This window comes from Ursus arctos, chromosome X, assembly GCF_023065955.2.
Source record: "Ursus arctos isolate Adak ecotype North America chromosome X, UrsArc2.0, whole genome shotgun sequence".
NCBI lineage: Eukaryota > Metazoa > Chordata > Mammalia > Carnivora > Ursidae > Ursus > Ursus arctos.
This window is the reverse complement of record NC_079873.1, coordinates 29073600-29650315: the sequence shown is the minus strand read 5'-3', so window position 1 is coordinate 29650315 and position 576716 is coordinate 29073600. Positions and strand designations below refer to the sequence as shown.

At 38.8% G+C, this 576716-nt stretch overlaps 2 protein-coding genes and 1 non-coding gene across 3 annotated transcripts; 2 read left to right on the top strand and 1 right to left on the bottom strand.

Moving 5' to 3' along the window:
• Positions 1-316884: 316884 nt before the first annotated feature.
• On the bottom strand, positions 316885-317925 carry LOC113265843 (melanoma-associated antigen B16-like). The gene has a single exon (XM_026513281.3). The coding sequence runs from the start codon at positions 317923-317925 to the stop codon at positions 316885-316887; it is 1041 nt and encodes a 346-aa protein (XP_026369066.1).
• Positions 317926-559255: 241330 nt separating this feature from the next.
• Positions 559256-559362, top strand: LOC113266028 (U6 spliceosomal RNA). Its single transcript, XR_003320230.1, has one exon. It is a non-coding gene; the product is annotated as a U6 spliceosomal RNA (small nuclear RNA).
• Positions 559363-562341: 2979 nt separating this feature from the next.
• Positions 562342-563826, top strand: LOC123001837 (zinc finger protein 772-like). Its single transcript, XM_044389415.2, has one exon. The coding sequence runs from the start codon at positions 562342-562344 to the stop codon at positions 563824-563826; it is 1485 nt and encodes a 494-aa protein (XP_044245350.1).
• Positions 563827-576716: the final 12890 nt, after the last annotated feature.

Genomic DNA, 576716 nt, shown 5'->3' with positions numbered 1-576716 from the left:
CCCACATTTGTCATGCCTCGGTCACTGAGACTGTAACAGCTGGTGAAAATGTAGTTTTTCGCACTTATTAAAAGGAGCAAGTCTTGAGACCTAATTTTAGATCGCACCTCTAGCTGATAGTGCGATACCTTTCTGTTGTGATTTAATTTCCTCTTTGGATAGAATATAAAGTATGATTTTTAAAAAAATTCTGTCCACTACAAAACACCATTTATCCTGGTTTTGGAAAGAACAAAAGATGATTTCTTAGGCTGAGGCTGAGCAGGGAGAACAAGTGCCTCCGTGACACGGCTTTCTCTACCAGCAGTGTTCTCCGTTGCCTTTAAAAATGAGTATCTGACAGTGCATTCCAACTCTCAGTGTCTATTACAATGAAAGCTGAACAAGGTATGTGAAAATCCATGTCAGACCTCACGCCCTTTATAAAGCGAGTCGGTCAAAAATGGGAATTATTCTCAGGCCCACAAAGAATAGAGGAGATTAGGGTGAGAGTCAGGAGGTTTAGGAGGCAAGCCATTTCTCCTTGCTTGATCTTCCCTAGTTTACTTGATTTCATTTTGTTTTATTAACTCTTTTGGTCTCTGATGTGATTTGATGTGGGTCCGGAGCAAACTGTCAAGAAAGAATTCTTGAGACGTGTTTTTCGGTGCAAAAGGGGTGGTTTTATTAAAGTGCGGGGACAGGACCCAGTGGGCAGAAAGAGCTGTCCTGGGGTTGTGGGGAGCACATATTTTGGAGTTGGGGGAGGTAAAGACAAAGGAAGTTTCCAAACGGATTTTTCATATGCTTAAGAAGACTAGGGGATCCTGGAGACCGAGCTATTGTCAAGCTAAGGTTGTTTTTAACTCTAGCAAGGCATTAGCATTAAGATAGTAGGGAACTTCCTGGAAGAATGTCATACTGTGCCTGCCTCAAGTATTTGTCAATGGGCCACAGGTTATAAGGAAATTTAATTTTATCTACATTTCCTTTTGCATTTGTTCTGCACATCAGTTTCCTGTGAATCTCCCAACTGTCTCCACCAGAGACCTGATGTCCTTCTTATTCTTTGGTACACTTGCCCATTGACACCTGAACAAATGAGTTTGGACTTTGAATCACTGCTTGCCTTCTTCCTTGACATCAGGTATGCACCCACTGCATGACTGTCCACCAGACTTCTGGTCTCTTCCTTCATCCTCTGTTTCGTTCATACGTGGATCTGGATCATGGAAGTTCCAGCTTTTGTGTTGAACTGCCCCCACACTGCCCTAACTTCTCAGCCTAGGCCATTTTCAGTAAAGTTCAGTACAGAATTAACTGCCCTTAGTATCCTCATCTTTTCTAACCTTTTCTTCCCTCGTTCTACAGTGGTCCTCCCACTCTCCAGCCACGTATTTATATAAGTTTAAAAAAAAAAAAAAGAGACAAATCACAGAATAAAAACCTACATCCCTGCAACACTGTGGATGCATGTAAATTGGGAGAGCCTTCCCTTCCCTGAAGTTAGAGCAAAAGGATTAAAAACTGATTAAATGTATATGTCTTAAAATAATTTTAGATGGTATTTGCCAATAACAGCATGCTAAATAAACACATTGAGAAGTTCATCAAAGACTGGGCCGGCCACCCCCCGTTCATCATGGATATTATTATGTGACTTCTGGAAGATAAATAAGGAATCGAGTTAAATTTTGATGTATAAATCATGAGATATTTTAGTGAAATGTTACAGATACATTATCTAATTTTCCTTCAATCTCTCCCCCTTGTTTTACTTTGGAGAATGTTCGCTTAAAAGACAAAATGGAATTATTGCTTGGCATTTGAAATAATTTCTTTGAGAACAATTTGTAGGATGGACAATTGACATGATAGATTGTAAATGTATGTCACATTTATGCCCCAAAGTTATGCATATGAAAGATACAGATACATTTAAACATGGTTAAATGAATTGCAAATCACAGATCCATGGTATGGAAATTGAGGAAGCTAACATACCATTTATTTGTGAAAATAATGTGGACAGGGATATCGTGCTCCTAAAAAATGTCTCTTGCTGCAGAAAAACACTGAGGCCAGATGAACCACAGACAAATTTAATATAACATTTTAATGTCTATTTTGGATCTTTGTTGCTGTGTAACCAACCACTTCAAAACTTAGTGGCTTAAAAACCAATTACTTTAATATTTCTCACAGTTTTGTGGATGACTAGAACTTAGCTGGACAGTTCTTTTGCTGGTCTCACTTGAAACCTCTCATGCTGTTTCAGCAAGGTTGTGGAACATCCAAAACGTTTCACTCATAGGTCTAGCTCCTGGAAGGTTGGGCTCAGCTGAGATACAGGATGACTAAGTGTCTCTGTGTCTCTGTCTCTGTCTCTGTTTGTTTGTCTGTCTCTCTCTTCTCATTCCAGGACCTCTACCTCTCCACATGTCTTCTCTGTATACTCTCTTCATATGATCTCTCCAGCAGGACTCCTGCCCAGGGGTGTCCACAAGCACAAAAGCAGAAGCTTCTGGTAGCTTTCAGGTCAGGCCCAGAACTGTAATAGTATCACTTTTGCCACATTCTACTGCTTGAAGGAAGAAACTGACCCATCCCTGATTCAAAGGAAAAGGACTACCAAGGGTGTGAATTCACTGGGGACAGCCAGTATCACAGACTACCTCTTACATCCTTATTTAATCTCTGGCATCTGGCAGTGCTGACTCATTTATATTCTCTTCTTTGGAGAGTTCATCCACTTCCACGACTTATCTATCCCTCATGGGGATAAATCTCAGTTCTTTCATCAGACTTCTTCCCCCAGTGATATATTATCACCTCTCTGTAATAAGTAGCTAACTCTGATTGAATACCAAATATGGGCTATGTATTTTGTATAAACTATTTCTGATTTATTGATCACTGTATTTAAAAAATAAGAAAACTGAGGCTCAGAGAAGCTCAGTTTATTAAAGGCATATGGCTAGTAAGGGACAGAACTATGACTGAAACCCAGGTATATCTTTGCATAAAGTCCTTGCATGTTTTTTCCAAGATTTCACACTCTTTGATCTCTGTCTCTGTTTCTGTCTCTGTCTTTGTGTCTCTTTCTGTCTCTCTGCTTCTTTGTCGGTCTCTCTTTCTGTCTCTCTCTCTTAGTGTTGGGACAAAATAAGAATTTACCTCCTTTACTTAATTTCCAAACAAAATTGGGTAGGGTATTCTCCCTTTCCAGCTCTTTTTTTTGACCAAGAAACAGATGTTTGCTCTGAGATCTGACTGCTATACGTTATATAACTTGCTGTTCTGGAAGAAAAAAAAAAAATCCCTGGTTCTGGAAGAAGGGCATTTTGTATATCTGGTTATTGTTGAATAGGATTTTTTTTTTTTCTCTCAAGAGAAAGCGAAACTTGGCCAAGGTCTTTTGTTTCCTCCATTTTGTTTTTTGCAATCAGGAAGTGAGTATCAGAAAATAAAAATAAAAATATTTATTTTTAAATATTTTATTTATTTATTTGACAGAGCGAGAGAGCCCAAGCAGGGGAACAGCAGAGGGAGAGGGAGAGGGAGAAGCAGGCTCCCCGCCAAGCAGGGAGCCCAACATGGGGCTCGATCCCAGCACCCTGGGATCATGACCTGAGCTGAAGGCAGATGCTTAACCATCTGAGCCACCCAGGCGCCCCATATTGGTTATTTATTGACTTGACTTCTGAGAGTTCACATTATTTAAAATCATGGGACGTGTGTTGTTCTAGTCCTTTGATTAAACATTAAGACCTCAAGTCAAAAATATTCCAGGAGACATTACATTGATAATTCATTTCCCAGGCAGTGGGAAGCAAGTTACAGTGAAGAGATCAGCCATAAGCTGCAAAGTCAGTCTGTCGGGAGAAAATTTTCCCTGGTATTCTCATGTGTCTGGAGTTTTCTGAAGAAAGGCATTATATATATATTTTTTTAAATTATTTCTTCAAGGATGCTTGTACAGCAACTGGCCATAGATGTAGTGTCTTCCATTGGTTTAAAAGGGAGGTTCACTTACTTACCACTCTAATAATGACAATGTACTCATCTGTATCAAAGGGAGATGGCATGCCTACTGCCCATTATAAAGAGGTTCAGGTTTACTAAGTAAACTCAAGGTTACCGTTCTGAAATTCAGCCCGCTGTATGTTCAGAGAACTATCTGGGCTAATCTGTGTTGCCCTTGTGGAACTTGGGGCAAGGAGACCTGACACAAATATGCTGATGATTATGCTGCTTATTGTGCTATGTGTAATAAAGAGATTTATCTCTGACCCAGGAGTCTTATGTTTTATGCTGGTACCTACAAAACAGTAATAGGCTAGCTTTTTAGCTTATACGCAAGGTAAATCTGAGACACTTTGCAGTTATTGACACAGCTGCAGTGGGAACTATAGTCCAAATCTCATATCTCAGCATATTTGTCATTCTAAATCACTTTCATTTTGGGCACTCCTCCTGTGGTACTAAGAAATTTTTATTACTAACCAAGATCCCAAAATCTATGTCATATATGTAATGCTGTTAACAATTTATATATGACAGTGTTGAATTGAATTACCTCTTTCAAATCATTAAATAAATATAAAAATAAAGGATAAATTGTAATTTGAGCTACAAATTTCCCAGGAAAACTTGAATTATTCAACATCTAGGTTATAATATATTCATATTGATATCTAGAAATGAATGATTCAAGAGCATATATAGAAGGGCAATTAACAAAAGGAAATTCAGTGAACATAAATAATACATACATTTCACTTAGGTAAATTCAATTTTATGTTTTTAGGAGAGAGTGATAGTAAGAGGGATAGCAAGGATGAGAGAGAGGGGGTAAGAAAGAGAGAGAGAATGAGAGAGAGAGAATAAAAGTTCAAATAATGTGAGCAGTTCAGTCCACTATTCAAATCAGTAAACACATGTAGCCTACAAAGCCTATAATGTACATTGGCTCTTGCTGTTACTTCGGCTGGTCCCAGTTACAGCACACCTCCCATAAAGTGAACATCTATCTGTATTGAGTGAGATTCTAACGTGTAAAAATGTGTGTTTTTCATATGATGTATCTTCCAAAAACAAGCCATTTACTTCATCTGGTGCTAAACTAAAGAAGTAACAACCTGCTTCCATATGTTGCAAAAATCATCTGTTTGACTCTCTTGGCTTTTGGGAAGCCTGGAAATTCAGGAATCATGTGGAAGCCACTGACAATCTCAGCTACCAGTAGGACCACAGCAAGTGACTCACAGGTGCTCACTCTAAGTCAAACGCAAACTCATGGTTGCAGTTTCCCAAGAGTCTCTTTTTAATGCTGCTGGATAATAACAGCGTCTGCTTCTCTTCTGCCTTTCAAATAACATGTGGATCCCTCTTACTGGAAAAATTTAACCCCGAACCTCTGTTGTCAGTGGAGTCTCAGAGATAATGGTTTTAAAACTTCCTCCTGTGGTGCAGAAGCAAGTGTAAATCAGGGTGTGGATCATGTTGAATTGACATGGGCAATCTGACAGTCTACCCCTTTGACAATTCAATATCCATAAAGACCCTTTTGCCCATGTTTAACGTTCAAATGACAAAAATAGCAATGGATCTGGCTCTCACTTAACATGAAATAACTGTCACTGATGTCAAGAAAATGCCCTCCCCTCTACCCCCAAAATGAAATAATAATTCCCAATAGACTTTATCCGTTGCTGGGTGATGTTTTTTCCTCTTTTACCTCAGTCACAAATTCCCTTTGATATTTTTTAATTTTAATATGAAATTATAAGTTTACCTACAATGAATTATTGAAAATTGTAGGCAAATATGCTCTGTAAACTATAAAACACTGATGAAAGAACTTGAAGACAAAACACAAAAAAATGGAAAAATATTTCACGTTCATGGATTGGAAGAACAAATATTATTAAAATGTCCATAGGACCCAAAGCAATCTACAGATTTAATGCAATCCCTGTCAAAATACCAACAGCATTTTTCACAGAACTAGAACAAATGATCCTAACAATTGTATGGAGCCACAAAAGACCTCAAATACTCAAAGAAATCTTGAAAAAGAAGAACAAAAGTGGAGGTATCACAATCCCAGATTTCAAGATATACTGCAAAGCTGTAGTAATCAAAACAGTATTATACTGGCACAAAAACAGACACATAGATAAATGGAACAAAATAGAGAGCCCAGAGATAAACCCATGATTATATGGTCAATTAATCTTTGCCAAAGGAAGCAAGACTATACAATGGGAAGAAGACATTCTCTTCAACAAATGGTGTTGGGAAAACTGGTCAGCTACATGCAAAAGAATGAAATTGGACTATTTTCTTACACCATATACAAAAATAAATTCAAAATTAATTAAAGTCCTAAACATGAGACCTGAAACCGTAAAAATCCTAGAAAAGAGCACAAGCAGTAATTTCTCTGACATTGGCTACAGCAACATTTTTCTAAATAATGGATCTTAAGGCAAGGGAAACAGAATAAAAAATAAATGACGGGGACTACATCAAAATAAAAAGCTTCTGCACAGCGAAGAACACCATCAACAAAACTAAAAGACAACCTACTGAATGGGAGAAAATATTTGCAAATGACATATCTAATTAAGAGTTAGTATCCGAAATATGTAAAGAATTTATACAACTCAGCACCAAAAAACCAAATAATCCAGTTAAAAAGTGGGCAAAAGTCATGAACAGACATTTCTCCAAAGAAGACATCCAGTTGGCCAGCAGACACATGAAAAGTTGCTCAACATCACTCATCATTAGGAAAATGCAAATCAAAAGCACACTGAGATACCACCTCACACCTATCAGAATGGCTTAAATCAAAAACATAAGAAACAACAAGTGTTGATGAGGGTGTGGAGAAAAACATGCACATGCACTGTTGGTGGGAATGCAAACTGGTGCAGCCACTGTGGAAAACAGTATGGAGGGTCCTCAAAAAATTAAAAATAGAATTACCATTTGGTTCAGTAATTCCACTACTATTTACCGAAAGAACACAAAAACACTTTTTGAAGTGATATGTGCACCTGTATGTGTACAGCAGTATTATTTACAATAGCCGAATTACGGAAGTAATCCAAGTGTCCACTGATAGATGAATGGATAAAGAAGTGGCATATGTATACAATAGAATATTATTTGGTCATATAGAAGAATGAAATCTTGCTATTTGCAACAACATGGATGGATCTAGAGGGTATAATGCTAAGTGAATTAAGTCAGGCAGAGAAAGGCAAATACCATGTGATTTCACTTATATGTAGAATTTAAGAAACAAAACAAATGAACAAAGAAAAAAAGGCAAACCAAAAAACAGACTCTTAACTATAGAGAACAAACAGATGGTTACCAGCGGGAAGGTGGGTATGGGGATGGATGAAATAGGTGGAGAGGATTAAGAGTACACTTATCATGATGAGCACTGAGTAATGTATAGAATCATTGAATTGCTATATTGTACACCTGAAACTAATATAACACTGTATGTTAACTATACTGGAATTAAAATAAAATAAAACTAAATTAAAAAGAAAATAGGCAAAGAGCAGATAAGGAATATAAATTGTTTAATGTATATATAATTTAACAAAGCAAGCATAATGAAACTTATTTAGATTCTAAAGTCTTGATTTCTATAATTGGTCACAATGTCATAGTTGGCATTTATAACTTTATTCTTCCTTACTTAGTATTCCTTTTGCTTTCAGCTTGATCATAGTTGTTTAACTAGAGATGTGACCAGAACCTTTATTTCTGAAGGGTCAGGATCCTTAGAGTTCTGTCTACATTGGGTTGTTACACCTTCCACCAACTTTTACCACTAGACTCAGAACCGCAAAAAGTTCTTCAGAGAATTACTTGAATTCCATGCTTAATACGTATCCACCTTGATCCAACTATAGACCAGCCACCCTGTTTTCTCTTAATAATCAGGGTCAATGAACACAACCAATAGAGTATTCTCTTTGTCTTTCCATTAGCTAGAATGCTGAATCCTAAATAGGACAGCTGACAATTTCAGCTTTCAGCTTATTGGAAGAATTCTTGTGACCCTAGTAGAAGTGTTCCTTTTTGAAGGGTGAACTAACACTCTAAACTAGGAAAGCAGAGAGTTGCTGTGACTGGAACCCACATTTTTATTCATGTGTTATCACTGGTAATGGTTAGAGGGGGTACTTCCACTTCTACCCCTTGATATAAATGTTGCCTTGTGTGTTCTGGCTATGAAACAAATGATATATCGTATATTGGTCATTAGTTCAGAGCACATGCTGAACCTTTAAGTGCACATACCTAAACTCACAGTGTGTAGTCATCCAAAGGGTTAAGCCTTCAATAAGCTTTTCCAGAGTTTAGGCTATTTCTGTGTGTTGTGAAACATGGTAAAATCCGTGAACAAGCAGGTCAAAATTCCTTTACTTTATTTGTTGTAAAATAGATTTTACAGTGTGTGTGTGGATACCATGTAAATGAATGAGGGATTCTGTAAGTCCATTGATGGTGGTAATGGTAGAACAAATCACTTCTAATGACGTACGGAATTATTTATAATCAGCTTGCTACCGAGTTGGTTGTTATCCTCTTCCTCAGAGTGGTGCTGTGTTGGATTCTTGGCATTTGTCTCTGCTGTTGGCAGGTTGGATACTCAGTAGTGGGAGTAAATAATCAATAGAAAAACTGAGAAATTATGACTTATGTAAGGTAAATGGGGAGTCAGGCAGGGAAAGCCTTTTCCTCATGTTTGGGTCTCCTCAAACCTATGCTCTTGCTCATATCATTTCTATAAAGCTCTGTCTCCATCAGATATGAAAAGCTATTAAAAAATATTTGCATTTTTTAAAAAGATTTTATTTAGTTGACAGAGAAAGACACAGCGAGAGAGGGAACACAAGCAGGGGGAGTGGGAGAGGGAGAAGCAGGCTTCCCACTGAGCAGGGAGCCCGATGCAGGGCCCGATCCCAGGACCCTGGCATCATGATCTGAGCCAAAGGCAGATGCTTAACAACTGAGCCACCCAGGTGCCCCTGCATCTTCTTTTCCATTCATACCTGTTTCCCAAGGAAATTGGCAGACAAAATCTCCTCTTTGATTGTACAGGCAGATCATTCTCTCCCAGTTCAAATGCCTGGATCACATAGTGTTTCTCATATTGAAAGCCAGAAACTTGTCTCAAAATAAAAAATTTGAAACATGTCTCAAAATAGACACATTTCAATTAGTATAATATTGGTATTGCCAAAAATAATTTCAAGAGTAATAGTATCAAGCAATTCCATGACATTTAAACTGCTGTGAATTATTTATACACATGGATTGATTTAATCCTCATAACACCCTGAGGAGATAGGTACTAAGGCACCCTCGTTTTACAGACAGGGAAACTAAGGCACAGTGGTTATTAAGTCACTCATCAGAGGTCACCCAGCTACATTCTGGTGGAGTCAGATTCAAACTCGGGCATTTTGGTTTCAAAGTGCATGCTTTTCTCCTCTTAGTTATATGTCTCACACTCAGCCCACGCTGGCACTTTCTTGGTAACCTCATTTTGAACTTTCATAATTAATCTGCCTCTTAGTTTGCTGTTGAATCTCTCTAGAAGAAAATTCAGTACATAGTCTGAACACTGGCATTTTTAGAAGAGGTTGAATTAAGTCATATTTTATATTTTATCTTGAAACATTTTTTTTGACTTTAGACATTGCGATCTAATTGTTTTGATCATCACCACAGCTTGCAAGAAAACCTCTGATTTTATTTTGGCAGTATTCAAGTTACTTATTAATCAGTTAATCAGATATAGTCTCAAATAGAATTGTTAATTATATGCCCAAGGCCCCTGATTTATGGTGATTCATTCCTCCACCTAAAAAATTAAGCATTGTACTAGTTTAATGGCATATTGAAGCTTCTACTACACATTCTTCTCCAATCTCTGAGCCTGTGTATCTGAGCAGGTTTGTGATAATTAAACTGATGAAAATGAAATAAAGGTATTTTAACATCACTGATTTCATAAGTGAGCCTTGGTTTGCTGAGTTTTGATGTTGAGAGTAATTTGAAGTTGGAATATTAAATTAGTGGAATAGTTGATAGAGTAGAAACCAAAAGGATGTTTACCAAATACATGGGATGGCTTTTGTCTTCCTGATTGCTATTTGAGAGTTGTTTAGTCTGTCAACTGAATTCTCAGGAGGTCGAAAAAAGCAAGAAAGTCATGAGAAATATGTTGCCACATTTAGTGGTACGTTCCATTTCTGCCTAAGGACATTTGTAAACAATGTAAAGACCATGCCAGAAATATTAATTGAGAATGTTAGTCTCAAATTGCCTATAGCATCCAGCAGGAGCGGATGGCCTGGGGGAAAACAGCGTTGTCAGTGTAGCTGCATCTATATTTGAAGAGCAAAATCTAAATGATACTTCCACGATGCATGCGCTTGAATTACCCTCAGGTGCTTTGGCAAATTCATAAGCACAGATCAAGGCTCCCTTTCCTTTTTAAGGCAAGCAACAAGCTGCACCCCTTTATTTGGATTAAAAAAAAGCTGTACTAGCTCTTTGAATACTAATAAAACAGTCACGCTCAACAGGTCATCTGCAAACACGTTATTTTCAAAGGAAGAATATTGGCATTTAATCTGGGAAACAGTCCCATTTGACAATGACATAAAAAATTCTTATCTTTGCTGTAAAAGGGAATTATGGGTGATGTATAAAAGGAACAAAGAATGCCACCCCCTGCATATGAAAAGATACTCAACATCACTAATCATCAGGGAAGTACATATGAAAACCACAGTGAGATATCACCTTACTACCTGTCAGATTGGCTATTATCAAAAAGACAAAAATAACAGGTGTCGGCAAGGATGTGAACAAAAGGGAACCCTCAGACACTGTTGATGGGAATGTAAATTGGTGCAGTCACTATGGAAAACACAGTGGTGTTTCCTCAAAAAAATTAAAAATAGAACTACCATACGATCCAACAATTCTACTTCTGGGGTTTTTGTTTTGTCTTGTTTTGTTTTTTAGATTTTATTTATTTCTCTTGAGAGAGAGAGAGAGAGAGAGAAGTGTGAGCAGGGGCAGGGGAGGGGAAGAGGGAGAGAGAGACTGCCAGCCAGACTCCCTACTAAGCCGGGAGCCTGACGCAGGACTCAGTCTCACGACCCTGAGTTCACGACCTGAGCCAAAATCAAGAGCTGGAGGCTAAACTGACTGAGCCACCCAGGTAAGCCTACTTCTGGGTATTTATCTGAAGAAAACAAAAATAACAATTTGAAGAGATATAAGCACCCCTATGTTCACTGCAACATTATTTACAATAGCCAAGGTTTGGAAGCAACCTAAGTAGCCATAGATAGATAAATGGGTAAAAAAGATGTGGTATGGTTTCTCTCTTCTCTCTCTTCTCTCTCTGTCTCTCTCTCTATATATATATAGATGTATATGTAATAGAATATTACTCAGCCGTAAAAAAGAATGAAATCTTGCTATTTGCAACAAGGATGAAACCAGAGGGCTAAGTGAAATAAGTCAGACAAAGACAAATATATTATTTCACTTATATGTGGAATCTAAAAAAAAAAAAAAATGAAACAAATGAACAAATAAGACAAAACAGAAACTGACTCATACAGGAAACAAACTGTATGTTGGTTACCAGAGGGAGTAGGGGTATAGGGGTGGGGGAAGTAGGTGAAGGGGATTAAGAGGTACAAACTTCCAGTTATAAAATAAATATGTCATGAAGATGTAATGTACAGCAAAGGGAATACAGTCAATAATATTGTAATAACTTTGTGTGGTGACAGATGGTAACTAGACTTATTGTGGGGGATCATTTCATAATGTATGAAAATATCATATTTTGTTTTACACCTGAAACTAATAGGGTATTCTATACCAGTTATACTTAAATAATGAAAGAGAAGAATATCATCCCTGCAGCCAAAAGAAATGCTTATAGGACAAATGGCATTGGTGGCAAAGTCTGATGAAGAACCCAGTAAGAAATATTCACTGAGTTATTGATTTGACCTAGGTTGCATCTTTCATCTACATAAATGAAACACAACTTTTTTCCCCTCATTTTGCTTATTTCCTTCCTCATCTCTCCTTTCTGCTCTGAGTCTATAAAGTTAGTCTGTAAAATTATTCTGTCTCCTCACTTTGTTTTCTAAATCTTCTGGTGTATGACCACAAAAAGAACTGTAGACACTGATTTCACCCATTTCAGTGTAGTAGCTACCCAAGAATTCCTCACCCTCTAGAATTTCTGCTGATAAATTTCTAATTCTAGCTTACCTCCATAATATATTTTATCTACCTATTGCTTCCAAGCCACCATTTGTTGATGAAAAAAGTCACAAAACGGAATTAGTTCCAAACCAAAGGCACGCTGTCTAACCTCAATTAGACTACTATTGCTACACTTAATTTTTTTTTTAATATGCACTGATTGTTGTGAGATATCATGTCCCTTCCATTGGTTATCCAAGACTTGTAACTTTACTTTTCAAGCCTCCAGTTTGATTTCTACAAAATTCTTTTAATTGCCTTAGTGGTAAGCCTACTTTATGCAGAATACTGCAAAATATTGCTGAAAAAAATTAAGAAATCAAGACAAATGGAGAATTACAACATTTTTATGAGTGGAAGAGGCAATAAATTGAAGAGGTCTGTTTTTTCCCAGTTTGATCTATAGACTCAATATAATCCCAATCGAAATCTCATGAGGGTTTCATTGTTGGGTGCAGGATTTGACAAACTGATTTTAAAATCTATACGAAATTGCAGAGGGGCCAGAATATCTACGATATTTTGAAAAAAGAACAAAGTTAGAGTACTTAACACTACTTGATTAAAAATTTACTAGAAAGCTACAATATTCCAGACAGTGTTTTACTGATGTAAGGATAGACATACAGATAAACGGAACGTAATAAAACACCTAGAAATAAACTTACATGTAAGTCGATTGATTTTCCAGTGTTGTTAATATAACTCAATGGGGAAAGAAAGTCCTTTACATAAATAGTTTTGAAATAACTGGATATCTCCATGGGAAAAAAAAATGAACCTTAACTCCAACTTCATACTGTACACAAAAATGAATTTATAGGGATGCCTGGGTAGCTTAGTCAGTTAAGCGTCTGCCTTCAGCTCAGGTCATGATCCCAGGGTCCCGGGATCGAGCCCTGCATTGGGCTCCCTGCTTGGCGGGGAGCCTGCTTCTCCCTCTCTTCCCGGCTCGTGCTCTCTGTTGCTATCTCTGTTTCTCTCTCTCAAATAAATAAAATCTTTAAAAAAATTAATTTATGAAGGCTCATGAACAAACAAGAAAAAGTAAAAGTCAAAATTAAAATACCTGTAAGAGAAAAGAGAAAAGAAAACATTCAGGATCTTGGCTTAGGAAAATATGTTTTAAAGAACATAGAAAGCACAAACCACAAAAGAAAAAAATGGTAAATGAATCTTTAACAAAATTAAATTATTGGGCAACCTATAGATGGCAGATAATATATGTAATACATATATTTGACTAAGGATTCTTTTTTAGGATATAGTAAAATTCTTAACAATTCAGTAATAGGACAGCAAACAATCCAACAAAAAGTGGGCAAAAGGTTTGAAAAGTGACTCAATACAGAATGGCCAAAAAGCACATTAAAATGTCCTTGACATCTTGAACTGTCAGGGAAATACAAAATAAAATCAAAATGAAATTCTACCCTCTAGAATTGCTGAACTTAAAAAATAAATAAATAAAAGCTGACAATACCACATTTTGTCCAGAATGTGGGACAACTGAAATTTTCATACACTGCTGGTTGTAGTGAAAATTGATACAATCACCTTTCTATTCAGTTTGGAAGTTTCTTATCAAGTTAAATCTGTACCTACCATATAAACAAGCAATTTCACTCACGGGTATTTACCCATGATAAATGAAAACGTATGTCCACAAAAAGACTTGTCCATTCCCATTCTTAGTGCTTTTATTCATAAAAACTAATGACAGGAAACACCCCAAGTGTTCATCAACAGGGCAGTTGTTTAAGAACCTGTGGTGTATTTATCCAATGGAATACTACACAGCAACAAAAAGAATAAGCTACTATAAACAACAAAATAGATAAATCTCAAATCCATTATGTCAAGTAAAAGAAGCAAAACACAACAGACTATATTCTATATTTAGTTTTAGAATGGATGCAAATAATTTATAGCATTAGAAATTAGATGGGCAGTTGCTCAGGGAGGAGTATGAGTTGGAGGATTGATAACAAAGAGGACATGAGATAATTTTCTGGAGACATGTTCAATATCTTGATTGGAGTCATGGTTACATAAGTAACCAATATATGTAAGTATATTTGGCAGAACTCACCAAATTATACTTTTAAAATGTGTGCATTTTATTTTATGTAAATTACACCTCAATAAAGATGAGTCAAAACTCATTGAACTGATAGAACCATAGAATGTTAATGGGTGCATTTTATTCTGAGTAAATTATACCTCAATAAAGTTAACTTAAAGAATGTTTTTGAACTTAAAGAATGTTAAAGAATGTAATTGAAGAAGAGAACAAATATTTATGTTCAAGAATATTCACCTCTCATCACTTTCAATAACAAAATCATTGGAAAAAAATTGAGGTCTTTAAAAGTCATGGTGAGGGGCACCTGGGTGGCTCAGTCAGTTGAGCATCTGCCTTCAGCTCAGGTCGTAGGGTCCTGGGATTGAGCCCCGTGTTGGGTTCCCTGCTCAGTGGGAGTCTGCTTCTCCCCCTCCTCCCCGCTGTGCTCTCTCTCACTATCTCTGCTTGTCTCTCTTTCTCAAATAAATAAAATCTTTAAAAAAATTTTTAAAAAGTCATGGTGGATCCATCCATAAACTGGAATATTATGCAGCTATTTATAACTCATATTCTCAATTTTAATTAAGGACACTAGATACATATATACTGGTGATTTTCTTTAAGTGTAATTCTATATGTAGGATAGATATAAAAATAAACAATGATAAAAATAGCAATATTTTAAGCTTTGTAAGCCATATGGTCTCTCTTGCAACTGGTCATGTATACTCTAGTAGCATGCAAACAGCTATAGACAATATGCAAACAGATGAGCATGGATGTGTGCCAATAAAACTTTATTTACAAAAATAGGCAGTGTAGTGGATTCGTGCTATGGGCCATAGATTGCCGAACCTTCTCTAGAAGACAATTGGAAGCTCTTCTATCATATAGAAATATCCTTATTTTATTTTATTTTTTTAAGATTTTATTTATTTATTTGACAGAGAGAGAACACCAGCAGGGGGAGCGGCAGGCAGAGGGAGAGGGAGAAGCAGGCTCTCTACTGAGCTGGGTGCTGGACGTGGGGCTCGATTCTGGGATCCTATGATCATGACCTGAGCTGAAGGCAGGCGCTTAACTGACTGAGCCACCCAGGTGCTCAGAAAAAGCCTTTACTATTAGGACTTCTTACCATCGTTTGAAAGAAAGTCCTACAGTTTTCTCTATGTATTAGAAACATAATAGACACGTTTGATTCAAACAGAACATATCAATTGATGAAAGTTTGCATGATGGGATTGCTGGCTTAAAAATGAATACCATGTAAAGAGTGAGTTATCAAATTCCTTTAAAAATCTATTTAGACCAGCTATATTTTATTCATAATATTTTTTCTGCACAAGACAAAGAGACTATACTTGAGTTTGTCAGGAAAGCAGAAACCAAGACAGAGAACCTCAATAAACATTAAAACTCACTGAGCAGAACAATGCCCATTTTTCATCCTACATGTATTTTAGACATTTCCATTTCCATTTCGAACTATGAAAAAAAAAAAAAAGCTAAGGAACAGAAAAGACAAAGGAAAAATGATTTACAATGAAAAAAAAGTGTATCTCTTTAATATTCAGAAAATCCTTTAAGTGGACTTTTGTGTAACAGGGTCTAATAGTCATTTTTCCCCAACAAAACTGAGAACAGACCAGGGTAAGAGAGACAAAGATTCCTGAAAGTCCAAGATTTATTTAGGCACCTCCTAAACTGGAAGAAGGCAGACAGCATGGACACTGTGTGCACCAAACAATGAACATGTAATCGCAGCCCCTGCATACCCATGTCACTATTAAATTTGCCATGAAAACGCTGACTTGGTAATTGCTGATGATTTTCTTATTTTAATTACGTGATAATTATAAAATTATACAACAATTTCTATGGAAAAATAGGATATACATATACTATACTATATAATATAGTATAGTACAAATGTATGTTTATAAATATATATATGTATTTATTTAATAGTATAAATATATATATTTGCCTTGGGTTTGATTGCAGAGGGACTAAGGATACATGGGAGCCCCTAGCAACAACTGAGTCAAAGGTCAAAACTCTTGACTCACTTATCATATCATGAGTTTAGCTTTTGTGTCAGTTGTGGACCCATAATGTAGCCCTGTTGATATTCATGTTGTTCTAAGCAGCAGTGGACATTTGACCATTTTATGGAGATTATTTGCTGATTCTGTTTTCACCAGGTAAAATCTCAGGCATGGAGAGTTTATTAAACTCCTCAGGTTAAATGCATTGACCTCCCCTATCTGTGAGAGGCATGTCTCCTATAAATTTAATGGTAATCTTCCCTTTTCCATAATTTTCAATTTCATTATCTTCTCTTTTAAAAAAATTATTTATCTACTTAGAGAGCATGAGCAGGGGGAGAGGCAGAGTGAGAGGGAGAGAGAGAATCTTTTTTTTTTTTTTTTTAAAGATTTTATTTATTTATTCGACAGAGATAGAGACAGCCAGCGAGAGAGGGAACACAAACAGGGGGAGTGGGAGAGGAAGAAGCAGGCTCATAGCAGAAGAGCCTAATGTGGGGCTCGATCCCATAACGCCGGGATCACGCCCTGAGCCGAAGGCAGACGCCCAACCGCTGTGCCACCCAGGCGCCCCGAGAGAGAGAATCTTAAACAACTTCCACGTTCAGCGTGGAGCCCAATGCAGGGCTCAGTCTCACGAACCTGAGGTCATGACCTGAGCCAAAATCAAGAGTGGGATGATTAACCAGCTGAGCCACCTGGGCGCCCCAGGAGACCTGATATTCTTAAACAGCTCACCCAGCATCAGTGATAACAGGAGTAACAGCCAACAGGTACAGCTCTCCATTTCCACTCCCAGAACCTTTGCATAGAACTTGACCTGTGACAGGGTGGATAAAAATGGAATTTGTCAAATATTCTGACTTAAATATGATTATATGTTAAAACTCCTTAGTCCTGAGATTGACACATAATAGGGGCTTAGTTTGTGTTCTTCATGTACTTTCAGGTTTCTGCCATTGAATACTCAGCCTAATGTCATGAATCGTTGTTTATACCGAGGATGATTGATAAAAGTGAATGTTTTTCATTTGTACTGAAAATATTGTGGTTTGACCCTACTTCTGCCTCGGCTCTCTCACGCTCCCTCACATATGTTTTGTTCTATAAGCTCTACTCTACTTTTAGTTCTTTCAAACTTCCATGCCTTTATACAATGCCATGATGTTGTAAATTCTCTTCCCTCTGGCAGAAGTATTTCTTATCTTTGTCTTCCTGATGACCTGGGACATCTAGACTCACCTCAAACCTCACCTCCTCTGTGAAAAGTTATCTAAATGTCCTTTCCCCAAGGGAATTAGCCTTCCTTCCCTGTGCCTCTATTTATCTCATATATTTCCATCTTTCCCAGTACATTCTAAGATCATTGGGCTGACACATAACACCTCGCTTGTCTTTCCTTATCTCCTGTGTTTATAATGTCTCTCAGTGCTCAATAGCTATATTTTTAAAGAATTCCCAGGTGCTCCTGGGTGGCTCAGTCGGTTAAGCATCTGCCTTCTGCTTAGGTCATGATCCCAGGGTCCTGGGATCGAGTCCATATGGGGCTCCCTGCTCAGTGGAGAGCCTGCTTTTTCCTCTCCCTCTGCCTGCCGTTCCCTGCTTGTGCTCTCTCTCACTGCCAAATAAATAAATAAAATCTCAAAAAAAAATCCATTGATTAAATTAATCTGTCATTGAATGTCAAATATATCTGTTTGGAAGACTGAAAAAAATTATGACAAATACTTATGATGTAGGCATTATATAATGTATGAAGGATACATGGAATTCACTAGTAATTCAAAGGCTCAAGAAAAATAAAATAATTTGAGTAATTCTGTATGCAATGCAATTCAATGAGGGGGAGTGATGACTATATCAATCAGAGTTAAAAAATACACCTGTTTATAGCCACCATTTAATCCTTTGAAGAAGCTCATAAGGGTGGTACTACTTTTATCCCCATATTGCAGATAAAGGAACTGAGACCCAAAGTCACATAGTTAGTAAATGATAGAACCAAAATTTAAACAGAGTTTTTTTTTTACTCTAGAATATTATGCTAAAATATTTTGCTAGCTCCTAACGGAACTGTCTCCAAAAATATCAAAGCAGCAGTACATGAAATGAACAGAGAAGCCAAATTCATTTAAAAAATTTTTTTGATAAGTTGAGATGAGTTATTCTGATGGATTGTCTCACTTAGCTAAACATCCCATTCTACTTAAGGATACAAGTTTAAAAATAACTTCATGAATCTTTCATAATTTGCTCACTTCTAGAATTCAGAATTTTGCTGAAACAAATATAAGCAATGTTCTGTTCACAGTGTTCTGTCCACACTGTTTAGTTCCAAGTGTGTTTTCTGCTATCATGAGTTTTTGTGTCAGGACCTGGCCTGGACGGTTAACCAGTGCCCTCTCTCTGGGCAGTGTTCCTCTCGTGCCTACAAATCCTGTGCCACATGAAATAAGGTCACATGCAATGAAGGTGTCTTGTTCTTATCAGCAGTGATGAATATAATACCTGTTGCCTAAACTTGCACATGTGTAAACAGAAACTGACTCGAGGATCTTACTGAAATCACAATTGATGGTTAAATATGTTGCCAGGAACTTGCTAAAGTAGTTTCCTGTTTGTTTTCTCTAGTCTCTGTACAGCTTTAGCCCATTCACCTAATAGGTTCAGTGATATAGTTAAAACCAGGAAATGTAATAACCAACGTATGAGCCCAGCACCAATCCCATCTGTTTGAAGTCGCACTCTCCAGAGTGTCAGCTTTGACAAAATGTTCTCCACGGGGTTCTTGTGAACCTCAGCAGCTAGTGCCTTGATGAAGGATGTTGAATAAATCCCACTTACTGAATGGAAAATCCCAACAGGTTTCTAATGTCCATTAACCATATGGCTTTGCTATCACTTTTTGATCTTCTGTGCTCTTAGCCAGAGAGCCCAAACTGGCCAGAGAACATCACTCCTTTCCATTCTAGAATGTACAGCATAAAATCATACAGCTTTTCAACTTTGGGTGGGTATCAGTGAAGAAAATTACATTGAAGAGTGGCAATGGCATGGCCCCAGACTTTCCTGTCTTGTTCTTGTCATTGGGCAACAGAAGTGGGTCACTTTGTTTGGACATATTATGTAGTTGGTTTCCCTTGAAATCTGTTTTCTGAACCAACATTAGAGAGAAGGAATGATAGGCTTGCAAACCCTTAGGGCAATAATTTAACCAACCAAGTGGATAGATCATGCTACAATTTTTGGGAAAAGCATACTCAGGAAACAATGTGGAGGCCATCGTAACTCTGAATTAAAGAGACATAGCTGGAAGACAAAGGAGGCCAAAACAGCTGGAGTTCATAGGATAGAGTACTAGAGAGGAGAGTATTGTACGGAGAGAGATTTCTGTGTTCTGCAAACACATGTGAGGTAACTCCTTAAGGCTAGAGAGAATTACCTGAAGTTATTAGAAGTAGCAATCCCTGGGGCTCACAAATGACTAACAAGAATTTCCATTTGCACAGCTAGAGTGGAAAACCTCATAACTCAGGGGGCATAAAATAGAGTGTTGAAAAGTATCTTAACCCTAGTTGTGGTTAAAAATTAGCCATAGACTAAACACTCATCTGCTCCATCTCAAGAAACCTTAAAATCAAGGCCTAAGATTTTTTTTTATTAGTTTCAGAGGTAGAATTTAGTGATTCATCAGTTGCATATAACACCCAGTACTCATTCCATCAAGTGCCCTCCTTAATACCCATCACCCAGTTATCCCTTCCCCCCACCCACCACCCCTCCAGCAACCCTCAGTTTGTTTCCTAGAGTTCAGCATCTCTTGTGGTTTGCCTCCCTCTCAATTTTCATCTTATTTTATTTTTCTTCCCTTCCCCCTTTGTTCATCTGTTTTGTTTCTTAAATTCCGCATATCAGTGAAATCATATGATATTTGTCTTTCTCTGACTTTATGCCAGTAAATTTGACAAACTTAGTTAACAGTGGGCAAATACCCTGAAAGACACAAACTATCAAAGGCAACTCAAGAAATACACCTATCAAATAGCACTCTATTAAATAGAATTTGTAGGTAAAGTCTTTCTCACAAATTGAATTGCAGGAGCAAATGACTTCAGTGGTGAGTTTCAGCAAGTGTTTCAGGAGTAAACTATACCAATTCTACATGAGTTCTTCAAGAAAATAAAAGACGAGTGACTATGTCATAAGTATCTTATGAGGCCAACATTATTCATACCAAAACCAGACAAAGACATTGCAGATAAAGAAAACCACAAGCCAGTATCCCTCAAAATTTTGAAAATCAAATCCACCAATATCTAAAAATGATAATACATTACAGCAATTTGGTGTTCATACCAGGACTTCAAGGCAGATTTAAACTTTAAGAATTAGTCAATGTAATTGACCATATTAATAGACTAAAAATAAAAGTGAACATATTATCATCTCAGTAGATGAAGAAAAAGCATTTGAAAAAATCCAACATCGATTCCTGATGAAAACTCACAGGAAACTAGAAATGGAAGGTGCGATGGACTGAATGTGTCCCCCAAAATTCATATGTTGAAATCCTAACCCTCAATGTGATGGTGTTAGGAGGTGGGGCCGTTGGGAAGTGATTAGGTTATGAGTGTGGAACCCTCATGAATGGGATTACTGCCCTCATAAAAGGGACCCCAGATAGTTCTCTTGCCTTCTTTGTTTTTGTTTTAAAGATTTTATTTATTTGACAGAGAGCACAATCAGGGGGAAGGTGCTGGCAGAGGGAGAGGGAGAAACACAATGCAGTGCTCGATGCGGGGCTCGATCCCAGGACTCTGGGATCATGACCTGAGCCAAAGGCAGATGCTTAACCAACTGAGCCACCCAGGTGCCCCTAGCCTTCTTTGTTTTATGTGAGGACACAGCAAGCAGTCAGCAGTCTGCAGCCTGGAAGGAGTCTCACTAGCACCTCATGCTGTCACTCTGATCTCAGACTCCAGCCTCCGGAACTGAGAAATAAATTTCTGTTGTTTTTAGCCATCCAGTTTATGAGTCTTTGTTATAGTAGCCCGTGCCGAGTAAAACTGAAGGGAACTTTTTCAATCCCATAAGGATCATCTACAAAAAAAGCTACAGCTAACAAGGCAAGGATCTCCACCTTCACCACTTATAATCAGCATTGTACTATAGCTTCTGGCCAATGCAGTGGGTCAAGAAAAAGAAATAAAAAGCATTCAGACTGAAAAAGAAGTAAAAACTTCTTTATTTGCAGATGACATTAATCATCTATGTAGAAAATCCTAAGTAACGTATAAAAAGCTACTAAAACTATTAAGTGAGTTTGGGCAGGAGACAAAGTACAAAAGCAATATATAAATATCAACTGCATTTCTTTATAAGAGTAATGAACAATTTTACATGTAAATAAAAATACTATTTATAATTGTATTAAATAATTAATTGGGTTGTTTCTTTACTGTTGAGTTTTAAGTGTTATTTGCATATTTTAAATACAAGTCCTTTATCTATCAGCATCAACTATGGGGCACAAACAAAAGTGAGTTAAGAGCAAAAAATTCCCATTTCCTACCCAGGACTATGTAGATGTCATGACAGAAATCTTTGAAAGTCTGCCTTCTGCAAGACCATTAAATGTGCCAATTGGATTTCCCTGTGGCAAATACCGCACAGAATGGAGATGAAGGTCAGTTATAATCTTGTGCAAAATGTATTGGCATTTCTATACTGTACAACAGATACATGCCTGTTTAGGACATTTGCAGCTTGTTAAGTTTATCTCTGACATCTCAGAGTCCCTGGGAATTTCCAGTATGTGGCACTTACTTAGCCACATGCTTAGTGCATAGTAGAAGGTTATTATTCTGTGTCACGGTCCACTGCTTAATTCACCCTGCCAATAGCTAGTAGGATGGGGTGCTCCCTGACTGGGTCTACCAGATGAGAAACATTCCCGACATTGTCATTATTGTCTTTGTAAGTTGATTTTCCATCAGGGTTAGAACTTGAGAAAAATAGTTTTTTTCCCCCAAGAAATTATTCTTAGTAGTAATATTAGAAAGCTCAGCCCAGATAAAACACTGTATTCTTACTGATGGAAATTTGGTATCTAATAAATGTATAAATATAATTTCTCTGCAATTTGAAGACTTTTAAAAAAATTCACACATTTTTAGAACAGTTTCACTAATAATTTGGCTACTAAAAACGTGAATTTTATTGTAGCATTGCTTTAAAAACAGAATAGTTAAGTGTGTTATGAAAAGAACACTACCTCTCTTATCATTTATAAGTCTTTTTTTTTAGAGAGGGTGAAAGAGAAGGTAGGAGGAGGGAGAGGGGGAGAGAGAGAATCTTAAGTAGGCACCACTCCCATTGCGGAGCCTGATGCAGGATTTGAATCCACAACCCTGAGATCACAACCTGAGCTGCAATCAAGTCAGACCCTTAACCGACTGAGCCACCCAGGTGGCTATAAAAAATTCTGTATTTGCTACAATTACAGTTCTAGGGTACCCAGTTCTCAAACCTGTTCACAAATTGTCTTGATTACCTTCTGTCCTAAGTGAAATCGATAGGTATGTTAGGTGTAATTGATTCTGTAGATACTCTTTATCAAGTTGAGGAAGTGCCCCTCTATTCCTAGTTTCTAAGAATTTTTAATCTAAATGGGTGTTGAATGTTATCACTTTTTTTTCTGCATTACAAAAATCATGTGATTTTTCTTCTTTTCCCTTTGATACGATGGATTATATTTATTGATTTTTGAATATTAATACAGCCATGCATTTCTTGAATAAACATAAATTGGACATGCTCTAAAATTATTTTTTTATATATTGCCAAATTCTATTTGCTAATATTTTGCTAATAATCTTTGTTGTCTGTATTTATGTTGAATACTGGTCTATATTTTTCTTTTTTTGTTCTTCGTCTATTTTTGATATTAGGGTAATACTGGCTTAAAAATGAGTTTAAAGTGTTAACAACTTTTTTTTTCTGGTAGATATAAGGTGTAATTGTTATTAATTTTTCTTTAAACATTTGGTCGAGTTCTCCATTGAAAACATCCAGATCTGAAGGGCTTTTTTTGAGGAAGTTTTTAAAACTAAAAATTGAAATTCCATAGTAATTATAGGGCTATTCAAATTACCTATTTTGGATCTGTTGTGGTATGGTAGTTTGTACATTTTGAGTAATTGTTCTCCTTCATTTAAATTGTCAAATTTATGTTTGTAGGGTTCATGGTATTCTATTATTCTCTTTTGGTGTTAGCCGGGTCCATAGAGATTTCCCTTGTTTCATTCTTTTTTTTTTTTTTTAAAGATTTTATTTATTTATTCGACAGAGATAGAGACAGCCAGCGAGAGAGGGAACACAGGCAGGGGGAGTGGGAGAGGAAGAAGCAGGCTCATAGCGGAGGAGCCTGATGTGGGGCTTGATCCCAGAACGCCGGGATCACTCCCTGAGCCGAAGGCAGACGCTTAACCGCTGTGCCACCCAGGCGCCCCTCCCTTTTTCATTCTTGATTTTAGTAATGTGCATCTTCTATTTTTTAATTTTTATTTTATTGTAGTAAGAACACTTAACGTGAGATCTGTCCTTCTAACAAAGCTTTAGGGTCCAATACATTTTTGTTGAGTGTAAGTATGATGTTGTACAGCAGATTTCTATAGCTGATTTATCTTATTTAACTTAAACTTTATGCTTGTTGATTAATAATTCTCCATTTCCTCCTGCCCCAGCCCCTGGTAACCACCATTTCTATTTTTGATTTTATGAATTTGACTATTTTAGATAACTCATGTGAGTAGATGTATGAAGTATTATCTTTTTGTGTCAGGCCTATTTCAGTTAGTATAATGTCCTCAAGGTCCATCATGTTGTTGCATATTACAGAATTTCCTTCTTTTTAAAGGCTGGAAAACATTCCATTTATGAATAGTACTAAGACCTGTGTGGCTGGAGCACATGGGCAAGTGAGAGGGTAGTCAAAAACTATGGGAGATTAATAGGGAATGGATCTGTATTGAGCAGAGCAGGTGATTTAAATTTTATTGAGTTAATTATTCTAAGTTTTATGAACATTTAATAAGGCCTTATTTGGCAACTATTTGGTAACCATACTTGGGGGGAGCAAGAACAGAAAATGGGAGCTATAAGCTACTGCTGATATTTGGATAAGACATGATGGTGGCTTGGATTGAGGTGGTATAGTGGATTTGGTAAAAAATTAATGTGGTTGGATTTGGTATATATTCTGTGTTTGATTTTGCAGGTTAGTTTTGAGAGAAAAGTGCTCAGAGATTTCTCTATATCTTTTTGGACTGAATAACTTGAAGAATGGAGATCCATTTATGGAAATGGTGTATATTGTATGAGGAGCAGATTTGGAGTATAGAGAGTTTGGTTTTGAATTCAGGTTTTGTGAGTCAATAGAAAAATATTCAGATGTGGTATATGGGTCCAGAGTTTAATGACAGTTGTATGGTGTTGATTCTCCCCACACATTCTCCATGCACAAAAACAAAACAAAACAAAACAAAACAAAAACAACCCCAAGTATATATAACATCATCGGGGAGAACAAATAAGACTTCACATAATGCATACCTTCATCATTATTAGGAGACAGAGACTACCATGCATTATGAATTACCTCTAGGTAGAATAAAGAACAACTTCCAACAGAGCTTCCATTACTAATCACTGCAAGGCTATGGTATGGAGATTAGGGAGAGGGATATTTAAGGAACTCTATGGAAAAATTGTAAAACAAAGCATAGATAAAATCACCCCCAAAAGAGAAAATTTAACACCAAATGACAAAATACTAAACATGAACGGGGATTTGGTGTTCTATAGAATTGGCTACAGGGAAGGCGTTTGAATTCAAGTGAAATTAGAAGTAGAAGCTTCAGAGAAACATTGCTTTAGGAGAAGAACGGATACATAGAGAAAGTGCTGTCCCTTGAAGATGTCTTCATGAAGGGCAAGGATGGCAGTAAGAGCAGAAGATTTAAAATCCTGCAGAAAAAAGGGAAACAAGACATATCAACTGACCTAACAATGTCATTCATAAAAAAAATAACTGCACAAAAGGGACAGTCTAAAATCATTGTGTCCATGAAATGAATAGAAATGGAAAAAAAAAATCACACAGCAAAAATATATAAGAAACAGAAAATTCAACGCAAGGTATTTCCACTGATAACAACCCCTGCCCCCCAAAATAGAAACTCATGAAGTTTAAGAAAACTGTAGCCTGGCCCTCTAAATTGAATTAAATATCCTCATGCAAACATTAGGAGATCTTGAGTCAGAAATACAAAATCTAGTTACAGAAAAAGAAAATCAAACAAGGATAAAACAAGAGTTGTTTGAACTAAGGAAAGATATAGAAGTAAAAGATAAAATTACATTAGCTAGGAATATTAAATTACCCAAGGAATAATAGGTTTAAATGAAAATTTAATAAAAGGTATTGAAATAAACCAGGATAAAATCCAATAAAATAAATTAGGAGGAAGAAACAAGTAAAAAGTACCAGAGAGAAAGTGATAGAAATGAGATACAGAAATAGAAGCTCTAAGATATTATAATTGGGTTCCTAAGAAGAAATCCAGTACAGTAGAATGGAACTAGTATTTAAGATAACAATCCCAATCTCCTTCCCACTCTCCCCATCCCCCGCCAAAAAAAAAAAAAAAAAAAAAAAAAAACCACACACACACACACACACAAAAACACCTCAGTGTAGTGAAATGGGTAAAATTGAACGGGGATGATCAAGTCAAGAGAAATATCGTAATACAACTATTCAGTTTTAAAGATAAATAAAAAATTCCCTGGGTCTTCAGGCACAAAATGAAGAAAGTTTCAAAGAAAAAACAATTAGCTTGGTGTCAAAATTCTCACAAATAACATACAAATGAAGGCAATAGTGAAATGACATTTTCAAAAACTTAAGTAATAAAAATACAAACTAAGAATATTACAGAGTCAAGCTTTCTGTTAAGTAAAAATCCTGTAAGAAGTTAATTCTGAATATATAGGAACAGAGAGAATTTTGTACTCAAAAGCTCTTCTTGAAGAATGTATAGAGGATAAAATTCAGCCAACCAAGACATGACTGAGGAAACTTTTGCAAAAGACATATGGTGAGAATCACATATATTTAATTGTAGATCTAAGACTAAAAGGTTAGTAGCTGTGTAGAAGGATAGTATTGAAACATGTGTTTTTAAAGATAGAAAAGAAATTCAACTGAAATATGGGAGTAGACAGGATAGAAAAAGGGAAAACAGAATAAGGTCATCGACTGTCGTAAAGGTTAAAAGGCAGAAGGCAAACAATTTAAAAGTGAAATATTAGTTAGTAAACATGTAATAAGAAAAAAAGGGATTAAGGGCATTTAAAAATGAATTAATATGATGGTATTTACTTTTTATTAGTAAAAATCCTTCCTTAATACCAAAAGAAGTAAAAACTTTTTTAAATGCCAAAAGGGATGTTGTTTGAAATGTGCCAATAAAAAACACCAAATAGAAAGAAGCAGTATATAACATAAAACACAGGAATGAAAACAAAAGATATGACAGAATTCAGATCCACCACATGCATCGTATCAATACATGTAATGAGTTTAAATTGACTAAAAAGGAAAATATTTTCCAGTTAGTTCCTAAAGAAAAATCCAAGAGACAAAACAAGGGACACACCTAAAATGCAGTGATTCAGAAGCATTAAAAATAAAGAGATGAACCAAGTTTTTACTAGGTAAATGGAGATAATATAAAAGCAGAAATTTTTATCTTGGTAACAGATACAGGAGAATTTAAGTAAAAAACAAATTAACTTTAAATAAGAAAGGATACTCTATAATGCTAAAAATTTTATTTAATAATAAAGTTATACCAATTATGAATATCTGTGCACAAAATAACACAGTAAACACATATAAAACATGTATAGGAGATGCACGGAAAAATGGATGTAAATACAGTATTAACAGAAGATCTTAGTATACCACTCTTCATACAAAAGCTGTGAAGTAGGAGAAAAAGTAAGCATATAAACACATAAACAACATAATTAGTAAGGTAGATATTTTGGTGATATATTGAACTGTACACCCTAATAGTAGACACTATACCTTTTTCTTAAGTACACATTACATTCACAAAAACAGAATGCCTAGTACAGCACAAGAAAGGAAAGATCAATTCTATAAAGTAAAGCTATTAGAACAGCATTGTCTGATTCCAGTGCCAGCAAACAGAAATCAAAATAGAAACCATAAAGCAAAACAGATTGAAAAAAACAAAACAAGAAAGCTTTACCTAAGTTGGGAAAAAAAAATGCTATTGAAAAGCTTTTGGATTAAAGGGAATATACAAAGAGAAATTACAGCATTTCTAAAAAAAATGATAAATACAGTCATCAGTAGTGATAGTTACATATAAAAAATACGGAGTAGTTCTGCATATTAACTTTTGCTTTTGTTGCTTGTGCTTTTAGTGTCATGTCCCCCAAAAAATCATACTGAAAAGCTTCTACATAACAAAAGAAACAGTCAACAAAATGAAAAGGCAACCTTTTTTTTTTTTTTTAAAGATTTTATTTATTTATTTATTTATTTATTTATTCATTTGAGAGAGAGAGTGCGCACAAGCAGAGTGAGGGGCAGAGAGAGAAGCAGACTGCCTGCTGAGCAGGGAGCTTGATGCGGCTCTCGATCCTGGGACCCTGAGATCATGACCTGAGTTGAAGGCAGATGCTTCACTGACTGAGCCACCCAGGCACCCCGAAAAGGCGACCTATGGAGTAGAAGAAAGTAATGGCAAATCATATACCTGACAAGGGTTAATATCCAAAATATATAAAGGACCCATATAACTTAATAGCAGAGAGAGAGAGAGAGAGAGGGAAAAAACCAAACAAATCAATTTAAAAAATGAGCAGAGGAACCAAATAGATATTTTTCTAAAGAAGATATTCAGATGTCTAGCAGGTACTTGAAAAGATGCTCAACATCACTCATCATCAGGGAAATGCAAATCAAAACTGCAATGAGATATCACTTCACATCTGTTAGAATGGCTATCATCAAAAACACAAAAGATAACAAGAGTTGGCAAGGATGTGGAGAAAAAGGACCCCTCCCTGGTGCATTGTTTGTGGCAATGCAAATTGGTGCCGCCATTGTGGAAAACAGCATGGAAGTTAACAAGTTAAAAATAGAACTACCATATGATCCAGCAATCCTGCTTTTGGGTACATATCCAAAGGAATTGAAATCACTATCTTGAAGAGATAGCTGCATTCCTATTTTCACTGCAGCATGATTCACAATAACTAAGACATGTAAACAACTTACACATCCATCCACGTTTGAATGGGTAAATAAAATGTGATTTTATATATATATATATATATATGAAATTCAACCATGAGAAAGATGGAAATCGTGCTGTTTGCGACAATGAGGATGGACCTTGAGGGCATTATGCTAATAAATAAGTCAGATAAAGAAAGACAAATACTGTATGATATCACTTATATGTGAAATCTAAAAAGCTGTTTGAGGAAACAGAGTAGAATGGTGGTTACTAGACGCTGAGAAGTGGGGGAAATGGGGAGATGCTGGTCAAAGAATATGAACTTCCAGTTATAAGATGAATACATTTTGGAGATCTAACATACAACATGATAATTATAGTTAATAATACTATATTCTATACCTGCAAGTTGCTAAGAGAGTAGATCTTAAATTCTCTCAACACAAAAAATAAATGGTAATTATGTGAGGTGATGGAGGTGTTACCTAACTCTACAGTGGTAATTAAAAGGTTAGATAAGGTATTACAAAGTAAATCACAAGAAAGCACCAGTAGGGAACTAATACAAGAGCAAAAATTAATGGGAACAGAAATGGGAGATGAAATTAATAAATCAAAACTTTGGTTCTTTGTAAAATTTAGTGATGGGGAAAAATAATCTATGAGCTAATTTAATCAAGAAAGAGGAAGAAAGCACGAACTGTATGTGTATTGAAAATAACTTTGGGGGCACCTGGGTGGCTCAGTCATTAAGCGTCTGCCTTGGGCTCAGGGCGTGATCCCGGCGCTCTGGGATCGACCCCACATCAGGCTCCTCTGCTGGGAGCCTGCTTCTTCCTCTCCCACTCCCCCTGCTTGTGTTTCCTCTCTCGCTGGTTGTCTCTCTCTCTGTCAAATAAATGAATAAAAATCTTAAAAAAAAAAAAAAAAGGAAATAACTTTGATACAAAAACGTAAAAATAACTTTAAAAAACTACTTTGTACAGTTCCAATAAACTTGAAAACATAGTTTTGATATAAATTTATGCTTTGTTACCGCATTAGAAACTTTCTTGGTAACATTCTTAGAGGTACTGGAGAGTTTGTTAAATTGAATCATGAATGCTGTCCTCCCAGTAGCCAGTTTTGTAAAATGGAGCTTTCTGGATTCTGATTCACATTCTGTACTTTTAAATGCATCCAGGTGCTTTAATAGAAGGAGGACTAGGGGATGACCTTGAGTTAGTCACATTAAAATATTAGCTAGCTTTGGGACTTAATGGATTTTCTTTCCCTCTTAATTTTTGTAGACTATGAAGAGCTCTGCAAGTTACGTATAAAATTAACCAAGGAGTTCTCAAAGATCCTTTCTATTGTTAGTATTCTATATTTTTGTATCTGTAAGCTTTTTGTCTCTTAAACATTTTTCCCCCCTGAACCTATTGATAAGCCTCCCACTGTTTTTTACCCAGCCCCAGTTTACAATTCAGTGGATTTGATAACACCAAGTTCATGATAAGCAGTTCTCACTGCATGGTTACTTGATGTCCATGGTCAGTTTTTCAGCATACCAGTAACATCTTTCTTAAAGGAGAATAATTTTTTGTTGTGTAGAGCAGGGTTGTCCAATGGAGCTTTCTGTAATAATGAAATACTCTCTGTTTACACCACTCAATATGGTAGCTGTTAGTCACATGTGGCTATTGAGTATTCAAAATGTGAGTAGTGAGACTGAGGAATTGGATTTTTAGTTTTTTAATTTTAATTTATTTAAATCTAAGTATCCATGGGCGACCTGTGGTTTCCGTATTAGATAGCACAGGTGTAGAGGATGGCTTTTCCCTAGAAATAGGGGTTCACTCTGTGATTCTCCTATTGAGGCCTTCCAAAGACTCTACAGAGTATCCTTGACATGCTGGAACTTTCAGCACAAATGAATATGCTAAGTTGTATTTCCAAAATGGTAGGATAGTTTGTATTGCACTCTGCATCTAGTCAGAGCCTTCTCCTGCATTGGATGTCACTCAAAATTGGCAGGCTGCTGAGTCACCAGACAGGTGGATAGCAGTACCATAACGGGCAGTATATGCCTGAACATACATATCATTATATGGTATTGCATCGCTAATAGCTAGAACATAGCGGTTTGGAAATAAAAGTAGAATACAGGATAGGTCCATCTCAACATCTAACTGATCCAGTTGTGCAATTTATGATTCCTGACTCACAATTTTAGGCTCTGATTAGTTAGAGGCCATGGTTTCCAGAGGGGAAACACTATGAAGAGCAAGGGTGCTACTGAACAATGGGAACTGAGAGAAGGATATCTCACATTCAGAAGTGTCCCTAGGGCATCTCTTGATGTTTCCATGTGAAGAGGTAATATAAATTGGAAATTTTAGCAACACCAGCTTAGCAAGGGCAGGACTACTAAGGGTTTAACCCTTGGGGATGAATTTTTGGTTCACCCTACCAGGCAAGCAACCCAAATGAGACTTAAGTACTTGCAGAGGTTGACAGTAATCCAGAATGCTGGTGAAGAAGAGTGTCTATTATGGCCTCAGAACCGGGTACAGCAATAGTCATAAAAGTCTTTTTAACTGTTAAGAAGGTTACGAGTGACAAAGATTGGATTTTTGCTTCCACTCTCAGGGTGTATACTGGAGGTATTAAATCGGTTGACCCAGTTTATGCATCTCCTCAGATCTTCTTGGCATTATAGGCCACCCTCTTACTCCCACCACCTGAAGACTTGACCACTTACTAATGGAGATCCTTATCCATCATTGTCGTTAACATATATCCTCACACTGCTGTCTGTCTCAGCCTCCCAGGGTAACAAAAGGCTTCCACATGTCTCAGAGAAGAAGCTGCCACAGCTCAGACACCCCAGTCCTACAACCCATAGAAGCTAATGCTACTTCCACCCCTTCTGGCTGTAGATGATGTCTTGCAATCATGAATGGGGAATTTAACTGACCTAGTGGTTTCCTGGAGAAGCTCAGTAACCGGTGTGATACAGTAAGCGGGAAGATTTTCTTAGGTAAAATCCACTCCTTTTCTTCTTCCCACATATTTTCTGAGGTGCAGTGGCTCCATATAGCCTCTCAGAGGATGGTCCATGTGATTGATTAAATGGCTACGCTTGCTTTTCTTTCTTTCTTTCTTTCTTTCTTTCTTTCTTTCTTTCTTTCTTTCTTTTGTAAAAGATTATTTATTTTAGCGCACGCATGTGTGCGCGAGGAGGGGAAGGGCATGGGGAGAGGGAAAGAATCTTCAAGCAGACTCTCCTCTGAGCATGGAGCCCACTGTGGGGCTCGATCTTATGACCCCGAGATCATGATCTGAACTGAAACCAAGAGTCGGACACTCAACCGACGGAGCCACGCAGGCGCCCCAAGTGGCTACGCTTTCTTATGAAGCTGTTGCCAGTTTGATAATGTTCTATATTGTGTTTGTTTTTTTTTTTTTTTTTTTTTTTCCTTGCTTCAGTTCTCTTTTATGACTTATTTCTCCCCTGGAATTTCTCATGTTCTCTGAACCCCCCACCAATAAAATGTTAGTATTAATCTTTGCTACAGGCTCTGTTTTCTAAGAAACTTGGGCTGAGGTAGGGATATTTAATGATTCTGCACATGTATTCAGTAGACTGTCTATAAGAGGGAAAACTGAGAAGATGAGGGAGACTTCTTGTCATGAAAAGGAACAGGAGGTCAATTGTAAGGAAAATCACAAAGAGAAATGAGGTGATGTGAGATGCATGAAACAGAAGAAGAAAAAAACCCAGAAACCTGAGTAGCATGAAGATGGGAAATTACTCACCAGATTTAAGCATTAAGCTTTCTTGAAATTTCTTTCAGGGACAAGGAAGAGTAACAAATTTGGAATATGAAATTAAGAGTGTTGTTGACAGAAAGAGAACAAATGAACTCCCAGAAGACAGCAGGCTGTCGGGAATCTGTCTTCTTTTTTTACCTTGGTAGATTTCTTTAGAATTTCACGCAGATATTTATATCAAGGCTGACATTATTATAAGTTGAGATAAAGAAAAAGCATGGTGTGTGACCTTGGCTAGTTACTTGTAAAACGAACAAGAAGCAAAGAAAATAACAGAAGTCAAAGAATATTAAAAGCATCATGTGATGGTTTTGTGGTCCTGGCTCCTTTAGGGGTTTTCTTTAAAAGTCTGTTGAATCCTGGTTTAGGGACAGCAATAGAGAGACCAATTTCCAAAATTTTATTTATAGCCTAATCAAGGCAAAAAGTTTTCTGTGGTGAGAGTGTAAATATATAAGTCAGTGTCTTTGTCTTCTATGTTATTTTTTTCTCAAACTTTTACATGCATCAGAATCACCTGGAGGCCTTGTTATGACACACTGTGGCCTTCCCCAACCCCAGAGTTTCTGATTCAGTAGGTCAAAGCTAGAGTTGCAGATTTTGTATTTCTAGCAAGTTCCTAGGTGATGCTGATGTTGCTGATCACAGGAACAAACTCTGAGAACCACTGTTCTATGTTATTTGGAGGAGTGATGTTATAGCCTAGTCAGGATGTAATTTTAAGAACTCTGATGTCACAGAGAAGTAGGATTCTGTTGCTAAATCTCCATGGGGACTGTTGGAAGGATAAATTTGAAATTTAGGATCAATCATGTCCTATAGAGTTTTACATTTTAATGCAAAAAAATCTATTCACACTTAGTTTATTTGAGTGTTGGAAAGAAGTTTTTTTAAAAGGTGTTTCATAAGCAGTTAGCATTGATGTTGCCATTGTATGTGTAAAAGAGTCCTATGAAATTTTTTCTATTATATAGGCATGAAGAAAATCCTTATGGGAAACCATCTAGGTGACTTAGCTGAGATCTCTTGTGACATTCTCTCTCTCTCTCTCAATACTGGAAAAGAGTTACTGACACATGTGTGTACCTATTACATTTTTTCTTAAAATAAGACTGATGCCCTTAAGTATCATTCTATCTCAGAAATTGAAGAGACATTGAAAAGTTGCTGTTTAAAATGATTAACCACAGTGATAGCAGTTGTACCATGAGGTAGAGTTTATTTAAAAATTCAAGTTGCAAGGGACATGATATGAGAAAAATAACTCTTCTTCCCCATGATTCAAAAGGAAGTGTGTAAAAGAAATCCTAGGCCAGTGATCTTGACCTTGGAGGCACACTCGAATAACATGGGAACTTTTAATAAACATGATTCCCATCCTTCATTCCATATTAATTAAATCAGTCTGTGAGTATACATTGGTTTTATATTGCTCTACATAGTAAGTAACCACAAACTTAGAGTCTGAAAACAACATAAGTATGTTATATCACAGTTTCCCATGGGTCAGGTTAATTGTGTTCCCTGATCAGGGTCTCACCGGGCTGAAATCAGTGTACCATCCTGAGTTACGATTTCATCTGAGGCTCAGAGTCCTCTTCCAAGCTCAACAGTTGTTGGCAGAATTCAGTTGTGTGTGGTTGTTGGACTGAGATCCTCAGCTCTCAGAAGCCAGCTGCCATTCCCTGCCCTGTGACCCTTTCTACAAAATGGCAGTTTGCTTCTTAAAGGCCAACAGGACAGCATGTGTTCTACCTTTAATTTCTCTAGCTTCTTCTGTATCTGATCTATAGATCCTATTTAAAAGGTCTTACATGATTAAGTCAGGCCAACCCAGAGTAATCTCCTTATTTATTAATTTAAAATCAACTTATTAAGAACTTGATTACATTTATAAAATATCTTTGCTCTCTCCATATAATGTAACCTAATAACAGGAGTCATATCCCATCATATTCACAGGTCTCGCCCACACTCAAGAGGATGGGAATTATTTTAATATATATAATTTATTGTATTACATTATACAATATACATTATATATATATATATCTAAATATGTTAATCAAATAGTAACATAGCTAAAGGGAGAAATAGGTAAAAATACAGTAATAGTAGGGGATTTCAATACCCTTTTCATCAGTGGATAAATCATCCAGACAAAGAATCAACAAGGTAATGTTGGGCTTGAACTATACATTAGACCAAATGGACCTAACAGACATTTCTAGAACACTTCATCTAAGAGCAGCTGAATACACATTCTTCTCAAGTGAACATGAAACGCTCTCTGGGATAGATCATATGATAGGCCCCCAAAACAAGTCTTAGCAAATTAAAGAAGATAGAAATCATACCAAATATTTTTTCTGACCACAATACTGTGGAACTACAGATCAACAACAAGACAAAAGCTAGAAAATTTACAAGTACGTGGAAACTAAACAACACACTCCTGAACAACCAGTGGGTCAAAGAAGAAATTAAAAGGGGAATAAAAAAATATCTCAAAACAAATACAAATGGAAATGAGCACACCAAAACCTATGGGATGCTGCAAAGGCAGTTCTGAGAGGGAAGTTTATAGTGATAAACACATATATTCAGAAAGACAGAAAAAACTCAAATAAGCAACTTAACCTCATACCTCAAAGAAGTAGAAAAAGAGGAGCCAACTAAGCCCAAAGTTAGCAGAAGGAAGGAGGTAACAAAGATCAGAATGGTAAGAAATGAAATAGATACCAGAAAAATAACAGAAAAGACCAACAAAACTAGGAGATGGTTTTTTGAAAAGATAAAATTGACAAACCATTTGCTAGACTAAATAAGAAAAAAAGAAAGAACATTCAAATAAAATCAGAAATGAAAGAGGAGATATTACAAGAGATACTGCTCAAATACAAAGGATCAGAGGAGACTATTATAAACAATTATATGTCAACAAATTGGATAACCTAGAAGATATGAATAAATTCCTAGAAACATACAACCCACCAAGACTGAGTCAGGAAGAAAGAAAAGCTGAACAGACCAGTAACAATCAAAGGGATTGAATCAGTAATCAAAAATCTCCCAACACAGAAAAGACCAGGAGCAGATGGCATCACTGGTGAATTCTACCAAACATTTAAAGAAAAATAACACCAATTCTTCTCAAAATCTTCCAAAAAATTGAAGAAGGAACACACCCAAATGTATTCTACAAGGCCAGAGTTATCCTGATACCAAAGCCAGATAAAGGACACTACAAGAAAAGAAGATTATAGACCAATATCCCTGATGAGTATAGATGCAAAAATTCTCAACACAGTATTAGCAAACCTCATTCAAGAACACATTACAATGGGGGTGCCTGACTCGCTCAGTCGGTTAAGTGTCCGACTCTTGATTTCAGCTCAGGTCATGATCTCAGGGTGGTAAGATTGAGCCCCATGTCAGGTACCATGCTCAGCACAGTCTGCTTGTCCCTCTTCCAACCCCTGCTTGCACTCACTCTCTCTCTCTCTCTCTCTCTCTCTCTCAAATAAATAAATAAATAAAATCTTTAAAAAAGAGAACATATTAAAATGATTATACACCATGATCAAGGGATTTATGCCTGGTATACAGTACTAGTTCAACATATGCAAATCAATAAATGTAATAATACATCACATTAATAGAATGAAAGATAAAACTCAAATGATCATCAAAATAGATGCAGAAAAAGCATTTGACAAAATACAGCATCTTTTAATGATAAAAATCCTTGACAAATTGTGTAAAGAAGGAACATACCTCAGCATAATAAAAGCCATATATGACAAACCCACAGCTAACATTAAAAACTGAAGGCTTTTCCTCTAAGATCAGGATCAATACAAGAGCGGCCACTCTCACCACTTTTATTCAAGACAATACTGGAAGTCCTAACCAGAGCAGTTAGGCCAGACAAAGAAATAAAAGGCATCCAAATCAGAAAAGAAGGAGTAAAATTGTCGCTATTTTGAGATGATATGATTTTTATATAGAAAATCCCAAAGACTCAACCAAAAAAACTGTTGGAATGAATCGATTTCAGTAAAGTTGCAGGATATGAAATCAACATGCAGAAATCAATTGCATTTCTATATACTAGTAATGAAACATATGAAAAAGAAAAATAATTTGAAAAATAATTTAAAAAAAGAAGTAATCATCATCATCATCATCATCATCATCATCATCATCATCATCATCATCCCAGGACCTTGGGATCGAGCCCTACATCGGGCTCTTTGCTCAGGGGGGATCCTTCTTCTCCCTCTGCCTGCTGCTCCCCCTGCTTGTGTATTCTCTCTCTCTGACAAATAAATAATTAAAATCTTTAAAAACAAACAAAAGCACCCCCAATACATTAAAAGAAGCTCTTCAGGAAGGAGGAATATGACGCAGACAGAAACTTGGGTATGAAGAGAAACAAAGACATGAGGAGTGTTGTAAATGAAGTAAGTGAAAGTTAAATATAAACTAATTTGTTATTATTTTGATTTCTGTAACAGATAAATGATTTTCTAAAGCAAAAAAGCAATGAATTGTGTTTAGAGCATATGTAAATGTTGAATGACAACTACAGCATAAAGGATATAGTTGAAAATATATTATTAATAAGACATTTATAGTGCACTTGAAGCCATAAACTATTATTTGTAGATAGACTGTAATTAATAACAGGTGTATATTGTAAACTCTAAGGTAATCACTAAAAAAATAAGAATATAAACAGTGAACCAGTAGTGGAGGTAAAATGGAATCATTAAAAAATTGATTAATTCAAAAGAAAGGTGGGGTGTTGGGAAAGTTTGGATATAAAAGAGTTTGAAAGAATTTTGGGGTGATGGAACTGGTCTATACCTTACTTTGGTTTTGGTTACACAACTGTGTATGTTTGTCAAAACTTACAGAACTGTACACTAAAAACTTACAGAACTATACACCGTACAAAACTTACAGAACTATATAGTGAATTTGAGTGTATGTAAATTTTAACTTTGTAAAAGTTGGAAAAATTGCTTTCCCATTACTCTAACGCAAGAATATTTCACTAAAAATGTTTTTAGTCCTAATCGCTAGAATCCAACAGGTGTTTACTAAATAAATTATAAGAAGTCAAATTTATTTGTTTTTTTAAAGAATAATGAGATGAAGAATATATAATATATCTGGATTTCTGAAAACTATTAGAAAGTCACATTATTTTCCTAGTGGGGGAAAATAGGAAAACTATTGATTAAATGTAGGGTTGATTTATCTTGACTAAATCCGTGCTGACAAATGAGTTGGCATTGCTGTGATTAAAAATCCCATGGAGGGGCGCCTGGGTGGCACAGCGGTTAAGCGCCTGCCTTCGGCTCAGGGCGTGATCCCGGCGTTGTGGGATCGAGCCCCACATCAGGCTCCTCTGCTGGGAGCCTGCTCTTCCTCTCCCACTCCCCCTGCTTGTGTTCCCTCTCTCGCTGGCTGTCTCTATCTCTGTCAAATAAAATCTTAAAAAAAAAAAAATCCCATGGAGACATTTCCATAGAACTCTGTCCTCAGTGCTTCCCTCTTTATTTGTATCAGTGCTTTGAATGAAGCTTTAAAGTTTCCTTCTATAGGTAGATCATAGTAATTGGTGTGATATAGACTATGTTCGGTATCAGACTAGAAATACAAAATAAGTCTTTGAAGTTAAAAAGGTGAAAGGACCACATCATATTTGTATTTATTTTTTAATGCTACAGAGAGACGTGTTACATGCATGGTAAGAACTATTTAAGTATAGAATCGATTGCCTTGAGAAGTAGTGCTTTCCTGTGGCATTTGTTGAATATAATTTGGTTAAAGCCACAGAGCGGTTATAAGAAAAATCAAGAACTGTTAACAACATGTCTTAATTAGCGAGCTTTAAGGTATCTTCCGACTCTTGAGAATGTTAAGTGTTTCTGAAGTGCCTACCATGAGTGGGTCATTATTTCCAGCCTTGTAGTGGATTCAAACTAGCATAGAGCCTTGGCCTTTAAGTATCTCTTGATTATGCTGTGCCATTAGCATACCCTTCAGAAGATACCCAGCATCTGAGCGCTGCTCAGCGTGTCCACCTTCACCAGCCAGGTCCAAGCTCCTCTCTGGTCTGAATTCCTGTCCCTGAGCAGAGCTCTCCACTTCTTCCCTATCCCCTTCAGTCAGATTTCAACAAGGTAGTTTCCTTGCTATTTTTCAAATGTGGGGGGGGCAAGCCCCCGACTGAGGACCTTTGCTTTTGCTGTTTACCTGAAATGTTCTGCCCGATACCTGCATGGCTCCTTGATCGCTTCCTTCATGTCTTGACCAAAAGTTCCATCTCAGTGAAGCCTTGCCTGGCCACAGCTCTCCATACTGACACTTAATACCCCCTCTTTAATTTTTTTCTCTTTAGCATTTATCACTACTTAATATACTATATATATTTTATATATATATATATATAATATATATATATATATATATATATTTTTTTTTTTTTAAAGTAGGCTCTGTGCCTCCAAAGCAGGGCTTGAACTCATGACCCTGAGGTCAGGACCTGAGCTGACATCCAGAGTCAGATGCTCAACTGACTGAGCCACCTAGGCGCCCCTTAATATACTACATATATTATTTTAAAATCTTATTTGTGTGTGTCCCCACCAGCATATAAGTGCCATAATTTTGTCTATTTTGATTCCCTCTGTTTAGAACAGTGCCCAGCACAGGGTTGGCAATCAATACACGTTTATCAAAGGAACGGAAGAAATGATAAGTCTGTGATTCGTAACCAGCCATATTTATTAAGCAGTCATTAGGGACGTGGCACAGAGCTAAGCACTTTGCATACTAATGTGGCCGGAGTCCTCATGACAACTGAGCCACAGGTAACAGGGAAGGAAACAAGGTTCAGAGAAGTCAGGTAACTTGTTCAAGGTCACACAGCTGGTCAGGGCTGGGCCAGGATAATGTTCAAGGGTCCTCAGCCCCACAGTTGTCCAGCGCACTCAATCAAAAGCATGTCTCACCTCATGCTTCTCTTTGGCCTCCGCTTAATCAGAGGGTTGAGGTACATGTCTTCCAGGGAGAACAGGCTGTTGACTGTGATTCTGTTACAAGGACATTTGAGAGATAGAAGACATTTCTCCAGCATGTATTTGGTAGATTTGATTTGGTGCTGCATTTCAGGAAGTCAGGCTCTATGGGTTACCATGGTAACAGAGAGCAGCTGCTCACAAACTCATTTCCTGTGGAGTGATAATCCCTTTCTCCCTAGTTTTAGCTGGGAACAAATCTGGTAACTTGTTATGATGTGGCTGTCGCCAGTGCTGATGGTTCTATTTAGACCTATATCTGATACTTTCTTTTCTCCTTTTCATTTTGAAAGTTAGTTAACCACATTATAGAAAACTTAGAAAGAAAAACAAGAAAATTCATCATCACCCAAGCCAGCACGAACTCTTTGTTTATTCTGATACTTATTTCTCAGAAGGCGAATTCTGGTTTTGCCATCGACTTGCTATTTGACCTTGGAGAAACCTTAATTTTTATGAGACAAAATAAATCTCAACTCTCATTGATGCTAATAATTATTATTTTATGAGTTTTGGGCTTTATCTTTCTTTTTAGTTTTTATCTTTGAAGATTAAATGAAATGAAGTATGCAAATAGTCTGGCACTAGGGGCTTCCAAGAAATGTTTGTGTCTCTCTTTGGATTTTCTTCTTTTTCCTCATGTTATGCCCTAACCTGCCATGCCACAGATATCACCACCCTCAATGAGCACTTTTAGAGGCACATTTGAAATGTTTAATTATCAGAAAATATATAACCAGTGGAAATACAGTACTAATATATGAAAGCTAAAACTCTCCCCATGATCTTGGCTTCTCCAAATGACCATCTTTTCAAAGCCCTTTGCCTCCCTGTATTGTTGGGGCTAATTACATAGAGTGTCTCTATGCCTCAGAGCCAAAGCGTCAGCTGAAGCTCAAGGGTCTATATTGCATACTTGTACTGGACTCGGAATCACCATGCCCAGAGCTTACTTAGACACACAAGTATTGTCCTCTGCTCTGTGTTCAGCCTCTGAAAGGTAGCATCCCAGCTCTGTTCCTTATTAGCTGTGTGACTGCAGTGCTTTGGTTTTCTCATCTCTGAAATGCAGATGGGAAGAGATGTAAATTCATAATTGTTGCTGGGACTAAATGAGAGAGTGCGTGAGAGTGCTCCACGTCATGGCTGGCTGATACTTCTCACAGGCCGAACACCTGAAACCTTAGGGAAAAGAGGAAAATCTTAATTGCCGTTTCTCACTACTCACCTTTTGTTTTCTTTTTCACTTAGAGACTATTGGACCCACTTCTGTCCTTCCTAGTTTTCCTTTACAGAAATAACCTTCTTTCCTCCTGAGTTTTTCGCTTGTTTTTTAATTCTCATTCTCTGCAATAATCACCTGTATTGCAACATCAGTACCGCTGCACACACATGTGCAAAACTCTGATATGCATGAATTTTGCCTTCTGTTACTTCAAAAATATTTGCAAACACCTTACAGATTGCCACACACTATTCCTAGCACCACAAATCTTTGAGGAGAAAGTCAGTCAAGGTTCCTCCATTTTTCAAGCTTAATTCTAGTGGATGTTTGCAGCCCTGAGTGCTCACATACTTCCTGTTTTCTATCCTGCCCCAGTTTACTGACATCTCTCTGCCTTGCATCCCATCTTCATTGGATTTTTCTTTGTGATCCTTTTTTTTTTTTTTAACCCCAGTATAGTTAACATACAGTGTTATGTTAGTTTCAGGTGTACAATATAGTGATCCAACACTTCCATACATCACAGCTCGCATCACAAGTGCACTCCTTAAACCCCATCACCTGTTTAACCCATCCCTCCCACCCCCTTTCCCTCTGGTAACCATCAGTTTGTTCTCTATAGTTAAGAGTCTGTTTCTTGGTTTGCCTGTCTCTCTGCCCCCCCCCCCATTGGCTCATTTGTTTCTTAAATTCCACATATGAGTGAGATCACATGGCATTGTCTTTGACTGACTTATTTCACTTAGCATTATACTCTCTAGCGACATTCATGTCATTGCAAATGGCAACATTTCATTCTTTTTTATGGCTGAATAATAGTCCAGTGTGTGTGTGTGTGTGTGTGTGTGTGTGTGTGTGTATACATACCACATCTTCTTTATCCATTCATCTATTGATGGACACTTGTGCTGCTTCCGTATCTTGGCTATGGTGAATAATGCTGCTATAAACATATGCATATGATCTTGCACTCTGGAGTTAACCCAAACTAATATGCTTAAGAGGGATGCCATTTAATGAACATTTTATTCAGCAAACGTTTATTGGGCCCATGCTGTATGCCAAGCTCTGTGTTATCTCCTGTACCATAGATTCATTCTCACAAAGCCTTCTAGAAAGTAGTACTTTAACCCAAAGGATATCAGTTGAAAAATTAAGGCAGTCTGGGAAAGTAAATCTTCAGGAGGTAAACTTTTAAAAATCATTTTTAAGCCTTACTAATAGGCATTACTCTATTCCACGCTGAATTTGACAGCCCCTAATGCCGTGTTTTGAGCTGACATAGGTGATGACTGTGATCAATGACATTCAGAGGAAGCAAATGAAATGCTAATTTCTAAAGTCAAAGTGGGTCATGCCATTCCAAAGCAAACGGGAAATCCAAAACATTCAAATGGTATTTGCTAAAAGTAAAATTTATGTCAAGTGTGCAGCAAAGGGGAGTTGTTGCCAGTGGGGTTATTAATCCTGCTTGAGGTATTAACTTAAGATATTAACTTGTTACCAGTCAGGTATCCATCTTGGAAATGTCTCCCCTGCATAGTAATGGTGGCATATAACACTGCAGGCTAAACTTATTCTGTTGCCATTTGGGGTTCTAAAAGCCACCATACATTAAAGATTGCATCCGAGCTTCCATCCTCATGCAAGAATTGATGAACCAGGAGCTTTTCTAATAACAGTGAACACCACATAAATGGAATGTTCATTCCATAAACTCCATTGTTAATAGGATAAAATCACTCTGGGTAAATAAAACTAATAACACTTTCTTCTAATTGATGCTCAAGGGCCACCTACCATGTCTGTGTGATAAGACTATAATAAATTAGTCTTATTTTCAACTCGTGGGGGATGCTGTCCTGAGACTAAGAGATTTGTTCAGACTTTCATAGTTTTTCCTTGCCAGTTAACCTCTATTAACTTTCTATCTACCTAGTTCCTCAGGAGCATTAACCCAGGGATGTGCACGGATTTGTGAGTATGCAAATGTCAGACTCTATTTCCCTGAAAGCTGAAGAAGGGCTCCTAACTGACCATGCATAGGTACCCACCTTTAGAGTGGTAGACCACAATGCGGACATTTGAAAAATAGCACCTTGACACTTCCTTCCCAAAGTAAAGGATGACAGTGGATTTAGTTCATATGCCCTCTCACAAGAACCTCCAAGATTTGTCTGTAGACAAGTAAGCCTGTAAAACGATGTATTTATTTACATGTGATCGATATTTCATGCACACAGTTTCCTCAGAGATGACTGAAGCCAGAGACATTCACAGTTGGCCCACTCATCAACTGCCTAAAACATCCCCCTACCTGTAAATTAGAGATGATAAATCAGAGTCCTTTCTTGAGAGACGGTGAAGAGGTTGTGAAGCAAAGCGTGCGGAGTAGCCAGCCAGAGGCGGGTCCGCAATAAGATCTCACAATGGCCATTTACATCATAGTAATTACAGACTTAAAACAATTACCAAACGTTTCTCAATTCAGATTGTTTTGATGCCTCCAACACTGTTTCAAGGGAGGCACCAGGGTAGATAAAACAGCACAGAATTCTGCAGGATGCAACCCTCAGTTCTTGTGCCAGTTCTTTGGAGATTAACCATGGAGATGCTGGTAAATCACAATATACTTCGGAGCTTGAATTCCCTCCTCTGTCAAACCAGGCTGACCGATGCCTACATTATGCTGACGCTAGAACAATGAAACAGGATCATTTATGTCGTGCATTTTTAAAAAATACATAGAACGACCTATAAAGCATTATTGGGAGTTTAGGGTTTAGTTTTGTTAAATGAAAGATCAGTAACTTCTTTGAAATATCTCTCAGAGGACTGAAAATCCATTAACGTTATTTTTATCTATAACATTATTTAGTCTGGCTGAGGTTCTAAAATGTTTAGCTTCTGAATTTCAAAACCATCAAATCAAAACAAAACTGCCAAGAGTGCGGTGCAGAGAGCTAACACATGTCTACGGCCTCGCCTTATCTTCTTTCTGCAACTCACCGAGATTGCATTCTGCTTTTCTAGTCAGCGAATATAGACATGTGTTTCTCACAACTAATGTCTTTCACTTTCTCACACATGACAACCAAAAGGATGCTACAGGCCCTGACTATGCCTTAAAGAAAAGTAGAGAAATGTTTCGCTTTTAATTGACCAATGCAGAATTTAACTTAGAAATGCTCACTTAGCTTTAAATATCCAAAAGTAAGAGCTATTAAAAAAAAATGGCATACAATTTATCCTTTTAAATATATGCCTTCATTATATTTCCCAGTGTCCCAGTAATAGAAATAATAGAAAACCTTGTCATAACCATTCTCTTACAGAAATGAAAGCATGTTAAATGAAAGAGGCATTTAAGAGAAAATGATCTTCCTTAAGCCAGTTTGCTGTGCTTTTTTGAGTTACATGGTAGAAAGCACTGATAACATAATCAACTGATTTTGTGACTATTTTGATATAATATTTTTAATAATAATTTAAACATGCACACTCAGCACTTGTGGTGACTGGTGATATTAAAAATGCTATCAAATTGGGGGCCATTTACCTACGTGACTCCCCTGAGCCTGGGACTCTTTAGAAGTGAAATAAGAAGGTAGAAGGAGGAAGTGTGTTTCACACCATGGTTTTGTCCTATGGTTGTGACAACTCTTCTTTCTGTACCTCAGGTTTTTTTCTCCCTCATCTCATCCCACAGGGTAGGCCATGGGGAATGTGTATGCACTAACACGGCCCAGAGAGTTGTCGGGCCAACACCAATTGTGGTCTGCAGTGGACATTGTCTTTTCTCTCTCTCAGTTCTTGACTCACAGTTTCTGGCCTCTGACTTCTATTCCTTCCTCTCTCCTTTTTCTTATTTCAGTACTAGGATCAGTTACCCATTGCTTTATTCATTGGGCTGCCTCTAGTTCATCTATGTACTTTCTTCATCTGCAGTATGAAAATAGTATTTCTTTCCTTGCAGAAGCATTGGCAAGATTAAATGAGATGATGCTTAGCCCAACACTCTTGTATATAATAAGCTCAATAAGTTGTAGGTATTGTGACACAGATTATCTACTCATATGACTCTCTGGTCCAAAGTGATTAAAATGCAAATATCTTCTCTCTACAATTCATCTAGATTACATTCTGCCTTGCAAGTCAGTGAGTATAGACACATGTTTCTCACCACTTAAGTCTTTCACTTTCCCACACACAACAGCTATAAAGGATGCCGAGGGACTTGGATTTTATATTGAAAGAGGTTATCTGCTTTTTTTTTTTTTTTTAAACTTTCGTTCTACTAAGTCTCTTTGACTTTGGTTCTCACTCCCTTGTATCTTCAAAGTTTCTCCCTGTCCCAGGTAATTTAGGTTATCTTGGTATCTGATTCCCAAATTCCCATTTGCTTCATCATGTGATCCTTCATTCAGTCAGAATGTGAACATCCATAACCAATTTTGTGTTGTAATCTGATATGAAACTCTTTTTTCTTTTTGTGAAATGAATTTGCCATTAAACAAATCCATGCAACAAGTTAATTTGCAAGTTGTTAACATACATCATCATAAATTGCTAAGTCTGACACCGCAGTTGATAAAAACAAAAATCTCTTCTCTCTTTTCTCTGAACTTTTTCCAAATATAGCTTTTGAAAATTTGAAACTTTTTGTAGAACTATGGAACACATACAAAAATGTTCACAAATTATAAATGCATAATGCCAAGAATTTCACAATCTGAACACACCCATGTGTTCTCCCTGCCTAACTCCTGGATGCAAGAGCACAAATCCTTAAATCCAGCAGTCCTTCTCTTCCTCTTCTTCCCCTTCAACCACATTTGGAATTTGAGGACATTTCCTATGAAAACTTGGAATATCCACAGAGTGGTGCAGTAGAGGGACAAAGATGAAGTCTTGAGATTAGGGGCTGTTCTGTATTTCCACCAAGCTTGGCTATAGAATCTCACTTTCTAAACAAGAAGAATGACAATATATTGTAGGCTTTGTTATGTGTGTAAGAATAAAATGCATGCAAGCAATAGCACAATGGCCATAAAGGGAGAAATGGAAGTACACTAATACTAGGTTTCCATAGCATCTGTGAAATGGTTGTAATAGATGCAGAATAATGACTGCAAGCAATGAAATAAGTGGAAAAAGGGGGCCTTCAGGATGTTTCTATTTTAAATCTCGAAGTTGTATCTATCTAAAATTATTGCTTTGGGTAATCAGGTGTTCTTGCAAATTTGGATGGAAAGACTCTAGGTGAGAATGTGATAAATGTCCACCCAAAGAGCTAAAGATAATATTTAGCTCTGCCTCCTTTTCCTTTTTTGGATCCTATTACCCATCTCTCCTTTGTATTTCACTAGTCAGACCACGCTTTTACTGCACATCATAAAAAGATAAAGTGAGAATTGTGACAAGTTTTGCTGTGGGCCCGGGAGAACAACTGCCTACTTATTGTCAAGGCAGACCTAACATGCAAATGTTGTTAAAAATGCTATACTTTGCAACCAATAGCAAAAACAACCTACAACTAGTTGAACTGTCTTTGATCTTATTATGTTAAATGCCTGGCATTTCAATTTAAACCAAAAGTACAGGAGAATCCTGATCTATGCATTAATAATGAGGCCAAGGTTTTGAGTAGGTTTTACAGAGGAGGCATGATATCATATAGATTAGCACTAAGATGGGATGCAGTTAAAAATGCACATGGACCAGAGCCCACTGGCAGAATTGGCAGAGCTGAGTAACACAGAAAAATAAACTCAAAGAATATAAGGAAGACTGTTTCTAGCAGTGTGCCTGTAAAGGTTTAGCAATAAAATACATGTTATTTTCAAATAACCTTCATGTAGGTCTATGATAGGTGACATGTCCATACCGTTCTGAACCCAAGTAACTTAAAATGCAAGGAATGATATAGGTGCCTTTAAGAAAATGGTAATTCTACATATAAAAAAAAAATTGTTCTTTCGTTTCCTATAACTATTATTTTTAATCTACTCAGAGCTTGGACTAAATTTCATACACTTGAAGTGGTGGAAAATGACTGCCTAGCTGTTCAAATATTTTCTCATCAACTTGATGGACACTGAGAAAAGTACCTCCCCTTGGGTAGATTAAGAGTAAATAATTACAGCAAGTCCTTCCAGGGATAGCCTTATGAAAAACCAAATCCTGAATACCTTAGATATTTTCTTTTTAAAACATTTTTTAATTAAAAAAAATTTTTTTGAGAGAGAGTGTGCACGCATGCACGTGCACATGGGGTGGGGAGGGGCAGAGAGAGGGAGAGAGAGAATCTGAGCCCAACATGGGGCTCGATCTCAGTACACTGAGTTCATGACCTGAGCCAAAATCAAGAGTTGGACACTTAACTGACTGAACCACCCAGTGCCCCTACCTTAGATACTTTCTAAGGCTCTTAATTTTCTTAAGTGATAAGTAAAAACATATTAAAATAAGAAAAATATTCATATTTAAAAAATAATGCAGAGAGGAAGACTAGTTTGCATTATGTAAAATATAAAGTTCTGGTTTTTGCTCTTATAAGTTGTTTCCCCTTCCTCCATGCCATCTTAATATCTTGTTTGTTGGGCCCATATTATGCTTGCTCAGCCATCCACCATCACCATCATGAACTTCCCCAGGACTTTTGGACATGTAGTGACTACCGCTATAAGACATACTTCTTGGGTATACTTATGACTCAGGTTTCTGTATGTGGAAAAGTTTCATCTTTAGGGAGAGGAAAGAATGAAGCTAACTCAGAAAGAAAATTAAATCATGGACAAAAACTGAAGAGATTCTGAAGTTGTTCAAGAACTTGTATTCTAGTCATTTCTGAGGCCTTATATGCCTTTGGGGCTTTTACAAGGCCAGAGAAGCAATGAAAAAAGGAAGGGCTGTTCATTTAGGATGTATCTTAGGAGGAATATAGTTTTGCATAAAACTATAAAAATGTTTGGTGGTTTTAGTGAAAAAAATATTAGCAGAACTGAAATCAGTCTAAGTTCTTTTTCTTTAGAAGCTATCCAAACAAAAATGCATGACTTTTTTTTCCATGTTCAATCTGTATATATATCAGGTTATTACTGATTATCTCTACTTGCAAAAATGTTTCTCTAGTAAATATATTTCCTAATCAGATTAATTTCTCAGTGAAAAACATGACAATATTTCATATGTATGCAGATGTCTTTGTGTATATGTATCTGAGTATATATGTATATCATATATACATATATGTATGTACATAAGAATGTATAGATATAAGATTTGATAATTATGCAGAAATTACTTTTTTTTTAAGATTTAATTTATTTATTTGACACAGAGAGAGAAAGAGCACAAGCACAAACAGGGGGAACAGCAGGCAGGGGAGAAGCAGGCTCCCTGCTGAACAAGGAGCCTGATGTGGGGCTCGATTCCAGGACCCTGGGATCATGACCTGAACCGAAGGCAGGTGCTGAACCGACCGAGCCACCCAGGCTCCCCAGAAATTACTATTTTGGATTGATGACAAGCTCTTCCAAGGAGCTAAGGTTTCTGTAGGATGAAGGAAAAAATAGTCTTTGTGGAAATTGTTTTGGAGTAGGTACCTGCAATACGAGTGAGCCTTGAGTTACTCTTCATATATGACAGATGCGCTTTACAACTTAGAAAGTTTTTCCATGCATAAACCCATTTGACTCCCTTAACATTACATGAAGACCGTCCCAGTTATAATTGTATCCAGTTACAAACATAACACAACAAATAGTACAAGTTTAGTATTGTAAAAGAATCATTTTATTACACCCACAGTTTATGTGGGCCAGAAATTTGGAAAAACCACAATAGGGAATACTTGTTTCTTTTCCATAATATTTGGAAACTCAACTGGGAGCCTTGGAGGCTGAGGGTGAAGTGATGGCAGGGGCTATTATTATGTGAGGCTCATTCATGTGGGCTGGCAGGGCTTAAAAACTAAGGCTGCCAACAGAAAAAAACCAAAAAACAAAAAACATCTATACATGGCTTCCCTCATGACTTGGCACCCTTACAGCATTAGAGCCTCAGGGTAATTGGACGTTTTACATGCTGGCCCAAGGATTCAAGAGCTAGTGACCTCGTGAAAAAGGCAGGAGCATTGCCTTTCATGATCGAGCCTTAAAAGTCAAGCAACATCACTTCCAACCCATTCTGTTCATTAGGAGTGAGTCATAAACCCACCCAGATTAAATAGGATGGGGATTAGAGTCTGCATATTGAAAACGGTGTGGCAGTGTTCTAGAAGGGCATGTGGGATATGGGGCGTTGTTGCTGCCATCTTCTGCAAATACAGTATACCACGGAAGCTAAGGTTCAGAGAGATCGAATGACTTACTGAAGTTGAGCAATAATTGGTAAAACCAACACTGGGTGTTTGGAAGACAGCATTTGTGATCTATAAATCATTGTTCAAAGTCTGCAGTGAAACAAGTAAAATGAAATTGTATCCCAGCCACAAAACAGAGGTGGGGCGTCAATATAGTAACAACAGTTTAAACCTTCAAAATTTAAAACATTGTCTCTGATAGCTATTTTTCTCTTGAGGATCCTCCTCTGTCCCCTCTCTATATTAAATTCCTGTATTCTGGTTGTTCCAAGCTATATTCAACATGCAGGAGATATTGTAATCTAATGCAATGTTAGAGTAGATTTCCCATTGCCAAACTCATAAAATGAGATTTGTGTTGTGCAATTTAATGATATCTGGTGGGACTACTTCGCAGCAGACATACATTTTCCCTGAGGGTTTTCATCATTGCCAAGTCAGTTTTTGTTTGATGTGCTGCTTTATTTCTTGGCATGCTGGATCTTGAAGGTTTTCCCCTGCAGCAGCTGAGTGTCATCAATGAGGACATACGTCTTAAACAAGAGTGCTCTCCCATGATGGTATTCAAGATCCTGAGGGGAAAATGAGCCTTCACTTAGGTGCAATTCAACAAGGACAACAAGGATTTTCCAGTTCAGTAGCTGAAGCTGGAGTCTTGCTGTTCCCAGAGCAGCAGCTGGTGTCACTGGGGGAACCATGGCATGATGTTACTCTCGTGAATCAGTGATGTGGGTAACAGTGCCCTGGCATCTGAGGAAGGGAAGGACTCAATGGCAACAGGGGATATCATGGCTCTCTGACTGACAGAAGCAAATGTTTCCTTATAAAATTCAAGTCCACTAAATAACGTTGTCATCAAACCCATATTCAGGTTACTTCAGCCTTCACAAACAGAGGACCTACAGTTTTCCTAACATCAGTGGATGCCTAACAAAGTATCAAAATGAAGAAGATTATCCAAATGGCTCTCTTTATGTTCTTTTGGATGACTTCTTCCTGTGGTCCTTTTGCCCCATACTTAGAATTACCAACCACATCAGTTTTGCCCAGGGCACAGCTGTTTTTATCAGGCAGCTAATATTTTTCTCAGCTTTAATAAATAAAGCAGAGCTACTGCTATTCGACTTGACTGGTGTATGATAGCTTCCACGAGGGTGAAAACTAATAGGCATGCAAAGAGCTTAACCTTTCACAAAATTCAGACTCATTGAAACATGCTGGATAAATCACATATTTGGGAACCAGTCTGCACTTTGGAGATGTCTGATTTTGCTGAATTCCTCAGTCTTGCTGAATTTGAGTTTCTCCTCTTAAAATCAGTTTTAAATGTACCACATTGAATTGCTATAAACTTTAATTTTGGAAAACATTAAAAAGGAATATAACATAGTCTCAACACTTACATTTACAGTATTTACTCAGTAAGTTTGTTAAAAGTGGCAATTCCTTGTTCCCATTCCCGGTATGTCTGGGACAGGACCTAGGAATCCACATTTAATAAGCTCCCTGGACAACTCTCATCTTAGGATAACACCGTTAAGTAGGACATATCACTCAATGGAAATAGAAATAGAGATCAATAATAATACCTTTATTTTTATTTACTTATTTATTTAAAGATTTTATTTATGTATTTGACAGAGATTGAGAGCACAAGCAGAGGGAGCGGCAGGCAGAGGGAGAAGCAGGCTTCCCGCCGAGCAAGGAGCCTGACATCGGGCTCGATCCCCGGCCTCTGGGATCATGACTTGAGCCGTAGGCAGACTCTTAACCAACTGAGCCACCCAGGTGCCCCAACAATAATACCTTTAAAAAACTAGGAAAACCAAACATGAGCAAATATCCTTTTTTTTTTTTTTTAAGATTGTATTTATTTGAGAGAGAGAGGGCATGAGTGGGAGGGGTAGAGGAAGAGGGAGAGAGAAAAAAACCCAAGCAGAGTCCCTGCTGAGTGCGGAGCCCCATGTGGGGCTCAGTCTTATGACCCTGAGATTACAACCTCAGCCGAAACCAAGAGTTGGTCGCTTAACCAACTGAGCCACCCAGGTGCCCAGAACAGATATCCTTTCAAGAACTTTAAAAAGTAACTCAAGAGCAGTCACACAGCTATGAATGAGCATGATTCCCACTGGACATGCTTATGTGCCTTTTCATTACAATTATAAGAAATAATTTACAGAAATGTAAAATGTGTAAATTGTCTTTCCCGAAGTAGACCTTAGACCCAAGTCAGGTGAACATCCCTCATCTTAGGCATTAAGTGTCCCAGTGCACTTGGCATCCCATCATATTGTGGTTTCTTCGCTGACCGAATTTTGCAAATGTCTATCCCGTGGTGTCAGCTGTTGATGAAAAGTCAGACTTCCTTCAGGTGGTGCTGTCAGTGCCCTTGGCGCTCCCCTCCCTTCCACGGTCACACACAGACATTTGCTCATCTGTCAGCCACCCTAGGATTTGTGTTCATAGTTACCGTCCACTCCTTGGGTAGTTTAAAATGTTCATCTCTCTCCTCTCCTCCAACTAGCTCAAGCAAATTTAGGATGAACTCTCACAGACTTTTACTTCTGGATTATAATGGTGAGAGGATATTTGAGTCATTGGGGGAAAAGAAAAAGGAACATTAAGTGGTAGATCCAGTCAGAACTTGTTTATTCATGGAGATTCACTAAATGCAAAGTGTGTGTAATCATTCAACAGTCTTATCTCCGGCTACATAGTGTGATTTTACTGTATTTTGTAAATTGTTAATAGAACATTATGTGATTGCTATGTTCATACTGGTTTTACAGATGAAGAACCTGGAGCTTAGCTGGCATGAGGAAACATTTTTGAGATTATTGATGTGTTCATTATCTAGACTGTGATAATGGCTTTATGGATAGACAGATGTGCTAAGACTTCTCCACCTGTTAGTTTTAAAACCTGAGGTTTGGGGTGCCTGGGTGGTGCATTTGGTTAAGCATCTGACTCTTGGTTTTGGCTCAGGTCGAGATCTCAGGGTCGTAAGATTGAGCCCCACATGGGGCTCCACGCTCATCGGAGAGTCGGCTTGGGTCTCTCTCCCTCTGCCCCTGCCCCTGCCCCCCTGCTTGCTCTCTCTCTCCAAAATAAATAAATAAATCTTTAAAAAAAATAAAAATATGCAGTTTATTTTATGTCAATTATGCCTCATTAAAGCTGTAAAAATCAAATGGAATGCTATATAACATGTCCAAGATAACACAAACAGAAACCAGTACTTCTGTCCTCTCACCTCTGAAGCTTGTTCTTACTCAGGCATGCCGCAGAGTCCTCTGGGAAGAAGCCATTACCCAGCTGGCAGGGAAGCAGAGGGAATGAAGGAAAGTAACAGGAATTTTGGGTGTTCTTAGAAGGTTAGCCTCTCCTCCTGATATGTAAATCAGCTTAAGGAGAAAATGAAGCTCACACTATGGTATTTTGATTCCAGGTTGCCCCGGGGTGATCTGCTCCGTCATTGTTTCCAGGGGTAGAGATGCTGGCAGGTCCTCCTCCCCCCCCTTCCCCCCCCCCCCCCCCCCCGCCGTGAGATCTCCTCTCAAAGGGACAATTCTGTGCCACTGCCACGGGTTACACCTTGAGTAGGGAGGCAGCTGTTAGTCAAAGGAGATGGGGATGACTTTCGGACTTGGGAAAATAGAGAAATAGTGCAAACTCAAAGCTACTAAGCTGTAACCCCCATTAGGGCTCCACTTGTGAATCTCTTACAGTTATAAGCCCACGTGGCATATAGAAGATGCTCCGTGATTAGTTTTGGAATGAATGATTGAATGACTCGCTAATTCTAAGAGTTAAACCCAAGTGGCTCTTTTACCATTAGATTTATGGCAAAAGTTAGAACACTATTGATATGGTACAACACTTATTTTGGAAGAGGGGAGGGATGAGTATCTAAAATAAAGTGTGGAAGTGATCTAAAGATTTCAACTGCCTGTGCTTCCTGTACAAGCTAAAATGATATCGTTTACATTATAATCAACTTTCTTCTGTTACCGCATTCAGTGGTAAACTCTGGCTCTTATTAGGGGCAGATTTGTCTGCATTAACAGACAGAGTAACATCGCATTAAGCTTTTAGTTGACTCTGCTTGTTTTCCCACAAAACTCAGTTCATCATAAGTTTTCTGAAGAAATGTTACTCTCATTTTTGTAAATAATCATAATTAGCTATATTTCTATATTCATTGAAGGATAGCAGAAGTTTTAGACAGGCCAGCTACATTATATGTTATAGGACATGACTCAAGTAAATCATAAGGTGTGCCAATCTAATTTAAAAAATGGTAGGGAAATTTTCTTTTCGGATAGCTTGGGTGGCTCAGTCAGTTGAGTGTTTGCCTTTGGCTCAGGTCATGATTCCAGGGTCCTGGGATCGAGCCCTGCGGCAGGCTCCCTGCTCAGTGGGGGGGGGGGGGGGGGGGGCGGGGGGGTGCTGCTTCTTCCTCTCCCTCTGCTCCTCCCCCCACCCACTTGTGCTCTCTCTTTCAAATAAATAAATAAAATCTTTTTAAAAATTCCACTTAAACTGTTAGTTTAAATTAAATTCCACTATTCCACTTAAAACTGTTAGTTTAAATTAAAAGAAGAATCATTTTATTTCTTAATGATGGAGACTTGCAGACCATGTAAATGCTATTAATTTTCAGCAAAAGGCACAGATTTTTTCTTGTCACTTCTCCAGGCCACACGATGTTTGTTTGCTAGATAATATCAATTCACTGGGTTTGGAGATTTGAAGCTGTTAACTTTCAAAACCTCTCTCTTGGAGGACAAGTTCAATCAGTATAATGAGCACAATGAGGCCTGGAATTGTTATGTTGCATTATGCAGTGATAGAATTTATTCCTCGAGACACCTAAAAATGAACAAATACATTTCTGAGGCACAAGCACATGTATTCTACTTTGTAGGCTAAGATTAATTTAGCATGACCAATAAGGTTTCAGAGTCATATTGGGAAAGTGCACCTGTCTGGATGGCTCAGGTGTAAATCTTACGATATTACGAGGGAATCGAGGATAGTCCACAGAAGGTAGCACAACTGGGACCGAAATCGAGAATTTCATGGTAAGGAACCCATTGCTATAAAATTATTGAGCCCTTTTTCTTTTCTGTCTGTGCTGGGGAGATTTTGCCATTCCCTGAGTTCTTTTGTTTTAGAAATGTACTGATGGTAGAGTTTGAACTTTTGATTGTTTAAGAAAAAAAAAAGACTAGCTAATTGGATTGTAAAAATCCATCAAATTGCCTCTAAAATCCTTTGAAGAAAGGCTTAAACTCTGTTTTCTTTATTTGCTGTCTCTGTTGAATAATAACAATATTAGGCTTCTTGTTTTTTTTTTTCCTTTGCCATTTCCCTGCAGTGAGATTCTTTCCAACTTAATCCTCTAATCTGTAATTAGCCGTGGATAACAACATCTTGATTCTCTCTCTCTTTCTCACTCTTACTGTTTGTTTTAGGTACACAGAATGATGTGATTAGCAATATGCATTTAGTAATCTGTTTAGGAAAATGTGGAATGTGGTGGAATTTGGTTATTGTCCTGCCTGGCTTCCCTATATTAATCCTCCTACCTCTTTTTTCCCCCTAATATTCTTTTTTTTAATTAAGTTTTTATTTTAATTCCAGTATAGCTAACATGCCGTATTATATTAGTTTCAGGGGTACAATCTAGTGATTCAACACTTCTGTGCACCCCCGGTGCTCATCAGGACAAGTGTACTCCTTAATCCCCATCACTCATTTCACCCATTCCCCCACCCACCTCCCCTCTGGTAACCATCTGTTTGTTCTCTGTAGTTAAGAGTCTGTTTTTCTTGGTTTGTTTCTCTCTTTTTTGTTTCCTTTGCTCATTTTTTTGGTTTGTTTCTTAAATTCTACATATGAGTGAGATCCTATGGCATTTGTCTTTCTCTGACTGACTTATTTCACTTAGCATTATACTCTAGCTCCATCCATGTCATTGCAAATGGCAAGATTTCATTCTGTGAATCCTCCTACCTCTTACCAAAGGGGGAAGTTCAGGCAAAGATACTGAAGGGGCTAGAATGTGTACCGTGCAATGCAGTGTTGGGTCTTAGGCGGACCGTATTTGCATAGATGAAGCCATGGAAATGAGAAGGAAGGAAGGGAAAGGCAATGAGGAGAACCCGCTTCAAAAGCTTTGAGAATGAAGTCCGGTGCTCTGAGGGTGTTTAGCATCCTGGATACTGGAGTCACCAAGAGGTCAGTGGAGGCTGTGTGCTAGCAAGTAGATTTGCACAGCATGTGATGCTGATTGGAGAATAAGCTGGAAGAGAGGTAATTACAACTGAGGATGACAGGTTGACAACCACAGTGGAGAATGTGCGAAGACACAGCGTGCCGAGGCCGCTGTCCACAGGCCATGGCACAGAGACTCGGGGGTCTCGGCCCAGCTCGAGCCTTTCGGTCAGCTCTCGGGGCCTAGTCTTGGAAACAAACAAGTTGCCACAGTGCCATCTTTCCCTCCGGAATTCCTTGCACTGCGTGCAAACACAGTCCCACTGGATAAGGGCGGCAGTGAAGCTGGCATTCTAGCCTCTCGCTGGACAGCTGCTCTCATTCCTCACGCGCGTATTTCAGTTGGCAGGTCCAACGAGCAACCTAGTTAGAGACCTGCCTGCGGAATTTGTGAGGGAGCCTTCCGGGCTTCGCCCCTTCACCTTTCCACATCCGGGCAAATCATGCTTGTCCAGACCCGAGAGCGCCCAGAAAACGGCTTCAGGGTCTGTGTCTGCCACGTTATGCGGGAAAACTCAGGAATTCTGGAGTGACGGTGAATGCCCCCCCCCCCCCATTTACGGCTTCAGAATATGGAAAGGGAGGGATTTGCATCCTGCCCCGGGGAGAATTTTCACAGGACATCAGGACATCTGCTCTAGTGTCCTGATGTCACCTGACTGCCCCACACTGGGGACTCTTCTGCCAACTCCAGCCTGCTGTTCTGCTCTCACCTGTTTGGTCGTGTCTGGTTAGCACACAGCTTAGGAGTTCATAGTATCATTAACGTTTCAAAGTCTAACATGAGTCTCTTAAGATTTTAAATCTTTTTTGGGGGGCGCCTGGGTGGCGCAGTCGTTAAGCGTCTTTCCCAAAAGAAAGTCTACTTTTCACTTCACTAAAGGAAAAAAATTATCAGGGAGTGGGGAAGTGAGCAAAATAGCTATGTGTGAGCCGGAAGGGCATCGAGGGAAAGGAAGACAGAAATGACACTGTCCTGACTCAGCTTGTTATGAGGAAAGGTAACGGAGCAGAAGGTAGGTTGTCGGGGCAGCTGTGGTCGTGTTCTCCTGGAGTAACCAAATCTGCTTTAATGAATGAGCAAGTGATTGGTCATAAGTAACCATTAGGACAAATTGTGGAGGGAGTTTATATTACAGAAAAAAAGAACAAATTTTATTCCTGTATTATTTCAGGTGATCTATTTATTATTTGATATTTAATGAAGATTGGCAGGGAATACTAATCATGTTGATCCACCAAAATCATGCTATGATAAATTTTAAACATAATATTTTATTTTGCCGGCTTGTAAAAGAAGTCATTTACAGAAGATGTCTTTATTTTATTGTGGTAAAGTATATACCACATAAAATGTATCCTTTTAAACATTTTTCTTCAAGATTTTATTTATTTATTAGAGAGAGAGAGAGAGCATAAGCAGGCAGAGCAGCAGGCAGGAGAGGGAGAAGCAGACTCCCCACCAAGCAGAGAGCACGACGTTGGACTCAATCCCAGGACCCCGAGATCATGACCTGAGCCAAAGGCAGACACTTAACTGACTCAGCCACCCAGGTGCCCCTCCTTTTAAACATTTTTTAGTGCACAGTTCAGTAGCATTGTTAGAGGAGGTTATCAAGGGCACGTGACCACTGGTTGGCCCACGAGCTGGACCCAGGCAATCAGAGGCTTCTCACCCCCCTCCCCTGTCCTTTAATTGTCCATCCTGGCAACCATTCCTTCACTAGGAGGTGTTTCAAGGACATAGCCTTGAGGGAGTAATGTGTTGTTGAGACCATCTGGATTGTGTACATGATTCAACCCTGTTAAGGCCTCTATATAAGATTCTGGTGGGTGCGGAGATCTACTCCTCTTGTGGTGCCCAAAACAAGCCTTATATGCAAGTTACCGTGCTGGTTAACTCTTCCACCCACCAATTCAGAGTGGTCTATCTCTATCTTCTGGCTGTCCTTGTCCTCTGTGTATAGGGGCCAGGTCATGAACAAGCAGGCATTAAGTACATTCACATTGTTTTGTAACCATAACCGTCATGTCTTTCTAGAGCTTTTCCATCTTCCCAAACCAAAACTCTGTACCCATTAAACAATAGCTCCCAATTTCTCCCTCCTGCCAGCCTCTGGCAACTACCACTTTAATTTCTATTTCCATGAATTTGACTGCTCTAGGTACTTCATATAAGTAGGATCATACAATATTGGTCTTTTTGTGTCTCAGTTCACTTAGTATAATGTATTCTAGGCTCATCCATATGGTAACATGTGTAAGAGTTTCCTTCCTTTTAAAGATGAATAATATTCCTTTGTATATATAATGTTTATCCATTCATCCATCAGTAGACATTTGGGTTGTTTCCATCTTTTGTCTATTGTGAATAATGCTGCTATGAACACTCACTATTTTAAATTTTAAACACAAATGAAAATTTTAATTAGTCATGAAAAATCTCAGGATTAATGTAACTTAATCCTGTAACTTCTTTTTTTTTTGCTTGATTAATCATGTATAGCATTGTTCAATTTGATTCTACCCTTTAATTTAAATGTTAATACTGAGGATATTAGGAACTTTCTCTAAGAATACATGTAGCTGAGCACAATGTGTTAAGATTTCTTGTATAATGGGTTTTCCAAATTGACTTGCAATGTTTATATAGGATAAATAATAGAAAATGTGCTTATTTGAAGATTCCATCTACAGTACTAAAACTCAGCAGTGACCCCAGAAAGGGTTTAGGACTCATCTCAACCAACAGATTTCTTAGGAGTATTTTATCCCAGATAATATTTATAATTGTTCATCATATGTAATACGAAGCCAACTGACTTTTAGTTAATATTGCTATTGTTTGTAAATTCTCCACAGGTGATGTGTCCTCTTAGTGTTGGCACTCAGAGTAGACAGATTTCTCCCACAGCTGTCCTTTGGTAAGTCAAGCAGGGTAAGAAGTGGAATTTGGTTTTATCAGTTATTCATGGTCATCCCTGACCATGGAAGCTATCATACTTCTCCAACTTTACTCTCAAGATTTTACAGATGGAATGCTTTTATTTTGGAGAACTATGCCCTCATATTTGAAAACTATATAAAACCAAAATTTATCACTGACATTTTTCTTCACTTGGTAAGAAATCACACAATCAATTTGACTTAAGTATTTTCTATACTGAAAATCTCTGCATAGAAAAGGTGGAAGAAACAATTTATTCTTTTTTTTCAGCTTTTGTTTTTTCTGTTGACAGTTTGTAAACTACTCCTGAGCTGGTTTACAGTGAATATTGTGTATCAGAATATTCTGTACCTGTCCCTCTGTTCTCCTCACCCCCCTTGAATGTAGACAGATGAGAGGAAAGATGGCCTTGTTGGAAGGTGACCTCTCCACATAACTAGCATGTCCCCCTAACTCAACTCTTCTCCATCCCAGTTATTTGTTCTCACACCGAGAATTGATGTGATTGATTGACTGGATACTAAACCATACTTCCTTTTCATAGGTGGGTCTGTTTGATCAGGCTAGTATTGTTTCATTAGATGGAATGCCCCTAGGATTTTTGGGTCCTTGCCCAGGAATGTGGTTGATGTAGATCACTCTTTCTACTTTACTGGTGATCTCCTCTTTTTATCTTTTAAAAAATGCTCCACTATTTATTGAGGTTGAACATCACAAAATTGTTGAAAAATAAAGTTATATGTAAATTATCCTTCATTCTGTCACTCTGAAAAAGGATGATATAGAGACATAGACAATTACAAAATGGGATCCTTTTGGAAATTCAATAAACTTTAATAAAATTAAATATAAATTAAGAGATTGCAGAGAAATGAAATTAAGAGTGAGACCTATTAAGCCGCAGAATGACTGAAAATTTACAACTGAAGGTGAAGTATGCAATGGGATGATGAGGTATTCAGCATAGGAGTTAATGAAGTGGAGAACAAAAAGAATAACTAGGTCAGCAAAATCAAGAAGTCAATTTTAAGTTTTCCCAAAAAACTTCTTTTTAAAAATAAGCATGTATTTTTGTTCATTTTCTTATTAGGTGTTGTTTAAACCCAGAACAACATATGAGGTAGGTATTTCTAACATCCAGTGATATGTTTCAAAAGGAGCTTGTGAACAGCTTTACTGAAACATGCTTTTCCCAGGGAGACATATCAAGCAAAAACGTCAGGGGTCATGTAGCTTAACATTCTAGCATTTCCATAAACATATTTAAGCTTTTTCTTCCTTTAAAAGAATAAAAACAATTGATATTGATATTTCACTATGTTCTTGATACCTCAAATTATCATACACTCTTAGATTTACGTACTTAGCTAGAGGGTATGGTTAAGGGAAGTTAAGTAGAAATTAACAGCACATGGAACTTTGTGCATATTGTGTTACTTTAAGAAAGAAAAAATATGTAATCAGTTAAAATCATTCTAGCAAATCCTAGGAAATTAGTAGTGATAGCAGCACATTTTAGTTTTGATGATGTAATATTTTCCCTAAACTTCTGAATTTTTTAAAATTTAAATTCAATTAGCCAACATATAGTACATACTTAGTTTCAGATGTAGTGTTCAATAATTTATCAGTTTTGTAAACTTCTGAATTTTAATCCAAGCGCTTCTACCCCACAGTAGCAGATATACCCGACAGTGAACTCCTGTGGAGGAGAAGGCAGGAACTTTATCCTTGGGTGCTGGACTACTATGGTATTTTAGTATTTGATTTGATGCATAAATGCTATCAAATGACAGGTGATGAAAAATGAGTAGTGAGCTTGTCAAATACTGCATTACCCAGGTAATTAGCACTAGATGTTGCAACCAACCACCCAAAATCTCAATAGCTTAGTCAAAGTGAAGATTTATTTTAAGCCCTATTTGTAGGCTGATAGTAGTATTCAAGGACTAGGACCATGATGATTTCCATCTTATAATGCCAGCTTCTTCTAGAGCTCCTCAGCATATTCTGGGGCATCTAGTGCATCCAAGTAGATAAAGAATGAGATTTTTCTTATGGCTAAGCTTGAATGTGGAGCACAGTACTTCTGCCCCCCTGTTATTGCCCAGAACATGTTTTCCTGACCATAACCTAAGGGCAAAGGAAGCCGGGAAATGTAGTTTCCCAGTGTGCTCAGGAAAAGGAAATGAGACAGTAAGCATATGCCCATTCTCCCAAATAGCACTGTTTAAAAGAGATTTCTGAAAAAGAACAAATACAGCAGAAAGATCTGCAGAAATATATCTATGTGAGTTTTTACAGTTCATTATTTATATATATATATAATCTATGTCAGTTAATAGAATATATCTTTTTTTTTTCTTTTCACAACAACCATGTTGTGTGAGAGGCAAGGGATATATTATTGCATTTGTTTCACAAATTAAGAAATCAAGATTTATGGGGGAAAAGCAACTCTTTTTTTGTGCGGGGGAAAGCAACTCTGAAAGTCATATACTTGGCAGAGCCAGGAAAAATAGAGGTCAGATAGATCCTTTGATTTTTGTCTGTCTCACTCTATAGTCTACTCCACAGAATCACCAGCTCACTCTCTAAAGCTCACTCACCTAAAAACAACTCTGGAAAAGGCCCTATGGAGTGTCTCTATTTAGAGGATAATTTAAGAATGTTTTCTTACCCCTTTCTCTTTCTGTTCAAAGTGACCAGCCAGTTTTATGAAGTGCATGGCCAGATTTCTAGGTTGAGTGCAAAGTAAATCTCTGTGGCTTGGTTCTGCTCTGAGAAGAGAATTATCTGTCCTAGATACAGCGCTGTTCTGTTGAGATTGCTCAGGTGAGAGCTAATCAAGGCTCCTTTTGATTTAAAATTATAGGGACTTTTGGGTATCTGGGCATATTGATACTGTCAAATAAGCCATAGGCTTGAAGTTAGTTTGGGTCCAAGTGCCATCCTTTATCTGCTCTGTGACTTTAGTCAACTATGCGCCTGTAAGCTTGTTATTTCATCTGAAAACTGGATGTCACGATGTCCTTCCTAAATAAGTCATAGGTGCGATGAAAGGATAAACCAGTTAGTGGATGTGGAAACATGTTGATTATGCAGTTGTATCCTGTGACTGGAATATGTAGCTGGTTTATTGGGGAGGCTCAACGTATTGGAATTATACACAGAAAAAAGGCTCTTGTTCTTTTTCAAATTACCCTTTCAATCTCTACTCCTAAAACACACTCTCTTGAATTCCCCTTTCTCTTCTTTAATGATATCTTGGGACGTTCCTCTCACCGGTGGTCATTATTGTTTATGAAAGACTAATGCAATATAAAACCATCAATCTTGTAATCTATTACATTTTCCTCTGGCAGCCTCCCATTCCAGATTCTAGCGCTTTTAGTATGTTGGGGTTGAGGTGGACAGTGGTAGAGTAGGGCAAGGGGTTCCATGTCCAACCTGTCTACATTTGTAGTTCATTTTGTATTTTATTTCCTGATTTTCTTGCTGACTCCACCTGGACCTCAGTGACCTCTTTGTGGTCCTTTTTTCAGTTATGTGTTTGTTTGGGGGATTCTTGGAAGGGACCTATAGGGCCTCCCCAGTGCACAAATCACTGAGATATGAAAGATTTGGTAGAAACTCATCCCTGCATCAGTTCACCACCCATCAGCTCTCAATACCAGCAGTTCCCTATGGCTCGGTCTTCTCTTGCTATGATTTTTCTCTGAGGTAAGATATGTAAACAAGATGACGGAAGATCACCTACCATCCATAGTGTTCACTGAGCCCAGTAGAGCCTCATATAACCTTGCTACAACTGATGGTGAGAGGGCAGGTGAACTTACAACTGCACACTCTCTTCCCACTGTGTTCCTCTGTCTTTGGTTGTCTTCTTTCCTGGCCATATGGGTCAGGGATAGAGCAGCAAGTCCACTTCCTAATCTATTTGAGGAGTAAATTTCCCATCTCCCTTTCTTGCAGTTCCGCACCCATCATTTTTATACTCACTTTCTATTATTTCGGTGAGACACTGCCTTCATAAGTAATTGCACAAAGTGACTGTGACGAATTCTTTTGTGACATACTCTCAAAGAAAGGGATATAAGTGGAAAGTCAGATCTTTGAACACCGAGTTACTGCAGAGAAGACAGCTAGGTAAATAGTTCATTTTCAACTTATTATTGGCCTTCAGGGATTGAGTTTCATATTTAACCCTACTAGTTTGGGCAACTAGAACCTTGTAGCAGTGATTTCAGCAGAGAATAGTATGTACCTCTGCATGTGGGAACATGGGAGGTGTGATTAATTTCTACCTCCAGTGGAGAGATATGGTCAAGTACACTGAGGAAAAGCAAAATGACATGGGAATGTTTATGTTTCCATTACTCTCCCTGAGGTGCACTGGCTTTGAAGGCTCTTGCCCATAGGCTCTTATTATAATCTCTTAGAGAAATCTGCCTTTAATCTGGGCCCTTTATCTTGTACCCAAGACTGGGCAAGAAATTAAGCATATGCTCAGTATTTGCTTGTTTTCCACTTCTTAAGGCCCCTGGAATGGATGCATTGATGAGTTCCATCCCCTGTATAGCTACATCACTTCATGGGCTAGAACATGATGGCCAGGTTCCCTTAGGGCAGGACAGCTGCAAATGCCCAGGACTTGGTATGGCAGGGTGAGCCTGAGTATCCACGCTGACCCCCAGTGTGTGGTCTTTTACTCTTTTCCCTAGATATTTTTCTTTGCTTATGACTGGACACAGGGTTAAGTTTCCTTTATGTAATTCTCCTGGTAACCATGACTCATATCCCTTAACTCGATACCAAGGGAAGGCTAGGAGAGCCTAATGGGCTATTGAGCTCTTTCCATCCCTCCTTCCAGGGCTTTTTTATACCCACCCCTGACTGTTCTAAAGTACCAGAAAATTCCTGTAAGCCAGACTTCCAACTGGAGATCCAACCAGCCCATCATGGTTTACTACTAATGACTACTCTGATTTCTAACCCCTTTGCCCTAGCTTGATGTTATGATATTCTAGCCTATCTAAACAGAACATAGCCTAGACAAAAAAAGAGGTGTTTAGATGAATGTTCAAATAAATTGATCATAAATAAATAAATAAATAAATAAATACAGAGGTAATACTGAACATATTATTCCCTCCATTTTCCCCTAACACTTAAAATAATATTTTAGACCCCTGTCATCATTCCACTGAGCAATTGTGATGGTCTTCCTCTGTGTGATATTGTCATCTTCAACATCTTCATATGGTTGCTAGATTATATTTGCTAAAATACAAATATGATATTGTTGCATTTGTACTTCAAACCTTTCACTTCCAGCCATCATTCATAGATCCCGTGTCTATACTATAAAGAACCAACCCTAGAGCTTCACTTTCATTGCCCCTCAGTGCCACACTCCAATCTGAGTGTGATCTCTTGACATCATTCCTTATACACTAAATTATTCATCTATAATAGACTAGTCCATTTCATGCCTCTACAATTTATCCCCTGTAGTTCCTTCTACATTTCCCACTTCTATAGTGGTTGAAATTTTACTTAAGGTCAATTTTAACCTGCTTTTCAAAGCCTTTCCTGATGATCTCAGACCATTACTTCCTCTTCTGTATTTCCAGGGTCCTTTATTCATAATATCATCATATCATTGATCACATCCTGATATATATATATGGGCTTCCATATGCTTCCCCTACTGGATATGATCTCCATTAAGAGAGGCCCAGTATCTCCTTCAGCTTTGTACTCTAGATCACAGACGATTTTCAACACATTGTAGCTGCTTCCTAAGTATTGGGGAAATAAAGACACAGAATTATAAACAATCCCAAACCCAAAGATGAATCATCATTTGGAGATTTTTCAGAAAACCTATCTGTAGCAAACCTTAATTCATTGCCAGTGGAGTGCAAATTACAAGTATTATGGAATGCGATTTGAAAATATGCATCAAGAATCTTAAAACATTCTAATTCTTCAAGCCTGAAAATTTACTTCTAGAGATCAGTTACCAAAAGGGAATCAGAGATGTTAAAAAAAAAAATTTTCATTTGTAAGTGATAGATACCAAGCCAAAACAACTTTAAAAAGTGGAAACAGGCTGTTGCTAGAGCTTGAAAAAATACTGGAGAAGGTCACAACATTGAAGGAGGAGTTGCAGCACTGAGGAACCAAGATCAGGCAGTAAGGAGCAGTATATTCCAGGACTCTCCAGCACTCCCATCTATCTTTCCTCTCTGCTGGTTTTACTTGACTTCATTCTTCAGGCGGGTTTCCCTTGAGGGAGAAAATATGGTCCCCAGCAGCTACAGATTCCCATCCTCTCTGCTTTAGCAAACCCAGAGGTAAAAGAGCATCCCCCCCCCCATTCTCTTAGCATCTCTAAGACCACAAAAGGTATTGGGTTGATAACACCTTTGTATTGTTCTCAGGAGACCACCCCTTGACTCATCACTGTTTCCAGGAGAGTTGGATGAAATGTTGGTAAGCCAAGACAGGGTTGTTAGAAATTTAAAAACAGGGGCGCCGGGGTGGCTCAGTCGTTAGGCGTCTGCCTTTGGCTCAGGGCCTGATCCCAGGGTCCTGGGATCAAGCCCCACATCAGGCTCCTCTGCTGGGAGCCTGCTTCTTCCTCTCCCACTCCCCCTGCCTGTATTCCCTCTCTCGCTGGCTGTCTCTCTCTCTCTCTGTCAAATAAATAAATAAAAATCTTTAAAAAAAAAAAAAAAGAAAGAAATTTAAAAACAAATGCATAAAAATTGTTTATTTACTGTGAGTTAGAGGATTATGTTCAAGGAGATGCATCACATTATAATACTAAAAAATGCTAGAAATGTAAAAACAAGCAAAAAACAAACACCTAAGTTAGTGGTAAGGTTGGATAAATTATTGTGTGGATACATCGAAACTTTATACATTCATCTCCAAATTTTTTCTAGAATTTTTTAAGGATTTGAAAAGATGCCCATGATATTATAGTAAAAACAAAACAAAAAGATACAAAATATTTGCAGGAAATCCACCAATAATAATTGAAGTTAATTTTAAAGTATGAAACTCTTCAGGTTTTTTATTTCTTCTTTGTAATTTTCTGGATTTTCCAAATTTTCTACAGTGATCATTAATTTTATAATTAAACAGCTTAAAATTAATGATAAATATCAGGAAATAGAAACATGATGGTTAGTTTTAGGACTATAAGATGATAATCTGTAGTCCCAGCAGAGAAACTATATGAAACCACAATTTTATTTTCTCCATTACCATCCTTTTTTGAGGTCTAGTGTAATTCTTGAGGCCTGGGAACACGGGATATACATGTTTGTGTTTATTATAATCTGTTTTAGGAGAATGGGGATATTGCCTGAGGCTCTTGTATAATTAATCTTTAAGCTAAGTAATCCAAGAATTAATATTCTGCAGGCAACATCTTCAGAAGCAAAGCCAAATTATCTATGATTGTTGACAGTGTGAATTGAGGTAAAGTTGAAAATCCAAATATATTTCATAGCTAGTAACAGTGCAGCTGTGGATCTCATGTCAAATGGGAAACTCCTAAAGCAATGAACATTTTAAAGAGCAAGCTCTCATTTATTAATGTTTTCTATGTTTTCCATTGGGAGAGGTAATGTCAAACCTCATGGAGTAACAGTGTAAGGTCAAAGGTGTGACAGCAGGTCAGAGGAATCTAGTTACTCTTCTGGGAAATCCAAGGCAGAACTAAAGAGCTGCAGAAAGGAGGCGTGATCACCGAAGAACATTAAAGAGAATCGGTTAGGTGCATTTTACTCTTGATGAGATGGGTAAAGGATGATAATTAAAAATGGCAAAAACACTTCCACCTCTAAGATCTATAAATGGGCTGGATTTACCCTCCTACATGAATGAACTAAATACACTGGCCAGGGACGCCTGGGTGGCTTAGTCGGTTAAGCATCAGATTCTTGATTTCGGCTCAGGTCATGATCTCAGGTCCTGAGATCGAGCCCTGCATTGGGCTCTGCTGGATGTGGAGCCTGCTTAAGATTCTCTCCTTCCCTTTCCTTCTGCCCCTCCCCCTGGCTCATGTGCTCTCTCTCTCTTTCTCTTAAAAAAACAAAAACAAAAACTGGCCAAAATATATGAAACAAATTTCTTAAGGTATTGAATATCAGATCAGGCAATGAGGGACTGTGATCCCTAAGACTTGGGAAACAAACCAGTTAACCTGACTGTTGATAAAATGGGCAGACCAAAGGCTGATACTTTAAAAAACAGCACCAGATGCAGAGTTTGGAATATGGGACAGGTCGTGTGCTATCAAAAATGATGGAGGGACAGAGACAAGTAAGACTAGGAAGACAGATGGTGATTCTTTAGCTTGGGATTTTCTCTTATTTTGGTTTTTCCTGTTTGTTTTGTTTCTGTGCTCTTCTGGGCACATTCTTCAACTTTAGGGATTAGTTGAAGAGGCCCTGAAAGCAATGCATTTGTGGTCAAAGATAGTAAATCCAGGACCAGGACAGATGAATTTAAAAAAAAATGATACATAGACTGCTGACAGCTGTACTTTTTAAGGGATGTGAGTTCTGCGAGGGAGCTCAAACCAAAGCAGTTGGACATGAAGACAGGCCCATTTTCACTACAGCTTTGTCAAGTTGTATTTCATTCTGTCTTATGCCAGATCTTTGCAACTCAGACTGTAGCAAAAGAGTGGCAACTGTCCACTGTGGAGTTCAGGTAGTAAATCCCAGCATGCTTGAATGCCAGTATGCCTTCAATTTTCTAAATAATAGAAGTGAAAAAAGGATGTGTAAGAAAGAGTTCTCATTTGTCCTTGTTTGAAGCATTTTCTTCTTACCATTATCAATGACCTAAGTAAGAGGAAATTTAATAAGCTGTTAAAATTATTTAAATATTCATAAAAAATAAGAAAACTTCTTTAGTTTTCACATAAACATCCAAGCATCCCTTTCTACTAAATGTGCTCTCATCTTTATGGCTTTCATTTGCTCATTTATAGCTGGGATTTCTGCCAAGCTTCTAGTGAAATAAGATGTGTTTATGACTAAGACTGAATTTCACAGCTTTAAAAAACTACAACTAGATACTAAAAACCTTGTATCTGAAACTAGATACCTGAGAAATATCCTTCTATTGAACTTGACAAGTGAGGATTTACTTTCTAATCTTTTAGTGTGTCCAGTGTGGATGGCTGGAGAGACTGAGCTCAGGCTTGATAGCCTTGAACACTGCATGTCACAAAGGCCAGCACTGAGCCCTGCTGTCACTCCACTGGCTGGCTGGCCAGTACTGTCACGATGGAATCCGAATGGCTTTCATGCTGCAGAATTTAGAATTTAAAGGTGATTTAAGAGAACAAACATCTGGAGAGAGTAGCACAGAGTGTGCTAGGAATTCTAAGAACCTTTTTTGTACCCTTTGAATTTTTCCACAGCCTTCATGAGACAGAAATATGAAAAGAGAACAGGAAAGGGACATTGCTAAGTTGGCCACAGGCTTTGGCCGTGCGTGCTAAGGCAGGGACATAATTGCTGTTTTCTGGAGAGGACTTTGATAAGTTGTCCACCTAGGGATATATCTGACTGTCCTATATTTTGACCCAATGAAGAAGAACAAATGGTGGTTCTCTAAAAAGAAGGTAAGAAGATATGACTTCAGTTTAAATGATGAAAGCACTTGAGTGTTTTCAAGCTGTAGTCTTCCTTAGCAAATGGTCTATGGATGATGACCTCTTAGTATAAAAACCAAGAGACACCAGTATAATTATCAAGAAAAACCAGTGCCCCTGCTGTGGTTTATAAGTGAGGCCAGTATTGTTTGGGAAGAGGAGGCTGTGAGAAGAGGAAAAATAAAATAGAGGTATGGGAATAGTAATAGTAACATTCAGTGTCCTCAGAGAAAGCTCAAATGTGTAGTATTTGTTGAAAACAGATGGTATATATATGTATGTTTTGTCAAAATGGCATGTCATTTTGGGCAAGATCAGGAGGGCAACATGAAGGTTAAAAGAATTGAGTTGTTCAAGGATACATGCATAATATTCCTGCTTTTCCCCCTTCCTTCCCTCCTCCCTCTCTCTTCCTCCCTACCTCTCTCCTTCCTTCCTTCCTCTTCTTTCTTTCTCTCTTTCTTTCTTTCTTTCTTTCTTTCTTTCTTTCTTTCTTTCTTTCTTTCTTTCTCATTTAAGGCTATACTACCTTAAATTTATGTACTTTTCTTTTGCTTAAATATGTGTATTGCTGTCGTAACTGGCCTGTAAAGTCCCTTGAAGAGAAGATATAGAAATGTAGAAATGATATCAGAGATAATTTTCAGTAAGCTGATTAGGGAAATGAGGATTAATACTGCTGCTAATGTAATTTATGTGCAGAATTCCTCCTAACATATGTCCCTGGCATCTTCCAAAGTCACATGGTCTCTAGGGGACAAACCCCATATTGAGGAATTGGTTAATTTCATCTAAGTCATCAAAATTATGTGTGTAGGATTGTTCACATATCCCCTTGTTATCTTTCAGATGCCTGTAGGTCTTTAGTGATAGCCCCTGTTTCATTCTTGATATTGCTTATTTGTCTTTTTTTTGCATCATTTTTGCTAGAAATTTATCAATTATATTGATCTTTTCAAAGAACCAGTACTTCATTTCTTTCATATTCCCTATCATTTTTCTGTTTTGAATTTCATTGATTTCTTCTCTTAATTATTTCCTACCTTCTGCTTGCTTTGGGTTTATTTTGTTCTTCCTTTTTTACATTCTTTAAGTGGAAATTTAAGATTATTGTTCTGGGCCCTAATGTATACATTTTGTACTATCAATTTCTGTCTCATCCCTGCTTTAGTTGTGTCCCACAAACTGATATGTTGTATTTTCATTTTTATTTATTTTTATTTTTTTAAGTTTTTATTCAAATTCCAATTAGTTAACATACAGTGTTATATTAGTTTCAGGTGTACAATATAGTGATTCAGCACTTTCATACATCGCAATGTGCTCATCATGACACATGCACTCCTGAAGCCCCATCGCCTATTTCACCCATCCTCCAAACCCCCTCCCCTCTGATAATCATCAGTTCTCTATTTTTTTAACTTTCTTTTGGAATTTCTTCTTTGACCATTGATTGTTTAGAAGCATGCTACTTAGTTTCCAAATGTTTGGAGATTTTTCTGTTATCTTTTAGTTATTTCTACTTTAATTCCATCCAGGCCAGAGAACACTTTCTGTATGACTTCAATTATTTTAAAATTGTTGACCTTCATTTTATGGCCTATGATGTCGTCTATCTTGGTATATGTTTCATAGACACTTAAATATGTATTCTCTTTTAGTTAGATGATGTATTCTATAAATGCTGATTACTTTATTGTTTGATGGCATTGTTGAGTTCTGTAGATTTGATGGTGTTCTGTCTAGTTGTTCAATCAGTGATTAAGAAAGGGATGTTGAAATCTCAAACTATAATTGTATATTTGTCTATTTCTCCTTTCGGTTTTATCAGCATTTACTACACATTTTTGAAGCTCTGTTGCTTGGTACATACACATTTAAGATGACATTTTTTTCTTAGTGGATTGATCCTTTTATCATTATTTAATGTACCTCTCTTTCTCTGGTAATTTTCTTATCTCTGAAGTGTCATCTATTTAATATTAATAATTCCTTGCTTCTTTTAGTCATGTTTGCGTGATATACCTTTTCCCACCCTTTTAGTTTCAACCTGACTGTATCAATCTGTTTTATATTTGAAGTCCATTTCTCATAGTCTATAGTTGGGTCATATTTTTTAATCCACCATGCCAATTTATTTCCTTTAATTGGCATATTTACATCATTTACATTTAATGCAGTTACTTATACAGTAGGACTTAAATGTACTATTTTATTTTAAAATTTTTTCTTTGTTAATTTCATTTTCCATTTCTCTGTTTTCTCTTCCTGTCTCCCTGTAGGTTACTTGATGGTTTATTGGATTTTCACTTTGATTTGTTAATGGTGATTCTGAGTGTTTATCTTTGGTTCCTTTAGTTGTTGCTCTAAGAATCATATCACATATGTATTACTTGTCACAGTCTACTGGTGTTATTGTTTTACCAGTTTGAGTGTAATATAGAAATCTACCTCCCTTTTCATCCCCTTATGCTCCCACATTTGTAACATGTTTATCAAGTATTTCCTCTATATGCTCTTAGAACCACATGAAACAGTGTTATAACTTTTTTTTTTTTTAAGATTTAGTTATTTATTTGAGGGAGAGTGAGAGCATGAGTGGGGAGAGGGACAGAGGGAGAGAGAGAGAGAAAATCTTCGGCAGACTCCCTACTGAACGTGGAGGCCGATATGAGGCTCGATCTCAGGACTCTGAGATTATGACCTGAGCCAAAACCAAGAGTCAGAGGCTTAACCAACTGAGCCACCCAGGTGCCCCATTGTGTTAAAGATTTTGATTCCACTGTCATTCATAATTTAGAAAACTCAAGAGGTGAAGGAAGATTTATTGTTTTTACTCATATTTTTGCTTATCATGTTCTTTCAAACTTCCTGATGCTCCAGGGTTTCTTTTTGCTCGTTTTCTTCTTTTTAGAAAACTTATTCTACATACTCTTTTAGGGTAGTTATGCTGGTGAAATTTTCTGGTTTTATCATATTATAAATTGAGAAAGCTATTTATGACTTACGTGAATGGAGTGTGTGTGTATGTATGTGTGTGTCTTAAGTAAACTATGGTTAATTTTCATAAATTTTCTATGTGCAGTTGAAAATATGATGAGTTTGTGATTCTCAGAGTTTAATATTTATATCAATACAATATACTTGATTTATTATGTTATTGAAGTCTTCTATAGGCATAACATTTTTTGGTTTACTTGATCTACTGTTTGAAAGGTGTGCTAAAATCTCCTAGTGATACTCAGTTTCACTCTATTTCTCCTGATATTTTCAGATTTTTAAAATGAATTTCGTTTGCTAAATTACTGGGTGCATAAATATTAATACCTGTTTTATATTCATTGAGAATGTCACCTTTAGTGTTATAAAGTATTCTTATCTGTCTGTTTTAATGTTTTGTTTGACATCTACTTTTTCAGTTATTAGGTTTAGGACCTTTACTTTCTTTTTATTTGAATTTACATGTTTATCCATGCCTACATTAAAAAAAATGATTACCTGTCTTTTCTTTATATATCACAGTGCAATGTTTCATTTTATAAGCAAATCTTATTTTTTCTCCTTTAAGTAGGGCGTTAAACCTATTTGACATTCTTAAAATTATTTATTTATATGCACATGCATATATATAGTTTTGCACGATGCCATTTGTTTCATTTTCTGTTTCTTTCTGTGTCTCTCTCACACAGACACACACACACACACACACAGACACACACACACACACATTTGGATTCTTTTGGTGAATAGGAAAGTTTACATCTTTTGCCCTAATTGGTATCATTAAGCTACTACTTTTGTATAATATGCTTATTCCGTCCAATTTTTAGTTTTGCATTATGAGCAATATTGAAATTAGCTAAAATTATCTGCTCCCCATCATCTAATACAAAGCAGCATATTTTTATTCACAGTTCATAGCCATAAAGCAACCTGGGAACTTACTCTATTTTATTTACGCTCTCCTCATTTCTCTACTATTTTGTGTATTTATTCTACCTATAGTGTCAGAAAGTTTCATCATTACATACTATCATCTTTTCCTTATAACCATCATTTTGATTTATGTTTATAGGTTCAAATGTAATTAATGCTTATGTTAACACTGCTCCAGTCATTTTAATTGTCTGAACTTATTTCTTTATTTGATTCTTCAGAAAGCACTTGTGAAAATAATATTCTCTGAGCTTTTATTTTTGAAGATATGTTCGCTTGCTAAGTTAGTTTCCTAGGGCTGCAATAACAAATTACCAGAAATTAGGTGGCTTAAAACAACAGAAATCTATCATCTCATAGTTCTGGAAGCCAGAAGTCTGAAATCAACATGTCAGCAGGGCTCCAGTCATTCCAAAGGCTCCAGGGCAGAATCTTCCCTTCTGGTGGCTCCTCATGTTCCTTGACTTATGGCAGCATAATGATGATCTCTGCCTCTGTCTTCACATGGCTTTTTTCATGTGTGTCTCTGTGTCTTCTTGTTTGTCTCCCTCTTTTTAAAAAGAAAAGCAGAGTGCCACATGCTGTACCTCCTTTAGATGTGTCTGGAGTCTTGGAAGCTTTCTATGTTCTCCTAAAAAATGGACCTTGAGAACTTGATTGGAGGTTCTAGCATGGGAGCATAGCTAGTTATATACCTTTGACTGAAGAACAGTCCTCCTCTATTGTAGAAGGACTTCCTCTTTGAATGAGTGCGTAGCTTCAGGAGGGATGCACATGGAGTGCTGAGGGAGGAAGGGGACACCTGCCAGCCAGATCCGCTGAATCAACACTAGCGATCAATGGGGTGACAGATGACACAGCCAGATTGCCCTCACGTCCTTGTTTGCCTCTTAGAAGAACACTTATCATTGAATTTAGGGTCCATCCTAAATTAAGTTAAAGATTTTGAGATCTTTAATTTAATAAATCTGCAGAGACCCTCTTTTCAAATAAGGTCACTTTTCCAAGCACCAGAAGTTATGACTTAGAAATATGTTTTGCCGGCCACTATTCAATCACTGCAGTCCACCTTCAGGCCCACAAACTACTTCTGTCCCATGTGCAAAATACATTCACCCCAACACCCCCCCTCAAATCTCAACCCATTATTATAACATCAAGTCCAAACCCAAAATCTCGTCTAAATATCATCAGCTCAATAGGTCCCAAAGATCATCTCCCTAATCATCTAAATCAGGTATGGGTGAGACTCTGGGTGTAATCCATTGTAGGGAAAATTCCCCTCCTTTTGCGGACCTGTGAAACTAGAAAACGAGTTGTCTGCTTCTCAAATACAACGACAGAACAGTCATTGATTAAACATGCCCATTGCCATACAGAGAAATTGGAGGCAAGAAAGGGGTCGCTGGTTCTAAACAAGTTAGAAACCCAGCAAGGCAAATTCCATCATGTTTTAAGACCTGGAAATAATCCTCTGTGACTTGAAGTTCATCCTTTGGGCCCATGGAGGATTTGCACTCTGCGTCCACCACTCTGCCTTCTGCCTCTGCACCCACATTTCTACTCTGGGAGATGGGTCCTTTTTTCGAAGGATATTACGTGTTTGTAGGTGATTAGCTCTATCAGCCTGTTTCCTGCCTGTACAGTTTTTGAAATCTGATTGCCCTCTTTCAGTTGGTCTTGTCTCTGTCCCCTTCAGTGTGAGCCAGCAATGCTTTTGCTGATCCTACAGTCTCAAAAAACATTGTGGTTCTTCCTTGTATTCTATGGGGATCTATGCCATTAGACAAGAGGATCTTCCACAAATCTTTTCTTGGTAACTCCATATTTTTTTCTGACTTCTGTTGAGATGGTTGAGTGGATCCATTAGTCACCTGCCTAGTCTCTTCACTAAAAGGTTGTCCTGGCAAACCCTAGGATCCTCTATCTCTAGTGCATGCTTTTCCATCAGTGGATTTCTTTTTTTTTTTTTTTTTTTAAAGATTTTATTTATTTATTCGACAGAGATAGAGACAGCCAGCGAGAGAGGGAACACAAGCAGGGGGAGCGGGAGAGGAAGAAGCAGGCTCATAGCGGAGGAGCCTGATGTGGGGCTCGATCCCATAACGCCGGGATCACGCCCTGAGCCGAAGGCAGGCGCTTAACCACTGTGCCACCCAGGCGCCCCAACCATCAGTGGATTTCTTAATTTTAGTTCATTTGCAATCTAGATAGGACAAAAACCTCCCAAATCAGCAAGTATTAGTTTGTTTTGATTAACAGTTATTTCCTCAATTTAATTCACTCCTCTCATTTTTACTATAAGTATCAAGGAGAAACCAGGCTATGCCTTCAACACTTTTCTTGTAAATCTCCTCAGCTAAATGTTTTTTTTTTCCTGCTCTGTTTTGCAAACAACAGTAGAGCACAATCCAACCAAATTTTATAACACTTTATAACAAGGATCGCCTTTCCTCCATTTTCCAGTAAATAACGCGTTCCTCATTTCCTTCTGAGACTTTATAAGAAGCACTTCCAATGTCCATATTTTCACCAACAATCTCTTCAAGGCAATGTAGGCTTTTTCTATCATGTATCTCAAAATTCTTCAAGCTTCCACTCATTACCCAGTTTCAAAGCCATTTCCGTACTTTTAGGTATTTGTTGTAGAAGCATCATACTTCAGGTACCAAAATCTGTATTGGGTTCCTAGGGCTGCCATAAACAAAATACTACAGGCTTGGGTAGACTGAAACAACAGAACTATATTCTTTCACAGTTCTGGAGACCAGAAGTCCAAAACCAAGATATAGGAAGGGCCAGCCTCCCTCTAGAGCTCTAGAGGAGAATCCTTTTTTGCCTCTTCTAACTTCTGGTGGCTCCTAGAGTTGCTTGGCTTGTTGTAGCAAATGACAACCTCTGCCTCCACCTTCATAAAATCTCCTTTATGTGTCTCTGTATCTCTTATGAGGACATTCATTGTTGGATTTAGGGCCCAATCTTAATCCAGGATTATCTCATCTTGAGATCTTTTACTTAATTAAATTTGCAAAGACTCCATTTCCAAACAAGATCACATTTACAGGTACTGGGGGTTAGGACTTGGACCTATATTTTGGGGGCCACCATTTAACACACTACACATAGAAATATTAAAATTCTTTTGTTAACTGATTCTTTTCTTTTGAGTTTCTTTTTTTTTTTTAAGATTTTATTTATTTTTGCGAGAGAGAGCGCGAGTGAGTGCGCATGAGCAGGGGAGGGGGCATGGAGGAAGAGGGAGAAGCAGGCTCTCCGCAGTGTTGAGCATTTTGTGTCAGTTTTCCCAGATATATAGTGTATCCTTTTAGTATAGTACTTTTTTAAAACTAAAAGCTTGCTTGAATTAAAATTGTATTATATTTCTTATTTTCCTATTCCATTGCTTTAATTTTCTATTTCTTCATATTATATGTATTTCAGATTTTTTTCTTATCCTCTGTATCTGCCACTTTTTCTAGATTGAATATATCTCTCTTAATTTCTTTTTCATTTAAAAATTTTCTACTTTTAATCTTCTACATATTTTAAGGCACTTTGCATGATGCTTAGTTTTCTAATGCTTCTCCTAGTTTAGTCTTCACTTCATTTTTCGAAAAAACTATTTCCTTTCTGTCAGCTCACTTACCCACATCATTTGGTTGAGTTTTCTAGTTCTGACTTAAGCTTTTGTTTTATATTTTCTACATATTTTTAATATAAAGAAATAAAAGATTAAAGAATAACAATAGTTAAAAAGAAACATTAATTTTATTGTGCTTTTTCAAATATTACTTTGTAATTTCCATCTGTTTTGTAGCCAAAAATCTCTGGAGTTTCTTCACTTAATGCAGGAATGTAATGTTGCTTGTATCATTTGCTCTCTCTCTCTCTCTCAAAATTTGAGGAATTGAACAATGGATTTTGAAAAAATGTTGAGGCAATGAGGTCAGTGACTATTATCCTATTGTATTTAATGACTCAGAATTTCATAGAATTTAAAAAAACCTGAACAGTCGTATGTCACAATACGTACACATGTTTGTTTACAAAGAGGATGATTGAAAACCCAAACATCTTTGTCTTGTAATGCATTAGAATGACTTATTTTAGTTATCGTTTGTGAGCTTTCTGTTCTGTACCAGGCTATTTATTTACTTATTTATCTATTTAAAGTAGGCTGTATGCCCAGCATGGAGCCAGATTCGGGGCTTGAACTCACCACCCTGAGATCAAAACCTGAGCTGAGATCAAGAGTCAGACGCTCAACTGACTGAGCCACCCAGATGCCCCCTGGGCTTTTTACGTATGCCAAAACATAAGATTTTCTCAGCAAGTTATTTTATCCATTCTATAGAGGATACCTTTAAGTTTGAAAATATCAATAACTTAGCCAAGATAACACAGCAAGCAAGGGACAAAGCTCAGATTTGGTTCCAAAATCCAATCCTCTGAGCCACTCTTAGAAAGCTAGTTGCCTAGGTAATCCTCAATTCTATTACAACGATGCAAGATGCTATTTTAGAAATAATTTCTTCTTTTCTAGAGTAGTCCACCCAGCATCCTGGGGCGTTATCAAATATTTTGTACAGGTGGTGCGCTGGTCTTACTTAGCAAGGTCTGGCACCATAAGATTACAAAAGAAGTTTTATAAATATACACACTCACACTAACAAAGAGCAATTATGTAGCTGACTAACAATAAGAAATTTAATAGGCAAATTTCAGTCTTAACTGTCTAGCAGCATGTCAGCTTTACATTCAAATGCATCTTCAATCTGACCACTTCTCACCACCTCCACAGCTATCACAGTAAGTCCAAGCTACCTCCATCTCCCCTTAGTTTTCTGCACTAGCGCCCTGAGTGGCCTCACTACTTCCACTTTTGCTGCTGTACAGTTAATTATCCGCCCGACAGGCAAGGTGATCTTCAAGAACATAAAACAGATCACGTCAATCACTTTTCAAAACTCTCTAATGGCTGTTCTAATCGACAATAAAAGGAAAGTCCTTGCACTAATCTACCTTGATTATTTGTCCTTTATTGTTGATTTGTAAGAGTTCTTCATGTATTATGGATGTAAGCACTATATCAGAATTATGAATTGCAAATATTTTCCCCCATTTTCAGGTTTCTTTTCACTTTCTTTATGTCCTTTGAAGGACAAAATGTTTTAATTTTGTTTTTAATTTTGTTGAAGCCTGATTTATCTACTTTTTTCTTTTGTTGCTTATGCTTTTAGTGTCCTATCAAAAGGCTTTGCTTGGGGTGTCTGGGTGGCTCCGTGGGCTAAGCGTCTGCCTTCAGCTCAGGTCATGATCCCAGGGTCCTGGGATCGAGCCCTACATCGGGCTCCCCACTCAGCGGGAAGCCTGCTTCTCTCTCTCCCCCTTGTCTGCTTCTCCACCCCTGCTTGTGCTCCCTCTCTCTGTCAAATAAATAAATAAAATCTTAAAAAAAAAAAAAAAAGGCTTTGCTCAACCCAAGGTCATAAAGATTTACTCTTATATTTTCTTCTAAGATTATTATAAGTTTTGCTCTTACATTTGGTTTATGACCTCTTTTGAGTTAATTTTTGTGTATGCTGTAAGAAAAGAGGTATAACTTCATTGCTTTGCATCCAGATACCCAGTTGTCCTGGTACCATTTGTTGAAGAGACTGTTCTTTTCCTATTGAATTGTCTTGGCATAATTGTCACCATAACTGTAGAAGTTTATTTCAGGATTATCAATTCTGTTTCATTGTTCTATATGTCTAATTATGCCAGGACCTGTTACTGTAGCTTTATAATAAGTTTTGCGTTTGGGAAATGTAAATCCTCCAGCTTTCTTTTTTCTTTTTCAAGATCATTTTAGCCATTCTGCATTCCTTGAATTCCCATATTAATTTTATTATCAGCTTGTCAATTTCTGCAAAAAAGCCAATTGAGATTTTAACAAGGATTGGATTGATGCTATAGATCAAATTTTGGAAAATTGCCATTTTAAGAGTACTGAATTTTGCTTCATGAACATGGGATGTCTTTCCATTCATTTATGTCTTCTTTAATTTCTTTTAAAACAATATTTTGTAGTCTTCAGAATATCAATTTTATAATTTTTTGTGAAGTTTATTCCAAGTATCATCCTTTTTAACATGCTATTATAAATGGAATTGTTTTCTTACTTTAATTTTCAAATTTTTTGTTGCTAATATATAGAAATCAAATAGATTTTGTATATTGATCTTGTACCCTGCAACCTGGCTAAAACCGATCATATATTAACTTTAGTAGTTTTTTATAAGTGGATTCCTTGTAAGTTCCTATATACAAAGTCATGTTGTCTACAAAGAAATATAACTTTACTTCTTCCTTTCCAGTCTGGATATCTTTTATTTCATTTTCTTGCTTAATTGTCCTAGATAGGGGCAATACGATGTTAAATAGAAGTGGTGAGAGTCAACATCCTTAGGGCAAAGACATTTAGTCATTTACCATTAATTGCAACATTTGATGTGAGTTTTTTATGTATGGGTCATATTTTCTTGTTTTTTTTTTTTTTCTTGGATAGTTAACATTTTAGATAATGTAGCAATTCTGCATACTAATACCCTCCTCTCCTGCTCATTGTTGTTTGCTTATTTGTTTAGTGGCTTGGTGGGTCTATTTTAGTGAAGTCTGTTTCCCCAGCAGGATGTACCTTCTGATGCAGTTATTCAGAGGGTGCAGCCTTGGGCATGCACGCATTCACCCTGGGATGACAGTGGCTTCAGCAGGACTGTTGTTTCTTTTCCTGATCTCTCTAAGCTCTCTGCTTCAGTTGGATTCACATGCAGCTGTTAGGCTTCATTAATTACTGGCTGATTTTGCTGTTGGTTTCAATATTGCCCTGAGGCATAAATTGCTCCACAGTCTGATCCCATTACAGTCTGTCTCTTTTGCAGAGGTAATCATTTTTTTTTCTTTCTTTCTTTCTTTCTTTCTTTCTTTCTTTCTTTCTTTCTTTCTTTCTTTTCTTCCTTTCTTTCTTTCTTTCTTTTTCTTTTTTAGAGACAGAGCATGCCTGTGTGAGTGGCGGCGGAGTGGGCAGAGGGAGAGGGAGAGAGAGAATCTTAAGCAGGCTCCACACCCAGTGTGGAGCCCAACTCAGGGCTCAATCTCAGGACCCTGAGACCATGAGCTGAGCTGAAATCAAGAGTCCGACTCTTAACCGACTGACCACCCAGGCAGCCCTGCAGAGGTAATCACTGAGGCTAGTTTGTGAGGTTTGTTCCAATCCTATGATGTCTCTTCTTAGCCATCTCCTTCCTTGATTGTCTGTGATACGCATCTAGCTGATTTAGAATTTAGCTTGGTGTTCTTATTCGGCAACCAGCTTCTTTGCAATTGATTACCGCTAAAATCTCCATTGGTTTGGATAGCCTTGAACTATCCACGTTTTGTTCAACATAAACTAGTTTCCTTAGGGGAGAGCTTTAGAGCTCTCTGTTCTTACAGTCTGCCTGTTCCCCTGAGCAAAATCATTACTGATCCAGAGCTAAGGGCACAAAATGTGGCCCAGTTCTCTCAGAGTGACTCCTCTGCTTCATGAGTACAGTACTAGGCCAAGACACCATCCTCTGGTCTTCTTGATTTACTTCCAGCATAGAACTTCTACCCAAAGAGTGAGCTGGGGTAATGGTGATTAGAGGCCCAATATTGTAGCCTGCCAAGGCTGGAGTGAGACTCTGCCCTAGAAGTGGGAGCTGGGTAGAGAAGGAGCTCCCCCTAGGTCTCAGCCTGGTCTTTCATGGAATAGAACCTCTGCAACTCCAGGCTGTTGGGATTGAGAAATGCTGGTAGCCTCTCTCTCTTGGGGAGATAACGTTGTCCTGAACTGGGGCTTGGGAGGAGCAAGCCCCTGTGTTCTTGACTGCATCCTATCAAAGTGGAGTTCCGTCACACTGAGCTGGGAGGGGGATGTAGAGAGGAGGCTGTGGTTCAGATCCACAGACTCTCACTGTACTGATTGAGATTTGTTAGTTTTTCTTGAAAAAAAAGTATATATATATATTTTTAATTTGATGCATGTCCTTGGGATGATTTCTGGAGACTTTAAATGGTTGCTTCAAACTCTGTGTGTGTGTGTGTGTGTGTGTGTGTGTGTGTGTGTATGTATAGGTAATTTTCACCAGTTATGGTTTTTCACTGGAGAAAGGATCCACAAAACTCATTTCCTTATGCCAACTTTCCAGAAGTCATCTAGAAATTCTTAATAAATTTGTGTTTTTTGTTTGTTTTTTTAAAAATTTTATTTATTTAAGAGAGACCGAGAGAGAGCACAAGTGGGGTGGGGGAAGGGCAGAGGGAGAGGGAGAAGCAGGACCCTGGGATCATGACCTGAGCCAAAGGCAGACACTTAACCAACTGAGCCACTCAGGCGCCCTGAATTTGTGTTTTTATTTGAAGCCTCATGGGTCAATGGAAGATGTGACAGTGCTTGAAGCCTCCACTCAGACATCCCCACCTTTTGTCACCTCTTGGCCTTCCTGGGAGAACCAAATCTCTACCTCTGATGCTCTGTGCTCCACATATCCTCTCCCTCCTCATATCCATCCAGCAACCAGTGCTGCCTTCCACCCTGTGGAGCATGGACCTGGCCAGAGGCACAGACAGGGTTGAAATCAGGTGACTGTGAACATGGCATTCTAGGACAGGACATGGCAATGCCTATCCATACCACAGGCCCTTTCAGAGTCAACATGGAAATGCCAAGCTTTCAATCACCCTGGTTCAAGTAAGAACTGACTGTGTCTCATTGTGAAGGTTGAAAACCCTTTGGAGTTGCTCATCTGTGACCCATGGCAAGTGAGGCGCCTAACGTTACTTCCCTGTTCTCAGAAGTCTCATTGGTTTGACTGTTGGCGGGGATGGAATAGGCAGCCAGTGGGCTGCATACGCTCTCGACCTCAGGCCAGGCTCCCAGGCACCTGTGACAGTTTGTACTTGTATGGCCAGGGTGCCCTTACAGGAGGAAGTGTGACATAGCAAAAAAAGAAAAGAAAAGAAGCAGCAGCAGCAGCACCACCACCACCACCACGACAGGTTGAGAGACCATGGAAAGAAACCGTTTTCTATTCTAATACCATTAAGAGCACTTTTTTCCCTGCCCATTTGACCTCAAAGCCCCGCATTTTCATTCGGCACCAGGCCCTGTAAATGATATCGTTGTGTCTGTCTTTAGACCTTGGCTGACACCACTTCCCTCCTTCTCCCTTCCACATTTGCGAGGTGGTCCCTTCTAGTTATTCTGCAAGTCTTGGCTTAGAAGTCACTTCTTCCCAGAATCTTTCTCTCCAGTTTTGATGAAGTCCTCCCACGTGCTCCAATATGGTCTCTCTTTCCCTGATCTAATTACCTGTACATAAGTGTCTATTTGCTCAGTTCTATCCCATCAAAACTCCCGAGGGCAGAGACTGTTTTCTTGTTCATTGTTGTATCTCTATGTTCTCTCAGAGTGCCAGACATCATGTGTTTAATTCCTAGCTGTTTAATAATAGTTAGAGATAATGAAGACTTTCAGGTGTGATCTCTGGGCTGGTTTCTGAAAGAGGACAAGGAAACGAGAGGAGATAAGGTGAGAGGAAGGCATTGAAGCATAGAGGAGGTATAGCATAGCCACCCTATCTGGGGGCAACCAATTGTTCCACGGGACTTCAATGTAGGACACAAGCTGGTGTGCACAGAGATGCCTTGTGCATGGTGTTAATAAGATTGGACCCCAGCTGGAAGATAATGTGGAGCCACTGGAAGGATTTAAGATGTGAAGTTAGTACAGCTTAGTGAGGTCACTCTGAGCCTAATGTACGAAAGCCTGGCTATCTCAGGCCCTCATTCAGGGGAGAAAGATGAGGGCCTGGGTTAGAGCAATTGGGTGCTGAGGAAGGAATAGATTAGAGTGGCCCTTAGGCAGATTAGTGGATTTAGTGATGGATGGAATGTGGAATATGAAGGAGGAATGACTGCAAGTATCCCAACTCAGGTGTCTGGATGATGGAGGTGCAGTGAGTCAGGGTAGAGGCAGAGAGGGACGAGCAAGTGTGGGGTCAGGAGCCTAATGGGAGATGAGGACATGGTTGTGTGTACATTCACTGAGGTGCCTTTGGGTCCAGCAGGAGGTGAGATGGCTTAGTCCTGACTAGACATGCATAGCAGTAGAGACCCAGGAGTTCTGTTCCTCAAGTACACAATAGGAAAATGGGCTTGGGACGTGGGTGTGCATTTTCTAATGCTGTTTCTATGGGCGAACACATGAGGAGCAAACAGCAAACTTAGAAATGGGATTTGGGGACATAATGTATAAATTGGAGTCAGTCTATATTTGAATTTTTAGTTGACTATTAGGGTTGACATTGAGAGCAGTATAAATGAGCAGCACTTCAAATAATAATGGTGGTAAAATCACACTGCAAAGATTCTGAACAAGATGGGCTTAGAAACTCCCCCTTCACCTCTGTCCTCAACTTCCTTCATCTCTTCATCTTCTTCTGGATTTCTGCCTCTATAAAGGCAATCACATGCTTGGTGCAGTTTTGTGTTTTTCTGTTTGACGCTCATGTTCATGAGAGAAAGAAATGTTTTCACGTGCCTTGTTGCAGTGAAATGATCCCCTGTGCCCTGGCAACATTTGAACACCGTGTTAAGCCAGGTGACCTAGGAGGCGGCAGACGCATCTTCCGCTGTGCCATCCCCGCCCGCGCGGCTGCGTGTGTGTGAACATCCGCACGCGAGTGCGCGCGCACACGCATCACTTACTTCAGATCCACGGTGTGTATTCAGTTCTTTCGGTGCTGAGAGCCCTCAAACCTCTGAGTACTTGGCCGTGCTATTCCACCTGTTAGGATTTCTTTTCCTCCTCTGCCTGGAGGCCCATCTTTCTGGCCGATCCCGACCTGCGGCTCTGCAATCAGGGGGCTTCATGCTCACCCTCCCTCAGAGGCGCCCTCACCATCCTCAGGCTGACTCAGAGATGCTGGGTTTTCCTCCCACGGTGCAGCGCTGCACTGGTGGGTTTTCTTCTGCGTGTCCTCTTTGGGCATCGTGAAAGTCAGGGCTGCTCGGCGCCTGGTCTTTCCTGCGTACTAAGTGAGGGCGTGACCCCGTGATGCTGCGCGAGAGGCTCTGGGTGAAGGGTAAGGAAAGCTTTCAAAGTGGCCCTGGAATGAAGGCACGGAAAGTACAAGAACAAAAAAGCCAGCAGAGAACTAATTAATGTGCTGGGGACAGTCCACTACAGTTCTACACACTTTTCAGAAAAAAGAAAGGCTCGGTTACACGAGTAAAAGCATAAATTGCCAGAATTGATGGGCCCAGTTCCCATTTTATTCCCCAGGAATAGAGTATTAAAATTCTTTGTAAGAAAAGCAGTGGGGAGCCTTATCTGCTGGTCATATTTATGGGTAGATTTTTGCAGAGATGTTCTTATGGCTTATCATTTATCGGTTGTTTCTTATGAGCAAGCAATTCCCACCCTAACCAGGCATCGACAGCCTGGTGGTTGGCAGCTGAAGATAGGGTCACATCTACAAGTCTGAGAAGGAAATGAGCTGTTTCTGTTTCCTCATAAGGCCACCGGGACATTTGCTACCAACGGGGGTGGGGGGGTGACTGCCTACCTGGTGTGTGGTGATCAGTAAACCACGCACTAAAGTCATGAGCTTTATCTCCTCGTGGCACTCACAAATGACGCCTCTTTTCACAACCAGCTGTAGCTAATCAAGGGTAAAGTGACAGCCTCACTGGTAAAGCCACTTAGGATTATCAGGGAGAAGAAGGGGGTCCCTGGGCTTCAGGAGGTTATACTTTGGGAGGGCAGAGTTGAGAATCATAAGGCATTTGCAGATTCGGCCTGTATGGCATTGTTTTCTCAGCACAAGCTCCTGGAGGACGTTGCCGGGATGCAGAAATCACCATCCACCCTTGATGACCTGGGTCAAACACCTGTCGTGCAGACGTTTACTTTTTAGTGCACAGTATTGTCATGCAAATCCATCCGCTCAATGTGCAGCTCACCATTTCAGATAGAACCCGTCTGGTCAAACAAACCAAAATGCTGTGTCTGAGATTTGTGTGGGTGGGGGAGGAGAGGAGGATCAAGATTTCTCCCACCTTCTGCTACATTCTCGTGTTTTCTTTTTAATTGCTTTAGAGTAAATGGATAATATATATATATATATATATATATATTTTTTTTTTTTTTTTGAAATGAGATCTGTAAATCTCCACGTTTCACTTTAGCACCAAACCGATGTTACATAAGAAAAATCTGTAGTTGTTCATATGAAGGGAAATTAGAATGAATGCTGCATACAACATTCTATAAAATGGTTTTGTCCTTCCTGTGGGGAATATGTTGACCAAAATGACCTGAATAGATGCCTAAATGGAAAACATCACAAGCAATATTCAGCCATGTATTGGATGGAAGATAGGAGGAGAAAACTATAGGATCCAAGCAGTAATTTTAAACCAAGGACTTACAGGTGAATGATCACTCAAAGAAAATGATTATGTCCAGATAGAAAACTACATATTTAACTCTGAACAAGGCTGTTTTAAACTTTCTCTTGAAGTGGAATAATATATGGCTGAAAAATGATTTTGAGAACTAACCCCATGGAATAACAGTAGAATCCATCCACACCTTTCTGCCGCAAGTAAACATAGGCCCAGTGGATTTGGGGACTTGCCTCCAAATCTATTTTTGTTTTACAAAATACTTGTTATCAACACTCAGAGCAGTCTCTTGCACTTAGAATAAAGAAAACATCCTTTCCCTTCAGATGATGCAAGGAGTAAAGGTACACTGCCCTTATCAATCAAGTGAGGATCTTCTGAGTATCCCAGGCATTAGAAAAGCTGTGTATAGCAGCACAGGATGCATTCTGCCAAACATGAATGAACCTGCCAGCCTTCCCAAGCCTAGAAATATCTAAAGCTATTCCTAGCAGACATTCAGGAGCAATTAAAGTTTCTGAGGGGTATGGAAATACACATTTTTTCCCCGTTATCTTGCATGGGATGTGTGCAGTGGCAAAATCCTACTATCTCCTTCCCAGCTCCCTGGCTACCCACTCCCAAGCTAAGAGAACTTCTCTGGAAAAGGCTTACATTGCCCTCAGGCCCTTGGCCTAAGCAGCCTTTCAAGAGAGTCATCAGAAAAAAGTCCACATGAGAATAGCTAAGAGCTTTCTCATGTCCCCAGACCCTACCTATCACCTGGTCTAAGGGTTTGTGGTAAAAGTGGATACTCTACAAGTTTTTGCCAATTTGAGTTCAACAGACTGTGTATATGGTGACAGCTCCTGACAGGAACCTGGAAATGCCACTCTTCTTTGGGAGGTAACTTAACTTCTGGGAAATAAGACTACCAATCATGACTATTATTTCAGCTCCTGTCATCAAGCTGGTAGCAGGAACCCCTATGGGAATTTAATTCAGCTCTCTGTTTTCAGAATGAAAAGTTATATTAGCTTCATTTTAAAGAGAGATTGGGATCATTTAGCCAATGCAGAGGGTGTGATAATTAGGATAAGAAAATTCACTTATTGGAGTGCCTGGCTGGCTCAGTCAGTAGAACATGTGACTCTCAATCCTGGAGTCATGAGTTCGAGCCCCACGCTGGGCATAAAGCTTAGTTAAGAAAAACAAAGTATTTCCCAACTAATTCCCCAAAGAATCTATTCACTTGAAAAAAAAAAAAAAAGAAAAGAAAATTCACTTACTGGGTGATTACAGAATGCCGGGCAGTTTTCATGAAGCACTTATTATATATCCCCATTTTTCAGATAAGAAGACAGGCTTAGGGAAGACATGTCACTCCTCCAAGGTCACATGGACTAAAAACACGAAATTCAGAACAAAAATTCAGGCAGGCAAACACCAACCTACCTCCATATAGATACTGTTTGCCCCAGAGCCCCTATTTCTACCCCCGTTATCTGGAAGCATCACTTCTAGTTTTCCGGTACAATCATCTTTCCTCTTTCACTGGAACAAAGGGATTCTAGTGGAGGCTGCCAGTCACAGTTGTGCACCTTCTGAGACACAATGGTAGGTGTAGACTCTGTGTCAGGCAGTCAGAGTGCTTCTCTGGGACATCAGCTCTGCTCAGCCCCTCTCCGATGGTGACGCTGTGAGGACAAGAGCCATCGGAGCCAGACTGAAGAACTTGTGGAAGAAACTGGCTTACAGGAAATGAAGGAGACCCCCCCACACACACAGAAACAGGGACCGGCAAAGAGGGTACCCCTGTTCCCAGTGTCTCTGAGGCCTGGCTGCAACACTGCTCGCCTTCCCTTTGGTTACTGTGACTGGTAGAGTCCCCTTGGTGCCTGAATTTGGTCAAGTTGAGTTTCTAGTATAGTTCCTAACCAGAATCTTTAAGGGGAAAAACTATAGATTATGTTTTATTTTTTGTCTTGTTTTCATCTTCTAATACAGTGTTTAGCGTAGAGTAGAAACTCAAAATAAAAACAGAAAAAAGAAGTAGCCTAGAATACTAACTGACCCTGGCCTCCTCTTTCTTGAATGAATATTCAAGATAAAGTAATATGCCACATACACTAATAATCGGAGGAAGACAATTACTTCTAAATGGAAGTGAGAAATTTGACTTTACAAAGGAAGGTCAGACTTACGTTCTTTTCTCTCTCTGCAAGTTTTATACAAGATAAAGGAAGTCTTCAGGGTAGGTTTCAAAGAGGCAGAGGAGGCAATTTGTAAAAAAATAAAACAAATCCAGATAGGGAACTTGTGTCAGGAAGTGGATACTCTCTTTTATGATCAGAATCAAGTCACTGGGAGAAGAGCAGTCAGTTTTATACACTGAATATTATAATATCTAATTTTTTTTGAATGCTTACTATAAGGCCAACACAAGGTATGCAGTGAAATTTTCACGGTCTTATTAATCAGGATTCCAAATAGCAATTTCCTCCCCCAGTACAGCAAACAAGAAAACTGAAAGAGAGCCTTTAACAAAGTAGCTTAAGGGTGCCTTTCTAATTAATGGTGGGAATGGGTTACCGTACGGTAATCAAAGTCCAAGGCCCGTGGATTTAACAAATTGCTTCAAAGTCTATGGTATTAGAAACTATAGGATTAGATAAAAGCCAAAAAAACAAACAAGCAAAAACAAAAACTAGAAGGTGATTTAGTTCAGTGTGAGGTCAATGTGAATTTTATTGCTTAGCATCATAGGAAATAAAAAGTAACAATGTAGCATCAAATGACACAATATGATAATACATATAAAACCTCATTTTCAGAAGTTCTTAAACTACGGGGAAGGAAAGGTGTTTAACTTAAAGTTGACTTGAATCTGGTACGTGTAGCATTCAAAAAGAATTGGATTTGTACCAGTTTCTGGAAGGGATCATAGTTATGTCTTCTACAGCAATCATGAATGCACATTAGGAACGGCTTGATTAAAGTGTTATCAACAGGTCCTACATCTGCTTGGCCAGTGGAAACCTCTGTGCATACTCAAGGGTAATTTTCCAAGCCCAATCAGATGTAGAGAGGTGTGGCACGTGAGCTTCTCCCAGGATAACTTCACGTTGGACCCTTCAAAACCCCGCAACACTGTGAGTGATTCCATCACCTCCTCACTCACACCTCATTCAACTTTCTAGTGGTTCCCAGTGACTTGAGGAGTTCTGTCTCTTCCAAGACTCAACGCAACTTTGCTATGTTCTCTAATTATTGCAAGTCATGGAAGCAATTTCTAAGGCAGATTATGCTGGCAAATTCTCTTCAACTACCTACTTTTTCTTTATTATTGATTTTGTTGTCTCTCTTTTTGTTGTTGCAGTTTCAAACTTCCTATAAAATGGAGGAGAAGGTTGATGGATGTTGAACAGGCATTTTCATTAGATATAAATTTTGTTCTAAACCCCCATCTAAAGTTCCCAGACTTAGGGGTGCCTGGGTGGCTCAGTTGGTTAAGCATCTAACTCTTGGTTTCGGCTCAGGTCACGATCTCAGGGTTATGAGATTGAACCCCGCATTGGGCTCCACTCAGCGGGCAGACTGTTTGTGATTATTCAGTGTTGCCGAGCAAAGTCAGACTTCGTTAATTTAGATGCAAAACAAGAATATGCATGAGGGAAAATCAAGTTGGTCAATTGCTTGCATTGCTTTCCATTCCCTCAGCAGTTGTTACCATTTCATTCACTTAAAAAGCAAAATGAATACATGATTTTCACTGGTTCTTGGAAAATTTCCTCTATTTATTGAATGCAAGGGTATCTATTATTTTTCTTAATGTTAGTGGGTTAGAGCTATGGCTAAATAACTGTCTCCAGGTTACAGAGAGTCTGTCAAAGTCCTAAGGGTATTCAAGGCTTCTGCCTCCCCAAATATTTACTTGACAATACAAAGATAAAATTTTAACTATGGATCTGTCTACATTCTATCGAAGTGGCAGATTGATTCAGCCGGGGAAAAAGCATGTGCACGTTTACGGCACTGTATGAACATATGAACTGACATTTTTCTAATATTTTCATTTTGATTTGGATGCTGTGAGGATATAGCTGAAGTGTGACAAAGACTAAGTTAGTAATTGAAATTCAGAGTAGGGGTGCCTGGGTGGCTCATTTGGTTAAGCGTCTGACTCTTGGTTTCTGCTCAGGTCATGATCTCAGGGTCCTGAGATTGAGCCCTGTGTTGGGCTCTGCGTTCAGTGTGGAGTCTGCTCTTTCCTCTCCCTCTACTCTTCCTCCCACTCTCTCTCTCCCTCTCATAAATAAATAAACTCTTAAAAAAAATCAGAGTAGCCAATTTTGAAAAACACCCATTATGTTAATAATCCATACATATTGTACTTTTTGACACACACTTATTAACAAAACCTGTTTCCTCTTATTCATGGCTGTCCTTTTAATGATTATCACAATCAAGCATTTCCTCTGCCTGAGATACAGCAGAGTGTGAAATGCCACTAATTTCTTAAGATGTAATACTTGGAGCAATGCACAGAGAGTAATGAGGATCTTCGTTTGGTGTCATGCTGACAGCTTGGCTCTCTTTGGTTTTACGTAAATCTAAACTAGAGACAGTGTATGTAATGTAGTGAAAAAGAGATCAGGCTTGGGAGGTCTTGTCACAGCTCTGTTATCAACTTAGTGGAGGAACGTGGAAAATGATCATTTAGCCCCTTTCAGCCTCTTCTGCCTTGCCATTTTTAAAAGGGAGAGAAGGTGGAAGGGAAGGAAGTTGGAAAAAAAGCTCAAAAGGAAAGGAAGGCAGGGAAGCGAGAGAGGAAGGAAAAATTTAAAGGGAAGGGAAGAAAATAATAAAGGGAGGAACAAAGAAAAGAAGGAATAAGACAAGTATAGTTAGCTGAATAATGGCCTCCAAAGATACCAAGATCAAATCCCTGGAACCTACACATGTTACTACTTCATATGACAGAATAGACTTTGAAGATGTGATTAAATTTAGAATCTTGAGATAGGCAGATTATTTTGGATTATCCAGACAGGCCTAAATGCAGTGCCAAGGGTCCTTTTTGAGAGAGGCAGAGGGACATTTTACACAGAAGAGTAGGCAGTGTGACCATGAAGGCAGAGAGTGGAGTAATGGCCAAGGAATTCCAACAGGTACCAGAAGCTAGAAGAAACAAGAAACAGTTTTTCCTCTAGAACCTTTGGAGAGTTTATGACTCACGGACACCTTGGTTTTGGCCTAGGGATGCTGATTTTGGACTCGCGGCCTCCAGAACTCTGAGAAGATAAATTCGTATTGATTTAAGCTACAGAGTTTGTGGTACTTTGTTATAGTAGCCATAAAAAGCTAATACAAGCAGTCGGGCAAAAATACAAGGAAGTATTAGTATTAGTATGTATTACTAGTTTGCTAAGGCTACCATAACAAAATACCATAGTCTGGTTGGCTTGAACAGCAAAAACTTATTTTCTCATAGTTCTGGAGGCCAGAAGTCCAAAGATCAATGTGTCAATAGATTTGGTTTCTCCTAAGGCTTTTCTCCTTGGCTTGCAAATGGCTGCCTTCTCCCGGTGTCCTCACATGATCAGTCCTTGGTGTGCATGAATCCCTGGCATCTCTTTGTGTCCAAATTTCCTCTTCTTATAAGGGCACCAGTCACATTGGATTAGGGCCCACACTAACCGCCTTATTTCAACTTAATCACCTCTTTAAAAGGCCTATCACCAAATACAGTCACATTCTAAGGTACTAAAGGTTAGGGCTTCAGCAAACAAATTTGGCAGGACACAATTCATCCCATAAGAACATGTGAAAGTCATATATTATTTTCTGCTTCACTCAACATCATCACTGAAACAAAAGCAAGATATGTTCAGTCTCTTCATTTGTTCAGCAAGTGTTTGTTAAGCACCTATTGTATATCAAGTGGCATGCTTTTGCCAGGAATAACATGATAAATGTGACATCACACTTCCTCTTAAAGTTCTCAGAGTATAGTTAGAGTAACAGGTAAAATGATCATTACAATAAAGTGATATGTTCTAAGTACAGTTATAGTTTAGAAAGAAAAGAAATCAATTGTATTTGAAGTTTGGAGGCAGTAAGGAATAAACACTATTGATAAGAGAAATATTGAATTGGATCAGGAAGAGGAGTAAGATTTCCCCCGTGGAAGAGCTGAGGAATGGTGATCCTTTGAAAAAGAACATGTGCAAAATATGGAAGAGAGGAACATGTAAAACTTTAGTTCAATAGAAGCCAGGTCCTTGAATTCAAAAGAAAGCATGCAACTTGATGATGCATCTACTCATAAATGGGCTATTATGCCATCCTAGAAATTTGAGTTTTCTTCCAGGCAATGATAGGAAAGTGAAAATATTAAGCAAAGAAGTGATATGATTGAATTTTTATCTTAGCAAGAAAGCGTGGAGGATGAATTAGTATGGAGAAGAAATGAAATAAGGTGGACACAATAAAAAAGTACAGAGGCCAAAGGGGAAATAGTGAGGGCCTGCATTAAGGGCAAGATCAGCATGATTGAGGGAAGAGTAGGGGTGTGAGGGATAGAAAGAAAGAAAATTGACTGAATTTAGAATCTGATACAAAATAGAGAGAAGGAGGTAAAGAGAATACCCTCAACAGAATAAAGGATATTTTTTTATAGTGGATTATTGATGGAACAAATGAACTCAGGTTTGACATGTGTTTAAGGCACTTAATAGAATATCCAGGTGGACGTGTTTTCCCTGGCAGTGGGACTGATGGATCAAGGAGCCAGGAGCCCTATCACTGGTAGAGATTTAGATTTAGATTTAGGTATATCAAGTTTTAACTGGCTATTAATAACATCATTGTAGACGAAGTCACTGAATGAGAAGTTATAGAATAAGAATGAGTATAGGGTTGTCCCATGAATTCTATGGAAAACAACTCTTCAGTTATAAACAGTGAAAAATCAGGGGACCTGGGTGGCTCAGTCACTTAAGTGTCTGCCTTGAGCCCAGGTCATGATCCTGGGGTTCTGGGATCGAGCCCCACACCAGGCCATCTGCTCAAGCAGGGAGCCTGCTTCTCCCTCTCCTTCTGCCCCTCTCCCCAACTCATTCTCTCTTGCATGTGGTCTCTCGCTCTCTCAAATACATAAAATCTTAAAAAAAATAATAAAGAGTGAAAAATCAACAGTGATTACGAAAGCTGGAAAAGAGCTAGAATAAAATGGTACTACAAAAAGTCAAGTTCAGTAACATTTAGGAAGGGAATGGATTCTTGCGCCAAATGCAGAGTAAGGTCGGGAAATATGACAGCTGTGTCTACTGCATTGAGAATTAGGAGATCATTGATAATATTGGCAAGAGCAGTATCAATGGAAGGATGAGGGGAAAAATAATTACAGTGAGAATAAAGAAAATGGGAAGAGGAAAGATTCATTTTTACACCTAGCTTTTAAAGGTTTTTATTATACAACTAATCTACAGGGGGCACCAGGGTGGCTCAGTTAAGCGTCTGACTTGATTTCGGCTTAGGTCATGATCTCAGGGTCCTGAGATGGAGCCCCGCATCTGGCTTCATGCTGGGTGTGGAGCCTGCTGAAGATTCTCTCTCTCTTCCTCTCCCTCTGCCCACAACCCCCCCCCCCCCCCGCCCTGGCTCACTCATGCTCTCTCTCTGTCTCTCAAATAAATAAATAAGTAAATCTTTAAAAAAATTTAATCCCCAACTAATCTATAGATCATATTTTATAAAATATCTATGCATTGCATCACAATTATATGCAAAGCAAACTTAAAAGTCTCTCTTTGTGCAACTGTGTATTTTTCTGTCCTCACATGCAACCATTGTTAACAAGTTGATGTATAACCTTCTCTTTTATTTCATGTGAATATATGCATTAAGCACATACTTTTTTAAAGGAGTATCTAAAATCTATAACAAAGGATTGACAGAGTTTGCCTTATTAAAGTAACCATTTGTATGACAAAACAATTCATGAATTTTGAAGATAGAAGACTGGGAAACAATATTTTTATTATATTCAACAACAGGAATGGATATCTAGAATATACAATAAATACTTACAAATCAAATGGAAAAGACAATCCAATAGAAAAATGACAAAGGTTATAAACATGAAACTTAGAAGCAAATATAATGATAAGTTGCCATATGAAATATATTCAACCTCATTGATTATCAGGGAGATTCAAAATAATAATGTAATAGCTTGTTACCATCATCTATTGCTGAAGCTGGAAGGAAAAAGGCGCTCACACACTGTTATGAGAGTGTGATTAGAAAATTTTTAAAGGGCAATTTTTACAATATCAATCAAAATGTTAAATACACATAGTTTTGGCACAGCAATTATCCTTGTCCTTCTAAAAATACACATATATACAGAGATATAAGTACTATGACGATCACTGCTGCATTATTTGAAATGGCAAAGAAGAAAAAGAAAAGAGAATCTAGATGTCCATTGAAACTGGAGTGGGTAGGGGCCCCTGGGTGGCACAGCGGTTAAGCGTCTGCCTTCAGCTCAGGGCATGATACTGGCGTTATGGGACTGAGCCCCGCATCAGGCTCCTCCGCTGGGAGCCTGCTTCTTCCTCTCCCACTCCCTCTGATTGTGTTCCCTCTCTCGCTGGCTGTCTCTATCTCTGTTGAATGAATAAATAAAATCTTAAAAAAAAAGAAAAAGAAAAAGAAAATGGAGTGGGTAAATAAATCCCTATATATGTGTACACAACACATACACACAAGTGTAGATGGTGCTTTCTTATCATTTTCAAGTTTTATCTTATAGCTTAATAGGTAACAGTTGAGAACTGTTATTGATTATAACAGAAGTATTATAGGAGAGGGAAAGTTCACAGTTGTAATTCCGTAAGAGAAAAATAGATTGTGGTAAGAAAAGGGAAAACTCTGATGCCTCATATGACCAAAGAGGAGCCCGGGGAGTAGAAAGCAGTGTGGGGCCATTCCTTGTTGTAGTTGATTAATGTGGAGAAAATGTGTGGTATAACCTAGAGCAGGAGAAAAGTTTCCATATAATAGCACTAGCATTATTATTCAAAAAGGTATAGAATAAAATTACATTTGTAGAAGGAATGCATTTGTGCATTTGATTTCGAATACTTAAGAAGGCTAGCTGCAGATTGAAAATGTGTCTCCACCTTTACCCTCCCCCTTCCTTAACACCAGTGACATTGAACACTCCAGAGCTTATCTTCCACCCCTTCAGTATTCCCATCCTCCAGTCAAGGAGTCACAGACACTAACACAGAGAAGTGTGAAGTCCTCCTCTTGGCAAAGCTGGGAGTAATTATAGCCAGGAGAGGATCACTGAAACTCAGCAGCTACTTCATAACCTTTCTTTTCCTTTTTTTCTTTTTTCTTTTTAGAGAGAGAGAGAGAGAGAAAGAACACACAGGTGGGGCTGGGGCAGGAAAGAGAGAAAGCATCTTTTTTTTTTTTTTTAAAGATTTTATTTTATTTGTTTTAGAGAGTGTGCGAGCAGGGGAAGGGCAGAGGGAGAGGGGAAGCAGATTCCCTGCTGACTGGGGACCCCCGACATGGGGCTGGACCCACGACCCTGAGATCATGACTTGAGCTGAGACCAAGAGTTGGATGCTTAACTGATTGAGCTACTCAGGTGCCCTGAGAGAGAGAAGCTTAAGCAGGCTCCACACTCAGGGCAAATCCTGACTTGGGTCTTGATCTCATGACCCAGAGACCATGACCTGAGCTGAAATCAAGAGTTGGATACTTTAACCTGCTGAGCCACTCAGGTGCTCAAGGTGATAACCTTTCCAACACCCATGGTATGACTTGGGGGAATGAAGGAAATAGGCACTGAGACTTTCTTCTGTTGCAAGAGTGAGGCATCCAGGGTACAGGGCAAAGAATGAGGACGATGGATAGAAAATTTTTTTGGAAGGATAGAGCTATGAGAAAGGGAGAGAGTTAAGGAAGGAGGAAGCATCCAGATATTCTCTTAGAAAACTGGAGTCCGTAGCAATTAGCTACATAATTCAGTAATGGATTGCTTTTCATTGGAATATCTTGTGCATATGAGGTTTAAGGCAAGTAAGTAAAGTAGTATTGTGTACAAGTAGAAGGAGGACCTCTCATCTATGATTACTTAAATAACATTAGTGTGGAATAAAATTTTAGAGGAAGATCAATCTTCACAGGACAGCCCCACAGGAAAATAGGAATTTGATCACACTAACCAGCCATTCTAACATTTTAACATGTGTCAGCATTTGTTTCAATACAGAATACAAACTCTATCCTAGGCAACTAGTGGGAAAAAAAGTACAGTAAATCTAAAGTAACAAGAGGAAAGGAAGTAATAAGAGCAGAAATCAATAGAAAAATAGAGAAAATCGATAAAAACAAAACCTGGTTTTTTGAAAAGACCAATAAAATTAATAACCATTTAGCCAGAATAATAAGAATAAAAGAGATATTCAACAATATCAAGAATGAAAATCGACAATATCAGCACTACTGATTTCACTGACATTAAAGTGACAATAAGAGAATGCTATTAACTCTATGTCCATAAATTCAATAAATAGATGAAATAGACCAATTCCCTGAAAGACACAAAATACCAAAATTGCTCAAGGAGAAATAGGTAACCTGAATACCCCCAATTATATTTTTTAGATTGAATATATAGTTAAAACCCTTCCAGGAAAGAAAACTGCAGTCCCAAGTGGTTTCACTGCAGAATCATCCCCAAAGTTTAAGGAAGAAATAAGACATTTCTACCCAACGTCTGCCAGAAAACAGAAGAAGACACTTCCTGACTCATTTTATAAAGCCACATTACCTTAATACCCAATCCAAACACAGGCATTAAAATAAAATACAACTACATGGCAATTTCTCTAATTAATATAGATGCAAAAATCCATAAGAAGATAACAGCAAGTCAAATCCAACAACATATAAAATGAAAATACATCACAACCAAGTGGGGTTCATCACACGAATTCAAGGCCATTTCAATATACAAGAACCAATTAATATAATTCAGCATATTAGCACACTAAATTTAAAAATACCATATTAATAGATGCTGAAAATCATTTGACTAATTTCACACCTATTCATGATTAAAAAACACTCAAAAACTACTAACAGAAGGAAGCGTCTTTAGTCTAATTGAAGGTATCTACAAAAAAAAAAACCCCACAAAACACACACAAAAAAACAAAACCCTGCAACTTACATTATACTAAAAAGTATAAGATTGAATGCCTTTACCTTAAGATCAGGAATAAGGCAAGGTTGTGTTCTCTGACCACTGCTATTCAACATTTATTAGAAGTACTATGTACATTAGAAAGGCAAGAAAAAGAAATGCAAGACATACAGATTGGGAAGGAAGTAATAAAACTTTCTTTTTCTCAAATAACATGATTGTCTTTGTAGAAAATCCAAAAAAATCTACTACAAAACTCCTAGAACTAATAAGTGAGTTTAGCAAGGCTACATAGTACAAGGTCAATATACAAAAGTAATTTGTATTTCTATATGCCAGCAAAGGATAATTGGAATTTAAAAATTTTTAAATGGTAATACCATTTACAATTGCACCTCCAAAATTAAGTACTTGGTATAAATCTAACAAAATATATGCTGGATCTGTATGTGGAAAACTATAAAACATTGACAGAAGAATGAAAAAATTCTAAACAAATAGAAAGCTACATTGTGTTCATGCATTGGAAGACTCAATACTGTTAAAAAATCAATTATCCTTAGTTTGATACGTAAAATCAACACAATTCTAACCAAATCACTACAAGATTGTTTCTAGATATTGACAACCTGATTCTAAAATATATATGGTAAGAAAAAGGTACTAGCATAACCCAAAAGAATTCCTTTTTTTCTTAAGATTTTATTTATTTATTCATGAGAGACAGAGACAGAGAGAGAGAGGGAGAAGCAGGCTCCTCACTTGATGCTCAATCCCAGACCCTGAAATCATGACCTGAGCTAAAGGCAGATGCTTAACCAACTGAGCCACCCAGGCGCCCCAACCCAAAACAATTCTGAAAAAAGGAAGAACAAAGTCAGATGACTCACATTACCTGATTATAGGAATTTACTATAATGCTACAGTAATCAAGACAGTGTGATATTGGTGAAATAGTAGACACATAGATTAACAGAAGAGAAAAGAGCTCAGAAATACAGTCAACAGATTTTTGACAAAGGTATGAAGACAATCCGATAGAAGAAGGCAAGTCTTTTCAACCAACGGTGCATGCACAATTAGCGTCCGTATGTAAAAAAAATAAGCTTTACTTATCCAAAGTTTAAGTCAAAAGGAATCATATATATAAGCATAGATATGTGATTATCCTGATACAAGAAACAAATTATTGAATGAATGAATGCATGAGTAAATATGGGGAAGGAAGACAAATTTTCCTTACAGAATAGTTCCAAATAATTTATGTAAATACTTCCCAGGAAATGGATCTAAATTCTCCCCACTCCCCTTAAATATGGACTAGTCTTAATGAATTGATTCCAAAGAAAAGGGTATGGATGGGAAGTAGAGTAATTTTTCAGTGGAGAAGCTTAGCCAGTGTTGGTTTCATAGTTTTGACAAATGTACCATGGTTTTTAAGATGTTAACAACAGGAGAAATTAGGTGGTGGGATATATAGAAGCTCTTTGTAGTAAATTTAAAATTGTTCCAAATAAGATTTTACTTAAAGAATTCTTACTTCCACACTTAAATAAAAATAGTCCCTAAGATTCCTGAATACACACACACACACACACACACACACATACACACACGTACCAATTGCTGGGTTTCAGGAGGCTGCCCCAATAATTTTCCTGACAGGGGTATTTTTCCTAATGATTCTCACCTGCCTCAGCTGGCAGTAAAAGCAGTGGAGCTCACCACACAGATTTTTGGCCTCCTGTCTCTGTATTCACAGAGATTCATACAGGAAGCCAAGAAATAATGGTTTGGGCTGATAGCGAAGTTCACCCTACTGCTGGACCTGGTGTTATACATCTGTCCCCTGTTTTACCTGCAAAGTAATTAAACTCTATACAAAATCCTGATATGCCAGAGCTTTTGAGACCCAGACTTTCTTGCCATCTGTATACTCTGAGAATTATGGAGAGGCAGATTGTGCTTGGAAAGCATTCTTCGTTCTCCAAACAGGCATTTATCAATCAGCAAATTCAGTGATTTCAAATTCTCCACTGAGCAAACATCACGGCTCATTTTGCAGGCTTAAAAGACAGTTCATGTTTCCAGGAGCGGGCTCAAAAATACTTTGGAAAATGTTTTTACATTCTGTCCTGCCAAATCCTGCAAAAGACAAGTATGCTCACTTCCTACTCACTGCCAGGCTATGTTCCAAAGCCAGGACCAGGAGACAGACTGCAGCCTCCAAAGGAAGGAAGGTTCAACTACTAGAGACAAATGCTTGGGTAAATAAGCTCTACGACCTAAACCAACTTGGGCACCCACACCTATTGAGTTCTTTTTGTACGTACACAACAAGAGCTGGCAAGAAGTTCAGCGTGGGTAAGGGTTGAACAGGGCCCAAAGCCTCACTTTCAGGTTATTATAAACGCCAGCTTCAGATCAAATTCTAGCATGTCTCCATTTACTAATTGCCCATTATCAAGTGTCCATAAGGTGGTTCATGCAGCTTGGAAGTGGCACCTGGTAATTACATTTTTAAACAAGTATCCTAGGTGATCCTGAAGCATACAAAACTGTTAAAACTACTACCTCAAGCTGTGCATATATCGGAGTTGACGCCTGCTTTAGCTGCCTCCCATTTGGTCTTTGGGAGCTAGAAGAAATCAGGAAAGAACTGATGGAAAGATGCCCAGGAGAGATAACATTTGAGGCAGATTGGATGTGCATTACACATTTTATTAAGCTTCTTTTTATAAAACATAACAATTATCTGGGGGGATTATTTTTAAATACACAGGCATGGAACCTACCCCAGACATGCTGAATCTTCATGCTTGCTGTGGGAGAGTCATATATGTTTTTCAAAAGCTCTGTGGTCAGTTCTAATGCATAGTCGTGTTTGTGAATCACAGATACTGAGCTAACCAAAAGCCACTTTCTGTTTCTCCTGCTCCAATTCTAGAGCTTCCAGCAACAGAAAAAATAGTATGCATCTCTGTACCTAGAGTTGTTGTTAATTAGCACTGGTTTCTCAGGCAAGGCATTTACTATATCACAATTTCAGTTCTCTCACAAGAAGGCACTTTAAACATAAGCTAATACAGATATCCTGATAAAATGTTCTCTCAAGTCCAGTTATCTAAGTAGTCACAAGTCTTTGTTATAGGTGTGGCAGAAGACAATATTTTGATAATAACCAAGGCTTTTCCTTCTTCCTTTTTTTTTTTCTTAGTAATCTGGAATCCTTCACCGATTGGATCATTGCCATTATTTGAGTCAGAGGAGGGCTAATCCAACTGAGAATAAAAAAGTCAAGTGAGCTTCTGAGTAAATTTTTTTTAAAGATTTTATTGATTTATTTGACACAGAGAGCACAAGCAGAGGGAGTGGCAGGCAGTGGGAGAGGCAGAGGCAGGCTCCCCGATGAGCAGGGAGCCCCACGTCGGGCTCGATCTCAGGGGCTTGATCTTAGGTCCCTGAGAGCATGACCTGAGCCCAACGCAGACACTTAAGAGACCGAGCCACCCAAGCGCCCTTTCTGAGTAAATTTTTTAAACTGACGGAACACAAATGACTTAGGAAAGCCTGAAATTTCACTGAACTCAGCATTGATAGAAACAGACCTAGGATTTATGCTATATGTGTTCAGCTTTAAAGGTTCTGTAAGGATGTGAGAAACGTTTCCTTCCCTGTCCTGATAAGGACCCCATTTACTCTAGGGAAAGAAAAATAATTGGCAGAAGTGATCAAGGAAGTCAAATTGTGGATTAAATATCCCTGGCCCGTCTCCTAGGGCTTATTGTTTGATAGAAATTCAGATAGCTTTAGTGGGACCCAAATACAAAGTAGTGAAAGGCCCCTGGAGAAGTCCCAAGGCAACTTTGGTGTCTCAGATTAGAATTGCAAGTTATGTGTGTATGTCCTCAATATGGTAAGTGGAGGGGCATCCGAAAGTGGCTTACACCCTTCAAAAAGACATAAAAAATGTTTAAAAGTGTGCTGGAGACTTAGAGAACCTCAAAATGAGGGAAAATGAGGATACATATTGATCTGCAATGAATATAGCACTGCAGAGCGGAGGGGCATGAACGTTTGAGCCCCAAGGGCACTAGATAGATGTCAGCCAATAATACCATTTAAAATTATTCATTTCAGCCAAAGCCAGTTTTTAGTTGGTTCCAGTGTGAAGTTATACACAATAAGTTGCATATATCCCCAAGTACAAGCTTATTTATAAATTCCCCTGAACATACATCATCTCCAGGGCAAATAGAAAGAAAGGGGAAACAGGAAATTCCTGAACTAAGGAGAATGCTAGAGAGTGCTACCCTAAAAGAGGTTGAGTTTCAAACTAGAATTTACCTTCAGTTTGATCGATCAAATTTTTCACGACTGAGCTGAAATGAAAGCTCAAGATCTAATTTCAGTTATAGAGATAAAAAGATAGGGACATATTCGCCCATCTACTTAGGACAATTTTGCTTTCCTGATTAAAGAAAAATTACTTACTTTTTACCAGATGTCTCTACCCTTTGATGAATATGTTAATTAATTTTCTGTCCAGAATTTAGTATACCCAAATAGTGACTGTTTTATGCAACACAACTTATATAGTATAAATAAATTCTTTGTTTGTAACTCCTTTTTTTGTTTCCTACACGATTTAAAATGCATATGTATAAAATAATAATAATACATCTATGTTAATGCATATACAATGTATAAAGGTATAATTTGTGACAATCATAACATAAAGATGGGAAGAGTTGTATAATAGGAACAGAGTCTGTGTATACTACTGAAGATAAATTGGTATTAATTCAAACTAGAGAGCTATAAATTTAGTATGTTAATTGTAGTTTTCATGGTAACCACTAAGAAAATATTTTATAAATATATACAGAAAGAAATGAGAAGAACCAAAATGGTATGCTTCAAAAATTAAATACAAAACAAGGCAGAAATGAAGGAGATGAGGAGAAAAAGGAATAAGAAATCCAGAAAAAAATAGCAAAATGGCACCAGTAAATCCTTCCTCATCAGTAATTACTTTACATGTAAGTGGGTTAAAGTCCACAAGCAATAAACAGAGATTTGTACAATGAATTAAAAAAAGAACCCCTCCATAATCCACATATATGCTCTCTGCATGAGACTTTAGGTCCAAAGATACAAAAAGTTGAAATTGAAAGGATGGAGGGGTGCCTAGGTGGCTCAGTTGGTTAAGCAGCTGCCTTTGGCTCAGGTCATTATCTCAGTGTCCTGCTCAGGCTCCCTGCTCCATGGGGAGTCTGCTACTCTCTCTCCCCCTGCTCGAGTACACTCTCTCTCTCAAATAAATCTTAAAAATAAAATCTTAAAAAAAAAAAAGAAAAAGAAATTGAAAGGATGGGAAAAGACATTACATGCAAATAGTAACCAAAAGGGAGTTAGTTGGTGGCTGCACTAGTATCAGACAAAATAGAATGAAAATTAGAAAAAAACAAACAATCTGTTACACAGGGGACAAAGAAGGATTTTATATTGTGACAAATGGGTTGGTTCATCAGGAAGAGCTGAAGAAATTAATGAAGGCCTATAGAAATAGAAAGATATCCTATGATCATGGTTTGGAAGATTTCATATTGTTGAAATGGTAATACTACCCAAAGCAGTCTACAAATTTAATGTACTTACCATACACATTCCAACAGCTTTTTTTGCAGAAATGGAAAAGTCATTCCTCAAACTCCTATGAAATTGCATGGGGCTCCAAATAGGCAAAACAATCTTGAAAAAAAGAACTTCCTGATTTCAAAACTTGTTAAAAAGCTACAGCAACTCAAATGGTGTGCCAGTGGCCCAAGAAGAGGCATGTAAAAGCAATGAAATATAACTCAGAGTCCAGAAATATACCTATACATCTAAGGTCAATTGATTTTTGACAATAATGCCAAGACCATCTCTCTTAGTCTGTTAGGACCACCATAACAAAACATCACAGACTGGGTGCTTTAAAAACACACTTTTTTCTCAAATTCTGGAGGATGGATGTCCATGAGCAATGTGCAAGTGTTGGTTTCTTCTTAGGCCATTCTCCTTGGCTTGCAGATGGCTATCTTCTCCCTGTGTCCTCACGTGGCCTTGTCTTTGTGTGCATGCATCCTTGAGGTCTCTTGTCTAAAGACACCAGACATAATTGGATTAGGACCTTACACTTATGACCTTATATATCCTTACTTAACCTTCTTTAAAGCTCTATCTTCAAATGCAGTTAAAGTGGAGGTTAGGACTTCTACATATAAATTTGGGGGGAATATAATTCAGTCCATAACACCATCCAAACTAGAAAGATAATTCTCTTTAACAAATGCCGCTAGGATAACTGGATATCAGTATCAAGTGAAATTGGACCCTCACCTCACCCCACGTACAAACTTAATCAAAAATAGACAACAGATGTGAATGAAACAACTAGAACTATAAAGTCATTACAAAGAAATACAGGACTAAATTTCATAACCTGGAATTTGCTAATGGATTCTTAGATAAGATTCCTTTGGTATCTTGCAATAAGTAATAAATTGGACTTTATGAAAATTTAAAACTTACATTGTCAAGAAGGTGAAAGACAATTTACAGAATGGAAGAGGATATTTGCAAATTATACAGTTGACCCTTGAACAGCACAGGGGTTAGGGGGACTAACTCCCATGCAGTCAAAAATCTGCATATAACTTTTGACCCCCCCCAGACTTAATTACTAATAGCTTACTGTCGACTGGAAGCCTTAACCAATAACATAAACAGTCAATTAACGCAACTTTGTGTGTTATATGCATCATATAATGTATTCTTACAATAAAGAATACATATAATGTATTCTTACAATAAAGTAATGTATTCTTACAATAAAGCAAATGTTATTAAGAAAATCATAAGGAAGAGGAAATACATTTATAATGCTGTACTGCATTTATCAAAAAAAATCTGCATATCACTGGATCCAAACAGTTCCAACCTGTGTTATTCAAGGGCCAACTGTGTATCTGATAAGAGTCTTGTGGAATTCACAATGGAATATTACTCAGCCATCAGAAAGGATGAATATCTACCATTTGCAGCGACATGGTTGGAACTGGAGGGGATTATGCTAAATAAAATAAGTCAAGCAGAGAAAGACAATTATCATACGGTTTCACTCATATGTAGAACATAAGGAATAGCACGGAGGACCACAGGGGAAGGGAGGGAAAACTGAATGGGAAGAAATCAGAGAGGGAGACAAACCATGAGAGACTCTGGACTCCGGGAAACAAACTGAGGGTTACAGAAGGGAGGGAGGTGGGTGGACGGGGTAACTGGGTGATGGGTATTAAGGAGGGCGTGTATTGTGATGAGCACTGGGTGTTATACACAACTAATGAATCGTTGAACACTACATCAAAAACTAATGATGTATTATATGTTGGCTAACTGAACATAACAAAAGAAAAGAAGAAAAATGTAAACTAAAAAAAATAAAACGTATGCCTTCTTTATTTCAAATTTTAAAAAAGAGTCTAGTATTCAGAATACATCAAAAATTCTTGGGGCATGTGGGTGGCTTAGTTGGCCAAGCATTTCAGCCCAGGTCTTTATCTCAAGCCCTGTGTTGGGCTCCACCCTGGACGTGGAGCCTACTTAAAAAAAAAAAAAGAAAAAAAGAAAAAGAATTCTTAAAACTCAACAAAAATTCAAACAATTTAATTTAAAAAAGTCTGAGGCTTGAATAGAATCTCTCCAAAGATATACAAATGAACAAAGAACACATGGAAAGATGTTCAACATTATTAGTCACTAGAGCAGTGCACACTACACGACAGTGAGGTACCACTTCACATGTACTAGGGCGGCTGTAATCAACAAAACAGAAAATAACAAATGTTGGCATGTATGTGGAGAAATTGGAACCTTTTGTATATCGCTGGTGAGAATGTAAAATAGTTCTGCATCGTGGAAAACAGTCCTTCAAAAAGTTAAACATAGGATTACCTAACAGGTTCACTTCTAGGTATTTGCCCAAGAGAATTGAAAGCAGGTACTCAAACAAATACACGTATTTCCATGTTCATAGCAGCGCTATTCACAATAACCAAATGTGCAGACAGCTCAAATGTGTATCCATGGATGAATGGAGTAACATAGGTACATACAATGGGGTCTTATTCAGCCTTAAAAAAGTATTGGTAGAATACATGCTGCAACACAGATGAACCTCAGAAACATTGTGCTAAGTGAAAGAAGCCAGACACAAAAGGTCACACACATTGTTTTTTTCTGTTTACTGAAAAATTCAAAATAGGTGTATCCATAGAGACAGAAAGCGGATCGGGGGTTGCCAGGAGCTGGTGAGTGAGGGGCATGTTAGGCACCTGCTGAACGGCTTGCAGAGTTTGCTTTGGGATGATTGAAAGGTCTTGAAACTTGCTGAAGATGGTGGTTTTACAACACTGTGAATATATTAAATATCACACTTAATTGTTCATTTTAAAATGACTAATTTTAGGGCATATAAATCTCACCTCAATGAAAATGAAAAATCCTTGGAATCTCAGAGCAGCCCCCACCTAGGGTGCTACAACTAGCACAGTCATAATCCTTGATGTGCAGAGATGGAACTCGTGCTACCAGTTAGAGCACCACATTTTACTCTCTTTTCCAATTTGCAGAGCAGAAGACATATACATTTGACCATTTACAGAAAACTCAGCAATTTCCAGATTTTTCTCGATATTTTTAGGGAGGAAGTTGTGGATTTTCATCTTCACCATCTGTTTTCCTCTGGGCACTATATACTGTGGTTAGTGGGGTATTTTATAGTGTCACGTTAGGGTTTGCGTTTGGTCCACAGCCACTTTCTGCCTCTGCTTTTGTCATCAATCCCATCTGCTGATGTCCACTCTCTGACCTAATCTCTGATGCCAGAACTGCAAGAGATCTATGTTATCCTCCTCACCTAAATCACTGAACCCCTTCAAATCCACTGAGCCTTCCTCAAATTATTCCTTTCATGGACTTTAGGAATCACTGGATGTTCAAACTCTGCCTCGTCCCCAGACAGCCAGCTGTACCTGAAGAAATCTAGGTACAGAATTTCTCTACAATTACACCTTCCCTGTGGCCGTTTCTACTGTGGGGCCTCAGATGGTGCCATGCTGGGGGGCTCTTGGAGCTCCAGATGGAAAGTGGGGAGTAAATCATGTTTGTGATCCTGTCTCATCATAAGTCACGAACTCTTTGGCTCTACTTAACAGCATCCCTTTCTCCAGGACCTCGATCAATTACTATTTCTCTGTTCTCCCAGCTCTCTTGTTTTCCACTGAGCTGCATTCCTAGGAGTAGGAAAGACCAACTCTTTCGTCACTGTGGTTTCTTCAAACCTGTTGCTCATTGCTTTAGGTCTCACCTCCTAGAGTGTTCAAAGCAGAGCTTCTGGGACTCAATAAACATTTTTTCAAGCCGTTCAACTCTCATGGTCACAGGCTTTGGATATCAAGAATATTACATTAGAGGTCTGAAAGTGTTTAGAAATGCAGCTAACTTTTTTGTTTTGTGCAAAAATGCTGTCTTTGGTAAATTTTGATTTCAGGTTAAGGTGGGCTAAATTATTTAGATGAGTTCTCCCACTAAAAAGAACTCAAAACATAGGATAAAATTTATAAAACATCACTTTAAAAACAGTAAAGAACAAGTAAGATGATGGAGAAATTCCAGGCCAAGGTTTTACTGTAAAGGGAGAACCCAGGGAACTTAGTCCTGCCTCACTGCCTTCTCAACCCTGAGAGATTGTGTGCTTCCTTCATTTGGGGAATTAGATTCTTTGGCTTAAGTTGAGGGAAAGATGAAAGCGGTGGTGCAAAAGTCAGGACTCAAGGCCTTCCTAGGAAGGGGAGTCTGTGGTTCAAAAGGGCTACATTCTTGGTTTTAAGGAAAACCAGAACTAAACTTATCCCCAGAGGATACAGGAAAATCATCATGGTGCTGAGCATTGGCAAATAAGCATTACGAGAGTTAGTTCATTAAGATGAAGGATTCGTTTCATCAGGAAGATTAAATAATACCATAGCCTCAACACACACACACACACACACACACACGCACACACACACACACTCACACTGCAAAACATTCAAAATTACAATGAGTAGCGGATAAGCCCCATAGTCATTGTAGGAGATTTTAACATACTCCTCCTTTGTTAACAATCACACAAAAAATCTGGGGCGCCTGGGTGGCGCAGTCATTGGGCGTCTGCCTTTGGCTCAGGGTGTGATCCTGGAGACCTGGGATCGAGCCCCACGTCAGGCTCCTCTGCTGGGAGCCTGCTTCTTCCTCTCCTACTCCTCCTGCTTGTGTTCCCTCTCTCGCTGGCTGTCTCTCTGTCAAATAAATAAATAAAATCTTTTTAAAAAATCACACAAAAAATCAATCAGGATATAGATTTGAACACCATGAACAAATATGGTCTAATGATTATGTGTGTATGTGTATTTGTAAATCACTTTACCCAACAACTGCACAGTATACATTATTTTCATTAACATAGAATATTGACAAATATTCATCATAAAGCCCATGTACTTAATTGTTATAGTAACAAAAGGAAGTGATTATCATAATAGGATGTTTTGTGCTGGTCTCAGCCTATCAATAGTGATGCTGATGTAGTTTTGGAATGTAGGCGAGGTTTGGTGGGGTGAGGTCGGGAACTGAAGGCCAAGAAGGGGTTCTTGAGATGTCACAGCTCAGAGGTGGTTTTATTAAAGCTCAGGGACAGGACCCAGGGGGCAGAAAGAGCTGCTGCCCTGGGGTTGTGAGGCGTGGCTGAATATATACTAGCGAGTTGAGGGAAGTAAGGAAAAGGGAGGTTTTCAAAAGAACTTTCATATGCTAAAGAGGTCGTACAAGATACTGGAGGCCTTGCCATTGTCAAGTTAAGGTTGTTTTTCCCTCTAGGAAGGCATTAACATTAAGACAATTGGGAGCTGCCTAGAGGAACATTATACTCTGCCTGCCTCTAGTATTTGTCAACGGGCCACAGATTATATAAGGACATTTAATTTTATCTACATTTCCCTCTGGAAGTTAGGTTATTGATAAGAATGCTTTTTTTTCTTGTAAATCACTAAGACATTTGTAAACTGAGGGAGACTGTGGTCTTGCAGGACTGTGGTCTCTATCAGTTAACCATTTCGTTCCCTTAGCTTCAGGGCCACCAGGGGTGCCTGAGGAATGTCACATGTATCCCACCTGGGCGTGGGGAGGGGGTCACAGGGTGTCAGCTTGTGCTTTGTCCTCAGCTAGCCTTCTGCTCCCTCATCAATGCTATAAGCTAGGAATGCATGGGAACTCTCACCTGGGGGCATGTACTACTTGTGAGTCCCCAGAGACACTTCCCCAATGTGTAGCTGGACCAGCACTTGGTGGTTCTTACTCCGATTGCAAGATGCGTCTCAGCAACAATCATCAGGGAACTTTGCAAAAACACGGCTTATTACTCACATGTCGTGGAGTGTACTCAGCCACGCCATACCTCGAGGTTGCAGGGCAGATGAGGAGGAGGACAATGCAGGCCTGAGCTTCTGCCTGAACTGGGCTGAGAATGGGATGCCTAGGTTTCTACAGGTACACTCTTTATTGGTACACTCTTTTTTTTTTTTAAACATATAGTGTATATTATTTGTTTCAGGGGTACAGGACTGTGATTCATCAATCTTACACAACACATAGCACTCACCACAACACATATCCTCCCCAATGTCCATCACCCAGCCACCCCATCCCCCCACCGGCCTCCCTCCAGCAAATCTCAGTTTGTTTCCTGAGATTCAGAGTCTCTTATCATCTCCCTCCCTCTCTGGTTTCATCTTGTTTGAATTTTTCCTCTCTTCCCCTATGATCCTCTACCTTGTTTCTTAAATTCCACATATCAGTGAGATCATATGATAATTATCTTTCTCTGATTGACTTATTTCGCTTAGCATAATACCCTCTAGTTCCATCCATGTCGCAAATGGCAAGAGTTCATTTTCTGATGGCTGTGTAATGTTCCATTGTATATATACCACCTCTTCTTTATCCATTCATGTGTCAGTTGACATCTGGGCTCTTTACATAGTTTGGCTGTTGAGGACACTGCTGCTATAAACATTGGGGTGCAGGTGCCCCTTCGGATCATAATATTTGTATCTTTGGGGTAAATACTCAGTAGCGCAATTGCTGCATCATCGTAGGGTAGCTCTATTTTCAACTTTTTGAGGAACCTCCTTACTGTTTTCCTGAGTGGCTGCACCAGCTTGTATTCCCACCAACAGGTAGAAGGGTTCCCCTTTCTCTGCATCCTTGCCAACATCTGTTGTTTCCTGACTTGTTCATTTGAGCCATTCTGACTGGTGTGAGGTGGTATCTCATTGTGGTTTTGATTTGTATTCCCCTGATGCTTAGTAATGTTGAGCACTTTTTCATGTGTCTGTTGACCATTTGCATGTCTTCTTGGCAGAAATGTCTGTTCATGTCTTCCACCCATTTTTTAATTGGATTATTTGTTCTTTGAATGTTAAGTTTGATAAGTTCTGTATAGATTTTGAATACTAGCCCTTTATCTGATATTGTCATTTGCAAATATCTTGTCCCATTCTGTTGGTTGTCTTTTGGTTTTGTTGACTGTTTCCTTTGCTGTGCAAAAGCTTTTTATCTTGATGAAGTCCCAATAGTTCGTTTTTGCCTTTGTTTCCCTTGCCTGTGGCGATGTGTCTAGGAAGAAGTTGAGTAGCTGAGGTCAAAAAGGTTGCTGCCTGTGTTCTGAAGGAGTTTGTTGGTTTCCTATCTCACATTTAGGTCTTTCATCCATTTTGAGTCTATTTTTGTGTATGGTGTAAGGAAATGGTCCAGTTTCATTCTTCTGCATGTGGCTGTCCAATTTTCCCAATACCATTTGTTGAAGAGACTTTTTTCCCATTGGATATTCTTTCCTGCTTTGTCGAAAATTAGGTGACCCTAGAGTTGAGAGTCTATTTCTGTGTTCTCTGTTCTGTTCCATTGATCTATGTGTCTGTTTTTGTGCCAGTAGCAAAGTGTCTTGATGATTACAGCTTTGTAAGAGAGCTTGAAGTCCAAACTCACTCTTTGCAGATGATATGATACTTTATGTGGAAAACCCAAAAGACTCCACCCCAAAACTGCTAGAACTCATACACGAATTCAATAAAGTGGCAGGATGTAAAATCGATGCACAGAAATCAGTTGCATTTCTATACATCAACAACGAAACAGAAGAAAGGGAAATTAAAGGAGTCGATCCCATTTACAATTGCACCCAAAGCCATAAGATACCTAGGAATAAATCTAACCAAAGAGGCAAAAGAACTGTACTCAGAAACTATAGAATACTCATGAAAGAAATTGAAGAAGGCACAAAGAAATGGAACAACGTTCCATGCTCATGGACTGGAAGAACAAATATTGTTAAAATGTCTATGCTACCTAGAGCAATATACAGGTTCAGTGCAATCCCTATCAAAATACCATCAACTTTTTTCACAGAGCTGGAACAAATAATCCTAAAATTTGTATGAAACCAGAAAAAACCCCGAATCACCAGAGGAATGTTGAAGAAGAAAGCCAATGCCAGGGGCATCACAATTCCGGACTTCAAGCTCTATTATTGGTACACTCTTTAAAACATAAGAGCGGGAGTTAAAAAGTGGGAAGGGAAAAGCTGGGTCACTCAAAAGGTCAGTTATCTAAATCTACCAGGGCTTTCTAAAAGGGGAACTTCATGAGTAGGTTGCCTGGCTCTTCATCTAGTTGCCTAGCTGCGTAGCTGACAAAGTGTTTACTTGGGATGGATGTCTTTGAAGTGGATGCCTCAGCAATCAAAAGCTTAATGTCAGGCACTTACATTACAATCAAGAAAGCTAATTGTCAGGCATTTACACTACCCAGAATAAGCTTTACTCTGTTATGGGAGGGGCAGGAGGTTGTGCTGTGTAAGGATATGGAATGAATACACAGGTATTCACTTTTCAGTTTTTCTATTAAACTATGCATTTATGTTTTATGTTTTATGGACTTTCTATATGTGCACTACATTTCACAATAAAGTTGATTATAAAAAAAGAACAAGCAGTACTTTACGTCTTCTCAAATAATGCAAGGAATTTAATCTACTTTAATTTATCCCACTTCAGTTTACAAATTATCATTGTCATGCATTTAATTCTACATATAAATCCACTATACATTATTAATATTTAATGTAGTCAATGTGCATCTACCTATGTATTTACTGTTTTTTGTTCCCATTCCCTTCTTTTGTGTGGGACCTTCCATCTGGAATCTTTTTTATTTTTCCTGAAGAGGTGTATCTACAGCCTGAATGTTCTGGCAATTTCTAGTTCTTGACTAGATGTTTACATTTTGATCATTTGTTACACAGTACATGTATGTTTTATCTACTTTTCTATATGGAGTATAGTGATAAAATCAGAGAAGGTAAAAAAAATAACCTTAGATTTTATTTTATTTTATTTTTTATTATAATAATATTTTTTATTATATTATGTTAGTCACCATACGGTACATCCCTGGTTTTTGATGTAAAGTTCGATGATTCATTAGTTGCGTATAACACCCAGTGCACCATGCAATATGTGCCCTCCTTACTACCCATCACCAGCCTATCCCATTCTTAGATTTTATTTTAAATATTTTTTGGATATACTAGCCTACTCTCATCCCACTGTTGGCCAAGAATATGTGGAGGCCACTTTGAGGCAGCAGGTTTGAGCAATGGAATGTAGAAAGGCCCACAGTGACCCCCTGGCTGAATACAGACAGGCCCATTGGGTGACCCATCTCAAAATAGCCATAGGCCCTAACTAACCAATGGGCTCCTTACAACCCGGTACAGTTACCAACAAAAGGGAAACTACCTATTTCCCATACCTCCTCACCTTCCCCCTTTAAAAACAGCTCCTTGCCACTGACTGCCTCCTTGCAGACAGCCTCTCCTCTGCTGTCCTGGTCCCTGATCCCTTGCGATATATTTAATAAACTTCTGTCTCATCATTATGCCTCAGGTGAATTCTTGTCAGTGCCTGCGCCACTGTGTTAAACCTGATCTTCACCCCATAGTTTAGGGGTCCCCATCTGATCAGGAGAGACACCATATTTAGATACTACATATAACACAAATTTCACTGTTGTCTCCCCTCCCCCCGTATGTAATTCGTCTAACAATAATACATTTTTAAAATAAATAATGATGCTTTCCTTAGAAACCACAAAACCCAAAGAGACATGCAGAGTTGGTCAAGTTAAGTGTGATATATTTTTGAGGGTCATAGATTTGGAATACGAAGTTTTCAGGTTCAGATCTGGATGTTGCCTTTTTTTGTAGCTGTCTCAATTTACAAAAATTGCTTAACCTACTTAAATTTCTAATAATTCATCTTTAAAATGGAGGACTTAGGGATGCCTGGGGGGCTCAGTCGGTTGTGTCTGCCTTGGGCTCAGGTCGTGATCCCAGTGTTCTGGGTTGGAGCGCAGTGTAGTACTCCCTGCCCAGTGGGGAGTCTGCTTCTCCCTCTCCCCTGCCCCCCCCTTGTGCTCTCTCTCAAATAAATAAATAAATAAAATCTTTAAAAAAATAAAATAAAATGGAGGATGTAGTACCATTTTTGTCCATTTCATGGGAATGTTGAGAAGTACTAATGAAACAAAATATATGAATAGGCTTTCTAAAATAGTTAAATAACATATGACTTTAAACTAGCATTATTTATGTAAATATGGAGAAGAAAAATGAACAGTAAATGTTTTGTGTAAACTGAAGATGTGGTAAAGCATTGTGTAAACTTACATATGTGGTAAAGCATTATGGTATAATGAAAACAGTAGAATTTTGACTGGTCAGATATCATAAATTGTAATAATTTACGTTTCTGCTCCACTGCCTGCTGGCTCTAGAATCTTTTGCAAGTCAACTTTTCTGAGTCTCTGTTTCCTCATCTGTAAAATGCAATAGTGATGTTTTATTGATACCTCATGTACTGTGAAGATCAGATAGGACATTTTGTCTATAGCGCCTGGGGCATAGTAAGTAAACTGTGTGTGTTATAGTCTCTACAGTGCAAATTTGGTACAAAGAATGATGAGAAGATGATGTGATTATGGTGTTGGTAGAAAATGGTCTGTTTAGATGGAATTCTTCCCTTGATGTGAGAAGGAACTGATAAGACTAAGTTTCAAAATAATACAACCGTAAACTCCATGAGTCATTGGGCATTTTTTTTTTTTTTTAAACTCTCCTTTGGGCATACCTCTGGCATTTTCTGAAATTTGGCTAATCAGCTTGGCCTGAGGTTTATTTCCTTTGGTTGCCACTGGCTGTTGCTGACTTGATAGGAAACAGTCCTGCCCAGGGTTTCTTCCCTTCACTGCCATATACAACACCCTCATATGGCAACACAAGAAGATGCCAGTGTCCTATAGTAACTGAAGGGATGATCCAGGAACACCGTCGTCTTGAATTCACATGCTGGCCTTGAGTGGATGCAAACCACTATCTTTCAGCTTCCCATTTCAATGAAAGGTTGAACTTTTATACATGGTTCATCATAGAGAACATAATATTAATATGATAATGCTATAAGTCAGTGCTTATAAAACTTGAATGCACACACGATTCCTGTAGGGATCTTGTAAAAATGCAGAGTTTGATTTGGCAACTCTGGGGTGCTCTAGTCTGAATGTTTGCTCCCCCCATTCATATGTTGAAATGTAGTCTTCAAGGCCTTTGGAAGATGATGAAGTAATGAGGGCAGAGCCCTCATTAATAGGATTAGTGTCCTTATAAAGACACCCCAGAGAGCTGGAATGCTCCTTCTGCAATGTGAGGATACAAGGAGAATCAGCAACCTTGAGAAAGGGTTCTCACTGGACCATCTGGGCACTCTGATCTCACACTGCCAGCCTCGAGAATGGTGAGCAGTAAATTTCTGTTGCTTATAAACCATCCAGTCCCTGGCGTTTGGTTATAGCAACCTGAGAGGACTAACACATGGGTTAATCAAGTCCAGAAGAGATAAGGATTTGTATTTTGAATGCCCTTTTAAACAAACAAACAAGGAAACAAACACTTTTCTTTAATCCTCCCCATTTTTCTCCTTTGTTTTTCCAAGGGGACCCCAGGAAAATGGAAATTCGAGGAAAGTGAGTCAGATCAACAGTGGCAAAAGGGTCTGTCTGTTATGGAAGCCTGTAAAATACAGAGCATGTCCCCAGCTCTAGGACAGCACAGGTTAGGGGGATGCAGCATCAGAACAGTCCAGGGAAGATAAAGAGATTTGTACGTGGGCTCCCAAGGTAGGAAGGGTGAGGACGAGCAGTGTTAGCCGGCATCCCTTTCTTCTAGGGGGCAGATTGCTGCACTCAAGGAGGGATCTGAGTGCAGAACCCAGTTTGGGACTCAGAGATCAGAGCCTGCTTCTACCTCACACAGCCATATGGGAATGCCTTCCCAACTCTGCACCCACTTTGCCTCTCATTTCCATCAGGAGAAGATTGTCTATGAAAACAAACACACAATATCTACAGATTTCTTCACTGCTTCTATCCTCCTATAGTTTTCCTTGCGCTCTCCACCTACCTTTCATGCCTGGCCCCCTTTCCAAAGGGCAAACCAGTAAATTGCTGAATAAAATAGACATCCAGAATGTAGATAAAGAAAGACTTTCTTTATTCAAAGGGTTATTGCAAGAGGGAAAAAGGGTCTATTAGAATATGGGAGAGGACTGCTATATAGGCTGAGGTGGGTCCAATGTCAGGAGTCTGGGGAAAGGAGAGAAGCTTAACCTGAATTTGATTGGCAAGCATTTTACTCCTATGGATCAGTAGGAACAAGCAGGTCAGCTAATTGCTTATGAGATGAAGAATGGGAATTTGGAGGGTCTGTGTCTGATTTTGTCTTAGGTACGTAAGGGAAGCATCTGTGAGGCTCATCTAAGTCATATGGGGAAGGACGTTTCTTTGTAATAAGCCATTCTCTGAATGAGGGTGGGGATGTGCTTGTTTCACCATCGCTATTTTCCAGGAGCACAGGGTTCCCATAAAATGCAACATTGCTAAAACCACAACTGAAACAAACAGAAAGAGTGCAGGAATTTCTTTGTTGTTTCTTCTCTGCACTGAGCTACTCAAATGCTGGCTGTCAGGGAAGCCAACTGGCCCAGGAGTGAGACGGAGAAGAGCTGGGGGCCTCCACAGCTCGAAGGAGCGTCCCCTGGAATGAGCGAGAAGACCCCCGTGCCACCTGAGGCGCGTGGAGAAAGTGGCCAGTGGGAACCAGGGAACGGGATGGGTGATGAGATCCGGGGCTGCTGACAGGAGAGGGGCGAGGAGCACATTTGGAGCCTCGGAGCCTCAGGCGTAGAGAGTCCACAGGTGTGACACACCGAGACCAGGTAGGGGACAGCTCTGTGGTCTGCGACTGTGACTTCGTGCACCGTTAACTGTGTGCCTGGCGCCCGCGGGCACTTTGCGCATGTTTTCGCTTTTAGTCCCTCAAGCGTCGTCGTTTTGAAGTGTCATTTTACAGATGGGTTGACTGAGGACCGAAGAGGTTCGGTCACTCGTGGGGCTTTAGGCGGCGGGGCTGCGAGCGCTCCGAGCCAGTGCGGGCTTGCCGCGGGGACGCCGAGAGGCCGTTCACAGGTGCGCGGTCAGGTGAACCTCCCGCAGGTGAGCTGATTGTTTCCTGGGTCCTGATGATGAGATTCTGCTCAGAAATGAGCAAGGTATGTCCGTGGTCCGTAAATATATGACTACTTAGAAAGTTCCTTCGTAAAGCAATATTTAGGGAAAAATAGGAAAGAACCTGCCTGGCACACTAGTGACCCGAACTTAATGTTTTCAGGCATTTAGCCTTCATTTGCTGAAGTTGGACGCTGAAGTCATGGTCTCTCTGTGACATTTGTTAGCCTGTGTTTTTGCTCCGTGTGTGTGTGTGTGTGTGTGTGTGTGTGTTTGCTTTTTAATTATAGTTTCTTCATGGCACAATCGAACCCTGGTTGTTCCCAATAGTGAGGATAAATGGAAGTAGCAAGTTCGCCATTGGACTTTCTCTTTACCTGTCTGTTCCCAAGGCTCGCCAGTCACTCAGCAGACACCTTCTTGATGCCATTAGCTAGGATGATCCTTACGCTTAAAAAGAAAAACAACACCAGGTCCCTGATTCAAACTGCAGGATTCTACATTTGTTTTTAGTCACTATGGGATGTAATCAAGCACAGTATAACAACAGCCAGTGTCTGGTTGTCATTTCTTTGGCAGGCAAGCCCCCAGGGAATCTCATGGAAGGCCTTGTTCTGTTCCGAGTTGCAGACAGACCAGCAGGCAGTGGGACTTGGGGGAGACCTCTCAGCAGGTGGCCATAAGCCTGGGTTTCTGGCCAGGACACCAGTATTTAGTAAGGGGAATTGCAAGAGCCGAAATGGCCCTAAATTCTATGAGGGGCCTCAGTATTTGTAGGCAGTCGTTATAGGAAGGTAGAGGCAAGAAATAAAACAAAAGCCCAGGTGGTAGCAGGACAGTTAACTTGATACTGATCCCTGATGTGTTAAACTTTGTTTTCTCCTAAGAGAAGGCAAAATGACTCTACTTCTGTTATTAGGATAGCCTTAAAGTAGTTGTCAAATGGTGGAAGAGAGAACAAGTAATGAAAATACTCATCTCACTAGTTAAAGTCAAACATTGGTTTGTACTTACCATTCACTGTAGAAGAAAGAATCTCTGTTTTGTTTAGAGATGAATGTGTCAAAAATTAATCTTTGCAAAGAGTTTCAAAAGGAAAAATATTAAATTAAAAAGCTTTCTGATGAACAAGCAAATCAATTCCACATTACAGTAGATGTATTACAACATTTAGTAAGGACAGATATAGATATTGAGCGAAAGAAACGTCAGAGGGTTAGTGTGTGTTTTACAATTTTGGTGAGTAAATTCAATTTCCTGTAATAAATATTCTAACAAATAACATAGTCTATAAAAAAGCACGTACAACAAGCTCTTAGTAATTATAGTCTTGCGGTTATGGACTACATTGCATTGAAAAGAAAAATAAAACTCTGAAAATGCAAACAGAGCGTTACAGAAGAATTTTTTCATTTGCAGCAGACTTGCCCCAAACTCAATTTTATAATGACAAAATAAAGAATAGGTATAGATTTAACTATCAGTATATATCTTAAGTTCCTTATAACCTACCTTATGCCTCTGTGATAATCAATGCCTAAATATTTTCCAACTTTCTCTAGTATCTTTTCAATAAGTATTAATCAAGAGCTCTGTATCCTGAATATTCAAAAGCACTGTGTCAAAAATTCCTCCTAAAGTTTTCTCATTTAATACTATTAAAATATTTGACTTACAGTTTTATTTTAACCAAAGTGAATCACAGTGTTTGGTGCTTTAATATTTCCAATTCCACATTACCGTCTAGGTACTATGCTTAAGCATTTTACAAGTGTTATAGTATTTTACCTTTCCTAACCTTGTGAGATAAGTATTCTTATTTCTCTTTTACAGATAAGGATCCTGAGGATTAGAGAGGAGTGACTCAGCTAGCATGAGCCAGAGCAGGGACTGGACCCCAGACATCCTGCCTCCAAAGTCCTCCCTTTAAGATGTAAGGGAGAGTGGCTCAAGACAGCATGAAGCCCAGTAGGGACTGAAGCCCTAAGTTTAAAAGTGCATTCATTGCACAGTACATGGTCTCATTAGATACTTGTTGAATAATGTAGCAATGTCAGCTGTGTGCGTTCAACCAATTCAGTCCTAGCCGACTTTTAGTTTATTTGGAGAATGTCTGATTTTGTAGGTGAAATTATGCCTGGTGCTTCTGTGAGTTGACTTACAAACTATAGGGAACTGATGGCACTACATCTTTGAGTAGTCTGCTGCTCTTTTTTTGCAGAAATATATCTAGAAAAAACGTTCTACCACATGACTCATTTGGATTAAATGAATCCTTGGCAATTGAGACAATTTATATGCATCTTTTAACGATACTGCTCTTTCCAGGATAGTAATGAGTAACGAATTTACTTTAGAAAGATTATGTTGCTGACAAACTACCCTGTATCATTTCTGTACATTATACGCCATTTTTAAATTGAATTTTTTTTTAAATTTATTTATTCGACAGAGATAGAGACAGCCAGCGAGAGAGGGAACACAAGCAGGGGGAGTGGGAGAGGAAGAAGCAGGCTCATAATGGAGGAGCCTGATGTGGGGCTCAATCCCATAACGCTGGGATCACACCCTGAGCCGAAGGCAGACGCTTAACCGCTGCGCCACCCAGGCGCCCCTAAATTGAATTTTAATGCAATATCAGAGTAACGTTTATGAAACTCGTCTTTTTATTTTTAAGATTTATTTATTCATTATTTTAGAGAGAGAGAGAGCGTGTGCACGCATGTGCAGGGAGGAGGGGCAGAGGGAGACAGAAACACCACCCCCCCAGCAGACTTCATGCTGAGCATGGACCCTGTAGTGGGTCTCAATCCCACGACCCCGAGATCACGACCTGAGCTGAAACCAAGAGTCGGACCCTCAACCGACTGTGTTGGTGCCCCTGAACCTCTCTCATTTATTTAAGGGCAAAGATGACAATTTGGTTATGACATTTGAATTATACTCTAATTTACAATATAGCCATGTCCTTAGAAGTTAGTAGCTTGAAGTCTGTTCAGAGAACAAGAGTTCTACCCATTGGAACAACAGGAGTACTAAGTGATTTTTGAGGGCCCTTCTAAACATCTATTTTGTGATTATATTCAAAGAAAGAAGAGTTATATGTAAGTACTGAAAATAGATCTGGGGAAGATATATGAGGCTGGGAGTCGGGAAACTGATATTCGAATCCTAGGATTTTTATAATAACTGAGAAATCAGGAGGACGTTTTATATTATCATTTAACTTTGCTTTCCTATTTTCAATATTAGGAGTAAAGCATTTCTAAGATGACGTTCAGCTGTAAAATTCTACAACTTGAACGTATTTGGATCTCATTGCATTCATGGTTTTGGATCACTTTACTTCTGAGTTTATGATTTTCAATTTCCATGTCAATAACATAGAGGAAATACAGCAATAAATAACACTTTTTTCCCACAATTTTATGTACCTACACACCTGTTCTATGAGTAGAGTTTCAGTCTGTATTTACAGAAATATAAAAAGTAGGTAACAAATAGTATATAAAAATGAATTTATACAAAAAAGTTAACTCATAGTATATGCAAACTGGAAGATATGTAAAATATTTAGGTGTGGGTACCCAGAGTCTGGGAAAGAAAGCATCTGATATAAACATGAAGAGTACTCCTTACTCCATAGTACTTAAAGAAAATACCACATACAGTTTAGAGTTTTCATCAGTATTATGGGAGGCATAGCAAAGCATTTCAATGTCTCAAATAATAGCCAACACAAGCCATTTGATACTACAATAGAGATAAAGCAGTTTCAGATTTCTGAGAAATCTCACAAATCTGAGTACACATATCTGTGAATGCCAATATTCAGAATGCTTCTTCTACATCTTGCCATTCTGACCTACTGGTACTTCCAGGATCTCCTTTGTTCACCTTGAAAGTAATCCAGGCCACTCTGGCAACAACATTATGAGATTGTCAGCAGTACTTTCTTGTCCTTTCAGACTAAGTATAGCATCCTTTGAATGTGGTCTCAATATGAACTTTTATATGTCTCACTTAACTCTATCAGAGACTAAGTAGGACTAGACTTTGGCTATAGAAATACATAATTAAAAATAAGATTTCACAAAAATATTCACTTAGTCAACAAATTTATTTTGTTGATGTTGATTGGATTAACCATGTTTCTTCTTACCTTCTTCTGGATAGAATACCCTGCCTCCCCATCTTGTCTGTCCGGCAAATTCTTCTTTACCATTCCATGCAAAATCAAATGTTATCTCTTATTGGAGGTCTCCCAAATTGCCTCAGGATCAGTTGCCTTCTTTCCTATCATTTCCTAATTGTTGTTTTTCTCTCTCTCTTTCCTTTTTTTATTAGAGGGAGAGAGAGAGAATTGTAAGCAGGCTCCATGCCCAGTGTGTGAGCCTGATGTGGGGCTTGATGTCATGACCTTGAGATCACAACCTGAGCCAAAATGAAGAGTCGGATGCTTAACCGACTGAGCCACCCAGGCACCCCCCCCATCATTTCATAGCATGTTGCATACAGCTCCTTTAGAGCACTCACATGCTGCCTTATAGTTAGTGTGGTATTTATGTGCTTCTCACTGCTCAGAATTTGATCAAGGAGTGGGCCATCCAAGCACATCCTTTTCACGATATGAAGGCATGATAAAATACCACTGTAAAACAATTAGAATTGGCTTGTTAGTTCATTCAGGCTTGCCCCAAACTGCTTGCACAAATGATAGGACATAAACCAATGGAGCCTGAACTCCAGAGTGGAGATTACAAATGAAGGATGAAAGGAAGAAATGAAAGAAGGAAGGAGGTGGGAGGAAGGCAGGAAGGGAGGGAAAAAAGAAGGGAAGGAGGGAAGAAAAGGAGAGGGAGGAAGGGAAGAGAGAGGGAAAGAGAAACCCTTTGCTAGTTTGTAATTCTTATATTTAGTGTCATTCACATTTGATTTCATGCTGTAGCTGCATGACATTTTACTACCCCTGATATTGATCAGCTAGAAGTTGAGTGCAGTCAACAGCTGCAACCACTGAAATTCTGGAATCAAGTAATAGAAAAATAAAGTCTTTTTTTTTTTTTTCTGGGAAGGGGTGATTTATTTTCTTACCTTCTTTAAAATATTTTAATGTATTTTTAAAATGTCTAGTTCAGAAAACTGAAACATAAAATTGGAAAATAGAAATTAGAACGGAGAATCAGAGGTTGGAAAGCCTGTGTTAAACTCTGAAATATATTGCCAGATTGAAAATCAGGGGAAAAAATTTTGAAGCACACTTTGATCAAGATTTTGCAACTATATCCATGTAAAATAATTGTATCCTTAGTGAAGATAATGCTATCCAGTTATAAGTGTTAGGAATAGAAGATAATTCCAAATAAATAAAAGTGCAGGCATGAAAGATTAAATCTCTCATTTTAAATATAAAGATACAAGAATAAAGCCTTGTAGCCAAAAAATTGGCTTTACCCACTTCCAATGAAATGATGCTCATATTTGAAGACTATAGGGTACCCATTTTTCTCATTCGCACTCTGTTTTTGCTAGAGTGAGATATGCTTTATTTCTTTTTTCCCCAGGACCTGGAAAAGGTAAAATGTTCAATAAATGCTTCTTGAGTGAATGAATTGCCATTGTCTTAAATTCCTCATTTCAAAGACTAGCCTGACTCATTACTTCATTGCCATTACTATTGTCATCATCATCAACTTCAAATTAATTAGATACAGTCTTCTGTAGATAAATGATTGTGATTGCTGACGTAGAGAAATTTGAAGAGCATTGTGAAAGCCCTATCAGAAGTAATTCCTTGATTCTGTGTTAGCCAATTTAAAAGGTGAGATTTCCTTTAAAATTGCTTTGTATGGTTCTGGAAATATGTTCAGTTGTAGAAGGCTGGTTACCTGTTCTTTTTGATTGATATGGGATAAATGCTATTATGGTACCACATCAGAAAAACTAAAAAGAAGAATACAATTTTGCAATTCATATATTCAGGATAGGTAAAACACTTTATAAAGTTGCAAGCATTGATTTGTATAAAAGAGATAAACATATTTCAAAGTAATCCTGTCCTCAGTCTTCCCCCATAAAGTTGATCCTTTCTGTTTCATTGTCATATAGATCATTTTACCATTCTACTTAGTAATCTGAGTATTCTCCCTGCAATGACTTTTGGGTTAATTTACACATTTTCTGGTTTCATGAAATATCCTAAACATATTGAAACAAGGATCATGAATCATTGTTATCAGTGTTTCCTCTATGATATGTGTATTTTTCTGGCAAAGCTGACAGTGAGGGTTTGGGGGGGCAATCTGTTAACTCTTCTGATTAACGATGCCCCCCCCCCGGTTTTATTCATTTCTTATTGTATTACGTCAGTTATGATGTGAAGTCTGACAGGCACATCAAACTACTCTGCCTGATTTTCCTGAGTGGGCTGCTCCCTTTCTGCAAACTCCCAGATGTTGGCATTGTTGCTAACCGAGGCTGACATTAATGCTGACATTCACGATAATCCTTGGTGATTTCTGCAAGATTTGATTTAACAATGGGTGGCAATGCCAATAGCCAGTGAGAAGAAAGTGGTACCTATTAGAGAACAAAGGGGATTGTTCTCACTCAGAGGGCAGACCTTAATGTTAATACCTCCCAATAGAATAATTGGTGTTACACCATTATCAGTTTATGAAAGGGTAGTAATCTCTTTCATCATATCATATTTCCATATTGGAATTTGATTTAAGATTACAGCTTGTTGGCTTTATAGCAACATTTCAGAACTCAGATGTGGCCGCAAAGATTCTCTCAAAGCTGGGGAGAATGTTTTGGCCTCTCAGGTGGCTGAATGTGATGTCAGGAATCTTCACAGCAAAGAGTATTCCAAGCAAAGCATTTGCCCTTTTGTATGGGAACTGAGAGCTGAAGTGGGAGCCGAAGCACTAACGTCCAGAGATGGAGGAGTCAGGGAGCCACTTCCACCCGCCATGGCTGCTTCCGCTGGATGCCATTACTGCTGTTCTGCACTCACTGAAGGGCAATGGCATGTTATGGGGCCTTGGTAGCCTTTTTGTCGTGTCACTCCTGTGACACTGAATGAGTCATTTACACCTGTTGGGGCCTCAAATTCATCATGTGTAAAACATGACCTAAAAGCCCTGCCTTTTTACATGAGTATTGTGAAGAGTAAATGGAGTAATTATACAAACACATTTTAGAAGCTGTAAAATGTTATAAAAATACAGTTTATCATTACCCATTTATTCTTTCCCCACCCATTCAGTATTTATTGAGCATCCACCTTGTGCCTCTGGACATTTTCTTTTGTTTCTTAGGTCATTAACAATCCCTCCTCCCTCCCTGGTCCTACCCACACCCAGCACACTCACCCCTGTGCCCTGATTATCTCCAACTCATCCTTCAAGACTGGTTAAATAGTACATTTGCTTTTCCTTCCCACTCATGCCCCTCTCTCCAGACAGTTGATTATTCCTCCCTCAGTGCTAATGCTCTACTAAGTGCAAACCCAGGATTTCATATTTTACTACAGTTGGTTTTGGTCCCTCTTGTATTTGTGAGGTCTTTGCTCTCAGAGACTGCATTTTTGTATTTTCAGTGCTGAGCAGAGGGTACTGGGAGATTGCGGATGTTTAATGGAGGAATAGTGGGAGATGAGGCCTATGGGGATGGGCCACCTTACTGCACTGTTTCATGTTCAGTGCATGGATTGCAGGGGTGGCAGGAAAAGCTTAAGCCTGTGCTTTGTGCATTACACGATTCATACCTGTCCAGACAGTCTAACAAACTAGCCACGTCAGCCACCGGTGTTCTGATTACAAGAAGAGAGAATTCTTTTTAAAGGAAGCCTTAACCAAGTGGGTAAACTAAGCCTGAATCTGTTAGCAGAAGAATAATTCTAAATCCATTGTAGGATGATATTCAGATATGTCTGAAGAGCAGCGCTTTATGAATTCAAGTCTGAGCTTTAGGGAAAAAACGTAAACTCTCAGAGAGCTAGTTTCACTAAAATCTCTTTATGAAATAAAAGCAGAAGGCAGTGGGGTCTTTGCATTATCCAACTTGGACTGCTCACCCTACCTCACCTTCTTACCCAGAAGGGAAGAGAACTTCTTCCTACATTTTTCACGGAGATTTGGTACCCGTGAAGACAGTATCGTGAAACATCAGCAGTTGATAGCCAGCAGAAGTAGCATGGACTCCGATTCATTCATGGTGCCCCCAAGAAGGGGCAAAATATCAAGGCATAGAAACAGGAATCACGCGGCAACAGTGCATACCCGAGCCTCTGCAGGGCCCTCACGTGAGGACAGGTAAGGACAGGATGATAGTTAAGTGGCCTAGGACCCTGCTTCTAGGCAGCCACCTGTTGGCTGTCATATCTCCCCTTCCTCTTGCATTTTCCCCAGGCAACACCACTCCCCATCCCAGGTATCACTTCCATTCCTTTTACCTTGATTTCTCCCTTTGCCAGGAAGACACTTTTCAGCCACCTTTGTGGCCCTCAAACCCCCTTACAAATGTTTCTTCTTACTTCTGGATCCAACTTGAGGGACTCCCTAGTAAAGTTCTAGGAGACACTAGGATTTCACATGGCAAGTGCTCTGTCCTCTGGACGAGGGGCTGGGAACATGGTGCTGGAGCCAGAGTGCCAGAGAGGTTGTGGTGCGAGTGCCACAGTTTATCTACTCTTTGAACAAATTCCTTTCTTTACATCTCAATTTTTTAATCTATAATATGAGACCACAGGTAGTACCTACTGATGGGTCTATTGGCTGGATTAACTGAGTTAGTGCAGAGATCAGTTAACATAGTAAGCAGAACATTTGAAGTGCTTGATAAAAGTTAGCTTTGTTTATTATTCACTTACTGACCCCATTTTGTGACCCACAATTATCATTTCTGATAGGCTGGGAACTCTCAGACGGATGGGATGTGGATCTGTATTTCTTTCATCTTTATATCCCCATTACTTAACATGACACTGGGGCCTGGCTCATAATAGACATGCAGTAAATGAGTGTCAAGACGTGTGCATGATTGAAGAGTCAACTGAATGAGGAATGTGGTAGTAACAGAGGGACCTTTTATATTTGTGCAGTAGGTGCTGCCTCCAGGGATGATATGCAGGCAGAGGAAATTATGTCACTAAAGGACAGTTGAAGGAAAGCAACTTTAAAGAGCAAATTCTGAAGTTATATTTTTGGTTCTTCAAGGGGTCATTTGCACAGCATGACTTTTTGTGATCAATGGACACTGACCAGCCAAGAATTTGGTAGTCTTACTGTTCTTATTAAAGTTCCATTGGTTGCTTACCTTTTCACCTTTTCTTAAATTATACGTTGTTTTTTTTAAAACTAAATAGTGACTTAATGTCTAGAGGGGAAATATATAAAGGAGAACTGAGAAGTGAGCATATGTGTCAGACAAAGCAGATATATATATATATATATATATATATATATATATATATATATATGAAAGCAATATGCCTTTTTGAAGGATACATAGGAGGATTCTTTTATTTGGATAAAACAATGAATTTTGGTTTGAACATTTGCTTATAACCCTCTCTGAACCTCACATCTCTTTGTTTTGTTCTGTTCCTCCTGTTCGTTGTTGGTCTTTCTTCACATGAAGAGGCTAACACTGATGTTTTCGATGGGGATATGGTTTATAGGTACTGTGGGGAACACAGCTCAAATAGCTTAAGAACCTCTCACCTGTGAAAAGGGGAAGGTATACCACTTTTATCTCTAATTTTGGAAATTTTGCACACTTTTGTCTTTCAATTCTGTCTCTTGTATCAATTATAGATTATATACTGCAAGAATTCATATAAAATTCCTGCCAGATTTATAGATAAATTCGTGTTTGTGCCCAAATTAATTTGGGGGGATCAATTTGTGGTCAGTTTGGCTAACTGGAATAATTGCTCTGTGATCATCATTGAGTAACTTCTTAGGATAGAATGTCCACTTTCAACAAGTATCTGAATATGTAAAGAAAGGATATTTAGTATAACCTTTAAATATTAATAACATTGAAATATCATAGGTATACGTAGTCAACCTCATGAAGCAATTTGAAACTTTAGTTTTTTCTATAGGTTAATGTATCTTTATGACTTGATATTATGGTTATGCATTAAAAAAAACTTTTCAACTGACTGCTTTTAGGTTGTGCAAAGCTTTAGCTTGGTGCAAGTGTATTTATCACTGTCAGTAACTCAAACAATGTATTTCTTCTGGGTAACTCTGGTATTAAAATATCTAAAATGCAGGACTTATGGTGAAGATGGCGGAGTAGGAGGATCCTAAATTCACCTTGTCCCAGAGATACAACTAGGTAGCACCCACATCAGTGCGGATAACCCAGATGACCCCAAGACTGGCAGAACACATTCTGTACAGCTCAACATAAAGAAGAGACCACATCAAAAACTATGGGACGGGCAGAGATGTGGTCAGGAACCAAACTACCCACAAGGCTGTCTATAGGAGGGAGAGTCACCACAAGCAAATGGAAGTGAGAGGCACAGACACCACACTGGGCACCCCAGGCATGGTGGACCTTCACTGGGAAGATGAATCCACATAACATTTGGCTTTGAAAACCAGAGGGGTTTAACTTTTCAAGTTCTACACAGTCAGTGAGGCTTAACACCTGGAACTTGACAAATCAGCAGCTTGGCTCTGGGAGAGCCATAGGATGAGTGGAAACTGAGTCCCCACCCTTAAGGAGACAGCACAACAAACAGCCCTGCTTAGATACATCATACAAGGAGCAGTTTGAAAAATGCTTCCTTAAGAATGAAAGAGCTGGCAGGCACCATTTCCCTACCCCAGTATAGTAAAGTATAACACCATTTACCTAAAATGTGTGTGGGGGGAGGGAGGAGTAAAGAATGAGTTCAAACTTAAGGGGCCATCAACTTAATATAGACTGCTATGCATAAGATGTATATAAACCTAATGGTAATGACAAATCAAAAACCAGTAATAGATTAGCAAAAATTAGAGAGAAAGGAATCCAAGTATATCACTAAAGCAAGCCAGCAAGCTGTAAGAGAAGGGAACAAAAGAAGAAAAGAACAGAGCAGAACTATAAAAACAACCATAAAACAAGCAACAAAATGGCAATAAGTACATACCTATCACTAATTACTTTGAGTGTAAATGGACTAAATGCTCCAATCAAAAGACATAGGGTGACGGAATGGATAAAAAAACAAGACCCATCTATATGCGGCCTACTACAGACTCATTTCACCTAAAGACAAATGCAGATTGAAAGTGAAGGCATGGAAAACCATTTATCATGCAAACGGAAGTGGAAAGAAATCCAGGGTAACAGTGCTCATATCAGACAAAGTAGACATTTAAGTGAAGACTGTAGCAAGAGACAAAGAAGGACACTACATAATCATAAGGGAAAAAAACCAGCAAGAAGATAAAACAATTGTAAATATTTATGCATCCAATATTGGAGCACCCAAACACGTAAAGCAGCTATTAATAAACATAAAGGAAGTAATTGATAGTAACACAAGTAACACAATTGATAGTAAAGGACTTTAACACCCCACTTACATCAACGGATAGATCTTCCAAACAGATCATTAAGAAGGAAACAGTGGCTTTGAGTGACACATTGAACCAAATGGATCTATATTTAGAACATTCTACCCTAAAACAGTTGAATATACGTTCTTTCCAAGTGCACACAGAACATTCTCCAGAATATATCATGTTAGGTCACAAAACAAGTCTCAACAAATTCAAAAAGATTGAAGTCATACCAGCATCTTTTCCAACCACAACACTATGAAACTAGAAATCAACTGCAAGAAAAAACCTGGAAAGAACACAAATACATGGAAGTTAAGTAACATGCTGCTAAACAATGAATATGTCAACCAAGAAATCAAAGAGGAAATAAAAAAATACATGGAAATAATTGAAAAGAAAACACCATTGTCCAAAATCTTTGGGATGCAGCAAAACCTGTTCTAAGAGGGAAGTTTATAGCAATACAGGTTAGCCTATGTTGTTGATAGCAATACAGGTTAGCAATACAGGAAGCAAGAAAAATCGCAAATAAACAACTTAGCCTTACACCTAAAGGAGCTATAAAAACAAACAAAAGCAGTAGAAGGAAGGAAATAGTAAAGATTAGAGAAGAAATAAATGAAATAGAAACTAAAAAATCAATGAAACAGATCAGTGAAACCAGGAGTTGTTTCTTCGAAAGGATCAAAAAAAATTGATAAAACTGTTGGCTAGACTTAAAAAAAAGAGAGGGTACTCAAATAAACAAAATCAGAAATGAAAGAGGATAAATAATAACAGACATCTCAGAAATACAAAGGATTTAAAGAGAATATTTTGAAAAATTATGTGCCAACCAATTGGACAACCTAGAAGAAACGGATAAATTCTTAGACACATATAACCTCCCAAAACTGAATCAGGAAGAAATAGAAAATTTGAACAGACTGATTACTAGCAGCAAAATTGAACCAGTAATCAAAAAACTCCCAACAAACAAAAGTCCAGGACCAGATGCCTTCACAGGTGAATTCTATGAAACATTTGAAGAAGAGTTAGTATCTATTCTTCTCAAGCTATTCCCCCCAAAAAATAGAAAAGGAAGGAAAGCTTCCAAGTACATTCTACGAGTCCAACATTACCCTGATACCAAAACTAGATAAAGACAATACAAAAAAAGAGAACTACAGGCCAATATGTTTGATGAGCACGGATGCAAAAATCCTCATCAAAATATTAGCAAATTGAATCCAGCAGTACATTAAAGAAACCATTCACCATAACCAACTGGGATTCATTCCTGGGATGCAAGGGTGTTTCAATGTTCACAAATCAATCAATGTGATACATCACATCAATAGGAGAAAGGATAAAAACTATATGATAGTTTCGGTAGATGCAGAAAAAGCATTTGACAAAGTTACGACATCCATTCATGATAAAAAACTTCAACAAAGTAGGTGGAGAGGGAACATACCTCAACATAGTAAAGGCCATGTATGAAAAACCCACAGCTAACATTGTAGTCAATGGTGAAAAACTGAAAGCTTTTCTTTTAAAATCAGGAATAAGACATGGGTAGCCCCTCTCACCACTTTTTTTTTTTTTAAGATTTTATTTATTTATTCGACAGAGATAGAGACAGCCAGCGAGAGAGGGAACACAAGCAGGGGGAGTGGGAGAGGAAGAAGCAGGCTCATAGCGGAGGAGCCTGATGTGGGGCCCGATCCCACAGCGCCAGGATCACGCCCTGAGCCGAAGGCAGATGCCCAACCGCTGTGCCACCCAGGTGCCCCCCCTCTCACCACTTTTATTCAACATAGTACTGGAAGTCCTAGACACAACAGTCAGACGAGAGAAAGAAATAAAACGTATCCAAATTGGTAAGGGAGAAGTGAAACTTCACTACTTGCAGATGACATGATACTATATATAGAAAACCCTAAGGACTCCATGAAGAAACTACTAGAACTGGTAAGTGAAGTCAGTAAAGTGGCAGGATACAAAATCAATACACAGAAATCCATTGCATTTCTATATGTGAATAATGAAGTAGCAGAAAGAGAAATTAAGAATCCTGTTTACAATTGCACTAAAAATAATAAAATGCCTAGGAATAAACTTCACCAAGGAGGTATTGAAAGGCCTGCATTCTGAAAAGTTTAAAACATTGATGAAAAGGGCACCTGGGTGGCTCAGTCGGTTAGGTGTTTGCCTTCGGCTCGGGTCATGATCCCCGGGCCCTGGCATGGAGCCCCTCATCGGGTTCCCTGCTCCGGGGGAGCCTGCCTCTCCCTCTCCCTCTGCCTGCTGCTCCACCTACTTGTATTCTCTCTCTCTCTTTCTCAAATAAATAAGTAAAATCTTAAAAAAACCCAAAACATTGAGAAAGAAATTATAAAGGACACAAAAATGGAAAGATTCCATGCTCATGAATTGTGAGGGCAAATATTGTTAAAATGCCCATACTACCCAAAGCAATCTACAGATTTAATGTAATCCTTATCAAAATACCTACAGCGTTTTTCACAGAGCTAGAACAAATAATCCAAAAATTTGTATGGAGCCACAAAAGACCCAGAATAGCCAAAGCAATCTTGAAAAAGTAGAACAAAACTGGAGGTGTCACAATCTCAGATTTCAAGATATGCTACAAAGCTTCAGTAATCAAAATAGTATGGTACTGGCACAAAACTATATGCATAGATCAATAGAGCAGAGTAGAGAGCCCAGAGATAAACCCACAACTATATGGTCAATTACTTTATGACAAGGAGGCAAGAATATGCAATGGGAAAAAGTCTTTTCAACAAATGGTGGGAAAACTGGACAGCTACATGCCAAAGAGTGAAACTTGACCTCTTTCTTACATCCTACACAAAAACTCAAAATGGATTAAAGACCTAAATTTGAGACCTGAAACCACAAAAGTCCTAGAGGAGAATACAGGCAGTAAATTCTCTGACATCAGCCATAGCAACATTTTTCTAGATGCGTTTCCTGAGGCAACAGAAACAAAAGCAAAAAGAACTATTGGGACTACATCGATAACAAAAATCTGCTGCACAGCAAAGGACATCATCAACAAAACAAAAAGATAACCTATTGAATGAGAGAATAAATTTGCAAATGACATTCAGTAAAGGGTTTGTACCAAAATACATAAAGAACTTATACAACCCAACAGCAAAAAACCCACAAATAATCCAATTAAAAATGGGCAGGAGACATGAACAGACATTTCTCCAAAAAAGACATACAGATGGCCAACAGACACATGAAAAGATGCTCAACATCGCTCATCATCAGAGAAATACAAATCAGAACCATAATCAGATATCACCTTACACCTGTCAGAATGGCTAAAATTTAAAACACAGGAGACAAGTGTTGGAAAGGATGTGGAGAAAAAGTAACCCTCATGCACTGTTGGTGGGAATGCAAACTGGTGCAGCCACTCTGGAAACCAGTATGAAGATTCCTCAAAAAATTAAAAATAGAATTACCATATAATCTAGTAATTCCACTACTGGGTATGTACCCAAAGATATGAAAACACTAATTTAAAAAGATATATGTACTACTGTTGTTTATTGCAACATTATTTACAATAGCCAAGGTATGGACGCAACCCAATTGTTTATCAATAGATGAATGGATAAAGAAGTGGTACACACACACACACACACACACACACACAATGGAATAGTATTCAACCATAAAAAATAATGAAATCTTTGTTTGCAAAAACATGGGTGGGTCTGGAAGGTATAATGCTAAGTGAAATAAGTCAGAGAAAGAGAAATGCCATACGATTTCACTCGTATGTGGAATTTATGAAACAAAAGAAACAAAAAATAGACAAGCAAAAATAGACTCTTAAATATAGAGAACTGATGGTTACCAGCTGGGAGGTGGGTGGGGGGATGGGTGACATAGGTGAAGAGTACACTTACCAAGATGAGCACTGAGTAATGTATAGAATTGTTGAATCACTATATCATACACCTGAAACTAACACTGCGTGTTAATTATACTGGTGTTAAAAAACAAATAAATGTTCAAAAATCTAAAATGCTAGCTTTTGCATATATTTTTCTTTCTCCTCTTTTTTCCCAATCCCTTACACTTAGATAAAAGCCTTCTTTTTTTTCTCATTTCACACTCTTCTGCCCAGAGAATTTCCATTTAGGAAACACTATTTTGTGAATGAATATGACAACTTTAATATGCAGTGTCTCTTTTTTTGGCGTGGTCTCATCTTTTTAGATTCCATCATTATTCCAAATATAAGCATTCCTTTGCTCTTGCTAAAATTCATGTTTTCAGTAAATTAACATCTTATATACTGCAAGTTTAAAATCATAAGGGTGTCTTTGTAGTTCACTTCTCAAATGAAATTAATTGGCAATGAGGAGCCCATATGTCTAATTACCTGCTAAGGCTAATTGGGCTAATTATCATTTCTGTTTCCTGGGGGCAGAAAAGTAGAGTTAGCCCCTAGATTCACAGTTTTTGTTTAGTCACTGTTGCATTTTCAGAAATCTCTGCTTTGCCAATTTTTGCTGGCCAAGCCTATCCAAATTGTAGTATTGGTTTAACTTTTTATTATGATTTTTTAAGCAGCTTCATTAACGTGTAATTGACATACCGTAGACTGCAGATATTTAAACTGCACAATTTGATAAATTTTGACATGTATCTCCAAAAACATCAAACACAATTCAGGTAAATAACCTATCCATCATCCACCTCTAAAAAGTTTCCTCATTCCCTTTTGTAATCCTTCCTCATTCCTCTCCCTACCCCACTCCTGTTGCCAGGTAACCGCTGGCCTTTCTGTCACTATATATTAGTTTGCAATTTCTACCATGTTATGTAAATGGAATCATATAGTATGCAGTCGTTTTTGCCTGGCTTATTTCACTCATCATTATTATTTTGAGATTCATCCATGTTGCAGAATATATCAATAATTTATTCATTTTATGATCAAGTAGTATTCCATTGTATAGCTCTATGGCAATTTGTTTATGCCTTCACCTATCGATGAGGGTGATGGATATGTTCTTTATCTTGATTGCACTGGTGATGTTTTCACGGGTGTATGCATATCTCCAAACTCATCTAATTGCATGAAATATGTCCAGTTTTTAAAATGCCAATTAAATCTCAGTAGAGATGTTTAAAAAACATTAGAGGAGACTGGGTGTGGGCCATATGGGAACTATCTTTGCAACTTTCTAAAATAAATCTAAAACTATTGTAAAATTTAAAAATAATCCATTTTATTGTCTAGTACTGCTCCATCGTATCAATAAAAAATACAGCAATTTGTTTATTCCTTCATCTATTGGTGGACCCTGCAATTGTTTCAATTTTGGAGCTACTATAAACCATGTACAAGTATTAATATGGATGTATCCTTTTATTCCTTTGGGGTAAATATCTAGGTATGGAACAGATATGATAGATATTTGTTTAACTTTTAATTGCCAGTCTGTTTTCCAAAGTGATTGTAGTACATTACAGCTGTAGGTTTTGCACATGCTTACTTCTGGTATTGTCATTTTTGAAATAAATATCTTAGCTATTCTGATAGATGTGTAATGTTACTCTGCTGCGGCTTTATTTGGCATTTCTGGACTAATCATTGAAGATGAAAACGTAGTCCTGTGCTTATTTGCCCTCTGTATCTTCTTTAGCCAGGTATCTATGCAAATCTGCGCCTGTTTATTATTGGATTGTATAATTTACTACCAATTACTTTTAAGAGTTATTTATATATTATAGACACAGGCCCTGTGTCAGATGTGTGATTTGCAAATAATTTCTCCCAGTCTGTAGTTTGCCTTTTCATCTCCTAATGGAATATTTCACAGAGCACAAATTTTTCATTTTGATCATATACAATTTGTCAATTTGTTCTTTTGTGGATCATGTCTTTGGCGTGATATCTGAAAAATCTTTGCTGAACCCACGTTCACAATGATTTTCATGTAGAAGTTTTGTAGTTTTAGGTTTTACATTTAAGCCTATGATGGATTTTGAGGTTTTGTGTGTGTGTGTGTGTAGCGCAAAATATGGATCAAATTCCATTTTGGGGCGGGGCAAGGGCATGTGGATATCCATTTGTGCAAACACCAGCTACTGAATAGGTTTTTTTTCCTCCACTACATTTCCTTTGTACCTGTAGTATAAATCATTTTTTGACATACATACGAGTATATTTCTGGAATCTCCGTTCATTTCCATTGATCTATTTGTCTACCTTTTTGCCAGTCCCACTCTTTGTTGATTACTGTAGCTTGATACAAGTCTTGAATTTAGGTGGTGTGGTCAGAGAACATACTTTCCATTACTTGAAAACTTGCAAATATATCAAGATTTGTTTTATGGCCTGGAATATCACCAATCTGTGTAAATGCCCCCTATACATTTGAAAAGAATGTGTATTCTGCTGTTGTTGAGTGGCATCTGCTATAAATATCAGTGAAGTCAAATTTGTTGATACTATTGTTTTTTCTGTATTTTTACTGATTTTCTGCCAAATTTGCTCTATCAGTTATTGAAAAAGGAAAATTGAAATCACTATCATTTTGGATTATCTTAATTCTCCTGTAGTTCTATCATTTCTTGTACCACATATTTTGAAGCTCTGTTATTAGATAGATGCATGAGCATATTAAGACTGTGATGTCATTTTCATAAATTGAACTCTGTATTATTGTGAAAGCACCTTCTTTTTTTCCTGATAGTATCTTTGCTCCGATATCCTGTGTGATATTAATATCACTACTCAAACTTCCTTTTTTTTTTAAGGTGTTATTTATTTATTTTACAGAAAGAGAGAGAGCGTGAGCTAGAGTATAGCCCGCGAGCAAGGAGAGGAGCAGAGGAAGAGGGAGAGAAAGAAACTTAAGCAGACTCCTCGCCTAGCACAGAGCTGGACACGGGGCTCGATCTCACGAACTGATCAAGACCTGAACCGAAATCAAGAGTCTGACACTTAACTGACTGAGCCACCCAGGTGCCTCTCAAACTTCCTTTTGACTAGTGTTGCCATCATATAACTTTTTTTGTCTTTTACTTTTAATCAGTTTGTATCTTTAGAGCTAAAGTGCATTTCTGGTTGGCAGCATATACTTGCATCTTGCTTTTTAATCCAGACTCACAATTTTGGGTTTTTAATCTAAGTATTTAGACCATTTGTATTTTTTCCATTTTTAAACATTTTTGCAACAATTATAGATTCACAAGAAGTAACAAAACAGCAGAGAGAGGCCCATGTACACTTCATTCCGTTTTTCCAAATTGTTACATATTTCAAAATTTGAGTACAATATCAAAAACAGGAAATTGGCATTGGTAAAATATTTCCGTGTAATTCGGTCATTTTATGACTTGTGCAGAACTGCGTAACTACCACCACAGAAGTATTTCATCAAGACAAAGATCCTGTTTCTCTTATGATTGCACCTATCATGCCAATATCTTTAACCACTGCCAACTACTAACCTGTTCTTCACCTCTATAATTTTACCATTTTGAGAATGTTCTATAAATGGAATAATAACGTCAGTGACCTTTTGAGGCTGACTTTTGTAATTCTACGTACATGAGATCCATGTAAGTTGTTGTGTGTATCAAAAGTCCATTTCTCTTCATTCCTGAGTAGTATTTCATGGCCTGAATGTGCCACTCACCTAGTAAGGGATATTATAGCTGTTTTGAGGTTTTGATAATTACAAGTAAGTCTTCTATGAACAATATATAACAAGTTTTTGTATAGATGTAAGTTTTAATTTATCTGGAATAGATGCCCAAGAGTGTAATTGCTGGGCTGTATAAGTTGTATGCTTTGATTTTTAAAGGCACAGCCAAACAGTTTTTCAGAGTGGTTGTAACATTCTGTATCTCCACCAGCAGTATATGAGAAATCCTCTTCCTGCATTCCCTTGCTGGCATTTAGTATTGTCACTATATTTTATTTTTGTTGTCCTAATAGTTGTGTTGTAATATCTCATCATGGACTTAATTTGCATTTCCCTGGAGTGTAGTGATGTTGAACATCTTTTTGCACGCTCATCTGCCGTCTGTGTATCTTTTTCAGTGAATAGGCTTTTCATGGTTTTTGTCCATTTTCTAATTGGATTGTTGCTTTGTTTATAATGTTGAGATCTGAGAATCTTTTAGACACTCTAGATGTGTGTCTTCTGTCAGATACATGGTTTGCAAATATTTTCTTCCAGCATGTTGCTTGTCTTTAATCCTTTCGACAGGATCTTTCACAAAGCAGCAGTTTTTCATTTTTATGAAGTCCAAATCGTCAATTTTGTCTTTAATATATGATGATTTTCATGATAGGTCTAAGAATTTTTTTTCCTATTCATAGATCCTGAAGATTTTCTCCTATGCTTTTGTTTTCTAAAAATCTTACAGTTTTGTGTTTTACTTTTAAGTCTGCGCTCCATTTGAATAACTTGTGAGATTTGGTCAAAGTCTTTTGTTTGTTCGTTTGTTTTTTTTTACCTTTGTCTATTCAGTTGCTCAAGCACTATTGAAAAGATTATCTTTCTTTAATTGACTTGCTTCTGCAATTTTAACTTTGTCAAAAATTAGTTGGTTACACATGTGTGGGCTATTTCTGGGTTCTTTGTTCTGTTCCAGGTCTGATTCTGCTTTTCGGTTTTTTATTCATTTTTATAGATTCCATTTATTAGTGGAATCATATGGCATTTGTCTTTCTCAGTGTGATTTATTTCACTTAGCATAATACCCTCTAGGTCCATCCATGTTGTCTCAAATAGCACGATCTCATCCTTATTAATGGTCGTGTAATATTCTATTGTATACATACACCACGTTTTCCTTATTCATTCATCTACTGATGGACATTTACTTTGCTTCCATGTCTGTGCTATTGTAAATAATGCTGCAAAAAACATAGGGGTGCGGATAAATCTTTTCGAGTTAGTGTTTTTGTTTTCCCTGGGTAAATAATAGTGAAATTATTGGATCACATGATATTGCTATTTTTAACTTTTTGAGGAACCTCCATACTGTTTTCCACAGTGGCTGTACCAATTTACATACATTTCTACGAACCATGAACAAAGGTTCCTTTTTCTCCATATCCTGGCCAACACCTGTTGTTTCTTGTCTTCTTGATTTTAACCATTCTAACAGGCATGAGGTGATATCTCAGTGTGGTTTTGATTTGCATGTCCCTGATGATGAGTGATGTGGAGCACCTTTTCATGTGTCTGTTGGCCGTCTGAATGTCTTTTTTGGAAAAATGTCTATTCAGGTCTTCTGCCCATTTTTTAATTGGATTTTGTGTGTGTGTGTGTTGAGTTTACATTGTTGTATTTGAAGTGAGTTTCTTACACACATAGTATACATGGCTTATGGTTTGTTTTTTTAATCACTGCTGATTGCTATATTTTATTTGGTATATTTGGCCAATATACATTTGATATATTTAGGCCAATGACTTTAGGTAAGTATTAATATGTTAAGGCTTAATGCTGCCATTTTATTTGTGTATGTGTGTGATTTTTTTTTGTTTTGTCTGTTTTTCTTTTTTCCTGTTTACTTTTTTGTTTGCCTCTCTGAAGGCATTTATGAATTTAACTTTATCTACATTATTTTTCAGTGTATGCCACTGTATAGACTTTTTAGTGTTTTCTATTCATTCTATATACATAACATCACAGTCTTTTGGTGTCAACATTTTACCAGCTTGAGTGAACTATATAAACACCATCTCCCTTTATGTTTTCTTGTTTTTAATATAACTGTCTTAAATATTTGCTTTAGATTCATTAGTAATCACATAAGACATTAAGTTTTGTTTAAACTGTTAATCATAATTTACAGAACAAAAAAAGGAGAAGGAAAGTCTATTGTATTTACTTATAATTTTTATCTTTCTATTATTTTGTCCTGATGTTACCAGTTTTCTGTTTTAATTTCCTTTCTGTTTAGAGGACTTCCTTAGCCATTATTTTAGGCTATTCTCCTGGCAAAGCAAAACAAAACACCTAATAAACAAAACAAAACCAAACCTATTCATTTTGCTTAATCTGAAAATGTCTTCATTTCCCTTCATTTTTATAAGATATTTTCACTGGATATAGGATGTGGGGCTAACAGTTCTCTTTCAGACTTGAAGAATGTTTTGCCATTTCTTTCTAGCCTCAGTGGTTTCTGATAAGAAATATATCATTCTTCTTTTCTGTAAAAAATATCTTTGGAATTTTGATAGGGTTTGCATGGAATCTATAGATTGCTTTAGGTGGTATTGTTACGCCGACCATATTAAATCTTTCAGTCTATGAGTGTGAGATTTCCTTCCGTTTTGTAGTGTCTTATCTAAGTTCTTTCATCAATGTTTTGTAGTCTTCAGTATATAAATCTTTCATCTCCTTAGTTAAATTTATTCCTAAGTATTTTATTCTTTTTGGTGTTATTACAAATGGGAATGTTTTCCTAATTTCCATATCTGTTAGTTCATTTTCAGTGTCTAGAAATGTAATTCATTTTTGTATGTAAATTTTGTATCCTTCAGTGTTACTGAATTTTTTCAATAGTTCCACCAGCTTTTTTTTTTTTAATGGTACCGAGAGATCATGTCATCTGCAAACAAAGATAATTTTATTTCTCCCTTTCTGGTTTGTATGACTTTTTTTCCCCTTGTCTAATTGCTCTGGCTGTGACTTTCAGTACCATGTTGAATAGAAATAGCAGGAGTGAGCGTCCTTCTCTTGTTTCTGATCTTAGAGAGAAAGCTTTCAGTTTTTCACCACTTAGTATGATGATAGCTGTGGGCTTTTCATACATGGCCTTTATTAGGTAGAGGTATTTTCCTTCTAAGTTTGTTTCAAATTTTTATCATGAAAGTGTGTTGAATTTTGTCAAATGCTTTCTCTGCATCTATTAAGATGATGATGTGATTTTTAACTTCCATTTTATTGATGTAGTGTATCACTAATTTGTTTCTGTTTTCATATATATTTTTTAAAGCTTTATTTATTTATTTTAGAAGGAGAGAGAGCGCAAACGAATGTGTATGAACGAGAGGAGGGGCAGAGGGATAGGGAGACAAGCAGACTCCCTGCTGAGAGGAGAGCCTGATGGGCTCCATCCCAGGACCCTGAGATCATGACCTGAGCTAAAATCAAGAGCCTGATGCTTAACTGACTGAGCCACCCAATTGAGTCACCCAGCCACCCCTTGATTTTCATGTTGAAGCATCCTTGTATCCCACGGATAGATCCCCTTGGTCATGATCCTTTTAATGTGCTGTTGAATTTGATTTGCCAGTATTTTGGAGATGGTTTTTTGCATGTATATTTATAAGGAATATTGGCCTATAGTTTTCTTTTCTTGTGGTGTCTTTATCTGACTTTGGTATCAGGGTAATGCTGACCTCATAAAATAAGTTTGAAAATGCTCCCTCCTCTTTAATTTTGTGAAAGAGTTTGAGAAAGATCGTTGTTAATTTTTCAAATATTTGTCAGAAGTTGCCGGTGAAATCATTTGGTGACTTTTCTGGAATGTAATGCTTTCCTGTAATGTAAATATACATAGAAAGATCTGTGATGTGTGATGCCCTCTGCAATCTAAATTCAGATCTTGTATTTCAGTGAACTTTAAAAAATTGCTTGAATTGCTAAGTAAAACACTAGTTTTTGTTGAGGGGCAGTTCCAAGATAAATGGGAGTCCTTCAAAGGTGATGAAATTCAAGCATTCAAAAATGGGTACCTAATGTCAATAAAATCAGTAACAGCATGTCATTTGATCTTGGCTGTGCCTGGCCAGTTCTGCCCGTTTCTGAGTTTGAGTCTCTATCCTTTGGGTTGAGTCTCTACTTTTCTCCTTAAAACTGATTTTTCTGACTAAATGAGCCAAGGTTATATTCTGCCATTTTCAATCAAAAATCTTTACTGAAATTAAACAGGAATTTATTTCATTGCTGACTTAAAGTTGTTTGAATAGACCAAATGGCAAAATACCTGTCAGCAGATACTATCAAAATGTTATAAATAAAATGCATTAGAGATTATAAAATATGGATTAAAACCTGGATGCTAATGATTAGAGCTTATACTTCATGTTGAAAGGAAAGCACTTTGAATTTTTTATTATAGTGTCACTTTAGCTTGTCTACTCATTTGAGAAGATACGTGACCATGTAGCAATGTACATTGTAAAGACAATTAAAATTGCAAAGTTTCAATCTGTGAATCAGAAATAGAATAATAATAACAATAATAATAATAATAACATTTGAGTAATTTCGGAAGCATTAGAAAGAGGATTTCTAAGGTTTTCACATCTTTCCATGCCTTAAATAACTAGCTTCTGCTTTCAAGTAACTTTAATTATTTCCCATAGATCCATTCAAGTATCCCAAAGGTGAAAGAACTAAAGGGGAAGAAAAGAAAGTTTTACTAGTAATTTAGGTACTTGAGAGTGGATATTATTTCTTAGGGAGTACAGAAGAAGGAAAATGTTATTTTCCTTTAAACATATTCAGCTTAGGTTTTTTTCCAAGCAGAGAAACTAAAACAGATCTAAAAAACATCAACAATTCATTTCTCTTGCTGAGAATTATCTAGGTTTCCTCCTTCATAATCTGAAGCTAAGAGAATTATTAAAACTGTTGAATTTCTGGTGGAAAGTATTTATTGGTCATCATATTTTGAGAGAGTTCATAGAATGTTCATATCTGTAAGAATGTAATTGTCTTTATTTTTATTTTTATTTTATTTTATTTTTTTTAAAGATTTTATTTATTTATTTGACAGAGATCGAGACAGCCAGCGAGAGAGGGAACACAAGCAGGGGGAGTGGGAGAGGAAGAAACAGGCTCATAGCGGAGGAGCCTGATGTGGGGCTCGATCCCGTAACGCCGGGATCACGCCCTGAGCCGAAGGCAGGCGCTTAACCGCTGTGCCACCCAGGCGCTCCCCAAGAATGTAATTGTCTTTAAAAAGAAAAAAAAAGAAAACCTGACAACAGTGGCTTAAATACACAATAGGGGAGGGAATGGGTATTTTTATCAGTTAACCTTTTATAGGAGGTAGCCTGTGCAATAGAATGCCATCAGGAAACTGTTCTTCTTTCTGTCTTCACACCCCATCATTTCTACCCTCATGTATCAGACTGGAAGAAAGGGAATGGTCAAAACTTTCTCCACCTGAAATTTTTCTTTTTCTTTTTCTCTTTTCTTTTTCTCTTTCCTTTTTTCTTTCTTTCTTTCTTTCTTTCTTTCTTTCTTTCTTTCTTTCTTTCTTTCTTTTCTTTCTTTCTTTCGAAAGACTACTATATATATCTCACTAACGACTAACACTAGCTCTCTTCTGGCCACCCTGGCTATATGAGAGGCTGAACCAGTGACTAATGCAGCTTTCCAGTCTCTCTTGTAAAGGAAGGTAAGGGAGAAGGGGTTGTAAATAGCTTCTGAGTAGCCAGTGCGCAATATCGGCAGCCACGTGTTCACCTGTTAGAGCAAGTTCAAAGTACTTTGAATAAACCAAAACAACTAATCAAACCTGAATATTTTCATAACTAAAAGTGAATTTAGCCAAAAGAAGCAAATTGATTTGTTGTTTTGCCACCTGAAGAAATATCTTGAGAAGGACTAACTCCTTTGGGAAAATTATACAACAGCAAAATCTTTAGAATGTGCTGTGTGATCACCGCCGGGAAGAGATTTTTTTTTTTTTAATTTTGTTTATTTGAGAGAGAGTATGAGCCCGTGCACGGTGGGGGGGCGGGGGGGGAGCGGCAGAGGGAGCCCGAGAAGCAGGCTCCCCACTGAGCAGGGAGCCCCCACGAGGGGCTCAATCCCAGGACCCTAGGATCACAACCTGAGCCTAAGGCAGATGCTTAACCAACTGAGCCACCCAGGCCCCCGAGGCAGATATTTTTATAGTTTTTTGCTGCACTTGTGAGGTAGGGCATTCTTTGGCTCAATGCCCAATATCTGTCAGGCTTTATACTGAGGCAATTTGTACAATAAGAAAGTGTGTGTGTATTTCTGTTTCTTAACTATCTGAGGGTGTAGACCATGTCCTGTAATGCCACTCTTTTTAACGAACCAAAGATAGTTCATCTGAAATATGGAGGTCATTTAAGACTCTCTGCCCTAGATCATTGGAGTGTGATTCTGTGAAATGGATTCGTCACACTTTCAGAATATGGGTACTTGGGGAAGAAAGGCCTAGATTAAAGGGCGTTCGAAACTTTAGAGCTGAAATAAAAAAATTAATTCAAGCAATAGTTTTCTGAGGCCCCAGAGTTTACTTTATTCTATTCTTTCCCCCCCCCCCAAAGAACAGTTTCTTTTTTTCCCTTCAATTTTGCCTGCTGACTATGTCGGGGTATAATATGCTGGCCTTGTGTGTCCCATTATGTTATATGGTGTTACCCAACAGAAGGTCTGCATTGCTGGGTTGTAACTCCCCTTGGATATGTCAAACCTGTGACATTAATTTATACTTTATCAGTCATGACTTCAAGAGCAAATGGGTCTTTATGTCCAAGGTACACATATATACCACCCTTCCCACCTGTGCCACACACACACTGACACATGTTTGGAAGTCAAAGAGAGTTAGTTATTAGAAAGCATTTGAAATAGTATTTTCATAAGTTGACCTTTCTGACATGTTTGGTGAATTCTTATGTTTCACCTTCTTTGAAATCAGCCCATAAACTAAAGAGTGAAGAGAGGACAGCTCTTCCTAACAAACAGAATTCTAATTAAAAATTGGCTAAGGAATGATAGAAATAGAAAATAATCCACTTCTGAGTAAATCAGAAAATCATTATTGGATATTAAAATTAATAAGACAAAGTATGATAAGAAACAGGATATTTGCCTAGTCTCAAAGTATCTCCACACAAGATACATATTAATAAAAAGGAAAAAATGGTAACTTCATAGTTAAGGAAGCTGACAGACAACACCTTAATGACGGGATCAAGGTTAACATTACCAGTAATGAGACATACTCTCTTCCTGCCTCTCCTCATATTGATAGGATGTACTGGGAAGGTCCAGCATCCCATCTGACATTCTGATAGCCCTCTGCAGCCTTCCCTCTGAACTCTGGGCTCCTTCACTTCTTCTGCTGAGATGACCTCCAAGCTTTATTGGTCTATCTAGTCTCAAGACCATTTCTCTAGGAAATTTCTAGGTGCAACCTTTGTTCAGAAGGCTGAGTTAGTAAAAGGAGGGATATAAAAAGAATAAGACACACTGTTGAACCTCCACAAGTTCAGAGCTTGGCCAACAATGCATAAATATGAGCACGTAAATATATGACAAATGTAACTAAGTTCTGCATTATAGGTAGAAGCAATATCATCAGCACTGGTGAGCTGGGCCTGGACAAAATGAGTACCAGCCAGTATATTTAGAATCCTGCATCTTTCACTTTCTCAGGAGAATATGCACCCTCACATAAGAACCATTAAAGCCCAAGGCAGTATAAAAGGAAAGAAAGCAAAAAGTTGTGCCTGTCCATGCTCCTGCTCAGTTCTCATTCTGGTATTATATCGAATGTTTCCCCCTTTTATTTCCCCTCAATCATTTTTTCCTCTAAATAATCCTTGTGTGATCTCTCTCCACCACTCAAACCATCTTTACTATTTTTCTGCTTTCAATATATTCATAAATATTTCATGTAGATATTGATAATGGGGGAGGCTATGCACATATGGGGGCAGGATTATCTGGGAGATCTCTGTACCTTCCACTCAATTTTAGTGTAAACCTAAAACTGTTCTAAAAAATAAAGTGTATTAAAAATTTACATAATTTCTTAGGTGTAGTGACATACATGGCCTCACAATTTTCTTATTATTTAGGCATGACCATGATGATTATTTTATATTTGGAATTATTAATCACTGAAAAGTTTATGTGTGTTTGTGTATACGTGTGTAATCTGTTTTCCTATGGGTCCATAAAAATTAAATTACCATCTGTGAGACTGATTTAAATATTTTCTTGACTGAAGGCCAAAGCATCAGCAGGAAGGATCTTTGAAATACCTTCTAACCTTGCATCTTCTTCCCTTTCAAGGTATTTTGGCAGAGCATTACTTTGTTTCTACACAATGACAGTGAATATTGGTATCACTTATCATCGATTAGTAGACTATTTCTTGAGATCCTGCTTATCAATTACATTTTACTGGTAGTATTAGAAAATTAAGGATGAAAGAAAGTCATTCAGGTGTCTAGACAGTGAGTTACAGAGGTTAGGGTGCCATTTCCCTGGGAGAATGTGAATTAAAGATTAGCAAGGAGAATGAGTGTAGTATGCAAAAAAGTCATCAGTTTGCCCTTGAAGAAAGGAGATAATACAAAAAATGACAAAATAAGCACCATAACTGTCTAAATTCAATTTTCTCATTTTTTTTCCTGTGAGGATCCCAGTCGAATCTTTGTTGTGCTTTATAGCAAATTTTAAAATAAATTCTAATGACTATTTGTGTGTTGCTTTACCTCGTGCAAGTGGCGCTCTCTCACACTTTCTCATGCATGTCTCCCAGTCATTCTGTGAGGTGGGTGTGGGAAGTACTCTCACTCCACGGACAAGAAAGCTGAGTCTCAGGAAGGACTGGTAGTTAGTCCAAGTGAACCAGGTCTAGTGCATAGTGAACCAAATCCTCATACCACACTTCCTGCCCCATGGGCTCTGCTTTTCCCACACCACCACTCAAGTCCTCAAACGCTAGCTGGGGAAACAAGCGGTCAATAATTGTTGTCCAACAGGATTTTAATCTAGCCTCTGTGTTTGTAAACTTCTTGACTCTCAAGCAACCCAACAATGAATGATAGGGAATTTCTGGTATAACCTAGGAAACTCTAGCCTTGAAGGTGGTCTGCTGGAACAGCAGTAAGAATCCATCGGGGAAGTCTTGTCAAGCCACAGGTCTGTTCTCTCTCACGAGGGTTTCAGGAGAGTAGCCGCCCCTTCCTTCCTCCCCACCTTGTCCTCATCTTCCTGCTCGGCACCAGTTCTGGACGCCATTGCCATGCTGGGGAATCAAGGAGGCTGACAAATGTGTCATCCGTCCCCCAAGCTGCTCATTACTTTATCACACTTAATTTATGTATCGAGTGTGTCTTGTGGACTGGTTCTTAGATGTATTCCTTTCCTGATATTCTCCAGGAAAGACAAAATGTAACTCACACCGTGCAATAGATTGTGTTCATGAAGCCGCCGTGTCTCGGAAGGACGGCTCAAATGTGCTTGCATCCTGAGCCATAGGAGAGAACAATGCAAACCGGTGACAACAGGAGCCAGACAGATGTCTTTCCGGAGGCTTTCGCTTCCAGTCAGTACCCAGCTCCAGATACAATGGCATTCACCGCAGTAACAGGCATGATTCCCCCGGACAGCATGCTGTTGGTGGGAACACTTCTCAGAGGCGCTTGGTATTGCTTACTTTTTAGTGTGGCATCTCCACGCCGCCTTCCTCCGAGGAAAGTGCTGACGTCAGGGGATTTCTTCTAAACCAGGGCTCCCTGAAGCCGAGGCTCATCCAGACGCAGGCTTTCCCGTCACCGCTCACTGGTCCCACCTTCCGCGGGCTCATCCTGAAGCCACCTGCACTTTTCCTGAGCTAGTCGCTACTCGCATGGAACTTTCAGCAGACTGTTTACAAACTGTGCTCCCAAAGAGGCACCAAATCAAGCAGAATGACTAAGTGTGGAATGTATCTGAAGGTTGTGTGACCACCACAGGCAGCATGATGAGAGCAAGGGGAAAGCATCCCGTGTTCCAATTCTTCAGTCATACAACCTCTCTGGCTTGTAGTTTCATATGTGTAGGTCCCCATTTTATTTTACGCGTACAGAAAAGCATTTCATTCTGGAACTAGAGGCCCTCATTTCTCCCCTTCCAGCCCCATCCTTCTCGTGGCCATTCCCAGGGGCCACATGTAAACTAACTGGGACTGAGTTATTTTAACTGCTATTTCCAAATTCATCGCAGATTCCTGTGGAATTTCCCTCTGTTAGGCTCTGGTTAGTAAATGAGAAGTCCTGGCTGCATCTGTTGAATGTCATCCTGGCTGCATCTGTGGAGACAATTCATCACATTTGAGTGGAAAATTTCTTACAGAAGCGAGTTTAAAAGTGTAAAGATTTTTAAAAAGTTTTTATTTTTGACTGATTCACTTGAAGAAGTCAATAGCCTAGGACAGGATGGTTCACTTAAATAGATCGGAACTGGTTTTCCTACTACTGGGTCTTTTCTTACCAGGGGCTCTGTAAAACTTTACTTTGGTGAATTTATAAGGTAATGAATATTCTATTTAGCTGTAATCTCCAGGGGATCCACAGCAGCTGATTTATTTATTTATTTATTTATTTATTTATTTATTTATGTATTTATTTATTTATGCTCTCTCTCACAGCACTGAATGTAGTGTTGTAAGAAATAGGTGTTTGAAAATTGTTTATTGATTTTAAATCTTTATTTTATGAAGCACCTTTATCTTCAAAATTATTTTTTCAGCATTTTTCTGTTACTTTAATTACTTTTAGGTTTTTATTTTTAAAATACAGAAGATAACATCTTAAAGACGATATACATATGGTAAATAAGCATATGAAAAGATGCTCAACATTGTACTTCATTAGGGGATTGCAAATTAAAACAATGAGATATCACTTAATATCTATTAGAATGGCCCAAATCTGAAATCCTGACAATACCAAATGCTGGCAAGGATGTGAAGCCACAGGAACTCACATCTAGTGCTGGTGGGGCTGCAAAATGGCACAGGCATTGGAAGACAGTTTGGCAGCTTCTTATAAAACTAAACATACTCATGATATGATCAAGCAGTCGCATTCCTTGGTATTTACACAAATAAGCTGAAAACATGCTCACACAAAAATCTGCACATAGGTGTTTATAGCAGCTTTATTCATAACTGCCAAATGTTGGAAGCGATCAAGATATCTTTCAGTAGGTGAATGCTTAAATAAACTGTGGTACATCCAGACAATGGACTATTACTCAGAGCTAAAAAGAAATGACCTATCAAGCCATGGGAAGACATGGAGGAAAGTTAAGTGAAAATTACTAAATGACAGAAGCCACTTTATTTATTTTATAATTATTCTTTTAACTAGGCTCCATGCCCAACGTGGGGCTTGAACTCACAACCGTGAGATCAAGAGTCCCATGCCCTATTGACTGAGCCAGCCAGGTAACCCCAGAAGCTAATTTAAAAAGGCTATATACTGTATGATTATAATTGTATGACATTCTGGAACAGGCAAAACTATGGAAACAGTGAAAAAAATCAGTGACTGCCAAGGTTTTGATGAATAGGTGGGCATAGAGGGCTTTAGGGCAGTGAAACTGTTCTGCATGATAGTATAATGGTGGATACATGTCATCAAACATTTGTCCAAACTCATAGTGTCCAACACTAAGAGTGAACCCTAACGTAAACCATGGACTTTGAGTGATAATGATGAATCAGTGTTGGTTCATTGATTGTAACAAATGTACCACTCTGGTGCAGGATACTGATGGTGCAGGGGCTCTATTTAGAGTTGGGGAAGGCATATATGGGAATTCTCCTTACTTTTTGCTCAGTTTTGCTGTCAAACTAAACCTGCTCTAATTATATGTATATATTAAACATTGTATTTGATATTTTATAAAGCACGCATCTGTATTCTTTTCTTATGGCAGGAATTCATATACTGTTTGGGTCTAATATGTTCAAATTTAAAAATGTTATTTGACAAATACCCACATTGATATTTTACTCCAAAGATAACTGTTTTTTGACTCTCAGATTCATGGGTCAGAAATCATGGACCTAATACACACACACACATACACACACACACACACACACACACAAGCTTTAGAGGAAATAAGTTTTCTAGGTGAACTGGAGGTAAACAGGTTTATTTTTGGATTTCTTAGGTCATTTAAGTATGCTCATTTGCTTCAAGACTCTCCGAGGAGAGATGTGGTATATAGTGTTTCTAATCTGAGTGATTAACCCCTTTATCAAAAAGCTTTTTATATGCCAAGTGGTCAGAAAATAAATTTGAGAAAACCACATTAAGGATAGGGAGACCAACTGTCCCAAAATTGGATGGTTGCACAATTCTCTCATTTCTACCACTCACAGAAACTGCACTTGTGAGGTTATTGTTTATATCCCCATTGTCAAATCTAATGATCGTTACTCAATTCCCATTTCTTCTTGTCGTAGCTGACGTGGTTGATCCTCTCCTTCCTGAAACTTTATTTGACAACCAGGTCATCACACAGTCTTATTTTATCCTACTGATGCCATATGATGAAGTTGGGGAATATACGTGAGGTTCAGTGGGGTGGAATCCGGAGCCGACGACCAAGAAAAATTCTTGAGGCATCTTTGGTGCAAAATGGTGGTTTATTAAAGCATAGGGACAGGACCCGTGGGCAGAAAGAGCTGCTGCCCCGGGGTTATGAGAAATGGCCCATTATATACCCTCAAGTTGGGAGGGGGTTAAGGATAGCGTAAGTCTCCAAGGAATTTTGGAAGCAAGGTTTCCAGGACCTTGAAGGGGCTAGCTACTGTTGGGAAAAGGTCATTTATTACCGTCTAATAAAACCTTAGTCATGAGACCCTTCAGATGTATATCGGTGGGCCATATGCTTGGGGGATGATTGCTAGTACGTATCTTGGGGGGTTAGAGATAAAGGAAGTTTCCAAAGGAGTTTTTATAGGTTAAAATAGACTTACGGGATCTTGGTGGAGGGGAGGGGGTCAGGCTAGAACTACCTTTTGCCCTTAGCAAAGTATTAACATTTAGGCAGCTGAGTTCCTACGGGAATGTCACCATGCCTGTTTCAAGGACTTGTCAATGGGCTGTAGGTAGTAAGGACTGTTTCTTTGTCCTTTAGGGCAGCCAGTAGTGCCTGAGGAATGTTGCATACATCCCATGGCAAGGGGTGGGGGGGGGTGGGGGGTGGGGGTGTTGCAGGGTGTCAGCTTCTGCTTTGTCTTCAGCTTGCCTTCCGTTCACTCATCACTACTACCTCACTTGCTGTTTCTGTTACCATGGTTGGAATTCCTTAACCTCTAAATGTTGAAAAGCCATGTAGCTTAGGTCCCAGGTTTATTCTTTACCCAATTTATGTTTATTCTCTTGGCAATCTCATTTAATGTAACTTTAAATGCCCATCTCTATCTGAAGATCCTCAAATGTGCATGTGATCTCATCATCATGACGCAAGACAAGAATAGAAAAAGAATTAAGAAATGTCATGTTTTATATTATGAAATTTTGTGTTGCGCATTCCTTTAAAATAGATATAGCAAATTGTATTTCCATTACATACTATCTGTGATGTTCAATTTTATGTGTCAACTTGGAGGGTGGTTTGAGATGAGATTAACGTTTAAATAGGTGAACTTTGAGTAAGCAGATTGCTCTCCAAAATGTGAATTAGTCTCATCCATTCTGTTGAAGGCCTGAATAGTAGAAAAAGACTGGCCTCCTTGAGAAGAGAGATTTCTCCAGCCAGTTGAGTTCAGACTTCATCTATACCATTACCTCTCCTGAGTCTCAGGCCTACTGGCCTACACCCCAGATTTGGACTTACCAGTGTCTATATTCACCCCATATTCATATCCAGTTCCTTAAAATAAATATCTTTCTATTCATATACACATCCTTTTGGTTCCATTTCTCTGGAGAACCCTGACTAATATGCCATCCGAAGATTCAAAGTAGAGCAAACAAACAAAAAAGGAGACTTACATTTATTTAATATTTCCTACTTAATTTTCAAAGCTCCGTTGATGTGCTTTGAAGTAAGCTGTCTTCTATGCAGCTGTGAGACCCCAGGCATACATCAAGAACAAAACATGAGCTCTTTTCTTTCACTGAAAACAGGCCCCACTTGGGGGTAAAAATATGCGCTCTACCATGAGAGAGACCAAAAAAAAGGTGCAAAACATCAACAATGAATGTGCTTATTCTGAAGAACAAAGCCTTTTGAGTGCTGTGATATTTAAGTGAGGAGAGAGTAATTTTAACCCATTTTGAGAATTTTGAGCTTGATAAAGAAGTCTATTGTCTTGAAGTCTTCAGTTTCTAGCTTTGGCTAACAGCAAGTATGGGAACAAGAAATTGCAGATATATTTATCTTGAAAAAAGTTTAGTTAGTGTTCCTTCTTAGAATTTTCTGGTTTTAGTATGTAATAATCACTCCTGGGCATATGTGAGGTGTCCAATATCTTTTGCAGAAGTATAATATAGATAACAGACCTCAACAAGAATATATAATTATTAGACTTTTGCTGTGATAGGCTCTTTGTTGAACATTAGTATCTATTATTTCACTTGGAACCCACACCCACATTGAGAAAAGTACCATTTTCCTCCCATTTACAAATGGTCAGTTAGAAAACTTATTAATGGTCATTGGTTAATTCCACTGATATTTCAGTTGAGGAACTAGGTTAAAAGCAGTTAGGTGAGTTGTCTAACGACTCATTGCTGGTTAATAGTAAAGTTGAGATCAAAATGCTGGCTAGTAATTAATATTGCTACAACTTGAGTGGTTTATAGAAAACCATTAAGGTGCCATGTATTTTGCATTATAGTAGGCTTTCTCAACTAGGATTTCTTGAAAGAATAAAACCTTACTGCCCTAAGGCATCCATTGTATTGTAGAGGAGGAAAAATAATTTCCTCTATCCTTCTAGGTTCTTGCCTGAGACCCCCCTGTAAAAAGACAGATTAAGACAGATTATGAGGAAGAAAACCAGGGGTGCCTGGGTGGCTCAGTTGTGAAGCGTCTGCCTTCGGCCTAGGGCATGATCCCAGGGTCCTGGGACTGAGCCCTGCATTGGGCTCCTTGCTCCCCTGGGAGCCTGCTTCTTCCTCTCCCACTCCCCCTGCTTGTGTTCCCTCTCTTGCTGGCTGTCTCTCTCTCTGTCAAATAAATAAATAAAATCTTTAAAAAAAAAAGAAAGAGGAAGAAAACCAAGTTTAAGAAGATGTATACTTCCTGTATATATGGGAAAGAACCAGGAGTGACTCTCTGAAATGGCCAAAGCCACCACTTTGAATACTTTCTCCAGCTAAAGACAAAAGATGTTTTGGGGGGACGCAGTTATGGGAGTATTAGGCAAAGCACAGAAAATGAGATTATGGTTGTTATGTAGAGTTAAGTCTTTATCTTCTCCATTGATAAGAGTTTCTAGAGATTTAAAGTTGTCCTTCTCTTCCAGGTAGGAAAGCCAGACAACCTTATAAATGGAGATTTCCCTTATAAATGTAAATTTCTCCTGTAAAAGGGTACTTGTACTCAATTTTCAGAGCTCCTGTGTTTACAGTTTCTTAAAAATAATCCACTCAAAATTATCCTTACGCCAAAGAGACATATTTGGGATGGCAAATTTGTTTCCCTTCAGTATGTGATGGATAAGATCAGCTCCTGTATGTCTAGAATGGTACTGGGTATATACTGTCTTTGAGAGAAATGAAAATCCTCGCTGAAGTAATTTTCTGTAGGATTTAATTCTCTTAGGCAACCATGGTTAAGAAAGGCTGTTGGATGATAGCTCTGAGACTTTGAAAAAGAAAAGCAACACCTGAGAATCTTGCTAAAAATAGGGATCCTTAAGACCCACTTTTGAGATTCTGATTTTATTAGGTTTGACATGAGTCCTAGGAATTGGTATTTAAAACATTGTCCCAGATCATTATAATATAGGTGAACCTCTGTGTTTTTCTTTTTTTGGCTTAAACAACAGCAATTTATTTTCTCACATTTCTGGCAGCTGGAAGTCCAGGATGAAGGTGTTGGCAGGTTTGGTTTCTTCCGAGGCCTCTCTCCTTGGAGAGCAGCTGGCCTCCTTTTTACTGTGTCTTCACGTGGTCTTTCCTCTGTGTGCATGCCTCTCTGGTGTCTCTGGGTGTGTCCAAATTTCCTCTTTTTATAAGGACACCAGTCAGATTGTTTTAGGGCCCACCCTTAGGGCCTCATTTTCAACCTAATCACCTCTTTTAAAGGCCTTATCTCCAAATACAGTCACAGTATGAGTATGGGGGGGTTAGGGCTTCAAAAAATTAATATTTAGAGGGACACAATTCAGCCCATACCACCTGGCTAACTCCCATTTATCTTTTATGTCTCAGTTTCAGTATCACTTCCTCAGGGGAGCCCTCTTGTCCGCCAGACTATGCTGGATCCCCTTGTTGTTCTTTCTCATAGCCCACACTTTTTATAAGTAGCCCTTATCGTGATCACAGTTAGGGTTATTGTGCTCGGTGCAGTCTCTTCCTCCAGCCCCAGCAACAAACTGCATGGAAAGCTCCGTGAAGGCAGTGGCCAAGACTGTTCACCACTGAGTCCCAGCACCTATGCCCTTGCCTGGACACAGTAGGCGCCCAAGTAGATACAGTATTGGATTATTGAATGAAGGAATAAATGGACAAAAAGAACTGGGAGGGCACAGTACAGGGGCACTGCGGCCCCCTCTCATTTTCCCTTGGTTAGTCTGGCCTCCCTTGTCAGATACTGAGAGCTTGAGTATGCTGGGAGGCTGACATTCCATCTCCTACACCTGGGCAGGGGAATCCAGAATTTTCCAAATATCCATGTTGTCATTGTTCCAGCCTCATAATGAATAACTGCCATTCCTCCCCAAGAACAAGGTCATCTCCCTGTAATCAACATAAAACCCCAAAGGAAGGAAACTAACAATATACCGACTCTGTACCAACCAATTATGTATCTTATTTTCACAGCAGCTCTGCAAAGCAAATAAAATTCCTATCTTCATGGTAATGCAACTAAGACACAGAGAGGTTAAATGCCTTGTCATGGTCATAAAAAAGGGTCGAGCTGAAATATGGATTCATGTATGTGTGGATCCAAAGGCCATGCTTTCTCTAACATACCAAACTTCAGTGGAGGTGAGTGTCATGGAGAACCATCCTTAGTCCTGAGTGCCACTGGGAGTGCCCATGACTGCCTCCCTGCTTGCCTCTCAAAGATGGAAGGTGTAGGTGAGGAGAACCTCTTAAAAAGGTGAGGGGGGGAAAAAGAGTATGAATAAACAAATGGGACCTCATATACTTCCATTTTATTCCTCAAACCCTTATTAAGTACCTATATCAGGCACAGGGGCTAGAGAGAAAAAAAAATTTTCTCTAAGATTTTATTGATTTATTTGAAACTCAGAAAAAGAGAACACAAGCAGGGAGAAGGATCAGAGGGAGAGGGAGAAGCAGGCTCCCCGCCGAGCAGGGAGCCCCACGCCGGGCTTGATCCCGGGACTCTGGGATCATGACCCAAGCCAAAGGCAGACGCTCAATCGACTGAGCCACCCAGGGACCCCCCAAATTTTTTAAAATTTATTTTGAAATAATTTTAGATTTACAGAGAAGTTGTAAAGATAGTCCAGAGTTTCTATACACCCTTCACTCACTTTCCCCTAATGTTAATATCTTACCTAACTATGGTACATTTATCAAAAACTAATAAATTAACATTGGTACATCACTAGTAACTAAACTACAGACTTCACTATTTTTTTCAGGAATTCTGATTGCATATTGAGAAATTTTTTCCTAGAAAGTTCACGGTCATAGAAAATGTTTCAAAGAAAAAGACCTTTGTTTCTTGACTGAGCAAATAGAAACATACAGTTTTGGTTTAGAGAGATGTATTAGGTTTAATTTTAATAACATGTACATATGTATGAGAATATGACTCTATATGAATTGTGAAGTTGACAATGTATAATCAGTGAATTATATAATATATAAAGAAAATGGTGATGCCGAGGAATGGAAGCAGAAAAATGTTCACCTTTAGCCCAGAAGGCTGACCTATAGCCTGCATAGTTTCAGTAAGTATCAAATACGCACTGGTTGCTACATCCTTAAAGGGTCTCATCCCTGCCTGTAAATCTCACCGATAGTTAATATTGAACTGAATGATAAGCACCAGAGAAATCTTGTGAAAGTAGTTTTACAAGTAGAAATTGAAGAAGACATTTATGATCTAATACTTCCTGCATGTCCCCTCCCACTAAGCATATAACCACCAGCTTCATACAGCAAAAAGTGCAGCTTTTTCTGCCCAAGGGTCCTGTCCCCATGCTACTTAAATAAATTTACTAAGCTGCACCATACAATGTCTCAAGAATTCTTTCTTGGCTATTGTGCTCCACAGCTCCGCAGCAGTGAGGTTCATGAGCTGGAACTTCTAACTTGTCCCTCCTGAACAGGTGTTTGCAAATGATGTGATTCCAGTGACACGATTGATAACAACAAAAACAGTGTCTGATATCTACTGAGAATATAGCATATGCCAGCTACGGTTCTTTTTATTTTACATTGTTTTATTATATTTTTTCCAACTTTATTGAGATAGGACAAATGAGATAGACAAATAGAAATTATATATATTTAGGTTGTACAATGTGATGTTTTTTTTGTACAATGTGATGATTTCATATACATATACATATACACTGTGAAATGATCACCACAATCAAGCTAATTGTGACACAGTGATTTGTAATAAGAAATACTCATTTGGCCCTCCACCTTGCTCCTGGCACAGAGTTCCCCAAATCCTTAGAATTCTCTGTGGTCAGAGTGATAAAGGTACCTTTTCTTATGCTAATGAGCTGGCTTCTGAAAAACCCTTGGGTAAACCTAAGGCGGGGAGCTGGTTGCCAAGGGAACGAACCCTGGGATTAGAAGGTTAAAACTCTTTTTTTTTTTTTTTTTTTTTTAAAGATTTTATTTATTTATTCGACAGAGAGAGACAGCCAGCGAGAGAGGGAACACAAGCAGGGGGAGTGGGAGAGGAAGAAGCAGGCTCATAGCGGAAGAGCCTGATGTGGGACTCGATCCCGGAACGCCAGGATCACGCCCTGAGCTGAAGGCAGACGATTAACCGCTGTGCCACCCAGGCGCCCCTAGAAGGTTAAAACTCTTAGTCCCTGCCACCCCTGGCCCTCTGCACCCACATCTCTGGGAGGGCAGAGGGGCTAGAGGTTGAATCAATCGACAGTGGCCCATGATTTAATCAATCATTCTTGTGTATTGAAGCCTTCATAGAGACCAAACAGGCCAGGGTTAGGAGAGCTTCCACGTTGGTGAACACATGGAGGTTGGGGAGTATGGCATACCAAGAGAGTCCCTGCCCTTACTTATCTCTTCCATCTGAACATTCATCAGTATTCCCCCTCATAACCTTTTACAGGAATCAGGTTAAGTAAACAGTTTTCCTGAGTTGTGTGAGCCACTATAGCAGATTAATCAAATCCGAGAGGGGGCCTGGGGAACCTCAGATTTATAGCCGATGTGTCAGAAGTATGGGTCAGAAGCACTGTACTTGTGATTGGATCTGAAGAAGAAGGGCACTGTTATGGGTCTGAGCCTTTAATCTGTGGGATCTGATGGTATCTCCAGTCATACAGTGTCAGAATTGAGTAAATTATGGTGAGACAGGGAAACTAAAAAGACCCCATGAAAAACTGCTTTTTGGCTGCTTTTCCTCCTTCTATTATTGCTAGGACCTACACCCCTGTCCTACACACGCCTTGTAGAACAGATAGTATATGTCCCCCTGGTAAAGGTCAAGGATATCCTTGGAGTCTTCCAGCCCAACAGATAACATCTAAGGAGTGACCGGGTGGGGTCGTCATGAAGGTTTTCCAAGACCACTGACTCATCAAGACCCCTGGTTCCAGGCTTAAGTGACTTATGGGGGACACCTAAACACTTGCCTTTGTTCCTGGATTACTAAGAAGACCTGTATGCCAGACCACCATCCTCAGTAAAAACTCCCAGGCCCCAAGCAAAGACAGATGCACTCTTCTTTTCTTTCTCCGTCTGTACCTACACTCTCTCCATATCTTTAATAAACTCTGCTCTCACTTCCTTTTGGCTCATGCTTGATTTCTATCGTGCATGAAGCCAAGAACCCTCTTCGCTGGTCCCAGGGGACCCGTCTGGGTCCTTGGGCCCAGCTAGCCTGCATCAGCAGGACACTCAGCTGGGATTGCAGAGAATTGCTTGGTGTGGGGAAAATCCTCAAAGTTGGTGAGCGGAAGTGCCAGAAGTGAACAGTTCTGTGCGAGTGTGTAAAAGTGTAAGCCAACGTGTGAGTGTGTAAAAGTGTAAGCCAACGTGAGTTCACTCCTTGGTGAATCAGAAACTGCACCAGGTCGCATAAAGAAAACTATTTGCAGCTAATAAGGAGATCACAAAAAATGTCTTCCAAAGCCATGACTCCCTGGGTAAGGGTGGATGGTTTCCTTTTATTTAGGGTTAGGATGAATATTTAGATAGGGAAGCCTTGTCATCTTATGTAGAGGTGGGCATAAGGTCACACATGTGCCTTAAGGAAACATGCCTATACATACATTGTATGTTATATAAATAAGGCTGAGGCCCCTCCTTGGGTGGAGATTTTAGTATTAGAGTGAGGTAAAGGTGATTGTAGGTCATTCTAGAGGTCACTCCATGGTCCATCTGCACAGATATGAGCCAGGGGTTAAGCTCAAACTGGTCTGGGTGGTCTGGGCTGGCTAGAGGTCTTGTCAGAGCAGTCACCATTGCTCGAGGGGGCAGTTTTCTTTTCCATTTAGGAGATAAACTGGAAAGAAGAGCTTAAAGAAAACTGCAAGACAAAGGTCAGTGAGTAAAGCAGGTGGGCTGTAAAGGTCAGGTCTTGGGGGCTAGCTGGTGACAAATGTAAAGGAGAAAGACACAGGAAGGAAACACTGGAGTTTTCCCAAATATTCAACTGGTGGCAGTGGTGAGTTTTTCTAACTCGTAATTATGTGCATCCATCACCTCGCATTGTTACCATTTTGTTTGTGTGTGGTGAGAACACTTAGGCTCTACTCTTTTAGCAAATTTCAAGTATACAATACAGTGCAATTAACCATAATCACCATGCTGTACATTAGATCCCCAGAACTTACTCATTTTATAAATGAAAGTTGATATGCCCTTTGACCACCCGCAGCCCCTGGCAACCACCATGCTACTCTCTAAATCTATGATTTCAACTTTTTTAGATTCCATATATGAGATCCTACAGTACTTGTCTTTCTGTGTCTGGTTTATTTTGCAGCTGCTGTTCTAAGTGTTTTACATGTCTTAATTTATCTAATCCTCAGAACACTTATCTCTGCAAATTAACATTAAAGTTGAAAATAAATTAATATTCATGAGGAAATGGCAACTGGTGGGTGGAAGGCAAGATGAATATTTTGCTCAGTGTTCAGTGAGTTGTGATGTTGGCTGGTGCTGGACTTTTGTTTATACCAAAGAATGAGAGAGCAGGAAGGTATTTATGGAATATCTTCTTCGTCTTCTGATTTACAGGTGAATGAACTGATTTCCAGAGGTGACAGGTAAATCACAAATGGTCACATAAAATTTCTGAAACACAGGGCTCAATTCTGGTACACTGTCATAATACCTTTTGCATAATTTATAGTTTCTCTCATCTCATTTATACAACCAAAGGGCAAGAAATAAATAGATCAATGGAATAGAGAGGAGAGCTTAGAACCAGACCTGTGTGGCAAAATGTGAAATATGATAGGTGGTCCACAGAAACATTGGGGGTCTCTGATACTGCTTCACAAGGTCTGTAAGGTCAGAAGCATTTCTAAATCTATTACAAATTAATAATTATTTTCAGTTTTAAGTTATAATAGTATAAATATTTTTTAAAAGATGTTATTTATTTATTAGAGAGCGTGAGAGAGAGAGGGAGAGAGAGAAACAGCACGAGGGGAGGGGAGGAGAGAGGGAGAAGCAGACTCCCTGCTGAGTGCAGAGCCCAACACGGGGCTTGATCCCAGGACCACCTGAGCCAAAGGCAGAGGCTTAACCAACTGAGCAACCCATGAACCCCAACTGTAAAAATATTGATAGATATAACCTACATAGACAAATGATTTTTAGTTTCCTCAACTGAAAGGTATAAAGGCTTGCTGAGACCAAAAATCTTGAGAATCACTGGGTTAATGACAAATTGCTTAGTTTGGGGAGAACTGGTTAATTTTTTAAGAAGAAATAAAGCTAGATGCTACATAATTTACAAAAGAAAACACGTGCAAGCACAAATCACTGTTATGTATTTTATAAGTAAATCCAGATGTCAAACAAAGTAGAGTGAATATATATTTATAGGAGGAAAATGGAAAAAGGGTTTGGGGCTTAAAGTAGGCAAAGAAAAGGGAAATGCTGAAGCGGACAAATGAGAGTGCCATGTCCTAAGTGCGTTAGTAATTCCACTTTCTGCAACTGAGGTTGCAATAAACCAGTAACAACAACAAAACGCAAGTCATGCTTTTGTTGAATTGAATCATGTGGTTTTAACTTCCCTTGAAACAAATGTCAGAGATTAGAAGACAAGATTCTGGTGTAAAAGTTACGAATCTGACTGTGCAAAAGTCTTACAGATGAAGACCTTTAAACATTTATAGCTAAATATTTATGACTTGAAGATAAGTGGTTCACCTACATATGAAAAACCTCACTCAGCTCCTCTTAATTTGCCGACAATCTGACGGTGAGGTTCTAGTCAAGGACTTCTACTATATATGATAATATCATCAAAACTCTCTCTTTATCAGTAAAAAAAAATCTCTAGCTCTTTACCAACATCGAGCAAACATCAATTTGTTTTCATACTAACAGAAACATTTTTATTTATTTATTTATTTATTTATTTATTTATTTTTAAAGATTTTATTTATTTATTTGACAGAGAGACAGCCAGCGAGAGAGGGGACACAAGCAGGGGGAGTGGGAGAGGAAGAAGCAGGCTCATAGCGGAGGAGCCTGATGTGGGGCTCGATCCCACAACGCCAGGATCACGCCCTGAGCCGAAGGCAGACGCCCAACCGCTGTGCCACCCAGGCGCCCCCAGAAACATTTTTTAAAAAGATTTATTTATTTTACAGAAAGAGAGAGAGAAAGTGAGTGAGGGTGAGCAGGGGGAGGGGCAGAGGGAGTCAGAGAGAGTCTCAAGCAAACTCCTGGCTGAGCACGGGAGCCCAACATGGGGCTCGATCTCACGACCCTGAGATCATGACCTGAGCTGAAACCAAGAGTCAGACGCTTAACTGACTGAGCCACCCAGGCGCCCCATACTAAGAGATATACTAATTAAGAGCAATACAAAGCAGAATGAAAAAAGGAATGAAAATTCAGAGGTAAAAAGGACTAGACTATGATAGATGTTGGTATTAGGAAGTTAAGTTTGTCCTATATTTTTGATCCTTTGAATAGTAATAAAATAGTTTCCTTAACATTTTAAAATTCAGTTTCATCTAAAAAGGAAGGAGTTAGCCTTTGTTAGCTCCTTCCATCTGACCCTAACCATTATGACCTCAGAAATAGAGTAATGGTATCCAAAGTAGAGGTTACAAAAGATCTGCTGGAGTGCAGAAGGAAAATAATAAAACTCTATTTATATTAAGTTTTTATCTTATTCTTTTACATTTCTATATGCATTTGAATGTTTTATATGATTTATTATATGTGTATGCATGTAACTATATATAAATGAAAATATAGTTAAAGGGAGTGTTTAAACATTTTTAACTAATGAGATAAATAATTTTTAGAGTTTGTGGGGCACTGAGCAGGGTATTTATATTCTTATTATTATTGTAGAATTTCATTTAGGGCATAGCTGGGTGCAATTGGGTTAACAATTCCAATTCCCCTGCCCAATGACCTTAGCTCCGCTCCAGCACATGAGAACATAGCAGAAAAATGGTCCCAGGTAAAAATGCTCATTCTGATCCTTGTAGCAAATGTAAGACAATATAGTTTCAAGGCCTGGTAGTACTCAGCTTTTCTTATTGATCTTAATGTGGTTCTTAAAGAAATCTTCTGTTATCTTATCCATGTTACACCTTGTTTTCTACCCCATCCTAGATTCATTTTAAAAAATATCTCCATGACATCACAGCCTTTATGTATGATTTTCATCGTTTTCTGTTTTGTTTGTTTTTTAACAGCTTTATTGATATACAAAAACCAAACATATTTAATGTGTACAATTTGATAGGTTTGGACATATGCAAACACTTGTGATACCATCACAACAATCAAGATAATTGCAATGCCTTCTGTTTTTAATTTCAAAGAAGTTTCATATTTGTAAAAAGTATGCAAATTAGAAAGAAGGGAGGGCAGAAATTAATAAATAATAAAGTTAGAAAGCACTGATTGAGAAAAGAGGCATAGGTGTCCATTTATGAATTAAAATAACTATTCCTAAATGATCTGGACATTGAACTAATATATGGAATATAGCCTCGGTCAAGATCTAAGGCTAATTCCTTTTTCAAATTAATGGGGACGAGTCTGCATGTACCCATGAAAATCTTGAGATACCACTAAATTACTTTCTAAATGTCACAGATACAGACACTAAGTTTTCATTTTGTTAGGTATGAGACATTTCCTTCTTTGTCAAGAACTATCATAAATTCAGGCTAAAACTAAGCAAATGCCAATCAAGATACATTATGAAGATAATAAGAGCCAAGGTATAGAAACTTATAGTTCTCCTGACAAAAATGTGATAGATTTGTTATTTTTCATGGAGTGCTTCACTATGTGTAGTGACTTAATATATGATTTTGCACAGTATCGCCTAAAACATCTCTGTCCCTTCCTAAGAACTTTAGATTGTAAGCACCTCAAGGACAGAGAGTAGGGCTTGTTAGATTTTATTTCCCCAGTGTCTAACACAGTGACCGGGGTATTACCAGCAACAGCTAAACACTTAATAAATATACTGGTTTAAAGAAAGGAAGGAAGGGAAGGAAGGAGCAAAGACCATTACTATTGGAAAAATGGTCACGGAGACACAAGTACATACAGCAAGGTTATAGCCGGATGGAGGGAAATGCTCAAATTAGTACTAAATCTCCCATAGGTTCTTTCTGGCAGAACCACAGATATACTGATGCATTGTCTGGTAGTGATTCTTAACATTAGGGCCACCCAAGGAGCTTATACTGACACCTGGGCCTCACCCCCGGACCATTTGTATCAGAATCCTGGGATTAGGGGCCAGGTATTGGTAGTTTTCAGAGATCCCTAGACAACTACGAGTCGACTGTGCAGCCAGGTTTGAGGACACAGACTTCCAAGACTTCCCAGAAATGTTTTGCTGCATTTCACTCTTTTACTTTCTCATGGGTGTTCTTATCCGAAGTAATTCCCCTTTCAGCAATCAGCAGTGTTGGTGTTATTTTACTCTGCTTTCAGTGGTGTGTCATTTTGGAAGGTCTTGTTCATCTTCATGTTCTTGTTTCAAATGCTGTCTGATTTTTCCTCATCATCTGTTTTAGAACAAGAATTTCCTGTGCTCCATCCTGTGGCAGAGACACATGTTGGCACTACAAAGCAGTGATCTGAAGGGTAATAAATATGCACGACGAAAGAAACGAAGTCATTTTCATCAGGACTCCAAAATGTTAAGTAAATCCTCCTTTTGCTTCTGATACTGGGGAAGAGGCTGTCCTGTCAAGGTCCATCGGAGAATTTCCCCTGAGCCTGCAGTTTGAGAATTTGAAGATCTAAAGAGTGGAGTTCTTCCTTACACACTGTAATTTGTCTTTTACCATACAAGAATTACTTTGATTTCACTTTGTTAAATGGAAGCCTGTACAAAAATTGATACCTCTGTGTTTTGGAAGTGTGCACATGGCAATTCTGAGAGTATAAGTGGATAGCTTTCAAGTAAACTCTTAGTTGGAAGTACGGGTGGGTTGCCAGATTAAAATTTCCTTCAATTATAAACAAAGTATCCATGGACTGAATGTGAAATACAGGAAAAATAATTCTACGGGTGCCTGGGTGGCTCTGTCAGTTAAGCGCCTGCCTTTGGCTCAGGTCATGATCCCAGAGCCCCACATGGGGCTCCTTGCTCAGCAGGGAGCCTGCTTCTCCCCTGCCTGCTGTTCCCATTGCTTGTGCTTGTGTGTTCTCTCTCTCTCTGTGTCAAATATATATATAAAATATAAAAAAAAAAAAAGAATTCTAATCGTCAGAAATACAAATCTCAATTCCAAAATGAATTTTTTTGACCAACAAATACTAGATGGTATAATTTTATATCTTTATATAGAAATGTTTTTTTTTTCTTTTGCAGAGTTGCCTTTTTCCTTATAAGTATTATTTGTTTAAAATTATGATTGAACAATAACAATTATGTGAGGACGTTTGCTGCATGTAATGGTTTCTATCAGAGTATTTTACAGGTAGGTTTTCAACCCCATGAGAACTAATGCTCCAATTTAAAAACACATATTTTATCACCCTAAAATAAAATTCTTAGGTAATTTAATCTAGCTTCAACATAATTGTGTATGTGTTAATACCCTAAGTATAATGTAAAAAGAAAAATAAATTCATAATAAAAATATTATGCTTTTTTTCCTCAGCACAACCAGACTGGAAGACCTAATGACTATAGTCAGATGCTTGTTCTTACGCTGAGAATTACTGTGTATACAAGTATTGCTGGAAACAATAGTGCGGTTGGGGGGAGTTCATAGTGATTGGCATATTCTCAGATGATACAAATCTTTGAAAATGGTGAACCGCTGTACACAGTATTCCTTTGAAGAAGGCTACATTAGGCTCTATGCTCAGATAGTCAGAGACTGGATTTTTACTTGCAAGAATATCCAGAAAGATCATTGAAATTTGTGTAGGGAATGTGGGAAGCTTTTGTTGTGTGGCTCCGCCCAACATACAACATGGATGATTCCTCCTACTAAATGCCACGTGTGCTGATCATTCTGGCAACACAAATGTCATTCAACATTTCCCAAACACCTCTTCAAGGTGATACCAGTACCATTGGAAATCACGGATGCAGCCTTCCCCTTTGTTTCAAATGAACAAATTCTGGTCACCGCAAGGGCAAATTAGGTTTAAAAACTGAACAAGAAAATAGCTTAAATTTGCTATGGTCCACTTTAAATATAGGAAACTCTTCAGTGGGCAGGGGTTTTTTTTGTTGTTGTTGTTCTCTTGTTGCCTTTACTGACGTTCCTATCACATGTTCCTAAATTAGTGACATTTCGAACTTTGTATTCCTTCTTGCTCATCACGCTTCTACTTCACTCAAGTTCCATTCCTTCCTTGGTCTAGGTTCAAGTTCTGGATCTCCCACTTTTTTGCTGTGCAGTTTGGGCATCTTACTTAACCTCTTTGATCCTCAGTTTCCTCATCTACGAGATAATAGCAGTACTTCTCTCAGGACTGTTATGAAGATAAACATGACCAAAAGGCTTCTCAGAGTACAACACGAAAGAGTAGTGACAACAAACTTTGACTTGCCCACTTGGCAGAGAAAGCTGATGTCTGAGAGATTGGTTCCATTTAGAGTACTCAAGTGGGCTGAGTGACCTGTCTCCAGTACATAGACATGCACGAGAAGATAAATTAAAAAATTATCAGAACGCAGAGAGGCAGTAATATACTATGGATAATTAATGACATGCATCAGTTTGAGATAATCTCTAAAAGTAATAGACTTCCCAGTGGCTCAAATTCATTGGTCAAAATAGTGTCTTCCTTGGATAGAGTTTGGATGATCATTGCCCAAGTTTGTCTCTCTTTGCTTTATACATCCATTGTTGACCTGCTACACCTCTAATTAACACATATTCTCTTTATTGTGTGTCTTTGAATAATATTCAGAGGACTATTATATTTCCCCTTATGTTCAAAGAGCACTGTCTCTGCCTCTCCCTATATACTGGCTACAGGTATCATTGCCCTGTTATTTACAGGAGTAAATAGGGCTTTAATATCCTAATATTGAACCTGATTCATTTATTCATTCAACCAACCTTTATTAATCTTCTAACAACAGCTCTCATTTCTTCAGGTGATGCTTCCTGGGTGATGCTGTTGCTACTGGTTTGGGAATCACGCTTTGAAAAACTGCTGTATTATGATCTGGGGATAAGGTGGTAAGTGATAAGTGTCTCATTATTCAAGAACCTTTCAGATGCAATCATAGTACTTGTGATTATAACACTATTATAAGAGATTCAGTATGGCTATTTCAAGATGAAATGGAAGCACATTGCAAAGTCAGTAAGCCACTTGAGAAAGAGTTAGCAAAAGCTTCTCTGAAGAGGTGACATTGTGTAGAGACCTGAACATGGAGTAAGTTGGTCAGGTAAGAGGAAAAAATAGGCGGGGAGGGTACTATCAGAGACCTAAGTAGTGAGCCTGACGTTGGGGAAGGATAAAAAGCTTAAGGATGATAGAGCTTCACACATAATGCAATGCATAGGGTAAAGGCACGCCTTTGGGAAGGACTGATTGATGTTAGACATTAAATCAAGTCCAGCAGAAATTAGGTTGGAGCAGGTGGAAAGCAAACACCAGAGTTTGCAGACAAAACAAAATTAGAGTTGCTAGGAGTTTAAAAGGAAGAAAGGCAACCAAACCACAAGCCGATAAGGTGGGTACAGATGAATTTGTGTGAATGCTATTTGTTAAGGTGCATTTATGTATTTGCTCAACACATTTAGGTCTCCACCACTCAAAAATGACATTCTAAGGTTTTAACATCCGACGACTTCAATTGGGAATGTTTGCCTCATGGGATCTGTGGGAGGAAAAACACAGCCGGGACAAAAATCCAAACATCATGCAAATCTTTGACATTTTGTTACCTGACAAAGATAAGTAAGATTCTACTTTGTTTTGACAAACACAGGGACCTTTGGATTTGTGTTCGGATACTTTGGATTAACCAGGAGACTAGTGAGAAGGAAAACAATGGTGTCATGTTATGGATTAGAATGTATGCCAAACCAAGATAGCAAAAATAAACCACGCTCTACAATATACCACCACCCCTGGGTATTAAACAGGAACTATAATTGTACTGAAACATGAGTCAAAAACTGGAATGGACCACAATAATTTGCTGAACTGTGGAAATTTTTTTTTGAAATGTGTACTAAACCTGCAAATTAGAAAACCAAAAGGCAACCATGTAGTGACCCTGTTTGAACTGGAATTGAACCTATATTTTGTCTGTGCTTATTTAAATGTACAACGTAATTTTCCAAACTAAATCTAAAGGGATCTGACCTATATTCTACTTGAGCCCTAGTTTTTAAATATATATGTATTTTTTCAATGACAGAAATCTGTAGTCTATGTTAAGCTCACTCAGGTAGCAACTACTGATGTTTCAGGATCCTTGCTGAAGAATTAACTCAGGCCTCTGAATGGCCCACTGCAAGGCACTGTCTTCAAAATGTGCTATGCCAGGATGATGGTTCGTTGTTCATGGTAATAAATAGACCAACCATCTTTGATCAAGTGGTAGGCTTTAAATAAATAACTACGCAGAACCAGTCAATCAGGTGGATAACTCACAGCCTCTCTTCATAAGGACTTCTTTCCCATTCAGACACAGCTGGTATCAGTTTTCATTCTACGGTACCCTTCTCTTCCATCCTAGGCCTTTATCTCCTGAAGCAGTTTCCCATCTTCTTTCTCACGAGTCCAGCTTTTTATCATACCCTAAGATTAGCCCAGAGTGATGGCTACAGAGTGACATGTGGTAATGGTGAAGGGAAAAGGAAGAGGTAGAGAAATGAGCTGTTTTATTTTGCTGGTATTAGGACTGCCAGGGCGCTCCGAGTATCTCCTTACTTCCTGCTCCCATTTCTTACGCCAAATACTCTTCTCCAATTGTTTTCTCGGCCCTTATTTCTGTAACTGAATGCCAGGAACAAATTAACCCAGCTGTTTTTCTAAGTGCAGGCGAATTAGATTTCAAGGAAGTGGGGAAGAGAGGGAAGGGAGAGAGAGAGAGATGAAGGAAGGAAGGAAAGCAGAAAGGAAGGAGGAAGGGAATGGAGGCTGGAAATCGATGAAGGAAGGAAGGGATAGGTTGAAGACCTAGAAAGGATCTTCTTTATTGTGCTTTTTCCATCATCGTGAAAATACAAACCTTCAGAAAAACTTCCAAGTGCGATATGATTTCTTTAGGGGTAAGAAGAGGGGAGAAAATTTATAAGATAACATTCTACTTATAGAGGACCGTGGATAAGAAAAACCTTGGTAATCGGCAACTACTAGTGGCTAAGGGAAATGGAGAACCAGATCATTCACTGGAAAAATTTGCCAAAATAAAAGAAACCAGATATTTGGAAAGCCACTTAGAAGAGAGGGAAAGTAGGTTTAAGCGGATTAGGGCTGACTTCTATACTAGTGCTTCTCAAACTGCACAGAATGCTCTTGAGAATCTTGCTAAAATGCAGAATCAGATTCTGTAAATCTAGGGCAGAGACTGAGATTCATTTCTAACAAGCTCCCACGTGGTGCTCATCCCACTGGTGTGCAAACTTCCCTTTGACTGGCAAGGTTCTGAACTTTCTTATTTGTAACCACTTGTAGGCCCCTGCCTGCTGTAGATGAGGCAGATATATGCCTCCATTTCCACATTGGAACTTGAAAAATATTTTTCCAAATATATTTGTTTTTTTTCCAAAAACGTACTGTATTATTTCATACAGTAGTAGGACTTTTGGTACTGCACTTCAGGTACAATATGATGTAAATAAGCTTTTGTACAATGACCCGAGTACTGAGCCAGATTATAAAGCACATTGGGGAAAAAAAATCCATTTATGACTGGGTCATCATTTATTTAGAAAAACTAGTGCAGAATTTTGAGACCATGAAGTCCAATCTCATCATATAATTTTGATTTTTTAGAATGAGCATATTTTGGGAGACCATTATCTATGTGGACGTTTATTATGCCAATAATGGTAAAGTAAGGGAGACCCAGGTTAGGATTGATGCAGTTGATGGGTTTTATGTAGATTGGAAATGAGAAAAAAAAAAAATCTAATTCAACATTTCTTTTAGTCCTTAAATGCATTGGTACAAAATCCTCAGAAATTTGAACTACCATCTTTGCAATATATTATTTTTAAAGAGAATAAAATAAAAAAGAAGCATTCCTGATAGTCGTTAGTAATGTAGCTAGTGACAATGTGTTTAATACAATTATTGTTTTCTATTTCCAGAAATGTCTAGTGATCAAGAGAAAAAACACATCCACAAAATAATAGAAGCCATAGAGCATTATTCCAGGGAGTCTGCTTTTTCTTCTTAACTGACGTCTTTAAAAGTAACTTTATACATAGTGGCAACGTTGAGTTGCCTGAAGCACTTAAGTTAAAATGTGTCAAAATATTAGTAACAAGTTTTAAATCAGGGATAGACTATTGAGGAAAAAAAACTCCAGGAAATGAAAATGTGCCACCTGCTGCCCTTTTGCCAAAAGCCACATTTTGTTGGCCCATGTGTTCATTTCTTCATTTCTTTGATTGTTTTTTAATTTACAAAGATGAACATTCCTTTTTTTATTTTAAAGATGCATTTATTTTTAGAGAGAGAGAGAGAGCACTTGCAGGAGTAAGGGGAGAGGCAGAAGGAGAGGGAGAGAGAAGCTCTCAAGCAAACTCCCTGCTGAGCAGGGAGCCCGATGCAGGGCTCAATTCCAGGGCCCTGAGATCATGACCTGAGCTGAAACCAAGAGTCAGCTGCTTAACCAACCAAGCCACGCAGGTACCCCTAAAGATGAACAGTTCTATAACTGGTAGAACAATCTTCTGTTTTCCAGGGCCATTTTGTTTTGACTTATTTTTAAAACCCCAACAAGTAATGGATCTATGTTTTAAAACAAGGTACCATTGCTATTAAATTTCTTTTATTTTCCACATATAGCTTAATGAAACAAAACTAAACAAAACAAAAATGTAGGGGAGTAGTCTTTTTTTTTTTTTTTTTTAAGATTTTTGTTTATTTATTAGAGAGAGAGAACACAACCAGGGGGAGCAGCAGGCAGAGGGAGAGGAGAAGCAGGGAGCCCGATGTGGAGCTCTATCCCAGGAGTCCAGGATCATGACCTGAGCCAAAGGCAGACAACCAACTGAGCCACCCAGGCCCCCCGGGGAGTAGTTTTAATAAGCAAATGCTTTGGGGACCACAGCAATCCTTGGTACCTGCCACTTCAAAGCCACTAGCTTTGAAATAACCTGCATAGTAAAGCACTGAGTTTTGGCATATTTTCAGTCTCAATACATAAGCAAAATTACTAAACTGTACCCCTGTTTTATGCCAAAATTTTCATAGGAAGGGGATAAAAGGAAGGAGATTGTGAGATTAATTTATTGGTCTGGTGGAAATGAAGACGTATCGGAGGGAAAATGTTCATTTTATGTAGAGTATGAATTGTCCCCTATAGGTAAAGTGACCATAATTCCTGTTTTCCCAGGCCATCCTGGCATATGCCCATTATCATGGCATTCTTTTCAGTTTAACATTTGTCCTGCACTTCTCATCTTTATCAAAGTATTACCATTAATCGATATATGAAATTAAGCTGACTTGAGTGGGGAGCATCTCTGCTATTTACATTCAGTTTTTGCCGTGTTCTCCTTGCCAGTGTACCAGATGCATATAAAGAGAGATGCAGGTGAAAAGATCTCATTTGAACATACAGTTAACTCTAAAACACAACCATCAACCATTTCTAAAACCTCTCCTGGGCTGACCTTTTCAGGAAAAATATAATTAACGCCTCCCTTCCTTTCAAGGACAGAATGCAGAGTCCTCACTGATAAAACAAACCGCATTCAAACAGGAGTGTTTTTTTGTTTTTTTTTTTTTTAATGGGAATGAATGCCTCCATCAGAGCTCAGAAGTAGGTAGGAATCAGGGCGCCTGGGTGGCTCAGTTGGTTAGGCAACTGCCTTCGGCTCAGGTCATGATCCAGGAGTCCTGGGATTGAGCCCTCATTCGGGCTCCCGGCTGGGCGAGGAGTCTGCTTCTCCCTCTGACGCTCCCCCTCTTGTGCTCTCTCTCTCAAATAAATACATAAAATTAAAAAAAAATAAGTAGGTAGGAATAATATTCAAAGCTTCTACTTAGTAGTATACTCACTTAGCAGTATCATGACTGAGTTGTAGCCTAAGAAAGGCCTAACTCTACAAAGCCCCTGGGAGATCAGAGCAGTGGTATACACGGGAATTATAAATTAGATAGACATGAAATGTGTGTAGAATGTAAAGGCCCAGAAGTCCTGGTATAAAGTATACAGATACTTGTCTGAATTCTCTTGTTCGGTGGTGTTAATATCTGTTGTAAAGTCTACAGTCATTTCTTTATTTTGATATGTGTTTCTATTTGAATAAGTTCTTTTAGCAGCAGTGAGCTAATGAAGTTCGTGCCTGATGAGAAACTAAGTGCTGAATTTCTGTTTCTTAGGAAAATTGGTGATGAACTTATAACTTGTACCATATGCTCGTTGAAATTTACCATCAACCATTGGGTTGCTGCAGTGTTATCATTGACCTCATGGAAACCACAAGACACAGATATGCTGAAGAAGCAGCAATATCTAATTCAAAGTTAGTAGTTATTTTAAGAAAGATGACAGTTTAATACTTGCAATCACAAAAGGTTCATTTGCATGTCACTCTATAAAAACCGCTTTTTCATTTAAACCAAATGACCGTTCTTCTAAAGTAATTTTGCTCACCTTCATCTTCAAGGTTTCTTTTGACCACACAAGTTACTGAAGACATAGATTTATAGATTTATAATAAAAGTACTATAATTTTTACAGAATAAAGATACAAATAACAGAGTGAGATAAAATCTATTGACCTGTAAAACGTACATTCATAATTACAACCAAACTGTAATATTTTATCAAGCCAGGAGATACATTTGTCAAAGAGCTTACAGATGTTTATATAAAACTGAGGTTTAATACAAAACATGTCAGTGTTTATTCTGTCTGTTGTCCATGATCAATCATATTTAAACTATTTTTTAAATCAACATATGTATTCTAAAATAGTATTGAACTCTTCTGTAAGTGAATCCTTCAATTTTTTGCATTCTATTAAAATTATTTTTGGAAATATTTTCATCAAAATATTCACTTAACAAAGAATCAAACAATTTTAGTTCTGAAAACTTTTAACAAAGTTGAATTATTTAAAACAAAGCTTGCAAGCAGAAAGATACTGAAATTTATCCTTGCCAAAACTAGGAAATAACTGGAGATTTTGATGTTAATGCAAACAGTGTGCAAGGCCTGTCTATTTCTGAAATTCTGCAATTTTGTTCTTTGATTAAGAGAATAATAATCTAAAGAAAGTTGTAAAACAATATTATCATACACTGAAAAAAACCCAGAAGAATAATTAACTATTGAGAAATCCAGTACAAATGTTAAGAGCTTTTAGTAAAGCAGGTTGTAAAACCAACATAGAAGAAGTAGTACCTTTTACCTATTCAAATAAAAAATCAGTTCAAAGATATAGTAGAAAAGTCTAAATTAATGATGAATGGAAAATACATAGGTTAGGTATTGAAAAAATGTCTAAAACCCATATAATACAAATAAAAATACAAAATATTCCTGAAAGACACAAAAATAGATTTTAACAAAAAGGAGGACAAGCCATTTACTTAGGTAGAAAATTTTACCTTGTGAAGATGTCAGTTTTCCCTGAGTTAAATTTATAATGTTAACACAAACCCAATAAAGGAGCTCTGTATGTTGATTTCAAATTGATTTGATGCAAAAAGCAAACAATAGTTGCCGTGAACACCCTGAAAAAGAGGGGCAACAGAAAGTATGGTATTGTTACATTTATACACAGGTAAACGGAAAAAAACAGAAAACAGATCCAAGTTCATAAGGAAATTTACAATAAAGATTGCATCTCGAGAAATTGGAGAAAGCTATCTTGTTTAATAAATATTTTGAGATAACTAGATAAACCTATGGAAAAGGATACAATTGGATTTTTTCCCCCACATTACATTATATACTAGGAAAAATTCCAGATAAATCAGAAGTTTAAGCCATACGTGTATTAGTAAAAAACTATAGGTGAACTCCTCTTAAAGAGTGGAAAAATCTTTCCTGTCTATAACTCAGACTCCAATAGCAGTAAGAGAAGACTGATATACATTTGATTACATTAACGTTCCAAGTCCCCTGAAAAAAAAAAAAGAAAAAATAAATAGTCAAATGAAAAAATTGGGAAGGTATGTTAGGAAATCCTAAAAACATTAAAGAATTAATATTCCTAATATATTAAAAGTTTCTAAAATAAAGCAAAGGCAAATACAAACAACATAATGGAAGAAAAGACTAGAGAGTAGACAGAAAAAATAAGACCCTTAACCATTTGAAAAAATGTTCAATATTGTTCATAAACCGAAACATACAAATGAAATGACGTTGAGTTACTTTTTCTCACCTATAAGATTTTCAGCATCCAAATGTTTGATGACTTGACAAGTTAGTGACGATATGAGCATTCTTATATATTGCTGGTGAAATAAGAAAACAGTGAAATGGCCTATGAAGGGGCATTGGGAAATACCTAACGAAATTACATGTTCATTTACCCTTTGACCAAACAATTCCATTTCTAAACTCCTAAAAAACACAAGCAAAGTTACAAAATAGTGTATGTACAGGGTTATAAAATTGCATTATTTGTAATATTTGTACTATTCATAATAACAAATGAACCAGAAACAAAATATACATTAATAGTGGTTTGCTTGACTAAACGATGGTATATCCACACAATGGAGCACATGCTTCTGTAGTAAAGAATGCAGGACATGTTCTATCCTACTGTAGAGTGATAACTAGGATATATTAAGTTAAATAAAACCAAAAAACTAAGATCAATTAAAGTGAATATAGTACCTATCGCTTACAAAAGAATATAAATATAGTACATATGAGAAATAGAAAGGTAAACATGAATATACGTGTACTTCATGGTAGAAAAAAGAGAATAGAATCAAGATTATTTTGTATTCAGTAGAATTTTACTTGAGCTTACTAGGTATTTCAACATCTGCAAATAGATAATTTTGTTAAGTAAAAATATGGCACAAAGAGAAAATACTTTTTTAAAAGTTCAGACTTCACATATATTAATCATAAAAAGCAATGTTGAAGAAAATTGTAGACAATTTTGTGAAAAAAATAAAAAATAAGGAAACTGTATTAGAGCTCCTTTTGGCTAAGAAATTGATTACAGCGCATGGATTTGTACCAAGAATAAATATTTTGTTTATGTTTTATTGATTGTAATCAATTTATAATACTGGGTAAGTTTAAGGTATACAGTATGTTAATTTGATACATTTGTATGTTGCCATATGATTACTACCGTAGGCCTTAGTTGATACCTCTATCATGTCATGTAATTATCATTTCTTTTTAAAAAATATATGTATTGTCGACTTCCATTCTCAAAAGTTTCCCAGTTTGGACAACAACTTACATGGTGATTTCTCCCTCTAGTTCCTAGATGACTGTACTGCTGAATACACCAGCCCCAACACACACATCACTTGTAGAGCATCTTCCTCAAGGAGTATAACTCAATGGGAACAGCATGAAATAGTGGAAAGGACAATTTATGTTTTCCCAATGAATCTGGGCAGAATCTGAAACTCACTGAAATTAATAGAATGCAGCAGAAGTGACACTGGGCTAGTTCCAAACGTATATCAATGAAGATGCAGCAGCTTTCAGTCTAGGGGCTCTTAGAAGCTAGTTGCAATTACGTGAGAAGCCTGGACCGCAAGGAGAAGACATGTGATGGAACACCAAGGTGCCGCGGTAAATATTCTTGGGTGAGATCCTAGACAAAAGCCAGCATCCCCTGTCAGCCACGTGCTTAGCATCTTCACCATTTCCACCCAGTTGAGCCCACATAACAGCTGCCCCAGCTGACAAGTGGAACAGACAATCCATAAAATCAGGAGAAATAATAAAATCATTTTCGATCGCACTATTTTGAGGTAATCATAAATTAAAATGCCATGGTACAAAACACACAGATTGTACCGCTTAATCAGTTTCCTCTATTGTTAACATCTTGCAAAATGATACAACATCACAAACATGGCATCAACATTGTTGCAACCCACTCAACTTATTCAAATTTCCCAATTTTACATATACTCATTTGTCTGTGTTTTTAGTCCTAAGCAATTGGATTTCATGTGAAGTCTCAGGTATCCAACATCATAGTCAAGGTACTGAACAGTCCCATTGCCCTGAGGATTTCGTGCTGCCCTTTTACTTTTGTAACGAAATTTACCACCCTACCTACCATCTTTAATCCCTAGCAATCAGTAATCTCATCTCCACTTCTTAAATTTAAAAAAATTTTAAAATTTTAAAGAAGTGTTACGTAAATTTATACAGTATTTATAATTTCAGGATTGGCTTTTTTCACTCAGCATAATTCCCTAGAGATTCATCCAAGTTACTGTATTTGTCAGGAGTTTATTTTGGTTTATTGCTGAATAATATTCCATGGTATGGATTTCCCACAGTTTGTTTAGCCGTTCACTCATTGATTTTTGTGTGATGGTAAGTTTTTTATTTCTCTGGGATAAATGTCCAAATGTGCAATTGCTGGGTCCTACAGTAGCTGCATGCTTAGTCTTTTGTAGTTGTTTGTTTGTTTAAGAAACTGCTGAACTGTTTTCTAGAATAAAGTTGCTTATATCTGCAAAAAACCTTGCTAGGGTTTGATAGGACTTGCATTAAACCTGTAGATCCATTTGGGGGAGAATTAACATCTTTACTATGAGTCTTCCAATCCATGGGTGCAGTATCTCTCCATTTTTTATGTTTTCTTCGATTTCTTTCATCAGCATTTTGCAATTTTCAGCGTGCAGATCCTATACATGTTTTGTTAACTTCATACCTAACATTTTATTTTCTTTGGAGTAATTGTAAATGGTACTGTATTTTTAATTTTGGTTTATACAAGCTCATTGTTAGTATACAGAAATGCTACTGATTTCTGTGTATTGATCTTGGATTCTGTGATCTTGCTGAAGGTACTTATAAGTTCTAGCAGTCATTCTTTAGATTTTTTTTTTTTTTAAGAGAGGGAGAGAGAGAGCGTGCCTGGGGAGGGGCAGAAGAAGAGGGAGAGAGAGAATCTTAAGCAGGCTCCACACCCCAGCATAGAGCCCCATGTGGGGCTTGATCTCACAACCCTGAGATCACGACCTGAGACGAAATCAAGACTTGGACGCTTAACGGACTGAGCCAACCAGGTGCCCTTGGCTGTTCTTCATATAAAATCATGATATTTGCAAATAAGGATAATTTTATTTATTCCTTTCCAATATGTATACCTTTTATATCTTTTGTTTGCCTTATTGAAATGGCCAGAAGTGCCAGTATTATGTTTAAGAACAGTGATGAGAGTAGACATACTTGTGTTATTTCCAGTCTTGGAAGTGGAAAGCATTCAGTCTTTCACCCTTAACTATACAGTTAGCTGTAAATCTCTTGTAAATGTTCTTTCTTATATTGACATAATTGCTGTTACAAACTTGCTGAGAGTTTTAAAAATCATAAATAGAAATGCTTTATTCATTTATTCATTTATTTTTTTTTACCTGTCAAATGCTTTTTCTGAATCAATTGATAAGATCATGTATTTTATTTTTTTAGGCCGGTGATGTTCCAGTGATGATCCAGTCTTGCAAGCCTGAAATAAGTCCCACTGGTCCATGGTATATAGTTCTTTTTATTCATTTTTTGATTCAGTTTAATAATTTTTTGAGGTTTTTGGCATCTAAGATCATGAGAGATATTAGTCTATAGTTTTCTTTTTTGTACTGTCTTTTTTAGATTTTGGTATCAGAGTGATAACTGTTCTATTTGAGAAGTGTCCCCCACACTTCTGTCATCTGGAAGAAATGATATAAAGTTTCAGTTAATTATTCCTTAAATATTTGAAAAAATTCTTCAGTGAAGCCTTCTGAACCTGGAAATATCTTTTTCAGGAGCCTTTAAAGTACACATTCAAAATCTTTAGTGGTTATGGGATTTGCTGATTTTCTGTCTACTTCTATCAGTTGCTGAGAGGGAGGTGTTGAATTCTTAACTATAAATGTGGATTTGTTATTTTTTTCTTTTCAATCTGTCATTTTTGCTTCATGTTGTTTGAGGCTCTCTGGCACATACATGGTTAGGGTTGTTATGTTTTACTTTCTGATGGGTTACTTGCATGCTTTTATAGGATTTCATCTTGACATATTATGGTATGTTTGAGTATGTTTTTTGGCATAGAGTTTTCTTAGTTGTTGTTCTGGTTATTCTGGCTATTACGATATCTAGGGGACATAATAGTCTATTGCTATCAACATTTTACCATTTTGTGTGATGTGTGTAAACCTTACTTTTATTTGGATTTTTTTTACCTTCCTTCCTTTTAAATATCATTGTTTTGAATATCAAGTGTTGTTATAATTTTGTTTTAGTTATCAAATATGATTTCAAAATCTCAGGAGAAGGATAATATATTGGAAGACTTGTATTTCTTTTTGTTTTCATTGTGTTTTTTTTTTTCCCATCCTGCCAGATGCTCCAAGTTTTCCTTATTTTATTATCTCCTTTCTGTTTAAATTTTTGCCTTTAAACATTCTTTAAGGATAGGTTTGATAGCAACACATTCTTTTAGTTTTCCTTAGTCTGGGAAAAGTCTTTCTTTCTCCTTCATTCCTTAAAGAATTTCACCTGCTCTGGAACTCAGGGTTAACGTTTATTTTCTTAAAAGAGGAGAAGCTGTTGGAGGAGGTCATTGAAAGGACATGACCTCTGGCTGACCCATGAACCGGCCCCCGCCAATCAGAAGCCTCTCATCCCCTCCCCTTCCCTTGAAATGGGCTTTCCGCTTGCCTTCCCCACACTAGCAGCTTCCTCAAGGACAGTGCCTTGCGCTAGTCATGCAGTGTTGAGTACATCTGCTCCGTGTATGTGACTGGCCCCCTTTAAGGGTTTTATATAAACTTATAAGACTCTGACAAGCTGGTGTGGAGATCTATTCATCTTGCAGCTGCCCAAGACAAGCCTTGTAAGTAAGTTCCCTTGTTTATTAGACCCGCTCCCTACCAATCTGGAGTAGCCAGCCTTTTTCTTTGGCTTCTCCCTGTCTTGTGTGTCCGGGGAAATCTCGAGTTGGCCATGAACCAATTTGTCTGGAGGGGTGGCCTGTATGTTAGGTGTTTGTGGACCATGTGAGTGCAGGGACGCCCCCCCCCCCATGCCAGCTGGTCTAATATGCTCGTTTGAGGAATTACACAGAACCCGCAGCAACAGAGAAGGAAAGTGCATGGCTGTGCCGTGGGCTGATCTCCGCTGTGGGCAGTTTGGCTGGTCACTGATGCCCACCTGGAGGCTGAGGCCCAAGGTGGAAGAAGAGCGGGGCTTAGAGAAGGACACATGGGTGTCCACTACTCTGCTAGCTTTGGGGCTGGTGGAGAAGGTGGAGAGCAAGGTAATAAACTACAGGGGTTAACGTGCTGTTTTGTAAAGCCAGAAGGGTGCAGGGGGCTGTGGATTAAGATTTGAGCACTTGTGACAAAGCCTGATTGGGACTCTAAAGAGGTGGAATCCCTAGAAAAGTGAGGAGAGCAGAGAGGAGGATGTTGCGGTGACTGACCGTGAACAGTACAAACCACCCCCGGCGGTCCGACCCCTAATATAAAGGAAAGCAAAGCTCAGCAACAACAACTCCAGCCGTTGGGGTAGCCCCGGATCTAGGAAATGCTCGTGAGAGCATATGCTCCCCCTGAGCTCATCGATGGAGCTACCAAGTTCCAGCAAAAGGTCAGGGAAAGTATCGAGGCATGGTTAATGTGGCTATGGGATGTGGGGGATGGACAGGGAAAATGAGCAACATCGCCACACATCCTGCCCTCTAGCAGCTCCTGCATGGTGCTTAGAGTTTCAAGATACTCCCTTTATAGATTAGATTATTCTAGCCTACAGGGAGGCTTGGCCTAATGAAGAGGACCTTCCTAGGCATGTGGGACCCAGGAAATCTATAAAGGAGGTACAATTAATTCTTAGGGAGTGGGAAATGAGACAGGCAGTTTACACCCCCCATCTTGGAAGTCCCTGCTTGGGCCACATTCACTGCAGCAATGAAAACCAATTACTCCAGTCCATCCCCAGCACTTGGTATTGGACCCTGATATCCATTATGAGCCTATTGGCGGGACAAGATAGTTTAGATGTTGGGCAATCCATTGCTGATCTGGGGGAGACTGGTAAATCCCAGGAATAAGTACAGGCTGTAGGAAAGACCCGAGACAGAGAGGGAGACGTGGATATTCCTACTGGTGCTTGGTGTACAGATGGATCTAGTCAGGGTAGTCTGTCCACATGGACTGCAGTCACTATCCCAACATAGATAGCATCTGGGTAAAAACAGGACTGGACCATGGTAGCCACTGGTCTGAACTCAAAGTGGTTTGGATGGTGGTCACTCCTGAGTCCTGGCCATTACCTTTGCACTGACAGTTGGGATGTTCTGAAAGGATTCACCCTATGGCCTTGACAGTGGGAAGACTAGGGGTGGATGATCATGAATAAGTTCTGTTTCCCCTCACCCCCCTGCCTCCAACCCAGCCAACATCTTGATGTTTCTGGGTAGTAAAGTTTAAGGCCCAAGGCGAGAAGACTCCCTGAGCCATGTTGCTTGTAGCAGGGTTCCCCTTGCTGGTGTATCTTGAATATGCAGTATCTCTGGGTGGAGGAGCCGTCAAATAAAGGAGAACGCTTCCTCTAGCCCCTTGGTGTTAGTGGGGACCATAGTAGGCCCCCATTCCACTGCTGCCATTTTCACATGGTGTTTTTGGTGTGATTTCTGTTCATTGAGGGGTGTGTGGGAATGGGCATTGTGCTAGCTTAGGTTAGGAGGTCAGGAAGTGCCAGGCCTGAGTAACCTTTTCCTGTTGGGTGGGGGAGTTGTGAAAACACTTTAAAGTTACGTTTTTCCTCTATTTCTGGAGTCTTCTCTTTCTACCTTTTAAGAGTTCTGTTTTGGGTTTATTTGATTTTGGCATGAGTCCTGGAGGTTTAGTTGTACTTAGCCTCCCTGAGAAACAGGGAGACGTGTATTGAGGCCATCTTGTTTGGACTAGTGTCCGATTTCTTACTTTTACCAATAAAATGGATAGAAAATGACCTCTCATCCTGGCCTTGATTTGCATCACCCTGGTCACTATGGCTGAACACATGTGGCTGAACACCTTTTCATCTGTTTTTTCTCCTGTATATGTTTTCTCTTCTGTGAAAGGTCTGTGAAAGTCCATGTCTTTATAGCTTCTATTGGGTTATTGGTCCTTATCCTCAAATAAGAGAAATTTGGTTTGAAACGGCAAACTCACTTCAAAGACAGAGGACAGCTGCTAAGGTCAAATAACGAAACCTCAATTTCAAAGAATAAATAGCCTCCTCAGCTGTGCTAGCTGTTAGCCAATTGGTGTTAAGCTGAACTACGGTATAAGGAGTACTTCCACACTAGTCGACAGGGGTTTTTCAAAAGAATTTTCCATGACCTATTCGTTTCTATCTGGGTCCAAACCCGAGACCTCTGCTGGGTGTTAAGAAAAGAGGACACAAGTGACAGGAAATTATTTTGCTAGTGAGGTGGAGAGAAAGCGCTAGGGCTGGGTAAAATTGGGAGCCAGGCTCCATGCGAGGTGCTCTCCATTAATCTCCATTTCTGAGTTTCTCACTTCTTCAGTTTTCCAGTGTCCACGTGGCTCCACATGCCTCCTGAGGGGTGAGCCCTCCGTGGCCACTGGCTCAGGATCGCTTTGCTGTTCATCCACCCGGCCCTGTAGCCGGCAGAACCCCCCTCCTACTCCAGTCCTAATAATAAGAATGCACGGGCTTTTGAAGACTACCTCTTTACCAAGCATCATTCTAAAAGTTTTACCTACATTTATATATTTTACCCCTGAAATAGCTCTTTGAGATCCCAATTTGTTGCTCTCACAAGTCATGGTCTCTTTTGCAGAAAGAGGAAAATTAGAGATGTTTAGTAAGTAGCCCAAACAAGGGCGCATAATTAGTAAGTAGCAGCCTCAGGATTCAACAAATACATGCAATCTTAATTATGCTTTAAAAAGAAAATGAAGGTCCTGTTCCTGGCTAACTTAAGCACCTTATTAAACCAGTAGCTTTCACAAAGACATTTGTGCTTTAAGTTATTTCTTTACATAAAAGCATTTTTGAAGGATGAAGATGATCACAGATCTAACAAGCCAGGAATTGGTTTCCTGACGCATCAGTTTCAGAGTAACTCTTTCCTAGTGGGCAAGACAAGCTGAGAAAGAATCCTATGTGAATGAGTGGCCGAGAGAAGAAGGTAATAGAAAATAGCCTTAAAAAAAAAATTGAGACTCCCCATGTGTGTTTCTGGCACACATTTCAATGTGTTTATCTGCAAAGTGCAGACGGTTCAGTGTCTTACACAGTTACTGGATGAACTAATGATCGAGTATAAAAGTCACTCCACATAGTCACTAGAACAGTTTACTCACAAAATAAACAGTAGGTGTCATTTATAAAAAGATTTATTTGACAGAGACCGTGAGAAAGAAAGAGCATGGGGTGGGGAGGGGCAGGGGGTGGAGAGAGAGAGTGAGAGAATCTCAAGCAGACTCCCGGCTAAGCGGGCAGCCAGATGCAGGCCTCCGTCTCAACCCTGAGATCATGACCTGAGCCGAAATAAGAGTCACTTAACCTACCGAGCCACCCAGGCACCCCTGTAGGTGTCATTATTATAATTGTCCCAAGAAGTATCCTCATGTATGTTTATTTAGACTTCCCAGTTCCAAACATATGGGGGTGATAGATCGAGAGAACAACTTCATCCTGTTACCTGTATGACGCACATCTTCCCAGTTCGCATTTCCCATCCAAACACCCATCTAGGATGTCTGCCCCTTTGGGAAGACCCTGCCGCCTTCTCAGAGATGTGACTGCACTCCTGACCTCCGCACCAGAACACAGCATAAACCTAACATCCTTGAGACGGATCTACATAGGGGGTGTGTGTGTTTCACTTCACAAGAAGGTCCACTGATAAATTTCACTTAGAGCTAGACAGGACTCCCAAAGAAAGGCTTTATGTATCTCCTAGAAAAAGTTCTTGTTGTATTATAGAATATATCATTTCAAAATAGACTGAACAGTATTATGTATTTCACCAAAACAGACATGGACTGTGAGATGCTGTCATACAGAAGGGCCCAGATTGAAGGAACGTGCTACCGTGGAGAACTTTAAAGAACCTGTGCGTGTGCATATAAGATGATCATTTGTGGCAGTTCCTACCATCTCTTACTGTCGGCAATGGGTTCTTTATTTTCCTCCTCTGTGGTTATCTCACCATTTTTTTTTTCTTTTTACTATTTAACACTGTGACCTCTGTGAATCACATCTATTTCCAAGTCAAAGTTATTAGAGAAAGTGCCTGGGGAGAATTAGAAATCTAAACTGTATGGGAAGCAAAGTTTGCATCCTAGGATTCAGAAAGATTGCTACTGAAGCACAATTATTCATGTTTTAAATTGAGATATAATTCACATAATATAAAATTCGATATTTTAATGTGTTCAATTCAGTGGTTTTCAGTGTGTTCTTAAAGTTGTACAACCATTGCCATTATCTTTAGTGGTAATTAAGTTCCAGAACATCTTTATCACCCCGAATTAGCAGTCATTTCCTATCCAGTCCTCCTGCCTTATGCAAACCTATCTACATTTTGTTTCTATAAATTTGCCTATTGTAGATATTCCATATAAACAGAATCCTGTGGTGTGTGGTCTTTTATGACTGAGTGCTTTCACTTACCATAGTATTTCCAAGGTCCATTCATTGCTGTATCATGCACTAGAATTAAATTCCTTTTTATGGCTGAATAATATTCCATTTTGAGATGATACCATGTTTTATCAGTTGAACACTTGGGTTGTTTCTACTTTTGGGCTATTACAAATAATGCTGTTATGAACATTTGTGTAAAAGTTTTTTCTATAAACACGTGTTTTCAGTTTTCTTGAGTATATACCTGGGAATGGCATGGCAGAGTCACATGGTAACTCTTTTTAACTGAGGAAATATCAAACCATCTTCCACAGTGGATGCACCATTTTACATTCCTACCGGAAATGTTTAAGGGATCTAATGTCTGCACATGCTCACTAACATGTTATTTTCTATTTCATTAAGTGATTATTATAGCCATCGTAGTGTGTGTGAGGTGTTATTGTAGCTTTGATCTGCATTTCCCCAATGACTAATGATATTGATCATCTTTTCTATGTGCTTAATGGCCATTTGTATATCTTATTTGGTAAAATGTGTTTTCAGGTAATTTGCACATTTTTAAATTGGGTTGTCTTTTTATCGTGGCGTTAATAAGAATTCTTCAAATATTTGGGATGGTAGATCATGATCAGTTGTAATATTTGCAAATATTTTCTCCCATTATATGGCTTTTTTTTTCACTTTCTTGATCATGTCCTTTAAAGCACAAAAGTTTATAATTTTGATAAAGTAAGATGTCCTCTAAAATTGTTGCCTTGTCCAAGTCACAAAGAGTCTTATAGTTTCTTCTAGAAGTTAAATAGTTATAGCTCTTACAGTTCAGGTCTTTAACATAAGTTGAGTTCATTTTTGCATATGGCACGAGCTAGGAGTCCAACTTCATTATTTTACATGTGGATATCCACTTCTCCCAGAATCATTTATTGGAAAGCTATTCTTCGCCCTTTGTGTTGTCGTGACACCCTTGTAAAAAATCAATTGACTATATACGTATGGGCTTATTTCTAGACTCCTGATTCAATTCCATTGATCTGTATGTCTATCAGTATGCCAGTACCAAAATATCTTGATTACTATACCCTTAAATTCTTAAATTGGGTCTTTTGTATTGCCTTATTAATTTTAGGGTAAGCTTGTAAATTTCTACAAAACAGCCAGGTAAGATTTTGATAGGGATTGTGGTGAATCTATAGACCAATTCGGAGTATTGCCATTTTAAGAATATTAAGTTTTCTAAAACAGAAAGAGGTGATGTTTTTTAATTTATCTATAAATCTATGTATTTTGTAGTTTTCAGTGTACAATTTTACAGTTTTTTCTCAAATCTATTTCTAATTCTTTTCACACTATTGTAAATAAACCAGCTTAATTTCATTTTTAGATTGTTCAGTGTAGTGTGGAAATATAACTGATTTTTATGTGTTGATCTTGTATCCTCCTTTTTTGAATTAATATATAAGCTCTATTTTTTTTTTCATGCATTCTTAGTATCTTCCATATATAAAATCATCCCTGAATAGAGACAGTTGAACTTTTTCCTTTCCAATCTGGGTGTCTTATTTCTTTTTCTTGCATAATTGCTCTAGTTGGATACTTGGGTTGATTTCAGTCTTCTTTAATTTCCAGAGACTTGTTTTGTCACCTGCTATATAATCTATCCTGGAGAATGTTAGATGTGCACTTGAGACAAATGTGTATTCTATTGCCTTAGGTGGAGTGTTCTGTATATGTCTTCTAGATCCATTTGGTCTAAAGGATGGTTCAAGTTCAGTGTTTCCTTGTTGGTTTTCTGTCTGGATGATCTGTTCATTATAGAAAGTGCAGCATTAAAGTCCCCTACTACTATAGTATTGTTGTCTCCTTATCACTACAGGTCTGTTAGTATTTGTTGACTATATTTTGGTGCTCTGATATTGGGCACATATGAAATTATGATTGTTTCATTTTCTTAATGAATTGACCCTTTCATCATTGTATAGTGACCGTTTCTGTCTCTTATTACTTTTTTTGTCTTGAAGTGTGTTTTGTTTTGTTTTGTTTTTCTGGTGTAAGTATAGCTACCCCTGCTCTCTTTTGCTTTTCATTTGCATGGAATATTGTTTTCCGTCCTTTCACTTTGAGCCTATGTGTGTCCTTAGAGCTCAAGTGAATCTCTTGTAGGTGGTATATAGTTGGGTCTTGGGTTTTGTTTTGTTTTGTTTTAATCTATCCTGCCATACTATGTCTTTTGATTAGAACGTTCAATTCATTTACATGTAGAATAACTATTGATAGCTAAGGACTTACTAATGCCATCTTACTGTTTTCTGTTGTATAGTTTCCTTGTACCTTTTTTTTCCTCTCGTTGCTGTCCTTTGTGAATTGATAATTTCCTGTAAGGTATGCTTTGATTGCCTCCTCTTTTCTTATGTAAATATACTGTAGGTTTTTGCTTTTGGTTACCATGAGGCTTTCATGAAACATCTTAAAACAGATTATTTTACACCGGTAACAATTTAACTTAAATTGTGTGTAAAACTGCCATTTTACTCCCCCTTTCATATTTTTCGATATCACAATTTGTATCTTTTTATATTGTGTCTACATTAAGAAATTATTATAGCTCTAACTTTTTTTTAATACTTTTGTTTGTTCTTTAACCTTCATACTAGGGTTAAGTAGTTAACACACTACCATATTACAGCATTAGCTTACTCCAGTTTTGATTCTGTGCTTAACCTTTACTGGTGTGTTGTATATTCTTATATGTTTTCATGTTACTAATTAACATCCTTTCATTTCAACTTGAAGAACTCCTTTCAGCATTTCTTGTAAGGCAAGTCTTTTGGTGATGAACTCCCCAAATGTTTGTTTGTTAGGGGAAGTCTTTACTTCACCTCCATTTCTGAAGAACAACTTGTTGGTTAAAATATTTTTGGTTGGTACATTCTTCCTTTGAGCATTTTGAGTTTACCATCCCATTCTCTGGCCTGCAAAGTCTCTGCTGAGAAATCCACTGATAGTCTTATGGGTGTTTCCTTGTATGAGAGAATTTTCTCTTGATGTTCTTAAAATTCTACTTGTTTTTTGAAAATTAAAAAAAGAAGACCTATTTAGACAGAGCATGAGCAGGGGGACAGACAGAGGGAGAGGGAGAGAATCCTCAGGCAGACTCCCCACTGAGTGTGGAGCCCATGCAGGACTGGATCCCAGGACCCTGAGATCATGACCTGAGCTGGAACCAAGAGTTGGATGCTCAACACACTGAGCCACTCAGGAGCCTCTCAAATTCTTTTTAAATTCTTTGCTCTTAGACAGTTTTATTTTAATGTGTCTAAGAGAAGATAAATTTTGGATTGAAAATTTTAGATGACCTATTAGTTTCATAAAGTTGAATGTCTGTATCTCTCCCTAGACTTGGAGAGTTTTTAGTCATTTCTTTAAATGAGTTTCCAAACCATTTCTCCTTCTCTTGTCCTTCTGGGATTCCAGTGATACATGGTGTTGTTTTCCTTAATGGTGTCTCAATAATTCCCATAGGCTTTTTTCATTCCTTTTTGCTTCTCTTTTTGCTTCTCTGATTGGATATTTTCAATAGTTGGTATTTTTTTAAACAATATTTTCTTTTTATTTTTTTAAGATTTTAAAAAAATAATCTTTACACCTCACATGGGGCTCGAACTCACAACCCCAAGATCAAGAGTCACCTGCTCTTCTGACTGAGCCAGCCAGGTGTCCCTCAATAGTTCTTTCCTCTAGCTACTGATCTATTCTGCTTGGTCAAATCTGATACTGTGTGTTAAAAAAAAAAAAAAAAAAATCAGATGCCCTGAAAAAGTTCAGGCAGTAAACTCTGATTTATAAATGTCACTCAAATAAAGTTAAATCATATTTGGAAAAATGACATTTGTAATTTTCTAGACCAGTATGCTACCTTCTAGGCTGCTATGTATTTTTTAGGAAGAAACTATATTATCTCTGAAAACATATTAGAAAGATAGGGAAGGGGTAATAGCAACAGTTTTCCATCTAAATTCTGGAGTTTGTGTTAGGGATTCTAAAAATGTTTTATTCAGTTTTAAAGTTTAATACCATATTAAACTATCTAAACATGGTAACACACATTCAAATGCATTATAATTAAACTTGTAACACATTGGAGACTGACAGATCAATATCTTGGATATAGATTTTGGAATAATGTTCTTTTTTCTTTTAAGTGTGCATTGATTATGAACTTTGTAGCTTGTCCCTACTCTTTAATAGAAATAAAGGATGGAAAGGAGGGGAGGGAAGGAGGAAGAAAAGAAAGGAATGAAGAAAAAAGGAAGTAATCAGCTATGTTCTTTTCACCCCAAATGTTATACTTCTGTATTATATATACATGCATTTTTACCATATAAATTGCAGAGATAATTCAGAGATGCCAGTTTCTTTCTCTTTGTGACACAACAATTTTGTGCTTAACAAATGAGGACACAGAATTCATTTTTTAATTATTAACTATGGTCACCATGCTATATATTAGGTCTCCAGAACTTACTCATCTTATAACTGAAGTTTTCTAAACTTTGATCAATATCTTCCTTTTTCCTCTATCCCCCAGTCTCTGGTAATGATTATTCTATCCTCTGTTACTGTGAAGTTGGATTTAAAAAATTTTTTTTTTAGTCCACATGTACGTGAGATCATGCAGTATTTGTCTTTGTGTCTGGCTTAATTCACTTAGCATAATGTCCTACAGGTTCATCCATGTTCACACAAATGACAGGATTTCCTTTTTTTTACGATAGAATAATAGTCCTGTGTGTGTGTGTATGTATCCCATTTTCTTGGCTACTGTGAATAATGCTGTAGTGAACATGAGAGTGCAGATATCTGCAGATAGTGATTGTATTTCCTGGATAGAGGACATAGAATTTTACAATTCTAATATATAGACAGTTTTGGCAATTACTGTAAGATAATATATGCTTTAAATTTTGATGCTTATGAAAAAGAATCCTATATGTTACATTTTTGAGCTTCATTTATTTAACATAAATTTAATTCCTACCTAGTGCCAGGTACTCATTAGGTACCTGGCAGAAAGACCTCATGAATCACAGGGCTCTCACAAATAGGTGATAAATATACAATGTGGCATCATGTAATGATGAATGTTACCAAGAAATATCAAACAGAGAAGGGGGCTGAAGGACAGAAACGAGATGTTTTTTAGATAAGGTACCCATGGAGATCTTGGTCAGGCGTTTCTTCTGAACAGAGACCAGGAGGAAGTTGAAGAGGCTATGTCAATATTTGAAGACCATTGTAAAGAACGAGCTTCAAGTGAGAATGAAATGAAGCAGAGGAGGAGGAAGAGTCCAGAAAGAAAGCCTGAGATCTGCCAGGGTAGCTTCATTATAATTGATGTAATTGTTCCCTCTGCCCCTCGGAAAGGACTCGGGCTCTGGAATCAGGGCTGACTCCAGGGCTGGGGCAGGGAAAGTACTGATAAATCCTGTTGAATCAGAAAGTAAGGAAGTGCTTTAGAAAACAAATGGGGATATCTAAAAAGGAATAGAAACCACTTTGAAGGTGATTCCACTAGCCAAATTGGGGAAAACTGGAGCATTAACATTAATAATTGGAATTATAAGTGATAACCCATTAAACTAATTCTATACTGATACTAAAATAGAAGAAAAGGAGAGGAATAGCTGTACTTCACAGAAAAATGCCAACTAATTTAGAAAGGATAATAAATTTGGAAAGTTAGTATTTTAATATGAACATAGTCATAATTGCATCAGCCAGGAATGGATGCCATAAGCCATTGGTTTGTAAAACTTTCTAGGGAACTAGATATTTACATGTTTTGTTCTATTGATTTTATTTTGTTTGTGGTTAAAAAAGTAGCATAAAGTCTACCTTCTTAACAAATTTTTAAGTGTATAGCACAGCATTGTTAACCACATGCACATTGTTGTAGATCAAATTTCTAGAATTTTTCATCTCCTATGACCAAAACTCTATATTCATTGAAGAGCAATTCCCCATTTTCCTCTCCCCCCCGCCACCCCGCTGTCCTTGATAATCACCATTCTACTCTCTGCTTCTAAGAGTTTGACTACTTTAGATACCTCATATACATGGAATCATGCAGCATTTTTCCAACTGTGATTGGCTTACTTAGCATGATGTCCTCAAATTTCATTCATGTCATAGCATATGGAAGTATTTCCTTTTTTTTTTTTTAAGATTTATTAAATTTATTTATTTGAGAGAGCATGTGCATGCAGGCACCCACAAATGGGGTGGGGGGAGGGGCAGAGGGAGAGGGAGACTCTCAAGCAGACAGCTGAGTACATAGCCCAATGCAGGGCTCGATCTTATGACCCTGAGATCATAACCTGAACTGAAATCAAGAGTCGGATGCTTACCTGACTGAGCCACCCAGGTGCCCCAGGATTTCCTTCCTTTTAAAGACTAAAAAATATTCTATTGTATGTATAATACCTTATTTTCTCTATCCATTCATCCACCGAAGGACACTTACATTGTTTCTACCTTGTGATCATTGTGAATAATGTTGCAATGAACATGGGAGTACAGATACCTCTTTCAGATACCTGTTTTCAATTCTTTTGAATAAATACCCAGAAGTGGAATTGTTGGATTATATGGGGAGAATAAAGACATGTCTATATGATTGGCACCTTCTATTTAAAATAATACAATTATAATTATTTGTGTGTGTGTGTATGTGCGTTAGCAGGAGTACATGGAGTTCATGGATACATACAGCTGTAAGGGAAGACAGTGCTAATAGGAGATGGCATTAGATTATAAGATATAATCATTCCCAAAACTGAATGATTAGCTGTAAAGACTGACAGATCAAGAGGAATGTATAGTGTACCTTAATTTCATCAGAAATTCTGGTAAAATCTCATGATTACATCAGGGACAGTGTGGAAAAGATGCTGGAAGGAGGAACAACATATCCCATCAACGTAAAGACTTAGCAGCAAAATCTCAAAATTAGTGAACCCGGTCTCAATCCAGAAGATTGAGAAGTGTTTACCCTGGTGCATTCACCAGTGTTGAATGTCCTTGAAAGTGTTTAAAAATGACAGATTGCACAATGGTTTCAATAGCAGCCAACAGGAAAGATACTTGGGGGCACAGCGGTGTCAGGAACTGGGAAGTGTCTGAGATTTTACCCTACTTCTAAGCTGTCCGGTTATTCGGCCACATTTTCGTGGATGCTGGCAATAAATAGCCTACTTCTGGGTTAGAGACAAAGGACTGTATTACCCACAGTGCGGCAGGAGGCATGAACTTCATGATTGCATTGGCTCCTCTTGGAGTGGCCCCGGTGAATGCCACACACATAATAGGTCTATGTCACAGCTGAGGAACCAGAATCCTTTACAGGAGACTGCCAATAAATCTTTGCCCCAAGGGAGATATTAGCTTTATGGTCCTAGAGAGCTAACAAATCTGTCTCCTGACCAAGAAGTGAGACACTGCTTCTGTCATCCAAAGCTGTTTGCTTATACAAACATCCTTGAAAGTAGAGTCTAGAGCAAAAGCTCTCAGTGCCTATACTCAAAAGGCACGTAGTAATGTGAGAGATCCACGCAAAATTGTCTCCCAACAGGTGGCGTTGCCATCAGTCCTTCATGAATGTGCATAGATTGTTCTGAATGCTCTTGCCCTGAAGGACACCTTTTCGACTTTGCTGGGCCAGGGGAGGGGCTGTGACAGCTGGCACTTGCTTTCAGGAGCACTCATCTAAAAATGATGAACCTTAAATCCTACATGTTACCTCCCAAGGCCTCACAAAAGCCCTTACAAAACTTCCAACGTCCATGCTCCTCATGTCTACAAATTTCTCGTTCTGTACCAGTAAGAACAAGAAAAGGAGGAAAAGAGAAAGAATTTTACAGTAGAGTCTTTTTGTTGTCCAGTGGTTTTAGGGACTTCCTTCCAGGACTTCATCAGGCTTCAGAGATGAAGCTGGGCTTTGCCACACGGAGTCCCGCATCGGGCAACTTTCCAGAGGAGGAAGACAAATGACCCCCTTCTCTGCCTGAGGGGTCTAAGGTGACGGGGTGTGAGACCATGAGGTCCGACAACCATCACATCAGCCACCGTCCGTTTTTACTGGGTTGAACCTTGGGTTTACCCAGTCAGACTTTTTCCTGGTTCGTTATCTGTACAGGGAGGTAGTAGAGGCAGCACCGTAATGGGCACCGTCTCCTCAAACTAGCTAGGAAATCAGCCCCCGCCCGCTACGGTCAACGACAGCAGGATGTGCCTTGGGAAGACGCACAGCAAATCAGAATCGGAGGGAATTCAGAGTTTGAAATAAATAGACCATCCTTAATATAGTAGTTCATAAAGAAGTAGCCAACCTACTTTCTGATTTTGGTTCAGTGAGAATTCCTATTTGCACCCTGCGTAAGGAAGGCCTAAAACCTTGTCACTTTCCAACTTAACTTATAGCAGATGCATGTACAAAAAAGCCCCCCCAAGAAGGCTATTTGGTTCCTGATAGTATTTTTAGTTCTTAAAAACTTCGTGTTTATCATTTTAAAGTATTAACAAACAAGAAAGTGCTTTATTTTTTACCTTTTAATGGAGTATAACATCAAGCAAGGATTTAGCTGGAAGTTTTCTGTTGTCTTTCCTTTGTTGCTATCCTCAGGGAGGACATGCGTAAAATTTCCCTTGTATCATAAAGGGCAGACAGGGATACAGTTTCATTATGAAGTCAGAAATCATTCTCTGAAGAAAGAGATACTTCTGCATCTGGTGGTGTCACTCTTTCCTTTAAATTAGCTCTTATGTTTATTTTTTTTAATTTTTATTTTTTAAAGATTTTATTTATTTATTTGACAGAGAGAAAGACAGCCAGTGAGAGAGGGAACACAGCAGGGGCAGGCTCCCAGCAGAGGAGCCTGATGCGGGGTTTGATCCCAGGACTCTGGGATCACGCCCTGAGCCGAAGGCAGACGCTTAACAACTGAGCCACCCAGGCGCCCCAGCTCTTATGTTTAGATACAAGCTAGGTAAGTTCTAATGTGGCCAATTTCTGGAAGGTTGTACTTTTGAAAGGCAAGTAGGATGTTTTAAGATTTTTTTTTGTCTTAACTAATACATGTGTTGACTTCTTATTTGTACATGCTGCCTTCGGAAGGGCAAGATCTCTTTTTGGAAGATGAATGAATGGTCTTCATAATAAATCAGTTAATCTTGTTTACTATCTGTTTTGTACATGAAGATGGAATATACAGCTACCGAAGAGAGACTAGGGCTGAACATTCACTGAACTTCAAATTATGAACACCCTGGGTTTATGTGAATTCTTAGAAGCCTACATCCCATAGCTTCTGAAAGTACTCATCTTTGCAAATAAGTACTCCTGTTCATGCTTCATGTCATCCCTGTGTTGGGGAAGAGCGAAATGGAGAAAACTGGGTAGAATAATGTCCTCAATTTTTTGCCAAATAACAAATTCAGGAATAGATGATTGAACTGAAACAGATTTCCTGGTGTGGTTTTGAGCAATTCCTGGACAGTTTATTGCTCCCATCTACCAGCATCAACCAAGCTATCAACTTGAATTTGGGGCATAAGGCTGGGATTTAGCAATATTTTGTTACCAATCCTAGATCTAACTACACTGTGTAGTTGGGAATATTGATTAATTTTTCTGTAAAAAGTTAGGAAGTCTTTACCCCAAAGGCACAAAGCAGAGATTAATAGACTCCTCATAGTCTGTGTCAGAAACCATGGTTTTTGGCTACTCAAAGTTTACTGAAATGCTGACCTACTTTCCACATGACATAATAGTGTGATAAAGGCAAGTTAAACTTCAATTCAAAATGAAATGGCAAAGAATGTATTAAAAATCTCTCATGTGATAACTTTTTTTTTTTGCTTGTTTCTTCCATTCTTCTGTTTTTTGTTTTAACATATGATGAACTTAATAGCTGAACGAGTTTCACCGAAGATGCAGATTTCCTCTGCTTAGCTGAAACCCGTGCTGAGGGCCCATATTAGCTCTATTTTCTGTGCCAGTTGACAAGTTTACAACTCGATATCTGCCCTGTATTATTTTTCTAAAAATTCATCTGACATCACCTCAGTTAAGGGGCAGGAAACTTGGGGTGCCAAGACGTGCATATTTATTCCAGTGAATCTTTTCAAAAAACCCTTTGAGAACATTTTGCTATTGTTCAAAAGGTTGATGACTTGCCCAAGTCATGTAGTCCTTCCGTGTGAGAATCTGGATTCTCTCCTGGGTTGAGTTGCCTCTAAAGCCTGTTCTCTTTCCACTTGCTCCATCTTCCAAACTGCCTTTGCTCCTGTCTTAGTATCTGAGCTGTCTCTTGGTACACGATGCTCAACCATGGTTTCTGTTCAGAAAAGGCATAAAGAGCTATTCAAAAAGGAGGTCTTCAAACCACATTTCTTTTGGTGTCTCTTTTCTTTAAACTTAACATGTTCTCATCCATCTTTAATCGTATATCTTTTCCTCAAATTATGTTTTTAAAATTTAAACCTCGATGTGCCATCCCGATAAAAAATGAAGAGACGGTTATTAGATTTTATTCAGATTCAATAAATTAAAAATAAGTGCATTTGCCTTAAATAATGCACTCTTATTTAATATTAAAATGCTACAGCAATGGTGACATTACCTAGCTTGATAGCAGCAGCCAAAAAAAAAAAAAAAAAGGGTGTAATCTCTTTCAGGTGCAGCTCTCTGATCTTGCTCATCAGCCCATATTGCTCTCTTCTCTCTTTCTTGGGGTGGGGGGGAGCAGAGGAGACATTAGGGGAGATCAATAGGTGTTACAGGGTGTTCTGCAAAGGAACTGACACTTGGTGCTTCATTTACTGAAGGGTGAAAAATTGACTGCAGGGATAGAGGAGGATTGCACGATGTGGTCTAAATTAGATCCAAACACTTTCTAATCCTTGAGAATTGTATTAACCAGGCTAGTATGGAGTAAATATTTATTGAGCACCTACTGGGGAGAGGCTGTAGGTGGGTACTGGGTTGACAAGATTAGTCTCTACACCTGAAGATCTAATGATCTAGTGGGAGCTAGCCAGGGTAATAGGTGTAAACATTAATGAGTCTGGTGATGAAAGCTTGTTCCTTCAAGCTCAGGGCTCACACAGCCGAGCTTTAAAGACAGATCCAGCAGAGAAAGAAAATGGAGAGGCAAAAAGGTCAAATCCATGAGAGAAAAAAGTCACTAAATGGGGGGAAAAATAAAAGTGACTAATAACTAATATATCACTCTTGGGATTTCCCTAAGCATGGAATCAGTCTGATGTCTTTGGTTTGCAATTTTATCCTAATGCTGTATATTTCCTAAACATTGCCGTCAACCCATGACTCACTGGTGGTCCCACCGCAGCCCCTCTGAATCACAATCTGAAAGAAGTCAGGGAAGCTCTAGTGTTACCAGTTCCCCTGGGTGATTTTACGGGAAGTTGAGGAAACACTGCTGTAGCTGGTGCTTGAAACTCCACCACTGGAGTTTTTCTCTTTGGTTGAGCAGCAGATCTCAAACTTTTGTTTGCACAAAAGAACCTGAATCTCTACTCTGAACTTAGTCCTTTTAGTTGGACAGATCCTCCCAAAGGCTAGGGAACATTCCTGCTAAGAATGTTGAGGTTCCTGCAGCCCACCCTCAATGAGTTTCATTGTGTGGACCTGCCGTGAAGCCCATCGATCTTCGTTTGGCTAGCATGTTAAGACATTCTGATAAAGGGGCGCCTGGGTGACTCAGTCGATTGAGCTTCAGACTCTTGGTTTTGGCTCAGGTGTGATCTCATGGGTCGTGGGATTGAGCCCAGGGTTGGGCTCTGCGTGCCCAGCAGGGAATCTTCTTGAAGATTCTCTCCCTCTGCCCCTCCCACCAGCCCCGTGTGTGTGTGCACGCATGTGCGCATGCTCCTGTGCGCTCGCTCTCACAATTTTTTTTTTTTTTAAGAGAGATTCTGATGAAGTTCATCCTTGGAAGTTACCTGGAGAAGTACTGATTTAATTAGGACTTAATTCTCTTGAAAACAAACAAATTTAACTCCTACATGCTTTGGGGTAAAGAGGCATTTGAGAACTGGATTTAAGTCCATAAATGCACTAGAATATAAACTCTGAGAGGACAGGAATATTTTTTTGTCTGTTTTGTTCCTGGATGTGTTGCCAGCACCTGGAAGAGTGGCTTCCACATTTCAGATGCGCACAAACTGTTGACTGACTGACTGAATTCGAGGTGTAAAGATGTCCTGTCTCTCACTCTTGCATTCCTCCCGTATCTCCGGACACCGTGTTACCACCAGAAAGCCCTTGCAAGTGAAGTCACAGAGAGCAGGAGGGCGGTGGCCGGAGTAGAGGGGATAACTGAAGCACCTCGGAACTTGAGAAAGGGGAAGGAGGGGTCGATAAAGAGAGGCCAGGATGGTAGAGTCACCCACAACTCTGCTGACCTCACAGACTATCAGGGGGAACTATCAGGGGGATCCTAGTCTTGGACATCCATCATCTGTTTGGCCCCAGAGGCTTTGGGTTGCCCCCAGTGAGAGAGGTAATCCCAGAGAGTGCGGTGAGGTGCTATAGGAAGTGTACACGAAGCAAATTTGCGGCTTTCTCCTCCCCTTCTCCCCTCATTTTCTCTTTTGGATCAACAGGTGGGTGCAGCCATGACATCAAATGAGTTGGGTTCACTACTCCCCCCCCACCCACCCAGTTCTTTTCAGCCTTCTATGGAATCCTTTGTCGCTTTATTCAGTGCCTGAGTGATCACTTGCTCATATGTTAGGGAAAGAGAAACTGAGTGTTAGTGGCCTCACCAGTCAAGGGGAAAAAAAAAAAAAAAAGGCCAGCTTGTGGTATGCAGCTCTTATGCCTTCTGCAAGGGTTGCTGCCAACAAGGAATGACTCCAAGGGGTTAGAATTATCCCCTGCAGAGACACCATCTGTTACTGCTTTAGCTCTGGGTGTGAGCATTGTTAAGGGGACACAATAACGGCTCCTCCCAGCTGTTCCTGGATCTGGGACTGTATCCTTTGAGAGCTGCCTATTTTCAGGGGCCGGGGGTATAGAGATGTTAAGAATGAGAATTAGGTCTGGCAAATGGAATATATAGCAGTGTGTGCTGTAATCACAGGAGATGTTTTTTTCCCCTAATAAGTGCCATGTACAGGATGAGGAATAAAAAAATGGAATATATTCTATAAATCAAGGTTATGTAGCTCTATTCTGATGCTTTCTGAATGTACTGACTCTAAGAAAGATTGCACATGTGTTTTCTTAGGGATCTGCCACAACAGGGACTGGGCTTGCTCTTGGAATGTGTAGGATGCCAGCAAGTTTCCCTTTGTTCTACAGAGATCTGCACTGTGAGTCTCTCTAGACCATAAAAACCCTTATGTTAAAGCTAGTACAGTGTTTCTTTTAACCTGTGATAGAAGAGTTTTGAGGAAACTAGCTTTGTTGGTGACATAGGGAACCCAGCTAGCTCTAATTTTCAAAACAGGGTTTGGTTCTCCATCTTGGAGGGGCGCCTGGGTGGCTCAATGGGTTAAGCATCTGCCTTTGGCTCAGATCATGATCTCAGGGTCCTGGAATTAAGCCCCGAGTCCAGCTCTCTGCTCAGCAGGGGAGTCTGCTTCTCCCTCTCTCTCTGCCCCTCCACCTGCTTGTGTGCTTTCCCTCCAAATAAATAAATAACATCTTAAAAAAAAAAAAAAAAAACAGCTACCTTGGAGAAACCACTTCCTTTAGAACAGTGATCCCATTTGTAGAGCACTTGATAGTTTACCAGGCATCTTCACACATGTTTTGAACCCCATAATGAACTTGAAAGACTGGATTTACTGTTCTACTTTTTATAAAAGAACAGTGAGGCTCAGAGATTTTAAACAAATTTCCAGCAAGTGGCAAAGCAGACAGCAAATACAAATCTTACTCCAAATCCTATACTTTTCTCCCAGTAGCAGCTATTGACTCTCACAGTGCATTTGGATGTAATGTACTGGAGTCTTGCTTATGCCGGCATTTGGATGCCATGACAAATCAGGACGTCACTCAGGTTGTGTGATTTAAAGCAGTGGTTTTCAGGGTGTGATCCCTGGATCATCAGCAGCACCAACATGACTGGAAACTTGTTAGAAATGCAGACTCTCCCGCCCCAGCCCAGACTTACTGAATCAGAAAATCGTGGTGGTGGTGGTGGTGGGGGGATAAAACCCAGAAATCTGTTACGGCCAGTACTGCAGGTAATTCTGATGCATGGTACTGTTTGAGAAACTTTGATTCAATGGATATAATCCCCCAAAGTTCCTCTCCCATCCCGTTATGCTACAATTTAACCTTTAGTATGAAAGCCTTTTTCTGATATATAATAAGCACTTTCTTGTCATTTACTGCATTGGGAAGGTTTTCTCTAAAACAGTCCATGAAAAACAGGCACAAATGCAGCAAAAGTTTGGATAGCTGGGGAGAAGGAAGGGGAAAATTATGGGTTGAGAGCATAGAATTATTCCGGAAAGCTATTGGGCGCCTCAGGTCTTAGGACTTGAGATTTGAGAAGAGAGCAAGAAAGGAAGTGAAGAAGGGACTGCATATACATTTTCTAAATTTAGGCTTTCTAGTTGTGTCTAAGACTAGTTCTGTCACAATCAGTTACTTTTCTGGAAATGGCATTGTCTTTTTAAATTGATGACTCCAGCCCATTGGTTCAACTAAGCAATTGATAGCAATCTATTTAGTTTAAAAACAAAAGCAAAAATAGTGAGTGACTCTTTTGGTAGAAATCATCCTTATCAGGGAAGGGAATATCCCTCCCTTAACTTTGGAAAGGACCCAGGTAATCCAGAAGAGGTGTTTGTCCAGTGGAATGCATTCGGCCGTCTCCTACAAAGTCTACAAATGTAGCCCTTGGGGAGACTCCGTGGCGTGGCCTCGGGGAGACTCCGTGGCCTCGGGGAGACTCTGTGGCCCTGGGGGAACTAATGGTGGAGACCAAGGTAACCGCCGAGATTTGAGTTCTCCTAAAGTCCGTCTTATACAAAGTGAATCTGAACCCTTGCATGGACTTTTTCTAGTCCTCAGCTTGTCTGGTGAGTGTTTGTCATACAGTAGTAACAATCAAAAGGTTTACTGGATAGAAATCACAGGGATGCTTTTCTTTTTTCCCCATTAAAAAACATTAAAAGAGAAATGCCATGTTCTTACATAGCCGTGAAAGCCCTTTTCCTGTTCGCTTTGATCTGCATGCGGGTCAGGATAGGAGATGCACTAACATGGAACTTTTCACTATGTTGGGAGATAGCCCCTGCCCCTGAATCTTATATGAAAGAAAAGTAGGTCCCTTGCTAGACCTTCTGAGTCTTTAATGCCAAATGTGGGTCACTTACATAAATAAACTTTATCTGATACTGTACATGTTTTCATTTTATATGTCCAAGAGAAAACTGTAAAGCCCTCGCTATAAAAAAGTTATTATTTTTAAAAAAGATTTATCTATTTTAGACAGCACAAGCCAGCAGGGGGAGGGACAGAGGGAGAGAGAGAATCTCAAGCAGACTCCCTGCTGAGCACAGAGCCTAAGGCACGGAGCCTGAGGCAGGGCTCAATCTCACAACCCCCAGTTCATGACCAGAGCCAAAATCAAGAGTCAGACATTCAACCGACTCAGCCCGCCAGAGGCCCCCAAAGTTATTAATTTCTTACAGGTATGTGCACAAACATTGGGAGATTGATTTGCCTTGGATGAAATATACTTAGTTTCAGAAGCAGACTTCACTCCTTCCTAGAGCAGGAGATCGTAACTCACAAAATTGTCATCTGGCAACCTCCCCACCCGTCTGCTTTTTTTTTTTTTTTTGGTTTGTTTTGGCCGCATGTATAGATTTGTGATCATACATACCATTGAGCTCGTCACACAACGCCTTCCAGTCTCCAGCCCACCTTTTCAGATCCACTGTTAGATGTTTACTCTGAGAGCCATTTTCCTACAGGCCAGATTTATTTTTTAACAGCTTTATTAAGATATCATTAACATATAAAACCAAATATATTTAAGATGTATATGTGATGTTTTGCTAAGCATATTCATTGTGCAATGATCACTGCAATCAAGTTAGTGGTCGTATCCCTTACCTCTAAATAGTGACCATTTGTGTGTATGTTAAGATTTAAGCACTGTCCTGGGGCGCCTGGGTGGCTCAGTCGGTTGCGTCTGCCTTCGGTCAGGTCATGATCCCCGGGTCCTGGGATCGAGTCCCACAATGGGCTCCTCCGCTGGGAGCCTGTTTCTTCCTCTCCCACTCCCCCTGCCTGTGTTCCCTCTCTCGCTGGCTGTCTCTCTGTCAAATAAATAAAATCTTAAAAAAAAAAAAAAAAGATTTAAGAGCTGTCCTCTTTAAAGTACAACTATACAGAACAGTATTGTTAACTATCATCACCATTGCTGTACATTCGATGTCCCCAGCAAGTCAGGATGTCAGACTCTCAATCACAAAGTTTTAAAAAACGATTTGGATATCAATCCTTGGGGAAAGAAATCTTAGATTTAAATAACAACAAAAACGAAACCTCTGCTCCTTTGAACCTCATACCAGTCATCTGTGACATTATCTATGACTCCCGTCATCCACTCCCCTCCTTGTCCTGCTCAATCACCGAGACTTTTCCATCTGGCTCCCCTGTTTATTCTGTTTATGTTCCATCCCAACTACTCTATCATCCTTGATGATGTAAACATCCGTATAAGTAACTTTTTCTGTGCTCCAGCCGCCAGCTTCCGTAGCACCCACCCCCCTACCCCCACCCAAGAGGTTCATTAGGGACCAAACTCCAGTGCAGAGACAAAGTAATGCTTATGCAAACTCAGCCTAAAATTCTATGAGGCACTTGCTCCTTTGTTCTGTTTCATTTGGGAGCTGTCATGTCTCCGAGTTGATTGATATTGAGAATGTGTTTTCTGAGTCATTGAGATTCTAGAAAATCAACTGCTTTTCAGAAAAATCAACTCTTGCACCCAGCAATGGATCACATTTTTTCCGTGGTTTTCCTACCGACTGGACTGTACTGTGAATCATGAGGTCGGGATGGTTTTCTGTTCTGCTCCAGCCAAGATTTACTTCATTATTTCTTTAGGGAAGGTGATTGAGAGTTGTTTCTAATTGGTTTCATTATAGAACAGAACCCTGAAAAAGATTTAACTTACTATGGTTTGGATTTTACGGCCTGTTATTACAAAGGTTGTCACCAAAAGCAACTGTTGAACAGAAATTAGCACAGGGGTGTTCAGACAATAGAATGGAGTAAGAATGCATTTACAACCCTCTTGTGGGGAGCTGGTGTCCAGTCTGGTCAAGGTAACCTGATGCCCTATGCTAGCTTCAATTGCACACTTACAGGTGCCAGGCTTAAATTACATATGATTAATCCTCCCTCTGTAATGTATGTCATCTTGTTTTGTCTGTTTGTCAATGGATAAAATTTAAGACAGTAAATAGCTGGCCTGAAATGGTAGGGTTAAGACTCAAATCTAGATCTGCCCGAGTCCCAAACTGGTGGTTTTAACCACCCTACTCTGTTTCAGTACATGATGCTACTCCCACTCCGAGCTTCTCTTTTGAACCCCCCCTAACCCCCCATAATCATTGAGAAAGCATCTATGTTTGATCCATCTTTGTATATTTAGCATTGCTTCACTTGATGATCTGTATACAACAGAGTCTCCATATTTGATTGTCAAATGCACAAGTAGGTACATTTTCATAAAACATCTGCATCAGGTCCTGTTATTTGCAGAAAACTTGTACATAAAATGGAAAAAAATAGTAAGAGCAAAGTCTCTTTCCTTCTTTGTCAGTAATATTTTAATAGGTGCTATGAAAAGGGAAATCATCACTTCAGCCAAGGGTAAGAGTGTTATTTTGTTTTTTGAGGAGAATGTGGTAGCTGAATGACAGGATGCAGCCCTCCCTGTGCCTTTCCCACCTTACACTGGCCTCCTCCTGGGGGAAATGCACCTCTCCGCCCCTTGACTTTCAGCTTGACCCACCTGCTTGCTTTGGCCTATGGCATATGGGTAGCAGTGATTGAGAGTCGGTTCTCCATCTAGACCCTACAAGGCCTCCTGTGTTTCTGCTTGCCCTCTTGCACCCTAGACATCAGCATGAGTAGAGCTATTGCCTGTGTCTGCACCTTCAGCCTTGGGCCTGAATGAGACATGTAGGGTAGAGCAGAGTCAGTCCACCTAGACTGTCTGATTCTGACTTGTGTGAGTCATTCCGTCCAACTGCAGATCTAGTGAAAGAAAAATTCCTGTTACAGCCACTGAGTGTTGTGGCATATCTAATGAATACAGCAGATGTTCCCATTGTTTTCAGAGTTAACTGCCAGGGGCTCTAATTCAACAATATGCTATAATAACAGTTAATGATTTTTGCTCACTAGCTCCTACCCTTTAATTTTCTTAAGAGTCAAACCTCAGAAATGGCCCAGGGCTGAGAAGCTAGGACAGAGTCAACCAATTGAACAGCCAGAGACATTCCCCAATCTGTCAAGCAGAGTAGCCTCCCAGGGCTACCTCCTTCATGTAGAGAAGAGATCGGCTTTAGCAAGTTAGGCTTGGATGTTTATTAGAAAATTTCTAATATTGTCTGCAATTAAATTTAAACTATTTAAAATGTGGTATGTATAATATATGTGTGTGCTTGGCTTTCAGTCTACACCCTGGAGCTCATTAGTGAACATTTAAAGCTCCTAATCAAGAGTACATACGACTGGGCCTAGTTACTTGGTATTTCAGAGCCTATATTCAGAAATCCAGGCCTACCAGCACCCTTCAACTATCTTTATCTCTGATCAGCACCAGATGGTTTGTTAATGAGTATAATGTAAAGAATGATTTTAATTGCGGACTTCAGTGGTTTCAACATATGTGCATTAGGTAGAAATATTGTCTATATTTCTGCCTTGCATGAACTGGGATAAGAGGTCTAGAGAGGTCAGGACCTTTAAGGGTGGTGCCCCATGTCTATGACTATGCCTGATTCTTGTGTGCAGTCACTTCTGGAGGATTCTGTATAGTGCCATGTCTGCCTTGCATGAAGATTTGAAGCAAAATGTTTACTGACATGCCTAAAACAACAAAATTATGACTACTTTCTTATAAATATGGTATGTGTAGCAGAATACTATCTATGACTTAAAACCTATCATTGGTGGTATGGTCTTGAGAACAGAGTTCTAGAGACACTTTTCTATCTCTAACTGATGGAGATTATCAATGTCTACTAAGATAACCCAGTATTTTAGTGAAACCAAATTGCCTTAGCTCAGTTACAATAGCTTCTTAAAAGGATTGAGTTAAAAGTTAATCATAAGTGGAATGAATAAATAAAGGGCGGTGTATTTCTTTAATGAAATTCTATTTAGTAACATAATATTACTATAAGTAAGGATAAGGGTTACTCTCAAAAACATGTCAAGCTGTACATTTCACATTAGGGCATTTTGCTGTATATGTATTCTATCCCAAATAAAAAATTACTTGCTGTAAGAAAGATACCAAGATGATCAGCAGATCCCTGGCATGCCAGAAATGGTCCTACCTGTTCACAACTGTGATCCTTGTTCAAAGAAATCCTCCTTTTCAATCAAATTCTACAATCCAGGCTGCCACCTTCTCATTTTTCCATTCATTTTGAAGCTCCCAGGAACTTGATTTATTTTTCTAACAGGACAAATAATTGCACGACAGGAAGGGCCGCTCTTTTGTGCAAATCCAAGGGTGCTTGCTACTTAACAGACTGTGAGGTGAATATGTGAGGAGCCCCTGCTGGAATTTTGCAACAACAGGTGGCATGTCCCCCCATGACTATCCTGGAGCTGTCTCAGAAAGGTGAAGTGACTTGGCTAAAGTCACATGTGTAGCTTAACCACAGCCCCTGACTAGAAGTTAGAACTCTTTCTGCTTACAATATATTCTGAGGTGAAATTTTCTTAGATTTCAGGTTTTGGGTTGTTTAAGGTGTTGAGTGATGCCTTCAGTATCTCTTATGTAAATTCAGTTTATTCAAAATGAATAATAGCTTTGTGGATGTATTTTTTTTAAGGATTTGAGGATTATATGTAAAATGAAATGTTTTAGAAAGTTTAGTTTTGACTTTAAATTCTAAAAATATGCGATTAAATTGTGAAAGGATAAGTCATAATAAAAAGCATAAACTATGATTTGAATTATAATTGATACTTTTGAGCAGTTTATTTTACTCTTTCTAGGCTTAACTTTTATTTTTTTATAACTTTTCTAGTGTAGGCTACATTTATGTGAACTTTAGAACTCCGAGGTTTCTTCCTTCAATATCATTCTCATCAGTATTTTAAGACAGGCTCGCACAGCCCTGGCCTGGGTCAAAATGAAGTGAATATTGATGCTAATATTGTATGCTTTGCCCTGTGTCAATCAGCTTTACCAAAGCTTTAGGGACATAAAGAATATCTAGAGGGAATACAGACCAGAAAAACAAAGATGAATAATATTTCTAAAGTGAAGAAAGTTTAAAGAAATTAAAATGATGTCCTCTGAAGAACAGAGGCTGAATTCAGAATTCTCAGATTTGGTTTTATTCAAATAGGATTCTTCAAGGGATGTTTTGAAATCCTCATAGATTATACAAGTTACTTTTTCAAGTTTTTATTTTGCAATAATTTTAGGCTTAGAGAGCCATTGAAAAAATAGCACAGATCTCTCCTACACACTTAACTCAGTTTCCCCCAGTGATAACATCCCACATAACCGTAATGATTGTCAAAAGTAAGAAATTAACATTGGTGTAATACAACTAAATAAAGTACACACCTTGTTTGTATTTCACCAGACTTTCCACTAATGTCCTTTTTTCTTTTGTGGGATCTAATGTAGGGTCTCACATTGATGACCTTGAGTAATCGTGTTTCCTGAGCCTCTTCCAATCTGATAGCTCTTTAGTCTTTCCTTGTCTTTTGTGACTTTGACACAAAACTAACCATTGCAGGGTTAGAGTCTAACACATTATTTATATGGTGCCAAACTGTTCCAGATTTGGCTACTGGGAGCACTTTCTGATTGATTGCTCTGTATTTTTGACATGCCCCAATCTACTTTTTTTTTTTTTTTTTTTTAGCACTTCCATCCTTGTGATACTCCAAGAAGCTCTATGCTTGACTTGCATTTTCCCTTCCCCAGCCCTCGACCAGCTATTTCTTCAAGGAGCCCTTGTTCTCGTCATTAAATAATGGCATTTAGAAACAGGGACTTGGGAACTAGGTGTGCTCATGGCTTCTGAGGGGGTCACTGCTTCTATGCTGTCTCTCACTGGATAAAGCTGGATCATGTGTGTATGCCTACAAACCCATATATGCTCTCATATCGCTACTCATTTCCATACCTAACTATCCATCCATGAATTTAAAAGGAGACCATTACCACCTCTAATCCAACAACACGTGGTTCATTCTAGCATGATATTCTCTTTTTCTGAGAAATCGACTCTAATTGTCTGTAATAGACATATTTATTTGTTCACAGCTGGTACACACGAAGAGTCATTTCAGAATCACTAACATACATCTCTAAATTCATCAACTAAAGTACAGTGTTTGTGTGCCAATTGTTTTGGTCTTTAGTCTCACAGTATCCAGTAAAGTTACATGGTGCAGCTTATTTTTTCATCATAGCATCACTATAGTCATAGCACTTATTTGCATGACAGATTCATTATCATAGTCTGCACTCCATTTAGGTTTCCTATAATACCCTAGTTATTTTAAATTTACATATGGAAATTCACCTTTTGTGGCATAGAGTTCATGAGTTTGGACATAGGATTAGAGTAGAGTATTCACAATACAGGACAGTTCTGTCCCCTCAAAAATATCACTTGTTACACTCAGGTGAAATAGGTGAAGGGGGTTCAGAGGTATGAACTTCCAGTTATAAATAAATGACAGAGATTAAAAGTAGAGCATAAGGAATACAGTTAATAATCTTATATCATGTTGTATGGTGACAGATGGTAACTACACTTATGGTGAGCATTGGGTAATGTATAGAATTGTTGAATCCCTATGTTGCACAGGTGAGACTAACCTAATATTGTATGTCAACTGTATTTCAATAATAAGAAAAAATTTTTGAAAATGCTCTCTCTACCCCACAAAACTGGCAACCACTTCTGTTTTCAGTCCCTATAATGCTTCCTTTTCCAACATGTCATATACATGGAAAAATACATTATGTGGCATTTTAGGTCTGGCTTTTTGCATTACTTCGTTCTTCCTTAAGGTACCTGCCCATTCTATTTCAGAGAAGATCCCTTCTCCTGCATATATTTTAGAACAAAAAGTCAAAATCCTCAATTTTTGGTTCCTTACAGAAAAACATCTTCAGGGATACACAATTTTCCAAAATTTTCTACATATTGTTGATTTTTCCTTAAGCTGCAGTATCTTTTGTGTTGGATTCATTGTGTTCATTTTATATTTTTGTTTTGTTAATCTTCAACTGGTAGAAACTCATTCAGTCCTTGATTTTCTCAACTGACACAAAAAACAGTGGCTCACTGGTTAGTTCCACACTTGTAAGTTTCAGTTTCTGAGACCTATCCCCTGAAGGCCAGGTTGAGACGCATGCCGTCTGGTTCAATGTGAAATGTCCAGAAAGGGGATATATGGAGAGAGAAATCAGACGCTTGATTATGCTTGAGAGAAACTGGATCTTTTCCTGCTTTGAATTTCAAGTTCCACACGTCAGCAAGTGACTCAGGTGCAGTTTGCAATTGTGTTTTAAGAAGTGATGTATTTGAAATATTCCACTATGTAGCATGTACTATTCCCAGAACTTACCCTGTATCTTTCCTTGTTTACAAAGCTGCTGCTTAGGCAACCAAACATATTTGTATGCAAATGATCACGTGTACTTATTCTATATTTCATTCTGAATTACATATTAGGATGTGTACTTTTAAATAAATCAAGACTAGGTCATTTAAGAGTACATTTGATTATTGATTTTAGATCAATCTTCTTTTTTTATGTAGAATTTATAGCTATGAATTGCCTTCTGAGCCCTGCTTTCACTGAATCCCATATGTTTTAATATGTGTTTTTATTTTTACTGATCCCAAACTATTTTCTAGTTTTCCTTGTAATTTTTTGATCTATTAATTGCTTGAGTGTGTTTCATTTACACACATTAGTGAATTTTCTAGTTTTCCTTTTATTATTGTTACTAGTTTTATTCCACTGTGTCCAGAGAGATACTTTCTATGATTTCAATTTTTAAAATTTATTGAGACTTGTGTGGCTTAGATGTGGCCTATCCTATGGAATGTTCCATGTTTGCATTGAGAGGAAAGTGTATTCTGTTGTTGGGTGGAATATTCTTTGTAAGTCCGTTGTTAGGTCTAGTTGTCGTATGGAGTCATTTGCTTTCTCGATTTTTTTTTTTTTTTATTGGTCTTCTGTCTAGTTCTATAAATTATTGAAAGTGGGATAGTGAGGTCTTCAGTTATGATTGTAGACCTGTTTTTTTTCCCCCTTCAGTTCTGTCAGGTTTTGCTTCATAGATTTTGAGGCCACATTGTTACATATGTATAGGCTTAGAGTTGTTTTGTTTTGTTTGAGGGATTGACTTTTGACAATATGTAAAGTGCACTTCTTTGACTCTTGTAACAATTTTTATCTTCAGTTTGTCTCAAGATAATTTATTTTCCTTTTGATTTCTTCTCTGACTCATTGGTTGTTTAATTCATACATACTTCTAATTTTTCAGTTTTCCCTGTCTTAGGGATCTAGTTTTTTACTATTGTGGTAGGAATAAATAACCAATGTAATTTTCAGTCTTCTTAAATTTGTCAAGACATGTTTTGTGACCTAACATATGATCTATCCTGCAGAATGTTCTGTGTATGCGTATGTACAGTTGAGAAGTATATGTATTGTGCTGCTATAGATAGAATATTCTTTGTATGTCTGTTAGGTCCATCTGTATAGTTCAAGTCCATTATTTCCTCATTGATTTTTCTGTCTGGTTGATCTATCCATTGTTAAAAGTGGGGTATGAAGTCACCTACTATCATTGCATTGTTTTTTATTTCTGCCTTGAATCTGTTAATAATTGTTTAATATATTTAGGTGCTCTGATATTATGTGCTTATACATTTTACATTTGTTATATCCTCCTGATTAATTGATCTCTTTTTCATTATTTGATGATCTTTATCTCTTATTACAGCTTTTGATTTAAAGTCTCTTTTGCCTGACATAAATAGAACTACTCCTGCTGTCCTTTGATTTCCATTTGCATGGACTGTCTTCTGCCATCCCTTCACTTTCAGCCCATGAATGTCTTTAAAGCTTAATTGAGTCTCTTGTAGGCAGCCTGTAGTGGCCATCTTGTTTTCTTTCTTTCTTTTCTTTCTTTTTCTTCTTTCCTTTCTTTCGGTCTAGCCAGTCACTATCTGTCTTTCAATGGGAGAATTTAAACCATTACATTTATTATTGATAGGTAAGACATTACTATCATCTTTTTGGTAATTGCCTTCTGATAGTTTTATAGTTCTCTTACTCTTTTTTGTGTGAGTCAATTTTTTTGTAGTGGTGTGTTTTGATTCTTTTCTTTACCATTTGTGTATCTATTGTAGGGTTTTGCTTTGTGATTATAGATATTATTATTTTAGGATTTATTTATTTGCGAGCGAGAGTGTGTGAGTGGGGGGAGGGGTCGGGGGAGAGGGAGAGAAACTTAAGCCGACTCTCCGCCAAGCTTTAGAGCCTGACAGGGGCTCAGGCCCATGACCCTGAGACCATGACCTGGGCTGAAATCAAGAGCCAGATGCCCAATTGACTGAGCCACCCAGGTGCCTGTGATTATACATCTTATACTAGTCTATCTTAAGCTGGTAACAACTTAACTTCGACTGCATAAGACAATTCTACACATTTTGTGCTTCCCCACATTTTATTTTGTGTTGTCACATTTTACATCTTTTTATATTGTGTATCCATTAACAAAATATAGCTGTAGTTATTTTTAGCTATTTTTACTTTTTTTCTTTTGACCTATATGCTAGAGTTCAAAGTGATTTAAACACCACCATTTCAGCATTACAGTATTTTGAGTTTGACTATTTACCTTGACCAGTCAATTTTATATTTTTACATGTTTTCATGTTACTAATTAACATCCTTTCATTTCAGTTTGAACAACTTTTTTTTTTTTTTTTTTTTTAGCATTTCTTGCAGGGTAAGTCTAATGGAGATAAATTCCTCATCTTTTTTTTTTTTTTTAAGGTATTATTTATTTGACAGGGGGGGGGAGCAGCAGGCAGAGGGAGAGGGAGAAGCAGGCTCCCACTGAGTGGAGAGCCCAATGCGGGGCTCCATCTCAGGACGCTGGGATCATAACCTAAGCTGAAGGCAGGTGCTTAACCGACTGAACCACCCACGTGTCCCAAATTCCCTCATCTTTTGTTTGTTTGGGAAAGTCTTTGTCCTCTGTTTCTGAAGGACAGCTTTGCTGGGTAGAACATTCTTGGTTGGCAGTTTTATTCTGTGAGCACTTTGAATGGGTCAGTCCATTCTCTCTGGTCTGCAGGGTTTCTGCTGAGAAATCTGATTTTAAAGCTCTCTCTTGTCTCTTTGATTTTTGAGAGTTTGATTATAATAGGTCTCACTGAAGATCTCTTTGGGTTGAGTCTGTTTGGCGATCTTTGAGCTTTATGTCCATGGATGACCATATCTCTACCCAGATTTGGGAAGTTTTTGCCATTATTTCTATATATAAGTTTTGTCTGTCTTTCTTTCTCTTTCTTTCTTTCTAATATTGTTTTGCATGATGGTATCTCCTAATTGACATAGGATTTCTTCACCCCTTTTCATTCTTTTTTCTCCTTTTAACCAGAAAACATTGAGATATTGGTCTTCAATTTTGCAGATCCTTTCTTCTCAACTGAGCCTGCCATTGAAGCTTTCTATTTCATGTTTTCATTTCATTCATTTTATTTTTTATCTCCAGAATTTCTATTTGGTCCCCCCACCTTTTTTTTTTTTTTTTTAATGATTTCCATTTCTTTGTCGAACTCTTGTTATGTTTATGCATTGCTTTTCTGAGTTCATTGAGTTGTCTGTGTTCTCTTAAATCTCACTGAGCTCCCTTAAAAATAATTATTTTGAAATCTGTTTCAGGTAATGTCTATTTGGAGGGAGGGTTCTGGAAAATTATTGTGTTCCCTTGGTGGTGGTATATTTCCTTGTTTTTTCATGTTTCTAATGGCTTTGTATTAATGTCTGTGCATTTGAGGGGGGCAGTTACCTCTTCCAGTCTTTTCGGACTGGCCTCAGTTGGGAAAGACTTACACTAAAGGTGGCTTCAAGGGTACCAGCTGGGTGGGTTTCAGTGTCTCTAGTTCCTGGGAAGGTACAGTGGTACAGTCTCCATGCAGCTTCTTGAGCCAAGGTCAGTGTCAGCAAAGACTGGGTGGGGGTGGGGCGAGGGGGGAGTCTTCTGTGGCCAAGACTATGGAGGTCCTGCAGGTGGTGGTGGTATGCTGGCACTCGGTAATACTGAGACTTGGCGGTCCTCAGTACCAGAGGCTGAAGATCCATGGTGGTGAGGCTCACTGGGGTGCTCTTACTCTCCTTTTCCCTGTGGAGTGAAATCTTTCTGAGGGGTCCCTCTTGGTGTTGAGCTGCTCTAGCTGGGCGGGGGTGGGTAATACAGGTAAGATGCTAACTATGCTTTTCTGTGTGGCCATTCTTGGTTTCTAGGTCTGCAGTATTGCTGCTGCTTCTTCATGGTAGTACAGAGCTTTCCCAGAGCAATTCATCAGTTTGTAGTTGTTCATTTATTGTTTTTGTTGCCTTTGTGGAGGAGATGAGCATTGGGACTTCCTAGGCCTCCATCTCACTGATGTCACCTTAACTGGCCTTTCTCCAGTGTACCATTTTGATTAAATCCAGAATAGGCTACAGTCAAAAGGAGAAAGGACAGGAGAGGGCTATGATTGGTTTAGGATTTGGTTTCCCTGTAGTAGGGAAACAGAAACCTATTATTCTAGTCATTGCAGCCTAGAATCCTGAAATTAGGTTAGTACCATCCTATGGTCATATTTCTTGTTCTAATTTTAAAAATGTGTTTCTCAGTTCATCCTCCTTGGAGATGTAGTTAATGAAATTGCACGTTGATATTCTATCAGTGTCTTCTCTGATCTTTGGTTTAAGATACTGTTGCCAACATGGGGCAATAGATCTAGAGATCTATTTCATGGACTTTTTAACGGACAGAGATGTTGTGTATCAGCCATCACCAGAACGGAACTGTGAAGTGTATTTTCTCCAAGCCACCTTCTGTCATTGTAAGGTCAGGATACTTTATTGAGGGCCAGTTGGCCTGGCATGTGCTTCATGAAGGCAATGAGAGGGGATCCCTCAGGGGAGGCAGTGACTGGACTCCAGAGTCAGTATTGGGGCTGTGTGGATATCACAGCTGACCGTTGTGGGTGTGTAGCCAGTAGTTCTGATGAGGTTAGTCCAGCCAGGGAGAACCAACAATCGCCAACCAAAGCAAGAGAGAACAACTCATGAGCCACACTAACTACAGTGGGTAAGTGGCAGCCAGGTGGGCAGAGGGCATTGCCCCAGATACTAGAGGAGCAAGCAGACATCGATCACAAGGACCTTATCCTCTCTGCTTTGCCAGGATTCAATCTTGAGGAAGAGCCAGAGCAGGAGAAGCTGAGAGACTGAAAGAGTTTTGCGAAATGAGAGGACTGTATAAAAGGACCGTATAAATTAGGTAAGTTTAAACTGTATTATACACACACACACACACACACACACACACACATACATACATATAAAACTGCTTTCAAATGCCTTTAGTTATATTCTCTCCTTGGCTAAAATCTCACTGGGAGTTTCAGTTTCTAGAAAAAGGACACAGTAGGTACTCAGTAATTAAGGTCTGAATGATTTACTAATTTAGACTAATTCTCTATTTTTTTTGAGTTTGAATTGCAGTTTTACTGTTGCGTAGTCAGACATGGTAGAAATACCTCTGTGCTCTCCTTTTTATAAGATGAGTAATGGAAGCCTTTGGAAGGAAGGAAAGTCTCTGCTCTTCTGTGTGACTATGCTATTTACGGAGCATTGGCGCGAGGTGAAGGATATTTCTTTACAGCCCTAGAAAGATGGGAATAACTTAGAGAAGATAATACACACAAGCTCAGTAGTCTGAGAGCCTCCTGGAGTCCTGAGGGTGAGCAGCCATGTGGGGTTGTCCTCTTCCATGAGGGAAGTACTCATTGGCGTCTAGCAGTGCACCAAACACTTTGATTGGCTGCAGGCCTGTGGATAAATTAGGCTCAAGAGCTTGGTTGGGGAAATCAAGTTTTAGCAAGAACATGACAGTTGTAATGTATATTGTTTATTAAACATGCAATCAATCATCAGGAATTTTCATAGAGAGAATCCAAGAATATGTTGGCAAATTTCATTAATTGAGATGAATCTTGATGTATCTTTGCAGGAGATTTGAAAGCAGGGATTGTGGTTTATTATGGCAAGAATGTATATGATTTATATGTATGGACTTCAAGTTGGCTGAACTCTTCAGTCAAGTCCTGTTCTTCCTGTAGGAAGTGAAAGATGCTTTGATAGAATTTTCAAATAGAATGGACTTGTTACTGCAATTATACAGTAACTGATTGCTATAACTGTTGAGTACTCGGGCATTTCACTATTAGATATTAATTTGTTACACTATAAATCACTTTAAGGTAGACACATTTAATAGGAAAACTAATAATTCTGTCAAGTATCTGTCAGGACTCTACTACCTGATCCCTATGGCTTCCAGCTTGTTAAGCATCACTACATTATCAAGGACCACATTGTCAGGTGAAGGGGGAGATGAGGTATCCAGGGCAAAATTGCTGATCAGATACAAGTTCCTAAGTTTGATACCTTAAAAAAAATCTGCATCAAGGGAAATTTCTAAGCCTAATAAATTGCACTATGTTATACAAACTGGGAGACTCGTATCAATCTTGAAAGACAATTTTACATGACTTACCCGAAATGAAAACAAACCTGTACAAAAAGAATATGCTGCTGACAAACTGTTGAAATAATAGAGTTTGATCAAATTAGTATAGTTTTGTAGTCTACCTGCATGGTAAAACTTGGTTTATTCAAAGTGAAAGAGTACAAACCATCTTACGACTTAGGCCAAATTAAAAAAAATATCTCTATTAGACAAACACATATTTTCAGGGTGTAGATGCTTCTTTTAGAAACCTTCCTTGAATCAGTGTTACAAAGAATGTCTTGTAAGAGGGTGAGAAGGCTTTCCATGTCTTTACAGACTTTAGGGTGTCAGAAAGCCTGAAAGACCATAGGGATAAATGTCATCACAACATTTTTAAAGTTGACAAACATTACATAGAATTGAAATGATCTGATCAGTGTCAGCATTCGTCAGGTGTGCAGGGTCAGGAGCAGTGACTGAGAACAGCAGGCATTGGATGAACGCTTTGTGCGGGACACCCTTCTATGTATTTTGTAGAAGGAGATGACAGTAAGCCTGTGAGGCAGATTCATCATCCACCTGGTACAGAAAAGGGAGCTAAACCACAGAAAGAGCATGTAAATTTTCCAAGGTCACACAAATAGTGACTGGCAAAGCCAGGGTTGAAACCCAGACAGTTTGGCTCCCAAACTTTTTTTTGTTTGTTTTAAGTCTCATTTTTTGGTGGGAAGGGGTTATACTTTTTTCAATCAGCATAATCATTTTAGTTCACATACAATACAATTTCACCAATTTAGAATACACAGATGCGATTTGACAAATGTAATGCACTGATGTAACCACCAGCACGATGAGGATGTAGAACAGTTCATCATTCCCAAAAGTTCCTTTGGGCTGTTATGTAGTCTGTCTCCTCGCCCCACTCTCGGCCTCTGGCTGCGGCTTACTTCCTTTCATTTCAGTGACATTTGAATTATGACAAGGCTTTGGCTACTGTGAATACAGCTTCTATGAATATTCACATATAAGTGTTTTGTTGTTGTTGTTTTTTTTATAGACATGAGTTTTCATTTCTTTTAGGGAAATACTGGGAGTGATTGCTAAGTAATGGGTGGCAGTAGTATCTCATTATGGTTTTAATTTGTGTTTTCAGAATGCCTAATCCTATTGAACATCTTTTCATGTGCTCATTGGAATTTCATATAGCTTCTTTGTTGCAGTGTTTGTTCAAGTCTTTTGCCTGTTTTTAATTGGTTTGATTGTCTTCTTAATGATATATAAAAGTTCTTTTAGCTATTCTTGGTACAAAACCTTTATGAGAGTTATCTTCCAGTCCGTGGATTGTCTTTTCTCACCAATGCAAACAATGTTTTTTTTGAAGAGCAAAACTTTCTGTTTTTGTTTTTTTTTTTATAGTTCATTTGTTTGTGTCTTCTTAAGAAATTGCTGCCTAACCCAGCTCACAAATGTTTTCTCCTAGAAGTTTATAGTTTCCACTCTTAGATTTAGGTGTATGATCAATTTCAAGTTTGTCTGTGTATGTACAATATCTAAAAATTACAAAACCATTGAGTGGATTACACTTCTTCCACTGAATTAATGGACATTGGTGTCAAAAATAGATTCATATGTGTGAGATCAATTTCTAGACATTCTTTCTGTCCAATTCTCTTAAATGCCCAAAACACGGTCTTGATTATCGTAGCTTTATAATAAGTCTTAGAAGCAGGTAGTCCACCAACTTCATTCTCCTTTTAAAAAGAATTTTAATTGTTCAGGTCCATTATATTTTTATATATATATTATAGTGTGCTTGTCAATTTCTAGCAAAAAAATTTCGTGGGGATTTGATTGGGATCACATTGAATACGTAGAATGGTATCTGGAGAATTGATATCATAACAGTATTAAGTCCAATACACTAATATGAAATATCTCTATTTTTAGACCCTTTAAAATTTCTTTTGCAGTATTTTGTAGCTTTCAGTGTACAGCTCTTGTGTGTGCTCTGTTAAATTTATAGTTCTATTTTGATACAAGTATAAATGGCATGTTAAAATTTTTTTTTCAGTTTCCAGTCGTTGTATTTTAGTACATAGCAATGCTACTTATTTCTGTACACTGACCTTGATCTGTGACCTTGCTAATCAATCTGCATTCCTTTAATATTTTTTTCTTGCCTATTGCACTGCCTAGAACTTCCAGAACAATGGTGACTAGAAGTGATGAGAAAGGACATTCTTGTTTTAATCATGATCTTAGGAAGAAACCATTCATTTAAGTATAATGAGCTGAAGCTCCCATGTAGATTCCCTTTATTAGTTCAAGAAAATGTCCCTGCTCTTAGTTTTGTGAAAATTTTTATGATGAATGGGTGTTTAATTTTGGCAAACATTTTCTGCATCAACTGTTGGTGTTTATTTTAATAATATTAATTAATTTGGAAGTGTCAAACCAACTTTTTGTTCTTTTTATAAACTTAGTTATAAAACGTGGTTTGTATATCTTCCTGTGTTCTCTAACATTTGGCTAAATATTTCTTTATATTCATGAGGCAAATCATTTTATAGTTTTTTTTCTCAATGTCTTTGGTTTTATTATCAAGGTAATAATGTCTTCCTATAGTGAGTTGAAAGCGTTTGCTCCCTCTAATTACTGAAACAATTTATATAGAATCAGTATTAATTTTTATTAAATATTTGGTAGAATTCACCAGTGACGCCACCTGGACCTTGTGGTAGCTGAATAATGGCCCCTAAAATATCCAGATTCAAATCTCTGGAAACTGTGAATGTTACCTTATGTGACAAAAGACACTTTTTTAAAAAAGATTTTATTTATTTATTTATTTAGAGCATGAATGGGAGGAGGGACGGAAGGCAGGGAGAGAGAGAATCTCAAGCAGACTCCCAGCTGAGTGTGGAGCCCAACACAGGGGCTCCATCCCATGATGCTGAGATCATGACCTGAGCTGAAATCAAGAGTTGGGTGCTTAATTGGCTGAGCCACCCAGGCACCCCTGAATAGAATTCTTTAACGTATTCAGTTTTCTAGTAGTTCATGATGAGAGAGCCTTTCTTTGAGCTGTTACTCTTTTTATAAGGTCTTTTTTAATTGTAATATTCCACATGTTATGTCAAAATCTAAGTTTATTTCTGCTATCGCTAGCTGTGTGATTTGAGCAAATTAATGAACTTTAGTTAAAATTTATCTGGGATAGCTATGTGAGTAGTAAGGAAGTGCATCCTAAATTGGTGTAGAATTTCGGTTAAGTCCTGGTGAGTACTTGAGTATAAATACTGGTTCCTCAGTTAATTAATAATTATCTCTTACCTTCAGTTCTGTGTTTTTTTTAGCTTGTTATAAAAATAGTGCCTATTTTATAGAATTCTTGTGATAAATGATATATTTATTGAAAATGGTGCAATAAATAGCACATTTTAGTGCTTATAATATGGAAGCTGAAATGTTCATTTGTATGTTTTTATGGAAAAACATGGCACAAAATGGCTTAATAAACTTCCAGATTGCTAGAAGAGAGACAAAAGGGATGAATGGACTGACTCACATTTTTAGCATAAGTCAAGCATAAGTATTTACTTGTAGTATTTGGAGTATAAGTTATTTCTTACAGGGCTAAGGAAGTTTGTTGTTTTATTTCCACATGGATGCCATTTTAACAAAAACGTACTGAACACATTATATATGTAAGACACTCTATTGGGCACGTGGGATAACCAAATATTGATGAGTCACTATCCATGTCATCAAATACCTTTCAATCTAAGTCAGTTATTTGAAAGGGCTCCTCCGTTATATAAGCTTCTGTGTGAAATGTACTGTTTTTCATACATATGTGGAAAAATGAGTCAACCTGCATATGACATGTTTTATGTAATGTGGACCTTTTAATATTTAACTGTACTTTGGTTGCAATTACATGTTTGCTGCTATTGTTTTATGAATTTGGTCTCCTCCCTTATTTGTCATGCTCTCTCATGCGTGGAGCCTGCTCATGAGTCCTGCTTTGCCTCTTTTCCCCTTATGATATAGTCACATGGCCCTGAAAACTCCACCCTCTATAACTCCTCACCCCATACTCTGCCTCCTACACGGGCTGTCTGGATACTGATGCTCCTTGCATTTATCTGTACCTTTTGCTTTTATGAATTTGAATTGCAACTGATGTCCTGATGGGATTCTCTGCCAAAATCCATCTACTCAGAGCAGTATATACCATGATGTCTTTCTAGCTTTAGCTTTTTGTCTCCAATTATCACTATAGTGATATCACTGTGTAACTTATGTCACAGTGTGCTTCAACTGGATGATTCTATCAGATTCACTTACTTTAGTTTCTTACAGTCTCCATATTCTGGTCCAGAACACTATGATTTTTAAAATCATAAAGATATGTATATTCTTCGGAAAACAAAGGACAAAGACTAGAAAAAAAGAAGTTGTCAGTGTTCCTTATTCCCTTCCTAGTTTCAGTGCTTAAAAACACCCGGATGTTTCCCACATTCAATTGTACCAACTTTTACCTACTGGAAGAGATCTTTTGTTTTCTAGATCATTCCTGAGCCCTTCACCTAACACTGTGCTCAGTCCTATATCAATGGCAGGGCATAGAAGTACCGTCTTTTACAGCATGCATTGTTCCTACAAAGCCCTGGTGGGAGAAGGGTGACTTTATTACTTTGTATAGGGCAGAAATAATGGGCCAATGGTAAATTCAAATTTTATTATCTACTGTCTTACATGTGAAACAACAGGACAGGAAAGGGCTCTGTGCCTTCCCTACTTTTCTAAGAATGAAGAATATGTTCCCAAAAGAAGGAAAAGGGACATTGGTCAGTGCATCTTCGCCAATAGCACTTGGACCTACAATCTTTACAGCAACCTGCGTGGGCAGGCAAACCATAACCTCTGTGGCATTTAGTCCAGAATGGCCAAAACTTGGTCAATCACGGGAAGCTTCCCTGTATTTTTCACCTACTTCTAACTCCTGGCCAACCAGAGAAAGCTAAATGTGCTCCCTAAATAAGCATATAAGATGCTTCACTTCTATGTAGACTGTCTTCAGCTTCTGCGTGCCAACAACTTCCAATCACTATATGCCTGAAGCCTTTCTTTTTGAAAACTACAAAGCTTTTCAAGTCTCCTGCCTGCCTTTGAGTCTCTGCCAAATGCAAGTGATGGTAGCTGACTCCCTTGCTATCGCAAGCTCGGAATAAATAGCTTCTCTTAGTTCTCATTGAGGTGAGCTTCACTTATTTCCACAGCGTAGTATTGCCAACAGGTTTTAGGATTCATGTGAGGTATTCTGAAGGGTTCTTCATCACACCATTCATTACGATCAGGTCAGTGCCATGTTCTTGCTGAAGCAGTTGCTGTTGTTTCACAAGTGATTGCATTTCAACTTGTATTAAGTGGGATCTTAGAGCATTTGGCATTTCATAATGTAAATTCCTTGATGACAAGACAGGTAACTTAAGTCTTTGTAACGCCAGTGTTATCAACAATGCTTTACGATCCGGCAATGGCACTACTAGGTATTTACCCAGAGGATACAAAAATAATTCGAAGGGACACATGAACCCTGATGTTTATAGCAGCATTATCAACAACAGCCAAATTATGGAAACAGCCCAAGTGTCCACTGATTGATGAGTGGATAAAAATGTGGTATATATATGCAATGGAATATTACTCAGCCATTAAAAAGAACAAAATCTTGCCATTTGCAATGACATGGATGGAGCTAGAGTGTATTATGCTAAGCAAAAAAGTCAGTCATAGACAAATACTGTATGATTTCACTCATGGAATTTAAGAAACAAAGCAGATGAATATAGAGGGGGACAAAAGAGGCAAACCAGAAAACACTTTTTTTTTTTTAATTTTTAAAATTTTGATTAGACATACAGTTCAATATTGGTTTCAGGAGTAGAGTTCAGTGGTTCATCCTTTACATATAACACCCAGTGCTCATCCTAACAAGTGCCCTCAATACCCACCACCCATTTATCCGAATCCCCACCACCCCCACCATCAACCCGCAGTTCTCTATAGTTGAGTCTCTCATGATTTCTTTTTCTCTCTCTCTCTCTCTCTCTCTCTCTCTCTCTCTCTCCCTCTCCCTCCCTCCCTCTCTCTCTCTCTTTCTCTTTTCTAGAAAACAGACTCTTAATTATAGAGAACAAACTGAGGGTTCCTGGAGGGGGAGGTTGGGTGTAGGGATGGGTTAAATGGGTGGTGGGTATTAAGGAGGGCATTTGTTGTGATGAGCACCAGGGGTTGTATGTAAGTGATGAATCACTAAATTCTACCTGAAAATAATATTACACCGTATGTTAACTAACTGGAATTTAAATAAAAACTTGAGGAAAAAAAGTGTTTTAAACATATTAAGTGCTCAAATCTGGGACTGGACCTTGGGAGCCTAAGATTCAGACCATGAAACTTGACTGTGTCACCAGGGTACTGAAGAATGTTCCTTAACTCCCCAGATCAGGTGTTAATGCATAATGCAATGCCAGGTTGGGTATAGGGTAACCAACTGTCCTGGTTTCCCTGGGACTTGCCTGGTTTTAGAATTGACAGCACCATGTCTGGGGAAAGCCTTCAGGCCTGAGCAAATGGGGGCAGTTGGTCACCTTAACTGGGAGGAGTCGGTGAAATAATATGAGAGGCATATTGTACATGTCAAAGCAAAGCAAAGGTTATTTCCTTCTCTTCTTCAGTAAATACTAAAAGGTGAAATGAGCTGACAATTTGAGAACTAAGCTTAGCATCTCCATCATTATGTAGTGTGAAAGCCAAAATAGCCCCAAGGTTAAACAGGCAAGGAAGACTTGACTCAGGCTTTGCAATAAGGGAGAGAGACTGAAATCACATTCACTGAAACAGAGTGAGAGGGTTTTTAAGCCCTGGGGTGAGCTAGTGGAAAAGTACTGGAGGATGTTAGGAAGGAGGTTAATTAATAGGATGTGTGGACCACACTGAGTTTATTCCTGAGTTTGCAAATGTTTTTTTACTGTGATTAGACCATCTGTGCTTGCTAATTGACATCCATTGAAGTTAGACTTCCACCTTCCCACAGAGCCTGCAAGAGAGGGGTTCGATCATCCTATCCTCATTGATATTTACCCTTCAAAGAGATGGTTCTCAGATCCATGAGCAAGATATTTCCTGGGTTGCAAAACTGGCAAGAGGTTCTGAGAAGATTTACATGCATTTCGAAGAAGCAGATAAAGAATTAACAATTACTAGTTTTCTAAAGTCAGTACTCGAAGAAAGGGACCTCAGGGACCTATGGTCAGGAAGAAACCTGTCTGAAGTTGAATGGTAAGGCAATCTTGGTCAGCAGATAGGATCACTTCTTTCCTTCAGAATCATTGGCCGCCTTTTCTTTTTCTTTCTTGGAAAGAGCCCAAATACCATTCCTTTCTCTTTTGTTTTGCTAAAAGTATAACCTGCTTTAGCTGCAGCCAACATTTACATAAGGGCGTTGTGATATTTTATACTTTAAAAGGAGTCTCCCAAGAGTTTAGTCAGTATCACATCCTGAAGACAAAACATGTAAGAACTGCCGTTCACGTACGTAACGCACTTGAGCTTTAACAAGCTTTAACAGCATTTACGATGGCTGACAGCTTTAGGAAACTACAGAATTTCTAGCTTGAATCACTCACTGTCTTCTAGGCTTTATCTTTCGAGGAACTTCTAAAGCACTCCAGTAAAAACACTGCACACTTAGGCACTCCATTGGCCGCACAGAACTGGATATTTAGACAGTCCAGGTGCCCCTCTAGGCAAGACGGACCGTAGAGAAGGTGGTAAGGGCCGCCTGGCTGGCTCAGTCAGATGAGAGTCCGTCTCTTAATTTTGGCTCAGGTCATGATCTAGGGTGGTGGGATCAAGCCCTGCCTCAGGCTCTGTGCTAGGTGTGGAGTCTGCTTGAGATTCTCTCCGTCCCTCGCTTTCTGCCCCCCCCCTTTTTGCTCATGTGCGTGCTCGCTCTCACTAAAATAAATCTTAAAAAAGAAAAATGGAAGGTAACAAAAAGTAAGGCCGAATTCCTGTGTGACCAACCAGATGTTTACCATTTTCAAATAGGGTTATTGGACTTTTTCCAGAAGGGCTCTTTTTTGCCCTAGTGTCAGGGAAGTTCCTGTTTCACATTAGGAACAATGGCTAAATGTGACATTTCTGGAACTGCTTATGTTTAGCAAGTCCGTTCGCAGATTTTAGAGCTCCGTTGGTTTTGCTCCATTTAGATCTTGTCCTTTGCAGAACACCTTTTTTATCAAGAGCAGATTAATAGACTCATGAAAGAACGGATGAAATGTTAGGTGAAAAAAGGAATGCATTTGCTTACCTTGAATCCACCAAATAGAAGCTGATCTGCATGAAGAGGTTCCACCCCGCAAGCCTGTGTCCTGGAGGCACCTGGCACAGCCTGGAGACGGCACTGGAGGCACAAGACCCATATGCAAACCTGTCCTTTGGCAGATGTGTGTGCTTGGGCTACCTTTGAATAGCCAGATGGGCCCAGTCTGACTTTAGAGCATTGAGAGTAGCTCAAATTAGAGGTAATGACATTTGCATTTAAATAGCCCCAAGGAGGAAAAGCTCAAAGTAATGTACCTATTAGAACGTAATTATGAGTGTGCATATTTGAGAAGTTTGACAAGAAAACTCTGAGCGGCACAGAAATGAGCAACTCTGGCTCTTTCTATGATGGGTATTCATTAAATTTCTGTCTGTAAGTCCTGGTGCCTTGATATTTGCAATACCATGAGATAGCTTTCAAAATATGCCTCTAATCAGATGCTGCTGATACTAACTACTACTACTACTACTACTACTACCACCACTACCACCACCAAATGTTTTGGAGTTATAAATCAAGAAACACCTTACTAGATAATATGGCTACTATTTTCAAAAAGAGAAAAAAAGTAGTGGCATATGAAGAAATTAAGACTCTTGCGCATTGCTGGCGGAAATGTAGTAATGGTACCGCCACTGTGGAACACAGTTCCTTGTTACACATAGAACTGCTGTATGATCCAGTAATTCCAATTCTGGATACATACCCCAAATAATTGAAAGCAAGGAACCAAACAGATTTTTGTATACAGCAGTATTATTCACAATGAGAAGGTAGAAGAAACCCAACTGTCTATTAATGTATATTGGATAAACAAAGGTCGTCTACCCATACAATGGAATATCATTCAGCCTTGAAAAAGAAGGAAATCCTGGCACATACTACAACATGGAGAAACCTTGAAGACGTTAATGCCAAGTTAAATAAGCCAGTCAGAAAAAAAGGCAAATATTTTCTGATTCCATCCAGAAAAGGCACTTAGGATAGTCTGATTCATAAAGACAGAAAGTAGAATGGTGGTTGCTGGGATCTGGGGGGGAGGGGTAATGGGAGTTACTGTTTCAGGGGTACAGAGTTTGAGAAAATAAATTCTAGAGACAAGCTGTGGTGATGGTTGTACAATAATGTACATACGCTTAGTGCCACCGATTCTTACACTTAAAATGATTAAACTGGTAAATTTTATGTCATGTATGTTTTGCCCCATTAAAAAAATAGTAAATGTAATCTTGTTATTTGGAAAATAAAAGAACAAGAACCACCGAGAATTGGCCTCGTTATTTATATGGTGTACTTCAAAGACTCAATTGGCACTACATCAGTTCTGTTAATAAATGTCTACTAAAAGCCCAAACATATGAACAAGAAATTAATACCAAGAAATGTACTTCTGCTTTTTTCTATTTATGCTGGTGTTTTTAGATTTATTTTCTGAAAGAAGAACATGATGTCATTGGTGATCCAAAGCAAAAGAAATTGTAGAAAGGCATCAGTTATTAAAATCTATTTTAAGCCTTGAATTATCTAATCTGTTCACCTTCAGCATTAAATGGGATTTGATAACTGCCAGATGTAAGCTTTTTTTGGTGCTCAATAAACCAAAAGTAGCCTTGATAATATGATTGATGAATGCATGACTGCTTTACTTCAAGGGATTTTTATGTGGTTGATGATTAGATAACTAAGAAAAAGCTAGGGTTTGTACAGCCATGGCATAATATTTAGTGTTGGTGCCTTGAGTACTGCTATGTTCTTTCACAGAATGTTGTTTGGAACTATCATCAGAGATAGAGTTCTTGGTTGGATGGGTGCTGATCCAAGCAAGTATACATTTATATTCTTGAGCTCAAATAATGGGCAAAGAGTTTCTGGAGACCAGGAGCAAAAACGTGCAGGACTAGCCATGAAGACTTGCATGAATGATGTATGCTTGATCCAGTGATATATTCTTATTCTAGAGGTACTTAGGACCTCACTCTGTTGCTTAATTTGGGTGTTTAAAATTAGCAAATCTGTTAATGGATAAGCCAACTATGATGCATCCAGACAATGGAATATTATTCAGTGCTAAAAAGAAATGTGCTAAGAAGCCAGCGAAAGAGGAACCTTAAATGCATGCTACTAAATGAAAAGCCAATCCAAAAAGGCTACATACTGTAGGATTCCAACTATAGGGCATTCTGGAAAAGGCAAAATTATGGAGGGCATAAAACATCGGTGGTTTAGAGGGGTTGGGAGAGGGAGGGTTGGATCGACAGAGCACAGCAGATTTTTAGGACAGTGAAACTATTTTGTATACCACAGTGATGGATACGTGTCACTGTACATTTGTCCAAACCTATAGAATGAACACTAAGAGTGAACCCTAATGTAAGCTGTGGACTTGGTGTGAGAGTGATTTGTCATCGTAAGTTCATTGGTTAAAGCACATGTACCACTGTGATGCAGGGTGGTGATAGTGGGCAGGTTTTGCATATGGGGACAGGGGATTTGTGGGAACTCCCTTTACTTCCTTTCAATTTTGCTGTGAATCAAAAACTGCTTTAAAAAGTCTTTTTTTAAAATTAGAAACCACCTGATGACAAGCAGAAAGTTAAATACTTTATTGAGTTGATGGACTCATTTGTTTTTGAGTCACTTAGATCCAGTCTTGTAATTTTAAGGCACTGAGAATCTTCATTTAGACAGTTAATATACTACTTGCCAGTGTATAATCTTGGGCAAGTCACTTAACCGAGCTGCAAAGGGAGATAAACATTTTATATTTATTATAATGGGGTATAATTAAATATAATGGCCAAAATATGTATAGTATATGGACTAAGTCTTTAATAAATATTAACTTTTATTTGTTTTATCAAGGCCTAAATATGCACTTAATATCTTCACAACGTTTCCCATAATTATCTTTCATGAAGCAAACCTTTTATTACCTGAAACAAAAAATCCTTGATGAAGAGAAGTCCATGAAAGTAGAGGTCCAACGAGTTGCTTTTATTGATTGTTTAATTTTGTTTAAATAATTGATTTGGGTTCTGCCCCTCTCTGTGTCCAGACAGCAGATCAAGATTAGGTCACCCCAAGTAGGTGGCTGTCTATATTATAATTCTCAGAGTGCTGTGATAGAGGAGATTTTACATCGATTTATACTAACACATTCAAATCAGAAGGCTTAGGCTTTTTTTTTTTTTTTTTGCAAGTATATCAAAGACATTTTTTTTTGTTTAATGATTTTTTATTATGTTAGTCACCATACAGTACATCCCCGGTTTCCGATGTAAGGCTCGATGATTCATTAGTTGTGTATAACACCCAGTGCACCATGCAATACGTGCCCTCCTCACTATCCATCACCAGACTATCCCATTCCCCCACCCCCCTCCCCTCTGAGGCCCTCAGTTTATTTCTCATAGTCCATAGTCTCTCGTGCTTCATTCCCCCTTCTGATTACCCCCCCCCTTTCTTTATCCCTTTCTTCCCCTACCGATCATCCTAGTTCTTATGTTCCATAGATGAGAGAAATCATATGATAGTTGTCTTTCTCTGCTTGACTTATTTCACTTAGCATTATCTCCTCCAGTGCCGTCCATGTTGTAGCAAATGTTGAGAACTCGTTCTTTCTGATAGCTGAGTAATATTCCATTGTATATATGGACCACAACTTCTTAATCCAGTCATCTGTTGCAGGGCATCTCGGCTCCTTCCACGATTTAGCTATTGTGGACATTGCTGCTATGAACATTGGGGTGCATATGGCCCTTCTCTTCACTACGTCTGTATCTTTGGGGTAAACACCCAGTAGTGCAATGGCTGGATCATAGGGTAGCTCAATTTTTAACTTTTTAAGGGACCTCCACACTGTTTTCCAGAGTGGCTGTACCAACTTGCATTCCCACCAACAATGTAGGAGGGGTCCCCTTTCTCCACATCCTCTCCAACAATTGTTGTTTCTTAGAAGGCTTAGGCTTTTGAATAAGAACTTTGATATTCACATATTCTACTGGCTATAATCACTGTAATGTAATAAACCATCTGAACCCTACTGACCACACTGAGAATGTATCCCGTAGTTACTGGCAGCACAATAATAGCATGTGATTATAAAACAGTGGCAGCTACTTGGTCTGTGTCCCCATTCTCTGGGAATTTAATAAAAGGTATTTATACAAAAAAAAACCCAAAGCTAATTGTTAAGCTATTATTACAACAGAATATAGTTGCTTAGTTTCATGATGGTAAATACTATGATTACATGGTAGTAGTTTCAGTCTCCATGTATAGCAATGGTGTGTATTTATTTTAAGTTCTTGTAAATTAAAATAGAAAAAAGGGGAGCTTTAGATTTTATAAGAGACGTGGGCAGAATAATAGATAACTGGGGCCTTAGGTTGTATAAATTAGAGCCTGAGATGATTACATTAGTTGTGGTAAATTGAGAGATATATTGACTTCTCAGAAAAAGAAAAATTACAGAGCCAAGGTTTATTTCTTTATATTTTCAGTAAGCACTCATGATCTGACTGATCTCATATGTCAAATAAAGAAAATAGAAATAAAACTATGTGTGATGCTTCAATCTGTTCTACTGACTGAATTTTGTTTTAGTAATTTCCTTGCCATGCAAAGGAAACTATTTTGTTTATTTCAAGAGGGCATTGCATTCTCTGTTATCTTGATTTTTATAGCATTGCCAGGGTTAGTGAACCCTGGGAGTTCTTGCTTCGTGTGTGTTTGTGTTCAGGGGTGAGGGGATAGAGCGGTTAGGGGAGGCTCTCTGGGCACACAACAAAGGAAAAGATTCTGCTATTGCCTATGCACTTAGAATTTCTAAGGGTCAGATGGTAATTTCACTCTGTGAATCATAGCCTTGGACGGTTGCTGCATGTGGTGTAGGCAGCCTTGATTTCATTTACAGAAAAATAAACAATCTTCCACTTCTCTCCAGATAGGCTCCAAACTTCTTCATTTTTTATACCCTGGAAACCAGTAAATTTGTGTCAGCAAATTTTATATCACACATTTTCTGAAGACACGTGCATATGTACATATACATAAAATAAAATTCCAATGTTTAGTCATAAGAGGAAGCTTTAGTAAGGTAATGATATATGTGGGTCAACTTTACATCTACTCTAAATACAATTCTATTCCGCTCTTAAAAAAAAAAAAAAGTCACTACTGGGTTCTCTGACTGACCACATGAGCTCCTAGAATACTCCTCTTCCTCTAATGATAGGTTCACAGAAGGATGCCAATCACGATCACAGGAAAAGTAAAATATTCTTAAAAATAGATGTGAAAACTGTAGTGCTAAATTCAAAGAACAGTGAAGATCACAGGATAAACTCTTTAGAATTATTGGACTATCACCAGTATGAAGAGGGACTCTTGTCTTCAATTATGATGTGTTAGACCCTGGTATCTCACTTCTAAAACCTGGAAGGAGTTCACTGAACCTTGGAACACCCTTTCTTTCCCTTATTTCAGGCTCTGGCTTCATTTCCTTTAGATAGAAAAAATACCTCCACAAATAAAAGAGCATTTGAATGAGAGAGCGTATCCCTGCATGAGCTACTACTCTGCTCTCTAAAGCTATGGAAGGCTGTGCGCACTGTAGAGGTAGGTGCAAGCTGGGTGCACAGAGAGGGCATTTGTTCGCGTGCTGGGGCCGACTTTATGTAGCAGAGCTCTGCATGGTACAGGTGAACAGTAGTAGTTCACGTTGATGTAGAAATGGAGAAGTAAATCGAATACAGTTGCTGAGTCTTGTGGGCTGGACACAGAATATGCGGATTATATGGGTTGAGAATTCTGTAATCGGCATTTTGCTTCCCATAGCTGTGAGAGAATGATCTTGCATGAAACTGTATTGGTTGTAGAATTCGATGACAACTGTCAGACAAGGCAATCCAGCATCAGAGCAATGGAAGAAGAAAATCCTGAGGATAATACCTTAGTCCTCTCCATATCCTAGGAAGGAGTTAGAAGCTGTCACTCCTGCCACAGTGGGGTTAGACCTGCATTAATTTGTGATTTGATGCATGTATATAAATATATACATTCATGATGTGTCAACAATACATACACTCTTCCTTGGCTCGTATGTTGTGGTGATTGCGTAATAAGTATTTGTTGAATGCCACGTTTCTGCTTGTTGCTTCACCAATGGTTGTATGCAGAGGACACAAAAATTTCTATTTCTGGCCATAATAATATGCAGTATTTACAGTAAAAGCCAGAAAAATTAAAAAGTAGTCAAAAACATAAAAGGATTGAACTCTCCATCTCTGCAAATTTTGGAATGCGATAATTGAGTGTGGTACATAGCCATTGTCAGAATCCAAGGTAGCCAATTAATTTTCTGGTTAATTTGAAACTTAATTGTTCTTAGAAAGTGATATACTGTTTTCTGGGTGTTTTTAAACTGTGGCTTGTAAACCTTTTTATGTAAAACTATTAAAGAGTATTTTAGGCACTTAATGGAAAAGGTAGAGATTTTGATATTGGGGTATGGGGAGGCTGTTTCTCTCACTTTTGAAAATAGAAGTTAGGGATTCCTATTAGGGCTTAATTTTTATTTTGAGAATATATTATCGTATTAGTTTTCTAGAGCTGCTGTAACAAAGTACCACAGACTCGGGGCTTAAACAACAGAAATTTATTTCTCACAGTTCTGGAGGCTTAAGTCCAAAATCAAGGAGTTGACAGGTTTGGTTTGTTTTGAGTCTTTTCTCTTGACTTAGAGATGGTTGCCTTCTCTTCGTGTTCTCACATGGTTTCTCCTCTGTGTGTTCAAATGTCCTCTTCTTATAAGGACACCAGTCAGATTGGATTAGCGCCCACTCCAATGGCCCCATTTTACCGTAACCACTTCTTTAAAGATTTTGTTTAGTGTGTGTGTGTGAAGGGTGGAGGGAGGAGCAGAGGGAGAAGGAGAAGAATCTCAGGCACACTCCTCACTGAGTGTGGAGCCCAAGCAAGGCTCGATTCTATGACCCTGAGATCATGGCCTGAGCTGAAATCAAGAGTTGGATGCTTAACCGGCTGAGCCACCTAGGTGCCCCCCCCCCCCTTAATTACTTCTTTCAAGGGCCTAGCTTCAAATACAGTCACATTCTGAGGTACTGGGGGTTAGGGCTTTAACATGGGAATTTTGATGGAGGGGACTATTTAGCCCTTAATAGTCATGCTCACTTAAAATCATTCAGAATAGGTAGAAAGTAATAGGGTAGAAAGTGAGAATCTCCCTCTTCTCTGACTCAGTTTCCAAAGGTAAAGTCAGTTAATATATTCTTAGATATTTGTGTAAGAAATTAGCTTGCTGTTCACGGAATCTTTCTTCTTCCTGGGCAAAAAAGCTAGACTATTTATCAGTCTCCCTTAGAGTTCAATGTGGCCATGCCACTGCATTTTGACCAATGAAATGTGATCCTAAGTGGTGTGCTACACTTTTAGGCCAGACCCACAAAAACTCCCATGTGTGCTTTCATGTTCTTCCCCTAGCAGTTTGATAAAAATCCCCATATTGAAGATGGCAGACTCCCATCTTGAAGGACCCTGAATCACTGTTTAAAAGTTTGATACTTGCTCACAACACATTTTGAATTTTACATGAGCAACAAATATATTTCAATTGACTTAAGCCAGTGAGATATGAGGACTTAACTTTTAAAACAGCTAGCATTATCTTAACTAAAACTTGGGAAGTATTCTAAATTTATACACATGCTTGCATCTGTGCCCCATCATGCTACATACACATTTCTGTAACTTGCTTTTTAAAGACAATATAACATAAGCTACTTTCTATATAGTTACATAAGGATCTGTCTTTTTTTAATGTAGTAAAATTTATGCATTTACCATTTTACCATTTGAAAGAGTAAAATGCAGTAACATTTGGTACCTTCACAGTGTGTGCAACCATCACCGCTGTCTTGTTCCAGAAAATATTTATCACTCCAGAAGGTAATACTGCACCCATAACAGTCACTCCTTATTATCCCATACCCGCAGCACTAACAACGACCAATTTGCTTTCTGTCTCTGTCGATTTTCTTATTATGGCAATTTGATATAAATGCAGTCACAAAATATGTGGCCTTTTGTGTCTGGATTCTTTCACTTAACAAAATATTTTCAGGGTCTATCCATGTTATAGCATGTATCAGTACTTGATTCCTTTTTATAGCTGAATAATACTCCTTTCTATGGATACGCCACAGTTTGTTTATCCATTCATCCCATGATGCAAGCATTTAGGCTGTTTACACCTTATGGCTGTTTTGAATAGTGCCCATGTGAACGTTCATGTATAAGATTTGTTGTTGTTGTTGTTGTTGTTTTGAACACTCGCTTTCAATTTGGGGGCTATATACCTCGGAATGTTGAGTCATGTAATAATTCTGTGTTTAACTTATTGAAGACCTGTGAGCTGCTTTATACAGATGCTAAGCCGTTTTATATCCCCACAAGCATTGTATGAGGATTTGAATTTCTCCACATCCTCACCAACACTTGTTACTTTCCTTTTTAAAAATTATAGTCATCCTAGTGGGTGTGAAATAGTATTTCACTGTGGCTTTGATTTGTATTTCTCTAATGACTAATGATGTTGAGCATCTTTCTGTGTGCTTGTTGGCCATTTGTATATCTTCTTTGGAGAAATATTTTTCAATCTTTTGTCCTTTTTGTAATTGGGTTATTTGTCTTTTTGTTATAAGGCTGTAGAAGTTCTTTATATGTTCTTTGCTAGATCCCTATCAGATATATGATTTGCAAATATTTTCTTCCATTCTATAGGTTGCCTTTTAACTTTGATAGTGTTCTTTTTTTCCCCCCCTAAAGATTTTATTTACTTATTTTGACAGAGAGCACAAGTGGGATAGGAGCAGAGGGAGAAGCAGACTCAAGTGGCCTGAGGGGCAGAGAGAGAGGGGGAGAAGCAGACTCTCCACCGAGTAGGGAGCCCAATGGAGGACTCGATCCCGAGACTCCAGGATCATGACCTGAGCTGAAGTCAGATGCTTAACTGACTGAGTCACCCAGGCACTCTTGATAGTGTTCTTTAATGCATAAGTTAGAAAAAAATTTTGAGTAGTCCAATTCATTTTTTCTTATTTATTTTGATGTTGTATAAAAAGACAATTACCAACTAAAAGGTCGTAAAGATTTACCCTTGTGTTTTCTTCTGTGGTTACCTCTTATATTTAGGTATTTGACCTGTTTTGAGCTAATTTTTATATATGGTGTAAAGCAAGGGTCCAACTTCATTATTTTGTATGTGGATATCCACTGGCCCCAGCATCATTTCTTGAAGAGACCATTCTTTTTGCATTGAATGGTCTTGGTACTCGTGTTGAAAATCAATTGATCAGGGATAAAGGAATTGGGGCACCTGGGTGGCTCAGTCGTTAAGCATCTGCCTTCGGCTCAGGTCATGATCCCAGGGTCCTGGGATCGAGCCCTGCATCGGGCTCCCTGCTCAGCGGGAAGCCTGCTTCTTCCTCTCCCACTCCCCCTCCTTGTGTTCCCTCTCTCACTGTGTCTCTCTCTGTCAAGTAAATAAAATCTTAAAAAAAAAAAAGATAAAGGAGTTTATTTCTGCACTCTCAATCTTATCCCATCGATCTGTGTGCCTAGCCTTATGTCAGTATACTATACTTCTTTGATTATTGTAGCTTTATGGTTAAGTTCTGAAGACGGGAAGTGGGGAAATCCTTCTGTCTTTGTTTTTTGTTTTTGTTGCTTTTTATTTTATTTTTAAAAAGATTTATTTATTTTAGAGAGAGAGAGCACAAGCAGGAGGGGTAGAGGGAGAAGGACAGAGAATCCCAAGCAGACTTTGCATTGAGTGTGAAGCCTGACCCAGGGTTGGATCTTATGACCCTGAGATCACAACCTGAGCTGAAACCAAGAGTCGGACACTTAACACACTGCCACCTAGGCACCCCTGGTTTTTGGTTTAAAAAAAATATATATATATATATATTTTTTTACTCTGGTCTCTGGAATTGAATTTTAGGATGGATTTTTCCATTTTTCCAAAAAAGGCATTTGGCATTTTGATAGAGATTGCATTGAATCTCTATATCACTTAGTGGGTATTGCTATTATATCATTATGTCTTCTAATCCATGAACATGGAATGTCTTTTCATTTATTTAGTTATTCTCTAATTTCTTCCAGCAGTGTTTTATAGATTCATGTACTTGGCTCAGTTTTTGAATTTTGTTTTTACATTCCTCTTTGTTTTTATAAAATCCTAATAAATTACACTATTGGGGTTTTTTAGGGACAAATACATGAAACGGGTATATCCAACCAAAATTTTAGTACATTATTAATTTTCCTATTTCAGGTACTAGGCAACTATAAGTTATGAAATTAGTGTGCTAAGGCAGAGAAGCCCCATATGGGGGATTACACCCTTTCAGAATGACCTTTGTATTGGGACAGTGCTGGGATAGGGTGGCTGTGGGTTAAATCTGTCTTTTAACATATTATGTTCTATAAAACTGAAATACTGTTCCCCCAAAGCTTTACCCAGCCTTTTTCCTTGACTCAAAGGCCTCCTGCATATTTCCAGGGAACACAAATATGAAGCTTCTTCCCCAATTCACTGATCCTACAGAAGTGAAGTAATTTCTCTATAGTGGCTCACACCTTAGAAAAATAGTTCTAATGAATGGTATACCGCATTGGTGAAATTTATTTATTGATGAGTGTAGGTCCTGATATTGACTTCCCTAATTTGTTATTCAGCTCTCCATTTTATCATAATTAGCAACTTTCACATGCATTTTATTAAACGCCCATCTGTATCCATATTTAAATGGCAGATACAACATACACATCTTATACACATCTGTCTAGTTTTGGAGAAATATTATTTTATAGAAGTGGTGATTTCAACTGAAATACTGATTCCATCCTTAAATGATATGACCTCTCTATTATACAGATAAGGCAGTGATGCGATCCCAGAAATACAGGGATGGAAAAGTTTGTCAGAGGTTCAGCAGAATCTTAAAGACTTCCCAGCTGATAGCCGTGCTGGGGAAGAAAGAAGGCTAAAGTACAGAAGACTAGAAAGAGAATCCTAGAAGTCAAAGCTGAAAATCCACCAGAAGACCTTACGTGACCTCCTGAATGAATTTGGATATGTTGGTGGTGGCACAACTAAAATGTTTTGGAGAAGGGAAAGGCCACGATTTGAGTTACACACTCATAAAATGATTGTTAAAGTGCTGTTTGATGGCAGCTTCACTAGAAGCAAGGAAAAAAAGTTGGAAGTTGTCACCAGAGTTAATGAAAGATTTCCTATCGTGAGCCAAGTATTCATATGTGGTCAAGATCCAGAGAATTTGTCCAAGGTAGAATGGGCAGTGATTGCCACAGGTCTTGGCTTACCTCTGTGGGAGGGAGCTTCACTAGGCAGGTGATCAGTGGAAGATATTCAAGAACTAGAGTATCAGGGAGACAATGGAGTACCTGAAACTTTGGAGTAAAGAGAAATGGCTAAGTTGAGTTAGATCTAGTCAGGTATCCATGTTCAAAGTCCAACCTCATTAGATACTATGGCTCAGGAGAACACCCCATATACAGATGGCAGCCAATAAATGTTTTTGATAAGAAAGACTAAGTGGGACTTGGAAAAATGCTATTTTTTGATTTGAGAATGCCCAAGTTCAAGATGAGATGAGGCATTTTTAAAAAAGTAATGAAATTTCATATGGTATAAAGAAAAAAGTTTTTACCTGGGACTAATAAGCTGTTATGCTTAATTATTTTCAAAGAGTGGCAACAAGTATCTCAAAGAAGTTATTCTTTTATTCTCAAATCGTCCTGATTGGACTGGTTTGACCTAGTTGTGAAAAGGAAGATTTCTCAGGAAATAGTTGAAACCTAAAGTAAACCAAGAGAAGTTTGAATTGTTACTCTGAGTTAGAAGGAGACAGAAGGTGGGATGTGATGGGAATGTAAAGGGGTCTGGGAGGGTACAAGAAGGTGTTAAACCAAGTCTTTTTTTTTTTTTTTAAGACTTTATTTATTTATATGAGAGAGAGAGAGACAGCCAGGGAGAGAGGAAACACAAGCAGGGGGAGTGGGAGAGGAAGAAGCAGACTCCCAGTGGAGGAGCCTGATGTGGGGCTCGATCCCAGAATGCTGGGATCACGCCCTGAGCCGAAGGCAGATGCTTAACGACTGAGCCACCCAGGCGCCCCTAAACCAAGTCTTGATGAGAAAATATGAACTTATGTTCATGGAAAGGAAAGCAGAAATGTTTCTTAGAGTGTTGATAATAATGTTAGACAAGCACTCTCCAATATTAACTGTGCTTCCTACTATTTGGTAATCCTCCTCCATTACCTCAAACTTTTAGCAAAAGTCTGCTACAGGGAACAGTTTGTTTATTATATCTTATGGGGGGAATGAAGGGAAACAGGTGAGGTCCAGCATGGATTACAATAGGGCAAATGGAGAACAGCACTCAGAAAAAGTATTGAAAATGCACAGAAACAGGAAATAGGTACAGAAGATAGGAAGGAAATTGCAGCTCTCCCCACCCCTTCCCAGTGAAGGCAACCCTGGGAGATACTAGGGACACATGGATGGCTCCGTGAAAGAAGCATTTGATCCATGCTTTGGTACCTAACAATGGATAAGGAGGGCCTTCTTGTGGAGGGAAGAACCCAAGAAGAGACACAGAGATAGGACTTAGAGTCAGTCTGGCTCTGGCATTGGACATGATAATATGGAAGGAAAGCAGCAAAAAAAGATTATATACACTATCAGGCCTTAAAATTCCAAGCATAAAGAACTGGGAATCCGTTTTGGAAATGGACAAGTAGAACTTTTAATCAGAGGAATGAAATAGAACTATCATTTCAACACACTAATTCAACAGTTTCATGGAGAAATGAAAGGCTAGGCTCATCATTATCACTTGGGGAACAAGTGTGATAGTGTAAATGAGAGGTTATAAAGTTCAGAACCAGGGCTCTAATGAGGGGAATGAAAAAGAAGGAATCCTGTGATATATGGAGGTACCATTTTTAATATTTGATGGCTGATTAAATGGTGGTAAGGAATGTGTGTAACAAATTACTCCCAAGACTTACTGACGTAAAGCAATAATATTTATTATCTCTTACAATTCCCAAGGATCAGGAATTTGGGAGTGTTTTGGCTGGGGGTGGGATGGGGGATCTGGCTTGGGGTATCTCATGAGGTTATGGGCAGATGTCAGCCAAGGCTACAGCTCTCTGAAGGCTTGAGTGGGGTTGGATTATCCACCTTCAAGGGGATGCATTCACATGGCTGGCAAGCTAGTGCAGGCTGCTTGCAGGGGGCTGGAGTTGATCTCCATGTAAGTTTCTCCCTAAGCCTGCTAGTATATCTTCACATCTTGGTGACTGGCTTCCCCCAGAATGAATAACTGAAGAGCATAAGGCAGATGCTGTAATATCTTTTATAACCTAGCTTCAGTGGCCTCACACTGTTACTTTACGATATCCTACTGGCCACATAGATCAACCTTAATTCAAAGTGGAAGAGGAGTACACAAGGGTGTGGATACCAGGAGGAGAGAATCATTGGGGGACGTCTTGGTGGCTGGCTACCGAAGTGTGGTTTTCTTTGATGGAAGGAAACCTCTACTTCATATCCCCAGATCCTAGTCCCCCACATGACCAATCTGAAAAATGAAAGATGACTTTGAGTCTTTGAGCTTGTATGATTGAGAGAATTGTAGCTCCGCTGCTTTACAGAAGTCGAGATGGAGAAGTGTGTTTGAAAGGGAAGATAAATTTGATTTCTTTTTATATGTTTTCTTTGAGGAGAGAAATACCTAGAAGGATGTATTTATTTGATTTTAAACCCTCAAATCTTAAAGGCTAATTGAAAGAGACAAAGTTCAACACATAACTCTTCTGTATTCAGTTCCTTCCAAGTGCCTGGATTTCATTGTGAATAAGAAGTGGCATGAACCATTGCTTCATTTTAGATGAAACTTTCTGCTTTTTGGCAGCTGCTGTAACACGGAAGGAACTCGAAACATTTTTTCAGGATAGCTGCCTAACAAGTGTGGTTCTCGTGGAGATGTGAGGAGCCTCTGAAGATTTTTAAAGGGGCAAAGTAGAGACGATTTCACTTTCTGTGCTACATTAAAGTTCAGAAATTCCAAACGAAATCATAATAGACTTGCAGTTTGTAGAGGTGCATTTTCCTTTGCTGTAAACCCAAGTCCCTTATCTCTGCTGTCGTTTGATAATGGTAACGGGTAATACGACTGCATGTACCTCCTATAATCACGCAGAGCCTGACGAATAACACCCTGCCTCAGGACTGTCTTCTTGCCTTGCTTAACCCAGATGGGTGCTATTCTTACACCTTGGACTCGAAGCTTCATTATTCATTCCTTTAATTATTGGAACTGCAGATACCATCCAGAGGCTTCTAAATGTAGGTATGAATGTGTATGTGGTGCAGAGTCTCATCGTTGGCTTGAGCGAAAAGCATCAGGTCTTTGTATTGTCATAGCAGGTATAAAACCTGTTCGTTAATATATAATTTTTGAGAATTGCAAGATAGTTCGCCTTCAACATCTAACCATCAACCATAGAGTAAAACTGCTTCAGACTCTAATTTCCCACCACTCTCCATCCTGGATGAAGTGACATAAATAATTTATTATACTGTAATGTCTATTTGTGTAGGGTGTTCCTTTTATTCATATGAAAATTAACCTCAGCTTTTATAACAAAAGAGTTGTCTAGTTTCCCAAATATTTCTTGAAAGATCCATTTTAGCGCAGGGTTGATTTCATGTTTTTCTCTCAATGATGAGAGCAACAACATTTGATACCTGCCCAATCTGCCACTGGCTACCGTGGGGGGAAATTTTGGGTGACACTAATGAATCACGCACTTGTAGGGGAGCTGAACAGGTGTACAGCTGAGAGGGGAAGCATCTTGGAAATGGTTAATGCAGGAGCTATTTCGTCTGAGAGGTAAAGACACAAAAGCCGCTACTAGCATTAAACAGAGGGCTTCTGTTTTTTGTTGGTATTTTTTCTTTTGATTTTTTTGGTCCATTTGTTTGCAGTCTTTCTATTGCACTGCATTTAAGTATCTAATTTAATAAGGATTAATTAATTCTAAGGAGACTCAAGCCCACATTTAACAATACTAACATTGGGGCCATACAGTTGAGAAAGAATGACTCTTACAAATATACAGTGGTTACTAGTGATAAGAAACAGCCCAAACTGTATACATATTACCCAGGAAATATTTGGGGATCTTCCAATAGTAATTGGAAGACTGAGAAGGAAGTGTTTGGGAAAATATTCCATGACAACTTAGGGTATACTTCCAAATAGGCAGGTTGCTCTGTGGATTCATATGGAGGCTCTTGTCTACCTTTAGCATCTCCCTGAAAATGACAACCAGGTGGATTTCGTCACTTGGATTAATGAACAAAATCTGTGTGTGGTTCAGAGTGGGGGGGGGGGTTACCCAGAGAGTACTTTTCCTGGGAACTCTTGTTTTTTTCACATTCAGTGTGAAAATGATGATCTTATGATGTTTACATAGCATAGTATTAGTCATTACTTTATATCGATTTTGATGGCTGTGTGACGTCATCTGAAAATAGGACAGTCAGTGGCACATTGAATGCTTTCCAAAACTGCTGTAAAACAGAAATAACATGAGTTCAAATACATATTGCCGATAAGCTGAGGATCACTCTTAAGTGACCGGACGGCAAACTTTATGTGTTAGCAAGAGAAAAAGAAATTGCTAAATCTTTTTTCCCCCTGTATTAAAATAATGAGTCTTAGATGATAAAGTAACAAGATCCAAGAACTTTTTAATAAAAACTTTTAAACTCCCAGTTAAAATGAGGGAACATTTAACGAAAGCAACAAGTTATCCCAGTTATATAAAAATATCTTCCTGGTAGTTTCAGAGACACTTCCTACCATTCAACAAAGAAGGAACTTGGATAATTATCTCAAGAAAATGATGCCTCATCGGAAATTTGAAGTTCAATGTAGTTCATCTAAGACATTTTATCTTTGGGCCACTAAAATAGAAGACATTTTATTAAATGCTACCAAACCTCAGGCAGATGCCTTAAAAGAGAGGACTTTTAAAAAATGAGTAATTCTTAGGGCTCCTGGGTGGCTCAGTGGGTTAAGCAGCTGACTCTTGGTTTTGCTGCAGTTCATGATCTCAGGGCCCTGGGATTGAGCCCCAAGTCAAGGTCCATGCTCAGCGGGAAGTCTGCTTGAGGATTCTTTTTCTCCCGTTGCCCCTCCCCCGGCTCATGCACGATCTCTCTTTCCTGCTCTCTCTCGCAAATAAATAAATGTTAAAAAAAAAAATTAAAAATGAATAATTCCTAAATTAGCAAGTTGATATCCTCTTCGTAACCACCACTGACACTGAAAGTTATCTAGTGATAAGAAATGGCACATTTAGTCAGAAAATAGTTAACCTGTAATTCTAATTACGCAACGATAATGAAAACGGATTGTTTCCAGAAACCAGGTGTGAAAGCTGTATTTGGACAATGAAAATGTATTTCTGAAGCTATATATTGCAAATATAAGCAAAATTACTAGCACTATTTCTGTTTATATAAGATGTAAATATCATTTTAACAGGTCTCTATTCACAAGATTCATTTTTCATCTAAATGCGAAATAAAATACTGGAAAGGCGTAACTTCTTAAAATATTTCAGTCAAACATTCTTGGGCACTTCTAATGATGTTTTGACTCTATCTGTGGGACTGGAGGGGACCTGAAATCCTATCTCCCCTGTTTGTGGGGAGATGGGAAAGGAATTCCAACATTGCCGCTGTTGAACCAAGAGCTTCACGGCATGACATTTGGTTTTCTTGCCATGTAAATTACCATAACCCCAACTTCCAGAGTCTGAATTATTTCTTTCAATTTAGTGTCTGAGTTTTGGTATAATTGCCCAAGAAACTTCAAAATAAAATTGCAAATTTTTACTTATAGAAGTATTTTTTTTCTGGAATATTATTGAGATACTTAGTTTGGTTTGATTGCTTGATCTATGCTGGGAGTTAACAAAAGGGAGCTCTGTCATTAGATGGATACCAACTCTTCACTAGTGGGAAATGCACCATGCTTTGAGGGATTTTTCCCCCCTATCCTGTTCTGTCTTCTTCTCTGGTCCAGTCCCTGCTGTGGCCCCTGATGCTGACTGCAGGATGGCTGGTTGGGGTGAATGGTACAGTCTGTGGCAATGGAGACAGAACAAACGAACTGGCCCCTTTGGGGATAGAATCAGTGGTAGTTTACTTATTAGTGGATGAAGTGAGCCAGACACAGTGCCGCAGAAATGAGTGTATAAAGTTCTCTTTATTAATGTCCTAACATGGGAGCAAATCAGATAAAGGGTGGGGGGAGATAATCCCAGAAATAAGGAATTAGCTATACAGGTAGAGATATCATTTGACATCATTTTATCTTCTAGGAAACATGTTGGATATTGTATTTATTTCAGACTTTCAGAGCTATGCTATTTCTTTGATGCATAATCTAAACTTACCTTTTGGGGAAAAAAAACCATTATCCTTTAATTATATAAGAATTCTTTTTATGTAAGCTGGTAATACACAGAATAAGTATACGGCACTCAAACAGAACATCTGTAGAAATAATGCCAGTTAAAGCTATTGAGTTCTTAGCTTATGCTTTCTTCTCTTCATCTTTTACTCCTCTGTCGTAGAATAAGTCAATCTTTGGTGCTTCTTTAACTCATGGTAGGTTTCTATAAACAGGAAACACAACAAACTTCTTGGCTTTTATTTTTCTGAAAACTAAGCTTCTTGAAAAGAGGGAAGATGATAATTTTGGAAGTAGCAGAAGGAGATGCTAAAGGAAATTGAGGTTGATAAGTTGTCTGAGTAGTGGGACTTAGTAACTGCAGTTTGGGTTCTCTCGAAGGAAAATGACTATGTGGTATAAATAGGGAGGCTGATCCCTGTGTCCTGACCATAGCTTTTATCAAGTGTCATGCTTCCTAAGTGCTAGACAAAGCAAAGCTGTACAACAACAGAGGCCATGCTGACTTGGACTATGGGCATCTCAGAGTGGACCAGTAAACAGAGACTTTCCTAATTGTCCTTCTGGAGACTTCATACAATGCTGCGTTGGAAGCAGCCATGGAGTGGGTAAGGTTTTAGGGATTCCCCGTATTGACTGAGACTGAATTTACAGTCCACACTGTAGGATGTGGAATGGAAGTCAGATTTAATGTGAGTTCTAAGAAGATAAGGACGTTGTCGACCAAAGTTTGTGGAATGAGAACCATGTATGCTGTGGAAGTTTACCTTAGTCTTACTGTGGTTAGAGTATGTATATACTCTTAACTGTTTATCTTTTTTAAATTGAAGTGTAATTAACATACAGTATTATATTGATTTCAGGTGTATAATATAATGAATCAAAAGTTCTGTACATTATTCAGTGCTCATCAAGATAAATGTACTCTTGATCTTCTTTATTTCTCCTCTCCACCCACCAACCTCCCCTGGCAACCAACAGTTCTCTGTATTTAAGAATCAGGATTTTTGTTTCTCTTTTTCTTTGTTTTGTTTCTTAAATTCCACAAATGAGTGAAATCATATGGTATTCATCTTTCTCTGACTTATTTCACTAGCACTATAATCTCTAGGTCTATCCATGTTGTTGAAAATGGCAAGATTTCATTCTTTTATATGGCAAAGTAATATTTCATTGTATGTTTTATAATACACACACACACACACACACACACACCACAGTTTCTTTATCCATTCATCTGTGCGTGGATACTTGGGTTGTTTCCATATCTTGGCTATTGTAAATAATGCTGCAACAAACACAGGGGTGCATATATCTTTTCGAATTGATATTTTTGCTTTCTTTGGGTAAGTATCCAGTAATGGAATTACTGGATCATGTGATAATTCTCTTTTTAATTTTTTTGAGGAAACTCCATACAGTTTTCCACAGTGGCTGCACCAGTTTGCATTCCCACCAACAGTGCATTAAGGCCTCTTTTTCTCCACATCCTCGTCAACTCTTGTTATTTTTTAGGTTTTTGGTTTTAGCTATTTGGATAAGTATAAAGTGATATCTCACTGTGGTTTTGATTTGCATTTCCCTGATGATGAGTGATGTTGAGCATCTTTTCATGTGTCTGTTGGCCATTTGTATGTCTTCTTTGGAAAAATGTCTATTCAGGTCCTCTGCCCACTTTCAGTTGGGATTGTTTGTTTTTTTTCTGGTGTCGGTTTGTGTAAGTTCTTTATATATTTTGGATATTAACCCCTTATCAGATATATCCTTGGCAAATACCTTCTCCCATTCAGTAAGTTGCCTTTCTGTTTTGTTGATGGTTTCCTTTGCTGTGCAAAGCTTTTTATTTTGGTGTAGTCCCAATAGTTCAATTTTGCTTTTATTTCTTTTGCCTTAGGAGACATATCTAGAAAAATTTTTCTACAGATGATATCAACAGAATTATTGCCTGTGTTTTTTTCTAGGAGTTTTATAGTTTCAGGTTTCACATTTAAGTCTTTAATTCATTTTAAGTTTATTTTTGTGTATGGTGTAAGAAAGTGGTCCAGTTTCATTCTTTTGCATGTAGCTGTCCAGTTTTCCCAACCCCATCTGTTGAAGAGGCTGTCTTTCCCCATTGCCTATTCTTGCCTCCTTTGTCGTAGATTAATTGACCATGTAAGCATGGGTTTATTTCTGGGCTCTATTCTGTTCCATTTATCTATCTGTCTGTTTTTGTGCCAGTACTATACTATTTTGATTGCTACAGCTTTGTAGTATATCTTGAAATCTGGGATTATGTTATTTTCAGCTTTGTTCTTCATTTTGTGTGTTATTTTAAGCTTTTTTTCCAAATGGAAGACATTTTATTTCTGCAGAAAAAGAAGTATTTGGAGTAAATTGTATTGGCATATTCATATAAATTATCAATGCATTGATGTAATAACCCATCAATTAAGTGGAATTTACAGTGCTTTCTTTCTCACAAAGTATTTATCAATCTAACCATTTAAATTAATGTTAAGAGATTGAACATAAAATTCTCTACCTTCTTCCTATATTTCGATATTGATTTCTAGAAAAGCTGTCTAGCTGTTGGAAAACTAATGAATACTTTCTGCACTTCCTTAAATTATACCTGAATTCACTCTGGAAAGCCTATTTGAATAGTTAAGCTCTCCCCACACCCTGCTTTTAAAAATACTTCAAGGCCCACCAGAGTTTGTCTAAATAGCAATTACAATATTTTAAATAACTGGTAACCCATATACTAAAAATGCAATCTGGGTGAAAGTTGCCCCAGTGTCCCTTTGTTTAATTTGTTCTAAAATGTAAGGTTTATAGGAAACTGAATTTTTGTACAGATTTTGCTTTGTGACTCTGAAGAGTGTTCATTTGGATGATTTTCAGTTTTCCGCGATTATAAATAGCGCTCTGTTCATTTCTGTCTTTTCCTTTTTGAACAGATTCTTGAAAGTCAACTCACTGGTTAGGATTTTTTTCAGACACTTGATATAAATCAGCAAATTGTTTTTATCAATCTCTTACATTCCTACGACAGTGCCTCAAAATGTCTTTCTTGCTGTACTCTCACCGGCATTCATGTGAGCATTTTACAAATTATTTGGTAATTTAATAGAAGAAAACTGGAGTCTCATTGATCTTTAATATACATATCTTTGATCAATAGCAAGATTCAATGGTTTTTTAAATTAGTCACTGCATATTCTTTTAGGTTGCTTTCCTGTTTTTAATCATTTTTAAATTAGGGGACTTAGTGTTTCTTATTTCTTACAGTTTTATATAACTAAATACATTTACATAGTTTTATATAATAAAGGTGTTAAAAGTTTGCTATACTTTGTGAAAATGTATCCTTGTTGGTTCATTACATTTTAGTGTACTTCATGATGTTTTAACATTTACTATGTTCTTTTCTCGTGTTGAAAATTGATAATACAGGCTCTGAGTCACTGTGACTTGAAGGATGCATAGGAACTTTTCAGGTGAAAAAGGAGAAAGAAAATTTCAGACCCTGAGAAAAGCAACGAGGAGTTGAACCTACTTAAGGAAGTGATAGAGGTGAGTGTTGCTGAAACACAACTCGGGGGAAGAGAGGTAGGTCAAATGGCGAGATACCAATTTTCTGGAAGACTTTTAACCAAAAGTTCAGTTTCCCAAATTTACTATGCTAAAAATGGCTTTTCTTTACTAAAATTTCATGCATTTTTTCCCAACTGGGATACTTTTATTCTCTTTTTACAATTTCTGAAGGCTTTTAGTTTGCAAATTTCTTTTCTCCTCACAGCATTTGAAGTAGTGTTCATGCTGTCAAGAGTAAGGCTCATAGTTACTTTAGTGCACTTACTGATGTCATTAATAGAAAACGATGTTTCAATATATAAAATTAGAATTTCATCTGGGAACTTTCCACTTTATACTATTTTCTCATTTTTTTTTTACTGTGGTAAAATTGCACATAATGTAATATTAACTGTCTTGACCATTTGTAAGTGTACAGTTTGGTAGTATTAAATACATTTATACTGTTATGCAGCTATCATTACCATCCATCTCCAAAAGTCTTTTATCTTGTAAAACTGAAACTCTGTACCCAGTAAACAACAATTTCCTATAACCCCTACCCTCAGTCCCTGGCAACCACTACTTTACTTTCTTTTATTGTTTTTTATTTCCCATTTTCCCCCATGCCCTAGCCTCAGCTTCTGGTAACCAATATTCTACTCTGTCACTATGAGTTTAGCATTTATTATTATTATTTTTTTAGATTCCACATATTAGTTGTATCGTACAATAGTTCTCATCTTTCTCTGGCTTATTTCACTTAGCATAGTGTCCCTAGGTTTATTCATATTGTCACAAGTGGCAGGATTTCCTTCCTTTTCATGGCCGAAGAATATTCCTTCAGTATATAAAACATGTTTTCTTTCTCTCTCCCTCCGTTGATGGACATTTAAGTTGTTTCCATACATTGGTTATTGTGACTAATGGTGCCACGAGTATGGGAGTACAGATATCTCTTTGACATAGTGATTTTATTTCCTTTGGATATATACCCAGAAGTGAGGTTGCTGGATATATGGTAGTTCTCGTTTTAATTTTTTGAGGAACCTCCACACTCTTTTACATAGTGAATGTATCAATTTACATTCTCAGCAAGAGTACAGAAGGGGTCCCTTTCCTCCACATCCTCACCAACACTTGTTATCTCTTGTATTTTTGGTGATAGCTATTCTGAGAGGTGTTAAGGTGATATCTCATTGTGGTTTTGATTTGCATATCCTTGGTGGGTAATAAAGTTGAGCACCTTTTCGTATACTTGTTGGCTATTTGTATGTCTTTGGGAAGATGTATTCAAGTCCTTTGCCCATTTTCTAATCAGGTTATTATGGATTTTTTTGTTGGTGTTGTTTTGTTTTGGTTTTTGTTACTGAGTTGTAAGAGTTTCTTCTCTGTTTTGGATGTTAACCCTTTGTTAGATACACAATGTGCAAATATTTTCTTCCATTCTGTAAGTTGCTTTTCATTTTATTGATTGTTTCCTTTGCTGTGCAGAAAATATTTAGTTGTGACAGAGTCTTACTTGTTTATTTTTGTTTTTGTTGCCTATGCTTTTGGTGTCAGATCCCAAAAACCATTCCAAGACTGACATCAAGGATTTTTCTGCCTGCACTTTCTTCTAGGAGTTCCACAGTTTCAGGTCATTCAGGATTGTGTGTATGCTTGGCTTGGCCACATCTGAGCTTCTTTTATGATGCTTTAAGGTTAAGTTCATCTAATTCGCAAAGAGTTTTTAGGAATCCCTCTATAGCTGCCACCAATTCAGCCTTATCAGTAATAAAACTGTACTGTGATTAATTGCCTTTCAATTTTTTTTTTTTTTGGCTTACCTCTTAACTAGTTTCTAATTTGGGTGCAGCGAATAGGAATACTATTCATTGGACACCTAATATCCCAATATCTTGGATCTTTGGCTAGAAATCTTGACCTGATATTTGGGGAGGAAATAAAAAATCACATTTCTGGCACAGTCTGAGCAGGACGCATCAGTTTCAATGCTTTTATATGTCATGTGGGGTTTTGACCTTAGTCAGTTGCAGCAGTTTATATTTCAGTAGGTTTTTAACTGGATCAGGCAGGACAGGCCTCAGTAAGCATAAAAAACGGGGCACTCTGGCTGCCCTTATCCTGACCCACACTGGCTTAGCTTTTAACCAAGCAGGGTCTGCTGACACAAGGATTAAATGATCAAAGGAAAAAGCTATTTAGTCCTAGTTAAGACCTATATCAAAACAAGCTGAGCCTTCCAAGTGTTTGAGCTTTCTAAGCATTTGTGCGTTGGGGAAAAGGGGAGAAAAAGAAAACTCCTGCTATTTTCTCAGGCAAGTGTATGTGTGGAATATTTTTAAAAATTTGAGATATAATTGACATGTAACATTGTGTAAATTTAAGGTGTGCAATGTGTTAATTAGATGCACTTATATATTGTAATATGATTCACACCATAGTGTTTGCTAACACCTCCATCCTTTTTTGGGGTGAGAACATTCAAAATCAATATAGACTTGTAGTAACTTTCAAGTATGTAATATGGTATTGTTAAATATAATCACAATGCTGTGCACTGGGTCCCCAGAACGTATTCATCTTCTAAGTGCTAGTTTATACCCTTTGACCAACACCTTGCAATTTCTCCCATCCCCCAGCTCCTGGTAACCATGATTCTACTTTCTGTTTTATGAGTTCAGCTTTTTTAGATTGCATATACAAGTGGTATCATAATCTCACTTCTGGGTATATATATCCAAAAGAAATAAAAACAGGATATCGAAGAGGTATCTGTGCTCCCATGTTGATTGCAGCATTATTCACAGGAGTTAAGATATGGAAACAATGAATGGATGAATGGATAAAGAAGATGTGAGATCTATATATGGAATATTACTCAGCCATGAGAAAGAAGGGTCTGCTTTTATACTTAAAATAGCAGAAAGAATCATGGGGGATAGAGGCCAAGAGTGTGTGTTTCATGTCACGTTGAGAAGCCCCTAGTTTAGTTCCTCTTAATGTCATTTTGAATTATATTGAGGGCTAAGGGGAAAGAAAATGGAGAGGCCAATATTTAGGAATTAAGTGGCTTTTCCATATGCTCAAGTCTAAGACCTCACGGTATCATCTCAACTGGAACCTGGGTTTATTAATTATGTAAATTTGGGCCAAGGTTTTAGGGCTCCTAGACCCAGACTGTGTTTACACCTGGAAAAGGGGGATAGATTTCGTCAATGAATAATTAGAAAGAAAGAGATATTTAAAATAAGGATGATGTGCTATCTTTTGTTGTTAGAGAAACATCTGAATGAAATTGAAATACCAAAAGTTAAGAGGACATAAATACCTGTTCTTGAAATACTTTCTCTCAGAGAATCAAATTTATTCAAGAAGTCAGGGAGGGAGGCACCTGGGGTGGCTCAGTCAGTTAAGTGTGCAACTGTTGATTTTGGCTGAAGTCATGGTCTCAGTGTCATGAGATCGAGCCCCGCATCGGGCTCCATGCTCAGTGTGGAGTCTGGTTGAGATTCTGTCTTTCTCTGCCCCTCCCCTTGCTTGCATGCTGGAGCGCGCTCATGCACTCTCTCAATAAATAAATAAAATAAAATAAAATAAAATAAAATAAAAGTCAAGGAGAATCCAGAGTAATTTGACATGTATACTTAAGACTTGCTTTCTGTAGAGAATCAGTAGGAAAATGAGAGAAAATAAAGGACTATGGACTGATTGAGCTGAAAAAGACTTAAAGAACTTAGAACCAAGTGAGGAAGATATAAAAAATGAAAGAAAATGCTTTTGTTTCAAATTGGCCTTTGAGGGGGAAGCCCCAGCAGTGGGACTTAATGATAAAATAGAAGGCACTGAGTACACAGTTTGGCTAAATGCCAAGTGAGTGAACATTAAAAACAAGATTTGGCCAGTGCTATAAAATGAACCTCTGGGATACAAGAATAAATCTGAGATGTTTTAAAACTAATCATTATTATCAAATTATCTTTAAAATTTAGTAGCCATTCTTAAGCATGGTGAACTTGAGGATTGCTCAAGCAATCACTACTCATTTGTGATGGTACACACTCACCTTCAACAAGTCTTTCTGGAGGAGCAGCTCACATTTTCTTCTTTTTCATGCTGTTTATATTCTTTATTATGTGTAGTACATAATTCTGGAGCTCTTCGTAGGAAAAATTGGGATGGCAAGTTTAACATTCTGCTTTTACTTTATCTTCCTCAGATATGAAGTTTCTTAAAATGAAACTTACTTGAAAGACTTATGGCTTAATTGGAATTAATAAAATTGGCTTCATTGGAATTAATAAAACTAAAAGTTTTTGTAAAGCTTATTTCTTAAGAATGAAGTATGACAAACAGGATGACATAGTCTTTACTGTTCTGCCTGGAATTGACATTTAAATTTAAATGCACATTCGTTGGCTCAAACCAGGTATAGTGTCCTCCATAAAGTTTTCTAGCTAATGTTCCCTTAGTATTCATATTGGCAATCTATTTCCTTTTTAAGTATTTAAAAATTCTTAATGATCGTTTTGGGTATCATTGATCATCGTTAAATTTACTCTTGCCAAAATATATATAAATTGAAACATCAACTGAATGACAGGATTTCAATACATAAACCACATAAGATTATTTCTTTGAGTTATCCTTATCATGGGAACCTATCTTTAAAAGCAGTTCTTTAAATCTTAAAAATAAATCTGGATGATATGCCTTTTGTCTATCATTGATTATAACACTGATAAAAATGAGGTAGGTAACCACATGATCAAAATAGGATGCAAGAATGCCAGAGACAACAATGAGGTAGACATTTAGCACTTCAGCTTTCCAAGTTCTGAGACCAAAGCTGAAACCAAATAGCAGTTTTTAGCCACATCCTGGAGTCTGTGTGAATCCAGTTGAAGGACGTCATGTTCAAAATACAGATACATTGTGCATAATATCGCAATTGTGGAATGGCTGCTGGAAGACTACATTCTTCTCTAACATACATTTTTGCTCAATATTATGTTTCTAAATTTCCTGTGCCCTTTATAGTATTTATATCCCACCTTCTTCATAAACATTTTCCCCTTCAGTCCAATCACATTTCTAGCAACCTAAGATTGTGTGTTCACAAATATAATATGCAGAGAACATGTAATTTTATTAGATGTTATTCAGTTTACTTCCATATCCCTTGTATTTTAAAGTCTTAACAACAATGTATAAGAAAGATTGTTAACCCCCTGGTTTGCCTTTCCTTTGAAAACAACTGAGAGTTTCTTAGTCACAGAGTAAAACAAAACAAAACAAAAACTGCAATATTGGTTTGGAGGTATAATAACTAGGCAATTGTATTCTTAGAGAACCAAGAGAAATAAAAACATACAGCAACAAGAATACATGTGACGAATGTTCATAACCACTTTAATCATTTTAGCAAAACCTGGGAAAAAATCCATATGTTTATCAATATTCTATATTCAATGCACTACTAAAAAGGTATAAAAAGATTTGAACTTATGATATTCACAACAGTGTAGAAGAGTTTCAGAAACACAATGTTGATCAAAAGAAATCAGACCTAAAAGAGTACATACTATATGCTTTCTTTCACATGAATTTCTAGACTAGAAACAATAAGTGATAATAACAAATAACAGAGTTTACCCCTGTCTGGATTGGGAGATTTCTTAGAATGGCAAAGGAGGGAAATTTCTGGAATGATAGAAATGTTCATTATCTTAATTGTGATCATGGTTTAAATGGGTGTATGTATTTGTCAAAGCTCATTGAACTGCATAGCTTTAAAAGGTTGAATGTTTTGCATGCACATTAGATCACAATTTAAAAATTAGTATTACATATATAAAATTATGTATTTGTAGTAAAATAAGGTAAATTCTGGAAACTGTCATGGGGCAAGGTCATGATTTGGGCTGGTGTTGAGGAACAATTCTCCACAAAGCTCTCTCACTGATGCATGTTTATGACTGAGTTACTGTACTAACTGTCCTGTATCCTAGACTGTCTTTTCAATAAGACTTCCAGTAAATTCCCTTTTGACCTCATCTAGCCCAACTAAGTTTCTGCTCAAGGCTCATGACTTTCAATAGGAAAATGCAATGGGGTTGGAATAAATTGACCCTTTGAGGTTGCTTTTTATAATCTAAATGTTTAATAGGGATCTCAGCTTAATTTAAAGTTGTTAATATAGAACTTTTGGAGGGAAAAGTTGTATATTGTGGTTCTCTGGTTCAAGGTGTGGGATGCAAGAAGTGAAAGATATATCTGTTAATCCACAACTACTTAAAATTGTTACTAAATTACAATAAATGCAACAGCTTTTTGCAAAAATAGTTTGGACAAAGAAGATTATGGTGAATAGCATTTAAACAATATGCTTATTTTTCTGTTTTAAATGTGGAGCTTTGTACACATATAATCTGTAATTCCTATTTGGATGCCAGTTGTATTCATTCTGTGTGTATATTATATACCTATTTTATATATGTAATTAATAATGAGAATGATGACTTATTTCTTTATTATTTACGTACACACACAAATACCATAGTGAATCTCTACAACAACCTGGACATTTTCCTCTCCATATTTGATGCAACAGAGCCTCAGCGTTGTTAGAAACTCACAGCTAGGAAGTGTCAGACTCAAGGTTTTCCCTGAGGTCGATTTAATTTCAAACCCTGCCGTTTTTCTATCACTTGATACTGGTTCTCTTGCAGTATGAAAAGGAGTGTTAAAGATTAACTAATTATAAATAAATAAGTTGGTATATCTCTTAACTCACTATTGACAACTGCTTCCAAAATTCCTTTTTGTATTTATATATTATTTTTTTACCATAAGAAATGCAAAACTGGTTTCCTGCATGTCAACTCTGTTTATCCATGCCTCTCTATCTTCAGCCCCTTCTCTTTCAAAGTGAAAATTGTATTGCTAAACAATTGGCTTCCCAGCTCAGAATCTCATCTAGTTCCAATTTTGTTCAGAGACAGGTGTACATTGATAAGAATTTTATCTCTGGAGTTTCTACCAAGTTCATAGCTGCTTCTTCACACAAATGGCTGCCTCATAGTTGGTGAAAATGGGGCACTGAATAACAATAGCCAAAGCCCTGTTATATTTTTGTCCTCCGGTAACAATATAATGAGAAATCAGTGGAAAGGAAGAACAGGTTTGGGATGGATTAATAATGGGAAGATTTACCATGACCTCACTTCAGGGCCCTTGACATGCACAGGTCCTTTCCAAAGCTCTGTCTGGTTGTAACAGATTTCTATATCTTAAAGAGTCCTCTCACCCCAGATTATGTTCCACAAAACCTAGATTCTGTCTTGAGAAGTTTGGAAGTGATAGGGATATTTTTAGCTTGAATGCAAGATCAGTATCAAGAAAAAGAAAGGTAATGGGGAAGAGCCTAATACAGGAAAGGAGAAGAGCAATAAGGGGCAAAAGGGCAAAATGACAGAGTTGATTTTTTCAAAATGGAACGTCTGGGAGTAATCCAGAAATCAGAGCAATGAGGACATGGAGACAAAAATACAATGAATGTGGGATTAGAGACAAAAGTGACGTCTGTCTCCCTTCTCACTTGGGAGCATTCTGTGGTGATGAAATTGCAACACCAATTCCTCACACAATTGACCTCACATATATTTAAATTTCAGTTTGTTATAGCAAATATTGTATAAAACTTTAACTGAGAGTTTACCTTGCTATAACTCTTAGAAATAAACACAGAAGCTAAAACTCAGTTGCATGTCAAGAATCTGAGGTAAATAACAAAATAGAACAGGCCAAGTAATGATAGAAAAATAGCCTTCATCAGATATAGATCCAGGGCCTTCTGATCTCCCCTGATTATGTACAAAGTCTTGACTCATTTCAATTCTGAAATATATTGTTTGTTTCCTTGATGCATGCATTCAAAAAAAAATTTTTTTCTTTTTCCTTTTTACTGAAATTGGAATAACGGGGAGGGGGGGACCCAACAGGATGATTCCTTTTTGCCTAAACATACTCCTGTTCTGATTTGTAGTAATACTTTGTCTCTGTTACTTTTCTATGATTTTTGCTTATTCCATGCACATTTTATCTCTGCCGTTATATCTTTCTCTAGTTTTGCCAACTCCTGAAGACCTTTGGAAGAGCCACAAGTAGAAATGCATAAAACTGGAATTAATATTTAACTCAGTTATGAAGGCTTTTGGTAGCAAAACAATGAAATGTTCCATATTTCTCAACTGAAAATTTGCATATGACCCAGAAGTCTTGAGTACTGAAGCAAAGAGTCATGTTATAAGGCAGAGGAGAGAAATACTGGATTAAGGAGGTGTTCATAAATTAGGAAGGAATTTATCAGAAGAGAAAAGTAAAAGAGTCACAAAGTAACTTTGTCTCCTGAAGAGATATAAAGTGTCTGGAAGAGTAGGGAGAATTTATGAGCACAGCAGAGAGAATATTCATTTCTCTCAGTAAATTACAGAAAGTGATTTGAACAAATTAAGATGGAGAGGAAATTTCCTATAAATAATTTAAAACCATCCTATGGAGTAATTTGTTAATTTTTTGGTTAGTTTCAAGGACACATAATCAGGATGGTCTTTGGTATTTCAGGTCTTTTCTTTAGTGCCCATGGTAGTTTCGTGTGTGTGTGTGTATTTGTAACTATCAAGTATATAGTATTCCTAACTGTAATCACTGTGCTGTACATTAGATCCCCAGAACTTACTCATCTTATAACTGGCAGTTTGTGTGCTTTGCTTAACATCTCCCAATTTTCTCCACCCTCAAGACCTGTTCTATTCTGTTTCTATGAGTTCAGCTTTTTTAGATTCCATATATAATTGGTATCATACAATATTTGTCTTTTTCTGCCTGACTTATTTCACTTTGCATGATGAACTCAAGGTCCATTCATGATGTCGTAAATGGCAGGATTCCTTCTTCCTTCCTCCTCATGGCTGAGTAATATTCCATTGTATAGATATACCACATCTTCTTTGTCCCCTTATCCACTGACGGACACTTACGTTGTTTTTATCCCTTGGCTATTATGAATAATGCTGCAATGAATATGGAAGTACAGATAACTCTTTGAGATAGTGATTGCATTTCCTTTGGAGATATATCTATATGTCTATATATCTATATCGAGAAGTGGGATTGCTGGATCATGTGGATTTTTAATTTTTGATTTTTAATTTTTTGAGGAACCACCATAGTGTTTTCCATAGTGGCTTCACCAGTTTATATTCCCGCCACCAGTGTACAAGGGTTCCCTTTTCTTGACATCCTTGCTAACATTTGTTATCTCTTGCGTTTTTGGTGATAGCCACTTTAACAGGTATGAGATGATCTCATTTTGGTTTCAGTGTGCATTTCCCTAATGATTAGTGACACAGAACAACTTTTCATGTACCCATTGGCCATTTGTCTGTTTTCTTTGGAAAAATGTGTATTCAGAAATAATGAAAATGATATCATTCCCAATAGCATAAAATAAAATACTTAGGAATAAAATTAACAAAGAAGTGAACGATCTGTACACAGAAAACTAGAAGACATTGATGAAAGAAATTGAAGAAGACACAAGTAAATGGAAAGATATCTCACGTTCGTGGACTGGAAATGTCCATACTACCCAGAGTTTATCTACAGATTCAGTACAATCGCAATCAAAATTCCAATGGCATTATGTGCAGAAATAGAAAAAAAGAAACTATCTTAAAATTCATATGGAGCCACAAAAGACCCTGAATAGCCAGAGCAGTTCTGAGAAAGAACAAAGCCGGAGGCATTGTACTTCCTGATTTCAAATTATACTAAGAAACTATAGTAACCAAGATAATATGGTACTAGCATAAAAATATACACATAGACCAATGGAACAAAATCAAGAGCCCAGAAAGGAACCCTCACGTGTATGGAGAACTATTTGACAAGGAAGTCAAGAATGCTCAAGGAGGAAAGGATAGTCTATTTAATAACTGGTGTTGGGAAAACTGGATAAGCACATGTAGAAGATGGAAATGTTGCTCTCATCTCATACTAACAAAAATTACCTCAAAATGAGTTAAAGATTTAAAAATAAGACCTGAAGTCACAAAACGGCAAGGAAAAGACATAGGGAAATAGCTCCTCGACATTGGTCTTGGCAAAGATTCTTTGGATAGGACACCAAAAACACAAGCGACAAAAGCAAAAATTACTAAGTGAGGCTACATCAAACTAAAGAGCTTCTGTGCAGCAAAGAAAACGATCTACAAAATGAAAAGACAGCCTGTGGAATGGGAGAAAATATTTGCAAGTCATTTCTCTGATAAGGGGTTAATATTCAAAGTATATAAAGAACTCCTGTAACTCAATAGCAAAATAGAAAATAATCTGGTTTTAAAATAGGGTAGAAAACAAGATTGTATAATGAGGAAACTGATCTGTGTGATCGTGTAGTATATTCCAGACATATCAGTTTGTTATTTAATTCACATAGCACCCCAGTTTGGTGTTACATTGGAGGGAAATGAGGTACACATTGATTGGCTGCCTTGCTCAACCTCGCACAATGAGGTAGTTTAGAAGCCGTGTCATGTACTCAGGTCATTTTGATGCCAGATGCTGTGGTTTTTGTTTTTACCAGATCTAGCTCATCAAGAATACACTTCTGTTCCAATAGAAAAGTTAACATTTTCTAATGGGCAGATATTTGCTAATAACATCCATCCCACACATTCTTCTACTCATTCACAAATATATTAATTTATTCAACAAATACTGTTTTACCATTTATTATGTATCAGGCTGTAGGAAAGCCCTGTTAGGTTAAGAAGAGAGGATCTACCATGTTTTGAACATGTTTTATTTTCTTACTTAGAAGACACAATTTTAATTATTCTGCACAATCTCCCATATAGAAAACATACCTTAGATATTTATTGTATAAGATAGTACGTTTAGGAACTTTTTTATTATAAAAATAAGCTTACACGATTATGGAGGCTGAGGAGTTTCATAATCTGCTGTCTACAAGTTGGAGAACCAGGAAACCCGGTGTTGTAATTTAGTGTGAGTTCAAAGACCTAAGAATCAGAGAGGGGCTGATGGTCTAAGTCCCAATCTGATTTTGAAAGCCCAAGACCCAGGAGCAAGAATGTCCATGGACAGGAGATGGATGTCTCAGTTCAAGCAGAGAGCAAATTTGACCTTGCTCCATCTTTTTGTTCTATCTATCCAGTCTGTCTTGATCTTTACAACGGGAAAGGCAGCAACCTGAACCAGAACCATTTGGCTACTAATATATTCATTTTACCATCATAATATATCTCCTATCTGTCCCCTTCTCTCTGGATTCATTCCCCCACCTTACTCAGCACCAACATCAAGTATTTTCATTTATGGCTAAAAGTATTGCAAAAAATATCTGTATATTCTTTCTGCCATTTTCAGCCAGCACGAAATCAAATTCTACACACTCAGGAGAAGGACTGGTCTCACATGCAGATCTAATCATATAAGTAACTTGCTTAAAACCTTTTCTTCCCATTTTGATAAACCCAAACTCCCCATTGTGCCAAATACCCCTTCTTTCCATAGCATTCCTGAATCTTGTAGATCACCGACTCTCAGATTTTTTTCCAGCAGGAGGCACTTGCATGAGTGACCTGTCCCCTTGTTCATGCTCACAATTTCATACCCCCCCCCAATAAAATTTTTTTTGGCCGAAGCTTAAAGAAAATATAAGCACAGTGCACGTGTTTTGAGTAATACTTGCCTTTCTCCTTATACAAGTGAATCCTAGACAAAATTAAAAAGCAAGTTAAATCTCAACTGGAGTACTGGTTATTCTCCCTCTCCGCTGTTAAAGCACTTTGTTCTGGCAGTAGCCTAGACAAAAAAAGATGAGAAAGGTCCTATGCAATTTTTTCATGCTAGCTCTAATACCTCCTCATTTGCTCCATCTGAGAAAACATCAGAAAGCAAATGAGTCTAAGGGCATAAAAATAAACTTGAATACATTCTAAACTATAACAAGAGGAAATCATCCACAAATATTAGTGGGCTTTTGGGTTTTGCAGGGGGCGTGTTTCTTTTTCTTTTTTTTTCTTTGCAAATTACTAGTGACATTTCAGGAATCAAGTGTCATGGTGGAAACATGCTATGATGACAGGCAGCCAGGCCTTCCTTCCTCCCCCTGTCATATTCTCACAGCAACTATGGGTGCTTCTTACACTTAGCACAGTTCATTTGAAGTCTTTATTGACAGATTTGTCTCCTCTTAAATACTCTGTTTCTTTAGAAGAGGGACACAATGTACTATCTCTTCTCTCCAGTTCCTAGCAAATTTCATTGAACATGGAAATAGATGTTGGCTCAATGAATGAGCACACAGGTACTTTCCAGTGTTACCAGTATTTTTGGCTAGCTCTTTAATTTTTCTTTTCTTTTTCTCCCTAAAAATAACAGTAATATTGGTAGTGGCAGAGTCTGGTGAAGTTAGCTCTATCTTTTGTCACAACTTAAAAATTGTAAATCAGTACAAGACATCACAAAGCAGTGATTGGAAAATATGGGTTACTCTATATCGATATAAGTAGCAGACAAGATCATGGGGTTAATTAATATTTTCCTTATTTCATATTAGAATTCCCTCTCATTGGAGGCCCTTTAACAAGACAAATGAGGCTTCACGTCTAACAGATTGTTACTCAATAGGATACACATGGTTAGGGTACTGTGGATCTAGCACAACTGAGATCCTGAATATATGTTCTAGTCGGTTGTCCAGTACATTGACTTGTCCTAATAAATGCCTGTTAGTTACTCTTGCCTCTTGCAGAAACTGTCATTTTCTAGATCTCACTATCGCCTACCCAGTATTCTCATGCGCTGCCAGGCTTTTGGTACGTGGAATTAACAATTCATAGCATCATCTTGTATTTTTGTGCCTGATGGTAGGGTACAGTGGCAATCTTTTGGTCTATAAATTCACATTTTTTCCACTTCTTCCCCTTTCTGATGTGTAACATTTGCTGCCCTTCACAAATTTAAATCCCTCTTCACTCAACAACAGGATACGTTGTTTCTCTGTCTTCATCTTCCTATGATCTGCTCTGAGTATCTGGCGTTAAATGGAATGGTTGATTGGATAGTCCTAAAAATGCCCGCAGTTGGTGTCAAAGACTCCTTTCAATGACAGCAGAGCACACTGAAGGTTTGTTTTTTTTTTTTTTTTTATGGACAAACAACAGCAACGTCCTCACTAAATTTACAATCCTCTCTATTTGGTTCTCTCTGGTATAAATAATTTCTCTCTTTAAATACCATCAAATGTCAAAATCATCAGTTATTTCATTTTTTAGCACAAGCAGGAAAGGTTTGACTTTTTCTTAAAACTGAAACAGATTAAAAAATAAGAGTGTAAATGTGTGTCCGTGCACACACACATGCTTTACAACATATTCAAGCAGCACAAGCAGAAGGCCCTACTGGCAGCATGGAGTTTGGAGGTGACTGGCCCCCTGGAGTAAAGAAAACCAGGTAATCCAGTGCGATACATACTTTTGCCTTGGTGATAGTTCATGTTCGTTCATTTCGGCCCAATGACTGTTGCTTCCATGCTTGCGTAAGCCCTCTTCTCCCTGATGAGGACCAGTGTCTGGGATTGATGGTCCTTATGTAGCATCTCTGACACTCTCTAGGGATGTCTCCTCCTTGGCAAAGACGATAAGAGGCATCAGGGAGAGTTAGTCAGGATACAGTGGAGGAAATACAAAGGGTGAATTGGAGCACAAAACAGGAAAAGGTGGAGAGTAGTAAAGAAAAAAGACTCTCAGAATGTTAATACTTGGTTTTAAAGATCCTTGTGTTCCAACCCTTTGTTTTTCCATCTGGGGAAATTGAGACCCAAAGATATTAAAGGCATTGTTGAAGGCCGCGAGAAAATCCACATTTAATCTTTATGATTCTTAGTTGCCCATAAAAGCTATGGGAGGAGAGTCAGTTCCAGGGTAGTTTCTTCATGGCTGACGAGTCTACCACTGAGGGAGAGTTTCACTCTAAACAATTATGTCTTGGTGTTCACTCTGGTGTTCTTACTTTCTCTTTTCAACTCTCCATGATCCATTTTGAGTAATTCTGCCTAACAGAGGTATTGTTTTAAAGGGCTCCTTTTGCTAAAGTCACCAGAATGTTACAAAAATACCTCACTTATTTCCTCCATGTTACCTTCCTAAGCAAGAAAAAAGGCCATTTGGAAGAAACAATGTAGTTTCTTTGGTGAGGTTTTTTTGTTTTTTGCCCCCCCCCCCCCCCCCGCCACTCTCTAAACAACACCAGTATTGGTCCACTTTTTAGGATGTAAGCATCCTACTGCTGAAAAAATAATAGATCCATGTGAATTTGGACCTCAGGCATCTGCATTAACAGAATCATTTCCCCTACCAAGGGACACAAAACTGGAATGCTTTTTAGTTTTTACTGGGGCACCCAGGTAAACCCCACTGTGCATGGCTTCCCAGTATATACATATGCCTAGTCTGATGGTAACAATCAAACCTGTTTGTTTCCCTTATATCCAGATCTAGTCTTTTTAGTATCTGCTTTCTGAACACTTTGATCCTTCCTAATGATGACGATCTAACCATTTTCCTATGCCCACTGGCTATGGAATTCTAGTAAAACTCCTGGATGCTGTTCTGTTTCTGCTTCTAACAGATTTTGATTTTGATGCCAGCATATCTTGCCCTTGGTGTTGGTCCTTATTGTCTTTCACTTCTCTTGGGTGACAAAATTCTTTGAAAAGATTAATAAGCTCTCCTTTATTAAAATCCCTCAGCACTAGCAAACAAAACTCCGGAAAATATGCTGATGGTATAATTTTTCACTTCAAAATTTGGTCCCACTGTTGTCTCTCTGATTGGAAAAGGGCAAGCTCCCATTGAACTACATTTCTAGATATCAAGCTCTTGACAAAATTGCCCAATTATTATGTTTAATTGAAATAATTGGTTCCTGGGCTTATAATCAGGTATTATTCAAAGAGTTGTAAGACCACATATTCACTAGCTGTATAGAACAAATAGAGATGCGTATTTGCATTTTCAGGATGAAATATGCTGCTTCAAATAGAACAGGGCTAAAATATTCACTAAGTTTTATTATTCAAAACTTTATCTTATTGAACAATTATCTTAATATAATAAAGGAAATGACTAGAGCACAAAGCATCTTATTTTTTCTTCTGACAGCTGAATTATCTAAAGTATAAATAGCAGTGCTGTGTTTATAGAATAACACATACATGATATAATTGCAGTGATTACAAAATGAAACAGAGCCAGGAGTTACTCTTTTTACATTTAGTTTCTTCGAGGATGACAAAAGACAATAGTATTTGAAAACTTTTTATATTCATAACTCATATCTTATTTTGATGAATATTTAATTTCTTCGTTTTTTTTTTTTTTGAGGCTTAAACTTTTAGATCACCTTCAAACATGAAGCTAAAATTTTTAATTCTGTATCATAACCTTCAGTATCTCAGTGTTCCAGGAGAAAATTGCAGTGTTCCTGGCTCAGTTTTGTAAAATATTCATGAAACTATGATGACATCATGAAGAATGATACTTTTATTCTCTAAAAGTGAATCTTATGTTCCTTTCAAAGATAGCTACATTTTCTAAAATGAAATGTCATTTCAGAAGTTCACTTTTTAAAATTTATTAAATAAAATATGAGTGGCTATTGAGAGTATTGGACCCAGGAGTGACAGACCCCAAGGAAAGCACTCTAGCATCCATACCCTAGTAAAAAATTTGTAATGAATAGGAACTTACCTTTTACTATAGACCAGACTGTTCTTCCCATTCTTCTAGCCCAGTGTTTTTCAGAGTGGTGTCCTATGTAATTATGTATTCATTATAATATCAACTACAAAAATTTTATATACCTATAATGGGTTAGCCTTCACAATAGAGACTATAAATATAAAAATGAATGCCCTGATCCACATCTCTGAGAAGTTCATAGTCTAAGAGGAAAAGGCAACTATGTGAGCAAATTACAGTACAACATGGTAAATGCAATGGATAGGCTTCTGTGGCAACATGATGGTTATCTATCCAACAGTTCTTTCTGTCTTCCTGTCTGTGCATAGACTGATTCTAATGAGTTGCTGCATAGAGATGCCTTCATATTGGGTAAGGACTAAATCTGTGCTCTAGGGATGGCATGTGACCCAGTTATGTCCAATAATAGAGAAAATCTACTTAGGGCTATTTCTGGGGGGAAATCCCTTAATAAAATGTGAGATCGATCTCTCTCTCTCTCTCCCTCCCTCCCACCTTCCCTGCCTCCTTCCCCCTCTCCCCCCCTTTCTCCCTCTCTCTTCCTCTTCCCATCTCTTTCCTCCTCCACTCCACACTCCTCCACCTCTACTTCTGTTTTTGTTGCAGCTACATCCCTGCTTCTTGACTTTGAAGAAGATCATGGTACTGGAGGTTTTGGTAGTGATTTGGCAGTCACGAGATAGGAAACCATCAGATAAGCACATCACAAAGATGCCAGAGCAGAAGAACGGGAGATGAGAAGCTCACATGGTTTGGCAGCTGAATCAGACACCTACTTCCATATCTTTTGTTATCTGTGGGGAAAAAAGAACCCCTATTTGTTTTAGCCAATGTTGCATTTTCTGTTATTTCAGACAGAAGAATCTTCAGTGCTGCAGCTTCATATGGGAGGAGACCTTTAAATTTGATTTTTAAATATGAAAAGGGGATTTTTCAGGCCAAGAAGTTGTGAAGTTTTAGGCAGCGAGAATAACGTGTCGGTATTTAAAAAGTAAAAATCTGTCTGGAGAACTGGGAGAATTTCTGCGTATGGTGGTTGGAATGAACACCAAAGAGAGAGGTGGAAGCAAAACCGTGTGTGTCAAACCCAAGAGATCAGACCATCCTCTAGGCAATGAGGGGAACAGTTACCATGGAGAGTTACATGATGGAATTGATTGTTTTGTGTTGGTGACTGTCATGGCGGCTTTGTGGATAGACTTAAGAAGGAGGAGCTTGATTTCAGAGAAAACAAGTTTCCTGAACATTCTTAAGGAGGATCGCAGTTGCTGGTTCTTCACGTAACCTGCAGCGTGTGCTGTGGTGCACACCTTTGTACCTTCCTTCAGAACTGAGATTCTCATTCTTAGGACTGCCAGGAGTGCTGGTAGCTAAAAACACACAGCTGAGTTCCTGCCCAGAAACTTTCCCCAGCCAAAGGGAGGCCTCTCACCCAAGGTTATGCTGCCTCCTCAGGGACACCTCACACCCAATGGCTGGTCAGTACAGGGATATGAAGGTGAGGCTCCCTTCCCTCAATTTGAGATATCCAGGATGGCCATGCCGACTTGAGAACAGGGCTCACCACCAGCCGAGGAAGGCCTCTGTTTGCAGGAGCATCAGACTTCAGCTTTTCTTTTCTCTGCTTTCAATTCTGCTTCCTTCATTCCTTTACAGAAGTTATTCTTGACTTTTTTTCATGCAAATATCCACCTCAGAATCTCTCAGGAAATCAAACCTAGATAGTTGGTACCATGAGTGGTCTGAGGAAAAAGATCTAAAACTAGGCTTTGGTGCTGGATTACCGGCTGGCCACCTGGCAGTAAGGACCACTTCACCACCGATAAACAGAATATTGATAATTGCTCAGATGCCGGAGCAGTGTAATTGTTAACGTGTAGCCACGGGTGAAATGAGATGAGATAATGATGGAAGTGCACTGGCAGATACAGTCTTTTAGATTTTTGAGAGGTTCTGCGGGAATGGTGATTATACGGTTATGGAACTGAATGGTTGTTGACCAAGGCATTGGTGAAAATCACTGGACAAACTCAGAGTAATTATTCACCAATCTGAGAGCCAATGTATTTAGACCAGTGACCATGCATCCATAACCATCCATGATTTTGTCGGAACCATCAAGTCTTGGAGCTCACCAAGCCTAGCAGGACTCCACTGTGAATGGAAGTGGGATAGCCAGGATAGGCATGAGCAACACATGGATGCGTGGGGAAGCTGCCCAGGAAGGTGATCCGTCCTCTGCTCTTCGTTTTCCCCCTTAGTGGTTTATTGTCTGCTTTTCAAATTTCATAAGCAATTTTGTTGGTGGTGTTAACAGTGTTTTGTACTATTGTCCTCTCCAAATCTTCTATATACTTGCTGGTCGCTTTTCAGTGTCTAATTTGTGAAATACTGAGAGAAGGATATTAATATTTCCCGCTATGGTGGCAAGTTTGTCCATTTCTCTTGGGCAATTTTTACTGTATGTACTTTCACCCTGTGTAGTTAGTCAAAGTTAAGCCTAAAAAATATAGTTGAGGTCAAGAAAATGATTGCTTTAACATTTCAGAGTCTCCTAGGCTGTCTTACTTGATTTTGTTTTTTATTTATTTAAACAAAAACAGAAACAGTTTACCCATTTCTCCCACCCCCCAGCCACCTGCCTCTGGCAACCACCATTCTGGTCTTTAGCTATAAACTTGGTTTTCTTAGCTTAAGAGAGATCCACATAAAAGAGAGATCATATTGTATTTGCCTTTGTCTGATGTATTTCACTTAGCATAATGCATACTCATGTGCATACTCTCTCTCTGTATATGTATATACACACAATTTCTTTATCCAGTCATCCATAAATGGACACTTTAGTTGTTTCCATATCTTGGCTATTGTAGATAATGCTAGTGAATGTGGGCGGGGGGGGTGGTTTTCAGTTTCTTCAAAGAAATACCCAAAAGTGGAATTGCTGCATCATTTGGTAGTTTTACTTTTAATTTTTTTTGAGGAAACTCCATACTGTTTTCTATAGTGGCTGCACCAGTTTACATTCCCACCAACAGAGTATGAGGGTTCCCTTTTCTCTGCATCCTCGTCAATACTTGTTATTTCTAGACTTTTCGATGATAGGTATTCTATTAGGTGTAAGGCAGTATCTCATTATGGTTTTGATTTGCATTTCCCTGACTATTAATGATGTAGAGCTTCTTTTTGTGTACCTGTTGGCCATCTGTATGTCTTTTTGGGAAAATGTCTGTTCAAATTTCATTTTTTAATCAGATCATTTGTTTTTGTCTTGTTTTGTTTTTTTGCTGTTGAGTTGTAGGAGTTCTTTGTGTATTTTAGGTATTAGCTTTTAGCAGATATGATTTGCAAATACTTTCTCCCATTTTGTAGGTTGCCTTTCCATTTTATTGATGGTTTCCCTTGCTGTGCAGAAGCTTTTTAGTTTGATACAGTCTCACTTGTTTATTTTCATTTGTGTTGCTTTTGCTTTTGGTGTCAGATTTAAAGAATCATTGCCATGACCTATGTCAGGGAGCTTATCATGTACGTTTTCTTCTAGGTGTTTCTTCGTATATCACAGCTCAATTCTGATGGGAAATGGGCAAGTATAGTGGCATGAGCCATAGAATATATTGAATGTTACACAGCAAACTTGGGGAAGCTGTCAGGCCACTTAGAATATTGATGAATTTACTATTGCCCAGAATCGGTCATTTGGCCTGTGTGTTCAAACACATGATTATATTAGCAAACTGAGTATATATACACCAGTCAGGGGTTAATTCCCACTATGTGTATCAATCTGAAGCAAGGCAGGAGAAAGATGCCACATTCAAATGAGGCGATTTAAAATAATTTTTTAAGGGACAGTTTACAAAAGTGTGAGCTAGGTTAAGAAGATACATCAAGGAATGGTGGGACATCCCTGGGCTAATTACACCAGCATTTTGAGGAACAAAATAGGATATTATAAAAATACTCAGAACGTATTCCTTTAAATGGCTAGTATGTTTCCAGAGATGTTAGTCACCTGAAATATCCGAGTGTGTCATACCCATCAGCTTTCCTTTGGATTAGTCAGCTATTTATTCTTTTTTTTTTTTTTGAGGCTTTATTATTTAAGAGCAGTTTTAGATTCACAGCAAAATTTAGTTCATTTGTGCTATTGATTTCCTGTTTTCAATTTAAGTGATTTTTTTCTCTAATTCTTATTATTTCTTTTCTCCTGCTTAGTTTGGATTTAATTTGCTCTTCTTTTTCTAGTGTCCCAAGATGGAAACTTAAATTAGTTATTTTAGATTTTTCTTCTCTTCTAATATATGCTTTCAATGCTATCAATTTCCCCCTAAGCACTGCTTTCACTGCATCTACAAATTTTGACAAGTTGTGTTTTCATTTCCATTTAGTTTGAAATATTTAAAAATTTCTCTTGAGACTTCTGCTTTGACCCATGTGTTATTTAGAAGTGTGTTGTTTAATCTTCATGTATTTGGGAATTTTCCAATTATCTTTCTGTTATTAATTTCCAGTTTAATTTCGCTGTGATCTGAGAGCAGGCAGTGTAAGCTTTCTGTTTTTAAAAAAACGTTACAGTGTGTTTATAGCCCAGAATGTGGTCTTTCTTTGTGAATAATCCATGAGAGCTTCAGAAGAATGTGAACTCTGCTGTTGTTGGATAAAGTAGTCTATAGATGTCCATTATATCCAGTTGATTGATGGTGTTTTTGAGTTCAGCTGTGTCCTTACTGATTTTCTGCCTGCTGCATCTGTCCATTTGTGAGAAAGGTATTGAAGTCTCCAACTGTGATCGTGGATTCATTTATTTCTCTTTGCAATTCTATTTGTTGTTGGATGCTCTGTTGTTAGGCTCATACACATTAAAGTCTCTCCTTCTTCTTGGAGAATTGATTCCTTTATCATTATGTTACACTGTTCTTTATCCCATATAAGTTTCTTTGCTTTGAAGTCTACTCTGTCTGAAATGAATATAGCTACTCCTGCTTACTTTTGAATAGTGTTAGCATGGTTTATTTTTCTCCATTTACTTTTAATTTACACGTGACTTTATGTTTCAAGTAGGTTCTTGTAGACAACCTGTAGTTGAGTCTTGTTTTCTTGGTCCACTCTGACTTCTCTGTCTTTTAATTGGTGCATTTAGACCATTGACATTCAAAGTGATTATTGATATAGTTACATTAATAGCTACCTTATTTGTTAATGTTTTCTATATGTTGCCCTTACTCTTTGTTCCTATTTTTGTCTTACACTCATTTTTTGCCTTTAGTGATTGAGCATTTTATGTGATTTAATTTTAAGCATATCCATTATGCTCTTTTTTTGTTGTTTTTAAACTGCTATTAGTGATTCAGGCATTCATTCAGATTGGTCAGAGTTGAGGCCATGCTAGTTGTTAAATATTTTGAATATCTCTGTTGTGTGGATCTGGCTATCCAAAAGTACCCAAATGATTCAATTTTTTATGTTGATTTTTCCCCTAAATAGTGCTTCTACTACTATTACTATAACAATTATACAAATTTGTTGAAACTTTGATATATTTCTTACTATAAGCTTATGAGATAAATATTTTTATCCTTGTTTTGTATAGGAGGAATCTGAGGCTCAGAGAGGATAAATAATTTGCCTAAGGTCACACGACTTCTTGGTAGCAAAGTAAAGACACCAATTCAAGTTTATTTGACCCCCAAATACGTGTTAATTTTACTGAACTATCCAGCTTTTCCAGTGAGTGGGTGAGAAAGAGAGAGAGACAGAGACTGAAACAAGGAGAGAAATACAATAGCTTTTGTAAGTCCAGTTAATAAATACTAAAATTAGGATGACATCCTGTATGTGAATGTAATGTAAATGGCACTTCCATAAATAAGGAATCTAGTAATTTTGTTAGAATGAAAATGATAAAGCAATGTAGTATAATCCATTTGGAAAGCAGTTTGACAACATATACCAAGTAGCGTAAAATTATTATAGTTCATTTAATAACATTTCTAGGACTGTTTCTATATAAAATATAATTTAAATATTAGAAAATGTACATATGTATCAAGTTAGTTGAAATTTGATTTGTAATAATATAAAAACCTAAAAAGGTAAAAATGGGGAGTATTGCTGAATAAAATATGGCACACCTAGATTGTTTAAATATTATTAAGTCATTTAAATGATGTTTCTAAAGAATGTTTAAAATATGGAAAAGACTTCTGATAAAATGCTAAGTAAAAAATGAAATCAGGATACAAAATTGTGCATATATTGTACATTCATATTTTTGTAAAACAAAAAATTCTACACAGATAGGAAGGAAATACATTCATTGTTAATAGCTTTTCTTTGTGTTTTTTTTTTGCTTATTTTAAATTCATTTAGTGTATCATTAGTTTCAGATGTAGAGTTCAGTTATTCCTCAGTTACATATGATACACAGTGCTCATTACATCACGTGCCTTCCTTAATGCCCATCACCCACTTACCCCACCCCCCACTCACCTCCCTTCCAGCAACCCTCAGCTTGTTTCCTAGAGTTCAGCATCTCTTATGGTTTGTCTCCTCTTTTACTCTTATTTTATTTTTCCTAACCTTTCCCTACAATTCTCTGTTTTGTTTCTTAGATTCCACATTTGAGTGAAACCATATCATAATTGTCTTTCTCTGATTGACTTATTTCGCTCAGCATAATACCCTCCAGTTCTATCCATCCATATAAATGGTAAGATCTCATCCTTTTTGATGGGTGAGTAGTATTCCTCTGTGTGTGTGTGCGTGCGCGCGCACACACACACACCACATCTTTTTTTTTTTTTTAGATTTTATTTATTTGAGATAAAGCAATAGCAAGAGAGCGCGTACGAAAGAGAGAGCATGGGCAGAGGGGGCGGGGAGGCAGAGGGAGAAGCAGGCTCTCTGCTGAGCAGGGAGCCCAATGTGGGCCTTGATCCCAGGACCCTGGGATCATGACCTGAGCCGAAGGCAGCTGCTTAACCAACTGAGCCACCCAGGTGCCCCACCACATCTTTTTTAAAAAAAGATTTTATTTATTTATTTATTTATTTATTTATTTATTTATTTATTTATTTGTCAGAGAGAGAGAGAGAGAAACCATGAGTGAGTGCACAAGCAGGGAGAGTGGCAGGTAGAGAGAGAAGGGGGCTCTCTGCTGAGGGAGTGTCCTGAGATCATGACCTGAGCCGAAGGTGGATGTTTAAGTGACTGAGCCACCCAGGCATCCCAGCATCTTCTTTATTCAATCACCTGTTGATGGACATCTGGGCTCTTTCCATAGTTTGGGTATTGTGGACGTTGGGGTGCAGGTGCCCTTTCAGATCACAGTATCCTTTGGGTAAATACCTAGTAGTGTAATGGCTAGGTCCTAGGGTAGCTCTATTGTGGTGGTACACTCAGGTTTAGTGTTTTGATTTTTTTCTGCTTTACACATTTCTGCTTCAAGAAAATTCTTTTGATTAATCTTTGTTCAACACATGTGTATACCACTATGTCTGGTTCTGCTGTATCTGAGTTATTTGTCATTTGCTTATAATTGGACTTCCAACTTAGAGGACTTTAGGGTACTATTGCTCTCTCTGATATCTTTATTTAAACAGAGTATACTCTACCAGGTTACTCATGGTCCATATTTATCAACGACTTTTCCAAACCTTATTATGTGAATATAATTAAATAATGCTTCTTACAGATACATCTTATGGGAAGTATTTTTATATTAGTTATATAAGTTTTTAAAATATTTTAATTAATCCTAACTGCCACTTATTCTAACCTGAGCTTATGTTCAGATATTGATGAAACTGAGGATTTATAGCTGAATTCTACTAAATGCAAAGTCTTCTATGTAGTTATGATCTAAGGTTGGGTGTATGGGTTCTGGGGACAGATTTCCATGCTAACTAATTAGAAAAGACAATTAAATTCTCATTGTCTCAGGTAGCTTATTTATAAAATAGAATCGTATCTGTGTTTTAGGATAGTTGTAGGAATTCACTGAGCTAATGAATATACGACATTTATGCTTAGAACAGTTCCTGGTTAATAGTAAATAACAGCTCAGTGTTTGCTATTATTATTGCTCCCAGTTTTCAGATTTATCTTGTGTTTAGATATCTCTGAAATGTTTCTCTGACAGTACCACTAATTCTTCCATGGTCAGGCTGTTTATCTCTTTTATTCCATTAGAGGTGATAGGAGTAGGTATTGTCAGTTGTTTCCTTTTCCCTCAACACCCAGTAGTGATACGGGCACATTGCAAGGCCTCGCTTGAACAGTGGTTCTCAACCGGAGAGCCACAAGCCATAGTGATAAACACTGAATGAAATCAAATGACACAGTTCATGTTTCTGCCACCCTACCTTGACTAGGATTTTCCCTGCTACTATCTTACTCTTTTTCCATCTCAAGAATTCTAGTTTTCTCTCTTCTATGAAGAGGGGGGAAAAAAAATCTTCCCCTCCGCCCCCCCCCCCAAAGACTGTCCCCAGGAGAAAACAAAGCTACCCATAGCTGGGCTCTATCCTGTCAGAAGAAACTATTTACCTCATCATTCTTAAGAATGAAAAAGCCCTTCTCTCTCTAAGATAGTCATTTTTTTTCTCCTAAGCTTTTATCATTAGGAATCCCAAGCTACATGTTGGAATCCAATAGGCTTGTAGGAGCCCTTCCAGCAATTTTAGCTCTTTCTTGAACTTTTACTTTCCTCTAGGTGTCGGCTCCTTTTTCTTCTGCCACTTTGCCCCTTCTGCTCCTGTAAAAGACAACTCAGCCCAGATTACTTTTTTCCACCAGCCCCCACAACTGTTCTTGCCATACCCTGTGGTGATGAGAACAGTCCTCCCGGGAAATGCAGTGAGAAAAATAAAGGTTGTTTTGCCAAAAACCATGTAGCAGGTAGAGACTATCCTTTAATACATGTTTGGAAGCTGACCATGGCTGCTCAAGGTGATCCAGAGATCTTCTGTGAAAAAGAGGAAAGCCATAAGTATACTCATTGGATCAGGCTCATCGCAGTTGTCATGAAGTGAGAGGGCTTTCTCAGATCTTTCTAGGCATGTGCACAGCCCTGCATATGCATGTGGTTCTCTAAACCCCCACAGTTTTATTTATTTGAGAGAGAGTGAGCAAGAGAGAGAAAAAGCATGAGCAGGGGCAGAGGGAGAGGGAGAGGAACAAGCCGACTCCCCGCCGAGCAGGGACCCCGATACGGGGCTTAATCCCAGGACTCTGGGATCATGACCTGAGCCGAAGGCAGATCCTTCACCGACTGAGCCACCCAGGCACCCCTAAATCCCCACAATTATGTCAGAGCTTTTCAAAGGCCCTGACGACCATTTCATTCCCCAGATCTTCCTTTCAGGTTTTTGGTCAGTCTCTTGTTCGCTCCAACTGGTATTGCCCTTTCAGGCAGCAGTGGTATTAACCAATTGCCATGGACTCCTTTTTTTTTTTTTTTTTTTTTTAAAGTGCGTGCTTTAGATAGGGCTTCCCCCCCCCCACCCCACCCCGGTGCGTTCTGAGATGGATCAGACTGGCACAAACCTTGTGTATGGGCCTTTCCCAGGATGCTGCCAGAGAGAGAAAATAGTGGCAGTTCTCTGGAGAAGGGGCTTTCCACAGAACTACAATTTCTACTTCTTCACGTGTCTGCTCGGCTGCTGGTTTTCATAGCCATCAGGGTTGTTGAAGCTGCTGGTTGTCAATGTTACCTGGAGGGGTGGAGGGGGGGGATGAGAACAGGGAAAGTTCCATCTCCACAAAACTCACTGTCCTTTCCCAGGTTCAACAGTTTCTCTTGAATAAATACTCCCCTGGTTACTGTAGGACTGTGTTTCATTTTCAAGGCTCTGAGAAGGTTGGTTTTGACCATTTTGGCCAGTGTCCTTTTGTTTCTATGGCTCTACCATTCCCAAATTCCCACCCCTCCTTTTTGCTTTTTGATCTCCTGTTGGTGCCACACTTTGGTCAAATGTGCAGGCAAAAGACAAGTAGCAAGGGTTCCAGGTAGTGCAGTCTACAAAATCCATCTTCTGGAACAAAGAGAAAAGTGTAGAAATGAATGGAGTGTGTCTGGAGGAGCAACACAAGAATATCTACTACACCATTTTTATAGAGACTGATGTATAAACCTGAATACCAATTTCTGACTTGCCAGTGAGACATAATATTCACATGCACTAGAACACATGAAATTGAAATGACTAGAACATCCTCTCTCTGTACACAGAAAGCAAAATTATAATCAGCAGTCTGCTTGCTTGGCATGAAATCAGAAAATACAAGTAAATAATAATGTCAGGTTTAGTTTGCCTACAACTTCCATGCCTGTAGTAGGAATATGCTTGGTGTGAGAGTCGTCTTCTCCCTGTAAAATACTTAGGTGGGTACTGCTCAGTGGCTTTTAAAAACAATCATCCTTCTTTTCCTATACTTTATCAGCTGAGTAAACTCCAGTCCCATCAATAGCTGAAGAAAGCTGTCAGGACCAGAAGAATCCTTATTAGGATTTTCCCATAGCACAACTGGGTAAGGTGGTCTAGAAAACTTGACACAAATAAAAATTTCACAAAAGTTTCTTTTATCTATATTGTTTTCTTTGGATCTGTCACTTTAAAAGCCCACATATCACTAACAGATGAAAACCAACTGCTTGATTATAAAAGCTAAATTATAAAGTATTTTTTTTATAAGTCAGCTTGGGCTAAATTTTGCTCTGGTAGCTTCCAGCAAAAAAAGTATCAGTGGCATACCACCATAATGATTTATTTTTCATTCAGTTTACATATCTATTATGGCCAGATGTGACTTTATTCCAGGATCCAGGCTGTCTGTAGCCCTGCCTAAGATATTCCTAGTCTCATGGCAGATAAAAAGAAATGATGAGCAAGGTACATTCTGACCATGAGCTCTTCTCCTCAAGAGTGATCCAATTGACTTCTCCTTACAAATCATATCACCCAAACAAATCATATGGCCAAGCTTAAATCCATGATATAGAGAGGTGCATTTTTCTACTGAGCACAAGATAAGGTGCAGGGAAACACAGTGAATATACTTGACCATAATGCAATATACCATACTCTCCTAGTCACCTACCTTGGAAGCCAAAGTTATGAGTCTTTCCAAAGCATCTATGATTCCTACTGCATCCTTCTCATTAGGACTTGTCAGTATGACTTACTGATACAGTGTACTAATTGAATGTCCCATGAAAATTTTAAGGCAGTTAACGTCCTTATGGATTGAGTGGAAGAGAGAGTTGATGTGGATCTGAAGTGAATTGATGGCGTACTACTCTCCATGCCAAGTGCAAGCATGCTATTCTTCTGTCCTTTCCCTTTTAACAAAGAGGAAAAAAATGTTTCCTGGGTTATAAGCTGCACACTAAGCCTGTGTTGATTTGCTCAAGCAAAGAAACCATCTCTTTCACAGCAATTAGACTTAACCATAATTCATCATTCTTTACAAAAATGTTTATCTTTGGCTTAGTCAAAACTGGGCATGATAATGAGGATGTAACAGAAATAAGCACCTGGGCGCAATGAACTCACTCTGGCTAACTTAAGTGAGAGTGATTTATTAATGAATATTGGGTAGCTTACAGAGTTGTGCGAGGCCTAGAGAAAGTCTAGAGGCTAGATTTCTGAACCCAGAAATGTGACTGTCTTAATTGGGAAAGTGTTGCTGTAGCTGTGAGAGCAACTGCCACCGGCAATAATGACTGGGACCCTGACTCGACTGCCACGTTCCAGCACCAATGCCATTTCTGTGACAGCACGTCATTCCTTGTCCAAAAGCTTGATGCCTCTTCTGCCAATAAAGCCAGACAGAATGGCAGTTTCCTCACACTGCTCCATTTTGAATCAAATCTGCCCATAGCGTTCCTGGTCACATGTCTGTTCCTAGCTGAAAGGGGTGTTTGGAATATGACGTTCTGCTTTTTATGTTTGTGAGATACGTAAACTTCACAATGCAGGAAGTTCCCCAAATATAGTAAAAGTATTATTAAAATACCAAGCAATCATGAGTGTGACCTATACTTCTACCCATGGAAGTAAAACTCACTAAATACTGCAAGGAGAACTAAAAGCCAAACCTGTAAGAGGAAAGCTAACGTGAAACAAAATGACGTGAGCAACAAACTCTGGAAAATTTCAACAGAAGGAGACAAAACTTTGAAAGTATTGCTCACCGGGTAAATTTCAGATAACATCAAATTGGTTGTATGTTTGTGAAAGGGACAGCTTGACCTTTAAATCTGTCGAATAAAAAACAAATGCAATCTTAGTGAGGAAATGCTTTGTTCAGAAGGATTATTGCAAAGATGGTTGTACTAGAGAATGTTCTGACCATAAAAACCACAGTAATGTCAAAAATTAGGCAAAAGGGGTTTTTCTTTTACAGAGAGGAGTAGACAAATTGGGTATGGGGAAGAGGTGCAGTCAGATAGAGATTAGGGCATATCTTACGCTCAGTCTAGCCTATTCTCAGGAGGGGCTGTAAATGAGGGGCTGTGTGCTGGCTCAGGCGGGGGGGGGGGGGAGGGTGTTGAAGTTCAGGCACTTGGGGGAAGGAGAGAATCTTAACCAACATTTGGGTAACAAACATTTTGTTCTGACTGATGGGGGATGGAGGTGGACAAGCAGTTCTGCTAATCATTTATAAGACAAATATTGGAAATTTGGAGGGTGTGTATCTGGCCTTGTCCCAGGTAAATAAGGGAAGCATTTGTGAGTCTTACCTAAGTCCTATGGAGAAGGATGATTTGTCCAGGACACAAAACGGTGGGGAGCAGTCCTTTAATCACCACGGTTTCTCAGGAGCACACAGCTCACCTATAATTCAGCATTGTCAAATCCCTTGCCCTAGCCAGCAGAGTGTGCAAACTGCTCCACCTCTGTCCTCTGTGCCTAAGATGTACTCTCTTTTGAGAAGTTGAGCCAGAGACGGTGTGGATTTGGGTGCGTCAGGCACAACTGAGGGCAGGAGTGAGATGTCATGGTGAAAACAGGGTAATTCAGTGAGATCTGTTACAGTATGGTGAGAACCCACCCCTCCCCACAGCTCCCTTCTGTATGTAATCTGAGAAACTGTAAAATGGTTTCTAACTGGCCCAGGAGTAGAAGCCTACAAATACTGCCATTCATAGAGCCCTTGATAAAAGTACTGGGATCATGACCTACTGATTTGTGAAGACCAGTATTTTTTAAGCCCCATTCATGCACAAAATATATGCAATCAGCATATTTATATCTCACTTTTTAAAATTTTTATTTATTTATTTTAGAGCATGTGCAAGCAGGGGGGAAAGGCAGAGGGAAGGGAGAAAGAATCTCAAGCAGACTCCCCACCGAACACGGAGCCTGATGTGGGGCTCCATCTCACAACTGTAAGATCATGACCTGAGCCAAAGTCAAGAGTCAGATGGTTACCTGACTGAGCCATCTCAGTGCCCCTGTATGTCACTTTTAAATATAAATGGACAAACAAGGATTCTAATACTTATAAAAGCCTCTAGCAAGAAAATAAGGGGGTGGGAGCAGGGAAGGAGAAAGTAACAGAGAGAGAGAGAAGAAACTTGTTAAAAACAATTTCAAGAAAAGGAAATAATAGTAATAATATACATTTTAGAAAAATAAGGAAAATTTTAAATCCATTAAAGTATGATGAATGCCATTGCAGTTTTTTAAAAACAACTTTAGTGACTAAGAAACCTATCTTGTAAATGGAATCAAAATGTCAATAAAACGGTTAGAAGATAATGTCAAGACAGTATTTCACAAAGCAGAAGACATAAAGAGTTGCAAAATAGAATGAAGAAAATTGAGAAAATTAGTAGGTAAATCTGGGATGACTAAGATCTGAACAAGAGTTTCGGAAAGAGAAAAAAAAAGTGGCAGGAAGTTATTTAAAAAAAAAAAAAATTCTCCAAGAAAACTTTCCAGAAGTGAAGGACATGAATTCCTTGAATTGAAAGGGCCCACTCAGTGACAGCAAAATTCAAAGCAAGCAAACACAGGGGCTCCTGGGTGGCTCAGCTGGTTAAGCGTCTGACTTCGACTCAGGTCATGATCTCAGGGTCCTGGGGCTCTGCACTCAGCAGGAAGTCTGCTTGTCTCCCTCCCTCTGCTCCCCTTCCCCTGCTCCCACTCTCTCTGTCTCTCTCAAATGAATAAATAAAATCTTAAAAAAAAAAAAGGCAAGCAAACACAATTCTAAAATGTCAATGATAAAGAGAGTATCTGAAAATCTAACAGGGAGGTAGGATTCCACGGATCAGAATGGCATTGGACAAATTATTTCCAACCTGAAATTGTGTACCCAACCAAATTACCAAAAATTAGGATAGAGTAAAGGCATTTTAGAATGTGAATGGTCACTCTCTACTGGATAAGGAAAGCTCCTGGAACACATGTTCCTCCGAAAGTTAGAAGGTAAATCATGAAAGAGCAAGACATGAAATGTAAGAAATAGGGCTACAACACAGGTGAGTGGTTAGTGAAATTTTCTGTAAGATTTTGTTTATTTATTTATTTATGTTTATTTAGAGCAAGCAGGCGGAGGGGCAAAGGGAGAGAGAGAATCTCAGGCAGACTCCCCGCTGAGTCCTGGGGCTTGATCTCACAACCCTGAGATCATGAGCTGAGCTGAAATCAAGAGAGAGTCACCTAACCGAACCGACTAAGCCCCCCAGGCACCCCGGCTGATGCTGAAGAAAAGTTCCAAAAACACAGCTGTAACCAAGCTGAGAGGATAATAGTGCAGTTTGGAGCAGGAGAATGGACTATTGAAGGAGAGAAAAATCCAAGAAAATAGTGAATCTGCTAGAATACTGGATGCATTTGAATGCTTGATTGGAGGTTAAGAATTCTCTTGAAAAGATGGGCGAAGAGTTAAGGAGGAGACATATAAGTAAACATTTGATTGTGTTACATAATGAGACAGATCTTATAATCCAGTTCTACGCTAAATGCTTTGGAATTTATAGGGGAAAACAATTCTGCCTGTGGAACTCTTTGCAATGAGGATGCGACCATTCATTCGATCACTTATTCAACAAGTGCTGCTTAGGGTCTAATAGGTAACAGGTGTTACTGTGGGTGCTGGGGATATAGCCGAGAATAACACAGACAAAAATCCATTATTCCTTATGGAGCTACAGTCCAGTGTGGGAGAAGGAAGAAAATTAACAAAATGAATAAACAGAGTCATGATGGATGATGATAAATGCTAAGAAGAAAAATAAAGCATCATTTAGGATCAGGAAGTGGCGAAACAGTAGAGCAGGGAAGAGGAGAGGGGGACTCAGTGTGGCAGCCCCTGATGGATAAGGGAAGCTGCTAGGCTGAGAAGGGAATTCATTGTTTGAGAAGAGTCTGCCAATTGCAGAACTATCAATTATGCTGTTCCATGGGTGATTCCAGCCACTTGTTCTGAGATCTGAGAAAACCTAGTCAGTCCTATAATTGATTGAATGGCAGTCTTTTCATCATCCTAGATGATCGATAAGCATTAACTGCAGACCTTTATTTGACTGCTTCTTAGAAACAGGCCTTTTGGGTAAGTCTCAGACCATGGAATCAGCTTGGATGTATTTGATTGAAGCATTATCTTGAATTGGTCGTAGTTTGGTATAGAGATTTTTCTAACAGTCCTTGTAGCCGACAGATGAGAATTTTAAATCCTAGCTCCGCCATTTATATTCTTGGTGATGTTGGACAAGGGTCATGGACTGGGTTCCCCAGGTTGCAGAATCTGATGTGAAGTTTGGCAGGCAGGATGTTTCATAAGGAGTACTCTAGAGATCCACACCTGGGGGAGGGAGGGAAAAGTCAAGTTTTAGTGCAGTCTTAGTGGTAGACCCCAACCATTCGCATGGGGAACTTGGGCATTGGGGAAACCCTTCAGGAATGTCCAGGGTGAGGCCAAGGTAGGTATTTGTGCATGTAATTTTTTTCATTTATTTCGAAGGACATTTATCAAGCACAAAAATTCCATATGATTGATAGAATACCGATTATGTTAACATACAGATAAAACCTTACGGGCGTGAATAGAATTATTCTGAAGCATTCTGAACACAAAGATAGCACAAATAAGAAAATAACCTTCTACAGAAGGGGAGATTTTCTACCTGGGAATTTTACATCAAGACGAGAAACTTAGCCACAGGCTAGCATTTAAAGGCTACCCCGAGTGCATTTAGATATTTGAAACTATTTTTAGGCCTCATTGTCTCCCTGACAATGATCTGCTGTTTTGAGTCATTGGAAAATTGGAGACCGTGCTGTAGAGCAGTTGCATTTTAACTTGCAGCTTATAGAACACTCATTTCTAGATCAAGGCTTTGTAGTTAACATTCACTTTTAAAATACGGCTTTGTTTTTAGAGGACAAGCTGTAACAACATTAATTGTTCAGTCCATCAAATTATAAAAATACAATAATGTTTTCTTCATCTTTTCTTCCATGACTCTTAAGATGACATAAGACTCATTTAAAAGAAATGAACTCAAACCTGCAGTTATTGTTTTTGTAGATGTACAGAAATGAAAATTCCTCACTCCATACATCAAGAGTTGACAAAATTAATAAACCTATGTACTGACAAATATTAATTGATAAACTCCTCCATATTCTACACTGCCTTGAACACTATGATGAAATTTACCTGAAATATAGCATAGCTTCTGCCCTTATATTGCTCATTACCTATTCAAGACCCAAAGAATCTGAAGAGTATGGTTAAAAGCTGATACATAATTGTCAGTGTTTTATGTTGCAAACTGAAACTGACTTTGGCTTCTTTTATTGGAAAGTAAATGTACGGTAAGGATATCTGTCAGCTCACAGAACTGACAGGATGTCTGGAGAACCAGGCTCAGAAAATGCAAACACAGGGATGCTTGTGTAAGAACAAAACGATACTAGCTTTTTTCACTACTGGTGAACTCAGCCCTTTGTGCCAGAAGCTTCCATAGCTGTACATCTAATTGTTCATTTCTTCACCTTTGTGACACTCTCTCAAAATTCTGGTTCCCTAACCACAAAGTGAAGTTGTATTGGGTTGTTTGCCGGTGGCAGAAAAAGGGGGAGTCTCCTTTTTTGGTCTTTCCAGCGGGAGTTTGGGACTTGTCTTTCACAAAGATTCCCATTAAGGAGGATTCTTCCAAATTAAGGAAGATGGTGGGTGCTGGGAAGTCAAAAGATGACATGTTTGCTACAGTGTGAACACTCTGAAGTTTGTTGAAGTCCAGTGGACAAGGATGAATAAAGATGGAGGAGCCAGAGAAGGGCTTTGTGGAGACAGAAGGAGCTAAGATGCATCAGCCCAGTGTTAGACACCGGCATCAAGGGAGAGGGCCAAGGCTGAGGAAAGCTGCAGAGGTCAAAAGCCCTGGTTGCTGCAATTCAATGAGAATAAATGATCCCTTACAATTCCCCACAATGCTTTACTCTTCCTACTTCCACCACACTTGTGAGAATGTGCCCCCTTATCATGGTGGGGCTTCTGCAGCCTTGTCATAAGAACCATTGTGTTTGTGGGCTTGTTGGGACCATGGAGATCACCTGGGCTGATAGATGTTTCTTACTTTACAAAGGACAGATCTGAGGCCCAGAGAGGGAGTTCATCACCTAAAACTGGTCAGTCAGCAGTAGGGACAGAATCAGAACCTGACAACTTGGCTCCCAGGCAGATGTCAGTCTACTAAGTATGTTTGGTCTGTCATATTGTCGCTACACCGAAGGCCATTGCATTGCTTTGTTTAGGTCCTTGCTTGGACTGTTGGTTGCCTCGGCCTCCTAAACTCTTTCCCTCTTGGGTCATTCCAGCTCTCTCCTGATGGCAGATTTATCTTTCAAAGGGGAAGAACTGGAGTCATTTCTCAGATGAATGAAGTTCAGACCCCTGAGCCTGATTTCTGAGGCCATGGCTGCCCCCTGGGCCTGGTCACCTGCAACTCCCCGACTTTCTCTCTGAGAGCCAAGTCCTCGTCAGGCTTCTTCCATTATTTGTAGTTGTATATGCTCTGGTCTCTTCCTGTAATTCCTTCATCCCTTTCTTTCCTGTGAACTCCTTTACATTTCAAATCAACTCAACTATAATTTTCCCAAAGAAGATGTTGCTAGAATCTCAGAAAAGCATTGCTATGTCCTTTGCTGTGGTCCCATAGCATCCTTATACACACAGCCGTTGCATTCCCAAAAGAGGGGACTTGTTTAAATGTTTGTCTTCCGGGGCGCCTGGGTGGCTCAGTCATTAAGCGTCTGCCTTCGGCTCAGGGCGTGATCCTGGCATTCTGGGATCGAGTCCCACATCAGGCTCCTCTGCTGGGAGCCTGCTTCTTCTTCTCCCACTCCCCCTGCTTGTGCTCCCTCTCTCGCTGGCTGTCTCTCTCTCTGTCAAATAAATAAAATCTGTCAAATAAATAAAAATAAATGTTTGTCTTCCTCTCTGTATTGAAAATGTCCAGTATACATATTGTATCCTCAAGCCCAGGTCAATTTTTGAAAAATACCAGATATTCAGTGAGTAATTCTGTGTAAGAACTTTTATCAGTGCACCTTGTATAACTTCTAAGAGCTTATTCTGTGGACCCGGGAACATGGACTTGGGGAATATTTTCTGTGTTTTGACCTAAATCTCTCCTGCACTGATTAAAGATCATTTTATACTTTGGAGTTATAACCCAATTATAACATCCTTAGCCTTTTATAAATCAAAGAGTAAATGTTTCTACAAATACAACTTTGTCATCATTTTCATTTTGAGAATGGACCCAATTGTGTAAATTTTTATGAAAAGATGGTTTTCCAAACTGAATTGATAATAGTAATCTATTAAGATTCTGAATCATATCATGAGAAGTAGGTTTTTTAAAAAATTTATTTATTCTAGCCAGGGTTGGGGGGGAGGTGCAGTGCAGAGGAAGAGGAAAAGAGAGAATATCCAGCAGACTCCTGCTGAGGAAGGAGCCTGATATGGGACTTGATTCCATGATCCTGAAATCATGACCTGAGCCGGAATCAAGAGTTAGAGCTTAACCAACTGAGCCACCCAGGGACCCCGAGAAGTAGGTCTAAAATAAAACCTGCACTCTTTACAACTAACTAGTGTAAGAATTTGGGGGGTTTAATATAAATTCTAGAGGCTTAGGGCATCATTTAAATTCTAACCTATTAGTGTTCTTTGTGCTAAACCACGTTTTATATGGTAAGTGTTCAAGAGAGTTGTCAACAAGAACTATACTATTTTATCTTCCTTCTTCCTTTCTTCTTAACACTAACTTAAGGAAATATATAAGAGATAAAGAAAAAAGGGAGAGGAAAAGCAAAGAACAGTGGGAAATTACTCTGGCAGACTGAGCACCTAGGATAATTCAGTGTCTCAGCCAGAGTTACACAGATTTCAGCAGTATATGGACTTGGAAGATGAAGATTTTACAGGAGAAATACCCCGATTCTTGAAGAGTAGAACTGAACTCTTATTTTCTATCCTAGTAATAGGTGGCATATATTGCCCCATCAGAATCTGGGAATCTAAAATGACTAAGACCAGTTACAACACTAAATAGCACAATGGCATGAAAACCACATTGACAGGTTTATGAGAGCTTTTAAAGGACAGCTGTGCCTCCCTGCCGCCTTTCCATGGAATGCAAATCAATAGGAAATGGCATCTCAGCATTGCACTCCAGCGAATATTAAATATCAAATGCTTCGCGATGCTGGCGGTAAGTGGGCCACATTGAGTTTTCTCCCCTGACTCCACTGGCATCCTGCTAATGAAGCCTGCCTCTGTGGGCTTTTACTGTATATGCTAATAGGCACCATGGGAAGAATGCATCATATCAGAACCCTGAGCCCTGTGAGAGCAGTTTGTGGATAAAGAACATTCGCTCTTAGAACCACAGCCCATATTGAAACATCTAATTTAGAGAATGTATCAAGCCTGCCACAAATTTGTATCTTATCAAAGGGAGTTTGCATCTTTGGAGGGCTACATTATGTCAGATCTCTGCACATTATAGACACCTAAATTACTTCAGAAAGAGATACTGAGGGGATAGTGCCCAACACGGTTGCAAGCTATTGTGTCGAGTCCTGATTCTCCAAACTTGGCTGCACATTGGAATCCCCTGGGGAGTTTATAAAACGATGGCTGACTGGACCCAACCCTCAGTGATTCCCATTTAATGGTGTGGTCTGTGGTCCTAGCATCCAGATTTTTAACTGCTTTCTGAGTGATTCTAATTGGCAGTCACGGTTGAACACTCCTGATGTAAAGAATACGTGCCGCAGTTCAGATCTCCAGAAGGTGTTCTTCCACTGAGTTGTCACTGACGACGATTATGCTAGTTTTTGCCCTGGTTCACTCACACTCACATTCATGTGCTTTAAATGCTTACTCAGCTTCTAGCAGTGATTGTATTTGTGTTGGCGGGGGGCAGGGTGCACACTACCAGAATTGCGCAAGGAGCTGCTCACTTACAGTGTTTAGTTTTGTTCATACTTAACTCGCTGATGTTTTTCTGGAAACCTAAAATAAGCATAATATTTTTCAGAAAATGTTGGCAACAGATGGTCATCTCTTTAGACTCTTTATTGTTATAAAACTAAAATTGTCAGCTCGAACAGTGAGTAGGCTCATTATTTAAAATAAATGGTTTGGGATAGCATGAAATGTTGGTCTACTTCCTGCAGTTCACAATGTGGGTGCTCAGCAGACCACAGAAGAAGATGGCCTTGAAGGGTAGAAAGATGCTTTCTATCTACTTCCAGTATTGTCTGGCCTGGTTTTCCCAGAATCAAAATATATGCTGACCCAATTGAAGCCCTAAGAAAGTCACAGCTGAATCAGATGATTATTCCAACACCCAATAGGTTGGGGTGGGGTGCTGGTGGGGAAGGAATGCAGGAGTCTAGGAACACTCCTTGTACTGCACAGATGCCATGCTGCCTGGGTCATTGTGAGCTGTGGGTGGAGGATAGGAGTGGATGGCTAGTGTCCTCCAAGGACACTCATTAGGTCATCTTGAGCATATACGAGCTTCTTCATGCTCCTAATGTGCTCATTCTGTCTCCTTTTCCATCTTCTCTCATTTACCAATTGGCTTTCTGGGCTTTTACTTGCCCCCATTTCCCAAGCTATCCTCTTTGCTTAAGGAAATCAACTTGACCCCTTTAGACTTCAAAATGTAGTACTTTGGTTTTCATGGATATAGACAGCATCTGATCTGCCCAGTTACTGCTTGTTCTGCCCAGAAGGGTAGTGGTGAGAGTGCTTTGGTCCCAAGAATGGGGTTTGGAACAGTGAAAGGCTTCCAATCTGTTTCTTTTTCCTTAAAATGTGTCTGAAATTATTCATGTCTCAACTTGTAGGAGACAATTTCCTTTCCAATATTCCCAACTGGGCCACAAAAGAAATTTGTCTTCCTTATGTACTTTGACTTTGACCTGATTTCTAACTAAATGGTATCTTCTTATATTAAGAGAATTTCTCCCCTTTCCCTGACCTGTTGATGTTATAAACTTCCTTGGATTAACTATTAATAAAGGGCATCATGCCCAGATTGCTTCATTCTGATCCCAAAATCCAGTGTGTCTAAGAGAGGGAGAGGAACCTCAATTCACCCCACTACACTACCTTATCAACATAGGCCAGTATTTCTTAGCACCGATGTTTACTTAAAGGTGAAGAGTTCAGGCAGAAAAAGATAGACAATGATAAAGTACAACTGTCTACTACTCAAAGCAAATATTATCTACCCAGTGAATATAAGTACATAAGGTCAAAGACTCACCTGCATTTTTAATAAGAACAGTAGTTGCCACAACTACCTCCCTACCTATGCATTTGTAGCTAATAATGATGACAAGTTTCTCAGTACACTTTTGTAGGAGATAAAAAGCCAATAATTGCTCTGTCAGCACACAGACATAGTAATGTGGTCATCACTTAGCATAGGGTCTTGTGTCGAGTAGCCATTCAAGAAATACTTGTTGAATGTATGAAAATCAGAGTATTTTGCTGGAGTAATTATGTCTTCAGTTTTTTTCACAGTCCTGAAAGTACTACATCCAATGAGTGGAGTCAGCTAGTGAGTATGTTGACAGGTTGAAGATATTCGTGACCCACCTTCATTTAGTTAAACCACACAATGAATTTTTTGGAATCTCACATGTGTATAGAATGTGAAAAGTGGAGAAAATACTGTATGGATCCAAACTGTTCAAAGTGAAAGACATGAATAATCTTGCCAAAATGGAAAAATTATGGGGAAAACACTTAAAAGAAGGCAGTTGTCATTTTCTTAGCTATATTACAGTATATACTAAAGCCTTCTGTATGGAGAAGAAATGGATGTAAGACTGTTAGTGATCTTCTGGGGTTAGTAGATAATGGGAAAAATAGAAAAGAGTAGAGCACATTCCAGGTCATCCATATATGACCAAGAAACCTAAATTTGCAATTCAATCTTAAGGGGAAGATAGGTTTGACTGAGCCTGCCCCTTTTCAAAATCACTCAGGGAACAGGTAGTTCTGTATCAAACATCTGTTGCTACAACCCCTGCTTTATATGTTACTTGCAACACATAGCCAGATACAACCTTTTTTTTTTTTTTTTAAGTGTTTAAAATTTACCTCTGTTGAGACTAAGGAAATTGCCAAAAGGAAATCAATCTGATTTGTGATTGTTGCAACTCACCATATCAACATAAATCATACCCCTAGCACATAGATAATTTAGGCTGAAATATTAGTAAAAACTATTAAGGATGCCATTTTATAAACAACAGAAATTTATTTTCCACAGTTCTGGAGACTAGGAAGTGGAAGATCAAGGCGCTGGCAGATTCCATGTCTAGTGAGGGCCACTTCCAGCTGGTAGAAGGCTATCTTCTCCCTGTAACCTTACGTGTCAGAAGGGGCAAAGGAGCTCTCTGGAATCTCTTTTATGAGGGTACTAATCCCATTCGTGAGGGTTCCATCTTCATGACCTAATCACCTCTCACCATCACATCGAGTTTTAGGATTTAACATAGGAATTTTGGGTGGACACAAACATTTAATCTATAGCAGATGCCCTGACATAGATTATTGACCATTAAGAATTGCTGCTTTCTCAACTCACATTCTACTCTAGGAGTCAGTTCCAATAAATAAATGGCATTGGATTTCAAAGTTGGCTTCAGTCATATTTGTTGAGCCTCAGTTGAGGAGTTAGGTCATACAAAAACTAATTTTCAGGGGCGCCTGGGTGGCTCAGTTGTTAAGCATCTGCCTTCAGCTCAGGTCATGATCCCAGGGTCCTGGGATTGAGCCCCGCATCCGGCTCCCTTCTCAGTGGGAAGCCTGCTTCTCCCTCTCCCATTCCCCCTGCTGGTGTTCCCTCTCTGTCTCTCTCTCTGTCCAATAAATTAATTAAATCTTTAAAAAATAGTAATAATTTTCAGAAAATAAACCTTAAATTACCTTCTCCACTCAGTTACAACACGAGAATTAAATCTTCTCTAGGAACCATGAATCTAGAGAAGGTGGTTCCTGACTTATTAATTTTGGGGTGTTGGTGGGTAGTAAGCTGCAGGGAACATAAGAAGAAAGGAGTATTTAGAGGACCTTGTCATGCCCATGGTGATGTTACCTAGGGGTGTTATGAATGTGTAAAATATAAATGGTCAGATGAAGCATGAATAGAGAAAAGTCATCATCAAACCCAGGGAATTTGGGAGCATATATGTCAAGAGAAACAGTAAGACAAAGAAATGATAGAATAAAAAAAAAAAAAGAGTTTGTTAAACAAAAGAGGTAAAAAAAGGAAAAAAAAGAGATAGGAGAGAGGTAGGATCAGATAAGAAAGTAGTTTGTTCATTTGTTCCTTGAACTACGCCGTGTCAAGCTCTATATTAGATGTTCAGTGAAGTTAGTGCACTCAAAGTTATGGTCTCTATCCACAAATCTTTGGGTGAGTCTTTCATTTGGGATCCTGCTTAGGTCATCTCTTAAATGCCAGCTTTGGCAATGTATTAGGGTCACAAGACCTGTTTCTTTCAAGACACAAAGTGCCTGTAGGTCACTGTACAAGCATTTTTTAAAGATGACTTGACAACAGTAATTGTATTTGTGACATTGTTTCTGGAGTCGTTAGACTTCTCTTTTGTTGTACTTGTAGCTGTTTATTTTTTATACCCCCTTGAGGACTCATCACATAAGGAACTAGAAGAAAATTTTCTCTAGTACAGTACAGCATCTAGTGGGAGTTCTGCTCATACAGCTCTGAGACAGCCTTGCAGAAAGAATCTCCTTAGTTGGAAAAAAAAAATCTTATACCAAATAAGAAAAAAGATACATACATTCATTCAAGATTTGAGTGTTCAGATCTTTCTGGAAAATTTGATCCTCTTGAGGTCCTACTATTGCTGACTTTAATAATTCTAGGAAGTTGGAAGGCTAGTCAGAGACATACAGTAAAAAACAAATACTGTACTTTAAAGTCTTGCCCTTTCTTCCATTCTTTTAAGTTTTTTTTTTCTTCTCCAAGCAAATCAGAATGGTACTCTGCTTAAAAATAAATTAGCATGTTGAAGAGTAGTTCTTGGAAAAATTCAGTAAATCCAGAGAATTGGTGGTGTTATCTGGGCAGTTGGCCAGTCACCCTTATGTTATCTAGACTCACACTGCATGCAGTAATAACACCAGATGGTCCATTTGCCCATCTGTCTAGAGCCACTCAAATTCTTTCCAAAGAGAAACATTTGGGGATTCCCAAGCTTGATATGCCAAAAGACAAAATGTGAAATACAAGTGGAAAATAGGAAGAATGAAAAGTTCCCGTAAGGGTGCATTTTTTGAAGTCATCAAAAATTAATGAGAGTTTGCATTGTGATTAAATTGCTAGTATCCCTTTGGGTTACCAGTGAATATTGACCCATCCTCGTTCTGTTCACTCTGTGCTCCTCCATTGAGTAGTGAGTGTCGACCCCTAGCTTACCACAGCTTCAGCCAGCAGCAGGCACTGAGGATACTCAAACTGTAGGCTCACTCGTGTCTAGCTTCTGGTCTTCATTAGCTCTTGACCAAGGATGGTGACATATTACCTCTTTAATCCTTGTATCTGATGGGCCCAGTGTGCCCCAAGTTGCAGGCTCCCAAGTTTGGAGTTTCCCAGGCACAGAGTAGCTTCTGTTCTGGTTTCCTATTTTGTCTGCGAGGTTTTTTTGTGTTTTTTTTTTTTGTTTGTTTGTTTTTAAATAAGATTAGTTTGCCTTTTATCAGTTAAGCCCTAATGGACCTTGACTCTAATCTTTCACAGCTTTCAGCTCTCTGCCCCTCTTTACCGAAGCCTGCTTACCTCAGTCATTAGGGAAGGGATGATGAGGCCATTCTAGACTCCTATGGTTTTTTGCGGTGTCCCATGGGTGAGAGTTTATAAACAGCAGACTTCTGATGGGCAAATCTGAAAGCGCTGAAGTAGAAGCTCCTTCTAGGATTACCAGATGAAGGGACAGCCCCTTTATAGTCCCACCCTCTGTTTAGAAAGCACACAGGGCAGTTTACAGGATTGAAGATTTTCCTCATTGTGCACACTATGCTTCACTTTCCTGTTTAAGGACGCATTCTTGAATTTTACCCCTAGACTTCCACATTATTCTCCTGATTCCCCAATTTTGGCTCATTTCTTCTGGAACAGTGCTTTAGGAGTTAAAACTGCTAGTGGTGACACCCTGTTTGGCATGCAGCAAGCCCTACTTCCTCCTCTTATTCTTATCCTCAAAGGTAGCCTCCTTCATAGGGTCCCTTGTCAGCAACCTGTGGGCACAGACACAATTGTACTGGTTGAAGAAAAATTAACACTGAATCGGGCAAGCTAAATGGAAAAAATTGTAAAAAGTTAATAGTTGGACTAAACTACCATTAATTTTCCCAAAGTATGCTAGCGTCCATAATTCTAAGTATAAAACTGTATTCTTGGGGCAGCTGGGTGGCCCAGTCAGTTAAGCATCTGACTCTTGATTTCGGCTCAGGTCATGATCTCAGAGTCCTGGGATTGAGTCCTGTGTCTGTCTCTGCCCTCAGTGGGGAATTGGCTTGAGGATTCTCTCTCTCTTTCCCCCTCTGCTCCCCTGCCTCTCTCAAATAAATAAATAAATAAATAAATAAATAAATAAATAAATATTAAAAATCTGTATTAAAAGAAATGGACGAAGATGGGCTCCATGCTGGGTGTGGAACCTGCTTTAAAAAAAAAGAATGGATGAAGATGATTTGTGGTTAAAAAAAAAAAAAAGAAAAAGAAAAAAAAGAAAAAAATCGCACCTAAATTTGGGATGTTTAATTCAAAGGTTGTTAGGTTTAAAAAGAGACCTCATTCAAAGGGATTAACAAAAACAGAATTTTTGGGGTACAGAGGACAGAGAGATGAGGACAAATAGGTTATTGATATTGAATTGTAGGTGGAAATGTTAAAGATTAGTTACAAATGTATATCTAGCCCTGGAGTGCTCCTGGATTTCTGTGAATAACAACACAAAATATCTAAAATGGCAAATGCAAAGTAATTTAAATTTCAGGACTCACTAAGCTGTGGTTTAGAGAAAGCCAGCATCAAGACTTGGATAAGAGTCTTGGCATGAAATCTAGCATTGCCACAGAAAATATGGCCAGATTTGGCAAGTGGCTGTTCTCACGTGAATGGAAAGAAATTAAATGTAAAGCTGATCTGAGGGCTTCAGAATTTAAGATGTCTGATTGTAGGTGATCCCTTGAAGAGAGAGGGTAGGGAATGTATAGATAGGAGATTCTGAATCTGTTCTCTTTGTTTGAAAATTTTCCTACTAAATGCACATACTGTGAGGCGCCTGGATGGCTCAGTTGGTTGAGCATCTGACTCTTCGTTTCGGCTCAGGTCATGATCTGGATTCTACTTGAGATCCTCTCCCTGTCCCTTTACCCCCTCCCCACTCTCACTCTCTCTCTGAAATAAATAAATAAATAAAATCTTAAAAAAACTACATGTACTGTATCCTCTCTGTGACAGTTATTACTGAACATTTTAAAGCCTACATTCTAATGGTAGCTCTCTTTGCATAGCTTATACTATTTCCTTATAAGAACCTTTTGATAAATGAGATGTTAGGATCCCAGAAGGAGAGAAAAGCCTCCCTCAAGTGGTCAAATTGAACATAATAAGGGGACAGTTTTCATAAGCTTGGACAGATCTAGTGAACCAACAAACAATCATAAAGTCCCCAAATTCTAATCTCAGTTCAGAGGCATTACCACTTGGGCCTGAGGTGGCACAGAGAAGAAATGGTATTAGGAGAGTCTGATAAGACCTGGCCATGTAGACTAGAGGTGGCTGGAAATGATCTGTGGCCTTAGAGGGATGCAGCTGCTGCCAAAACCCTGATGAGATTAAGGAAGAATCTGGGGATGGAAAGGAAAAGAGGTATTCCATCTTCCCTTCTTTTGGTTTCAAGTTGGTTCCCTCCACTGGTCAAAACCAATACAGGTCAATGGTGCTCTCAAGACACAGTCCATAGAGGTCAGCCTCCCAGGGCACAGAGCAGGGCCGAAAGGTAGAAGGATTAGAGTCCATGCATTTTTTTTAAACCAATCTTAACTTAACCTCATACTATTCACACTAGTACTTTCAGATTTCAATAAATATTTGTTAATTGGTTAAAATTCATCTCTCTTGCTCTATTCCCATTGCTATTTCTCTATTTCAGTTCCTTATTACTTCTTCATTGGGGCAATCATCTAACTTACCTCATTAACAGCCTCTGGCCCAGTTCTAATCATGCCCCTCCCTTGCTGTGAGTGTGTCCCCATTGCCTACTCGCTAATGGCCCAAATCATATAGACTTTCTTTAAATTGTATGTTATATCTTTGTATCTAGAGACCATGTGCCTAGAGCTAAAATTTTATTGAACAGAACTAATTTATGCATATTGTAATCCTTTAGTGAGGGAGCCATGTTTTTTCTGCAGGAAGGAGATTTCTCTTAAACAATGGCCAGTAGGTTTCCAGTGGTGTAAAATTGGATAACTTCTCCAAGCTTGGTTCAGTGGAAAGTATATTCTGTTTGAACCACTCATTCGTTCACCCATTTGTTCATTTATTCAGTAAAGATTCATCCGATACCACCTGTCAGATAGTGTTAGGTACTATGGGTATAAAATGCTTATCAACTAGCTTATCCTGTAGCAAGAGATAGAGCTGAGTGAATCAATGGCTGCAGCACGGGTACTACTGGGTGCTAAGGAAGGCTTATGCTCAGGGTGAATACTAGTGCATGAAAACAGCTGCTCCCCTTGAGGAGGGGAAAGCATAGAGATGTAAAGATGGCCAAGCTCATATTTTAAAAACAAGTACACTGAAAATCCACTGCAGAAAAACTGAGATAATCTATAGGATTCGGATAATGTATAGGATTCAAGAGCATGCCACAATGAGGAATCACAGGTGGTTCAGTATGGACACAGAGAGCAAAGGCCATACATGACAAGCCCAGAGCTAATATAATACTCAGTGGTGAAAACCTGAAAGCTTTTCCTCTAAGATGGGAACAGAACAGGGATGTTTAGTCTCGCTACTTTTATTTGACATTATACTGGAAGTCTTAGAGAAATTAAACAAGAAAAAGAAATGAAACCTATCCAAATCAGAAATGAAGAAGTAAAATTGTGTCTTTTTGCAGATGATCGATATAGAAACTCTAAAGACTCCACTAAAAATCTATTAGAACTAATAAATGAATTCAGTAATGTTGTAGGATACAAAGTCTATATACAAAAATTAGTTGTGTTTCTATATACTAACAGTGATCTACTAGAGAAATGAAGAAAAACAATCCTATTTACAATAGCATGAACAAATATTTGGGAATTAACATGATATAGCACATGAATAAAAAAAGGATAAAAACCATATGATCATTTCAAGAGATGCAGAAAAAGCATTTGTAAAGTACAACAGCCATTCATGATAAAAACCCTCAGCAAAGTAGGTTTAGAGGGAACATACCTCAACATAATAAAGGCCAATTAATTAATCCAATAAAAAATGGACAGAGGAACTGAAAAACATTTTTCCAAAGGAAACTTGCAAATGGCCAACAGGTCCATGAAAAGGTGCTCAACATCACCTTGGATATTACCCTTTAGCATCGTTCATCATTAGGGAAATGCAGATCAAAACCACGACGAGGTATCATGTCACCCTTGTTAGAATGGTTATCATCGAAAAGACAAAAGAGTTAACAAGTATTGGTGAGGATGTGGAGAAAAGGGAGCCCTTGTGCACATTTGTGGGGATGTTTATTTGGACGCCACTATGGAAAACGGTATGGGAGTATTTTAAAAAATTAAAAATACAACTACCATATGACCCAGCAATCCCAGTTCTGAAGATATATCCAAAGGAAATGAAATCCCTATTGTAAAGAGGTATCTGCATTCCCATGTTCATTGCAGCATTATTCACAATAGCCAAGATATGGAAAGAACCTAAGTTTCTACCAATGATGAATGAATAAAGAAGATGTGGTATATGTATACAGGAGAATATTATTCAGCCCTGTGAAAGAAGGAAATCCTGCCTTTGGCAACATGGATGGACCTTGAGGGCATTATGCTAAGTGAGATAAGTCAGACAGAGAAAGATAAATACTGTACAATATTACTTTTATGTGGAATTTAAAGGGGCCAGGCTCATATAAACAAAGACTAGAATGGTAGTTACAAGGGGCTGGGGGATGGGAGAAGTGGGGAGCTGTTGATCAAAGAGTACAAACTTCCAGTTAAAAGATGAATAAGTTCTGGGGATCTAATGTCCAGCATGGTGATTATAGTTAAGAATACTATATTATATACTTGGCTTAGAACATCTTAAATGTTCTCATCACAAAAAAAGAAATGGTAAAGTTTGTGACATGTGAGAGGTTTTAGCTAACACTGTAATAGTAGTCTTTGCAATATATAAGTGTATCAAATCAACACATTGCATACCTTAAACTTACACAAAGTTATATGTCAATTATATCTCAACAAAGCTGAGAAAAAATAAATATAAATAAAAAATTACATTCCTCAGTCACACTAATTACACACATACACACAGAAACGCAGTCATATGGCAAGATGCTCAAATTTAAACATAGTGAAAGAAATACGAAATTAAAATGTGGAAGATGGATAAAAATAGTTGATGTTTGGTAAAATCCCGGTTTGATTAGGGATGTAGAGGCAAGAGAAGATTTTGAATCAAGCAGATAGTAAGTGTCAGGGCTTCATACTGAGAGGCTTCATTGGTGAGAAGATGTAGAAAAATCATAGAGTCTGTCAAAACGTCCATATAGTGGCAAGGGTAGATTACCCAACTTACCCTCTGACTGTTTTTAGAGCAGCTTTGGTACACTGGCTCTCAAGTTTTGTATCAGTCACATCCATGAGTCACTTATCCAAGACACACACGCACACACACTGTACACACAGGTGAGTGCACACACAGGTGTATGTGCATTTAAGACATTTAAGGCATCTTTGAGTGGTTTAGCAGTTAGCTCTAAAGCCCTGTCCCCTGGGTGCAAACCCTGGCTGTATCTTTAACTATGTGATCTTAGCCATATCGCCTAATTGTTCAAGGCCTCTTTCCCCACTTGTAAAATGGAGATAATGATATACCTACACATAGGATTTGGTGAAGAGTAAATCAGTTGACACGTATAATACTTAAAGCTGGTCTGGCACAAAGAAAACACTTAACCAACGATCATCATCATCATCATTAGCTCTATAATTAAAAGATTAAAATGCATAAAAATATTAACATTGATTAGCTATGGATAATGGGGTTATATAATGAGGTTAGAATTTATGGTTAGGTGTAGTGGTGACTACATGGAGGCAGTGCAGCCACCTTGGGACTCTTCTAGCAACATCTTCCAGAAATCTCTGGTGTAAGACTTTACGAGCAACACTGTGATCGATTCTCCAGGCCAGAGAGGGAAATTCTTTCATGCTGCCTGTCTCTCAGACTTGTTTTCCAATCACTTTTCCTAATTCTACTTTCCTTTCCTCCCTCCCTCTACTCCCTCCCTTCTTTCCTCGCTTTTCCTCCCAATCAAGGCTAAAGAAATAAGAACTAATTATTAAGTCATTGAACCTTCCCTTCTTGGCATTGTCTAAATTTGGGAAGTTCTTGTAACAGCATATACAGGTATGTGTATGTGTGTCCATGTGTCCGTGTGTCCGTGTGTGTGTGTGTGTGTGTGTGTGTGTGTGTGTGTGTGTCTGTGAATTCATCTCTGGGCAGTTTTAGGGGGAAACTACTGCTTTTGGTCAGAAAGACTGGGGAAAGAGTCAAGTACAGATTTCTCTGTTCTGATACTTTGAAAAAAATCATCCTCCATTGTGGCAAATTAAAATCCTGCCGTCAAAGTGTTGGAATTTAAAAAAATTTTTAAATAAAAGACTTTTTAAAAATTGGGACAAGGGGTTAAGTTGTAACAGATAAGTTCGGAGAACGTACTATACATACTGTATACTATATCATATATATATTTAGTTCATACGTATAATCTGTGTACTAATATGCTACACTTCTCATGAACCTCTGAGAGTGTCCTGCTCACTCTGAAGCCAGAGTCATAGCGTCTCTCTACCAGCAGTAAAATGCATGTAATAAGAATTTACATTTACAAAGAGGAAGAAGGGAAAATGCATTAGTACTCTGCTGTTTCAAAAGGCATTTGATCAGATGAATGATTCTCATCTGTCACAAAAAGCTTTCTTATAGAGAAAAAAAATCTCACTATGTTCCTAACAGTAAAATGGCCGATTCTCATTTCCTGTCTAATGAATTATTTACATACTCTTCCCAAGGCCATTTATACTCAATCTACTGTTAGGCAATGCTCCAGAAGACAGTGCGCTCGTTTGTAAGAGAATCTCCTCTGAATTCAATATATTCTCTTCATTTAGTCTGTGAAAATGTTGGTGTCCTCCGCCTCAGACATGAAGATCCATGTTGTGATACATCTGTTCTACTAACATCACAGAGCAACGGGGCTAGTGAATTTTCTGCTGATCAATGGAAATAGACCAAATAGATAATTCAGGACCAAGTAAGAAAGAGCCGTTGTTGCTCTAAGGCATGGCCCAGCCCCTTATCCAGAAAGATCTATCCTTGAGTCCTGTTGCCGTTTCCCGACACTCCCCCCACATTCCTACTGTGACCAGCTCGTCCAGGTGCAAGCACTTCTTATCTAGCACATGTTCGGGGCAGTTTGCAGGAGGGGGCTGCCTTTAAACTGAGGATGGTGCTTTAAATATCTTGGGAAATCTTCCTAGTGAGAAATTGGTTATTATTTTTAGGCTTCCTTCTTTCCAAAGACATGTATTGAAAATACCTAGCTCTTGCATATATAGAGTAGCGAGTCTTCCTCTCACAGGAAAGCCCTGTTCTTGCTCCACATGGCATGTAGGAAGAAAAATGTATCTTGAAGGCTCTGCAGACGCCTCCAGTGCTCTGCTCTTTATTATAGACATAGACCGGGAGCCTTAGCGTGGGGGTAGTGGTGGCTCCTGGTCTCCAGCCAGAGGTCCCGGCGCGACAAGAGTAAACAGAAGTGAAATGGAGACCAGCTGACTTTCGGGTTGCTCAAGATGCATTGTTTCTTATTTCATGTCGCTGGCGGAGTTAATTTCCCCATTAACATATCAGCGGGAGTAATCATTTGTGATGACTTTCTTGATTTTACAGCAACGTGTCACATCCAGTTATCAATCTGATACTAGCTTTGAAATAAAACGCATCTTTATGGAGGGCATAGATGTGATGATGAAAGTAGCAGAGAAATGGGCAACAGCACGAAGGCTTTGGTGGATTAACACGTTGCAACAAGGAGTTCTAGGTGTGAGTCATTAAACTTTGTTACAAGTCGTTCCTTTTCTTGAGTGGTAAAGTTGGCCACATTTTAATGTGGCTTGGAATGGCTGCGGTCTCCTAAGCAATTCATCTGAAAATTTAGCATGTTGTTAAAAAAAAAAAAGACCCTTAAATTATTAATCCAGTGGCTTTATATCACTGAATATTTTCTGAATTTTAATTATCCAAGTGCCATGACTATAGCTATAAAGTTTCTCTTCTTATTCTCAATGAATTGAAAAAGTTACAAAATTCTTATTTTGGAGCTTCTTGGAATTTCTAAGATATCTTTAGAGGTAAATTATTTTTTTCTTATTTTTAAGTTGTGATGCAGTACAGTTGCACATCTTTGTTATACAGTTCTAGGAATCTTACCACATGTGTAGATTCCTATGACTACCATCATAATCAGAATCAGAAACACTCCTATCACCACTGAAAACCCCTTCATGCAGCCAGAGTCAAACACTCCTCCACCCAAACCCCAGGCAGCCATTGATCTGTTTCCCATCCTTGTAGCTTTGCCTTTTTCTGAATGCCTTATGTGATATATATATTTAGTTATACATTGTGTCATTATACATGATATATTATTGTATATAATATATGCTATATATTATTTGATTGTATAAGAGGTTATATATTGTATAATTATATATTTTATATATTGTATGATGACATGTACATATAATATATAGCCCTTTTATAATATATAGCATATAGTAATATATAACCTATAATGTGTAATAATTATATATATAGAGAGAATCATGCAATATACAACCTTTTGAGACTGGCTTCTTTCACTCAGCGCTTATCCAAGTTGTGTGCATCAGTAGTTCTACCATTTTACTGCTGAGTAGTAACCTACATGGATGGGTGTACCATACTTGATTCAGGCTCTTACCGATGGGCATTTGAGTTGTTTCTTTTTTTTTTTTTTTCTTTTTTTGGTATAATAAATGAACCTGCTGCAGTAGACAGACTAACACCATGGCCCCTAATGATTTGCACCCACATATAATCCACAGGCCTTGAGTGTGGTAGAGATTTATGAATGTGATGAGATATCAATTCTGTGATTGGGTTATCTTATACCGCACCGCTTACTCTAAGAAAAGGAGATTATAACTGAGGACTTCAGAGGGGAGGGGGGTGGGGGAATGGGATAGGCTGGTGATGGGTTGTAAGGAGGGCACGTATTGCATGGTGCACTGGGTGTTATACACAACTAATGAATCATCGAGCCTTACATCGGAAACCGGGGATGTACTGTATGGTGACTAACGTAATATAATAAAAAATCATTAAAATAAAAAAAAAAAAAGAGATTATTCTTAGCGGTTGTATTAGTCTGCTCAGGCTTCTGTAACAGAATACCACTGACTGGGTAGCTTAAACAACAGAAATTGACAGTTCCACAAGCTAGAAATCCAAGATCAGCATGCCCCTGGGATTGCTTTCTATTGGGGCATCTCTTCCTGCTTGCACACCTTGCCGTGGTTTCCACATGTCCTTTTTCCTCTGAGTTACGCTCTTCTCATGGCTCTTCCTCTTCTTATAAGGGCGCCAATTCTATTGGATTAAGACTCCACTCTTATGAATTGTTTAAACATAATCGCTTCCTTAAAGGCCTTATCTGCAAATAAGTCACATTAGGAGTGAGAGCTTCAACATATGAATGGGGGAGCAGAATTCAGTTCATAACTGGGTCTGACCTAATCAATTGAACCCTTTAAAAGGGATGGGGCTCTTCCTGGTCAACAAGATTCAAAGAGTGAGAGGGATTTAATATAAGAGAGACTCTTCATTGTCGGCTTTGAAGATGGAGGGGAGACACTGGCAAGGTATATAGTCAGTCTCTAGGAGCCGAGAATGGCCACAGCCAGGAAAGAAACAGAGACTCAGTCTTAAACTGCAAGAAACTGAATTCTACCTCAATCTGATAAGCTGAGAAGATTATCCTGTGCCCTAGATAAGAACACAGCCTGACCAATATCTTGATTTTAGTCTCATGTGATTGTGAGCAGGGAACCCAGACATATAGCATCTGGACTTCTGACCAGCAGAACATGAGCTAATAAATGGATGGCATTTTAAGCTGTTCAGTTTGCGGTAACTTGTTATAGAGAAATTAAAAATTAATATATTTTGGTACGTGGAAATGATTCAGAGATCTATGCTTTTGCCAGTAACACTTTGCCTTGATTACTTTAGCTTTATACTATATTATAAATTGGGAGTCCTCTAGCTTTGTTCTTACTCTTCAGAATTGTTTTGTCTGTTCTAGTTCTTTTGCCTTCTACAAATTTCAGAATCAGTTTGTGGATTTCTTAAGACAAACTTACTGAGATTTTTATTGGGATTGCATTAAATTTTTAGATCGTGTTAAAACAGTGGCATTTTAACTATATTAAGTCTTCCAATCCATGAACATGGATTGTTTCTCTAATTATTTGTATCATCTTTGGTTTCTTTCACCAGTGTTTTGCAGTTTTCACATACAGATCCTGTGCATATTTTGTTAGATTTGTACTTAAGAACTTCATTTTTTGGTGCTGCTACTGATTTCTTAATTTTTTTTTATTATGATATGTAAGTCACCATACAGTACATCCTTAGTTTTTGATGTAGTGTTCCATACTTCATTGTTTGCGTATAACACCCAGTGCTCCTTGCAATATGTGCCCTCCTTAATACCCATCACCGGGCTAGCCCATCCCGCCACCCTCCTCCCCTCTAAAACCCTCAGTTGGTTTCCTGGAGTCCATAGACTCCCATGGTTCGTCTCCCCGTCTGTTTTCCACCACCTTCATTTTTCCCTTCCTTCTCCTAATGATCTCCCTGCTATTCCTTATGTTCCACAAATAAGTGATTTCTTAATTTAAAAATGAAATTGTTTTATTGCCGGCATGTAAGCAAGAAATTGACTATTGTATACTCACCTTGTTTCTGAGACCTTGCTAAATTGGTTTATAGTTCCAAAAGTTGTGTTGTTTCATTTTTCGTATTTTATATGTAAACAATCATGTCACTTGCAAATATATTTTTATTTTTTTCCAACAGTACACTTTTATTTCTTTTTCCTGCCTTATTGAACTAGCCACGGTTTATGTTGAATAGGAGTAGTGAGAAAGGATATCCATGTCTTGTTTCTAATTTTAATTTTTTTGGTCCATGGATTCAATTTAAGCCAGTAGTATTCTTGAGGAGTCCGTTCTTCCTAGCTGATCAACAAATATTCCTTATCTCTCTTTTTTTTTTCATATATTGAATGATCATATATGACTTGATCTGTTTCTGTGTTCTCTGTCCTAATCTATTGGTCTACTTTCTATCCAAGCACCAATATCCACACATTCTTAATCATCATAGCTTTATAATAAGCCTCAGTATCTAATCAGGCAATTTCTGCATCATGTTCTTCTCTAGGAAAGTTTTGACTTCCCTTACAATTTTTTCCATATGAATTTAAGTTGATTTATATATTCGGGTGCTCCCAGGTTGGCACCAAGACCCACTGCTTTCAGCTGGCTTCCCTGCACCTATGCCTGGGAAGAGTGCAGCACATTGGTGCCACCTGTTCTTGCGACCCAGGGGATCCTCAGACCACATTGTGACTTCTGGGATTCTACCCTGTTTTGCCACCTGAGCACCTTTGCCACATCCTCCATGGTAGTGGACTTCTAAAAGTTCCGATTTTGCACTCCACTGCTTCCAATACTTTGCAGTAGCCTCCATAAGCAGGCTTCCCCCCTGCCGCCTTACCCGTAGGCGTATCTCCTCCACGTCAACTCCGCACCTCCTACCTTCCAAAAGGTGGTCGCTTTTCTGCTTGTGGACTTGAAGTTTTTGTTCTCTCAGACCTCCAATTGATTTCTTGGGTGTTCAGAATGATTTGATAGCTATCTAGTTGTGTTCTAGGGACCTGACAACCTTAGGGTCCCCCTACTCCTCTGCTATCCTAACTCCTTCCCCTCTCCATATAAATTTTAGAATCAACTTTCCATATTCCACAGAAATGCTTTTGGAATTTTGACTGGGATTCCATTGACTCTGTAAAACAACTTGGGTGGAATTGATATATTGGCAGTATTGAATTTTTTAATTCGCACAAATGCATATCTGTCCATTTATTCGTTTTCTTAAATTTCTTACCTTCAGTCTTTATTGTGAAGGTGAGGGCTAGCAATGCAATGTTGAGCCACTGTGTAGAGCATCATCATTTCAAATGGAAATCTTTAAAAGTATCACTGTTCGGCAGATTAAAGAATTTCCTTTCTACTCGTCGTTTGCTAGTAGGATGTTTTCCTTTTGTTTTAATTTTATGGTGTAAAAAACTCTTAACATGAGATCTACCCCTTAAGAAAAAATTAAGTATAGAATATTTTCCCCTTTTTAGCCCCCTGTATATATGTTAAATTTTATCAAATGCTTTCCTTTACTAAAACGACTCTATGAATTTTCCATCTTGAAATACTGTAGTAATTTACATTATAACCACAGAGAATGCAGGAGGATATAAGGAGAACATTCACAGCAACATTGTGCTGACCTGTCAGGAGTGCAGTAGTGTTCAGGCTGGTTCGAATCTTGGGTGATGAAGGTTTAAGAATGTTTCAGCGTTAACTCCCTGGTAAAATGTACTCCCAACACTGGTTTATAGGAAGAAAGAGAGGTGGGCTGACGATAATGTAAATTCCAAGCTCCAAAACTGCAGGGAAGTCCAAAGAAGTGGGATCTGGGGAAAAGCCAAAAAGTATTCCGTGTAAAAAGGGTCTTTCTATACCTAATAAGCAAAGAGTTTAAAATATAAGTCTGTGCGGAACTTAAGCTGAGTCCCCATAGATTGATGAATTCTTACGACTGGCAGAGCTCATTCCTTTAAAGTTTCTCAAGTTTTGTACCTTCAGACAGGCCAGGTTTTATAGTTTCCTACTGCTAAAATAAACTAGTCTCTATTGACTTGCAATAATCATCTGGAAACTTCACACATACGAAGAAAGGAGACCTGTTCTTTGCTCAAAGCAGCTTTGGGCTTCAGCACTTTCTAGGTGTAGGTAAACTGACGTTAAAAGCAGGTGGAGTTCCAAGTATTGGAGATCTAAGAACCGAATACTAGGAAAAAGTGAGGGAACATTTAACTCTTTTTTTCTTTTTTAAGATTTTATTTATTTATTTGAGAGAGAGCTCATGAGAGAGCAGGAGCGGATGGGAAGGGCAGAGGGAGAGGGAGAAGTAGACTCCTCACTGAGCAGGGAGCCTGACGTGGGGGCTCGATTCCAGAACCCCAGGATCATGACCTGAGCCAAAGGCAGATGCTTAATCTACTGAGCCACCCAGGTGCCCCAGAACATTTCTCTTACAGCACTCCTAAAATAGCACATTTTCTCTAAGTCAATAAAAAAATGTAAACTAAGATCGATTAAAGCCCACTTTCTGAGCTTTACACTGTGTTAGGCAAATTTTCTACATCAGTTCTAACCCTTAACACAACTAGGAAAAATAGGCATTATCATTACTCGCATTTCATAGAGAAACTGAGTCATAGACTGGTTGTCCAAAGTTTTATAACTAGTCATGGTAAAACTAGAACCTGAAATTATTTATTTCTGATTCCAAATCTTGAATTATTTCCACTACACTGTTAGCTTAATATTTAATGATGTGATCAAAGAAAATGTGCCTAGTTTCACTTGACATATGTTTAAAAGTGCATTGAGAATCTCACATTGGGAGTGACCCATCCTTAGTATAGTTTTACATCAGCTGTTTTTCCAATTCTTCTTTCTTCTCTGGTATCTGTGCCTTTCAGTGTTGACAATGCTATGTGAAATTAGGTGCAGCTTAATCTTCTTTTTCACATAAATATTTAAAGTCTTAGATCCTGCTTGATGTACCTTTCCCTGAGTCATTTTCTTGCTGTCTTCTGAATACCCACAGTTAGAAATAAATGCCTCAAAATGCTAAAGCAGAGAAGAAATAAAATATTTGCAACTTCTAACTGCAGTCATTATATCAACAGGCATGACATATATTTGATCTTTCTCTGTTCTACAGAAAAACAAGAAATGAGATAGAAAAGTACTCAGAAAGAAAAGAGCATAGAAAAGGGAAGCAAAAGATACCAAGACTAAATATAATGGTTTCCCCTTTGGACCTTTGTGCTCACTCATGGATGAGAGAATTTTGGCAGTCCTGGTGACATGAGTTTACTATTACTTCCAAAATCTTTCAAATGTTATTTTTACCAAGGAGGAGAGATTTCTGGACTAGCAATTGTAAACAGACTTGATGACATAAGAGAATAAACTTGATTAAGTGTGATAATGTATGTAAACATTCATGTTATCCAGTAAGGATCTAATTAACAAATATTCCTATTTCTTTCTCGCCTTTATTTTAAAAAATTTATTTTCTCTAGAAGGTCTGATCTTGTACAGAAAGCACTATCTGGGGTGTTAGATAAATTTGTTCTCCTATCCTGATTCTACCTCCCCATAGCTATATGATACAGGGCAAGATACTTGTCAAAGCCTCAGTTTCTTCATCTGAAAAATGCTTTCATGGGGATATTATGAGGCCTACATATGACACGATATTTAGGGAAAATACATACTAAAATGTCTGTGATGGGATTATAATTATTCAGTGGGACACCTGTCAATAGGAAAATAGATTTCCAAGACACTAATTTACATTAAACAGTTTATGTAGGTCTCCATGAGAAAGTCTCCATGAAAGAGTCAGGATTTCATGAGAGACCCTGAACCAGCCAGGACTACCCAGCTAAGCCACTCTCAAATTCCTGACCTACAGACCCTGAGATAATAAATGTTTATTGCTTTAAGTCACTCGATTTTGGGGTAATTTGGTATACAGCAGTATATAATTCACACAAATCTTTTAAAAGCTGTAAGTAATGTTTCTGAATGCAATTGACTACAATTTGTGGATATGTTAAAGGTATCAGTGAAAGAACTAAAGGAGGAGATAGTTAAGCAATGGAGGTGTGAGGAATGGGATGATAATTTGAGAATATAGACAAGACCATTTTCAAAGATCTAGATTAAATCTCTTGCTATTGTTTATGCGCTGTATTTCAGTAGTCAAAGACAACTAGGAGCACACTTGTAGTCAAAGTCAGGTTTATTTAGTAGACTGCAGCAAATGAGAACATACCCCCATGGAATCTCAGTAATGGGGATTTAAGAGAGGCTGTTCATAGGTCTGGGCTTGTGCTTCATATTCCCAGGGAGATTATGGACTCTTTTTTTTTTTTCCTAAGATTTTATTTATTTATTTGAAAGAGAGAGGATGAGAGAGCACGGCGGGGGGGGCGGTCAGAGGGAGAAGCAGACTCCCTGCTCAGCAGGAAGCCCGATGCAGGACTCGATCTGGGATCTGAGACTGGAATCATGACCTGAGCTGAAAGCAGTCGCTTAACCAACTGAGCCCCCCAGACACCCAAGATTATGGACGCTTGTCCTGGATTGGATCTTGTCAAGAAGAAGGAACGGTTGAGCAATTAGATTTTCAGCAATCTTCGTTCAGCAGGTAGGATAATAATGCTGGCCTGGGAACATCATTGATAAGAAAGCAAACGTCACTCAGAAAAAGGGGTCATTAGTCCTATTTTCAGCCGTAGTGTGGCCTTGTGATAAATACTGTTCACGTGACCTTGTTCATGTCTCACTGGAAACTGCTTTACCAGTGGTGCTGGTTTTCACTTTCTCAAGAGTATATTGTGACACAACCATGAAAAGTTTTAAGAGCCGACATAGGTCCCCTGGGTTGGTGCACGCTTCTACCGACTTCTGATCAGTTGACAAATACTTGAAATAGTAAAGCAGGACAAGACCTTAGAAGTTGCTGTTTTATGAATGGGGAGCCTGGAGCTTAGAGAAATGGTGATTAGCTCAGGATCACCGAGGTAGTTCGTGCCAGAGGGAGGATTAGAACCTAGGTCTCTGACAGTTAGCCCAGGACCCCTTCACGTGAAACCAGGACCCTTTGCAGGAAACCATTCCCAGTGACTGGAGCACCAGGGCCAGGTGTGAAGTGTTTGCAAATGATTTGTTACTGATCTGAAGTGGTGCTCTATGCCCATTTACACACTGTAAAAATGACAAACGTATGGTTCAAATGATCTCTTCAGTCCCCTCTCTCAGCCCTACTGCTGTCCAACTTTATTATGAGTTCATTCTATATGGGTATATGTGTGCATTTGACTGTTCTACAAATGTAATAATATAGTAGTACACAATTGTTTTGCAATTTTCTTTCCCCCTAATTAATGATATATCTAAGAGATCGTTCTCTATCAGTATGCATAAAGCCTGGAAACACAGATGGCATTATTTTATTAATTTACAGAGTGAAGGTGTCCTTGATTATAGTCTATGTGCTTTTCTACATCTCCACACTTGATGTACATTCTATAAATAGATTTACCTTTTTTTCTTATGTTAAAAAATACCTAGCTAGCTATTTAACTAAGACGCATGTATTTTCATTCAGAAATTATCTTGAATAGTGAAGATATTGAGATACAAAATCAACATGCTGGGTATTGTTTATAAGAATTTGTAGGCTATTTTCCCCATGGGTCATGAGAAATATGAGAAAAAAATATGTATTTTGAATACTGCTTGTCTTTGTCCTTTGGACTGCTATTACAAAATACCACAGACTGAATAGCTTATAAACAACAGACATTTATTTCTCACGGTTTGGAAGGCTGCGAAGTGTAAGATCAAGGTGCCAACATGGCTGGGTGAGGGCCCTCTTCCAGGCTGCAGACTTCTGGTTGTATCCTCACCTGGTGGAATGAGTCTGGGACCTTGGTGGGGTCTCTTTTCTAAGCACTAACCCCATTCACAAGGGCTCCACCCTCATGGCCTAATTACCTCTCAAAGGCCCCACCTCCTAATACCATCCTGCGGGACATTAGGATTTCAACCTAGGACTCAACATTCAGACCACACCACTGCTGTATTACATCTTTCTGCCTTGTATAAACTTATCTCTGCATTTCCAATTCTTGATCTTCAAGGTACAGTTGACAAAATCCTGCTGATTATAAAGAAATATGATGATGAAATAGCAAGTATCAGATTGAGAAAGATACATAAAACATGATATCCTAGTCTTAATTTCCAAAGGCTTAAATGTTCCAATATTGAAGACAGGACCAGTGAGGGATTTTCCATTTGTCCCTTGAGAGCTTGTTATATCATTGCCGTGCTGGGTTTGAGTGAAGCAGTTTCTTAACCTGATCCTTCCTACCGTGGAATCATTTCATAGCCCTCCAGGCCTGTTTCATTTCATTTACATTCCTTTTCTGAACCTGGAAACAAGAGTAAAGCCTGCACAACCAAGTCTCTGTCTTTGGAATCCTGCTTTATGTCTTTATCTCATTTTTCTTGTTATTAATCCAAAATAGTTTGTCCTTCCGTATATTTCTGTATTTCTTCCAGGATGAGGGTTTCATAGAAAGAAATTCTTTGTATAGTTTTGTGGAATTAATTCCTTCATGGAATTCTAATACTTCTTTATTTCCTCCCGTATTTGGCTGTACGTTATGCTTCATTATAAAGCAATTAAACTTTAAAATGGAAAAAATACAGAAGTAGATAGCATAGTATTACTTCATTTAATTCAGGGTGTTTTAATGGCACCTTAAACATGGGCATTTCACAGTGACCACAATATGTGTTAAGTAAAAAAAATTGAAGTAGGAAGTTTTTGGTAAATATAACAAATGAACTTCTAGTCACAGCTACTTTTAATGTGTTCACTGGTCTATAAAACTATAACATGGCAACTGTGATTGGAAACCTGCTCTATTAAGAACAGTAAATTAAGAGTATTAAATTAGTTTCTCTTGGTTACCAAGATTAAGATAAAAAGTCAAAAGTGCATACTGCTCATATAGCTTTTTAATTAAACTGTCTACGATTATTGTGTGTCATAAAATGGCACGTGACAGGCTTTAATTTGCCTATGCCACTTTACGTAAAAGATATTGCCATTGTGGAACATAAGAAATAGGAAGATCGGTAGGAGAAGGAAGGGAAGAATGAAGGGGGGTAAACAGAAGGGGAAATGAAGCATGAGAGACTATGGATTCTGGGAAACAAACTGAGGGCTTCAGAGGGGAGGGGGGTGGGGGAATGGGATAGGCCGGTGATGGGTATTAAGGAGGGCACGTATTGCATGGTGCACTGGGCGTTATACGCAAACAATGAATCATGGAACATTGCATCAAAAACTGGGGATGTACTGTATGGTGACTAACATAACAATAAAAATTATATATATAAAAAAAGAAATTGCCTTTGTATTTGCTTTCACTAGGTAATCTCTATTCTTTGTTCCACATTTTTAAAGGAGTGTGTTCTAGAGTAGCAAGCAGGTCACTGAATGTTCAGTTGTAAAGGCTGTGCATCCATGCAGAAGTAGTCTACCCTGAATGACCATCAGTTGCTCATAAACAGACCAGTAACTAACTGGTGGGCACCAAGCAATCTGAGTTCAGACATTTCTCGAAGAAGTAAAATGCATTGATTACATTGAAATCATGATCTAACATACTGTAGACTAAGGGTTAATAGCTGACTGAATTTAGAGACACACCAGAGCTTTGATCATGGTTTCTCAATCTCAGCACCATGGATATTTCAGGCCAGGTCATTTTTTGTCATAGGGAGCTGTCTGGGGCATTGTAGGTGGTCTGGCAGCCTCCCTGGCTTCTATCCACTAGAATCACTGACTGCACTCCTCCTCAGTTGATACAACCTGTACGGTTTCGAGATTTTATCAAACGTCTTCTAGGGGATATAATCGCCTCCTTTTGAGATCTACTAGCCTATAGAATATCTTTTTTTTTTAATGATTTTTTATTATATTATGTTAGTCACCATACAGTACATCCCCGGTTTTCAATGTAAGGCTCGATGATTCATTAGTTGTGTATAACACCCAGTGCACCATGCAATATGTGCCCTCCTTACTACCCATCACCGGCCTATCCCATTCCCCCACCCCCCTCCCCTCTGTAGCCCTCTGTTTCTCATAGTCCATAGTCTCTCATGTTCATTCCCCCTTCTGATTACTGCCCCTTTCTTTATCCCTTTCTTCCCCTACTGATCATTCTAGTTCTTATGTTCCATAGATGAGAGAAATCATATGATAGTTGTCTTTCTCTGCTTGACTTATTTCACTTAGCATTATCTCCTCCAGTGCCGTCCATGTTGTAGCAAATGTTGAGAACTCGTTCTTTCTGATTGCTGAGTAATATTCCATTGTATATATGGACCACAACTTCTTAATCCAGTCATCTGTTGCAGGGCATCTCGGCTCCTTCCACGATTTAGCTATTGTGGACATTGCTGCTATAAACATTGGGGTGCATATGGCCCTTCTCTTCACTACGTCTGTATCTTTGGGGTAAACACCCAGTAGTGCAATGGCTGGATCATAGGGTAGCTCAATTTTTAACTTTTTAAGGGACCTCCACACGGTTTTCCAGAGTGGCTGTACCAACTTGCATTCCCACCAACAATGTAGAAGGGATCCCCTTTCTCCACATCCTCTCCAACAATTGTTGTTTCTTGCCTTGTCTATTTTTGCCATTCTAACTGGCGTAAGGTGGTATCTCAATGTGGTTTTGATTTGAATTTCCTTGATGGCTAATGATTTTGAACATTTTTTCATGTGTCTGTTAGCCATTTGTATGTCTTCATTGGAAAAGTGTCTGTTCATATCTTCTGCCCATTTTTTGATTTGTTTATTTGTTTCTCGTGTATTGAGTTTGAGAAGTTCTTTGTAGATCTTGGATACCAGTCCTTTATCTGTAGTGTCATTTGCAAATATCTTCTCCCATTCCGTGGGCTGCCTCTTAGTTTTTCTGACTGTTTCCTTGGCTGTGCAGAAACTTTTAATCTTGATGAAGTCCCATAAATTCATTTTATCTTTTGTTTCTCTTGCCTTTGGGGATGTATCATGAAAAAGGTTGCTTTGGCCGATGTCATAGAGGTTGCTGCCTATGTTCTCCTCTAGAATTTTGATGGATTCCTGTCTCACATCGAGGTGTTTCATCCATTTGGAGTTTATTTTTGTGTATGGTGTGAGAGAGTGGTCAAGTTTCATTCTTTTGCATGTAGCTGTCCAATTTTCCCAGCACCATTTATTGAAGAGACTGTCTTTTTCCCACCGGATGTTTTTTCCTGCTTTATCAAATATTAGTTGCCCAAAGAGCTGAGGGTCCATTTCTGGGCTCTCTATTTTGTTCCATTGGTCTATGTGTCTGTTTTTGTGCCAGTACCATGCTGTCTTTGTGATCACAGCTTTGTAGTACAGCTCGAAATCCGGCATTGTGATGCCCCCAGCTTTGTTTTTCCTTTTCAACAGTTCCTTGGAGATTCGGGGTCTTTTCTGGTTCCATACAAATTTAAGGACTATTTGTTCCAGTTCTTTGAAAAACGTTCTCGGTATTTTGATTGGGATAGCATTGAAAGTGTAGATTGCTCTGGGTAGCATGGACATTTTAACTATGTTAATTCTTCCGATCCATGAGCATGGAATATCTTTCCATCTTTTTATGTCTTCCTCAATGTCTTTTAAGAGTGATTTATAGTTTCTAGAATAAAGGTCCTTTACGTCTCTGGTTAAGTTAATTCCAAGTTAACGTATGGTTTTTGGTGCTATTGTAAATGGGATGGATTCCCTAATTTCTCTTTCTTCGTTCTCGTTATTCGTGTACAGAAATGCAACTGATTTCTGAGCATTGATTTTGTATCCCGCCACGTTACTGAATTGCTCTATAACTTCTAATAGTTTGGGAGTGGCTTCTTTTGGGTTTTCCATATAGAGTATCATGTCATCTGCGAAGAGAGACATTTTGACTTCTTCTTTGCCAATTTGAATACCTTTGATCCCTTTTTGTCGTCTGATTGCTGTTGCAAGGACTTCTAGTACTATGTTGAATAATAGTGGCGAGAGTGGGCATCCTTGTCGTGTTCCTGATCTTAAGGGAAAGGCTTCCAGCTTTTCCCCATTGAGAATAATATTTGCAGTAGGCTTTTCATAAATGGCTTTTATGAGATTGAGAAATGTACCTTCTATTCCTACACTCTGAAGGGTTTTAATCAGGAAAGGATGCTGTATTTTGTCAAATGCTTTTTCGGCATCAATTGAGAGGATCATATGGTTCCTGAGTCTTTTCTTGTTGATATGATGTATCACACTGATTGATTTGCGAATATTGAACCACGCTTGCATCCCAGGTATGAATCCCACTTGATCGTGGTGGATAATCCTTTTAATGAACTGTTGGATTCTATTAGCAAGTATCTTGTTGAGGATTTTGGCGTCCATATTCATTAGGGAAATCGGTCTGTAATTCTCCTTTTTGAGAGGTTCTTTGCCTGGTTTGGGGATCAAGGTAATATTGGCCTCATAGAATGAGTTTGGCAGCTTTCCTTCTGTTTCTATTTTTTGAAATAGCTTTAGGAGAATAGGTATTATTTCTTCTTTGAATGTTTGGTAGAATTCCCCAGGAAAACCGTCCGGGCCTGGAGTTTTGTTATTTGGAAGGTTGTTTATCACTGACTCAATTTCTTCATAATTAATTGGCCTGTTTAAGGAATTGATTTCTTCCGGTTTCAATCTTGGTAGTTTATAGGTTTCCAGGAAGGATTCCATCTCTTCCAGATTGCTTAGTTTATTGGCATATAGCTGTTGATAAAAATTTCTAATAATCCTTCCAATTTCAATGGTGTTCGTCGTGACCTCTCCTTTTTCATTCATAATTTTAATAATCTGGGTCCTTTCTCTTTTCTTTTGGATAAGTCTTGCCAGTGGTCTGTCAATTTTATTGATTCTCTCCAAGAACCAGCTTCTAGTCCTGTTGATCTGCTCTACTGTACTTCTGGTTTCTGCTTGATTGATTTCAGCTCTAATTTTGGTCAACTGCTTCCTCGTGCGTGGATTAGGCCTGTCCCTCTGTTGCTGTTCCAGCTTCTTGAGGTGAGAATATAAAAACTGCATTTTAGATTTTTCTATTCTTTTGAGTGAGGCTTGGATGGCTATGTATTTCCCCCTTAGGACTGCCTTTGCAGTATCCCATAGGTTTTGGACTGTTGTATTTTCATTCTCATTGGTCTCCATAAATTGTTTAATTTGATTTTTGATTTCCTGGTTTATCGAGTCATTCCTGAGCAGGATGGTTCTTAGTCTCCAAGTGTTTGAGTTTCTTCCAAATTTTTCCTTGTGGTTGAGTTCCAATTTCAGAGCGTTGTGGTCTGAGAATATGCAGGGGATAATTTCAATCTTTTGGTATCGGCTGAGACCTGTTTTGTGTCCCAGAACATGGTCTATTCTTGAAAATGTTCCATGGACATTAGAATAGAATGAGTATTCTTTGTTTCTGGGGTGTAGTGTTCTATATACATCTATGAGGTCCAACTCGTCGAGTATGGCATTCAAAGCCTTTGATTCTTTGCTTAGTTTTTGCCAGGGTGTTCTGTCTATTTCTGAGAGTGGAGTGTTGAGGTCCCCTACTATTAATGTATTTTTATTTATATGTCTCTTTATTCTGGTTAAGAGTTGGCTTGTGTATCTTGCTGCTCCCCTGTTGGGGGCATATATATTTATAATTGTCATATCCACTTGTTGAATACTTCCTTTAAGAATAGTATAGTGCCCTTCTGCGTCTCTAACTATAGTCTGTAGTTTAAAATCCAGTTTATCTGATATGAGAATTGCTACCCCAGCTTTCTTTTGAGGTCCATTTGCGTGAAAGATGGTACTCCATCCCCTTACTCTCAGTCTGAATGCATCTTTGGGTTCGAAATGAGTCTCTTGTAGACAGCAAATGGATGGATCATTTCTTTTTATCCAATCTGCAACCCTGTGGCGTTTTAAGCAAGAATTTAAACCATTAATATTAAGACTGAGTACTGAGAGATATGCTTTTAATTCTGCCATGTTGTCAGTAAAGTCTTTGTTTGTATTGGCTGTGACTTTCTGTTTTGTATCACTCTTGGGGCTTTTTTACTTTTATAGAACCCCCCGTAATACCTCCTGTAGGGCTGGTTTCGTGGTTACGAAATTGGCTAGTGACTGTCGATTCTGAAATGTCTTTATTTCTCCATCAATTCTGAATGACAGCCTTGCTGGATAAAGGATCCTTGGCTGCATGTTTTTCTCTGAAAGAGCTTTAAAAATGCTCCCCCAACCCTTTCTCTCATTCCAGGTCTGTGTAGACAGGTCTGACGTAATTCTGATGCCTTTGCCTTGGTACGTGAGAAATTTCTTTGCCCTGGCCGCTTTCAATACTGTATCCTTGGATCTCATATTTGCGAATTGCACTATTACGTGACGTGGTATAGGTCTGTCATGGTTGAGCTTGGGAGGGGTCCTCTCTGCCTCTTGGACACGAATTTTTGTTTCCCTTGCTAGATCAGGGATGTTTTCAGCTACAATTTGTTCAAATATCTCTTCTAGACCTCTGTTTTTCTCCACCCCCTCGGGGATGCCGATGATTCTAACATTGGATCGTTTCGTTGAGTCAGTAATCTCCCGTAGCCAACATTCGTGGGCGTGGATTTTTTTAAGACCATCTTCTATTTTTATTTTTTCCTCTATTAACCCATCCTCCAATTCACTAACCCTTTCCTCTGCTTCGGTGACCCTGGCCGTCAGAGCCTCTAGTTTTGCCTGCATTTGGCTCATAGAATTTTTAATTTCTGTCAAATTCGCTCTCATTTCCGCCCTTAGGGATTCTATATTCTCAGTAATATTTTCCTGAATACTTTTTTCAAGTCTACTCATTATCTTGACCATTGTTACTCTGAATTCCATTTCTGATAATTTGGTTACATCCATATCCGTTACTTCTGTGGCAGAGGCCACAGACTCACTGTCTTTTCTTTGCTGGGGGGGCTTCTCCTTCTTGTCATTCTGATGAGGAGAGGTTGCGGGGTTGTCCAGAGCCCAAATTATTGACTGGGTCCCAGGCCGTGCCCCTTGTTTTATAGGGATCTTAGAGATGTGGGCTTCTTCTTTAAAGATTTTATTTATTTACTTATCTGAGAGAGGGAGACAGACAGCAAGAACGGGAACAGAAGCAGGGGAGTGAGAGAGGAAGAAGCAGCCTCCCAGCGGAAGAGCCCGATGAGGGACTCCTTTCCGGAACGCCGGGATCACGCCCTAAGCCGGAGACAGGCGCTCAATGACTGCGCCACCCAGGCGCCTCCGGTTGTGGGCTTCTGTATTTTTCAGCCTGCCTTCTGTGTTCTGGGGGAGGGGCCTGCCGCGCCGATACTCAGGCAACCCTGTTTGGGTAGAGTCTCCGTGTCCCCTGCGAGGGAGGATGGGGATGGGCACTCTCTGAGCCGGTATTTCCAGGCTTTTGTTCTCTGGCGGCTTTCCCTGGCGGCCGGCTATGCCTCTTCTGAGGGTCAGAGCAGCAGAGGCTGAATTGTCACAGAACAGAGGGATTGCGGCCTGTTCTCCACTGATGTTCTGGCCACTTTAACTCTGTTACTGTTGGTGCTGCTCAACCCTGCAGCGTCCCGGGATGTGCGCACCAACTCGGCGTCCCTGCCCTCACTTCCAGGGCCGGCGCGTCTCTGTCCTTTGTGTTTCTAATGCCGCCAGCCACCGGCCGCCCCGTCTCTGTCCTTTGTGTTTCTAACGCCGCCAGCCACCGGCCGCCCCGCGCGCTCCCGGGTCTCCCGGTCTCAGTCTATGCCCGGTGAGCACACCTCGATTCCGGAGTTTTGTGAGAAGCCTGGTGGCGCGCGCACCCGGTTCAGGGTCTCAGTCTGCTGTTTCGCGGGTGCCGACCGCGAGTCCGCCCGCTCCCCCGTGCAGGTGGCCCGCCAGCCGCCAGCCGCCCCGCGCGCGCTCCGGGAGTTCCCGGTCTCAGTCTGGATCCCGTGAGCACACCGGGATTCCGGTGTTCCGGGAGATGGGGAGATGCCTGGTGGCGCGCGCGTTCACGGCTCACCGGTCTCAGTCCGCTCTCTCGCGGGTGCCCTCTGTGAGTCCGCCCGCTCCCCCGTGCAGGTGGCTGCCACTTCCCGGCGCCCAAACGCGGCGACTCCCTCCCCCTTCCGTTTATCTTCCAATATCTGTGCACGGTTTACAGCTCCCCTCTTCGTACCTCAATACTCAGCGCTGGAGATGTTCATTTGTAGAGATCCAGATGCATCATCCTGTGTCTCAGGCTGATTCCGTGGTTATTTAGGCTGGTCTGGTACCTATCCAGCTCGACTCAGGGGACCGGCTGAAAAAGGGGTCCCCTACTCCTCCGCCATCTTAACTCCCTCTCCAGCCTATAGAATATCTGATCCTGTGCTCTCATTTAGTAAAAGAGAAAACTGAAAGCCTGGTACATAAAATTACTTGGCAGAGATCACCGAAAGAATTATGTGAATATTGTATTAATATTCTAACTGAATAATAATTTAACATTATTACTTCCAATTCCAAGTTCATAATATAGTTTATAAAGCTCATATAATAAGCATATTCACTTGATTTGGGGCTTAATATCTAGACTGTGAATTTGAAGTAAATATATCTCAGTGTGGGTTTCATAGGTCACATTTTCCCAGATAAACCAAGGTTGCAGATGCACGTATTTTATTAAGGATTTGCTTCCAGGAGAAACTATTAAGGGCGTGAAGGAGGCAGGACAGAAGAGGGGAAGAAGCCAAGTAAGTGTATCATTTCAGGTGAGATCTCAGGTTTAACTTAATCCTACAGGGAGCTCTGGAGCATAAAGTACACCTCGTAAGTGTTTTGGCTTTGAGGCAAAAGAGCCGTTCTGTCATTGGCTGTGGATCATTCTGGGATTGGAGGCAGGAATGTAAAATTCCTATTCCAATTCTCTGTACTGGGAAGGAAGCCATGGATTATCTGGGGATTTAGAGGGGCTGGAAGGAATATAAAATTGCTAGACATTTCTGACTCTCTCTGTGAGCAAGCCGACTCCGATGCCCAAGGGTCATCCTCCGAGGGTTAAATGTGTGACACCTCAGCAGCAAAGCATGCAGAAGCCTGGCAAGGGATGAACAGAGTTGGTAAGGGATATCTAAGGTTATATGGGCAGGGCACCAGCAGAGTCTACTCCAGAGAGACTGCAAAAACCAGGGACTCGAGAGACAGAGAAATGTGTATTCACGTTCTGGCCTTGCTACTTACTGCGTGACCTTGGGTAAATTATTTGAATTTATAGACCTACAGTGTCTTGAAGTTTAAGGCAGTAACACCTAACCCATCTCCTACGAGGCTGTGAGAATTAAAATATATAATAAATACAGGAGGGAGATCATATAACAAGGTTGTTACTGTGGTGTTTTTTTTTTTTAAAGATTTTATTTATTTATTTGACAGAGATAGAGACAGCCAGCGAGAGAGGGAACACAAGCAGGGGGAGTGGGAGAGGAAGAAGCAGGCTCATAGCGGAGGAGCCTGATGTGGGGCTCGATCCCAGAACGCCGGGATCACGCCCTGAGCCGAAGGCAGACGCTTAACTGCTGTGCCACCCAGGTGCCCCTGTGGTTTTTAATTCCCGATGAAGCAAATCTTCCCATTTGTTTAAATCTTTTAAAATTTCCCTCATTAAGGCTGCAAAATTTCTTTATAAAGGTCATATACATGTTGTGTTAAATACATTCCAAGGTACTCAGCATTTTTAATTCTCTTGCAGATCGTATGTCTTAATTGTACATTTCAGCTTTTTTTCCTAATAGGTAGAAATACAATTGATTTTGTTACAAAGAATGAATAACCAGAAAGTTCTTAGTATTTCTCATATATTTTCCTTAGATTATGTTGGATTATTCACATACACAATTGTATCATTTCCGAGTGATGACAATTTTATTTCACCCTGTATAATTTCAATGTATTTTGTTCGTACTATCTGCCTTATTGTGGAGGTGAGGGTCTGTGATAGTGTTGAATTGCCACGTAGAGCATCATTATCTCAAATGAAAATCTTTCAGAATTTCACCACTGACTGATCATCTTTAGCAGGTTAAAGAACTCCCTTCTGTTACTAGGCTGCCAAGAGGATTTTTCCTTTTTTTAAAATCCTGAATGTATGTTCAAATTTATCAAGCGCTGTTTTTTCGTTAAATAAACTATATGAATTTTCTCTCTTACCAGAAAGCAGTAATTTACATTAATTAACTTTTTAATGATAAGTTAGCTTGCTCCAAGTATAGTATTCTTTTTATATGTTGCAGATTAAGTAAATTTTTATCACGTCTAGGATTTTTGCTTCCTCGTTCATGCGTGAGATTGACCTGTAAATTGGCCCTCTTGTACTTTTCTCCTCACATTTCTTTATCAGTGTGTGGGAGATTAGAACCATTCGTTCTTGAACATCTGCGATCACTAGAAGCCATCTCTTGTTCATCATCCAGGCAGGGTTCCTTGCGGTTCCCGAGGGTGGGTGCAGTGTGGACAAGGTGACTTCTGGTTTTGCCTTACCTAGGGCTGCAAGATTTAGCAACTAAAAATGCAGAGCATCTAGTTAAATTTGAATGATCTTAATCATCTCTATTAGTTTGCTAGGGCAACTGTAACAAAGTATCACAAACTGGGCTGCTTAAGCAACAGAAATTTATTTTCTTACAGTTCCAGAGGCTAGAAGTCTAAGATCAAGGTAGCAGCAAGGGCTGGTTTTTTCTAAGGCCTCTTTCTTTGGTTTGTAGATGGTGTTCTTTTCCCTGTGTCTTCCAATCGTCTTCCCTCTGTGTATATGTATCCTGATTTCTTCTTCTTACAAGGACACCTGTTAAGTGAATTAGGGTCCACTCTAATGATTTCACTTTAACTTAATTGCTTCTTTAAAGATCCTTTCTCCAAATACAGTTGTATTCTGAGGTACTGGGGTTAGGGCGTCAACATAGAAATTTTGAGGAACCACCAAAATTAGATACCTCTTTCTTTAGCTACATTCCCCTGATGATTTATCTCTAATAGTCTCTCATTTTACAGAATTTGCTTATAACATTTTTTGCAGTTTCAGTCTGCCTTCCATTTATATTATAGCATAACTTCAGTGATCACCTTTACTTATTTCATTATTTTATCCTTTGAAAATTAATTGCGAACATATGCTCAATACTGGCATTATGAGTTGGTATACTGAACATGTACCGGTATAGTTACTAATTCTGAGAACTTTTCAAATAGCCTTTATAGAATCATGTAATACCATCTTTCATGGCGTCTTTTACTTTTCCGTTCTTCACGATTGTGTTGCATCTCTTAACTTTAAGGAAAAAAGGAATGTCATCCCCCAAGAGTGCCTGGGTGGCTCAGTCAGTTAAGTGTCTGCCTTTGGCTCAGGTCATGATCCCAGGGTCCTGGGATTGAGCCCCGCATCGGACTCCCTGCTCAGTGGGGAGTCTACTTCTCCCTCTCCCTCTGCCCCTCCCCTCTGCTTGTGCGCTCTCTCTCTCTCTCAAAAAGTAAATAAAATCTTTTGAAAAAAATGTCATCCCCCGACAAAAAAAGAGCATTGTTAACAAATATTATTCTCTTCTTCTTGCTCTCTTGCAAAATAATATTCAGGAACATCCATGTTACTAAATCAAATTTTTCGTGTGATAAAATCCATTCCAAAGTATAGTCTTGACAAATTCCATAATAATTAACCACTTCAAGTCAGATTTTCTTTTCCTGTTCATAAGTAATCTTGTTCATTTTAAGAACAGCCTTGACACATAAAGGGGAACATTTTTCATCAATTCTTTCTCTAATGCATTCAAAAAATTCCTTTAATCAATGGAGTACTTTAGTAATACTGTTTGTTCTTTCAGTGCACATAATCCTCTTGCTAGAGGAATATTGAAAACTATAAGCAAGAAATAAGCAGACTTTGCTCAGGGGCTTATTTAAAAAGTCAACAAGAATTTTTTTGGGGGGAGCTTTTCTTCAAAATTAAAATATGATATCAGTGCTTCAAATAAACTGAAGATTCTTTCAACTGCATTTGTTAAAGAGAGCCAATGGATTTTTGAATGAGAATTGAAGGCTTTTGAATGCTAACAAAATCCCCCAAATTCTTGGTGATTTAATAACTTTAACAACTCAGTTCAAAGAATAGAAATGTTGAAATAAGAATAATTCTATAACTATGCCTTCAGTTTCTTTCTTTTTTAAAGAATTTATTTATTTCTTTATTATTTCTTTCTTTCTTTCTTTCTTTAGAGAGCTTGAGCAGGGGGAAGGGCAGAGGGACAAGGAGAAAGAATCTCAAGCAGACTCCGTGCTCAGTGCAGAGACCCACATGGGGCTCAATCTCACGACTCTAAGATCATGACCTGAGCCAAAATCAAGGCTAGGTTGCTTAACCAATTGAGCCACCCAGGCACCCCCCTTCCATTTCATTAAAAAGAACATCAGATGCTGTTTGAGGGCATTGTGCAGAAAATGGGCAGTACAACCAACATCTACTGTAGAATGATGCATGTTTTTCATCAACTTTAACCACTTTAATTAACTGCTAAGCTAAAAAAAAAAAAAAAGGAACTCTGCAAAAAATTGCTATTGTTTCTGAAGTCACATTTTCAAATGACTTTACTCACACTAATGGCCTTATAAGGAAGCATTTTTCATGAGAAACTTTCACAAGCCTGGGAAAAATGTATGTTATAATTGTCATTGCATGCATCTCTGGCTATGCTGTAAAAAAGGTGAGGCATTTTGATCTTTGATAATCTCTGTAATAGTAAATGGAGCTATTATATTTTTTATTATTGCAGTAGATTCTGTCCTAGCACCTGGAAATTTGTTTCCAACTTGAGATGAAAGATTGATGATAATATACAGCGTAGAAGGCCACTGCAACTTCTGTGATTAGTCTTTTTAGTCTGAATGTCTCTTAAACAAAAAAATGCATTATTTTTTCACTGTCTTTGGTACCAGTTGAGGAAATCCTGCATCTCTCATGCTCAGCTGTTAGGATATCCTGGTTTATATCTGGCTTTCCATCATTTTCTATATCGAATGAACAGTTGCATACTGCACAAAAAACTTTGAAAGGACTTGTTCCTCATGTAATAAATGAATGTCCACCATTCATAAAATTTGTCACAACTGTTACACTTGGGTTGGGCATTTTGAGGTTCCAACATACACAAATAAAAACAGAAACAACCACTGCAATAACTGAAAAGATTGAATTTGCACCTCTCTCGGCCACGTCAGTCAGCGTGCCTGTTATGAACCAAGTCCATAAACGGGATGAATAAATGTCGAAAGGGTTGTGAACTTGTGAACTAAGAACAATTTGAACTCACTGATCCAAAAAAGGTGAACTCCCCCTTTGGCTGAAGGGAGAACTGTACTTGTAAGGCGCAGTCATTCTGAACAAAGTCAGGGGTGACCCTCTATGAGGTTTGGCTATGTTGGGGTTCAAGGATTGGCTGACATTCAGGAGCAGATTGTTTAGGGCCCGACAGACATTGAGGGGTGTTCCTGTGGTCCCTAGAGTAAGGCTGCTACCGATCCGCCCACTTTCAGAAGCATGGCCCCTGATTGGATGTCGTCTGGAATGTGAGCCTGTCGCTGATTGGCTGACTTTCAGGGTGGGAGTATCACTGATTGGCTGAGATTCAGAAGCCCGGAACTGTCATTGACTTGCTGTCTTGCAGTAGCTTAGTTACTGCGGGAAAGGCAGTCATCGACAGTCTCATTATACAGGTCGGAAGTTACATGTAGTTAATGGTGGTTACTTGTTCACGACTTGGAACTATGGCCAAAAATATTCTTTCTTGAATTATTTTCTTTCTTTAATTCTAAATCCCCCCCCCCCCCGATCTTCCATCAGCCAAATCTCTGGAGAGACCATATCTTTATTTGTGGAGCTATGATTTTCAGCTAGTGTTGCCTTAACTGATTTAATTGCCAATTACTGTGGTTGAAAAGTAATTCTAACTCCTATATTTTTATAACTTATTGAAGAAAGCTGAATACAGGACATTTAGGGTATCCTGATGAAGTCACTATAAAATGCAGGACAGAATCACAAAGACAACATGTTCTCTGGGTTCAGGCTGGCTGTCAGCCCTAGATGAAGCCCAGGTCTGAGGCAGGGTCATGTAGCACTCAGCTTTTCCAGCAGTGCTCAGAGGGCACCCCAGAGTTCTGTGGATGTCAGAGCTGACTGCCCTCCAGGGGGAAGAAGGAGCTGAGTGGACAGGACTCTGTGCTTGCAGTCCCCATTTTACCCAGACTGTTCAGCCTTCCTTATGTTCATGGATCAGATTTCTGGGGAAAGCTTCAGCTAGAATAAGCAGTCACGTGTCTAAAATTTTGACCATCACTGTCCCCCAATTAGATAAAGAATGTGTCATGAAGTTTGCACCTCCAGGGACCTGGACGCAAGATTTCCTCGAGCTCCTTGCTCTGCATGTCATGAGAACCTGGAGTTACTGCAGAGTTGCCAGCTGTTCAGAATAGGCACATTAGTTAGAGCAGATAAGTGTCTGTGTATTGTGGGTGTCAGCTCAGCCTTGAACAAAGGCTGTCAAGAGTAGGGTCCTGAAAGGGACCCAAGAGAGCAGATTTGAGGTTGAGAAGTCATGGTCTACAACTTCTTGTATACTATTAGCCACAAATACACAGGCATAGGCAATACAAAGACAAAGACACAGATTCATGCTCAGAAAGGAGAGCTTAAGGACATAGGAAAGCTTTCTCTGAGTAGTAGATTTATAGGTGAGGACTTTCTCCTTTTAAACTCTTCCCTGGATTTATTAGTTTTGTTTAATTTTGGTTTCCAATAGTGTTGGCCGGGGAGGAGACAGAATATAGGTCACTGTATGCACAGCACTTGACTTGCCTCCCCTGAATGGCTCGCATGACTCCTGATGCAACCAAACCTAATTTGCGGCCTGGGACCCTCTCCTTATAGCCATACTCATGTTTTCTTCTGCTCACTGGACATCTCCACCTGGACAGCTGGAAAAACCTGACCATCTACCTAGCCCACATTGATCTATCCACCGTACCCTTCCTCATCTCTGCCTCTGAGGTCACCCCCAGCTCTTCCTCCTCAAAATGTATCCTCAGTCTCAGCTAACAACAAGTTCTACCTCATCAGCCAACCTTTAGAACTCAGAGTCCGTATCAACTCCATGTATCCTTTCATGGATAACCCAAGTCATGATCTACAACTTCATGTATACTATTAGCCACAAATACACAGGCATAGGGATCTTCACTGTCTCTTTCATTGGCCTTAACACCCTCATCTTGGAGATGAGGATGCTGGCAATGGGATGGTACACCGTGCTTCCCTCACTGGACCCCCACATGTCTCCTTCATCCCCTGTCAGTGTAATAAGGAAGTGTGCCATCTCCGTCAGCTTACCGCAGACTCTGCAGATATTTGCTCCTTGGCTTAACCCCCTGTGCCAGGCAGGTATCTCTGGTGACAACATAGGCCAGCAAACACAGGCCTGGGATGTGCACCTCTGGTGTGCCAAAAATTCGGGAAGGATGAGAAGGCAGCCTGAAGTAGGGACACCATCTGGATTGGTTTTCAAGACAGGTCAACAGCTATCCCTTTACTTGTAGTCACTGGGGTAATCAGCCCCTGAAGCATTTCTCCTCCAATTTCTTCTTCCTCACCACTGCATACCCCCTTCTACTCCTCATGGTACCCCTGGCCTGTCTCCACTGTGCATCATCATTCACTAACCCCACCCATTCACGTAGCCCCAACCTCAGTGGAGGCGTCCACAATGTACAAGGTAGGAAATAGCTGTCTTCAGGAGACATAAAGATAGCTCCCAGCCCAGGTATGCTGACAAGGATACACTGGAACCCCCGGGGACATCAGGAAATATTGCTCTACTAGAATCCGTCAATAAGTCGCTAGATGATGCAGAAGAAACAGCCATACCCGGCCTGACAATATGTAGAGAGGAATCGAAGGTAGGGCAGGATGTCTGATAAGTTTTGGGCTCTTTCTTCTGTAGACCTGCCCACATAGATCACTCAACAACTTCCAGCTGGTAGAAGTCAGAAATTTTCCATGCCTATTTATATAAGTGTCCTTGCATGCCCCCACCCCACCCCCTGATCCACCACCTTCTCTCCTTATGGTCACTTCTCCACGTGATGCTGAACTTTCAGATCCATAACTACCAGCCTGCCCTATGCTCTTTGGACTTGGTTTTGCTTGTGGTCTATCTCATGGACTCCGGAAATCGTTCTCCCCTGCCATCCTCCTCATGCCCCTCACTAGCTGAGCATGTCCTGTCTGGCTCAAATCTCTGGCACCTGGTTATTCTGACCAAATCCTTGCTTCTCAACATAAAAGGAAAATATCTTGTTGACATCAGAATTTCAAGGCTTGTTCAGAGGAACCCTGTGACTCAGAACATCACTGCAGAAATGTTGCTTTATATGGGCAAGAGATTGTTCATTTTCTGCTCAACTTGATTAGAAAATGGGGAAATACAAATTAATATAACTGTGAGATATTATTTTTTCATAAGTTTGACCAAAAGTTAAAGGATTTAAAAAACAAAATAAGAGCATAGGGTATTTACATACACCAATTTGTGAAATATTAATGGATAGATATGTGGGATGATACTTCGGCAAGATTTATAAAAATATACAATTTTCATACTCTCTCCACTTTAAACCAATTTCGGTTTGCTGTGTCTTTACTATGCACATTTTCCCAAGAACTAATGTCTAAAGATGTTGGTTCAGTTCTATTAAGCATAGAAACTAATGGAAACTACTTATGTGTCCATCAGGAGGAAAATAGTTTAATTATGGAACATACATACTTTAGAATCCTAGGGAGTAGTTAAAATAATGAGGTGGATTTATACGTGTTGTCATGGAATGATGCTGCATTCATTTTATTAAGTGACAAAGGCAAGTGGGAGAACAGTATGTACATCACTGCCCAGTCTGTTAAAAATCACAGTATATTTTTATAGTGCATCTATGTATTAAAAAGCTTAAAATTACCTTTAAAATAATAGACACCATATTTTTTTAGTGTAGTTACCTCTGAGGAGAAAGCTGAGTTTTAGAGGAACATGGTAAAGGGAAGGGATGGATTTCTGTATGTTGTTAGAAATACTTGCAATGAGAGAATATATGGACCATTATTAGCTTTGTCATTAAAAATTTTAAATAAGCTTAACAACATAAATAGTACCTGTTTATTAGCTAGATAAAATAACTGCTAGCTGATGCAAAACATAAAACATAAAATCTGAATGACTTAACACAACAAAGGTTTATTTCCTGTGCACATAAAATTTGATGTGCATCTTTGCTAACTGGTGACTCAGAGGCGTAAGCTGTTTCCCTCTTGTAGTTCCACATCTTGACACAAGCTCTCCATCCTTCTGCTGAATGCAAGAAAGAAAGTGGAGGTAGCATCCTGGATCTCAAATGAGTTAGTCCAGAAGTGATAAATAATGCTTCTGGCAAGAGTAGTCACAAGATCCTTTTTTTTTTTTTTTAAGATTTTATTTATTTATTTGTCAGAGAGGGAGAGAGCAAGAGTACAAGTAGGGGGAGTGGCAGGCAGAGGGAGAAGCAGGCTCCCCGCTGAGCAAGGAGCCTGACACAGGACTCGATCCCAGGACTCTGGGATCATGACCTGAGCCTAAGGCAGATGCTTCACTGACTGAGCCACCCAGGTGTTCCTGCCTGGTCCTTCTTAACTGCAAGTGGACTGGGAATGTAGCTTTCCTGTGACCCCAGGAAAGAAGCCAGGAAAGGATGTGCATGAGCACTTGCAGTCCCTTCCTTTAGTTGTGACGTAATAGGTGATCAGTAAAGAGCAACCATAACAGTTTGTTAGGACAATAACCCTCTTTGTTTCCTGGATTAGTTCCTGTGAAGCCTGTTCTTCACCTTGCAATTGGCCACCTTTTTTGAGCATGCTTTCAAGTACAGGATCACATCTGATTTTTAAAAAACCCTGTAAATCCCAACGGTAAAGGTTCACCCTTCTTCAGTCAGTAGCACATTTCTGCACTGCCCTTTGCAAAAACCTCTATCATTTCAGTAGGTGAGAATTACCTCGTTCTTTTTGCTGTGTGGTCAATATCTTAACTTGAGAGTTTCTGCTATACACCAGCTGACTGAGTGTGCCCAAACATCTGTACAGTACTGTTAGGCACAGTGAAAACCAGAACTTTTTTCTGGGGAAAGTACACGAGATAACATAAAGATGGAGATAACATAAAGATGGTGAGGGTTTTTTTTGTTTGTTTGTTTTTTCTTTTTTAATCAGTATAGCATGTTAGGCCAAGGAACCAATCCTTGGCATCTCCATTCCTCCTTCTTCCGAGGGCTTCCAGGGTTATAGGAATTCAGACCCAGGATTTATAGATGTTTGCACAGTGATTTCCATGGTCTTGCCCCCTCTATCTCTTATGAGTGAGGCTTTGGTTTTTGACCACCTAGGTATGCTTACTCATTAGTATATCTTTTCAGTGGCTAGTCCCAAATAGGACATCCCATTAAAATCCTATTGCAAATATCAAGGTGATTTCAAAAACTTCCTTTAGTTCACATTTACATCCCAAGAACCAGTATGTTCTGTGCCTACTTAGACTCTATTCACAAGGCCACTGGTAAAACACGTTGAGAGTATGGTGAAGAAGCCCATCAGGGAATGACCATGTACCTAAACTTCACTCTTTAGAGAAGCGGTTGCAGCGCCTGGGTGGCTCAGTCAATGAGGCATCTGACTCTTGGTTTTAGCTCAGGTCATGATCTCAGGGTCATGAGATCAAGCCCCGCATCGGGGCTCCACACTCAGCACAGAGTCTGCTTGAGATTCTTTCCCCCTCCCCCTCCCTCCTCCTCTGCTCCTCTGCCCCCCCCACCCCCGCAATGCTCTGTCTCTGTCTCTCTCTCTCTTAAATAAATAAATAAAATCTTTTAAGAGAAGGGGTTGTAGCAGAGGGATCCCATGGTGAAAGTTAGCTGGGAGATGCCTGCAGAAAATGGAATCCTCTGAGTCAGGGGGAGGGTAGGTGATCTTGGACTGTCTGTTCCACTGGAAGCAGCATCCAGTGTCCAGAGGAAGATGCACTGAAGGGCTGGACAGCAGGTCAGCTTCCAGAGTTGGACAGGTGGGTGATTGGGGAAGACTCGGGAAGGGCACCGTAATGTGGGAAAGTGTTGGGACTGCACACCCATGTCAATTACTGAGCAGAGGCAGCTCCCAAGGAGACCTGGGGTGAGGCAGCAGCACTCTGGGTAAATGAACCCCACAGATAATGCCCAAATTGTGTGTGATTCTCATTTTCACATTTTTAAATTATATCTATTCATTTTTCATACTTTGGCTACCAAGTCCTTCTGTTTACCCCCTGAGAAGCATTATGGAGGAATAAGAAGAGAAATGAGTTAACAGAAGGTTGTCCCCAGGGGGCATCTGGGTGGCTCAGTTGGTTGAGCATCTGCCTTCAGCTCACGTCATGATCCCAGGGTCCTGGGATCAAGCCCCATATTGGGCTCCCTGCTCAGCAGCGAGTCTGCTTCTCCCTCTCCCTCTGCCGGCCCCTTCCCCTGCTTGTGCGCATGCAAGCTTGCGCGCGCTCTCTCTCTCTCTCTGTCAAATAAATAAATAAAATCTTTAAAAAAAAGGTTGTCCCCAGGTTGGGAGTAGAAAGAATAGCATGGGCTCTGGAAGAATTCAAACAGGAGGCCTAGTCCCAACTCTGTCACATACTAGGCCTGCGATTTGTACACATTTACAAACCTTCTAAGCCTCACGCTCTTTATCTGTGAAATGGGCTTGATCAGCCTTGTCTTGCATGCATGACCATTAGAAGGTATTGTATATGTCAAGCCCCTGGCACAGTGCATTGTGTGCATTGAGTCTTTGATGATCGGCAGTTACTAGTATGATGATTTTGACCCCAGACGTTAGTGCCTTCCTCTCTGGGACTTGATAACCCAGGAGATGTCAGAGAATATGCAGTGTTCTAGGACATGGCACACCAAACCAGCTCAAATGGCTGCTTAACAAGAAAACCTTAGTAAATCTTCCCCAGTAGAGGATATATTATTTAATTTGGGCTTGGGGGAGTATTTCTCAACTGAATGCAACTCCACACTCCTAGAATGTGTGTCAAGGACCAACTCGTTCCTTCCCTCCCAGTTGCCCTTCCACTAATCCATCCCTGTTTTCATTCACCTACCTCCTCCAAAAATCTAGGCCTTGCTTAGGGCTCGCCAAAGTATATTGAACATAACCCACTTAATGAATGGTATAGGCTCTCGATCTCGGAGCCCAGGGCGGAGTGCCAGCCCAGTGGCTTTTAGGTATCTCACCTCAAGGAAATGTCACCCTTATTTCTCACAAACTCCTCGAAGGTGATGTTCATAAAACACCTGATTTGTGCATTGTGTTCAACTGCACTTGGATAAGAATGCAGGATATCTTCCGTTCTTGTCCCAGGTGGGATCTGGTCAACCCATAACCCCAAAGTAGCCGCTAAGAACAGTTTTCCATTCTCAACCCTGAGACACACCATTTGAGGGTCTGACCCCTGCTTACCACTCCCATAGCCTCAGGCAGTGTACTACAGCTTAATTTAAAATTACCTCCCACTGAAGGGCTTGTAATTTCCCAAGGCCACAGCCAGTCTCAGGATATTTATACTTGACTGCCTTCATATGGACCCCCCACCCTACCTCTTCATTCCTTTTTACTTTTTCTTTTGGTATTAAAGAATACTCAACCATTATTGTCTTTATAATAAATCTAAAATTCTATGGGCAGGTAGTGAGTCTTGTTCATCCCAGCATTCCCACTATTAACACAGTGATTTACAAAAGGCAGATGCTGAATTAATATTTGGGGAATAAATGAGCCAGTGTACATAGGATATAATTTATTAAGATTTATTTCTCACATATTCTTAAATAATCCAAACAAATGCTTGTATATGTCATTTAATTTTACAGAACGGCAGATTAAAAGGGTTGAGAGAGGCTAAGAATTGACCATCTTTTGGTATCGTTTGATCATCTTTAGGGTTTTTTTCTTGATCCCAACTATTTTACTGCTAAATTCTTTCACTCTTCCAAAGAAATGCCTATTCGAATATCATTGACCTTTTCCAGATGACAAAATAAGATGGTCTGTTTTACAGATTTGTTTTAGAAACGAAACGTATACTCTTAAATTGCATAAATAGTAATAAATGTATGACCAGTGTCATTCACAGACTTAGATTCTGAAGCTAATAAAATGGTGTATTAAAGAGAACAACGTTTGAAACCAAACTCCCCCCCCCCCATGAAGAAGATAAACATTCCTGTTAACCATATAGAAGAGGGACACAATGCATTGTGTTCCCTACAGCCACACCCCAGCCCTCCACTACTTAGAAGGTTGACTTCTAATTTTAATGACAAAGTGGAGAAGCTGCCTCCGACTTGCCTAGGGCTGGGAGGAGCTGCCAGATCCAGCACTAGGCTGGGTGCTGCCCATGGCGCTAGTGCCCGCCTCGGTTGCTGGTCTAGCTCGGGCTCTCACTGCTTCATCTCTCAAAGCCTCCTCATAATGGGATGGGAAGCACCTGGGGTCAGACTCATGGATTTTGGTCAAAAATTCCAGCAATTTCATCTTGCTGGCTTCAGCGTGGGCTCTGGGACCCCACAGGAACTCATAGCGTGGAGGATCACTGTTGGCCACCTGGCGGTACTCCAGGTACTCTTCTTGCACCAGATCTTGGGTGATGAACTTCCCAGGCTCCCCAAAAATGAAGTGCTTCCTCCCAGAATATAAATCCATCATATTCAGCACTTCCCAGATCTCCTCCTCAGTGGCACAATTACCCTTCATGAAGATCACACCCAGGACAATTATCAGGAGGCTGGTCTTGGGCATGTTGTCCTCACCACCGAGCCTCGAATCGTAAGTGAGGCCCAGTTTGTTGACAAGGACATAACTGTGGCTGGTGGGGTCTACCTCATTCATATCAACACCAAAGACCAACTCCATGCGCTCAGCGGCTTTCCTGAGGATCTCAGGGAAGTCATCATTACACACTTTGATAACATCAATCATATCTGCCCTTGTGATGGGCTCTTTCATTTGATACTTGTGCAGCAGGAACTGCACCAGCATCGTCACCTTCTCATCTAGAGGATCTATGGGGAAGTTCTCAAAGTCAGACAGGGACCTTGATGAAGAAGCTGAACTATCTTCCTTTTCTTGGCTGCTGGAGCCCTCATCTGATTTGCTGGGTGAGATGGCTGTGAGGACAGCATAAGATGGATAGGCACTCTGAGGGCTCTGGGCAGTACTGGATGTTCCAGCAGCCACAGCTTCCTCCATGTTGCCAGGCATCACAGGACAAGGGGAGGGAGAGGTCTCCTCCACAGCCTTGGAGACCTGTGCAGCCTCCAGGCCTTGGATCTCACTGGGGGCATCGTGTTGTTCCTGTGTGCAGCTTGGGATCTCCTGACCCTGAGACATGCTCACTTCTGTTAGTGGTAGCAGGCAGAAATATGGGCAGGAGGGTAGATGATAGGGGACCACAACCTAGGGAGAAAGGGAGGATGTGAGTGGCCTCATCTGGTAAACTCAACTGTGGCAGCTCTGATGAATAGTGTCTCCCCCCCCCCTTCTTTTCCTGAGAACAGTACTCTAGAGCCTCACAGGTCTCCTTTCCTGACCTGCAAGAAGCTGGAGGAGGAAGTGAGAAGGCTCCTTAGGGTGCAGCCGGCTGACACAACCAAGGCTTCCCACAGCTGACAGCAGGGTAGGTAGGGTTAGGCTCTGTGGGATCCTTTCTATTTTAGAGTGAGTGGCCCCCTCTGTCTTTGTTCAAACACAAACTTGACAAACTTGAGACAACAGTCCTCAAACTCCCAAAGCCAAAGTTGGAAGGCACCCAAGTCTGTCTGCTATTCCAGGGCCTACCCAGTCTGACAAGAATAGGGCTCTGTAGAGCTCCCGCTGTTCTGGAGTGTGTGATTCCCTCCAGTCTCTGCTCAGCATCTTACCTGGATTCATGGCAGGGCCTGGGATTCCTTTTTCTGCTTACTTGAGGCTGGACCTCTCAAACAATGTCTTCGCCATCCTCACACTCTCCAGGCAAAAGTCAGGGGAAGTCACTTCCGGCCACCCCCTCCCCCTCTCCGGGCTAACACCAGTTCTGAAGGGCCTTCTCACTCAGCACTTGACCTTGACTCTTGGGAGGGTCTGAGACTCCTCCCTCTGATCACTAGATGCCGCCTCTCTCAGAAGGGCCTCACCTCCCAACAAACCGAAAGTAGAAGTCGGGGGCAGCCCAGTCTGATGGCTATTTCAGAGCCTCCCAGAGCTCACAACAGGGACTGCGCTCATATCTAGAGTATCCCTCTATTGTGAGGTGGGTGGTCGTATCCGCCCTGCTCAGAGTCTTACGCTGAGAGTTGGCAGGCCTGCCATTTCTCCCTCTGCTGAACTGAGACCTCCCTCAGAACAATGTACTTCCCACCCTCATTCTCCAACCAGAGTCAGTGGATGCCGATTCCAGCTACCCCAGCCCAACACCTCCCAGGGGTGACGACGGGGGTTGGGATCTGTGTAGTCCCTTCCAGTATGGAGTGGATGTTCCCTCAATCTTCACTGAACATCTTACCTTGACTGTGGTAGAGGCTGGCACTCCTCCTCTGCTGACCGGAGGCCGCACTCAGACGCCTAAGGAAAAGTAAGGAGAAAGCACTGCTGGGCACGCCCCCCCCCCCAGCTCCACCTTCATCCACCCAGGGCTGACAGTAGACCTCTAAGGGGCCCCTCAGTCCTCCATCTGTTGACTTGTGGCCACCCCCCTCAGATCGCGGCCCTCACCACCCTCGGATTCCTGAGGCCCTGTCAGTGGGTGCCTCAGTCTGACCGTTATTTCAGGGGTTTTCTGGGTTGAGAAAAGAGACAGAGCTTTACTCAGTGGGACCCCTCTATTCTGGTGTCGTTGACTCCCTCATTCAATATCCTCACTTGACCAGTTGTAGGACTTCTCCTTCGGCCGGTGGAGGCCGCGCCTTTCGGTACCGGCCTTCACCGACGAAATTTTGAAAGCGGAAGTTAGGGGCCGTTCCTTCCGCTCCTGCTCCCCGTCGGCTCCCCGCAACCTGTGTCCGGGTCCTCCCAGTGCCGAGAGCAGGAGTAAGGTTCTGTGGGGCTTCTTATGTTCCGGGGTAATTAACCTCATTCAGTGTCGGCACCTGGAATCCCTTCAGGGCCAGGGAGTCCTCCTTCCTCTGAATTGATGTTGTGCCCCATATACCAAGACCCTCATCACTGTCAGACTCCCAAGAGGCTGGACAGAGAGAGACTCTCATACTTATTTTGGTGCTCCCATTGCCAACAGTGGTGGTGGAACTCTTAGAGCTTTAAGGGGTCCTTTAAGGGGCGGAGCTTTAAGAGGTCCTCTTCTGCCGCAAGAGCTTCCTGTAGTCCTCACTTAGGGTCCATACCTTGGCTCCAGTCTTTTTGCTTAATTACTTTCTAAGCAATGCCGCCTCCTTGCCAGTCTTTGTATTCGCCCCACTGCGATTCTCGTAGAGATTGAGTCCAGGTTCCAGGCTACACAGTAGGTGGTGAAGCTGCAGCACAGCACATAAAGAACACATGGCTTCCCATGGGGTCCCTTCTCCAGCCAGTTGGGAGCCTTCTTTTCTATAAGATTTATGTTCTACAGGGAAAAGCCTTGTATAGGCACATATGGAGCATAGGGAGGTGTTGAAGTGTTTTGCAAATGATTTGTTATTGATCAGAGTTGTGTTCAATGACCGTTCTCACTGCAAACATTTCAAACAATACAGTCAAAACAATTCTCTCTTGCCTTTTCAATCCTGTCACCTGCACCACCATATAACCTTATTAGGAATAAATTTCGTATGGATATAATTGTGCAATTGACTTAATCAAGCTTTTGTAAATTACATCAATGTAATAATAAAGTACATACTGTTTTGCTATTTGCTTTTTTATTCAATTGATAATCTGTCTTGAGGAGTGTCCCAAACCAATCTTCAGAGGGGCCTTAAAGCTTGGAAAACCAGATAATTTTTCTTATTATTTGAAAATTGAAGATGTCCTTGATGGCATTCTATATATTGTCTGTATTTCTAGACTTTACAAGCAGTCTATATATAGATCTGCCATTTTTCTCTTTAATTTAAAAAGTTAAATAGATGGCTACCTCTGTAATTGAAACTCTCATGCATATTTGTCTTCAGATATTTTCTTGAATGGAAAGAGTGTTGAGATGTATAGTTAGTGTGCTAGGTATCGCTCTTAAGAATTAGTAGGCCATTCTTTCCATGGGTCATGAGAAATGTGAGAAACAAAAGGTTGAGTACTGCTATCTGTACCTTTCTGGTGTTTTATAAACTGACTTCTGCATTTTCATTTTTTGATCTGCAAGTTCAGTCTACAAAGCTTTATTGATGACAGTGATGAAATAGTCAGCAGTGTATTGGAAAGCATATGTAAAATAGGGTAACCTACCACCTATGTCCAAAGGCCCCAGCACAAAATCCAGTGAGGGATTTCCCATTTGCTCTTTGAGAGCTTACAATTTTATTGCTGTGCTGTCTTTGGGTAAAATGATTTCATAACCTAATCCATCTTGCTATGGAATCATTATAAAGCCCTATGAATTTGTTTATTTACATTTCTGAGACAAATATGAAAGTAAGACAGAATCCACCTTTTATGCCTTTGTTTCACTCTTTTTATCTATTCTCATGGACTATATTGTTACCATAAATTAGATTTAATTTCTCTGTTTCTTACATGTTTGGGGGTTTGAAGTAAAAGATTATTCATGGACTACATGGAATTAATGCATCCTTCATTTTTTATAGTATTTGAGTTCAAGCTATGTCTCATTTCAAAACAGATGTACTTTAAAATGGGTAGAGTGGTCCCTGGGTGGTGCAGTTGATTAAGCATCTGACCCTTGGTTTCAGCTCCGGGTATGATCTCAGGGTCATGAGATCAAGCCCTGCATCAGGCTCCAAAGTCAGCAGGGAGTCAACTTGAGATTCTCCCCCTCTGCCTTCCCCCGCTCGTGTGCTCCATCCCTCTAAAATAAATAAGTCTTTTTAAAAAGATAAAAATAAAATGGTTAGAATTCTGAAATTGCTTAATATGATGTGTTTTAATAGCATAGTAAATAAAGTTGACAATGGCCATGCTATACAGTAAGTCAAAAAGCTGAAATAGGAAATTTTTTCCCTTCAAATGTAACAAGTGGATTTGTAATCACAGTTGTTGTAATATACTCAGTGTTCTATAAGACGTGACAGTTGTTACTGGAAATCTGCTCTATTGAGAAAAGCAACTTAAAGCATTAAATTACTTTCTCTTGGTTCCTGAGATTGATAAACTGTCAAAACGTGGATACTGTTTATATAGCCGGTTGTTTAATTAGTCTGTGATTGTTTTGTGTCCTAAAACGGCCTGGTGCATACTATATTCAATATGCACATGTCTGTGGACAAATAACACTTACCTTTCCAAGGAAAAAGCTGATACCTGAACAGATGAAATGACTTGGTCAAGGTCACTGAATAAAGTATACACACATTTAACTGATTAAATAATTATCTCAAATGGCTAATTCTAATTCTATATTCATAATGTGATCTAAAATGTGATCTAAAAATCTCACTTAATAACATTCCCATTATCCTGTAGTTAGTGTGGTTAAAATCTAGATGAAGATACAGTGGGGAAAAACATATATATATATATATATATATATATATATATATATATATATATATATATATATAGTTTATATCATAACATAGGTGTCTCAAGTCAGGGTCCAAGAAGCAGACCCTGAAAGAAAATTTGTGTGGTAATGTGCCCAGGGTAAAACCAATGAGAAGGTAGAGGCAGTATGATAGAAAAGAAAAAGAAGCCAAGCAAAGATCCGGTTCTAGGTGAGGTCTCAGCCTGATCCTGTGGGGAGCTCTGGAGCATAAGATAAACTTCAGAATTTGCCTTGCCTTGTGGCAAAGGAACTGGGCTTTTAAATTCCCACACCAGTCACTCGTTGGCTATGCCCCACTCTGGGATTGTGGGGCACAAGGGTGAGGGAGCGAGGCATGGGGGGCTCCAAGACATTTCTGACTCTGTGTTCAGGGATTGAGACTCCAGTGTCCAAGAGCAATCCTTTCAAGGTCAGAGGTGCAGCATTTCGCAGCAGAATGCGCAGAAGCTAGATGGATGCGCAGAGTTAGGGGGAGGGCTCTGAGAAGAATCATGACTGGATGCCAGCGGCGCCTGCAACTTGGTATGGTGGGAAAAACAGTGGACTTTAGCGACAGAAAAGTACATGTTCAAGGTCTGGCCTTACTCATCAGACATAAGCCTGGGCAGATTACTCAGGTAATCTCTTATATGAATGTTCGTAAATAAATCCTTTTCATTTTTATTCCCAAACTCTAGCAAAATAGTTGACATTCAAGAAGAGAATGTTGAATAGATGAAACCACTAAACCTATTTTTATATAGCTCTGGTGGGATTCAGCTTGTTGGGTTTTATTGTTATTGTTGTTTGTAACTTTTTTACTTTTATTGTTCTCCCTTTTCATTGCATAGATGTTCACTTCTGTGGTTTTAATTCACATCTTACTGGAATACCAACTATCTCTACCTCAGGATTAACTCGGGATTAATGTTCACATCATAAATTTGTGATATATATGTGCATTTAAAAAATCACATATACGTGTGTATATACATATATATGTATGTGTATGTACATATATATGTATGTGTATATACATATGTATATGTGTATATATATATTGAGGGGACTTAGCAAGCCTCCCACTGGTCAAGAGTGAGCCTAAGGTTTTTCCTCCTCTTATCAGCCAGATCCTAGGAAGCAGATTTGAATGCTAGACTTTGATGAAGTTCCCCATAGAGGTATTATGAAAAAAAATAAAAATAGATTTGATAAGCTAATTATTCTTAAGATAATCAGTGTTAACCTACCAGGTCACACTTAAATGGAGAAGCCGTAGAAAATAGAGATTATGAATTTATTGCTCATTGCCTAAAAAAATGAAGGCAATTTTAACTTATATTTACTCTGAGAGGCCACGGAAAAGCTTATTATAAAATACCCCATTATTAGGTTGCTCTAAGACCTATTTTTGTTTGATTATTTCTTAAACCTCATGGGTCATTTGTTTCTCTTTAGATATTGATGGCTCCATGATAGTGTGTCTCGAACTTATTCCATGACCCTATTAGGAAAAATCCACAACCTTTTATGTCCAGAGATACACAACAGCAAGAAACAGTTACTGACAATGTGCTTGAGCCTAGTGCTGTGACGAAGATGATCTCATTTCATTTCTCATTTAATCCTCAAAACAACCCTGTGAGTTAGGGACTGCAATCATCTTGATTTCACAAATGGGGAGATTTGGACTTAGAGAGGTTTACTAACATGACTGTGGGCTTGTAGCTAGAAAAAGACAAAAGCAGGAATCACACCCAGGCAACCAGAAACCAGAGACTCAGCCCCAGCTTCCAAAAAGGAGGAAAAAAGTTTGAAAGTCTGTATTAAACCTCAAGATTCTCTTTGAGGAGTTCAGCCTACTTTAAAACCCGGGAAGATGGAAATAGAAAAGGCTCTGCTCCTCAAATTAATGAAATTTGCATCCCCAGCCAGACAAATCAGAACACTCTTTACTCCCTCATTCTTTACTCTTCACTCATTCAAGATATCGTACTGACCTCTTCTTCACTTTTAACTCCAGTGGACACAACTGCTCATTTGAGAAATACCGTCACAAGGGTTTGCACGGCGAAAACACATGGAAGTCCCACTTGGACTCCTTAGAGAGAAAATAAGAGTTAACTTAATCTGAATAAATTGTGGGAGGATTAAGGTTCTGATAGTACAGCTAAAAGTCTTTTTTTTTTTTTAAGATTTTATTTATTTATTCAACAGAGATAGAGACAGCCAGCAAGAGAGGGAACACAAGCAGGGGGAGTGGGAGAGGAAGAAGCAGGCTCATAGCGGAAGAGCCTGATGTGGGGCTCGATCCCAGATCGCCGGGATCACACCCTGAGCCGAAGGCAGACGCCTAACCGCTGTGCCACCCAGGCGCCCCAGTACAGCTAAAAGTCTTAAGAAAGCTTTTTGTTTACTGTTTAAGAGACAGATTTTTAATGGTTCTATTTTAGTAGATCTGTCCCCTTTCAATAAAAATAGAGCACTACACAAGTCCTAATTAGGTCATTTTCACTAAGAAAGAAAATTTAATTTCCCTGCCCATAATATGGATATATCATGATTGGATGGAAAAGTCCATGAGTTTGTAGAGGAAGTGTCACCAAGTGCTGGGAGAGCAAGGACGTGAGCAGAGCCACGGCCAACAATGAGAGGTTGTTGGCTTACCAACGAGGCAGAGGCACACATGCAAATTCTCAAATCACACCTGGGTCTCTGTGGACCGAATTAGAGGTTAAATCCGGCCCAGGGCTGGCATTAGGGAAAGGCTTGCTCTTCACTGGGGAACTGTTTACTTCATCCAAAAGGCCAGGGCTATACTGGGAAGGGACATAAATCTTGCACAAAACAGACCTTCACATTGGAAATGTTAATCCAAGCCAAATAGGTAGGGTTTTTTTTTTTTTTCCTAAGTACCAATTATGGTGATCCTGGGGGGAAATGGATTTGGGGTAAACACCACCTGCATTGGCAGCTGCGAGAATGTGACAGGAGCGTTTGGCATCTGAACCCCCCATTATGTATGTTGCATTATGAGTAGAATGTGTGAATTCCATCTGTCCCAAGACTGTGGTTCTTTATTGCTAAAAACCGGTTTTGACAGACCAATTACAGATGGAAAAGACTCCCTCATTTATCTAAGCTGGACCCCAGGCAGCCCCTGTGCTGTATAGTATGCCATAATTAAGTTAGTTGAGACAGTCTAATTCCTAATGCTCTGAGTATAATGTCTGACATTCGTGCTGTTCCCAGTTTTTGTCCGCCATCCTGGCTCTGGTCAGGAAAACAGGGACTAAGAACAGGTCGGGTACAAGTCAAGGTCGGAATCGGTAGCATCGGCTACCTTGTTTTCCGTCCTCATACAGACAGAATTGGGAAGCGGAAGCACTCTTTTCAAGGCCTGCTAGGGTGACTGTCCAGGAGACTTCTGCTAGTCCCGGCAACAAGCTACATGAGCAGCGAAAGGAACAGAACAGAAAGCCGTATTTCCTACTGAGATTTATGCTGGAAAATTGTTGCTGCCAGGGCCATGGGTTATACTGAGACATTTCTGAGCTTCCTCTGGGTTTTTGAACAAGACGAGCTTTGAAGAGACATAGAATTGCTGTTCTGTTTCCTTGGTTAGGGGCAATTAATCATGGTGGTATGCCACCAACAAATGAAAATATTTTTCTTTTAGACAGGCAGGAAAGTTGGAAAGGAAGTCAGGAAGAGTGTTCCACTCTAAATACATCTTTCTTTATTTTAGAGTCCGTGCAGGATGTTTTTATTTTATGAGTACATTTCCAACAAGAGGGCTGAAACCCCGCCGCAAAGCAGGTCCGTGATACTACGGTCCTGTGTTCCCAGTCGTGCCCTCTTGCTAACTCAAGGATGTCTTTAGTGCGTTCTTCTCACCATAGTACTAGGACAGGCATTCTACTTCCAGTAGAAAGACACTACGGTTCCCAGATCTGTGGATTCCTCGGATCTGTGCCTAGGTATCTGACTATACCTGCCTTTTCCCAACTAACACTTCATGCAGACTAGCTACAGTTCTGCCTAGGAATTTTCACAAGAGATGATTTCACACAAACTCATTCCATTGTGCTTTAAATGTAGCATGTGACTTCTTTTTTGTTACTGGGAAAAGTGAAGTTCAAGATTCCAGATTTCTCTCCTTCCTGGTCCAACTTTGAGGTTTGGTAGTGAACAGCGACTTTGGAAGAGGGCATATACATGGACGCTGTGAGCCTCCTTAACTGCCCAGCTTTATCCTCATAGCTTGGGTTGTCGACTCACGGAAACAGTTGGATCAAAATATTTTAGCTACAAAATTCCCAGTGCTGGCAACTCAAAACAAACAAGAACACCAAGCACACAAACCTCTTCTGGAAAATACGGCTTCTACAGTGTGTGACACAAAGATCGACAGAGTGTTTTATCTATTTATTTTTTCCAGAATGAGGGAGAAATTTTAAATGAGGCCTACAGAAAGTCTATTATTTTTACTATTACTTTTCAAGGTTATTTATTATTTTGTTTTATAGCTTAGGGATTTCACAAAAAGCCCTGTAAACTCAAACTGCTGTGTTTAATATTGCTCTTGCCCTCCTGCAGCTGACAGGGAATTTTCACGTATGTTTGGTTTCAATTGTGTAGCATTTATGCTTTAATGGAGGCTGTCTGACCTGTGGTTAACAGTGAATGGAAATAAAATTTTAAAACCCACTTATTTCACAATTTAAATTGAAATAGTTCTTGGATTCAGTAGCTTCCAAGGATTTTTTTCATCTACGTATGTCCCTTAAACTTTTTTTGCCCCCAACAGTCTTACATCTAAACAATGGTGTTTCATGGAGTCAGGTCTCATGGCAGACAAAGTAAATTCTAGTTTTGCTTTCTGTTTTCGTGTCCTCTGATGAGTGTTTATTAAAAAGCCATTTTGAACAAGTCACATAACCTTTTCAGGCCTCAGACTGCCCTCTTTCTTTCTTTCTTTCTTTCTTTCTTTCTTTCTTTCTTTCTTTCTTTCTTTCTCTCTCTCTCTCTCTCTCTCTCTCTCTCTTTCTTTCTTTCTTTCTTTCTTTCTTTTTTTAAAGATTTATTTATTTGAGAGCTCATGCAAGTGTATGAGGAGAGGGAGGGGCAGAGAGAGATAATCTTCAGACTCCTCGCTGAGCACAGAGCCTGATGTGGGGCTTGATCTCATGACCCATGAGGTCACGACCTGAGCTGAAACCAAGAGTTGGACAATTAACTGACTGAGCCACCCAGGCGCCCCAGACTCCCCATTTGTAAAGGGAATTTGAACTAGATAATGTTTAAGATACTTTAATTTGCATTTATAATTTTGCTGTTGGCTTAGGATCCTTCTAAATATCTAAAAAGGTTATATGTAGGAGTAGATACCATGACCAAGTAGAAATATAATGGACTTTGTAGTAAAAAGACCATGTTCAAAGCTAAGTTCTGCTCTTCTGTGACTTCTGTGAGCCTTAGTTTTCTCACCTGGAAAATGGATACACTTCTGTTGTTCTTACAACATTGTCTGGAGAATTAAATTAGAGTGAATGACAAACTATGTAACATATAGTAGCTCAATAAATAATACTGGCTGATCTCTTTTGCCTCAAATTGTTTCCAACACAAACATTGAGAGAGGATCTGTGCAAAAAAAAGAAACATATAGCAATGTTAGAAAATGCTACATGCAGGGCGCCTGGCTGGTGCAGTCCACTGAGCCTCCGACTCCTGGTTTTGGCTCAGGTCGTGATCTCAGGGTGGTGACATTGAGCCCTGTGTCCGGCTCTGCCCTCGGTGTGGAATCTGCTTGAGACCCTTTCTCCTTCCCCTTCTGCCCTCCCTCTGCTCTTTCTCTCTAAAATAAATAAATCTTTAAAAAATGCTGTATGAAAAGAGCAGTTTCTACATAATGGACATCTTAAATATGTTTTGCAAGAAGGGAGTTCAAATGAGGCTTAGCTGCCCCCGCCCTGCTTAATTCTAAACTCTGATCCTTACTTTTTCCTGATTATTGCCTGGACTCGACATTTGTCTTTGGTGGTCTCGATTAATCCTTTGTATAGTCATTAATCAAGTGAGGTCTGAATCCATTTCCCCATACCACCAGAGTCCAGAATATTTAGATCAGATGTAGGAGCTGTGGCTCAGATGGGGACTATAAGTTCTGAATTGAGAGGCAGATGACCTGCTGAAAGGGAAAAGCTTTGGACTAGAAAGTCCACTTGTTCAGCTTGAGCCTTCTTTATAAATTCATCAATCCCTGTTCCCTGAGGTAGCCTGTTTGCCCACTGGGCCCTGACAATTCATTAGAGATAGAAAAAATAAAAATAAATAAACAGAAAGTCGGGAGAGCAGATGTCTTTTTATCATAACCTTCTAATAGGAATTGAACAAAATACATGGAGGGCTTTGAGATGCTTAGAATAAAAGCTCTTGCAAATAATACGGACAAAAATCCAGAGTTAGAGTTGATCAAACTGATAACTCTGTACGTCAAACTCTGTAGTTGGTTCTGCATAATTATGGAGGGTCTCCCCAAATTGCAGAATTAAGACATTTTAGAATAACAGGCAATCCAGTCCAACTACTCGATTTTAAAGAAAAGAAAACTGAGGCCACAGAAGTTAAATGACCTGCAGATGAGCACAGAATTTAGTAGTTCAGAGCAAGGATCTGCTCTGCCATTTCCTACCGGGGTGACTTTGGCAAGTTCACAGCCTTTGTAAGTTCCATGGTACTTATGTGTAAAATGGGACTAGAATAGGAAGCACCCCACAATAATCCATAGGATGCATGTACAATGGTGAGCAAACTGCCTGACCTATATTCAATACTATTATCATTTTGGAATGGGAACTAAAGTCTGGCATGATAATGATTTATAACTTGGAATAATGGATAGGAGAACGCTACTTCATATATTAAGTTGAAGAAAATTTTAGATCATGTTGAGGATCAGTGTTTAGACTTGCATGTAGCAGAGCAATACATAACATTGAACCGTAACATTTTCCTCAAAGACAAACGTCTTCATGCTAAAAGCCTCTTGTTATGGCAACAGGGAAATTCCCCAGTAGACATAATAACTATTTAGAAGAAGAATTTCCCTGTAACTTCATAATAAATATTTATTTCTCCTGGAAAATCCAGATATACTTAGCGATTTCAGTCCCATACCTAAAAAGCAAATAAGCCCAATAAGACAAATGAAAGAAGAATAACAAAGACTTGAAATATTATTGTTTTATGGTATCGAGGAGTCCTTTGTTGTGATATTATGTGGCCCTCAAAACTTAGACACATTGAGTTTTTTATATATACAAGGAACTTCTTAATAAGAAGAGATATTATGTCTGTCTTAAGTGTTTCTGCTTCCTACTAGTCTTTTTTCAGGTGTTAAGCTATTTCACAGCCCAAATGAAGGCTCATAGGGTAAAGGGTAATATTTTAAACAAGCCAAATTGCATTCACATCCATCCTAATTCTGAATTGCACTGTTGATGCAGTCTTTTCAGAAAAGACATAAGAAGACCCTCTGTGTCTTTCCACTTCTCCACTTCTCTCGTGCAAATAGAGACAAGCCTGGAGGCTCTTCTCGGGTGGAGGCAAACTTGTATCTCAGTTGGGTGGTTGCCAGAAGCCAGGTCAGTGGTGAGTGGTCCTAAGGCTATTGGGTATCATAATGGAATCATGGATGTCAGGATGCTGAAATTAGAGCACAACCCAGGGCACTCAAATGTTGCAAGACTTTTAGTTAATCTCTTTGAAACTGTAGATAGGGTCCTGGATTGTGTGTCAGAATAGCAGGCAATATCATGTGATCCATCTTTGCATTTCAGAAGGAGGTAGATATTATCACAACAATTATCTCATGATGTAACTTGAGGGTTTTTTTTTCCCCTGATGAGAACCAGGAAAAAAATTTTTGCCCACTATCACATGCATCTACCCACCCAATTTATTTTTTCCTACCTTGTCGTTACAGTTGTCCCCGCTGAGTAGTAAACTTTATACCCCATAATGCATAAGTAACCAGTAGGAGGTGCTTTATGGAGGATGCTACCTTAGTTCTCATAGGTTCTCGATAAAAACAGAGAGAATTCAAGCATTTCCCATTATGATCAATGCTCGTTTATATATATTTATATATATATATATATATATATATATATATATATATATATATATATATATATATATATATATAAAATGGTCTGTGTCATGGTCCATAATGTCTTGAAACATATTTAGATATTTCTATTCCCTCAAATAAAAATTACACATTTAGTTTTCCATATAATTAATCCCAAGTGAAATGTTTCCAATAGCCAGTTATGAAAATTACATACACCATATTCAACTTTCACGTAGTCAATAGTATACTCTGCCTGAAAATGTAATTAGATACATCACATAAACTAAATCCCAAGGAAGGCACATTTGCTTTCATTTGATTTCCCAATTGTAAGACCACAAAATGGCTCATAAAGTTGTTATGCCCATTATTATCAGTAATATTATTCAGGGTGAAACAAATACTTGAGAAGCATTTGTTTTTATGCTCGTGTTTGTTTCGTTTGTGACACAGTGATAGTGGAGGAACTATTTGGACCAAAAGCCATAAATTAAATATGTTTGAGAAAAAATAAATTGGGAAAAGACTGGACATAATTGAGTTTAAAAGGTTGATTCTCTATGAAGGAAGGTTTTTGTTAAGGGAAAATGTATTACATTATGGAACCAATCAAACTGGCATTCATTCTGTAGTCCCTGGAGACTCCGTGCTCACATCAAATGGAAGACTGACGTGGTCCTCAGCCTCAGGGCCAAGTTGTTCTACAGGTTGAACTCCAAGTTGTCTCATTACGTGATTAATGACATCTGCAATAAGAGTGATGCGCAGTTAAGCTTGCGGTACTTCTACATAAATAGGTTCAGCGTTAAAAGTTATAAATTATAAGGGACAGAATGCTCTTTCATGCAACCAGGAAATCACTTTTCCTGGTGGGCTTTTAATAACACTGAATCTATCAAGGGTTGATGCTTCTGTTATTTCCTCTAGGCACAACAAAAACCCAAACCTTAACTATTTATCCACAATAGCCAGGATATTTTTAAAAGAAGACAAAGAGGGGTTGGTGATAGGAATACCAGCAGATAGGTGGTTCCCGGAATATAGATCACCTCCCTTCACTAAATCTCTTTACGTGAAGCAACAAGGGTGCATGTGAGGACTTCAAATGCCAAGGTGATTCCTATGATGAAACTGTGCCCTTGAAGATGGAAGATGAACTGGAAAGTCATAGGCACTCCCCGGATAAGCTTCGGGCAGCCAGTCTACATTTCCAATTCATGTCCAATTCATGTCCCAGTACAAGAACCTTGCGGGAAGGTGATTTTGAGGGATATTTTGCTACGTGGGAGTTTTTCACACGGGCGATGTGATTGATTCTTACAGCTGATCACCTGTTCGGATGTGTTTTAAGCCACTCGAGAAAAAGTAATGCACTGCTAGACGCTACTAGATAATTTTAAGTGTGCAGTTCAGTGCAATGAAGTACTGTTTCAGCATCCCAAACAGAAACTCTGTACCCACGAAACAGTAACTTCCTACTGCCCCTCTCCTCAGCCCCTCGTAATCTCCGATCTACTCTCTGTCCCTTTGAATTGACCTATTCGGGATACTTGATGTGTTATCAGACAATGTTTGTCACTTCGCGTCTTGACTATTTCCCTTAGCCTCATGTCTTGAAGGCTCATCCATGCTGTGGCATGTATCAAAACTTCTTTTCTTTTTATGACTGAATAGTTCATTGTACATTTTTAAAAAAGGTTTTAGTTATTTATTTGAGAGAGAGAGAGAAGGAGCAGGGGGAGCTGCAGAGGGAGAGGGAGAAGCAGACTCCACACTGAGCAGGGACCCTGATGCGGGGCTTGATCCTGGGACTCCTAGATCATGACCTGAGCTGAAGGCAGACACTTCACCAACTGAGCCACCCAGGCATCCCTCATTGTACATTTTTAGCACATTTTACCTATACGTTAATTTGTTGATGGACTTGTGTTGCTTCCAACTTTTGACATGATAAAGGCAAAAGTAGGAAAGATTTCAACAGAATTTAGATGAAAATACTCTGAGGTGGCTCTGGTGTTAGTCTTCTAGTAATATAATGCTGAGCTTGTCATGGCTGAGTTTAATGAATTATATTGAACACATGAGATAGAAAATGCAGACCACTTATGGGCTACTGAATATATTGTCACCTTCAGAGTGTATTATTGACTATCTAGATTTTCTGAAAACACAGTCAACTTCCAAAAATGAGTAGTTTCAGCTAAGCCCAAACACCCCCTGAGTAAATGTGGCTCCGTGTCATCTCTGCTTGATTTTTCTAGTCTACATAAATGAGCATAAATGAAGTACGTAAATCGGAACAACCCCACGAATCACTACCGCTTGCCATATTGCTATATCTGATGGCTAAGTATAAATCAGTCTTATTGAAAATGTAAGCATATTTTGATACAGCTGATCTCTTCCTTCTCTTAAAAATGCCTTCTTCATTTGTTTTTGGGATAATCACAGTCCCCAGGTTTTCATTCTCACAGGCCACCACTTGTAGTCCCCTTTGATTGAATGTTCTTTCTCTCTCTCTCTCTCTCTCTTTTTTTTTTTTTTTTTAACACTGGTGTACTCCAAGGATCAGTCCTGAGGCCTCTTATCTCTTCATTCCTCCCCTTGCTGATATAATTTCAAGCTGGAGTCCTGAATACCATCTACATTATAACAACCCCGAATCCTATCTCTAGTATGGGTGTTTCTCCTAAACATCAGACTCAAAATGTTCGATTGCCTATTCGATAATTCCCATTTGGATATCTAATAGACATTTTAAAAATAACATGTCTGAAATTGAACTCCTAATCTTCCCCATACACCTGCTTTTTCCCGTCACAATTAATGCCAGCTCCCTCCTTCTAGTTGCTGAAAGCAAAGTCCTTGATGTTATTCTGAGTTTCCCTCTTTCTCCTACCCCATTCCCAATCTATCAGGAAATCCGCTAGTTCCACTTTAAAAATATATCCACAATCTGATGAATTCTTTTTTTAAATCACTTTACTGGGTTCTAATTAACATAAAAGAGCTGTATATATTTAATGTATACAACTTAATGAATTTGGGTAAATGTATGCTTGTGAAACCATCTCTGCAATATATGCCACAAACATACTTTCAACACAACCACCGTATTCTCAGTCACTATTGTTTCTCTCCCAGATGGCTATGGTAGCCTCCCCCAGGCTTCTCCCTGATTCCACTCTTGTTGCCCTACAGTGTGGTCTTAACACACCACGTAGAATGATCCTCTTGGAAGTCCGTTGAATCATGCCATTTCTCAGCCTAAAATCTGTTAATGGCTCCACATTTCTCTGAGAGTAAAATCTCAAACATTTAAAAACTTTAACAAGGCCATATATGATCTGATCCCTTTCTAAGCTCATTTTCTAATTTCTCCCTACTATCCTCTCCTCACTTTGGCCAAGCTAGAATGTCCTCTTCAAACACTTCAGGTGAGTTCCTGCATTCGTGATCTGGCCCTGGCTGTTCCTTCAATCTGAAGTGGTTTTCCTCCAGGTATCCTTGTGACTCATTCTACCTTCTTCTTGGCAGGGTTGCTGCCTGTCGGTGTGGAGATTGTGCTGTAACACCAGGACCCCTGGATGAGAGGTAAGTGGGTGCAGAACCCCTGCTCCTAAGGAACGCCTTTACACTTGTGGGTCAACACAAAACTTGCTTCTCAGTAAGATACAGTCTGACCAGCCTCAGAAGTCCTGGTTTTACTCACTGTATTAGCCGTATGTTTTATTTTCTGTATTCTGAGGCTTTGCTGTCTGGGACTTTGCTGACCTTGGAGGGACTGGCCTCCCTAGCCCTAGCCATTTCCTAAAAGTAGTAAAGGATTTGCCCACAAGTGTGTCTCTCATATGCAAACCAATCAACCCAAAGCCCATACCCGCAATGACTCCTTTATCTAGCTCCTACACTCTGGGCCACTATCCATCTGCCCTAATTGCTTCACAGCCAGATACCAGACAACTAGGGATAGTCCCTATATCCCAGAGCCTGCTGAAATACTCAGCAACTAGCCAGTCCTAGGCCTGTTTATCCTCCTTGCCAGAACCTTCTTATGGAAACCGCAGTAAAGGCTCTTGGCACAGTTCCCTCTCTCTCCCCTCTGCCTCATGACTGACACTGGTGTTTCCTCATGTGGCTCCCCATGGCATTGAGTGCCCACTCCTCTGAGAAACCATAAATAATAACCTATCTCCTGGTGGCAATCATCTGCTGATCTTTTGGCCTTACTATACCTCAAATTTTCTGTTAATACACGGTATTTTAAAATACTCAATCTATTCTAATTTTAAGTAACTCATATAATCTTCTAACATATATCATTCTTTTATTTATTATCCGTCTTCCGCACTTGATCAATGAAAGCAGGAATATTTGTCTGTTTTCTTCACTGATATATCTCCCACTTTCTGTAATGGTGTGTAGCACACAGTAGGTGTCCATTGACAGTTTATAAATGAATAAATAAATGAAGAAACAGTGGTAGTCAAGTGTCAGTTTACATATATTTCAAAGGCATATATAATGTTTTTCAGTGTTTGTTTTTCAATTAACTCTAATTTCATTAAGAAATCAAGGTACCTAAATGAGCAAAATCAAATTTGAAATAAATAAAATGCATATAAATATGGGCATTTTAGTAAGAAATGAATGTTTATGTGATGCTCTTTTAACTGAGATACATTTGTCAAGCTGGCTTATAGTCAATATTTACTGAATATATAAACCCATACCTATTATACATATTGTCTATAGCTTAAGCTTATCCTTCCTCTTATTACCTGTTAAAAGAATCTCAGATTATTCAGGAAGCAGGTACAAAATGGAACCCCCAGTTATTCAGGTAGCAGGCAGAGGTCCCTTGATTTCAGAAAAGTTGAATACCTCCATCGTCACCGGATTAGCATAAATGGCAATAGGGGGCATTTGGTGGAAATGGACTCTGGATAAAATGCCACAGATTTTCACTGTTCTTACTGAGATACAGTTTTTTTTTTTTTTCATATGTAATTCTCAATGTGTTGTATGCCTTTGCCAATTACCAGCCTTTATTTATATGGCTGTTTTTTGACAAATTTGTCCAGTTATTTTATGTTTCTCAAGAGGGGATTTGGGAAGCTCTCTACTCAGTCATTTCAGAACATGCACCCCCCAGACTTTGGACTTTTAGATACCCACGGCATGTAGTGCGAGGGGGCTAGCTCTGTATAAAGGACAAGTTGGTTTAACAGACAGTCCAGATAAACTAGAATAGTGGCAGTAGTAACAATGTGACATACACTGTAGAAAGGCCTTGGCTGCTAAAAATGGTGGGACATTTCTGGCTCCTGATTGGATTTGACAGGTGAAAGAGAAGGAAGGTCTCACCCCCTGTCTCTGAGATTAAAAAATTGGAAAAGGCGGACAATTGGGTCTGGATAGGAAAATTTAAAGGTTTCAATGCATAGGTAGGTGGATATGCCTGGCAGACTGCTGAAAATATATGCAGAAAAAGAAAAAACACAGTACAATTCCACCATTCCTCAGGAATACAGGCTAAGATCGAAACTTTCGTAAATCTCTAAACGTGTGTATATTTTAGGAATAAAGAGTAACTGTGAGTGACTAAACAGTGGTGAGTGGAGGACCAAAGAAGAACCCGCCTTAACATACATCCACTGGCAGTATTCCGCACTCAGTCCCTGGCTGCACGTCTAGCTTCTTGCCTTGCTGTACTGAGTATTCAAATGTATGCTTTAGAAACATCGCAATTACGTCATGGACATATGTCCACCTCAGATAGTTTACCCATGAGTGTGTCTCAGCAGCCATGGCATTTAGTCACCAGGATGCCATGTCTCTGGTCTTGGTATAGTCTTCTCCTGACTCTTTTTCTTCCCTGCCATCTCTCTGATACCTACTCTTTTTATAAATGTTTGAAAATTATAAATAGAAATATACTTTAAATATGATCGGAAACAAATAAAAAAGTTTTTTTTAAGCTTCATCTGTATATGAAGAAACCCAACTATCATCAATTCTGCTTGATTTTTGTGCCATGTTCTTGTTTTTTATTTCTTAGTGAACAGGGCCCCTTAAGTTATCATTATTATATTTTGCAACATAGAAAACTCAAGGGCATATATTTAATGAAGATGTTATTATGGTGATGAATGTTGTTATTAAGATGTCTTGGAAAATGAATTCATAATAGCTAAAATATAAATGAACTTCTCTCTTTTGAAAATATTTTGTTTCTCTTCTTTCTAAAGATATTTGTGTAGGATAGCAACTAATAATACCCATAGCAAGACACTCCTTTTCCAGAACTTTTACTGGTACTGTTGTACTTGCCTTGGATGCCATGGGTGATTCATAGATCAGGACCACTCCGTTCAAATTCATACAATTATTTCAGCAATTTCAAATGGTCTGTGAATGTGTATACACACACATATATACATATATGTGTCTGTGTGTTCCTGAAATTTTATATATTATATGCCATTATATATAGATATAGAGAGACCCAGTTTCAAGCCCAAATTCTGTGTTTAATTCTTTAAGAACCAGATAATATACTCTGGCTGTGTACATAAGGGTATATGTGTTTCTTATCCTTTATAAAACAGTGCTTGATTTCTCATCAGAAAGGTGCAGTGAGTTCACACTTTGACACATGCCTCTAATCCAAGGAGATAGTAAATGGTAATGCTTGAAACTAGAAAAAACATGGTAGAGTCAGGCCAAAAGGAACAAGATAAAAATCATCAGGGACCATAAAAAGAAGAAAACAATGATTCCGTTTCTAGGTGGTAAATCATACACGCGCTCCTTGTATTTTGGGCAACGGGCTTATTTTTCAAATTCCATGCTTGAATTCAGGGACTGAGGGGTACTGCCTCCACTTTTTAAGGAGACTGAAAACATTGTTGTGGAGGGAGGCATCGTTGTCTAGCAAAACCTCACGCTGACGCACTGCCTGAAGTTTCTAGCTTGCTGAAGGATGGGGTTCACAATACTCCCAAGATCATAGTGAGGCTGGAACACAGAGATCACCATGTCCAGTCTTGTTCTGGAGGGGGCAGTGGAAGGAGGGCCTGTGGACCAGGTGGAAACAATTGTGCAATCTCTAGATAGGCAAGGAATAATTACCACAAATTTAGCAGCTTAAAACACCTATTTTGGGGGCGCTGGGTGGCTCAGGTGGTTAAGTGCCTAACTCTTGATCTCAGTTCAGGTCATGATCTCAGGGTCATGATCTCAGGGTTGTGTCAGGCTCCGTGCTCAGCAGGGAGTCTACTTCTGTCATTCTCCCTCTGCGCCTCCCCCTGCGCCCCCCACTTGCAATGCACTCCCACACTGTCTCTCTCTCTCTCTCTAAATTAAATAAATAAAATCACCTAGTTTTTAGCTCACAGGTTTATAGATCAGAAGCTTGAGCAGGCTCAACTGGATTCTCAGTTTAGGGTCTTTTAAGTCCAAAATTAAGATCTCAGCTGGGTTTGTATCTTATCTGGAGGGTCTAGGGAAGAATGCTTCGGAGCACATTCAGGTTGTCAGGGAAATTAGGTTTCCCTGTGTGTCGGTAGCACTGAGGCCTCCTCATCCTTGCTGGATGTCAGCTAGGTGTCATTTGCAGATTCCAGAAGCCACCTGCATTACTTGGCTCTGGCCTCCATTTTCAATGCTAAGAATGGTGTGTCAAATCCTTCCGTGCTTCAGATCATTCTGAATTCTCCTCTTGCCTTTTCTGCCACCAGCTGGAGAAAGGTCTCTGCTCTTACGGGCTCATGTGATCAGATTAGGCCCACCTGGATAATCTCTCTTTGAGAGGTCAGCTATGTCCTACAACATAACACAAGCACTGGAGCACTATTTCGTAACATTCACAGGCTCCAGGATATATGGCCTGAAGCCCTTGAGCTGTATTAGTTTCCTACAGATGCTATAACAGATAACCACAAGCTGGGTGGTTAAAAACAATAACAATTTCCTCTCTCATAGATCTGGAAGCCAGAAGTCTGAAATCAAGGTGTCAGCAGGGTGCTTTCTCTGGAGCTTCCAAGAGAAAATCTATTCCATGCCTCTTCTAGCTTCTGGAGGCTACTGGGATTCCTTGGCATTCTGGGTACATCTCTGTCTGCTTCATCTTTACATTGCCTTTTCTAATGTGTGCATCTGTCCAAACTCTGTCTGCCCTTTTTCTTTTTATAAGGATACATGAGAATATATTTAGGATTCACCCAGATAATCCAGGATCAGCTCCTCTTTTCAATATCCTCAATTTAATCATATGTTTGCCATATAAAGTAATACTCACAGGTTCCAGGAATTAGGGTATAGACATATATTTTTCGGAGTGACCATAAAACCCACTATAGGGGCCTTTCATAGAAATTCTACCTACCACAGGGCAAGAGTTAAAAACAAGGAAAGCTGACAAAAAGAAATCCCATTCAAAAATTAGTCTGATGACCAAAATGCAAAGTTACATGATAAAATCTAATGCCAAGTGTGAACAAAAACCTCAGACTTTGATGCCACTCCCAAAAAATCATTGCTAGAAGAGCCTGATAAGGAATTTGAGATATATATGTCTGAGATGCTCAAACAGAGCTATGAAGGAATAATTTTTATAAAACATAACGATTTGGAAGAAAATTCATCAGAAATAAAGGAAAGATAGTATACTATAAACAAAACTAAATACTATGAAAATGGAAAGTATTTTAATTGAAATAAACCTATGCTTTTACCAAGAGGGATAAAAGTCTCCTGCTGCCCCCAATGCGAGAGTCTTGAATATTTGTGCCCTTACATGGAGAAACACTGATCAACAGACAGTGGAATATATCACTAATGTGGATCTCTACCAGGGAAGATTTTTTTTCTAGATTGTAGTTACTTAAGTGCTACATTATGTTTTGTTTTCTATTTTAACAAATGGAAAGTTCTAAGTTTTTGAAACTTCAACCACCCCAGTCCCACCTCCCCACAGTCAACAGGGCAAAGATGAGGAGCTCTACGTCAGGGTGAAGTGGGGCAACTACACAAGTGATTTTTAAAGGATGTGAACTGGAGGAGCCCTGCACCATCAGTGCACTGGTGGGACTGGACAAAGGATATGAATGGAACAAAGAACAGCGTTCAGCAGCGTGGTGTCCCTGGACAGGTGACATAAACAGTGAGGAAGAAGAGCTATGTGCCATTGTGGCAGTGGTGTAACTGGACAGACAGGGCATGTGGATGGGGAAGGGAGAGGAGTCCTACTCCGCCACTGCTGTGGGGTATCTGGCCAGAGGATGTGATCGCAGATGAGAGAATGAGCTGTACCCCCATCAGGATGGCAGTATCAGGACAGGGGGTGTGAACAGGACAAAGAAGAGGAACACCAAAATGCCTGTGTAGGGGAGTGACTGGACTGAAGAGATCTAAAGGGCAGTGGCACCCCGTCAGTGCTGTGAGGTACCTGGGCACAGAACACGAAGTGGCCAAACACAGGAGCCTGGGCCCCTGTGCGGCGGGGCAACCTGGTGGGGGAAGGTGAACAATGGAAAGAGGAGGAAGGCTGCGCTGTCAGTGAACCGCTGTTATATAGCTTGGGAAGGTGAAGAGCGGAAGAATAGGGGAGTAACTGAGCTGGGGATGTGAACGGGGCGGTTACTGAGAGCTCCGCTGTGTGGGTGCAGTGGAGTCCCTGGGAAGACCCCTATCTGTGCTCTGCTCTGATGGCCTCAGCATCCCTGCTGCCGTACTGTTCGGAGGAAGCCAGGGATGGTTTTGATGCAGGCAACGCAATGCCCTCCCAAGTCAGTCAGAATTGTAGTGCTGCTCTCCAGTGCCCCAGGAGAATTACAAGTGTGCCTTCGTGATAGCGTGATTTATAGTCATGGTGTCATAAGACATTTCATCTGCAATGGACTGGTGTGCTTTCCAGGGTGTGAGGTGACCTGACAGACACTATTGAGCTAGTTAGTGGAAAACCAATTCTCCTGTCGTCCTGCTCAGAGACTGTTGTGTGTCTGTCTCATATATTGCTGAACACTCTGAAAGCAGAGGTCTTAAATCTTCAAACACGTAATTGTCCAAGATCTATACTCTGATATAAATATGCGCAATGGTTACGCTCTAGAATATTAGCGAACTAATGGGGAAACCAAGTCAATGACCCAAATCCAGCCCAGGTTACAGTGACTAAAAGTCATCATGGATTATCTGGCAGCCTTGACAAACCGGGTTTCAGCAGAAAAGAGAATGGATCACAAAGCAACCCCTGCCACAGTTGGCACCTTATTGACATTTCTGCAGCCATGGCCAGGAAATCAATGGGCTGTGAACACTGAATTATCCTCTTACGCCTGGAAGTGATTCCTGCAGGCCAGGCTGCCGGATGTTAGCAGAATGACTTGCAGGAACACACACCATTCCTGGCTGCTTCCCCTTCTGCTCTGGGAATGGAGGGACCACCTTGGGTTCAAGGTTGTGCACCCCACATTCCAAAACAGCACTGTGTTCACCGTGGAGCCGTCTAGTTAGCCAGATGTCTCTCACTGCATAGTTGTGCTGTGTTTTATGTGCCAAAGTTAAAATACATTGAAGACAATAAGCCAAATTAATTGTGGCCCGTGGAAACTCTAAACTTTTAGACAGTATTTGATAGGTAGGGGTATGGTGTTCATGCAAGAAAGGAGAGGAAATAAGTTTGGGAGATGAAGTGGGAAACTAAGTTTGAGGAGTGTAACCAGGGTTTGGCAGTGCCACCTTGAACAGTTGTGCAGTTTGTGCACTGCACAGAGTGCCCAGTAGGGTGGGGACAACTGAAATGTAGCCCTGATTCTCCTGTCCAACGTGCAGACCCCCATGCTGCATCTGGAAAAGGGGCACTTCTTTCTGAGTCCTCTTCTCATGAGGGGTAAACGTTTCTCGTGGGGTGAGGTAGGAGCTTTTCCAGATCATTCCCCTAGAGACGGCGGCACCTTTTCACTCTGAGAAGCTACCTTTTTCTAATTCACCACTCCAGAGGGGAACCTTTCGTTTCTTAAGCATTCTTCCTGCTGGGAGCCTTCCATCTTCACCGTGAAGCCAGCAGTCTGCTCACCCAGCCTGACAGTAGAGAATGCTTTCCTCTAATACACACAAAGATGCTGTATGAGTTACTGGTGACCCGGAGTTTGTGGGGACAAGGGGAAATTCCTGATGCAGGACAACTGGTTTACATTGTCCCGTGCTGGTTAGTGCACGGAGACTGTTCGGGTTACCTAAGTGTTCTGACGCCCTCCACTGGGCCAGGCACCCTCACCCCTTCCCCCCGGGGTCCAGTGACTACAGAATCAGTTCCTCACAGAGCCGGGGCCCTAAAGCACCTTGTCCGGCTCTACTGATGGGTCAGTACTTGTGCCAATATATCTGTTGTTTTATATTTATATTTAGTTTATATTTTATCTGTAATATTTGTTGTTAGATAATTCTAATAACATCCTTGATCAAAGGCTGAGGAACACACTTCACCATCCGACACCCATGAGCCTGCATCCCTGTCTCATAGGATATTTTCTTAGCTGGTTGAGGTTAGTTTAGTCCAGTCTCGGAATCTGTGACTATCTGAATGTTCACAGTCACTCTCTCTCAGAATTCCTAAGCTTCAGCATCCCTGAGAGGTCATCACGGGAGTTGTCCAGGAGAGGCACAGCCAGGCTTCTTAACCACCCTTGCTGAAGAAATTAGCCCCTTCCTGAAAGACTGTGCTGTCTGTCAAGAGCTATGGAAACAAGTTGCAGTGGAAATAAAGATACTTAAGACTGTCCTGATAGACTTTTCAAAAGTGCACTACCAGCACCCCATCCCCCCTGCTGACGTATCACAGAGGGATTCCCTTTGCTGCCTGAGGACCCAATCCCTGCACTTCACTGCTGACCACAAGGCAGTTCTTGGCTGGGCTCTTTGCTTTTGTGACAACTTATGATAATTTGGGTCATTAGGAATTTGGTATGTTGTGGTAACCCAGCTACCGGCACCCAAGCACTCCCATCCTCCCTTGTTGCAACACAATTCTTGGTAACTCATGCCTCATTTTATATCCTGAGGATGTGGTCTTATTTTCCACAACATTAGCCCCAAGAGCTGAAAACACACTCCCCTGATGCCTATTTTAGCTAAAACCCACCTGCAGTAGACAAGGCAGAGAAATTTCCTACTGGCCAGAGAAACTTAGCTACAGAGACAAAGGCTGGCATGGCCCTTCATCGGCCCACCTTGGGCTGTCTTCACCCGGTTCCTCCAGCCCTTGACCACCTCTCAGCACCGCTTAGTGAAAACTGCCATTAAAACATTACTATGTACCAGGCACTGTTGGAAGAACTGGTGATTCACAGACACAGTCCTTTTAAGGAGTATATATTCCTGGTAGGGAGTTAGACTTTATTAAATAACTCAATGCTTCCATTGTGATGCATGACATGAATTAGAGAAATAAAGTTAAAACCTCAACAAAATGAAAGATCATTAATGTTTTACTGGAATAACACCACAATCCTTTTCAAATGTAGGCTATAAACATACTTTTCATGTTATACTTTCCAAAGCTTTTCAAAGTTTACTCCCCTCCTCTGACCACCAGGCCTTTGACTGAAGAATTTCAGGCATTTACATTTAAAATAATCATCGACAGGTGAGGAATTACTAATGTCATCTTGTCAATTTTCTGTGCGTTTTATAGATCCTTTTTAGCTTTTTCCTCTTTTGCTGTCTTCTTTGTGAATTGATGATTTTCTGTAGTGATGTGCTTTGATTCCCTTCTCTTATAGGTGTCTGAACATCATTGGAACAGTAATTTTTACTTCTGTCTTGGCCAGTTCATAGATCTCCATTTCTCTGTGGTCAGTTACTGGATGGTTACTGTGTTCCTTTGGTGATGTCATGTTTGGCGGTATCATTCTTCGTAATCCTTAGAGTCTTACATTTGCTCTATTCCTCTTTTCCCACCAAGGGGAATTCTCTTGGGGCCAGGAAATTCCCTCTTGGTGCTGAAAAGTCCTGGCCTGGGGGTAGGATGATGCAGGCAAAATGAAACTATTCTTCCTATGCTTTTTATGCATTTATTCGCAGGGATTTTTTGCTCCACTATATTGCTGAAGCTTCTGAAGTGGACTTCTCAGCTCTCCCAAAGCTATTTTAATTTGTGGGTAGCTGTCTAATCGTTGCTTTTTATAGCAGGATGGAGGCTGGAATCCATTACTCCGCCATATTGGTGATGTCCTTACTTTCTGTCTCTTTTTCATTTTTTTTTTAATAATGATTTTTTATTATATTATGTTAGTCACCATACAGTACATCCCCAGTTTTCGATGTAAGGCTCGATGATTCATTAGTTGTGTATAACACCCAGTGCACCATGCAATATGTGCCCTCCTTACTACCCATCACCGGCCTATCCCATTCCCCCACCCCCCTCCCCTCTGTAGCCCTCAGTTTGTTTCTCATAGTCCATAGTCTCTCATGTTTCATTCCCCCTTCTGATTACCCCCCCCCTTTCTTTATCCCTTTCTTCCCCTACTGATCATTCTAGTTCTTATGTTCCATAGATGAGAGAAATCATATGATAGTTGTCTTTCTCTGCTTGACTTATTTCACTAAGCATTATCTCCTCCAGTGCCGTCCATGTTGTAGCAAATGTTGAGAACTCATTCTTTCTGATTGCTGAGTAATATTCCATTGTATATATGGACCACAACTTCTTAATCCAGTCATCTGTTGCAGGGCATCTCGGCTCCTTCCACGATTTAGCTATTGTGGACATTGCTGCTATGAACATTGGGGTGCATATGGCCCTTCTCTTCACTACGTCTGTATCTTTGGGGTAAACACCCAGTAGTGCAATGGCTGGATCATAGGGTAGCTCAATTTTTAACTTTTTAAGGGACCTCCACACGGTTTTCCAGAGTGGCTGTACCAACTTGCATTCCCACCAACAATGTAGGAGGGATCCCCTTTCTCCACATCCTCTCCAACAATTGTTGTTTCTTGCCTTGTCTATTTTTGCCATTCTAACTGGCGTAAGGTGGTATCTCAGTGTGGTTTTGATTTGAATTTCCCTGATGGCTAATGATTTTGAACATTTTTTCATGTGTCTGTTAGCCATTTGTATGTCTTCATTGGAAAAGTGTCTGTTCATATTCTTCTGCCCATTTTTTGATTTGTTTATTTGTTTCTCGTGTATTGAGTTTGAGAAGTTCTTTGTAGATCTTGGATACCAGTCCTTTATCTGTAGTGTCATTTGCAAATATCTTCTCCCATTCCGTGGGCTGCCTCTTAGTTTTTCTGACTGTTTCCTTGGCTGTGCAGAAACTTTTAATCTTGATGAAGTCCCATAAATTCATTTTATCTTTTGTTTCTCTTGCCTTTGGGGATGTATCATGAAAAAGGTTGCTTTGGCCGATGTCGTAGAGGTTGCTGCCTATGTTCTCCTCTAGAATTTTGATGGATTCCTGTCTCACATCGAGGTCTTTCATCCATTTGGAGTTTATTTTTGTGTATGGTGTGAGAGAGTGGTCAAGTTTCATTCTTTTGCATGTAGCTGTCCAGTTTTCCCAGCACCATTTATTGAAGAGACTGTCTTTTTCCCACCGGATGTTTTTTCCTGCTTTATCAAATATTAGTTGCCCAAAGAGCTGAGGGTCCATTTCTGGGCTCTCTATTCTGTTCCATTGGTCTATGTGTCTGTTTTTGTGCCAGTACCATGCTGTCTTTGTGATCACAGCTTTGTAGTACAGCTCGAAATCCGGCATTGTGATGCCCCCAGCTTTGTTTTTCCTTTTCAACAGTTCCTTGGAGATTTGGGGTCTTTTCTGGTTCCATACAAATTTAAGGACTATTTGTTCCAGTTCTTTGAAAAACGTTCTCGGTATTTTGATCGGGATAGCATTGAAAGTGTAGATTGCTCTGGGTAGCATGGACATTTTAACTATGTTAATTCTTCCGATCCATGAGCATGGAATATCTTTCCATCTTTTTATGTCTTCCTCAATGTCTTTTAAGAGTGATTTATAGTTTCTAGAATAAAGGTCCTTTACGTCTCTGGTTAAGTTAATTCCAAGGTAACGTATGGTTTTTGGTGCTATTATAAATGGGATGGATTCCCTGATTTCTCTTTCTTCGTTCTCGTTATTTGTGTACAGAAATGCAACTGATTTCTGAGCATTGATTTTGTATCCCGCCACGTTACTGAATTGCTCTATAACTTCTAATAGTTTGGGAGTGGCTTCTTTTGGGTTTTCCATATAGAGTATCATGTCGTCTGCGAAGAGAGACATTTTGACTTCTTCTTTGCCGATTTGAATACCTTTGATCCCTTTTTGTTGTCTGATTGCTGTTGCAAGGACTTCTAGTACTATGTTGAATAATAGTGGCGAGAGTGGGCATCCTTGTCGTGTTCCTGATCTTAAGGGAAAGGCTTCCAGCTTTTCCCCATTGAGAATAATATTTGCAGTAGGCTTTTCATAGATGGCTTTTATGAGATTGAGAAATGTACCTTCTATTCCTACACTCTGAAGGGTTTTAATCAGGAAAGGATGCTGTATTTTGTCAAATGCTTTTTCGGCATCGATTGAGAGGATCATATGGTTCCTGAGTCTTTTCTTGTTGATATGATGTATCACGCTGATTGATTTGCGAATATTGAACCACGCTTGCATCCCAGGTATGAATCCCACTTGATCGTGGTGGATAATCCTTTTAATGAACTGTTGGATTCTATTAGCAAGTATCTTGTTGAGGATTTTGGCGTCCATATTCATTAGGGAAATCGGTCTGTAATTCTCCTTTTTGATGGGGTCTTTGCCTGGTTTGGGGATCAAGGTAATATTGGCCTCATAGAATGAGTTTGGTAGCTTTCCTTCTGTTTCTATTTTTTGAAATAGCTTTAGGAGAATAGGTATTATTTCTTCTTTGAATGTTTGGTAGAATTCCCCGGGAAAACCGTCCGGGCCTGGAGTTTTGTTATTTGGAAGGTTGTTTATCACTGACTCAATTTCTTCATAATTAATTGGCCTGTTTAAGAAATCAATTTCTTCCTTTTTCAATCTTGGTAGTTTATAGGTTTCCAGGAAGGATTCCATCTCTTCCAGATTGCTTAGTTTATTGGCATATAGCTGTTGATAAAAATTTCTAGTAATCCTTCCAATTTCAATGGTGTTCGTTTTGACCTCTCCTTTTTCGTTCATAATTTTAATAATCTGGGTCCTTTCTCTTTTCTTTTGGATAAGTCTTGCCAGTGGTCTGTCAATTTTATTGATTCTCTCCAAGAACCAGCTTCTAGTCCTGTTGATCTGCTCTACTGTACTTCTGGTTTCTGCTTGATTGATTTCAGCTTTAATTTTGGTCAACTGCTTCCTTGTGCGTGGATTAGGCCTGTCCCTCTGTTGCTGTTCCAGCTTCTTGAGGTGAGAATATAAAAACTGCATTTTAGATTTTTCTATTCTTTTGAGTGAGGCTTGGATGGCTATGTATTTCCCCCTTAGGACTGCCTTTGCAGTATCCCATAGGTTTTGGACTGTTGGATTTTCATTCTCATTGGTCTCCATAAATTGTTTAATTTGATTTTTGATTTCCTGGTTTATTGAGTCATTCCTGAGCAGGATGGTTCTTAGTCTCCAAGTGTTTGAGTTTCTTCCAAATTTTTCCTTGTGGTTGAGTTCCAATTTCAGAGCGTTGTGGTCTGAGAATATGCAGGGGATAATTTCAATCTTTTGGTATCGGCTGAGACCTGTTTTGTGTCCCAGAACATGGTCTATTCTTGAAAATGTTCCATGGGCATTAGAATAGAATGAGTATTCTTTGGTTCTGGGGTGTAGTGTTCTATATATATCTAAGAGGTCCAACTCGTCGAGTATGGCATTCAAAGCCTTTGATTCTTTGCTTAGTTTTTGCCAGGGTGTTCTGTCTATTTCTGAGAGTGGAGTGTTGAGGTCCCCTACTATTAATGTATTTTTATCTATATGTCTCTTTATTCTGGTTAAGAGTTGGCTTGTGTATCTTGCTGCTCCCCTGTTGGGGGCATATATATTTATAATTGTCATATCCACTTGTTGAATACTTCCTTTAAGAATAATATAGTTATCTTCTGCATCTCTAACTATAGTCTGTAGTTTAAAATCCAATTTATCTGATATGAGAATTGCTGCCCCAGCTTTCTTTTGAGGTCCATTTGCGTGAAAGATGGTACTCCATCCCCTTACTCTCAGTCTGAATGCATCTTTGGGTTCGAAATGAGTCTCTTGTAGACAGCAAATGGATGGGTCATTTCTTTTTATCCAATCTGCAACCCTGTGGCGTTTAAGCAAGAATTTAAACCATTAATGTTAAGGCTGAGTACTGAGAGATATGCTTTTAATTCTGCCATGTTGTCAGTAAAGTCTTTGTTTGTATTGGCTGTGACTTTCTGTTTTGTATCACTCTTGGGGCCTTTTTACTTTTATAGAACCCCCCGTAATACCTCCTGTAGGGCTGGTTTCGTGGTTACGAAATTGGCTAGTGACTGTCGATTCTGAAATGTCTTTATTTCTCCATCAATTCTGAATGACAGCCTTGCTGGATAAAGGATCCTTGGCTGCATGTTTTTCTCTGAAAGAGCTTTAAAAATGCTCCCCCAACCCTTTCTCTCATTCCAGGTCTATGTAGACAGGTCTGACGTAATTCTGATGCCTTTGCCTTGGTACGTGAGAAATTTCTTTGCCCTGGCCGCTTTCAATACTGTATCCTTGGATCTCATATTTGCGAATTGCACTATGACGTGACGTGGTGTAGGTCTGTCATGGTTGAGCTTGGGAGGGGTCCTCTCTGCCTCTTGGACACGAATTTTTGTTTCCCTTGCTAGATCAGGGAAGTTTTCAGCTACAATTTGTTCAAATATCTCTTCTAGACCTCTGTTTTTCTCCACCCCCTCGGGGATGCCGATGATTCTAACATTGGATCGTTTCGTTGAGTCAGTAATCTCCCGTAGCCAACATTCGTGGGCGTGGATTTTTTTAAGACCATCTTCTATTTTTATTTTTTCCTCTATTAACCCATCCTCCAATTCACTAACCCTTTCCTCTGCTTCGGTGACCCTGGCCGTCAGAGCCTCTAGTTTTGCCTGCATTTGGCTCATAGAATTTTTAATTTCTGTCAAATTCGCTCTCATTTCCGCCCTTAGGGATTCTATATTCTCAGTAATATTTTCCTGAATACTTTTTTCAAGTCTACTCATTATCTTGACCATTGTTACTCTGAATTCCATTTCTGATAATTTGGTTACATCCATATCCGTTACTTCTGTGGCAGAGGCCACTGACTCACTGTCTTTTCTTTGCTGGGGGGGGGGGGGGGCTTCTCCTTCTTGTCATTTTAATGAGGGGAGTTTGCGGGGTTGTCCAGAGCCCAAAATTATTGACTGGGTCCCAGGCCGTGCCCCTTGTTTTATAGGGATCTTAGAGATGTGGGCTTCTTCTTTAAAGATTTTATTTATTTACTTATCTGAGAGAGGGAGACAGACAGCAAGAACGGAACAGAAGCAGGGGAGTGGGAGAGGAAGAAGCAGGCTCCCAGCGGAGGAGCCCGATGAGGGACTCCTTTCCGGAACGCCGGGATCACGCCCTAAGCCGGAGACAGGCGCTCAATGACGGCGCCACCCAGGCACCTCGGGTTGTGGGCTTCTTGATTTTTCATCCTGCCTTCTGTGTTCTGGGGGAGGGGCCTGCCACGCCGATACTCAGGCAACCCTGTTTGGTTAGAGTCTCCGTGTCCCCTGCGAGGGAGGATGGGGATGGGCACGCTCTGAGCCGGTATTTCCAGGCTTTTGTTCTCTGGCGGCTTTCCCTGGCGGCCGGCTATGCCTCTTCTGAGGGTCAGAGCAGCAGAGGCTGCATTGTCTCAGAACAGAGGGATTGCGGCCCGTTCTCCACTGATGTTCTGGCCACTTTAACTCTGTTACTGTTGGTGCTGCTCAACCCTGCAGCGTCCCGGGATGTGCGCACCAACCCGGCGTCCCTGCCCTCACTTCCAGGGCCGGCGCGTCTCTGTCCTTTGTGTTTCTAATGCCGCCAGCCACCGGCCGCCCCGTGCGCTCCCGGGTCTCCCGGTCTCAGTCTATGCCCGGTGAGCACACCTCGATTCCGGAGTTCCGTGAGAAGCCTGGTGGCGCGCGCACCCGGTTCAGGGTCTCAGTCTGCTGTTTCGCGGGTGCCGACCACGAGTCCGCCCGCTCCCCCGTGCAGGTGGCCCGCCAGCCGCCAGCCGCCCCGCGCGCGCTCTGGGAGTTCCCGGTCTCAGTCTGGATCCCGTGAGCACACCGGGATTCCGGTGTTCCGGGAGATGCCTGGTGGCGCGCGTTCACGGCTCACCGGTCTCAGTCCGCTCTCTCGCGGGTGCCCTCTGTGAGTCCGCCCGCTCCCCCGTGCAGGTGGCTGCCGCTTCCCGGAGCCCAAACGCGGCGGCTCCCTCCCCCTTCCGTTTATCTTCCGATATCCGTGCACGGTTTACAGCTCCCCTCTTCGTACCTCAATACTCAGCGCTGGAGATGTTCATTTGTAGAGATCCAGATGCATCATCCTGCGTCTCAGGCTGATTCCGTGGTTATTTAGGCTGGTCTGGTACCTATCCAGCTCGACTCAGGGGACAGGCTGAAAAAGGGGTCCCCTACTCCTCCGCCATCTTAACTCTCTCCTTCTGTCTCTTTTTCAAAGAAATGCTGTGCTCTTATGTTGCCATGCCATTATAAGAGTAGATACATGATTAAGTTTGACTTAGGAGAATACCCTATGTCCCCCTGCCCATCCACACACATGCACACACATGTACATGCACACACATTCAGGTGCAGATCGTGACTGGGTGAGAGTTGCAGAGAGAGTTGACCCAGTCTGATCAGTCAGATTCTACTCCAGTGCCTTTGCTGCAACCGTCAGGAAAAAGGGGCTTTTTTGTGTCCAGAATTTCTAGCTCTAAAAGTAGTGTGTACTTACAGTAGCATCTCCGCATCCACAAGGGAAAGAATAATCTAGGGGTAAATCCAACAATGAGAAAAGCGAAGTTGAAATATGGAGAACAGAAGAGAGAATCTTAATGACTTAGTTCAGCCTCCTGGGTCAGATACAGATCTAATAATATCTGAAGATAGCTTGCATCATTCTTTTCATGCCGCGTACCATATTTATGTTTTCTTTAGTATGAGAATATTTTCTGCCATGGGTTCTGAAAAACACACTGTGATAGTAGGAAAAGATGAACAGAGAGGACTGTGTATACCCATAGAATATATGCATTGTGCTCTGGAGTAAGGAATGAGGTTAGATAATTAGATGAACCAGAATATCTCCAGAAGGGGAAAAATTCCATTTCTGTCTCTCAAAACATGAACCATGACGTTCTCATTTGTTTATAGAAGGCATTTGAAAAATACTACCACTCAGTCCTTCTTGTTTTGGGGACATCTGAGGAATCCAGAAGTTTGTACAAGAAGTCTGTGAATTTATATATTACTTTATTATTGACAGCATGGGTTTATTCTATGAATTTTGTTGTCAAAACAACTTTTTGAGCTTTCTGTGGCATGTATTATCATTTCCATTGTACAGAAAAGAATAGTGGGACAAAAGAAAGTCCCATGGTTTGCCCAAAGCTATGAAAATAATTAGGGACTGGGCTGGTATTTGAAACTAGGTCTTCTGATCCTAGATTTGGTGTTTATTTCTCAAGACAACTCTTTATTCCATGTTCAGTAGTGCCTCATTTTCTGGGAAAAATTATTAAATTCACAAAGTATCCTAATCATCTCTTTTTAAAAAAAGATATACTTAATTTTTTGAGATGTAATTCACATACCATACAGTTCACTTATTTAAAATATATAATTCATTTGTCTTCAGTATATTCATAGATATGTGCAACCATCAACAAAGTCAATTTTAGAATGTTTTCATCACTTCAAAAGAAACCCTATACACTTTATTTATCACCCTCATATTCCCCTGCTCCTGAACAACCAGTGGACCAAAGAAGTGTTCTTTGAATACAAAAAGGGAAATAAAAAAATCTTCAAACAAATAAAAATGGAAACACAAAATATGTAAACATGGGATATAGCAAAAGCAATTCTCTTAGGCAGTTATAATGTCAAATGCATACATTAGGAAAAAGGAAACATAGGCAACAAGCTGCCCAAGTTTATACCTGAAGAAACTAGAAAAAGAATAATAAATGAAGCCTAGAGTTAACAAAAGGAAGGTGATAATAATAAGAGCAGAAATAAATGAAACAGGGAATAGGAAAACAACAGAAAAGATGAGCAAAACTGAGGTTTTTTTTTTTTTAAGATAAACAAAAATCGACAACATTTTTGCTAAATTTACCAAGAAAAAATACAGAGGACTCAAAATCAGAAGTAAAAGAGGATATATTACAACTGATATCACAGAAACACAAAGGATCTTAAGAGACTCATGAACAACCATATGCCAACAAATTTAACACCTTGGAAGAAATGGATAAATTTGTAGAAATGTACAACCTATGAATACTAAATCATGAAGAATAGAAGATCTGAACAGAACGGTAATGAGAGACTGAATCATTAATCAACAACTTCCCAACAAAGAAAATCCCAGGACTAGATGCCTTCATGAGTGAATTCCACCAAATAAAGAAGAATTAACACCAATTCTTCTCAAACTCTTCTAAAAAAATAAAATGGAAGAGGAGGGAACAGTCCCAAACATATATTTTATTAGGCCAGTTTTACCCTGGTACCAAAGGACACTACAAGAAAAGAAAACTACAGACAAATGCCCCTTGAAAATATAGATGGAAAAATTCTCAACAAAATATTAGCAAACTGAATTCAGCAGAATATTAGAAAGCAGCAGAATATTAGAAAGATCATACATCATGAACAAGTGGGAGTTATCCCTGGGATGCAAGGGTGGTTCAGCATACACAGATCAATAAATGTGATACACCACATTAATAGAATGAAAGTCATAAGATCATATCAGTAGATGTAGGAAAAGCGTTTGAAAAAAAATACATCCTTTTGTGATAAAAACCCTCAACAAAGTGGATACAGAAGAAACATACTTCAACATGATAAAAGCCTTCCATCTGTGACAAACCCACAGCTAACATCACACTCAATGGTGAAAGACTGAAAGCTTTTCTGTAAAATCAGGAGAAAAAAATAAGTGTGTCTACTGTCATTACTCCTATTCAACATAGTACTGGAAGGTCCTAGCCTGAGCAACTAGGCAAGAAAAAAAAAATAACAAAAGGCATGCAAATTGCAAAGGATGAAGTAAAATTGTTGTAGTAGACATGATCATATACATAGAGAAACCTAAAGACTCCACCAAAAAACTGTTAGAATTTTAAAAATTTAGTAGTTTCAGGATACAAAATCAACATACAAAATTCAGTTGCATTTTATACACTAACAACAAAATACCTGAAAATAAATCTCATTTATAACACTGTCAAAAAGAAAATACCTAGGAATAAATTTAATCAAGGAGGTTAAAGATTTATAAACTGAAAACTGTAAGACATTGATTAAAATTAAGAAAGACACAAATAAATGGAAAGATATCACATATTCATGGATTGAAATAGTTATATTGTAAAAATGTCCATACTATCCTAAGCCATCTACAGATTCGATGTAGTCCCTATCAAGATTTGTGCATTTTTCACAGAAATAGAAAAAGCAATCCTAAAATTAACATGGAACCACAAAAGACCCCCAAAAGCCAAAGCTTTCTTGAGAAAGAACAAAGCTGGAGGCATCATACTTCCTGATTTCAAACTATATTACAGAGCTATAATGATCAAAACAGTATGGTACTATTATAAAAACAGACACATAGACCAGTGGACCAGAATCGAGAGCCTAGAAATAACCTAACACATACATGATCAACTAATGTTTGACAAAGGAGCCAAGAATACTCCTTGGGGAAAGGATAGTCTCTTCAATGAATGGCTTTGGGAAAACTAGATATCCACATACAAGAGAATGAATTTGGACCCCTGTCTTTTTTTCACTGAAGTATAGTTGACATTCAATGCTATATTAGTTTCAGGTGTACAACATAGTGATTCATCAATTCCATACATTAGGCTATGTTCACCACAGTAAGTACGGTCAGCATCCATCACCATGCAATGCCATTACAATATTATTGACTATATTCCCCATGTCTCACCTTTCAACCTTGTGGCTTCTTCATTCTATTACTGGAAATTTGCACCTGTTAATCCCCTTCATCTATTTCACCCATTCCCCCAACCCCCACCCCTCTGGCAACCAGTAGTTTTAGACCCCTATCTCATACCACTCACAAAAATTAACGTGAATTAAGAACTTAAACAAAAGAGCTGAAATCATAAAATTCCTTGAAGAAAACATAGGGGAAAAGTTCTTTCACACTGGACTTGACAATGATGTTTTGGACTTGACACCAAAAGCATAGGCAACAAAAGCAAACATGAACAAGTGGGACTATATCAAACTGGAAAGCTTTGACACAGTGAAAGGAATAATCAACAAAATGAAAAGGCAACCTATGGGATGGGAGAAGATATTTGCAATATCTTGGCTAATATCCAAAATATTTAAAGAACTCATACAACCCAGTAGCCAATGAATACATAAAAACTAATTAACTGGTTAAAAAATGGGCAGAGGGTTGACTAGGCATTTTTCCTAAGGAGATATCCAAGTGGCCTCTAGGCTCATGGGAGGATGTTCAATATCAGTAATCATCAGAGAAACTCAAAACTTCAATTAGATAAGAGATAATAAGAGCTAGTGAAGATGTGGAGAAAAAGGAACCTTTGTGCACTGTTGGTGCGGATGTAAGTTGGTATAAACACAATGAAAACAGTATGGAGGTTCCTCCCAAAATTAAAGATAGTACTATCACATGATCCAACACTCCCACTTCTTTTTTTTTAAGAGTTTATTTATTTATTTGAGAGCACACATGCACGAGACAGAGAGAGAGAGAACAAACGAGTGGGGGGAGGAGTAGAGGGAGAAGCAGACTCCCTGTGGATCAGGGAGCCTGATGCAGCACTCGATCCTAGGACCCTGGGATCATGGCCCAAGCCAAAGGCAGATGCTTAACTGACTGAGCCACCCAGGTGCCCTTGCACTCCCACTTCTGAGTATATATCAGAAAGAAGTTAAATCACTATCTCAGAGACCTGTCTGCACTCTCATGTTCATTGCAACATTATTCACAATAGCCAAGAAAGACATGGAAACTATCAAAGTGTCCACCAATGGATGAAAGGATAAAGAAAATGTACTACACACACACACGCACTGGAATATTATATAACCATAAAAAGAAGGAAATCCTGCTATTTGTGATAACATGGATGGACCTCAAGGGCATTATTCTCAGTGAAATACATCAGAAAGTAACAAATAGTATATGACTCACTTACCTGTGAAATATAAAAAAGCCAAACTCAGAAACAGAGAGTAGATTGGCAGTTACCTGCAGCTGGGGGTGTGGGAAATATGCTAGTGAGTGGGTACAAACTTCCAGTTATAGAAAGAACAAAGTCTGGGAAAGTCATGTACAGCATAGTGACTGTAGTTGACAATACTGCGTATGTGAAAGTTGCTGAAAGAGTAGATCTTAACTGTCCTCACTACAGCAAAAATGAAAACCATGTGAGGTGATAGATATGCTAACTGATCTTATTTTGGTAATCATTTCACAATATATACATAAGGTATCAAATTATCACATTGTACACCTTCAGTGTACATGATGTTACGTATCAATTAAACCTCACCAAAACTGGGAAAAGGTAACATATGTCAAACATAGGTAGTAAAAATCCTATTTACCTTTTTTTCCTTTCTATCAAACAGTGAGTAAAGTATTTCAGGAAATCTAGGTCATTGATAGGAAGTGGGACTTCTTTCCAACATATGGTGGGAGTAACTGTAAAATGTTTTTGGGAGTCACTGAAAGCCCTCGATGACCCATTTAGAATCCTCTTTTCTGTGGTATGTGAGAGAGAGCGAGAGAGATAGAGAGAGACAGAGAATGTAGACACATTACCCTGAGGAACTAGCAACGAAAATGCAGGTGCTTAGAGCTCAGGCTCTGAAGCCAGGTCGGCCATGTTTAAATCTTGAATTTACAGGCTGCGTGATCTAGAACAAATTATTCCAGCACTTAGGCCCTGATTCTTAACAATTAATGCGGAGAAAATAAGAGCACCTACTTCAGAGGATTTTTGTAAGGATTGGGTGAATTAATTCATGTGAAAGATGTAGGACAATGCTGGGCATACAGTAAGCAGCAGTTATTGCTGTAATTTTAAAGATGACTCTTTGTAATTACAGAAAGGCAAATGCAGTCACATGAAATGATGTCATGCTCCTGAGAATCAACTGCAAAATTGCTTATTTCTCCAGGCTTTTCTGTTGTCCCCAAATCATACTACTTGGTGGTAATTCTCTAATAAGTAGAAATGGCACGGCAAAGATAAAACAGAGTGAAAGAGGGAGAGAATCATTTCCCCTAAATTCTGATTTATACAACCCAAGGGAAGAGAGAAGAGCTAGAAACTGAAGCCAGGGGACCCACACCAATCACAGTGTCTGCAGCTCTGCCTCTCGCTGTGATATTCTGACCTCTGCATATTTACATTCCTCGTGCTCCATGCTGATTTGCTTCACGAGGCACAGCCGCTGTGTCTCATCAATTAAAACGGGTTCCCAAATCCTCAGCTGTGAGTTTCTCATGACCCCTGGTTTCAATGTGATGCATTTTTATTTCATGGTAAATGTCAGTTTTCATCAGTTCAAATGTCCTCATGACATAATATGACTTGAAGATATGCAAATACCTTCCTACCAGATACTTCTAATTAGGTAGGGGTCTTGGGTGGGGAGGTACTCCGTAATTACTTCTGAGGTAATCAGGAGAAATCACATTTGATTATATGCTCTACGGTGGCTTCCAGAAACTCAGGGCCAGTATTTACTGCCACGGGCCTTCTGGGAGGCAGGCTCCCAGCTTTGCTTTTCTGGAAAGATACTTCTCTCTCCTCTCAGCTTTCTCAGGCCACCTCCTCCACCTTTATATTCACGGTTTGCAGACAGCCGGGGACCTTGGTTTGCATTAAAAGTGGGCCACCAACCAGGCTGAGAGCAAAGCTGCACCATTCTGAAGATACCCAATAATCAAATTTCCAAGCAAACACACAGGTGTCAGGTGGCTTTAATCGGAAATCGTTGGGAAATGTCACAAGTACAGGCATTATGGTTAAAGGGAACTTGTCAACTAGTGGGGAAGTGACAGTGATGGTGTCTGGCTTGGACACAGGACAGGGCTTCAGTGCTTAACTGAATGGAAGAGAAATCTGTGAAGAACTACCACCATGAGACCTTGAGGCCATAAATCCGTTTTTATGTACTTTCACCTGTTTCAGGCTCTTTGAGATCATTTTATGTCGTGATTCTTAGTTTGACTCATAATTGTTAAAGCTTCACGTTCTTAAATATGATAGGGTTTAAGTTAAGCCACACCTTCTGGACTGACAGTAAAGAGTGAGACTATGAAATCCAGGGAACATTTCAAATAAGTGTGTGTGGTTTGCCTGGATCACTTCCACTGTCCTGACTCAGGTATAAATGCAGAAGGAAGGCTCCCCTCAGTGACTCACTGAATTTTCCTACCGCTGGTTTGCAAGTCTCTGTGGGTTTTCTGCTTAAATAGGGAAACAGTAACCAGATTATCTACTGTGACTGCAGGGGTCCAGGGAAGGATGCCAGATGTCTCTCTGGTGCTGACATCTGCTCAAGTGGAAGAGAATCTGACCCACGCTGCAGTGCTCAATGCTCGCGTGACTTAATAGGTAGAGGAGGCAGTATTGTTAGGCTGTGTTCTAGGAATGGGGACTACCTAGTCAGCTGGGTCGACAAAGGCACAAAATGTGCTTTGATGTCAAGCAGTTGAGGTGCTGTAATTCTGCATTTACCAGGAATTACACAAAGATTGCATTCTGATTTCAGAATTTGTGAATTTCTGTGTTCAGAGACAATGTAATTGTCATTGCCTTGCAGCCCTTATTAGGGGCAGAGGGTAGAGCCATTCAAAGTCCAGTCCAAAATGCTAATCATAAAAAAGTGTTTATATTTGAAATGTAACAGTGGGTCACTTAGGGCCGAGGGGGTGAGAAATGGTTCAAGTGTAATCTAGGATTAGGCAAGAGATAGTAATAGAGGAATGTCATGCCTGATTTAATCACTGTAAATAGCCAGAAGAATAATTTCAAGACAAAATAAGGGCTCTGTACCACCCCTTAAGAAAGCTGACGGGTCTTGGGGCGCCTGGGTGGCTCAGTCGTTAAGCATCTGTGTTCGGCTCAGGGCGTGATCCTGGCGTTATGGGATCGAGCCCCACATCAGGCTCCTCTGCTGGGAGCCTGCTTCTTCCTCTCCCACTCCCCTGCTGTGTTCCCTCTCTCACTGGCTGTCTCTATCTCTGTCAAATAAATAAATAAAATCTTAAAAAAAATAAAAACCTGACGGGTCAAACTATTCAATTTAATTGCCTGAAAGAAATTTAAATTACCTATATTTGATAGTTACTCATTGTGCAGCATAGTAAGCTGACACCCCTCAATTCCAATGTCACGGTTTCAACAGAAAACTTCAGAAGCCAATAGACAACACTCATTCTGTCTTACAGCTACACACCGGTTAAGTATTGCTTACTCACATTCTTGCAGTCAATGTAAATGTGGCTTCTCCTAGGTCACATCCCTGATGAACAGTATGTACCTCGTGCCCCAACTTTGTTGCTGAAGGATTTAGAGGATCATGTTGGGAAAGGGACTTTAACTTAGAGTATCAATTTACCTGCCCCTGGGACTGAATCAGTAGCAGGGAGAAGAAGCTGGAAGATTGTGTTAGTGGACTGGGATGACGAGTTGTGTTGGTGATAGAGTACCCTAGACACGGCCAGGTGGGACATGAGCACCGTAGCTGATGGAGTGAACTCCTTGGCATGTGTATGGGTTTGCCCTGGACCACTGGCCTGCAGGGTACACAAGACAAACTGGGGTCGGTTGTTAATAAGCAAAACAAAGCATGGACTTCTTAAAATAATTACAAGGAAAATGTAGTGAAACAGTCCCTGCACGAAGGTAGAAAGCAACTGAGCAGGGAGCTCAACCTCTGTGCAAAATTGTGGCTTAAGTATCCCTGCTCCGTGTCTTAGTTGTCAGGAGGCTACAATTACAGCGAGGAAATAAAAGGTTTGCTGCGGTCTCATATAGCAGCGGCACAACAGGCTTGACCCTGCTGGAATCATAAAACAAGGCCAAATCAAATGATTCCTGGTGCAAAACACCGCAAGTTGCTTTATGAGCAGCACTATTTAATTTTCTTTTGGTTTAGTTTCATTTACTTTGTTTCTAGAACTGGCATTTCAACATTTTTCTGAACAAAGGAAACTATGTTTCAGACATGTTTCTGCCCGGGGTTGTGTCCCCAGCTCCAGGCCAAAATGCCTCAGTGACATTATTTTTCAGTGGTTGACCAGAAGAAGCTTATGGAACTTTGCAGTAGACACTCAAAGTGACAGGACAATAGCGTGTCACTTCACTTGTCACCAAACAAGGTAAGGGTTCTCTGTATCTGTAAGGGAAACACATTCTTTTTTGGCTCATGAGTTCTGAGCAACTAACGTTGGCCCTACAGGCATAGTCTCTTCTGTTAGGAAAAGAGTTCTAAGAAATGAAAGTATAAAAAATTGAAAAGCCTGGGATGTCTGGGTGGCTCAGTCGGTTAAGTGTCTGCCTTTGGCTCCAGTCGTGATCCCAGGGTCCCGAGAGCGAGTCCCACATTGGGCTCCCTGCTCAGCAGTGAACCTACTTCCCCCTCTGCCTGCCACACCTGCTCGCTCTCTCTCTCTGTCTCTCTCTCCCTGACAAATAAATAAATAAAATCTTAAAAAATAGAACTGGAAAGCCTGACCTAACTTTATGCAAAATTTCCATAGCTCTGTGTTCTGCATAGTATGTTCATTCTAAAAGTTTTCAAATACACATACTCCTAATCTGTTATTGCGTCAATTTTCTTTCTTTCTTTCTTTTTTTAAGATTTTATTTTTAAGTGATCTCTACACCCAACGTGGGGCTCAAACCCGTGACCTTGAGATCAGGAGTCACAGCTCTTCCAGCTGAGCCAGCCAGGCATGCCGCTTTGTGTCCATTTTCATTAGCTCCAGAAGATAGGGAGTTACGGGACGTGTGAAATAGAAACCAGGACGTGGCAGGGAAAGATGCAGACATAGAATACAGATTTTACAAACGTTGTGCCTAATCCAATATCTACTCATTGAAATTTGTGGCAAAGATGTACTTTGCCTTTTGTTAAACTCCCACTTGAAGAAGACACTGAAATAATTAGGAGGTTTTGCACTCTGACAGAGTAAAGCAGAATTACTCAGATGCTCTCGCAGGAATATCGGTAAGAGGCCTGTGCTAACAGTAGAAATGAAGATGGTAGGAATAACCTACTTTGTGTCTTGTCACCTGTCAGTGGGTCCTATACTTACTTTGTTTCTATTGGAGGACATGAAGGTAATACTCTTAATAGGCTGCCAAATGGCCCACACTGGGCCTACTGCATAAGCTGGAGGTAGGCAAAGCATCTTATAGCTTAGCAACATCTGTTTGCTAACATCTCCTTTACTAGCAACATTCTTTATGTTATCACCCACGACCATTCACGGATCCCCCTTCCCTGTTGACAGTGTCCACACAAACATTTGCTGGGGTGGGGCAAAGAGGCCAAGGTTTGTTTGTTTGTTTGTTTCTCTCTTTCTCTCTCTCTCTCTCTCTCTCTCTTTCTTTCTTTCTTTTTCATGTTTCAAGTTTTTATTCAAATTTGAGTTAGTTAACGTATAGTGTAACATTGGTTTCCAGAGTAGAATTTAGTAATTCATCACTTCCGTACAATACCCAGTGCTCATCACGACAAGTGCACTCTTGAATGCCCAGGATCCATTTAACCCATCCCCCACCTGCCTCCCCTCTAACAACCTTCAATTTGTTCTCTGTAATTAAAAGTCTCTTATGGTTTGCTTCCCTCTCTTTTCCCCCCTCCCCTATGTTCATCTGTTTTGTTTCTTAAATTCCACGTAGGAGTGAAATCATATGGTATTTGTCTTTCTCTGACTGACTTACTTCACTTAGCATAATACTCTGGCACCATCCTTGTCTTTGCAAATGGCAAGATTTCATTCTTTTGATGGCCGTGTAATATTCCAGTATATATATACCACTTCTTTATCCATTCATCAGTTGATGGACATTTGGGCTCTTTCCATAATTTGCCTATTGTTGATAATGCGGCTATAAGCACTGGGGTGTATGTGTCACTTTGAATCAGTATTTTTGTATCCTTTGGGTAAATACCTAGTAGGGCAATTGCTGGGTTGTAGGGTAGCTCTTTTTTTAACTTTGTGACAACCTCCATACTGTTTCCTACAGTGGCTGTACTAGTTTGCATTCCCACCAACAATGTATGAAGGTTCCCCTCTCTCCGCATCCTCGCCAACATTTGTTGTTTCCTATGTTGTTATTTTTAGCCATTCTGATGGGTGTGAGGTGGTATCTCATTGTGCTTTTGATTTGTATTTCCCTGGTGATGAGTGATGTTGAGCATCTTTTCATGTGTCTGTTGGCCATCTGGATGTCTTCTTTGGAAAAATGTCTATTCATGTCTTTTGCCCATTTCTTAACTGAATTATTTGTTTTTTAGGTGTTGAGTTTGATAAGTTCTTCATAGATTCTGGGTACTAACCCTTTTCAGATATGTCATTTGCAAATATCTTCTCCCATTCCATCAGTTGCCTTTTAGTTTCGTTGATTGTTTCCTTCACTGTGCAGAAGCTTTTTATCTTGATGAAGTCCCAATAGTTCGTTTTCACTTTTGTTTCCCTTGCCTCTGGAGATGTGTCTAGTAAGAAGTTGCTATGGCCGAGGTCAGAGAGATTGCTGCCTGTGTTCTCCTCTAGGATTTTGATGGTTTCCTGTCTCACATGTAGGTCTTTTAAATATTTTGAGTTTATTTTTGTGTATGGTATAAGAAAGTGGTCCAGTTTCATTCTTCTGCATGTTGCTGTTGTGGCCAAGTATTTCTCACCTGATGGTGTCATGTGCGATGACGAGTCTATACCGGAAGTCAGGTCCTAGAAGAGTAGCTGGATAAACTGCTCAAAAGAGAAGTGAGGTAGGAGTCTCTGCTTCAGTGACTAGGAGGGGTGAAGGAAGGAGTAACCTTAGTTCAAATACCACAGATTTTCCCCTTTCTTACCAAATTTTCACAGATTTCCTTGAATAGATGTTTCTCTGTTAGCTATTTTTCCTAGGGCCACTTCCAGAGTCTTTAAAAGATTGTGGGTTTTATAGATAAATAAATAAATAGATAGATAGACAGATGAATGTAGATGTAGCTGCACAGATATATATATATATATATACACACACACACACACACACACACACACACACACACACATACTTTTCACCCATGTCACTGGGGAATGTATCAGCAAAGCCAGTCACATTATTGTTCTGGAAGTCACACTCCCCTCATCATCTCTTTACTACCCTTACTAGTTGTCATCACATTCTGAATCAAAAAGAAATATTGAACAAATTCTCTTTTTCCAAGCTTTACTGAGGTATGACTGACAAATAAAAAGTACATATTTAAGGTGTATAGTGTATTGTTTTGATACATGTATATATTTTGAAATGATAACCATAATCAAACTAATTAACCTATCTATCAACTCACATAGTTACCTTTTTGTGGGAGGTGGGAAGAGGACTTGAGATTTATTCCCTTAGCAAATTTCAAGTATACGATACATTACTGTTAATTATAGTCACCATTTTGTGCATTAGGTCTCCAGAACTTATTCATCGTATAATTGGTAGCTGGTACCCTTTGATCAGTATCTCCCCATTCCTCCAACCCCTCGGCTTCTGGTAGCTACCATTGTATGCTCTGTTACTATAAATTCGAAATTTTCTTCTGGTTCCAAATGTAATGAGATCATGAGTATTTGCCTTTCTGTATCTAGCTTATTTCACTTAGCATAATGTCCCCCAGGTTCATCCTGATGATTTCCTTCTTTTCTAAGGCTGAATAATATTCAGCTGTGCATGTGTGTAGCTCCATATTTATACACACTCAGTTGTATATCTTATCCATCCATTGATTAACACAGGTTGTTTCTATGTCTTGGCTATTGGGAATAATGCTGCAATGAACATATCTCTTCAAGACAGTGATTTCATTTCCTTTAGATATACACCCACAGTGAGATCAGTGGTAGGTCCACATTTAATTTTGTGAGGAACCTCCATACTGTTTTCCTTTGTGGCCTAGAGAGTATAATGCTAAGCATAATAAGTCAGTCAGGGAAAGACCAATACCATATGATTTTACTCATATATGGAATTTAAGAAACAAGGCAAACATGGAAAAAAAAAAAGAGACAGAGTCAAAGCAAGAAACAGACTTTTAGTTATAGAGAATAAACTGATGGTTGCCAGAGGGTGGGTGTAACGGGTGATGGGGATTAAGGAGTGCACGTGTCTTAATGAGCACTGAGTGCTGTATGAAACTATTGAATCCCTATATTTATGAAACTAATATAACACTGTATGTTAACTAACTGGAATTAAAATAAAAACTTAAAAAATTCTCTGTCTTTAAAAAAAAATCTTTGTCTTTGATTTTTGACAGTTCGATTATAATTTGTCTCTGTAAAGTCTCCTTTGGATTGAACCTGTTTGGGGGAATGTACCTAGATATACATATCCCTTCTCAGACTTGGGTGATTTTTGCCATTATTTCTTTCAAGCAGCCTTCTGCCCCTTTTTTCTCTCTTCCTAGAATTCCCATAAATGTAAATGTTACCTCTGTTGATGATGTCTTATAAATCCTATAGTCTTTTTTCATTCCTTTCCATTTTTTTTTCTTTTTCTCCTCTGACTGGATAATTCCACATGACCTACTTTGAGTCCACTGATTCTTTCTTCTGTCTGATCAGGTGTGCTGTTGAAGTCCCCTATGGCATTTTTATTTTTATTTATTATTTATTATTATTATTATTATTTATTTATTTATTTGACAGAGAGGCAGCTAGAGAGGGAACACAAGCAGGGGGAATGGGAGAGGGAGAAGCAGACTTCCCGCTGAGCAGGGAGCCCAATGCAGGGCTCGATCCCAGAACACTGGGATCATGACCTCAGCCGAAGGCAGACACTTAATGCCTGAGCCACCCAGGCACCCCATCTCTATGGCATTTTTAAATTGCAGTCACTGTATTTTTATAGCTCACTAAGTTTCTTTAAAACAGCTATTTTGAATTCTTTGTCAGGAGTTTATAGATATCCATTTGTTAGGGGTGGGTTACTCTTAAGTTTATTCTGTTCTTTAGTCATATCATGTTTCCCTGATTCCTCATTATTTTTATAGCCTTGTGTAGGTACTTCTGCATTCGAAGAAGCAATCAGCTCTTCTAGGCTATGGACTGGCTTCAGTAAGGAAAGAGCTTCCACTGGTGCTGGTGGGGAGGTGGTATGCTGGAGACACTGTGATACCAGATTTAGTGGTGGAGGTGCCATGCATGAGGGCATGCAATGTCTCTGGTTCCAGGGGGGTGTCATGTCTCAGCAGCTCAGTTAGCTGGGCCTAAGATATTGGTGACTCTGTGGTCCTTGGAGGCAAGAATTGCAGGGAGTCCACAGTGGCTACAATGGCTCTTGGAGTCCCCAGCAGCACCTCCAGGTCCAGCAGTGAGAAATTGGGACAGGTTGTATTGGGGTCCAGGACCAGTGGTATGCGTGTGTCTGGCTTTAGGGCCCAGCTTCAGGCCCTAAACATGTGTTGCTAAGGGCTGAGGCCAGCAGCAGGGGCCAAGGCTGATGGAGAGCACATGGACAGCTTTGGGGACTGGAGCTGGTAGTGTTCATGCTCACAGCCACCAGTAGCTGTGTGTGGCGGCATGAGCACAACATGGCCTGAGGGACTGGGACCAGCTATGCGGACGTGCGTGGTTGTTGCACCAGACCCTAGGGCCGGGGCACCTGCAGTGGTGCTATCTGGCGTGGCTCCAGTGGCAAGGCAGAGGTGAATTCATGTAGCCGGAGTTGCAAAGGCAAAAAAGTGTGACGTTTTTTGAGCCCAAATCCTGTTTTTTATTGGGAGTTATCTTTATTGTAAATACTAAGGACTGAATTCACAAAAGAAAAGGTAGAGTTCAATATTAATTTTGTGAGAACTCTCTAGTGATTATACAAACTATTTACTATTTGATACGGTAATTAGAGAAAAGAATAAATTAAAGTTTTGGAGGTTAGATTCAGCTATTAAGCAAGATACACCCATGGCTCACTCATTATTGAAGTAAAAGAATGATTCCTCCACAGTGTGCATTTTGTCATAATTACAGCTCTGGGTAGCATTTATCTTAATTAGAAATGTTCAGTGGATTGAGGGACACTGCACATCATCCCTCATCTTATATTGAGAACTATTACAGCTGCTGTTTTGTTTTAGAAGTTTCACATTAGGTAGGCGACTGAACAATGAACATAAAAACCTTGGAGATCTGTGCCCATCAGATATTTTTTTCATAGTTAAAAAAAGAGCTTTCTTGATAAAAATTTTTAAATACCTATTGGCTGAAAGATAGGTCTCTTTCAAGATATGTTAAGTATTTTAATAAACTATAATTATGTGTACAAATGACGGTGAAAATATTAGAAAACATAATCATTTGTCAAACCATTTCGATGGGATTTTGACTACAAAAATGCCTGCTGATTGTTTTAATTTCCTATTACTGCTCTACAAATTACCAAAAATGCCATGCCTTAAAACAACACACACTTATTACCTTGGTGTTTTAGAGGTCAGAAGTCTAAAATGGATCTCACTGCATTGAAGTCAAGGTGTTAGCAGGGCTGCCTTCATCCTGGACACTCAAGGGGAGAATCCTTTTCCTTACACTTTCCTGATTCTGGAGGCTTCATTCCCTGACTCAGGGCTTCCTTCCTTCATCTTCAAAGCCAGCAACATTTGGTCCAGTCCTTTTCATCTTACCGGTTCTTTGGTTCTCTCCGCTCTACCTTGATCTTCCACTTCTAAGGACCTGTGTGATTACATTGGGCCCACCTGGACAATCCTCCTGTTGGGATGGAAGAATCTTCCCATCTCCAGATCTGCTGATAAAGAATCTTAGTTCAATCTACAACATTAATTCCTTTTTGTGCATCACCTAAGATTTTCACAAGTTCCAGGGATTAGGACATGGACATCTTTGGGTGAGGCATTATTTTGCCTACCACGCTGACCAAAATCACTATTTATAAATTGTTTTACGTAAGAGTGGATGAAGAACGTATATCCACTGTTACAGTTTGGAGGATCCACAAAATACTATAGTAATTAAATAACCTCGCCCCCACCTTCATGATTCATGACTGTGAAATACATGAATGACTAACTGGTTTCTATAGGCATATATACGTGTCCATTTCACATGGATATGAGTGTTTTCCATCTAAAGAATCATCGTGCGATGTTAAACATTTTCCAGCATTCAGAACATTTAAGAAATCTTTTGATTGCGTTTGTATTTGTAGTCCCTCATTAGAATTTCCTGAATGGGGGCACCTGGGTGGCTCAGTCATTAAGTGTCTGCCTTCGGCTCGGGGCGTGATCCCGGTGTTCTGGGATCGAGCCCCTCATCAGGCTCTTCCGCTGGGAGCCTGCTTCTTCCTCTCCCACTCCCCCTGCTTGTATTCCCTCTCTCGCTGGCTGTCTCTCTGTCAAATAAATAAATAAAATCTTTAAAAAAAAAAAAAAGAATTTCCTGAATGATGAAATACTGTCCACGTTTTGGGGGAGAGGGAGTTTTATAGTTGGAAATATAAACATATCTCAAGTTAAACTCATGAAAAAAAGTCACTGAGTTCCCCAAATTATACTGTTTGCTGTTGTTTTATGATGTTTAGTTTTGTCCAAAGGAGCATGGTCTTAAACTGCTAAGTCTGACTCTGAAGGCAGTCTCAATAGAGGAGATACAGAAAACAAAATTAAGTGAAAAGCCAGTAAGTCTTTATTAAAATAGCTCTGTAACTTCTTAATGTGAATATATGAATTGACTACTCTCGTTAGTATTCATGACATTGGCTATATACTGCCATTATATAATTGAACCATACATTAAGCACTTAACTAATTAGAGACCTCTTACTGCTTAAATTTTCAAATTATTACCATTACCAATGAATCCACATATAACTGACACCGTTATATGTGGGTTTCCTTGGTTGTGCTGACTTTAAAGAGTCACTAGTCGATCTGCAAAAGCAGCTACGAATTGCTTCGGAATGAAGATGTGTATGAGGAGTGCACCGAAGTCAAACATAACACAAGGAAGCCTTATTCCTGTTGTTGTCTCTACCTTTTCCAGTAATATTTAAACTGGTTTTTAAAAAAGATTTTATTTATTTATTTGTCAGAGAGACAGAGAGAGAGAGAGAGAGCGGGTGCACAAGCAGGGGGAGCAGCTGGCAGAGGGAGAAGCAGGCTCCCCACTGAGCAGGGAGCCCGATGCGGAACTCGATCCCAGGACCCTGGGGTCATGACCTGAGCCAAAGGCAGACACTTCACTGACTGAGCCAGCCAGGCGCCCCATATTTGAAGTGTTTTTAAATGTTCCCTGTGTAAGCCCCTTAGGCATCTTTTTCTGCAACCTGGATCCATCCATGCTTCTGTTTGCATTTCTTCTCAAACAGTGATAGGAAAGTCACTGTTTCCAGAAGTAGGCAACTGCTTTTTAATTGACATAAATTGTTAGAAAGTTTTCCCTGAGGTCATGTCAGTCTCCTGAATGCTTCTCACCAGTGGATTTTATTTGCCAGTGTGACTGATCCCTTCTTCCATCTTGGAGGCCTTCCTGGTTCTTAACTGAGGGTGTACATCAAAATCACCAAGAGAATGAAGACAGAGTGTGTGGAGGGGAGAGAGAGAGAGAAACATATGCCCAGCCTTTTCTTTAGACCAAAATGAATCACATCTAGAGGTAGAATCCAGCGTGTGAACTCAGACACTTTGCTAACTCATGTATTTATTCTTGCACATATGCAGTAAATACTGACCACAAACCAGTTACTACTTAAGATTCTGGGAGCTGTACACCTAAAACTAATAAAATATTGTATGTCAGCTGCAATTAAAAAAAAGATGCTGAGAACACATCAGTGAACAAAACCTGTGAAACCTCCTGACTTTATAGAATGTGCATCCTCAGCTTTATGGACAAAGAATGAAAAGACAGTAGAGAGTGTTTCATTTATTCAAGTGACATGTATTATTGCAATGAGATAACCGGGCTCTTTGTGGGGGAAAAAGTCACAGTAGACCATCCCTTACACTAAATCTACTTCCAGTTAGTATTGCAGTCAACTTATAGTCATACCTCTCTCGGGAAAGTGCGATCTTTAAGGAGTAGATTTAATTTTTTAAAACTGTATTGAAAGAAATTGGTGTCGAAGGGGTCAAAAGTGAGCTGGTCCAAGAAAAAAAAGAGATGTGTAACTAACACTGCTGTTCACACTACCCGACTTCCAATAGCTCACACCTAGGCCCTTGGACTCACCTGTGATTTATGTGGCTTTGCTCAAATTAAGCACTCCCCCAAACACCCCCCCCCAAAAAACTCACCAAAAACCCTATAAATCAAAAGTTGTCACATTGCTATTCCTGTAACAACGACAGTGGAACTTGATCTTCTCTATTTGAAATGTGTGCGCTTTAAGATACGTGGCCAATGGTATTTTAAACTAGAACAGTTTAAAACACAATCCATTAGAGTGGAATTACACAGGCCTTCAATCATTTGACGACTGAACTCTGTGTGAAGAAATGGCTGTCAAAAGAAGAGTGACAGGGACAATTTTTATAGCCTGTTTTAGAAGAAATGTGGTTAATATGAATCTGCAGGAGAACTTCCTCTGACAAAGAGCAAATGGCATCAAATTGGGGTAAATACCCTACATATACAATGACAAAAGAAAGTAAGTGGAAAATTACAGCCTTGGCACTTAACTGTAGCCAAAAGAAGCTACTAGTCTTTTCAGAGAGAGCTATTTAGTCTGGCAGTTCCTCAAGCTATAATTTTCTTCTTTTTTGTTTGCTTCCTTAATCTAAGATTCCTTGGAAAATAACTAAAGAGATATCTGATTTGTACCTTTATTAATACTTTGTGTGACATTTGCCATCACTGTGTAGGTCTGGGTTTGTGAGGTTGGCGCTTCAGAAATAGTTTGCTTCCAGACGCTGTGTCTGCATTTCAAGGAGCTGAGGGAAATTATGCCTCAGGTTATAGATGAATGGATCAATAAACTAAGATTTACCTAGATAAGTATGACAAAAAGCATCAGCAGGAGCATAATTCAATCAGTTATGGGTTTTTTGTGTAATTAAAGTATTTATTAAAATACTGAACGCATATTATTTTTTGGCACTTTTCTTCCATTTTGCTCCTCTTCTAGTAATTTCTCCAGGTTAAAAATTTTGAAGTTCATATTGAGACTAGGATTCCACTACCTAAATCCATTTAGTAGTTTTCAATTTATGTTGTGATAAAGGCCCAAATCTTGTAACATGGACTAACAGACAAGGAGTAGTTTGACCCTCTCCACCATGCACCCTGTTTTCCATCACTGTTTTTGCTCCAGCACCTCTGTCCTTATTCCAGTTTTTCCTAAGGTCACTCACCTCATGTAATTATAATCTTATTTTTTTAAAGATTTATTTATTTATTTATTTTAGAGAGAGAGAGAGAGAGAGCACGCACAAGTAGGGGTAGGGGCAGAAGGACAGGGAGAGAGAATCTCAAGCAGACTCCTTGCTGAGCACAGAGCCCAATGCAGGGCTGGATCTCACAACCCTGAGATCATGACCTGAGCTGAAATCAAGAGTCAGACACTTAACCGACTGAGCCACCCAGGCACCCTTGTAGTTATAATTGCAGAAATAACTTGTTAAAGGCTGGAAAGGTTAAGTTAAAAGAATAGAAGTGTCCAAATAAATCTACATGAAAAAAAATTCCATTAATTTCTCAAAAAATATAATCTGTATTCTTTGCTGAAGTTAAATGATTGGCTTAAAGTATGTAAATAGAGTTTTAGAAAGGAGCCTCCCTGCTCAGCGGGAAGCCTGCTTCTCCCTCTCCCATTCCCCCTGCTGGTGTTCCCTGTCTCACTGTGTCTCTGTCAAATAAAATCTTAAAAAAAAAAAAATGTTAACAGGTGGGTGAGATCAGCAAGATATTAACTTATTGTGGTAATCATGTCATAATGTATACATATAGCAAATCATTATGTTGTACACCTTAAACTAATACAATGTCATATATAGATTATATCTCAACAGAACCGAAGCAGAAACTAATCTCCTGGCATAAAAACAAACATAGAGCTCAATAAAACAGAATCGAGAGCCCAGAAATAAACTCATGCACATACCGTCAGTTGATCTGCAACAAGCATGCCAGGAACACAAAATGGGAAAAGGGTAGTCTCTTCAATGAATGGTGTTGGGAATACTAGATACTCATATGCAGAAGAATTAAGTTGGATACTTATTTTATACCATACACAAAAATCAACTCAAAATGGATGAACAACTTAAATGCTTGACCTGAAACCCTAAAACTCTTCAAAGGGAACAGGAGAAAATCTTGACACTGTACTCAGCAATGATTTCTTCAAGTTGACACCAAAAACACAGGCAATAAAACCATAAGTATAGAAAGGTGGGACTACACTAAAAAAGCTTCTGTCCAGCAAAGCAAACAATCAACAGAGTAAAAAGGCAATCTACGGAATATGAGAAAATATTTGCAAACTATCTATATCATAAGGGTTAACATCCAAAATATACAAGAATCTCCTGCAGCTCAATACCAAAAACAAACAAACAAAACACAAAAAACACAACAAAAAAAGCCCAAACAGCTCAGTTTTTTAAATGGGCAAAAAACTTAAATAGACATTTCTCGAAAGAAAACATACACATGGCCAACAGGTATAAGAAAAGGTGCTCACCGTCACTCATCATCAGGGAAATGCAAATCAAAACCACAATGAGCTATCACCTCACACCTTTTAGAATGACTACTATATATAAAAAACGTGTTGATGAGGCTGTGGAGAAATTGGAACCCTTATACACTATGGGTGAAAATGTAGCATAATGTAGACACTGTGGAAAACATGATAGAGGTCCCTCAAAAAATTAAAAAATTGAACTACCACATCATTCAGAAATCCCACTTTGGGCTATATATCCACAAACATTGAAGAGAGTTCTCTGTCTTGATTGTAGTGGTTACACACACATCTACAACTGGGATAAAATGTCATAAAACTACACACGCATACCAATGCCAATTTCCTGGCTTTGAAATTGTATTATAATTATATTAGATTTTACCACTCTGAGAAACTCAGACCTCTCTGTACTGTCTTTGCAACTTTCTGTGAATCTATAATAATTTCAAAATATGAAGTTACATATTCAATAAAGCTTCTTACAGATGAATTTTTATGATATTATTTGGTAAATGGCTGACATTTTAAACAGTATTTTAAAAATATTTCTTTACAGTCCTTATGTATTATACATGGATATGCTATTGATTTTTAATTCATATTTTCACCAAATGCCAAATGGCCAACTGTTGAAACTCAGTTATTCGACTGAAGCTGGTGCTTTAGCTAAATATCATCATTATGGGATGAAGTAATGAGATGCAACAGAAAACCAAAATGCCATCACAAAAAATTCTAATTTTATTATTAAAATCAATAATTAAAATGGAAAATTTTGATGTAAGGTAGAAACAACAACTTGTCAGGATTATCCCTTGCTATGTTGCTTTTGCATTCATTATGCTTTACATTCGTGATACTAAGTAGAACTCATTTTCCAGTGAGGCCAATGGAAAGACAAGACTTTTTTCTGGACAGCTCTGCTAGTATAGGATACTCCTTTTGGTGCTGTTATCGAGAAGTTACTGTTACTATATTAAAGACATCCCAGAGCTGTTTAGTAAAATGTTGTCTGGAAAGAATTTTATATTTCGAATTCATACCTTAGGTAAATTTAAAAAATCGTTTATCTTCAACTACTGAGAAAGACAGTCTATAGTGATCATTTTAATAAAATTTTAAAATGTTACCCTTCAGAAACACATTACTTTAAGAATTGACTACTTAGAGCTTCTAAAGCCCGTTTTGAAATGTGTTTAGTGGGGGAAAAAAAAGTATGTGAGGTACCTCATTTTTCTCTAACACTTTCTCTTTAAGTCACACTCTCTATGGGCATTTTTAGTGCTGGATTCAGTACTGTTAATGAATACTACTGCATATGGCTTTGGATTTGTTCGTCCGAATGTAGTTGTATTACGGTAGTAAACTGAACATGCTGTGTTTAAGTCATCCTCTCAAGATTTGAGGATTTCCCAAATAGGACCTTTTCTCTTGAACGATTTATGGTCTAATGAAATGAAATTAAATATTAAATAAGGTTCTTAAATCTTAATGTTACGGGTGCTAGTATAACAAAAAAACCCTACAAAGTCAAGTATTACTTTATAATCTAGTCACCATTATTGTCTTGTATTATTATGTAAGTTCTTATAAATATTTGCTGTCTTAACAGTTATAATGGGGGCATCTGGGTGGCTCAGTCAAGTGTCTGACTCTTGATTTTGGCTCAGGTTATGATCTCAGGGTTGTGAGATCGAGCCCCATTGGACTCCGTGCTTAGTGCAGCGTCTGCTTGAGATTCTCTCTCTCCCTCTCCCCTGCCGCTTCTCCCACTCATGCTCTCTTTCTCTCTAAATAAATAATATCTTTTAAAAAATTATAAAGAAGTTATAATGTCCTTTGTAAATTTTCTACTTAGTATACATTACAGTATTTGCATTAATTTTCAAATAACGTTGCTTATTATTTAACTATTATATAACTATTTGTATAAATTATTGCATTTTATTCTTTTAGTGATAAACATACCTCTATACATCAGCTGATACAGTATCAACATGTAAAAATAATAATTCCGCTTCAAATTAAAATTTTAAGGGTCACATATTTGTGAAAGTGAATATTCACGTATTCACATATTTCAAAAGACATTTTCTCTGTCTTCTGAAGTTGTTCACGCTAAAAATATCTTAGAAAAAAAATAGCTCTGAACAAGTGTCGCTGCTTGCAAGATGTAGAGAAACATTAAAGACCCATGGAGAATGTATTCCAACAGAAATATCCACAGATTCCATTTCTTACAGATAGTAATGACAGTCATTACCTACTCCTTTGCTGTGCTTATGTGTGCTAGCATTACTTTAAGCACTTTTACTTACGTTAACTCGTGAGATCCTCCCCTCAACTGTGTGAGTTAGGCACTAGTATTTCATAGATGAGTATACTGAGACAGGAAGTTTGAGTACATTTCCCAAGGTCACACACCTACTACATGGCAGAGTTGGGACATGAACCCAGGTACTATCATTACAATCCTATTCCCTTATCCACAATGCCATACTGCCTCTGTAAGCTATTTACATAATATATGTTGTTATATGATGTGTTGATATCTCAAGTTATTATTTTATCTCATATATAAGATGCAGGCCCTTGTTCCTTGAAGAAATCTCTACCTCAAAATGCCTTCCCCATCAAGCTAAGGAAGTTACGAACAATTCATCTACCATATTACCAGTAGGGAGCCCTTAAGAATGGTACATGTAGAGAATATAGTTAGAAGACAACAGACAACGGTGGATGAGAAGTTTAGGTCTGGGTGTCTTATCATTCACACTCTCTTTTTGTTCAAAGTTTGACATCCCCTCTTCTCTTTCTCTGTTTCAGCTTCTCGAACCAGGCTGAACATTTGGCACTGGGTTTACATTCAGTATTGATTTCTCAAACATTTTTGTTTTAATTGGTCTTGGCTCTTTGAACTTAAATAATTATATTAACGTACAACCCCTGATTCCCTAACACTACCGTAGCATAGTGTGAAAGGCATACATAAACTCTCTTAATGAGGTTCATACGCTGTCTTTCTCTACTCTTCCCCTCATCGACTATTCCAGTGAAGAATGAACCCTGTCAAAATTATGAAATGAGTTGAGTTTGACTTGACTTATTATTAGTGAATCCATAATGCTGCTTAGCAAGTACCACTCCATACCTAAGTTCTCATTAAAGCTCTTGACAGGAATTAGTTTATCTTAAAAAATGCATTAGCTTCCTTCTTTATCTGCTGAAAAGCATGATTGTGGGAGAAAATTGCATGGTAAGGGCATTGAGCCGTACAGGTGTGGGTGTTGGTATAATTCTGTGTCTGTGAGGTGAAATCTAAAGGTTCATGATAGCATAGAAAAAATAGCAAATCTGTAGTCCGACACCTCTATGTTTGAAACACGGTAATGGGCAAGAGAAAGTCAGGAGATCAACGTCCAGTTTGCAGTGTCTTTGTAAGGATTAGAAGCCACAAGAAAAGGATTCCTTTGCCACAGGACTTAGTACTTACTAAGAACTCAACTATTTTATTACTGAATGATAGAGACAATGGGGGGGGGAAATCTACAGAATAAATGAGCATGAAATGCAAATCAGTCAGGATAATATACAGGTATTTTTTAGGTCTTTATTAAATTATACAAAAAATATGTAATGAATCAGCTGTAATTTTGAACACATTTGATAACTATTTTTAAGTGTGAAAATAGTATATAATTGTGATTATATATTTTTAAATTTTTTTTTTTTTTTTAGTTATGCCAACTAAAGAATTTAGAGATGGAAGGGGAAGTAGGTGGGGATAGATGGAAGTAAATGGGATGATGGTTTTTAGGGCTGAGGGATGGGTATGTGCACATTGGATCAGTTCATCTACATCTACGTATATTTAAAATTCTTCATAAAAACAATGAAATGAGTAGTTCCCCAAAAAGGAGGGAAGCGAGGCAGACAGAATGTTATAGATCACAACCTAAGGCATTAAGCTACCCTGAGAAACCAGGAATCCATATAAGAGAGCAGGGGATTTGCTGAGTGGAGGCCAAATGAGATCTTTATTTGTGTGACAGATTTTGCTGGGGCCAGGCTCTTACACACACAGTAATCATCATGAATGTCACCCAAGATAAAAGTGTAGTTGTATTTAATGTCAACTTCACAGATTTCCTTTTGAATTCTGACTTTTCATTAACCCCTTAAAATCCTTGTCCTAATTCATATCCATAATGGACTCATGCGTTTGTTGCTTTACTTAATCTTGCTTATTAACTAAATAACAATATCTTTTTTCCCTGGTTTGAATGACTTCTACTTCATTTGATGATTTGCTAATGCTTCTAGACTAACCTTGCTGATATAAAGGCTCTCTTTATTCTCTCAGGACATACACATCGTAAAATATAGTATAAGCCTTTTCCTTACCTTTTGTATTATTATTTCAATCATGTACACTTTAACTCTCTTCGGAAGAAAAAAATCATTAAAATTATGTTAGAGATTATGCAGGATTGACCAAAAACATAGCTGAGGCAATTATTTTAGTTACGAAAGTCTCAGTTGTCAAACAATCAAATAGATGACTACCTAATCGATCCTAATCGCTTGCGAAGATGAAAGCAACAACTAGCAAGATGACACCTTGATTCAGATCAGTAGTTTTAATGACTGAATTAGAGCTCTGCGGTGATTCAGATTTGAGGAATTAACTGCTAGTCAGCTGAAAAGAAGTAAATCAGCTAGTAAGGGATACACCCTTTATATACGAAAACGTCAGAAATCACAGTGAAAGAGAGTTCAAATAATATTGATATATATGTAGAACAGTTTTACAACACAAGCCATTTACACAGCACTTTCACGTGTGGCCCAATTTAATCTTCACAACAATCGTATTAGGTGCCATTATCCCTATTTTATGTTGAGAAACGGTTTTTCGGCTAATGCAGGTTGAAAGCCTTTCCTAAAGTCACCCATCTGACCCTGCAGTTTCAGTGAGGCCAAGTTCTGAACCCAGTGGTTTCCCCACTGGTGCCACTTGCCATCCACAGACATCGAATCCTAACTTTTCCAAAGCTGTATGATTCCTAAAAGTCTCATTAAATTCATTTGTACTTTTAAACTTAGATCACAGATGGTTTCGTAGTTATCACTGAGAACGATGACCAATCTTCTGCCATCATAAATTAGTAGAAGCTTATCTCAAACTTACAGCATTATTAGCAGTTTGAGTGGAAAGTCTCCCTAATTCCATTCTATGGTTATTTTTGAACTAAATGAAAAGAAGTTTGAACACGTCTTTCTGTCAAAGGATTTTACCTTATCAGATGAAGAACCTGTTATTTTCTAATGCATCAGGAAACTGTAGACGTTCTTGACAGACTGATTAGAGTTATCGATCAGCTATCCTGGCGATGAGTTTTCTGCAGCCAGATTGTGTTTTGTTTCCATTTTTCATAGAGACTCCCATTGTTTCTTAATTTATCCAGAGTCATTTGTTTCATTACTTCCATTATATCTATTAACATAAAATCAGTTTCACACATGATTATCATCACTATTTTGATGACTTGTATCCCTGAACTACACAAAACATTCTGTATATTTCAAGTATTCCCCATCTTTTACACATGTTCTTTATATGTACTTCATTGACTATAGCTTTCTCAGAGGAGGAAATGTTAATTTCCCTAAAAACCTTTATGGAGCTACTGTTTACATATGATGGTCATTACACCTTCTTGGGAGTGAGAGAGTGTGTTGAAGGGGGGATGCTTAGGGAGCAGAAATACTGCCCCAAGGCCCGGCCAACACAGGCCCCTTCCTAACTTCCAACTGCACCCCGTGAGACAGCTAGCAATCCACTTGTAGCCACACTCTGGATACTCTTGTCCGAGGATTCCCTTCTCAAACGGCCCTGAGTCCACTTCCAGGACTGGGGGGGTGGGGGGGGGGCTTCTTCCTGGTCCCATTGTGCTGAATGCAGATGTGCCTCAGGTGTGTTCACTGCTAGGCCCAAGGGGTAACCAAGTGGTGGGTATTAGTGGGGAGGTGTGAACAAAATGTTAACCTGTATATGGAGGTGTCCCCATGAGCGCAGGGTCCCTCTCAGCACGGAAAGATGCAGAACAGGTGAAAGAGAAGGGAAGAGAGCCACTGGTTCCTGCTTAGAGATGGTTTTTTTCTGTGCTGCTACCTTCATCTCGAACTCCTGAGAGTCTGAGAGTTCAGAATTTGAGCCTGTCCTTCCAGGTGATTAGGAATGTACCTTGTCGAGGTAGGAGCAGAGAGCACATGTTACCTTACAGTTTCTTAGTGTTATTTATAACTTTTAAGTACATAGATTTATGGTACGTGGATCTTTATTTGTTCTCTTGTTATAGGCCCCAGCAGTATTATAAATGGCCTGAGCAAGGGTGGCAGTACCAGACAGGGAATCTGCGCTTGCTTGGTTGGCATATGCCACTCACACACTGAGTATAATATCACAGTGTCAGAAGAGTATGTCATAATGGTTAACAGAGATCTGATGATTTTTTTCCTTAAGTTTAAATAGTTTCCTGGCTTTCTTCTTGTACTTACAATACAGTAAAACAGTACTTCTGGAAGCCCTCATTCAAAGTCACGAACCACATAGTTCAGAGTCCCAGTGTTCCGTACACCCGAGGTGAAAATTCAGGACAAGGCGATCTAAAATTTTCCATCCATTCAGCAAACGTGTATCAGTCGTGTACTATGTAAATAAAGGACAGTTTTCTAGGAAACGTTAGGGATAAAAAAGAGAAGTTAGGCACAGTTCCCATTTTCTTGTCTACTGATAAAGCTCGGAGAAGCCTGTTAATGACTGTCATATAGAGCCACAAGTTAGTATGTAGCTGAGAGACGCACACCTGATCCTGTGCGAGTTCCAAGGCACCTGCTTCAGTTGTGTCACCCACGGGAGAGGCCTCAAAGCTTGATGCCACCTGCTCCTTTTGCTTACAATGGTCTTACTATATTCCTCTTTCTAGCCAACTCCTAGTTTTTGATACTGTAGCCTCCGCAGTGTACATTTCCCAGCACTGTGATAATGTCGTCATTGAGAAGATAATGTACAAAACTAAGCACAAGCACAATAGCAAATACCGATGTGACTGCTGAGAGGGAACCCACTTTAGGATTCTGCACTAATATGGTCCTACCTACAGACCCATGCACCTTGCTGTGCTGGGTTTCCAGAAACCTACTGGAACAAAGGCTCTGGTATTTCCTCAAGGAAAGCAACTTTTTGCACCTGATGAGTACATCTTGACTTTGAGAAAAGAATTTCAATGGGAATCCTTCCCTTAGAGAACATGTCATTGCACCTGTCACAACTTTCTACTCACAAAGGCAAGAAGAGAGCAAAATCGTTGAGTTCATTTGCTTCTAGTTCTGGCCCCTCTTTCCGGGTGCAAACAAATCTGCCAACCAGTGTTAGTTTCATTAGGAAATTTTGTGACCTGAATGCCCAAAATGAGTCCAGTGACTACATTCTTACAGACTATTGAGAACCTGTTGAAGAAATAACCCTAGAGGAGTCACCACAGAGACCTGCAGTCTGTTTGATATCCAGCGCAGTGACCTAGAGAGGGAAGATCAGAATCTTTCCACATCCTATTACAGATTGGCCAAATCAATGTGTGTGATTATTAAACTTCCTATACTTTAAAACAGGAAAAAGAATAAGCAGTAAAACTAGAGGAAATCTGTAGCTTCAATTAGATGTCCAATATAACCTTCCCTGTCTTAATTGCTAGTTTCATTAATACATCTTTTGCACATGGAAGGTGACTGAATTCATTGGGATAAGCTAATGTTGACCTCTCAAAGAAACAGTCCCTGAAACCTCAATGGCTAAAAACAGGATAGTTCATTTGTAGCATGGGTTATGCCGAGGCGTAACAGATGCTCCAATCTGGAATCAAACAAAGAGACACTGAATTTTAGGAGGGATTGTGTGTAAAGGAGATTCGCATAGGGATGGACATAAGGACATGGGTTTGGAAGAGAGGAGCAGTTTTGCCACGGTCACCCCAGAGCCTCTCCCGTGCCTTTTCCCCCTCATCAGTGCTTGTGTTCAAAATTCCAAAAGATCTGAAGGTTACGGCCTAGGTGATTCTTGCCATCACGGCATTCTGGTTCATTTTTCTATCAGATTTTCTTTTTTTACTAATGGTTTCAGCATAAGGAAAGAAAGGTCTCCAATTTAAATTATGGGGCCTATTATATTAAATGAATATATATTTATATTCATTAAATAGAATTTAAAATTTAACTTATAGGGGTGTGCTAGATAGTTTAAATATGTATTTATTTAGGAACTTTGGCCAGTTTTATGAATTTTCTAACAATATTGAGTTTTAGAAAAGACTTAAATATTCTTTTGCTCATAAGATTGTACAGAAAGTGGTACCTGGGTGGCTCAGTCTGTTAAGTGTCTGACTCTTGATTTCAGCTCAGGTCGTGATCTCAGGATTGTGAGACTGAGCCCCACATTGGGCTCTGCACTGGGCATGAACCCTGCTTAAGATTCTCCCTCTCCCTCTGCCTCTGCCCACTCCTGTCTCTACCTCTCAAAAAAAAAAAAAAAAAAAAGATTGTCCAGGAAACATTATATGCTTTTAAATAGTAAATCAGTGGCACTTGAAAGCACTTCTAATAGAAGCTAAAAGGAGGAGGGTGAATATAATTAATCTAAAAGGTTATTAATAGCTAACACAATGTTTTTGAGAGCTCTAGTGGCCTAACATTACCCAAGCCCATCTGGTGACTTCTGTTGGAATTGCATCACTTGTGGGAGGGATAAACTGAATGTAGATACAACCTCAGAGATCACAGAACATCCCAGGAGAAGGCAGGATTTCCTGTTGTGGATTTTAAACCCTCGTATCTGAGGGGCGCCTGGGTGGCTCAGTTGTTAAGCGTCTGCCTTCGGCTCACGTCGTGATCCCAGGGTGCTGGGATCGAGCCCCGCATCGGGCTCCCTGCTCGGCGGGAAGCCTGCTTCTCCCTTTCCCACTCCCCTTGCTTGTGTTCCCTCTCTCGCTGTCTCTCTGTTAAATAAATAAATAAAATCTTTAAAAAAATAAAAATAAAAAAATAGACCCTTGTATCTGAGCTCCATACCATTATCATTTTAGGTTCAGTGCTTTGATAGGAATGCAAGATTTTCTGAAAGTAAGAAATGTTTTTGGTAAATTTCCCTAAGTCTTATTAATAAAAGATATTTTATCTTTTCGAGCCTTATGTTCCAAGAGGTCTGAGAAACTTCGCAGCCATGATTCTATGAGGGCACACTTTTTTTATTTTTCCTCTGTATACTCCTGATCATATTGATTTCTTGTGATTAAAACTGTAATGTTCATTTAGTTATGAGTAAAACAAATTACTTTGTGTGTGTGTGTGTGTGTGTGTATGTGTGTGAGTGACTAATCAATACAAAATATAGTACAGGGCTGGCTGGGTCCAGTTGTGAGGATCCTTTCCATTGTGTTCTAGTACAGTCTCCTTTCCGGGCCACCCACATCCCAGGTTCCCAGGTAATTAGTCACTCCCTCCTCCTCACTTCCTGGCACTCCGTAGCATTTACCCTAAGACTTCCTCACCCCAGAGTACACCGCCATCTTACGAAGATAATAAGCTCCTTTGGTACAAGGACTATGGCAGCTCGTCTCCTACTCCCTGGTCAGCTCACGGCCTGAAGAGACGAGTAAATGAATGAGCCGAAAGAACAACTGACTGCCTTCCGGCTGCCTGGCTTCTAGTTCTGCCTTCGCTCCAATTTCCACATTTATAAGAAGGCAAGGCAAAGTGCTCTGCTTCCTCAGTGAGATTTCTTCCAGCTCTACAAGTCTGCATCCTTAAAAACCGAGACTGTTCTCCTGTCCCTGTTACCAACTCCCTGCTGATACCTGCTGTGAAGAGGTGGAGCCAGCGTGCCTTTCTCTGGGCCTGTGTCTTCCCCGGGCCTTCCTTGACAGCTCCGTCCTGACATTGTGTCCCTCCCTGACGTTAGCTGGCATGCAATCTGTCCAGTGCTTGACTACAGTCATTTGTTATTTGATGACAACAGATAATTGTACAATATTACCTTTCAGAACATCTAAAATATAAAATGGAAAGAAACCATGGAAAATCATTTCCCTCCTTGTGGGAGAGTTTCAGGTTCAATGAAAAGAAGAGTAATAACTGTCAATGAATAAGTGTTCCAGAGAAATGAAGAAAGAGATTCTAGACAATAAAGCCTCTACTTACAAATGATAAAGCCAAAAAAGAAAAAAAGGAAAGCAGGACATGAAGGCTTGCTGTTATTTTTTTCACCCCCCCCAAAAAAATGTAGAGTATTTTTAGTTAATAAAAAGTATTTGGACACCTCCATTATACCAGAATGTGTTTAAACATTGCATTGCATTGAAATTCCACATTCCCAATCAAGACTGGCTATAACATTACTCAAAAAATATTGGCCAGTTATTAAGAATCAGATTCAGTTTATATTACTCACAACAACAAATTTCCCTCTTCTCTCTCTCTTTTTTAAGATTTATTTATTTGAGAGAAAGGGAGTGTGTGTGTGCATGAGTTGGGGGAGGGGTACAGAGACTCCCCGCCGAGCGCAGAGCCTGACATGGGGTTCCATCTGATGACTCATGAGATCGTGATCTGCCCGGAAACCAAGAGTCTGACACCTAACCACCTGAGCTACCCAGGCACCCCTCCCCCTTCTCTTTAAAAAGAAGTGTAACATATCATTTTTAAAATCTGTAATAATCCATCATTCAACAATTTTGAAGGAGCCACCAGAGGCCAGGTAACCAGGCTCGGTGCTCAGTTAGGGGGATGCCCACATGAGAAAGACCTGGTTCTTGTCACAATGAAGATGGAAATTAATGATTAAAGCACTAATTCTTGTAGCCTAAATTTGCAGTATCCAGATTACTCGCTGATTCATGAAAGCCATTCACTGATGTGCCAGCAACTATACCAGGTGAACTAGGGGACTTATCCTCATTTTTTCATCCACCCACAAGAATATAATCACCAAGCCTGCAGAGTCTTTCTCGGTCTTGTTTGTGGCTGTATCTCCTGTGCCCAGAGCAGCGCCTGGCACAGAGTAACCGTAGTAAATGTGGAAACAAAGAATGAATTCTCTTCCTAAATAGTTCGGCTCATCCTGTATTCGAAACCTGTGCAGGTTCTAGGACCTTGCGTAAGATGGACACCTGTGGTCACTACATTGGAGACCATAGGCATGAGGTTAAGAGCACAGCCTCTAGAGTCCTCTCTTGGGTTCAAATTCTAACCCCCAGTTCTCCAGCTGTGTGACACTGGGGAAGTTTCATAACATCTCTGACCTTCAGTTTGTGCATTTGTCATTTTCAGGTGGTAGCCATAAGTCTCCTCCTCACAGAACTGGGTGTAGGTGAAATTATCTAATGTATGTTCAGTGCTTAGCATGATGCCTGGCCGCGATAAACAGCTGTTCTTGGTTGTGACACTGTTCTCATCATTTAATAACATTCAACTCATCTGAATTAATTCACGTCCCTAAAACCATGTGACGTTACCCTGGAAGATGAAAACTTCAGAGGATGTGGTATCTGGGACAGAGCACAGTGCCTCAGGCACAGTAAATTACAACCTAATTCACAGTAACTACAAAGGACCTCGGGAGATTTGCTTTCCGGCGTTGTAGCCCCGCAGCAGTTCCTCCTCCTGGCGCTTTTCTTGCAATCAGACAGGCAGCACCAAGTTGTTCTCCTTTCCTGGGAAGCATGGATATAAACAAAGGTTCTGGAATCTGTGAGGGGTTGAAAAGAACGGCGATGAAGGTGTTCAGGGGCCCCTGCCTAGAAAGTAAGAAAAAACAAGCGAGCTCTGCGGGGAGCCCCGCAGGTGTTTTTACTTTATCATCATTCCTGGCGGACCTTCATCTCCCCCAGACCTGAGCTGTCAATGAAAACCAAGAGGAGAACGTGTACCTGTGAACCAGGAAAGACAGTTTCTTCATTGGTGTCCCAATGAAGAGATTAAATTAAATCTTTCCAGTGGAGCTGTGTCCTCAGCTTGTCTCTTTAGGAAATAATAATTTCTAAATAAGCTTTAAAATTGATGTGTATTTTACAATAACTTTATTAGAGTTTATAAGAACACATTTTTGCAGTGTCATCAAGTGCTTGTGAAAGGCAAGCCCACAGCGGAATGAAAGGCTAGAAATACCAGGATGTCACACGCAGCCGTGTTACAGGGGCACTTTCAGGAGACAGGACACACCGCCCGCTCACGGAATGCTGCCCTTAGACAGCGGAGGAGCTGCCGCCCGGCCTTGAAGTTCCTCCTCCTCCTAGTCGTTGATTCTGCTTAGGGGAGACCCAGCGAGCTTCACTGGGAGCCCAGCTTTAGGGGGCTCAAGATCAGACACTTACTGAAGGGACAAAATAACTCCTCTGTTTTCTTCATGCTCCCCTAAGTCACAAATGGATTTTGTGCCAACGTTAGAAATCAATTCTGATGATACGTGGAGATTAAAATTCCCAGCACCTATTTTTACGAATGGAAGCGTTAAGACCAATGTCACATTCCAATTCACGTTGTAGAGTTGCTATTTCTCCTACTTTAATGTCCCGCGTATATTTTTTTTTACTAATTTTATTTATTTTTCGTTATGTTCAGTTAGCCAACATATAGTACATCGTAAGTTTTTGTTGTAGTGTTCAACGATTCATTAGTTGCGTATAACACCCAGTGCTCATCCCATGTGTAATTTTAAAACTTCCTGAATTTCCATACTAAGTAAATGGCACGTAGGGTTTTAATGATAGACGCAGAAAAGTGTGTTTCTACAATTCTGGGAGAAAGAACGTGCCGGGAACATATCTTCCACCTTCTTTTCTCCCAAGCTTGCAGCTCACTTCTCCCAAACCCCTCACCTCATGGTGCTTGCCAGAGCCACAGATGCGTAACCTCCCCCAGCTGCCCAGAGCTTGATCTACTGTAGCCGACCAGGATACAGTTCACACCAAGTCTTAAAGAGGGCTAAGCTTGCTTTACTGCTGTTCATCCTTTCCTTTCTGAGTCACTGTTTGCACATTGGCTATGCACCCACCCCGCACCGGGACAGTGAGCCCTGCGTCATGCTGTTCCTCCAGATTCTGCATCCCTCCCATCCCACATTTACCCCCATCCAAGGCAGTCTTTTCTAAGTAGAGACAGAATAATCTCTCTTCCTCTTCCCCAAATAAGACTTCTCCCATTTTGTGTCTTGTCTTCATTTGCCTGGTATCGTAGGATTGTTACATACAATGTTTTGAAAAAGCATCAATGATTAATCACCCCAGAGGTATATTTACCATGTAAAAAGGAGGTTCTAGAGATACAGTGATTTGCCCCAAATCGGGAGTTGTGAAATCCCAGGTACTAGAGCATTGTGTTTAAATATTAGGATTCTAGGACGTGGTTTGGAAAGACATGAGTTGTAGGTACATCTTTCGAACTTTCAAACTGCCTGTGTGACATCGGACTTCACTGAGGCAAGCTGTATTTGGAGTGGGCAGTACGGGACTTGGTTGGAACATAGTTGTTTATGATTCATACCTACACCCACAAACAATAGCAGAGTTTTTTTTTTTTTGATAGAATATTTTGTCCTGTGACGAAACTGTGATTGAGGAAAAGTGGTTTCCATATTATTAGAAGTCTACTTTCAAGACAAAAATTTGTTTCTTACTCCATCTTTCCCTAAATTCCAGAGGAAAAACCAAATAAAAGTATTCAGAAGGATGAGAAAACAAAGGACAAAATGTTTTCAAGTATTAATTCTTCTGAATAATTAATGTATAAATTCACTATGATTCCACTAGAAATCCCAACAGGTTACTTTTGTGGAAAAACAAAATTGATTCAAAAATTAATATGGAAAGTAGAGGACTTGAAAAGACACAAGATAACTCTAAAGAAGGAGAACAAGGAGACAGACATTACTTTACTACATATCAAATATTAATCAAAACAGAGTTATTGGCAAAGAGAAACACATAAATCCATGAAACATAATAAGATATTCAAAAAGAGTCCAAAGCATGTCTGGGAACTTGATGTGTACTGGAAAATACAAGGGAGAAAAATGGACTATTCAATCCATCACACGAGGGCAATTGACTTTCCATAAATGTCAGATAGATTAATGAACTAAATGTGAAAAAAATCAAAACTAGTATAAAAATGTGAAATAACTTCATGACTTTAGGATTGGGAAAGGATTTGCTTATTAAACCTAAAGTAATCGCAACTCATGAAGATTGATAAATGTAACTATATTAACATCATCTTTCAGAAGCATGGAAAAGCAAAGGCCATAAAAGGCAACTTTTGTCAATTCATCCGCATCAAAATGTACAACATCTGTATGACCCAAGCCCTACAACATTAAAGACATGTGACAGATGGGAAGAGATATGTGTAAAACATAAAGCATAAAATACAATCCAGATTATATCAACAGTACATATAAATCAGCAACAAAAAAGAAATGTGGTCAAAGGATATGAACAGGAGAGGGAAAATAAATCATACCCCCCCACCTCAAATGACTTAATCTCCCAAATAAGGAAACAAAAATGAAGAGATAATATTTCACATTAATTAGAAGGAGACTTCTCTAAAATGTTTTTGATGATTTGAGGAGGAAAAAAATCATAAACTCTTGGTGGTCATTATTTAAAAGAATAAATAAGACCTACAGATGTTGGGTAGAGATGTTATTAGTTTTATTGTTAAGCAAAGGAAAGGATTTGTAGGCTACCGAGTAGGGTATAACATCATAATTTTAATAAAGAAAAAATTTTATGTTTATATGCTTAACAGAGCAATTATACTAGGAAGTAGAGTAAATTATGAATATTGACTCTGTGGTACATAAGTGACAAAAAATCAGGAGAGACAATTTATAATATATACAGATTTATTATTTGAATTATCATAAACACATTTGTTACAATCAAAATTTTAAAAAGTAAATTGGATGGCAAAAATATACAAAGGAAATATGCTAAAATTAGTTTCAGAAAAAAGTTATATTTAAGTAAAAAATCAAATGGGATTACTTTTATTGATAAAATATATAATACAAAGACATAATGGTCACAATTTGCAAAATAGCAATATATTAAGCAAAGTATATTATAAATAAAAGGACAATTTAAAATAACACAGTATACTAAAGATTTTTTTCATGGTGGTGTTTATTTTAGTAAAAAACATAGTTTTGTGGTAGAGATGGCTAGCTGTGTGTTCCACATTTGATTTCTGTCTTCCATTGTGAAAGGGTTTTTGCTTATAAGAAGGAGTGGTGAATGCTATTTCTAGGCCTGATCCATACAAATCTCCCAAAGGAGATCTCTCATGTTCTTTTCCCAACCTCTAGCTGAATGTAGCAAACTGAAAGACCCTGAAGAAGGGCAGAGATCTAAGAGAGTAGGGGCCTGAGTCACCAAGTAAAAAGACTTCCATTAACCAAAAACACAAGCAGCAAAGTTTTATTGAGATAAATCATTGAAATTTGACAGTTCCATTTTCATAACCAACTTATAAACTATTTGGGTCAATAGATATGCTGTATTCATACAAGAAAACCCTAAGCAGCCATTCAAAAGATGATGATGTAGAAAGAATCCTATGGGGGCACCTGGGTGGCTCAGTCAGTTAAGTGTCCAACTCGTGATTTCGGCTCAGATCATGATCTCATGGGTTGTGAGAATGGAGGCCGGCGTTGGGCTTCATGCTTGGCGCAGAGTCTGCTTGGGATTCTCTGCCTCTCTCTCTCCCTCTGCCCCTTCTCTCTCTCTCTCTCTCAGTCAAATAAATAAAATCTTTAAAAAAGTAAATGAAAGAATCCTATGATATATATACACATATAATGTGGGTGTTAAACAGAATGCATATATATTATGTCATTTTTAAACAGAATCTAATCAATCTACATCCACATCTGTGTGTGTACATATATGTATTTATATCCATATATACATGGGTAACTATTTGTGTATAAACGCAGAGACAAAAATCTAGAGAAGAATAAACCCTAAAATGTTAACTGTGGTTGTTTCTGGGTGGTAACGTCATGAGTGATCTCACCATATATGTATGAATAACTTTTAAAATAAAAAGTGAAGGTATTTTAAAGTAACTTCTGTAGCTTTGCCGCTTTTCCTGCACATCTGCCCAGATGGCAACCTCAGCTTAACCAACCAAAAAAGCACATGGTCATATGCATATACATGGGCATCTTCTGAGGAGACGACATCAGAAATCTGACTTTGTTCCAGCCCTGATGGAGAAGGTATTACGTGCCAGATGGCAGCACATTATTGAAACTCTTTCCTTATGCCCCAGGCTTGACCAAGCACATGCTCTGCTCGAGTCAAGCATGCATGGACTCCTAAACACTCACCCCCATGCTCTGACTCAAGAAGAAATGGAAAAAAGAAAAAAAAAAAAGACCATAAACTTCTTACTTGATAGAACAGAGGTTCACCATCTTAGCAACTAACTAATTAACTGGGTGAGAAATACATAAATGGTGCGAATAAAATGAGTATTAACATTTTAAAAGATGCACAAAAGGGGCACCTGGATGGCTCTGTAGGTTAAGTGTCTGCCTTCGGCTCAGGTCATGATCCCAGGGTCCTGGGATCTGTCCCCATGTCAGGCTCCCTGCTCACTGGGGAGTCTGCTTCTCCTTCTCCCTCTGTGATCTCTCTTGCTTTTGCTCTCTCTCAAATAAATAAATAAAAACTTGAAAATAAATAAAATAAGAAGATGCACAGAAGAGGTGTAGGAGGAAGTTGGGGTTTATTATGGTCAACTGAGCACAGAGATCTTAGAGGGAGAGTTATGATCTATTCACATGGTGAGGAGAAAAAAAATAACATGACAGATTTTAAAACGAAGCATTCAGTAGTAGCCCATACTCAGAAACCTTTATTTTGGCATTTTGACAGGCATTTGCACTAACAAGGAACATGCCTGCACATCCATTTTGAAAACCACCACCACCACCATGGGTCCAACGCACTGGAGGAAAAAAAAAAAAACACAAAACAGTATTTGGTGATTACCTTACTGTCAAGTTAGAATCCACTTTAAAGTACTTTGAAAACTTTAAAAGATGGCCAAAATTATAGAAAAAAAATCTCTGTGTCTATGTATATACTGAATATTGTATATATAGTGAATATATATGTACATGTTCACTAATTTAAAAAAGATTCACATTAAAATTGCAAAAGCATTGAGGTTGTTTTTGGTTACTTTTAACATGACAGTATGATTGTTACCATCATTACTATCATTATTTTCACTAGCATTTTTTCCCATTAGAGGGCATAATTTTCTAAGAATATTTTAAAATTTTGAGGTAGAAGTACAAATACTGAAAGCCTATTTAGCTCCTGTTTCTAACTATTCAAAATTCTCCCTTGAATATCTGTCCAGTTCAGTTATGATAGTTCTAGCTTACGGGAAATAATAGTTTCTTGGTAGTGGAAGAAGACATATAACTAAAATATTTAATAGGTGATGACTTTATATGTAAAATAGGGGTACTACCAATCTCAAAGTTATTATGAGGATTAGAATCACTACATGTAAATTTCCTAACTAGATGCCTAGTAATCATGATACCCAGCACTCGTGTGATATGTGTCAGACCTTCTCATGTGCTAACCAGTGCTCATGACCGCTCTGTGAGACAGATGGACTACATTTTTGCCTTCTTTTGCTGATAAAGGAATTGAGGGACATAAGAGCATGTAAGTGGCACCTTTGTCCCTGGACAGTGAGAGTCCTAGAGACTGTGAGACTGTGTTCTTGTAATGTCTTTCTGGTACCATATAGCAATTAGAGTAGTGATATATATATATATATATATATATATATATATATATATATATATATATATATATATATGATTTATTTCATTTCTTATTATTTGTAAGGTAGATGAAAGAATACCTCAAACTGCATTAATCATATCAAACATTCTGACATGGACATGCATTCACTAAAACTAAACACCAAACCAACTGATCACATACTGAAGTAATTGGCAGAGCATGCAAAGTGCAGTGGTGAGTGAAACATAGTCTTTACACAATTAGCATTAGTTTGAAGGAGAAGTTAAATAATTTCACTACTCTCTGAGTGATACATTGGATTACTGTTCAGCAAATATCCATTCTTCTCTTTTACTTGGGGTGGTATATACTTCCCGGCCACGTGGATTTTGGGTTCAGTGGTGTGACTTATTTTACCCAATATAATGTTAGCAGATGTGCCCTCGCCATTCAACATGAGAAGAATGTACCCTGGGCAGCCACTGGTCCAAGGAAGTATTTGGAAACAAGTTTTAATAGATCTGCATTTCTGTTTATCTTCTGATCAGAAGGCATTAACAGCTTTGTTCTGGAATGTCTTTGCCTGGTCTTTGTAGAGCAAACAGCTCTGGAAGTTAGAGACTCTATCTCCCTCTGAGGCAGAGGGAAGATTCCTGACCAAAACAATAATGTCTCCTCCTCGAGTGATGGTTGGACAGGTTTGCTGGAAGACTCCTTTTAAAATACTGGGTTTCCAAAATTAACAAGACAGGAAACAACAAATGTTGGCAAGGATGTGGAGAAAGGGGAACCCTCTTACACTGTTGGTGGGAATGCAAGCTGTTACTGCCACTCTGGAAAATGGTATGGAGTTTCCTCAAGAAGTTAAAAATAGAGCTACCCGATGACCCAGCAATTCAACTACTAGGTATTTACCCCAAAGATATATATGTAATGATCCGAAGGGGCACCTGCACCCCAATGTTCATAGCAGCAGTGTCCACAATAGCCAAACTGTGGAAAGAGCCAAAATGTCCATTAACAGATGAGTGGATAGAGAAGATGTGGTGTGTATACAATGGAATATTACTCAGCCATCAGAAAAGATGAATACTTACCATTTACATCGACGTGGATGGAACTGGAGGGGATTATGCCAAGTGAAATAAGTCAATCAGAGAAAGACAATTATATGGTTTCACTCATATGTGGAATAGAAGAAACAGAGCAGAGGACCATAGGGGAAGGGAGGGAAAACTGAATGGGAAGAAATCAGAGAGGGAGACAAACCATGAGACACTCTTGACTATAGGAAATAAACTGAGGGTTGCTGGAGGGGAAGTGGGTGGGGGGATGGGGTGACTGGGTGATGGGCATTACGGAGGGCACATGATGTGATGAGCACTGGGTGTTATACAAAACTGATAAATTACTGAACACTGTGTCTGAAACTAATAAGTTGGCTAACTGAATTTAAATAAAAATAAAATAAAATACTGGGTTTCCTATACTCAGAGTTCCCTAATAGTCACACAGATCCAACAGGTGCATAGCATCCAGCTGGGCCTGCCACCACATCACCCCTATGGAATTTAGGGGGCAAGGGAAAGGGAGGAAAACATGAATCTCATGCTGTCTGCTGTGATATGAACTATAAAAAACAATGAAATAATAAGACCATTAATAATAAGTAATAAAGTCAGATCACTGACCAAAGAGTCTCAAGTCTTCTGGCAGCATCTGTGGAACTGTGGCAAGTAACTTGTTAGCTTATAAGTAGAATAAAATCTCAGACCCTTCCCAGTTACCAACAGAAGTTACAAGCCAAGTGAAGCAGACCTCAATGTAACCCATTCCTTGCAGTTATAAGCTCAGCCCACCTGCAGCTTGAAGCAGAGTCTAACAAGTCTGGTTGACATTATTCAAACCACAGCTGAGAGAAAAACAAGGCAGTGGGATCAATATACTTAACGTTTTAAGCCACTGAGTTTGGAGTGGTTTGTTATGCAGAATAAGTGTAGCATGAGCTGAATGATATCAATATACTATGCTGTGTGCTCCATCAAGATTAAGGCTAGGGTGTAGTAATGGGAGAAAATTACACAAATACCTACCACAGAATTGTATTCTCTGAAAAATACCATGGATATTAAGATAATTCTAAGATTTCATATAATTTACCTATTACCCACAGAAACAAATTCTGCTCACTGCTGGCTCACAAGGATTTAGAAATTATTTTTTTTCCTTCTTTAACATGTAATAAAAACATCTGCATCCAAGGGGCGCCTGGGTGGCACAGCGGTTAAGCGGTCTGCCTTCGGCTCAGGGCGTGATCCCGGCGTTATGGGATCGAGCCCCACATCAGGCTCTTCCGCTATGAGCCTGCTTCTTCCTCTCCCACTCCCCCTGCTTGTGTTCCCTCTCTCGCTGGCTGTCTCTATCTCTGTCGAATAAATAAATAAAATCTTAAAAAAAAAAAAAAAAAAAAACAAACATCTGCATCCTCAGTCGAGGTAAACATACCGAGACATACTGAGCTGAGAATTCCCCATCGATTTCTCAAGACAAATCTATAAACCATAAAATGAGGAGTTAATTATGGAAAAATATCTGACACTAAGTTTAATAAAGGAAGGCTTGGAAGGAAAGTGTAATTAAAATTTATAAAACTACAAATGATGTAGGAAGGTCTCTAGAGAAGAGGGTCTACTTCAAGCAAGATGTTTTCTCCATGATATTTTGTCACAGTAGGCATGGGTACCATTGAAAAGAGTTGTTGGCCCCTTTTTACTAAAGTACCCATAATCGTGAGACAGAACTCTGTTACATTTAAATATTTCAAGCATAATGTTCAAGGAATTAGGGAAAATGACCTACTCAGGATTGCTTATTTGGAATAGCTATTGTTTGGCGCAAATACTTTTGGCTAATTGGGCAATTTTGTTACCTCTAGTGAGTTTGTCAATTGATGATAAGAATGCTATGTGAATATCATCCAGGCAGAATAAGAAATGGGAGCAATTACTCTTCTTAACTAGATCTTTTATGTGAAGCTTCCTTTTAATACTAGTGCAGCGTATGCGATTCTGTGTCTTTTTCTCTCAGGATTTCTGAACTCGATTTTGTATCTGCCATGATTACATACACACATGACGAGAGCAGGACTGGTTTGATCTATTTGTCAGATAGACTACAGTAACTACCGACTAAAGAATGTAACCAGAAGTTGTCATTTCGAGAAGTCAGAAAATAAAATAACTCATGTCCATTGATGGATGAATGGATAAAGAAGTTGTGGGGTGTGTGTGTGTGTGTGTGTGTGTATGTATACACATGTATAAATATACATACACACACAATGGACTATCACTCAGCCATTTAAAAGAATTAAACCTTGCCATTTGAGACAACATGGATGGACCTCAAGGGCATTATGCTCAGTGAAGTAAGTCAGAGAAAGGCAAATACCCAATTATCTATCTTATATGTGGAATCTAAGACAAACGGACAAAACCAAGGTCACTGATACAGAAAACAGAATGGTGGTTGCAAGAGGCTAGTGGTGGTCGGTGGGAGAAGTGGGTGAACTTTTTTTTTTTGTTTTTGCTGAAATAAATTGAATAAAAACTGTTAAAAAAAAAAAAAACGACAAACCCTGGCAGTTAGCTTGTGCTACATCGTCGTAGTTGTGGGTGGAATCTCCTTTGTGTTTCTTTTTTTTTTTTTAAAGATTTTATTTATTTATTCGACAGAGATAGAGACAGCCAGCGAGAGAGAGAACACAAGCAGGGGGAGTGGGAGAGAAAGAAGCAGGCTCCTAGCAGAAGAGCCTGATGTGGGGCTCGATCCCAGAATGCCGGGATCACGCCCTGAGCCGAAGGCAGACGCTTTAACCGCTGTGCCACCCAGGCGCCCCCTCCTTTGTGTTTCATATAACATTGAACATTTAATGCACATCTCTTGATTTGAAGCAGCTACAACCCTAGTCTCTTGCAAATGTAAAATGAGTGCCTTTTGCGTAGCTCACTCATCGCCCCTGTCCCAAACAAAAGCTAAATATATTCTTTTTCCTCCTCAGGTATCTTGTGAATTAAAAGCTAAGGCCTTGGGAAAATTAATTTTTTCTGAAAGAATGGATTTCTGGGACAACATTTCTCAAAGCAAAATGCTAAAGTACGTGAGCACTGTTTTAAAAAAGACGAATTCTATCAATACATATTCTTTCCCACAAACACACACAAAAAAGAAGTCAGAATATAGTTTTCCATTCTGCTCATGGATGACATTCTGCTCATGGGTGACTCTGTAAATATGGTATCAATCAAGGAGAATGTCTAGGCAATGGTTCTGCCCAAGCAGAAGAAATTTAAAGGCCAAAGTAATAATGTATCCGTCATGAAGTAGTCACTGAACACCTGCAGAGCCCAATATTGTAGGAGATTATTAAAAGAAAAGGATATCAGTGCTATCTAGTAGGTCAACCTCCTTTCTATAGTTGAAGGATTGGAGCACAGAGCCTACAAGTGACTTTCTCCGGGTTATAGAATTTGATAGTGGCCTTGGGAACTCAGGTTCTCTCCTCCTAGTTATTGGCCTTTTCCTTTCATTAATTCTCTCAACCAACTTGGCATCTGTTCTGTATCATCATGTTAAGTCTGAAGGACACAGAGACAAACAGGATATGACCCTTACTCTTGAGAAACTCATGGTCTGATGGGATTGAGAGATATTTAAACATTTAAATACAGCATAGTCAGAGAATGACTCGCCACAAGTAAACATCACGCCCCCAGTGGTGCACACTTAATGGGACATGAAACATTATGATAGAGGAATTAGCATTACAATATTGAAGTGGGAAAGCTGAGGACAAGTTTTTGAGGTATGTGTCAGCCTGGAAGGTTTTGTTATTTTAAGTCAAAGCAGAGAAAAGAAAAAATCCATTAACAGGCAACTGCAGCGGGCAATTTTCGAAGTGCTAACATATCAGGGGAAAGAGCTTTCTTACTTAGGCTTTATGTTTTAAGGCTCCATGTGGTAACAAATGGGGATATAAAGCAAGACCTGCATGAGTCCAGTTTTTATAATTGTGCACATTAAAACTCTGACTCTAAACCTATCCAAGAGATTTTGAACTTTTGCCTATATAAGGAGTTAATCAATTTGAAGAACATGATCACATGTTTTGTGTTTTGTGTTTTTTTTTAAGTATGGACCCAGAAGAGGACCACAGAAGATGAAAATACCAGGGCAATGACGTAGATGAGACAGGCCAGGATAGGAACGAGACACTCCTGACTAGTATTTTACTAGTTACCTGTTTAGATCATGATCAGAAACACACTGTAGGGGCGCCTGGGTGACTCAGTTGGTTAAGCGTCTGCCTTTGGTTCGGGTCATGATCCCGGGGTCCTGGGATTTGTCCCTATGTTGGTCTCCCTGCTCAGTAGGGAGTCTATTTCTCCCTTTCCCTCTGCCTGCCTCTCCCCCTGCTTGTGCTTTCTCTCTCTCTCTCTCTCTCAGATAAATTAAATCTTTAAAAAAAACTGTAGACATACTGGGTTAATATGTATGCTTAATTTTATTATATATTAATACATTATATATAATATGTAATCTATTATTGATATAGTTAGTTTCATAGAACGAAATTATTCTCAGGTGATCTAGAGATAGAAAAATGCATAGATATATAAATATGAATACACAGACATTCATAGATACATATATGAATAGGGAGATACAGATATGCATATGGTTAGAGATACAAAGATAGCTGTTTACCACAAATCAATAAGGTTCTCAAACTCCCCAAATGAACTATGAAAGCCCTTACAGGAAAGAAATGTCAATATTTAAGAACAAACATAAACCGTGGGGCTTTTGAATTATAAATAGTTTTGAAATAAATTAAGTAATACTAAGTAATAAACATGTAGTGATATAAATCAAAAATTTTACCCACTGGTGGAATTAAGTGACATGAATAAATTTAGTCTTCACAGACTTGTAGTATACATAAACACTATACTTGTGGGCTCCCTTGTTCTGTGGAAGAAACAGTATATTTAGGAATATGAAAAAAATGTAGAAAAGAGAGCTTTTTTGTTATATATTGTTGATTCATTAACATTGAATTCATAGCCAACAACACTATATAACTCATTCCAGAACAAAGCTTACCGAATATGTATTTTCTCCATAAGTCACATCATGGCCTTTTTGGACTTAGGAATGTTAGACAACACTTTAGTGCTGAACCTGGGGATCATTTTAAACAAAACCATCAATAAGCACAAAAATGTGAAAAACGTGGCATTAAATAGACCGCACTTGTTTACATTATGAGAGCGGGACTCCCCATTTCCCCACCTCCTGACAACCACCACATATTCTCTATTTCTAGGAGTTTGGCTGTTTTTAGATTCCATCTGTAAGCGAGATCACGTAGCATTTGTCTTTCTTTGCCTGACTTCTTCCACTTAGCATAATGCCATCCAAGTTGTTGCAAATGGCAGAATTTCCTTCTTTCCTTATGGTCAAATAATATTCCACTGTATACACAGACCATATTTTCTTTGTCCATTCATCTGTCAATGGATACTTAGATTGTAAGACTTCACTTTTAATTGTAAGAATAGTTTATGCTTTTAATTTTTTTCCACGTTTTTAAAATTCATGTATAATTGACATACAATATGCTATTAGTTTCAGGTGTACAAATAGCAATTTGACATTTTTATACATTACAAAATCATCCCCACAATAAGTGTAGTCACCATCTGTCACCATACAAAGTTATTATGTTACTGACAATATTCCCCATGGTGCACATTGTATCGCATGACTTATTTATTTTATAAGTGGAAGTTTGTACCTCTTAATCCTCTTAACTAGTTTCTACCCACCCCCCTCCCCTGTCTGGTGACCAACACTTTGTTTCCTTTATGAGTCTGTTTCTGTTTTGTTTGTTCATTTGCTTTTTAGATTCCACATAAAAGATCATATGGTATTTGTCTTTCTCTGACTTTTTTCTCTTAGCACAGTGCACCCAAGGTCCATCCATGTTGTTTCAAATGAAAAGATTTCATTTTTTAGGGCTCAATAATATTCTATTGTACATATATATCACATTTTCTTTATCCATTTATCCATCAGTGGACAGTTAGGTTGTCTCTGTATCTTGGCTATCGTAAGTGATACTACAGTGAACATAGGGGTGCATATATCTCTTTGTGTTGGTATTTTTATTTTCTTTGGATAAGTACCTAAAAGTGTAATTGCTGGATCTTATGGTAATTCTATTTTTACTTTTGGGGGAGCCTCCATACTGTTTTCCACAGTGACTGTACCAATTTGCATTCCCACCAACAGTGTATGAGGGTTCCCTTTTCTCCATATCCTCGCCACTTGCTATTTTTTTGTCTGAGTGTAGCCGGTCTCACAGGTGTGAGGTGATGGCCCATTGTGTTTTTTTAAGGTTTTTATTTTAATTCCAGTTAGTTAACATACAGTGTTATATTAGTTTCAGGTGTACAATATACTGATTGAACAATTCCATATATGACCCAGTGCTCATCACTCCAAGCACACTCCTTAATCCCCTTCACCTATTTCACCCATAGTTAAGGGGGTACAGCTCAGGGGTCCAGCATTTGACTGCAGACACTGTAGTTTTGATTTGCATTTCCCTGATGATTAGTGATGTTGAGAATCTTTTCATGTGCCAGTAAGCCATCTGGATGTCTTTGGGAAAATGTCTGTTTAAGTCCTCTGCCCATTTTTGAATAAGGTTGTTGAAATTTTTTATATTAAGTTGTGTAAATTCTTTATATGTTTTGGTTGTTAACCCCTTACCAGATGTATGGTTTGCAAATATCTGCTCCCATTCAGTAGGTTGCCTTTTTCTCTTGATGGTTTCCTTTGCCGTGTAAAAGCTTTTTGGTTTGATGTAATCTCATTTGTTTATTTTAGTTTTTGTTGCCCTTCCCAGAGACGACTGACCCCCCAAAATACTGCTCAGACCGAAGGCCAAGAGCTTACTGCCTATGTTTTTCTCTAGGAGTTTTATGGTTTCGGGTCTTGCCTTCAAGTCTTTAATCCATTTTAAATTTATTTTTGTATGTGGTGTAAGATAGTGGTCCAGTTTCATTCTTTTGCATGTAGCTGTCCACCTTCTCCAACACTGTTTATTAAAGAAACTGTCTTTCCCCATTGTATATTCTTGCCTCCTTTGTCGTAGATGAATTGACCACATATGAGTGGGTTTATTTCTGGGCTTTGTATTCTAATCCGGTGATCTCTGTGTGTTTTTGTGCCGCTACCATACTATTTTGATTACTGTAACTCTGTAGTACAGTTTGAAATCAGAGTGTGATACCCCCAGCTTTGTTCTTTCTCAGAACTGCTTTGGCTATTTAGGGTCTTTTGTGGTTCCACACAAATTGTAGGATTCTTTGTTCTAGTTCTGTGACACATGCCATTGGTATTTTGATGGGGATGGTACTGAAACTGTAGATTGCTTTCAGTAATATGGACATTTTAACAATATTAATTCTTCCAATCTATGAGAAGAGAATATCTTCCTGTTGGTGTCATCTTATTTTCTTTCGTCAGTATCTTAGGTTTTTCAGAATATATGTCTTTTACTTCCTTGGTCGAACTTATTTATAGTTATTTCTTTTTGATACAATGGTAAATGGGATTGTTTTCTTAATTTCTCTAATTGCTTGTTACTGGTGTATAGAAACAAAACTGATCTCTGTATGTTAATTTAGTATCCTGAAACTTCACTGAATTCATTTTCGAGTTCTAAGAGTTTTTTGGTATTTAGGATTTTGTATACATAGTATCATGTCAGCTGAAAATAATGACAGTTTTACTTCTTCCTTTCCAATCCTACATATTTATATTTATATGTTCAAATTAAAGTTTTTAAAGGAGGGGGCACCTGGGTGGTTCAGTCAGTTAAACATCCGGCTCTTGATTGTGGCTCAGGTCCTGATCTCAAGGGTCATGAGATCGAGCCCCACATTGGGCTCTGAGCTCAGTGCTGAGTCTGCTTGAGATTCTCTTTCCCTCTCCCTCTGCTCCTCCCTCCACTCATGTTCTTTCTCTCTCTGTTTCATAAATAAATAAATAAATAAAATCTTTAAAGTTTTTTAAAATATTTTTTATTATATTATGTTAGTCACCATACAGTACATCACTGGTTTTTTATGTAAAGTTCGATGATTCATTAGTTGCGTATAAACTTTAAAGTTTTTAAAGGAGGGCATACTAGAGGCAGAAGTACTGACTGCACAGGAGTCAATCTGGTACCTCAGTGAACATAATTCAATTCCTAAACGGAAGTGGGAAGATTTTGCTGCTTTTGAAGTAGCAACATAACTCTTTTAATGAGCAGCTGTAAAGGTTGGAGGTGCCCAAGGAATGGTTATTCCCTTCAGCTGGTTGTGCAAAAGCACTTACTACTGACACTGAGTTAAGATGAACAATTGGATATAATTTACACAACTGTTACCTCTATGGAAGAGATACAGATGCATTACTATTGTTGCCATTGGTATTTTTATTATTATACTATTCCTTAAACATTGTTTATGCTGCTCAATGAATTATCCATATGGGATTAGATTATTTTGTTGGAAAAAAGAAATCATATGATATAACTACTAGAATAGATGCTAATACTATTTTTAGAGCTTTCATCTTTGTCCATAAATTAAGAATCATAATACTAAGGAACTTAATATGACTTGATTGTAGAAAATATGTCAATTGGGGTGCCTTGATGGCTCTGTCGGTTAAGCGTCTGACTCTTGATTTCAGCTCAGGTCATGATCTCAGGGTTGTGAGATCAAGCTCCGTGTTGGGCTCCATGCTCAGCAGGGAGTCTGCTTCTCTCCCTCTCCTTCTGTCCCTCTCTCTTGCTCTCTCTCTTAAAAAAAAAAAAAAAAGAGGAGGAGGAAATATGTCAGTTGAAATGTCAGTTGAAATTGCATGATATAATTTCAAACTAATTTTATATAAAGATCCACAAAAACCTTTATTATTATTTTTCCTTCATTCAGCTTTCTTGGTAGGAATCAACATTGACCTAGTGAAATGATTTACCCACCATTATCTGCCAGAGCACCATTTGTCAACAAGCCAGTTAATCTCTGCACTGGGTATAAAAAGATAGAGGAAACTAGTTCTAATAATGCTAGCTTTGATAACATGGGCTTTCTATGTTAACAGCTAGATCAACACTGTCAATTAATGTCACATGGATTCTTAAGCAACATTCTAGTGATAACAGTGTTCAGTCAATAAACACACAGAGTTGCATTAAAATAATCAACCCAAAAGAAGAAAGGTTCCCTATGATATCATCACTCCGCTGAAAAACTCATTTCCTGAGTGAAATCTCATAAGCTCAGTAAGGTAACTAAGACATTTAAGGGATTATTTTGGGGGGGGGGGTCCCCTTTCTTCAATCCACTAAAATTGGCAATAGACCAGAGATATAGTATTTAAGAAATTAAATTCATTTAATAAACCATGAAAGAGAGTCACACCCAGGTGATGAGTTTAGATTTCTATTTCCTTATTACTTACAGGCTATGATTTATTTTACTTTAAAAGATAGAAGGGAAATGGTAGGAGGCTACCTGCCAAGGTTTATTAACTCCCAATACTTCCTTTATTCTATGGCCAAGATCAAAGCTTTCTGCAAGTTCTATAAAGGTGTTTAGAGTCCACCAAAGAAGAATGAAATGAAGTGTTGTGAGGGAGGGAAGAGGAAAGAGGAGGACCAAAAAAAAAAAAAAAAAAAGAGAGAGAGAGAGAGCAACAGAGAGAGAGCTGTAACGCCCACCACCTTTTCAAAGACCAGAATAGTTTCATATGTTTTATATATTATGGTGGTAGAAGATTTCATACAGAAACATGATTACTTTGATTTTGAAAATTTTGAAAACTGTAGGACTAAGCATTTTTCTTTCCTATTGGGGGAAAAGATGGTATATTAAATAAGAAGTCTTCCTGTAGGTAAAAGAAAGGGATGAAGAATGCAGCAGACTTTAAAATGTTATAGTAATGGCGGGTTTGGTGTGTTGAAGATAGTCCTACTCCAGAAGAGTGGTTTTTCCCAAGTTTTATTTAAATTCCAGTTAATTAGCATACAGTGTAATATTAGTTTCAGATATAGAATTTAGTGACTCAACACTTATATACAACACCCGGTACTCAACACAACAAGTGCCCTCCTTAATCCCCATCACCTATTTATCCATCCCCCTGCCCACCTCCCCTCTGGTAACCAGCAGTTTGTTCTCTAGAGTTAACAGTCTGTTTCTTGGTTTTCTTCTCTTTCTACCCCCCACCTTATGTTCATTTGTTTTGTTTTAAAAAGTGGTCCAGTTTTATTCTTTTGCATGTTGCTGTCTAGTTTTCCCAACATCATTTGTTGAAGAGACTTTTTTCCATTGGATATTCTTTCCTGCTTTGTCAAAGATTAATTGACCATATAGTTGTGGGTTCATTTCTAGGTTTTCTATTGTGTTCCACTGATCCATGTGTCTGTTTTTGTGCCAGTCCATACTGTCACTACAGCTTTGTGATATAACTCGAAATCTTGAATTGTGATGCCTCCAGCTTTGCCTTTATTTTTCACAATTGCTTTGGCTGTTACTAGGTATCTTATGGGTTTTAGTGCAATTGTAAATGGGATTGATTCCTTGACTTCTCTTTCTGAGGCTTCATTATTGGTGTATAAAAATGCAACAGGTGTCTGTACATTGATTTTGTATCCTGTAACTTTACTGAAATTGTGTATTTCTTCTAACAATTCTTTGGTGGAGTCTTTGGGTTTTCTATATATAGTAACATGTCATCAGCATATAGTGCAAGTTTGACTTCTTCCTTTGTCCCTTTGAATGCTTTTTATTTCTTTTTGTTGACCAATTGCTTAGGCTAGGACTTCCGGTAGTATGTTAAACAGTAATGGTGTGAATAGACATCCCTGTCTTGTTCCTGACCTTAGAGGAAAAGCTCTCTGTTTTTCCTCATTTAGGATGATATTAGCTGTGGGTCTTTTGTATATGGCCTTTATGATGTTGAGGTGTATTTCCTCTAAACCTACTTTGTTGAGGGTTTTTATTATGAATGAATGTCATACTTTGTCACATGCTTTTTCTGCATCTTTTTCTGCACCAAGGATCATTGGTTCTTATCCTTTCTTTTATTAATGTGGTGTATCATACTGATTGATTTGTGAATATTGAACCACCCTTACAGCCCAGGAATAAATTCCACTTGATGGTGGTGAGTGATTCTTTTAATGTACTGTTGGATTTGATTTGCTAGTATTTTGTTGAGAATTTTTGCATCCATATTCATCAGAGATATGGCTCATAGTTCTCTTTTTCAGTAGAGTCTTGATCTTGTTTTGGAATCAGGGTAATCCTGGCCTCAAGGAATGAATTTGGAAGTTTTACTTCCATTTCTTTTTTTAGAACAGTTTGAGAAGAATAGGTATTAACTCTTCTTTAAATGTTTGGTAGAATTCCCCTGGGAAGCCATTGGCCCTGGACTTGTTTGGGAGATTTTTTATTACAGATTCAATCTTTTTTGCTGCTTATTGGTCTGTTCAGGTTTTCTCCTTCTTCCTGTTTCAGTTTTGGGAGTTTATACGTTTCAGGAATTTATCCATTTCTTCTAGGTTGTCCAATTTGTTGGCATATCATTTTTCATAATATCTTATAATTGTGGCGTTGGTTGTTACTTCCCTCTCATTTGTGATTTTATTTATTTGGGTCCTTTCTCTTCGCTTTTTGATAAGTCTGGCTAGGAGTTTATCACTTTTATTCATTTTTTCAAAGAACCAGCTCCTGGTTTCATTGATATGGTCTATTGTTTTTTCAGTTTCTATATCATTTATGTCTGCTCTTATCTTTATTATTTCCCTTTTCTGCTGACTGTAGGTTTCATTTGTTGCTCTTTTTCTAGCCCCTTTAGGTGTAAAGGTAGGTTGTTTGAGTTTTTTCTTGCTTCTTGAGGTAGGCCCGTATTGCTATATACTTCCCTCTTAGGAGCGCTTTTGCTGCATCACAGAGGTTTTGGACCATTGTGTTTTCATTTTCATTTGTTTCCATGTATTTTTTAAATTTCTTCTTTGATTTCCTGGTTGAGCCATTCAGTGTTTAGTAGCATGTTGTTTAAACTCTGTATTTGTGGTCTTTCCAAATTTTTTCCTGTGATTGACTTCTAGTTTCATAGCATTGTGGTCAGAAAATATGCATGGCAGGATTTCAGTCTTTCTGTATTTGCTGAAGCCTAATTTGTGACCTAGTATGTGATCTATTCTGGAAAATGTCCCCTGTGCAATTGAAAAGAATGTGTATTCTGTTTTAGAATGGAATATTCTGAATATATGTGTTAAGTCCATCTGGACCAGTGTGTCATTCAAAGCCATCGTTTCCTTGTTAATTTTCTGCTTAGATGATCTGCCCATTGATGTAAGTGGAATGTTAAAGTCTCCTATTATTGTATTATTATCAATTAGTTCCTTTTTGTTTGTTATTAAAAGTTTTATATATTTGGGTGCTTCCATGTTGGGGGCATAAATATTTACAATTGTAAGATCTTCTTGTTGGATAGTCCCCTTTTTTATGATATGGTGCCCTTCTTCATCTCTTATTATAGTCTTTGGTTTAAAATCTAGTTTGTCTGATACAAGTATTGCTATTCCAGCTTTCTTTTGATGTCCATTTTCATGATAAATGTTTCTTCATTCCCTCACTTTGAATCTGCAGGTGTCTTTAGGTCTAAAGTGAGTCTCTTGTAGACAGTATATTGATGGGTCTTGTTTTCTTTCTTCCTTTTTTTTTTTAATCCATTGTGACACCCCGTGTCTTTTGGTTGGAGCATTTAGTCCATTTACATTCAGAGTAATTATTAGTAGATAGGTACTTAGTGCCATTTTATTGCTTGATTTGTTATTGTTTCTGGAGATTTTTCTCTGTTCCTTTCTGCTCTTTGTCTCTTTTGTTCTTTCCTTTCCACTCAAAGGGTCCCCTTTAATTTCTTGCAGGGCTGGTTTAGTGGTCATGAACTCCTTTAGTTTTCGTGTGTCTGGGAAACTCTCTCTCTCTCTCCTTCTCTTCTGAATGATAGCCTTGCTGGATAGAGAATTCTTGGCTGCAGATTTTTTCCCATTCAGCACGGTGAATATATCATGCCACTCCCTTCTGGCTTGCCAACTTCCTGTGGAGAGATCTGCAGCTAGCCTTATGAGTGTTCCTTTGTGTATTAGGGACTTCTTTTGTCTTGCTGCTTTTAGGACTTTTTTTTTTTCCTTATGACTGTATTTTGCAAAGTTACACAATATGTCTTGGTGTGGCCTGCTTTTGATGATTTTGATGGGAGTTCTTTGTGCCTCCTGGATCTGGATGTCTGTTTCCTTCCCCACATTAGGGAGCTTTTCAACTATTACTTCCTCAAATAAGTTTTCTGCCCCCTTTTCTCTCTCTACTTCTTCTGAGACTTCTGTAATATAAATGTTATTATATTTGATGGAGTCACTGAATTCCTTAAGTCTGTTCTCGTTCCCTAATTCTTCTTTCTCTCGTTTGTTCAGCTTCATTATTTTCCATTATCTTGTCTTCTATGTCACTTATTCATCTCTCTGCTTATTCCAGCCTTGTGTTCATTGCATCAAGCCTGTTTCCAATCTGTTTTTGCATTTTTCATTTCTGACTGATTCTTTTTTAACTCTTTTATCTCTGCAGTAAGGGTCTCCCTGAAGTCTTCCATCCTTTTCTCAAGCCCAGCTTGAGAGGATTATTGCTTTAAATTCTCCATCAGGCATGTTAGTTGTATCTAGTTCACTTAGATGTCTGGCTGTGACCTTATCTTGTTCTTTCATGGGGGAGGGGGGGTGGGCGGGGGGGGGGTGAATTCCTCCATCTTGTTATTGTGTTGAAGTCTCTGTCTTCTTCTCTGTGTTAGAAAAGCCCATTATGTTTCCTGCTCCTGAGAGCAATGGCTTTACGAAGAAGAGGTCATATAGTGTCCAGGGCCTGGGGCTTCAGGGAATAGCTCTGCTGTGTGCTGCATGCACTCTGCTGTTGTGTTTTGGCCGCGCTATCCTTCAGACCAGTCTTCTGCAGAGGCTCTCCTTGCCTGCAGTGGGCAGTGATTGGTCCTTGGCCACAGTGGGGTGAGTTTTAACTTGGTGTGCTCTGATCTGCTTGTGAAATGAGACCTGATACTACTTGCACTAGAACTGAAGCCTTGCAGAACTCTCTGGTCAGGAGACCTGGTGTGGGCAGGGGCTTCTTCTGGTCCGGTGGGGAAGAGGGCCACCATGCTGGGACTGAGGCCGACTTGACTGAAAACAACAGTACCAGCACAGTGCATGGGTGTGGGACCCAGCGGAAGCAGGTTAGGCAGCCAGTGTTGGCACTGCACTGTTTACGGCAGGTGGGTGGTTCTGTTTATATGCTGAGGGTTGGGGGGAGGGAAATGGCACCAGCCAGCTCCTTTCCCCTTGGAGAGGGGTGTCCATGCTTGCTGCTCCCCAGGAAGCACTCCAAGAAGAGTAAATAATCTCCCCACTGTGTGACACAGGTGTTTTTCAGATAGCAGTTTACACACTGTCCACCTCCATGTTGTTTGCTTGCTTTCTCTCCAGGAGCAGCACCGTGCCCTCTGGGCTCTATCCCAGCCAGGGCTGCTGATTTTAAAATTCCAGGCTTTAGGGATGTGGTATGGTCAGAGACCTGCCCTGGTGTTCTGGGGGAGGGTCTCGCCGCTCTGGGACTAAGGGAGGTTTGACCAAGACGGGCAGTCGTGCCCTAGTGCAAGGGTGTGGGATTTGGCACAAACAGGCAGTGTCTGGGCTGAGCTGCCCTTCACGGGCAGCTCTGCACTTAATGTTGAGGGGCAGGGGAAGGAAGTGGTGGCCACTGTCTCATTTGTTCCCACAAGGCATCTCCAGAAAGCCACCTTTCAGCAATGCGCTCCAAGAAAAGCATACAATCTCTCCGCTGTGTGCCCCAGCGTTCTTCAGATCTCTGCCTCCATGCCTTCTGTCCCTGGGTTTCCTGCCTGTCTTCTCTCCGGGAGCAGGGCAGTGCCCTCAGGGCTCTATCCCAAGCCAAGCCCACCAACCTGTAAAACTCTAGTCTTCAAGCCTCACTGGTAACAAAACCTCACAAAAATCAGCCCCCCTCATTTTCCCAGCCAGTGGCTTTGGGGAAGTGTTCTCCTTTTGTGTTCCCCTGTGCGCTCCTCTCTCTTGCTTTTCTCAGAGACCAGGGCTTCCTCCCCTCAGCAGCACTCACAATCTGTTTCTCCCCCCAAGCCACGTCTCCACACTTCCTACCTTTGTCAATGTGGCCTCTTCTCTCCCCCTAGTTGTGTTTGTTCTGTCAGTCCTCAGGTCGATTTCTTGGGTATTCAGAATGATTTGATAGTTATCTAGTCATGTTGGAGGGGCAAGACAAGAGGAGCGTGGGGTCCTCCTATATGCCACCATCTTAGCTCCACCCTCCATTATAATGGTTTTGAATGGTAATTCGTATTTTGTTTTGTTTTGACCAACAAAAAATGTGGAGTATTATAATCAATAAAATAAATTCAGGAATTTAGAATTTTCTGAATGTAAGTAAATTAATTCACTAGTAGCCACAGGGAACACTTCGTTAAGTACTTATTTATGATTACTGATGATCTTTGATAACATTGAAGGACAGATTTCAATCCAGTTCTCTAAGTTTCTCTAAAGTGAGGATGCATGGGTGGAGTCTGCCCATTCATTTGGTATTTCCTCATTTTCTCTTTAAGAGCTCCTTAATTTTCTTGGCCTAATTTTAAATATCCACGATGTTTGGAGAAGACTGTATCCCGACCCAGACACAAGGGGTGTTTCCTGTTGGTCTCTAAGTCTATTAGGACAGTTTACTCTTCCTTGGTAATTGTCCAGCAAAGTAATGCAATTATGGCCAATGAGACATGAAAAATATATGCATAAGAATTTATGGGAAATGTCTAATCTATCTCAAAATGAGACTCAAGACAGGGAAACTCCCTCTTATAGACATTTTAACCTGAATGTGATACCTGTCACTGATGTTATAATAATGAAGCAAAATGCTAATAACAGTAGAAAAGAAATATGGATCCTTGATAATGCCACTGAGTCACAGACTTAACCTTGATACCACCTACTACCCAGAATTTTGTTATATGATACAGTACTGATCTATTTACTATTGCTTATAACCAAAATTATCTCACATGGCACAAAATATTTGCTACATTATGGACATGAGTTAAAAGTAATTTATTAAGCTAAGAAAATCTGCCATAGGAAGAGCATGATGTTTATCTCAAATGTTGATGTGGAAAAGTAAATGAGTGAGAATGTCCAGGAAAATGTGAAAAGGGAATAATGAAGGTGGATTAGCCCAACAACATATTAAAATAAAGAGCTACACAGAATATAGTCCAATCATAGAGCTGTATGTATGTATGTATGTATTTATTTTAAAGATTTTTATTTATTTGACAGAGAGAGACACAGCGAGAGAGGGAACACAAGCAGGGGGAGTGGGAAAGGAAGAAGCTGGCTTCCCCCTGAGCAGGGAGCTCAATGCAGGGCTCAATCCCAGGACCCTGGGATCATGACCTGAGCAGATGCTTAACGACTGAGCCACCCAGACGCCCCAGCTGTATGTATTTAAAAACGTACTATATCATAAGAATTTCATATCCAATGAGTGGGGAAAAGAAACATTAATAAATAAGTGGGTTAGGACAACAAGCCAAATTCCTTCCTTTCTCCTACACCAGATAAATTCCAAAAGAATCAAGTATTTGTACCAAAAAAAAAAAAAAAAAGACAACAAAACAATTCAAGTGTTAAAAAAAAAAAAAGGATGGTTTTCTGAAACTAACATCTTACAGTTGGGGTGTTATTTCTGAGCACCATTAAAGAAAATGCAAGATTGGTTTAATATTGGTTTAATAGAAACTCATCAATAAAATTTCCATGTTAACAGAAAAAAAAAGTATGTATCAACTCAATAAATACAGAAAAAGCTTATGATAAACTTCTATTTCTAATCATGGTTTTTAAAAAGCTTTATCAGCTACAAATAGGAAGGAAAGTTTATCAGAAAAATAGTAACTATTAAAAATCTATACAAATATACTTGATAGTGAAATGTTGAAAGCTTTCTCTTTGAGATCAGGAAAAGACAAGAATATTTAGTCTCACCATTTTCATTCAACATTGCACACGAGGTCTTAACAGTAAGACAAGAAAAAGAAATAAATGTTTTGGAGATTTCATTATGGAAAGAGCCCAAATGTCCATTGATAAAGCAGATGTGATATATAGGGGGTGTCTGGGTAGCTCAGTTAAGTGTCTGCCTTTGGCTCAGGTCATAGTCCCAGGGTTCTGGGATCGAGCCCTGCATCGGGCTCGCTGCTCAGTGGGGCACCTGGTTCTCCCTTTGCCCCTCCCCCTGCTCTCTCTCTCTCTCTCTCTCTCAAATAAATAAATCAAATATTTAAAAAGAAAAAAAGCAGACGTGGGGTATATATGTGCATATATCAAATGAAATATTACTCAGCCATCAAAAAGAATGAAATCTTGCCATTTGCAACTGTGTGGATAGAGCTAGAGAGCATTATCCTAAGTGAAATAAGTCAGAGAAAGACAAATACCATATGATTTCACTTATATGTGGAATTTAAGAAATGAAACAGATGAACATGAGGGAAAAAGAAGAGAGACAGGCAAACCATAAAAAAGACTCTTGAGAACAAACTGAGGGTTGATGGAAGGAAGGTGGGTGGGGGATGGCCAAATGGGTGATGGGCATTAAGGAGGGCACTTGTGTGATGAGCACTGGGTGTTATATGTAAGTGTTGAGTCACTAAATTCTACACCTGAAACTAATATTATACTATGTTAACTGGAATTTAAATAAAAACTTGAAAATAAAAAAATGTAAGGATTTCAAAGGAAGAAATAAAATATCACTATTTGTCAACAATATTTTTGTTTATATAGGAAGTCCAAAATAACCTAGAAATAAATTATTAGAATTATTAAGTGAATTAATCAAGATTGCTTACAGAATATTTATATATTATTGTATCCATATTTATAACAACAGTATTAATACTATGTAAAAACTACTATAAATAAGCTACACAACCAGGAAATAGAATTTAAAATATTGCTTGTAATAGAATCACAAATATAAAATACTTAGGGATAAATGTAACAAAAGATTTTCAAGTAATCTATGGAAGAGACTATATTATAATTTGAGATCTAAAGAAGTGGAAGGGTATACCCTGTTCATGGACTGGAAGCCTCAACATTCTAAAGATGTTAATTCTCCCCAAATTGATCTGATATAATGTGATCCCCATCAAAGTGTATACATTTTTTAATGGAATATGACAAGGTTCTACAATTTAAATGGAAAGGCAATGGGGCAAAAAGTCAAGATACTGCACATGTACAGTGGACATATATATTAATGTTCATGGCACTAACAATTTAATAGCAAATCAGTAGAAACAGCCCAATGGATAAATCAAATGTGATGCCATCATACAGTTGAACAGTATATAACAATGAATGTGAATGAACTTCATTAATTAACATGGATGACTCATAGTTAAGCAAAATGCAACAGACACAATACTGTCTGATTCAATCACATACAAATGCTTTCAAACAGGCATAATTAATCTTGGCAATGCATGTTTAAGCAGAAAAATCATAAATAATAATTAGGAACTAGTAATACCAAAATTAGAATGGGGTTTTCCTTTGCAGAGGAGGAGGGACAGAGTAGTGTTTAGATGGGGCATGAGAGAACTTGGTGCTGCCAGTATACATTGGTGTTTGGTTTGTGATAAATTACTGAGTTATTCACTTGTATTCCCTGCACCTTTCTGTATATATGGGATGCATTTCATGAAAAAAAGGTTAACTTTGACATATACAAATTTAAAACTTCTGAAGATTAAAAAGTAAGCAAAAAGACAAAGGTAAAGGATAAATAACAAAGTGAAAAAATATTTCCCACATATGATGGGCAAAAGGCTGATAAATCAAGATATAACCTGTTCATCAGTGTAATCATCAAGATAAAGACCTATTCTTTTTTATTTGGGTTTCTGTTTCCCTGGCCCTTTTTTGCCAATGTTGGAACGAGCCCACTGGAGTTTTGAGGTTTTTCCAGTGTTAGCACCATAATAAATGAAGCAGTTAAATGTGCAGAAAATCTAGTCGGTGTCTTCTTTGATAAGGAAGACATATCCTTCTATATTTCCCCCCCTTTTTTTTTTCCAAAGAGACTATCCAAGTAAGAAATACATGTGAACTAAATACATGCTTGGGTGTAGAGAACAGTGAATTGAGATTTCTCCACAACGTCCAGGAATGGGCTGGGCAAAAAGGCTGTGCTTGGCATATGGAAAATGGGGCTTAGCAAAATGAAAGTGATGGGACGGATAAAAAAAAGACGTGGTATACCCCCCTCACACACACAAAGACAATGGAATATCATCAGTCATAAGAAAGAAGGATATCTTGCCACTTGCAACAACATGGATAGACCTTGAACACATTATGCTAAGGAGATAAGTCAAAGAAAGAAAGACAAGTACCATATGATATCACATGTGCAATCTAAAAAAGCCAAACTTATAAAAACAGAGTGGAATGGTTGTTAACAGGGGATAGAAGTGAGTAAGATTGATGCTGTTTAAGGGTACAAACTTGCAACAAATAGTAAGCCCTGGAGATCTAATGTACAGTATAGTGGATACAGAGAATAATATTGTATTATAATCATCAAACTTGCTAAGAGACTAGAATTTGTTGTTCCAACCACTAAAAAGAAATGATAATGATGTAATGTGATAGAGGTGCTAATTACTTCTACAGTGGCAATCCTATAACAACATGTAGGTGTGTCAATTTCACATGTTGTATGCCTTAAATTTATATAGTGTTGTTTTCAAATATATTTCAATTAGAAAAATAAAAATAAAACCAAGTTAAATTTAAAAGGAAAGTCATGGAAATCAGAGGACAGACCTTCTCTATAGGACCACTCTTATTTTCCCCCAGCTTATCACCCTGTTTTCTTTGGTCCAGCCAACGAAGACCCCTTCTCACAACAGCACTATTGTATGAAAAGGAGCAGAGATCGGAATCAAAACGCAGCTCTGAGGGGAAAGAATGGAAGTATTTTCAGGACAGAGTTAAGGAAGGAAGGGTACCTCTGGGTGGGAGGCTGAACATTATGAGTGAGAAATACAAAAGAGCCAGGCATGGACACAAACATCAGTGAGGGTCTGTGTTCAAATGACAATATATTTTTAGAGTAGAAAGTCACTGTGAGGTAGACTGGGACACCATGTATCAAATATAAGATCAATATTATACATTATGTATTAAATTATGCCCCAAAAACCGACTGCAGAATCTTACCCCAACAAACCAATGGAGAATATCAAGACTCTCCCATTAAATTGAGATAAGAACTGAGAAAAAAAAATGTCACATCATTTTGGTACTGTAATCAGATTTTTACTTACTTAAATCTAATATTTAAGGTGATTATAATTCCCACTGAACATAAAATTCCCATTTTAAATTATTTATGTTTATTTCTTTTAAATTTTTTTGTCTCCTTCTGACTGATACTCCTGGAACCGTAGCTTCCATCATTACTAGAAACAGTGCTCTCAAAATACAAAATGCACTAAGAGAATTCTTTAATAAGTGAATAAGAGGCTAATGGCTTAACATTCAATATCCTAACCAATAATCTGGAACAGAAAAATTCATATTTCAAGCCATATCCAGGAAAAATGATGCCCATATTCAGCTTCTATATAATAAGTGTTGAAAAAAAGTTTTCCTGACTTCGAAAATAATTCTGTGACTGATGTTTCAAGTATTTTCATCAGCAACTCTGAAGACACAGCTTGAGATCTGGCAAATTGACTCATGTGAAGGTTACAATTAAGGATATAATTGGGAAGTGTTAGCAAGATGTTAAAATGTCTTCTAGGCAGTTTGACAAAGCTGCGGTCAGAAAGTACATTAAAGATCAGAAGTGGAAGTTATAAAACCTAAGGAAGAAGTACTAAAATAATAATTTAAAAAAATTCTAATTTACTCAGCATTTCTACCTCAAGTAAGTTAATCTGAAGACATGTTCTCTGACGCTTACAAAAAAACCCCAAAAAACATAGCCAAGTATGTTCATTATAGCGTTGTTTTTAATAGTGGAAAATTTGAGACAATGAAAATATCCATCAGTAGAAGAACAGATGAATAATTTTCAAATTCATATATTGGGATAACATAAAGACATTAATAAGGTTGACCTATACGTGTTGATAGAAAAATGACAAATATGTTGTATGAAAAAAATCACAGAACATTGTAATGCAACCTCCATATACCAATATACGTATAGAAAAAGTTAGCAGTACCAACTTGCATTGTGGAAAACAGTGTGGAGGTCCCTTAAAAAGTTAAAAATTGAGCTACCATATGATCCAGCAATTGCACTACTGGGTATTTACCCCAAAGATACAGATGTAGTGAAGAGAAGGGCCATATGCATCCCAATGTTCATAGCAGCATTGTCCACAATAGCTAAATTGTGGAATGAATCGAGCTGCCCTTCAACAGATGACTGGATTAAGAAGATGTGGTCCATATATACAATGGACTATTACTCAGCCATCAGAAAGAACGATTACCCAACATCTGCAGCAACATGGACGGGACTGGAGGAGATTATGCTGAGTGAAATAAGTCAAGCAGAGAAAGACAATTATCATATGGAATCATTTATGGAACATAAGAAGTAGGAAGATCAGTAGGAGAAGAAAGGGAAGAAGGGGGGGTAAAGAGAAGGGGGAATGAACCATGAGAGACTATGGACTCTGGGAAACAAACTGAGGGCTTCAGAGGGGAGGGGGGTGGGGGATTGGGATAGGCTGGTGATGGGTATTAAGGAGGGCACGTATTGCATGGTGCACTGGGTGTTATACGCAAGTAATGAATCATGGAACTTTACATCAAAAACTAGGGATGTACTGTATGGTGACTAACATAATAAAAAATTATTATAAAAAAAAAAGGGGGGTGCCTGGGTGGCTCAGTCGTTAAACGTCTGCCTTCAGCTTAGGGTGTGATTCCGGCATTCTGGAATCCAGTCCCACATCAGTCTCCTCCGCTGGAAGCCTGCTTCTTCCTCTCTCACTCCCCCGGCTTGTGTTCCCTCTCTCGCTGGCCGTCTATATCTCTGTCAAATAAATAAATAAAATCTTAAAAAAAGAAAAAAAAAAAAAGAAAAGGTTAGCAGGCTTTTTCACCCAACCATTTAAATGATCTGTGAGGTGAGGGCCCCAGAGACTTCTGTCTACATCATAGATTTTAATAGCATTTAGGTTTTATACAAATTCATATTTTGTTGTATTTAGGAAGAAAAGATGAAAAAAAGGAAAGGCCATTAGATTTGACGTCCACATTGCATTTGCAATGGGCTAGTGGTGAAGTTGGGTAGTACACTGGGCAAGATCTATATCAGATTGTGTTCAAGGCACAATTAGGCTTATGTCTTCCTCAGAGTTCACTGACTTCCATGGCAAGATTTTGGTGGGGGTGTGAGTAGCTGTAAGAGTCTTGGGGCCCTAGACCTGACCTTTGTACAATAGGAATAAGTAAAATAATTTTCTCCACTACACAAATATGATAATAATATTACTCAGGTGTAATTTTGTTTAATCATTCCATTATGGTATTTCATAGACGTGGAAGTTCCTTCCTGTTTTAACTGATGAGAAACATTTAAGTTACCAGGGAAGTCATTTTTCTAATATACACCAGTAGCCGCCATCTTTTAGAGTTGTTTCTTTTTGTGTTATTTTTGGTTAAGTCAACTTTATGTTGAATTATGAAAATATAAAAGTTTATAGCTCAAAGAATTTTTTTTCAAGTGAGCACACTGGCAAAACAACTGCCCAGATAGAGATCTAGAAGCTTACCTGCACTTTAGAACCCTCCCTTGAACCTCTTCTTAATTATCCATAGGCAAACACTGTTTGGACTTCTCTCATCATGAATTACCTTTGCATGTTTTTGAAATTTATATAAATTGAATCGTACAGCGTGTACTCTTTTGAGTCTGGCTTCATTCACTCATTCGTGTTGTTGCAGGCAGCAGTGATTCATCCATCTTCACAGGTGTATAATATTCCGTTTATATGAATGTACCCAGTGCATTCATCTTCTGTTTATGAGCATTTGCGTTCCTTCATCCTTGGCTACTATTAATAACACTGTTATGAATATGTTGTTGTGGATGCACTGTGAAAGACATACATGCCTTTCTTCTAGGTATGTATTTAGAGGTAAAACTGCTATAGCATGCGGTTGTAGTAGTCCAAACTTAACAGATAATCCATAATAATTTCCAAAGTGGTTCTGGTACCAATTTACATGTCCACCAGCATGGCAATTATTTTCTCCCATTTTTTACTTGATTTTTCACTCTCTTAAACATATCTTTTGATGGACCGAAGTTTTAAGTCTATTTTATCACTCTTTTCTTTGTGATTAGTGCTCTTTGTATACTGGTGAAGAAATCTCTGCCTACCGCCAAATTTATGAAGTTATTATATGATGTCACCATCAGGAAGTTTTATTATTGTATCTTTCACATTTAGGGCTACATACAATCTATCTACCATAGATAGTTTATATGGTGTGTGGTAGAGGCCAAGATTTCTCCCCTTTTTTCATTTTATTCATGTCAATATCCACCTATCCCAGTATAATTTATTAATAAGATGATCCAGTGCAGTGTCAGCACTATCATAAATCAGGTGGACTGTATATGTATGTGGCTCTTTCTTAACTCTATTCTGTTCCATTGGTCTATATATGTCTATCCCACTGAGCTAAATACTCTGTTTTATAAAAAGCAGTTTATTTCCCAACTTGGTTATTCTTTGTTAGGACTCTCTGACCTATTTTTTTTTTAGTCTTTTATATTTAGTTTGCATTTTATCTATTTTTGAAGAGGTAATACATTCATATAATACTAAATCTATGAGACACATAAATATGTTGACCATATAATTTATCATGCAAACCAGGACTCTTAAGAATGAAAGTGGGCTTTCTTTTCCTTTTCTTTTCTTTCTTTTTTTTTTCTTTTTTCTTTCTTTCTTTTTTTTTTTTGTAAAAAAAAAAAAAAAAAAAAACATTAGGGGCACCTGGGTGGCTCCATCAGTTAAGTATCCAACTCCTGGTTTCGGCTAAGGTCATGATCTCAGGGTTGTGACATCAAGCCCAGTGTCAGGCTCCGCGCTCAGCACAGAGTCCTCCCTCTCCCCCCACCCCGCCCCTCCCCCTGTTCAGGCACATACTCTCTATCACTCTAAAATAAATAAATAAAATATTTTTTAAAAATGTTTTTTTATTATATTATGTTAGTCACCATACAATACATCCCTGGTTTCTGATGTAAAGTTCGATGATTCATTAGTTGCGTCTGACACCCAGTGCACCATGCAATATGTGCCCTCCTCACTACCCATCACCAGCCTATCCCATTCCCCACCCCCCTCCCCTCTGAAGCCCTCAGTTTGTTTCTCAGAGTCCATAGTCTCTCATGCTTCATTCCCCCTTCTGATTACCCCCCCTTTCTTTATCCCTTTCTTCTCCTACCGATCTTCCTAGTTCTTATGTTCCATAGATGAGAGAAACCATATAATTGTCTTTCTCTGCTTAACTTATTTCACTTAGCATTATCTCCTCCAGTGCCGTCCGTGTTGCAGCAAATGTTGAGAAATCGTTCTTTTTGATAGCTGAGTCATCTGTTGAAGGGCATCTTGGTTTCTTCCACGATTTAGCTATTGTGGACAATGCTGCTATGAACATTGGGGTGCATAGGGCCCTTCTCTTCACTATGTCTGTATCTTTGGGGTAAATACCCAGTAGTGCAATGGCTGGGTCATAGGGTAGCTCAATTTTTAACTTTTTAAGGGACCTCCACACGGTTTTCCAGAGTGGCTGTACCAACTTGCATTCCCACCAACAATGTAGGAGGGATCCCCTTTCTCCACATCCTCTCCAGCAATTGTTGTTTCTTGCCTTGTCAATTTTTGCCATTCTAACTGGCGTAGGGTGGTATCTTAGTGTGGTTTTGATTTGAATTTCCCTGATGGCTAATGATTTTGAACATTTTTTCATGTGTCTGTTAGCCATTTGTATGTCATCATTGGAAAAGTGTCTGTTCATATCTTCTGCCCATTTTATGATTTGTTTCTCACGTATTGAGTTTGAGAAGTTCTTTGTAGATCTTGGATACCAATCTTTTATCTGTAGTGTCATTTGCAAATATATTCTCCCATTCTGTGGGCTGCCTCTTAGTTTTTCTGACTGTTTCCTTGGCTGTGCAGAAGATTTTTATCTTGATGAAGTCCCACAAGTTCATTTTTTCTTTTGTTTCTCTTGCCTTTGGAGATGTGTCATGAAAAAGGTTGCTTTGGCCAATGTCGTAGAGATTGCTGCCTATGTTCTCCTCTAGGATTTTGATGGATTCCTGTCTCACATCGAGGTCTTTCGTCCATTTGGAGTTTATCTTTGTGTATGATGTGAGAGAGTGGTCAAGTTTCATTCTTTTGCATGTAGCTGTCCAATTTTCCCAGCACCATTTATTGAAGAGACTGTCTTTTTTCCACCGGATGTTTTTTCCTGCTTTATCAAAGATTAGTTGCCCAAAGAGCCGAGGGTCCATTTCTGGGTTCTCTATTCTGTTCCATTGGTCTATGTGTCTGTTTTTGGTCCAGCACTATGCTGTCTTTGTGATCACAGCTTTGTAGTGCAGCTCGAAATCCGGCATTGTGATGCCCCCAGCTTTGTTTTTCCTTTTCAACAGTCCCTTGGCGATTCGGGGCCTTTTCTGGTTCCATACAAATTTAAGGACTATTTGTTCCAGTTCTTTGAAAAATGTCCTCAGTATTTTGATCGGGATAGCATTGAAAGTGTAGATTGCTCTGGGTAGCATGGACATTTTAACTATGTTAATTCTTCCGATCCATGAGCATGGAATATTTTTCCATCTTTTTGTGTCTTCCTCAATGTCTTTCAAGAGTGATTTATAGTTTCTAGAATATAGATCCTTTACGTCTCTGCTTAAGTTAATTCCAAGGTAACATATGGTTTTTGGTGCTATTGTAAATGGGATGGATTCCCTAATTTCTCTTTCTTCAGTCTCATTATTCATGTATAGAAATGCAACTGATTTCTGAGGATTGATTTTGTGTCCCGCCACATTACTGAATTGCTCTATAACTTCTAATAGTTTGGGTGTGGATTCTTTTGGGTTTTCCATATAGAGTATCATGTCATCTGTGAAGAGAGACATTTTGACTTCTTTGCCGATTTGGATACCTTTTATCCCTTTTTGTTGTCTGATTGCTGTTGCAAGACTTCTAGTACTATGTTGAATAATAGTGGCGAGATTGGGCATCCTTATCGTGTTCCTGATCTTAAGGGAAAGGCTTCCAGCTTTTCCCCATTGAGAATGATATTTGCTGTAGGCTTTTCATAGATGATTTTTATGAAATTGAGGAATGTACCCTCTATCCCTACACTCTGAAGGGTTTTAATCAGGAAAGGATGCTGTATTTTGTCAAATGCTTTTTCTGCATCAGTTGAGAGGATCATATGGTTCCTGAGTCTTTTCTTGTTGATATAATGTATCACGCTGATCAATTTGCGAATGTTGAACCACGCTTGCATCCCAGGTATGAATCCCACTTGATCATGATGGATAATCCTTTTAATGTACTGTTGGATTCTATTAGCCAGGATCTTGTTGAGGATTTTGGCTTCCATATTCATTAGGGAAATCGGTCTGTAATTCTCCTTTTTGATGGGGTCTTTGCCTGGTTTGGGGATCAAGGTAATATTGGCCTCATAGAATGAGTTTGGTAGCTTTCCTTCTGTTTCTATTTTTTGAAATAGCTTTAGGAGAATAGGTAATATTTCTTCTTTGAATGTTTGGTAGAATTCCCCAGGAAAACCGTCCAGGCCTGGAGTTTTGTTATTTGGAAGGTTGTTTATCACTGACTCAATCTCTTCATAATTAATTGGCCTGTTTAAAAAATCAATTTCTTCCTGTTTCAGTCTTGGTAGTTTATAGGTTTCCAGGAAGGCCTCCATCTCTTCCAGATTGCTTAATTTATTGGCATATAGCTGTTGATAAAAGTTTCTAATAATCCTTCCAATTTCATTGGTGTTGGTTGTGACCTCTCCTTTTTCATTCATAATTTTATTAATTTTGGTCCTTTATTCTTTTGGATAAGTCTTGCCAGTGGTCTGTCAATTTTATTGATTCTCTCAACGAACCAGCTTCTCATTCTGTTGATCTGCTCTACTGTGCTCCTGGTTTCTAATTCATTGATTTCTGCTCTAATCTTGGTCAACTGCTTCCTCGTGCATGGATTAGGCCTGTCCCTCTGTTGCTGTTCCAGCTTCTTGAGGTGAGAATATAAAAACTGCATGTTAGATTTTTCTATTCTTTTGAGTGAGGCTTGGATGGCTATGTATTTCCTCCTTAGGACTGCCTTTGCAGTATCCCATAGGTTTTGGACCATTGTGTTTTCATTCTCATTGGTCTCCATAAATTGTTTAAATTGATTTTTAATTTCCTGGTTTATCGAGTCATTCCTGAGCAGGATGGTTCTTAGTCTCCAAGTGTTTGAGTTTCTTCCAAATTTTTCCTTGTGGTTGAGTTCCAATTTCAGAGCGTTGTGGTCTGAGAATATGCAGGGGATAATTTCAATCTTTTGGTATCGGTTGAGACCTGTTTTGTGTCCCAGAACATGGTCTATTCTTGAGAATGTTCCATGGACATTAGAATAGAATGAGTATTCTTTGGTTCTGGGGTGTAGTGTTCTATATATATCTATGAGGTCCAACTCGTCGAGTATGGCATTCAAAGCTCTTTTTTCTTTGTTGATTTCTTGCTTAGGTGATCTGTCTATTGCTGATAGTGGAGTGTTGAGGTCTCCTACTCTTAGTGTAGTTTTATCTATATGTCTCTTTATTGTGGTTAAGAGTTGGCTTGTGTATCTTGCTGCTCCCCTGTTGGGGGCATATATATTTATAATTGTCATATCCACTTGTTGGATACATCCTTTAAGAATAATATAGTGCCCTTCTGTGTCTCTAACTATATAGTCTTTAGTTTAAAATCCAATCTGTCTGATATGAGAATTGCTACCCCAGCTTTCTTTTGAGGTCCATTGGCATGAAAGATGGTATTCCATCCCTTTACTTTCAGTCTGAATGTATCTTTAGGTTCACAATGAGTCTCTTGTAGACAGCAAATGGATGGGTCATGTCTTTTTATCCAAGCTGCAACCCTGTGGCGTTATGGGACCATTTAGGCCATTTACATTGAGACTGATTATTGAGACATATGATTTTAATGGTGCCATGTTGCCAGTAAAGTCTTTGTTTCTATAGATTGTGACTTTCTGTTCTGTATCACTCTTGGGGCCTTTTTACTTTTATAGAACCCCCCTTAATATCTCCTGTAGGGCTGGTTTCATGGTTACGAAATTGGTCAATGACTGGCGATTCTGGAAGTTCTTTATTTCTCCATCAATTCTGAATGACAGCCTTGCTGGATAAAGGATCCTTGGCTGCATGTTTTTCTCTGAAAGAGCTTTAAAAATGCCCCCCCCAACCCTTTCTCTCATTCCATGTCTGTGTAGACATGTCTGACATAATTCTGGTACCTTTGCCTTGGTACGTGAGAAATTTCTTTGCCCTGGCCACTTTTAATACTGTATCCTTGGATCTAATATTTGCGAATTGCACTATGACGTGATGTGGCGTAGGTTTGTCGTGGTTGAGCTTGGGAGGGGTCCTCTCTGCCTCTTGGACACAAATGTTTGTTTCCCTTGCTATATTAGGGAAGTTTTCAGCTACAATTTGTTCAAATATCTCTTCTAGACCTCTGTTGTTCTCCACCCCCTTGGGGATGCCGATGATTCTGACATTGGAACGTTTCATTGAGTCAGTAATCTCCCGTAACCTACATTCCTGAGCGTGGATTTTTTTGAGTCCAGATTCTATTTTAGCTTTTTCTTCTACTAACCCATCCTCCAATTCGCTAATACGTTCTTTTGCCTCATTCACCCTGGCCGTTCTTTTGCCTCATTCACCCTGGCCATCAGAGCCTCTAGTTTTTTTTTTTTTTTTTTTTTTTAAAGATTTTATTTATTTATTCGACAGAGATAGAGACAGCCAGCGAGAGAGGGAACACAAGCAGGGGGAGTGGGAGAGGAAGAAGCAGGCTCATAGCGGAGGAGCCTGATGTGGGGCTCGATCCCAGAACGCCAGGGTCACGCCCTGAGCCGAAGGCAGACGCCCAACCGCTGTGCCACCCAGGCTCCCCAGAGCCTCTAGTTTTGACTGCATTTGGCTCATAGAATTTTTAATTTCTGCCAGATTCACTCTCATTTCAGCCCTTAGAGATTCTATATTCTCATTAACATTTTCGTTAATACTTTTTTCAAGTCTACACATCATCTTGACCATTGTTACTCTCAATTCCATTTCTGATAATTTGGTTATATCCATATCCATTAGTTCTGTGGCAGAGGCCACAGACTCATTGTCTTTTCTTTGCTGGTGGGGATTTCTCCTTCTCATCATTCTGATGAGGAGAGGGCGCGGGGTTGCCCAGAGCCCAAATTATTGACTGGGACCCAGGCCGTGTGCCCTTGTTTTATAGGGATCTTAGGGATGTGGCCTTCTTGATTTTTCAGCCTGCCTTCTGGGGGAGGCGCCTGCCGCACCAATACTCAGGCAACCCTTTTTGGGTAGATTCTCCGTGTCCCCTGCAAGGGGGGATGGGGATGGGCACGCTGTGAGCTGGTATTTCCAGGCTTTTGTTCTCTGGCGGCTTTCCCTGGCGGTTTGCTGTGCCTCTTCTGAGAGTCAGAGCAGCAGCAGCCGAATCTCAGCCTCTGTCACAGAACAGAGGGATCGCGGGCCGTTCTCCACTGATGATCTGGCCACTTTAACTCTGTTTCTGTTGGTGCTGCTCAACCCTGCAGCGTCCCGGGATGTGCGCCCCACACCCGGTGTCCCAGCCCTCACTTCCAGGGCCGGTGCATCTCTGTCCTTTGTGTTTCTAACACCGCCAGCCGCCAGCCGCCCCCGCATGCTCCCGGAGCTCCTGGTCTCAGTCTGGTTCCAGTGAGCACACCGGAGCTCCGTTTCAGTCTGGTGGCGCGCGTTCCCTGGCTCACGGTCTCAGTCTGCTCTCTCGCGGGTGCTGGTCCCCGAGTCCGACCGCTCCCCGTGCAGGTGGCTATCGCTTCCCGGCACCTGAACGCGGCAGCTCCCTCCCCCTTCCGTTTATCTTCCAATATCTGTGTGCGGTTTCATGGCTCCCCGCTTCGTACCTCAATACTCAGCTGGAGTATTACAAAAGAGACCACATGTTGGAGATGTTCATTTGTAGAGATCCAGATGTATCTTCTTGCGTCTCAGGCTGATTCCATGGATGTTCAGGATGGTCTGGTACCTATCCAGTGCGACTCAGGGGACCGGCTGAAAAAGGGGTCCCCCACTCCTCTGCCATCTTAACTCTCTGCAATAAATAAAATCTTTAAAAAAAAATTCTCCCTCTCCCCCACCCTTTCAAAAAAAAATTAATATCTAGCATTTACTATTTTTTTAAGTTAATTAAAAAACTTTTTGCATATAGTTAACATACAATGTTACATTAGTTTCAGGTGTACAACATAGTGATTCAGCTTCCTTATAAGTTATGCTATGCTACCCACAAGTGTAGCTCCCGTCTGTCACTATACACTATTACAGTATCACTGACTGTATTCCCTATGCTGTGCCTTTTATTCCCATGACTTATTATTGCATAACCGGAAGCCTTTATATTCTGGTTTCTTTCAGCCATTTTGCCTAACCTACCCCCTTCCCTCTGGCAACCATCAGTTTGTTCTCTGTATTTATCGGTCTGATTCTGTTTGGTTGTTTTTTTTTTTTTTTTAAGATTTTATTTATTTATTAGAGAGAGAGAGAGAAGGAGCACTCAAGCAGACTCCATGCTGAGTGTGGAGTCCAATGCAGGGCTCAGTCTCAGGACCTTGAGACCATGACCCGAGCTGAATTCCAGAGTCAGATGCTTAACCGATTGAGCCACCCATGCAACCCTAGATCTGATTGTCATTTATTCATTTTTGTTTTTTGATTCCCCATTTGAATAAAATCATATGGTATTTGTCCTTCTAGGTCTGACTTATTTCACTTAGCATAATAGCCTCTAGGTCCATGCGTGTTGTTGCAAATGGCAAAAATCTCCTTTTTATGGCTAATATTCCATTGTGTATGTGTGTGTGTGGGAGAGAGAGAGAGAGAGAGAGACATCCTCTTTATTCATCTATGGATGGACACTTGGGTTGCTTTCATATCTTGGCTATTGTAAATAATGTTACAGTAGACATAGGGGTTTGAATCAGTGTTTTTGTTTTCTTTGGGTAGATACTCTGTAGTGAAATTATTGGATCATATGGTAGTTCTGTTTTTAGCTTTTTGGAGGAACCCTCATACCATTTTCCACAGTGGCTGTTACCAATTTACATTCACACCAAGGGTGCATGAGAGTTCCTTTTTCTCCACATCCTTTCTAACACTTGTTATTTCTTGTCTTTTTTTATTTTAGCCATTCTGATAGGCATCAGATGATATCTCACTGTGGTTTTGACTTGCATTTCCCTAATGATCAGTGATGTTGAGCATCTTTTCATGTGTCTGTTGGCCATCTGTATATCTTCTTTGGAAAAATGTCTATTCTGCTCCTCTGTCCATTTTGACCTAGTCTTGATCCTTTGCATTTCCATATAAAATTTAAAATTAGCTTGTCATACTGCCCCCCCATGTGGAATGAATGCTTGTGTTCCCCCCACCCCAAATTCATACACTGAAGTCTAATCCCTAATGTATTGATATTAGGAGGAAGGACCTTTAGAAAGTGATTAGTTCTCTTACAAAAGAGACCACAGAGAGCTCCCTTTTCCCTTCCACCTTATGAAGACACAGCAAAAAGATGACAGTCTATGAGTTAGGAAAGGGGGCTATCATCAGACACTGAATCTGCTGGCACCTTGATCTTGTATTTGTCAGCCTCTAGAACTGTGAGAAATAAATGTCTGATTGTCCATAAGTCCCAGTTGATGGTATTCTATCAGAGCAAATATACTAAGACATCCCCCCCACCACACACACGCACATACACACCAATGCTTGCTGGGATTTCGGTTCAATTTCCTTGACATCTTTACATTATTGAGTCTTTTAAACTATGAGTATATTTCTAGACTCTATTTGGGTCTCTTTACATTTCCTTAGGAATACTGTGCAGTTGTTAAAGTAGACATTTTACACCTCTTCTATTAGAATATTATTAGGTGGGCACCTGGGTGGCTCAGTTGGTTAAGTGGCTGCCTTCAGCTCAGGTCATAATCCTAGGGTCCTGGGATCAAGCCCCATGTCAGGCTCCCTGCTCAATGGGGAGTCAGCTTCTCCCTCTCCTTCTTACTCCTGCTCTCTCTCTCTCTCAAATTAAGTTTTTCAAAAATATTATTAGGTAGTTGATATATTTTTAAACTGTTACAAATACTTTTAAATTTTAATTTACTATGTGTCACTACTAAATAGAAATCAATTGATTATTGCATATTGAGTTGTATTCAGTGACTTTTTTAAAGATTTATTTATTTTAGAGAGAAAGAGAGAGCATGCATGTGCATGACTGGGGGGTAGGGAGAGGGAGAGAATCTTCAAGTAGACTCCCTACTGAGCACAGAGCCCAAGGCAGGGCTCAATCTCACAAACCATGAGATCATGACCTGAACCGAAACCAAGAGTCAGATGCTTGACCGACTGAGCCACCCAGGCACCTCATTCAGTGACTTTTAATTAATTCTAATAGTTTATTAACAGATTTCTTAGATTTTCTGTATATACAACCTTGCCGTACCTATAAATAATTATAATTTCATTTGTTTCATCCCAATCCATGTATTTTTAATATATTTTTCTCCACTTATTGCACTGTCTAGGACTTCCAGTATAATATTAAATAAAAGTGGTAATTACAAGTAGCCTTTTTTTCGGATGATAGATGCAAAGTTTAAAAATATCATCGCTAAATATGATGTTTCCACCTTTTGTGTTCATAGTTGTACTTTGTTAGATTAAGAGTATTCCCATCTGTCTCTTTCTGTATCTTGTTTTCTGAGAGGTTTTCTTTTTCTTTTTTTTAAACCATATTTAAATCATGTTTAAATATATCAAATTATACTTTTTCATCTCTTGGTTTGATCATATGCTGCTTTAATCTCCAAACTTGGTGAATTACATTAACTGAATTTTCAATGTTAATTCACACTTGCATTCCTGATACAACTGGTTCTCACCTTTCATATAGCTTTGATTTGCTGATAGTATTGTTTTTCTTTTTTTTAAAGATTTTATTTATTTATTTGAGAGTGAGCAAGCATGTGCACAAAAGAGCATGGGCTGTGTGAGGGGCAGAGGGAGAAGCAGACTTCTCAATGAGCAGGGAGCTGGATGTGGGGCTTGATCCCGTGATCGCAAGACCCTGGGATCATGACCTGAGCTGAAGTCAGATGCTTAACTGACTGAGCCACCCAGGAGCCCCGCATTGTTTATTTCTTTTGCATCTATATTCATGAATAAGTTTGGGCGGTGATTATTTTGTAGCGCCCTTGTTAGATATTGACATTAGGTTATGTTAATATTGCAGAACTTCAGAAATCTTCCTTATTTAATGAAGAGTTTATGTAATATTAGTGTCATTTTATTTGCTCCTTAAGCATTTGGAAGAAGTTACTAGAGTTGGACTTTGCTGTGAGAGCAGGTTTTGAATTTCAGACTCATTCTTTATTTAATATAGAACAATTCTGATTTTCTGTTTACTCCTACTCAGTTTTGCTAAATGATATTTTCAAGGTATTTATTTCATTTAAATTTTAAAATGACTGACATAACATTGTTTACAATATCTTCCTTTTTCAACATGTATAGAATTTTCAGTAACATTATTTTTGCCTTCTTTTTTCCTTGATCCTGGGGTTTATCAATTTCATTATATTTTTAAAGATAACGACTTTTGATTTTGTTGATGTATTTTATGTTTTTCTCTTTGTTGGACTTTTGCATGCATTATTACTTTTTTCTCCTTTCTTTGGATTTCATTTGTTGTTTTTTTAGCTGCTCGAGGTGGGTATATACAGTGTTGATTTTCCAGCTTTTTTTTTTTTTTTTTTTTTTTTTTTTGAGAGAGAGAGCATACACAAGCAGGGGAGGGGGTGGGACAGGGAAGGGGCAGAGGGAGAATCTAAACAGGCTCAACGTCCAGCACAGAGTCTGATGCAGGGCTCAATCTCATGACCCTGAGATCATGACCTGACCCGAAAGAGCCACCTGGAGGCCCCCAACCTTCTTTTTTAAATACATGCACATGAGTCTGTAAGTTTTTATCAGTGTGTGGCTTCATTGTATCCTGCATATTTTGATGTGCCAAATATGTTATTGTTTATTTCCAAACATTTTCTGATTTTTGTTGTAATTACTTGTTTGATCACTGATTTATTTATGACTGTATAGATTAATAATATATATCAAGGGAGTTCTTTTTCTATTTATCTTTTTGTTATAGATTTCTGGTTTAATTCTACTTTCTGCAAAGAATACAGTGTCCTTTGAAATATACCGAATCTTGTTTTATTGTCCAAAATAAAGTTACTACTGGTAACTTTCTAAGTATACTTGAAAAGAGTTTATCTTGTAGTTTTAAGGGTCCGGTATTCTATTAAGTCAAGTTCATCAGTGGTGTCATTCAGTCTTAATCGGAATCCCAGCAAGGTTTGTTTATTCATAAAAATCTGATTCTAAGTGGGGAGAAACAGTAGAGGTCAGATCCATCTCAATGTATTTTTATAACTCTCAGGACCTTGGCCTCACAAGTCCTAACTTCTTTTATTGCCTTCTGATGCCTTTAAACAGATGTTCTTTGTATTTTATCCAGCTTTTATAGCTTCTCTCAGTGAAAGGGTTGTTCTGATGTAAGTTACTCTGCCAAAACTGAAAATGGAACTCCCCAAACACCATATTTTCACTGATGACATTACTATTCTCAGCTGAATGAGCTATTTTCCTAAAAATAACACAAAATAAATCTATTTCTAAGCTGACAATTTTTTTCACGTTGCTTGAATTTGTTATGCAATTATTTAACTAGTGTGTTTCTAGAAAACAGAATGGGTAATAAGAGAATGTAAATCAAAACTTTTTCAAGGGTATAGGGATTATTCACATGTAGGGGATGGCAGAATGTATGTCAAATCATGTTTCAAAAGGGCTCACCCAACTATAGGTAGAGCAAATTGTTTTTCTCGGGGAAACATGTTTATGGCTGCGCCAAAGCGAAATAAGGCTGTCAGTAAATAGGAATCCCATGCACACCCATACCAATCGTTTTTCTTCCATAAGCCAAAAATGATTAATGTATGTTGTAGATGTCTGTGGTAATTGTCAGTGTGCATGTGTTTGCATGAACTGTGTCACATGACTATAGGTCTACATAGTTATGTGCATACAGTTTGTGTAATAGGCCTATATATGGCTAGTTTTTCTGTAGGCATCTGGGGAGAGTTCTGTGTATTTAGCTGTGGTGGGGGCTAGGCCTGTGAACACCCATGTGTATACATGGCCTGGTCAACATGTGTCTGTAGGCTACTATGTCCAGGGGCATAGGTTCAGAGATCTGGGGAGGACATATGCTAGGATGGGGATATGGGAGTAGGAGAGGAGTTCACTTCATGGTGGAAACACTGAGTATTCATATGCTTTGCCACTTTTATGCCCAAGATGCTGTGACCAATCACCTAATCCTTTATGTTTATACCCATTCTCCTGAAAGGTGTTCTGCCTTAGTATACAGAGAACATTCCAGTTTCTGCAGTGTAAGAAGTGCTTACTTGGGCCTTCACTTCTGCACAACTCCCAAACTCCTGTCATCTTTCGCCCCCAGAATCTGGACTTTCATCTTTGTCTTCTCAGCTGCTGTTCCTAGTTCAAACAAAAACACTTCCTTAGACAACATATACCTATCTGACCACAAATGTGGACTTTTTCAACAGACTTCTGTTCTATCTATGGCTCAACACAGCTGGGGTACACCATGATCCTTTGTACATTTTCAGCAAGCACACTAAACATTTCCTGCTCATTCATCTCTACCTACTATTACAGTCCCAGACTACCTTCCTACCATTACAGAGCTCGAAGGGACCTGTGGCTGAGTCTACATTAGGTACAAGAGTAATGATCATTCACAAAGCTCATTATGAAACTGTTCACAATGCCATGTTAATTCACAATTTCTACAGCCAGCAAAACACTTCTATATTCTAAGCCTAAATACAATAATATTTTTATTATTAGATTATTTTAATTGTACTGTATGAAAGTAGGAGATAGGGAATGATTTAAAGTATTTATTATGGTAATTCCTTATATATTTCCTGCACAACAGAATTGATACTTCAGAAAAAGAAGTCATAATAAAAATAATAATCTCTATAATTTTAATTAAAAAATCCTGTATTATAATCTTTCTTGAAATGGGAAAGTCCCTCCCTGGAAACAGCTTAAAATAAGAGATTGTGAAACTGGCCAAATTTATGGAATGAATACAGTGACCACAAGGAGACATTGTGGGTTCACTGAAAACAAGTAAGACAATTTCATGTCCTTCTTAGAGAGTATTAGTATGCTAGTATTCTAAGTGAATGTTGTTGGGTCTACGGCCATACCACCCTGAACGCGCCCGATCTCGTCTAAGTGAATGTTGTTGGTAGTATTTCTTGATTTCGATGAGACTCGTGAAATCTAACTTTCAGAATCATTATGGAGAAGATAGAGAAACATGTACAAAAAATATATTAGGTAGATGTACAGCTGGCTGTACCTCCATATCCAGAGTATTTAGTTAACCTGGGTCAGATACCCTGGCAAGTAGCTATTGATCCTATGGACCAGGCAGCCTTTAGGAGAGTGTTGTTGCTCCTGACTTTCCCTCTGGTTCCATCTAGTGGCTGATTAGACACTAATTAGTTGTCATGGCGTTCATCTTGCTTTGTGTTTACATTGTGAATGAACATCAGTTATATAACTTCATGTGGGTTTGCTAAGCCACTTCCTGGTGCATCTTATAGTGCAATGATTAAAACAAGTCTATCTTCAGGACCTGCGTTGTGCTCCAAGTCTATGGGTATAAGCTAAATGAGTCCACTTAGGAGAATCAAAGAATAGGGAATCATTTTACATTAAGTACCATGCAACTCCCGTGAAAATATGTGTGTGTGCAGGCGCGCGCAAGTGCATATGTATGTATGCACATATATATATTATTGTTATATTATTGTTTTTGCTTTTTTTCTCTGAGGCATTGCCTTTTCTGCATTATCCGTTTATTCTGATTCCCCAGATAGACTTACACCCTCTTCTTTTGTTTCCTGGTTTACCTCTCTCATTACATAGTAACACGAGCACAGATGTTAGCCCCACTTTGTATTTGTTGGGAGTTCTATGGATTATAAGCGCATCTTTGTCATTTTATTTAAATAGGGAGGTTGGGAATATCTCCTGGCAGATGAAGACACAGAGGCTCAAGGATGATAAGAATATTGAGCAAGCTCGTTTATCATGAAGCCTGAGCTCCAGCCCAGTCTTTTATTTACCATTTTGGTAGCATTTCTAACAATGTATATTCTTGCAGCTTTACTGAGGTATAACTGACAAATTATAAGATAGTTTTAGTGTACATTGTGATGATTTGATTCCAGCCCAGTCTTTTAAAGAATATTCTAGGTCCCTCTCTCCATCATCATACTGCTGAGCAGAAAACTACTGTCCCCAAGAATCTAATGGCAGGGAGCTTCTTGTGTGCTTTACCTTCTTTAGCGTGGATTCCAATGTATCAATTTTGATCACCCTAAACATGGAGACAAACATGCCCCCACACCCCATCGGTCGCCAAGACAAATTCCTCAGAGCACAGGTACACTGGGTTTCCCAATCCATGAGCATGGAATAGCTTTCCATTTGTTTGTGTCATCTTTAATTTGTTTCAACAGTGTTTTATAGTTTTCAGGGTACAGGTCTTTCACCTCCTTGGTTAAGTTTATTCTTAGGTATTTTATTCTTTTTGATTCACTTGTAAATGGGATTGTTAAGTTCTCTTTCTGCTACTTCATTATTAGTGTATAGATTTTGTATGCTGCGGCTTCACTGAATTTACCAGTTGTAGCACTTTGGGTGCAGCCTTTAGGGTTTTCTCTATAGAGTATCATGTCATCTGCAAAGAGTGAAAGTTTTACTTCTTCCTTATCAGTTTAGATGCTTTTTATTTCTTCCCCTCATCTGACAGCTGTGGCTAGGACTTCCAGTACTGTGTTGAAAAAAAGTGGTGAGAGTGAACATCCTTGTCTTGTTCCTGATCTTAGGGGGAAAGTTCTCAGGTTTTCACCATTGATTATGATGTTAGCTGTGGGTTTTTCATAAGTGGCCTTTATTATGTTGAGGTATGTTCCAAATGTACTTTGTTGAGGATTTTTATCATGAATGGATTGTTGTATTTTGTCAAATGCTTTCTCTGCATCTGTTGAGATAATCATATGGTCTTTATCCCTTCTCTTGTTGATGTGATGTATCATGTTGATTGGTTTGCAAATATTGTCACTGGGTCTCAGTTTGAACTAGTATATTGTGTATTTCCCCCCAGCAACTTCTCTGAGCCCCAATAATTTGTACTGGATAGAGGCTGCTTGCACTTTTACTTGGCCTCACCCTTTTCTTACCTACTAAGAGCAAGCTGCCATAGTATATCAGAAATGAAGAGTTTCCAGAGCTGCTTCGGTACACAAACAACACTAGTCTTCATCGCCACCATCACCATACTCATCATCACAAATAATAGTTTTTGGGTAATAACCATGGCCAGTAACTGTGCTAAGTGCTGTGTACTCATGATCTCAGCTAATCCTTAGCAACCCTGAAAGGTAGGAATTACTACTTGTAGACTGTGAGCAAACTAAAATTTAGGAAAGCAAAGAGATCAACAAAAATCTCAGAGAGTAAACTATAGAAACAGGATTTGAAACTGGGTATGTTTCATGGACCTAGCACCCAGTACCTCTTACAAGTACCAAATTCACACAGCAGCAGCAACAACAGTAATATCTATCTTCTCCATATATCTTCCTCCTGCTTTTCTTATATGATGGCTATCTGCTTAAGATGAAATATTGAGCCAAATGATTTCTTGGTCTTTCCAACTCTTGGATTCTATGAACCAAATTAGGAACCTTGCCCTACACACACCTGAGAAGGAGCAGTGCTTTCGCAAATGCATGAAGAGTAAGCCCGACCTCACACTTCCCTGATGAGAAATATTAATTTCAGAGCTGCAGCCAAGACGGTCTTGCTTTTAGTTTGAAAGAAACTTTATGTTACACAATAAACCAGATGGAAACATCAATGATAATATTTGCCAACATGGCTCAGCACACTTTAGCAGAGAATTACCAAGCCCTTGTCATGATGAAAAGGAAATTGGAAGGAGGTCAAGTGTTATCATCTGCCTGTACATCGATCCAATTCTGCAGGTTTTGGGTGATTTGCTATAAATTCATTTTTCTACATCATTGTTCCTTGAGGTTTGGACTGTTTGATCGCTGTGCGGCTTGTAAGTTAAGGGACATAAAAGAAAGTTCTTTTGAAAAAGGAACTTATGAAGGAAACAAAAATAGAGCTAGTTACACATTGTTAAAATATTTGGGATTGACTATCTTTTAAAATGATCACATGGCATAGACTGTCTACTAGAAGCATATTAAATAGTGGATTTCTCTAATGGTGTATAAACGTTTTCATGTAGTAAGTACAATTAGGACCCAAAAATGGTGCTCACAGTTTTGATTTGTGATACATTTTGATACCCAGGGCTTTAACAAAGCCACAGTGAAGGTATCATTTGATGAATGCTGAAGTTTTTAGATTTCTTCAAGGTTACTGAAACAAAACCCAGTTGGCCATTTCTATATTAAGTGATAGTACAAAATACCTTCCATCTCTGTCTAGTTTCGCTGCTCTCTAATGCTATTTTCACAAAATTTGCAGATGACAATGCATTAACAAGTTTTATTTTTACTGTCAGATATTTTATGTGCCTGTCCAGATGCAATTATAAACTGAAAACCCCAAATTATAAACCATGTATCATGTCTCGAATAACCATTTCCTAAAATGTTACTAGAATAATTCTCAAATAATTCTTTATTGCTACTTTTGAATTTGAGTATGTGAAATAAATCTTACTAAAATCAAAGGCATATAATAACTAATTGATAAACATTTAAATTAGTGGGTGGAAGGTGAGTGAAATTAGTATTTCCAAACTGGACCTGCAATTCATCAGCTGTCATTTTCTCCTGTGCTGATGAAGAAATCTATTTGATTTAAGATTAGATGAACATAAGATATTATGCAAGGGTTCCACTCATTTTTTTTGAGGGCTTATGTTAAAAATCATCTCCCAGGGAAATCGGAAAAACTGCCTCTTAGTTTGTTGCCAGTACACAGAAGCATTGTGTTACTCTCCACCTCCAATAAGCTAGGCACTGAATAAGAGCAGTTTCTTTTTTTTTTTTTTTTTAAAGGTTTTATTTATTTATTTGACAGGGAGACAGCCAGTGAGAGAGGGAATACAAGCGGGGGGAGTGGGAGAGGAAGAAGCAGGCTCTTAGCAGAGAAGCCTGATGCGGGGCTCGATCCCAGAACGCTGGGATCACGCCCTGAGCCGAAGGCAGACACTTAACGACTGCGCCACCCAGGCGCCCCAGAGCAGTTTCTTCCTACATTCTTGCGAGGTCAGGCAGGAGCATTATTCCGTTTATCAGTGATGGCGCAGCATTAAGTGGTGATTTTAGTATGTATGAACAGGCTCCGGCAAGTGACAGACCTCTGATTTGGAACTCTGAGTTGTGGGCTACCGCCTCTTCTGGCTGCCCAGATCTCAGATCCAGGTGATAAACTATTGATCAGCGGCCCCTATCTCAAGCCAATAATCCAACACAGTGTGGCTGCAAAGTGCCCAGGGTGCCTCGGTGAAATAAGAACACTGTTTCTCCCTGTGCACCGGGCCTACCGTAGTCTTCAGAGGCTTCGCCACGTTTGTGTTCCTCAGAGGCTAGCAGAGTTGGGGTGGGGTCACCGCTGAAGAAGAGCCTTGGGATCAGATTTACATGAGTCTTAGATTAAGTAAGTTCCCGAAGAGGAAGTGCTGTTGTCATATTTGTCTTTCATATCTCCTGACACTGAGCTTACAGCAGGCACTTGGGACATTCTTGCTGCCTTGTTTCACTGTTTTGACTCTTGGGCAGCATAATGGCAGACGGATAGAAAGTACAGGAGGTCATGAGTGGTATATGTGTTGAGACTGGCTTCTGGTTGCTGGAAATAATCATGGATGAGATGGAGAATGAAGGTACAGAGGTGTGGAGGGGGCAGGGGAAACCCTTCCCACCTGTGTTTCAGGAGCACATACGGCTGCCAGTTTCAAGACTGCATGAAAAGCAAGTCTAAACCCATTTAATCCATTCCATGTATTCATTGCTCTCATCTTGGAATAGGCCAGAATTCTGTAATAGAGAAATTAAGATTTCAAATTGTGTAACATCTGAATGCAAAGCAGAGAATAAAAATTAGTTATCTAGTCAGTGTAGTATTTTGGAGCTAAAAGAGACCTCCAACATCATTTATTCAAACTCCTTTATGAATAAGACGACTAAGGCTCAAATTGGGGAAATAACTTCCCCAAAACCAAATCTCCAGTAAGGATCAAGGACTTTCGACCTTTAGGTCAGTGATCCTTGCACCTCGCGAGGCTGCCTTGCATGCTGTTGGGTCGCTTACCCATTTCCAACCTCATGTTGCACGTGGGTGAACTCACCAAAGCAGCAGGATGGGAAACGTTTTACTGCCCCTCACTGGGTATACGTAGATAATTTCTCCTAAGCCCTGTGATTTAGGAAGATATTCCTAATGCACAGTTGATTTTTAATCATTTATTTATTCATAAATTTAACTCTTAGACATTTCGGTGGTGACCGATTATTTTGTCAATGTTAGAAAGATCTGTCTCTAATACAGAGTTTTTAAAAAATGGCCTATTACTTCCTTTCGTCTGAAAAAGCACCCAGGATAATTTGTACTCTCCTAAACACAACGATGCTTGCATTGAGGCCGTTGTATAGGCAACATTTAATGAGATCATGCTTATCAAAATACAAAAGGAAGGCCACAGTTGGCTTTGTGTCTGAAGTAAAGGTTGTTCAAAACTAATAAAGCTATTATTTTTGATAATAATATTATGAGTTGAGGCTTCTCACCCTCTAATTTTCCTATCCCTCATCCTTTTCATATCTTGTTTCTATTGTTTCCATTTTTGTATATATCATCCAACAGTCATTGGTGATCATCACCCTGTGCCTATGAAATTAGGAAACCAGCTCACCAAAATAATGAAAGCACATTAATCTACCATGGAAAATAGATGAAAACAACTCTTCATAAACTAGCTGCTTGCTAGTTCCCATAATAGGATGTTCAGGTTTGCATGGTGTTAACACCTACCAAACCATTTCCTCCAATTTCATACTGCTTCTAAAATACAATTGAACAAAATAAAATATCCATTTCCTTGGTTTAATGGTTATTTTCTCCTGTCAATAGACATTTTTTTCTAATGAGAGATAATTGTCTTTGAATCATCAGAAAATAGGAAGATTAATATTTTTAAAATATACTTTTAAGCATGAATAAGGTATTGAGTTCAAGAGGGGTGAGAAAATACACACTTTGGGGCACAACTTAGGATCGGTTTGTGCGTCTTCTGAAAAATGTCCGCAGGATATTTTAAGAATATTTTTGGAGAAGTCAAATTATATATAAAGACGGGTTTTTTGACTCAATAATGGCACAAACACATGAACTGTGAACACCTGTACGGTGATAAAAGGAACACTCTTGGTAATAGAAATTAAACTCTGTTCGACATTTTCCTAGTGAATCACTATCCTAATTCTAATGCCAGGATAGATTCAACAAAGCTTATCTAATTTATATTATATATTACTATGATAGCAGCCTAAGAGTTTCTCAGTTGCTAAATTATATTTGATTTATATTGAGCTCTTAGGCAACTGAAACTCGGGGGGTTTGTTTGTTTTGCTGGTTGGTTGGTTGGGTTGGGTTTTTGCACTTCCATTTTAAGGTAATTCTTCCTTATCGTACAAGAGATCCTTTGAATGTAAATGCTAAATGTTATCATCCAAACTATTAGTAATACCCTAAGCTCTAGTAATAAGAAACTCATGCATGCTCTTTGTCTTTATTCAATTCCCTCTCCACCCCCCTCAGACACTGCCCCCCCTACAATCCTTCCACACACAGTGGTTGCCTATTTGCCTATTAGCACTCATTGGAAATATTCAACAGAAAATGTATTTTTTCCCATGCTACATTTTCTACGTTTTCTTAATGCCCTAAGACCTTAACTTCCAAAACCAAATTAACAACTCATAATGGCCTTCTGAGGGATCTATCCTTTTTTATTTCTTAATTTTTTGTTCTGTTATTTCCAGTATAATTAACATACAGTGTTATATTAGTTTCAGGTATACAACATAGGGATTCAAATATTCAATACATTACTCAGTGCTCATCACAATAAGTATACTCTTAAATTCCTGCACCTGTTTCACCCATCCTCCCACCCACCTCCTCTCTAGTAACCATCGGTTTGTCCTCTATGGTTAAGAGTCTGTTTTCTTGTCTCCTTTTTTAATTGTTTATTTATTTTGTTTCTTAAATTCCACATATAAGTAAAATCATGTTGTCTCTCTCTGACTTATTTCCCTTAGCATAATACACTTTAGCTCCATCCATGTTTCAAATGGCAAGATTTCATTCTCTTTTATGTCTGAGTAATATTGTATTGTATACATACATCACATCTTTATCCATTCATCTATCACTGAACAGTTCTGTTGCTTCCATATCCTGGCTCTTGTAAATAAATCTGCAATATTCTTTGAGTAAATACCCAGTAGTGGAATTACTGGATCCTATTGGTATTCTATTTTTAATTTTTTGAGGAACCTCCATACTGTTTTCCAGAGTGGCTGCACCAGCTTGCATTCCCACCAGCAGTGCACAAGAGTTCCCCTTTCTCCACATCCTTGCCAATACCTGTTTCTTCTGTTGTTGACTTTAGCCATTCTGGCAGGTGTGAGGTGCTATCTCACTGTGGGTTTGATGTGCATTTCCCTGATAATTAGAGATGTTGAGCATCTTTTTGTGTGTCTGTTGGCCATGTGTATGTCTTCTTTGGAGAAATGTTTATTCATGTCTTTTGCTCATTTTTAATCAGATTAGTTTTTTGGTGTTCAGTTGTATAAGTTTTTTTATGTATTTTGGATATTAACCCCTTATCAGATATGAATTTGCAAATATCGTCTCCCATTCAGTGGGTTGTCTTTTTGTTTTGTTGATGATTTCCTTTGCTGTGCAAAAGCTTTCTATTTTGGTATGGTTCCAATAGCTTATTTTTGCTTTTCCCTTGCCAAAGGAGACCTATCTAGAAAAATGTTTCTATGACTGTTGTCAAAGAGATTATGGTCTACGATTTCTTCCAGGAATTTTATGGTTTTAGGTCTCACATTTAGGTTTCTAATCCACTCTATTTTTGTGTATGTTGTAAGAAAGTGGCCTAGTTTCATTCTTTGTAGCTGTCCAGTTGCTAATTTTTCAAACCTTAAAATTCACTACACGTATTAGGTATCTACTTTTTAAATTTTCTCAACTTTGTGAGGAGATTTCTTTGGAGGAAGAAGCTATTGCCATGCTGTGGTCTTACCCATTGCCTCTCTACTAATGTCAAGGTGTGGATGGCTAGATCCTACCTCAAGCTTAGAGAGGGTTTTAAGGGAGTCAGGATCCTCATATATGTTCCTTGAGGTTGTCAAGTGATAGTGGACTGGAGTATCACCACTGAGTAGGAAGCCATGAAGACAAGTAAGACAGGAAGGCAAGCTCTGGTGGCAAGTAAGGGATAAGCGACTATCCTGGAATCAGACTGTACTCTAAGAGTTTGACGAGGGCAAAGAAGGTGTGAATGTTTTCCATGATCCACAAGCAAGAGAGAACTGGAGCTATCTTGATTCTTGTCCAAGAATTCCAAGTGGGAGACCAAAAGGACTGACAAATGTGGATTCGAAGAGTCCACCAGAAACATCTGTTGACTACTCAAAGCTAAATCCATTAGACCCATTGCAGTAATGGAGAATACCTGTGGATCAAGCAAAGCTAAGTCTATCAGACTCGTTGTAAAACTCAAAACAGTCTTTCTTAGTATTGTCTCAGAACAGAAGTCAGGAGAGAATATAGGAGTTTAGAGTTTGGGTTTGGGGACTTTAAGGTTGTCCTTGTGAAGTGGGGAACTCTTTAAGACTGGGCATAGGTTATAATGTGAAAGCTTTGGATTATCTTAGTTGAATCACAGTCTTCTATTCCAGGAGAAACCATTCCCTAAATCAAATAGGTCAGGTTTTTTTTTTTCTTATTTTCATTATGTGGCCCTTTATAGCCATGTTGTCTAGGGCTGGGGGTAGGTGGGAATAGGAAGTCACTGATAATAGGTATGGGTTTCCTTTTGGGGTGACATTTGGACAACTGTGTGAATAAGATAAAAACTCATGGAAATAACACACTTTAACAGGGTGAACTTTATGATAAGTGACAGATCAAATATGAATGTGTTTGTGTCTTTAAATACTTGTGAGGATAGTCACTGGTCATCTCTGAAAACACCAGCATGATGCCTATCTTTTGTTTAAAAAAAAAAAAAAGCACAGTAGGCCTAATTAATTTCAACTACACTTTTTTGTGCTTTGTCAGGAGTTAACCAGCAAACCTCTATGGGAGAACAAAAGATTTTTGTGGAAGGCATTCACATTCTACTAAAACTCTTCCTTTGGGAGATTTTTAAAATTTAGAAAATTGACGTCTAGTTTTTAAAGTAACCATATCTCAGAGTTTCCATACATGACACACATTTTTTTCAGCAAAAATTCTACCCAGAAACAGGGGGGAAATCCCCCTCAATTTTTTTGTATAGTATTCTCTACATAGCATGAGTTATTTCAACAACACTACTGCCTCATTCTTTATAAAAACCCACTTAATATTGACAGATTACATGTGAGTCCATGTGTCTTTAAATGTCTGCAAGGTAGCAACGATTAACAGTCACTGGTTATCCCTGAAAAGGTCAGCAAATTAACTAAGGTCATTTTGTAAAAGAAAAAGTTGATACCTAATTTAAACTACTTTTTGTGTGCTTTGTCAAGAGTTTACCAGTAAATCTTAGTGGGGAAAAAAAGGTATTATGCTCATACCCCATTCCAATCAACAATGTTGTGAAGATTCTGCCATTTGAGATGGTAAAGTCACGTCCCTGAACACATTGAAACCACACTGTGTTGCAGTCAGGTGAAGGCACAGGAACCAAGGGATGGACTCCAGGTTTTCCTTGGGACACCGTGTAACACTTGAACATCTGGCAGTCAAACCAAGTGTGAAAGTTATATCTCAGCTGTTAGCAAACCTCAATCAATGCTTCCATTTTTAGATAGAAGACTGTTACTGGAAGGTAAAATATTTTCCTTCAGCACATCACAGGGTCACCTAGAACACCCCTAAAAGATGTGTTCTGAACTTTGGAGACAAGGGACCCAGAGCGAGACTAGGTACAAAGCAGAGAAACTAAGGCGGTCAACACCATCAGCCTGTCAGATCTCTAGTGCCACACCTCTTCCTTTCCCTAGCTTTCATATTCCCAAGAACTACCTCTTCCAATGTCTGTTATGCACCTCACTATAGAGTCCTGGCTCTGACAGACAATTAACAGACCCCGTTTCTATGTAGGGAATCCTATCAATGTCCAAGGCTGGTTTATGTGTCCACACTGCAACACTGGTTTTCCTCAGCAGAAATTCAGCCAACTCCTAACAGACCGAACATGATCATAGGAAATGACAACAAAGGGCAAACCAGGAGAACTTCTCTGAAGGTTTCATAATCATGTATTTTACAAATTGTGAATTAATCCCACAAGTGATTAAAGTGGGGAACTAACCTCTGTGGAGCACCCCATTCAAAGCCGTCAGCACAAGGGTGCTCTTGTTTTTCTTAATGTTTTTGTATTATATTGTGTTAGTCACCATACAGTACATCCCCGGTTTCCGATGTAAAGCTCGATGATTCATTAGTTGCGTCTAACACCCAGTGCACCATGCAACACGTGCCCTCCTTACTACCCATCACCAGCAAGGGTGCTTTCTTAATGGTTACTGAGTTTTGACACTTCTAACGCTAATGAGAACGAAAAGGCAGACAGTGCATACATTAAATATTGCTGATTGGCATAGTAAAAGCAGTCCAGTAACAGCTCACTAAGAAAATGAACTTTACACCCCAGGGCTACATACGCACTCATACAAACTTGCACATCTTGAGATCACTCTGCTTTTTTATTTCCAGAGGAAATTTTTAACTACTTTTACAAGTGAGATTCTGCCTTTTCAAGAAAGTGTGTGTGTGTGTGTGTATTTCTATATCACCCTCAACTGATGAGCATGGTTTCTCAACCTCAGTGGTATTACTGACATCTGGGGCCAGATAATTTTTTGTTTTGAGGTTCTGTCCTGTATTGTGGAACGTATCCCTGGTAGAGGTGTACCTGTCCTCCACCCTTTAGAGGCCACTTGCACACACCCTCCCCAGTCGTGGCAGCCAAAATGTCAAATGTCCCAGGGGAGCAAATTGCTCCCATTCGAGAACGACTGATGTAGAGTTGTAGAGCTAGAGAGCATGAAAACACAAGCCCCCACCAAAAGAAAGAAAAAATAAATGCTGCATGAATTAGCAGTAATTTTTGCTACATAAATACTTCCTTGATGGATATGAAACTAATCTTGGTTGTGGGTATATTTTGAAATCTATTTGCAAGGCTATATTAAGCTTTTTTTTTCAATCATTCACCTTTGATCAGCTTCTCTCTTTCACCTCTTCACTTCCAAAGCCTTTATAATGGGCCTGATTTGTTGTACCTTGTATTTGTCACAGAGAAATTGCCAAGGGAACAGAGCCTCCTAGAATAGGGAGTCTCAAACTTGAACGTACATGAGTATCATCTAGAAATATTGTTAGAAGTCATGTTCTGATGCTCAGTGTGTGGGGTGAGAGTCAAGATTCTTCATTTCTAACAACTCCCCAGTGACGGTCCTGGGAGCACACTGACCTTTGCAGGGTGCTAGCACACTAGTAGTAGAGCTGGGCATGGCTAGAATCAGATATTGCTCCTGCCTTATTATAATCATCAGTATGCCCCCCATGAAAGCAATTTCCTCTGCTGCTTTTAAAGAACAGTTTCTAACTTGCTTCCATTCTGTCCATTAAAGAAAATACACTGGTACAGAAAGGGATGAAAGAGACAGTAATTCCTACCCTTGGCTGCACATTAGAATCATCTGGGTCTTCTGAAATTCCTACGGTCCGGACTACTTTCCAGACCAATTAGATCAGAACCATATGATCATTTCAATAGATGCAGAAAAAGCATTTGACAAAGTACAACATTCCTTCATGATAAAACCCCTCAACAAAGTAGGGAATGCACCTCAACATAATAAAGGCCATCTCTGAAAAACCCACAGCTCATATCATCCTAATGAGGAACAACTGAGAGCTTTTCCCCTAAGGTCAGGAACAAGACAAGGATGTCCACTGTCACCACTTTTATTCAACATAGTACTGCAAGTTCTAGCCACAACAATCAGACAAGAAATAAAAGGCATCCAAATTGTCAAGTCAATCTTTCACTATTTGCAGATACATGATAGAATACACAGAAATCCTTAAAGATTCCACCAAAAACTAGAATGGATAAATGAACTCAGTAACATCGTGGGATACAAAATTAATATACAGAAATCTGTTGCATTTCTATACACCAATAATGAAGCAGGAGAAAGAGAAATTAAGAAAACAATCCCATTTACAACTGCACCAAAAACAATAAGATGCCTAGGAATAAACCTAACCAAAAAGATAAAAGACTTGTACTCTGAATACTATAAAACACTGATGAAAGAAACTGAAGATGATGCAAACAGAGGGAAAGATATTCCATACTCATGGACTGGGAGAATAAATATTTATTGCTAAATGTCAATACTATACAAAGCAATCTAATTTAATGCGACCCCTATCAAAATACCAACACCGTTGCTCACAGAGCTAGAATAAACAAACAATCCTAAAATGTATATGGAACCACAAAAGACCTCGAATATCCAGAGCAATCTTGAAAAAGCAAAGCTGGGGGCATCACAGTTCTGGATTTTTAAGTTATATTACAAAGCGTAGTAAGCAAAACAGTATGGTACTGGCACAAAAACAGACACATAGATCTATGGAACAGAATAGAAAACCCAACAATGAACCCACAATTACATGGTCAGTTAATCTTCGACAAAGCAGGAAAGAATATCCAGTGGGAAAAAGACTATTTCTTCAACAAATGGTGTTGGGAAAACTGGACAGCTACATGCAGAAGAAGGAAACTAGATCATTTTCTTACATGATGCACAAAGTAAACTCAAATGGTTTAAAGACCTAAAGGGGAGACCTGAACCATAAAAACCCTAGAATAGAACACAGGCAGTAACTTCTTTGACATCAGCCACAAGAACTTCTTTCTAGATATGTCTCCCGAGTCAAGGGAAACAAAAACCAAAATAAACTATTGAGACCACATCAAAATAAAACCTTCTGCCTGGCAAAGGAAATAACAAAACTAAAAGGCAACCTACAGAATGGGAGAAGCTATTTGCAAATGACATATGTGATAAAGGGTTAGTTTCCAAAATATACAAAGAACTTTTAAAACTCAACACCAGAAAAACAAACAATCCAATTAAAAAATGGGCAGAAGGCATTCTCTTGAATAGACATTTTTCCAAAGAAGACAGATGGTCAACAGAAAACATGAAAGGATGCTCAACATTACTGATCATCAGGGAAATGCAAATCAAAACTACAATGCGATATCACCTCACACCTGTCAGAATGGCTAAAATCAGCAACAGAAACAACAGGTGTTGGTGAGGATGTGAAAAAAGGGGAACCCTCTTGCACTGTGGGTGGGAATGCAAAGTGGTGCAGCCACTCTGGAAAACAGTATGGAGGTTCCTCAAAAAGTTAAAAATAGAGCTATGACCCAGCAATTGCACTACTGGGTATTTACCCAAAGAATACAAAAATACTAATTCAAAGGGACACCCCGATGTTTATAGCAGCATTATCTGCAATAGCCAAATTATTAAAACAGTCCAAGTGTCTAACAGTTGATTCATGGATAAAGAAGAGGTGGTATATATATATATATAATGGAATACTATTCAGCCATAAAAAGAACGAACTCTTGCCATTTGCAACAACATGGATGGAGCTAGAGAGTATTATGCTAAGCAAAATAAATCAGAAAGACAAATGCCATATGATTTCACTCATATATGGAATGTAAGAAACAAATGGGCAAAGAGAAAAAAAGGGAGAGACAAATTAATAAGCAGACTCTTAATTATAGAGAACTGATGGTGGGGGGGGAGGTGAAACAGGTGATGGGGTTTAAGGAGCGCATTTGGTGTGACGAGCACCGGGTGTTGTATGCAAGTGCTGAATCACTATATTGCACACCTGAAACTAATATAACACGGTATGTTAACTAACTGGAATTAAAATTGAAACTAAAAATAAATAAGTTTGGGGATCAGTGAATTAGCCCAGTGCTTCTCACGCTTTAACACACAGACAGAGCCACCTTGGAAATCTTGTTAGAACATATAAAAGCTGATTCTGATTCTAGAGTTCTGGGATGAGGACTGAGATTCTGCATTCCTCACACGCTCCCAGGAGATGCCAATGCTGTTGGTCCTCAGACCACACTCGGCATAACAAGACTCAAGGCAGCCTCCCTGTTTGAGAGCATGCATCAGAATTGAGAATTCTCTGAGCTGGAAAATAGAAAACAGAACAACCGGAGTGCAATCACTCATACCTGTGTTGTCCAGGCAGGTCGACAAGGAGCAAGAATATGTGTTAAGAATTGTGCAGAGTATGAGGAATAGTAAAATGGAGAAATCCTGGTGAGGGGACAGGAGGAGTTCAAAAGGAGCCTGGTTGCAGATGGGAGACACAGCAGGCAGGAGATGAGAATGGGTCAGCAGAGCAAGAGAGAATCATGGAAGGAAGAACAAAGACGAAAGAAATATAATTTAGCATTTCTGTTCTGGTCCATGTTTTATTTGGTGAACTCACTGCCAGATGCCAGCTTTGCTGTGCTGCTAAGCAATCTTTGTTTTGATGGATATTAAAAGAACACGAGGAGGTGGGAGATGGTCTGATAATTGGGAAGACACAGGTCCAACCTGGGCACAACATACCAATTCCTTTCTTTTCTGTTTACGTACACACCCACTGTTGCTATGCCACATTTGGGAAGTTTTCTTTTGAAGACTGTCCAAACTGATAATAAAAGTATTACCGAAGTTGGAAATACAGACATATAAAAAAGTCAGCCTATAAAAAATACATTTCATTATCTTGCAAGTTTGCTGGTGCTAGAATAATGTCCAATGTTTTTCTATGTCAGAAATTACTTTTTTTTTTTTTTGGTGTATTTGATACAGAAATTTTGAGGAGGGATGGGGGTCCTTCATTTTCAGCCATCTTTTGTAAGAATCAAGAAGACTCCTTCTGATGATACTGGATAAACAGGAAGTGTCCATGACCATGTTCAGAAGGACCTGACCATGTTCTGTCAAGGTCTCTTACACAGCGTTAGGGACCGGCAGAGCATGTCATCTACATACCATAGTGCCCACTTGTAAATAAATACATTGAGACAGACTGCTTAAGTGAGCCACTTTGCAGGCACCACAGTCGTCAGCAGCTAATGAATCAGTGTTTCTGGTCCAATGACATAACCAAGAAAAGAAAAAGAAAAATTTAAAACCCAGTATATTTTTAGTCTACTCACTGAATTAGGGGGAAAAAAATACTTTCACAATGGTTCTATTTATAAGAGGCTGTGGGTTACTTCAGAGGTAACCCACCATCTTGAAAGCTGAGAAATGAGTTTGATTCTAGTTAAGCAACATATGTGACTGCCATAAAATGAAAACCTTTAAAAATACACACACACACACACACACACACACACACACACACACCCCAACAACCCAAGACTATCATATACTCTCTGAAATCTATGCCATGGTTAACTTTTAAAAATAATATTCCCAGTCATTATATTTATATGCTGGTATCCTCCTTATTTTCATTTCTGTCTCCTCTTTGGGAACAGTATCATAAGTGGTTTTTGTGATAGAAAAAAATAAATGCAGATGAATCATGAAGATTCTCTAAATGAATCTTAAATCTTATTAAAACAGTTGAGTCATCTGTGTCTCCCTCCCACAGGGGCAATAAAGAATTCATTTAGTCTAAATAATTTTCTATTTCTCTACCAGTTTCTGGGTTCTTTAAACCTGAAAAAACCTTCAGAACGTTTCCATCTAAGGAACTGAGAACCTGTGTCTCTGACCCTAGGTGGGAATGGTGGGGTTGTCATTCTCTTGCGTGATGGTTTTAACTTTCTTTTACAGAATGAGACCTATGGTGTTTGAAGGGAGAAAACAAATTATGACCATATCCATGAAAATAGCTAAAACCTTGAATTTTCCTTTTTTTTCATTTGCTGATTAGAAGCTTTTTTTTCCTTTACCTATCCATATTTTCCCTAATGACCCATTCTTAACACAAAATGCCCACTTTTAACTGATTAATTGAATACATGACTACAGAGTTTGTACTTTTTTGTGTTTTCAAGAATTTCAATTATGTTGTTTTGAGGATAATCCTGGAAGGGACCCTTCTGAGATAGATGTGTATGGCAAGTCATTGAAACCAAGACAATAAACACGTTCCCAAACTATGTCCACACAATGATCCTGGGTTATAGTAACATTGGCTGTTTAGTGCTATTTCAATCAGATATTTTTTCACCTGGGGTATGTAAGCCTTAGGCTATTAATAATTTCGAAGGAGAGAGTGTCAGATCTCCTGCTCCCATGGAGGTGTTAATTATTGAATGTCTCTGGGGCACAGATAATGAAATTGCCTTCGAAAATTGAATTTTGGTTCTACTGTGTTAATATTATGTATCTAGATTAAGCGCTGAGAACATCTGTACAGTTAAATTGGAAAATTACCAATAGAATCTTGGGTTTGTAAAAACATATTCAAGTAACACTGCCTTGGGATACTTAGACAGTTAGAGAGAAACTATAAATGAACCTTTGCAATAGAAAGTGGTTTCCTGCCACTCTTTAAGGCTAGTAATTGAACTGAATTGTCATGGCATGGTATTTAAAAATAAAGGCAGCCACAAGAAACCATGCTTACCCTGGTGTGTGTCTCCCCTAGGCCCACAAATTCAGTAGTGTGAGAGTGCAGGGAGACAAGGCCTACACCAACTATAATGTGAAAATGAGTTCATTCCCATAAACACATAAATTTCAATCTATTCTCTGCCAAACAGCTAAGAGTAAAAAGGAATATTTGACTTACTGGGCTTATTTTGATCCTAATTTTTCCCTGGGAGTCAGATAGTTGTCAATGCTTGTCATCAGTTTCATCCTCTCATCCCTCAATACGGCAGGGTTAAAATTATTGTCGATAAGGCAACAAAAGGTATATAATTGGGCAGGGCAGTATACCTTAGATGACAAGTGATCAGTGATTTAGAAATCTATATTTCTTTTGAAATTCGTTCTAATATTGTTCTTCTGTGAACTGAAAGCCTTCTGTCACTGCAGGGGTTACCCCAGGATATTTTTAATAGTTTCTGGATGTGTTAATTCTCTACTATTCCTAAATGCTATTTAGAGAAATAGTGTTAATTTCTTCCCTAACACTTCAGTCTATGCTGTAAAGACCAAGTGCTTCTAATGCTTCTCTCAATGCTGTCCTTGACAGGTGGCTCAAATCTTTGAACTACTGAGAATTATCTTTTTTTTGCATACACAGGTGACTCATCCTCCCTGACTCATGGTCAATGCTTCCCATTTTATATCCTGACTTGTTGGAGAGAGTATACTGTTTTCTCCTTGAATACTGAGGTATTCAAAATAAGAATAATCTCAACAATAAAACCCTACAATGTTTGAATAATTTTTATCTCAAGTGATAAACAATATTTATAGCGATACTAAATTAATTTACAAAGGGAAAGTGATTTTCTGACTAGTTTTAGGAGAAAGGCTGATTTTGGCATAGAAGCATATAATCCTGGTAGAGAATTCTAAATAAAATCCACCATAAGATATTTAGAAGTGTATGTAGGGTTTATATTTTTGGTTTTGGAACAGAAGATAGGTGGGTGGAGACATGTAGGAGCACAGAGAACACACTTTATTATTCATTATGGTTCAGTGGAGAAAAATCACTAAACGAGCTGGGATATGGCCAGCAGAAATAGCAGTAATTCTTTGTGATGACGATCCAGTGCTGCCTGGAAACTCATATTCCTGGGACTGTGATGTGAAACACAGAATAAAATTCCAAATGTAAAGAAGGTAACCACTTAGCAGGGATTTGTGGTTAAGTAGCACCTTTCTTAGAAGTAACTTACTAATCTTGAGTGATGAATATATACCTCAGTTATTTAAACACGTGCTGCTCTCATTTTTCTACAGCTACATAAGCTCTAGGCTATGCCAGAGAGACAGTTTTTCTGAGTTTCTAAGATTTACTATGAACTTGTGATGACTGACCATCAAGAAGACATTTTGAATTTCCTGCTTCTTAGCACACCATCCAAAACAATGAGAGAAATGAGATCCACTCTACAATTAAAGATTCCTCGAATTTCTTGTATTATCTCCCAACACCAATGTTTTTAGACATTATAAATAGTTAAAACGACGATTTCTTTTAGCCTTAATAAAGAGGAAATAATGTATACCTCATTTTTTACACAATTATAGAATCAAATATCCAAAATATTGAGTCATTTGAGTAAGTGTAATGGCACTGGCAAGTTTAGATGGGAAAATATAAGACTACATTTGAGCCAAGGAATTATGAGTGTTAACTGGGAAATCTGAAACAATGGAGACTTTAAGGTCATTTTTACCAACAAAATCAGTCTCCTCCAATATTAAGATCAGAAATTGTTTTTTTGTGACAGTATAGGACAGGACCATAGAGCTTGTACAAATTCAGTCATACATTAACAAGATCTGTAGTTAGTCAACAAGCTGGAGGAAGCCAACTAGCCTTAAGGATGGGTAGATATTAATAGAGGAATGATGAAGATTTAATTCTCTACAAGGAAGACAACATGGAGACAGAAATGAATGTAGGAGAACAATGTGTCATGAGAGAATGGTGAATATTTGAGTCTACCTGGATCAGAGGACTCCTGCACCACAGTAGTAGGAAGAAATTCTCTTTTGGAGAATTTTAATGGTCAGATGAAAGAATATGGGTACATTTTAGGTCTAGTTGACTTTTTTAAAAAAGCAATAGACACTCTCATTGAGGTATTTCAGGAAGATGTATCTGGAAGTAAAAAAAAAAAAAAAAAAATCAGGGGGCACCTGGGTGGCTCAGCTGATTAAGCATCCAACTCTTGATTTCATCTCAGGTCACGATCTCAGGATCCTGGGATCGAGCCTTGTGTCAGACTCTGTGCTCAGCAGGGAGTCTGCTTGAGGATTCTCTCTCCCCCCCCTCACCCACGTGCTCTCTCAAATAAATAAAGTCTTTAAAAAAATATTGAAATAGCTTCTGCATGAAATAGGGTTTGAGCTTCGATGTTGAAGATGGTAGAGAAAGGACAGCACCACTGTGAAAGATTATGAGAAGGAGAAATTCATCAGGGCTTAATGAACTGGTCTTGGAAAGAAGGAGAAAACAAAAGAACAATAGAACGTCAGACAGTTGTGACTTGGAGATCAGAGAGAAACAGAAATTACAGAAAAGAATTTGGTTGCTTTTATATGACATACTGACTTTTAACCGGAGTAATTCTGTTAGTTTCTATAAGACAACAAACTGTCAATTCAAGTAGGAATTTTTTATATTAAAAAGTCTTTAACATAAAGAACATGAGTACTTGTTAATTCTTGGTGTTAAAGAAAAAACAGGTATCTGTTTTTCTCTGTAATTTTATGATTTTTTTTTTCATTTTTCAAGATAAAAAAAATGAAGGCAATAAGAGTAAATGAGTGTGTTAAGAAATGAGAGCTTGCAGAGGAACAGGTTAGTTTATTACCAGTTTGGCAAAAGATGGGAATATATGTACATAAGGGGAAACTGCCATTTAGTACATGAAAATAAAAAAGATGGCAGACAGCGAGGAAAGGGCTAATTGGACAATATCATAGAGGTTGTTAGATTTCAAGGAATCAGGAGCATTAGCATTGAGAGTAGGGTGGGAAACCTCTGGGACGAGGGGAAGGGCTGAAATTCGCGGAGCCATATAGAGGTAATAAAGAGAGGAGGTGATTAGAAAGTGGATTTTCTAATTATATGGACTCAATCTTGCAAGTACTTTGTAAGATATATTCATTTATTAAGAGTAAGAGATGCTGTGATTAAATTATACTCTTGAGGAGTCTGAAGAGGGTGAAATGGCTTCTACAGTCCTTATAATAGAAATTCAACAAGGATTTTTTTTTTTTTTATTGTCGAGGAGCAGTGAAGGAGCACTTGGTGTTAGAAAACATTAATTTGTAGTGGATTTTCAAAGCAAATGATCATAATTTTCTTCAGATCAACTCTTGACAGGAAAGCTTGGTAATTGGCATGGCGGACCTGGTAGTGCAGAGTGAGAACCTTTCTGTGTGAGAAAGAAAATGAGAGGGCTGAGTGTTGACAACTGGTAGTTGGCCTTAAGCTATACATTCTTACTGAACATAATTTCATAGAACATCAACACTGGGCAAAGATGCCCTGTGACAGTGTTAACACAAGGCCAAGACCACTCTATGACCATGCTGCGCCAGAAATTTAAACAACAACGACACAAAAAACGAAGCCCCTGTGCAACTGCAAAACTGACCCAACATTCCCCTCTCTCTGCTCACTGGAGTGGCTGCTGCGTCCTGGCCAGTGACAATTCTAGCCCTCCTCAGTTCCCGGTTTCTGACAACATTCATTCCTGAGAATGTGACATTCACTTCCTTGGACCCTCCCTAAAACCCATTAGCATAAGCCCCAATCCTACAGTAATCCCCCAACTCCTTTTTATCGGCATGGTCCACTGTTCTTCATGGTTTAGTCTTGCTTGTTGTAAAAAAGTTGACTCTGTTGCTTATAGGGTATTTCTCGTGGTCTCTCGCTGGCATTTTCATCATTAGCACAACTAATCCTAAGTACAAGCTGGGAGGGTACAAGTGAAACAGGAAAGGAACTGATGGACTGAAAGATATGGACAGAACTTACAACACTGGTGAAGACTTGGTTTAGTGTGTGATGTTCTTCACTAGAATGATGACAGTTGGTACTGAGCACTTACTACTTAAAGCTCCAAGTACCACTTCTAGCACGCAGTAGACTGTACTCTGATTAAAGACTCATTTTTATTTTAAGGATGGGGCTTAGAATAAGTTCTTTAACCTTGAGATGAATAGATCTTTGCATATCAGTTCAGACTCACAGACAATGTTAGAAACGCAAGGATGCTGTAAGTGTTTTCTCTCCTTCTCCACTGACATGGTAGCGAAGAAAAAAAGAGGATCCTGGCCAAAGAAGGGAGCTGAGGGGATCACTTTCCACTCTCACAAGGTCAAGTAACTCAAATTAGATTAAATTAGTTTGTCATCTAGATATCACCCTCAACCACTAAGTTGTCAATGGAGAAAAAATAATCACTATTCAATCTGGTTTAAACTTATTCTGATAAAAAAATACTGAGGAACATCTTTTAATTTTTTTTTTCCACTGGTATATTAGAGAAAGAGCAGGTGCGTGAGCAGGGTGGGGGGAGGGATACAAGCAGAGAGAGCAGCAGACTCCCCGCTGAGCAGGGAGCCTGACACAGGGCTCGATCGCAGGACCCTGGGATCATGACCTGAGCCAAAGGCAGTCGCTTAACCGACTGAGCCACCCAGGTTCCCCGAGGAACATCTTTTAAAATTTCAGATTATCAGATTTGGAATAAAATATTTAATCTTTCAAAGAGCCTCCCTAATCTTTCAGATAAGCCTCCTGCTTATCTCCCTAAGGTGGTGTCAGGTATATGGACAGAAGGGTTTTAAGGATCTCCCGGACATGATAAAAGATCCAAGGTCCTCAGGTATGATGCCCTCTATGCCTCTAGTCTCTGGGACAAGATGCCTTTTACAGGTGGGTGTGGTTGACCTTGCTGACAGTACGGCTGAAATCTCTCATTGGTTCAGTTAGTGATCTGGTCTGTTTTCACCTGGTTAAAACAACTGGACCTCAACTTGTTCTTCACAGACTAATGACTGTAACCAATGCCCCATCACATCTTCTGGTTCAGCAGCTACAGTGAGTCCCCGTTTATCAGGCGAACCAGACCTCAGCCCAGTGGTCTATACCACTGGGAATTGGGGTTGGTTCAGGAAATGAAAACTGCAGGTCTTCTGTCAGATCCCAATATAAACCAAGTTCTTAGAGTCTAGTTGAAGGTTGGTGGGAGAGGGGCAGACCAAAAAATTACCTTTTTCCCATCTCTCTCAATGGAGAGTGAAAGAATAAGCCCCCTTCTCAGCCTCTAATGTTACGCTTATTCACTGAAAGTACCTCCTTCCTATCGCAAGTGAGGAAATTGGTGACCGCTTTCTTCTTTCCCTCTCTCCCTCATTTTCCTCTTCCTTCCATCACTTCCTAGACAGAAATGGGCATTATGTCTCTATAGATCCCCGACACTCTATTTTTCTTGTACCACTGGGAAGAGCCTAAGGTCCTATGTGGGTGAGCTAAGGAATAACTGTCAACTCGTGGATTAGGTTGACGACTTGATAGCCTAACACTTGGGGAAAAAACTTGCCAAAGACCATACTGGACTTGCAAGGGTGCCACCTTGTGGCATGATCCAATTTAGAATATTATTACGGATTACCTAGATCTTCTGTATTCAGTCACAATGATCTCAGGCAGATGGATGCCTAGGGAGAACTAAGTCAAATGTAGTTTACAGAGGGAGTCAAAAAGAAACTAACCTATTAGTTCAGGATAACTGATTGATAAAGAAACTATGATAATGGTGTCAATTTATGAGAGCAACACAGCAACCAGGAAGAAAACTAGAGTTTCTCGCATTGTGTATCTTGACGTGTTATACTGGGTTGAAGTGTTTGGCGTGGAGGCAGGCCTTCCTTATTTTTTTCTGTTGCTGGGAAGGACTGATAACTCTGAGAGACAGTAGTATATAAAAGTTTTATATTCCAAGAGATTTGCTCCCTCTTTTAATGTCAATGAACACAACATATGGTGGTCATACATGTTTTATATGTATATTTTGGATTTATTTAAAAATACCTTTGCCTAGTAATCTCAATGAATGATTCTATTTTTCCCATCTACAATCTGATTCACTTGCTCTATAATTCTCTATTGTGACTATTCTAGAACTATGAGGAGAATGCCAAGCGTAAGATCTGAGCATTTCCCTAATCAAAGCAGAGAAGTAAAGATTTTAGTAAGTCTATTTAAAATGCTCTGGGGTCTGTAATAAAAATGCTAACATAACACAAAATATACTATTAAACATATTTACACACTAAATATCCCCTAATTTTGTACAAATACTAAATCTTAACCAAAACTGGTTTATATTCCACATTACTAAAATTCCATTTTTCCTACTTCATAAATTATTTCAAAGGCAATTTTCACCAGCATGTGACTGTAAAGTGCTGGTATTTTTAATCCTCTATAAATACATTCAAAGTTTAAACACAGTGGGAAGTTTCTTCTCTGTTGGAAATTTAATACAGCTGTGCTGAGCAAAAGAAGTTGAATTGTCTTTCAAATTGGACATATTAATTTAACTAAAGTAAATTAATCCCATACTGTAGGACACCAACCTGATTTAAAAATTTATAGTTCAAAGGCTAAAAATCACTCTTGTTTCAAATAAAACATTAGACTGTAGAGTAACAAATAGGATAATCATCTTAATATCAGTTGAAGGATCAAGTTCCACGCATTTGGAAATAACTGATTTATACATCCATGCCATAGAGTAGTACTGATCTAAAACACATATGCTCGGTTTTCATTATACCTACTTAAATGCACACAAAACGCCCGTAAAATAGTCACTATATTCTATCATAGATAGCCACGTAACAAAGATAAGTATTCTAATTTCCACATTTCATTACTTCTCTGACTGTAGAAATACTTTGAGTCTTGTCTTGACTAATGACAAGATTGTACTATGGAATGTTTTCAAGGTTTTATATTTCAAAGGGCAAGGAATATTGTTCCAGCAGTATTTTCTGGGTGGCATGATACATAGGGTTACAAAAGCCAATCCTTTGATTCTCTCCAATCATCTCATGTGCCTACAGTAACAACAAACTTTTCAATATTTGGAACCCTGTTAGGAATAAACTGGTCTTTTGATTTAGCCCTACTCGACCAGATAGCTCACCAACTGAGTAGCATGTGAAATAGTCTATGAAGTGCTAGTATTGACTGATGCCATCAATGTACTAAAACACACTTTGCTGAGTTAACGAAGGGAACTAGGGTGATGACAAATGTCCAGAAGCCCTCATCAGCATACCTCTTAGACCCAAAGAAGACTTAAAATTTTAGACTACCATCAGCAACAAAGAGTGAAAGCTCTTTTCAATTAATCTGAGCACAGCACACTGTCACATTAAGCATAAAGAAATACAGAATCCAGCAATGATGCATAACTTTGGAGACAGAACACAGTGACAAGAAACCATGGAGTTCCAGGCCATGATGTCGCCCATGGTATGGTGATGTCAATCTGTAGGTAGACAAAAGTCCGGTGGGGGGCACCCCACTAGAGTATGGGGAACTTAGAGAGGGAAAGGTAGGTAGCCATCTGAAACAAGCAGACTTAACATCAAAAAGTAAGATGTGTGGGATGTTTTGAAAGAATGTCCAAAAAGTTCGTATATATACTTTTCCTATTAAAAGGTGAAATCTAATTCTCCTCTTCTTAGATACAGGCTGGATTTAGTGACTAGCTTCTAATAGAATGTGGCTAGAATGATGCTGGATGACTCCTAAGGCTAGTTTTGAAAAGGTAATATAGTTCCCTGCTGGTTCGCTCTTTCTCAGGATGTTTACCCTGGGTACCTATGTCACGGGAAGAGGCCCCATGTGGGTGCCCCAGTCAATAGCCTTTGCCCGAGGTCCCAGCCTATAGCCAGTATCTCCTGCCAGCCATGTATGAATGGAATTCTCAGAAATGATTCCGTTCTAAAGAGCCCAAATGTCCATCGGCTGATGAATGGATAAAGAAGATAAAAATAAATAAATAAATAAATAAATAAATAAATAAATAAATAATGGAATATTACTCAGCCATAAAAAGAATGAAATCTTGCCATTTGCAACAATGTAGATGGAGATAGAGTATTATGCTAATAAGGGAAATAAATCAGAGAAAGACAAATATCATATAATTTCACTCACATGTGGAATTTAAGAAACAAAACAGATGAACATGGGTGGGGGGTAGAAAGAGAGGCAAACCAGGAAACAGACACTATAGAGAACACACTGAGGGTTCCTGGAGGGGAAGTGGGTGGGGGTATGGGTGAAATAGGTGATGGCGATTAAGGAGGGTACTTGTGATAAGCACTGTATATAAGTGATGAATCACTAAATTCTACACCTCAAACTAATATTACACTGTAAATTTCACTGGAATTTAAATAGAAACTTGGGGAAAAATGATTCCAACCTTTGTCACTGTCCAACCACATGAAAAACCAGAAGAAAGAACTGCCTGGCTGAGTACAGTCAGCACCTAAAATGGCGAAAAGGTAAGAATAATAAATGACCAGTGTTTTTTTATTTGGTTAAGTATGGGACAATTTTTATACAGTAAGAGACAACTGAATCAAGGATATTTGCAAGGATAATGATCCTAACAGGTAGCTTGTTAGGACATTGCTATTAAGGTTAGCATGCCTGTATTCTCCAAGAATTAAGGCAATTCTAAAGTCTCCATGAGAGACAATGAAATGCAATTCATGTACGACAGCATGTGATTGCAAGTAATGGTGACATGCTTTGTATAGTGTTTACTTAATGTGAAGTAAAGTGATTTGCATATGATCTATGCAATGTGGAGCTAAAGAGGAAGAATTATTCTGTGTCCAGCACTAAGAGAAAGTGTGATTTGACCATCTGCCATGAATTTTCTAGGCAATCTGGCAGGTATGCTCTTGTGCTGGAGATAGGGGATATCTGTGTCCAATAATCCAATGGAACTATGTAATCGTTTTTATTTAAGTTATATACATACGCCTCATAATTGTTTCCAAAAAGATTTGAGGAAGCTTAATAGAAGTGTCCTTTGGAAAGGCAGCATAAATTTTAAATGTGGCACAAATTTGGCTCTAATTACTGTAAGATCCAAAATAAAATATGAAATTAGGCAATTACTAATTCACAGGGTTCGTAACATTGAACAAACCAATTGCTCAGGAGTACACCTATTCCTGGCTTAAGAAGTGAAACAATTATTTTTCTTTCAGGGCAGAGTCATAAAAAGAAGTTATTATGTATTGTAAATGAACATTTTTCAGTTACTACACAGGCAAGTTCTGGAATATTTCTTTTTCTTACTATCTTACAGTTTAAATAAGTCATTTTTTTTTTACTGAAAATAAGCAAACAATAGGAAGATACATGAATAAAAAAATACCTCTTTATTTTTACCCTATCCCTGCCACCCAATTTGAAATGTCAGTTTCATTAAACAAGAAATTTCGGACTGTGTTTAATTTTCATGGATTTGTTTATTCCTGTGACAGCACCACACAGTTTAACGAGGTTGTTTCTTAGACTGTCCTGAATTCAGTAAGGCTGGTAGTAAAACATTTCTTTTTTTTTTTTTTCTAAGATTTTATTTGTTTATTTGAGAGAGAGAGGCAGAGAAACAGAGCACAGGCAGGTGGAGGGCAGAGGGAGAAGCAGACTCCCCACTGAGCGGGGAGCCGGAAGACATGGGACTCAATCCCAGGACCCTGGGGTCATAACCTGAGCCAAAGGCAGACTCTTAACTGACTGAGCCACCCAGGTGCCCCATGGTGGTAAAACATTTCTGCATGTTTGCGGATCAGGGAGGGAGGCAATATATGATCTACGTATCAGATCTTCTGTTATGTCAATCTAATAATTCATTTTAAGATATCTGGAAAAGTATATGTACCGCATGTCGTTCAAACACTCATGTTTTTTTTTTTTTTATCAAATGACCTGCTAACAATGAATGGTGGTGAGCATAAAATTATTTTATCTAGTTACTATCTAGAACAGAGCTATTAAGTATTCAACATTAGTTCAGGTCATAATTCCTGTTGGTAACAATGTAAGGGTATAGGTTTAACATTATTTTGTGAAAGGTACTATGGATCCATCTGGAATGAAGAGATACTGTCTATGAGGAGAGGTGAATCAGGCTGGGGCATACCTGCTTGAAGGGTCAGGAGCCCTTCCATAACTTTCTTGAGTTGACTGAGATTTACAGAGGATTGGGTGACTAAGGCCCCAGGGTTCTGCCCCATAGTTTCAGTCACTTGGTGATTAGCATTACGTTCATTTGATTTTGCTCAATACGTATGGTTCAGAGATTACTTTCCTACAGAGAAAGAGGAAACAAATCCTTTGGTATGGGTTTTCATGTCTGTTGGCAGTCTTATTTCTCAGTACAAATTAATTCACTGACATTTTATTTATCGAACATTTTTCCATGTTTTCAAGGAATGTTTTGTTCACCTAGTACCTAATTACACTTGGTCAAGTGAACAGAATCAAATGATAAAAACATGTGGTATTGTGAATGAGTTCAGCCCTGCATGTCATAAATATTAACCATGTTTGGCATTATTCTTGATGTGCCGACTGAGGTTAGAATGTTTTGTAAGATGGACAGACCAAGTTCTTTTGCTCTTCTGGAGTTTCTTTTCTATTTGGGAAGACAAACAATATATAATTAAATATAATTCCAGATATGATGAGCACTGTCATGTTTTTAAAACTGGGTTTTGAATTTGGAAAATGGTCTTTTGACTACAAAATATAAGAGTAAAGCCAAGAGGAACTGAATATAAACACTGTTTGCTACTTTTAGTAAAGTTGTTCCTCTTGGGAGTACAAATTAATCTGAAGTTGCTACACATGTATCCTAGGACTGAACAAACAAGTAAATGGATGGCAGATGGTGGGAATCAGGTTTCTCACTGTTGGAGTAGAAGGTTACAGATAAGCAAGAACATAGAATAAACCTTTTGATACTGGATTAGAGTTGGAGATGTCCATATAAACTCATCTTTTGCTTAACGCAGATGGAAAGATACAGAAAAAAATTTAGGTAAGTGTGTTTATGTGCTTTAATATGTATACATACACTTTCTAGCTGTGTTCACTAAGAGAGTTTCTAAGCAAGTATACCTCTATGGCAACAAGCACATTCAGGGCCCAGATCATGATTTCTAATACCATTCTCTAATGAAAGGAACCGGGGCTTCTTGGAGAAATGTTGGGTCAGTGAATATATGAAATGAGCCTGGAACATCTTATGGTACCAGAAAGTAAGGAAGTACTCAAAAAACAAAACAAAAAGATGAAAGTATATCACAGGGACATAGAAGTCAATCTGGAAGTGTTCATATTGGGCCAGACTAGGACAATTTGAGCAACAACAAAAAAAGACAGAGTAATGGATTATAACCAGAAATATTAAATAAACAGCCATGAATCTATACAGAAACACAGACCCAATGTTGTCCTGGTAAATGTTTCATAAAAATAAATGAATAAATAAGTAAGTGGGGGAGAGGGGACAAATCTCTGGTACAAAAGAATAATTTATGTCGATACTCCCCTTCATGGAAATGGAGCTTAACCCCCACCTCCAGTGTAGATTGTGGTTAATGACTTTCTCCCAAAGAGACCAGTGATGGAAAAGTATGGGGAGGCGGGGAGAAGAGTAGCTGAACTCTGGAGAAACCCAGTAAACACTGTCTTAGCCCGCTGTTCAAGGTTATCAGCTTCAGTGATAACTCATGTTGGTGGCAGGTACCCTTGATATAATCTAGTGAGAATAGCACATCACTCACGTGGTCTTCCTCCCCAGAACCTGTAACTTCAGTCTACCCATAGGAAAACCTTCAGAAAAACTTCAGTTTTGGGACATTCTAACAAATTCCTCACCGGTACCTCTCAAAATTGTGAAGGTCCCTGAAAGTAAGGAAAATCTGAGAAACTATCCAAGGTGAGAGGAGGCTAAGGAACCATGATAGCTGAATATAATGTGGCATCCTGGTTGTGATCATGGAACAGAAAAGAACAGTACATAAAAACTAGTGAAATACAAATAAAATGTGGAATTTAGTTAATAGTAATGTACTAATGTTGGTTTTCCTCTTGTAAGAAATACACACAGTAACGTACGATGTTAACAATAGGGAAAACTGGATGTGGGATATAAGAGGAACTCTGAACTATCTTTGCAAATTTTCTGTAAATGTAAAATGATTCTAAAATTAACAGTCTATTTAAATTTAAAAACTGGCTTTTGTGAAAATACAGTGACTGAGAGGCAGAGCGAGTTGGTTACTTTAGGGAAAGCTTTTCTGAAGAAGTGATATTTGAATCTAGATAGAGCCAGGAATGCAGAGTTCTGGAAGAAGGGTATTCCTTGTAGAGGGAATAGCAGAAGCAAAAGCTTGAGGCAAGGATGAGCTTGGGGTGTTTAAGGAATAGCAAAAAGTCATGTGTGGTTAAGACAATAGCATATGGGGGCGCCTGGGTGGCTCAGTCAGTTAAGCATCCAACTCTTCGTTTTGGCTCAGGTCATGATCTCAGGGTTGTGGGATCAAGTCCTGCATCTGGCTCTGCATGCAGTCGGCTTGGGATTCACACACACTGTCTCTCTAAATAAATTTTAAAAAATCTTAAAGAACATAGCATATGAATAGAGAAACTGGTACAAGATGAGAGCAAAGAAGAAATCAAGAGAGTAGAATATGTCGGGCTTTGCTTTTCTCTCATTCTAGACAAGGAGCTACCTAAGCATAGGACATATGACATTCTTTTCTCCCTTAACTCTGGTACACTGACTCATAAATACAGGGTTTTTTTGTTTTTGTTTTTTTGGTTTTTTGGTGGTTTTTTTTTTGTTGTTGTTTTTGTTTGTTTTGTTTTGTTTTGTTTTTTAGTGACTTCAAAACCGAGAGGGGAAAATAGGTCCAATGATGTGCTGGTAAATGTATAACAGCTGATTCTCTAGAGGAAAATAGAGCCTAGATTTGTACAGTTGACCAGTTTCCTTGGTATGAATAATCCCACCATGGCCAATTTCAACCTACCGCTGTAATATCACTGACGGAGGCATTACGAGGAGATGTGTACAATAACCTCTCAAGAGCTAGCTTGGCTCCAGCACATCACTGCACAGAGACCACTTAGCATCTCTCTGAACAATACTCATTTAGTGCGATTCTCAGTTGGCGATGATCCCACTTGTTCAATCACACACATTTTTTCCCAGCTTTTTCAGAAGGACATTATGAGAGACATTATTAAATTATAAAGTCAAATAAAGTTGCTGAGAAAAAGGAAGTTCAGTTGGTAATTCCTTTAACTTCTTAGTAAACGAATTTTGGCTCCTTCAAAGTTCCTAATTCTCCGTAGCAGTACCCATAATTCATCTCTGCCTGAGTCATTTTCTAAAGTTTTCAGGGTATTGAGAACTCGTCCACCAATCTTTTCTTGGACACAGTATAATCTTCACATTTTTGAAAAGCAGAACATCTACTTTTTTAAGCAACACTACTTTTGTATCAGTGACTGCTCCGTGATTATGGGCAGTAATTCGGTAGCTTATGGCAATGAATCCCTTTTTAGTTTAAGTAGCCGGTTGGACTCACCATCCTGAGGTCCTGGCATTTGGCCAGCATGCTAATATTGGAGCTCTTGCTAGAATTGAATCTCTCTTCCTTGGATGCAGCTGACAATGAGAGGCAGCAATCTAACGAAGCAGCTGCTCTGTGGCTTGCTGAGTCGAGAAAATGAAGGGAGCCGGGGCTCGAGGAATGGCGGAAGGACATACAGAAAGGCAGCAAGCCCGAGAAGCCATTCCGGCTAGGGCATATAAGAAGCTACAGCTCTTTGAGCGAACTCTCCTATGACGCCTTGACGTGCGGTCAGCACTACATTTTCCAAAGGGTGGAGGCTTTACGTGTGTATGTGACAAAAATTACCACAGACCTTATCTCAATGGTGTAAAATGCCCAACCATAAAGACCAGCATTTATTGGTAGTGTGGTTTGCAAAGGAGAGCAGCTCCCATTACAGTTTGAAAGTGGACTCACTTATAAAAGCGCATTTAACCTTAAACAGTAGCCTTCTGATAATAATGTGATCCCATTTCAAACACAGGAAACAATGCCCAGCCAGTGAAACCATTAGGCTGAACCATATAAAATCGCCGTTTCTGGGGCTCATAAATGCAGATATCTGAGGTTTCCTATTCAGTGTTTCTGGCCAAAAGTCACGGTGTTAGTAACAAGGCAAAGACCCCACTTGAACTGAGGTCTTCCAAAACCAGATCCTGTTCTCGCTCCATTTCACTACACTGCATTTGTAGGATGGCAATATTTTAGTTTATAAACTTCTGAAAAGTGGGGTTTCCGACTTTTTATATGTGGCTTAGAAACAAGGAATGGTCCAAACGCTAGTAGAAAATCAATCAGATTGCTCATTTCACAAGAGTTGTCAGCCCGACTGGTTATAAACATTGTCTGGGGGAGACTAATAAAATGCGTATTCCCAGGCCACAGACCTGATGATTCGGCCTCAGGAGGTATCTGGTAAGGCTCAAGCCCTGTATCTTTAATAACCATCTAACACGGTTTGGCCGGGCCTAGTTCTGGAGTGGTATTGAGGAATCAATGAAAAGAGAACATGATGATGAAATGGATTTTCCTCTTTGTGCAGAGTGTCTTGGCACCGTGCAGATACACTCTCGAGTCTTCCATGTGAATGACACCAATAGGCAATCTGTGCTGACTAAGCAGGGACGGGCTGACACGCAGTGTCCATTCACACACCACTGGCTACGGCTGCATTTTTACTTCAGTCTGTCCTCTGAAGGCCTGCTAGGGGTTTGAGTACATTGCAAAGAGTCAATTCCTTCCTTCCTTCCTTCCTTCCTTCCTTCCTTCCTTCCTTCCTTCCCTTCCCTTCCCTTCCCTTCCCTTCCCTCCCTTCCCTCCCTTCCCTTCCTTCCCTTCCTTCCTTCCTCTCCAGCTCCCTCTTCTCCAACATCAACGGCCCTTGTTTTCTATTCTCCTTGCCATTTCCTGAAGCCAACAGCTGCTATTAAGTAAGCGTGACCAATCAGGCTTCTGGTGGGAGAGACATCCCAGAGATAAACCATTTTGCACACAAAGTTTAAAAAAAATTTTTTTTTGAGATACCACAGTAGAAACCTTGCTTGCTAGCTAAAGAAAATCAGTATCTCAAGAGACAGCATATACAAACAGCAAGGAAAACAAAAACAAGGTAATTATCTTTCCTTCCTTCAGATTTATATTCTATTTTCTTCAGCCATTAGTAAATTGGCCTTTTATTTATTTGTTTGTATAACTCACCAAGTTTGGCTTATATGCTTTCAAAAATAACCTATGATTATATTTTCTCCGTGTTAGCCATTTGTCAACATCACAGGGACCCAGAGGGTTTTCTACCTAAACTTCCTCCCTCCCCTTCCTCCAACACACACACACACACACACACACACACACACACACATCCCCACCCTGTTTTTCTCTGTGTTCACACCCCCCAACGTTAGGGAACTGGGGAGTAATTGGAATAAGGACTCAAAATTTTCCCTTCTTTAGCTTTCACTAACAAATCATTAGGTACTACTATTTGTGTGTTCTACATACGTAGATGAGATTTTAAAACAGCCACTAATTTATTTATTTCAGTACATTTACTGAGGGCGTATCACAGAGCAGATGCTGTGCTAAGCCACTGGGATATATCCCTTCAAAAAGTCAGGCATTAATCATGACTTCTTGAGCTTATATTCCAGGAGGGAAGATAGACATTAAACATTTCATTGAAACCAGGATGATTGTTACGTAATACAGAATACCACCAAGGGAGAATATAATGGGGAGATGTAACCTAATCTGGGATTCAAAGAAGGCCCCCATGATGACATGCTCAGCATACTGATGGGGGCAGAAGAGGAAAAGGGAGAGAGTAGCAAGAAATTAGGTGAGGAGCAGGGGCCGGACACGGGAAGGCTAAGCAGCATTTAAAGCCTTTGATGACGCACTCAAAGAAGAGCAGCATTAACTTGCTTTCATTCACTGCTACTTCACCATCATCAAATTAGTGGAATATTCTCTTCCCAATGCACTAACATGTATAAAGGGTCTATTTTCAAACCCATTTTTACAACTGGCTACAGTTGCTTAAGTGTTTAAATGTACTCTTTGTAAAACCAGCTTCCTCCTCTCCTTAGTATATGTTTACACACAATAACCATGTTTCCTGGGCATTTGTGTAACAATAATAATGCAGTGAGTTAAAGAATATGCTGATGGGTCATCTCACCTCAAGTTGATATTGACTCATGGGTGAGAATTCCTGGAATCCATTGATTCCAGGAGATCAATATATTACACGTAAGAAGCACTTTTTTTTGGTAGTTTATTGATAATTTCATGTAGTTCAGAAACCAGTCTTACCTAAATCATGATACATTTAACCTCAGTAGAATCCTTCAGTCCATTTATACCCTCAATATCTCATCTTCTACTTATGTTAATGTTTCACCACTATTTTAAAACAGGAAGGAGATTTAAAGATGATTGAGTCCAGATCACTTCCATTCCGAGATACCAAGAGGTTCAACGATCAGCCCGAGACCGCACTGTGAGTTAGGACGGAGCAGGGCTGTACATGCTGATCTTCTGATTTAGTTTCAAGATTTACAGACCAAACTCAAACAATGGAGATTAAAAATATGGGACCCAGGACTCCTTAAAATAATTACTGTGTCAGTAAATTTGATATACAATATGTACTTTTATTCCAGCTGGCTGAGTTTAAGGACTATAAATAGAAACCAAAACCGAAACAACCCATTCCCAAAGCAAACCTCAAACTTTAGTCCCATTCTTGGAAAAGATATGATTTGCTTGGCCCTTAACTCATAAGAGGTATATTCAATAATTATTAAGTTTCAAATGTTGACGTTAATTTCTACTACTTTTTCTTTTATGAAAAAGAAAAACTTTTACTGAAACATTTCAAAGGGTTTTACAGAACACAAACCAGCTTTTATAAACCTATAACTTGATTGTATAATAAGAAATAAACTTAAATTGAATGCAGTTTTCTTTAAAGATGAGCCAGTTTCTAAGAAGTTAAGGAATAGTGCTTGACAAAATCTTTTGATTTTATTACGCCTAAAATATACTTTAAAAAAAATAAGAACAACTTGAATTTGCTCATTCTTAAAGAGGAGCCTGTTGCTTTTACTCGTTTCAGTAATAGTCATTTAGCTGCATTTTTGTTATTTACTCTGATACATTCTGTGGGTTATGTACTCCCTGGGTGCTCAATAAATGGCCGCTGTTGGACTGACTGACAGATGTTGTTTGATCGCCTAAGCACTACTGTAGGGAGCACAGATAAACAGATGCTGCTGAAAGGGAGAAGCTTACAGATGGAGGAAGTGAAGCAGGGAAGGGGAGGAGGTTAGGGCTCATCGAAGAGCTGAGCCCTATGTGCCATTTGAAATTAATATCTATCAATTATTTGGAAGCATATGTAGGGAATTAGTGAATCTTAGTGTTATGGATTATTATTATTAGATAGACAAAATAGGGTTCTATCTTGGCCTTTTGTTTTCCTCCCAAATATTTTCTGTAAACTTCGAGAGGCAAGCGCAACTTCCTAGTAGTGCAGCCTAGGCCCTGGAATACGCCAGATTATCAGTAATCACTTCATGTGGGCCAGGCTCTGTGCTCTGGCTGTGCGTGTCAGGACAGGTAAGACCGTTTCTTCCAAAGAGCTCACCAGTCAGTCATACAGGTGAGGTATCTCTCTCACCGTGGGCACCAACCTCTATTAACCATGACTTTTATTTTTTGTATTCTCATGCTTTGACATCTTGGGGCCTGACTGACCCTAGAGGTCCTGACCCTCCTACAGTTGGCTAATTCCTAGAGAGAGCAAGCAACTTACCTGGGAAACGTGCCTTTCATATCCATACCAACGATCCAGAGCCCATACCCCAAACCACCCCTTTTATCAGGCTCTTACCTCTGAGCCACTATCCCCCTGCCCTAATCACCCCAGGGCCAGGTACCAGACAGCTAGGCACAGCCCCTCTGCCCCAAAGCCCACTGAAATTATTCAAACTACCCAGTCCTAAACCTGCTCCCCCTGTCTCACCCATTCCTTCCCACGGAAACCACAATAAAAGCTCCTGACCATGTTTTCCTATTTCTCCGTCTCCCTCCTGACTGACACTGGTGCTTCTCTCATGTGGCCCAGCATGGCGTCGCTGTGTCTCCTGTTTCTAGGGATGTGTGAGTAGAGCAAACTTTTTCCTTCATGGCAGTCACAACCATGTCTGTGTGTCTTACCATTCCCAATTAAGACAAACCCTGGCTACCCTTAGAACACAACTCCACCAAATCATTCTTTGCTTTCAACTAAGGTCTCAAAGATAATTTAGGGTTGGTAGGAGATGAGTGTAGACAGGCCAAGGCAGCAAGCATCTACAATGCACAAGTAAATAAATTATGAACTCTCCACAGGTAAAGGAGGGAAAAGACCATGAAATAAATTCAAAAGAACTAGATCTTATATATGTCCAGTGTATGAAAAGCAATAACTTTAAAGCACTTATTAAAAATAAAACTTGAGTGCCAACCTCCAAGCAAATTTCAAGGAATGAGATAGTTTCCCCACATGGGTAAGACTGTATTTATCATTTTTATTTAATCATTCTTTGGAAATCATGCTTTGGAGAGCATGGGTGAAAATATCTGTGGTCATAAAATACCGATGGTGGTAGTTGAAAGTACTCTCATACTTTGAAAGATTGGATTGAGCCTGAGGATTGAATGATCGTTATAGAGTTATGAAAATAATGGACCATGTTAAGGAATTAAAGGTTTGCAGTTATATATACTCCGGGAGCCAAAAATCAATATTAATTAACATTGTTAAATGTTAACTATGTTAACTGTTAAATGTCTCCATGTGCTCAATATTTTAAAATATATTTTTCCTACTCTTTAGAAATAGATATATGAAAATGAAATGGTGATTGAATTAAGTGATATTTTTTCTGTACAGAAAAAGCACTGGTAAAAGAAAGATGATTTTTATTTTCAGAATGAATGATAGAATTCTCCCTTCTCCCAACATAGAAAAGTGCCCATAGTTTCTATGACTCATTTGCATGAGGACCATTTATAATGCAATTATATGCTTAATAGGAGCCATGATGTAGGTCTTCTTACACCCAGTACTACCAGATCACTTGTCAACACTTGGCTTTACCTGTCTTCCTACCATGCACATGATTCATGGAAGTTATTGAGTAGACAAGGCAAATACCCGGTGCTTTTTGTTGTTTTTCTCACACCAGTTAGGTGTGTGTGTGTGTTTTATATATATATATGTGTGTGTGTGTGTGTATATATATACATATATATATACATATATATACACACATATATATATACATATATATATATGTATAAATATATATTAATGTGTGTGTGTGAGAGAGAGAATGACATAGTTTCAGGCATCATTCAGTTAAACCAATAAAGCCAAAGGAAAAGTAGCCTAGAAAATTATTATGAAAATTCTGAGATATGTCACTGTTCAGCGTGGAGGTTCACACCATTGTGTTTATCCTGAGAAAGCATCCCTTAAAATGCTGCAGCTGTGGAACCTAATGAAAATCCAGAGCATCTGTACCGTGACAGAAATTCATTGCCAAAGCCCTGGTGCCTGCCTACTGGTGGGCATGGAGAATGTCTACCACTGTCTTCAAGAACATTCTTTAGACATTCCAAAATTATTAACACTGGCCCCATGGAAAGACACATTTATCAAGGCATTGCAGCAGATTGTTGATTTTTTTCCCTGCGGTTGATATGCAATAGAATGGGATGACATTCATTCTAAAGTCAGAGATCATAGGCATCTAAGAAAGGAATATACATAACAATCTTTTGCTAATACACAAATGGAATTCTCACTGGTCTGTTGTAGCAGCAAACAACCAAATATGAGAAATTAGAAAATAAACTCTCACAGGGATAAAAAGAAGTTATATAACCTACCCATACTTTAAATGCTTAGGGAAAAAGTGAGGAGCTTTCCATTTATTGAGTGATTAAATTGCCCCATGCTCTGTGCTAATATTAGGCTTTACCTATGTGATCACATTCTAATCACCACAATAGCCCTAAGGGTAATCATGATACCAAAAATAATGATATTAATAACAGACATTATTGAGCGCCTGCTATATGCCAGATACTACGAGTTTTGCACATATTAACTTGGTATTAAATTTTCTCAACAAAACTGAGTGGTAGGACACATTGCAGTACCAATTTTAGAGTCAAAGAAACTGAAGCACAAAGATCTATGTAACATTCCCAATAGCCAGAAAGTCAAAGGGACCCCAATATGCATGATGCAAGAAACAGTTGGAGAATTTAGTAAGGAAAAGGGGAAATTCAAAATGAAATCAGGTTGATGGCCACCTTCAAATCTGCAGATGCCTGACATCCAAAGGACAGATTACATTGGATCACCATGGCTCCAAAACATCTTGCCATGAACAATGAGTGGAGGAGACAGGCTGACATTCTGAACTGTTCAAAAGTGAACACTGCCTTAGGGAACTGGGAATTCTCCAGCAACCTCCATTACAAAAGGGTTCAAGTAAAACTTGGCAACCACCAGGCAGAGTAAAATGAGGCAGACTCCAACGTTTCAAATCCCAATGATCTGGATTTGAATCTTCACCACTTTCTCTGTGACCTCGGGAAAGCCACTCAAGCACTCTGTGACCACTTCATCAATACAAATGGAACAAATCAAGGTTCCTGGGTTCACAGATAATGTTCGCTGCATGATAAGCTCAGTCCAGTGCATCACTTGGCATTCTGACAACAGTTTATATTTAGCACATTTCTAAGGTGTGACATTGTAGCTAAATGCAAAAAATATATACCTGATGGGGTGTTTTTTTCCCCTTGTCTTTTATCTTTTGGGCTTTTATGTAGATTTCATTATTGACAGTTCTATGAGAATTTTGTGTCTAAGGATAGCACAAAGAGACCAATGATAAATGTGTTTAGGAGATTCTGGCTTCTGATTTCTGTTTCCATGAAAAAGAATTCTAAAAATTTACTTTATCTCATGGTGGTTGTAGTGGGTATGAGGGGCTTTCTAAATATTGAGGGGATGATGCCTAACTTTTTACTTACTCATTCTGCGGTTTTCCTACTGTGTGATTCATATGCAGAAGATCCTTTTTGTGGATCTGTCCTTTTCTTACATTTGTCTGTTGTGACATATTTTCCCTAAAATACAGCTGCCAGTTTGATCTACATGCTGCGTCAGCTGGAAGGGTATGAAATGCCTCTCACAGATTCAGCTGGTCCAATGGAGTGGCTTTGATTTTCTTTCCCAGCTGTTGTGTAAATTGGCTGCTCCTTGAGTGTATTAGAACTAGTTTATATTTCATAGCATTTAATAGCTTTGGAATTACCAGAAATAGCTATCGTAATAAACATGAAAATGATAGCACTCATTCTCCTTGAGGATAAGAGATGCAAACTTTCTTCCATGCATTTTTATCCCCTCCTCTACCAGGTAAAGCCAACTACTGCACAACTATGATTCTGAATTTGCAATCAAGTATTTGGAAAGGTTCTGGAAATCTTCCTTCTTTAATCCCCCCCTGCTTTAAATTTTAGTTGTTCTTCTTATTTTAATTTTCTTTTCTCCACACTGTTTATCTGTATGAAAATAACCCTTCACCTCCTCAATTTCACACAGAAAAAAAAGATTAGATGCACATGACACCAACTTTCTGTACTAAATATGGTCTGTTGCAAGGGGAAAGAGAATGAGAAAATCGCGACTAGGGAAACAAGGATGTAAAATTTAAGCTATACAGGTTTCCAACAATTCCATGTAGTGCCCTCTCTGCAACTCCAAGCCACGCAGGACATTTACTCTCCTTCCAATCCAGCAAAGTTGCTCTGAGCTTCAAAGTGAGCTTTCTTTAATGGACCCTAGAAATCTAGTTATCTTTTTTTTTTTAACCAAAAATAAAGCTTTTTGTTGTCTAGGGATGAACCAAGAGCCCTAAATAGAAATAGCCTATGTAAAATGTAACACATGGAATTAAAATGATACAGAAAATAGCTCTACCTGAAATACCCATCACTGTGGGGGAGAAGATTATGTACCGATTACTGAAGAGTCTGAAAATGAAGAGGACACTTCTGTAGACAAACTAAAGACAAAGTTTCTCCCAACTTTTACTAGAAATTGTCCTGTCCTTAGTCAGAATTCCAGCTCCAGTCTGGCCTTCAGGTTATCAATGAGGGCATTTTTTTGTATTAATTCACATTCCCAGAGTTGACCCCATTTATTTGGCCCCCAAACATCCCAGTGAATCTAGCTCCCTGGATTCTTCCCCCACTCTCAAACTTGAATCACAAAAAACATCTAAAATAATATAAATGCTAGTTCTGCTTACCCATAATTAGACCCAGTACATACTTCCTTCTGCTCTAGAAGGAAGCAGTCCAGTTGACGTTTTATGAACTTAAGAAGACAAGCGGGGAGTCACAGATTATTTCAATTTGATATCTGGGCAACTATATAGCCTTTGTATTTTTTGTCTATTTTTTTTATTAACATAGCCTTTGGAAAAGAATGGTGATCTACTAATATCCTGAGAGTTATCAAAAGAAAATCTCAGTCATTTGGTGTTGCATTTTCTCTACCAACTAAAACTCCAACTTCGATCCAGAATGGTGGCTGCCACCAGGTCTTAAAGGATTTGCACACTGGTTTTCCCCATTCACCCTTGGGTTTTTTCATTCATTTACTAAGGGCTTATCTACCTCTGTCCTATCTGGCTTGCTACAAAGAAATGTACAGAGAAGAAGGTACCCTTTTGTATTTATAAACCCAAATGGAAAACATTTTCAACCTCTACTGAGGTTATTTTAACTATCTCTTTGATGACATGGGGTTTTTTTTTTCTCTTTTTCTCCTTTAGTTCTGTTCATTTTACGCTCAAAGTATTTATTTGAACATGGTCAGCTCAAGCTGATTCTTTTAATGGTGCCAAGTGGCATGGCTGAGTGTTTGACCTCCCTTTCATTAAAAAAGTTTTATTAGCACTGAGCCAGCGAGCTTTCTATTCCAGACCCAAATGAAGAGCTGAATAGGCACAGCACACTTGGCCTGTTTGTAACCATCTGGTTCAAGTGACTTTCGACTGCACCAAATCTGTCCCCACCTGTGAATTCACCCTTGAAACTGAGCTAAGGGAATAAGAGTCGGAAGGGCAGCCAGGCCTTCCCTGAGTCACTGCCAAGTTTAGGTTTCACATCTGACAAGAAGTATGTTTTCAGCCAACTGCCATCCCTGTCATAGCAAACGCAAAGTTGTTTAAGCGATTTTAAGAAAAGACTTTGCTTAAAACTTAATATATTCACCCAGGACAATTTTGGGGTTGACAGTCTAGTTCAGTCCTGCACTGTTAGAAGAAACAGAAAACACAACTAGCTTTCATTCTTTGGGATGTAGTGGTCGTCCCTGTGAAATCATATGCCCCATGAGAAGACACAATTAGATCTGTCTTCTCTTTGGAAACTTTCATTTCCTATCTGTATTGTAATAAATTCCTTCCACAGGCTAAAAACAGACTCAGCAAGGGTAGATTATGAAGATTTGAGGCTGTTACTGAGACAGGGTTACTGGTGGCTGGAGGATCCTGCCTTTTCACTACAACATGAGCAATTTCAGTACTTATTTTACATGTCACCATAGCTTCACTGTCTCCCTCTCATGTTTATTCATATCTTCTGAAAATGTTTATTTTATGGTCCCAAGAATAGCGTCACTGTTTATTCTTTGATCATTCATAGTTGCCTCAATATTTATAAGACTGTATACACTGTTTTGCATCTGATCAGTTTAAAACTTTAGAGCTCAGGGCTAAATCTTAGATTACCAAGACTGAGGGTGAAGAATGCCAAACTATCCACAGTTGAGGGGACTTTTTTTCAATTTTAATCTCTCAAACTGATCCTCTATATTGAAATTAAAAATAACAAAGCAATTAAATACAAAAAGGAATAAACCAAAGACTCAATCAGTTATAATACTCAGGGTGGACAAGTTTCAGGATAATGAGACCTTTAATACTACTTTATCATGTGAATGCTCCTCTGGTTATATTTTATATCAGCCTCTGTTAGTTTATTTTCTACTGTTCACCAGAGTTTGTCACCAGTTCTTTGGTTTTCTGTCTTCTACTCACGCAGGTAAGTATCATGAGGGCTCAGGCCTCAACTCTATTGCTGACAATTAAAAAGTTTCTTCAACATCACATATTCTCAACAAATATTTGTTGAGTGAATGAATGAATGGATAAATGTATGAAATGCAATTAGGCAACTGTCAAAAGCAATGAAATAAACTTAGAACCTTTGTTCATGTTATTCTTTATAGGAATTTATTATAAGAAAGGTATTATATATGAACAAGGTCATTCAGTATACCACTTTTAATATTCCAAAACAGAAGAACTGACAGAATTTCTTGACCTATTAGATATGGAATATGAGCAAAAGAGAGGAATCAGAAAGGTTTTGGCCTGAGCAATTAGAAGAAAGGCATTGCCGTTAACCATGATGAGGAGAGTACAGCAGTTGTTATTTACTAGGACAAATACCAGGAGCTCAGTTCAGGGCATTCTAAGTTTAGACAGATAAGCAATGTGGATGCCAGTTTGGAGTTCAAGGGAGAAATACAAACTAGAGATGAAAATGCAGTAGTCATCAGTCATGAAATTTCATGCAATCATCTAAAAATTAAACATAGAACAGAGATCCAAGGACAAGGCTTTGGGGCATTCTAACATTTAGATGTCTTGGGAATAAGGGAAGAACCAGTGAAAGAAACCAAAAGCAGTAGTTAGCAAAGAAAGTAAGAAGAAATTCACTGAAGTGCACTGTCCTAGAACCCAAGAGAAGAAAGTGTGGCAAGAAGATGATCATGACCAACACTAGCAAATTTCACTAACATATAAGGTGGGAACTGAAATATAGCTCTTCCTTTTTTCATGGGGATCATTGTCAACATGGGGGTCACTGAGGAAAGCTTTCCTGTATTCCTAATGGTATAGAGCTTGGGCACAATAATCTGTTGTTAAAGGACCATAAGCAAAATTGGTACAATTTGGTAATACTGCCCTTGGAACCAGTAAGTATGGCTTGATGATAGATAGGCAGTGAGATACTAATAGGAGATCAGTTCCATTAGAGAAACAGTGGAATTAGGCAAAATTGTAAGGTTGACAAGGATATCCCAACGCACCCAAGCTGAGCTGTTAGAGATTCTTCTTCACATATACAAGACAATACTCTGGTTTATCTCGATTGTCCCTTGGGAACTCCATTTACTTGACTATAAAATGAGTTCAGATTCAACTCATGCACTCATTCAATCAAATCAAAGCTAATACTTAGAAGGCACTTACTGTGAGCCAGTCATTGTTCCAGGTGCTATGTACAGCTGTGAGCAAAGCAGACGTACTTCCTGAGGCTTCATATTTGCAGCAGAAAACAAAAATCAAAGAAAAAAACCTATCTTTGTTATACTAGATGGAGATAAGTGCTTAGAGAACAATTAGGCAAGGAAGGGGGATAAAGAGTGCAGGAAGAGGTGTGATGCAATTTTAAAGAAGGGAGTTGGGGGCACCTGGGTTGCTCAGTTGGTTGGGCACCTGACTTTTGATTTTGGCTCAAGTCATGATCTTGGAGTCGTGGGATCAAGCCCTGTGTCAGGCTCCACGCTCAGGAGGGAGTATGCTTGAGTTTCTCTCTCTCCCTCTGTCCCTCCCCCTGCTTGCGCTCAAGCGCACACACACATGCACATGCGCTCTCTCTCTAAAAATAAATCTTTTTTAAAAAGGAGAAGGTAGTCAGGGGGAAAAGGCTACATTTAAGCAGAGCCCTAAAGTAGGTGAGTGCATAAGCCCCAGGGACATACTGGAGGCAAAAACACTGACTGTAGTGGAAAGCCTATGTGAAGGCCATGGAGAAAGAGTGTGCCTGGTGTGTGCTATAGGAGCTACAAGAAGACTGGTTTGGTGGGGCGGGAGCGGGGCAGCTAGCAGAAAAATAAGGCACAGATTGAAAGGAGAGTGGACAGTTAAAGATGTCTGTATAAGGCTTTGCAGGTATAAAAAAGGCTGTGGCCTTTACCTTTACGGAGAGGGCCTACCCTATTCGCCCCTGCAGATCTCCTTACCACCCTCCTCCTTTCCGCCTTGGGAGGTGGAATCTATAGAATGCACCACCCTGGATCCTTTGCCCTGTGTCCTTCATTTGGATCTGGCCAATTGGAAGGACACACTGGCAGAAGTGGAGAAGTAAGAACCTCTGTTGTGGTCATGCGTGGCTGGACTTCCCTTTGGGCATCCTTGATCCATGGCTCTAGCTCTCAAGCTGTCCTGGTGAAAATGTTACTTCCCTTTTCCTCATTCAGACCTGGGCAAGGAAAGATTTCCAGCTGGTGCTGGCCCCTGCTTCTTCCAGTGCTCTTTGTTTTCCTTAATTTCATAAATTCTTATAGTCTCTTCACTAAATTCTATTCAGTTAAATACTTTGTACAATCTCATCTACAATTTTACTATGATTTATTTACTTCTTTATTTTGAGAGAGATAGAGCTTGAGCAGTGGGGGAGGGGCAGAGGATGAGAGAGAATCTCAAGCAGGTTCCACGCCCAGCACAGAGTCTTGACACGGGAGCTTTGATCTCATGACCTTGAGATCATGACCTGAGCCAAAATCAAGAGTCAGATTATGCTAAACCAAGCCACCCAGGCGCCCCTATGCAATCTCTTCTACTCTGCCAAAATCTGTACAGAATCAAACAGCCATTGGAGGGTTTTGAGCAGAGCAGTGACGTGACCTACTCATGTTAAAACGATAATGACAAACCACGAGAGACTATGGACTCCGGGAAACAAACTGAGGGTTTCAGAGGGGAGGGGTGTGGGGGGATGGGATAGGCTGGTGATGGGTATTAAGGAGGGCACGTATTGCACGGAGCACTGGGTGTTATACGCAAACAATGAATCATGGAACATTACATCAAAAACTAAGGATGTACTCTATGGTGACTAACATAACATAATAACAAAAAAATAAAAACAAGGTAAAAGGATAATGTTGGCTGCTATTTTGAAAACTGGCTCTAAGGAGACAACCATATAAGCAGGGAGATCAGACCATTTAATGGACTAACAATCCAAGCAAGAGAGAATGATGGCTTGGACCAGGATGGTAGCAGTAGAGGTGGAAGAACTGTTCAGATTTGGGATGTATTTTGAAGGTATAGCCCACAGAAGTTGCTGACAGATGAGATGTAGGTGTGGGAAATGTAAGAGTCCAGAATGACTTCTATGGCTTGTGCTTCACCTCACATTCTATTCTTCTTGGTGCTGATCAACACAGTCACTTCATATTACGATCTGCAAGGCATCAACATGTTTGCTATTGGGTTTACTAGAAAAAAGTGCCACTTAAAGTAAAAAGAGTCTCCGTGGACCCTGAACCTTAATCACAAGCATCCTCTTAGTGCTAGCTGTGATTACAGGAATTGAGATTGGTTCTTAAGAAATATTATAAAACATATAGATCCAAAGACTTTTGTTTCCTTCCAAATACTCATTTTTGAAGTCAGTGCATTCTAATGAGTCAAGAAAAACATTTTTCAAACTTTTGTTTTAATAATGCTCTTTAAGACCATGTTCTTGTACATCAAAGCAATAGTATGTGGTCACAGAACAATGTTAAAGACAAAGAAAGATATGGTATTTTATTAAGTAAAAAAAAATCTTACAAAACAGTATGCAAAGTTTGTCCCTGTTTTTGGAAAAACAATATATGCATATTGCATATATGTGGTAGATTGCTTGCAGTTCACACCTCCCTATAGCCTAGTCTGCTGATAGCGCCCTCCTACACTGACTGTGGCCTTACTTTGGCCAATAGAACAGAAGCAAATATGATTCAAGCAAAGACTTTGAAGAGTTCTTGAGTACTGGGACTTGCTGCTCTTAGGGCACTCCAAAAATCATGTGAATAAGCCTAAGCTAGCATGCTAGATGATGAGAGACAACATAGGGGCAGACTAATGTCATCCTAGCCTTCCCAGATGAGGCCATCATACACAAGCCAGCCCCGGTCACCACCAGCTGACCAGAGACACATGAAATCAGCCAGGGCTGGCTCAGACCAGAAGAACTGCATAGCTGAACTCAATTCAAATATCCAACCTGCAAAATAATGATCTGTTATGGACCAAATGTTTGTGACCCCCTCACATTCCTATGTTGACTTTCTAAGCCCTAAGTAATTAAGGTCAAATAAGGTCGTAAGGGTGTGGCTCTAATTCCATACAAAGACATCAGAGAGCTTATAAAAAGAGACACCAAACAGATCACTCCTGTACTCTCTCCCCTCTTTGTGCATGTGTGTACATATGTGCATGTGCACACACATGCACTTCCATCAAGAAAAGGCCAAGAGTAAATAAAAGATAGCCATCTACAAGCCAAGAAGAGAGCTCTCACCAGCAACCACCCATGCTGGTACCTTGATCTCAGACTTAGAACCTCAGACCTGGGAGAAAATAAATTTCTGTGATGTAAGCCACTGAGTCTATGGTATTTTATTATAGCATCCAGAGCTGACTAATACATGATCTAAATGCATGGTTGTTGTTTTAAGTCACAACATCTGGGATAGTTTGTTACACATCAAAAGCTACTGGATATTCATACGTAGTTGAGTTATGCATGTACATAAAATTAAAAAATAATTGGAAAATAGACCCAAATATTCCTCTGAGTGATGGGATGATATGTGATTTCCATTATTTTCTTCTTTTACTTTATTTTCTTTTTTTTTGCAATAAACATATTTTTGCAGTAAAACATATAAAAATATCAGAGTAAAGCAGTATGAAAGGCTAACTTTTAAAGCAGCAATGGAAATTAAGGATGAGAAAAAGACAGTCTAAAGCTGAAAGAAACATCCACTAACTGTGGGTTGGAATGAGAACATCCAGGGATTTGTAACTTCTACTTCCAGAACAACACTATGAAAAAAAATGGCTATAAAGAAGATCTCAAAAGCCTCTACCTTATGTCCTTATCTGGTCCTGGCATAGGACACAGAAATACACAAGCCAATTGCCCTTAGTAAGCCCTTCCACCTTGCCCATCTCAGCACCCTTAATGCCCAAGAGCCTCACTGTGTCTTCTTAGAGAACCAGGCCAAGGAAGAGAAGGGTGGACAGAAACGTGTATTCTGTTACATGGTTTCTTTTGCTGGGATAGCTTTTCCTCAAATAAAAGTTAATCAGAAGCAATCAGTGTAATACACATCAACAAAATGAAAGATAAAAATCATATGGTTGTCTCAAAAGATGCAGAAAAAGCATATGACAAGATTCAACATCAACTCAGATAAAAGTCTCAACAAAGTGGGGTTAAAGGGAACACAGCTCAGCATGATAAAGGCCATACTGGAAAACCCTCAGCTAACATCATACTCGATGGTGAAAAACTGGGAGCTTTCCCTGGTAAGGTCAGGCACAAGACAAGGATGTCCACTCTCACCACTTTTATTCAATATAGCACTGGAAGTCTTAGCTACATTGATCAGATAAGAAAAAGAAATGAGGGATCCATACTGGAGAAGAAGTTAAGCTGTATTTGCAGATGACATAATACTATACATAGAAAATACTGAAGACTCTCCCCCCCAAAAAAACTACTAGAAGTAATAAACAATTTCAGTAAAGTAGCAGGATACAAAATTAATACCCAGAAATCGGTAATGTTTCTATACACTCAATGAAGTAGTAGAAATTTAAAAAGCAACACATTGATAGTTGAACCAAAAAGAATAAAATACCTAGGAATAAACTTAACTAAAAAGGGGGGGGGACCAGGGTGGCTCAGCTGGTTAAGCATCTGACTCGATTTTGGCTCAGGTCATGATCTCGAGGTCATGGGTTTCAGCCCCACATCAGGCTCCACGCTCAACAAGGAGTTTGCCTGAGATTATCTCCCTCTCCCTCTGCTCTTCCCCGTGCTCACACAGACATTCTTTCTCAAGCAAATAAATCTTAAAAAAAAAAAAAAGGTGAAAGACCTGTACTCTGAAAGCTTTAAAACACTGATGAAAGAAATTGAAGATGACACAAATGGAAAGATATTCCATGCTTATGGATTGGAAGAATTAATATTGTTAAAATGTCCATATTACCCAAAGCAATCTACAGATTCAGTCCAATCCCTATCAAAATACCAACAGTATTTTTCATAAAACTAGAGCAAATACTACTACAATTTGTATGGAACCACAGAAGACCCTGAATAGCCAAAGCAATAATAAGAAAGAAGAACAAAGGTGGAGGCATCACAATCCCCAATTTCAAGATATACTAAGAAGCTGTAATAATCAAAACACTACATCAAAACCTAATGATGTACTATATGTTGGCTAATTGAACATAATAATTAAAAAACAGTATAGTACTGGCACAGAAAGAGACACATAGATCAACAGAACAGAATGGAGACCCCAGAAATAAACCCAGAATTATATGGTCAGTTAATCTATGACAAAGAAGGCAAAAATATGTAATGGAGAAAATACAGTCTCTTCAATCAACGGTGCTGGGAAAGCTGGACAGCTACATGCAAAAGAATGAAACTGGACCACTTTCTGACACCACACACAAAAATAAACAGAAAATGGATTAAATACCTAAATGTGAGATCCGAAACCATAAAAATCCTAGAAGAGAACACAGGCAGTAATTTCTCTGATATCAGCCATAGCAACATTGTTCTCAATATTTCTCCTAAAACAAGGGAAACAAAAGCAAAAATAAACTATCAGGACTACATCAAAATCAAAAGCTTTTACACCACAAAGGAAACCACCAACAAAACAAATAGACAATCTACTGAATGAGAGAAGATATTTGTAAATGATATATCCAATAAGAGGTTAATATCCAAAACATGGAAATAATTTATGCAACTCAACACCAAAAAAACAAACAATCCAATTAAAAAATGGGCAGAGGACTTAAAGAGACATTTTTCCAAAGACGTACAGATGGCCAACAGAGATATGAAAAGATGCTCAACATCACTAATCATCAGGGAAATGCAAATCAAAACCATAATGAGTTATCACCTATGCCAATTAGAATGGCTAACATCAAAATGACAAGAAACAACAAGTGTTGGTGAGGATGTGGAGAAAAAGGAGCCCAATCTTGGTGCTCATTCTCTATTGGTGGGAATGCAAACTGGTGCAGCCAGTCTAGAAAAACACTACGGAGGTCCCTCAAAAAATTAAAAATAGAAACACCATAGGATCCAATAATTCCACTATTGGGTATTTAGCCAAAGAAAATGAAAACACTAATTTGAAAAGCTACATGCACCCTTATGTCTATTGCAGCATTATTAACAACAGCCAAGATACGGAAGCAACCTAGGTGTCCATCAATAGAAGTATGGGTAAGGAAAATTTGGTGTACACACACACACACACACACACACAGCCATAAAAATAGGTGATATCGTGCCATTTGAGACATCATGGATGAACCTAGAGGGTATTATGCTACGTGAAATAAGTCAGAGTGAGAAAGACAAATACCATATGATTCCACTCGTAAGTGGAATCCTAACAAAACAAACAAACAAACAAAAAGAAAAACCCCGAAAAAACAAAAATCAGAATCAGACCTATAAATACAGAGAACAAACTGATGGTTGCTAGAGTGGAGGGGGTGGGGAGTTGGACATAACGGGTGAAGGGGAGAGGGCGATACAGGCTTCCAGTTATGAAATGAATAAGGCACAGGAATAAAAGACACAGCATAAGGAATAGTCAATGGTATTGCAATAGCAGTGTGACAGGACAGATGGTAGCTATGCTTGTGGTGAACAGAGCATAATGTATAAATCTGTCAAATCGGTAAGTTGTACACCTAAAACTAATATAACATTGTGTGTCAACCATACTCAAATAAAAATTTTAAAAACACGTTTGAGAAAAATCAAAGAAATTTGGACATTGCCTGGAATAATATTTTAAATAATTTTGTTGGGCGTGAAAAAATTGTTAAGAGTGTAGATCTCATGTTAAGTGTTCTAAAAATTTTAAATAAGTTTTATACATTTTAAAATAAAAGTTTTAAAAATAGGTAAGCCATAGACTAGGAGCTAATATTCCCAAATATATTCCTAAAACATATATCAGGTAAAAACTGGTCACCAGGGCATAGAAAAGAACTCCTATAATGGAATAACAAAAAGACAATTCAATGAAAAAAAAAAGAGCAAAAATTGAACTAGCTATTTCACAAAAAAAGTTTATATGAATGGCCAATAAACACACGGAAAGATGCTCCATCCACATTATGAGTCGACAAAAATGCAAATTGAAACCCAAGGAATTACCAACCTTAATGGTTAAAATTAATAAGCCTGACAACACCAGATATTGGCAAGGACACGAAGCAGCTAAAACTCTCAAATATTGTTGATGACAGTGCAAAATGGTACAACTGCTTTGGTAAAAGGTCTGCCAGTTGCTTATGACACTAAACACCTGCTCTCCGACCTAGCAGTTCCACTCCTAGCTTTTTACCTAAGTGAAACAAATATCCACAAAAACACTTTTACATGGACGTTCATAGCAGCTTTATTTGTAATAACCCCAAACTAGAAATTGCCCAGGTGTCTATCCATAAAATAATAGATTTATTCACTTCCAAAGCAGGCAAAACTAGTCAATGGTGGCAAAAAATCAAGGCAGTGGTTTCCACTGGGGTGTGTGTGAAGGTTTTAACTGGGAAGGAGTAGGAGGTTACTTTCTGCACTGATGGTAATATTCTCTATTTTGATAGGGGTTTGGGTTATGTAGGTATATGCATCTGTCAAAACTCAACAAGTGTATGTTTAATATTTTTAGCATCAGGGGCGCCTGGGTGGCACAGTGGTTAAGCGTCTGCCTTCGGCTCAGGGCGTGATCCCGGCGTTATGGGATCGAGTCCCACATCAGGCTCCTCTGCTATGAGCCTGCTTCTTCCTCTCCCACTCCCCCTGCTTGTGTTCCCTCTCTCGCTGGCTGTCTCTATCTCTGTCAAATAAATAAATAAAATCTTTAAAAAAAATAAAAAAAAATAAAAAATATTTTTAGCATCAATATACATAAATTTTATCTTAAAATTTAAAAATCTGTGAACAAAATAATTAGTTAATGAATAAACCTGGGCAAGGAACAGTAGGAACAGTAGAAGGAACAGTAGAAGGAACAGTAGAAGGAACAGTAGGTCTGAGGTACAGAGATCCAAAACTGTAGAATAGGTTCTGAGAACTACAAGGATATCCAATGGCTACACAAAGAATCTGGCATTGCTCGTGTTTATAGCTCCCCCCAAGAGAAAATTAGTTTTCATTATCTCCAACGTGAAACAAATACTGATAGGTTTGTAACAATTCCAAGGGAAAGATGCAACCCTTTAACGCACAAAAATGCCTTCTGATGCATCTAAATAATAAATAAGCCTCTATCATTCTGTTTGAACTAGTATGAACTTCAGAACTTGAGTAATAGTTCTCTCCATGCCAATCCCCATCATCATCGGAGAGGGCTTCCATAGCCATTCGGATCTTCTATCCAACTTCCTACTCACCAAGTTTCTTGATTTCCTGGGTACTCAACCACTAGTCTATTATGGCCTCAAGTTACACCTTGCCACACATAAAACTATAATAACCCTCAAATCTGTTTTTCTTTAAATAACCATATATTTTTATTATTTCTCTTAATGAGAAATATGGGACTCAAACTCATGACCCTGAGATCAAGAGTCGCATGCTCTTCTGAGTCAGCCAGACATCCCAACCCTCATGTCTTAAATACCCCTTGAAACCGTCTTAAAAATGGTATCTCTTGATTTTCTTCATACTTCTCTGATCATGCCTTTCCAGTTCCTTTTGCAGACCTCACTAGCTCAGTCTACAACTCAAAGTATCATTAGCCAAATTATTCTGTCCTTGGCTCTACTCATCATCATACACATCTTCCCTAAACAATCTCACCCATGCTCATGGCTTCCCCACCATATATGATGATGACTCACAAATGTCTATCGTTAGCTTAGACCTCTCTCATGATCTCCATCCTAGTACATAAGCTGCCTAATTAACATTCCTACCTAGATATCCTAGACAGTCCTCAAATTTACTATCTCAAAGAGAGCTCAGTGTCTTTCAACAAATCCTTTCCCCATTTTTGTGTTCCTCAACCTGGTAATGGCAACAGAACTATGAAAATGAAAGTCATCATTTATTCCTGCATTCCCTTAACTAGCCCTCCATATCAAGGGCTGTGTCCTGCCACTTCTACCATCTTTGTTTTGGTGTATAATATACTTTATTTTAAAACTTCTCCAGCTTTATTAAGGTATAATTGACAATTGTATATTTAAGGTGTACAATGTGATATTTTGATATACATTGTGAAATGATCACCACAATCAAGCAATGAACATACCCATCACCTCACATTGTGTCTGTGTGTGTGTGTGTGTGTGTGTTGGTGTTGAGAACACTTGAGAGCTGTTCATTTGTATGCTGGTGGTTACCAGTTGCTGAGAGGTTGGGGAAATGGGGAGCTGTAGATCAAAGGGTACAAACAATAGATCTGAAATATTTTCACCACAAAAAGTAAATAGTAATTATATGACATGATGAAGGTATTAGCTAACATTAAGGTGGTAATCATTTTATAGTATATAAATGTATCAAATCAATAGCGTTGTACACCTTAAACTTATAAAAAGTTATACGTCAATTATATTTCATTAAAACTGGAAAATCTCTCTTAGCAAATTTCAAGTGTACAATATAATATTGAGTCACAATGTTGTACATTAGATCTCCAGATCTCTTATTCATTCTGCATAACTGAAACTTTGTACCCTTTGACCAACATCTCCCTTTTTTCCCCACCCCTCAGCCTCCAACAACCACTATCCTACTTTCTGCTTTCATAAGTTTTTTTAGATTCCACATATAAGTAAGATTGTGCAGTGTTTGTCATTCTGTGTCTGGCTTATTTCACTTAGGAAAATATCCATTTCTAACATCTTCATCTTTTTCACACTTGTTCATTCTCCCTGCAAAATTCTACTCAATTTCATTTTTTTTAAAAAGTAGGCTCCATGCCCAGCATGGAGCCCAACATGGGGCTTGAACTCATGACCCTGAGATCATGAGTCAGATGCTTAACTGACCAAGCCACTCAGATGCCCCTCAATTTCTCATCTTGAAACCTACGGAGTAGAAACACGTGTGGCAATGTGTGTGTGTGTGCACACAGAGTGTCATGGTACTCACCTAGTAACACAGGCATTCTCATCCTTGACTGCACACTAAAATCACCTAAGGAACTCACATAATTCTGAGTCAATTGGTCTTAAATGGGATCCTGCCATGATATGGGAAGATTCAATGGGCAGCCAAGGATGGCAGTCATTGGTCAACTACTCAGTGATCCTTTATCTTCTGCAGAATAAAGGTCCCCTTCTCACCCAACTATATTTCCAAATAAATATCATGCTGCGTCAGTCCCTGAAAACTTGTCCACTGTCCACGTTAAACTATGTGCAATATCCCAACCTTGTTTTTTCATTATTGCTTCCACCCTATCCTCCCTTCTTACCTAATGATTACTCATCTTTCAATTCTTAGTGAAGTGTTAGCTCTTACAAAGGTTTGCTGATTCCCTCTCTTCTAGAAGTTACCCCTGGCTGGAATGTACCTTTCCCTCTAATATGCTCCACTGCAGTTGTATAGATTTCTATCATAGCAACTAAACTGGTTTATTCACTTGCTTGCTTACACGTCTGTCTCTTCCTTTTTCAACTGTGACATTTCAAGGTCAAACCTCCTGTCTTAGCTATCCTTATCATCCCAGAAACCAGGACATAACAGCTGAATGATACAAACTAATTCAGTAAGTAAAATGCCAACTAGCATTGTAAAGATAATCTAATCATTTCCAATTTCCATCTGTCATTAGTCCGTAGATAAATTGTCAGTTGATATGTTAAGAAAATGTTTTCTTCTCTACCTCTTGGCTATTTAACTGTCTTCAGTGACTGCAATATTTCTGCCTTCCTGGCCCTGAATTTCCAGTTACATGATTCTTCAAACTGACTTCTGAGCCCTGTAGTAGGAAAACAAAAACAGTAGCAGAAAAGCCCCAGTGTTCTGAGTTTGAATCCCTGCTTCTCTCCTTAGAGCTGTATAGCCACAGGCAAATTCCTTCAATGTTCTGATGTTCAATTTCATTATCTAGAAGTACCATGAGGCTAAAAGCATTGTCTACTGTGTCATCACCACAAACTCATTCAGTACCAGGCACCTGATACAGATTTTTAAATGACAAAAATATGGACTATGTTTAAGAGTTGTTATTACGAAGAGATCATGTAATTGTATATGTATAGTTCTTGGAAGAGGACTCATCATATAAGATATTTAATAAATAGCAACGCTCATACTGTATCTTCAGCTCAGTTCATTACTCCCATACTGTGAGATGATACATTCACCTTTCCCCAAATACAGCCTAACCTGATACAACTCTCTGTCTTTTGGGTCTGGACCCTCCAGCACTTGCTGTATTACACATGATTAGTAGAGCACATTGCACAGTTGGTATGAAATTTTATTTTATTTTTTAGATTTTATTTATTTGAGAGAAAGAGTGAGCGAGAGAGAGAGAGACAGAGAGAGCAAGGGGAGGGGGAGAGAGAGAAGCAGACTCCCCACGGAGCAGGGACCCTGTTGCGGGGCTCAATCCCAGGACCCTGAGATCATGACCTGAGCAGAAGGCAGACGCTTAACTGACTGAGCCACCCAGGTGCCCCAGTACGAAATTTTAGATGTTTACATTAAACAAAGAAGAAACAGGTTCAACTGGTCACAGATCTAATGCCAATATTGAAAGGTGGAAACATTTTAAATTAACATTTTAAATAAGGTTTCATGTCAAAAGGAAGGTTGATGTACCTGGCTGTCATGAAATCATTTGTCACAGAACTTTATGTTGCAAAATTTTCCATTTGGATCATTGCAGATGTCATGTTGGAGGTGTCCTACATTTTCTACTTACTGGTTATTTTTAAGATGTTGCGATAGAGTATGGATATTTTGCTTATGTTAATGCAGTCAAATGTTAAGGTGAAAAGCTTTACGAAGGCACTTTCTTAACCAGTCTTTGGGGGAATTCAAGGACTCCCAAAGACTCAACTTGTGAAAGCCCCAGTAGCTTACAAGACTTTGCTTTCTTGCTGAGAGAAGACCGTGGGACACAAGGAAGTTTTAAAACTTGAAGTTTTAAAGAATACTCAGGAATAAGGGAGCACACTTATTTACTGACAGAAGTGCAAGTACACAGATGCAGATTGGACATATGGACGGAGTGGATGACATCTGAAGACTGCATTTCTTTCCTATTACCAAAGTGCCTTGAAATCAAAGAAATCACCTATCCTAAAGAATCCTAGAATTATTTGGTGGTAATTATGTTAGAATTTTTGAAGATATTCAAGGATTTATGAGTATGAATCATGTTTTAAGTGCTGTGACCATCACTGACTGTAAACCTCAAAATATGCTAAGCTACCGAACATCTTACCCATTGATGTGGCATAATTTTAAGAGGATGTGCCCGAACTGAAGGCAAACTGTACTCACTTGAAGGCATCCTTGGAAGACTGGCATTGAGTATACAAATGCCAGGATCAATCTGAATTTCAGATGATTTATAATTGGGGAAATATCTAGGTCCACCTAACTCACTCTCAGTCATAAAAATACTAAAAAGAAATTTGAGAACCTTCATCAGTGATATAAAGCTGAGACTGAATTAAAACAAAACTTGAATAAAGAAACCCTATTATTCTCAACAATGATTTTATTGTATTTCAAATTAATTCTCTTTTTATTTTACTTTAATTCCAGTATAGTTAACATACAGTGTGATGTTAGCTTCAGGTGTATCAAAATAATTCTCTTTGAATTAGTAACAGTTGTTCAGTCTGGCTCTATACCTATTCTATATGCTTCAGTATAACAATTTTTAAAATTTTTTAGCATCCCCACAGAATGCCATTACTTCTACTACTACTACTACTACTACTACTACTACTACTGCTAGTTTTAGTTAATGGCTTGTAATAGGTACTGCTCCATATATTTTCACCTACATTATCTTAATCCCCACAACAGAACTTAGAGATGGGTAAAAACCTCAGTTTCTCAAATGATAGTAATGAGGCTCGGGGGATTTAATGGATGCTCAGAGTGACATAGTCAGGACAGAGAAAGACAAGGGTCCTTAGAAAGAAGGAGACAGGAGAGTCAGTCAGAAAAGAACATGTGATAAAGGAAGCAGAGGTCAGAGTATGATTGCTGATGGAGTCAGGTGATCTCTAGAGGCTGGAAAAGACAAGAAAATAAATTCTCTCCTGGAGCTCCCAAAAGGAACACAACTCTGCCAACACCTTGATGTTAGCCTAGTGAGAACCATTTTGAACTTCTTCAGAACTGAAGGATTATAAATTTGCATTCCAATACCAGGGTTTATGGTTAATTTGCTAGAGTGGTAATATGAAACTAATAGAAATAAAATGGAATAAGATATGTAACACAGCAACCATCTTTTAAAAAATCTCTCAATCTTAAATCTGCAGCAAAAGTATCTTGTTTGTAAAATGTGTGTCGACATCACCCACACTGTCTCCTGTCTCATGTCCACGATCTTTCCTCCTCTTCTGCTTCTCCATGTCAGATTAACAGAATACCTTAGGTTAATTCTTCTACAGATACTATACAGATACTAAACAAGAGGCCAACACAAGCTGAAATATAACATCTGTAGACTAAAATTAACCTTACAGTTAGCTTTTCCTCCCAAACAACCCTTCCCATAACACCGGTCAGCCATTTTCTGCCTAACCCACCTTTGATGATCCATCTGTGGGCCTTTGGACATAAGCATTCCACTACTGGCAACGCCGCTCACATCCACTCTGCTGAAGTTCTACTAAGTTTTCAAGGATCCTTGTCGAATCGGAGGCCCACTTTGTCCATCCTATCTTTCCTGAACACCAGAATGGTTCTTCGTGAACTCCTGTTTCTCTCAAATACAATATACTGACTGATACGCCAAGCACTCCCTGTCAATAAAATGTCTACTCTGACACAGATAATTTCTTATTTCAAATATTTGTCTCTTCTCTCCAGTCGGTCTACAGATTCTTTGAGGAAGGTGGGGGGTACTCAAATCTCACTGAAAGTGGTTCCTGCTTCTCATGTTGTGACTCTCTAAACTTCATTTTTCTCGGAGCGCCTGGGTGGCTCTGTCAGTTAAGCATCTGCCTTCAGCTCCAGTCATGATCCTGGAGTCCCAGGATTGAGCCCCAGGTCAGGCTCCCTGCTCAGCAGGGAGTCTGCTTCTCCATCTGCCCCTCACCCCACTTGTGTCCTCTCTCTCCCTCTCACTCTTTAATGAAATAAAATCTTAAAAAAAAAGTAAACTTCATTTTTCTCAGCTGTCAAAATGAGGACCTGTATACAGGTCCCCATGGTTTCTGTGAGGAATAATAGACATGGTGTATGTGGAATTTCTTAGGATAGGCCCAGCAGAGACACTTCATAATATGTTAGATTTGTACCTCCTGCCTGTTCATAACAAGTGATTACTGAATATTTGCTGACTTGTAATCATGATATGTTCATCATTCTTACTCGGGTCCATCCAGATTTTTTAGAAAAACATGGACCAAATTACTTAAGCCATTTCCAACCTATTGAATAAATTAAAAAAAAAAAAAAAAAAGATGTCACCACAATCCTGCAGGAAAACACGTACCTAGGGAAAATCTGAAGGCAAATTTTGAACTGTCCTTGGGAGGATTCTGAATCATGCTGTATCTGTTCTACTCCTTATGTAGCAGTTCAATAGCTTTATAGCTCCGGTTTCAAAGAACAGACAGGACACACAGAGGACATCACATTTGACTCTCCAATTTCTAGTTTGGCCATAGTATACTTTGAAAGAACTTCCTGGCCTTGAGATTCATTGTATTTACCAAATAGTCTCCAAAGCCACTGTATTTCAGCCCCAAATTTTCTTAGAATTCCCTCCTCTTGACTCCTTACTCTCTACTTGAAGATGCCCAAATTGGAGCATAAGTGTAAACATCAAATTTCAAGCAAATCTATCAATGGTGATAGCTCTGTTTTGTCTCCAGGGCCCATCCACACTCTTCATGAAATAAAACTGCTGCTCGGGGGACCAGGAGAGTGGTTTGAAATAATTTATCCAACTCTTTTTTTCTGTTAGAAATGTAAATGTATCTCAAAAGCGAGACCTGATATTTATCAATGTGTCTTACACTGGAATTTGCATGACCTGTCCTGAATTACTGCTGCAAAGTTTTTGTGTTCTTTTTAAAAAATCAGAATGCTTTTATTAAACTGGCTGCAAAAAGATAATAAATGTGTGGGATTTGGGGGCAGTATGCTTAACCCTCATATTTTATACCATCCAGTGTTCTGGTAGAGATTAGTGAGACTGTTCTCCATGTGGCTCACCCTCTACAAACATCTAGTTTAGATAATTAAAGGCATTAGCTTTATTTTTTCTCTTTGAAATGCTCGATACAAAATGCAAATATTATGTCTCCTGGGGTCAGCATCTAACCTCTTTGCCCTATCAGTCTCATTTGTTCTCTCAGTACTGCCAAGGATTCCAGGGACTCTTGAAAGGAATATTAATACGGACTTAAGTGATCAGTAACATAATTAAACCATTAAATGCCACTACAAGTGTGAGGAATAGACAACCAAACTTTAATAATGGGCTTCCAAAAGGATGTAAGAAAAATGCTCTCGCGTGTATTGTAAATTCTCCTTTCAGTTCAAGGAAGTGCTGTAGACAAAAGACCCTCTGCTCACTGCCCAGAGAATAATCGGACCACATAGCTCAATGGGGATGAGTTAAGAGTTTAAATTTAAAAATTAAGTTAAATAATAATAAAATTAAAGAATCATGTTGATGCCAATATGTTAGCCTATCAGGTTTTTCTGACACTTCTATAAATTACTGTTGAGAGTATTTTGGGATAGATGTTAAATCTGCTCTGTAGGCAGTTTAGGAAAAAAAGTCAAGTTACTAAAAATACACCACCACCCCCCATACCAAATTTAGGCACCATCACCATGTTCAATTATCCACAATAGCCACATAATTGACTGATTCACTTCCTTGAGGTACATATGTTGAATGAAGTCTATCTGCTTATATATTTCAAATAGTCTGCACTTACCCACATAGGGCCATGTTCCACACCCACACACACAGATTTCAGTGTAGGCTCCCATAAGCCAGACTGAGGAGGTTCATGACTAAATCAGAATTGTAGAAAATGCTAATCAATATTTTCTCAATATTTTAACTCCATATGATTTTTTTCCTTTAACTTTTGGCATCAAATGAGTTTTGTCTGCCAGCTTGCACCAACATAGTCCACAACATATTGAACACTGAATTACAAAACACAAATGCCCAATTCTACTGCTTCCGGGTAGGTATGTGCTGGTGTTATACAGCAAATGCCATTATTCTGCTCAGGTGGAGAAATCCTCTTTATGTTCGGAGCTGTCAAACCTCTTACATCATCACTCTACTCAGAGTCGGACCACAAAGCACCAGCTTGAAGCAAACGTGAGTCCAGTGGAGAGAGAGTGAGCCCCACTGCCACATGACCGGGCAGACTTTTGGAGGTAAGCAGGAAAGGCTCTGCGGTATCTGAGATCTATGATCATTTTAACAGCCATTTCACAGTAACAGTTGGTATCGAATGTTTACCAGGCCCTGTTTTAAGCACTATCTGGGGCTGCCCTCCCTCAGAAACAGACTGAGACAGAAGGTGCGGACACCCATTTTACTGGAGATTCTCTTGTTATCAACGCCTATGAGGGGCTGAGGGAAACAGGACTGGGCAGCAGGAGAACTTGCGCATGGCAGCTACACAGAGGCCATAGCCAATGCCACAGGGAGCTAGGAGGCTGGATGGCCCTTCACAGTTGACCTGAATGGAGGCAAGAGGACCAGACAAAACTGAACAACTTTTGGCCTTGTGCTGACCTTCAAGATGGGGCACAACTTTGTTCAGTGCAGTTCCTTTCCGATGAGGACAAGTCCCAAAGAAGGACTCATCTGTGAGCCATTGGCAGCCAACTCCTAGCAGCCGTAAGAACGAACGCCTCAGTCCTAAAGCTGTTTTCTGTGTGGTAACCTGCAGCAGCCCCCTTCTGTCTTATAGGTACTATTTCACCTAATCCTCACCACCATCCCACAAAGCAGACACTCTTCTTTCTCCACTTTACAGATGAGGAAACTGAGCCTCAATTATTGGTAACTTAGGGAGCTGGGACCTTAGCCCAATTCAAGCCTTTAGTCCCCACCCTCTGAAGGCAGGGTGTAGCATTCAACTACCCTCAATTAATGTTTGATGAATTTTCTTAAGAAGACAAGTGGGGAAGTAACAGATTATTTCAACTTTATAACTTGGGTAAAATGTCCAGGTTTGGGAAAGAAGTTGAAATCCATTGGTATCATAAAACTTATTTTAAAAATCACAAATCATCACCTGGTGCTTCAGTTCTCCTGCCAACTAGAGTTCCAACTTGAATTAAAGCTGGGTGTGGGTATGAAGAGGTTCATCATATAATACTTCCTACTTTCGTAAAAGTTCAAATGTTTTCAAGTGACCATTTTGTTAAAAAAAAAAAAAAGTCACAAGAGCCAGAGTGGTTTATAGGTGAGTTCTATATGATATTAAGGGGGGAAAAGTTAATTTTAATGTAATCTAAAGTATTTCAACTGAATAGAAAAAGAGGAAAAGCTCTCTAATGCATTTTACGAAGCCAACAAGACTTTAATGCTAAACCTGATAACAACAGTTAAAAGCGTAGCCCACCACCACTTATGAATAGACATGAAATGTTCAAAAGACATATTAGGATATAAAGTCAGAAGAATAGCACATTATGTCTAGGTAGGGCTTATTCTAAATGTAAGGATGGGAAAATTACCACAAAAGATACAAACAGAATCCATTCTATCAAAAAGTAAAGTAGGAAAGCCTCATGATAATATTAATAAATGCTAATCATTTGGTGAAATTCAGAGCCTTATTAATAAAAATAGCACACAGAACAGGAATAAAAGGAAACTACTTATGGCAGACTTCTTACCAAAAACCAACAACAAATATACACTAAAAGATCGTCACTGAAACAATTGCCATTATAAATTCGGAAATAAGAACACCTGTCTTTAGGGACATTACTCTTGCAAATGGATGTGTTAGTTTCCTAGGTTTGCTATAACAAAGTCCCACAAACAACATAAACAGACTTAAAAAAAAAACCAGGAATGTATTGTCTCACCGTTCTGGCGGCTCGAAGTCTGAAATCAAGGTGTCCACAGGGCCTCACCAGACGTCCTTGGTTCTAGTGGTTGACGGTGAAACTTGATGTTCCTTGGCTTGGGGGTGGACCACTCCAATTTCTGCCCCTGTCTTCACATGGCCTCTTCTGTGTGTCTGTGTCCAAATGTTCCTCTTCTTATAAAGACAGAAGTCACTGGAAGAGGGCCCGCCCCAAATGCAGTATGACTTCATCTTGTTTTGATTACATCTGCAAAGACAGGTTATGAATTCAACATATTTTTTAGGGGACGCAATTCAATCCATAACAATCTATTAAAAGTTAAAATTCCATTCACTTTGGCCCACTTCTGGAAATCTCCCCCATAGAAATAAAAGCCCTCTTTTATGATTTTGGAGATTTTTTATATATAATAACATTAATATTATGAAACTACATAACACACATATATAACATAAGCATACATAACACTGAAATATATATATCATGTTTAATGCTTATTTTAATGTCAAAAACAAACTGAATGACATAAATTGAGGAATTATGGCATATCCACACCATGTACTACATGTAGGGAATAAATATTTTAAAATAATGAATTCAAGTTGGACCAGTCAGCAAGGAAGATACTCTACAAGGTAAATGATGAGTGAGAAATCCAAGTTGCAGAAAACTTTGCAAAGTATGGTCCTAATTTTTTAAAACGATGAAGCACAATTCCTATAGCAATGTGTGTGTGTGTGTGTGTGTGTGTGTGTGTGTGTGTGTATGTATACACATGCTAAGGTTAGCGTAGAAAAAAATAAAGAATTCAAAGTTGTTAACATGGATTACTTCCTGGGAGAACACATGAGGTAAGAAAGAGAAGAAGAGAAAAGGCAAAGCAAACAAAAATCAAAAGAAAAAAGAGTGCATTAAAAATCCTTATATGAATATGTATCATTCACACTCATGCAGTTATATAGTTGTGTGTGTGTGTGTGTATAAAATTCACCCTCCAGGACTAAATAAGTATTGAGTTAAAGAACTGCTGTACATAAAGATTCCTAAGATGAGCAGACTTGGATGACAAGCAGAGGGGGTAACCCAAGTAATTACTCTCCTTTATATACAGTATGGTGGAGACGTGTGTACTACAAAGGTGGGTGTAAAAACAGAAAAATAATGAATGTATATCAATGGCAAAACTTTGGGAAAATATAATTTCTTAAAAATATATACAATAACACTTTTCACATGTGCGATGTGTGCAAAGTCGTATTTTAAGAAAGTAAAATTATTTTCATTCCTATAATGGAATTTAGCAGAAGAATATGCCGTAGAGTTCTACAGATAGCATTGTGATTTCCAGCTGCTCTTGCCCAGTGAATTAGTATGAAAACGTCAGTTTTACAATCGTCCACTCCATATAGGTAAAGCATGAAGTTAAAAGTGGTCCCATATTTTAGGGGGCAGGGGGGCATAAGATTAATAAGACTACTTAGTCGCAGTGTTTTATCAGATGAGAGTAGATAAGGCAAGGGAGAGTGTGAGATGGAAAGAGAAAAAAACAATCTTAAAGCAAAATAGAATCCAACAGGAGTTCTTTGAATACGTGCTTTGGTGAGTTTTACCCCAACTCCCCCAAGTCTTTGGGTGGGGTGTATAAGAACTGGACTTTTAAGATTTCCATACTTTTTTTTCTCCCTCTCTACTGCACTTGAGCTTACCCAGGCAGAAACTGACTGGAGCTTTAAGGCTGAAAGGGTCTTGCACTGTCAGAAGCATCTTTTTGAGAATGAGAACCTAACGGAATCTACTAAGTATAATACAAACCACTACATTTTCCCCCAAAGCCACAGCACTAGGGAATACTCATGCTGAGGAAGCCTCTTTATTAAGCCCTACAGATACAAAGATGAATATGACATGAAGCACCTTTTAAGGTGTTTCCAGGCCTGGAAAAGAACTGTGTGCACAATTAACCACAATTCAAAACAGAGACAGCAAACACATGGCAGAAGAGCAAATAATACACTGAGAGGACAAAAAAGGAAATGGAATGCTGTCCAAACTGTGAAACGAAAAAACCTTAGCACACAGAGTGAATTCCAATAAATATTCACCTATAACTCCAGGAAAGCCCAATAATAGTCAATGTTACAGAGTCTGTGCCTGCTTGTTCCTGCTGCGTTGAACAGCGCTGTCTGGAAAAGTCATGGCCTATGAAAGGTGCAGCTGATCAATGGACAACAGCTTTGAGCACTCATTTCGTGCCGGAGGTTGCTCTGGGAAGTGCACTTCGTGAAGCAGAGGCAGGTGTGCATTCTTTTGTACTAAGAATAGCGTGGGCAGTGACACCAGGTTGTCAGCATCCTGCAAAAGGCAGCTGGTTTCCCTAATGGCCAAGAATCTGCATGCAGGTTCCGACTATGAGAACCGAGTTTTAGTCTTGACGTTTGCCTCTGTTTCAGCCTCGTGTGTTTAGACAAATCATTTACCTTCTGTGAATACCAACAGGAATTCAAAACTCACTGAGAATCATCGTTCCGTACAACTGGATTATAAAAAGTATCAAAAACTATAACATGTATAAAAGTGTTTTTATCTGAAGGTAAGACATCATTATTAAAGCAACTACTATGTGCAACAGAAGGCTGATAACACAGGTAGACATAAATATGTTTAGCACGACACCTTGCAGGGATACATGGGAGGGCAGGCAATGTGCTTTTCAATCACCCACGCAGTAAAGGGACCGGGAAGTAAATCGGGCCCTCAGCTCTGTCACGAACTCTGAATGACCTTCAGTGGGCGATAGAGCCAAATCAATTTGAAAATCTCTAACATGAAAGGGACTGGGGAAATAATCTACCGTGAAAGGGATAGGGAAATAATAATCTGACACGAGAGGGATGAGGAAATAATCTCTAAATCCATTTCAATTCTCAACTTCAGTAATAATAAACTAATTCGATGACAGGTAAATATCTAATGGATATTATATACTGTGGTTTGGAATAATGAATGTTTGAATCTTGGAGGACAGTAGAGTCTGAATTAGAAGGCAAGTAATCATGGATTAGTAATTCAAAAATAAGAGGCCATCATTTATTAAAACTTCATTGCAGGAACTTTGGTTTCAGTTCAAAGCTTAGAAGCCCTAATTCCCATCCTTACAACAAGGAAAACTTGACAAGCTATCAACACCTTTTTCTTCAACACCTCAGAGAACTGAGACTGCAGGCCAGACTACCATCCCCAAACCTGAAGAGATGGGCTCCTCCAGGAAGACAACTCAGGCATAGAATTATCTGGAGCAAAAGCCACTGGGCAGATGCCATTTAAGCTGGAAGGTCCGATAAACTAGAAATTTCGATGAACTGCTAGAGGCTGACTATGGACTATCATGAGAGTGAGCAGCTCGTGAGAGCCAAAGTCCTAGGGAGGGATCCACACTTTTATAGGTTTTCCCTATGGGAACCCACCAGGCTGTCACAGAATCAAGAATCCTAAGACAGCTCCCTCCACCACATGGCCCCAGCTGGTGGAGAGGAAGGGGAGTAGCCTTGTGAAAATCCACCCAGACCCTTCTCCCTTAGAGAACAAAAGGCTTAATCTCCAAGAGGTCTGACGTTGATGGCTGGCATCAGGGAAATCCCAGTCAAGCTGAGGGAAGGGAGCTCGACTCTGCCACGGCCTCCCTGTGTCACTTAAAGAAAGAACTACAAGATTAAATGTACAGGAGAGAGGATCTCAGTCTGTGTAACTGGGGGCACTGGAGGACAAGCAATGTCCTGTGGTAGGGGGAGGATTAGAGGGCAAGGGATGAAAAATTTCTATGCCTAAAGCAGGGACAGAAACACCTGGGAAAGCCACATGCCCTAGGCACACGCCCATAGTCTTTCCCCAAACTAGAATTTAATCAGGTGATTAGAGGAAGCTTCCCCTTGCCTACGCCCCATCACTACTGCAGTAATGTCTCCAGGAACAATAATAGTGGATTACAGCTGGGACAACAGAGACACACTGTCTCTGATGAGTAGTACAAAGGGAAGAAGCCCTTAAGGCAACAGGAGAGCTGGAGAGAGAGGACACTGGAGGAATTTGAAACCTCTCGTACCCCTAACTACAACAGACACCAAACACAACTACTGGTGAGATTAAAATAAATCCTCATACTGAAGATCTATTTAACCCAGTATTTAACACACTATACCACATATCTGGCTTCCAGCAAAATATTGTAAGGCATGCCAAAGGAAAAACAAACAAAAGACAGTCTGAAGACACAAAGCAATCAACAAAACCAGATTCAGATACGACACTAATGTTGGAATTGTCAGGGAATTAAAAATAACTATGATTAATGTGTTAAGGCTTTCATAAAAAAGGTGGATGCAAAACCAGATGTCAGCAGAAAGATGGTAACTATGAGAAAGTACCAAAAGGAAAGACAGGTCAATAAAAATTTTCTAAACTGAAATACAAAGAGGAAAAAAAATGTGAAAAAAAGAACAGACATCTAAGAATTGCAGGACTATATGAAACTGTAACAGATGCAAAACTGGGAATGCCTGGGTGGCTCAGTCGGTGAAGCACCTGTCTTTGGCTCAGGTCATGATCCCAGGACCCTGGGATCGAGTCCTGTGTCAGGCTCCCTGCTCAATGGGGAGCCTGCTTCTCGCTCTTCCTCTGCCTGCTGCTCCCCCTGCTTGCACTTTCTCTTTCTGTTTCTCTCTTTCTCTCTCTCTCTCTAATAAATAAAATCTTTGAAAAAAATAAAAATAAAACAGATGCAAAACTGCAATATTAGAAAAAGAATGGAGCAGAATCAACAGTTGAAGTAATAATGGCTGAAAATTTTTAAAAATTAGTGACAAAGACCAATCTAAAGATCAAAGAGGTTCAGAAACACCAAAGAGGATACATACCCCCCCACACACTCTCCCCTACCATTATCGTATTCAAACTGCAGAAAACTAAGGACAAAGACAAAATTTTTAAAGCAGCCAGAGAAAAGACCAACAAAATTTATAAAACTCTAGCAACAAAGGTCAACCAAAGAAAATTAAAAAGAGCAAAGATAAAAAGTACCAATATCTAATAAAAGAAATGTCATCACTACTGATCCCAGAACATTAAAAGGATAATAAAAGGATACCAAGGATAATAAGAGAATACTATGAACAACCCTATGCCCATAAATTCAATAACTTAGATGAAACAGACCAATTCCTTGAAAGACACAAACAACCAAACTTCATTTAAGGAGAAAAAGATAACCTAAATAAACTTGTGTCTATCAAACAGATTGAATTAGTAGCTAAAAATCTTCTAAAGAAAAATACCAGGCCCAAATGATTTAACTGGTGCACGCCACCAAACCTTTTAAAGAAGTAATTCCAAAACTACACAATCTTTTCAGAAAGTAGAAAAGGAGAGAACACTTTGCAACTCATTTTCTGAGGCCAGCAGTAATCTAAAACCAGAGAAGGATATGCAAGAAAACAACAATTATATCCTTTGACTATAGATTAAAAATCTTCAATAAAATATTAGCAAATTAAACTTAATTATGTATTAAAGGAATTATGTACCATGGCCTGGCTGGGATCATCCCAGGATACAATGCTGGTTTAACTTTCATCAATCAATTTATTTGACCACATTAACAAGCTAATAAAAATATCACATGGTCACATCCATAGATGCAAAAAGATTAAATAACATGTAATACCCATTCATGATAAAAATTTTCAAAATCCTAGGAGTGGAAGGGAATTTTCTCAACGTAATAAAGGGTAGGTATGAAACACTTACAGCTAACATTTATACTTAATGGTGAGAAACTAAATGCTTTTCTCCCTTAGGTCAAGCACAGGGCAAGGATATCCTCCTTCGCCACTCATATTCAGCATATTACTGGAAATACTACCTACTGCAATAAGGCAAGGGAAATCACTAAAATGTATACAGACTGGAGAGGAAGAAATAAAACTGCCTTTATCTGCAGATGAGGTGAACGTCTACTGAGACAACCCCAAAGAACCTACCATAAAACAACGACAACAACAACAACACAAAAAACCCCAAAAAACCTCCTGGTATGCCTAAGAGGTAAGCTTAGGAAGGGCACAGGACACAAGGTAAATATGCAAAAGTCAATAGCTTCCCCAACAGCAATAAACAAATGGAATTTGAAATTTAAAAAAAAAACATGTGTATCATTTATAACACCACCAAAAAAAGAAGTACTTAGGTATAAAATTAGGTATAAAACAAAATATACACAAGATCTCTATATGGAAAACTATAAAACACTGATGAAAATAAAATATACATATAGTTTCAGTTTTGTTCACCACGAGGGCCTAGAAGCAGTTCTATCTCAGTAGCAATGAACATAATCAGCATCCAGACCTTGGTTGCTAATACCACCCTCCGATAAAAAGAGCAGGCACGTCCTGAAGAAATGGCTGATTTTAGGGCAGAGGGACAGAATGTACAAGATGAGCCTGGAACATCTTTTAGAAATGCCAGAAAGTAAGGGAGTGCTTATAAAACAAAAGTACTGGGCATGACACAGGAGCTAAGAAAAAGAGCTCGCAATGGCCAAAGCTGGAAAAACTTGAGCAACAAAAGAAACAAAGTAGTACTGGATTGTGACCTCAAGTATAAAATAAATTTCCTTCAGTCCATATGGATATAAAGAAAGGATCGAACAGACGAGTAAATGGAGGAGAATACACAAATCTCCCATGTGGAAGAATCCCAAATAATTTCCGTATAGATGCTCTGTCCTCAAGGAGGTGGACCGTAACTCTGTACTCCTCAAGTGGGGGCTGCACATAATGACTTCCTTCCAAAGAGTGCAGTAAACGGTAAACGAGTAAGCGCACAGCAGAAAAACCTGACAAACGCTACCTCAGCCAGCTGATCAAGGTCACCGTCAACAGTGATAAGTCATCCTAACAGTATGTTCCCTTGACATGATGTAATGAAAATGGCACCTGACCTCAGTGCTTTCTCTCCCCCAAACACATAATCCCTACCTGACCATGAGAAAGATATCAGACAAGCCCATCTGAGCGGCAATCTACAAAATATCTGATGAGCATTCTTCAGATCTGTCAAGGTCATAAAAACAAAGGAAGTCTGAGGAACTGTCATCTATCAGAGGAGACTACGGAGACATGACTAAATGTAATGTAGTATCCTCGATGTGATCCTGGAAGAGGCGAAGGACATGAAGAAAAAACTCATGCAATCCAAATGTACCAATGTTGGATTCTTAACTGTAACCGGTTTACCACAGTAATGCAACGTGGTAAGGACAGGCTGTGGGGGTATATGGGAACTGTCTGTACTGTTCTTGCAACTTTTATTTGGTAAATTGAAACCTATTCTAAAATAAAATGTTTGTTTAAATTTTAAAGAGAATAACATTGCATCAAAAACTGGGGATGTACTGTATGGTGACTAATATTACAAAATAAAAATTATAAAAAAACAAATTTTTAAAGAGAATAGGAATGGGGCGGGCAGGGTAGGGAAGGATAGGCAGCTGGGTTGGGCATCCCTGATAAAGTGACATTTAGGCAAAGACTTGAAGGAAATGAGAGAGTTAGCCATAGAAATTTCTGAGGAAGAGTGCCACAGGCAGAGGGAAGCATCAGTGCAAAGGCCTGAGGCAGGAGTGTGCCTGGTATATTTAGAGAACAGCAAGAAGGTCAATTGCAAATGCATCATGGGGACCCAGAGAGGCTGGAAGCAGGGGAGCTGAGGAGAGGCCAGAAAAGTAACTGGCTGTGGGAGAAAAAGGTGATGTAGTACATTGCAGCCCACTGTGTGAAGCAGGCTTGGACTTTGAGCCACTGTTGAATTCTGAGCAGGGGAAACACATCATGCAACTGAAGTTTTAAAAGCATCCCTCTGATCCTAGAACAGAAGAAAGACATTTGTGAGAAAACTCGTGAAACCTGAGTTAAGTCTGTAACCTACAGTTCATTAATAAAGATCCAGCGATGTTAATTTCTTAGTGTTGTAATCCATGTAATACAGATGGTGATGTAAGATGTTAACATTAAGGAAACTGAGTGAAAGGTATGTGAGCACTGTCTGTACTGTCTTTGCATCTTTTGTGTAAATCTGCAATTATTCCAAAATAAAAGTTGATTAAGAAAAGAAATTGCATACAAAGAGGCCAGATCTATCAAGTGTTTCTTTATAACCAAAAAGGGGAGATGGGTACGAGAGAAATTTGGAAGTGATGGATATGGCAGTCACTTTGGTCGTGACGATGGCATCATGGATGTATGCATATATCCAACCTTATCAAATTACATACATTAAATATGTGCAGTTTTTTTGTATATCAGTTATGTCTCAACAAAGCTCTTAAAATAATAAACTATACTGTCATCTTTTTAAAAATGAAATTGCACTATAGGAAAGAAGGGGAGATCAATTATTCCAGTCAGAGGCTTGGACCCATCCCATGCCAATCCTAAATGCCAATCCGTAACACACCCAAATCACAGATTTCATTTCCCACAGAAAGATGGCCTAATACTCGTGTTGTGGTCAGCAGTGGAAGGGATCTCTCCTAAGACTCAGACCAGGAGAGGAGCTTTGGAATACTCAGCAGCGCAAGGAAGGTTGGAATTGCGTAGGTCCTAAGTAAGCAAACTTTGAAAGATTATTTGAAAGAGAACCAATAACACGTGTACGGAGCTCCTGGTAAGTATCCAGTAAAACATCCGGAGGGTGGGGAGGAGGCAGGTGTTTGGCCCAGGGGAGGGAATACTTAAATGCTCCTTCGTTGACACTTAACTGCATTTCTCCAACTACTGAATTCCGATTCTCTCTAAACATTGATGGGCTGATTTCTTCATCACTTACATGCCACCACTTAATTTGTGCCCTTGAGACTCTAACCACACCTTAGTCTAGATAAGCTGCCTTATATTTAGTACTGGCATAATACTATAATACTTTATGGTCAAAAGGCAGGGATTTAAAATGGTCGACCGCTGACAGTTCTTCCAGAGTTTCATCTCCTCAGCGTCCATAGTATTTTTTTTAAGATTTTATTTATTTATTTGACAGACCGGGGTGGGGGGGAGAGCAAAGCAGGGGGAGCGGCAGGCAGAGGGAGAGAGAGAAGCAGGCTCCCGGCTGAGCAGAGAGCCCGACGCGGACTCGATCCCAAAGGCAGACGCTCAACCAACCGAACCCCCCGTGCCCCCCCAGCATCCATAGTACATAATGAAATGGTCACTTGCTTGAAGTTAAAGCCTTTCTGCATTCTCTCCGGTCACTTCCCCCCACCCCCTTTGGAAAAAGCTGCTTCCTTTCTTGAAATCTGTTTATGCTACATTGGTCAAATTTCTTATTACCTGCAATTTAGCAATAACTAAATAATGGCACTTACACTAATATACAATTGATACCCCTTTGTGGAGGCTGGTAGGGAAGACTTTTTTATCACAGAAAATCAAGTAGATCTTTTCTGAGCTTCAGTGTCATCCTCAATGTAAACAGTGAACAACCTTTCCAGAGAAGAGAAGTCATCCCGCTAAACTCACACTTCCATTGGCATCATGCATAAATGGGTGACTGGTCATTGTTGCTTTTTCTTTTTCTGCATGGTGCATCCCTATTAACCTTACCTTGGGACAAAAATGAAATATTCTAACTTACACAATGATGACTTATTGAAAACTGCTTGAATTACTTTCCTTTTTTTTTTTAAATGAAAAGGGATACATTTCTTTAGAATTGTATTGATTTATCCCCAGGAACTCCAAAGGCTTTGAAAGACATGAATGGGCTTCACATTACTGTCAGTATTTTTCTTAAAACATCTATTAATTATTCAAAGTATGCTAAGGGGTATTTCAGAGGCATGGCAAAATGTTTAAGTAGATACTTCCAAATATCTTATATGGTTGTTTAATATTTATGATGCTTCTACAATGTGTTCTCACCTTTATAAAATGCAATGACCCTAGATCTCTTCTATGGAACATCACTTGCCTCACAATAAATAAACGGATACAAAAGCCGTGCTAACTAGCTTAAGTTTTACACCATCCAATTTATCTTTATATCTTTCATATGATTAACATCTTAAAGCAATGTGTAGAATGGAGAAAAAGCTAAACCCATCTAGTATTAACAAAAATAGGACCTCGTATTTTTAATGCTCTATAAATTATAAACCACTTTTCCATAAATTAACTTGTTTGAGACATAGTTAAAATAGGTATGTTATCTCCATTCCATAGACAGGGCAGCTAAAGCTGAAAAGTGCTTTCACTTCCCAAAAGTACATACACGCAAAAGGATAATGGGAGTAACAAAAAAACTAGTCTTTGATATTTGATCCAATGATCAGTGTCAGGCTACAAACCTTGAATGGAATTACCTGTACTAATATGAAAATTGCATCACTCTATTTTTCCCTTTCCCAGAGGAAATCATAACAGAACTTAAGGTAATTCTGTAATCATGTATCTTCCTATTTATATATTAGAAATTACTTGCAAGTACACTCCCTTCTTTCACATCACTGTTGAAAAAAAAAATTACAAACCAAGAGAACTCGCTGTAATAGTTGAAATTACTTTAAAGGAAGGACAATTGTCTCCCCAAATTAATGTGTTTAGAAGAAACTGTACCCATCTCCCAAATATTCATCTTTTAAACCCACAGATGCCCAACAGATGCTCTAAGTTTAATATTCCTGGAAATTCTGGTGTCATCTGCATATGCTAAAGGGGTGCTTACCCTTCTAAATACTCTAAAGGTAGGGATTAGAGACCAGAGAAGAGGGTGAGGTTCTCACACTGGCCCCATTTTCCAGGTAGGGTGACTGTCAGGATAATAGCAATAGAAGATAATAAGAGGAAGATCAGAATTAGTGCAATGCTGTCTTTCAGTTACACGTCTATAACTACTTCACTAATCAGCTTTCATCCTTCATGATTCAATTTAACCTAGCTGTCTCTCCAAGCTAGAGTGGAAAGTAGGCCTCACCCTATCTCTTGTACATTCAAGACAAATGCTTCCTAATGTTATTACCCAAATAGCTCCCCATCTAGTTCCAAAGGCCTAACTTGCAATAAATGATTGTGTTTCCTAATAAGTGAACATAAAATATCTTGTCATGAGCTCTAAGAACTTCTGAAATAGAGTGACAGATCATTACTGCTCATCTATTATGTACAGAAAACTGCCTTTCACACAATAATTATCACTGCTGTTGGTTTTCAATAATGTTAATTAATAGAAACAGTGTAAATCCCTGATCATTATAGCAAAGTTTATAATTAACTAAACTAGGATAAAATTAACTTTTATCACCTAACCTTGGAAACTGCTGAATCTTAATTTTTTCCATGATGTGGCTTTAATTTGTAGCTATGATGCAGGGAAAGTTTTTCCTTGTTATCAGCAAATAGTTGCAGGTTATAGTGAAAAAAGAAAACAGTAACCTAAGGAGTTTGGAGTGATCATGGCAAATTCTGTGCTCTGACACATGAACCAGTGGGAGTTTATTTCATTATCAGTATTTAGAATTCCATTAAAGAAAATAGTGGTGGAGGAATCCATTCTATGAATTTTTCATGTTAAACTCCCAAAGCAGTGGCTTTTTTAAATTTTGGAAATAAATGTCTGATCTAAGAAGGTATATATCCTTTCCTGAAGTTAAATTAAAGGACATAGTATTTCTTAGTAACAGGTAGGCTAAAGATAGATTTTAGTGGCATCAATAATATTGATTGTCCTTGTAGAAAACCAGTCTGTCTCCACCTACTAGGGAATATTACTCAGAGCTCTTCTCTGTCCATAAATCTGAAAAATTGTGTCAATTTTTTAGAGACTGATTTATTAAGCTATCTTAATCTAGGTGTGATATTTATCTTTCTTTACTATTTTTTTATCCTTTCAGTATTACCTTTAACAATGCCATCAATGTTTGCCATCTGAATTCCACATATAACTTCGTCACTGCTTTGTTGGTTCTGTAAGTATTTTCCAAATATACTCATTCCTCAGCATTCTCTTGACAACAGATATCCCCCTCCACGTACTACACAATTTCTCTTTTCCGCTTCACAGCAAATCTTTTTGGAAAAAGGTTGAACTTTGTATGTCTACTACTACTCATTAATTCAATCGTCAAAGGGAGAGGACTTCCGTGTTGCTAAATACAACATTCACGGCTCTTCTTTTTACATATTTCTCAATAGTAGTCAGTATTATTGACTACTCCTTCTTGAAACATCTTTCTTCCCTGTCCTTCATTACTTTATGCTTCTTCCTGCTCTGTGGGCCATTCCAACTCGCTCTACCTTGCTGGCTTCTTTGTGAGGCCTCCAAGACTCAACCAGCAACCTGTTAGTTTTCAGTGTCTACCCAGTCACATCTTTTGGCTTTTAATACCACTTGTGTACTTTTGACTCCCAAAATTACCTGCCCATGCATGAGACCTGCCTAGTACACCAGACTCATATGGCATCTACCAATGTGATATATCAACTTGGATACTAGACTGGGGATGCACTTCACAGAACATTCCAGAAGAGAACTCTAGATTTCACCATCTACCATTCTGCTCTTCCCTAACACTTTCCAATCTTAATAAATGTGTGTCGCAGGAAAAGGGACACGATTACGACACCAAACTCCTTGGGTAGGCAGAAGGAAATTAGATCTGCACAAGCAGAAGTGTTCATCTTTGCTGGGAGAAGAATCAGCTCACAGTGACTAAAAAGAAAGCAGGGCATGTGAGCAGAGATGGAGGCAGTGGTGATGGGAATTTGTGGAAATGATCTTCTTTCACGTTCACTGAAATGGGAAGCAAGGTCTTCAGCTAAGAGCCATTGTGGAAGAGAGGTTGAGCATGTCACCAAAATGATGTCAAGCTCTAGGACAAACTAGTGAACTTCCTGTGTAGTGATGGGGCATCCTTTCTGCAAATGAGACATGGATCCACCACCAAAACCTATCACATGGAATACTTTTTTAAAAAATTTTATTTTATTTTATTTTATTTTTATTTCAGAGAGAGAGAGAAAGGGAGAGAGTCTGTGAGCAGGGGAAGGGGCAGAAGGGGATGGAGAGGGACAAGCAGACTCCCTGCTGAGTGTGGAGCCTGATGTGGGGCTCGATCTCACGACCCTGAGACTGTGACCTGAGCCAAAACCAAGAGTCGGATGCTTAACTGACTGAGTCACCCAGGCACCCCTCACATGGAATACCTTTATAAACTTTACCAAGCAATGAAAACAAAGTACTCATTTAAGACTAAAAACTTTCAATGGTTTGTCCTTGGAAGAGTGCTAGTCTATTAATATATAAAAAAAAGATTGCTGCAAAAAAGAAAAGAAAAAGTTTGTTGCAACCAGGCTCAATGAATTTCAAACATACTCCTTTAGGAGATGACTGTGAGGAATCCAGCTGAACAGCTCCTCATGGAGACCATGGAGACAGCAGTTAAGGCACGGAGGACAAAGGGAAATTGTAGGAAAGCACACTGGCAAACAATGAGGAGTGCAGCCCTGTTGTGTGACATGAGGAATATATTCTCGGGGAGTGCAATATTAAGACATGCAGTATTTTCATTGAGCAAAGAAAAGGCTGAGCTGTCTAGAAGATAAAAACAGTAACTGGCAAGCGATAGGGATATACAGGTATCTCTCCTTATACAAATCAAAAGATATAATTTCTTAATATTGCCAAAACTAAGGATCATACTATTACTCTTAGCTTTTGAACTAGTGACTATGCTCATGAGCTTATCCCCAAAACATCACAGACTGATAATAATAGGATAGTAAATTGTCAAAGGTTACTTCAAACATCCTCTCAATCTGACTAGTCATCACTTGTAACAGATATCCATGGAGATTATCTAAGAAAATTTCCAGAGATGGGGATCAGTAATCTCTCTGGAAAGGCAGTGTAGCTCAGTGGTAAAGAGCATGTTTTCTAGAGCTGGACTGTCTGGATTCAAAACGTAATTCTGTTACTTGCTAGCCACGTGACCTTTGAGCAAGTCGCCTAAACTTTCTGAGCCTTCAGTTCCTCATCTGGGAAAGGGATAACAACAGCATCGAATGTGAGGATTGTTGTGATAATTCTGAGTTACTACAAGGCTTAGGTCAGTGCAAAATCTCTGTCAACTGACTAATAACAATCGTCAGAAAGATCTTCATTATACCAGTTTTCAAAGTATATGGCTAACTGAACATAATGAAAAAATAACAAAAAAAACAAGGTATATGTCTTGTTTCTTTAACTGATTGTTTCTAGTTATGAAATCTGAAACAACCTAAACTATTTCAATAATTCTTTCCTCCTATGACCTCCTACCACTTTTTGGGGCTATGTTTTTGGTTGCATTTATACAGCTATAATATGAATTGTAATTATTGTATGTATTTCTTGAAGAGAGTACCCTTCGCATTCATAATTGCTCCTTCAGGGCCCCATACTTTTTAAAATGATTTCATTTATTTATTTGTCAGACAGAGAGAGAGAGAGAGAACACAAGCAAGTGGAGTGGCAGGCAGAAGGAGAAGCAGGCTCCCCGCTGAGCAAGGAGCCTGATGCGGGACTCGATCCCAGGACCCTGGGATCATGATCTGAGCCATCCAGACATCCCAGTGGCCCCATACTTGATACCTGATGTGGGATATTTGCTCAAGGACTGTATACGGAATGACTGGCAACCCTTCCAATTTTTAAAGACAATTCTTATGTGCCTTCTATGTGTTCTGCTCTCCAAGCTAAACATTTCCAAAATTTTCACTAATTCCTCACATGTCATCATTTCAGCCTCCCACTCAGCTTGCTTTGAACATATTCCAGTCTTTCAAAGATCCTCGTAAAATGTGGCACCCAGAACTGAACCCAACATGCCACATATGGCCTGACAAATACTGAGTATTCTGGAATTATCAGTTCCTTAATGTGGACATTATTCTTCTATAAATGCAACAAGGAACAAAATACGTTCTGAAGAATAGCTGATTTATTAGTATTCCACCAAAAACGTGTTCTCTCAACAGATGTAGTTCATATGGAAAAGCATTCATCACTGACGCTCAAAATGTACCACATAGCTTTTTCTTTCTTTTTCTTTTTTCTTTTTATAAAGGATTGAGTCTGACTTGATATCTAAATATCTACATACTTCTAATTCGCCTTGTTAAGGTCACCTAGAGAGTCATATGGTCATGAATCACATTAAAGTACCTAAAACTATGAGCTGTACCTCTCTTGAGGGTATGTTTTCTGCCACTAAACATACATCTATAATAGATTATATAGTCTATTGAAAAATTGGGCAATACCCAATATTAGCTCATGAGTTATATAGGCCAAGATCTAATCAAACAAGTTAAAGTCTCTTCATTTATTTTTTCAGCTTTACTAAATTATAAGAGACAAAACTATATATATTTAAGGTGTACAACATGGTGATTATTGTGAAATGATTGCCATGTGACTGTATGTCTCTCTAAGTGACCTTAGCAAGGTGAATTAGAAGCATGTAGATATATTTGTTAATGTATCAAGATCTTTTAAAAATTAGTGAATTTCTTTTGTGAGAAATCAGAGCTTGGACCAGCAACAATGAGATCAAAAGTGTCCTTAGGACAGTAATAAGCACAAGCTGAGATAATGCTCTCATTATAATGCAGAAAGTTTTCTATTATATTAATTTGATCCTATTGGAAGATATCCACTTTATCAGTTACAAGATGGATATATATATGTATATACATATATGTGTGTGTGTATATATATACATATATATATATATATATATATATATATATATATATTTAATAAGTGGAGAACAAACTCAAAATCCCTCTGGGACTGTCATCTATAGCGACAAAACAGAATAGAAACCACATTACTTTTCAAACAGGCTTATGAGGATATTATTGAAGTGAAATCTTGTGTTAAAATTTTCCCTGGACTGAGAAACATGAAATGCTATAATCAGAAAATGACATAAGTGAAAAACATTACATTTATGGGCGTTAAGCCAGGGTTTTGAAAGTAGACATTATAGGGAAAAAAAAACATAAAAGAGAAAATTAAAGTATCAATGCCTTTGGCATCCATTTAGGGCACTATTCATAGAATAGTGTGATTTTATGATTTATGTCATTGTTCCATATGATACCATTAGGTAAAATGACAGTATTTTCCCCCATGTCACTGATGAAGAGATTTAAGCAGCATTTCAACAGCCTCACTTCAACTAGCGGAAAACATAAGGCCGCTTCTGGTAGCACGGTGTGGTGAGTGCTCTGATGCCCCTTCAACTTGAGGAACATGAAAATCCTGGACAAAAGCTTGAATTCACAGCTTAGCTATATAGAGAGAAAAAGATATCTCTAGTTTCCAGAAGCAGAAAGGAAGTCAACACCAGAGTGTTAACTCTACAGGTTGATATCACCGGGCTTTAGGATGTCATCAAACCTGAAACAGGCCCTGGAAGCGTGAGGCTAAGGCTGTAATGCCCACAGAGGGTGTGGTCTTGTGTCCATATGAAGTCTGATGGGAAGAAATGGGACTGAAATCTCTACATAAATTCCTGCACTAAAGGGAACTGGAAAAACTGCACTTTCTGGAATAGAGAGGCAGCAAGGAAAATGGTCATCTGCCGGGTCTTCTGGCTGGGAAATAATTAAGAGTTCTCTGAGAAATCAAAAATCCTATGCTCTGTCACAAGTGTGTGGAGATCCAAATTCTTATCTCCTGTGAGACAGTGAGAGCCCACGGTTTGACATTAATGTCTAATATGAAACCCCTCAGGTGCCTGTTGGAAGACAAGGAGTATCCTCACAAACCCAGGAACCCTTTCAAGGAAAACAACTGTTCTTAAAAAAAAAAAAAAAAAAAAAAAAGAATTTCCCCAATATGTTTTCTAAAGCTAGGGTAATTTTTATATTCTAACCACTAAATGATAATAAGGGAAAACAAAATAGTTATGCCAATCTCATTTAGGAATATAATGTTAAATCCTAAAAGGCAGATTAGGAAATTGAATGTATCATTCTATTAAACAAATCAAAGATTCCATTTTCATTAGTATGTTAACAACCCTACAATGGAAAGCCAAAACAATGAGTGATATTTCTGTTTCTCAATCATTGCTGAGCTAAGAAAAAAGTAATAAATCTCCAAATGCCAAAAACAAATTGAAAGAACTACCACAGAGAAGTGAGCAACCTCTTAAGGCAGTTTTTAAACGGAGGCCCTGCGCTGAACTTTTGCTTGCTGGAGAAGGAAAAATAGCCCCCTTGGAATTTCTAAACACACACTGATCCTTAACAGGTGAGTTTACAGCTGAATTTCACACTACTCACAAGGAAACATAAAACCTCCCCAGAGGAATGACCTTTACCCCAAGCCTAAGGGATAACCACACAAATACAATGTTGCAAAGATTATGTGACTATAATAAAAATTCATAAGATGTTACACATGGAAATGAGGCACCATGATCAAGCCAGAAAAAAAGGTAGAATCAGATACACAAAAATTTCATACGTAGGAATCATCAGATACATAATACAAAATAATAATTTTTTTTAAAGATTGTATTTATTTATGTGCCAGAAACAGAGAGTGAGAGAGCACAAGCAGGGGGTGGGTGGGTGGGTGGCAGTAGCAGAGGGAGAAGCAGGCTCCCCGCTGAGCAGGGAACCTGATGCGAGGCTGGATCCCATGACCCTGAGATCATGACCTGAGCTGAAAGCAGCCACCCAACCAACTGAGCCACCCAGGCACCCCTAAAATAATTATGTTTAAAATATCTAAAGAAATAAAAGAAAAAATTAAAAATACCAGCAAGAACCTATAAAACTAAACAAATCATACAAAAATTAACAGGACAGGAAACAACAAGTATTGGCGAGGATGTGGAGAAAGGGGAACCCTCTTACACTGTTGGTGGGAACGCAAGCTGGCACAGCCACTCTGGAAAACAGTATAGCTGTTCCTCGGTACGTTAAAAATAGAGCTACCCTATGACCCAGCAATTGCACTACTAGGTATTTACCCCAAAGATACAGATGTAGTGAAAAGCAGGGGCACATGAACCCCAATGTTCAGAGCAACAATGTCCACAATAGCCAAACTGTGCAAGGAGCTGAGATGCCCTTTGACAGACGAATGGATAAGGAAGATGTGGGTCATATATACAATGGAATCTTACTCAGCCATCAGAAAGGATGACTACCCACCATTTGCATCGACATGGGTGGAACTGGAGGGGATTATGCTAAGAGAAATAAGTCAAGTAGAAAAGACAATTATCATATGGTTTCACTCGTATGTGGAACATAAGGAATAGCATGGAGGACCACAGGGGAAAGGAGGGAAAACTGAAGGCGGGGGAATCAGAGAGAGAGAGACAAACCATGAGAGACTCTGGACTCAGGGAACCAAACTGAGGGTTACAGAAGGGAGGGGGGTGGAGGGGTGGGGTGATGGGTATTAAGGAGGGCACATGTTGTGATGAACCCTGGGTGTTATACGCAACTAATGAATCATTGAACACTACATCAAAAACTAATGATGTACTATATGCTGGCTAACTGAACATAATAAAAAAAAACAATCAAATGGAATATCTAGAAATTTAAAATACTATAAAATTTGAACTTTACTCAGGATGAGCTAAACAATATATTCAATAGAGATGAGGGAAAACTAACAATTGATAGATATGAAGAAATTATCCAGAATGTATAAGAGAGAAAAAAGGTAGTGAATATATTGGAAAGACAAATGGAAGATAGACTAAGAAGGCCTAGTATTTCTGAATAATGTTCTTCCATTTTCTCTATGTTCTCCATCTGGAAATCTAATTCTAGATAAATTAACAGAGAATTTTCTAGAATTGTTGAGATATACCAAACCTCAAAGTCATTCAATTATACATGGAACATTCTTTAATGGCCATACATTTTATCATGAAGCAAATAAAAATTTTAATAAATTGCACTCATATACAATATGTTCTCTGACACAAAGTAAAAATCAGCAATAAATGCTAAATAAGAAAGCCTTGTATATTTATAAATTGGAAAACATATTTCAAACAACTCATGAGTGAATGAATTAACCATGCTGGAAAGACAGTTAGATGATAGGTACATAGGAAAAATACTTAAAATGCTCTGAGTCAAGTATCTGTACTGGGGAAATAGAAAGGCTGAAATTTATGATCCAAACATACAATTGAAAAGGTTTGAAAATGAACAACAGAATCTAAGGAAGATAAAATGAAGACATAATACAGGTACAAACACAAGTTAATAAATTAGAAACAAATAAGAAAACAATGAAACAGAGAAAATCAACAGTATTATTTGAAAAGATTAATAGAAGTGACAAAAAGGAAACCCCAAATCAAGCAAATTAAAAAGGGGGACATTAAAAATGTTACAGAGAATAAGAAGTTGAGAAGATGAAATAAACAACTACATGTCAATAAACATAAAACTTAGCTCACATAAACACACATATACAAATATTATTAAACAATACTGACACAAAAAGATATGGGAGATAATGTCTTTCAAAACAGCTAAATAGTCAAACTGTATCAGAGCTTCAAAATTTTCCCACAAATAAGATTCCATGCTCAGCAAGTTTTACCAGTGAGATCTAAGAAAAATTTTACCACCCTATTCAAAAATATTCCAAGGACTAGAAACATGTGAAATAGTCTACTTGGTTATAATAATCAAAATCATTATAAACTTGATACCATAAAGCAAAACAACAAACAAAAGAAAGTGTTTTTAAAAATGACTGTCAATCTAGATAAAGAGTGTGCAATCTTTTTCTGTAAAGGGCCAGATGGAAAATATTTTAGGCTCTGTGGGCCAGATAGTCTCCACTGCAACTACTCAACTCTACCCTCATATCACAAAAGCAGCCAAAAACAGTATGTAAATGAGTGAGCAGGGCTGTGTTTCAGTAAAACTTTATTTACAAAAACACACTGTGGTCATGCCCTGCCATCCACATGCCCTGCACCTGTGCTGCTCTACTGGGAGTAGCCAACGATGAACTGATACATTACAGAAGCTCGGCCCACTTGTCTCAAAGCAAAAAGACTCTGGAGTGGTACTCCAATAGCTGACTTTACCTGAGACTAAATCCTTGCTTGGCCCTGGCCCTTTCCTTACCGTAGGGTGCTCTCCCAGTAATTCATATACAACCAAACATCAGTCTGAGCTCCCCACTGTTTCTAGCCCAGAGGTATGGCGCGATCACATATTGTTGTGCCTAAAGCATGGTCACAACTTTGCAAGTAATCGATTGCCATTCTATAGCATTAGAAAATGTACACGACCAATTAGACCTATTATTTATTTTTTTAAGATTTCATATTAAGTAATCTCTATCCCCAACATGGGGCCTGAACCCACAACCCTGAGATCAAGAGTCACATGCTCTACTGACTGAGCCAGCCAGGTGCCCCTAGACCTACTATTTAAAAAAATAACACTGACAATATTTCAAAGACACCCAGGAATAAATCTAATAAAAGATGTCAGACATAATGGGCAAATTAATAAAAGTTTATTGACGTAGACACAGTAAATGCTAATATTTTTAGATGGGTAGATTATGTGTGTGGATAGAAAGACCATATATTGTAAAAATGTCAACGTTTTCCTAATCTATGAGTTCAGTGCATTTCAAATAAATAATATTTTTGCAGGAATTAAGCAACTAATCCAAAATGCATATGGGAATTTAAAAGGGCCATAATGGTAAGATAATTCTGAAGAACTCGAGGAGAGATACTCTGTATAAGACACATGGCTTATTAAAAGCATATAGTAATTTTTAAAATGTGATGTTGGCAAAACTATAGGGATGATCAATAAAACAATGGCAAAAAATAGTCTATAAATATGTTAACATGCACCAAGCATTTGGTATAACAGAGATTACATTATGAAGGCATGGCGGGGAGAATGTGCTATTGGATTTTATAAAGACACCGATATATCTGGCCATTCATATGGAAAAACACTTTTTTACTGCTTATACTACAGAAATCTAATATGAATCAAAATCTGATGAGAAGAATTAAAACATAAAAATATTAAAAGAAATTATAGAAAATATATTAATGACATTGAGGTGGTAAAGGAGAAGACAAAGAAGACCAAAAAAAAAAAAAAAAGAATTCAAAATGAATAAAAAGTATGAATTTATCTTTGGCAAAATTAAAATCTTTCAAAAGATGCTATAAATAAAGTTAAAATATAAGCCACACTGTGGGGGGAAAATGCTTGGAATGATTCTAATTCTTATGAGTTCAGTAGTAGTTTATAAAATATACAGATATAAACATATAGATGTATAGGTAAAAGTATTTACTCCATGTATATTATGTGTATATGTGTGTGTGTGTGCGTGTTTAATGGAAGAAAAAACCTGAATGGCTAATGGCATAAAAAAGTTACTCTACTCCCTCACCAACATGAAAAAAATAATTATAAGAAAATTTTGATGTCATTGTGTATCAGTCTGATCCACATCTACTTAAAGTGTCTGATACTACTAAGTGTTGACAGGAAAATGACAGGAAATGCAATAAGACACTTTTATACTCTGTTTTGGGGAATGTAAAATGGTGGTTTTATAAAATCTATAGCCCAAACTTAGGGAAGATCTCCTTCTCCCTTCTGCTATAAATTAAATCTCAAGTTCTTATAAGGCGGTGGATACAAGTTTCATAAGTCTAAGATACAGATATCAATCGGAAAGGTTTACAAATATATTTCTAGTTTGCTAGTCAGGATAACATTAGGTAGTATTATGATCTTGTGCTTTCAGCCCTCTCTTGATGTGGTCCCTTTCTTTTAGTAAGTTTTTACTTAATATTAGAGTTGTTAAGACTTCACTTTTAAAATCAAATCACCTGATATTTATAAACAGGTGACATTTATTTATGATCACCTCATATTTATAATGTGGCAAAAACATAAAATACCATTAAATGTCGTAGACACATTAATTTACAATAATAATGCACAAGTCAGGAGAGAATAGAATTAGGTCCTAAAACAAAATAAGTGCTTAAGCCTGCTTTCTATCTACAAAATTATTCTGCCTCTCGATGCTGATATGATGGTAGTAATTTCATAAGCCTGGTTGAAAAACTAATCTGAATTTGAAAGAAATTTCCATTACTTTTCTTTTAGCTCCAGAATGCAGTACATAAATTGGAAATATTCACTTGTCAAAAATACCATTTCCCATTTTCAGTTCTGTTCTAATTTCCATCCTAAAAGTCATTCTGTGTGTGTGATACCATAGCAGGACTTCTAGTGGTGCAGCCTGACATTAAGAGAAGTACAAGATACCAAACTTGACAAAGGAGGAAGCTCTCGCTGGCACAGAAGGCATTTCTAAAAATTGCAGGACTCCTCCACAAATAGTATCATTTAAATAATCCTTTTAATAAATGTCAATATCCAGCACTCTAGATAATAGTTTCACCTACTTTTATTTCCCTAGTTCCAGCCACAAATTACAAAAAAGCAATAAAATCAACGAAATCTACTGTATTCCACTTATCGGGCTTGAACAAATTCTCAAGATAGGAAGACATTTGTAGATGTATTTCGAGATGTCACATTGTTTCCAAAGGCTCTTAAAAAGTTCAAACAAAACAGATGAAAATGGAGTAAAAATGTAAAATTACCCTTTCTTCACAGTAACAACGTAGCAGTTTGGTCAAAATGGTTACCATAGCAATCTTGGGATGAATATCATTAAAACAACCTATGCATCACCAAGTACACTATCAGTGATTTCTTTTTAAGAGTTGTTTTTTTTTTTTTATATTTTAAGTAGGCCCCACGCCCGAGGTGGGGCTTGAACTCACGACCCTGAGATCAAGAGTTGCACGTTCTACTGACTCAGGCAGCCAGGCACCCAACTGTTAGCGATTTTTAAGGTTAATTCCCAGAACTGGAATTTCTGAATCAATGCACACCCATTTAAAACTTCAGAAAATTTTGCCAAGATCCCACACAGTTTGTACCAAGTTTGTACCAAGAGACACTCAAACAACAGTGTATGAGAATCAGTATATGCTCATCCCTATGCCCCTACTGTCAATCTTTAAAAACTATTTCCTGTGTGACAGACAAACATGAATATGCATTCCTGGTTTCATCTGTGATGTTGCAGATCTATCCAGAGATGTACTGGCCCTTTGAAAGCTTCTGCTGATCTCTTCCTGATCATATGCTTCAACAACTGTCTGTTGTTTTACCGCACGGAACTGAGTTGAATCTTACTGCTTTCCCTAGTGTAATTCAATAATGTCTCAATAATGTTATGAATGTTTATCCTTTCCTGAATATGTGGCAAATATTTTCTTCACTCCGCATGTAATTTTTGACTTTGTGTTTGCTTTGATCAGACAAAAATAGTTTCTTTTTATATAATCAAATTTAAATCTTTGTTTTCTTTACATCTTCTAGATTTGGAGTGTCACTTAAGAAATCGAATTCAGAGGCACCTGGGTGGCTCAGTCAGTTAAGCATCCGATTCTTGGTTTTGGCTCAGGTCCCGATGTCATGGCAGGTGGGATTGGATCAGGCCCTCGGTCAGGCTCTGCACTCAGTGGGAGCCTGCTTGGGTATTCTCTCCCTCTGCCCCTTCCCCTGCTCACACGTGTACTCTCTCTTTCAGATAAATAAATAAATCTTTTAAAAGATAAAGAAATGGAATTCAAGAATATTAAAAATATTGTCCCATATTTTTATCTAACCATACTAAAAATTATGTAAGCCCAGAATCCACCTAAAATGTATTCTCATACATGGGGTAAGGTAGATAATTAACACTGTCTTTCCAATAGTATGGCCAAATTATTATGACACCACGGACTATCCCCTTCTTTGCCCACTGATAAAAAATGGCACCTTAAGTACTTATTAAAATTTATATATACACATATACATAATATATATGTGTGTGTGTATATATATGTGTGTGTGTGTGTGTGTGTGTGTGTGTGTCTTTCCAAGTGTATGGCCAAATTATTACACCATATAATAATATATACAGTGACATATATGTATACATACATTATGTATATACGAATATATGTGTATATGTATATATATGTAAGAATTAGTGTCTGAATTTTCTACTGTTTCATTGCCCTATTTTTCATACATTCAGCACTATCAAACTTTTAATGTTTCTTTATAAAATCTTTGCACATAGTAGAGAAATATTCATTTGTTTTTTCATTATATATAATTAGTTAGCTTTATATAATCTTTCTTCAAGATAATTTGAGAATCCTATCAAGTTGTATACAATATTCTTTTATTAAAACTGCATTTAATTTTACACTGATTCAATTGTTTCATTTTAATAAGAATCATGATGTTTGCAGCACATTTAAGCCACGAAGCTTGAATTTTGCTCTGGTTTTAACAGTGGGATAAGCCTACTTTCTCCTATATGAGTCTATGTTTTCCCTTTTTAAATTTTTCCTTTACAACCACCAATAAGGCTTTCTTTATCCATATATCTATAAAAGTCTTCCACAATTTTGGTCAATTCATTCTTATGCACATCATATTTATTACTTAATTCCAAATTGCATTTTAAATGATTATTGGTGCTAATATGTAGGAAAAGATGCTCTGTATATTTGTCTTGTACACTGGCATCTAATAAATTTTTATAAGATTTCTGATCATTTTTTCATTTAATTCTTTTGGATATCATACACAGAAAATCACACAATCTGCAAAGGATGATAGTTTTCTCTCTTCCTTTCTAACATGTATGCTCCTCCTTTATTTTCCTTAACGTTATTTCCAGGAATTGTGTATGTAATATTTGATAGTAAGAATCAACCTTATTTTGCTCCTGATTTTTAAGAGAAAGCATTCTTCAATGTTAAAAAAAATTGATTGTGGTATGTGATCAAATTTGGTAGATATGATTGATCAAATTAAGAAAGTTTCCTTTGTTCCTAATTTGTCCTAACTTTAAAAAAAAATAATAAAGGTAAGGGATATTTTTATAAGACGCGTTCTCAACATTTGTTTTTCTCTCTCTTTTAGTTTCAAAATGTGGCAGTGCACATTAATGGATTTCTCAATACTGAGTCAATCTTGTATTCCAAAAATAAAACATTTTTATCTTACTACAGAAAGGTTTCAGTGAGTTAGTATTTTATTTAGAACTTTTTGCCCTTATTGATACTGTCTGAATGGTGTATCTGTCTGAATGTGTGCATTTGTGTTTATGTGTGTGTTGCATGTGATCTGTCCTTATCGATTTGTTGTTTGAGTCATAGGCAAGCCTCGGAGAATGAGTGTGAAAATGTCAGTCTCTTTTTCTATGCTCTGAAAAAAAATTTATATATCACCCTCACTAAAGGGTTAGTAGGACTGACCTTTAAACACTGACTGGGTTTGGTGTCTATTTAGGGAAGAAATTTTTCCAAGTTTTCCGTTTATTGCTTGGTTGCTTATATATCCAAGTTTTCTATCACTTCAGCCTAATTTGAGTGACTGATATTTTCTCAGAAAAAAAATAATTTCTCTAAATTTTCAAGTGCCTTGATGATGTAATAGAACTATTTTTTTTTAATGTTATAGTATATTCCACACACCTGGCTATGAGTCATTTCTCATTCTGTGTGCATTCTCTCTTTCTCTCTGTTTATCAAATCTCAAAATAAACCTAATAAAACTTAACTATTCTATTGCTCTTTCCAAAGAAGCAACTTTTGGTTTCCCTATCAGTTTTTCCCAATAATTCACTTATTTATCTTCTATTTTGTTTTTTTAAAGCTTTATTCCTATATACCTTATATATTTGAAATATACTTTAATATGTGATTGAAGCTATACTTTCTTAAAACAAAAATGTTTGAGGCTATAAATTTTTTCCCTGAATTCCCCAACTTTACTTTAATGTTTTGATATGAAGTATTCTCATTTTTCATTTTTATATGTATAATTTCCATTATTAATAATTTTAATTTATTATGTATTAACCTTCATTAAAGGACAGTTTAGAGTTTAGAGCTATCCTGTTGTATTTTTCATTTTTATTGAATTACATTAAGTGAATATAACTTTTAGAGGTTTTTCCTTTCCTTTTTTCCTTTTTTCTAATTTTTTTGAGATTGTTTTGAGTTATTGCACAGAGTTGATTCTTCCAAACATGTTTGAAAAACTTTTATTCCAAGTAACTCATCTTTCTAACTCTTATTATTTAAATCCTCAATATCATTAATTATTTTTGGTCTACTTTATCACATTTTAATGCACACTAATGTCCTACTGAAATGGTAGATTGGTTAATTTCTCCTTAAAATTATTATTATTATTTTTTTAAAGATTTTATTTATTTATTTGACAGAGAGAGAGACAGCCAGGGAGAGAGGGAACACAAGCAGGGGGAGTGGGAGAGGAAGAAGCAGGCTCATAGTGGAGGAGCCTGATGTGGGGCTCGATCCCATAACGCCGGGATCACGCCCCGAGCCGAAGGCAGACGCTTAACCGCTGTGCCACCCAGGCGCCCCTCTCCTTAAAATTATTATTCACATTTTGCCTTAAGTTTGTTTGTTTATTATTTAATAGGCTCTATGCCCAATGTGGGACTTGAACTCACAACCCCTACATTAAGAGTCATATGCTCTATCGACCGAGTCACAAAAGATTCAAGGCCACTGTGTTTGTTTCCTTGGACTGAAATTTTTATCAATATGAAATTGATGCCTACTTAATGCATTCACCATGAGTTCTAACTTGTCTGAGATCAATACTGCACTATCCATTTTCCTTTTGCAAGCAATACTAAATAATCCTGTGATTCTTTTATATTTATCAACTTTAATTTATTTCATTTTAAGCTCTTTGTGTTGAAATTATTGTATCCCATTTTCTTCTAATTATTGTTCCACTGTATTGATTTGTCTTATTTTTAAATTAACATATTTTCATTTTAAATTATGCAAAAATTCAAACACACATGAAATTATGCAACAGATTACCATTTAACCAACTAGATTTAAGTGCCATTTATAGACTAAATCACCCTGCATCAGCAGAATGCGCATTCTTTTCATGGTCAAATGGGATAAACACCAAGACAGATCCTGTCTTAAGTCATAAAACAAACCTTAACAATTTTACAAGGATTGCAATCATCCAAAGTTTTTCCTCTGACCATAACAGAATTAACTAAAATTTTCCAGGATTTTAGTAAGTGATCAGAGAAAGCCACAAGGAAAACCAGAAAATACTTTAACAGAAGGAAAAATGACTTTTATTTTTAATTACCGGAAATTGGAAACAGCCTAAATGTCTGTCCCTTAATGGTGAATAAACCGTGAAACATCTGTAACATGGACTACTACTCAGCTGTAGAAAGAAGGAACTTCAGCTGTACATGACCTCAGATCCACACAAGAACATGCTGAATCTCAAGTGAAAGATGCCAGAGTGAAAAAAGCTACATACTGTGTAGCTCCATTTATAGGACATTCTGGAAAAGGCAAATGTATAAAAACATAAAAAAATTCCGTTTTCCAGGGGCTGGTGGGGAAGTGATTTTAAAAAGGCAGCACAAGGGATATCGTGGGGTTAATGGAACTCTTGTATCTTATTTCTGGTGATTGTCACCCAACTGTATTCATCTGTCAAATTCTTAGAAGAGCACAGGAAGTGTAACTTCTGTCTGTAAATTTTAAAAATGAATAAAAACGTAAGAATATATATGGCTGGCAAAAATATCCCAAAGTTATCTGGGTAAAAAGCATTTCAAATTCCTTTCACAATTTTTTCGCTCTTATTCAGGAAATTGAAGCCAACAACTCCAGAACAAAACAAACCAAAAAACAAGGGCAGAGAAAGAATGATCATGCCTTCATGGTAGTTTCAAAGAAAAAAAAGAAGAAGAAGAAGAAGAAGAAATATAGCAGCAGACTAAATCACTGCAATTCTCTTAAGGTCCTCTTTCTGCCCTATTTTATTCTGGGGAATCTCTCACTCCAGCACCACTTCGGCAACACCCAGTGACAAGTGATCCTCTTGTTCATTATGGAGCTACAGCCCCCCTGTTTCCAATCTGTTCTTTGAGCCCCCCCCCCCGCCCAGTTCTGAGTGGTACCCACTCTGCTGTTCTGCTTGATCATGAGAATTCCTTTCATCTTTACAATTACCCTTATCCCAGCTGACACACCAGCTCTTTCTTTGGATGAATCACTCCAGCTCGAGGTGGCCCAGCTCTGGCTCTGGGAATCAGCTGTTCATTCCCATCTGATAGGCATGATTAAGTTCCTTTGATCCCTACACCGTCCTTTGGTAACCCCAGCAGCTGGAGCATGAAGTCTTGGATTACAAACTAGTCTTCAGCCCCGGCGCCTCCTCACTGGAGCAGTGGACAGAAACTGAAAGAACCAACTCAAGTGTCCAAGAAATTAAGTAACAAGAGAGGCAAGGGAAGCTGTTATCTTCAGTCAACAAATACATATCAGTGTTGCTTTAAAAATGGTTTCAACAATTTTAAAATGTAACTGAGCTAAAGTTTCTAGGTGTTACTAATAGAGAAGAAAGAATATAGGTTAGAATCAAACAAACGGAAGCTTGTCCAAGGTCCCTTCGATAGAAGCCTTCCGCCTCCTGGCCCCCTGTCCGCCCCCACTGCTTAAATGACAAGGGTGCAGGGAGCCAGCTGTGATCTGTAACTGCCAGTAAGCATTCAGTGATGCTCTAAGAGAGAGATGGCCCTGTACCTGTCACATGGTTGCCCTCTTCCCTTCTCCCTCAGATTCTTGCTGAATGTTAACTCCAGGAGTTAACAGCTCTGCAGAACATAGGGTAGGAGGCTGTGAGTCATATTTTAGTCATACTTCAAAAGAGTAAGAAATAAATCACACTACAGTTCCCTTCTCGTGCGATTCTTTCACCTTTGATGAACCCGTTAACCAGCTCCTTTGTAGTTAGATTATATCAATTCACAGATGTAAATACTAGATTTTCATGTTCGGTTCAGTGAAATGCTAAGCTTCTTTTCTGTTTACATGGAAAATTTATAACTTTCTGGCAGATAACATGTAATAGAGTTAGCTGAGGTTATGTGAGAAAATGGTTGAGTGGCAGCACAGAGACCATAAATGTTTTGCTTATTATTCACATTTTATGTTTTCTCTTCCACATTTTTTCCATAGGAAATGTCTAGGAAGAAAGCTTTCCAGAGTGGAAAAGCATGACATTGTTGCCATATGTGGAGCACTTAAAACGTATGTCTCATCTGCAAAAATATGGCTGAAACATGAAGAATGAGGGGGGAGAGGGGTTGCATGGGTTCACACCATGAAGGAATGATGAGTGTCTTAAGCTAAGGCTTCTTCACCATTTGCTCATATTAAAGAAAACATACAGGTAGACAGGCTTTGGTTTAGGAATCTCCTACATTAAAGCTATTGGATAGGCTTTAGAAATAGATAAAATTCATGTGGTGAAATATCACTACAAACCCTGAATTTTTTCATCCTTATCTCTGCCTAAATTCTGCACATCACCCACCCTACCAAAAACTCCAGCATGCCAGAAATGACATGCTAAAAAAAAAAAGAAGCAAACTATGTTGCAGGAATCAGCTATCACTGAGAGCTTTGCTACAAATGTGGCAATACAAATGCCTTCCATTTTGAGTACAATAGTACCCTTTATCTGCAGGGGATATGTTCCAAGACCCCTAGTGGATGCCTGAAACCACAGATAGTACCAAACTCTATATATAATATGATTTTTCCTATACATACATATGATAGAGTTTAATTTATAAATTAAGTACAGCAAGAGATTAATAGAACAATTAGAACAATATATCATAACAAGTTATATGAAGGTGGTCTCACTCTCAAAATAGCTTATTATACTGTACTCATTCTTTTTGTGTTGATGGGAGATGATAAAATGCCTACATGATGAGATGAAGTGAGGTAAATGGCGTTGGCATTGTGACGCAGGGTTAGGTAGGCTGCTGTGGACCTTCTGAGGATGAGTCAGAAGGAGGATCATCTGCTTCTGGGGCAAATAACTGCAGGTAACTGAAACCATGGAAAGCAAAACTTCAGATCAAAGGGAGATTACTAGAATCACATTGGTGGGGTTCAAGGCAGGCTGCCCCAAAACAGGCCACTTCAGCATGTGGATTATTTGGAACTGAAGTTATTTAAGAAGGAGCTGGTGCAAGGACACTCTGACCTTCCTTTGTCCCATAGAAACCAAGAAATGAATCTGCCTCCTTTACCGGGAGGTAGAGAATATCCTTATCACCAGAGATAGAGAATTCAGAACTGAAAAGGCTGTAGCAACAAACCTTGTGACTTCTTCACCAATTTACTACCTCTAGCCCAAACTTCTTGGTCTTGTCAATTCCTCACAAATGTATTGTTGATCTAAAAAGTATAAAAACTGCCTGCTCTGGTTATTTGAGTTTTGTATTTTTATGAGCTCCCATATACACAAATTTAATTTGTTTTTCTCCTGTTAATCCGTCTTGTCAATTTAATCATTAGACCAGCCAAAGAATCTAGAAGGGAAGAAGGGAAAAGTTAACCTCCCCTGCAGCATCCATACAGAGATGAAAAATGAGCAGAACTTGTATTAGCCAAACCCATTGCCTGAGGGGCATATACAGTGACTGATACTAGGATTTCAAAATGAAACCAACATGGCTTTTTATTTTGTACAAGCAGAAAATGAACAAGATGGGGGGAAGGTGCCTGGGTGGCTCAGTCGGTTAAATGTCAGACTTGTGATATCGGTTCAGCTTGTGAGATGGAGCCCCGAGTCTGGCTCCACACTCAGTGGGAAGTCAGCTTGGGATTCTCTCTCTCCCCCCCTCTCCCTTTGCCCCCTCCCCTACTCGCGTGCTCGCTCTCTCCTTCTCTCTCTCCAAAATAAATGAATAAATCTTAAAAAAAAAGAAAGAAAGAAAGAAAGAAAGAAAGAAAGAAAGAAAGAAAGAAAATGAATGGGGCGGGGAGAGAGAAGGGGACAGGCGTAAGTAGATGTTACTGAAATATCGGTGGCTGCAGTGGGGAGTGTATTGCGCTTGACGATGGATCTTTCCAAGAAATTTCTGATTTTGCAGTGGAAGTCTCATTCCCGCCCTCCTCCCCACAGCCCCCTGTGTTCATGCAAGATGATGCCACAGTCCTCTGGAGAGACCAGATCCTCTCCCCAACTTACTGCTGTTTCAATCTGGCTGTTTGGAAATGTGTTCCTGTTGCTGCCATGATCTCAAGATGCATCGGGAATGTTGATTTTCCATTGTGTTCTCTCAAACTCGCCATTTCTCTGGCAGTGCATTTCAGCAAATGTAGTAAGAACAAACTGTATTATCCAAACACAGGGCAATAAAATCCCAGCTGGGCCTTCTCTCAGCAGCAGGCATCTCATCATGAGCCCCATACTGTCTGGTTGATTGTGCCCTAAACTGCCAGAATGCCGAGAAACTTCGTCACAGAGATCACTGTGAATTGGAATGAGAGGACGTCTGTGATCTCGAATGAGAGGACTTGGAGATTAGTCTCTGCATGGCCCTCGAAGCCTCCTTTCCTGGACCTAACCTTGCTTGGGGTTTGAGTTGGTGACATGTTTGCCTTTATTCTCTTCCCTCAGGAAACAGGGACATTCTCCTCCCTCACTCCTGTCACTCCTGTGAAAACGCAGGTGCACGGGGTGCTCCCTTCAGTCAGACACAAGTGCGGCACTGTAGCATGCAGGTGGGTTATGCTGTTCATTCTGAAAACAGTTTAGTAATAGAACATCTTGGGCCTGACTTAGGAGTTCAGCATGGCGAGTAAAGACATGAGTGAAAGTCTGGAAGTAGGCATGACAGAAAGAAGGGGAATCACATCTTGCAAGGGTGGCAAGCCCACTCAGATAACTGTTATTTGCTATTTTTGTAATGTCACCCACCCTCACTGTGGCATATCTTGCTCTGCCACTTGCACGCCCGTTCAAAATGTGTGACTCTCTTGGTCTCCAGCAAGAGAGTGTGTCTGCCATTTAGCCAGGCTCACGTTACTCATGAGATTGGATTTATAGAGCAGAAATACATCATGATTATAACACTGCCACTTTACTCTGTCCAGCTGTCTTACTTCATTCCATTCATTAGATTAAAATAAAATAGAAACATTCATTTGCGCAAAAGAGAATCTCTCTGTGCCTCTCTGACAATAATAAAGGTTTCTGGTTTTGTTTAAAATCATTCTCTGCAGTAATCTCTGTCGATTGAGAACTGTGGATTGTGGGCATTTACAAGAAGAAAACAGAGGTTTCCGAAGAAGGAGAGCCCATTGGCTAGTTCACGTTGCCTCTACTTACCCACAGAATTTCTAGATTCCAAATGTGGTCCACAGCCTGGTTTATGATCCAGGGTCCACAAGGAGAAGGAAGGAATGAAGAAACATTACTTCTTTCCTATTCGTTTAGACTCATTTGAAAGAGACCATACAGCCTATATGATTTACAATTCATTATATCCTCTCTGGTCTTCCAGCTCCAGCCCTCCCAACAAGGGGCAAGACAACTATACCCAACACTCCCTTGTTCTGCCACACTTACAGTGCCTGCCAATCATGAGATCAAACCCAGTCCTCATGGCTCTTTGAACGCTCCAAACCCTAACAACCCTTCCTCTGTAAATATAATTAAGTCAACTAATATTCCTAGTTGGTGGAACTCCTACCTGAAGAGAAGACTTCTTCATTACTGCTTTTCCAATTCTAAACATTACAGGATAAAAGGCCAACTTTGGCCCATGGTGAAGGCTAAGCCTCTTTTTCTGGCTTATACAGACATGGGTCTCAAAAGTTCAAAGCCAGATCTTATAACAGTACATACCACTGAAACAAATAAGATGAAAATGGACAGAATTTTAGACCTAGGCTAAATAGACATATATTTTCAATAAAACTTATTTTGACGAATTCTGCTACAATGAAAAAATGTTGACACTTATTAGAGTTGATTTGAATGAGATTTTTATGATTTTTCACTTCTAATCTTTGAACTTTCAGAGATGCAACCATATATCAGTTCCTTAAGTCTTCACAATATCAAAATCGTATTCTTTAAACTGACATTTTGCAAAGGCAAGCAACCAGAAACTCTCCAGTGCTGGAAAAACTATATGATGAAAATGCCCAGGCTTGAAATTGGGCAAACTCTGATTTAAATGTAGTAATCACATCATACATAAAAAACAATAATAGCACTACTATTTGCCCCCAAAGATATAGATGCAGTGAAAAGAAGGAACACATGTATCCCAATGTTCATAGCAGCATTGTCCACAATAGCCAAACTGTGGAAGGAGCTGGGATGCCCTTCAACAGACGAATGGATGAAGAAGATGTGGTTCATATATACAATGGAATATTACTCAGCCATCAGAAAGGATGATTACATAACATTTGCATCAACATAGGTGGAACTGGAGGGGATTATGCTAAGTGAAATAAGTCAAGCAGAGAAAGACAATTATCATATGGTTTCATGTATTTGTGGAACATAAGGAATAGCACGGAGATCACTAGAAGGAAGGGTAAAATGAAGGGGGGGAAATCAGAGGGGGAGACGAACCATGAGAGACTATGGACTCCAGGAAACAAACTGAGGGTTTTAGAGGGCAGGGGGTGGGGGGATGGGTTAGCCTGGTGTTGGGTATTAAGAAGGCACGTATTGCATGGAGCACTGGGTGTTATACGCAAACAATGAATCATGGAACACTACATCAAAACCTAATGATGTACTGTATGGTGACTAACAATGTAATAAAAAAATTTTTAAATAATAAAAAATTAAAATAATAGATAGAAGCCTTTATTAAGCACACGCTATGGGCTAGGTACTGTATGACACCGGAAAGGGTATTAGTCGGCTTCCCGGCAGGAAGCAACAGTCAGACCTAGAGATGGATTACTGAAGAGATTTAATCAAAGGAATATATACAGGAGAGTTAAGAGAAACCGATAAGGGATGGTAAAGGAGCTCAATGACTGTAACAGGGGAGCACAGCAGCAGCAAGGCCTGAAGAGGCAAGTGGAGTCAGCCACTAGATCCCCAAGAAAGCCTGCAGGTGTAGGTAAGGAACGCCTGCCAGGAACTGAAGTCCTCGGTGGAAGAAGCAGCCATTGACAATGCCTGGCCCATGAGGGAGGAGGCTGAGAGAATAAACACCCTGATCTGGTAGCTCTCTTTGCCAGACAGCAGTGGAGCCCAACTGATGCTTCCACTAAGGTCAGCCCCTGGGAGCACAGAAGCTGGGAAAGAGAGGAGGAGAGTGGATCTGGAAGGGCAAATGGGAAATATCCAACACAGCAGCACAAATGAATAAGACACTCTCTGCCCTCCTCCCTGAAATGGGGCGTGGAAATGTGGGGCCTCTTGTGGAAATATCGAACTGCTCAGTTGGGAGATTCCTCATAGAATGCATAAGGGACAACAGAGTATTCCTCACTCTTAGATGATAATCTTCTCATTTCTTACCTTATTTTCATGCCCCCTCCTCAAAAAAGAAGAAAGATAAATTGTTCCAAAGCAATGCCTATTGCCTTTTTTCTTACTTCTGGGCTTTGGCTGAAATTTTGTTGTTTGGGGACACTGCTTATTAGGGTTTCCAAATTGTGCCCCGAAGCTGCTGGGGCACCTGCAGCAGAAGGGGCCATGCTTGAATAATATCCATTCCCAGAGTTACTGGTGTTCAGATTGAGAGGTGGCTTTCTCCTCCATCAGGCTCAGCCAGGTCCAACTCAATCTCAAAATAAAGATCATCTAGTCCTCTAGCCCATTTTCCAAAGAATTTCTTACCTCCCTTGCCATCAGCATTAAACTTCCCTAATAGGCATGACACTGCAAACTTCTTTGTAACAACATCTATCAGTCAGGTGTCATGGGATGATTCAACCATCTCTGATCCACTGTTACTGCCAGGTAGGACCAGGGCTTTTACTGGGCTGGAGTTTGCCCAAATGTGTGAAGTTCCTTGCCATGCCTTTTCCAACAGCAGCAACAACAACATCATCATCATCAACAACAACAACAAAACGTGTCTACCTTCACAAAGGATGATTAGTTCCCGGGGAACTTGGAGCTGAGTTAGTCCCAAAGAAGCTTGAGATCCTCCAGTAGCTTCAGACACTGTTAGCTTTAAACACACACACACACACACACACACACACACACACACACACACACACACACACCTTCAGGACTGAGATTAACTTGGATTTGAAAACTCATTGTCTCCTTATGAGGTAGAAAGAATTTTGGCCCTATGCCTGCCTATTTCTGGGAGTTAGCCAAAATTTGGGATCAGGCTCCAGGGACTACAGATGGATGGAGTGGTGTTTACAGGGACAATCTCTGAACTTATTTCAAAGGGAACCAGAAAGAAGAATGTGTCCCTACGATAAATGGGTATTTTACTGCTGCCTCCTCCTTGATCTTGCCATTAGCAGCCCAATAAGTCCTCAGGCACTACAGTGCTAATGAACAAAAAATCCAGCTTAAAAGCATAGCTTTATATCCAAATGCCTTCAGCTTTTGAAAATTCTTCTCTAAGACTGCCTATCCATTTTACAATCAGAGAGAGAGAGAGAGAGGACACAAACACATATACAAGAAGAGCTCAAAAAAAAAAAAAAGATATTAAAGTTGGTCATACAAACTTGGAACACTAAGTCCTCCCACCAGTCCAGGTAGCCTGGATGCTGGGTCTTTTCCTTATGGTTCATAAACCTCTTGCAATCTTTGCAGGTGTATATGTCATTAATATTAAGATAATATGCCGTAACATTGCTGTGTTTGGGGCATGCGGACATTTAGAACGGCCTGGGAAGCAGAAAATGGCTGCTAAATGGTTGATGGTTCTCCCCCGGCAGAAAGGGAGATGGCAGCCTCGGTGGCTCTCTCTGTGTGGGGCAGTCTGTGCCCTGTCTGAGCACATCCGGAGGCCGCCACACTCTCCGTAGTGAAGCTACTGCAGGAGCACGGCTGGGAGGCTCTACTCTGACACGCATTTGTCAGGAAATTTGGAGCTTGATTCCATAGTGTATAATCCCTTTTCTTCATAGAGCAGATTCTATGAGCTCTTTTTTTTTTTTTTTAAGTTTTTTCAAAAAAAATTTTAACTTTTTTTTTTTTTTTAAAGATTTTATTTATTTATTTGACAGAGAGAGACAGCCAGCCAGCGTGAGAGGGAACACAAGCAGGGGGAGCGGGAGAGGAAGAAGCAGGCTCCTAGTGGAGGAGCCTGATGTGGGGCTCGAACCCAGAACGCTGGGATCACGCCCTGAGCCGAAGGCAGATGCTTAACCGCTGTGCTACCCAGGCGCCCCTTAACTTTTTTTTTTTAAGTAATCTCTCCACTCAACGTGGGGCTTGAATTCACAACCCTGAGACCAAGAGTCACACACACTATGGACTAAGCCAGCCACAGGCCCCAGACTCTATGAGTTCTTAAGTGACTCAAAAAAAACCACCACCACCACCACCACCACACCCAGGTCAGTTCTCTGGAGAAATAATAATTACAATCATAAGAAATAGCATTTGTTGGACATCTGCTCCATGTTTGTATTATTTAATCCTCAACACAGTCCATAAAGTACTATTACCCTCCGCTTTTACAAATGACGAATGTGAGGTGCAGAGCGTGGAGGTAAACCTTGAGGCACTAAACCTTGAGACTATTAGAGTCCATCAAAGTGGACACGATTGCTGTCATTAATTGAGTACCGCTGGTTGCCAGACCATGCCGGGGAGGGCTTTACCTAAGCCGTCTTGAAGAAACGGATGCTAAAAGAGATTAAGTGACGTAAGCTCTGAAAGAACACGCAGGCTTTAGTGTCTAATGTGGGATGCAAAGTCCAGGTTTTCTACAGGCTTTCACTAGGCCACACTGGTTCCCTTCACAACTTCCTCGAGGGGGCCCTGTGTGGGACTATTTTTAGTTTCGCCAAAAAATACTCATTTTGAAAGAACGAAACACAAAAAGGAATGTAACTGTTAAGGCTCAGCTGTCCAGGGAAGGATGGGAAGGAGTGCAGAGAGGAACTGATAGTAATGGTGCGAGTCAGTAAATGCCAGGGACGTCGCAAGGTGTCTAACACACGCTGTAATCGAGGATTCTGACACTATCAATCAACTGGAAATTACAGAAAACTCAAGCTTCTGTGGTTTTGCTGTCCAGGGGGCCCCTCCTGTTGCAAGGGAGCCTGAGGAAGCAAGTATTTCAGTGGCAGTTAAACACTGCTACTATACTTGCAGGATTATTTAATAATGTCCTTTCTTTCTCCTATGACCAAATGCTTCACGATCACCTCCCACATCCCCAGATATGGAATCAGCCATTTCTACAAGAAGCCTTCATTTTAATTTTGTTTGTTTGTTTCTCTCTTGTTTTGTTTTGTTCTGTTTCCATGGACTTTGCTTTTCATTTATTTCCTGTCTCTTGCTCTGCTTTCTGGGGCGGCTGTTCTCAAAGCACTACTTGTAATTTAGTCTTTGTTTAGAGTGTTGTTTCTCTATTCAACAACTTAGTTTGATACACATTTCATATCCTGTTTTCAGGCCATCACTTCCTGTTTTCTGGTCACCTGTTCTTTGAGATCCTCTGTGCTTTGTAGCATCCCTGCATAACTAGAATGGCTCTTTCAAGGATCTGTTCGTTTTCTGTTGACTTTTTTCCGTTCTTTCTGTAGTGGTAAGTTATAATATTCATCTGCTTTGTGGAAACCATTCGCAGATAAGTGTTTCTACTATCTATAGGAATTGATGGTGCTCTCATTTATGGTTTATTCTCTAGTATCCCTGTGTGCAGGCAGAGCTTCCCCCATAGGATGGATTTTCCTAGACTTCTAGTAAGAAATGGGGCAGGGGATACAGGGATGTGCCAGGATATCATTTCTAGCCTCACAGCTCACAACTCCCTCCTCTGTCACCACAGAGAGTGTCGTAAATATGGTCATCTCTGTAGCTAGCCCTGCTCTCTCTGAGCCCAGCCTGGTTCTGGTGACCTTCCCCCATGAGCCCTGGGTTTCCTAGTCCCCTCCACAGCCCTTTCTTCCACCATGATGCACTTTCAGACATTACTTCTTGATGGGTACGTCTGCTATCTTCTATGTCTGGGCTCCTGAACACTTTCTGAACCTGATCTCTCTCTTTCTTTCCTAGTCCTCTTAAGGTGTTCAGTCTGAGGTGTACTCACAGTAGTCCCCGCTCATTTGGGGAGCAACTATCTGCTGGAGAGATCTGAGATATACCAGCCCTCAGGAACCTCTTTGCCTGCCCTGTCCTGTCCTCCCCTGCCCTCAAAGTTTTTACCATCATCGGCTTCTGTGTGGCCTCACCGTTGGTGTAATCCATATGCCAACAGGAGTCTGAGAGTTTTCTCTGTCTCCCAGTTTCAGTGAAAATCTAGTTTATGGTTTGTTTTTAATTTCTCCTTTTTTCGCCACAAGGTTTCCATCAGAAAGGAGATATTCCAAAATGACTTGCTTGGTTATAAAACTCTTGGTTCTAAAGTTTGATTTCCAAACTTTTCTACACAGTTATAAGAATAGGTGTACTCACTAAGAGCTGCCGAGGGCCAGGCTCAGTGCCACGTCCTAGAGATATAATGACTCAGTGAAACAAACTGGAGGGCTAATTGCTGCCATTATCTCAGTGTCAGATGGGGTAACGGAGGTCCAGGAAGGGTAAGTAATTTGCTTAACCTGCCACAGAGAGGATAAGTTAGAACTGGGATTTAAAACCAATTTGTTCTAAATCCAGAGCCCTAACTCTGAGCCCGTGAAAGGATTTGCCACTTTTCCTGCAGACATTAATCTTTCAAGATTAAAATCATTTCTCTACATTTCCTAGCATGCATACAACAGGGCATCCTGTCGTGGTTCAATGTGGACCAAACAAAAAGACCTCCCTTTATAAACTGCCCCAAGGTGGGCTCCCTGAGAGCTTCGCATATTTCTCATTTAGCCTTGAAAGTGGAAATCTGATCTCTAATTTTCATATGAAAAGATCAGTATGTCCTAATTTGCAGCTATGCACCTAATTGGAGATCTTGGAGAAAATTGGGGAAGTTTAAGAGTGCAACCACTGGTAATGCAGATAATCTTACAATTTTAAGAATGTCAACACTACAAATGGAGTGAACTATACATTGCGCATGTCTTTTAACAAATGTAGGTGTATGCTTTGATATTTTGATATTTTATCTTCCGCTATAAACTTTTATAATGTACATCCTTAAGATGACAGGTAAATGTAAACACAAAGTGTCATTCAAATATCTGTTTCTCGTGAAGTAAGAATTCTTTCCTGAATAAAATTTAAAGAACATCAATGACGACATTAAGTAAATCCCCAATGATTACTGACATCCCTATTAATATTCAATTTCAGGAGCTCTCCTTCATTATTGGTGGGAGTGCAACTTTGGAAGACAGGCAGTTTCTTACAAAACTAAACACACTCTGTGAGCCAGTAATTGCACTCCTTGGTATTTACCCAAATGAACAGAAAAGTTGTGTCCACACAAAACCTGCACATGGACATTTACAGCAGCTTTATTCATGAGGGCTAAAACTTGGGAGCAACCAAGGTATCCTTCAGTAGATGAATGGATAAATAAACCATGCCACATCCAGACAACTGAATGTCACTCAGTGCTAAAAGGAAATAAGCTATCAAGTCATGGAAAGACATGGTGGAACCTTAAACACATATGGCTAAGTGAAGGAAGTAAATATGAAAAGGCTGTGTACCATAGGATTCCAACTGTATGACATTCTGAAAAAGGCTATGGAGACACTGAAAAGATCAATGGTTGCCAGGGGTTGAAGGGAGGGAGAGATGAATAGACGGAGCACAGAGGATTTTTAGGGCAGTGAAACTCTTCTGTATGATACTGTAAGAGTAGACATATGTCATCATGCATTTGTCAAAACCCCCAGGATGTACAACACCAAAAGTGAACCCTAATGTAAACTATGGACTTTAGGTGATAATGATGTGTCAACATCGGTGCAGGATGCTGGTAGTGAGGGAGGCCGTGCGTGTTGAGGGAAGGACCAGGGGGTGTCGGGGAACTCTGTATTTTCCCCTTAATTTTGCTGTGAACCTAAAACTGCTCTTTTTAAACAAAGCCTATTTTTATTTTTCTCTTTTGCCAGGATCTGTCCACTTATTTTAGAGAGAGAGCGAGCGAGTGAGCACGGGGAGGGTGGTGTAGGGGGAGAAAAGCAGACTCCCCACTGAGTGCAGAGCCGGCCAGCCCTGACGTGCTCAATACCAGGACCTTAGATCATGACCTGAGCTAAAATCAAGAGTCGGATGCTCATTCGACTGAGCCACCCAGGCACCCCAAACAAAGTCTATTTTTTTAAAATTCAATGTCAGCACCGATACCTGTGGAAAAAGTCAATTTACTAACAGGTTACAAGTTTGGAGTGTATCACTCCTTTTCTACTCTAAAATTAACCCTAGGACATGCAAGAACATTCAAGAACATTCTGACAGTGAGAAGTAAATGATACATTTGAAAATTCCTAGCGGTATCTGACTATAGTAGGTGCTCAACAGATGTGAATTGAAAAGTCTTTAAGGCATCTATATGAATCACTTGGGAAGCTTATTAAGATGAAAATCCTGATTCAGCAATTCTGGGGTGGGGTCTAAGATTCTGCATTTCAAACAATTTTCCAGGTAATGCTGATGGTGCTGGTTCCTCAGACCACACTTTGTGTGGTAAGAATTGCTTTACAAACAAGTAGGACTCTGAAGAGTATTCCTGCTTAGTGGTGGTTGGCCAAGGAAAAATTCCTCTAATGAAACTGGTTTGGAAAATGATGAATATATGGCCACTTTCTTGAAGAACGTGATATGCACAGAGACTTTAAAAGCTCTGAGTAAAGCAAACTGTTGAACTTGGCATAACCCAGCATTCTCCAATCATATATGACCATATATGATTGTAAAAGCCATTAATCATTTTAATATTTCACGGTACACATTTCACAGAGTGCTGATTTATACAGGTTAAGAAAATAAAAAGCACACAATTTTAGCATAAGGATGATATATTTCCTATGAAAATATTTTAAGTCTGAATTACCCAGCCTCATTTATCTGATTCTCTTTACGTGAAGGAAATGACCACAGCAAGTGGAAAGTTAAGCCTAGATAACACTGACTTACCTAACTATACATCAGGAGGAGAACAAGCAGGGGACACAAGCAGATTGCAGAATCTCAGACAGTATGCTTGCTGCAGAATGCTGAAGATACAATATTCCAGATTGGGTGGCCAGGTGCATGTCAGAGTGATTAGTGAAGGAAAAAAGGGAACAAAGTCCCTCACTTTCTTGACATAAACTGTCAGGTAAAGGAGAATAAGATCACCTGTTTCCTGCTGACTCAAGAGTGTTCTTGACCGTATATCTCTTCCCTAAGCAAAGGTACTAGTATGTATTTTCTTTAAGGTTACAAGTCAAAGAGGTATGAGCTGTCTGGCCCCACCCTCCTTTCAACTTGAGTGGAGGTGGAAGACAGTTTTGGTTCTTCTAACTGCGCGTATCCAAAAGAGTTAAGCACACAATTATATCACTTAACATCCTGTGAACCAGGCGTGGGTGGGCCAACAATCTCTTCAGATCTCGTAAGTCTGACGATTACACTAGCATCCTACCTTCCCACCTAAGGCTAAGAGGGCCAGTCGACTGTGAGGAGAGCCCTCAAAGCTGTTCCCAGTAGACTGCAAGAGTGAACTTGAGATTGACACATAAATATTGTTAGTTTCTAGAGCTCTATGCCTTCTTTTTGAAAAAAGTTAATGGAGTAAAAAGTACTTGAGAAAACAGAAATAGTGAGCAAATGGAAGAAAAATACAGGATGACATCTCTTTTAAAAATGTTTTGTACTTATTTAAAAAAAACACATCACAGAAAATACGGATGAAAATTTGCACGAAATGAATTACAAAATTCTTTCAACTTTACAACAGGTTTGAAATTTTTCATAATAAAATTTGGGGAAAATAAAAGATAATCACAATCATTACACCGAACATAATTTCTAATCCTATGACTCAGAGATAACTGCTAGTAATATTTTGGCATATTTCCTGTCAGATTTTTTTCTCTGCCTTACACATTATTTCCTTTATATACACAGACTCATGCTAAGTAACATTTTGTAACTTAAATATTTTTTGTTATTAATAGATATTGAGAATATAATTCTATGCTATGTAGTATGTAGGTGTATAATTTATTTAACCATAATATTAGTTTTCACAAAGAGTTTCATAGTTTCGTAAACAAGCAAATCCTTCCCCGAATGGCCCTGAGAATAAAAATGATTATCTTAATATTTTCAACCTTGCAGGTGTTTCACAGAAGAATCAGTATCAACAATAGGCCTGAGAGACTCTGTAGGTTTTTTTAACCACACCTTGTTCTCCTACTGCTCTACGGAAGGAAGGGAGCAGCTTGTAGCGAACAGGATCCAGGCTTTCTTTAGAATCAGGGAAGACGTGATTTCATTTCTAGGTTTGTCACTTACTCTGCGACTTCAGGCAAGACGTTACTATACCTAGGCCCCGGTTTTCACATCTGCAAATGCTGAATAACGATGGTCTATTCCCCAAAAAGGTGCCGAGCTGTTGAACTGAAATCAGGTTTACGTGGGCACCATACTTGGTGGGGCTCACTAGGCTTCACTGGCTCTTTTCTGAAGACCTCCGGCAGGTTCAGTCCAGCTGGGTACAGATCAGGGTCGGTGTCTTTTGCTTAAAACAAAGACCTTCCTTCCAATGACGAAAGGCTTTGTGATAATTCCTGAATCTGTCCCCTGATTTGGGAGCTACAAGAATAATCGAACCTCTCACAAAAACAGATATGGCCGCAAAAGACACCTAAGTGGGGTTCTGGTATCAGAAGCCACTTTTCCGTCTGGGAAGACAGGGTGACAACCCCTAAGCCACGTGGAGGCAGACTAATCCCTGGACTGCCGGCTAGATCTCCCTCTTCCGAGGCCCTCCTTTTCCTGTGTGTCCCATCTCTCTGGTAAATCACAGACGTTTTCCCTCTGCAATGCTACTTTCCTGGGTGACGGCTCTACTCACTGTACACACCAAGTGTCTCCCCGTTCTCACGCCAAGTGTCCACGACAGGGCCTACGAGGCCTGTCTCCATCCTTTGTTTCCTACCGCGACACCACCCAGACACTCGGCAGAAGGCGGACTGTCTCCCGTCAGCCCGCTCCCCAAAGCGGGTTTCTGCTCTCTTGCCCTCGATCCCTCCCTCAGCTACCTCCTTGTTCTAAGGCTCTGTTTTCTAGCTTGTTGCCCCACATATTTTACTTCACTTTGAGTTTTTAAAAGCTCAGAAATAAATAAAAATGACAATCAATTCTTGATTAGAATCCGAATGAGTGGCGTAAATACCACTGGATCTTCGGGGAAACTGCCCTGAACATCCCTTTTAGGCAGCAGCCACTCCAGGAATGTTCCCATGGAAACAATCATGTTGAATATTACCTCAAGTGCATTAGTGCTATGTCTAGTCTCAAAGTCAATTATATTTAGCTGAGGATAATCTGCCTTAACTCCCATTAAATTAACTCCTTTTACTAATAATGTTAATATTTGTAATATCTGACTTTTTTTATTTGCAGTTTTTCTAAACTACAGAGCCATAGTTTATAAAGTGAACAGATACACTTTTAGACGATTCATATTTCCTATTCTTCTAATGATCTGTTGTTAGATTCTAAAAATACTCCCGTATATTTTGACGAATTTGAGTCTTGTAATGTACAAAATGACATGACCTTTCAGTATTTCAAGTAATCACTTGTCTCCATTTCTGAGTAATAAACCCAGTTCATCTTTAATATATAAAAGATGCAGGCTCTAGAACAGTCCAACAGAACTTTCTACAATAATATAAATGTTTTATATGTGTTCTGTCCAATATAGTAGTCACTAGCCACAAAGGACACTTGAAGTGTAACCAGTGCAACTAAGAAATGGAATTTTTTAATTAATTTAAACAGCCACACATGGCTAGTTACTACCATATTGTACAGCATAGCTTCCGGAAAACTTCTGATAGAAATGTCTGGCATTAAATACACTCTGTTTAATATCTTATGTCATAACAGCAATGTTTCCACTTAGAACCTTGCAGCTCTTTTCTGCCTTATTCAGAGTGCACATTCAGCCAGTCCCATTCTGCCCTCGTTACCTCCTATGCATCAGAGTTATTTATAAGTATCCACATCTTCTCCAAGAGGTTATAAACTCCTCGAGAGCAGGAACCACATCTTTCTCAATTCTGTATGCCTCACTGGCTGTACTATAGTACAATGCATATAAGTACTCGGAGTTTGCAAATAATAATGACAAACTCTTTCTCATTTCACTTTTGCAAACATATTCTGATGGCATACTTCCCTTAGTACTGACTGCTCTGTGACCTGGTATAACTTAACTCCTCCAGAGTTTAAACTCTGTTCTCTGTGTTGTATTATAAGCCTCCCAGAGAGTACATTTTATCGCTCTGGGAACAATCTAAATCAGAACTCTAGAAGAAAAATACCAAAATTTATATCCTTGCTACCATGATATGTTTTGAAAGAACTAGAATAGACCTTTTTTTGCAACACTGTATCAAGAAAAGGAAGTGATGGTGAACTAGAGGTCTGCAGCCAGAGAATTAAAAAACTAGTTCGTGTTAAGTGCGCCCTTCCTCTCCCTGGCTCCGTCTGGAGGCATTGTTTCCTTGATCCTTTGTGACAAATACAAAAGAGAACACTAGCTGATCCTTTGTGACAAATACAAAAGAGAACGCTAGCTGGAAGACTACATGCAACTCAGCGTAATGGCATACTCAAACCAGTTCAAAAGGCAAGGAGGCAAGAGGCAGAAATCTGTTACTCACCCGTTTTACTATGAAACATTTTAAAATAACTTCACTACAGACGATTATTTAGAAAGCTCATGTTTAGGACTAAGGGACATTAGCTTGAATTATTGATTGTTCCAAATTTTGGGCACCAATGGGAAGAAAATAAGGTTTTAAGTTTAAAATAAAAGCTCTAGACAATATTGAACAGTCTAAAAATGATAATTAATCCACCCAAGTATCTATTTTATTAAAAAGCTAGCTTTATACACAACTCTGTTTGGGGAAGGAGGGAAGTAAGAAACTAGACTGTTAAAACATACACCATGTCTGGCTGATTAAGCTTTATTTATATAAAATTTCATTTTTCATTTTATTTTTTACTCTGTGGACAAAGTGTGCGGGAACTTGATGGCAATTTTAGTCTCATCTATAGAGTCTCATATGGTTACATAAGAATAAGGGCCTTCTACAGCCTAGAAATCAGGAGCACCACCATGAAAATCAAACATTAATTCAAAAGATAGTTTAATTATGCTTCTTTCTATTCTATTCTTTTTTTTAGACTCCCAAATTGTATATCTAGGTTTATCTATATCTTTATTTTATTTATATCTAGGTTGGCTTCTGGTGGAAAAGAACTTGTGTCTCCCTTATTACAGGAAGACTATAAAATCGGAATAGGTATCAAAATTCTGCATCTTGCCGTTCAACTCAGGAACCAGGGTTCCAGGCTTTGCATTTCTCGTGTCCTTTATCGTTTGCAATTATGAGGTAAAGGAGATTTGGTTAGTGGATGAACAAATCCTTTGTTAAGGGATTTCTTCACACTGATACCAAAAAATATGCAGTTTTCTGACCACGTTATAAACACACCACAGGGGCTCCTGGGTGGCTCAGTCAGTTAAGCGTCCGCCTTCAGTTCAGGTTATGATCCTGCTCCCGGGCTCAAGGCCTGCATCCGGCTCCCTGCTCTGCGGGGAGCCTGCTTCTCCCCGTCCCTCCCCCTGCTTGTGTGCTCCCTCTCTCTCAAATAAATAAAGTCTTTAAAACAACAACAACGACAACAACAACTACAACTGACCTTTGAACACCACAGATTTGAAAAGCGTGGGTTCACTTATATGCAGATTTTTTCAATAACTACATTAGAAAAATTTTTGGAGACTTGTAACCATTTCAAAAAACTTGCAGACAAACTATGCAGTTTGCATAGCTTAGAAATACCAAAAAAATTAAGAAAAACATATCAAGAATACACAAAATATATACTAGTCTATTTTATCATTTACTACCATAAGATACAAAGTTTATCAAAACTTACGCATACATTTACAGACTACACAGTGCCATTCCTAGTGGAAAGAAATGTAAACAAATGTAAAGATGTAGTTTTAAATCGTATCTGCAATAAAATGAACTGTAGTACATACCCCACTGCTGCCGTAGTTTCACAGCCACCTCCTGCAGCTACTGCCGTGAGCTCAAGTGCTGCTGGGATCTACTCCGAAAGCCACGTGACGCTAATCAGCTCTGCGGCACATTGCCCGGCCCAGGAGAAAGTGATCTCTCGCGGTTCTCGTGTATTTTTCATCGTGTTTAGTACAATACCCTAGACCTTGAGTAACACTATGGGACCATATGAAGTGCCACTAGTGATGCTGGAAGTGCTCCCAAGAAGCAGAGAAAAGTCATGATAGCACAAGAAAAGGTTGAATTGCTTGATATGTACCACAGATGGAGGCCTGCAGCTGCAGGTGCCCACCATTTCGAGATGAATGAATCCAGCTGAAGGACGGAGGTAATAAAAGAAAAGAAAATTCGTGAAGCCACTGTTGCAGCTATGCCAGCAGGCATGAAAACCTTGCACTTTTTGCAAACTACTTTTTATCTCATTTTGAAAATGCAGCGATTATGTGGGTGCAGGACTGCTGTAAGAAAGGCTTGCCTATATAGACTCTAATACGATTCAAGAAAAAAGGAAGTCATTATATGACCACTTAAAGCAAAAGAAAGGTGAAGGATCTAAAACTGGAGAATTTAAAACCAGCAAAGGATGGTTTGATTTTAGAAAGTGGTCTGGCTTAAAAAAAATGTCAAGGTAACAGGAGAAGTAACTTCTGTCGACCAAGAGGCAGCAGACAAGTTCCCAGACGCGATTAAGAAAGTCATTGAGAAAGGATATCTGCCTGAACAGGTTTTAATGCAGACGAAACTGCCGTATTCTGGGGGAAAAAATGCCACTAAGGACGTTTACTAGTAAATAAGAGAAGCGGGCACCAGGATTTAAGGCAGGAAGGGAAAGGCTAACTACTGTTTTGTGCAGATGTGACAGCCCTCCAACCTGTCTTAAGGGTTAGCTTGCTTCAGGTTAATACGCTCCTTGCTTGTTGACCTAAGGCTCTTGACCTGTAACAGAGCCAATTTACTTTGAGATTTGCAGACCACTGGCAAAGGACCAGAATTTTCCCAGGCCACAGAGGCCAACAAGTCTGTTTGAAGTTGGCTCAACTTTCTGATTAGCCCAGCAATCTTTTAGCAAAATGTTTTTTTTCTTTTTTAAAGTCACACAAATGACTCTTCCTGACCTCCCTTTGCATATCCGTAGACCTTGGCCTCCTTTGCAGAAAGAAGAGAATACTCTTGCACAACCCCTGGCGCTAAGGAACCATGACCCCCTTGAGCAACCTCTGAGCACTGAGATAACGTCTGTAGCTGGCATCACTGAGCCTGAACATAATCAAGAAATGTTACGGACCACTACACTCCCTTTGCTGATTAACTACCCTAAACCCCTGGGCCAGGCAAAAACTGGGGAGTTGGCTTTTGGACAGGAGTCCTCCTTCTCCCCACGTTGCTGGCCTCCTGAGAATAAAGCTCAAATTCCTTTCCAATCAAAACTTGTCTCTTGAGTATTGGCCTTTCCAACATATGAGCAGCCAAACTTGGGTTTGGTAACACAAATGCAGTGGAGTTTATGACCAGGACTGCCCTTATCTATAAAGCTGCTAACCCCCAAGCCTTGAAGGGAAGAGATGAACACCAGCTGTCAGTCTTTGGGTTGTACAAGAAGGTCTGGACAATGAGAAGCCTTTTTCTGGATTGGTTCCATCGATGCTTGTCCTTGAAGTCAGGAAGTACCCTGCTTTTAAAGTTCTTTTGATATCGGACAGTGCCCCTGGCCACCCAGAAGCCCATGAGTTCAACACCAAAGGCATCAAAGTGGTCTACTTGCCCCCAGACACAACGTCTCTAGTTCAGCCTCTAGATCTGACCTTTAAAGACCTTTAAAGCTCATTACACACATACTCTATAGAAAGAATTGTCGATGCTGTGGAAGAGAACTCCGACAGAGAGAACGTCATGAAAGTCTGGAAGGATTACACCCTTGAAGATGCCATCACTGTTATAGGAAAAGCCATGAAAGCCATCAGTCTGAAACAATAAACTCCTGTTGAGGAAAACTGTGTCCAGATGTTTTGCCTGACTTCCCAGGATTTCTACAGTGCAGATCAGAGAAATTGTGAAGGAGATGGTGGCTATGGCAAGAAAGGTGGGATGTGAAAGATTTCCAGATATGAGTCTTGGAGAAGTTCAAGAGCTAGCAGACACCACACCAGAGGAGTGAACAGAAGGCAACTTGATGGAGATGAGTGCTTCCCAAGCAGTGCGAGACGATGGAGAAGAAGACCTAGAGGTAGCAGAACAGAAAACAAATGGGCATTAGACAGCCTGGGAGAAGGGCTTCAACTATCCAAGCCTGATTTCGACTTCTTTTACAACTGGACCCTTCTATGATATGGGTAGGGCAACTAAAGTGCACAGGGGAAGGATTGGTCCCATCCAATTTTTTAGAAATGAAACAGCAAAAAAGTCAGACAGAAATTACAATGTATTTCTTTAAAGTTACACAGAGTGTGCCTTCCTGTCCTGCCCCTCATTTCACCTCTACCTCTTCCTCTGCCACCTCTCAGGCAGCAAGACCAACCCCTCCTCTTCCTCATCCTTCTCAGCCCACTTGACACAAAGAGACAAGGATGAAGACCGATGATCCACTTCCACTTAATGGATAGCAAATAATCATCAAGCCATACAGTTAAATAAACTTATCTGTTGTGTATGTGTATCAGTGTCTTCATGTGAAAATCTACTAACTGGCTAATTGAACATAATAAGTAAAAACATAAAAAGCATGTATCTGTAAAAAAGAAAAAAAAAGAAAATCTACTAACTGTATGGCTAGAAAGGCATGTGTTTGTGTCATCATCATCATCATCACCGAAATACCCATCCTGTAGAACGTGGTATGCAAGTCTCGTATGGAAGTTGTTAGCCTAAGGTGAGTGATATTTAATATAAAATTAATAATGTGTTAGTTTTACTGTTTACAGTATGCCTCTCTCTTGTGATTGAAGAAACTGTGTATCAGACTATCATCATAGGTAAGTGGTTTTTAAAAAATGTAACAATGTTTCCAATATGGTATTATGAATATGACTGTAATACTATATGCCATAAAATTTTTGTAATGATTCATTCATTAATGTATATGCTAGGCTACCATAAAGCAATTATATTGCTGCTTCTTTGTTAATGCATGAATTGTAATACCTATAAATAAATATAAATCTCTTTGCACATTATCTTTTCATTTTTGATACCTCATGTTAGCAGTAAGTACAACATGTCTACAGTGTTTTGTGTTATATAAGATAATATTGATGTAGATACTGACAGACAATTCATCTTATGAACTATGTAAACTTACAGTATTGATAAATACAGTACTATAAATGTATTTTCTCTTTATGATTTTCATAATAATATTTTATTTTCTCTAGCTTACTTTAAGAATGCAGTATGTGATACCTATAACATAACAAAATAGGTGTTAATCGACTGTTTATGTTACTGGTAAGGCTTCCAGTCAACAGTAGGCTATTAGTTAAGTTTGGGGGGACTCAAAAATTACACACATATTTTTAACCCATGTTGTTCAAGGGTCAACAGTAGTTTTAAATCAAAATGAAGCATATCATAGAGCATTTCCCCTCAAGGAATGAAGATCCCTTCCAGTTTATTATTTTCCAATTATGGTTTGGCACTTTGTAGCCTTGAAATTGAAGAAAATGGCCAATGATTTGCAACCAACCATAAAATTCAAGCTTCTGCTTGGCTGTCCTAAGAGTAACAAAGGGGTCTGTTGGTAAAAATGATTATGGGTCAGTCTTTTCACTGCATCTCTAGGTAAGGGAATGTGATAACTCTGTTAGTTACAGTATCTGCAGTTTTTATTTTTTATTTTTGTTTTTTTCATTGATAAAACCTTAAGTTTTATTTTTTTAATTTAAATTTTGTAGGTTAACATATAGGGCAATATTGGTTTCTGGAGTAGACTTCAGTGACTCATCACTTACATACCACACCCAGTGCTCATCAGAAGTGTCCTCTTTAATCCCATCCCCCATCTAGCCCATCCCCCACCCGTCCTCCCTCCAGCAACCCTCAGTTTGTTCTCTATCATTAAGAGTCATTTATGGCTTGTTTCCCTCTCTCCTTCCCCCTCCTTCCCATATGTTTTCTTTCTTAAATTCCACATATGAGTGAGATCATATGGTATTTGTCTTTTTCTGACTGACTTATTTCACTTAGCATAATACACTCTAGCTCCATCCAGGTCATTGCAAATGGCAAGAGTTCATTCTTTTTGATGGCTGAGTAATATTCCATCATATATATATACCACATCTTCTTTATCCATTCATCAGTCAATGGACATTTGGGCTCTCTCCATAGTTTGGTTATTGTTAATAATGCTACTATAAACATCGGGGTGCATGTGCCCCTTGGAATCTATATTTTTGTATCCTTTGGGTAAATACCTAGTAGCACAATTGCTGAATCTTAGGGTAGTACTATTTTTAACTTTTTGAGGAACCTCCAAACTGTTCTCCAGAGTGGCTGCACCAGTCCCCATAATATATTTTTGAAAGTCATGCAATTGATATTTACTATCATAAAGGAAAATATTAAAAATCAGAGCTTAAGATTTTTCCAAGACATAAATCCTTATTCTGAGAAAACCAAATATGAATCCAACTGTGAAGGTAAATGAACTGTTTGTTTAATATTCACAAAATTGACTTGTATTTGGATATTTTATTCATTTTAAGTAAGCCAGTTCTATTGTTAAACCTGGATATGTGCTTTGGTTCTGTGAAAAAAGCAAATAAAAAAGAACAAAAAGCTTATGTATAGCAACAAGTATTCTATTCTTCTAACCGAAACTGCTAGACACTTGAGTAAGAACACACTTCTCCATCCCTATCCCTGTGATGACATGTTGCCTTTTCACAGCTCATATTCATGATTAGCCCAGCATTATTTAGAATAATTTTTAGTAATGGACACAGCAGGAAAAGCATGTGGGCTTTAGAAATTAATGTGAATAAAAACGACAAAATTGCATTAAAAGGGTCTCCATTTATTACAATTTAGTATTGTAAGACATTGTGGGAGGTTCCCACCTTATTATGTTTTTAATTTTATACTGAACAATGTTCAAGTGTGTACTTTAGCTATTCTGTTTTGAAGCCTACTGATCAGATTTACATTTTACCTTGAAAGTTATCATTTACATATTGAAATGCCAGCATCATTTACTAGTAATATAATAGAAGACGATTATTCTCACTTTATGGCTGAAGCAAATTGCCACACTGTCAAAGGTCAGTTAACTTTTTAGAATGTATTTCTGATGCTGTTTAGAAATAGATTCTGTTGGTTTGTTCCCTTCAAATTTGGGTAGCATTCAAATCTCACCTGTAGGAGTGATGTCACCAAAATGGTGATGTAGGAGACACCAGCCTCGCCTCCACATCTCCCTATAAATATCAACAACTAGATAGCTATCCACAAACAAAAACACCTCTGGGAGAGCCCTAGAATCCTACTCAGAAATTTCAGCAACACAGTGGAACAAAAAAACCTGAGAATAACTGCAAAAGACGAGAAGGAAGAGAGCTTCATTTTGCCTGCACCATCCCATCCCACAAGCCAGAATTGTTTAATGCCAAGAGAGTTTCCCCAGGCAGAGAGAGCTCCCCTCTCCAGGAAAGGAAGAGTTGGATGAGCCACAGCTTCTCCATCTTTTCAGGGCACCGAACAACGGCTTCACTCCACCCATATAAGAAAGTTGAGATGTACTGAGATGGCTAGGAACAAGGAAGAAAAGCAGGGGCGACTAATAGCAGTTACGCAGCAGGAGAAATTATAGTTCACGGTGACCTGCTCTGCACACAGACCCAGCAGATTTCACCACTGATAAAACCAACAGCCAGCACAGCACGGTGGACCAACTGCAAATGTCATCAGCTTTCACCCCACAGGTATAAATATTCGCTGATGCCAGCCACCTGAATCACCCTCTGCTCTCTCCCCTGCAGCCCCTGTCAGAACCAAGGAACCACCCTAGCAGCCAGCTCAGGCCTCTGCAGCTGTGAGAGTGCAAGATGCACCCCCTCAGCTGGCCCCCATGGCCCTGAAATGCTTAGGGACAGCCGCTTCAGCCAGCCTCTACTGCAGTGTGTATGCCCAGTGGAATAATGTGCAGCCACGGGCAGCACGCAACAGCCAGGGCCTCTGCAGCTGCTTGTGGGCTCAGATCAGGCCCTGTCTTGTATCACTGGCCTGCACCGCCATACTCACTTGTAGCCAGCCCCTCCAGATGTGCACCTGCACACCCTCCACACAGACCCCCAACACAGACCCCCAGCACGCAAGCAGTGTGCTGGAGGAGAGTGTGCAGCCATTGGAGACCATGCTGGTGGCCAGGGTCCCTGCAGCTGCCAGCGAGTTCTTAGTTGGCCCAGGCCTTTGCTGCTGGCCTTGGACCCCACCATTGTATGTATATCTGCAACCACCCTCTGCCTCTACATAGGCAACAGCAGCTTGCAGCCGCAACTGAGCGTGTGAATACCAACAGCTCAGGCCATCACCCATGCTTGCCCTGGTACCTAGCAGCTGATCTTGGAAGGGCCACCGAAGACCTCACTAGTGCTTATACCCACTGTGGACCCCCCACAGTTTTCACCAAGGTCCACACAGTTGTCAATAATGTGGAACCAATCAACCTGAGCCAAAGAGACATCACGCCTCCCCAGACCCAGTGTTATCACATGTCCCCACACTAGGTGTCCTGCACTATTAGACCCAGAATCCCAGCCTGTCCCATTGTACCCCTGACCACAGGTGAAAGTCTTCCCTTATCAATGGCAGTCCATAAAGACTGGCAGAGTTGACTGCTTCTTCAAATGTGCAGATACCTACACAATGCTACAAAATCACAAAGAATCAGGAAAATATGACTCCATCAAAGGAATACAGTAAACCTCCAGGAACTGGCCCCAAAGAAATGGAGGTACAGGAATTGCTGGATGAGGATAAGCAATTAATGATATCAGGAAAACCATACAAGAACATAATGAGAAGTTTAACAAAGAGACAGAAAACATTAAAAAGAACCAAACAAATTCTGCAGGTAAAGAATTAAACGAGTGAAATGAACAATGCAATAGAGAACTTCTGCAACATACTTAACAAAGTAGAAGAATCAATGATCTAGAAGGTGATGCAAGAGTATTATCCTATAAGAGGAACAAAAAGGGGTAGAAAGCTTACTTGAAGAAATATTGGCTGAGAATGCCCCAAACCTAGGGAGAGATTTGGTCATCCAAGTTCATGAAGCTAATGGCTTGTCCCAAAAGTCCAATCCAAAATGATCTTCACCAGGAAACATAATAACACTGACTAAAATCAAAGAAAATCTTAAAAGCAGCAAGAGAAAAAAGTTTATTTCATGCAAGAGAACCCCTACAAGTTTATCAGGGGATTTCTCAGCAGAGACCTTGCAGGCCAAGAGAGAATGGGATGATTTACTCGAAGGGCTGAAAGAAATAAACTGCCAAACAAGAATATATTAACAGCAAGCTTTTCTTCAGATATAAAGGCAAGATAAAGATGTTCCCTAATAAAGAAAAGCTGAAGGAATTCATCACCACTAAACGTACCTTATAAGAAATGCTGAAAGGAGTTCCTTAGGCTGAGATGAAAGGACGCTAATTAGTAACATGAAAATATATGAAAATATACAAGACACAGAGAAAGACAAATATAGAGTCAGATTCAGAATACTCTAATAGAGCAATGTAGTGTGCTAATTAACTCTAGAATAAAGGATAAAGGGTAAAAAGAAAGTATTAAAGATAACTATAGCTACAACAATCCAGTAATGGATACGCAATATAAAAAGATGTAAACAGTGGCATCACAAACATAAAAAGAGAGGATTAAAAGAGTAGTATTTTGTATGTAATCGAAGTTAAATTCTTACCAACATAAAATAGACTTATTTTTAGAGAAAAAGCATAACAATCATAAATATGTATGCAACCAACATCAGAGCACCTAAATATATTAAGCAAATACTAACAAATCTAAAGGTAGAAACAAACAATAGTACAGTGATATTAGGGATTTTCAATACCCCACTTTCAATAATCCAGAACAGACAGAAAAATCAACATGAAGTGTTGGACTTATATCATACTTTAGAGCAAATGAAACTAACACATATACAGACCATTCCATTAAACAGAAGCAGAATATGCATTCTTCTCAAGCACACACAGAACATTCTAAATCATAAATGATATGATAATTCACAAAATAAGCCTTAGAAAATTAAAAACATCTGAAATCATAACAAGTATCTTTTTTGACCACAGTGGTCTGAAACTAAAAACCAGTAACAGGAGGAAAACTGGAAAATTCACAAATATGTGGATATTAAATACTGGAATACAGTATTTAATATCCAGTGAGTCAAAGAAGAAATCAAAATTGAGATTAAAAAATATCTTAAAACAAATGAAAATGGAAACACAGCATATCAAAACCCATGTGATGTTGCAAAGCAGTTCTTAGAGAAAACATATAGTGATAAATGCCTCCATTAAGAAAAAAGATCTCAACCTAAATTTCCATCTCAAGGAACAAGAAAAAGAACAAATTAAGCCCAAAGGTAGCAGAAGGGAGGAAATAACAAGGATCAGAGGAGAAATTAGTTAAATACCGATCATAAGAACTAGAGAAAAGATTAACAAAATTAAGAGCCAGTTTTCTGAAAAGATAAAATTGACAAACCCTTAGCTGGACTAAGAAAAAGAAAAAATGCATCAAATAGAATCAGAAATGAAAGAGGAAACACTAGAACTGATACCACAAAAATATAAAGGACCATAAGAAACTACTATGAACAAATATATACCAACAAATTAAATCACCTAGAATAAATAAACATATTCCTAGAAACATATGACCTACCAAGATTGAATCATGAAGAAATAGAAAACCTAAACAGACCAATAAGGAGTAAGGAAATTGAGTCAGTAATCAAAAACCTACCAACAGAGAAAAGCCCAGCACTATATAGTTTCACTGATGAATTCTGCCAAACATTTAAAGAAGAATTAAAGCCAATCCTTCTCGGAAAAACAAAGCTGGGGGCATCACAATGCCAGATTTCGAGCTGTACTACAAAGCTGTGATCACAAAGACAGCATGGTACTGGCACAAAAACAGACACATAGACCAATGGAACAGAATAGAGAACCCAGAAATGGACCCTCGGCTCTTTGGGCAACTAATCTTTGATAAAGCAGGAAAAAACATCCGGTGGAAAAAAGACAGTCTCTTCTATAAATGGTGCTGGGAAAATTGGACAGCTACATGCAAAAGAATGAAACTTGACCACTCTCTCACACCATACACAAAAATAAACTCCAAATGGATGAAAGACCTCGATGTGAGACAGGAATCCATCAAAATTCTAGAGGAGAACATAGGCAGCAACCTCTACGACATCGGCCAAAGCAACCTTTTTCATGACACATCTCCAAAGGCAAGAGAAACAAAAGATAAAATGAACTTATGGGACTTCATCAAGATCAAAAGCTTCTGCACAGCCAAGGAAACAGTCAAAAAAACTAAGAGGTAGCCCACGGAATGGGAGAATATATTTGCAAATGACACTACAGATAAAAGACTGGTATCCAAGATCTACAAAGAACTTCTCAAACTCAATACACGAGAAACAAATAAACAAATCAAAAAATGGGCAGAAGATATGAACAGACACTTTTCCAATGAAGACACACAAATGGCTAACAGACACATGAAAAAATGTTCAAAATCATTAGCCATCAGGGAAATTCAAATCAAAACCACACTGAGATACCACCTTACGCCAGTTAGAATGGCAAAAATAGACAAGGCAAGAAACAACAATTGCTGAAGAGGATGTGGAGAAAGGGGATCCCTCCTACATTGTTGGTGGGAATGCAAGTTGGTACAGCCACTCTGGAAAACAGTGTGGAGGTCCCTTAAAAAGTTAAAAATTGAGCTACCCTATGATCTAGCCATTGCACTACTGGGTGTTTACACCAAAGATACAGACGTAGTGAAGAGAAGGGCCATATGCACCCCAATGTTCATAGCAGCAATGTCCACAATAGCTAAATCGTGGAAGGAGCCGAGATGCCCTTCAACAGATGACTGGATTAAGAAGTTGTGGTCCATATATACAATGGAATATTACTCAGCTATCAGAAAGAACGAATTCTCAACATTTGCTGCAACATGGACGGCACTGGAGGAGATAATGCTAAGTGAAATAAGTCAAGCAGAGAAAGACAATTATCATATGATTTCTCTCATCTATGGAACATAAGAAGTAGGAAGATCGGTAGGAGAAGAAAGGGATAAAGAAAGGGGGGGTAATCAGAAGGGGGAATGAAACATGAGAGACTATGGACTATGAGAAACAAACTGAGGGCCTCAGAGGGGAGGGGGGTAGGGGAATGGGATAGACCCGTGATGGGTAGTGAGGAGGGCACGCATTGCATGGTGCACTGGGTGTTATACGCAACTAATGAATCATCGAGCCTTACATCGGAAACCGGGGATGTACTGTATGGTGACTAACATAATATAATAAAAAAACATTTAAAAATAAATAAATAAATAAATAAATAAAAGCAGGAAAAAAATAAAAATAATAAAACCAATCCTTCTCAAACTCTTCCAAAAATTGAAGAGGAAGGAGTACTCTCAAACTCACTTTATGAGGCCAGCACTACCCTGGTACCAAAGCAAGATAAGCACACTCCCAGAAAACTATAAATGTATATCCCTGATGAATGTACATGCAAAAATTCTCATCCAAATATTAGCAAAACAAATTCAACAGCACATTAAAAGGATCATATGCCATGATCTAGTGAGATTTACACCTGGGATGCAAAAAAGGTTCAACGCACAAAAACCAGTAAATGTGATACATAACATTAATAGAATGAAAGATAAAAGTCATATCATCTCAATAGATGAAGAAAAAGCATTTGAAGAAAATGCAACATCCTTTCATGGTAAAAACCCTCAACAAAGTGGGTACAGAAAGAACATACCTCAGCACAGTAAAGGCCCTCCATGTATGACAAAGCCATAGCCAACATCATACTCAATGGTGAAAAGTTGAAAGCTTTCCCTCTAATACCAAGAAGTAGATGAGGGTAACCACTCTCACCATTCTTATTCAACACAATACTAGAAGTCCTAGCCAGAGGAACCAGGCAATAAAAAGAAACAACTGGTATCTAAATTGCAAAGGAAGAAATAAAATTGTCTTTATTTACTGATTATATGATCTTATATATGTAAAATCCTAAACACTCCACCAGAAAACTGTTAGAACAGATCAACAAATTCAGTAAAGTTGCAGGATATAAAATCAATATATGGAAATCAGTTGCATTTCTATATACCAAGACATCTGAAAAAGAAAGACAACGGCATTTACAGTAGCATCAAAAACAATAAAATACTTAGGAATAAATTTAATCAAGGACGTGAAAGATCTATACATGGAAAACTATGAGACATTGATGAAAGAAACTGAAGAAGACACAAAGAAATAGAAAGATATCCTGTGTTCTGGATCAGAAGAACTAATATTGTCAAACGGTTCATACTACCCAAAGCCATCTACAGATTCAATGCATTCCCTATCAAAATTCCAATATCATTTTTCACTGAAATAGAACAAACATTCCAAAACTCTGTATGGAATTATAAAAAAAACAAACCCAAATAGCCAAAGCATTCCTGAGAAAGAAGAACAAAGCTGGAGACATCACACTTCCTGATTTCAAATTATACTACAATACTACAGTAGTCAAAACAATATGGTACTGGCATAAAAACAGACACTTAGACCAATGGGAAAGAATCAAGGGCCCAGAAATAAACCCTCACACATACCTGCAACTAATATTTGGCAAGGGTGCAAGAATACTCAATGGGGAAAAGATAGTCCCTTCAACAATGAATCATGGAATACTACATCAAAAACTAATGATGTATTGTATGGTGACTAACATAACATAAAAAATAAAATAAAATAAAATAAAATAAAATAAAATAAAATAAAATAAAATAAAAGGTGCTGGGAAACCTGGATGCTTACATGCAGAATGATAAAACAGCACCCCTATCATACACCACTCAGACAAAAGAACTCAAAGTGGATTAAAGGCTTAAACATAAGGACTGAAACCATAAACTACATGCAAAAAAACTTAGGGAAAAAGCTCCTTGGCATTGGTCTTGGAGATAACTTTTTGGATATTACAGCAAAAATTCAAGCATCGAAAGCAAAAATAAACAAGTGGGACTATAAAATAAAAAGCTGCATAGGGGCGCCTGGGTGGCTCAGTCAGTTAAGCATCTGACTTCGGCTCAGGTCATGATCTCAGGATCCTGGGATCGAGTCCCATGCCAAGCTACTAGTTCAGCAGGGAGTCTGCTTGTCCCTCTGCCCCTCTCTCAAATAAATAAAAATACAATCTTTTTTTTTAAGAAAAGCTGCATAGCAAAAGAAATCATCAACAAAATGAACAGGCAACTTACTGAATGGGAGAAAATACTTGCAAATCGAGTACCTGATAAGGTGTCGATATCCAAAATATATAAAGAACTCACACAAATCAATAGCAAAAAAAAGAAAAAAATCTGATTTTTAAAATACACAGAGGATCAAAATAGACATTTCTCCAAAGACATACAGATGGCCAGTAGGTACCTGAAAAGGTGCTTAACATCACTCATCATCAGGGAAATGCAAATCAAACCAAATGAGCTATCACTTCACACCTGTTCAAACAGCTATTATCAAAAAGTCAAGAGGTAGCAAATGTTGGCAAGGTTGTGGCAAAAAGGAAGCCTCTATACACTGTTGGTAGGAATGTAAATTGGCACAGCCACTTTGGAAAACAGTATGGAGGTTCCTCAAAAGACTAAAAATGAAATGACCATATGATCCGGCAATCTCACTTCTGGGTATATATGCAAAGGAAACGAAAACTGGATCTCAAAAAGATATTTGCACTTCCGTGTTCACCGCAGTATTACTCAAAATAGCCAAGATATGGAAACAACCCAAGTACCTGCCAACAAATGAATGGATAAAGATGTGGCATGTATCAACAATGGAATATTATTCACCCATGTGATAACATGAAAGAATCCCGAGGACATCATGCCAAGTGAAATAAGTCAGAGAAAGACAAATACAATATAATCTCACTTTTATGTGGAATCTAAAAATATTGATCTCATTGAAACAGAAAGTACAGTAGTGGTTACCAGGGGCTGGGGTATGGGAGAAATGGGGAGATGTTGTTTAAAGATTACAAATGTCCACTTATAAGATTAATAAATTCTAAGGATCTAATATACAGCATGGTAATTACAGTTAATAATACTGTATTAAATATTTGAAAGTTGCTAAGAGAGTAGATTTAAATATTCTCACCACAAAAAAGAAATGGTAATTATGTGACATGATGGAGGTATTAGCTCACACTATGGTGGTAATCGTTTTGCGGTATATATTAAATCAATATGTTGTATACCTTAAACTTACAAAATGTATGTCAATTATATCTCAATAAAACTGGAAAAAATGAAAAAAAATCCAAATCTTATCTGTAATATATAAAAGAAATTCCAAGTCTGAAATATAAGAAAAATTGAACTCTTTTTCTCTAATAGGATAAATTGTAAAGAACAAAAATACATTGGATAGATTAGCAATGTACTTTCTGCCATTTATATCCTTTATTACAATAATGCATGAATAATGATTGCAATGAAACCTTTGTGGAAATATATATATGACACTCACATTAATATCTAATGAATCCATTATGATTGGTGTTATTTTGATGAATACTAATTCACTTCAGAAGGTTAAGCTACTCAATTTAATAGTATGTTTAATTAATGCAAAGCTGCAGTGGAATTCTCATGACATTAAATATGATAGTTACATGATATCAATTATATTAATATTGATCAGTGCCTTGACATTGAATATGAGTAGGTGAAATTTTTATGATCAAATATCAAATAGTAAGGAGTCTTTGCAGTATATTTCAAATTACTACAAATCCATGACAGTATCAATAAATATAGGATAAATCAACATTTTACACAATTTAGTAACCCAAATTCACATTCCCCTTTATAACAACAACCATGATGATGATGACGAATTATAGTTAACATCCATTGACTGCATATTTTGTGCCAGGGACTACTCTATGCTCTAAGCACTTTATATGAGTCAATTCATTTATGAGAAATAATTTTAGAACTCTCTACCTAATTTATATACAATTAAGGAAACTATAGTGATGCCCTTTTGCAAGAAAGAGAGACACTTAACTACTTATGAGCAGATATTTCACAGGTTTGTTGGAATTGAAGACTCATTGGTATCATCTTGGAAACCATCAAAATAGATGTATGTACATTCTCATTCAGAAAGCTGTGTTTTTTAAGAAATACTGAGACTTGATACTTTATTTTTCTTATCATTCAAAAAGAAAGCATCTTTATAAATTACAACAGTGATAGGCTCTACATTTAAGTGCAATATTTTATTTGTGCATTTTTATAAACTTAAATGTAAGTAAATATACATCCCTTGTAAAAATGTAGGTCAGAAGGAAAAGGTATCAACATAGTGTCGATCATAATCTTTTCAACGATGTCAGCCAACTCCTTTCCCACCCCACTCTGAATCAAATCTCAACAGATGATTTTACTTCCAACTTTACTGAGATTTTAACTATTTAACATGTGCTTTCTCAGCTCTACTCCACCTCTCTCTTCTCTCCTTTCTTTTCTCCTGTGTTTCCTTCTTGGGTGAGAAGATGATACATGTGTATTTCCTTCTAGGGCTAACACAGCCACTTTGCACTTTAGGCATGGGGCTTTACTATAAGAATGACCCGCACACCCTTCTAAAGTTTTAGATTCTTCCTCTAAAATTTATTTTGCTTGATTTGGGGTTATGATTTATTTTTTTCTCTCCTCAAATATTTCTTTTCTCGACCCTGCTACCTTATAAAGATACTATCCTTCCACATTCTTCTAAGTTCTTCCAAGCCACCAATCCACACCACCAGAGTTACGATCAATTTTTCTTTTGATAATCAACAGCTTTATCTATTCACCCTCCTCAAATCCTCTATAGAACGTAAATGGATGATTAAATTTTCCAACTCTTTTTTTTTTAAGATTTTATTTATTTATTTGACAGAGATAGAGACAGCCAGCGAGAGAGGGAACACAAGCAGGGGGAGTGGGAGAGGAAGAAGCAGGCTCATAGCAGAGGAGCCTGATGTGGGGCTCGATCCCATAACGCCGGGATCACGCCCTGAGCCGAAGGCAGACGCTTAACCACTGTGCCACCCAGGCGCCCCCTAAATTTTCCAACTCTTTATTTCCTTGGCTTTCATGATGTTATAGCCCATGGAGGTTTGCTCCTATTTCTCTGAACAATCTTTGGTTTTCCCATGTTTTTAGTTCTCACACCACCTTTTAAAGTAACATATCCTAAGATTCCATAGAAGCCTCTCATTTTTTACCTCACAGATTCCTAGTTGATATGCATATCTACCCCCACAATCTCTTCTTTTCCTCATGGCAGAACTTTCAAACCTTAAACTTTAGCCCTAACTTTTCTCTCAAGTTCCATATCCTCAGGGATATGGATATGGATTGGAACAATCCAAACGATTGGTAGATATCACCAAAGCACCTTAAACAACATATCCCGAGTTAAAAAGATTATTTTTCCAGACCTCAAAGCTACCAATTACACTAAAAGGAAAACAACGATATCTCACTATTTTCTGTCTTCTTTCTCTTTGTTGATGCCATTAAAATTCTACCCAGGCCTAACATTTGAAAAATCATATTTAACTCTTCCTTCTCCCTTAACCACCAATTCTATTCAGTTACCAAATCATTTGATTTTTAGCCTCAATTCCATCAAATATGTAGTCCACCTAAAAATATCTTCTATGGCTTTCCATTTCCTAAAGCCCATGTGAATTGTTTAGGGCTCTCCATATCCAGACTTGTACCTCCTTTTCTAGAACCATCTCTTGCTACTCCTCTCCGAGCACCCTTCAACCAAATATGGTCTTCTCCCAAACTAGCTTTCTTGTTTCCATGACACTGTTCATAATACGCCTTTGGCCTGAAATCCCTCTCCTCATGTTCATATACATATTCATCAATTCGTTCAGTGAATACCTACTTACCACTTGCAAGATACTGTTCTAGATGCTAGAGATGAGATGGTGAAGAAAACAATGACCCTCCCTATGCTAATGGAGCCTGTATTCTAGTGAGAAGATAGAAATTAAGTAAGTGAACATAATAAAATGTCAGGTATGAAAAAATAAAACAAAACAAGGGGACAGAGGTTAATCCCTAAAATCCAGCACTTAGGGAAGCATTCTCTGACAGGAGTAAATTGGAATCTGAATGGTATGAGAGAACCAGACACATTATATTGGGATCTGTGTAATAGTAGGTACAAAAACCCTTCACAGGAGTATGTGTGAAGTGTTAGGGGAATAGCAAGGAAACCAGGTGGCTGATGTAACTTGAGTGAGGGGTTTCAAAAACAGAAGGGAAGAAACAAGGTCAGAATAGGCAGAAATCAATTCTCCAAGGCTACAGACTACAGTAAAGATAGGTTTATTTTCAGTGCAATAAAAAGTATTTGGAGGATGGAGAGCAGGGGAGTGATATGATTTTATTTATTTTTCAGGATCACTTTGCAGGTCTACAGAGACTGTGGGGGTGGTGGAAAGAGCGAACATAGGACAGGAATTAGGAGACTGTGGGACAAGTCCAAGTAAGAGATGAGTGTGGCTGAGGCTGGGGGAATTGGCATAAAGGTGGTAAGAAATGAGAAAATTAAAGATTAATATGAAAGACAGAAACAAAGAGATGTGCTGATAATTGGACATGGGGAATGAAAGAATGAGAAGAATCCTGGGTGACTCCTATATCTGGGCCCTGAGCAGTGGGGTAAATTATGACATGTACCATCTTCTGAGATAAGAAACACTGAACCAGGAGCAGATTTGAATAGGGAATCAAAAGGTCAACTTTGTACTTGCTAACTTTGAAAATAGGCATTAGACAGCAAAGTGGAACTGTCTAGTCAATCCTTTAATTATGAGTCTGGAGTTCAAGGGACAGCTCAAGGATGGAGAGTTCCATCTGAATCACAAGATTTTTTTGTGTCCTTTGGGGTCATTGAACTGGATGAGATCACTCCATTCAGTGATTCTCAACCCTGGCACACTTTCAATTCACTGGGGAAGCTTTAAAATAAAACACTGATTCCCTCTCCCATCCCCAGAACAACTGAATCCAAATCTCTGCAGGGAAATCAGGGTATCAGTGAATTTTTAAAACTCCTCTAATGTGCAACCAGGTTGACGAACTCCTGACCTATTGAAATGTTGTGGAAAAATGTCTGAGTACTTAACTCTGGGGCACATCAAAATTTAGAGATCTGTAAAAGCAGGTTACAAAAAGGAAGCCAGAACCAAGCTTGGCCACCAAGGTACAGGGGAAATCAAGAGGACAGTGCAGTATCCCATAAACCAAGAAAAAGTGTTTCAAGAAGGACAAACGAATTCAGTCAAATGCCATTAAGAGCTCAGTTAAGGTGAGGACTGAGATTAGACCACTGGATTTGATCATGTGAACGTAGCTGTAACAAGTGGTTTAGACAGTAGACAGGGACGAAAGACTTACGCCATGCGTTCGAAACAGTAGAAGACAAAGACGGGGAAGTAAAGAGAAGAAGCAACAGGAACTCGTGGCCATATGCATCTGTCAGCGCTTTGCCCATTTCCAAGGCCTAGTTAAAAGGCGCTGAAGCCTCTGCTAATCTCACCAGCTAGAGACAATTTCTCCTTTGTGCAATTTCTACTTGCCCTTTCCTTTGAGATACCAACTTGAACTCTGGTTATTTATGCTCTTTGTGGAAAAGGAGCACATTTAGTTAATCTTTCTGGAGAAGGATCACATTTAGTTAGTCTTTGTATGCCCCAAAGTGAAGGAGAAGTAGATTCTTAGTAACTGTTGGCACAGGATTTAGGAAAGAAAAAGCTTTGGAATGGGGGCGCCTAGGTGGCTTAGTCGGTTAAGCATCTGCCTTCAACACAGGTCATGATCCCAGAGTCCAGGGTCCTGGATCGAGCCCCTCCCCCATCCCCAGGCTCCCTGGTCAGCTTCTCCCTCCTCTCCCTCTGCTCCTCCCCCCCACCTTGCAAGCATTCTCTCTCAAAAAAACAAAACAAAACAAAACAAAACAAAACAAAACAAAAACACCTTAAAAAAGAAAAAGAAAAAGCCTTGAAATATGCTGGCAAAGCAGTGAGGGTTAGTGCCGTACTGAGTGAGCAGAACCCTCACCTCACATACCAGAAAGGGAAGATGTTGAAATTCACTCAGCTGTTTCAACTAAATGTGAAGCATTGGGAGATAAAAAATGCAAAAATAATCGAAGAGCCAAAAAAAAAGTTTTTTTAATTATCTCTAATGCTATCTTCATTCCTGAGCACTGTGAGGCGTTAAATGGCAGTTATGCAACAAGCTACTGACCCATGCATAGATGACGACAAACCATTTATCCTCCTCTTGACTCACACAGAACCACCAGCCCTCACCTGAACCCTCAGCTCTGCCTCTAACAAGGTGATCAGCCAGAAGGCTGAAGTTGTTACAAGGAGCTGCATGGTCATAATTTTTGTTCGTTTTAATTTTTTTAGTAATAGAAATTTTACAACACAGAAAAATTTTTGGAAAATCTGCCTAAATAAGTTGGCAAAAAAAAAAAAAAAAAAGTACCTGCAGGGCTTGGAGGTCATTTAATAGGTATACATCCAATGGCGAGTATCAGATTTTTCAGTGACTTTGACTGTCCCTGAAGTGCTTAGTATTTACATAATTTTCTCTTGGTGGATCTTTAGACACATTCACTCTATCTGGTAATGATTTTCAGTTTAAATGCTTTGTAAATTAAATGTGTTTTAAAATATGAACTATACATAGCAAAAGATTTGATTGCCTCTCTTGAACCCCTGAGGCACTAAGCTCCCCATAAACCTGAATACAATTGCCTCAGCTGTCATCTTTGAACCTTTCCCCCCAAATCAACAACCTTCCCTCAAATTGATGAGTAACCCCTAATGTGTGAGGCAAAGATGATATTTTCTATCCTTCTTTAAAAAATGAGATACAAGAAAACTGAATCACAGACACAAAAAAAATCTTCCCTCTCCTCCCTGAAAAAAAAAAAATTAAGAACACATTTCTTACAAAAGAGCTCCATGAATAAAAAAGCTTAATAAATATTAATAAAAAATAAGACTAACAAATAAAATTAGAAATGAAATTTGGAATTTCTTTCTCTAAAGCAAGAAAATATATAGTACTTATTTCAACATATGTTTGCAAGGAAACATATGTTAAATCTGGTTCATGATTAAGGACTACATTTTCTGAATCAGAGCAACGAATTCAACTGGTGTTTCTCAGAATGCAGATAAAATTACATATTGTACAACACAGTGTTTACTATAACTAGTGAAGAATAAAGGGGAAATTATTACTAATCAGAAATAATTTTCACTGCTTAGACATATATCTATTATAAAGGACATAGCTTTTTCTAACAACAGAAAACACCCACAAACCAAACAAAGATATTACTTATAAGCACTTTTTTCTGGTAAACCTTAACACAAAAAGAAAATCTTAGGCTGCTGTGAAAAACTACAATATAAATCAGTGCCTCACAAAGATCTCAATTTTTTTCCACTTTTATTTAATCTGTATTTTTTTAAATAATATCAAAGAATCACTAGTACATGTTGGAAAGCACTTAATTTTTACCTAGTCCAGCTTCAAAATCAATAAGGAATCCCTCTAAAGCAACCTTAAAAGGTGGTGTTCATACAGCACCTTCTGGAACTTTCCCAGCAACATGAAGTTCATTACTTTGTTAGGCAGGCTGGTCCACTGTTAAAAACTCTAATTATTAGAAGGTTCTACCACAAATATCAAAATTATGAGCCTGAATTACAATTAAGGAAGTCAGCCCAGATGGCATTAGCCTTCACCCCTTAATATGCTCCTCACACTAAGGAAAAACATCCTTAAGTCCTTTGCTGTTAAGAAAAAGAAAGAAGGTGGTCCTGGGGCATAAAAATTTCTTTTAACAAGTCCTGAACCCAATGCTGCTGTATGTTTTTTTTTTTTTATAATGTTGCCATGTGATAGAAGAACGGTTTATTAGAACAAATTCCATGAAAAATCATAAGAAATAACTATTTTCTGAAAGACATCTATAAGAATACCCGAGGACAAACCTACCGAGGTCCCTCTGAGAAGCCAGGCAAGTAAGTTATGGATCACAAGTTGAAGGCTGGAGGGGAGAGGAACGAGAATGTGTGAATTAAAAAAAAAAAAAAAAAAAAAAACCCTGTACAGCAATCACATGAAAAAGGGGAGTGTAGACGAAGAAGAAAGGCCACTGCTTGTTTTCAGGGGACACACTGTGGGCAACTATGCAGGGCAGGCCACGGCAGAGGCGGGGGGAGGTATAGGATTAGGAACGCAGCAGGTTCACAGGGCGAGGGCAAAGTGGGGACCCCACTGCCACTCACATAAACATGGGGGGGCACAGGCATGCAGGACCTGTGTGCTCTACTCCACATCAGCTAAATGTAAACACGGAGAAATGCATCACCCGCTGTGGGCCCCAGAATTGCACCACGTGCACCCTGGGCCCCGGCCACAGTAACCTCTCCGCCGGCAGTCAGGCCTCTCCTATAATCCACACTCGCACAGACACAGAATGTGGCAAAGATTTACACGCAGCTCATTTGTTTTACCTCCTACTTCACCACTGTATCCAGTCTTTAGCTTCACATTATATGGACCCCTGTGTATACATAGATACATGTGTGTATATATACACACGCACACACACATATATGCCAAATTCAGAAGAGTACTGACTATTTGGGAAGGCTTTGATTTTACTTCAGATGACTGGTGTATGTAAAGTGGTAACTGAATGTGACACTTGTATATGCAGTTTAAAAATGTTCCAAGGTGTTTTTAAATGGGACCAAGTATTTTCCAAAGGCCTGTTAAGAGTGATTGTTAGGGGCGCCTGGGGGGCTCAGTCGGTTAAGCGTCTGCCTTTGGCTCAGGTCAGGATCTTGGGGTCCTAGGATTGAGCCCTGCGTCAGTGGTCAGTGGGGGGGGTGGGGTTCCTGCTCAGTGGGGAGCCTGCTTCTCCCTCTCCCTTTCCCTCTGCCACTCCCTCTGCTTGTGCTCTCCTGCGTTTTCTCTCTTTCTCTCTCTGTCAAATAAATAAATAAAATCTTTTCTAAAAATTTAAAAAAATAAAAGTGATAAATGTTTGAGATTGCAAATAATAAAATAATAAGATTTTAAAGTAGAATTTAAAGTCTATGTAAAAATCAAGTGTTTTCACTTCTGACTTTAATCAATTAAACGTGGGTGTTAAGAAACAAAATTAACCTAATACATATTACTCTCAGAACATAAAGACCACTTTCAAAATTCATGCTCAGACATGCACATACACATACACACAGCCTCACACTTTACATCTCATTAGTAGGATGGTTTAGAGGCAGTAACTGTTTCTTCTTTGACTTTATACTCTTAGAATCTAGCTCACTATCGTCCTGCTTGATGTTCAGTATCTTCCTTCTTGTTGATGCTAAATGAATGAAGCTCCCAAGACACTGGCTGGCAAGCCCTTCCGTGTGGTGCTACTATGTACGGGCTGCACAGCTATTTGTCCTTGCCCTGCTCTGATTCTCGGTTGCAAAGAGAAACTTCTGTCTTTACTTTTTGCTACATCAATGGGAGCACTGTTCTTCCCAGTATGTAAAGCATAGGCTTTATGCATCCTGCTTTATGCAATGTTGCATTTCCAGTATCTGAGAACTTTAACAATTGCCCATAAATGTCAACCAAAAATCCATAGGCAAATTGGGCCTTGATCATCTACCATGTTATCTCAGAGTTTGTATTATAGGTATGGAGATTTATTGTGATACTGGGCCATACATCTAGTAAGTGAATCTCTTCATTATTTTCTGCTAAAACAGAACAAACAAAATCAAAGTGTTTTCTTCATAAGAGCTCTAAGATTTTGGAAAGAATACAACTGATGCACCCTGAAATCTACACTCTTGGCTGAAAAATCAGAAGAATACTGTTTCCATGCCTTACATGCTTGCTCTGGGTTACTTCCCTGGATCTATACCTAGGATGAATTCAGAAAAGTAGTTTCTGATCAATACAGTAGGACTCTCCCCTTCTGTGAACTAAACACTATTTCTTTTAATGCTGCCTAAGATGGCAGCAGATAGGATGTGGCGTTGAACACTGCCAGATGTTTCATGGTTTATATTCTGACCGTCAGCACTGCAACTCATGTAATTCTAAATGAAAGTGTAGGTCACAGTTGCTATGTGTCCTTACAGCTCTCCATTTTCACCCCAAATCACTGCCGATCATGGCACTTAACTGCCTGGTCTATATCGTAGGTCTGAGAAAATACCTTTACTTTCTCTCATATTAAATAGTGACCATTTCTTACCTTACAACTTCTAAAATTATCTATTTCCCCTTATACACAGGACCTTAGCTGGGTACTATTTTTTATATGACCCAATGCCTTTTTATAAATATGTTAACTAAAAGATGTCCTCTTTTAATTTTTTCACATTTTTAAAAATTTTAATTCAATTAATTAACATATAATGTATTATCAGTTTCAGAAGTAGAGTTCAGTAATTCATCAGTCTTATATAATACCCAGGGCTCATTATATCACAAGCCCTCTTTAATGTCCAGTGCCCACTAACGCCATCCCCCTACCCCTCTCCCCTCCAACAACTCTCAGTTTGTTTCCTACGAATAAGAGTCTCTTACGTTTTATCTCCCGCTCTGATTTCATCTTGTTTTATTTTTCCCTCACTTCCCGTAGGAGCCTCTGTTTTGTTTCTTAAATTCCACTTATGAGTGAGATCATATGATAATTGTCTTTCTCTGATTGACTTATTTCTTTTAGCATAATACCCTCTAGTTCCATACACGTCATTGCAAATGGCAAGATTTCATTTTTTGATGGCTGAGTAGTATTCCATGGTATATATATGCCATATTTTCTTCTTAATGGGTGATGGTTATTAAGGAGGGCACTAGTTATGATAAGCACTGGGTGTTATATGTAAGTGATGAATCACTAAATTCTACTCCTGAAAAAAAAATAAATAAATAAAAGATGTCTTCTTAGGACAAATGCCCTTGGGAAAAATAGCTACATTCATTCTGTAAAACAACAATCTCTTTAGCTCTGCCCAACATAAAAACATACGTGGGAAAAATACTGATTTTACTTAGTTGTAAATTACCTTAATATCCAATTGGTTGGAAAAGCAAAAAGCCACCTTAATATTACACGTTAACTATTAACTGATAGCTAATATCAGTTATTAACTATTAATTATGTTAACAATAAATCTGATAGCTTCAAAATGATGTCTGAAACTTTTCAGAGAGATTTTCATAAAGTTATTTAGCATAAATTACTAAAAATGCTGGCAAAAGTTATGCTTTAATTTATCTCCTAACTCCTTTCTACCCCTCTGCTATAAAGCAGGATGGTGATTGTCTTAGTACTCTCAAAAGAATGCAGAGTACAGACATATGATTCTAATAATATTATAAAATAGTCTAAGTAACTTTTTTGGATAATATTATTTTCAAATCTTTATGTAATTGTACTCCGTACAAAATATGAGATTCATTTTCCTACAAGGTCAATTAAATATGCAATTAAAAGTTATTCCCGCATGTCTTCCTCCCATGGCTGTCAGTGCAAATTCTCCGGGGTACCGATTTGTACATTGTACAGAATCATTCATGTGAACTGTATTCCAAATGGCTTTAAAATATTAAAAGTCCCATTTTACAATTTCTTCTGCTCAGTGATCAGTGTGGTGAATCTCCTTCATCTTGATAAAGGTCATAAAGTTTTTTTTTTTTTCTTCAAAGTGCCTGACTTTGTGGGTTGTAGCATGAAGAAAGAGTGAAGGGGAGACAGCAGGTTATGAGAAAGAAACAGAGCACAATCAGCATCAGGAAAGAGATGATATTCAAGTAGAATTAAACAAAATCCCCCTCATTCTGGATATTTCTACCCTTTGTAACTTATTCAGTCAGATGGCCATTGTTCATGACTCAACAGAAAGGTAAAGGGAACCTAAAAATAATCAGATTTTGTCTTTGTAATTTCAAACATCTAGGTTCAGAGGAATTGGGATAATTTTTATTCAGAGTCAACATATTTAGGAGAAGTTTTGATCAGTAGAAAAAATTTAATAGTTTCCCTACTAGCTTTCCATCTTCCCAAAGTGGATAATCCTTTTGCACTGTTGGTGAGAATGCAAACTGGTGCAGCCACTCCGGAAAACAGTATGGAGATTCCTCAAAAAGTTAAAAATAGTACTACCCTACAACCCAGTAATTGCACTACTAGGCATTTATCCAAAGGATGCAAACATAGTAATTCAAAGGGGCACATGCACCCCAATGTTTATAGCAGCACTATCCACAATAGCCAAAATATGGAAAGAGCCCAAGTGTTCATCAGTTGATGAATGGATAAAGAAGATGTGGTATATATATATATATATATATATATATATATATATGCAATAGAATATTACTCAGCCATCAAAAAGAATGAAATCCTGTCATTTGCAATGACATGAATAGAAATAGAGTGTATTATGCTAAGCGAAATCAGTCAGTCCAAGAAAGAAAAATGCCATGTGATTTCACTCATACATGGAATTTAAGAAACAAAACAGATGAATATAGGGGAAATGAAGGAAAAATAGAATAAGATAAAAACAGAGAGGAAGGCAAACCATAAAGGACTCTTAACTATAGGGAACAAACTGAGGATTTCTGGAGGGGAGGTGGGTGGGGAGATGGGGTAAATGGGTGATGGGGATTAAGGAGGGCACTTGTGATGAGCACTGAGTGTTCTATGCAACTGATGAATCATCAAATTCTACCCCTGAAACTAATACTATACTATATGTTAACTAATTTGAATTAAAATAAAATTGTGGGATAAAAAAGAGAATGAAGATGTGAATAAACAACATCAGCAATGAAAAACGGGTAGCTAATTATTAAGGAATCTATCACTTAAGATTAAAAACCGTACATATGACCCAGCAATCCCTCTTCTGGGGATTATATCCAAAAGAAACTAAATCGGTATTTTGAAGAGATTTTTGCACTCCCATGTTCATTGCAACAGTAGTCACAATAGCCAAAATAAGGAAACAACCTAAATGTTCATCAATGGAGGAATGGTTAAAGAAAATGTGGTGTGTGTACATATATACTGGAATATTATTCAGCCATGAAAAAGAAGGAAATCCTGCCAGTTGTGACAATATGGAAGAACCTGGAGTACTTATGCTAAATGAAATAAGGTAGGCATGGAAATACCAAAGCTGTATGTACTCACTCATATACAGAATCTAAACAAAACAAAACAAAAGTCAAACTCGTAGAAACAGTAGAATGATGGTCACCACAGTCTAGATAGTGGGGAAAATGCAAGATGCTGATCAAAGAAAGGGTCAAACTTTCAGTTATAAGGTAAATAAGTTCTCATGCTCACTTCAGCAGCACATACACTAAAATTGGAACGATACAGAGGAGATTAGCATGGCCCCTGTGCAAGAATGACATACAAATTCATAAAGCATTCTATATTTTTCCACTTTCTTACACCATACACAAAAATACATTCAAAATGGATGAAAGACCTACATGTGAGACAGGAAACCATTAAAATCCTAAAGGAGAACACAGGCAGCAACCTTTATGACCATGGCAGTAGCAACTTCTTACTAGACACATCTTTGGAGGCCAGGGAAACAAAAGCAAAAATGAACTACTGGAACTTCATCAAGATAAAAGGCTTCTGCACAGTGAAGGAAACAATCAACAAAACTAAGAGGCAACCCATGGAACAGGAGAAGATATTTGCAAATGACAGATCTGAAAAAGGGTTCGTATCCAAAATCTATGAAGAACTTATCAAACTCAACACCCAAAAAACAAATAATCCAGCAGAAGACATGAATAGACAGTTTTCCAAAGAAGACATCAGATGGCTAACAAACACATGAAAAGATGCTCACCATCACTCAGCATCAGGGAAATACAGATCAAAAGCACAGTGAGCTACAACCTCACACCTGTCAGAATGGCAAAAATTAACAACACAGGACACAACAGATGTTGGCGAGGATGCAGAGAAAGGGGAACCTTCTTACCCTGTTGGTGGGAATGCAACCTGGTGCAGCCACCCTGGAAAACAGTATGGAGGTTGCTCAAAAAGTTAAAAATAGAGCTACCCTATGACCGAGCAATTGTACTACTAGGTATTTACTCAAAGGATACAAAAATACTGATTTAAAGGGACACATGCACCCTGATGTTTATAGCAGCACTATCCACAATAGGCAAATTATGGAAAGAGCCCCAAGGTCCACTGACTGATGAATGAATGAAGAAAAGGTGGTATATATATATACAATGGAATAATACTTAGCCATCATACTCAAAAAGAATGAAATCTTGCCATTTTCAACAACATGGATGGGGTTAGAGTGTATTATGTTAAGCTAAATAAGTCAGTCAGAGAAAGACAAATACCATGTGATCTCACTCATATGTGGAATTTAAGAAATGAAACAGATGAATATGGGGTGGGTGAAGACAAATCATAAAATAGACTCTTAACTATAGAGAACAAACTGAGGGTTGCTGGAGGGGAGGTGGGCAGGGGGATGGGTTGAATAGGTGATGGGTATTAAGGAGGGCATTTAACTGTGATGAGCACTGGGTGTCATTAGTAAGTGATGAATCACTAATTTCTACTCCTGAAACTATTAATACCCTATATGTTAATCACCTGGAATTTAAATAAAAACTTGAAACAAAACAAAAAATACAAGATGAATAAGTTATTGGGACCTAATGTACAACATAGTGACTATACTTAATGATACTGTATAGTAGCCTCGAAATTTGCTGAGAACAGATCCTAAGCACTCTCACTATGCACATGCAGAAAAAAAGGTAACTATATAAGGTGAAGGATATGTTAATTAACTTGATTGTGGTAATCATTTCATAACATATACATGTATCGAATCATCACATTGTATACTTTATATACAATTTTATTCATCATAATACCTCAATAAAGCTGGAAAAACATTAAATAAAGGTAAAATAATAAAATACAGTGATCAACATAATAGAAATAAATATGAAAACCTAGATAACATGAAAAAAAATTCTAGGGAAATATAAACCAGCAAAGTGGCACATCATGAAGAAAATCATAAAACCAAAGAAAGAGTAGTTAAATTTTTAGAATCACAAAGGTATCAGCCCTACTAAACTTGTTTTAAGAAGCTAATTTCAGCTGTAAAAAAAAACTATTCCAATATAGAACAGAATATAGACAAGTTCTCATTTTTTGAACTTAGTGAGTTCTATAGTCCCCAAGACAGAAAAGCACAAGAAAGCAAAAACATATATTAATCACACTTATAAAACACAGAAGCAAAATTCAAACATAGTATCAGCAAATCACTATCAATATTTCATTTTAATGACCTCATGACCAATGGTTTAATCTCAATATTCAAAGATAGCACAATTTAAGAAAATTCACCAACAAAGTTAATTCACTAAAATAATTTATCTAAATGAGAAAAACGTAACTAAATATAGGTTAATATACCATTGAATGATATCCAGCAATCAGTCATGATAAAAAAAAAAAACTTGGCAAACGACTTTCATAAATGTATCTACCAAATATGTATAGCAAATATATGTGCAGTATAAGATGCAAATCTAGAATAATTTACATTAAATTCAGAAATTTAGAAAGTCATCTCTTATCACCACTACTAATCAACCTTGTCCTAAAGGTTCAGGTCACTGCAAAAGATGAAAGAAAAAAACAAGGGGAGAATGGATGTAGAAGTTGGAAAATATTAAATAAAGTATTTTCAGTGGATAGGATCATCTATATAATCAATCCAAGATAACCAACTGACAAACAAGTAGAACTAAAAAGGGAATTCAACAGTGCCTAAATGCAAGATCAACACAGGGGGGAAAAAAAGCCTAATAGCTACCCTGTATAGCAACAATGAATCATTAAAAAAAAAATTATTCTGGTCTATGAAATTTGGAGTGGAGACATTTGGATGGATTTGAATGAAGTGAGAACCATGAACTTTAAAATCACCTGGAGTCACATTTGCCAAATGAAACTTCCATTCCTTTCTCCAATCTAAAGAAGCCAGCCCTTCCTCCGTTAAAAAATATGTATGTGTATATTTAAGGTGACCTCCGGGCGGGACTTCCTGCCTCTGCACCTTGGACCATCCTCCGTCATATTTGGTTCCGGCTTATCTGAGAAAGGCAACCGGAAGCACTAGGCAGAGACTCTTTCTCCGTCCGTTTTTCCACAACCGAACGGAAGCCATTTTCGAGGTTGGGGCCTAACTCTCTGCTTTGTAGGAGCCGAGTTACCCCAGCTTTAGTTTTGTGTGGTGTCCCTCTCTGTGGAGATTTGGTGCTCCTGACTGCGGTGTGGACGATCTTGTGCCTGGTATTTCCTCACACCCGCTGAGGCACGCCCTCTCGGGGCCTTGATACTGTAGCAATGGCGGAGGCGGGCGCACAGACAGATCCCAACCGCAACATTGTAACCTTTGAGGATGTGTGCATATACTTCTCTCCAGAGGAGTGGGAGCTACTTGATGAGGCTCAGAAACGCCTATACTGTAATGTGATCCTGGAGAACTTTCTACTGGTGACCTCACTGGGACTTGCAATTTCCAGGTATCATTTAATTCCCCAACTACTGCCAGTGAGAGAGCCCGGGGTTCCTGCAAATGTAGCCATAGCTCCAGCAGGGGCAGGGATGGTCCAGGGGAGCCATGGCCCTTGTCATAGAGTAGAGAATGAAGGCGCATCTTCTCAACAGGGTGTTTCTGTAAAAGAGTCACAGGTGAGAATTCTCAGCATGGGTCCTTCCAATCAAAAGAGCCACCCATGTAACATGTGTGACCCGATCTTAAAAGACATTTTGCATCTGTCTGGGCAGCAGGGAACATCCCTTGGGCCTCAACCACACCCATGCGGGTCATGTGGAAGAACCTTCTGGGTCACTGTCAACATTGACCAAATCCCGCAGCAGCAGAATGGAGAGGTAGTCCCTAGGGGAAAAAAGGAGGAAGGTTCCGTTGTGGAGAGTTACGGAAAACACAAGTCAGAGAAGGCCTTCACTTGCAAGGAGGATGAGAAGGACTTCTTGGTCAGCTCTGCACTTGTCCAGCACCATGCCACTAAAGATGAGGAGAAGCCATGCAGCAGCACCCAGTGTGAGGAAGCCCTTCACAGTGGACGAAAAGATTACAAGTGCAGTGAATGTGGGAAAGCTTTTAGCACCAAAGGCAAATGTGATCGGCACCAGGCAATCCACTCTGGAGAAAAGCCTTATAAGTGCAATGGTTGTGGGAAATCTTTTGTCTCCAACTCCAGCCTCCAAGAACACCAGAGAGCTCACATGGGATCAAAACCTAATGAGTGTGCTGAATGTGGGAAATCTTTTATCAGAAAATCCCATTTTATTCAGCACCAGAGAATACACAGTGGAGCAAAACCCTACGAGTGCCATGAATGTGGGAAAGCCTTTGGCCGCAAAGATACACTTATGCAGCACCAAAAAACTCACAGTGGAGAAAAGCCTTTCATGTGCAGCCAATGTGGGAAAGCCTTTCTCCGCAAAGATGCACTTGCCGAGCACCAGAAAAGCCACACTAAGGAGAGGGCTTACGAGTGTGATACATGTGGGAAATTCTTTAGCCACAGCTCCTACATTAAAGTACATAAGAGGATTCACAGTGGAGCAAGGCCTTATGTGTGCACTGAATGTGGAAAAGCCTACATCAGTCATCCCCAGCTTTTTCAACACATGAAAGTTCACACCGCAGCAAGGCCTATGGATGAAGTGAACGTGGGCAATTCTTTGGTGACAAATCCAGCCTCATCATGCATCAGAAGCATAACACCAGAGCAAAGCCAGATGTGTTCAGCGAATGTGGGAGGGCCCACAGAAGACCCTCCCACTTGGCTTGGCACATAAAAGTTCAGACCAAAGAAAGGCTTCCTGTGTGTGTGAGTTTCAGTGATCCTTTAGCTACATCTTTTAAGTTCATTTAGCACCAGGAACTTTACACCAAAGCAAGGCCTTAAGAGAGCAGGGAACGTGCTTTCTCCTTGCTCGACATAGTATGACTCCTTAAAGAGAAATCTTTGAAAGTAGCCTTTGAGATAGAGTCAACGCCCTGCATTTGAACTTTGTACATAGAGGTATCCACGCGGGGGAGGTAACTGCAAGTGCCAGGTATGTGCGGAGGTTTCAGGACCTACTTTTACATTTTCTAACCTTCCCAGGGCCTTCCCTTGGCCTGAGCTATGCCATTGCCTATGTTTGTTGCAGAGGCCACTGCACCTGTGCCAGCAGTCAGTGTCCTCAGGGAAGGCACACCTCCACCTCTCTCCTATTTGCTGGAGGGAGTCATGAGTGATATGAACCCATTAGGGATCCTCATTTCCTACCCGCGGATGGTTTCAGTGTGGACATGACCCAGCACCTGCCAAGAAGATCTGAGCTGGAATATGCTGCAGTTTTCCAGAGGTTTCTCTTTTCCATGGACAGTACTGACTCTACACTAGATAGCTGTGATGGATTTCTCCAGCCTCCAAATCACCCAACCTTGGAACTGCGTGCCCCACCCTGATCTGCTTTGTGCCCTAAAAAAGCCTTATTGTTAAAGCCTTTGTTCTGTTCACGGTGTGGGGTGGATTGAGAAAAGAAATGGGCTTTCAAGAAACAGGTCATGATTCACTGAGCTCATTTCTTCCCTTCACACCTGTATACAAGGGTGTTGATTGCTTTCCACAGTCAGGAAGAAAACCAGCACTGAGGGTTAAATAGAGTCGTGCTGTCCAACACGGTAGGCACTAGCCACAGATGACTAGTAAGCACCTGGAAGGTGGCTGGTGTGAGCTGAGATATGCTGTTAAGTATAAAATGCACACTAGATTTCTAAAACATAGCATGAGAAAGAGAGAGATAGAATGTAGAATATCTTATAGTCTTTGAGTACATATTAAAATGATAATATTTGGGTATATTGGGCTAAATAAAATGTTATTAAAATTTTAAAAAAGAGAGCGAGATATGGGCTTTGCCAGCATGAATGGAAGAAGCCTTTTGTGGCAGTCCCAGATATTATGTGCATCAGAGAAAATGGCAGGATGGCAGAGAACAGCTCTCAGTCTAATTTGGCCTAATTGGCAATGCTGTCTTAGCCTTCTTAGGAAAAACCATTCAGCCTTGTGGGACTGATCTTATGACCTAGATGTCAGGATCTCCTGCGAGTCCTAAACTCTCCCTGACAAAGGGGTGAGTGGTATGACAACCTTCAGTTCTTTTGGGAATGGCAGGATTTAAGTCCCTTTTTCCTAGGGGATGTCTCATATTCCCCAACACTGTTGAGCTGTAGCCATCTCCCGAGACCTACCCTGAAGTTACCGCCCCTATTAAGTCCAAAATTCAGGAGGCAGATAAGACCTGCAGGGGCCAAGTAGGAAACACAATGTTGTCATTTTTCCTGCCATTCAAATTTGTTAAGGGTAAAGATACAGGTTTTGTTTTTCTACTTTCTGAAATTTAAGCATTAGTACTTAGTAAGGCTAACTCTGGTTTTATTTAGATATACTAAAGTAGGCTTGATTATAACTTATTTAAAGAAAGCAAATCTTTCAAAACTTAAAATTAATAGTTAAAGTATACCTTTAAGTTTAAAAAAAACATAATATAGAAACAAAGAGTACAGAAACCTTGATTAATTAGAGAGTGGTGGAGATTGTGGCAAACTAGAGATTATGTGTCTGCTCTGAAGGGCAGACATAAATTTCATGTGAGTGTGGCTCTGGGTTAAAGGTGTACAGAAATTCTTAGAAACTACAGACCTCTTTATCTCCTGTGGCAGAGGTCAGTGTCAGAGCAAAAAATCCAAAGGTTTTCTGGATTCCTATACCACCCTGGGCTGTTGACCTTAGGCCATTACTGCAAAAGCAGGTACCCCAGAGCAAGGAAGAGAGATCCTGCAGTCTTGGGTGGGTCTTATACCCAGCCAGCATTTGGGTGAACGTGGTATTAATTGTTCTCTAGTTTTTGCTGCCACTGAGGCAGAGCTGACCCTACCAAGATATGAGAAGTGGGAAATAGTTGAGTAAATATAGGATTGGTTGATTTTCTGAGAGAAATGGGGGATCCAGATTTTTATGTGGTAGCATTATATCTCTTAATAGCTTTACTGGTGTATAATTAGAATATAATAAACTGCATATATTTAAGTTGTACATTTTGATGAATTTTGACAAATGTAGACATCTGTGATACCATCACCATAATTAAAGTAATGAGCATATCGTTAACCCCAAAAGTTTTCTCATGCCCCTTCATAATCTCTTCCTCTTGCCCCTCCCTAATCCCTCATTCTCATTCAACCATTGATTTGTTTTATTTCACAGTATTTTAATTTGCACTTTCTGGTATTTTCTGTAATAAATAGTATATAATAATATATAATAAATAAAAAAGCCAGTATGGCCTTTTTTTTAACCTTCTTCCAGTAAGCATAATTGCTCAGAGATTAATTAAATTATTTATTTTTGTTACTGAGTACTATGTCACTGTGTATGGATATAATATGTATGTAATACAATTGTTCACCTATCAATTGTTGGTGGACATTTAATTTGTTTCCAGATTCTGACTATTAAAAATAAAGCTTATTTGAAGGAAAAAAAAGAATCCTTAATTAATTTACAGAGGCAGTTCTCTTGCAAAAGAAAGGCAACTCTTCTAGAACAAACCCCTCCACTCACATTGTCTCTCCATTGGCCTTGAGGAGTCAGATTCTAGCATGGTCCAGGGAAGAATTTCAAGATCTGGGGAGGAGAAAGCACTTACATCCAATGTCATTGCAAATTGTTGCTAATTTGTGTAAGCAAGAAATCAAGAAGTATTGTGAGAATGGATTTTAAGTTTGCTGGACCAAGGAGAATAGAAAATAAGGTTAAATTAGGTAAAATTGATCAAGATAGGTAAACTTGGGCCACCTGCGTGGCTCAGTTGGTTGAGCATTGGACTCTTGATTTTGGCTCATGTCATGATCTCAGGGTCTTGGGATCCAGCCCCAAGTGCCTTGGTGCTCCACACTCAGCAGGGAGTCTGCCTCTCTCCCTCTCCCTCTGACCCTCTTCTCTCTCTCTGTCTCTCTCTCTCACCCATGCATGCACATGTGCATTCTCTCTCTAAAATAGATAAATAAAGCTTAAAAAATAGGTAAACTTACTGAGATTTGGCATTTAATGGGCAAAGTGAAGCTGCTGGAAGCGGATCTAACAGTTTGCTAAATTCTGGCCTGAATACTGGCCTACATGAAAGAGTTCAAAGGCCCCAGAATTTCCCTGCGGCAATGTTTCCGTATCTCAGAGGTATGACTCCTGCGCAAATTAACATCTCCAAGCTTTTTGTTCTCTGGTTTCCTTGTAGGTTTAGCCAGTGGGAGGCACTTAAAGGAGACTGGCGGGCAGAAGGTCAGGAGGATTCAGGTTTCTTCTCCTCCCTCTATGCCCCAGCCAGCTTCTCTGGCAATGCCTGCATCTCCTTCTTAAAGATTTTTATTTATTTACTTGACAGAGAGACAGCCAGTGAGAGAGGGAACACAAGCAGGGGGAGTGGGAGAGGGAGAAGCAGGCTCCCAGCAGAGAAGCCTGATGTGGGGCTCAGTATCACGCCCTGAGCCGAAGGCAGACGCTTAACGACTGCGCCACCCAGGCGCCCCCGCCTTCATCTCCTTCTTTGCTCCAGTAGCCCTTCCAAACAATCCTGCCATGGCTCCCACATCTACCAGGTGATTTTGAGCCCTGGACACCAACAACACCACCCTAAGTTTGTCCCTCAGCCTAGGGGTGGTGATTGTTTCCTGCTGATACTCATGTCTGTGTTGCCCCACCTCCCCTCAGTTTGGGGTTACCAACACATCAACGGAGTGGCCAATTTCTTGACTTAAACACCTTCTGTTTAAATACCTTACTAAGGTATTTTTTGTTAAGTCCCATTTTTCTCTAGTCACATTCTAAGCAGTGAATGAGTATGCTGAAAGAATAGGAGGAGGATGTGAGTGAGAAATGTGGGAGCTAGACATTTTTTAGTCAAGGTTTCCTCAGAAAACAGCTTATTCAAAAGGTAGTTGAAGAAAATTTAATGAAAGGGCAATTTACAGAGTTCAGAGAAGGATTAAAGAACTCAACTGAATGGTGATGTACCCAGAGACTAACAAGAGTATGAAGCTATTCCCAGCCTTACAAGAGAAGGCAAGGGAGAGAGCAGTGTTACTGGAACCGACAAGATCTGTAACTATGGGAAACGGCCCCCCAACAGGAGTTGTGGCCATAAGTAGGGGAACATGGCCACTATTAAACTGTAATCTGGCAAGGAAGGATCATCCGGAAATGGAAACAGACACCCGACCTCTCTGCTCCTGACCTTAGATCCTGTTCAAATACCTGTCATTGGCAGGGGCGCCTGGGTGGCACAGCGGTTGGGCGTCTGCCTTCGGCTCAGGGCGTGATCCCCGCGTTATGGAATTGAGCCCCACATCAGGCTCCTCTGCTGGGAGCCTGCTTCTTCCTCTTCCACTCCCCCTGCTTGTGTTCCCTCTCTCACTGGCTGTCTCTCTGTCAAATAAATAAATGAAATCTCTAAAAAAAAAAAAAAAAATACCTGTCATTGGCAAAATGCAATTATAAGCCAAAGCTAAAAAGGGCTCTGGTGATCCAGTCCATGGGGGTCATCCTGTCAGCACATAGAACAGAGCAGAGAAAGACAGAGATCGGGTGGGTCTAGAGAAACAAATAGACATTAAGCAGCACAACCAACTAATGAATTGAAAGTTGAGGGTACTTGCTAAAACTGATAAATCAGGAAATAGCCGTAATAGTATGTGTTGAGGGAAAAGCACAGTTTCCTCACACACAACGTTTCTAACACTGGATATGTGGGGTTTTTTCCCACACTGACTGACTCTCTCACACCAGCCAAATGTCCTGCGACTCAATTCAGTCATAATTCTAACTGGAGTTGGCACAGACACCACAGGTTAAGGCCTTAGTCCCATAAGACTGCTCCCTACTTCAGATGTCAATTGTCCATAGTAGGTCCATAGGTTACTCACAACGTCTGTCTGAATTGGCTTCAAATCAGAGGTTCCCATGACCCCCTCCTCAGGTTTGACAGTTTGCTAGAATGGCTCACAGAACCCAGGAAAACAGTTTCCTTACTGTTGCCAATTTATTACAAAGGGCATTTAAAAGGATACAAATGAATAGTCAGCTGAAGAGAAACACAGGGTAAGGTCTGGGAGAGTCCCAAGCATAGGGGCTTCTGTCATTGTGGAGTTGGGGTGTGGCACCCTCCTAGCATGTAGATGTGTTCACCAATCTGAAAGCTGCTCAAGTCCCATACTTTGAGGATTTTTATGGAAGCTTCACCATGTAGGCATGATCCGATCATTAACTCAAACTCCAGCCTCTCTCCTTCTGTGGATAGGGAGTAGCACTGAAAGTTCCAAGCTTCTAATCATGACTTGGTCTTTCTGGCTTACCAGCCCCCATCCTGAAGCTATCCAGGAGCTCACCAAGAATTACCTCACTGGAACAAAAAAACACTCCTATCACCCAGGAAATTACAAGGGGTTTTGGAGTTCTGTGTCAGGAACTGGAGTTAAAGACCAAATATTAAAAGATGCTCCTAGAGCTCTTTCTAGGAAATTTCAAGGGCTGTAAGAGCTCTATGCCAGGAACAGGGGCAGAGACCAATATATATATTTTATATTATTTCACAGTACATTATATACAAAAATAATATAGCTAAAAGAGTTGAAACTGATCACAACTGAAAGTGAGATGCAAAAGCAGTTTTTTAAATAAGCCATAATGAACTATTTGAATATTTAAACTGTGTGTGTATGTGTATGTGTATGTGTGTGTGTACATAATGTTTTGTGTGCTGGTCTCAGCTTATCAATAACTGACTTTGTGGCTGGACTGGTCCTTATGGTTACTATGATTGCAAGCTGCCCTTCAACAATAACTACCCGGAAACACTGAAAAAAGAAAAAAGGTTTATTACTTACAGATCCCGGAAATTACGTGGCACACCTGGGGCCACACAGCAGTGTCACAGGTAGAGAGAGAGAGCACGGGCCTGCGGTTCTGCTTTTATTGGGGTCAAGGGTGGGGGCCTAAGGTTTCACAGGCTCCCTCTTAATTGGTGAATTTAAAACATGAGAGTGGGGAGCACCTGGGTGGCTCAGTCAGTTAAGTGTCCAACTCTTGATTTCAGCTCTGGTCATGATCTCGGGGTCGTGAGATCTAGCCCCACACAGGCTCCATGCTGGGCGGGGAGCCTGCTTGAGATTCTCTCTCTCCCTCTCCCTGTGCACCCCTCCAACCCCTGGTCACCACACGCCCATGCTCATGCAGTGCGTGCTCTCGCTCACTCTCTCTCAACACACACACACACACACACACACACACACACACACACACACACAAAGTGGGGGCGGTATTTAAAGCTTGGAAAGGGAAAAAACAAGTGGCCCAAACCAAGATCTCTAAAACAAAGGAGAGGCGTGGGTGGCCTGGCTCCTTATCTAGTCCTGTGGCTGGTAATGGGTTTATTCAAGATAACTGTTGTTGAAGATGATGCCTCTGCAACCAAAGTTTAAGTCAGGCACTTGCATTACAAAAAAGAGAAAACCAACTATCAGGGCTTACACTACAAACTTATACACACATTAGATAGATAGATAGATAGATAGATAGATAGATAGATAGATAAATAGATAGATAGATATCCATATCCATATCTATGTATCTATTTATCTATACCATGCAACTTAATTAAAAATAAAGTTCTTAGAAGAGAAGTGAAAAAACACTGGTGTCAGTATTTCGGTTTGGCTGGGACAGGCCCCGTTTGTCCCTGCTGCTGCCATGTAATTTATTCACAGTGCTCTCTTTTACTCTGTGGTAGGCTGAATAATGATGCCCCCCTCTCCAAGATAGCCACTTCATAATACCCAGAACCTGTAAATGCTACCTTAGATAGCAAGAGAAAAATGGATCTTTGCTTATGTAGTTAAGGTAAGGATTTTGAGAAGGGAGCCTATCCTGATTATCAGGGTGAGCCCTAAATGCAATCACATGTATCTTCATGAGACAGGGACAGAGGAAAATGGGACAGACACAAAGGAGGATAAGGTGATGTGACCATGGAGGCAGAGAGCGGAGTGAGGCAGACACATGACAAGGAATGTTGACAACCACCAGAAGGTGGAAGAGACAAGGAACACTCCATGAAAGATGGTGGAAGGGAGGGAGCAGGGCTCTGCTGATGCCTTGATTTCAGCGCAGTGAAACTGAGGTAGGACTTTCAGCCTCCAGACTGTGAGAGAACAAATTTCTGTTGTTTTAAGCAAACCAAGTTTATGGTAATTTGTTACAAGAGGAAACTAACACATTGTCAAAAGTGCCCCATTTTGGAAGGTAAAGTCTATGTTCATTCTATCTCCATCTCAGCTAGTTCACACTTTCTTCGCTGTCCCTTCATCCCATTCTACCCATTTCCCTTCAGTCTCAGCTAATGAATCTAGTATCTATTTGAGCAGTAAGTGGACATGTTCAGGTAAGAAATTCCTCAACATCTGGCCTCCAGTTTACCCATGATTTGCATGAATATTAACCTTTACCTCCTTTTTTGCTGCTCTCCAAGGAAGTGTTAACCTCACATTTGTGCTATTTGGAGGCAAATTTGAGACCTTCAGATTACTGAAATGTTCTTTCATAAGTAGCCGTGAGGCAGGACAATGGTCACCATCCACTCAAGAAGGCAGGTTGCAGAGGAAACAATTATCTATGAGATAGACACAGAAAGCTGCTGGCCCACGCAACACCCGTGTGCACATCCTGGCAGGTGCGGCCCAGCACCAGGGTGTATAGGCTCAGTCACTCTACAAGCAGTCTTCATAACCAGATGCAGGAGCCCTAGATAGACACCAGCATCAAGGAAGGCAAGGAAGAAAAAGTGTTTGTTAAGAAGTTTGGAAGTCAAAGAGGAGAGGTTGAATTTGAATCACTGATAAACACAGATAGAGAACATGAGGTAGAAACAGCCTATTTCGAAATTCCTAATGGATATTTGCTATGAACTTCAGGCACTATAGAACTTTCTTCATGATGAGTGGGCACCAAATTTTCTAATGCAATATTTTCCCAATGTTTCTGCTCACTTCCTCTTGCCTTATCTCATTTCCTCAATTGCCCAGATTTCTGTGTGGGAATCACAACTTGGTAAAAGCTATAATCTCTTCCTGACAGGGAACATTAAGATCTGACTTTTTTTCTTAGATTGTCTATTTAAATGCAAATCCATTAGATAATTTCAACTAATTTTTCAACTTTATGCCGTGCAGATGCAGCTTAAATGTAAATTTCCTAAATTGGAAAAATACAATTAAAATAAGAAAATTAAATATAAGGCAGACGCATCCTTCTTTTTTTCCTTTCAAATTTTTTATACGCTACTCCCCAAGGTTTAGTTGAAAATTCTGAGAAGGAGCATGAAATTAGTTTCCTTAATGAAACAAGATGTCCTGTTTAAGCAAAATAATTTCTTCAGTTCTCCTACTCAAAAGAACATATTTAGTTGAAGAATGATGGAGAGAGATAAAGTTTGGGGGGATGAAAAACAAAACCAGCCCTGCAAAAGACACTACTTCAAGAATAATACATAATCTTTATTACTCTGTTGATAGATAGTTATGACAATATATGAGCATTGTTTTGAGTTGATAACACTGTTCTATCAGTTCCAAAATGTAAAAATTGTATCATGTAGTTTCTTGATGTAATGCACACATAAATAAAAAAACAAATCAAAGCAAAATGATTTTTCATATGGAAATGAAAAGGCATGAAGAGATAGAGGTAAGTAAACATGCTTTCTCAACCCCACAGAAAAGCATAGCACTACACTGAAAACACTTCTATTAGATTTTAAACCTGTTGATCGGCAAGCTATTTTGCTATCGTTTCCCTTGGAGATGCACTGGATACGCACACACATAATCCAATTCATTTCTCATATGCAACAACACTTACAGTTGAGTAAAAACAAACGGCCTTCTAATCTCATGACATTTAGAAAACAGCATGTGGAAAAGAAATTACAGTATGGATTTGGCAGTAAAATAAAATGGCAGAAGTGGAATCCCTCATCTATTCTTCTTCAGCTTGAGGGAGATCTAAATTAAGAAGGTGGTAAAGGTAAATTGAGCCAACCATAAACACAGCAACCTATTTCAAAAGCATTTCATTCTTAAATGCACCAGTGATTCATTTATCCATCTATTCCTTTGGCATTTTTCCATAACTTGTAAATTTTGAAAGTTGGCCTTTGAGACAAGTTACTGACAACAAGCTCAATCTCTTTCAATTTAGGAAAATCAAGTCTACTCAAAGTGGACTGTACTTAAAACTTTGCATTTTGAAAGGTAGCAAGCTGTTATAAAAAATGAAATCTCTTCTCTATGGTAATGGAGTTAGAAGCCTCCAATACAACAGTGCTAACAATAAGATTTTGAAAGCAATTTTAGCCCACAAAGTCAAGCAATGACCTGTAGGATTGATTTTACTTCACTGAGGATGTATTAATGTGTTATTTCTTTGGGTTTCAGCAGTAACAGATTTATTTCACTATAAAAACAAAACAATGAAGTCGACTCTAATTTTTTTATTTTTTTAAAGATTTATTTTGTTTTATTTTATTTTATTTTAAAGAAAGACAAAGAGCACACATGTGCAAGGGGGGGGGGGCAGAGGGAGAGGAAGAGAAGCAGACTCCCCACTGAGTGTGGAGCCCTAGGCTCCATCCCAGGACCCTGAGATCATGACCTGAGCCAAAATCAAGAGTTGGTTGCTTAACTGACGGAACCACCCAGGGACCCCTCAACTCTAGTTTTAAATGACTAAATTATTTCATGCTTATCTACTTTATGAAATATTTTTTTAGAATTAGACCTTGGGAACTACTTTAATGTATTAGGCTAATGTTCTGCAGTTCCTAACAATATAGCTTCTTTGGCCAAAGGCATTGCTTTAATCTACAAAAATACTCCTTATGCAAATAGGGCAATTGTATAAATTCCACTTTCTAAGTTGACATTAAGACATTATTTAGCCTTGGGGTGCCTAGGTGGCTTAGTCAGTTAAGGGTCTGCTTGGGCTCAGGTCATGATCCCAGGGTCCTGGGATTGAGTCCCACATCAGGCTCCCCGCTCGGCAGGGGGTCTGCTTCCCCCTCTCTCTCTGCCGACCGCTCCCCCTCTTTATGCTTATGCTCTCTCTTTCTCAAATAAATAAAATCTTTTTTAAAAAAGACATTATTTAGCCTTCTCATAATAAGAACTGAGGTTGATCATGGTGCTATTCAGGAAAATAAATAGTTTTTTATATTTATAAATATTAACTGCAAAAGAGAAAAACAAAACATGCTAGCACGTGAGCTTATATCTTTAGAGAGTAGATATAATCCATCAAGTTCTCAATTAAACACTATTTTCTCTGGGGTGCTTGGGTAGCTCAGTCGGTTAAGTGTCTGCCTTCGGCTCAGGTCATGATCCCAGGGTCCTGAGATCAAGCCCTACATCAGGCTCCCTGCTCAGCGGGGAGCCTGCTTATCCCTCTCCCCGCTTGTGCTCTCTCTCTCAAATAAATAAACAAACACTATTTTCTCATTAAGTGATTTTATAGAATGGAGTGTGGCTACCTTCAAAACTGAATGATTTTAATGAGACAATCAAGATAACAATTATACGTATGGCACTGGGGGTTATACCCGTTTTTATCCCATCTCTCCTCCATCTCTCACTGCTTCATTTTCAAACCCTCCTGCTCCAGAAATTTCTACAGATTGGGTTTAGCCCTGTCTTTTCTGTTTTTATCTTATAAGTTTTGAGATTTTATAAAGTAGGACAGTTATCACATATTTTCCATAGTTGCTGCTGTCTAGTATGTGATGTTCTAATATGTGATGAACAGGCTTCATTTTTAAAATAATTTATTAAGATCATGCCTCTTATAAAAATTAATTCATTGCTCTACCAAATAAATTTCATAAGTTTGAAATTTTGGGCTAAGTGGGACTGGGGTAAAGTAAATTACTCAACCTACTATATATGGGGCCTACAATTGTTGGTGGTTTTTAAAAGTTAGCAGCTCTCATGATAGTTCCAAATTTGTTGGAGGAAGAAATGGTGGAGGGAATATCAAGGATAAATGTCTAACTCTTCTCTATACAATAAAACATAGGTCTGGAAGAGTGGGGCTAGACTACACAACAAAAATGTCTTTAGGACAATTTTACAACTAAAAATTTATATTAAACATAGTTGTTTTATCAAATCAACTCATTTTATATACAAATACAGATATATACTGTTTTTCTGATACATATTTTGCACAGTTGTTCCCTGTGAGGCATCAGAAAGTAAAAATCCAAGTGAGCTAGACTGAGAAAATGATCCACTGTACTCTCTATAGTAAACTCCATCTCTTTACTAAAGCACGGAAGAGAATTGATATTTTGAAAAAATAGAGGTACATCTTGAACAATGTCATTCAACATAGGCGTCAATGCACTAACCACTGGGCAGAAGAAACTACTAAAACCTACATGGCTTTTTTATTGTACTGCAGAATAAAAAGGCAGGGCCTATGTTCTTCACTTGATGTATTCTCTTCTTTTCTAATGCCATTGAAGTGTAATAGAATAGCTATTGTTGGGCTATTTTCTGCCTGTAATAGAATCTTTGATTTATAAAGGTGCTGAATCATGCATTAGTCTTATTTCTCAGTATACACACAGGAGTCAGTTCAACCAGAACTGAAGGGCTGCAACCATGATAGAACTCGGCAGCTGTTTAACATCACACAATATAATCATGCATATGAAAGAGCAGCAAGGATTTCACTTTATTGATTTAATTTCAGAACATTTGCACATTACAACAGCAATCATACCAAGACATTTTCATTTTAAGGGACACCACTGGTCCACGTTTAATGAGATTCTATCCTCAATAGAATTTGAGGGTCATACAATTTCAGAGTTAGAAAATTCTGCAGAGAATCTCTTCCCCTCCCCCTCAATTTCTATACTAAGAAACCAAGGCCCAAAAGAGGTTAAATGATTTGACCAAGATCACATGGCTGGTAGATAGCTCTGACTAGAGCCCAATTCTGAGCCCTTTGATCTTTTTATATAGCACAATTATTGAAAATAAAAAAATATGTAATTCAATTCTTCTTATGTTGCACACAAAATCTGGTATTTAAAATACACATTAGGAACCAGTTATTCTTAGCAATTATGTGGCATGAAACAGAATGAATGGCAATCATTCAGTGTGCCTTTGTCTCACTGAAAATTCCTATAGATTTTCTAGGTTTGAGTACTTGGCTATGAAGAAATTCAATATAGTAAAAGTGGATTCCGGGAGGGACACAGTGAACATTTGTTCTGAGTAGGACTTCTTTAAGTAAGTTTCTTAATTTCCTGGGTCATTAACTTTTCTAGTATTCTAATCTCACACGATCTTAGTTAGGCTCCTCAACTTCCTGAAATCTGAGGGAGAATAAGAAAGAAACATTTTTAAAAAGACAAAAAAAAAAGTGGTTGAACAAAATTGTAGCTGAATGAACAAGTACTCCTATTTCCCCAAGTATTCCATAATGAGTGACATAACTGATAGTAGCTAAGATCAAGGGAAAGAAGTATATTTTATTTTACCTTCATTAGTTGTTTCAGTTAAAGACTATTGATGCCCAGTTTTG

Excerpts from the sequence above, each read along its gene's own strand:
- LOC113265843 (XM_026513281.3), bottom strand. The coding sequence starts at position 317,925 with ATGTCTCAGGGTCAGGAGATCCCAAGCTGCACACAGGAACAACACGAT.
- LOC123001837 (XM_044389415.2), top strand. The coding sequence starts at position 562,342 with ATGGCGGAGGCGGGCGCACAGACAGATCCCAACCGCAACATTGTAACC.